The 576,716-nt window shown below is 38.5% G+C and overlaps 3 protein-coding genes and 1 pseudogene across 4 annotated transcripts; 3 read left to right on the top strand and 1 right to left on the bottom strand.

The window, feature by feature from the left end:
- The first annotated feature begins 41,555 nt into the window (after positions 1-41,555).
- Positions 41,556-206,162, top strand: VWC2 (von Willebrand factor C domain containing 2). Of its 2 annotated transcripts, XM_004616204.2 has the most exons (4): positions 41,559-41,941; positions 42,706-43,247; positions 62,244-62,373; positions 202,210-206,155. In XM_004616204.2, the coding sequence occupies exons 2-4, from the start codon at positions 42,786-42,788 to the stop codon at positions 202,359-202,361; spliced, it is 744 nt and encodes a 247-aa protein (XP_004616261.2). In that variant the 5' UTR covers positions 41,559-41,941; positions 42,706-42,785; the 3' UTR covers positions 202,362-206,155. The 2 variants fall into 2 exon arrangements, with proteins under 2 accessions (XP_054983262.1, XP_004616261.2); XM_055127287.1 differs by lacking the exon at positions 62,244-62,373 and having other exon boundaries at positions 41,556-41,941; positions 202,210-206,162.
- Positions 206,163-239,354: 33,192 nt separating this feature from the next.
- On the bottom strand, positions 239,355-419,707 carry ZPBP (zona pellucida binding protein). Its single transcript, XM_055124810.1, has 9 exons — positions 419,581-419,707; positions 417,965-418,045; positions 402,463-402,588; positions 400,142-400,144; positions 353,772-353,921; positions 350,896-351,114; positions 306,369-306,445; positions 296,004-296,181; positions 239,355-239,460 (listed from the first exon to the last, which is right to left on the bottom strand). Exons 1-9 carry the CDS (start codon positions 419,705-419,707, stop codon positions 239,366-239,368), a joined length of 1,056 nt encoding a protein of 351 aa, XP_054980785.1. The 3' UTR covers positions 239,355-239,365.
- Positions 419,708-424,461: 4,754 nt separating this feature from the next.
- SPATA48 (spermatogenesis associated 48) lies at positions 424,462-530,492 on the top strand. Its single transcript, XM_055124809.1, has 9 exons — positions 424,462-425,020; positions 432,159-432,256; positions 473,835-473,911; positions 487,883-488,009; positions 489,968-490,035; positions 495,890-495,931; positions 503,469-503,576; positions 520,549-520,656; positions 530,369-530,492. The coding sequence occupies exons 1-9, from the start codon at positions 424,462-424,464 to the stop codon at positions 530,490-530,492; spliced, it is 1,311 nt and encodes a 436-aa protein (XP_054980784.1).
- On the top strand, positions 501,330-501,428 carry LOC129402920 (U6 spliceosomal RNA; annotated as a pseudogene).
- Positions 530,493-576,716: the final 46,224 nt, after the last annotated feature.

Genomic DNA, 576,716 nt, shown 5'->3' with positions numbered 1-576,716 from the left:
CCCCCTCTGGGCCACCCCTGGTGTGGAGTCCAGTGGCATGGTTATGGGGGCCTCATTTTATGCTCCCTTCCAGGAGAAGCAGCCGTGAGTTCTGGATAATGGCTGATGAGGAGATTATCAGTTATTCTAATACCTCATACAAATGATATTATCCTATGTTTATCCTTTTACTTTTGGCTTACTTCATTTAACATGATGTCTTCCAGTTCCATTCATGTTGCAGCAAATTGCATGATTTTATCATTCCTTATGTACCATATCTTCAGATCCATTTATCTGTGGTTGCACATCTAGGTTGATTACAAATCTTAGCTATTGCAATGAGTGCTGCTATGAATAACTGAGTTATATGTCATCCTCACTTGTGTAAGATGATATTTCATTGTCTTGATTTCCCTAATAATAGATGATGATGAGTAGTTTTTATGTATATGTTTATATTCCTCAGAGAAGAATGATCATTTCCTTTTCCTATTTTTGATGGGGTTTTAGGTATCTTTATGTTGTTGATGTTTTTGATCTTTGTAAGTACTTTATAAATCTTGGGTATCAACCCTGTATCTGATGTGTTGAGTACAAATATTTTCTCCCATTAAGTTATCTGTTATTTAGTTATAGCCCATGTTTCTTTTATCATACAGCAGTTTTTAAGTTTAACGTAGTTCCATTTGTTAATTTTTGACTTTGCAGCCTTTGCAGATGGCATCATATCACTAAAGATTCCTTTGAAGTCTAGGTCTTAGAGCATTCAGCTTATATTTTCCCCAATGTGCTTTATAGATAAAAGTCTAATCTCAAGGTCTATGAGCCGCTTTGAGTTGACTTTGGTATGAGGTGTTAGATTTGTATTCAGTTTTAATTTCTGGGCATGTGATTGTCCAATTCCCCCAACGCCATTTGTTGACAAGGTGTCTTGATTATATTTCATGCTCTAAACTCATTTGTCAAAAATTAACTGACTATATATATACACATATATAGGGGTTTATCCTTGAATATTTTATTCTAACCCATTAGTCACAGGATCTTCCTTTATTGCAGTATCAAACTGTTTGATCACAATGATTTTATAGTAAAGTTTGAAGTTAGGTAGTGAGATGCTCCAAGTTTCTTGTTTTTCAGTAAAATTTTTGCTATGTTGGGTCTTTTATGATTCCATACAAACTTTATAACTGACTTTTCTAAGACCTTGAATAATGTCTGAACTTGGATAGGGACTTCATTGAATATATATTGTAATCTATGTAAGATTATTATTTTAATAATGCTGATTCTTCTAATTCATAAGCATGAGGCTATTTCTTAAGACCTTCAATTTTTTCTTGAGTGTTTTGAAGTCTTCATGGCATAGATTTTTCACCTCTCTTGTTAAATTGATTACTGGTTACTTGAAGTCTTTGGACACTGTTCTAATGGGATAGATTATTTGATTCTTTTCTCCTCTAATTCATTATTTGTATATAGGAATGCAACCAATTTTTGTGTATTGATTTTTGTTTCCAACCACATTGTTGTATTGGTTTCTACAATCTTATGAGTAGGTTCTTTAGGGTTTTCAATGTCATCTGCAAGTAGAGATGGCTTGACTTTCTGTTTCAAATTTGCATCCTTTGATTTATTCTTCTTGCCTGATTTTTGTTGCCAAGACTTCTGATACAATGTTGAATAAGAGTGGGTACCATAAACATCCTGTCTTGTGTCTGATCTTGCAGCAATGTTTTCACTTTTCCACCTTTATGACTAATATTAGATATGAGTTTTATTGATAGCTGTTACTAACTTGAGGAAAATTCCTCCACTTCTATTTTATTAAGGATTCTTATTGTAAATGAGTGTTGAACCTTATTCAAAATCTTTCTCAGCATCAATTGATATGATCATATGATTTTTATCTTTCCTTTTACTAATTTGATGAATTATGGCACATGAAAAAATGTTCCACATCACTAGTCATCAGGGACATGCAGATCAAAACAACAATGAGATATCATCTCACACCACAGAGACTGGCACACATTCAAAAGAAAAAAGCAACCAGTGCTGGTGTGGATGTGGGGAAAAAAGGGAAGCTCCTTCACTGTTGGTGGGAATGCCAACTGGTCCAGCCTTCCTGGAAAACAATATGAACAGTCCTTCAAAAACTAGAAAAATTGAACTTCCATATCACCCTGCAATACTACTTCTGGGAATATATTCTGAGGATGCAAAAAAGCACAGTAGAAATGACATCAGTACCTATACATTCATTGCAGCACTGTTCACAATAGCCAAAATCTGGAAACAACTCAAGTGCCCTAGAACAGATGACTGGTTAAAGAAAATTTGGTACATCTATACAATGGAATACTATGCAGCTGTTAGGAGAGATGAAGTCATGAAATTTGCTTATAAATGGATAGACATGGTGAGTATCATGGTAAATGAAATAAGTCAGAAAAAGAAGGACAGACATAGAAGGACTGAACTCATTTGTGGAGTATAGAATTCACATGAGGCTGACACCCAAGGACAGTAGATACAAGGGCCAGAAGGATTTCCACATAGCCAGAATCCTGCTTCATGAACAGAGGGGAGAAGGCAGATGGAATAGAGAAGGGAACAGTAAGAAAATTATGGCTGGAGGAACCAGTTGAGATGGGAAATGTGTGCCAAAAGTATATAATGGACCAAACATGATGACCTCTCAGTGTCTGTGTTGCAAGCCATAATGCCCCAAAGTAGAGAGAATATGGAGAATATTGTCTGCCATGGAGGCAGGTGGAGGGTAGGAAAGGGGGCGTATACTGGGGATATTCATAGTGAGGAATGTGCACTGGTGGAGGGATGGGTGTTTGATCATTGTAAGATTGTAACCCAAACATGAAAGCTTGTAACTATCTCACAGTGATTCAATAAAATTTAAAAAATTTATTTGATGTATTATGTCAATTGATTTGCATATATCAGACCATCCTTACTTGCATCCCTGGGAAGAATCTCACTTGATTATGCTGTATGCTTTTTTTGATGTGCTGTTGAATTTGGTTTGCTAAATTTTATTGAGGATATTTTTTATTGATTTTCATAAGGGAAATAAGTTTGAAAAATAACTTTTGGTAATACAATCATTCAGACCAACTTTGCTTTGAATCTAAAGAAAGTAATTAAGACATGCATTTTAATCAAGGAAACAATAGACTAAGATATACTAATTCTAATCACTATGCACAAACTTTTGGGTCATCAAAGATTGCAAGGTTTTTTCTTAGAAATATAGATGAACATACTAGGATGATAACATTGTATTATGAATGGAAATGTAATAGTAGTAGGAGACTTCGACACCCACTGTCAGCACTGGAAATATAGAATATCTCTAGGTAGGATATCAGTAAATCCACAATGACCTTAAGTTTAGAACTAGAAAGGATGGAACTTATGGAGTTATACAGGGTCTTCCATCCTCAAGCAAATATATGCTCAGTAGAAATACATTCTTCAGAATAGATCACATTTCAGGACATAAGTCTTAAGAATCATCCCAAGCATCCTATTGGACCACAATGTCATGGATATTGTAATTAACCATAAAAAGAAGTTGGGGAAAACTAAAATACCTGGAGGCTGAACAAAAGGCTGCTATATCCAACTGGATAAAAGAAGAAATCAAGAAAGAATTTAAAAGATCCCTTGAGACTAATAATACTGAAGAAACAAGTTACCAAAATCTGTGGGACACAGCAAAAGAAGTGCTGTGGGGGAAAACTCAACTAATACAGGTTATATAATATAAGGAAAGAAGAAAAAAATAAAATATACAACCTAAAGGCACAGCTTGGATGTCTGAAGAATCAACAAAGTAATCCACAGTCTAGTAAAAGAAAAGAAATAATAAAAACTAGAGCAGAAATCAACAATATAGAAACAAGAAAGCAATTTAAAAAATCAGTGGAACCAGGAGCTGGTTCTTCAAAAGAATAAACAAGATAGACAAATTGTTGGCTGGACTCATGAGGCAAAAATCAGAAAGTGCTCAAATAAATTGGATCAGAAACCAAAAAGAAGAAATTACATTAGAACCCACAGAAATCCAAGACAGCATGAGAATTCACCATGAATAACTCTACTCTGTTAAGCTGAAGAACCTAGAAAAATGGACAAATTCCTCAAAACATGAGATCTCGCAAAACTGAACGAGGAGAAAGTAGAAAGCTTGAACAGGCCAGTCACAAGCAAGGAAATTGAAACAGTAAATACAAATCTCCCCTAGAATAAAAGTCCTGACTCAGATGGTTTATGGGTCAGTTTTATCTAACCTTCAGAGAAGACTTACTGCGGTTGATCCTTAAGCTTTTCCAAAACGTTTAAGAAACAAGAATCCTTCCTAACACCTTCTATGAAGCTAAGATTGCACTGATACCCACAGCTGCAACATATTTTATTTATTTATTTATAATTTATTTTTTAATTGAGTCACCATGAGAACAGTTACAGGGGCTTTTAGGATCGAGTCTCAGCCATACTATGCTCAAACACCCATCCCTTCACCAGTGCACATGTTCTACCATCAAAAACCCCAGCATAACCCCCGTCCAACTCCCCCTCTGCCTGTGTGGCAGATGGTTTTCACTTTACTCTTTCCTTACTTTGATTACATTCAATTTTCAACAGAAAACTCACTACCATTATTTGGAGTTTTTCCTCCAACAGTCAGACCTGTTGCAACATACTTTAAATTAGAATTGGACAAGCCAAAATCTTCAGGAATATTTGAAAATATTTTTAACTGTTTGATGAGGTGTTGACATGTCAACATTTATAAGATGACAGCCGTGTTCTTCAAAGTAAATTACAGTTATGAATGGTGATGTTTATTTTTTCAAGTTTGTCCTGTTTTTGTTAAAAAATAAGCTTTTGTAAGCTTTATTTGACAGTCTTGGAAAAGATTTCAATAACACTTAGAAGGTTATATTTTCATAGAAAAAATATGAAATTAATGTCATGTTTCTAATTATCAAGTACTTGGGAGAAAGGGAAAAATCAGAGACAAATAAAGCAAATAAGATAGAAACCAAACTTTAAAATACAACAATGAAAATAAAATAATAAAATACAACAATAGAGCCAGCTTATTTTTTCAAACACGTATATTAATTAATTAAAAGAAAACAAATGTTAAAATGATAAAATTTGAGTCAAATACAGACTAGTGGATATTAAAAGAAAGCAAAGACACACCTAAATAATTTCATAGATTATCTCAAATAAATTGCTTGAAAATGTTCACAAGAGAGGAACAAATTTTTTTTATTTCAGTTGATGTATATTTAATCTTATAATTTCCTTTGTAATTTACTTTATAATTAATTATAAACTAATTTTAATAACATATTAAATGTTTAATAAGAAAATATAAATATTCATTAAATTTAATCAAATAGAGACAATGAGAAAATACATGCAATTATTTCTATGAAAACCAAATTACCTATTAGCAAAATGTGATAGTCATCTTAATATTTTTTAAAAGTACAATATTTTTCATGAATATAAAAATAAAATCCCTATTCAATTGTAGCAAAAATGTATTTGGCATTGTAACCTAATAAGACTTACCCCCAAATTGTCGGAATTATTTAACACTGAAAAATGAACACAGCTTACACATAAAGAAAAAACAGATCAGATGAATGGATTCAAGATAATATATGTACGTGATGAAACATAATACATTTATCACAAATACAATCAGTAAAAATAAAAATATATTGCGTTAATTTTCAAACGTTTTACTCATACTCATTTTCATACAGTTTACTACTTTTAATTATAAATATAATGTTTTATATATCAGCAAAAGTGAATTTTAGGCAATATTAAAAAGGGTACATATTTAAAATGTAAAATTAGAGCACATTAGTATTGGATTCTCATATCATTCAAAAATATTTTGTTTTATCATGAAAAGGATAATAGAAAGTAAATTATAAGATTAAATATACATCAACTTAAATAAAAAAAATTTGTTCCTCTCTTGTGAACATTTTCAAGCAATTTATTTGAGATAATCTATGAAATTAATGAGCAACATCTCCAAGTAAGACTTATCAGTTTTATATTTACATATGTTTGTCATGTAATTTTGAATATCATCTGTTATTACACATTTTGTTGGTAGTATATAAAAATCACAGAGAGACATTATATGAAAACAAATAAAAATTATTAGAATTAATAAGAATACTAACCCAGATCACAAGACATAGGTCAATTGCAGAAATCAATTGAACTGAACTGAAGAGAAAGCTCAACTGACTGATCACATGCTTTTCATGTAGGAAGTCCAGTTCAATCCCTGGCATCACATAGACTCTCCATGCATTGCCAGAAAAAAAGTCCCTCAGAAAAAAGCTCTGGGAATTACCCCTTACACTCCTGGGTGTGTCCAAATGAAACTATTAAAAAAAAAACCTAACTGCCATGTTCCAGCAATAAAGTTTTTGAAAATAAATTTTAAGAATTATTTTTAGTAGCCCCTTAGGAAAAATACAATAAATTTAAGAAAATATATGTACTACTTTTAGAATTAAAAATTCACAGAAATTTTTATAACTGTGTATGCATATACAGATATGAACTATGTTAAAAAAATTAGAAGACTTAATTTTAATAAAATGCAAGTTTCCCAAAATCTATAGACTCAATGCCATTCCTGAAAGAATTTCTGTAGAATTTGGCACACTGGCTTATCTACACATAGATAAATTCAAAGATTTTGTAAAACCTATACAATATTTTTAAGTGAAAAAGAATTAGGATGCTAGAATTCAAGACTATCATAAAGCGATTTAAATAAAGGCAGATAGGTGTCACCCCAAAGAACAGAGCAGGGATATATGAAATAAATCTAATAGTTGATTGAATTCTGAACAATTCTTAAAGATTATGGTATCAATGGTTGTAAAAACCCAGATAAAGGGAAAGCTAACTTCCATTTCTAGATAAATCACAAAAGTACCTTTAAGGTCCCTTTCCAGGTTAGTGGACTGAACGGGCGCCATCTCATCTGCTCCTGCATCTCCCCCCCTCCCCCTGTGCCATCTTCCTTCAGACCCTGACTCCACCCTACCTGAGCAACGCCCACCTAGACCCTCGTCACCCTCCAGCACCGGTCCGCCGGTCCGCTCCCTTTTGCAGGTTGCTAGCTAATTCCAAGTTTGAAAATTACCAATGAATATAAGCAGCTATTCAAGCCAAAGCTAAAGGACCCCACTCTCAAAAAGCATTGCTTGAAGCTTCACATAAAGAATAGAGGAACATCAGAGAGGGACATGTTCTAGAGGGGGTACAGAAGAAATTGATCACCACTGACAAAGCCCATTCAGAATCCTTTTTCACAATCAGAAGTGAACTTCAAGGTCCCTCTTCCATACCACCACAACAATATGAAGAAACAGCGCAAATCCCCACCACAAAGAGAGGACAAAGAAAAAAGTCCAGATGCCTCAGTAGACCTTTCCTACAAACTGGAGCTCTCCGATAAAGAATACAGAGGTGAAATCCTCAAGATGTTCAATGAACTCAATAGAAAGATTGACAAGGTATTCGTTACATTAAAGGAGGACCTGACAGAAACTATACAACAGACAGGCAAGCTATTACAGGAAGAAATGAGAACAGAAGTAAAAAACCTACAGAAAGAAATGTCACAAATAAAGGATTCGGTAGATGAATTATAAAACTCAGTGGATGCCCTCAACAATAGACTGACTCCAGCAGAAGACAGAATCAGTGAGCTTGAAGATCAGCTGCTGGCAGCCTACAGGCAACAACAATCAATGGGGAGAGACCTCAAAATAGCTCTAGGGACAATTAGAGTCCTCGGGGATGAATTCAAGAGGAACAACATTAGAATCATTGGACTACCAGAACCACAGGGAACCAACCCCAATGAAAAAGCCACAGTCAAAAAAAATCATTGCTAAAAAGTTCCCAGAGCTGGACAATGCAGACATCCAGATTCAATGAGCCAGAACGATGCCAGCTAAAAGAGACCCGAACAGAAAAACTCCAAGACATATCATAGTTAGGATGATGGACGTAACAGATAGAGACACATTACTGCAAGTCGCAAGGTCGAAGAAGGAAATCACATACAATGGAGCACCCCTTAAGTTCACAACAGACCTGTCGGAGGAAACCCTTCAAGCTCGAAGGTAGTGGTGGGATATAGTGAAAAAACTGAATGAAATGAATGCTTCACCAAGAATACTTTATCCGGCCAAACTCTCATTCAAACTCGAAGGAATGATACACTATTTTGTGGATAAACAACAACTCAGGAACTTCATAGACTCTAAACCAAACCTAAAAGAAGGTCTAAAGGGGCTACTATAAGACAAGAAAAACCCCTACAAGCACAACAAACTCTTACAGAAAGATGGCACAAAACCCTATGACAATAATCTCTCTCAATGTCAATGGTCTTAATTCACCAATTAAGAGAGACAGACTGACAAAATGGATTCAGAGACTCAACCCAACATTCTGCTTCCTTGAAGAAACACATCTGAATAGCAAGAACAAACACAGACTCAAAGTCAAAGAATGGAAAACAATCCTGCAAGCAAATAACTCCCTCAAAAAAGCTGGGGTGGCTTTACTAGTATCAGACAACATAGACTTCAGGTTGAAAAAGATTAGAAGGGATAGTGAAGGCCACTTTTTATTAATCAAAAGATATGTACAGCAGGAAGAAATCACATTCCTAGATGTGTACTCACCCAATGAGGGACCAGCTAAATACCTACAACAGACCTTAAGAAGGACATTGTGGGCAACACAATAGTAGTTGGAGACTTCAACACCGCCCTATCACCTATGGACAGATCAAGAAGATTAAAACTCGCCAAGGAAATACTGGCTTTGAAGGAAGAAATAGAAGAGAGAGGGCTAATAGATCTACACAGGGCTCTATATCCAAAAAAAGGGAATACACATTCTTTTCCAGTACACATGGAACATTTTCCAGAATACACCATGCGCTGGGCCACGCAACATACCTCAACAGAATCAACAAAATAGACATTGTAACAGCTATCTTTTCAGACCATGATGTACTGAAAATAGAAGTTAATCAAGCACAGATGCATAAAACTAAATCAAACGCCTGGAAATTAAATAGCTCGATGTTGAACAATGAGTGGGTCAGGAAGTAAATCAAGGAAGAAATAAAAAGGTAGCTGGAAACAAATGAGAATGAAGACACGAACTACCAGAACCTGTGGGACGCAGCTAAAGCCGTTTTAAGGGGAAAATTTATAACTCTGCAAGCATATCTCAGGAAGGAAGGAAGGGCCCACATAAATTACTTGACTTCACAGCTCAAGACCTTAGAAAAGGACCAACAAAAGGAGCCCAAACCAGGCAGAAGCAAAGAGATAATAAAACTTAGAGCAGAAATTAACGACATAGAAACCCAAAAGACAATCCGAAAGATCAATGAAACCAATAACTGGTTCTTCGAGAAAATAAACAAGATTGAGAAACCACTAGCAAGACTCATAAAGAAAGAGAGAGAACCCTTATGAACAGAATCAGAAATGAAAAGGGGGACATCACAACAGAAACCAACAAAATTCAAGAGATCACCGGAGACTACTCCAAAAGCCTGTATGCCAAAAAACAAGAGAACCTAAAAGAAATGGATGAATTCCTTGATTTCTACAATCTTCCAAGACTGAACAAAGAAGATTTGGAATACCTGAATAGACCCATTAATATGAAGGAAATTGAAACTGAAATAAAAAAAATCTCCCCAAAAACAAAAGCCCAGTTCCAGATGGATTCACTGGCGAAACCAAAGAAATTCAAAAGATCATCAGAGACTACTTTGAAAATCTGAATGCCACGAAACAAGAGAACCTAGAAGAAATGGATAAATTCCTGAATTCCTATAATCTCCCAAGGCTGAACCAAGAAGACCTGGAGTATCTGAATAGTCCTATTAATATCAAGGAAATTGAAATGGTAATCAAAAGACTTCTCAAAAACAAAAGCCCAGGTCCAGACGGATTCACTAGCGAATTCTTCCAAACATTTAAAGAGGACCTATTGCCAGTTATTCCCAAGCTTTTCCAGGAAATTGAAGAAACAGAAACCCTCCCAAACAGTTTCTATGAGGCTCACATCTCCTAATACCAAAAGCAAACAAAGACACTACAAAAAAAAATACAGGCCAATATCCCTGATGAACACAGATGCGAAGATTCTCAACAAAATATTAGCAAACAGAATTCAACAACTCATCAAAATGATCATACACCATGACCAAGTGGGATTCATCCCAGGGATGCAAGAATGGTTTAACATTTGAAAATCAATGAACATAATCCATCATATCAACAAAAGAAAAGATAAAAATCATATAATCATATCAATAGATGCAGAGAAAGCATTTGACAAGATCCAGCACCCGTTTATGATGAAAACTCTCACCAAAATGGGTATAGAAAGGACCTTCTTCAATATAGTCAAAGCCATCTACCACAAGCCTACTGCAAGCATCATCCTCAATGGGGAAAAACTAAGACCCTTCCCTCTGAGAACAGGGACAAGACAAGGATGCCCACTCTCTCCTCTTCTGTTCAATATAGTACTGGAAGTACTTGCAATAGCGATTAGGCAAAAAAAAAATATTAAGGGCATTCAGGTAAGAAAAGAAGTAATCAAACTCTCACTATTCGCTGATGATATGATATTATACTTAGAAATCCCTAAAACCTCTACCAAGAAACTCCTAGAAACAATAGACTCGTATAGTAAAGTTGCAGGCTATAAAATCAATACCCAAAAGTCCATGGCTTTCTTACATGCAAATAACGAGAGAGAAGAAAGCAACATGATAAAAGCAATCCTGTTCACAATTGTGCCTCAAAAAATCAAATACCTCGGAATCAGCTTAACTAAGGAGGTAAAGGACTTGTATAATGAGAACTACAAAACGCTACTTCAGAAAATAAAAGAAGACATGAGGAAATGGAAAAATATCCCCTGCTCATGGATTGGAAGAATTAATATTGTCAAAATGGCAATTATCCCCAAAGCATTGTACAAATTTAATGTGATCCCTATAGGGATACCCTTGTCATTCTTCAAAGGAATGAAGAAGGTGCTCCTGAAATTCATATGGAACAATAGCCCCCACAAAAAACTAAAGCAATTCTTGGGATAAAGTAAATAGGAGGAATCAACCTCCCCAACTTCCAACTCTACTACAAAGTGGTAGTCATTAAAACAGATTGGTACTGGAACAAAAACAGAGCTGCAGACCAATGAAAAAGGGTTGAATACTCTGACCGCCCCCCACCCAAATATATGACCATCTAATCTTGGTAAGGGAGCAAGAAATGTGAAGTGGAGCAAGGAAAGCATGTTTAACAAATTGTGCTGGCAAAACTTGACAGCTACATGCAAAAATGGGCTTAGACCTCCACCTATCACCCTGTACAAAAGTCAGATCAAAATGGATTAAAGACCTCAACATCAGACCAGAATCCATAAAGTACATTGAAGACAAGGTCGGCAAAACCCTCCATGACATTGAACACACTGGTATCTTCAAAGCTGACACGCCACTGGCCAAGCAAGTGAAAACAGAGATAAATAAGTGGGACTATCTCAAACTAAAAAACTTCTGCACCTCAAGAGAAACAGTGACCAAAGTACGAAGACAATATACAGAATGGGAAAGGATATTTACGCAGTACCCATCTGATAAAGGGTTGATAACAAGGATATACAATGCACTGGTTGAACTCCACAAGAAGAAAACTGCCAACCCGATCAAAAAATGGGGTGATGAAATGAACAGAAACTTCCTAGAGAAGAAATCTGAATGGTTCAGAGGCCCATGAGAAAATATTCCACATCACTAATTATCAGGGAGATGCAGATCAAAACAACAATGAGATATCATCTCACACCACAGAGACTGGTCCACATCCCAAGAAACAAAAACAAACCGGTGTTGGCGTGGATGTAAAATGGAGATAAACTGCTTTTCCAAGAACTGTTAGAAATAAAAGACATATTGCCAGAGAGATGCACAAGAGATTCAGTGCCTGTCTTGCACATGGTCCTCTCAGCCCTGAAGTAAGCCTGGAAGTAGCCAAATGTGGCCCCCTTTAAGAAAAACAAAAACAAACTAAAAAGCATGCACAAGAACAAAAACAACTGGTGTTGGCGTGGATGCAGGGAGAAAGGGACTCTCTTTCACTGGTGGTGGGAATGTCGACTGATCCAGCTTTCTGGAAAACAATATAGACTTTTCTCAAAAAACTAGAAATCGAGCACCCATTTGACCCAGCAACACAACTTCTGAGGATATATCCCAGAGATGCAAAAAAGTACAGTAGAAATGTCATCTGCACTTGCATGTTTATGGCAGCACCATTTACATAGCCAGAATCTGGAAAAAAAACGGAGTGTCTGAGAACAGATGACTGGTCAAAGAAACTTTGGTACATCTACACAATGGAATACTGTGCAGCTGTTAGATAAAAATGAAATCATGAAATTTGCATATAACTGTAAGGACCTGGAGAGTATCATGCTAAGTGAAATGAGTCAGAAAGAGAGGGACAGACATGGGACTGCACTCTTTTGTGGAATATAAAGTAACATAATAGGAGACTAACACCTAAGGACAGTAGAAATAAGGGTCAGGAGGATTGACCCCTGCCTTGGAAGCGGATCCCATGCACTGTGGGAAAAGGTAGCTGGGATGGAAAAAGGAGCACAACATAAGTGATGGTTGGAGGGATCGCCCAGGATAGTAGATGCGTGCTAAAAGTAGACTATGGACCAAATATGATGGCTGCTTGATACCTGTCATGCAAACCATAGCACCCAAAAGGACAGAGAGAGTAAGAGGGAATGTGCCTGCCACAGAGGCAGGGGGTGGGAAGAGGTGGGTTTGGGGGAGGGATACTGGAACAACAGTGGAGAATAGGCACTGGTGGAGGGATGGGTATTTTGAACATTGTTTGACTGGAACACTATCATGAAAGTTTGTAAGTCTGTAACTGTATCTCATGGTGATTCATTAAAATAAAAAATAAATTTAAAAAGAGCATGGACTTTTAAAATGTCATTTTCATTTATTATTAAAATTCAAGCTTATAATTTTAAGTGTGTAAAAGAGATAATGTACTTAAAATAATTACATGTAAAGAATTTTATTAAAATATGTCTACTTCAGAAACTAATATACTAATGTTCTATGATATTTAAACCAAGTATAAGTGAATGAAAAAGTTAAAATAAAAATATACAAAAATTCAACTGTAAAGCACAAAATAGCAAATAAACTTCACAACACAAATTTTACAAAAGGTTATTCTTTAAATTTTTTCAAAGTAGACCTTTACAAAATTTCTCATAATAACAAAAAAATGGATAGCTATGTATGACTATTATCTAGAATTATCTAGGTATTATCTAGAATTCCTGGAATATAATTTTATAATGTACATAATTATCAAAAAAATATTATACACTTAGAACTAATATAATTCTTGTTTTATGCTTATACTTTAACCAATTATTCAATAAAATTACCAAATTATACAAAAATGTGTAATATTATTGAGTTAAAAGGCAAATCTACATTGAAATTACACTTCACATTCACCAGAGGAAAATAAATTTTAAATTTCTGATTGAGAGCTAGAGAGTACTAGCATTAAACTTATATTGCGTGGGCCAGCCTGAGATCAATCCCTGAACCCTAAGCCCTGCCAGGTGCAATCCCTTAGCAGAAACTGCAATATGCTCTGAGCACCACTAGGCATGCCCACCCACCAAAAATAAAATAACTACTTGAGGGGCTAGAGCAATAGCACAGTGGGTAGGGCGGTTGCCTTGCATGTGGCTGACCTGGGTTCGATCCCCAGCATCCCATATGGTCCCCAAGCACAGCCAGGAGTAATTCCTGAGTGCAGAGCCAAGAGTAACCTCTGAGTATCACTAGGTGTGACCCAAAAAGAAAAAAAAAACTACTTGAATCAATGTTGACAATGTTGAACTGACTTGACTTCTTATTTTTGACATTATTGTCTTTACTTAATTTTTTTTTCTCAAGGAGAGTCTCTTAATGATTATCACTGGGTCTGCCCATTTCCCTGCATTCCCAGCTCAGCCAGCTCTGCCTCAGTTAAAGACTAGATTTCCAGACCCTTCCTAACCTCAACAGTGAATTCTAATCACATTTCTGCCCAGCAGATAAGACTTGCTAATTTAGTTTGTTTACTCTTTCAGGTGGGTTGGATTGATAACACAGTGGTAGAGCATTTGCCTTGCATGCGGCAGACCAGATTTGATTCCTCTGCCCCTCTCTGAGAGCCCACCAAGCTACCGAGAGTATCTAGCCTGCATGGCAGAGCCTGGCAAGCTAACTGTGATGTTTTCCATATGCCAAAAACAGTAAGAACAAAATCTCACAATGGAGACATTACTGGTGCCCGCTCGAGCAAATCAATGAGCAACAGGATGACAGTAACAGTGACTCTTCCAGGTATCTGGTTCTTGCAACTTTGTAAAAGAGAAGAGGCTTGGGAAACAATTGATTCTTATATTTACATTAAAATATTTACAAAAAGGAAATAGTGGGAAACCTCCTTGTAGGAGGAAAAGTCTATGCTTATATTTTAACAGACAACAGACCTACTAATAAACTCTGGGTCCTGTTACAGCCTCATCTGGAGTAAAATTCATCCTCCTGGTTCAGGTCCCAGACCACCTGAGACTCCAACAACCCCCCAAACTTCAGCCCCAAACAGATCTTAGCTGGAAGTCACAAAGAAATCTGAGGAAGAGCCAGTAATAGAGGACCCCAGGTAAAGGCCTCTAGCACACTTCAACAGGTCACACTAAGAACATTCCTTATACCCTTATTTTACAGGATGTGGCTTGATCAATGCCAGGACCCCATATTTTGGGCTAACAATTCCTTACTTTCACCCTCTCCTTGGAATTCACAGATGCCTCAGTTCCAGAAGAAGGGAAGAATGACTTTTTATAGGAACACCTAGTTTCTCTCTAGGATACCTGTTTGTATTGGACTTTCTCCCTATCTCTCTCCTCACCCCATGCATGGATTCACACCTAGCCCCTGATGCTCAAAGCCTCTGATAACTTAAAAAGAATTGTTTTCTCTCACATGTAGGCTAGGCTACATGTATGACTGCCAGAGTATCTAACCAGAGAATGGCAGCGTTCCCCTGCTGAAGGACTCTTGAGAGAAGTTGTGATGCACCCGCTCCAATGCTCCCTGCCTGCTCCAGTGCTCCCTGCAATTCATCGAACTCCTGATTGTTGCTTTCCTGGGACTGTCACTGTGACCACTACCACAGCTCTTGCAGGAACAACTCTTCAAACATCTATCTAGACACATGATTTCATCAAAATGTGACTAAATGACTCTTACCTCCTCTTTTTTTTTCTTTTTTAGGTCACATCCAGTGATGCACAGGGATTAACTCCTGGCTCTGCACTCACGGATAACTTCCGGTGGTGCTTGGGGACCATGTGGGATGCTGGGAATTGAACCCAGATTGGCCGAGTGCAAGGCAAACTCCCTACCCGCTGTACTATCACACCAGCCCCCTCTTACCTCCTCTGGACAGTGCAGGACTATTGGACACTTTACACGCACTACTCTGGGTCCAGGAATGGGTTGAAATTTTAGAACAAAAATGAGACTGTTCTGTGATAAAGTTGTTCCTTATTCTTTCAGGGTTTTTTTGTGTTTTATAAACAGAAAAGGGAGAGATGTTGGATATCAACCCTAAGTGTTTTAGGCTTCACCAGTGAATTACCCCTTTCCTCCTCCCAGAGAAGCTTACCATGCCCTCTCTAACATCCCTAGTTTGGTTAAAGTCTATATTCAACCTTTCCTTTGTGTTGGATATGGACCCTAAGGCTTCATAAGTGAATTGCCCCTATTCTTCCTTCCAGAGAAGCTTAACGTACTCTTGCTAGCATCACTTATTTGGTTAAAGTTTATCCTTAACCTTTCCCTTCTACTTTACCTCTCATTGTCACAGTTCCCCAAGTCAGTCTTGATTACTTATAAGCCAAAACTCTCTGGTAATTCTGAACTTTGTATTTGCACTGTTTTGTATTTGAAGTGCTGTATATTTGTACCTGCTTTTCTATCACCCCTATAGCTTTTTTATGTTTTACTATAGAGCATTGTTCTTTGATTAAGCACAGAAAGACCGTTAATACTATATTCTTATTATTTGGAAGTTGATTGACTTTGAAATATATCTGCTCCTGGGCATACTTACTTGGTCATAATTACTTGACTCAGCCTTCAGTTGCTGTAGTTCCTAACACCCCAAAAGGGGGGTCCTGCTGTAGGACTGGGATGGACCCGGGGCAGTGGCAAAGCTACCCAGCATTGAAATGGGACATTCTAGAAGACATAAATGCACGGTCTTGATGCAAGCTGTTACAACCTAAGAGACAAGACCTCCATGGGGAAGGAGAAACTAAACTGGTCTGAGGACTTAGTCTGGCATTTACGGTAAAAGCCCAGAGAACTAAGTGTTGGGATCTTTGTCTCTTACTGTGTTTATCCAAACAAATGCAAGTATTGGTAACTTATACAGCTAGAGGGAAAATTAAAAGCAATGTAGGTTTCCCTGGGAGACAGAGTGTCTTCTTGAGTTGATCTCCCCAAGAGAATTTCCTCTGCTACATGTTTATCTATGTAAATGACCAATCACATCTATGTTCTTACCTAGAGCCCCCTTCAGATGTTCTATAAGTATGCTAGCAACTGTGCATTAAATAGGCCATTTTCACCATCAGGCTGTGGTTCCCATCTCCCTGTCTCTCTGTCTCTCTACTGGGGAGCCCTCGGGAGTTGGGGAGGCAGAGAGGCGGTTCAGGGCCACTGAAAGAACATGAGCACACACACACACACACACACACACACACACATGCACGCACTGTGTGAACTCACAGGAACTTTCACATATTAAAATCTCACACTTCTAGTTGAAGTATAAACATTAAACATTAAAACAACTTGGGAAAGTAATTTAGTAATTTACTATCACTGTTATCACTCTCATCCTATTGCTCATCAATTTTTTCGAGCAGGCACCAGTAATGTCTCCATTGTAAGACTTGTTAATGTTTTTGGCATATCAAATACGCCATGGCTAGCTTGCCAGGCTCTGCCGTGTGAGTGAGACACTCTCGGTAGTTTGCCGGCTCTCCAAGGGGGGCACAGGAATCAAACCTGGGTGGCCTTCGTGCAAGGCAAATGCCCAACTTCTGTGCTATCATTCCAGCCCAAATATATAAATTTACTATAATTTACTATAAAATTATAAGTTTGTAGAAACATAAATTCAGCTTTTCCAAAAAATTAAAAGATGAAGTGAAAAACTATATGCTCATATCAACTTTATTCTTGAAAGCCAAATTCGGAAGAATTTAAATATCTCTTAGGAAGTGGATGGAGAAACTATGGTATACAATGCAATTCAATAATCAAAGAAAAAACAATGTCTTCTAGGAGACAATGATACACACAAAAAAATAAAATTTAAAAGAAGCCAGACATAAAGGCTATAGGTGTTAGGTCACAAATCAGGTGTAATTTGAAACTGGTCACAGAAGGCAAGGAAATAAGACAAAGTAGAGACATTCCATATTGGTGGTAGTTTTAATGAATCAGGAAAAGTGCAGAGAAAACAAGTTTTCTGTACTACCCACTGAGGCTTAAATATCTATATGGAAGCTCTAATTTGGTTTAATTGTGCATTGTCCAAATGGTTTTACTAATACATTTTACCTACAGGATAAAACATAGTCCATGTCTATGAGCAGGGAACGTGTCCATGAGCAGGAAATGGATCACACATTCTTAGGAGGGGGAGGGGAACAGGGTCCAGATTCATACCAACAGACACTTACTTCTTTTGATTGCCTCTCCCCAAAAATGTGATGCTGCATAATTTCAGGTGTAGAAAATTTTAATGATTGAGACATTTGTTTTCAGAGTTTAATTTGATTTTTTCTTGCTTTGTTCTGTATCAATTTCAGGTAAAATCTACAATTTTTTGATGCTCTTGGCAGACCCAAGATTTTATCAATTTCTTAATTAATAAAATGTTATCAATTTTTCAATAAGACTCGAATACAGTATGAAATGTAGATGGTTTGCTAGGAGAGCTTTATTTGGGAATGACAAATAAAGGTGTTGACTGATGGCATATACAGGGAATTTCTGAAGTATATGGATATGTGTTCTCATTGGTGTACTATCAACATATATTCAGTTGTCAAATTCATCAAGGAATATAAAATCTGTGAACTTTATTTTATGGAAAATTGTTTAACAAAACATTGGTTAGAATTGGCAAAAGTTCCCACCTGCTACTGTATCCTTTTGCTAATTCCATCCTTGATGCTATTCCTATACAAAATCAAAAAGAAACAGCAGTGCTATTTAATATATAAACACCATTATATTAAGCAGAAGGTGGTGAAGTAGTGGAAGCCATGCTAACATATCACTGAAGTAGCTTAAATAGAGAAAACTTTTAAAGAAATCAGACCTCACCAGACACAAATCTCAAGACAGTGCAGAAGACCCAAGTGATCAGAGATGCTGGTGTCCCATACTAGGAGATGCCCCAGAAGTGGTCTTTCCCTAATCCTTTAAAATAACATGGTTGGTTTCATCTATATCTGGTCTACATATAATTTTAATGTTTTATGTTTTTAATGTTTAAATTTGCATTGTTCTACACTTAGGTAAAATTACAAATAAAATAAGAAAACATTGGAAGGGATCTGTAAGAATATTTCTCCTTGCAAATGTGACGATATTTTCTCCTTGCGAAGGGATCAGTACAGTATTCAACACTAGAAAATGCTGAGTGTTTCTAAAAGACATCATAATTGGAAGAGATCCTGAAATCTTGATTGGATGCTGGCTACCAATGAAAAAAAATGTAAGAGAGCTGGCAAAGATGTCTCTTTGCACAATTCAGAAACAGTCTTGCCTCTGAAAGCATAAAGGCAGATCTGCTGGACTAGCATGAAAGGAATTTTTGTGTAGTGGGAGCAGTGGTTTAATTTCTGAGTGAGTGAGCACGTTTGAGAATACTGAAGAGAGAACTAAAAACTATTTAGAGCATAGTCATTATGGTGGTGTTTTGCTGCCTGCAGAGATATTCAGAGCCACTATTTGAATTGTGATATAGTTGAGTTCCATTATCTATTTTTGTATGTCAGAACTTTTTTTAATTTGCAGGTGACAGAAAATTCTAATTCAAATTAACTTGAGCAAAAAAACAAATCCAAAAGAATAAACCCATACATTGGTATTACTAAAAAAAAAAATGATGAGCAACAACAACAAAAACAACAACAAACCACTTCAGTTAAAGACTTCCTTGAGGCGATACAGATCTCAAATAACATTTTCAGGAATTAATTTGTTTCATTTTATGGCCTCAATTTTCTTCTGAGCATCCCTATTTCATGTAGAATCTACAACTCTCTCTTTCCCTCTCTCTTTACTCTGTCTCTCTCTGTCTCTCTGTCTCTGTCTCTCTGTCTCTCTCTGTCTCTCTGTCTCTCTCTCTGCTGGTGAGAGTGAGGAGTGGGTCACGCTCACTGTTGTTTGGGGATCTCCTTCTCCAGTTCATAGACACTGCACCAGGTTAAAGTCATGCAGTGTTGGGGAAATAAAACTCCATGAAAAATATGCAATACAGAGTCGGGGCCCGTGCTCGGCTCCGGCCGGCCGGGTTTTCGGCCCGGGCGCCCATGCCCCTGCAGAGCCAGTGGATGTGGAACAAGCGGGAACCAGAGACAGCTTTAGGAATTGGGGTTCCAGCAAGTGCTTGCACCCATGTATGGAGACTGTGAACTAAGCTTTTGCCCCACGCCGGCTAACGGAGGAAATAACCTTCCTTCTTGGTCTCTCTCCCCTCCGGGAGAAGGCGTGGTGTCCAACATTTTGGGGGTCCATTGAGAAGGTATGAACTTTGGCGCGGAAAAAAAAAAATGTGTGCTTTGAACTTGAAACATCCGCGGGATACAGAGCCAGCCCCAGTCGGGGCCCGTGCTCGGCTCCGGCCGGCCGGGTTTTCGGCCCGGGTGCCCATGCCCCTGCAGAGCCGGTGGATGTGGAACAAGCGGGAACCAGAGACAGCTTTAGGAATTGGGGTTCCAGCAAGTGCTTGCACCCATGTATGGAGACTGTGAACTAACTTTGGCTACTGCTGTTCCAGGAAGAGAAATGATTCATTTTCAAACTTAAATCTTCGCGGACTTAATTACTATAATACAGAAATTGTAAACCGTGTGGTCGCTACTGCGGCCGCGCGACATTTTATCTCTTCATTCTCATCAATGGAAAACTTATTATCAAATATTTCCCTATTAATAGAGCTGTATTCTTAGGGGATAAATTCCAACAAAAATAGTGAGTTCGTTTTGAAACTCTAACAACAATAGTGAGTTATGTGTTGAAATCTGGAATGTAATCAAGGTAAAGAGAAAAGGAAGTGAAATTATCACTCAGGTTACGGGGTGGGTTGGGGGGTGAGGGGTGGGATGTATACGGTTTTTTTTTCTTTTGTTTGTTTGTTTGTCTGTTTTGTTTTTGCTTTTGTTTTTGTTTTTATTGGTGGTGGAATATGGGCACTGGTTAAGGGATGGGTGTTTGAGCATTGTGTAACTGAGATATAAGCCTGAGAACTTTGTAACTTTCCACTTGGTGATTCAATAAAATAAATTAAAAAAAAAGAAAAATATGCAATACAGCCATTTAAGCTATCATCCACAGTCTACAGACTCTATCACTTTGATTACACTGGCAACCCTTAATTTCAATAAGACTTGAGGCCAGCAGGAAATAGGAACTTTTTTTTTCATTCCCAGATGGGTAAAGCAGAAGTCACAGACTTTACACTTACAATCTCAATAAGGTCACATGAGCATTCCAACCAGTCACCTAGGAACTCTAATAATGTCCAGAATTAAACCCTGACCCCACTTGACAATACGTTCTCAGAAGCAGGTGATTGAGAATGTAGTATGATTCTCCAGAGAAAAGTCAGATTAACAATTATTGTCAGATGAATGCTGAGTGGCAAACATTCACATATCTACTTTATATATCTACATGTACATAATCTCCAAAAATAAGCAGGAAATGTGAATTTCTAATGAATGATTAGCAACAGTCTTTGGGAGAAAGGGAGGACATATAATTTAAGTGCAAGTGTGGAGGGTAGTTTGGGAATTGCTTAAAACTTTGCTCAAAGAACACACACTAGTAAAATTGTTCAAGCTTAAATAAAATGGTTATTCTTTACATTCCCATACATGGCAGTCAACCTTTAAGCCTTGCTCATCAAATATTTAGATGATAAACATTAAAAACATCAACTGGTTACTTCAAAAACTAGAAAATTGAGTGTGAAAAATACAATAGACCAAACTAAATCCTTGGCACAAAATATAGAATAAAGGCAAATCATATGAGAAATGAATTCCACATGTATATGATGAGAAAACAGTGTCCACTATCAAATTCTAGTGAACACCTCAGGAGCTTCTTCATTGAAGCGTGGCAGAACAAAGTTTTGCATCTCTAACCTCATTTAAATGCCCATAGGATTTTCTTCTAAAATATTTTTAAAACACAAGCAAGCAAATGACATAAGCAGAAGACAAAGGTATTCTTAACCCAAGATATGGAGAAAACACAGGCTTGATTATGCCTGGTGCTGCAGGAAAGGCGCTTCCTTTACCCAGTCTCTTTGATGAAGCTTCCCTTGCATATTTGTAGGTGAGGGGAAAAGTAGAACGTGTTTGGGACAAGGACAGAGGAAAATCACTAGGTTTATAGGAAAATCAGTTATAACCAGTGAGAGTAAATGCATAACTTTTGTTTAATTACTATTGCAATTTAGGTAACATAGTTACAATATTGTGAACTTTAATTTTGATAAACAAAATTATAATACCTTTACCACTATATCAAAATACTCTATACTAGTATTCTGTGTCACTTCTAGTACACCTCATCCTTCCCTACTCTGTGGCCCCATTGCCTTTTAATTTTTGGTTTAAAATCAATGGCCAAAGATCTGTCCTCATTTGATGCTGTTGTCTAATCCCTGTTTTGTTTCTGCATTGTCTACAGATGAGTGAGACTACCCATTATTTGATCATCTACTTTTAACTGGCTTAACCTGATACCCTACAGTTTTATTCAAGTTGCTATCAGATAGCATTATTTTATTCTCTATATTGTAGCACTGTAGTCCGTTCTTCATCGATTTGCTCAAGTGGGCACCAGTAATGTCTCCATTGTGAGACTTGTTGTTACTGTTTTTGGCTTATCAAATATACCACAGGTAGCTTGCCAGGCTCTGCTGTGCAGATGGGATACTCTTGGCAGTTTGCATGGCTCTCCGAGAGGGACAAAGGAATCAAACCCGGGTCGGCCGCATGGAAGGCAAACACCCTACCCACTGAGCTATCACTCCAATCCCCATAATTACTAGTTATATATAATCCCATTAAAAAGTACCTCAAAATGCAAATATTGGGGGCCAAACCAATACTACAGCAGGTAGGGAATTTGCCTTGATCAACCGAGGTTTGATCCCTGGCACCCCATATGTTCCCCCACCAAGCATGCCAAGAATGATCCCTGAGCATAAAGTCAGAGATAAGCCCTGAGCAACACTGGGTGTGGGAAAAACAAAACACCAAAATGTGAAAACCTTACCTAGATCTAAGACAATTCAACTATAAAAGTCTTGATGAATTCACTTCAACTCAACAATCTAATGCATTAAGATCCACATATTTTAGGGTCAGACACAGTTCAATGGGGTGAGCAAAAGCTTTGCCCCAGGAAGTACCCCAGGGTACTGCCAAGGTCCCACAAGGAATGAACCCTGAGCACTAAACAAGAAGTAGCCCTAAGCACCACCAGGTGTTTAAAAAAATAATTATTTTTTGGAAAAACCCTGACAACTTTAATCTCTATATAGATAAATGGTCATTCCTACTATCAGATAATGTATTATTATCAGCCTTTATTATTATCAGCATTCTCTATATTGCTACATAATATTCCAGTTTGTATAGATGCCACCATTTATTTATTAATTATCTATCATTGAACATTTGGATTATTTTCATCCTGATTATTGTACTTAATGTTACTATGAGATAGTCATACAAGTCAAAATTATAAAATTATTGTTGAATTAATGCTTTTACATCATTGGGATAGATGCCAAGAAGTGGAATTATAGTTATATGAAATCCTTAATCTTAATTTTTAAAGAAGTATCCATACTGTTTTCAAAGAGGCTGAAAGAGAAAACCAAAATAAGTTTTAAGAAATATTTTTTATATTTTCCAATAAGCTCAATCTTCTAAAATGTGGAACTGTTTATCATGTAGTGTGTGTGTGTACATAGGTAGCAACAGGCAATGTAATTATGCATAGAGAATGAATACACCAAAATGCACTTTGTGTCATGATATTTGTATTTCTTTATTAATTCAACTGAAAAGCATTTGTCATGCTTGGCGACATGCCCTGGATGCCACAGATGCTGCAGTCTAGAAATACAGCCTAATAGTGACATAGAGTTAATGGGTTTTGCATGATATAAGTTTTACTTCATAACTAAGTAAATAAGTACATTATTTTATAAATGAATTTAAATTTGAAAATTAAGAAGATAATGGAAGACTCCCTGGCTAGATAAATGTCATGATTGTTGTCACCCTGTTCTAATTTGAACAACCCATCTTCATTTTCCTAAGAAAAACCAATAGAAGTGGATTTCAGGGAACTGTTTGTATACAGGAAACTCTGTTCAATTGGGCCAGAGTGTTCATCACTGTGATATAGTTCTACGCATCAGATTCCTTCCACACTTTTTCATTCCTTAAAACTGCCCATTGGTCACTCCTTGAAAAGTCTATATCTTCTGCTTTAACTTGTTTTTATAATTCATTCACAGTCCTTGTCCCTCTAAATTTCTGATATTGAAATCTTTATATTTTAATTCCTTGGCAAATAGTTTTGGGTAAGGATGCCTGCTGTTATAGCTTCTTATAACTAAAAGTCAAAAATGCTTGACAACGTGCTGAAAATTATTGCAAATGGTCACTATCCAAGCGCACAGTTGAAGCCCAAAATGCAAGTCCAAAACAGGTCTCCTACTACAAGCTGGTAATTTCTGGGAAGTGCTAAAATGCCATAGAAGATTTTTAAATTTTCCTCAGTATACAAGAAGCGTCCCTGCTTGAAAGTGAGGAGAGAATTCTGCCAAGAAAGACACATTTTCCTTACTTTTCATTGAAGACTCATATCATTTGTATCCCTTGTATCACTTGTCATCCCTTTGCTCATCGATTTGCTTGAGTGGGCACCAGTAATGTCTCCATTCGCCCCTGTCACATGCTAGTGTAGCCCAGTGGCATCTGCTCACTCCAGGAATGTGAAGAGTCTCAAACCATTCTTCTGACAAAGAAGTCTGACCATCTCCTAGGTGGGCAGCCAAGTGTTCTTTTGACATCCCGTGGAATCTAGTCGGTAACAGCACTAGTTCATTGATCACCTTCAAATTGCATTACATATATGGCCCATCTGATTTTTGACACCTTGGCAAACGAGACAGTGTCCCTGATTCTCGATCATCGATGGAGGTCGGAACTCTGGAGTCCTTCTCTCACTTGAGTGAAACGTGATAATCCTAGCGTGGCTCTTTCGATTCCTCTTTGGAAGACCCGAATAACATTCTCATCCTGTTTTCATAGGCCCAGGTCTCTGAGGCATATGTTAGTGCAGGAAGAATGGTGGAGTTGAAAAGATGTGCCCAGAACTGGAGGTTCTTTGTCCTCCTAACCATTTCTTCAAAGCTCATGAAGGCATTCCGCACAGCTCTCTTCCTCCTGCACAGTTCTGGTGCCAGGTCATTTGTCATGTTGAGTTCCCAAACCCAGGTACACATAACTGCTGCATTTGGAGATGTTCATTCCATTGAGAGAAATGGAACATCAGGGACTAGTTCCTTTCTCAGGAACATTGTCTTTGTGAGATTCAGCTGAAGTCTGGCCTTTCCACAGTCAAGGTTGAAGTCAGCCAGCATTTGTGCCACTTGGCTAATGTTTGGTATTATTAGAACGATGTCATCAGCAAAGCGGAGGTGGTGTAGTTGCCAACTATCTATCTTCACTCCCATTCCTTCCCATTCCAGTCTTCACATGACATTCTCGAGGGTGGCACTGAAGAGTTTTGGTGAAATGGTATCTCCCTGCCGAACTCCTCTCTTTATGTCGATGATCACTTCCTTGTAGAATAGTGAGATCCTGGTGGTGAATCCATAACACAGCTCACGAAAGATCCTGATGTACTGAGTTTGAATGCCCTGTTTGGCTAGGACTTTGATGACCACTTCAGTCTCAATGAATGTTAGACAGAGCAGCATTTTGGACTCTTACAAAACCTCAATGAGCTTGGTCACCATGTGGATATGGTCAATCATGCTGAATCCTTTTTGGAACCCAGCTTGCTCACATTGTTGTCCTTTGTCTAGTGTTCTGCCAACCCTATTCAGGATGACTTGAGTGAATAACTTGTAGACAACGGACAACAGGCAGATCGGGCGGTAGTTGCTGGTGTCGTGGATGTCTCCCTTCTTATATAATAGGACAATCCTGCTAGTTTTCTATTGGGATGGAACCTTGCATTCAAACAGGTAGCATGTGAAGAGCCGAGCCAGTGTATTGATGAATACTGGCGGCAGATTCTTCAGATGTTCAGGTCTGACCTTGTCTGTATCAGGTGCTGTACACTTCTTTACCGATGAAATGGCATGTCAGAATTTAGAAGGGAGAATGCTGGGAATGACATACCCATCCTGCAGAATTTGGTATGTGGGCAGGTGGACGTGGCAATCAAAGAGATCTGAGTAGAAGTCATGGATAACCTTTTCCATTGTCCTTCTGGAAGATCTGATAGATCCATCAGGGTGTCGAAGGGCAGTCATCTTGGTCTTATAATTGGTGAAGGACAGGTGGGCATTGCAAATACTTTTCCTGGCTTCAGCCACATCGGCCAACACTGCTGCTCTTCTCTCTTTGAGGTCTTCTTTTGTCACTTCTCTGCACAGTCTTGCAAGCTCAGATGTTAACTCGTGATTGCCTGAAGCTCTCGCCAAACCACATTGGCAGATGAGCTTGAGAATTTCTGACAACAGGCATATTTTTGTCGCTTTCTCTTTCTTGGCATTCCTCGCACAATCATGGAGGTGCTGAACCAGTAATCACATTCCTCAACCATGTTGTCAATGAGGGCATCTTTCGATATTGCCTCAATAGTGCCAAAGAGCTCCCATTTGGTGTTTGATTTGAGAGTTCTCCTTTGAAACTTTGACGCCCTTTCTCCTTGCTCCGTGGAGTAGGATTTCTCACAAAGGAGATGGTGGTCTGATCTCGTTTAGAGTTTTGGGACAACCACAACATTGGTCAGGCAAAACCATTTATTGAATATGATGTGGTCAATTTCGTTGTGGAACTGTCCAATGTTTAGATTCAGCCTTCTGGAACTGTGAGTTACCATGGATAATCTTGGTCAACATGATGAACTCAGGCAGTCTCTCACACTGTTCGTTCCATTCTAGGCCATGGGTCCCAATGTGGAGTTCTTTGGGGCACCTCAATGTTTCACCCCCCTTGATGGTTCACTGCCTCATCGTGGTGAGGGGGTGGCAATGGTGACAAATGGCGAAGAGTGAACCAACAGGTGCTGCCCAGAGATGCAGGCAGGTGCAGGGCTGGACTCCTTGCATCAACTGGATTGATCTGGCCAGTGCTTTCTGTACATGAGCAGCACATCCATGTAGAAGGTGCGTGATGTGTTCATCAGTGTGCAGATCGTTACAACATGCCACTCGCATGGCAGAGCCTACCAAGCTACCTTTGGCATATTCGATATGCCAAAAATAGTAACTAAAATGAGCCTTATTCCCCGGACCCTGGAAGAGCCCCCAATATGGCAGCATTGAGAAGGATGAGCAAGGAGAGGCTACTAAAGTATCAGGGCCAAACTAGGCTGCCAATATGAAGAAGGAGTAACATGACTGCCTACACTTTTAATGTATGTATGCTGGTATCAGAAACATACATTGAGGACCTGATGGTGCAAGTGCAGAAGATCAAGTACGACATTATTGGATTGACCGACATCAGAAGGCATCGATCACATCATGCCATTTTCAACACTGGAGAAGAACTGTTCCTTGGAACATGTGACAGTAGAGGTATACTATACATTCAAAAGAACATAAGAAACCAGTGCTGGCATGGTTGTGGGGAAAAAGGGATAATATTTCACTGTTGGTGGGAATGCCGACTAGTCCAGCCTTTCTGGAAAACAATAGTGCAGTCCTTCAGAAACTAGAAATTGAACTTCCATATGGCCCCACAATACCATTTCTGGGAATAAAAAAAGCACAGTAGAAATGACATCTGCACCTATATGTTCATTGCAGCACTGTTTACAATAGCCAGAATCTGTAAACCTGAGTGCCTGAGAACAGACAACGGGTTAAAGAAACTTTGATACATTTACACAATGGAATACTATGCAGCTATTAGGAGAGATGAAGTAATGAAATTTGCTTATAAGTGGATGACATGGAGAGTATCATGTTAAGTGAAATGAGTCAAAAAGAGAAGAACAGACATAGAAGGACTGCACTCATCTGTGGAATATAAAATAACATAATATGAGATGAACACCCAAGGACAGTAGACACAGTGCTAAGAATATTGTCCCATAGTTGGAAACTTGCCTTGTGAGCTGTGGCAGAAGGCAGCTGGGATAAAGTAGGGATTGGTAAGTCAATGATGGTTGGAGGACTTGATCACGATGGGAGATGTGTGCTGAAAGTAGATAAAGGACCAAACGTTATGGCCTGTCAGTATCTGTATTGCAAACCCTAATGCCCAAAAGTAGAGAGAGAGTTGAGGAAAATTGTCTTCTATGGAGGCAGGGGAAGGGTTGGAAAAGGTGGTGATATACTGGAGACATTGGTGGTGGAGAATGTGCACTGATGGAGGGATAGGTTCAATCATTGCATGATTGAAACTCAAACGTAAAAGGTTGTAACTCTATCTCATAGTGATTCAATAATAACACAAATAAATAAATAAAATTTAAATTTTTTTGAAAAAATATTTATTTTGAAACATTATTGGTCACTGTGTATGTGGAGAGCAATATTAATATAGTAGATGACTCAGTAATATATTAAAAACAGATCCTTGAAAACCCCTTTTCAAAAAAATGCTTTTGTCACTGATTTTTAAAAGAATGTTGTGAGTTATGCATTTAATTATCTAGAAAAATGTTTCTGACTTTTGGCATCTTAGCAGAAGAAATGAGTCTCAAAGGTAGAGTGTACTCAGGCAGCTATACAGCAAGACAGCCCAGGGACCAATAAGCCTCAAACCCAGACATGGAGAGAATGTGTGAGCAGGAGTGAAGCTGTCGCCTCTGCCAAGTAAAATCAGTTCGAGATCTGAATTTTAATTAGTAACTGCCTTATCAATTGGTACTGCTCTGAGAATATCCCTTAATAATTCACCAGAGGTGGTAAAGGTGGGGGTAGGGATGGAATATGGGAATACTGGTGAGGGGAAGCAAATACCAACGGTGCAATTGGTATTGAAATTTTATGTGCTTAAAACTCAATTAGCAGCAGCTTTGTAAATTGCGATTCTTTAATTCAATTTAAAATTATTTTAAAAGACTTCAAAGGGTGGGGATGAGAATCCCTTGAGCAACAAAAGTAGCTTCTTCCACTCAGTGACTTAAGGATCAACTTTCTGTCTGAACCACAAAACTCCTGATGAGTCTGGATTTGAGGTGGAAGTGACTTTAATTTCCTCTAAAGTCCCCAAATTAACATTTACAGCTAATCCTTTGCAATATTCTAACTCCAGAATTTATGGCTTGAAGTTCAATGTAAGAGCCAACTAAATAAAAAGCAGCATTGCTTCTTTTTTAAGGCAGTCATAGATCTTCAGGATATAGGATACAGTGACAAGCTCTAAATGTTCCCCAAACACAGCTACTACTGTTGCCCTGTACAGTTTCAGCTGTTTCTTTCCTGGACTTCACGTTCCCAGAGTGTTCTTCTTCTTCTTCTCCCCTTTCTCTTCAGGAAGCTGAATTTCCTCGTCTCACAGACTGGAAATACTGAAAGTATACTACTTTTCTGCCCTTATAGAATTAGCTATCTTCAACAATCCCAAAGAGTTCTCATTTTGTTGAGAAAATGCAGAGAATTGTTTCCTCCATTTATCTGTTTCCCATTTTTTAAGGCCTCTCAGCCTATATTTTTCATTTATTGGTCATTATGACCTCACTTCATGTTGTATTTTGACTCTCTTTCTCTTCTCAAGTTACAAATAACATTCTTATTACCATTCATTCCAACAGAAAACTCTTGGCATACTTCTAGAAGCAAATCTAAGTCCCCTCTGATATGTTTCCTATCCCAATTCACGTCTTACTTTTTCCTCCAGGTTGTACCAAATTGTCAAACACTTCTTCTTCTAAATCAATATTCTCAAACTATCTTACACTTATAATTTTATCACCCCATTCCTTGGCAATGTAACTTCTATTGTAGATTGAGTGATCTATCACAGAAATCTGAGTTAAGTTCCAGGAACTGATGTCGAAGACAGAGAGACTCTGTCTAATGGGTAAAAATACTCTGGAACCTTCAGGAAAGTCAAATGCTAGATGTTAGTTAGCAAATATATAAATAATGTGTTATTGGTGGAGAGGAAGGTCACATTAGTTCTGCATAAAGGAACCAAAAAGGTAGAACTGAGGAGGCAACATTGATTGATGCCTGCCTGGAATCTGTCTTTTATTCTGCTTCTCGTGGTTGACCTTCATATAAACTCTCAAAACTGTTACTAAGAGAGCTTCAGCTGAATGATTGTAATCCAGCACACATAAAGATGGAAGTGAGAAAATAAATTTCAGAAGAGGAAGAGAGCAACACCCTGCAAAAAAATGCCTCCGGGATCCCACGTCAGGCTGTCTTATCCAAGGCAACACAGAGCAGGTCAGGTGAGTCCCCCAGTCATGGCAACAGAGCCCCATCAGCTGAAAATGTCCAGAACTCAATCACTATCACATTCAGGGCCAATCTTCATATGCTCAGAGAAGCCTCATCTATGAGTGAATCTGCTAGGAAAAAAAAAAAAACCTAGGTATGAGGGACTTGTGACCAAAATCCCTAGGCTCTTACAGAGCCGGATATGGTTGACCTCCCCCCATCTCCCTGTGCTTCCAGGAGCCTGGCAATCACACCCACAAACTGCTTCTGGTGCCATGTAAGCTCATTAACAGCCATGATCTAGAGATCACTAATAAATCTCAGAAGAGAGCAACAAGCTGCACAGATGCCTTGGAACCCCAAAATCACCATCCTGTTAAAAAATTAACTCCAGTTGTATTACCCTATTTAAAATCCTAGAATTTCTGGAGCATACGGTCACATTTGTAGTCACAAGACATCTTATACTCTACACCACTAATGTATCAAGAGTAGCACACCACATTTGATTGGTTGTAAAGTAGAAGCTAACCTATCTAGATTAAAACCACTGTCACTGTCATCTCGTTGCTCATTGATTTGCTCGAGCAGGCACCAGCAACATCTCCATTTTGGGACACGTTATTACTGTCTTTGGCATATTGAATATGCCACCAGTAGCTTGCCAGGCTCTGTCATGCAGTGAGATACTCTCTGTAGCTTGTTGTGCTCTCTGAGAGGGGTGGAAAAATCAAACCCGGGTGGGCTGTATGCAAGGCAAACACCCTACCACTGTGCTATCACTCCAGCCCCTAGATTAAAATATCATATTAAAATATACATAGCACATAAGAATAACCTTTAACAACATATTAGTGATCTCTTACACATAACTTAATGGCTCCAGGGTGAGATACAACAATCTTCACACATTAAGGCAACAATTAGATATCATTTTTAGTGGATTATTCATAACAAGAAATAAAAAATAAATTATTTGGGTCCTGCTTTGAGGGCAGGTGGAAAAAGTCAAAATATGGTAGTGGGAAGGTGTAATGGTGGTAGAAGTGGTGTTGGAATATTGACTGTAATAAATTATTGTGAACAACTTTATAAAAATAAAATTAAATTAAAAAATAGATGGAAATGATAAACTATATTCAAACAAAGCAAGAGAGGGTACATATGTAAGAAACAGGCTTAGTCTCCCCACCCCCCAGAAAAAGACTTGGAGTTTCCATTGATTTGGAAATATTCTGTTTTACACTAAAGATGAGAAAATGAAGACTAAGACCTGAGGTCACTTGGGGAAGGTGGCCAAAGGAGTCAATTGAACCTCCTTTCCCTAACTTCCTCTCTCTCTAAATATATATATATATATATATATAAAATCTATATTTATCTGCATCTGTCTCTCTGTATCTTTCTGTCTCTCTCTCCCTCTCTCTCTCCCTTCTTTGTAAGGATACGGAAATTTTAAAGGAGAAAAGGGGACCTGAGCAATTTATAGATTTGACAACAGAGTCTAAATTGCTTTACTGCCTGGAAAACCCCCTGTATTTTCTTGAATTACTCAGCTAATCTAGGATTCCTGGGTGTTCTTACTCACTAAGGACAGAAATTCTCTAAAATTACTTCCCCCTAATCTCATCTGTCCCATAACATCACCACTAAGATTATTTGAAAAAATAAAGAAAACAATGGTTTGGACAATTAGAGGCATAAATAGTTCCTAACTTGATAAGTTCCTTTTTGTGAGCACCACTGTTTCATAACCACAACTATGCACCATGGCAGTCTGGAACAAAGAGGCAATTATAAAACTGTGTATTCAAAATATGAATCCGGAGCCCACAGCTCTGTCTCGGCCTGCATCCAGTGGTCTCGGGCCACTTCCCCACCTGGGACAGCTGAGGCCATGGGAGGACAAAGGAGAAAATTAGGGTCAGGCTTATTGGTATCAGTTGCAGTTTATTCCAATCTCAACTCCATTCTCTTCCTGATTATCCTCCCCCCCTCCCGATTCTCCCTCATTCCTCCTCTCCGGATCTTGCCCTTTCATCCTTCTTCCGATTCCCCTTCCTTCCTCTCCCCCTTGCCCTCTCTTACCTCCTTAGTTATCTCCCAAATCATGAGGGGGGTGGAGTAGCAATTACACATAGGTGTCATCATACAATCAACTGATATAAGGTCCCTCCCTCAGGGGACTCTTCTTCCAGGTCAAACTCTCATTCAGCAAGAAGACCCACCTAAGGGCGGAAATACCATCTAGGGGTGCATTTCTCCTTTCCTAAGACCAACAACCATTTAAAGATTCATCTTAATTCTACTTCTTAATATTAGTCATTTTAAGTTGAGAAAACTGATGCCCAGGAATGAATTATTATTCGCAGTTAATTAATTCCCAAGTTACAAAAGTGTAACATTAACTGTCTTCGTGTGTCTATACAAAAAGGATATTGCTCTGAAGTATCGCTGTATCACTGTCATCCGATCACTGTCATCCCGTTGTTCATCGATTTACTGGAGTAAGCACCAGTAACGTCTCCATTCATCCCAGCCCTGATATTTTAGCAGCCTCTCCTTACTTGTTTTTTCCAATGATTGGAGGCTCTTTCAGGGTCAGGAGAATGAGACCTGTTATTGTTACTGTATTTGGCATATCGAATATGCCACGGGGAGCTTGCCAGGCTCTTCTGTGCTTGTTCTGAAGTAAACTATGCAAAAGAACTTAAGAGAAGGAGAGAATGAATATTTACAAAATCAGAGATTTCTGAGGAATTTGACTTTACAAGTCACAGGTACTGCTTAGTGGAAAATGGTGATTAACTGGTTAGGGAAGAGAGCACAGAAAAGGAGTTACAGATAAACACAGAGGAATGGGAGTGCAACAGGAGCACTGTTATTGGCATAACCCAATAAACCTAAGCGCCCTGTGTGGCAAGGTAGACAGGACATGCCAATGATATCCCAAAGTGTTTAGAGTTACATTTTAATAAACAGAGGAACATGGGTGGTTCAGGAACATTTTGATGGGTATTACTCAGTAAACCTAAACTCCCTGTGGCCAGGGAGAAAGGACATACCAATGTAATCCTACATAAAGCTATATGGTTATAAAGCAACATCATTATTCCTTCAAACTCCCATCTTTTCATCTTGAGGAGGAAACTTTAACATATCTTCTTGTTAATTACAACTATTTGAGTGTGATTACCATAAGCACTTAAGAGCACTTGTTTGCAGAAGAAACATCATATTCAAGGGTTGGAGAAGAATAAAGTAAGATGACCAGGCTGCTTCATTCTACAGGCAAATATGATTTCTCTCAGAGTTAGGAAATTTATAGGAAGAAAATCTCTATAAAGACAGAATGTTTTAATCATTTTGGACCAAGAAAGCTTCCACCCAATGCCAGTTTATTTTTATTATTAAGGATTTTTTCTTTTTATATATTTTATTTTTAAAATATTTTGTTTATAATACTAATAACAATGGTTTCTCATGAACATAATTCGAAACTTCACCAGTGTGACCATCTCCCAGCCCCAAAATTCCAACACCCATCCCTTTTCACCCCCCACTGACTTGTGTGAGTCAGGTTTCCCATTATGTTTCCTTTGGGTCTTTGTTGCTACCTCACTGTACATCTTAAGTTCCACATATGAGAGAGAACATTCTGTATCTGTCTCTTTCATTCTTTCTTTGCTCCACATGACATCCTCTATTTCCATCCATGTTGCTGCAAATTGCACCATTTTGTTGTTATCCAAGAGCTGCAAAGTATTCCACTGTGTATATATGCCATAATTTCTTGATCCATTAATCTGGAGCTGGGTATTTGAATTGTTTACATAGCTTCGCTATTATACTAAGTGCAGTGATGAACATAAGTGTGCAAATATCCTTTCAAATTAATATTTTTGTGTTTTGTGGATAGGTGCCAAGAAGTAGTATCACTAGCTACTATATGGTCATTCTATTTCTGTTTTATGAGAGTTTTTCATATTTTCTTTCGTAAAGGTTGAGCCAGATAAAATTCTCAACAATGGATGAGGGTTCCTTTCTCATCACTGCCCTGCCACTATTTTCAGATTTTTTTTGATATGTGCCAATTTCAAAGGTGTGAGATGAGTTATCATTGTTATTTTGATTTGCATTTACCTAATGATAAATGGCAATGAGCAGCTTTTTGTTGGGAACCAGAATCCAGAATGTTGGAGCCCACATAAAGAATGCTGCCCTGGAATGCTGCCCCTGGCAAGGATCCTGATCTGTTCTATCTCTGTTCCCCCTTTGTAGGATTACATAGCCTCAGGTAGTTTAGGTTTATTGGGTTACTCCCATTACAGTGCTCCCACTCCTCTTTGTTTATTTGTAGTTTCTTCCTTAGTGTTCTGCTGACTTGTAAATATTGTTTTTCTCTTCTCCTTGAGTCCTTTGCACAGTTTATTCAAAGCAATGTCCTTTTTGTATGGACACAGGAAGACTTAGCAAATGCTATGCTTTTGTAACCTGGGAGTCATTTGACTCTGCATGATATTTTCCTCCTGGGCATCTGTTCTCTCGACCTAAGCCTCAACTGCCCTTACTTCCTAGCACCCCAAAAAGCAGGGTCCCAACGCGGGACAAGACGGACCCAGGGCAAGCATGAGTTGTGTGCTACCCTGGCATGGAAATGGGCCTGGCCAAGGTGCCTAATGCTTAACTATAAGTTAAGAGCTTGATCATGGACAAATGTTTTCATGATCCAAACAGTGATAACTAGATTTGGACTCTGCTAGGGTGAGGAATGATTAATCTGGCCTGAGTGCTGTGGTCTGAGTCTGTGGCAAGATGTTCCCAGAAGAGCTGCCTTGCAAGCCTCAATGTATCCCTTGCTATGTCCATACAAAACTAACTAGTATTAAGATGTTAATGAGTGTTTGGAATAAGGAGAGGAGAAAAAAAAAAACCTTAAAAGGTATCTTGCCTACTGGCAGTCAGGAAGGACTTTGGAATGCCCCTAGATTGTGTTCCCTTTGAACCTGACAGCCCTCAGGAAGGGCTTTCTTATGTAGAAATTGCTACCTGGCAGTGTGTAACCTAGGGGCAAGGGCGAGAGAGGAAAAAGGGAGGAGAGAGATAGAGAGAGGAGAGACCCAGAGAGAACGGAGCTGTCTGAAGGATTGTGAGAGATGAGAAAGATGGAAGATTGAATAAACGGTAACTAATCAGCAACCAGCTTAGTCCTCGTTCTTCCTTCACCTGTCCTTGGCCAACGGCTGTCCTGATCCAGCCCATACACAGCGGTTCCAGAGCACCGAACGCGGGTGGTGAGACAGCTGCCCGGAGAGACCTCAAGTGCACATGCCCGTGGGCGAGCTTTAGTTTTTTACACCCCTTCTAGAATAACTTACATTTGAGAAAGCCTCATTTATGTTTATTTAGATAAACTAAGGTCCTCATATATGTAAAAGTGTAACCAGGAAACATCAAGACTAGGCACCTTACCAAAGAATTGTTCTTCCCCTTTTTATGATTATTGATGCTAAGAAATAAATACTGTATGTGGAGGACAGTCAGGGCACTCAGTACAGGAGTTCTGTTAGCTCCTGTCCCCATGCTTGTTTCTTTATTTCCATCTCTTTTCTTCATAATCCTCCCAGCACCCCTGCTTCAGGCCTGTTCATCCTGAAGCTGATCCCAGCAATTGGCACCAGAACTGGGACTTGAACCCTGTACCCTCAGATCAGCACCTTTGTATATGCCTTTGTCATCCATATGTCATCTTTGGGGGAGTAATTTGCTCATAATCTCTCCCCATTTATGAATGGAATTGTTAGATTTTTTTAGTGGTAGTGGTCAATTTATTGAGCACTTTATAGATCTTGGCTATCAACTCTTTCTTAGAAGTTCATGTAAATGTTTTCTCTTATTCAGTATGGTGTCTTTTAATTAGAGCTTAAGTTTTCTTTTGCTGTGCAAAAGCTTTTTGTTTTGATTAATCCTATTTGTTTATTTTTGTTTTTGTTGTCTTTGCCACTGTGTCTTCTTGTTGAAAGTACCTCTCTGGTCAATTTCCTGGAGAGTTCTGTCACTGTTTTCTTCAGTGTTTTATGGAATCTGGCCTAATCTCAAGATCTTTACTCCACTTTGATTTTATGTGAGGTGAGTTTCCAATTTTACTTTTGTACATACGGCTGTCTAGTTTATCAAACAATATTTGTTGTAGAGATTTTTCTCTGCTCCACTTAACACATCTAGTTATTTTGTCATATGTTAGCTGGCCATAAATCTTGGGACTTAACTCAGGACTCTCAGTTCTGTTCCATTTGTCTGCAGGTCTGTTTTTATTCCAGTAACATGCAATTTTGATTATATATCACTGTAGGATATAGTGTAAGATATAGTTGGGGAATACAATGACTCTCATCTTTCTTTGTTTTCTTAGGATTGTTTTGAGTATTTGTGGAGTTTTATGGTTCCATAAAAATTTTAACTAGTGTTTTTTTTTTTCTGCATCAGATAAATGACATTGAAATTTTAATATGGCATTGAATCTGTATAGTACTTCAGGCAGGACAGTCATTTTAACAATGACGATTATTCCAGTCCACAAACAGGGTATGTTTTTCCCTTTCTTGTGTCTTCTATTTCACTTAACAGTGACTTACATTTTTCACAGTATAAGTCTTTTCCCTCCCTTGTTAAGAAGATTCCCAGATATTCAATGTTCTGAATTCTATTTTGAAAGGTAAAATCTTTCATTTAGTTTTCCTCTGGTTCATTTTTTGTGTATAGGAATGCCACTGATTTTTTGTTTATTGCTTTTGTGTCCTCCTATCTTACTGTATTTTATTATTCCTAGAAGTTTTTGTGAAGTTTTTAGGGTTTTCTATATATAGTATCATTTCATCTGCAAATAGTTATAATTTTACTTGTATCCCTTTGATATCTTTTTCTTATTTGATTACTATAAGAACTTCCAAAACTATGTTGAGTAAGACCAGTGACAGTGGACATCCTTGTCTTATACCTGCTCTCAGGGGAAAGGCTGTCAGTTTTCTGCCCTTGAGTATGATATCGGCTACGGTTTTCTGGAGATAGTCTTACCATGTTGGATATTTTCTTCTATAATTGTTTTTGAGTTTTGCCATGTATGAATGTTGGGTCTTGGCAAAAGCCTTCTCTGCACAAATTGATATGACCATTTTTCTATTTATTTTTGTAGATATGATGTATTATGTTAATGGATTTGTGTATATTGAACCATAGTTGCATGCCTGGGAGGTACCCCACATGATATGGTATATAATGCTTTTTGTGTGTTATTGGATTTGATTCACTAGGATTTTGTCAAGAATCTTTGCATCAATGTTCAACAAGGATATTAGTCTATAATTTTCTTAGCAATGTATATGTCTGATTTATGTAAGAATGTGATATTGGCTTTATAGAAGGTGTCTGGGAATATAACTGTTTCCTTAATATTTTGGAAGAGCTTGAAAAATATGGCCACTAAGTCTTTATTTAAGTTTTGGTAGAATTCTCTAGTGAATCTACCTGGAATCGGGCTTTTGCTCCTGGGGAGATTATTAATTATTGCTTCCATTATTTTACTGGAGGTTGGTCTGTTCAGATTTTCGGATTCTTTATTCAATCTTGGAAGTTTGCTTCTAAAAAACAGTCTATTTTTCCAGGTTTTTGAGTTTGGTGGCATAAAGTTGTTCATAATAACCTCTTGTGATTTTTTTTTCATTTTTTGGCCACAGACAGTGGTGTTCAGGAGTTATTCCTGGAAAGCATTCAGAAATTACTCCTGACAGTGCTCATGATCATACAGGATGCAAGGTAATCAAACTCAGATTGGAAAATGCCCTACCTCCTGTACTATTGCTCCAGCCACTAATAATTTTCTCATATCAGAGGTATATGATGTGATTTTTTTTCCTGTATCTTTGATGCTTTTTATCTCCTCTTTTTAGTGAGTCCAGCTATAAGTTTGTTGATCTTGCTTTCTCTTTCAAAAATCCATTTCCTGGTTTCATACTGCTTTTATTTGTTTGTTTTCTACATCATTGATTTTCTCTCTTTTTTTGCCTCTCTTTTTTCTCTCCTTATGCTTTTATTTGCTTTGCTGTTGTTTTTCTAGTTTCTCTATCTGACAGTCAACTTGTTAATTTGTATTTGTTGTTGCTTTTCAGATTTCTCCATCTGGCAGGTTTGCTTGTTAATCTAAGTCTTTACCTTTGTTGATGTGCTTGAATAGCTATGAATTTTTCTCTCATACTATTTTAAGCACAGTGGGAGGGGGGGTTTGCCTTACACACGGCTGGCCCTGGTTCGATTCCTTCATCCTTCTCGGAGAGCCCAACAAGCCACTGAGGGCATGCTGCCCACACAGCAGAGCCTGGCAAGCTCCTCATGGCGTATCCAATATGCCAAAAACACTAACAAGTTTCACAATGGAGACGTTACTGGTGCCCGCTTGAGCAAATCAATGAACAATGGGACGACAGTACTACAGTGCTACTATTTTAGCTATGTCCCATAAATTTTGATAGTTGATATCTTTATTCTCATTTGTTTCAAGAAATTTTTTTGTTCCATTTGCTATTTAGCAACATGTTGCTTAATTTCTAGGAATTTAGTCGTTTGCCACTTTCTTTTAATGGTTGATTTCCAGTTTTGTGGCTTTCTGGTCTACAAAGCTTCTTGGTATGATTTCTTGTGTGTGTGTGTGTGTGTGTGTGTGTGTGTGTGTGTGTGTGTGTGATTTTCTGGATAGTTGTATTGTGTCCCAGCATGTGATCTATCCTATCCTGAGTCATGAAGAAGGATGTGTATTCAGCTTTTCTGTGGTATAGTCTTCTGAATATGTCTATTTGATCCACTTCTTCCAGTTCCTTATGTAGGACACTGGTTTCTTTATTCAACCTTGTTTTTAGTTGATCTGTCAGATGATGACATATATAAGTCTACCACCCCTATTTTACTACCATTGATGTACTTTTTCAGGTCTCTTGAAAGTGACTGTATATACGTCTCTGCCTCTTCATTTGGTGCATATATGTTGAGGAAAGTTAAGTTCTCATGATCTACTGACCACTTGATCAGTATGTAGTGTCCTTCCATGTATTTTATTATATTTTTTACTTTCAGTGCTGTTTTGTCTGAAACCAGTTTTGCTATTCCTACTTTTTTTTTCTGCCTGTCATTATTAGCCTGTGTAATTTTTTTCCAGTCATTGACTCTGAGCCTGTACTTACTATGGAAATTAAAGTGTGTCTCCTGTAAGCAAAAAAAGGTTGGGTTTTATTTCCTGCTTCATCCTGACACTCTGTGTTGTTCATGGGAAAGTTCAATCCATTGACATTTAGGGAATTGACAGGAAGATATTTGTCCTCATGTCCATATGTATGGTGTTTGTTTGATACACTATGGAATATTACCATTATATAGATGGCCTTTCAGTGTCCTTGCCTTCAGGGTTTTATTCCAAATATGTTCTCAACTGATGTTTGTTTGAAAATTTTTTATCCCCTTTTCCAATTCAAGTGACAATCTTGCTGGGTAGAGGGTTACTGGTTGGAAGTTCTTTCATTCAATTCCTTGCATATGTTCTTGTCTTGCTTGTAGAAATCTGGTAGAGAGACCTGCTGTGAGTCTGATGGTATCTTGCATGTGAGGTTTTGTTTCTTTTCATTTCCAGTCGGTCTCTATATTTAGTGTTTTATGTTTATTACAAAATATCACGGTATTGTTTCATTTGGGTTTACTCTCGTATTCTTTGAGCTTTTTCTATCTGTATTCCCATCTAGTTCTTTAGACAGGGACATTTTCCCAATTATCCCTTCCAATAAACTTCCTTCTGCTTTCCCCTTATCTTTCTTTTTCTGGGATTTCTATGAGTCTAAAAATGACATTGTCAATAATGGCCCTTCTCCATCTATACTCTATTTGTTCTTCTTTCATGATCTATTTGCTTATGGTATATTCAAATATACTTATTCTCATTTTAGCATCATCAACATTACTTCTAAGGCTTCAAACTGCATTTTTAAGTTTTCTTACATTAATTTGGATGATAAAATTTTCCAAGAAGCTCTCTTCATGTCTGTTGATTATTTGCTGGGACTTCATTTTCTGATCTTTGGGCACTGTTATGATTGCTTTCCTAAAGTCTTCTTCAAGCAAATTATAGAGGTTTGATGGTACTTGTGATCTCCTTGAATTTTTGCTATCTTCTGTTTGTTTATCTGGGTTTTTACATTTCCTTGCTGTCTTAGATGTTACATTTAAACTTAAGGGTTAGATTGGATCAGTGTTCAATGATGCTTTCAGTGCCCAGAGGGTGTTTTTTGGTTAAAAGCTGGGCTGTGTAGATGTACAGAAGATCCAGGTAGCTTTGCTCCCTCAGTAGGTGTTTTAATGGTATAGTTGGAGTGTAGTTTTTATGCAGCCAAGAGAGCAGCCATGCAATGTGGGGTTTTGTAGTCTGGGCTGGCTCAGGAACCTCTTTCAGAGGTTTCCAGGCCACACCTGATGGAGGGGAGGTGGGATTGGGGTGGTGTTAGGGTTAGCCTGTCACTTTGGGGATATATTTTATTATTTTATTAATATTATTAGGAGAAGCCACTTGTTGCTTTCTCACTAGGTGACCTTCTCTTATTTCTATATTATAATGTCACTCAAATCTAGTTTGTTCACTGCAAAGAAATAGAGGAGAAGAGGAATTTGTATGCTACATCCGTCCCACCAACCCAGAGTCTGTCTTTGAGAGATAAAGGACAAATAGATACATCTGAGACGTTTCAGTCAGTGATTCTCAGACAACACCAGTAAAAACTTTTACTGGTAGGAATGGGAAAATTTTATTTCGAGATTTCAACAGATACCTGTCCTCCTTTCTTCAAGAAAACGAAGCATAGTCATTAAAACATTTTTTTAATGATTTTTTAAAAATGTCTGCAAATGAACTTCTGGATCACCCGCACGCGGTGGCATCTAGGCCTGAATGACACAGATGTCAGCTTAAAGTTTAGCAAATTCACGCAGTCAATACAAAGAGTACTTTTGTGGTATATGGAGAAGGAACGGAAGAAGAGAGACGGAGGCACTGTGGAGAAGTATCCCTTCAGCGTCTACAGTTCGTTTAATTGGGAGTTCCTAGAGCTTATCCTATTTTAAAATAACTCTAGGCTCCCAGATATAAAAAGAGGAAAAGAAACGCTTGATAGTCTGCTAAACTAACTGGGCCTTCGAATTCCAAAATGAGCATTTTGATTTAGGGTTTCCAACTGTTGCGAAACCAAGCTGTCCAGGGAGAGGCAAGCAGGAGGGGGCCAATTAGGAAGGCAGGAAACGCTGCAGAGGGAAAAGGGCGGGGAGCTCGAAGATGAAAGATCTGGGCTGGCAGGGAGAGAGCTTGCGGGTGCAGCCTGGCAGGTGGGAGCGGCGCGCGATCCTGCAGGCCCGGGAGGCGCGTATCCCGGCTCAGGCCCGGGCTGCAGGGAGGGCTGCAGGTGCGCGGCAGGAAGGCTCCCGGACCACGCCGGGCCTCCGGGGCGCCTCTCGGTCCGGCACGCGCAGGTGGAGGCGAGCGCGCGAGGCCGGGATGCGGCACAGAGGGCGGCAGGGGCGCCCCCCGTAGCTGGAGCGGGCCGAGGATGGGTGCCGCGGGGCGCGCCCGGGCGGTCCTGGCACCGCCGTGAGCTGGCGGCGCGCGGAGCCGGGGCTGGGCAAGCAGAGAGCCCGAGGCTGCGGCTCCCGGCGGGATGCTGAGGGTGAGTGCGCGGCCGGCGCCCCGACGCTCCTGGGGGGCATGGGGGGCTCGGGAGTCGGAGCCCTTGAAAGACTCGGGGTCCGGAGTCCCTGGGGGACGGGGACTGGGGAACGGGGCTGGGGTCCAGAAAGGCCTAGGAGCCGCGCCCCGCGCTCCCTCGGTGCACTGAGCCGCAGCCGGGGTCGCTAAAGGCGGGGCCCAGAGCGGCAGTGGCCGGGAAGGGGGCGCGGGCGGCGGAGCCCGGGAGGACCGGGCAGCCCCTCAAAGTTGTCAGGAATAGCGGCCGGGAGCTCGGACCGACCTGCCCTAGCGCGGGTGGGCGCGGCTCTGCCCGTGTCCCCGCTCCGTCCCGCCGCCTGCTGGATCGTCCTCGCGCCGCGGCCCCGGACAGCGGGCACGAACCGGGCCAGACTCCCCAGCCAACCCTGCCCGCTGCTCCCACCAACGCCGCCAGCCGGGCGCACGCCGAGGAGTCGGGGCACCGGGCACGCTGCTGGGAGCCACGGGCGGGGCGCTGGGACTGGGTGCCGGGCACGCTCCAGGGGGGCTAGGGCACCGGGCACGCTCCACGGGGGCCAGGGCACCGGGCACGCTCCAGGGGGGCCAGGGCACCGGGCACGCTCCAGGGGGGCCAGGGCACCGGGCGCGTTGCGCGGCGGCGGGGCCGGGCGCTGGTGCAGGGCTCGGGGCAGGCCCCGCGGGGGCCGATGTCCAGGCGCCCGCCCGGTGGCCGCGGGCTCAGCCGCGCCGCTCTCCTCTCCGCAGGGACGGCGGCCCCGCGCCGTGGATGAGACGCGCCCCGCGCGCGCGCCGGGACGTGGCCGGGGCCGCCCAGCCGCTGTGCCATGGCCGCGGGCGCGCTGTCCAGCTCCCTCCTGGTCACCTGCTGCCTGACGCTGGCCCTGTGCACCCCCAGCCTCCCGCTGGAGACGCTGGCGCGGGCGCCCGAGCAGCCGGGCCCCGAGAAGCGCGAGCACTGGAGGGGCAGAGGCGGGGAGGCGCGGGCCGCGCAGGACGCGGGCAGCCCCGAGCCCCCGGACGAGTACGCGTACCCCGACTACCGCGGCAAGGGCTGCGTGGACGAGAGCGGCTTCGTCTACGCCATCGGAGAGAAGTTCGCGCCTGGGCCCTCCGCCTGCCCCTGCCTGTGCACCGAGGAAGGGCCGCTCTGTGCGCCCCCCGAGTGCCCGCCGCTGCACCCGCGCTGCATCCACGTCGACACGAGCCAGTGCTGCCCGCAGTGCAAGGAGAGGAAGAACTACTGCGAGTTCCGGGGCAAGACCTACCAGACCCTGGAGGAGTTCGTGGTAAGAGGCCGCGTCTGCCCGGGCGCGTTGGGCCCCCCTCGGGAGGAGCCCGCAGGGCTCGCTGTCCCCTACCGGGCCTCTCCTTTCGTCGCGCAGAGGTCATCCTTTAAAGCAATGTGGCAGATGCACAAGGATTCCTGGGTTGGCCACCATCAAAGTATTTTATTAGTGCCAGGCCCTTGTCACCCACGAAGGGAACACCCAGACACTTACTGGTACTTTTAACGTTAGTTGCCTACTTGGAGTTTAAGTGTTGCCTGTGAATAGCTCAACCTGTTTGCAAACACAGTGCAATTTGCCCGCCATTTGGGATACATTCTTCAGCTAATGGCTAATTAAAGGGATCTGTTCACATAAATAAGCCATTTCCTTAGCTCATGTATTCAGAGTAGCATGCAGATCTTCTAAAATTGAAAGAAAAGAGTTGCTTCTTGAAGGCCAAAACAGGGTAGATAACAAAAACAGGAAGCCCAGAATATGGTTGAACCTTGTTTCATTCTAGATAAGAGCTAGTAATGATATTCAACCTCGAGCTGCATATTTTATATGCAGGTTAACTTAGTCAACTCAGTTAAATCTTATTACGGCAGTCTATAAGTGAGACTCTTTTTTTCCTGTTATGTCCAGTTTATGGAGAAAAGAACAGACATAGCATATTTCAGTGTTTGGGGCAATGTGGTTATTAGATTGACCCATCAAATGAATAGTTCTACTCTGCAGAGTCACTGTCAAACTCCTTGCTGGAGCCCAAAAGCTCGTTCCTTACAGGCTTTGATTTGGGTGAAGATGCTGCCTATTAGGCTTTTGCTGGTCCCCAGTAGTTGCACTTTGAGATTCCTGTCTCCACACCAGTGATCCTGGTGAAGCTTCCTTCCGCATTACTGTGCAGCCAGTACTGGTCCCCATTCTGTGCTTCCCCTTGGGGCAGCCTGTACTTTGGCAGTTGATTTGCATGCTTAGATTTCCACAGCTGGCAGCAGAGGGCATCCTGGTGCCTCCAGTCCTCAAAGAGGAGCAGGGCAGGTGGGGAGGGATGAATCCTGTAGGGTTCCTCAGAGCACTGACTCTGAATTTGCAGATTCAGGTGTCCAGAACAAGCAGGACCTGATGAACTACTGAATAGAGGACAAAAGTAATTGAGTAAGGATAGATTTATAACTGACATGCAAAGTATGAAGAGAAAGGTGGGATTCAGAATCAGGAAGCATGAATTGTCATTTTGGCTTTGCCACTAAGTAGCACACGACTGGAACAGGGGCCAACTCTATCAGACATCTGAATGACAAGAGGTCAGATCTTCTGTAGATTCATCCCAGCTCTGACACCCAGAGTCTATCTCCAGAAATATCTGTTTAATAACTTAAGTTTTTTTTTTATTTCGGCCCTTTTGAGAAATAAAGGCAACCTTGATTAAAAAATAAAAATAAAAAACAAACATGAGACCTTGGTTGTATACCATAAAGACAATGACTGTTCTCAGACTGCTTCCTTTCTATAGGAGAACCTGTCAGGTGTCTTTCCAGACATTGTGGGTACAACTTGATAATGGGGAGCAAAGTTAGTGACATGTGCTGGTAAGACCTAAAAGAGACATTTTTTTTTTTTTGGCCTGGAATGGGACTGTAGATGTGGAGCCAACAAAATTCCCTTGAGTGCTTTGGGGCCATATAATATCTGAATGTTATAGTCTCAAAATAGAATTTAAAAATAAATTACACTTACTGTTTGCACTACTGACCCTCATACTCATTTCTTAGAAGTGTCTTATGAGGTGAACTTAGAAATTAATGATTATAACATACCAGAGAGCAGCTATTTGTCAAAATAAGATCACAGGTGAGGGAAGAATTAAAACTCCTCATTTTAGTAATTCATTCTAAATACTAGATACAAGCTGCCTTTGCTTGTGGGGGAGGAAGATCTCTTTTTTTATTCCTAATTTCAAAAGTTTGTCACTGGGGCTAGAAACATAGTACTGGGCTCCACTTGGTCCCCTATGCACTGCTAAGAGTGACCCATGATCACACAGCTAGGAGGAAATGCTGAGCTCTGTGAATGTGGCCCCCAAACAAACCCCAAAATCCAAACTTGACCATCAATAGGTTTAAAATTCTAGATGCAAAAAGAGGATGACAACAAAGAGGAAATTGAGAAGATTGAGATCTTAAGAAGAGTGAAAAGTACCGTAAAGCTGTTTTTAGATTGTTAACTTCATTAACTTACAAGTAATCATCACTATTATAGAAAATACAAGTGAATTACTTCCCTGGTACATTCAGCAATGTAATTATTTAATTGTATATATCCTGCTCATTCATTCCTGTTAGCATAAGGAAATTTTCAAAGCATTTCTTTAATTTAGTGTTGTTCTGTGCAAGTCATTTAGTGTCTCTGTTTTTGCTTTCTTCAGTATAGAAAGGAGGATGCGGTGTTCTGTTGTGGCTATTGAAAAGATGCACACAGTGTTAGCTGTGAGCACAAGAGGTCTGCTCCTTGTGAGAATGGAGAGCTGTGATCCTGAGGGCCGGCACACAGTAAGACCCACAAGCATGCTTTGGGTAATCTGTGTCTTGACATGGAAAACATTTTCTGTGGCAAACATTTATGATTCTATGAAGAGAATTTGATTCAAGTGAAGTGTGTGGTACTATGTGGCCACATTTGCAACACTTTACCAAGAGGCAGGGTATAAAAAAGGAAGATGTGAGAGGGCGTCTTCATGTGACAGGCACTAAAGAGATGTCTTCATTCAGACTGTGTGCTTCACTTATTTCAGGCCTGTGATTACTCACTGCCTCTTCTCCTCATGGTTTCCTCTGTGCTGTTCACCCCATTACAACTCAGTTTTATAATCAGTTCATTTCTAGTCAGTATCAGCAAAATACTATTATAATGCAAATACTAGGCTCCTCTTTACAGAGATGCTTGTGATTTAATTTGAATGTCCAAATGAAAGCACAGTTTCTAACAGGATTTTCTCTACTACTGCTCAAATTATACCAACTGTACTTTTGTTTATGCCAGCAGGCACCCAGCTTTAAATAAGGAACCCAGTCCATGGTTTGTAATTTTTATAAATTTTAAGTGCACTATGCTTTCTATATTCATTTATTAGGGATGCTAAAACAAACTGCTACTGTTTAGGTTTCTTAAACAACATGAATTAATTGTTTCAGGAATGTGAGAGCAAAGCATTCACAGTGCAGGGCTGTTGTCTTCTGAGGCCTCTCTCCAGGCCATGTGTATCTCCACTGCTTCTTCTTCTCTCTGTAGATATCTGATATTTAATACTCTTGTTTTATAAGAACACCAGATATGTTCGATTGGTGCTGACTTTGAATTCATTTTACCTCTATAAAGACTCTGTCTTTAATTACAGTTAAAGCCTGAGGAATTAAGGTTAAGACAGATTTGTGTGGAAATTCATCTGTCCAGAGGTGGTGCTGAATCTAGTCTATAACACATTCTTCATCACCAGAATTGACCTTGTAAACATGCACCTGAAGAAATACAAAAAGTGTGATGACAGAAAGATGAAAAAGCAAATAAGACTGCAAAAATAATTTATAAGAAGGTACAGAATAGTTTATAATAAACTCAGTGCCTTATAAACATAATTAAATAACTAATTTCAGCCACTTGGATTCTGTGTCTATCCCATGATGAGTGCCACTTTATAGTTATCATACTAATATGCCACAATCCTTGTAATGTATGCTGCTTCTGGGTGACGTGAAGAGCCTTGTGGAGCAGCTGTAGTACCTACAGAGCCCGCATAGGCCAGCAGAAAATCAAACTAAAGTTCATTCATAAGATACATTTTGTTTGGAAAACAAAGGAAGATGTTCTGAGAGACAGAGAGAGCAAGAGAGACAGACAGACAAACAGAGAAGAAAAGTATTGCCATAGAGGCAGGCTGGGGGTGTGGGATGGAAGGAGGGAAATTGGAGACATTAGTGGTAGGAAATGAAGGGATGGATCTAGAACAATGAATGACTGAAATCCAATCATGGGCAACTTTGCAATTATTTATCTCACAGTAGCACTGTAGCACTGTCATCCCATTGTTCATCGATTTGCTCGAGCAAGCACCAGTAACATCTCCATTGTGAAACTTGTTGTTACTGTTTTTGGCATATCAAATACGCCACAAGTAGCTTGCCAGGCTCTGCCATGCGGGCGGGATAGTCTCGGTAGCTTGCCGGGCTCTCTGAGAGGGATGGAGGAATTGAACCTGGTTAGGCCACCTGCAAGGCAAACGCCCTACCCGCTGTACTATTGCTCCAGTCCATCTCACAGTGATTCAATAAAAACTTAATTAAAAATAGATTAAAAGACAAATAATTTTTCTGTTCTTCTTACATTCAAAAAACTAAAATTCATTCATAAGATACATTGTACAACAAAGGAAGTTGTTCCTAGAAATCCTGATCATTTTAGGAGCCTGAAAATAGAAATTGGTCTACAAGCTTGTTTCAGTTAGAACCTAAAAGATCTTGTGCAATACCTTGAAATACGCTGACTTATTTCTAATGAACTGATAGTTAAAACTTCACATATTTCTTTTTAAAAATTATATTTCCATTAAAACCCATGGTTTACAAAGTTATTCATAGTTAAGTTTTAGTAGACATACAATATTGCAGCACTGATCCCACCACCAGTTTCAACATATCTCCACAAATGTTCCCAGGTTTCCTTCCATACTGCTCCCCCACGGCCTTCCCTCCAGCCCCTTAGGGCCCCAGCCTGCCCTCTTGACTTGACCATTCTGAGTTTGGTTTCAAAGTTGGGGTTTCTTATCTTTCGCTGTTACTCACTCAGTGTTTTGGGTATTTGGCTTTATCATTAACACTATGTGTGTACCTAATCCCCTGACCTGGCCCCGTTGCTTCTCATGTGTCTCTTTTCCCTTCACTCTTTCCTTCTCCTCCTTATATTCTTGAGTCAAGGCTGATCCAGGCACTCCCCCTTTGAAAACATTGTATTCTCTCATCCAGTTATTCTAAATACCAAACATAAGTGAAATCATGTTAAATAAAGTAAGCCAGAAGAAAACTTCAAACATTTCTTATGATGTTATCAGTTCAGTGTGTCTACACTTATCACCAACAATGACCAGAAACTCTAATTGGCAGTTTTATTAAACTCTGAAGAAAAGTAAAAAGTAATTATTAGTAAGTGATACTTGCTAAACTGTCTTTTAAACAATAAAGACTCTTGAATTGGGGGAAATGAAAGAGATTAAATGATCTGGTAAAATGATCTAAAGCAAATGACTGAAGTAAAATCTTTTGGAACTTCACTATCTTATTTGTGATTAACTAAACTCATTGCAAAATCTTATTTCTATAAGTTGTTGAAAATAGTCTACTTCAAATTTTGAATCTAAAGCTCTATCTAAATTATCTGTTGGAATTTTAATAAAGTGTCAGTAAACAGATAGGCATGATTCTTAATGATTTTTAGTCAATTTTCATTTATTCTTTATTGATAGTGTCCCTTACCCAAAAATAATTTATTATTACTTTTCTTTGTAAAGTAGTCATTTAAATGACTACTGAAAAATTTGTGTTCATTTATGTAAGTAAGTATAACACATGTAATATTAATACATCTTATTTTTGTGTAAGTTCATTTAACAATCTGGACTTCTTAGTTTCTACCTTTCTGTCTAAAGCAATGTAATTGTCACAGTAACAATAAGATCAGATGATATTTACTTGCTTCAGATAGTGTTTAATTTTAATCTTGTATAAGAGAGGAAGGGCACCAGTATTTAAACAGTGTCTCTTTTTTAATACGCTTCGATTGTAATAAATAGAACAGACAAGTGAGTTAGAAGTGCCAATGCTTAAGTTTGTTTGTAACAGGTAACATATGATTGAAGTATTGGACTGGTTAAACACACATGTAGGAACCTGGGTCCATTCCCAACACCAGTGGGAGCAAACAAGAGCATACAACCAGGAAAAGCCCCTGAGCACACAGAGGGTGGCCCCACCACTACTTAAAAGACAGAAAAACAACTGAAAATGCTACTAAACAGTGATGCCAGGATTTGAGTTATTTTTTATTTTTTATTTGTTTATTTATTTATTTAGTTTTGGTTTCTGGGTCACACCCAGCAATGCACAGGGATTACTCCTGGCTCATGCACTCAGGAATCACTCCGGGTGGTGCCTGGGGGACCATATGGGATGCTGGGAATCGGACCCGGGTCGGCCAAGTGCAAGGCAAATGCCCTACCCGCTGTGCTATCGCTCCAGCCCCTATTTTTATTTATTTTTTTGAGCTCTGATAACTGTGTGCTTCCAACTCTACCTACCTAAGTAGTGTCATGATCAGAGTGAGGATAACATGGTGATTTGTGTCTGGCAGAAAAATGTTCTGTTCAAGGGAAAATGGAAGCTTGCTCAGATGTGAGTAAGGTATCTAGATTTGTATCAAAGAAATGCTGAATCAACTCAATTTAGGTTTTTAAGTGATGTGTAGTTATATTTAATTTAGCTATTGGGATGAAGTAAATGGTTATCATTATCCTTCAAAGTATGGAATCTGAGTTGCAATTAAACCTTAAGCATTGGCCTCTGGGGGTTCCCTAGGGGAAAGGGGACAAACAGATCCTTGTGAAACACTGCTTCTCCAGAATTTGAGTAACATCTGGATCATTAGTGTTCAGAGGAGGAAATTGGCTGGAAAGCATCTCCAGTGCTCAGCTTGCCCTATAGAAGGCATTTGTTTGACCTGTGCAGATATGTTTAAATTAAACCTGCCAGTGTGAGAAAGGTTATCCCCTGGTAGAACCCATCTCTCAGAATTAAGCAAATGTTCCTTTAAAGGGTATTTACTGTCCTGCTGACCTCCTTTCTGCCTCCCTCCCCCACCTCTCCCTGCTTACCTCTGGTTCAGAAGCAGCACAGCTTTGTACCCTTCTCAGCATGCAGGGGTAGATTTCACCATAGGAAACTGGTGTCTTAGATTCAGATTCAGATATCAGAGGTTTAGGTCTAACACCCTCAAGTACTGCTCCCTCAATTTAGATGAAAATTTAGGTTTTATATCTTTGAAGACAGAATACATGCCACCTAAGACTAAAAAAAGATGTGAACCCTTGTTCTGTTTCATTCTGTGCCAGCTGGGCTGTTTTTGAGTGGTTAAAAACCCGAAGCACCCTGTTTGTCACTAATTTTATAAGGAAAGAGGTATCCATGAAAGTAATTCAGCCTAAACACTCTGAACACGTATTATGAGGCACAGGCAGCATGGTTGTGGATTTTGGATATATTCTGCAGAGTGTGTCTGATACATGCTGGAATGTGACTACCAAAAAGGGGGTTTCAAGTCTGGGAATACTGTCTGGAAAGGGTGTTGGATGTTATCATTAAGGAGGGACTCTTTTTCCATACATATTTCCTTCCAGATGGTGTCTACAAGTGTCTCAACAGAAGTATTATTTTTTGTGTGTTTTGGGCCACACTTGGCAGTGCTCAGTGTTCAGTCCTGGCTCTGTGCTCAGAGATGACCTCTGCAGGACCTGGGTCAACCAGATATGGTACAGAGGACAGAGCCCCCATCATGTGCAAGGGAAGTGGACTGCCTCTCTGACCCAGAAGTATCTCTCTTTATTTCCTTATGAAAATTATTTTGATAAATAACTTATGTGCACTGGGCTGCTGAGATACATATATTCACTTTATTTCCCGATAGGGGACAGCCTGTGTTTTGTCTGTCTCTTATTTGGCTGCCTTTGTTGTGGCTGTCTCTTATTTCTGATGTTATTCTTGTGTAAATTTTTTATTTTGTCATCACATTTCTTGGAGCACTGTTTGTGAGGATTCTTAGTGGTAAGGGCTTAGTGTATTGCACCCTGTGTGTGCTTGTTACCCTCTGACACCAGGTGATATCAGATATCAGTGCCAGCCTAGGAAAAGGGGATCCTAGAATTATCTCAATTAAGCAGCCAAGTCTGAATAGGAGTTTGACTAGTGCTTAAACCCATGTACTCAACCTCTTTCATTCTCTCTTCAGCCTCTCCCGCTCTCTTAAAGAGACTTCCTATTAGGATCCCATGATCTCTAGTTTCCCACATCACATTCCTGTCTAATTCACAGTCTGTTGTTGGGTCACAGGGTTTCAGTCAGTGGCCAGACTGTCACAGTAGAATCATGGAGAGTCATCAAATGTTGAGGATGCGACTGCTCATGGTCATGCATGGCCCCTCTCACACAAAGAAAGCTGCCTCGAGCTCTTCTGTGTCTGTACTGGTTGGCCGCTGACCCTGTCACATATGCTGAGAAGTCAGGAAATGGTGGGCTAGAAAAGAAACTATCCTGACAAGGCCTTTCCTCAGGCCTTGCAAAGCAGGATGTGAAATGACCTGAGAAACAGACTGTTCTCCAATGTTGATTTTGCAATATCTCAGCTCAGTTTACCTTTTACTGATGGCAAAGTTTGTTTCTGGTTTACCTGTAGCCTCTAGAAAGTCAAGGAAATAAGCTCATCTTGCTTCAGCATGATAGCCAGAGGCAGCAAATAATATTCAATGTTGATATATATATATATATATATATATATATATACAAAGATGGATGCCATTCTTGTGAGATGTGTAAACTCTCTACCCCGTGAGGTTAAACACCATAGGAAGGCGTTAACTTGAGAGACTGCTGGTGTGACACATTGTAGTTTTAGAATTTTGTTGGAGGTACAGCTTCAAGAAAAGGTGCTGAGGAAACAGTGACAATGGCAGTGCTGCTGATATTTGGGTTAGGGTCCAGTGTTTTCCAGTTCTTGGCAGCTGACACAGGCTGCTATAAGGAGCTTCTACGGGACCATCAAACTGAGCTCAGATGCTCAGCTGGCCTCCCAGTAGCCTCCTTAGAGTTGTAGAGTCTGAGTTTTGTCATCAGATCTTTTGAACTTTGGAGAAAGGAAAGCCAGGCATTATTTTGGTCATCGTAATTACTTAACTGCTTCATATCAGTTTTACTGCTATCTCAAATGAAAATGAAAAGAAATACTGTAGGAAAAGGGACTAGTAGGTCATATGTACTGTGTGTGTGTTGGGAAAGTGTCGATATTTTAGCATTTATTTATTATTTTCCCATTTTTTCCGCAGTCCCTAAATCCCTAACAGTCCCCATCTCTGTACTTTGTTTCCTTACTTGAGTTGTCTCTGGAAGGATGTGAATTTGTGATCTCTGAGCAAACCAAATTCCATAACTTATCCTAACATCTATATTTTAAAATACTCTTTGAGAGATATATGATTTGATGTAATATATATGAAGTGAGAAATTAAATTCTTTGTTCTATTTATCAACCAATAATTTATCTTAAAAATATTTTTCACTTTACATAACATGGTAGCAATAATGTTAACATCTATAATTTGATACACAAATTGTTGCACTTTCACTGCCACTGAAGTGCCCGAGATTCTTGACTGCTTTCTGGCACATTTTATATGCCAGATTGTCTCTTTAAGCTGTACTTATCTTTGCAGCTCCTCACTATTTGCTCTAAATCTAAAACAAAAGGATTTTTTTTTTTGCTTTTTTAAAGTTTTACTTTAACAGAAATTTTTAGAGAGTCTTCTTTCAGTCATCCCCAGTTGGTGCTATGCCAGCTAACATCAAGTGCCTGATCTAACAATGTGATCTAGTAACTTACCTGTGAAAGAGTCTAATCAGGTCCTACAGTTGTCCTTGCTCTCAGCAGGGAACAGAGCCCAACTGCCATAATCTCAGGACCATGTAGGACCTGAGTCACCATACTAGCTTCCTCTCTCTGCACTACTCTATGTATTGAAAGCCACAGAGTAAACTTTGGAAGCTGGCTGGCTGGGGACCCTAACCGCTTTACTCCATCTGTGGACATGCCAGAGGAATCTCTATCCACTTAGGCTGCCATAACTGGAGTTATAAACAAAAGATATTCTTTATTTCATAGTTCTGCGACTAGAAATCCAAGATCAGGGTGTCAGCACCATTGAGATCTGCCAAGAACCTTCCTTCTGACCTGCAGGTGGAAGCAGGTCCTCAAAGGGCACAGAGAAAATAGTGAGTGCCAGTCTCCCCTATTATCATGAGGCTCTACCCTCATTGCCTCAGGACACACTATTCACCTCCAACTTTTAATGATGCTGCATTGGGGGTAGAATTACACATAGAAAAATATGGTAGAAGAAAACAAAAAATTCAGTCCTTAACATGTGCATCTGTCAGGTCATGTTCTTCCAGGCTATTTCCCTGAATGTAGCTAATTGTAAGACTCCAACTCAGTTTTGCTATTCCACTACCAAATGAAACACATCCTGGACACTGCCTGCATTTACCCTCATATATACATTCCTGAATGGTTTGAGGAAATTATTCACAAGATTATTTAAAAGATATTGTCTTCAAAGTAAAGCATAAAATGGGCTAGTTACTCTTTGGCGCCCGGTCTACTCTGGTTAGCCATACTTTGTGCTGCTAATCTGTAGTGTGGTAAATGGAGTTTTCTTCTCTAAGGAAAAGTTGAAGCTGTCAGCTTTTAAGGATGTTTCTTAATTAAGTCCCTCTGAGTGCAAATCTTTGCTATGACAATGAAAAGACAAGAAGAACAAAGGAGTCTTTAAGAAGGGTGCAAAATCCAAGTGTTCTGTAGCTTGTGTCGGGTTGTACTGGGAGTTGCATCAGCATGGAGGAACACACAGGGGTTCCGAGGTACTTGTGGCGGCCGGGAGTGCAAGAGATCAGCCGATATTTGGAAGCTCCAAGTAACAGGGTGAGGGATGGGGCCTGGGTGGTTCTCATGGCCCCATTGCTTCTGATCTACAGTCAGAGCAGTGGGACAAACAATGCAGTCCCAAGTTAAGTAACCAAAGAAAGGATGCACAGAGATTTATTTTGAAGTAACGCTGTCAGGAAGGCTCTGGCCAGCCTATCATTAGGCTTCTTGCAAAAAGTCAAAGTCTCTTGAAAGTGGACAGGGCACCTCCTTGCCAGAGGCATATTATGACACAGACCGTAGACCATCAGGGACCCATAATCTCACCAAACCCTAAGTTTGAAATTTCTTAATTTTAAGGTATTATAATAGTTAGGCTACTTCCCTAATTTGTTTTAAACAATCTTTACAGTTCAACAGACCCATGAGTTTATTTTCACACCATTAAAAAGCAAAGTTAAAAGGAGTGTCTTTTAAACACAAGGAAACTTTGTCATTTCTCTGTCATTATGCTGAAAGTTTGACACTGGACACTAAGAAAAACAGAATCAGAACTGGAAAATACACTTTACAATGTATTGGTGATGACTTTTGAAGATTGCTTCATAGCCAAGGCCACAGAGAGAGACTGCTTTATGAGGGTCTTCTTAGTTTAAGATTCTTCCCAAGATTCTCTTAATTTAAGGACATTAGAATCATTCAGAAACATAGTATACCAAGTAAGGCCTTAAGGTGCTGATATTGCAAGTGACTGACAGGGTTCAACTCATAGCACTATGTATGGTCCCCGGAACACCCCTCCAGGAGCAACCACAGAGCACAAAGCAGTGAGTAACCTCTGAGACTGCAAGATGTGGCCTGTCCTCCCAACAGTCAAATGTGAGAAATGAAACTCAGATATATCAGCAGTGACAGAGTGGTCTTTGGTTTTAGAACATTTTTTTAAAAAAATTTTTATTAGTGAATCACCGTGGAGTACAGTTACAGACTTACAAACTTTCGTGCTTGCATTTCAGTCATACAATGATTGAGTATCCATCCCTCTACCAGTGCCCATTCTCCACCACCAATGATTCCAGCATCGCTTCCACCACCACCACCCCCTATACCCCCACCTCACCCTGCCTCTGTGTCTGGGTATTCCCTTTTGTAGAACAATTTTTTTAATCCCTACATTTGCTGATAGTTGAAAACATTTTGTGTCACCAGTGTAAAGTTTGTAATTCTCTTTGAAGTGTCTTGCTCTTTTGAAATCTCCAGAATTGCTGATATTGGTGTAATTACCTAGGAGTTCCTGATTTCTCTCTATATGAAGATGTCACCCACTTTATGATACAGTCACCTGGGCCTTGGGAGGATGGGTGTGGCCTAATGCTGCTGGAAGGTATCTTTGCTGTTTTATTTATTTATTTTTATTTGTGCCCCTTGTAGATCTTGATCCCCAGAGCCAAAGAACAGCAGAATTTTGTGACCTCAGGACAATATGGTGCTCTTAGCTACTGGGGATATGACTATTGGCCTCTTTTTAGCCCCTGGTATTGGGGATTCTGCTCTCTGGACCACGACTTATCAAAGGCCTCACACACAGACCCTCATTCTAGTCTTTATCCCAGAGTCTGTGATGCCTTTGAAATCCTCCATCTAAGCCAGAGGTTCCAATGCTTCTTTGGTGTATCACTCTCTTTTCAGGAAAAAATAATCACTTAGCATATCCTGGAAATCTACTTTCTTTGAGAGCAAACATCAAGCATGACCAGCAACCCCTGCCCCACCATCCCCATAACCCTGTCCCCCCATCCCCCCCACACACTCAGTTGTATCTGAGGATACTACCACCCCTGGATTTCTCAAGTTTCTCTGAAGGCCAGTGTCCCCCATTTGGACTGATCTAGAGTCCAGCCTCTATTCTTACTTGCCCTGCCTTTCCTCATGGTTTCCTAACTTGCCCTCTACCCTACCACTCCAACCTAAAGCAACAACTTTGAATACTAGGAAGTTAGCATCTGCCACCGTTATTTTCTCTTTCATACATTGTGTGTCCATAATTCTGCTTAACTTTGCCCCAAGGCAGACTGTACATGACAGGTCATGGCTTGTAGGTTTCACTGTGAGGTGGTAAAACAGAGGATTGAATCATAGAGGGTAGCAGTGTAATGGTGGGACCTATAAAAAACTATCCCTGATGTTTCTGGCATGAACCCCCATCCTGAATTTGTATGATAGATATGATTATGTTATGCCTTCAATATTTTTATTTGTAATGTTTTACTGGGTAAATAAGAGCATGGATTTTCCCATAGTAAATATAAGTTTAAGCTTTTTAAATAAAAACGGGAAAAGCCATTTTCCCATTAGTTAGAAAAAAATACTATAGGCAGAATGTTCTGTCCCATTTTTTCCTGGACATGAATTCAGCACTACATTGTCAGAATCTTTTAGCTCCGCTCTCTGGCCTTAGACAGTGCATTGACTCAATTTGCACATACTCCGTTACACCCCGTTCCCTTCTGTACGTCACTGCTTAGTGTTTATATCATCTTACTGTCTATATCTTTTCTTTCCATTTGTGCATTAAATGTGTAATGCCTTGATCCTTTTTAATGGAAAAAATTATCTTTATTCCCTTTTATTAGATGTGAGTATCTAATCCTTGAGCAGCAAGGATTCAACAACCATGAAGCAATGGTGTAGATTTGGATTCTTACATTTTCAACAATCTATCATACATATTAATTTTAGTTGTTTTGTATTTCCCATTATTTCTTCTTTGATTCTATCCATGTTTAGTGGAACTGTTGAGCATTTTGTCCTGGCTCATTCATTGTAATTCTATATGTGACAGAGACATGGCTGTGCCTAAGAATTTGGGTTTTTAGTGACAGAGGTTCTGTGCTCTAGTCTAGCATGCCTGGGAGACTTCCAGGGGTTCTAATAGTTAAAATATTTCAAAGGAATGAAAGGATTGGAGAGAGAAAGGGAAAGGGAACCAAATGTTTTCCATCATCTTAATATTAATATTTTTGGTGTCCTTTCATACCCTGAGGGTTGTGGGTGGGAACCATCAGTGAAACATTGCAGCTGATGAGGAAAGTAGTGAATAGGAGAGCTTACTCTCTCTCTCTCTCCATCCTTCTTTTGGACATTATGATTTTCAATACAGATACTGAGAGGCCATCATGTTTGGTCCTTTGCCCACTTTCAGCCCACATCTCCCATCCAGAGTGATCCTTTCCAATCATCATTGTCATTATGGTCCCCTCTCTATCTCAACTGCCCTCTACCCCAGCCCTTGAGGCAGGCTTCTAACCATGAAACAATCCTCCTGGCCCTTGTTTCTACTTTCCTTGGGTGTTAGTCTCAACTAGTTTTTTTTTTTTTAATCCCACAAATGAGTGCAGTCATCCTATGTCTGTCCCTCACTTTCTGACTCATTTCACTTAGCATGATACTCTCCATGTCCATCCATTTATAAGCAAATTTCATGACTTCATTTTTTCCTAGCAGCTGCATAGGGTTCCATTGTATAGTAGACCACACTTTCTTTATCCAGTCATCTGTTCTTAGGCACATGGGTTGTTTCCAGCTCTGGCTATTGTGAAGAGTGCCACAATGAACACAGAACTACAGATGACCTTTCTGTTGTATGCTTTTAAATTCCCTTTAAATAACTGCAGTGACAGTAAATACAGTATGTATGAGAAAAAGCAGTTCCATTAATCTGAGTGCCCTGTTCCTCAGGTTCATTAGGTCAACCGTTATCTGCTGTCTCCCAATCACCGCCTCCTTTCATCTGTGCTCATTCACCTGTGCTCTTACTTTCCAGATATTAATCATCTGGCCACAATACATGAATGAATGAACTAATTACCGAGTTTGTCTTTAGTCTTAGTCTAGTTGTGAAAAGCCATTTTCTTTACATGTTTATTATTCTGAGACCATAGATATTGTGAGAGTGGGCTCTATTCCTCAAATGTCCAATCACTTCTCTAGGCTATGAACCAAAATGATCTCTTTTTGTTATCACAATCACATAAGATTTTAAAGAATGTGTATCTGCCACAAGGTATGCTATACAGAAGGCAGGTTGTGCTTGGCTAACCAATGTATTTTTTTGAGAGTTATGCTAACTTCAGTAGTTTATTTTTGAAAATTTCCATGGAAGTTTATGTTGCTTGCAGATCACACACACTATCATGCTTCTTAACTTTTAAATTCCACAAATAACTGAAGAGATGGACTGGCAGGAGATTGTTTGTTGCTTAAGCTAGTCATGAGAACCCTTTTGTCTGAAGAGTCTGCAGATATGCTCTCTAGAGTTTGAGAATCAACTTGGGATACAGGTGACCTTACACAAGAGTCTTAGGTTCTGGAGTCAGTTGTCTGGACCAACTCTTCTATGTGAGATTCCATCCATGTGTTGAAGACAAAGAGGCTCATTGTAGCCCAGATGCCAGATGAGCCTGGGTGCCTGATTCCAGCACCATGTTGGGGTCACAAGTCATTCTGGAATCATGAGCTGCTCTCACTCCTGATTGCTCTACTCTCAGTCAGGAAAGGGCTTGGCATGTGTTTCCCAGGTAAGCCTGAACAGAAGCTACTCATAGTCATTACCTGGATCATCCTACCTTGTGCTGGAGTGTTGGCTGCAGAGGTGACTGGGAAATCTTCAATTCCCTTCTTTCTGGTATATGGTGATGCCAAGCTTACATTTTTTATTGGTCTTGACAGTGAATTTTAATTTAGCAGAATTTCATAAGACATATGAGTAGTCTGTGAAGGGAACTTGTAGGGGGTTGGGTGATGGCTGACTAGAATAAAATGTTACCAGGTCATCAGTGTTAGCACCAAAGATAAAATCCAGAATAGGGCACAGAACCCCTGGAGTTGGGTCTGAAAGAGGCAGTTTGTGACCTAGGAGATGGTACAGAGTGTAGGGCACTTGCGATGCTCATGGTTGACCCTAGTTTGATCCCCAACACTTCATATCGTCCCCTAAGCCTTGCCAGAAATGATCCCTGAGCACAAAACTGGGAGCTTTTAGCATTGCCACTGTGCCTCAAAACCAAGCAAAATTAAATTTTGAGACAGTTTGCCTAATGAAACATTTTTCCTAGAACTCATGAACAGACAGTGAAAAGTGAAAATATGGAAAGTTGGTAGGTTGATGTGGGAGAGTCTTACAGATAAGGACATCACACTTCACATTATTGACTTCACATTATTTTTATTCACTTCTTTGGAATAGACCTAATGACTGAAGCCCAGACCGTGATCAGGATCAGAAAAAGTAGCAGTGGCATGAGGCTCCAGGTGGTGACTTGTGTTTCTCATCAGCTGGAGCTGACATCACTAAGGGGTGTAGGGTCAAGTCCTCAGCAGGAGACTAGAGAGTTTTAATAATGTGACTCCTCTTCTGGGAAGAAGTCCGTGGACACTGTTGTCAGCTGGGAACACTTACTTAGACCATTCAGGGCCATGTGGCCAGCTTGAGGCCTTAACCCAAGTGGGACTGACAGTGTCGTCTGGGGGAGCAGAGTGATTTGAGGCTTGCTCTAAAGGTCCTTGTTCTCTGTTCTCTTCTGCTTAGACTTAACCTCATGTGCAAATGGACACAACCCAGCTTGGGCCCTGATGAAGGCAGAACATGAGGCGGAGGTTGTTCCTGAGAGGACACACTCACAGCTATCTAAACTCTAAGCCTAAACTCAGGGTTTTCAGAAGTGAACACATCTCCAAATATTTGATTAGGATTTTACTAACCATTTATTGGCTTTTGGGGGGGGGGTTGTTGGGGGTGGGAAGCCAAGGTAAATACATTTTATTTAAGTACCATGATTCAAAGTGCCATTACTACCAGAATTCCAGCCATACACGGTTCCCACTCTGAACCCACCACCACTGTCAGCATAGCTCTACCAGTGACCCAAGGCTGTCTCTCAACGCATTCTCCTCCTTCCTTGGTCTTCTCATTTCTTTAATCCATGCCCAAAGAGTTCTACGGAAGAAGGAGTACATTCCATTCTTTTATCTTGCTATCCCATATGCCACATATAAGTGATTCACTGTATTTTTTTTTCTTTGCCAAAGCCGCAAACTCTTTTGTAGAATTAGCAGCGTAGGTCCCGTGAGCTCACTGGCACAGTGCAGGGGTGATCTTGTGCAGGCCGGCAGCAGCGGGGGTCTGCAGTCTTTAGGCAGTGGCTACGCTACGATGTGCTTCCACACAGCTAAGTGCTCAAAACCTTTCAGAATTGCAGCTGTACCTTTGCTGTTTTCCTGGAATCCTCCCTGGGGACAGGGCAATGGACTGTTCTAACTTTTCAAATTCCTACTCCAAATCCTCACCGCATCTTGTAATCTCTGGATTTAGTGGTTGATCACCTAAAGGAAGACCCATATACGAAGAGAAAACTGTCAACTCAGGCTGCCTGTTTCAAAACTCAAAATTGTTCTTTCATTCTGCTTGCTAAGTAGGTTCACTCTTGACACAAGAATGCTCCAGACTGAGTTGAGTATTGGTAGGAGAGAGGAAAAAATGAGGGCAGCAGCAGCATGGAGCACACTCTTATGGAAGCCAGCCAGAGCCTGCCCAAGTGCTAAGATGCTTCTCAAACTGTGTTTTTTGATTATGATATCGATTTTAACTTTTAATATGTTGCAAATTAAACCAGGTCAGGATTTTGTTCTGGAATTCTGGAATACTCCAAAGATTTTCCAACTTTCATTTGTTATTTTCCAAGCAGAATCTCTCTCTCTCTCTCTCTCTCTCTCTCTCTCTCTCTCTCTCTCTCTCTCTCTCTTTCTCACTCTCGCTCTCTCTCCCCTCGAGTATTGAGCTTCTATATCATGAAATAATTACTCATTTCATTTTTATACTGTTTATTTATTTTTTCTGCTGTGTTTAGACCTCTATCCATAAGTGTAAAAATGTTCTAAAAACACTATTCTACTTCATTCAATCAAAACCAGTGGTTTTCAACATCTGGTCCAAAAAATGATGTGCTGCTATAAAATCATTAAAAACAATACCAGTTAATACAAAGTAAGCATCCGTGAATTTTTTTTTCTTACAAGTATTGACTGTGTCTCTGTGTCATGGGTCCAGTACACAAAATTATACTTCCCTGTGCAGGGAACTTGATGTGACAACTGTAATCTGTGCTGTCTTTTTGTAGTTTTGCTTTGTTTTGTTTTTGGACCACACCCAGAGTTGCTCGGGGCTGTTGCCTGGCAGAGCTTGGAGAACCATTTGTAGTCCTGGGGATTGAGCCTGGGTCAGGTGCATGAAAGGCAAATGCCTTCCCCTCAGTACTAGTTGTCAAACTTTCTACTGTCTTTTAAAGCATGGATCTCTGATTCACAGATTCTTTTCTGATTACTAGGTTGCCTCACACTGTTTCTGATTTGTTCTGAGTTAATCCAGATGAAAAATTACCTCACTGTTTGTATTCACAAGAAAAAGTAAATCCACATCACATATTCTGCTTGAACTACCATGGGAAGAGTTAGCAGTGTATGACCTTTCCAGAAAAGGCTATTATGCTTGACTGGAATAATTCGAAAAATAGAATCGAAGTTAACAGATGAAAAGCACTGAAAGGCAAATTGAATATAAAAAAACTCGGAAGCACTGAATGATAAAAGGGAGCAAAACCTCTTCCTTGAATTTCGAATTTGGAAGCCTGGCTGGATTTGGGAAGGTGTTTCCCGTGAAAGTTGTGTGATGCCTCTGGGTCTGTTTCTTCATCAGCAGTCAGTGTACTTTAGAATCAGTAGGAAGGCTCAGGGCGGTCATGTTGGGCAGGTCCTGGTCAAATGCTTGGCTCCAAGAGGAGTTTTGGTCTCTTCCCTTCACACTGCCACTTCTTGTCCTGGTTTTTCCAAATTGGGAGTGAGCATTCCAGGTTCGATTGGGTTGCACTTGGCACGGCTGTAAAAAAGAAAGATATCTGCAGGATGAATGGAAAGTAAAGAATTCCATATGACTTTTTTAAAAGAAAAAAATGCCAAAACACAGTTTGTAAAGACTCAAATGCCGCTCAGTATGGTAGCAGCTCTGGCAGGAGCTGAGAGGGCGAGGAGGGAGACAGGCCCAGCATGTGTCTACACGCCGGAGACCCTGCAGAGCACTAACACACCTATGGCCACACTTTGGAAGCCAAAGTGTGCTTAGCATTCTTGAAATACTTGGCGTCTTCACAGAAAGTTTGGGAAAAGAAAACTTGCATTTACAGGGTCTGGAGGCCAGGAGGTTTGACCGCCTGTGGGCTTGTGTTCCAGGTGTCTCCCTGTGAGCAGTGCCGCTGTGAAGCCAATGGAGAAGTGCTGTGTACGGTGTCTGCCTGTCCACAGACTGAGTGTGTGGACCCTGTTTACGAGCCTGACCAGTGCTGTCCCATCTGTAAGAACGGTAGGTAACCACCAACCACCTGAGTCCACTGACTGCACACTGCATGTAGCTGTTGAAAGGAGGGTGAGACGGGGCTCTCCATCTGCATACTTCTGTGATCTGCATCAAGTGTCAGCCCCAGGGTACAGTCATCGAAGCTGCTCTTTAGGAAGGTATCGTATCAGTGTTGCCCCCAGGTATTGCTGGTATTAAGTTCTTTCGGGGGAAATTTCAAGAGATGAACATTATGGGGAAACACTAAAGAATTCTGCCAATTGTTTACTTGGAGTGGGAGAGAGGGGTGTGCAGGAGCAGCTCTGGGGACACTGATGGAGGAAGCCTTCACTCCATCGTGTGTGTGGTTCGGAATAACGGAAGCATGAAGCTGTGGTGCGTGACATATGTGAAGCAGGGAGAAGAGAGGCTGGAACGTGGTGAGGGGCTTCTGAAGTTGGTGGGCCCCCACAGGTAGCTGATATGAGATGGGAAGGAGAGAGACAGTTACTTTCTCCCCATTCGCCTCTGCTGCCCAGAGGCCATGTGGTAATAAGGCCAGGCCTGGGAAAACCTAGGGATGAGACCTTGCATGGCACAGGTCAGGCCCCGCCAGTTCCACTTGACATCTGTTTGGTCTTCTCCTCAGCGGAGTTCATCCCCACCACCCGAGATTTCTCAGGGAGCCACAAACTCAAGCAGAAGTGAGGAAACGAAAGTCAGTCAGTCAGTCAGTGAGGAAATAAAAGTCACTTTTTAGGAAATGAAAGTCAGTCCTAGACCTGACCCAGGGTTTTCAGCTTCTTGTCCTTGCTCTCAGAAAGGAATTTCAGGAGTGTACAAGCAGTGAATTAAAAACATATTTTATTTGGATGGTTTTCGAGGAAGGGGAAGGAGGGAAAGAGAGGGAGAGAGAGGGAGAACATGGGCATCTCCGAAGGCAGAGAGCGTCCTGACACACATCACAGCATTAGAAATGGAAGCTTAGTAGCACACATCTCAAGAGAGAAGATGCGGGGGACACATGTGCTCGGCCATGTGGGCACAAGCAGCAAGCAGCACATGGGCTCAGGCAGCATAAGCGTGCCCTTCCTTTGTTCAAGGTGACTTTTATAGGGTTTCTCTAACATGCCCCCATGTGGGGCTTTTACCTAGGTAAATGTTCATTGCTAAGGTAGTGGCCAAGGGGGTAGAGTTGGGAGGTCAATGGCCTTTGAACTTCCTTTCCCAGCCTTTGTTCCTGCTGGAGTTCTTTCTGAGTGGTCCAGGCTTCTCTGGGTCTGTTGCTGGCACCAGGTGAAAGTCTTATCAGGCCTTAGTTTCTGTGCTCAGAAGGTGGGCCCTGAAGGCCTTAATGCTAGGTGGTTTTATTGCTTCCTAGAATTCCATTGCCATGTGATCCTTCCCTGGCTACTTGCCTACTTCACTTCCCTGTTATCCCCCAACCCCCGGCCCAGAAGGGCCTGACAGTGGTTAGAGCTGATGTAGGTCTGCTATGAGAACCTGAAGTATCCAGATCTTATGTCTCACCCGCTTCCCTGGGCAGTTGTGAAACTACACCTGAGGCCCATGTCTCTCTGTGTCCAGTTTCTTGGGGAACAGAAGCACTTAGGTTGGAGTGAGAGTTGCTCTTTTTCAGAAAGGGAAGTCAGTCCTAAGTCAGTTTTTCCCGGACTGTCACTTTTCCTCCATTTCAGAAAAGGAGGAATCATTTCAGGAGCTGAGTAGTAAAATAAAATAAGCTTAGCTGGGGGAAAAGAGGGGCAGGAAAGAGTTTCTCACTCAAGGGAATTTGGGCTTTGGTATAGATTCCAAGTTGAGCTACTGCACATTTCCAAGGTGGAGAATATGTGCTATAAAGAAAGTATATATGGGAGGCAGAGATGTGGGTGACTGCACCAGCGTGGTCATTGGGTACTGAATTTATTCGTCCCTGACATGCCTGCCCAGTCTATAGCTGAGGTAGTCACCAAAAGGAAAGCTTGGAGCTTTTGTGGGGCTTAGTATGGCCATTGTTCCAGACCTGGAACTCCTCCTCCTAGTGTGTCTGATGTGCCCCCTCTCCCACCCATGGGTTCTACATCTCAAAGGCGTGCATGCCTTTGGGCTGCTTTCACTTCCAGACAATATTTTTTGCAATACACATTACAAGGGTCCTCTGCATGCAACGAAACTGTAGCACTGTAGCACTGTCTTCCTGTTGGTCATTGATTTGCTCAAATGGGCACCAGTAACATCTCCATTGTGAGACTTGTTACCGTTTTTGGCATATCGAATACCCAATGGGTAACTTGCCAGGCTCTGCTGTGTGTGTGTGGGGGATACTCTCAGTAGCTTGCCAGGCTATCTGAGAAGGATGGAGGAATCAAACCCAGGTCAGCCGTGTGCAAGGCAAACACCCTACCCGCCCGCTGTGCTATGGAGCGATAGCGCCCAAAGTACCATTTGTAAATTCAGTTAACTCAGTAAAAATGAGAAAAAAGAAAGAGTCAAAGAAGAAGTTGTTTGTTTGAGGAATAAATTCAGTTTCTACCATTGAGGAGAGTCTCTTAATTTAATTTTGTTCTTGCAAGTAGTTTCACTGTTTCCAAGACAAATTAAACATTTTAGTTGTGTTCGTTTACTTTTCATTTCTAAGTATATAAAATTAGGAATACAATTAAATATTTTTCATAACCAAATTAGGCAGAGAAGACTACCAACATTATTCCCAGTGAAAGAAAGTCCATAGTAGATCAAACGTCTTGGTCTGCTCTTTGAAAAAAAGAAATGGCAGGATCTCCTGCATCATAATTTATGAAGGGAGGGTGTTTGCTTCACCTGAATAATGAGACTACTTAATACTTGATATACTGTTACAGTATTTCCAGGTTCTGGTGTCTGACATACAAGAACTCCAAACAAAGAGAGTGGAAAAAGGGAGAAAGTTATGTTCTAAGAAACAAGAAACTTGAAGTACAAAAAAAAAAAAAAGAGAGAGACATGTTCCTTGGGTATAAATGGGGCTTCCATTTCATAAGTTTTCTCTTTTTCCTATTGTCTCCCAAATAAAATTGGATTCTGCCTGGGCTGCTATGAATTGGATGCCTGGCTTGACCAAGAATGACTTTTCGTTGTCCTGTTTCTGGGGGTATGTGGGTATCAGAAGGGTGTCCTTTAATAGCTTCCTGGAGCAGGATGCTTTGGATGGTACAGCAGGCAGCGCAGCTTTTGATGTCTCCTGTCTCATTTCTCCCTGTCTGGACAATATAACTATTTTAGTAACAGGAACCTTCCTACTTTAGGAGGGTATTTGACCAAAAAGTGTTCCAGGAGAAGTGGGCTTGTGAATTATGATACAATCATAAAAGGAGACTCTGAAGCCACCACATTTTCAAATATTTTTTTCATTTCCCTTGGCTCTCAGATTGTGTCTGCATAACCTCAAGGCATGGTGCTGGAACTTATGACAGAAAATTGCAGTTTGGTTCAGAAAGTTGAGAATCCTTCCATGGCCTGAGCAGTTCAGTGAGTTTCCTCATCAACTCTGGGGTTGCTGAGTAGAGATATGATGTAGCTGACACAATATGGGACTGTGACTGGTGGATCACCCAGGACTGCTAACTAGTGTTTGTGAAGATTCGTAGAAGGAAAAAATTGAAAGGGTGGAGAAACAGGAGCAGGAACAGATTCTTGGTATGGAGTTAAGTGAGTCTAGAGAAGGCTGAGTAAGGGTCTTTGCTTTCCTGGTATCTGGTGACCGGCATATAGCTGTGGTACCCTGAACATGGTACCACAGTGTTGAGTTAGTCAGTTCATTCTCCCACTCCCCCCCATCCTTTCCTTTAATCTTTCTAGCTATGACTTGGAGTGCACACATTTGGTTATGGTACTTACACGTTTGTAGTATTGGTAGTCAGACACCTTATTTGGGGTACATTGGCCATTACAGTCTTTGTGATGGTGACATGATCATAAATGGTAGTGCTTCCAGCACCACACTTGGCATGTAGTATGATTCATGAAAGAGAACTCTTGGCCTCAGGTCTGTCTGACAAGTGCTCCACCACTGAGTCACAACTTTGGGCCCACCAAGTCACCTCTTACTGAATAAAATAGTATGTGCAAACTGGCATCTTAAGAATTCAAGATGTTGTGAGCATTCCTTGTCAGTTATGATACAAAGTTTTGGCATTAGCTAGAGTATCCTTGTATAAATGTCTCAAAAGATGGAAAGACATGATTTCAATCCTGGAAATTTTAGAAAATTTTCAAACCCACAGAAAAGTTGAAATCACTGTACAATGAACAGTTTCTTTTTTTTATTTTTTAAAAATATTTTAATTGTATCACCATGAGGTACAGTTACAAGCTTTCATGTTTGAGTTACACGCATACAATATTCAAACACCCATCCCTCCACCAGTGCACATTTCTCACCACCAATCTCCCCAGTATACCCTTCTTTTCCAATCCTTCCCCTACTTCCCTGGCAGACAACTTCCCCCGTACTCTTTCTCTACTTTTGGTCATTAGGGTTTGCAATACAGATGTTGAGAGGCCATCACGTTTGGTCCTTTATCTACTTCAGCACACATCTCCCTTCCCAACTTATCCTTCCAACCATAATTGTCTTAGTGATTCCTTCTCTATTCCAGCTGCCCACTTCCCCAAGTCATGAGGCAGGCTGCCAACTATGGAGCAATCTTCCTGCCCCTTGTGTCTACAGTCCTTGGGTGTCAGTCTCATATTATGTTACTCTCTTTCTGACTCATTTCACTTACCATAATACTCTCCATGTCTATCCACTTATAAGCAAATTTCATTACTTCATCTCTCCTAACAGCTGCATAGTATTCCATTGTGTAGATGTACCAAAGTTTCTTTAACCGGTCATCTATTCTTGGGCACTTGGGTTGTTTCCAGATTCTGGCTATTGTGAACACTGCTGCTATGAACACAAAGGTACAAATGTCATCTCTACTGTGCCTTTTTGCATCCTCAGGATATATGTCCAGCATTAGTATTGCAGGGTCATATGGAAGCTCAATTTCTAGTTTTTGAAGGACTGTCCATATTGTTTTCCAGAAAGGCTGGACCAGTTTGCATTCCCACCAACAGTAAAAAAGTGTCCCTTTTCCTCCGCATCAATGCCAGCACTGGTTGCTTTTGTTCATTTGAATGTGTGCCAGTCTCTGTGGTGTGAGATGATATCTCATTGTTGTTTTGATCTGCATCCCCCTGATGACTAGCAATGTGGAGCATTTTTCATGTGCTTTTTGGCCATTTGTATTTCTCTTTTGAGGAAGGTTCTGTTTATTTCTTCTCCCCGTTTTTTGATGGGGCTGGAGGTTTTTTTCTTGTAAAGTTCTACCAGTGCCCTGCATATCCTTGATATTAATACATTGTCAGATGGGTATTGGATAAATATCATTTCCCATTCTTAGGGCTCTCTCTGTATTTTAGTTACTATCTCTCTTGAAGTGCAGAAACTTCTTAGTTTGATGTGGACCCATTTGTTTATGTTTGTTTCCACTTGCCTGGTCAGTGCTGTTTCATCCTTAAGATGCTTTAACTGCAATGTCATGGAGGGTCCTGCCTACATTTTCCTCCATATACTTTATGGATTCATGTCTGATATTGAGGTCTTTAATCCACTTTGATCTGACTTTTGTGCTTGGTGTTAGACAGAGGTCAGAGTTCATATTTTTTGCAGGTAGCTATCCAGTTTTCCCAGCACCACTTGTTGATGAGGCTTTCTTTGTTCCACTTCACATTATTGCTCCTTTGTCAATGATTAAGTGGTCATATCTATGAGAGTCTGTGACAGAATATCTGTCTGTGTTCCATTGGTCTGCAGATCTGTTTCTAGTGAAGTGCCATGCTGTTTTAATTACTACCGCTTTGTAGTATAGTTTGAAGTCAGGGAAGGTGATGCCACTCATCTTTTTTCCAAGGATTGATTTAGCTATGTGTGGGGTTTTATTGTTCCATATGAGTTTTGGGAATGTTTTGTCTATTTCTATGAAAAATGTCATGGGTATCCTGATAGGGACTGCATTAAATCTGCATAGGGTTTTGGGAGTATTGCCATTTTGATAATGTTAATCCTCCCTATCCATGAGCAGGGATGTGTTTCCATTTCCAAGTATCCTTTTTTATTTATTTGAAGTAGTGTTTTGTAATTTTTCTTCTATAAGTCCTTCACCTCTTTGGTTAAGCTGATTCTGAGGTACTTGATTTTCTGGAGTACTATTGTGAACGGGATTTTTTTTTATGTCTATATTTTCTCTTTCGGTATTTATATATGAAAAAGCCATGGACTTTTGGGAGATGATTTTGTAGCCTGCCACTTTACTATACAAACCTATTGTTTCTAGTAGCTTTTCTGTATTCTTTAGGGTTTTCCAAATATAGTATCATATCATCTGAAAATAGTGATAGCTTGACTTCTTCCTTCCTATCTTATCTGTATATCTTTTTTATCTGTATATTTGTATATCTATTGCTCCTTGATATATTTTTTTTGCCTAACTGCTATGACCAATATTTCCAGTACTATATTGAATAGGAGTGGTGAGAGCGGGTAACCTTGTCTTATGCTCGATCTTAGAGGGAAAGCTTTTAATTTTTCCCATTGAGGATAATGATTGCTGTGGGCTTGTGGTAGATGGCCTTGACTATATTGAGGAAAATTCTTTTGATGCCCATTGTGCTGAGAGTTTTCATCATAAACGGGTGCTGGACCTTGACAAATGTTTCCTCTGCATCTATTGATATGATCATATGGTTTTTATTTCTTTTATTGTTATGATGAATTATGTTTATTGACTTGCAAATGTTAAACCACCCTTGTATCCCTGAGATGAATTCTACTTGGTCAAAGTGTTTTATCTTTTGGATGAGTCGCTGAATTCTGTTTGCTTGGATTTTGTTGAGAATCTTTGCATATGTGTTCATCAGGGATATTGGCCTGTAATTCTCTTTCTTCATGGTCTCTCTCTGTCTGCTTTTGGTGTCAGGGTGATATTTGCTTCATAGAAAATGTTTGGAAGTGTTTCTGTTTCTTCAACTTCCTGGAAATTATTGAAGAGGATTGGGAGTAATTCCTCTTTAAACATTTGGAAAAATTCTCTAGTGAATCCATCTGGGCCAGGACTTTTATCAATCCCCATTAACTAACTTTTAGTTAACTTTTAGCTAACTATTATGACTTTTAGTCAATCCCCATTAACTAACTTTGAGGAGATCTCCCCAACTACCTCAAACACAAAAAGCTAAATAAACCACTAGTCTACTCCAATTGCACCAAAATTTCAAAAACTCACAAAAAGAGAGATTAGCTCTGGTGAACTGGAAGGTCCCACCTACATACAACCGTGACAGCATGAAGAAACAGTGCAAATCCCCACAGCACAGAGAGGATGAAGAAAAGATTCCAGAAGCATCGGCAGGGGTTTCCCACAAATATGATCTCTCAGATAAAAAATTCAGAGAAGAAATTCTGAGAAAGTTCACTGAACTTAAAGAAATGATGGAGCAGTGAGCAAAGAAATTATGGGAAGAAATGAGAACAGAAATAGGAAAGCTACATTCAGAAATGTCACGAATAAAAGACACTGTAGACAAAATAAAAAGCACAGTGGGAGCCCTCAGCAGTAGAATGGCTAGAGTTGAAGATAGAATTAGTAAGATTGAAGATGAGCAGCAGAAAGTCCACAGTCTACAACAAACAATTAGAAAAGACCTTAAAGTATCTCTAGGGCGAATCAGAGACCTAGGGGATGATGCAAAGAGTAATAACATAAGAATCATTGGAGTTCCAGAAGAACAGGGAGACAACCCCAATGAGAAAGCCATGGTTAAAGAAATCATTGCTAAAAAGTTTCCAGAGCTGGATAATGCAGATGTTCAGATCCTAGGAGCTCAAAGGGTGCCAGCTAGAAGAGACCCTAATAAAAAGACTCCAAAACATATCATAGTCAGAATGATGGATGCTATGGATAGGGACACAATACTGCAAGCAGCAAGGTCAAAAAAAGAAATCACATACAAAGGAACACCCCTTAGGTTTGCAGCAGATTTATCAGAAGAAATCCTCCAAGCCAGAAGACAATGGTGGGATATAGTGAAAAAACTCAATGAAATGAACGTCTCACCATGAATACTTTATCCAGCTAAGCTCTCACTCAAACTTGAAGGAACTATACACAATTTCATGGATAAATAACAGCTAAGGAACTTTATAGACTCAAAACCAAACTTAAAAGAAGGACTAAAGGGGCTCCTGTAAGAAAAGAAAAACCCATGCAAGCACAACAAACTTCTATAAACAAATGGCACGAAACTCCACGACAATAATCTCTCTCAATGTCAGTGGTCTAAATGTACCCATCAAGAGACACAGAGTGGCAAAATGGATTCAGAAACTGAACCCAGCATTCTGCTGCCTACAAAAAACACATCTGAATGGTCATAGCAAACACAGACTCAAAGTCAAAGGATGGAAAACAATCCTTCAAGCAAACAACTCCCTCAAAAAATCTGGGGTGGCCATACTAGTGTTGGACAATATATATTTCAGGTTGAAAAGGATTAGAAGGGACAGCGAAGGCCATTTCTTACTAATCAAAGGATATTTACAGCAGGAAGAACTCACACTCCTAAACGTATATGCACCTAATGAGGGACCCACGAAATACTTAAAACAACTGCTAACAGATTTTAGAGAGGACATTGCTAGCAACGCAATAGTAGTTGGAGACGTCAACACCACCTAATCACCTCTGGATAGTTCAACAAGATCAAAACTCAGCAAGGAAACGCTGGCCTTCAAGGAAGAAATAGAAGAGAGAGAGCTAATAGATCTATACAGGGCTTTGCATCACCATAAAAAAGAATACACATTCTTTTCCAGTGCACACAGAACATTCTCCAAAATAGATCATGCGCTGGGCCACAAAGCATACCTCCATAGAATCGGGAAGATAGAAATTGTATCAACTATCTTCTCAGACCATGATGCACTGAAGATAGAAGTTAATCATGCGCAGACGCAGAAGACCAAACCAAACATCTGGAAATTAAACAACTCAATGTTGAACAATGAGTGGGCCAGGGAGGAAATCATGGAAGAAATCAAAAGGTACCTGGAAACAAATGAGAATGAAGATACGAACTACCAGAATCTGTGGGACACAGCTAACACTGTGTTAAGGGGAAAATTTATAGCTCTACAAGCATATCTCAGGAAGTAAGAAAGGGCTCACATAAATAACCTGACCTCACAGCTCAAGACATTAGAAAGGACCAACAAAAAGAGCCTAAATCTGGCAGAAGGAAAGAAATAATAAAATTTAGAGCAGAAATCAATTACTTGGAAATGCAAAACACAGTCCTAAAGATCAATGAATCTAAGATCTGGTTCTTTGAGAAAATAAATAGGATTGATAAACCACTAGCAAGACTCACAAAGAGAGAGAGAGAGAGAGAGAGAGAGAGAGAGAGAGAGAGAGAGATCTCTAATAAACCGAATCAGAAATGAAAGGGGGGATATCACAACAGAAACCAAAGAAATTCAAAAGATCATCAGAGACTATTTCAAAAGTCTGTATGCCACAAAACAAGAGAATCTAGAAGAAATGAATAAATTCCTGGATTCTTATAGCCTCCCAAGGCTGAACTAAGATGATTTGGAATACCTGAATAGACCCATTACTATCAAGGAAATCAAAACTGTAATCAAAAGTCTCCCCAGAAACAAAAGTTCAAGTCCAGATGGATTCACTAGTGAATTCTTCCAAACATTTAAAGAGAACTTATTGCCAATTCTTCTCAAGCTCTTCCAGGAAATCGAGGAAACAGAAACACTCCCAAACAGTTTCTATGAATCACCCTAATATCACCCGAATACCAAAACCAGAGACACCACAATAAAAGAAAACTACAGACCGATATCTCTGATGAACACAGATGCAAAGTTCCTCAACAAAATATTAGCGAATAGAATCCAGCAACATATCAAAAAGATCATATACCATGACCATGTGGGATTCATCCCGGGGATGCAAGGATGGTTCAACATTTAGAAGTCAATCAACATAATCCACCATATCAACAAAAGAAAAGATAAAACCATATGATCATATCAATATATACAGAGAAAGCATTTGACAAGATCCAGTCCCCTTTCATGATGAAAACGCTCACCAAAGTGGGCATAGAAGAGAACTTGCTCAATATAGTCAAAGCCATCTAACACAAGCCTATAGCAATCATTATCCTCAATGGGGAAAAACTAAGGGCCTTCACTCTAAGATCAGGGATAAGGCAAGGATGCCCACTCTCATCACTTCTGTTCAATATAGTACTAGAAGTACTTGCTATAGTGATTAGGCAAAGAAAGATATTAAGGGCATACAGATAGGAAAGGAAGAAATCAAGCTCTCACTATTTGCAGATGATATGATATTGTATTTAGAGAACCCCAAAGCCTCTACCAAGAAACTCCTCGAAACAATACATTTGTATAGTAAAGTCGCAGGCTATAAAATCAATACTCAAAAGTCTATGGCTTTCCTATATGCAAATAATGAAAGAGAAAAAAGTGGTATGAAAAAAGCAACCCTGTTCACAATCATGCCTCAGAAAATGAAGTACCTCGGAATCGACTTAACTATGGAGGTGAAGGACCTGTACAGAGAAAATTACAAAACATTACTTCACGAAATAAAAGAGGACATGAGGAAATGGAAGCACATCCCTACATCCTCTGTTCATGGATTGGGAGAATTAACATTGTCAAAATGGCAATACTTCCCCAAGCATTATACAGATACAATGCGATCCCTATAAGGATAGCCATGACATTCTTCAAGGAAGTGGACCAAGCACTCCTAAAGTTCATATGGAACAACAAATCCCCACGAATAGCTAAAGCAATTTTGGGGAAAAAGAAGATGGGAGGCATCACCTTCCCCAATTTCAAACTCTACTACAAAGCGGTAATAATTAAAACGGCATGGTACTGGAACAAAGGCAGTGCAGTAGATCAATGGAACAGGTTATAATACCCTTACACAAAACCTCAAATGTATGATCATCTAATCTTTGATAAGGGAGCGCGAAATGTAAAGTGGAGCAAAGAAAGCCTCTTTAACAAATGGTGCTGGCAACACTGGATAGATACATGCAAAAAAATGGGCTAAGATTCATACCTTTCACCATGCACAAAAGTCAGATCAAAATGCATTAAAGGCCTCAACATTAGACCAGAATCCATAAGGTACATTTAAGACAAGGTCGGCAAAATGTTCCACGACATTGAAGCTACAGGTATCTTCAAAGAGGACTCACCACTAACCAGGCAAGTGGAAACAGAGATAAACAAATGAGATTATCTTAAACTGAGAAGCTTCTGTACCTCAAAAGATACAGTGGCCAGAATACAAAGACAGTCTACAGAATGGGAAAGGATATTCACCGAATACTCATCGGATAAGGAGTTGATACCAAGGATTTACAAGACACTGGTTAAATTCCACAAGAAGAAAACATCCAACCCCATCATAAAATGGGGAGAGGAAATGAACAGAAACTTTCTCAAGGAAGAAATCTGAATGGCTAAAAGACACATTAAAAAATGCTCCTCATAACTAATCAGGGAAATGCAGATCAAAACAACAGTTAGATACCATCTCACACCACAGAGACTGGCCCACATCTAAAAGAACAAAAGTGACCAGTGTTGGCGCAGATGTGGGGAGAAAGGGACTCTCCTTCACTGCTGGTGGTAATGCCAACTGGTTCAGCCCTTTTGGAAAACAGTATGGACGCTTCTCAAAAAATTAGAAATTGAGCTCCCATCTGACCCAGCAATACCACTTCTGGGAATATATCCCAGACAGGCAAAAAAGTACAGTAAAAGTGACATCTTCACCTATATGTTCATTGCAGCACTGTTCACAATAGCCAGAATCTGGAAAAAAACCCCAAGTGCCTGAGAACAGATGACTGGCTAAGGAAACTTTGGTACATCTACACAATGGAATACTATGCAGCTGTTAGAAAAGATGAAGTCATGAAAATGCATCTAGGTGGATCAACATGGAAAGTATCATTTTAAGTGAAATGAGTCAGAAACAGTGGGACAGACATAGAAAGATTGCACTCATTTGTTAAATATAAAGTAACAGAATGGGAGACTATCACCCAAGAATAGTAGAGATAAGTATCAAGAGGAGTACTCCACAGATTGGAAGCTAACCTCACATGCTAGGTGAAGAAGGAGCTCTGATATAGAAGGGATCACCAAGCAAAGGGTCCTAGGCAGGCCCACTAGGGATGGGAGATACGGGCTGAAAATAGACTATAGACCAAACAAGATGCCTACTTAATACCTCTGTAGCAAACCACAACACCCAAAAAAGAGAGAGCGATCAAATGGGAATACTCTGCCACAGAGGCAGGGTGGTGTAAAAGAGACAGGGTGGGGGTGTTGGGAGGAATTCTGGGGCCATTGGTGGTGAAAAATGGGCACTAGTGGAAGGATGGGCACTCGATCATTGTATGACTGAAACATAAGAATGAAACCTGTAAGTCTGTAACTTTGTCTCAGGATGATTCACTAATAAAATAATTTTTTTTTAAAAAAAGAAGCTCCCAATCATCACAAAGACAAAATAAAAACTTAAACTCTCAAAAAAAATAGAAATTACCTTCACAGTCTTGTGATTTTTGTTACTCTGAACTCAATGTGGTCTGATACCAGAATTGCCACTCCAGCTTTTTTATTGGAGTTGTTTGCCTGTAGAATTGTTTTTCAGCCTTTGACTTTGAGTCTGTGTTTGTTCTGATTATTCAGATGTGTTTCTTGCAGGCAGCAGAATGTGGGTTTATTTTTGATCCATCCTGCCGCTCCGTGCCTTTTACTTGGTGTGATTAGCCAAATGATGCTGAGAGAGATTATTGTTATGGGATTTTTGTCCCAACTTTCTGTTGAAGTTTGGTGTATTTGAGGGGCTTGTCTTGTCTTAAAGTAGCCTGTTTAGTATTTCTTGTAGGCATGGTTTTGAGTCTATGAAGTTCCCGAGCTGTTCTTTGTTGTGAATCTGTGTGTTGTTCCTTATGATATGAATGAGAGTATAGTGGTAAAGTATTTTTGGTGAGGCTTTTATTTCATTGAGTTTTCTCAGTATATCTCACCACTGTTTTTGGGCCCTTCAGATTTTATCAGCTAACTTGGCTATCTATCTTTTTTTTTACAGAGAGTTTTTCTTCCTCTTTATTTTTTTAAAAAAATATTTTTTATTAATTCCCTGTGAGATACAGTAACAAAAATTTAATGTTTGAACTTCGATCATATGGTCATCCAACACCCATCCCTTCACCAGTGCACATTTTCCACCACCAAAATCCCCAGTATTCCCCCACCTCCATTCCTTCCCCTGCTTGTGTGGCAGACAATTTGCAAGGTATTCTTTCTCTACTTTAGTTACCTTCGATATTTCGAGATGAGTCCTACCTCCCCTCATATCGGCCGAAAATACAATTGCTAAACAATGTGTTTTGTATTGCTTGTATGGATATAATATAATGTCGTGTGGCCACTTTTGTGGCCATGTGCTTTAGGAATTGTAAGATTTTAATAATTAGGGTCTGAAAAAATTGCTACCGATGTTGCTCATGTCTGAAATTCCTGTGTGTGTCTCTGGATTGTGTTCACGTGGGAGCTGGTGCTACTTGCTGACTTCTAGAAAATGGTGACCGCTGGAGCTCTTAGAGGTTGGTGGAAGGATGGCGTCAATCTTAAGGATATTCCTTTATAGGCCATTTCTTTTTTTGATCTTTCTGCTTTCAGAATTTTGTCTCTGTCTAAGGTTTTCATCATTTTGATCATGATGTGTCTTGGGGTATTTTTATTTGGGTTTCTTCTAGCTGTACCCTTCAGGCCTCGTGAATGTGGTTGCATGTCTTCAGCTCTGGGAATGTCGTAGCAATGATGTCGTTGACAATTTCTTCTTTGTCAGCGTTTTCTTCCTGTCCCTCTGGGGCGCCAATAATTCTTATGTTATTCCTCTTGGCTTCATTCCATCTTCTCTTGACATCTGTTGGTTGATTGTCTGTTTTTCATTCTCTTCTCTTTCCTGGGGAGTGTCTGCACTTCATCTTGGAGCTCACTGATTCTGTACTCAACAGCTGTTACTCTGATGCTGAGGCCTTCCACTGAGTTTTTCAGTTCACCTACCAGATTTTTCAGATCTGTTTTTTCCGTTTGTAATTTTGTTTGCATTTTCCACATTCGCACTGTCAAATCCTCTTGTATTTTATTGGCGGTGCATTCTATTGCTTCTTTTAGGTCCCTATGCATCCTCAGTAGCTTTTAAGTTCCTTGTTAGAGAAGTTGTCTAGCACTTCATTACTGTTGGGGTCTTCTGGGCTAGTCTCTTCACTAGGTGACTTCAATAAGCCTCATGCATGGGGCTTCTGTGGTGCTTTATCATTGTGGCCTGTGTAGTTTAGACCTTCACACTCATTGCAACTATTGCGTTTTTTTTGTGTGTGTAATATTAATATTAATTGATGTGGAGCTAATGACTTATTGGCTTAATGTGTTTCTGGTGATCAAGCTGCCTTAGTGAAGGTTCAACCTAAGAGGCTAATTTATGGTTCTTATGGGATATGGAGCGGGAGAATAACTTGTGTAATGGCCGGAGCCCAAGGAAGGACCCCTGTGCTGGGCCCATACCTGGATTGGATGGAAGGAGGAAAAGCATTTCTCACAGTCCATCTATGGTTCCTAGTTCCTGTCCCTCAGAGCTCTAGCTTAGAGACTGTCTGTGTGCTGGTCTGCAATGAACAGTTTCATACCCTTCTTTATATCTGTTAACATTTAGCCATCTTTCTTTTTCTTCAAACTTTTATTTTCATAGAGTTGTTCACAATATTACATTCAAAATTTTAACACCAATCCCACCAGCATTATACCTGCCCACCACCATTATTTTGAATTTTCCCAAAACTACCCAAGACTGCCCCACAGACAGATGCTCAATTATTTATTTTGTGTTGCTTGCTATGAATAATTGACTAAGATGATCCAAAAAAGTTTCCTTACAAAACAGTGTTTGCAAAGTTTGTATCTTTTCTTGGAGTCATTTGCCCCTGTATCATTAACATGCTATTAGAGTTTGAGCCATTGTGTGCTAATATATTTTGATCAAGATAGGTTGGAAGTCTAAAATTTTAAATAGGATGCTAGATCTGGAATTAAATTTTTTAACTGGATGGTGATTTGGGGGTCTGGAGGCATCTCTGCAGCGTGTTGTTCTCTTCTGAGATTCATTTGTGGTTCTCTGGATCATGCCTCTTAATGCATTAAATGGCGCCCAGAGGCAGTTCATGGACATGACTGCCAGGAAACTCTAGGCATAGGGCGAAGGAAGGAGGGGTGCATCCCCAATTCCATGTGAACCTGGATATTTCAGTCACTAGTCCCACATACCTGGGTTTTTCAGTGGATTTATTATCATGCATGGGGACTCTGGTTGTGCCTGTGAAAGTCAGCCAAGAGTTTTGCAGTGATTGGGTTCTGAAGGTTTGCAGCTGCCAGGGTTCATTTGGGGCAGGAGGAAGGACACATCTGCCACCGTCTGAAGTGTCTGAGTGAGATCAGCCTGCCATAGGGTGGGGAGACATTTCTGAGGTGTGCTGTTCTCTTCGGGATTCATTTGTGAGTCTCCATTTTGTCTTTTCTCTTTCTGTCTCTGGTTTTTCATGTTTCATTCTCCATCTCTATACTTAACCTAACAGTTTAAATTTATTTATGTTTGTTCTTTCCCATAATAAATATAAGAAAGCTTCTGTTTATGGCACTACTAATATGAAGCATTTTGTGCAATCACAAAATAAATAAGTGGTCAGTGGTGAGTGGCATGGTCTCTCTTGCTTACCATGTGCATTTGGTGGCCATGAGCAACTCCCCCACCCTGCCCTGCAGTTGCCGCTAAAAGATGCATGAAGGAGGTAACAGGGCTGCCAAGCTGGTTGGTAATCAGTTGCCATTTATTCCATTCTTCCCATGCACCTATTCCAGTCTCACTAAGCTCCCCATTCCAGTCTGACCACTGCCCCTCATTCCTGTCTTCTCCTGTCCCCCATCCAGTCCCTCCACACTCTGTCTCGCTGCTTTGGTCTCACACCCAACCTCCAAGCTTTGGGGGTAGCAACTACACCCACCACTTCAGGTAGCACAATCAACATATGAAAGCCCTTTCATCAGACGGAAGCTCTTCTAGGATAAGACAAAGATCTCTTGCAGCCAGTAGATCTGCTCAAGGGTGAAATAACATCTAGGGGTGTGTTTCTCCTTTCATTAGTCCAACAACCATCTTAGATTTACTTCTAAGTAATCAGTCTAGTCATTTTGTATAGACACAGTAGAGACGTATTAAGCTTATAGGGTGGCTCTCCTGGGGACAACTCACTATAGATCTTAGACTACAGTGCTCAGGCCAGATGAGCCCTTCCTCACCCTACCAGGATCAGAATTTGTCCATGACCATGCTCTTAACTGATAATTAAGTATTATGGCACTTGGCCTGGCCTGTTTAGGTGCCAGGGTAGCTCACAACTTGCCCTGGGTCCATCCAGTCCCTCGCTGGGACCCTGCTTTTGGGGAGCGAGGAACTAAGGGCAACTAAGGCTTTAATTGAGAGAACAGATGCCCGGGAGTGAATATTACTTGGAGTCAATTAACTCCCTAGTTACAAAAGCATAGCATTAACTGTCTTCCTGTGTGTATACAAAAAGGACATTGCTCTGATGTAAAGTATGTAAAAGGACAAAGGGAAGGAGAAAAGCAGTATTGCACTGACAAATACAAATCCAGAGTCCTTAGAAGGGTCTGACCTTAAAAGGCAACGGAGTCTAATTTTGGGATAAAGGTGATTGACCGGTTGGGGAAGCAGGGCACAGAGAAGAGGTTACAAATAAACACAAAGGAATGGGAGTGCCTTAAGAGCACTGTGTTGGATGTAACCCAATAAACCTAATCTTCCTGCAGCCAGGGAGAAAGGACAAACCAATGTTATCTTATTGGGTAAAATTAATAAATTTTTGTAGTTATTTTTGCCTTGGAGTATGCTCCACTTAAGTTATAGAGTCAGAGTCTGACATTTAGAAATTATTTGAATTTATTATGTATGCATTTGTTGACATTTAATATATAATCAAGGCTTTTTTTCTTATTTTGGTCAGTAAGATATTTATTTTAAAATAAAAATAGTCAAAAGATGGAGGTTTAGTCAGAGGTTCAGGATGTTTTTAAATATTACATTGATTATTTGGGGAGAGAGGAAATATTTTAAACAAATTACTTTATGTACCTCCATTACCTTTTTATTATGAGGGATCTTATAAGATAAATTAGACAGGAATTGAGGGCTGGCAGATTGGAAATGCATAGATGGAAAATAAAAGTGGTTTGTTAAAAAATAAAAACAAAAACAAAAACAAAACATATTCAATAGCATTATGACTACTGTGGAAGAATCTATTAAAAGGTTTGGTCCAATTATGTCAAAATGTTAGCAACATCTTGCTTTTAGAGATGCAACTAAAAATACATTTTAAATTATTATAGTCATGTAAATACTATTAAAATGTGTTTATTATAACACATTTACCCTGTAGAATTTACCTTTGGTGGCTGTAAGAATAGAATATCTTAACTTTGACAGGCAGATGGAATTTGAAATTTTTAGTAAAAGATTTGCTTCAATAATGAGAACAGTTTCTATCAGAAAAGAATGTTTTGTAATAATTGGCCAAAATTAGTGAATAATTTGCAGTAGTCCAGCCCTGCCTATAATACAAAAATACCAAATGTTTTTCATAAGAAAAAAATTACATGTTTGATAGGTCACAGATTAGAGTACATAAAATGATGTCCTATGTGGAACCAAATGCTTAGGTAGACTTAGCTTGAATGGAAAATAAAGACTTTTACTCTTGATCTCTATAAACTGGCCTTTATTCCTCACACTATAATGTGTTGACCTATAGCATAAAATAGCTTTTTCTTTCAACAGAAAGAAAATTGCTGTTCAGTTGCAAGCTGCCAAAGCCACTTGTGTCAAAGGGGCAAACTTTGAAAATAAAAATGCTTTGAATATAAATAGTTGGCCATAACATAAAACTTAATGTATTCCCTTTGTTGTCCTGCATAAATCAGGCACAGGAGGATTTTATATTGATATAAGGATGTATGGTGGCTTTGCCCCCTGCCTCGAGCCAAGTGGAGTTTTGTTCAAAGTGGTACAAGTGATACAAGTGAATACTTCAAATGGCCTTTCAGGAATTCAAGTTTTCTAGTCCTGGTGTACTTCAAAGGTTCACAATGACCAATTTTTCTCCGTTTTAGGCATATATGTGGACATTAGGTATCAGAAGGCTGCTTCTGCATGAGTGTATTTTGACTTCTATTACAGATGCAGGGGAAAGAACTGTGAGACAAGGACATTGATGTTCCTCTTACAGGGCATGGCTTTAATTCTGTGAGCAAAATGTACTAATAAAAGGTGAATTATCGCCCTGAAGTATCAGTGCTGCTCAGTGACAGTTACTTATGCCATTATTTATACAGAAAGAAAGAAAGAAAGAAAGAGAGAGAGAGAGAAAGAAAGAGAAAGAGAGAAAGGAAGAAAGAAAGAAGAGAAAATGCTTTTTTTAAGGAAAAATGAAAATGTATTTTTGCTTTGGGACCACACCTGATGGTATTCAGAACTTACTCCTGGTTCTGTGCTCAGGCACCACTCCTGGCAGGGCTTAGGGAACCATATGGAGTACTAGAGATCAAACTCAGGTTGTCTGTGTAAGGCAAGCACCCTAACCACTGTACTCTGAAAATAAAATTGAATATTATTTGGAGGAAGAGATTATGCCACACCCAAGAGTGCTCAGGCATTAGTCCTGGCTGTTCACTGATCACTCCTGACAGGGCTTTGGGCTAATATGGATTTCCGGGGATAGAACCCTGGTCAGGTGCATGCAAGTAAGTGCCCTGCTATCTTTCCAGCCCTGGAAAATGAAATAATTTCATGAAATTTAAAAGGTGAATACTAATATAGCAAATGATTATACACAGAAGGAAATATGTGAGAATTACTAATATGAGGTAGATTCTTATTTTTTCCCTTGGGTATTTCAGAGAGAAGTTCACAGTTTATGTCATGAGTCAGACGTGAGAAATGAACTCTGTGTATGTAATTTTTGTATCAAGATCCCTTTCATAGGAAAAATCCTGATCCTTTGTGACAACACCATGAAATCAATGCCAATCTCATGGAGATGGTGTCTTCTTTTATTTTCATATTAAAAACTCTCTAATGAAGCCTTAAGTAAATGGAAAAATATAGCATATTCATGATTGGAAGACTAAATAATGTAGAGATATCAATATTTATCAAATCTATTGATTCAGCACAATTTAAGTAAAAAACTCAGTAACCTTGGTGGAAATTACCAAGCTTAATCTAGAATCCACATGGGAATGTGAAAGTTAAAGAGAAGTAATAGGTGAACTATCAAAGAACAAAGCTAAAAGCTAAAATTGTATGATATTTTAAGACTTTGCTGTGGTACTTTCTCAGATATAAAAGACTGACAAGAGTAACAGAATAGACCTTTAATAAAAGCTCAGTATGTGGTAGCTGAAGAGATAGTGCAGTGGTTAAGAATTTTGCTTGGACATGGCTGACCTGGGTTGTGACCTTGACATGGCATATGGTTCTCTGAGATCTGCCAGGATGAATACCTGAGCACACAACCAGGAGTGAACCATGAGCATTGTTGAGTGTACTCCCTCCCCCACCAAAGAATACAAAGGTTCAGCAAGTACAGGGAATAGCTTGTTGTGATGGTACACTGTAGTGGGATATAGGGAGAGAAGTGTTCTTTCCAGTATATGGAGAGAGGTATACTGGATAGCAATATGAAGGTAAAGGGGATTTGACTCCTATTTAATCATACAAAAATTTTAAAAGTGAAAAATAATAAAGAAAATTTAACTCCAAATAGATTCCACATTACATAGTCATACTAAAATAGTAATTTTAGAGGAAAACAAAGGAAGATGTCTTTAAAATTTTAGGTTGGCAGAGTTTAGTTTGAAAACCACAAAGAAAGAATTGATAAGCTGGATTTAATTAAATTTAAGAAGCTTGTTTCACCAAACAGCACTATTAAGCCAGTGCAAAAACAGACCACATATTTGGGTGGAAATAATAATAAATATATCTAACAAAAATACATTAAAAATAGAGAGAGAGAATAAAATTATTATTTTGTAACTGAGTTTTGGGTACTGGGAAAATATCACTAAAGCATATAATTGAATAATATCGTTTATCCAGTCATTTTATTATGACACTGAAGAGAAGAAACAGAGTGAAACATTCTATTTCCAGTCACAGGCACTGTCTGTGTGAACTTTGAATTTTCTCTCCAAAACTGTAGTTACTGCTCCTCATATCCCCAGTGAATTCTCGTTTCCTTCCATATCTCAGAGTTATATGTGTATGTCTCAATTACCTGGGTGCAGGTGAGTGTTTATATGCCTGTGAGAAGGTCCTGTGATCAAAAGCATCTCATTCAGAGTTGAGTCTACCTTAGACAGATGAAGCCTACCAGCAGTCCTTAACTGGTAAAGCAAATTGGAAAATAAATGAGGAGAAATTGTTTAATATCAGAAATGTTTGGGGTCTCTGCTTAGAAGTTTGGTGATATTTCTGTGACCAAATACATGCTAAAGGAATTTAATTCTTATTTATATTGTTTCATCCATAGTATTTAATTTCCCTTAATGTTGCATTTTCAAAGTATCTATGAAGCTAAGTGAAGGATTAATCCTGTCTCTACACTCGGAAGTTGCTCCTGGTGGTGCTTGGAGCACTATATGGGACAATAGGGATAGAACCCATGTTGGCCACATGCAGGGTAAGTGCCTTACCTGCTTTACTATCTATCAATAGGAACCTTTTATTTTCTCTTTATTGCCTAATTGTTGTGACAAGGACTTCCAATAATATGTTGAATAGTAGCAGAGGAAGAGAATATCCTTATCTTGTGCCTGATATAGGAAAGTCTTTCAGTTTTTCCACAGTAAGAATGATGCAAACTGTGGATTTATTCTATATAACATTTACAGTATTAAAATAAATTCCCTCAATTCCCACTTTGCTGAGGGTTTTCACCATGAATGAGTTTTCAATGTTGTGGACTTTTTTTCTCTTCATCTCAAGAAATGATCATGCAGATAGTGTTCCTTATTTTATTAATGTAATGTATCACATTATTTGATTTGCATATACTGGATTACCCTTGCATTTCTGGGATGAATTCCATTTCATCATGTTGCACGATGTATTTAATATATGTTGTATTTTATTTGCTAGGATTTTATTGAAGATATTTGCATCCCTGTTTATCAGAGATATTGGTATATTTTTTTCTTTTATAACAGTCTTCCTTGTCTATCAAAGTTATGTGAGTATCATCGAAACTATTCTTGAGGTTTCCCAATTTTTCTCATTTCATAAAAGAGCTTGAGACAAATAGGTAATAGATCCTCTTGAAACTTTGGAAAAATTTTCTAGTGACCTGCGATGTAATGCACTTCCCAAGCAAATTTCCATTACATTTTCAAGGATAAAAAAAGTTAAAGCAGTGAGGTTAATTGTTTATTTTTACCCATTTTAATTAAAGTGCCTTAACTGACAATGACAGTAATGATAGCTTCATGCATACATCCCTCAGACATACTCAATTCCAACACCAAGCCTGCCACCACAGTCCCTGTTTCCCTCCACCAACATACTGTTTACTCTTCCCATCCATCCTCTTTTCCCTGCAAATAAGTTCATTTCCACAAGCTCCTGTTGCTGTAGGCCATGTGTCGTTTTTTTGTTTTGTTTTGTTTGCTTTTTGAGTCACAGCCAGAGATGTTCAGGGGTTACTCCTGGCTCTGCACTCAGGAATTACTCTTGTTGGTGCTGGGGAAACCATATGGGGTGCCGGCAATCAAACCTGGGTCAGCTGCATGCAAGGCAAACTCCCTACCCAATGCACTACTGCTCCAGTCCCAGTGTTGTTTTCTTGTTGTGTGTCTTTATATCCTACAAATGAGATATTACATCTCATATTTGTCTCTCTACTTCTGACTGACTCACTCAGCATGATACACTCTATTCCCATTCACATAGAAGCAAATTTCATCCTTTGTTACAGTTGCATGTTCTCCTGTGCATATATTATTTTCTCAATCCATTTGTACATTGTTGGACATTTGTATTGTCTCCATAAGTACTACTAAGTACTAGTAGTAGTACTACTATTAAATGCAGTGGTAACAATATGTGTGCATAAATTGCATTTGAATTAATATTTCTGTGTTTGTGGCTGAGATGCCAAGAAGTGGCATCACTATATGGTAGCTATAACCTACTTTTATGAGAATTCCCCAATTTTATACAACTAGATTGAACTAGATGACGTTTTGCCAAGAGTGAGTGACGGCTCCTTTCTCATCACATCCCTGACAATAACGGCTGTTTCCCGTCTTTGCTCCTATCTCATTTGTTTCAGATGATGTCTCGTTGCTTTGATTTAAATTTCCCTAGGAATAAGTGATTATGAGCACTTTTTCATATTTCTAATAGCAATCTTTATGTCTTCTATGAGGAATTTTATGTTCTCTCCCCATTTGGGGATGTGGTTATTGGATTATTTTGTTGTTGAACTTTGTGAAAGCTTTATAAGTCTTAGATATTATCTTTTTATCTGATATAGTGTGTGCAAATATTCTCTTCCATTCAGTATGGTATTTTATTTTTAAACTTTAGCTTGAGTTTCTTTTGATGTAAAAAGACTGTCTAGTTTGATGCAGACTCCATCGATTTTTTATTTTGTTTTATCTTTGCATCTGGGGTCAAATAATTGAAAACACTTCTGAAGTATTTCCTGGCACATTATGGTTATATTTTCTTCAACGTAATTTACAGCTTTCGACCAAATCTCAAGGTTTTAACCCTCTTTAAGGTAACTTTTGTAAATGATGTGAGATATGGCCCCAAGTTCATTTTATTAAACATAAGTCTATCCAGTTTTCCCAATATCACCTGTTGACAAGATGGAGCTCCAGTTCATGTACTTAGCTCCATTGTTTTGCACTAACTGTGCATAATTCTGGGGATTTACTCTGAATTCTGTTTCATTGGTCTCTGAATTTTTCTTTATACCGCTACAACATTATATTAATTACTACAGTTTTATAATACAATTCAGTCAGAAAATGCAATATATGCCATCTTTTTTATTATTTTAAAAATTGCTTTGACTATTTGGAGAGTTCTATAATTTCTTATATTTTAGTAAAAATTGTTCCAAATTCCTAAAAGAATTTCATTGGAATTGTAATCGGGATTGCATTGAATCTGTACAAGGCTTTACATAGGAAGATCATTTTGAGAATGCTGATTTCTTTTTCTGTTCCTTGAACATGGAATATTTTTCTGTTTCCTTATTTCTTATTTTATACTTTTCACTGTATAAGTCTTTCATCTCCTTTTAAGATATCAAATTCTTAGTTGTTTTTTTCTTTTTTTTTTTTTTCGATTTTTGGGTCACACCCGACAATGCACAGGGATTACTCCTGGCTCTATATTCAAGAATTATTCCTGGCGGTGCTCAGGTGACCATATGGGATGCTGGGAATCAATCCCGGGTCAGCCACACGCAAGGCAAACGCCCTATCCCCTGTGCTATTACTCCAGCCCCTTAGGTATTTTGATGTTTGTGGACACAAACTCTGAAAGGGTAGTCTTTTTAATTTATTTTTCTACTAGTTCATTATTTGTGTTTAGAAATGTCAGATAATTGTATATTGATTTTGTTACCATGTTAGCTTCCCGTATTATGTTTTATTGTTTCTAAGAGATTTTTGGTGGCATCTTTAGAGTTTCGTATGTATATTATCGTGCAAGTTGCAAATAGTGATAGTTTAAATTTTTATTTTAAAATTTGGATACATTTGGTTTCCTACCCTTGTCTAGTTGCTGTAACAAGTAGTTACAATACAATATTGAGTAGGAGTGGAGAAGGTGCATACCCTTGCCTTGTCCGTGATCTCAGGGGGAAGGCTTTAATTGTTTTACCATGTCATATGATATTCACCGTAGATTTGTTGTAGACACTTGATACTGTATGACTTGTTATATACTATTTTTATTATACATATATATTGAGGATTTATATCAAGAATGTTTGTTGAAATTTGTCTAAAGCATTATCTGAATCAATTGTTATTATTGTATGACCATTATCTTCCCTTTTATTGCTATAGTGTATTACTTATTTGATTAGCATATATTGAGCTAACTTTGCAGCCCTGGGATGAAGCCCACTTGATCCACCACAAAATCCGTTGTTATAATGCTTTGGGTCACCAAGATTTTGTTGATGATCTTTGTATCAGTGGTCATCAGGAATATTGTATATAGTTTTCTCTCTTATTTATATCTCTATTTGCATTTGCCTTTATGGTAATATTAGCTTCATAGAAACTGTTAGAACGAGTTCCCTTTTCTGAGATATTTTGGAAGAACTTGAGAAATATGAGCACAGAGGTAGAACTCACTAGTGAAGCTTTCTGGATCAGAGCTTCTGCTTTTGGAAGATTTTTAATCACCTTTTCAATTTCTTTTTATTTATTGTTTCAATTACTCATGCTTAGTCTGTTCATGTTTTGTATTCCTCTTAATTCAATCTTGAGAAATTTTTATTCTAAGAATTCATTTATTTCTTTTAGGTTCCTAATTTGGTATATAAATTTGTTCATAGTAACATCTTATGATTTTTTTGTATTTCTGAGGTATTTATTGGAAACTTTCCCTTTTCAGTTCTGTTCCTAATTGGCTTTTCTTTTGTTCTCTTCATGAGTCTAGATTTCCTCAGGGCTTTTTAATGTTGTTTATTCTTTTGAAAAACAAACTCATGATCTCATTGACCCTTTTGCTTGTTTTCTTGATTTGCACTGATTTCTGCTTTGATTTTTATTATCTTCTATTTTGAGGTTAATTCTCTGTTCTTTTTTTAGTTTCTCAAATTGTCGCTGATTTGAGCCTTTGTGTGTGTGTACTTGCATCCAACAGTGATGAGCCTATGTGTGTCATGTTGGTGGAGGCTCTTTCTGCTGAGCAGCCGACCATTCACATCAAGGTTGATGACAACAAGAAACTGTGGGAATGGGTTGGCCTCTGTAAAATTTAGAGGAGGGGAACTCCAGAAAGTTGTTAACTGCAGTTTTGTTGTTATTAAGGATTATGTCAAAGAATCACAGGCTAAGGGTGTAACTAAGGAACACTTCAAATGCAAGAAAATAATAAATAGAACTTTTGATTTTTTTAGAGAAAGGATGGCAAGAGTAGAATGACATTCAAAATTCCGACTGATAAAATATTACAGCTTTCAAGAGGATTAGTCATGGTTGGTCAATGGTGTGGGAGAGGGTAGTTAAGATAGAGGGGAGGATCCACTACACCAATACAGTTGGAAATGATCACTCTGGACAAGAACTAAGTCTTGAAAGCAGGTAACAGGATATACGTGATAACCTTTGAGCATCTGTATTGCAAACCATGCCTAAAGTGAGAGAGAGAAAGAGAATGAGAGTGAGAGAAAAGAGGTGCCTGCCATAGAGTCAGGCTGGGGTGGGGGTGGCTTAAAGAGGTGTGAGGGAAACTGGGACACTGGTGATGGGATAATACATGGTGGAGGGATGGGTGTTGTAACATTCTATGACTGAAACGCAATCGTGAACAATTTCGTAATGCTTTATCTCTTGTTCATTCAATTAAAAAGATTTTCCAGCCTAGAATCCACTATCCTACGAATTTATTATTTATACTTGAGGAACAGGTAAGAAGTTTTTTCAGACAAACAAGAGTGGCAGCATTTGTGACAACTAAACCAATCCTTTAAGAATTATTTAAAGGCCACCTATAAATAACATATAGACTCTTGCAAAAACAACTTGAGTACACACACACATACAAACATACACAAATGGCAACAGAGCCCTATATATCCATAATCTCTCTCAATATTAATGTAATAAACTCCCTTATAAAAAGGCATAGAATAGCTGTATATATCAAGAAAGACCAGTAATACTATACTCCTAATATTTGGGAGTTGATTGATTCTGAAATATATCTACTCCTGGGATTACATAGTCATAATTACTTGACTCAGCCTTCAGTTGCTGTAGTTCCTAATACCCCAAAAGGGAGCTCCTGCCTTGGGACTGGAATGGACCCGGGGTGAGTGGCAAGGATACCCAGCGTCGAAATGGGACATTCTACAAAGCATAAATGCATGGTCTTGATGCAAGCTGCTACAGCTTAAGAGACAGGACCCCTATGGAGAAGAACATGCTGAAATTACCTGAGGACTGAGTCTGAATTTATGGTAAAAGCCTTGCTTGCTTTTGGAGCCCAGAGAACAAAGTGTTAAAAGCCTTGCTTGCTCTTAACCCAGAGAACTAAGTGTTGGGATCTTTTTCTCTTACTGTGTTTATCCAAACAACTGCAAATATTGATAACTTATACAACTAGATGGAAAGATAAAAGCAGCATAGGTGTCCCTGGGAGACAGAGTGTCTTCTTGAGTTGATCTCCCCAAGAGAATTTCCTCTGCCAAATGTTTATCTATATAAATGATCAATCACACCTATGTCCTTACCTCAACCCCCCTTGAGATGTTCTATAAGCATGCTAGCAACTCTTCATCAAATGGGTCATTTTCAACATTAGAATGTGGTCCCCCATCTCCCAGTCTCTCTGTCAGGGAGGCCTGGATAGGTGGGGAGGCGGGGAGGCAGCTCTGGGCCACCGAAAGCACACATGCTTCACAGCAGCAACCCTGCAATTTACTCTGTGAACTCACAATATCCAAAACCCATTCATGATAAAAAAAAAATCCTCATCAAAATAGTGGTAGAAGGACCCTTTCTCAAAATAACAGCCATCTCTAATACGCCTACAGCCTAAATGGTGAAAAACTGAAATAATTTCCTCTGAGATCAGAACAAGGCAAGTCCACTCTCTCCACTTTTATTCAACATAGCATTAGAAGTCCTGGCTATAACAATAAAAACAAATTTAAAATATCTAAATTGGAGAAGAACTCAAACTATCTCCATTTTCAGATGACATGATGTTATACATAGGAGACTTTAAAGAGTTCTCAAAAAAGAAAGCTCCTAGAACTAAGAAACCAAAGTGGCTAGCTGCATATTCAGTATAAAAAAATAGTCTCGTTATTATACACAAAGAATGTCAGAGGAGAAAGAAATTAAAGGAGTCTATCCATTTAAAATATTATACAAAAATATCAAATACCTGGGAATCATCTGAACAAAGGACGTGGATATGATATCTATGCCATGAAAACTGTAAATCACTGAAAAAAGTGATAAAGGAAGACCTTAAGGAAGTGGGTCTGAATAATCAATGTTGTTAAAATGACTACCCTACTGAAGATATTACATAGATTCAGTGCAGTCCCCATCCAAACGCAGAAAATATTCTTCCAGGACCTAGAAAAGTCAATAGTAAATATTTTTATGGAATGAGAAAATACCACAAATAGCCAAAGACATTCTGAGAAGTAAGAAAGTATAAGGAAATTTATTACTTATTATGCAATTGCATTATAAAGCTATAGTGATCAAAACTGTATGGTACTGGAGTAAAGATAGGCTCTCTGGTCAATGGGTCAGGATCAAATACCCAATGACAAAGCGCCCTATAAATGGACAGTTAATTTTCAATAAAAGAACTTAAAACATAAATGGAGTAAAGATGGCATTTTCAACAAATACTGCTGGAAAAATGAATTATTACTTGTTAAAGTTGGATGCATATCTTACATCTTACACAAAAGTCATTTAAAAATTGATCAAAAGCCACTATGAAATCAGACCAGAAACTATACATACATCAAGGAAAATATGGATTGAACGCTTCAATATAAGAACCTTAAAATTGTCTCAATGGTCTGATACCACTAGCATAGCAACAAAATAAAAAATAAACAAGTGGGATGACATAAAATTAAAGAGTTTCTGCATGGCAAAAGAATCACAGACTAAAACTAAAAGACAGCTCACTGAATAAGAAAAAATGTTTACATTCAACACATCAGATAAAGTATTGTTATCCTGAATGTATAAAGTATACACAAAGATCAGAGTCAAAAAAATTAAATACAAAAATATTATTTAAAATGGTGAGAGGAAACGAAGAAACACTTCTCAGGATGACAAGCAGGTGGCCAGGAGGCATATGAGAAGATACTCATCATCACTTATTAATAGAGAAATCCAAATAAAGATGACGTGATACCATCCCTCTCCACTGTGAATCAGACATATCAAAAACAGTAGGAACTTGGGGGCTGGAGCAATGTTACAGTGGCTAGGGCTCTTGCCTTGTACATGGTTAACCCAGGTTTGTTCCCCAGCATCCCATATGGTTACCAGAGCATCACAAGTGGTGATCCCTGAGTGCAGAGATTAGAGTAATCCCTGAGCAGCGCGGGTCTGTTCCAAAACCAATATCCCCAAATAGTAAGAACAATCTGTTGGCAGGGAGGTAGAGAATAAGGAACTGTCATCCTCTACTGGTGAGAATTTTGTCTGGATCAAGCCCAGTGGAGAGGAAAACAATATCGAGAGTCCTAAGTAATTTTAGAATTGAACTGACACATGATCCAGCAGTTCCATTTGGGGGCATCTACCTCTAGGACTTATTTCATCACATAATTTGGAAAATAATTATAAAGTTACAATCTAACATTCATTCAAAAAGATATACGTACATCATTATTTATCATAGCACTCAGTACAATAGCTCAGCTATGGAACCAACCTAGGTGTCCAATGACAGATGAATGGATTTTTGAACACGTGGTATGTACCATAATGAAATGCCACGCAGCTGCAAGGAACGATAAAATTATGCAATTTGCTGAAACCCAGTTGGTACCAGAAGATGCCATGTTCTGTGAAATAAGCCAGAAGTACAAAGACAAACACAGGATGATCTCACTTAACTGGATGAGGAAATATAGTGTTGTAAAGGTGGATGCCTAGATCACCCTTGATTCCAGAATTGGAAGAAAAGGACAGAGAAAGAAATAATTTAACAAGGGCAGAAGGAGGTGGGGCACAGCACGGTGGCAAAGTGGGTTGCATAGGGAGGGAGGAAGAAAAGGAAGTAGTGAGCAAACTGGGGTTGGGGTTTCAGTTATACATGTGGAAATTGTATAGTTATATATTCAAAATCTAGCCTGAACAATGCTAAAAACATGATATTTGAGCTGAAACTATCAGAACTGTGTGATATACCTGTTTAGGTGACAAGATGGGGGATGGCATGAGGGGTGTGGGAACAGAATGTGGAAACACTGGTGGAGAGAAGTTGACACTGGCTCTTGAGATATTGTATGCATAAAACTTAACTACCAAATAATTTATAAATCATGATTATTTAATTGAATAAGATATTTTAAAAAATTAAATAAATAAAAAAGAATAACTACCCAAAGTATATAGAATAGAATTTGACAGAATTCAAATATTATTTTATTATATATAGTTTAGTTATCAAAATTTAAAATACATTTTAACAAAACTATTTTTTTCTTTTTGGGTCACACTCAGCGATGCTCAGAGGTTACTCCTGGCTCTGCACTCATGAATTACTATTGGTGATGTCTGGGGGACCCTATGGGGTACCAGGGATCAAACTGGACTGGCTGCATGCATGGCAAATGCCCTACCCTCTGTACTATCGCTCCGGCCCCCTAACAAAAATTTTATGAAAATATTTTAACAAAATGTCAACAGTTCATTAAACACTGAATTTTAACCCCCAAATTCAATAGTTTATTAAAGACTATATAAAAGGGAGATGGGATAAAACCTGGGGACACTGACATAGAAACTAATACAGAATATAGTTTGCTTAAAATTCAACTATGAATAACTTTGCAAATCAGTGTCTTAATAAAAATAAAAACCATATATGAAATTAACAATAATGTTCACTTGACTGCCACAGTCAGTCAACTTACGTAACTGATATGTACAGCACACTCTACCCAACCACTAAAAAATTCTCCTTTACAGAAAAGGAAGGCATTCTTCAGTGTGGATCATATAACAAAGCATAAAATCAGTCTAATAATTACACCATGTATATTCTTTGGACATGATAAACAAAAAAGGTTAGAACTTAGGAAATATGAAAAATTCTAGGTGATTGAAATTAGTATACATCTAAACAGCTCATTGGCGTGATCACAGGAAAATTTGAAAAATATTTTTAACTGATAAAAACAAAAGGAGAAATAGTGTATCAAAATGAATGGGACGCTGGTAAAGTGGTGATAGAACTTCTCAAGCATTTCCAGGAAACTGAAGAAACAGAAACCCTCCCAAACAGTTTCTATGAGGCTCATATCTCCCTAATACCAAAAGCAAACAAAGACACCACAAAAAAAAAAGAAAACTACAGGCCAATATCCCTGATGAACACAGATGCAAAGATTCTCAACAAAATATTAGCAAACAGAATTCAACAACTCATCAAAAAGATCATACACCACGACCAAGTGGGATGCATCTCGGGGATGCAGGAATGGTTTAACATTCGGAAATCAATCACCATAATCCATCATATAAACAAAAGAAAATATAAAAATCATATCATCATATAAGTAGATGCAGAGAAAGCATTTGACAAGATCCAGCACCCATTTATGATGAAAATTCTCGCCAAAATGGATATAGAAGGGACCTTCCTCAATATAGTCAAAGCCATTTATCACAAGCTTATGACAAGCATTGTCCTCAATGGGGAAAAACTAAGAGCCTCCCCTCTGAGAACAGGGATGAGACAAGGATGCCCACTCTCTCCACTTCTGTTCAATATAGTACTGGAAGTACTTGCAATTGCGATTAGGCAAGAAAAAGATATTAAGGGCATTCAGGTAGGAAAGGAAGAAATCAAGCTCTCACTATTCGCAGATTATATGGTACTATACCTAGAGAACTCTAAAACCTCTACCAAGAAACTCCTAGAAACAATGGATTCGTATAGTAAAGTTGCAGTCTATAGAATCAATACCCAAAAGTCCATTGCTTTACTATATGCAAATAATGAGAGAGAAGAAAGTTACATGAGAAAAGCAATCCCGTACACAATTGTGCCTCAAAAAATCAAGTACCTTGGAATCAGCTTAACAAAGGAGGTAAAGGATTTGTATAATGAAAACTACAAAACGCTACGTCAGGAAATAAAAGAGGACACAAGGAAATGGAAAGACATCCCCTGCTCATGGATTGGAAGAATTAATATTGTCAAAATTGCAATTCTCCCCAAAGCATTGTACAAATTCAATGCGATCCCTATAGGGACACCCTTGACATTCTTCAAAGAAATGGAGCAAGCGCTCCTGAAATTCATATGGAACAATAAGCCCCCACGAATAGCTAAAGCAATTCTTGGGAAAAAGAAAATGGGAGGAATCAACCTCCCCAACTTCCAACTCTACTACAAAGTGGTAGTCATTAAAACAGCATAGTACTGGAACAAAGGCAGAGCTGTAGACCAATGGAACAGGGTTGAATACTCTGACACACACGTCCAAATATATGATCATCTAATCTTTGATAACAGAGCAAGAAATGTGAAGTGGAGCAAGGAAAGCATGTTTAACAAATTGTGCTGACAAAACTGGACGGCTACATGAAAAAAAATGGGCCTAGACCTCCACCTATCACCATGTACAAAAGTCTTATCAAAATGGATTAAAGACCTCAACATCAGACCAGAATCCCTAAGGTACATTGAAGACAAGGTCGGCAAAACCCTCCATGACATTGAAGCCAACGGTATCTTCAAAGCTGACATGACACTGGCCAAGCAAGTGAAAACAGAGATAAATCAATGGGACTATCTCAAACTAAGAAGCTTCTGCACCTCAAAAGAAACAGTGACCAAAATACAAAGACAATCTACAGAATGGGAAAGGATATTTACGCAGTACCCATCCGATAAATGGTTGATAACAAGGATATACAATGCACTGGTTGAACTCCACAAGAAGAAAACTGCCAACCCGATCAAAAAATGGGGTGATGAAATGAATAGAAAATTTCCCAAAGAAGAAATCCGTATGGCTGAGAAGCATATGAGAAAATGTTCAACATCACTAATCATCAGGGAGATGCAGATCAAAACAACCATGAGATATCATCTCACACCACAGAGACTGGCCCACATCCCAAAAAACAAAAACAACCGGTGTTGGCGTGGATGTGGGGAGAAAGGAACTCTTCTTCACTGTTGGTGGGAATGCCGACTGGTTCAGCCCTTTTGGAAAACAATATGGACGATTCTCAAAAAGTTAGAAATTGAGCTTCCATTTGACCCAGCAATACCACTCTACCACTCCTGGGAATATATCCCGGAGAGGCAAAAAAGTATAGTAGAGATGACATCTGCATTTCCATGTTCATTGCCACTCTGTTTACAATAGCCACAATATGGAAAAAAACAGAGTGCCCGAAAACAGATGATTGGCTAAAGAAACTCTGGTATATCTACACAATGGAATACTAAGTAGATGTCAGAAAACATGAAGTCATTAAATTTGCATATAATTGGATCAACATGGAAAGTATCATGCTGAGTGAAATGAGTCAGAAAGAAAGAGACAGACATAGAAAGATTGCACTCATATATGGAATATAAAGTAGCTGATAGGTACAAGCTTACAATGTTGCGATTTCTGGCAGATATTTCTCTGGACTTAGTTACTAAAATACTAAAATACAGAAATCCAAAACTGTGTGGCTGCTAGTGCGGCCTCCTGACCTCATATCTCTTCATTCTCAGTAATGGAAAACAAATTACCAAATGCTTTATTTTCAGCAGATCGACTTTAGGGGGGAGAAACTCCAAATCAATATTCGTGAATTTTTTGTTGAAATATTGAATGTAATCAAAGTAAAGTGAAAGTTAAATGAAATTTACCAGTTACACATGCGGGGTGGTGCCTGGGGAGGTCGGGGAAAGGGGGAGGTATACCGTGATTCTTGGTGGTGGAATATGTGCACTGGTGAAGGGATGGTTGTTTGAGCATTGTATAACTGAGACTTAAACCTGAAAGCTTTGTAACTTTCCACATGGTGAATCAATAAAAGAATAAAATTTAAAAAAAATGAATGGGACGCTGCTAAAGCGGTGATAGAAAGAAAAATTGTGATTAGAGAAAATTTAGAACATGAGACACATACAGAAAAGATCTCCCATAGTAAATTGAAAGTTCAGAATTTCAAATCAACATATGAGCTTCAACCTAGTATAACTAGTAAAAGAACAACAAATTATATAGAAAACATTCAGAAAACAGAAAATTTTAAAAACAGCAAAAATGAATGTAATAAATTAGATGAATATAAGTGAAAAGTTAATGAAACCAACTAAAGTTAGTTCTTCAAAATATTATTAAAAAAATAAAATTGACAAAGCAGTCCAAGAAAATATCACAAAGTTGATATATTTGACAAGAAATGAAGGAACTTCATCACTGAGTCTCCCCACACACCCATTTTAACTTTCCAACTAATTTATTCCAGCATGTAAGAAAACTTGGAATAATAGAAAAAATCATAGAAAAATTGTAAAATTACAAATTTTTATGTTGCCCTATTGTTTTTTTATTGACAATTAAAATGCTCCAACTAAGTCTCAGGACTACATTAATTCATGATTAGCTCTTGTGAATATTTAAAGAGAAATCACACCAGTATAGTACATCGTGAAGGGCATTTACCTTGCACGTGGCTGACCCGGGTTCGATTCCCAGCATCCCATATGGTCCCCTGAGCACTGCCAGGAGTAATTTCTGAGTGCATAGCCAGGAGGAACCCCTGAGCACTGCCGGGTGTGAGCCAAAAAAGCAAAAAAAAAAAAGAAAGGAAGGAAGAAAGAAAGAAAGAAAGAAAGAAAGAAAGAAAGAAAGAAAGAAAGAAAGAAAGAAAGAAAGAAAGGAAATTCACACCAGTTTTTTAAAATAAGTGAAAAATACCTCTCAATATATTCCCTCTATAGCTATGGTCCTGGTGCTATTACAAACAAGGAAAAATTGCAATTTTCTTTTTTTTAATAATGTGGGAGTCCTTTCCCTGAGATCTTAGAAGTCTATCTCGACTTGACCCTCCTAACGATGTTGCACTGGGGGCTCTTCAGGGTCAGGAGAATGAGATCCAGCTTGTTACTGGATTTTGCATATGAATACAGCACGGGAAGCTTGCAAGGCTTCCATGTGGGCAGGAAACTCTCAGATGATTGCCAGTTTCTCCCAGAGGGAGAAGTAGGCTAAAGATATCGCTTCTGGGAGCTTGCTTCTAATTCTCTCTCTGGATGTTGGCCGTTGATGGGATTACACACACTTGGGTTCCTCTGCCGGTACCTTCATGCATGAGGCCTGTCCGAACGTGTGGAGAGGGGTCTGCAGCATGGCTGCAGCCAGGTTCTGGTGGTCTTCGGCCACCGAGAGCTCTGTTCGGGGTGGGGAGGGAAGCTGGAGCCCATCCCCTCCGAGGAGTTACAGAGAAGACGGCCAGGTGTGCAGGCAAGAGACTCTCTGCATCACTCTCTTCTGAGAGCTTGCTTTTAAGTCTCTGGATTTTGGCTGTTGATGGGATTACACACACCTGGGTTCCTGTGCCGGTACCTTTGTGCATGAGGCCTGTCCGAACGTGTGGAGAGGGGCCTCCAGCATGGCTGTAGCCAGGTTCTGGTGGTCTTCGGCCACCGGGAGCTCCGCTTGGGGTGAGGAGGGAAGCTGGAGCTCATCCCCTCCGAGGAGCCCCGGGGAAGACAGCCAGGTGTGCAGGCAAGAGACTCTCTGCATCACTCTCTTCTGAGAGCTTGCTTTTAAGGAGGAAATGAGATGTTACTGAGCCTGCCCGAGATATCGGTGATTAACAGGATATCGTGATTGTGATCGTGAATGTGGGAGTACTGCTATTTATTCAGCCATTGATCAGGCTGATTGAATTGGGCATGAACTCCACATTACTTTTTCGTATTCTATTATGAATCTTAACTTAATTTCATTATTTTATTATTATCCCCCTCTTTTTATTTTGATTCACTGTGAGATACAGCTACAAAGCTTTCATGTTTGAGCTTTGGTCATATAATCATCAAACATCCATCCCTTCACCAGTGCACACTTTCCACCACCAAAATCCCTAGTGTCCCCTCGTTTCCCCCATTCCAATCCTTCCCCTTCTTGTGTGGCAGATAATTTCCCCCATACTCTCTCTCCACTTTGGTTACATTCGATATTTTGACACCAGTTTCACCACCACTCAAACTGGCCAAAAAGGTAATGCTTGATGATTTGTTTTGTATTGCTTGTTTTGGATAGAATATAATGTCCAGGAAATTCTGTGTCTTCTTCCAGGAGCTTTAGTTTAAAGTCTCTGGGTCTTGGCCATTGATGAGATTACATGGCGCCAGGCAGTTTGTGGGTGTGACTGCCAAGCTACTGGAAAACTGGGGACTTGTTGGGAGGAGACCCAGTCCCAATCCAAGTGGGCTTGGAGAGCTCAGTCACAGGTTCCTGCATATTTGGGTTTTCCTGCCAGTCTGCTCTCTGGTGAGGTTCATCTCGTTTTGGGTGAGGCTCCTGCCCACTTGGGTGAGGTTCATTCTAGCATGTGGAGAGTGGCCTTGGGCATGGTGGTGGTTGGGTTCTGGAGGTTTTCAGCTGCCGGGGTTCTGCTTGGGTCAGGAAGGGAAACACAACCTGCTTCCCTCCGAGGTGCCCCGGTGAAGACAGCCTGGTAGGGGGTCAGGGCGGGATGCTATTTTCATTCATCAATAAATTCACACAATTCTTTAACAATTTATTGATATTTTGAACGCTGCACCATGAAAAGATGTGTAAAAAAATGAAGTAGGATTTACCTTGGAAGAGAAAAATTGAATTAATATATAAAAATAAATTAATTGAATGATAATTTTTTAAAAATGAAATCACATAGTTTTTAATAATCTAGATTGGATGCAATAAATTAATTTGAATTCATATTGCATATTGAATTTAGAGATTCATTAGTTGTCTATAAGTGTACAGATAATTATGGCATAGATGTGGTGGAGCTTGATGAAGATCCTGACTTGAAGGATATGTTCATAAGTCCACAGTGTTTTGAAGCTTGATGAAGATCCTGACTTGAAGGATATGTTCATAAGTTTCATACAAGGCTTTTCCTGAACTCTGAGCACTATTCTGGAAGTTTTGTTGTTTGAATCCAGTTGTTCTAATTTCTGTGATTCCCAGAAATAACACAAAAAAAAGGAGTGATCCCTCTAGTAAATGTTTATGTGAGCACCACAGCAACATCTGGTAAACTCACAGCCACAACTTGGTGCCTCAACTAAGGGTGTTATTTCTGCAGGTACATGTGCAAACACCACATGTAAGGAAGTGCACAACTCCTGATAATCCAACCAAACCAAGCAATGCATCAACAACAAAAATAATGTCAAAAATACCAGAAATGTATTGGAAAAATACAACTTAAAAAAATTAAACTCTGGGGGTACGATGCCACTAACAGATCAACTTGTACCTGTGGGGAGAGTACATCAACAGCCTGTTGGTACCTTCAGGCTTTCTGACACCCCAAAATTGCTGCTGTACCTTTGGCCAGACCCCAGCAACTTAGGACCAAGTTTACCAAGAAATTAAATGGCCAAAAGTTAGATATGTGGAAGCCATGCCCACAAACCACCTCCGGCTCAGCTATACAAGCTCATTTATTGGCCTTACTTCAGAGACTCATAGATAAATTTCTAAAGAGACAAAAAGCAATAGTTTATCTTGGACCTGCTCATGGCTGAACAGACTGGGATAAATCTGAGGGGCGCAGGTTGGTCTGTGCCTGCCCAGGTAGAGCCCCCAGCAGCCACTTGCTTCCACAATCCAAAATCACCACCATACACCTGGTCTGACTCCACCGTCTCAGGACAGACCTCACGAAGATATAGTCTGCTGAAAATTAGGGCATGTGGGTTTTGTGACTGAAATCTCCAGGATTTCACGGAGTTGGGGAGTTGGGATGGGCTACCTCCCCCTTCTTCCCAATACACATGGAAGCACTGGCAGTCACCCCCATGAACCAACTCCAGTGCTACCCTGTAAACTCTATTACTGGCCTTGCTTCAGAGACCCATAAATAAATCTCAAAAGACATCAAAACCCAAAGACACATCAGCAAGTCTCGGAAAACACCACAGAATCAGAGATCTCTCCGGGCCCTAGACTGAGCCAATTTCACCGGGGGCACCCCAGATGGAGCAGGTGCAGTCTCCCCACCTACTCCAGATGGAATCCTAGCGACCAAGAGCTTCCACTAGCAAGGCCCAGGTATGTGGATTCCAGGACTAAATCTCCATCCCGCGTGGCAGCAGAGGTAGCTGACTGTCCCTCCCTGGCTCCCCACCCGCTTGTCAGCCTGGCTGACACCACAATGTGCCTCCAAGTATCATCTTAGCTTACCAACAGCCCTGGTCCAGAGAGGCCCAATTGAATCCCACAATGGATTAGTGCCCTATAGAAATGTCTCTGGAACCCAACCACTTACACTTTAGGATTCCAGAAGCACGCGGCTGCACCACCAAAAATATTCAAAATGAGCAATGGACAATAAATGATCTAGTATCTGCCCCTGGCAGGCAGGCTTGAATGATGGTGGGGAAATTTGAGTAAAACATAATGCCCAAAAGTAGAGTATTGGAGAAATTTCCTGCCATGGAGGCAGGGTGAGGAATGGGATGGGGGAGGAGGGATATACTGGGGACACTGCTGGTGGAAAGTGTGCACTGCTAGAGGGATGGGTGTTCGGTCATTGTAAGGCTGAATCTCGAACATGAAAGCTTTGTAACTGTATCTCACAGTGATTCAATTGAAAAAAAAGTAATGTGGAGTCCATGCCCAATTCAATCAGCTTAGTCAATGGCTGAATAAAAAGAAGTACTTCTACATTTAAAATAAATAAATAAAAATGTAAAACAAAATTAAACTCAATGAAATTGACACACAGAAAGAAAATGACAACCTTATGAAGGACCACATGAATAGTATTTAATATCATATGTAAGTTGTCTAGTAATTAGAGAGTACTCCTATCATCAGGGAAAGGACAGGAATATTTACTCTTGCCAATTTTACCTACCAAAAGTAATGAAAATTCTAACTATTAAGAAACTTTAAAAATAAAGTCAAAATGATAAAGAAAATTAAGAAATAAACTGCTCTTTTTTACAGACTTCATGATCCTACATGTGAAAATTCCAAGGATTGCTCACACACATAAAAATTTTAGAATTCATAAAGAATATTGGACTAACATAAAAATTATGATAAGATCACTATTAATGAACAATATAATGAAATTTAAAAAATAGTTGTTAATTTTCTGTTTGAGAGTATGATGTTGGATTGCTTTATGCATGAAACCCTATCATTAACAGTATTGTAAATATCACTTGTAGTCCCGTTGATCTTCAATTTGCTCGAGCGGGCACCAGTAATATTTCCATTTGTCCCTGTCGCGAGCTAGTGTAGCCCAATGATACCTGCTCACTCCAGGAACATCATGCGACAACTGGAATGAGAAGGAATGGGAGTGAAGATAGATGGTTAGCAATTACACCACCTCCGCTTCGCTGATGACATCGTTCTCATAACGCCAAGCATTAGCCAAGCGGCACAAATGCTGGCCGACTTCGACTGAGAGTGTGGAAAGGTCTGATTGCAGCTGAATCTCAACAAGACGGTGTTCATGAAAAACAAACTGGTCCCTGAAGCTCCATTTCCTCTCAATGGAATGAACATCTCCGAATGCATCAGCTATGTGTATCTGGGTCGAGAAATCAACATGAGGAATAACTTGGTGCTAGAACTGCGCAGGAGGAAGAGAGCAGCATGGAATGCCTTCAAGAGCGTTGAAGAGGTGGTTAAGAGAATGAAGAACCTCCAACTCCGGGCATATCCTTTTGATTCCACCGTTCTTCCTGCACTAACATATGCCTCAGAGACCTGGGCCCTATGCAAGCAGGATGGGAATGCTATTAGGGTATCCCAAAGAGGAATCGAAAGAGCTATGCTGGGAATATCATGTCTCACTCAAGTGAGAGAAGGAATCCGGAGTTCTGACCTCCGTCGACGGTCAAAAATCAGGGATGCTGTCTCATTTGCCAAGGCATCAAAAATCAGATGGGCTGGGCATGTAATGCGATTCAGAGATGACTGTTGGACTAGAGCTGTTACAGACTGGATTCCACGGGACGTCAGAAGACCTCGTGGCTGCCCACCAACTAGATGGTCAGATTTCTTCGTCAAATCTCTGAGTGAACGATTTGAATTTGATTTGATTCAAGACTTCAAATATCATATCTTCCAGGAGAGATCCCTGAGCACACAGCTCGAAGTTAGCTCAGAGTACAGCAACATGAATAAAAATTAAAGAGAAAAAGCTTTTTGAGGGGTGGAGAGAGGGGAGGAAGGTGCACTCAGCTGTACTCAGTGTTACTTCTGGCTCTGTGATCAGGAATCACTCCTGTTGGGCTTCAGGGACCATATAGGATACCAGGGATCTAACCCAGTTTTGCCACTTTCAAGGCAAGTTCCCCAAGAAACAAAGCTTTTAAAAAAATGAATAGATACTTACTGAGCTTGCTAACATTCTGTGACACCAAATGCTGAAGTATTTCTTCTCAACATACCTTGTTTTTTTTTACTTATTTTCAGAAGCACTTGACAGCCTCTGATTGTCCATATCACTTTCTTAAACATATTAGAAAATTAGACTTATTTGCTGTTACCATTCCAGTCTCAGTCTAGCATCCTCAGAGAACTATCTTGGTCTCATTTTTGAGAAAAATAAAAGTAAGAGAGAAAGAGAAAGAAGGAAAAAAGGAGAGAGAGAGTGAGAAAGAAATGGAAGGAAGGAAGGAAGGAAGGAAGGAAGGAAGGAAGGAAGGAAGGAAGGAAGGAAGGAAGGAAGGAAGGAAGGAAGGAAGGAAGGAAGGAAGGAAGGAAGGAAGGAAGGAAGGAAGAGGAAGAAGAGAAAGATATTGATTAAAGAACAGAGAAAGGACTGAACGGACAGTACAGTGGGTAAGGGCTTGCTTTCCATGTAATCAACCTGGGTTTGATTCTTGGCACCACGTATGGTGCTCAGAGTCATGCCAGAGCAATCTCTGAGCACAAAGCTAGGAGTAAACCCTGAGCATTGTTGGGTGTGGTCCCTGAGAAACAAAAATGGAAAGAAAGAAAAGAAAAAGAGGAATTTCTAGTTTGGTCTGTTAAATTTAAGCACATATTTTCACCTCCTCCTTAGATCTCCAAATTAGTAAATAGCTTAAAATAGCACTTCGGTTTGCACTCTAAATTTTTAAAAAATTTATTTTAATTAAAGTGCTATGATTTACAAAACTATTTATAATTGAGTTTTAGACATACAATATTGCAGCACTGGATGGTGGAGGGAAATTGACTGCCATTGTCATCTTTCTTGCACCAATGTTCCTAGGTTCCTCCACCCCAGGTTCAGGCCCCACCTCCAGCCTGCCCTCCAGCTAACCTTTTCAACTTTGGTTGTTAAAATTTGGGTCTTTTGGTTTCAGTGTTGTTGACTCTGTGCTTTAGATATTTGGCTTTATCATTTCTTAATACCACGTATGTGTCTTATTCCCCTGATCTGACCCCCTTTGCTTTTCATCCGTCTCTTCTCCCCCTCCCTTCCACTCTTTCTTTTCTTCTTCTTCCTATGCTCAGGGGTCAAGGTTGATGTATGCATTCCCTTTCTCAAACATTGCATTCCCTCATCCAATTATTCTAAATGCCATGTATAAGTAACATCATCCTGTGTTTTATTCTTATTCTTCTGGCTTATTTTATTTAACATGATGTGTCCCATTCCATCCATGTTGCAGCAAACTGCATGATTTCATCATTCCTTAGAGCCATGTAGTATTCCACTGTGTGTGTATATATATACATATATATATGTAAATGCCAGTGTCCCTCATTTCCCTATCGCTCACTATTCTGCCTCTATGACAGACACTTTTTTTCCCTACAATTTGTAGTCAGTGTGGTTTATAGTAATACTACTGACAGACTTTTATGCGTAAGATTATATAATCTTTCAGCACCAACCCCCGCCCACCCCGCTTCAGGTTGACCACTTCACTCCATCTTTGTTGTGGTGTTTTCTTTCCTCTCCTATTCCCCTGCCACTTTGTACAATTGACTTTCAGATACACCGTGTCCCAGCTCTAATCCAGCCACCAATGATCGCAGCCAAAGACCACAGCTCCCCTCCCACCCTGCAGACTACCTGACAGACACATTTTTCTTTACATTTTTATTGAATCACTGGGAGATAGACCCTTACAAAGCTGTTCATGATTAGATTTTAGTCATACAGTATACAGATAAACATATTCTTAAGTTTAGGTTTTTGTAGTTTGGATTTTATGCTTGTCATAGTATTGGCTCTAGGGTTTTGATTATGTACAAATACTTCACTTCTACACCACAGATGAGTCCAAGGTCCCTGACCGTTCTTCTATATTACTTCCTCACTATTACTTCTTGCTCCTTACTCTCCTAATTTCTTCTTCCCTGCTTCTACATTCATGTAATCTAGGGAAAATGATTTGCTCATCTATGTCTTCCAACAAATAAAAATAAACAAAAGGTCTTTGTCAGTATATTCAACTCTATTCCATTGGTCTACATGTCTGTCTTTATTTGAATACCATGCTGTTTTAATTACTACTGCTATGTAGCACAACTGGAAGTTGGGGAAGGTGATGCCTTCCGTCTTCTTTTCCCCAAGGACTGCTTTAGGTATTTGAGAGAGTTTATTGTCCCATAATAATTTCATAAGTGTTTTATCTGTTTCTTTGAAAAATGTCATGGGAATCCTTTAAATGTATCCGTGGGAGCACATTGAATCTGTACAATGCTTTGAGGGGTATTGCCATTTTAATCCTTCCAACCCATGAGCAGAGGATGCTTCTCCATTCTTCCTGTCCTATATTATTTCCTGAAGTAGTGTTTTGTAGTTTTCTTTGTACAGGTCTGTCCTTCACCTCTTAAGCTGATTCTGAGGTACTTGATTTCTGAAGCACAATTGTGAATGTTTTTTTTTAAAAGATCTCTTTCTTACCTTTCATTATTTGTATATAGGAAAGCTATGGACTTTTAGGTATTGATTTTGCTATACAAACCTATTGTTTCTAGGACCTTTTTTTTTGCATAAGCTATTTTTTTTTGCTTTTTTCCCCCCTTGCTTTTCTTTTCTTTTTATTTTTTTATTGAATCACCATGTGGAAAGTTACAGAGCTTTCAGGTTTAAGTCTCATTATACAATGCTTGAACATCCATCCCTTCACCAGTGCACATATCCCACCACCAAGTATCACAGTATACCTTCCCCCAACCCCCAACCCCCCAGCCCCCCACCCTGCCTGTGTAGCTGATAAATTTCACTTTACTTTCTCTTTACTTTGATTACATTCAATATTTCAACAAAAAAACCTCACTATTATTATTTGGAATTTCTCCCCCCAAAGTCAGACCTGCTGAAAAGGAAGCATTTGATAATTTGCTTTTTATTGTCAAGAATGAAGAGATATGAGGTCACGACACATGGTTTTGGATTTCTGTATTTTGGTATTTTAGTAACTAAGTCTAGGACCTTTTTTTGTAGAGTCTTGAGGATTTTCTAAGTAGTTTTAAGTTATCTAAAATAGTGATAGCTTGACTTCTTCCTTTTCTGTCTGGATGCCCTTGATATCTTTTTTTTTTTTTTTGCCTAACTGCTATGGATAGTACTTACAGTTCTATATTGAATAAAAGTGGCAAGAGTGGACAAATATTTTTTTTCCCTGATCTTAGAGGGAAGCCTTTTTTGTTTTTCCCCATTGGGAATAATGCTCACTGTGGCCTTGTGGTAGATGGCTTTGACTATACTGAGAAAAGTTCCTTCAACTTCCATTTTGTTGAGGGTTTTTTATCATAACTGGGTATTAGATCTTATCAAATGCTTTCTCTGCATCTATTGATAGGATTTTATGGTTTTATCTTTTCTTTTATTGATATGATGTATCATGCTCTCAACACATTTGGACGATCCGATCCTCATGCATAAAAAAACCAGCAGAGGAAACCAGGTGTGCGGGACCCGGGGCCGAGATCTCCAAGGCTGCTCGGATTGGGACTAGGCCTCTTCCACCCAGATTCCCTGTTTTCCAGTAGCTAGGCAGTCACACCCAGAAACTCCGCCCCCCCGCCCCGTGCCATGTAATACCATCAACAGCCAACATCCAGAGACTATAACACCAAGCTCCCAGAAGCACATGGTCGAATTGTGCTTCGATTCTGGTAGCCTAGTTTTTTTCACTTGGATAACCTGGCAAGCTACCGAGAGTAGCCTGCCAGTACGAGAGAGCCTGGCAAGCTCCCTGTGGCATAGTCATAAACCAAATACAGTAACAATGATGGGTCTCATTCCCCTGACCCTGAAGAGCCTCTAATGCAGCACCATTGGGAAGGATGAGTAAAAAGAGGCTGCTAAAATCTCAGGGCTGAGAAGAATAGAGAGTTACTGGTGCCCAATTGAGAAAATCGACAAACAACGGGATGACAGTGATACAGTGATATGGTGTATTATGTTGATTGACTTATGAGTGTTAAACTATCCTTGCATCCCCAGGATGAATCTTACTTGGTCTGGTTTATGATTTTTATGATGAATCATTGGATTCTATTTACTAGCATTTTGTAAAGATCTTTGTGTCTGTGCAGTAAAGATATCAAACTGTAATTCTCTTTTTCATAGTGTCTCTGTTTGCATTTGGTATCAGGGTGATATCTGCCTTATAGAAAATCTTTGTAAGTGTTTCTATTTCTTCAATTTCCTGGAAAAGCTTGAACAGGATTGGAATAGGTCCTCTAAAAATTTGGAAGAATTCACTACTGAATCGATCTGAGTCAGGGCTTTATTTTGGGGGGAGAGTTTTGATTACTATTTAAATTTACTCAATATTGACAGGTCTGCTCAGGTATTCCAAATCTTCTTGGATCAACCTTGGGAGTTTATAGAAGTCCAAAAATTTATCCATTTCTTCGAGGTTCTCTTCTTTCATGGTATAAAGATTCTCAGAGTAATCTCTGATGATACTTTGAATTTTGTGTTTTCTCTTGTGATGTTCCCTCTTTCGTTTCTGATTCTATTTATTACAGTTTTCTGTCTCTCTTTCTTTGTGAATCTTGTTAGTGATTTATCGATCTTGTTTATTTTCTCAAAGAACCAGATCTTGGTTTTATTGATCGTATGGATTGTTTTTTGGGCTTCCATCTCCTTAAATTCTGCTCCAAGTTTTATTATTTCCTTCTTCCTGTCGAGTTTGGGTTCCTTTTGTTGGTCAATTTCTAAGCTGTGAGTTTAAGTTACTTATGTGGGCTCTTTCTTCCTTCTTGAGAAATGCTGGCAGAGCTATGAATTTTCTTGTTAACTCTGTTTTTGCTGTGTCCCATAAGTTCTTGTAATTTGTGTCTCAATTTGCTTTTGTTTCCAGGAATATTTTGATTTACTCTTTGATTTCCTTTCTAAGCCACAGTTTTTTCAGTAGTGAGCTATTTAATTTCCAGGTGGTTTATTTGATATATGATCACTTAATTTTTTACAAAGAAGCATGATATGTGAAGTGGAGCAAGGAAAGCCTCTTCAACAAGTGGTGCTGGGAAAACTGGATGACTAAGTGCAAAAAGGTTAACTCAGATCTCTGTAAATGCCAAGCACAAAAGACAGATCAAAAATGGATTAAAGACCTCAATATCAGACCTGAATCCATAAAGTACATTGAGAAAAACATAGGCAGAACCCTCCGTGACATTGAAGCTAAAGTTGAAGCTAAAGATGAAACACCACTGACCAAGCAAATAGAAACAAAGACAAACAAATCGTACTGCATTAAGCTAAGAAGCTTCTGAACCTCAAAAGAAGTGGTGACCAAGATACAGAGAGAGCTCACAAAATCGGAAAATTATTTACCCAATTCCCATCAGATAAGGAGTTAATATCAAAAATATATAGGCACTGATAGAACTTTGTAAGACAAACACTTCCAACTTCATCAAAACATGAACAGAAGGAATGAACAGAAACTTCCTCAAAGAAGAAATATAAATGGCCAAAAGGCACAGGAAAAAATGCCCTTCATCATCATCAGGGAGATACAAATCACAACAGCAATGAGATGTAACTTTACACCACAGAGACTGGCACACATCAAAAAGAATAAGAACATCCAGTGCTGGCATGGATGTGGGAGAAAGGTAACCTTATTCATTGCTGGTAGGAATGCCGACTGGCCCAGCTTTTTTGAAAACACTATGGGTATTGTTCAGAAACTAGAAATTGGGCTTCAATGTGACCCAGCAATACCACTCACTGTAATATATCCCCAGGGTGCAAAAACACACAGGAGAAATGATATCTGCACTTGTACATCATTGCAGCACTATTCACAATAGCCAGAATCTGGAAACAATCCTAGTGCCCGAGAATATATCACTATTTTTAAAAAGCATGGTACATATACACAATGGAATTCTACAAGCCACTAGAAAAAAATTAAGTCATAAAATTTGCTATAAATAAATGGACATAGAGAGTATCATGCTGAGTAAAATAACCTAGAAGGAAAGGGACAAACATAGAATGACTGCAATCATTTATGGGATATAAAAATAGTTATTTTGGATGTTTGTCAGTGTCTGTGGCATGAGATATCTCATTGTTGTGTTTGATTTGCATTTTCCTGATAATGACATCCATGCCAGCTTCTAAGTGTAGACTCAAGACAACTTCCTGCCTCCCTTAGCCTCCCTCATATTATATATTTTAAAAGTAACATATTTAATTAACATATCTCTTCAAGGAGCTCTTAAATCTCTATGACAAACTCTTGAATGTTAGTCCAGTCTCATCTGGGTTACTCAGTCTTGCATTTGTCCAGCCTCAAACTAGAGGATGGGAGACTTACAGAAGAGATTATATTTTTAACTACGTTATGCAGGCAAGAACCTTTGTTCTGTAAAAGGTTTTACACTTATGCTCCTTCTCCATTATTCATTTGTTAAAACATCTTTGATCATTAATATAGTGTCTGAAATATCTCCAGCCTTTGTCCTAGAAAAAGGGAAATATGCTGTCACAATAGACGATAAAGCTCTGCATCACCAAGCAGGCAGATATCTTTATCACATCACAGTATGATCAATGATGCAATTACCAGAGGTATCCTAAATTGTACCCAAAGTACTTGCATGTGCTTTTTTCTAGTTGTAATGAGCTGTTAATGCAAGGCACTGTGAAGACATATAGCCCTGTGGACACTGTGTCCAATCTATCTATGTCTACAGAACAGAGCCTATGAATATTTCAGTAGATGGTTTCAGGGAATGTTAAGTACCTTCTCAGTTGATAAGAATATACTATCTACTTTTACACTACTAACAGCAAAACCCAAATCTTTACATTGTCTTGAGGAAGATAAAAATAATATATGAAAGGGTTCATTACATCACCACTTCTGAAAATTGCATCTCATATTTTCTGAAAAAAAAATGCCTTCACTTAAGGACAGTTAATTTTGGCAATCCTGACATTTATGACATAAATTTGTCTTTAATCACATATTCCAGAAGTATCAATTGAAAGCCATCAGTGAGTAAAGTGTTTCTTTATCGAAGGAAAACATCAATTCTTTTCTTATGAAGACACATATCATATATGTGAGATGTGTGTATGTGTGTTGCTGGAGGTCAATCTAGTGTCTCCCACAATCAAGGCCTGTACTTTTGGCTAAACCAGACATCATTCCAAAGGCCTAGGAATACCAATCAGTGCATTTTATAGAATTGTGGACTCTAAAAATAGTGTCTATATTTTATCCTGTGCCATAATTTAAGTCACAAAATCCTGGCTGTTTGAGAATAGGAACTCTTTGACCAATTGAGGCTGACTATAATAGTTACAATGATTCTTTTACCATTCTTTCATCACTTCCATGGAATGTGCTGAATGATACTGCCTCAGCATCCAGGTCAACTCATGAGAAAAGGGCTAACAGTGAACATGATTAAAAAGAATGATGGGAATGTAACACAAGGAAGATTCACTGGACGTTGAAGTTACTCTCTGGTCATTCCTTAGAAGTATTCAATGACTGCAGAGCTAAATTGGAAGATACATACTTTCAGCTTTAGTTACATTTTAAAAATCTTTCAGTTCTAAGAATATCTTCTTTAGTGCTAATTATAAATATCTCAGACTACATTACTCAGCTGTCCATTTTGGGTGACAGAAAAAAATCAATGGTTTCTTCAATAGCTAATTTATGTTTTCTTCTCTCTTCATCTTATATCAGGAAGTTATTTTGTAAGTCAATAATATGAAAACCTAAAATATATGTCTATATATTTAGAAAGAGGATCCAGACAAAGATTCTATGTTACCTTTATCTAAAGTGGACAAAGAGAGTCCAGGTAAGAGTCCAAAAGTGACCCAAGAGATGCTTGGAGGTGCCACGTGTTTGCAATACTGGGTTTGGCTTCAACGTGCCATTGTACCACAAACACTCTCACCTGACATATTTGAACCTTAATTTCCCTATCAATAAGAATAAACAGAAGAAATGGGGGAGAATATTGTGAAATTTTGTTCAAAATTTTCAGAAATATATAATCGTCACAATCATGATCACGAAATCACATTAATCGTTGATTTCTCAAGCGGGATCACTAACTTCTCATTTCGTCCTTTCCCTCAGATCTTAGAAGTCTATTTTGACTCGGCCCTCCCAATGATGTTGCACTGTGGGCTCTTTCAGGGTCAGGAAAATCTTAGGAAATAAAATTACTAGAATTCATATTTTCAGTATTGCAAATTTCTCCCTAAAAAATTCATTAGATTGTATATATTCAATTTTTGGAGTCCCAGTAAGAGCATTGCACACAACTTTCCAGATTTCTCCTCTGTCTCCATAGCACCTGACACTTCCACTTTCTGTTTTTTAAAATTTTTTTACTAGTGAATCACCGTGAGGTACAGTTACAGACTTACAACTTTTTGTGCTTGTGTTTCAGTCATACAATGCTCGAGTACTCATCCCTCCACCAGTGCCCATTCTCCACCACCGATGATCTCAGTATCCCTCCCATCCCCCCAACTCCATCCCCCCAACCTCTGTGGCAGGGCATTCCCTTTTGTTCTCTCTCTCCTTTTGGGTGTTGTCGCTTGCAATATAGGTATTGAGTGCCCATCGTGTTCAATCTATAGTCTACTTTCAGCACACATCTCCCATTCCAAGCGGGTCCTCCAACCATAGGAAGATTGCACCATTCCACTATCTTGAATCTAACAGAGCTGCCAGAAAATTCCTTCACCTATTTTCCTCAGTTCTTTACTTGTAGCAGAAATGTGTTAAAGCCCTACTAGAACAAACAAGACTTTGCTTCTTTTCAAGCGACAGTATCAGTGTCATCTCGTGCTTTTCATTGGCTGTCAACCATCGTATGGCAGCTAGAGGCACGATTCCTTGCTGAAGTTTCTGTTTCATGGGTATGGGCCTTTTAATTTTTTTTAAATTTATTTATTTTTATTGAGTCACCATGTGAAAAGTTGCAAAGCTTTCAGTCTTAAGTCTCAGTTATACAATGCTCAAACACCCATCCCTTCACCAATGCACATATTCCACCACCAAGAACCACAGTAAACTTCCCCCCACACCCCCAGCCCCCTACCCTGCCTGTGTAGCTGATAAATTTCACTTTACTTTCTCTTTACTTTGATTACATTCAATATTTCAACAAAAAACTCACTATTATTGTTTGGAGTTCCACCCCCCCCAAAGTCAGACCTGCTGGAAAGGAAGCATTTGATAATTTGTTTTCCATTGCTGAGAGTGAAGAGATATTAGGTCGTGTGGCCACTATTGTGGCCTCGAGGTTTTGGATTTCTGTATTTAAGTATTTTAGTAACTAAGTCCAGAGAAATTTCTGCCAGAAGTTGCATCATTGCTAGTTCGTACCTCTCTGCTACATTACAGTGCTCCCTCGCATTCTTACCATGACTAAATGTGGGACAGGTCTGTGGAATAACATGAAAATATTTAATGACTGTATCTGTCCAAGGTTTAAAATACTTCTAAGCAAACTGAAACGCTAAGATATCCGTTTGTGTTTTGAAAATTGTGACCTTAGAAGGAGACTTGTCTTTTTAGCTCTTACAAGTACCTGCTGACCCTCTATTCACATATTCTCTGGACTCTGAGTCATCTTAAGTGCCAGAAACATCTCAATATTTCACAAGCAATTTCTTCACAACCAGCTTCATAAAAACAATTACCACACATTACCTGATGCTCATTGTCTAAAATGCATGAGAATAATGAAGGTGTTTTGATTGTTCCCTCGGTTCCATGAATAATGAAATGCCTGAAGCTCATTCATTAAGTTTTTATAAGGAAAGGAAAAGTAAAAGATATTTGAGTTAAAGAAATCTGTTTCTGTCCCTTCTACTCCTTAGGAAAACTTTTGTAGAGAAAATGTATTTTATATATTTATTTTTTAATGTTAAAATGAAATAGTTTATTTCTTTACCTATTACTGAAATATTTCTCTGATATTTGTGCACAATTCTAATGGAGCTCACAACAATGTGATCCTTTCTTTGTATCTGAAAGAATATTAATTTATTAGGATCCAATACCTTACTGAAGTAGGATCTCATTTAATCTTATATCTCATGTGTAATTCAAACCTAAAATAAAAAAATAGGATCATTTTAAGTTACCAAAATAATGGAAATTTACAGTAGTATAAGTTTTGGCCCAGAAATCTAGTCTAAGTATTACTACAATCCCTACGGACAGCCTGAGTTAAATATGTGGCCCCTCATATGGGAATAATGTTTTTCTGTTTTGCAGTTCATTATTTCATTAGTAACAGGCTAAGAGAAATGTAAGAAAATGTAAGGAAATTATGAAGCAAGCTAATATTTTGTTACCTAATAATAAAAAACATACTTATCGATTTTAAGGGTATTTATGAACCTGCAAGTTGCACAAGGTTTGTCTAGTTGTTAATGTATATGCAAATAGACTTATTAAAAGATAGACTTATTAAAAGACTTATTACAAGATGCAAATAGACTAGAAAACATCAACTTAAGAATCCTTGTCTTCCAATTTAAAAGTCACTGGTTTGTCTAGGAAAACTACCTAAACATTGTTTAAGAATCCCCAGAGACATGGAAACAAAGAACAACAGGACGGTTTTCAGTAGGAAACATGCCAGTTGAGAAGTCTGGGGAAGAAGACAGGGAGATGGCAACATCCATAGGAGGAGGTGGTGGAGGTAAAACATGGCAAAGTATTATATTTGAAACCTTATCTGCAACAGTATTGTAAACCACAGTACAGAAGTGTGGGGAAGGAAAGGAGGGAGGGAGGGAGGGATGCAGGGAGGGAGGGAAGGGAAGGAAAGGAACAAAGGAGGGGGAAGGAAGGAAGGAAAGAAGGAAGGAAGGAAGGAAGGAAGGAAGGAAGGAAGGAAGGAAGGAAGGAAGGAAGGAAGGAAGGAAGGAAGGAAGGAAGGAAGGAAGGGAGGGAGGGAGGGAGGGAGGGAGGGAGGGAGGGAGGGAGGGAGGGGAGGGAGGGAGGGAGGGAGGGAGGGAAGGAAGGAAGGAAGGAAGGAAGGAAGGAAGGAAGGAAGGAAGGAAGGAAGGAAGGAAGGAAGGAAGGAAGGAAGGAAGGAAGGAAGGAAGGAAGGAGGGAAGGAGCACCACTTATAGAAGCAGAATTCTGGGTAGGGGACAATGGGGTAATGGGGAAGAGGGCGTTTGTGGAGGGAAATGGACACTGGTGAAGGGATTGTGCTAAAATAATATGTGCCTGAGACCCAATCATGAATAACTTTGTAATTTCATGGTGATTCAATTTTTTAATTTTTTTTTAAAAAACACATTTGTTTAAACTGTATGGTACGAAAAGACATGCATATCTATTCTCTGAACTAAGAGTTCTCACTGATAATCTCTTGTTCTAAATTCTGAACTTCACTCATTTTCAATCACTAGGTTTTTGTATTTGTACCAAAAGTGAAAAACTCATTAGTATGTTCCTTCTAATATCAGTAGAAAATAGAACAAAAAATTAGATTAGCTTTACATCATTTTCTCTCATATAATCAAATAGAAAAATGTTTCATTTTTTTTGAGACAAAATAATATCAGGTACAGAAAGCTGTGTTCCTTACTGATTTGAATGAATCACAGAATCTGCAGAATGAATTGCCAGAGTCCATTTATACTATATTTATCCCCTGCTACCCCCAGATACTAGGAACCTCAAAATTCTTTCCCAGGACATCTTAAATTTGTTGGACAAAATTGACTGGCAGGGGACATCCAAACTTGTAAACATTTGTTTGCAGTCTGGATCAGTGTTTCTCAACACTTTTTCATTCATGACCCCTTTGGATATTGTTTTTTTTCTTTAACTCTCCAGTCCTACCATTTGTACTACTAGCTGTACTTCATGCCCCCCCCCCATTTTGGATATGATTTTTCTGTGTAATCTCCTTAGAATACCCTGGGAACATATAGGGGAACCATATGGCTTCCAGCTGATAAAGTCTGATCTATACAACTGAATTTTATGTGACAAGTGTTGCCAAACACTAACTCCCCATTTCCTGCTACTCAAGTACCCTTCTTCTTGATATTGTAGTCCTCTTAGGCACTGACTAATAGAAGCTATAAGGTGGCTGCAAAGGTCTGTCATGTGCCATAGCTGTTCATGACTGTAAACCCCTAGTTTCTGCCCAGACCTGCTTGCCTTTAAGTCCAAGATATTGTCAGATAAAGTAAAAAGTATCTATAACCCTGAGGTGAATGTCCAGGCCCATTGGTAATGGTGCTGTGGCTACTATAGGGAACTCCTAACTGTAATGTTCCAGCTGTTCAGATCCACATAAGCTCAAGACCATTATAACTCCTTAAAATTTGTGATAATGAATTTATACTCATTTTTTAGTCATGCTCAAACATGGAAGCCTGTATCTAAACCATTATATAGATACAGACATGGTGAAGGATGAAAAAAAAATTCTCCCACATACTAAAAAATGAAGGAAAAAGCCAGCCTTGGCAGAACCCCAACAATAGCAAAGATTTTCAACCTCCATAATCAAGAATATTAAGCAATTACACTCAGAAATGAGGAGGTCACTGTAAGATAAGAATAGAGAAAACATGAGAAAAATAGAAACAGAAACAATTGAGCTAAGTAATATAATATCTGCCATGTACAAACTTTAACTTAAAAGTAGAATAAAGACTTACAACACTCAGCTCCCTAAAATATATCTAAGAAAACATTGACAAATTAATTCATTATATTGACTTTAGCTATTCTTAAATTGACAAGGAAAACAAAAGCTTTATTAAGCACTTGGAGTTATATTCAACTGAAGCACATCTAGACTGCAAAAGAAACTGTTAGTAAAACAAAATATATCATAACCTATGGGGAAATTATTTGCATGAAATATACCTGATAATATGCTAATATTCAAATTATATTTAAAATCCCAACAACAGCAGCAACAGATAAGCCCATCATAAAAATGGGGAAGAATAGCTTACTAACTACATCAGCAAAATAATAATACAGATGGCTAAAAGGTATAACATTCTCATTACATTCATTGTAAGGAATATTACAGTAAAGGATACCTTAATATTATTTCACACCTATATATTTAACAAAACACAACTCCACAGACTGCAAATGCTGGTGGGATGAGGAGAAAAAGAGAGCATGTTGATTTGTATGTAGACTTGTTCAGTTTATATAGGAAGCACTATGGAGACTTTTCAATAAATTAAAAATAGAACTACCACATGATCCAGTAATTCTAGTCATCAGTGTATATCCAAAGAATGCAAAAGCACTCACTGGGAAAGGTACACTCAGACATATTTTCACTGAAACACTATTTACATAGCCCAATATGGAGGGCGGGGCAGCAAGGGGAGGGACAGGCAGGAATCAAGTGTCAAAGAACAGATGAATGGATAAGAATATTTACAATACTACTTAGAAATAAAAAAGATGAAATTTTGCCTTTTTCTACAACATGGATGAAACTGTAGGACATCATATAAGCACAACAAGTCAGAAAAAGAAAGAGGAATATTGTATGATTCACTCTTCTGATATATAAAGAAGCAAAGCAAGAGAGGAATAGACAATAATCAGTGAAATCAAACCTTGAGATCCTGAATCAGAATTGATTCAGTTTTGTTTGTTTTGTCTTTTTTAATTTTTTATTCCTTCAGTTTTTTGAAAGACATGGTGGTACTCAAGGCTTACTCTTGTAAATTATTTTCATTACTGTTTTTAGTTTTTTTCAATTAAAAAGCTCTTCAGAGGACAGTTAATTTGTGGGGATGGGAAATGGAAGGTCACACCCAGAATTCCTTGGACTGACTCCTGTCTCTATGCTCAGTGGAACTCCTGCTGGTGCTGAGGGGAACTGTATGTTGTGCCAAGACTAGTGAGAATTGATTACTTGTCTTGCAAGTGTATTATTTACCAGTGTATTATTTTTCCAACCTCATATATGAGTTAATTTAATGACAATGATTTAAAATCATGAGTCATCTAATATAATTTGAAAGAAAAATCAAGGAAATGTTTTGGAAATATTTAAAATAATAAGCCTTTTAGAAAGCAGTATTTCAGAAATTTGGTTATATAAGTAGGATAAAACTAATGCTCACTGCCCCAAATAATTAATCCTATATAAATAGAGAAAAAGCTTTTTCATTACTTTATTGGGATTCCTCACTGGTTCTGAAAAATAAACCAACAAAGATTAACTGAAGAAAAGTATACTGATTTTCTTAATTTCTACATGGGTAATATTGTGATTTGTAAGTAATATGCAACCTACTGTATCATTTAGATAGCCAAAACATTTTCCTCATACTCATTTGATCTTTATCCACTATTCCTGGCTCAGTTCTCAAAATCCTTAATAGTTATATTGTTGTTTATTTATTTTTTTGGTATGTCCATAATGACACACATAACTGTGAATCTGACTCAGCACCTAAAATCGTCAGTTCAACACACAAACCAAAGCTATGGCCTAGGGAAGAACGCAGAGCTTTTGCCATCACTTCGGCTGGGTTTTTGACTCTTTCCATCTTGTCTCCCAGTCTCTTCACTCCAAAGAAATTCCTCATATCTAGTCACAATCTTTTAGTACTTTTCTTCTGCCTTAATTCTGTCAGAGTCAATTTCTTACCTTAAGAAAAAGTTCTTTAGAACTGAAGTTTAAATACTTATAGTGAACTGCTACTTTCCCTCAGTACTGTCATGGGAGGTGGGAAAACATTAAGCTCAAATTCAATTTATGTATTTTATGCTTCACAAACTGCTTAAATAGATTTTCAAAATAATGATTCCATGAGCAAGCCAGAATTTCTTGTTATAATACATATCAGCAATTAATAAACAAAGAAAGCAGATTCTAAGAAACACAATTTCTGAACAAAATAGAGAATTGTTAGGTGAAGCTATAAAGATACAAAATATTTGGAGCATACATTTTTGTGACTTCATTTCTCCTTTTAATTTGAGGGAAGTAATGGAGATCATCTATTCTTAATGCCCCTTTTTATGCTTACAAAAGCTAGCAGCTCAGTATCATTGATCTATGAAACATGACATTTGTGGAGCCATTTTTAAATGTAGTTGCCCCACTATTACATACAAATTTTGTTGTTTTCAAAAGTTCAACAAACTCTGAACTAGGTCAAAGATATGTGGCTGGTCAAAGATCATTGTTTGAGGATTTGATCAAGCAATTGAGAAATCATTCAACTCATGAGAACCTATGCTCATGGTCTTTTAAGTGTGATGTGAGACACAGATGTCTTCTGTTATGTATGTGATGTGAATTTGACAAGTACCCAAGGATGAGGGTGGTTGCCAGGTGGTTCCACCACATGATTATATGGTTGAAACCTTAGTCCCACTATCAGAAAGGAGAGTCAGTCAATCATGTGCATGCAATAAAGTTTCTATAAAAACCCAGAAGAAAGAGCTTTGGATTGCTTCTTGATGGGTGTATGTCCACATGGGTATGTTGGAAGCCTGGCATAGCTGAAGAGAGCAGGGAAGGTGTTATAATACATATAAGTATAATATATATAATACATATAATACTTATAATACATATAAGCAAGCAGTGCTCTCTTGGTGTTACTCAATCTATGAGATGCTTCTCTCTGGCTGTTGTTGAGTGATAGTACCTTCATACTTAACCAGTAATCTAAGGAGTAAAGTGGATTTCTGACTTTGTAGTTCTAGTAAATCAATGGAATTTGAGGAAGATGACAGGGGAACTTTCATAAACAATTTGGCACATGAAATCTGAGACCATTTGGTCAGATGCCTGAGTGGCATCTTGGTCTTTCAGTCAGCTTCTAAACTATGGAGTGCTCTAGGGAAACTGAGTCATTTACGTGTGGAATTGGATACTATATCTAGGAAGGTAATATCTAAATTAACTTTGGATAAATGTTTTAGAATTTATTTTAAATATTTTCAAATTCTCAGGCACTCTGCTGCTGTCCTGGCGTTGTTAGGGTGACTAATCCCATCTATATCCACACTGAAAACTGAACTGTAGGTTACCAAAGTTTGAAATATAAATTGGAGTCTTCACAAGAGCACAAAGGTCAAAGAAGTAACCAGAGAAAAATGTTTTCATTCTTTTAAGAGAAAGAAACAATAAATGTGTGAGGAATTAATAAGATAGATGGACAAGAGGTGTAATAACTTGGAAGAAAACAGGGATGTTAGCAAGGCATTTTGTACAGTTCTTCACATTAAGTTAATTTTGTTTTACTACATATAAATTTTCAGTGTTTTAGTTAATTTTAAATTGTATAGTATTTTTAAGTTTATATTGCACAGAAGCCCCTTTTCTCCTGTGAAGTCCCCCTCTACTCCAGCCATCGCCAAGCCACTGCTGATCTGTTTTCTGTCATAATAGCTCTTTGTTTTACCTCTCTGCTGCAGAATGTCATTTGAATAAAATTACACCGTATGAATTTTTGTGTTTGGCTTTTTCTAAATTCTCCTACATTTGCTCAACATTGCTGTGACAATCTTGTCTCTTTCCTTGAGTGGCTTTCTTTTGTATGAATACACAACACTGTTTTAATTTCTTCTATATGTTCACCACACTTTATCCATTTACTACCTATTTGGCATTTGAATTGTTTTATTTCTTGCTAATAATAATGATGACACTTTGAATATTCAGATACAGGCCTTTGTGCCTGAGATTTTTATGTTTATTTTTTAATTTTTTTTTATAAATTTTATTGAATCACCATGTGGAGGGTTACATAGTTCTCAGGATTATGTCAGTCATACAATACTCAAACACCCTTCCCTTCACCCATGCCCATATTCCATCACCAACCACCCCATTATACCTCCCGCCCCCTCCCACCTCCCCAGTCCCCACCCTTGAAAGTGATAAATTTCACTTCGTTTACGCTTTATCTTGGTTACATTCCATGTTTCAACACATAACTCACTATTGTTGCTAGGGTTTCCCCCGAAAAAAGAAAAGACAGTCCCACTGTCAAGGAAGCATTTGATAGCTCTCCATTGCTGAGAATGTAGAGATATTAAGTCCTGCTGTTTGTTACATAACTTTTCTATTTTTTCCCCCCTCGTCCCGTGCCACCGAGTTCATGCCTGTTTAGTAATCACCACGCTGCCTGACAAAGGGAAAAAAAAAAAAGATGGTTATTTCCCGTCATCAGCCGGCGTGGGGCTCTGGCTTAGTTGATAGTCTGGTAGAATGTCTGCCAGCAGTTTCTGGAACCAAAAGTAATACACTGGTATCGGCCCCGGCTCGAGATTCCACCAGCGTCCCGCTGTTCCAAGTACATAATAATTTATTCCCCTGTATCCCATTCCCACGCCACCAGGTCCATGTCAGCTTAATGGACATCATACTATGGTTAACGCCACACCACGTTTCTTCCCAAGAAAGAAGGATATTTCTTCTCAGCCGGCGTGGGGATATGGCTTAGTTCAGTCTATAGAGATGGCTACCACTTTGATTGCCTTCAATATTTCAGCAGAAGACTTACTATTCTTGTTAGGATTTCCCACCAAAGTCCTACCAGTTAAAAAGGAACCATATCATATTGGTTATGATTAAATGACATTAGGTCGCGCAGCCATGGCAGCGGCCTCGCAGCTTTGAATTTCTGTATAAAGTCCAGGGAAAGTACAGCCAGAAATTACATGTCACTACAAACTTTAACTCTATTATGGTCCCCCCAAAGTCAAACCCGTTACAAAGGAAGCATTTTTTGGGTTTCTATATAAAGTCCAGGGAAAATTCTGCCTAAAATTCTATCGCTACAATCTTTTACCCTTCAACAAAAAACTCAGTACTATTGTTTGGAGTTTCCCCCCACGGTAAGCCCTGCTAAAAAGGAACATTTACACGTTGCTGACAATCAAGAGATATTAGGTCTGCTATTGCAGCTGCGTGGTTTTGGATTTCTATATGAAGTCCAGGGAAAATTCTTTTGGTAATTGCATCACTCGCTGGCGGCGCCTGGGCCAGTAGCTCTGAGCACACAGTTTGGAGGCATTTTGGGGGCGCCGCTTGTGTCCAAAGTAGTTCAGTTGCCTCCGGGGTCAATCTCGCGTGGCGGCACAAAGGAGCATACCCACATGGCTCTGTGCTTAAATATCATCGGCACAGGGCAGATCCGGAAGTCCCGCCCCATCGGCTTTCCCAGGCTTCCTGCATAGTCTAAAAACCGGCTGTTGCCTCGCTGCGTTCAAAAAGAAAAAGTTGAGAGAGAAAAGACCATACCCCGCTGGCAGCGCCTGGGCCAGTAGCTCCGAGCACACAGTTTGGAGGCATTTTGGGGGCGCCGCTCGTGTCCAAAGTAGTTCAGTTGCCTCCGGGGTCGATCTCGTGTGGCAGCACCGAGATTTTTATGTTTAATTAATTAAATGGGAGAGCCTGGAAAGCTTCCCATGGTGTATTCATATGCCAAAACCAGTAACAATGATGGGTCTCATTTCCCTGACCCTGAAAGAGCCTCCAATGTGACAGCATTGGGAAGGACAAGTAAAGAGAGGCTGCTAAAATATCAGGGCTAGGACAAATGGAGACATTACTGAGATTGCTCAAGAAAATTGACGATAAGCGGGATGATGGTGATGATGATGATGATGATGATGATGATGAATTTATTTTTAAAATTTCTCTTAGGATGATTCCTAGGAGTGGAACTTTACATTCTCTTTAGGAAAGCATGCTTGTTCAGTTTGTTTCTTAATTATATCATCAGGGCATAAAAGAAATCATCTTGTATTCTTCTAGGTTATTTGGAGGCTGGGAAAGTAAGTTAAAAATATGACATATTGATAAGAAAAAAGTTTATTAATTTGTATATCATCTGTATACATTAAAAAATACAGAAAGCTTGAGAATCTTGCTTATATAACTTCAGATGCCTTCTTAAGTATCTCAGCTCTAGCAACGAGACACTGGGAAAGATTCAGTAAATAAAAATTAACTGTAGAGCAAATACAATTCTTTCCTTCCCTATTTGTAGGTAGGGGAAATTTCCACTACTGTAAGGAGAAGGAAGTTTGCCATCACTATTGCAGAAATAGGAAAGATTATATTTTCCTGATACACAGAAAATGATGCATATAGGGGAGAATTCTTCCTTCATATCTATAAGGATAACTCTCAAAAGCAACTTCACATGACCTTAAGAATGGAATCAACTTTTGCCTAAAACATATTTTAAGGTTTCTGTACATTCCCTATTGTGTGATATCAGGCTTGGGTTCTTTGGAACAACACAGACATTACTCAGAAAAAATGGAAATTAGAACTATATTACTTATACATCCAAAGCAGGTTGCCACTTTGGACCACACAGGGCTGCATCCAGGCATAGGATGGCAAATCGAAGAGGTATCTTATAAATTTATGTGATGGGAAGTTAACTGGATGGAACTGTCAGAGCTTCCTAGGGATTGGGTCTTTCAGCATATCCTCTTATCTGTAAGAAGGGGTATGCCTGGGGTTATCAGGGTCATAGATGGTGGATATGTCATCATTAAAACTCAGGAATGTTCTAGCCTAATAATAAAAGTGGTTGGGTTGGGGTATTAGCAAACTGCCTGTAAAATAACTGTAATAAAATGTCCAGTTCCACTACTATAATTTAGGCCAAATTAGCTGAGAATGCAGTGACAGGTAATGTAAAAGCTTTATTAGATCCAAACTGACAGGTTAGAAGATGGAAGATTCATGTGCTCAGAGGAACAATCTTATCTGCATGTCATAAGAAGCAGTATTTATAGAAGAAGAAAATATGGGAACCCTTTTGGTGAGAGGGAAAAGGTAGGTTGCTGTGAGTTCACAAAGCCTGAAGTGCTGCGACAAGTGTGTTCGGTGGCCGAGAGCCGCCTCCCATCCTCTCCAGACCTCCCCAGCAGAGAGACAAATAGATGGGGGACCACAGCCTTATGGTGAAGATGGCCCATCTTCATGCAGAGCTGCTAGCATACTTATCATACTTATAGAACATCTGAAGGGGTTGAGGTATAGGACATAGGTGCGATCGATCATTTACAGAGAAAAAACTTTTGGCAGAGGCAATTCTCTTGGGGAGATTAACTTAAGGAGACACTCTGTGTCCCAGGGACATCTATACTGCTTTTATACTTCCCTTTAGTTGTATATGTTAAACAATTAAGTTTACTTCTAATCAATACTTGCAGTTGTTTAGATAAACACAGTAAGAGATAAAAATCCCAAAACTTAGTTCTCTGAGAGCAAGCAAGGCTTTTACTGTAAATGCCAGATTAAGTCCTTGGACCAGTTCAACCTGTCCTTCCCTATGGGGGTCCTAAGAGTTTGCATTAAGTCATAACAGCTTGCATTAAGACCACGCACTTATGCTTTCTATACTGTCCCATTTTGATGTCGGGGTAGCTTTGCCACTTGCTCTGGGTCCATTGCAGGCACATGGCAGGAACTGCCTTTTGGGGTGTTAGTAACTAAAGCAACTGAAGCCTGAGTCAAGTAATTATGATGGATGCCCAAGAGTGAATATATTTCAGGGTCAGTCAACTCCCAAATATTAGGAGCATAGCATTAACGGTCTTCCTTCCTTCCTTCCTTCCTTCCTTCCTTCCTTCCTTCCTTCCTTCCTTCCTTCCTTCCTTCCTTCCTTCCTTCCTTCCTTCCTTTCATTCTTTCTTTCTCTCATCCTTCCTTCCTTCCTTCCTTCCTTCCTTCCTTCCTTCCTTCCTTCCTTCCTTCCTTCCTTTCTTTCTCTCATCCATCCTTCCTTCCTTCCTTCCTTCCTTCCTTCCTTCCTTCCTTCCTTCCTTCCTTCCTTCCTTCCTTCCTTCCTTCCTTCCTTCTTTCCTTCCTTCCTTCCTTCCTTCCTTCCTTCCTTCCTTCCTTCCTTCCTTCTTTCTTTCTTTCTTTCTTTCTTTCTCTCTTTCTCTCTTTCAAAAAAATTTTGAATTACCATGAAATAGTTACAAGTTTTCATGTTTGGGTTACAATCACACAATGATCAAACACCCATTTCTCCACCAGTGCACATTCCCCACCGCTAATATCCCTGGTATATCCCCACCCTTCTCATCCTTTCTCTACCTCCATGGCAGACAGTATTCGCCATACTCTCTACTTTTGGGCATTATGGTTTGCAACACAGACACTGAGAGGTCATCATATTTGGTCCATTATCTACTTTCGGCACGCATCTCCCATCCCGACTGATTCTTCATGGAGAGTATCATGCTAAGTGAAATGAGTCAGAAAGAGAGGGACAGGCATAGGAGGACTGCACTTATTTGTGGAGTATAGAATAACAATAACATCACATGAGGCTGACACCCAAGGACAGTAGATACAAGGTCTAGGAGGATTGCCCCATAGCTGGAAGACTGCTTCATGAATGGAGGAGAGAAGGCAGATGGAATATAGAAGGGATTACTAAGAAAATGATGACATTAACGGTCTTTCTGTGTTTAAGCAAAGAACAATGCTCTATAGGGGAACGTGAAATATGAAAAAGCTATAGAGGAAATAGCAAAGCAAGTAATTCACTACAAATACAAAAATCCAGAATTATCAGAAAGTTTTGGCTTATAAATATCTAAGACTGGCTTGGGAAACTATGACAATGAGAGGTAAAACATAAAGGAAAGGTTAAAGATAAACTTGGGGAATTAGGGATGCTTGCAAGGGCACTGTAAGCTTCTCTGGGAGGAGGATAAAGGGCAATTCACTGATGAAGTCTAAAACACAGGATTAATATCCAACAAGTTGCAACTCCGTGGGTGTGAGAATGAAGAATCTGTTCCATCATACGGTTGCTCCTGGAGGCATACTCTCTCTCACCTGCAAATCTAAAAGTAAGAGTTAAGCTTTAGGGATAAGGATGAAGACAGCTGTCTCTGCTCAGAAATTCTGGCAATCCAACTGTTTCTTTTTAGCCCATTTCATGGGAATTGATAATTTTCAATTGAGACTTTAAAACTAGGCTAATATAGCACATATGAATTATTATATTACACTTACTCTACTGTACCACTGTAGCACTGTCCTCAGTTGTTCATCAATTTGCTTGAGCGGGCACCAGTAACATCTCCATTGTGAGACTTGTTACTGTTTTTGCCATATCGAATATGCCACGGTTAACTCACCAGGTTCTGCCATGCGGGCGGAATACTCTCAGTAGCTTGCCGGGCTCTCCTAGAGGGACAGAGGAATCGAACCCTGGTTGGCTGCATGCAAGGCAAATGCCCTACCCGCTGTGCTATCACTCCATTCTACATCCCTGCTAAAGCAATATTAACACAATTTAATTCTAGAAATTCTTGTAGCTTTAACTCTTGTGATTTCTAATGATAAAATAAAAATATCTCTCATGTATAATGCAACCATTGGTACACCTTATTTTCAAAGATTCCTGCTCAGACCTTTGACTCTTTCTTTTTCTTATGTGAGGCATTTGATTCTTATTTACTTGAAGAGGTTAATGTCTTGCCTATTCAGTTTTTAATGGTGTCTTTCAAAAGCAGAAGTATAGAATTATGGTAAGATATGGTTTACAGTTTTCCCTCCTGGTTTATATTTTCTCTATCCTATAGTTGTTTTATTCAAGTTCATAAAACTAGCTTGGGTGATCTTCCAGAAGTTTTTGATTCTAAGAATTAGACTCATTATCTGGAGCCATACATTATGTAATTTTGGAAGGAAAGAAATAATATTTACTTTTCCCCCATATTGACATTTAGTTGTTTCAGTACTATTTATCGCAAATACTATGTTACCTTCATTGTTTTGTTAAACATATGTACACTGGAAATGCTTGACCTACTTTTGGAGTGTTCTGTTTTATTCAATTGTTGATGCAAGAACAAGCTTTTAGAGAAAAACATAAGAGATTCATCTCTGAAAACTAAGTGAGTTTATTTAAAGAAAAGGAGAAGAGGGGCTGAAGAGACAGGGATGCAGGTAGGGCACGTGTCTTTCATATGACTCACCCGAGTCCAATTCTCTGCACCCCATATTGTACTCTGAGCACTGTCAGGAGTGATCCCTGAGCACTGAGCTAGGAACAATAAGAACAAGCCCTCAGCACTGCTCAGTATGTTCAAAATCCAAAATTTTTTAAAAAAATATGTGGAGAAAGGAACACTCATTTTACCAGAATAGGAATGTGTAACTAGAGGGCACTAACTTAAGTTCTTATTCCTTCTGTAATAAGAGAGTAGGATATTTAATTTGATGGGTGGACTGTAGGTTGTCTTTCCCTAAAACACTAACCCCCTAGATTGAAACTGACTTGTATTCTTTCCCCATCCTTTTGTGATCAGTGTGGAAATGCCATGATTGGCCCTTAAAATGGTTAGGCTAAGGAAGAGACCCCAGCTTAGGATAAGGGGAACTATTGCTCTCAGCGCTGCAAAAAGCAGTAGTTTTGGAGCCTTTCAACTAGCTGTTCTTCTGTGGGTTGCTATTTTATCTGGAACGAGGAGGGAAGTGGCACCTCTCTATGCCTACATGCTTGTCTTCTTAAGTGGATCATTTTCTACTCAAGGCCAGACAGTTGATTATTGTAAAATTATGATAAGCTACAATCAAGAACTATAATATTTTCAAATTTGTTTTTTAAATTACTTTGATTTTTTCATTGTTAGAAAAAAATATGTTAGCTTTCAGTTTATACAATTTCTTTGAATTTCGTTGGAGTTGTATTGGGTGTCAATATTAAGAATATCTTAACTAAATTTAGTTTTCCAATATATTAAGAGGTAATATCTTTATATCTTCTTTAATCTTTTCTATGAGGTTTTATAGCTCTTAATGTTGTATAGAACTTGTCCAAATTTTTATATTTTAATCCCTAGTATCAATTTGCATAATATAAAATAAAATGCTTTATTAAATTCATTTTCTATTTATGTATTGCTTTAATATAAACTTTTTTTAGTTCGTGCTAACTTATCTTGCTAAGCACACCATATCTAAAGATATCCAGACATTATTCAAAAAATTATTAATTGTGATTTTGTGGTTTACAATACTATTAATATTGGCTTTTCTTGCACATTATTCCAAAACCACACCCTTCACAAATGTACCAGCCATTATTTATTTAATTGTATTCTTCTGCTTCCTGATTTTTGTTCCAATGCTTGCATTTTAGAGCCCAACTTTGTGTGCTCAGGGCTTGATAGATGGGAGACCACTAACTGCCTGAGAAATGGTGGACTTCTTACCTTTGGAAAGCTATCATATTGAGCCAACAATATGGTACAGAGTCACTGTGCTCGTCCTGCATGTAACTGACCTCAGTTGAATACCTAGCGCTGCCTATGGTACCCTGAGCCCCACCATTTGTGACCCCCAGCACAGAGCTAGGAGGAAATCCTGAGTACAGCCAAGTGTACAAGGATAAGCAAACAAAGCCTAAAATAAAACAATGCAAAACAAAACCATCTTTACCACCTTGTCTCAAGGTCAGAAGAGATATTTTTCGGGAAAGAACAAGGGGTAAAGGGCAAAAACAGGGTACAGAATACTGGGGTCCAGGAAGAATACCTTTCCCCAGATGACTGGTCCCCTGAGGCACATTCCATCTTATCTATAAACAAAATAGAGGACTAGGTTTTAGCTGCAAGGGAATGGTACTGAAAACAAACTGACCTTATCTTCAGACCTTTGAGCAAGGTCAGTTGTCCTTGTCTGGTATTGATTTGTGGGTACATTGCAACCCAACTTGTGAGGGCACATAGGACTTCTTACATTATCCCCTAGGCCTTTGAGGAGTCATTCATTTTTATATTTCCCATCTATTTTCAATCAATTTGTATAATTTTTAAGTTACACATATTTTCTGCCCATTTGAATCCACTGTTGAATTTATTGAGTTTCTTTATTTTACTTATTGCTCATTCAACTCTATTTCACTGAATTATTTTAGTTTTCAATTATCAGTTTTTATTTTCTATATTTTCACTTATTAAAATTCACTAGAACCACATTTAAAAAACAAACAAAAAAACAACTCTTGGTTCATCCCTTCACAACTGCTTTGATGACTGCAAAATCTAGTGTCTAGTCCTGCTCAGAACCAATTTCTATGGTCTCTTTTCTTTCTTTTGAGATTTTGAATTTCATTTTTGTTCCTTTTTGCATCCACTAAATTTTGCATAAAAACTCTATGTTAGAAATATGGTGTGGCAATTCTGAATTTCACTGTTTTTCTTTCCCTGAGGGCTGATGGTTTTCTACTGCTGTGTACCTGCAGTTTATCTGGGATCGTGCTGCACACATTTCCCCTCAGCAACTCCGAGTAAAGCTCCATTTCAGTCGTTTTGCTAACATCAACTTCATTTTTCAGTCTGTGCTGAGGACTCACTGTTCTCAGTGTAATTTAGTTCTAGCTATGTACTTTCCAGATTTCCTTGAATCTGGTTTCTCTCATTTTCTAGCTTCTCATTCATCAACCATGTCTCTGATGCCTAGAGACAATAAGGTTTTTGTTTTCCTGCAGGAGCCATCTGTACATGGGGGAAAATGGAGGAATCAAGAAGCAGCATCTTCTCAGATATTACTGGGAATACACTTTTCTCTGATTCCAAGACCTATAGGTGCTTGACCAGGGGTGCAGATCTGATGGCTCAGTGCTCCTCAGTGCAGTGCTGAGTGCAGCCAGGGTCACACTCTGGGGAGTAGGAGTAAGCATTCTCCCCATCCCTTTGAATTATCTCCCCTCAGCCCTGAACTCTGCTCTCCTTGGCACCTACTTCCTAGCCAGATCCTCAGCCAGTCTCAGAATGGTTAACTTTTGTTTACTCTCCTTTAGGCATATAAAGTTCAAGATTTTACCCCCTAAATTCACATTTGTCCTGTCAACTCAGACCATCATGGAAACACTCAGACTGACTTTTCCATGCTGGAAATGAAAAGAGGGTGTTGATAGTACCCTTGGGCTAAAAAAGATAAAGAAAATCATTCACTCTTGTCATTGTGATTCTGATCTTTTTTTTATTTTTTTGCCTGTGCTCAGTGATTTTTTTTCCATTGCTTCCAAGTAATTACTCTTTTTATGTAATTTTCTTCGTTTTCTATTCATTATTTCATCACATAATCCTTTTAAATAAATCTACTGACATTGCCAGAAGTCTTTTACTGTTTTTAAAACTAAGCCTATGAGCTTTCAACAAACTCAATTATTCTAACAAATATATTCTTGCTGTCCTAACATATATCACTGAACATTCTAGAACATTAAAAATTAAATATTAAAAATCATTTCTATGGAGCTGGGAATGAGTAGAGCTCAAGTAATATTGTGCATGCCTTGAATGTGTAAAGTCCTAAATTCAATCCCCAGCATCTCTTGTCTGGCTAAGCACCATAGGGGTACCCTGGAGGACCAAAGGCTCAGGTACAAATCAAGTTTACACCACTAGGCTGAGCATCACTTGGAGTCACCTCAGACCTCTAGTTGACCTCCGATCAACTATCTACCTTTCAGTCCATGTATCTTTCTCTAATTCTGCTGGCTCTTTTTATTTATCACTCTAACAACAAAATGTGCAGTATAACTGGAGATTCTTTAAGACCTGTGCTTATGGCATATTCCCCTACTGCAATGATCTCCCTTTTCCTATTACATGATCCCTTCTGAATGATAACTACACTCAGATTTTTAATTTGGTTCATCAGCTTGTTGGTGGAACAGATTCTTCTCAGGCTCATGAAGCAGATAGGTAGAGAACCCTGGCAATGAGGTTCTCAGGAATAGAAATAACACATGCTATAAGAAATACTACTCTGAGACCAGCCGGTGTGTAGCCAGCCTAAAGTATATAGACAGTGTACATGCTCATCACCTTTGTGAATGCAGAAACTGAAACTTGGTAAGACTAAATGGCACCAGCAACCATAGGAGGAATAGCTACACTAGGAACAAAAAAAAATGAAAGACACCAAAGATTCAAGGTCCTTCCCCTATTATAATATCCAGATACATTTACATAATTTCAGAATTTCAGGCCAAGGCAGTTTGGAGAACATCTATATATAATCCCACTCCAAAAACCAAATGTGCCTTATCTTTCCTTCAGGTGCTTGAGTTTTGGTCCCCCTCACTCTGAGAAGTATAAGGTCCCACTGATAACAGACCTCTAGGGCTGTTGAGTGTGGCACCTAAAATATTAATAAGGTACTAGGCCAGAAATAAATTACTGCTATTAAAAACCTTTTTATACTTATTCTTGATTTTAAAAAAAACCTGAGATAACAAAAAATATATTGACAACTTCTCAGAATGACGGGGACCAAAACTCAAGCACCTGGACGAAAGATAAGGCACACATTTGGTTTTTGATTACCTGGGGATATAAATCAGTTCAGTCAGTAATTTTTGAGGCAAAAATTAAAAAAATTAGTTAGTTAAGATATCTGTGTCAGTGTATATTATCTAAGTTGTAGTAGAAAAAAGCAGTTCTTTCAGCAGTCATTTTCCAGAATACAGATGTATGTTAGGGAGAAGTGACTGGGGTCATTCTTGAATTTCAAATAAAATTCAACATTGTCAAAACCTTCTGTTTTTATTAATTTGGTAGTTTACTGTGTTCAGTAGTCATGTCATTTTCTGTAACCACTACCAAGTGCCTGCAGGTATTCTACTAGGCCCAAAGTAAAAGTAATTGCCAATAATTGACCATGAACAAAGATATTTTTTTTTCTTTAGTAGGGAATGTGTAAAAACCAGTAAATGAGATGACTAGAATCAGTCTCAAGATATCAGGTGCTGTTAATGTCAGGAAAGTGCTATTTTTTGATAGATCAGACTTGTCTATGACGTCAAGTATTCTGTGTATGTATAAAACCTGAGCAGTTAGACTAATAAGATTGATGTTCATCCTGGTCAATGCATAGGTGTTGGAACATTGACTGAAACTCAATCATGAACAGCTTTGTAATGCCCTATCTCATGGTGAGTCAATAAAATTAAAAATTATAAAAAAGATTTGTTTATGGTTAGAAAAATGTGGACACAGAAAGATATGGAGCCTGCAGGGGGATGAAGTGTTCAGTTTGGTGAGATAACTTTCATAATTCTATAGAAGATCCAAGTTTCTTTTCCAGGTAAAGTACTGAATATTTTAATTCAGAGGAATACAATTTAGAAATGTGGATACAAAAGTGACTTTTGCAATATTCATATCATAGAGTGGGAAGAGTATATTAGAAGAGTAAGACTAGCAATCCTGTCCTGGTATTACTATACTGATGGATCAGATTCGGGTGTGAGATAGACTTGATATTTTCCTAAACAATCTTTTCTGATTTTTAAGCTGGGCTCCTCTGATTAGATGAATAACATTTTATGGGTTATGTGGACCTTGGGGAAAGCTTCAAGGTTGACTTCATGCAGTTCATTGATATGGTCCTCTATCCTCTATTTGCTATCCCCTGTGGCTAATTTATTTCTAGGAGGCACTCTGTGGGAAACAAATAGTTCAATTATATGGACAATGAATCTGAGCAGAGAGGTTTTATCACACATTCAGAATCTTATACTGAAAAACAATGAAAAGTTCTAAGAGTTAGAATTCCAATTGTGTAGTAAATACATATTCATGTTCATGAACAAGTTGATCATTCGATATAATTAACCATAAGTATCAATGCCTATGTTCTGTGCATAAATATCAATAAAATTTATGGGACATGACAGATTGAGACTGTGGGTCATGAGGCACAAATTGCCCAGGGAAAATATATTTGTTTTGTAATCTGAGTCTTAGTTTGGAGGGTGTACTAAAAATCTCTCAGGTTCTAGAAATACAGTGAAAATAAGGATAATATCAGATAGTACCACAGTTATTTTTAGAATTCAGTACTACTTAGGGGTTCAGAAAATTTGACTGTATTATTGTAAGTTTGAAGACCATTATTTGAGTCAAGTTTAATCTTGTCTGTAATGGTGAGGTGAAGGAGATATTCAGCAAGGGACCCTCATGGGCATGGGATGCAAACTCTCATGCGTATATAATAGGGGGTTAGAAAATTATGGGGTTAGAAATTAGTAGTATAAAACTCAGAGTCTAATACTTTGTCAATGCTTGGGACCCACCAAGATTACTTTTGGTGCTTGGGGGACTGCTAGGGATCCATATCAGGGTCCAGAAACATGCGGTGCATGCCTTCAGCCCTTTGAACTATCTCTCCCAACCTAAACTTAAGAAACAGGTATTCCTTACACTTTAGGATATATAAAATTCATCATAAGGCAAAAATAATGAGTAAATCTCACAGATCTACACAAATATGATCAAATGAAATCAGTAAATATGAAACAATCTTCTTATACCAAGAGAGAACATGTATTCTCAATATGCTAAAATATGTTTAAAATTTGTTCTTAATTTATGACTGAAAATAAAACCATCTTGAAATTTAAAATCTAATTTAATATTAATATTCTAATATTAATAAAAAATACAGGTCTGAGCTGGAGACACAATGCAAGTTATCACGTATAACCCTTTACCTACCTTTAGCACTCAGTTCTTGTCTGAGTGATTATTTCCAACTTCTATGATATCATTCAGGTGATCATATCATAGTAGTTCCTTTTCTGTCCTAACTGCCCTCCCTTTACTCCCCACTTGTGACAAGCTTCCAACCATGAGCCAGTCCTCCTGACCTTCCTTTCTATTGTCCATGGGTTAATAATCTCATATTGTGTTTTTTATATCCCACAAATGAACGTGATAATTCTATGCCTGTCCCTCTCCTTCTAGTTCATTTTGTGCAGCATGATACTCTCTATGTACATCCATTTATAAGCAAATTTTGTGACTTCATTTTTCCTAATAGCTGCGTAGTATTCCATTGTGTAGATGTACCATGGTTTCTTTATCCAGTCATCTGTTCTTGGGCACTGGGATTGTTTCCAGACTCTGGCTATTGTGAATGCTGCGGCAATGCAGATGATGTTTCTGCTGTGTATTTATCCACCCCTGAGGATATATTCCCAGAAGTGGTATTTCCTGGTCATATGGAAGCTCAATTTCTAGTTTTTGAAAGATTGTCCATATTGTTTTCCAGAAAGGTTTTTCCAAAAAGGAATTCCAGTCAGCATTCCCACAAACAACGAGAGTCCTTTTCTCCCTGTATCCATACCAGCACTAGTTGTTCTTGTTCTTTTGTATGTGTACTGGGTCTCTGTGGCATGAGATGAGATCTCATTATAGTTTTGATTTGCATCTCCCTGATTGATGTAGGGCATTTCCCATGTGCCTTTTGGCCACTTGTATTTCGTTTTTGAGGAAGTTTCTATTTCTTTTCCCCATTTTTAAATGGGGTTTAATTTTTTTTAAAGTTCTACCAGTGTCTTCTATATCTTTGATATTAACCCCAAATCAGATGGGTATTGGGTAAATATTTTTTCCAGTTCCCATCCTTTGTATCTTGGCCACTGTTTCTTTTGAGGAGCAAAAGCTTCTTAATGTCGTCCCTTTTATTTTCTTTTATTTTATTTTTATTTTTCAAGTGAGTCACCATGAGAACAGTTACAGGGCTTTTATGACCGAGTCTCAGTCATACTATGCTCAAACACCCATCCCTTCACCAGTGCACATGTTCCACCACCAATAACCCCAGCATACCCTCCTCCCACTCCCCCTCTGCCTGTGTGGCAGATGTTTTCACTTTACTCTTTCCTTACTTTGATTACGTTCAATTTTCAACAGGAAACTCACTATCACTATTTGGAGTTTTTCTGAAACAGTCAGACCTGTCGGAATGGTGTCATTAGATTGTATGTTTTCTATTGTTGGTAACAAAGATCATATGATGTTGCACGGTCGCGAAAGTGGCCGCCCAGATTTGGAATTCTGGTATTAAGTCCAGAGGTATTTCTGCCAGCAGCCGCTGCATTCCGAGATTGGTTTCTGTGGCACTGGGATCATGGCTGTTCAGGAGCGAAGGAGCTGTACATGGGCGACCGCTCGGGGTCTCATTTGGGCAGAAGGCAGGGCCGGTTCTGCCTCCCCCATCGCAAGATTCCCCATGCATCCTGTCCCATCACTGCAAACTCCTACCTCTCTGTCCAGTTGGTTCTGAATGGTGGTGGTCGCCATGCTGTTCAGGGGGGGAAAAGCCAAGGGACAGAGACCCTTCCCCTCCCGGAGCTGCACAGGGCTGTAGCCTAGTTCAGAGTCCAGGAGTATATCTGCCAGCAGCCTCTGCATTTCTGAGATTGGTTTCTGTGCCTCTGAGATAATGGATGCTCAGGGGTGGCGGAGCCATTCCTGAGTATATGTTTTGTATATTAGGAAAGGTTTGGAGGTGTCCCAGTTCCGAAAACTGGGTCCGTGTTAATAGAAGCTCAGTGTCACCGGGGCTCCATCTGGAGAAGGCGTGCTGGCTGTACCTTCTCTGTCTGGAACCCCGGTGTTGCTGGCCCGGTCTGGGGTCCAGAGCGATCTCCAGCCTGTGGTGCTGCCAGAGCGGCCCCAATTCTTCACTGCTGGTTATCAATGTCGTCCCTTTTGGTTATCTTTTCTTCCACTTGCTTGGTCAGTGGTGTTTCATCTTTGAAGATTCCTTGAGCTCACTGCCATTGAAGCTTTTTTTACATTTTCCTCCATGAACCTTATGGCTTTAGGTCTGATACTGAACTCTCACCAGGGCAGCCTGGCTACCCAAAAAACATTCAGCCTTGGTAGGCCTTCTGGCTTACACATGTGGGACTAGTTTTGATTGCTGGCCATCCCGTATGTTCCCCTGTGGCCTTCCAGGAGCGATCCCTAAGCACAATGCCGGGAGTAAGGCCTGAACATCTTTGAATGCGGCCCCCAAACCAAAAAATATTCTATTGATTTATTGTCTCTAAAAGAATATATACAAACTATTGGTATTAAATTCTGTCTTAGAAAGCTATTGATAATTTTCCCCCTGTTTTGAAAATATTATTTCATTTTCTCAAATAGTGAACAGCACTTTTTTCCCCCTCAGAGGAAGGAATTTGGACCACAACTGCTATGCTTATAGATGATGATAAAGGTGGTGTCCAGGTATCAGCTCAGCTTATAAAGCAAGCACCTACTTTCTGTACTATCTCTCCGGACTCTGACCTTTTAAATGAGAGGAGAAAGAAGCCAAAGAAACCAAATAACCCCTAAGTGGTATTAAAATTGCTTTAGAAAGAAATTAAAGTATTTTATTATCCATTTCAGAATGCTGAATGATAACTTGAAGATGATAATGAACTTTGCCTGATAGTTTGTTTACATTCTGGATTTAGCCAAAGTCGGGGACGCTATTCCCCAATTCTAGTCTCAAAGTCTTGCTTTCTTTTCCCAGTAGGGCATGGAGCCAGCAATTTCAGTTTTTAAAACTTTCTTAGATTGATATTTTGTGATTTGCAATATTATTAATCATGGTTTCCAAGGTACATAATTCCACCACCACACCCATCTCAGTTTACCCATATTTCCCCTTCAAAAAACCCAACACTGCTCCATTTTAACCAACCCCCTCCAAAAACTGGGTCATGTAATTAGCCTGTGTAAAAAACTAAAGCACGTGCACTCACGGGCTCTCTGGGCGGCTCTGTTTCACCACCTGTGTTCGGTGCTCCGGAGCACTGTGTGTGCTGTCGGTCAAGGACAGGCGACGGAAGGAAGAAGGCCAAACTGGTTGCTGCTCGATCAGTTTATTTTGTTCTCTCTCCTTCTTCTGAGTCTGGCCCCCTCTGGATCTTCTTCTATCTCTCTTGTCTTCTTCTTCTGTCTCTCCCTCTGTGCCCCACAGTCTCAGTTTATATAGCAAATTACATAGGGCAGTAGCACAAAGGTGGGTTTAACATCAACAAATAAAAAGAAGGGTAAGACCATTTCTTGAGGAGATTAACAAAATCTCATCTAAGGAAATCTCATCTAAGGAGAACCTCTCAAGGGCGTGATTTCAAACAAGGGTGTGTCAGGGTGTGAGCTAGTAATCTGCTTAAATAGTTACAGTAAATATACTTCTAATATTTCTAATATTTCTAGCAATGTCATTCTGTATGAGCACAGTAAGAGATATAAAGTTTGGTTCTTCCTGAGGACATCTCACTATACAGTCCTTGGGCCAGGTTAATTTTCCTAACCCCAGCAGGGTCCTAGTCTTTTGGATCATGACAGCATTGTCTATGATCAAGCTCTTAACTTATAGTTAAGAATTAGGCACTTTGGCCAGGCTCATCTCGATGCCAGGGTAGCACATAACTCACCACTTGCCCTGGATCCGTCCTGTCCCTCATCGGGACCCTGCTTTCATGGTGCTAGGAACTGAGGGCAACTGAGGCTTAAGTGGAGAAAGCAGATGCCCGGGAATGAATAATATTCGAAGCCAATTAAATCCCAAGTTACAAAAGCATAATATTGTCTTCTCGTGTCCATACAGAAAGGCCATTGCGCTAAGGTAAACTATGCAAAAGGCACTAACTTACAATACAAGTTCAGGATCCTTAGAAGAATCTAATCTTACAGAATCTGATTAGGAAAAGGTGATTAACTTGTTGGGGAGGAGGATGCAGAGAAGAGTTTACAGATAAACAAAGGAATGGGAGTTTCTCCAGAGTACTTAAACCTAAACTCCTTGTGGCAAGGGAGGAGGGACAAACCAATGTTATCCTATAAGCCTGGGACTCTAAGATAAAATAAAACAAATTTTATTTTAAATAGACAATTCCTCACCAGATTGCCTGTGAATTGTATTTATACTCATAAAAACAAATTAGTAAGACATTTAAGTTCAAATAAAGATATAAAAAGATAGATGTACAAATGTATAGGTTTCATTAATATTCATTTATTTACTTTTATTAGTATTGGTATTTTACTAATTATTATTTATATAAAATTAATATTTCATTTAGTGCTTAAGTTTTTTATTAATAGACTTTTTTCAACCACTTTAAAATATGTAATTAAACATGCAAATAATATATAAAATATCTCTTGGAATCTGACAGAATTTTTCAAAAATTTGATATGCAAAGAAAAGATACATAATGAAAAAAAAGTCAGACACTGTTTAGCTATATCTATACTGTGCTATCTTTTCAGAGGTAAATGAGGTCAGGGTTTTACTTTACCTTTCCTGGACCCTTGAGAAGATTTTTAAAATATATGATAGTGTGTAAATAATTGCAAATGAACATGGTTATTAGGTACTGAAAATTTCAGTCTTTGAAGTTTAAGTTATTTGGTTCTGTGACAATAAAAATAGATTTTACAAATTAAAATCAATATTACTATTGAGAACCTAAAAAAAAATGACTGTTGTTCTTTCCAAACTATTATACTAAATATTTAATGAAGATGTGAAGATTTTAAATAAATGATTGCCATTGTGATATTTAACATGGGAATATTTATATAACCAGAGCTCTGTGTAAGTCAATTGACCAAGTAAATATGTTTCACATTACCTTGTATAAACGGGATGACAGTGCTACAGTGCTACCTTATATAAAAATTAATTACATAAGGACATCCTTAGAACTATTGCTGAGATTGGCGTTGTCTTTTGCACAAGTTGTAATGCAATGAAACTAGTACGACATATTGTAAATGTGTGTGTGAGGTGATGCTCTGCCTGTAATAGGTCATGAGATGGACGGATTTTTTCACTTTTCTTTTATTAGCTAAAAAGGGAAATTGTTCTTTCATTTAAATTTTTGCGTTAGTGTGTTTAAGGATAGTATGGGACTGGATATAATCCCGAACCCAGATCCAGTTCAACTGACTAGAGCTGGACACGTCCTCCAGGCACAGCCCTGGTCAATCACTGGAATTGTGAAATTTCCTTGAAGATTAAACATGAGAGGTGTACATGAAAATGGAATTTCATTCATAATGCAAAACTCTATTTCTTTTTGGGGGAAGGTGGGCTTGTGGTGCGCTACTTAGCAGTCCCCAGAGGCCATACCTGGCTCTGAGTTCTGAGGCCATTCCTAGCTCTGTGCTTAGGAGCAGTACCTGCTGCTTGGATTGGAAACAGGAGGCAAAGTGGCCATGTGCAAAGCAAGTGCCTTCATCTTTGACTGTGTCTCTGGTCCCAGCCCAACCTTCTTTCATAAAAGACTTTAAAAGGCTCCTACAAGCTGTAGAATTAGGGCTTTAAAATTTTATTTCACTGATAGTTATTCCCATTTTTATTTAATCACCATGATCCACAATACTGTTTATACTGGTCCAGGCATTAAGTGCTTTAATACCACACCTACCACCAGATTGCCAGCATCCCTCCATAGGAAGAGTTACAGTTTTCAAAGTGAGGTCATGGAGGAGGAGAATAATAAATAAATCCAGAAGCAAGTTTATGACTTTGAATGCTTTCCAAAGTGATACTATTGGAAAATGAAATACAGATTTTATTTTACTTCTTTCATTTTTTTGCAGCTAAGGGTAAGAAGTACCTGTTATGGCATTCATAGCACTACTAATACAAATAAAATGTGTTGATTAGGTAGAGTCTATGTGTTTCTTGTTTTGAGACTTAAGAGAAATATCTCCAATAGTCCATATGATATACTATACAAGTTTGAAATACTTATCAAAATAAAGTTTAAAAATCTGCTGATAACCTTCTTCAGTGTTCATCAATGACATAGTGCAGAGCACAGCTCAACAAAAGCAATTTGAATAAAAATCACTGAAGCTCTCCGGTAGAAAATAAGCAAATTTCAATACTCTGGCTTAGTTCAAGTATTAAATTGACAAAAGCAATGGGAATGGAAGACTGAATTTCCTAAAGACATTGTCCACACCTCTCACTCATATTCCAGGGCTTATTATGGACATGTGCCCCTGGCGGTGTCAGGGGCACGTATCCATAAAAGCAAAACCCTGAATGCGAGAAGTTTCTCATCTGAGATTCTTGAGCAATACTTTAAAAGGCATACTGAATTCTTTTTTAATTTCATATAAATTGTATTTTTTTTGACAGAGCAGTCCTTTTTCATTTCATGGATAACTGGTTGGACTAGAGTTGTTGGCAGAGGCATCGAGCCATGGCAGAATTTAAGCTGCCACCTGCCTTCTCATATTTCCCAATGGATAGAAAAGCCCCGGGCTGTGCTGGATGTGGTGATCACAGCCAACGTCCATCCAGAGTTCCAGTGTCCTGGAGGAGTAGCCCATAGTAAAGAGAGGAATTCTTTTTTCACAATCCTTGAAATTGCATATTTTTACCACTACTCTAGGAGTATTACACAGTAGTGAACACTAAAGAATTCAGGGAAAATAATGTCCAACATTTTTGTAGGATTATGTAGGTCTTAATAATAATTACAATTCACTTCTCATGACACAGAAATTTCCAGGAATTTTTGGAAACATTTTGTATATATTAGATAATTTATGCTTCAGCTGGACCCATAGCACAGCGTGTAGGACGTTTGTCTTGCACTTGGCCAACCTAAATTTGATTCTTTCGTCCCTCTCAAGAGCCCAACAAGCTACCGAGAGTATCTCACTTGCACGGCAGAACCTGGCAAGCTGCCCATGGTGTATTCGATATGCCAAAAACAGTAACAAGTCTTACAATGGAGACATTACTGGTGCCTGCTCGAGCAAATCGATGAGTAACGGGATGACAGTGACAGTAACTCTAAGGAATAAATTAATTTTATATTTTATAATTAAGAACATGATTCTTGATGTGCTTACTACAATCTTATTTATACCTGACTGTAAGAACTTATTGAAGAAAATGGCATGAACTTTAGCCTTTGGTCTCCTTGTAGAGAAGTTGATGTACTAATATTTCCCGGTAAATTCTTTCATTATCTTATTGAAAAAAGTGAGTTTTAGACAAGTCTAATAAAAGTTTCAGAAAAGTCTTAGTTACAAATTTTTGTGGAGGAGACTCTCTTCTACCATGAAAGTAAATGGAAAAATATCAGTGGAATTTTAATTCAAAATTTAAAGCAGAAAATTAAACTTTAAAGGAAACACTTAAATTTTTGAAATTTTATTTTCATTAAAATACTGTAACTTGAAAGTTGTCCGCACTACAGTTGTGTCCAGCATACAATGTTCCATCACTAGTATGACTTTTGCTCCATGGGTTTGATACCTTCCCACCTACCCAAGCCTTCCCCCTTAGCAGGCATGTAACAAATATACTTATACTGATTGCACCAACAAAATGGAAAATGGAATTTTTAGAAAATAAATCAATGAAAGTGAATTTGTGATGATTCACTGCTAAATGTTTTAACCTGTGTAAAGATATTCAAATCATTTAATAAAATATAATCTAGTGCTTGCATCTCATTGTGGTAATTATCACACTTCCCTGTTATTAATAAAACTTTATTTTTGTTTTTTTGCTAATATATTTTGGAGTTTACATGGGACTAGGTAAAACTTACAAATGGAGAATTTAGTAAGAGTGAAGGGAATTAAGAAGATTTAAATGGAAAAATCTGAATAGGTCTACAAAACAATAACTTTTTATCCGAAGAAGAGAATATGTTTTATATAAATAATTATGTGTTTACATAAATAATGGGTTGCAATAAAAATTTCTATGGATGTAACAAAACTTATGTGGTCTAGAATATTCAATATAAGTAAGATGGTAATTTATTATTGAAAATGTATAAAATCGCTTAGCAAGCTAGGTCTAGTAGAGGGCAGCCATAAAAGCGATGAGTGAGTGCCACACTCAATGCTATACACTGGCACGTTTACCCAGTTATTTAAATAAGTTCCTTTAATGCTTCTTGCAAAAGTGGTTTCAAGGCTCTGCGTTCCCTATATTAGGGATATATAACTTCCTAATATTGCTCATTCAAATCTAAGTGATATAGTGTATAGAGGATTCTTGGTGAGGTGTTAATTTTGTTTCTCTCAATCGGAATCTGGTTCTAAGGGTGCCTTTTGAAAATCTTGTGGACTGTGAATTCTGTGAATCTTATGGACTTTCTTCTGTATATTAGTTTCCTTTTTGGTTCTTTCTGCTTTCAATATTCTGTCATTTTCTAAAATTATTGAAATTTGTTATTATGAGTACTATGTGTTTGGAGTTTCTTAGCTGAGTATTTTTGCTGGGGTCCTTTGGGTCTACTGGATCACAGTGCCTGCATTCTGGAATATTCTTATTTATGTTTTCTGTACCTATGGTCATGGATGTCTCCCTACTTGTACAACAGTCCTGTTGGTTTTCCATTAGAATGGAAACTTGCATTCAGACATGTAGCATATGAAAAGCTGAGCCAGTGTAATGATGAGTACTGGCGGCAGATTATTCAGGGTCTGGCCTTGTCTGGATCAGGTGCTGTGTACTTCTTTACCAATTAAATGGCATGTTGGATTTCGGAAAGGAAAATGCTGGGAATAACATATCCATCCTGCTGGCTTTGGTATGTTGGCAGTTGGACGTGGCTATCGAAGAGATCTGAGTAGAAGTCATGGATAACCTTTTCCAGTGCCTTTCTGGAAGATGTGATAAATCAATCAGTATGTCAGTGGGCAGTCATCTTGGTCTTATAGTCGGCGAAGGACAGGTGACTGTTGTGAATACTTTTTCTCAGCTTCTACCTCATTGGACAAGAATGCTGTCCTCTCTTTGAGAACTTCCTTTATTGCTTCTCTCTACAGCTTTGTGAGTTCAGACATTAGCTTGTGATTGCCTGAGGCTCATGCCAAACCATGTTGGCAAATGAGCTTGAGAATTTCTGAAGACAGGCATCTTTTTTGTGGCTTTCTCAATGTCAGCATTCCTTGCACGATCATGGAGGTGCTAAACCAGTTGATTGTATTCCTCAGCTTTGTTGTCAATGATGGCATCTTTCCATTAGCTCTTTGCTGGAATAGTGCCAAAGAGTTCCCAGTTGGTGGTTGTTCCGGGAGTTCTCTTCTTAAACTTTGTAGTCCTGCTCCGTGAAATAGAATTTTGTGTGAAGGAGACAGTGTTCTGATCCTGTTTAAAATTTTGGGATAACAGAGACATCAGTCACACAAAACCATTGATTGAATATGATGTGGTCAATTTCATTGTGTACCTGTCCACTGGGAGATACCCATGTCCAACGTTTAGATTTGGCCTTCTGGAACTGTGAGTTACCATGGATGGTCTTGGTTGACATGATGAACTCAGTTTCTCACCCTGTTCATTCCATTCTAGGCCATGGGTCCCAGTGTGGAGTTCTTTGGGAGACCTTCTGGGTCCTATCTTGGCATTAAAATCACCAACGACTTTGTTGAAGTGTGGTCTTCTCTATATGGAACATCACATTTTATCCCACATGGTCACCCAATCATTGCCAGAAGTAATTGCCATGATTAAGTTTAGCCATGATTAACTACTGAACACTGCCAAGTGTGGATCAAATAAAGAGACAAGAATTATATCATATTCCATATAATGACTTCATCCAATTCCAGGGGCAAACCCAAAAGTCTTTAGTAACTTTTTCTGCTCTTTTCCTTCCCACAGCAACTTTTCATACTCTTCCCTTGTTCAATATCCCTGCCATCTATCTCTCTTCTCAATCTTTTCACCTTCCATCACCTCCACTTCACCTATCACATTTACTGGAGAATTAAAATATGTGATGGGTGTTTTTTTTCACACTGCCCAGCTTGACTTAGGTGTGCCCAGATATCCCAGAGTGTATCCATAGTGTATCTGGATATATCTTTATGCCTGTTAGCCTCTCACTGACACTTATGGGGTCTTGTCTCTGAGAGCCTGAGATTTTCCTGTTTCAGGGGATACACTGGGAATAGACCTTGGGACACTGTTGGGATACACAAAATATGAACCCTCACCTCTGTCTTTTACATGCTCTTCCTTATTTTTAGGATGACTTTACCCATCTGCCCACTTAGGCTGTCACCCCACAGAACTAAGCTCTATTATCTCTCTAGAAAACCCTGGAATTAAAGACAGACAAAATTTCCCTTACTAAAGTACCAACATTCTACACTGAACAGTATGCAAAATATATATATTTCCTCTTAGTATCTATAGACTCTGAAAATATAGACTCATGAGTTTCCTGTAGCACTGCCGCACTGGCGTCTCGTTGTTCATTGATTTGCTCAAGCAGGCACCAGTAACATCTCCATTGTGAGGCTTGTTACTGTTTTTTGGCATATTGTATATGCAACAGTAGCTTGCCAGGCTCTGCGGTGTGGGTGGGATACTCTCGGTAGCTTGCCAGGCTCTTCAAGAGGGATAGAGGAATCGAACTCAGGTTGGCCTCATGTAATGCAAATGCCCTACCCGCTGTTTCACTCAGCCTAACCGTATTATTTGTAAAATCAATGCATAATTTTACTACACAAGAAGGCACACATTTCCTTTATATGTGTAGGATGTTTGTTAATTTCTGCAGTCTCATTTGAAAGCAGAAAAGTAAGTTTCTTAATCACTTTGAAAGTTTTCCCCAAATGGAGTGTAATATTATGATACAAATATTTGATTGATTTTCTTTGAAGGAGTGATTAACAGTTTGAAAGATTAAATATTGAACTTATTCAGTTTGATACTCTAAACTTCTTAGATGAAGAACTTAGGTTTCAGAAAGTTAAAGACCATGTTAGCAATCTAGAATGTCTTTGAAAATATTGGTTTCTATTTAGCATGTGTTTTTAAAAGAACAGCAGGACATAAAATTGACCTTGATATAAAAATAGATACAATTTAGAAGGACTGATGATAAGCATTAAGTATTTTCCATGGAGCATAATATTAAGAAATGGAAAGTAAGAGCTTTATAATACTTTGATTAGGCAGTAGATTACATATTTGACTAATATCAGTGATGTAAACCTTGACAAGCTATTGTTTTTCATATTCAGATTGCTGCGTGTGCATGTGCAGACTCTTAACACAGTCCTCCTGAGGATTTCCCATGTCACTCTTCATGGACAGCATGGACTCATCATCTTTGTCAGATAACCTCAACCTCCTGGGTCTTATAGGGTCAACAGTAAAGTCTTAACCTGCTTTAACGATACCATGGACAGAAAACTTTCTTAGGGATGTTGGGAGAACGCTGCAGGAGCTCAGGCCCTATGACTGCCCCCCATGTCTCTTACATTCCTAGGATACTGGGGTATAAGACAGGAACTTAATTTTTTTCCCTACCATGACAGAACATTAAACCTATAATTAAATTAAGTGAGGTAAGTTGTATCTTACTTCTACACCACAGAGGCACCCACAGTCCCTGACCTGATGTTACTTCTAGGGTTTTTGTTATGAATGGGTGTTGGGTTTTGTCAAAAACTTTCTCTACATTGCTTTATATAACTGTGTGGTTTTTATATTCCCTTTTGCTATGATTTTTTTTGTATGTTGTAATTTATCCACTTTCATTTGTACTCCAACTTATTTTTTTTTCTCTCTTCTATTCCTAGTAAGTCTGGCTAAAGATTATTTTTCTATTGTTTACTCGTTCAGAGAACCATATGCTCATTTTCATTTTATTGATATTTTGTATTATTTTCTCATTTTATATATCATTTATTTCTGATTAAGTTTTTATTATTTCTTTTCTCTAGTTTTGTGAATCAGTAGTTGCTCCTTTACTGGGTTCTTGAGTTTAGGTTATTGATTTGAGCTTTTACTTTTCTAATGTAGACCTATAGTGTCTATAGACCTATAGAATTCTATAGACCTATAGAATTTCCCCTTCAGTACTCCCTGAGCTTTGTCCCAGAAGTTCTGGTAATTCTTTCCCTTTATTCTCACTCATTTAAAGAAATCTTTTTGTATCTTCTTTAATTTCTCAAAGATTCATTTTTTATGAAGGAGGGCTTTGTTCAATTTCCAAGTATTTGGAGATTTATTCCATCTTGTTTTTATGATTAAATCTTCAGAGCATTATGATTTCAGATGATACATAATAATATTTTTATTTTTGAGACAGTTTGTGTCACATTTCTAATATGTGATATCACTTGTATCACTTGTAGTCCCATTGATCTTCAATTTGCTCGAGTGGGCACCAGTAACATCTCCATTTGTTCCTGTCGCGAGCTAGTGTAGCCCAATGATACCTGCTCACTCCAGGAACAGAAAGAGCCTCAAATCATTCACTCAGAGATTTGACGAAGAAATCCGACCATCTAGTTGGTGGTCGGCCACAAGGTCTTCTGACGTCCCATGGAATCCAGTCTGTAACAGCTCTAGTCCAACAGTCATCTATGAATCGCATTACATGACCAGCCCATCTGATTTTTGATGCCTTGGCAAATGAGACAGCATCCCTGATTTTTGACCGTCGACGGAGGTCAGAACTCCGGATTCCTTCTCTCACTTGAGTGAGACATGATATTCCCAGCATAGCTCTTTGGGATACTCTAATGGCATTTTCATCCTGCTTGCGTAGGGCCCAGGTCTCTGAGGCATATGTTAGTGCAGGAAGAATGGTGGAATCGAAAAGATGTGCCCGGAGTCAGAGGTTCTTCATTCTCTTAACCACCTCTTCAACGCTCTTGAAGGCATTCCACGCTGCTCTCTTCCTCCTGCGCAGTTCTGGTACCAAGTCATTCCTCATGTTGATTTCTCGACCCAGATACACATAGCTTACACATAGCTGATGCATTCAGAGACATTCATTCCATTGAGAGAAAATGGAGCTTCAGGGACCAGTTTATTTTTCATGAACATCGTCTTGTTGAGATTCAGCTGCAATCAGACCTTTCCACACTCTCGGTCGAAGTTGGCCAGCATTTGTGCCGCTTGGCTAATGTTTGGCATTATGAGAACAATGTCATCAGCAAAGCGGAGGCAGTATAAATTGCCGACCGTCTATCTTCACTCCCATTCCTTCCCATTCCAGTCATCACATGATGTTCTCAAGGGTGGCACTGAAGAGTTTCGGTGAAATGGTATCACCCTGCTGTACCCCTCTCTTTACAGTAATAATCACTTCTTTGTAGAATAGTGAGATCCTGGTGGTGAATCCACATACAGCTTGCGGAGGATTTTGATATACTGAGTTTGAACACCCTGTTTGGCCAAGACTTCAATGACCGCTTCAGTCTCAACAGAATCGAAGGCCTTCTTTAAGTCGATGAACGTTAGACAGAGCGGCATCTTGAATTCTCTCGAAACTTCAATGAGTGTTGTCACTGTGTGGATATGGTCTATCGTGCTAAATCCTCTTCAGAACCCGGCTTGCTTACATGGTTGTCCTTCATCTAGTGTTCTGCCTTTTCTATTCAGGATGACACAAGTGAACAACTTGTAGATGACAGACAACAGGCAGATTGGGCAATAGTTGCCGATGTTGTGGATATCTCCCTTCTTGTACAACAGAACGATCCTACTGGTTTTCCACTGGGATGGAACCTTGCAGGTAGTGTGTGAAGAGTCGGGCCAGTATATTGATGAGTACTGGTGGCAGATTCTTCAGGTGTTCGGGTCTGACCTTGTCTAGACCAGGTGCTGTTCTCATCTTTATCAGCAAAATGGCGTGTCGGATTTCAGAAGGGAGAACATTGGGAATGACATATCCATCCTGCGGAATTTGGTATGTGGGCAGGTGGACATGGCTGTCAAAGAGATCCAAGTAGAAGTCGTGAATAATTTTCTCCATTGCCTTTCTCGAGGATGTGATAGATCCATAGGGATGTCAGAGGGCAGTCATCTTGGTCCTGTAGTTGGCAAAGGACAGGCAAGCGCTGCAAATACTTTTCCCGGCTTCTGCTGCGCTGGCCAACACTGCTGGTCTTCTCTCTTTGAGGTCTTCCTTTATCGCATCTCTGCACAGCTTTGTGAGCTCGGGCGTTAGCTTGTGGTTGCCTGATGCTCTTGCCAAACCACATTGATGAATGAGCTCAAGAGTTTCCGAAGACAGGTGTCTGTTTGTGGCTTTCTCATTCTCGGCATTCTTCTCACAGACATGGAGGTGCTGAACCAGTTGGTGGTATTCCTCGTCGATGTTGTCAAGGACGGCATCTTCCCACGTTGCTGCAATAGTGCCAAAGAACTCCCTGTTGGTGGTCATTCTGGGAGTTGCCTTCTTATACTTTTTTTCTTATACTTTTGCAGACTTTTCCCCCTGCTCTGTGAAGTAGAATTTCACACCAAGGAGACAGTGGTCCGATCCCGATTGGAATTTTGGGACAACAGAGACATTGGTCAGACAAAACCTTAGATTGAATATGATGTGGTTAATTTCATTGTGGAATTGTCCACTGGGAGACTCCCATGTCCAGCATTTAGATTCGGCCTTCTGGAATTGTGAGTTACCATGGATGGTCTTGGTCAACATGATGAATTCAGATAGTCTCTCACCCTGATCGTTCCATTCTAGGCCATGTTTCCCAATGTGGAGTTCTTCGGGCGACCTTTTTGGACCTATCTTGGCATTAAAATCACCAACAATGATCTCGTAGAAGGTGTGGTCTTCTTTGTAGAACTTCTCCAGTTCCATGTAGAACCTCTCAATTTCTTCTTCATCGTAGTTGGAAGTTGGTGCGTAGACAATGAAGATAGAAGCTACAGGCATTGAGCCACATCTATTCAAGCGTAATCATCCAATTCGGGTTATTAGGCCTTTGAATTAATAGATGCTCATGGCCAAGTTCGTGTTGACAAGGACACCAATGCCACCATCACCTCTGTTGTCGCATGTTCCGAGGAACAATTCTTCTCCAGTGTCGAAATGGTGTGATGTGATTGATGTTTCCTTGTTTTGATTAGACCAATGATGTCGTACTTGATCTTTTGTGCTTGCACCATCAGGTCCTCGATGGATGCTTCTGATGCCAGTGACCGTGCGTTGAAAGTATAGACAAATCGTCTTAGTCTTTCTTTTTTTTTGGCAGTCTAGTTTGTCCCCAAGATTTTTTCAGCCTCTCTTTGCTCATCTTTTCTTAATGCTGCCATATTGGGGGCTCTTTTGGTGACAGGTGGATGAGGCCAATTGTTGTTACTGTTGTTGGAATATCGAATATGCGACGGGTAGCTTGCTAGGCTCTGCCGTGCGTGCTCAATACTCTCGGTAGCTTGCCAGGCTCTCCGAAAGGGATGTGATATATCCTGAAATATTTTCTGTGCACACTAGAAAAGAATCTGTTTTCACTTATTTTTAAAATGTGCAGTTTTTTGGTGGGATACATACACACCCAAAACTGAATGAGGCAGAAAGAGAACACCTGAACTGCACTATGTCAACTATTTCAGTTCCTCATCAGGGTTATTGTGTTTTCACTTATATTTTATATGGTCCATTGGTGAAAGTGAAGCCTTACAATCTCTCACTATTACTGTGCTCTCACTATTACTGTGTTGATGTGCTTCTTTAGTTCTGTGACCTGTGTCTTTGTGAACTTTATGATGCCTTCGTGTGGTGCATATATGCTAAGCCTTGGAATCTTCTCTACTGAAACCTTAATTGGACGAAATGATCATCTCTATCTATTATTACTGTGTTAGGCTTGAAAGCTATTTGTTCTGCCCAACTTTACCCCCCTACCATTAGTTTGATAATTTTTGTTGTTTCTTTTATTCTGAGCCTGTGTCTATCTTGAGATTTCTATGCTTTTTTACGGGGGAGTTCAGATCATTCACATCCTTAGATGCTAAATCCTATGTGGGATTTGGTTGGTTTTTGTTTGTTTTTCAGTGAGCCATTTGATTTTTATTGGATGCTTCTCATTAATTCTTGTCTGATTGGTTTAGGTGAGACAGATATTGCCAGCTCTTGTTTGTTATTGCTTCCTAACATCTAAGTGAAAGCTTTGCAGGGTAGTGGACTTAAAGTTGAAGACATTTTCCCTCAGAAAGTTAAATGTCATTCCATCCTTTTCTTTCTTATATGGCCTTGAGAGATCTGTTGTGACTTTTATATTATTTCCTTTGCACCTGAGGTTTTGTTTCTTGCTGCTTTAAATAGTATATCTCTTTCTTTGGTTCTTGCTATTTTGATTACAATGCTTCTTGGTATTGGTCTGAGTCTATTTTGTTTAGCACACACTGTGCCATTGAACCCATGCAAAAGTCTTCCCCTGAGACTGGGAAACTTTTGAGCTAGCATCCTTCCTCCGGTGGTTCTTCCTCTTTCTCCTTTCCTTCTCTTTCTGGTATTTCTATAATTTAGAGATTATGCCTTTTGCCATTATCCATCCTACATTCTCTTTCATCTTTTATCCCACCTGCATGGCAGAGCCTGGCAAGCTACCTGTGGCATATTCAATATGCCAAAAACAGTAACAATAAGTCTCACAATGGAGACGTTACTGGTGCCCACTTGAGCAAATCAATGAATAACAGATGACAGTGCTAAGTGCTATTTTATATAAAACAATTTATATGTAAAATACATTTATATTATAATATATTTTAAAAGTATATATTTATATATTTTATATATTATAGCATATGAGACCAATATTTAGATATCATAGACTTCCTTATCTTATGATTTACAGATAGAAAAGGTAATAGCTTCTTGATGGAAGACTTGCCTGTATGAGGCCCTGGGTTCAATCCCTGGTACACTTAGTAAAGAAAAGAATTTTAACTGATTTTGTGGTTGTGCAGATATTAGGGAAGGGGATGTATTTCCATTTCTTAGTGTCTTTTTTTATTTCTTAAAGAAGCATTTTCTAGTTTCCTTTGTGCAGATCTTTCATGGTTTTACTTAAGCAGATTCCTAGATACTTTATCTTCTGAGGCACAATTGTAAATGAGATTTTTTAAATCTCTCTTCTATTTCATTATTTGTGTAGAGGAAAGCCACGGGATTTTGCCTTTTAATTTTGTGACCTTACACTTTAATGTCCTGTTTTTAGGAGCCTTTCCATAGAGGCTTTAGGGTTTTCTAAATATAGAATCATGTCAGTGCATGATATACATACATACTGTAGCACTGTAGCACTGTCATCCCGTTGTTCATCTATTTGCTTGAGCAGGCACCAAAAACGTCTCCATTGTGAGACTTGTTGTTACTGTTTTTGGCATATTGAATGCACCACAGGTAGCTTGCCAGGCTCTGCTGTGCAGGCGAGGTACTTTTGGTAGCTTGCCGTGCTCTCCGAGAGGAACAGAGGAATCAAAGCTGGCCCTTTTTTAAAAATTTATTTATTTTTTAATTAGTGTGTCACAGTTAGGGTACAGTTACAGATTCACACATTTTCATGCTTCTTTTTCCCTCATGCAATGTTTAAGAGCCCATCCCTCCACCAGTGTCCATTCTCCACCACCCATGAACCCAGTATCCCTCCCACCCCCCCAGTCTTGCCCCCCCCATCCCACCCCACCTCTGTAGCGGGGCATTACAATTTGATATCTCTCTTTCCTTTTGGGTGTTGTGGTTCCAAATAAGGGTATTGAGTGGTCATCTTGTTCAGTCTCTAGTCTACTTTCAGCATGCATCTCTCTTCCCGCACAGGATCTCCAACCACATATTACTTGGTGTTCCCCTCACTATCTGGGATGACTTTCCCCCAGCGTGTGAGGCCAACTTCCAAGTTATGGAGCCAACTTCCTGGTATTATATACTACTATTTTTGGGTATTAGTCTCCTACTCTGTTGTTCTATATTCCACAGATGAATGCAATCTTTCTATGTCTGTCCCTCTCTTTCTGGCTCATTTCACTTAGCAAGATACTTTCCATGTTGATCCACTTATATGCAAAGTTCATGACTTGATCCTTTCTAACTGCTGCATAGTATTCCATTGTATAGATGTACAAAAGTTTCTTTAACCAGTCATCTGTTCTTGGGCACTCGGGTTTTTCCAGATTCTGGCTATTGTAAACAGTGCTGCGATGAACATATAAGTGCAGATGTCATTTTGACTATACTTTTTTGTTTCTCCAGGATATATTCCAGAAGTGGTATTGCTGGATCAAATGGAAGCTCAATTTGTAATTTTTTGATAATCATCCATATTGTTTTCCAAAGGGGCTGGACCAGTCGGCATTCCCACCAGCAGTGGTGAAGGGTCCCCTTCTCTCCACATCCTCTCCAACAGCGATTGCTTTTGTTCTTTTAGATGTGTGCCATTCTCTGTGGTATCATGGATTTTTGTGTTACTTTCTGTAGAAGTTTGGCATGTTTGTGAGATTTGTCTGTTATAAAGTAGCCCCTTCTGTTCTCATAAAGTTGATTTCAAGTTTATGAAGTTACTGAGCTGTTATTTATCTTGAAATTCTGTAATGTTCCTTCAAATCTGAATGGACGTCTGGATGGATAAAGATGTCTTGGTGAGGCATTCATTTTATTGAGAGTTTTAAAAATTTATTCCCCCACTGTTTCTAAGCCTGCAGGTATCATTTGATAAATTGGGTGTAAATTTAAAGTTACTTCTTTATCTTCTTTATCTCAATCTTTGGCTTTCATAATCCTAATTAGGATATATCTTGTAGTGTTTTTATTTGTCTCTTTTAGCTAGTATTCTTCAGGCCTCTTACATGCAGTCTTCAACTCTGGAAATTTGTCATTGATGATTTATTTAAATATTACTTCTTTATTGAAATTGCCTTTCTGGTCCTCTGGGACCTTAATAAATCTTATGTTGTTTCTCTTGAATTCATCTCAGAATTCTCTTGTCTGCTATTCATTGATTTTGAGACTTTTTCCTCTGCTCTTGTCTAGATGTTTTCTGCATTCTCATCCTGAAGCTCACTGATTTTGTTCTCAGTTATATTTACTATGCTCTTGAGGCCTTCCAGTAAGTTCTTCACATTACCTACAAAATTCTAGGTCTATCATTTCTCCTTGCTATTTTCTCATTTCTGTTTTAATATCCTCTTGCATTTTATTGGCTTTCTATTTCGATGTTTCTTTAGCTTCTGAAACAACTTCAACATTTCTTCTCTAAAGTCCATATCAGAGAAGTTATATAGCTGGTTAGTACTGGTTGAGTCTTCTTCAGGGCAACCATCTTCACTCACTAAGTGTGATGGAGCTCTGTTTTTCTTTCATATTTTGACTTTAGGGGTGTGTTTATGTGTGTATGTTAATGTGTGGATAAGTAACTAAACGTGGAATATCAACACATGCTTTCTGTGATAGCACAGGGGGTAAGGCATTTGCTTTGCACATGGCCAACCTGGGTTCGATTCCTCTGTCCCTCTCAGAGAGTCTGGCAAGCTACTAAGAGTATCCTGCCTGCAAGCAAAGCCTGGAAAGCTCTTTGTGGTGTATTCAATATTCCAAAAACAGTAACAACAAGTCTCACAATGGAGACCTTACTGGTGCCTGCCCAAGCAGATTGATGAACAATGGGACGACTGCTACAGTGCTTTCTGTGAGATATGAAGAATATATAATTCAGTATTATAAGACTGTATTAGTGGTTGTGCAGTTCACAGAGATTCTGACCTGAGGGGAAAAATGAGTGAATTCTGAATCTGGCTTCTTAGTTTGGTGCCACTTTGGTTTAATTATACTGGGGGTAGGGTGGAGTCAAGCTTGGGTGAGCTGGGCCCTTGCAGGATGGTAGGTGAGCTTTGTAGGGGTCCTGACCTGGTTCTGCAAAAGTGAGATGTACACTCATTAATCACTCCTGGGACTGCTAAGGAGACCATATGCAGTACTATAGACTTAATTCTCACACTTTCTGGCAGCTGACAAACTTTTTTTAAAAGATTTTACATAATGTTTTCATCATGCTTTTTACAAAAGATTTGGCATAGCATATGTGACTCATGCAGTGATATCACCAAATTCCCATGTCTTTCTCATACAGGGCAACTTAAATTAATGGTGGTCTTCTACCACTGTCAGTACCTACTCTTATTGATCCTGCTCTGAAGAGAATATCGCTTATTAATTGTACAACCTCTACATACTGTCCAGTCATGAAGATAACATCATATGCTAACCAGGGTTTATTCCAGAACATCTCAGGATTGCAAGAGCAGTAAGACTGATGCAAGTGTGTTTGTGTTGTGTTTGCTGAAGATCTTCTGGCCAAATACCAGCCCTTATTCTGATGATGAAATGTCAGCTCCACTCCTTAATTGGAAGAGCTTCAGAGTATCAGTTTCTTGTTGTCTTTCAGGTTCCTGTTTTTATAATATTGGTGAGCTGTTTCCTTTCTTGTTAAAAGAGAATCAACTATTAGAGCTATTTTATGAAATTGTTGCAGACATTGTCATGATAACTAAAGTGCAGTGTAAATGCTCTGTCTCTTACCACCTACATTGCTTTGGTACACCTCTGCTTCCTCATTTCAGACACCCTGAGGCTGAAACATGTCCAGGATAGTTCTGAACATGTCCAGGATAGTTTTGATGAGCAAAGGTAGTGAAGTAAAACCAACTTCTCTTTGAATACAGATCCACAAAGTCCACATTTATCCTCCTCTTGCTAATAATTTATACTGAAGGTTTTAATCACAACACAGATCTTCTAAATATGATTACATAATTGTATCACTGTATCACTGTCATCCCGTTGTTTATTGATTTACTCGAGCGGGCACCAGTAACTTCTCTATTCCTCCCAGCCGTGAGATTTTAGCAGCCTGTCCTTACTCATCTTTCCCAATGATTGGAGGCTCTTTCAGGGTCAGGGGAATGAGACTATCGTTACTGTTTTTGTCATATTGAATACGCTACAGGTAGCTTGCCAGGCTCTGCCCATGCAGGCAGGATACTCTTGGTAGCTTGTCAGACTCTCTGAGAGGTATGTGCATATATATATGTATATATATACATATATATGTATATATATGTATGTATATATTATTCTATGATTTATTGCCTACTGTCTAAATTCCTTCAAATATAGTGGTAGAAATTGTCCTATAAAAGTGGCATGGAGTATGGCGGGAGCTGGGTAGTGGAGGTTGACTGCTGGGGCTGGGTCCCTTGGTGCGGAAAGGGTTCTCACCTGTCCCCCTCTGGAGCGCCCTGAGTGAAAATAGCCTGGCATTTAGTCCCAATTATATAATTATCCTTTAAAATCTGAGTATAAAGGCCGATGGCTTATGAAATTTAAGTGCAAACACCCAGTGGTTGTGAAAATATTCAGTGACAGTATCTTCTGAGTCCAATATACCCTTCACATATATTATATGTGAAGAAAGACTTTTTGTCTTAACCAATTTCCTGTGAGGAAACATAAATGTCATTGTCCACATCCTTTAACAATTTCAACTCCCTGAAAAAGATACACTTTTATACTTTTTGACCCCTAGAAGTTGCTGGAAATGAAGAGTAATGATAAGTAATAAAGGGCCATGGTCTCAACATATCGGTTGTCAGAAATATCTTCTCAGCACAGAACAGAATTGAGCACGGGAGCAAAATGACAGAAATGGTGGCAAGGCACAGCCAGTGCTTCCCACCCAGAGTTGGGGAGAATGTCAGGAAAAGTCGCATCATGCTCCATAAAATATAATATATGTGCAGAGACATGCACTCATTGTTAATAATAAGTGGGTGGGGTTGGAGTAATAGTACAGTGGGTAAGGTATTTCCTTGCAGACTGCCAACCCAGGTTCAATTCCCAGAACCCCATTTCGTCCTAAGGCCTCGCCATGAGTGATCCCTGAGCTAAAAGACAGAGTAATTCCTGAGCACTGCCAGTGTGGGAATTAAAAAGCAACCTAAAGAAACAAATAAATGGGTGATCAGGGACTAAGGGTTCCATAGATCTGTTCACTCATCCGTGGACAGCGCTGAGGAGTTGATAGTCTGTTGGCAGTCTGGTTTAATTAGTAGGAAGCATGCTGTGCCTGTTTAAAACACATATCAGGTTTAATAATCTTTGGCCAAATTAAGTCTGCATAAATCTAAAGATCTCAGTTGTTTTATTTCCTTGATCACAGATAATCTGTTGGCATTACTTAGTGCCTACAGGTTAAAGCATGTTTAATTCAGGGCTACTTTGACTTCTGGTGATTATATTTCATATACACATCAGAGTCATCTAAAAGCAGAAAAAGGGCTAACAAATATTCCTATTTGTGGATTATTGTGCACCCTAATTAACTTTTCTAGGCACTTAGATATATCGCTTAAATGTTCTTATGTGGGGAGGTAACAAAGATGCTCATATGGGAAAATTTCTATCTAAATTTATATGCTGAGTTTTGCAGTATATAATTTCAGATGCCATAACTTAAGGATATACAAGTTACTTAGATTTATAAATGAAAAGGACTTTTTGAAAATCCTGCCAATAAAATTGTAAATGTGCTTAACTGTAATTAGGTTGGGGATAAATTGTTGTAACAATTGTCAGTTTGGGAGAAGAATCAGTCCCTGGTCAGAACTCTGTATTTCAAATATTTGCTGTGGTTTAAGCATTTGTAAAGCTGACAATAGAGGAAGGCAGCATTTAGTTGTCTTCAAACAAGAAGAGCAACAGAAATAAGACAGAGAAAGACCTGAAAGGCTATTACTCAGGCAAAGCAAGCAGGAGAAGGATACTGGATGGAACTATCTTAAATGTAAAGTTTACACTAGTGTAAGAAAATCTAAAGTATCAAGGAAAAGGTATCATGTGCAATAGAATTGGATACTGTGGCACTGATTTATGGTGTTTCTACACTTCAAAAATCTTAGATTTTGTTTGTTTTGGAGCCACTTCTTCAGGACTTACTCCTGGCCCTTTGCTCAGGATCAATCCTGGCAATGCTCTGGACACCATACAGGTGCCTGGTACTGAACCCAGGTTGGTTAGGTATAAAGCAAGCACAGTATTTATGTACTATCTCATTAGCCCAATACTTTATTTTTTGTCTTAGTTGTATCACAGCTTTAAGTCCTTATTTTTATATAATTTAGTCAACTGTATGAAAATAAAAGAAATGGAAACTTCACCTTGTACTTTCCTCTGGACTGGAGCCATAGCACAGCAGGTAGGGCATTTGCTTTGCATGAGGCTGACCAGGGTTTGATTCCTCCGTCTCTCTCAGAGAGGCTGGCAAGCTACCGAGAGTATCCCGCCCTCATGGCAGAGCCTGGCAAGCTACACATGGCATATTATATATGCCAAAAACAGTAACAACAAGTCTCACAATGAAGACGTTACTGGTGCCTGCTTGAGCAAATCACTGAACAGCGGGACGACAGTGCTACAATGCTACTTTTTTTCTAATACAGTAGTTTTATTATAACTGCCAGTGAGTGCACACACCCAACGTAAGTGAACAAAACTGTATATCTGATTTTATTCATACAAGTCCCAAATTGGAAGTTGTCCAGTGATTATCAGGAAGAGTTGTGATAAACAGATTGTGACAAATGCATGCAGCAGAAAATCTCTCAGATGTTGAAACAAATGAACTAAATTTTAGATGAAAGATTTGGCATAATGTCTAAAATATCACTGAATTAAAAAGAATCCTTACATGTCAGAAAGCTATTAATTTGATTTGGATTTCAAGAACAATAAAACTAGTGATGATAAACAAAGTACATGGTTTTGGCCAGTAAGGGGCATGAGGATATTTTCTAGGGAGATTAAATTTTTTTCTATGTAATGATTGGGACGGTAGCTACATAGATATGTAAATGTGGAAATATTTACTATTCTATAATATTTATATGTTTTATCAGCACCAAACTATTTGTGAGTGTTAGTAAACAATAGTAGTGACAATAATAATTCTTGGGTATCTTTGGACAGAGTATATCTTAATGGTTATTTTCTTTTTTAAATACAAATATAAAATTTTATTTTTTCAATTAAAAATGTATTAAAGAGCCATGATTTGCAAAGCTACTGATAGTTAAGTTTCAGGCATACAGTAATTCTACACCAATTTGTCCACCAGTGTCAACTTCTTTTCACCAGTGTTCCCAGATTCTTTCCCCACCCTAACCTCCACTCCACCACCTCCTGTCAACTTGACAGGCACATTACAAAGTTTCAGTGGGTGCCACTTGGATCTCATGTCTTTGGTTTTGTTGAATCTGTGTTTTGAATATATGGCTATAGCCCTCACACATATCACTGGGATACTGTCAAGCCCTGATGTCTGTTTTCACTATGTACAAGTGACCTGAGGTTGCAGGTCCCTTGTGTAGCAAAGGATTATTTATTTTTAATTAAATGTTGGGAAAATGTGTTATTATAATGAGTAAATAACAAAAAAAACCCACCCCATTGATCTGCACCACTGAAAATGCACCATATATATCAATGAAAAGTATCAACCACAAGCTGGGCTGGAAAACAGTTAAAAGGGATAAATGCAAGTTTTGAATAAAAAAAAGATTATTTGATCCAGGTACTATAAAGATTGATCCTTGAATAATTTATAATGAAATAAAGTAACAAAAGGTTATTAGTTGATATTTTAATGATACTTCTTACTACTGCATTCTGGGTAAACAATCTACTAAGATGATAGTCTTATTTACAATTAAGTGTAATCATTAGATATATGAACAACTGTGCAATTTAAAGTCCAGAATACACACAGATATCTGTGATTTTTCCACCTATAACATTGCTTATAACAAGAGAGAAGGAGTTACAGTGACTATTCAATAGTGAAGCAGTTGAAATAGTGAAGCGCTTCAATAATGAAGTGGTTGAAAAAGTTGCATACATTCATGAGCTATTAGACAATAACTAAAGGTTATATATGAGTTGCTTGATGTATTTTCAGTATAGTTTTTAGGTAGTAAAACAGAGACAGAAAGTGGTTTTACCTAATGGAGGCACTGAACAGAACAACGTACACATCTTTATGTTTTTGTTCAACTGAGTCTTTTACCCATTCTAATCTTATTATATTCATTTTTAGTTAAAACAAAACATAAACCTATGTGTATTTATTCATTCCCTACGAATATAGAATAGAAGAAATTACAGTTGGGTAATATAAATGGTTTATGGCATTACCAATAACAAAATGGTATTACTAAATGGGGTGATTTGATAATAATTTGCATTCAATAAGGAAAAATATATAAACAAATAATGTTTTGATTCTTATACATTAATGTCCTCAAAATATAGCTTTTTATTTCTTTTTGGATCACACCCAAAAAGATGCTCAGAGGTAACTCCTGGCTCTGTGCTCAAGAATTACTCTTGGCTATGAGGACTATATGGGATGCTGGGGATCCTACCTGGGTCAGTCAGGTGCAAGGCAAAAAACTACCCACTACCCACAGTACTATCCCTTGACCCCAGCATTTATTTTTAATAGAATTTATGGAAAATAATACTCCATAACATGTATGTGTAGATACAGATTAGACAAATAGATGATAAATAGATAGACACACATATATAGACACAAACAAACATACTGAAAGAGGGGTGTGGTAAAGGAGGAGACAAAGAACTAGATTTCTTACTCTACTCTAGGTATATAACTGATAGAACAGCAATAAAATCAAACAAAACAGAAACATAAAAAATGAACATTTTAAAGATTAACATGCCATAAAATGGAAATAATTAATATATAGAAAAGTTTTCATTATGGAAATAATTGAACTAGAGAGCTAGTATAGTTGGTAGGGCTCTTGTTTTGCATGCAGCTGACCCAGATTCTAACCCCAGTGTATCACGGCTTCCTTAAGCCCTGCCAAGAATGATTCTTAAGCACAGATTCAGAAATATGCCTTGAGCACAGTCTAGTGTGCCCTCTCCACAAAATGGAAATGGGACCAAGATATAGTATAGGTGGTTGTTTGTGTGTGTTTAATTAAATCTCTGTGAGATACAAAATTACCAAGTTGTTCATAATTGACTGTCAGTTGCATAGTATTCCAGCACCAGTACACATTTCCCATCAGCAATATCCCATCTCCCCATTTCCCTCCTGCCCGCCTCACCTCAGCTCTCTGTACCCTGCTCAGCCTGCCTCTATAGCATTTCTCTCTCTCTCTCCTCTCTCTCCTCTCTCTCTTATTTTCCTTTTATGCATTTGTGGTTTGTAATACTGTTACTGAAAGGGTATCATTCATATCACTTTATCTTCGGCACTTAGTGTGTGTCCAGTGTGATCATTTCCAAATATCATTGTCATGGCAGTCCCTTCTCTGTCCTAACTCCCCTTCTTCTTCTCCCCCTTGATGCCATGCTTACTACCATGGACCAGTTCTCCTGGGCCCTTGTTTCTACTGTTTTGGGTATTATTCACCTACTATGTTTTTCTTTTTTAATCCTGAAAATGAGTGTAATCATTCTGTTTTTGTCCCTCTCCATTCACTCGGCATGATAGCCTCCATGTCCATCCATGTAGAAGGAAACTTCATGATTTCATTTATTTCCTTACAACCATGGAATGTTCCATTCTGTCAGGGAACCATAGTTTCTGTATCCACTCATCTGCTTTCAGGCACTTGGCTTGTTTCCAGATTATGAACAGTGCTGCAATGAACATTAGAAGTGTGGATAACTTTTCTGCATTGTGTATTTGGGAGACCAGGTTATATTACTAGGAGAAGTTATTGCTGGGTTGTATGAAAGCTTAATTTCTAGATGTTTGAAGAATGTTCATATCATTTTCCAGAAAGACTGAACCAATCGCCATTCCCATCAGAAGTGAATGAGAGTCCTTTTCTCTCCTCAAACATGACAGCACTGATTGTTCTTTCTGATGTGTGCCAGTCTCTGTGGTATAATACAATATCTAATTGTTATTTTAACTTGAGTCTCCTGATAATCAGTGATAGAACTTATCATGTACCTTTGGCCATTTTATTTCTTCTTTGAGGAAGTTTCTCTTTATATCTTCTTCCCAATTTTTTGATAGGTTTGTATGTTTTTTTTCCTGTAAAACTCTACCAGCAACTTGCATATTACTCCTTAACAGATGAGTGTTGGGTAAATAATTTTTCCCATTCTGCAGGCTATCTTTATATTCTGGTTATCATTTCTTTTTAAGTGCAGAAACTTCTAATGTTTAATGTTTTTTAATATACTTCCATTTGTTTATCTTTGCTTCTATTTGCTTAGTCAGTAGCATTTCATCCTTAAAAATATCATGAGATCAGAGAGATGCAGATCAAAACAACCATGAGATACCACCTCACACCACAGAGACTAGCACACATCCAAAAGAACAAAAGCAACCGCTGTTGGAGAGGATGTGGGGAGAAAGGGACCCTTCTTCACTGCTGGTGGGAATGCCGACTGGTTCAGCCCTTCTGGAAAACAATTTGGACGACTCTCAAAAAATTAGATATTGAATTCCCATTTGACCCAGCAATACCACTGCTGGGAATATATCCCAGAGAGGCAAAAAAGTACAATCGAAACAACATCTGCACATGTATGTTCATCGCAGCACTGTTTACAATAGCCAGAATCTGGAAAAAACCCGAATGCCCCAGAACGGATGACTGGTTGAGGAAACTTTGGTACATCTATACAATGGAATACTATGCAGCTGTTAGAAAAAAGGAGGTCAAGAATTTTGTAGTTAAATGGATGGGCATGAAAAGTTTCATGCTGAGTGAAATGAGTCAGAAAGAGAGAGACAGACATAGAAAGATTGCACTCATCTATGGTATATAGAATAACAGAGTGGGAGACTAACACCCAAGAACTGTAGAAATAAGTACCAGGAGGTTGACTCCATGGCTTCGAGGCTGGCCTCACGTTCCGGGGAAAGGTCAACTCAGAGAAGCGATCACCAACTACATTGTAGTCGAAGGCCATGTGGGGGAAGGGAGTTGCGGGCTGAATGAGGGCTAGAGACTGAGCACAGAGGCCACTCAACACCTTTATTGCAAACCACAACAGCTAATTAGAGAGAGAGAACAGAAGGGAATGCCTTGCCACAGTGGCAGGGTGGGGTGGGGGGGAGATGGGATTGGGGAGGGTGGGAGGGACACTGGGTTTACGGGTGGTGGAGAATGGGCACTGGTGAAGGGATGGGTTCCCGAACTTTGTATGAGGGAAGTATAAGCACAAAAGTGTATAAATCTGTAACTGTACCCTCACGGTGATTCTCTAATTAAAAATAAATTAATTTAAAAATTAAAAAAAAATATCATGAGAGTTCTCCCTATGGTTTCCTCTATGTACATTATAAAATCAGGTTTGATAATCAATGTTTTTGATCTGTTATGATTTGATTTGTGCGTGGTATTAGCAAGGGGTCTGAGTTTATTTTCTGCGTATAGCTGACCAGTTTTCCCAAGACCACTTTTTAAAGATGCTTTCCTGCTCTGCTTCATATTTTTTGATCCTTCATCAAAGATTAACTGATCATATACTTAGGAATCTGCTTCAGGAACTTCATAGGTATTCTATTGATACTATGATTTGTCTTTATTCCAACACCATGCTGTTTTAATTACTACCATTTTGTACTAGAGTTTGAAGTTGGGGAAAGTGATGCCTCCCATCTTTCTTTTCCCAAGGACTCCTTTAGTAGTTTGGTGGTGGTGGTCGGGTGCTGGTTTACTCTTCCATATGAATTTCAGGAGTGGTTTAAATACATGTTTGTCTTTACAGATTCAATACAGACTTCATTGAATCTGTACACCACTTTGGGAGGATTGCCATTTTGATAATATCAGTCCTACCAATCCATGAGCAAGGGGTTTGTTTTTATTCCCTCATGTCCTATTTTATTTCTTGGAGTAGTGTTTTGTAATTTTTTTTGTGTAGGTCTTTCACCTCTTCAGTTAAGTTGATTCTGAGGTACTTGATTTTCTGAGGTATGTTTGAGAAATATTAATGTCTCTTTCTTCTATTTCATTATTTGCACAAAGGGAAACCATGGATTTTTTCTTATTAATTTTAGCCTACCACTTTACTATACAAATAGATTGTTTAGCTTTTTTTAGAGTCTTTAGAATTTTCAAAGTAGTGTCATGTCATCTGCAAATAGTGAGAGCTTGACTTCTTCCTTTCCTTTGTACTAATCTATATCATTGGTACCACCTTTTTCTTGCCCAACTGCTATTGCTAATACTTCCAGTAGTATATTGAATAGAAATGGAAACAGTGGGCAACCTTGCCTTTGTCTTGTGCCTAATCTTGGAGGGAAAACTTTTAGTTTTTCCCCGCTGAAAATAATGTTTGCTGTGGGCTTATAGTAAATGGCTTTGACTATACTTGACTATATATTGTTGAGTGTTTTTTTATGAATGGGTGCTGGATCTTGTCAAATGTTTTCTCTGCACCTATTGATATAGTTGTATATTTTTATTTTTTCATTTATTGATATGGTGCATTATATTGATTGACTTGCACATGTTCAACCATAGCAAGCCAGGTATTAATTTTTTCAAGCTTCTCTTGTTTTTTGGCATGAAGATTCTCAAAGTAATCTCTAATGATCCTTTGAGTTTATGTTGTCTCTGTTGTGTCTGTTGTGATGTCTCTGCTTTCATTTCTTACTTGGTTTATTAGGGTTCTCCCTCTCTTTTTGTGAGTCTCACTAGAGGTTGGTTGGCCTTGTTTATTATTTTGAAAGGACCAGTTCTTGGTTTCAATGGTTTTTTGAATTTTTTTCCCCTTTGGATTCTAGATCCTTCATTTCCAAACTAAGTTTTATTATTTACTTCCACCTGCCTGCTTTGGGCTCTTTACTCACTAAGTCTGGTGGGTTTCTGTGTTGCTTTTCCTTTGTAATTTGAAATTATTTCTCGTATGCTATTGTGTGGTTAGGAACTTACAGGTGGGTGTCTTTGTACATTTATGGTGAGTTATGGAGAGTTGAGGAAATGTGCATCTGTGGAGCGAAGCAGAGCAAAATGGCAATGGTGAGTATAATCTAGTGGCCTTCATTCAGCTTTTAGGGACCTTGGTGGGTGGAGCAAAGTTGGTGTGGTTCATCAGCCCTCCCTTCCTTTTTGTTCATTCTGCAGGTGGAGTGCAATCCTGACCTGGGGAACAAAATGGCACTCGGGTTCAATCCAGAGAACTGAGGCCTGGCCTTCCTTCAGATTTAAGGAATCAGGGTGGCCAGACTAGCGTTTGGTATGAAGGTGCATACCTAGCAAGTGCTCAACCCTGTTTTTTTCCCCAGCACTGCAGATTGTGAGTGGCACAGCATCCTTGGATCCTCGAGTTAAAATACTATCCAGTCAATATAAAAAGGAAGAGCACTGGGCATCCTGGCCACTTCTTGGGAGACAAAAAAAAAACAGTAACGAAAATGTTGTACTCTCTGCTGCTTCCATTTTAACCTGGAATATTTCTTTTTCTCTCTGACTTTTCTGACAGTTTCTAAAAAAACGTATATTAGCTCATGGGCTGGAGCGATAGCACAGCGGGTAGGGCATTTGCCTTGCACGTGGCCAACCCAGGTTCGATTCCCAGCATCCCATATGGTCCTCTGAGCACTGCCAGGAGTAATTCCTGAGTGCAAAGCCAGGAGTAACTCCTGTGCATTGCAGGGTGTGACCCAAAAAAGCAAAAAAAAATAACCAAAAACCCAACTATATTAGCTCAATGATGATGATAAAAGATAACAATTTTGTGTGTGAGTGAGTGTGTGTGTGTGTCCGGACACACCTGGCAATGCTCAAGGCTTACTCCTGGCTCCACAGGAATTGTTCCTCGTGGTATTCAGGGGACTCAGGGTGCTGGGGTTCCAACCGGGGTTGAATGTGTGCCAGTTTGACACTATATGATTTTTCCATCTCAGAAACATAAAACTTGAAACCTTATAAATGAAATAATGAACAACTTGAGCATGAGGGATAACTCAGCAGACTGAGCACATATTTTGCTTGCTGGAGGTCTGGATGATATTCTTCTCATATTTTCCCACCTCCACCAGCTACTGCTGAGCAGAGAACTGGAAGTGGACCTCAAGCACTATTGGGTGTGAACCAAAAAATAGAAAATAAAGATAAGAATTAATAACTTCATTATTTTGGTAGTTTACTATAAAGCAGTATTTGTATATATCTCAACATGAGGAAATGACAATGGCAATAAAAAGTAAAGAAGAGCATTAACATTTTATTATAAAGTTATATAAAATATAAAATCAAACATTAAACCTAATGTATTATATTGCAGTGTATGTGTGTGCAAGTGTGTACAGTTGAATTTCACTGTATGGAGTTGTAGCATACACAGTATATTTGTTAGAGTTATTCTCTGGGGTGGCCCAAAAAATGAGACGAGCTATTCAGTGAGGGAGACTCTCTTCCCTGTATTACAGTCATGGACTGGAAAACGCAAAACTAGATACCTGCACACACATATTCATAAAACAATACTAAGTAGGTGTTGATCTGACTAACAAGATGTGAGATGCCCAGCTAGCACAATAGCACATTGGGTAGGTTGGTTTCCTGAATGCAGCAGACCCAGGTTAGAAAAGCAGTACCCCACAGGGTCCCTCAAGCCCACAGAAGTGATCCCTGAAAGCCATGATTTACAAAGTTTAAGGCACACCAATTCTCAGCACCTGTGAGCAGCTTTCCACCAGTGCCCCAGGTTTCTTCCTTCTCCCAGTGCTCCTAGGCTGCCATCTTGACATTGCATTTTTCAGTTTGGTTGTTGTATATCTGCTGTTTTCCATGTTATTGACTCTATGGTTTGGAAATGCATCTATGACCATTCCTCTGCTCCTCAGATGTATCTGAGCCCTTGAACTCCCACTACTTCTCATCTGCTCTAGCTTGATAATTACCTCGATTTCCTTGTTTCACTATCTAGCTTTTTATCTTCTGGGATTAAGAGTGATTACATTATTACCCCTTTAATATCTGATTTCTCTCCTGCAGTTATTCTAAATACTATGTGTAAGTGAGGTCATTCAGTGTTTGATATTCTACTTGACTTACTTCATTATGGAAACAACAAAAAATGAGGCCAGAGAAGTAGTACAGTATACAGGGCACTTGCTTTGCATGCAACTTGTCTGGATTTTATGGATGGAAATGCTTATGATCCCTGTGTCCCATCAGGAATAATCTCTGGACACAGAGCAGGAGTAAGTCTGAGTTCTACCAGATGTGACTCCCAATAAAACAAAACCATGATCCTCCAGTTCTATCCAAGTTGCGGTGAATTACACTATTTTATCATTCTTTACAGCTTCATAGTGTTCCATAGGTTTAGTAGATAGATATATACATAAACACATGTCATATGTAACACACCTCCATTAATCTGCCATAGGAAACCATATCTTAGCTATTGTACTCAGTGCCTCAATGAATAAATGGATTTTTTTCTGTCTTGAGGGTACATGCCCCAAAATGTGGTTTCTGAGTCATAAGGCATCTAAATTTTTACTTATAAATCTCAATATTACTTTTCATATGATTTGAATCAGGCAACATTCAAGCATGTCAACACTGATTGTTCTCACTTTTTTTGATATGTGCCATTCTCAGTGGTGTGAGTTGGTATTTTATTGTCATCTCGATTTGAATTTCCCTAATAATAATACTCCGTCCCTCTCAGAGAGTCCAGCAAGCTACCAAGAGTATACCGCCCACACAGCAGAGCCTGGCAAGCTACCTGTGGCGTATTCAATATGCCAAAAATAGTAACAACAAGTCTCATAATGGAGATGTTACTGGTGCCCGATAGAGCAAATTGATGAGCAATGGGATGACTGTATGACAGTATAACAACATATGAATAATAATACAGCAGTGTTTCATGTGCCTATTACCCATCTATCTGTCTTTCTCAGAATAATACTGGTTCATTTATTGTCCTCATTACTGTAGAGTTTTTGCTGATCCTTGTGAATACTTTATATATTTCTGATTTTGGCTCTTTATCTGATGTGTACAAATAGTATTTTTTTGTCATTCACTTACCTGTCTTTTAGCTTTAGGTCATGATTCTTTTGTCATGCAGAAGCACCTTAATTTAATGTAGTCTTATTTGTTTATTTTTAAATTCTGTCCTCTTTGATAATGGCATAATTATCATTGAGGTCTCCTTTGAGGTCCAAATCTTAGAGAGTTCTCCCTATATTTTACTCACAAAACTTTATATACTCTGGTCTGATCTCAGGCCTTTACTTCACCTTGGATTGACTTTTGTGTAAGGTGTGAGATAAGAATCTAGCTTAGTTTTTCACACGTTATTATCCAGTTTACCAAACACCATTTGTTGAAAAGGCTACCTTTATTTCATTTTGTGTTCTAAAATCTTTTGTCAAAAACTAGCTAATCATGGATGTGAGGATTTATCGTTAGCTATTAATTCTGACCCCTTGACCAGTAAGCCTATCCTTATTCCCTTGGGCTCCACCAAGAGTGAAAAGCCTGACAAGCTAGCAGTAAGCCTTGAGAACCACAGATGTTCTCAGAAACCCAAAAACCACAAAATAATAAAGGCATGATACTGTCTGTGAGCTTTGTTACATAGATTGCCACTACTGTCTTGAGGAAGAATCCATCCACCCTATTTTGTTGAGGGTTCTTATAATAAATGGGTATTGGATCTTGTCAAAAGCTTTTTCTGTCTTGATTAATATTATGTTATTTTTATATTTTCTTTCATTGTTGTGGAGTATTATGTTAATTTGTTTGCATATGTGAACCATCCTTGCCTCATGGGATGAACTACACTTCATTATGGTGTATAATTTTTTTATGCTCTTATATTCAGTTTGCCAAGATTGTGTTATGGATTTTTGCATTGATGTTCATCAGGGAGATTGGTCTGAAATTTTCTTTTTTAAAGGTATCTGTTTGCTTTGCTATTTTAGTGTAATTTACTGTTTTTTTATTTCCTTATTTGTAATTGGCCTGTTTAGGCTTTCATGCATTCATTCCAGATTCCATGATTCTAAGAATCTGACCATTTCTTCTAGGTTCTCTGGTTTCACAGCATAAAGTTGTCAACAGTAACCTCTCCTCTTACTCTGAACTTCTGAGGATTATGTTGTTATTTATTGCCTTTTGTTTCTGATCCCATTCATTGCACATTTTCTTTTCTTTTCTTTTTCTCATGACTAGCTAAATCTTTATCTCTCTCATTTATTCCTTTGAAAAAAACAAGTTGATTCTCTCGAATGCTTTCTTGGTTTCATATTATTGATTTATACTCTAGTTTTTATTATCCTTCCTTGTAGTACTTCTGGGTTAATTTGTTGTTACTTTTCCAGATTTTTGAGATATGTATTTAGTTTATTGAGTTTCAACTTTTCTTCTATGTTAATGTAATTCAGTATTGCTGTGAATTTCTCCCTTGGTACAATTTTGCTGCATCCTACAGAGTCTGATACCTTGTATTTTTATGTTCATTAGATTCAAGAAACTTATAAAGCTTCTACTCACAAAACTAAAGAAATACATAAACAGAAACATAATAGCTGTGGAGACTTCAACATTCATTTTTTTTTTTGCTGGACAGATCAATAGAATATCAATAAAACAAGAGCTCTACATTAGGACCCAGCAGAATTGGGATTATTGTACATCAACAGGGTTCCCCACTCCCGAAAATGCAATGCTCCCTTGGAAACATGAATATTCTTCAGAATAGATGACACACTAGAGCATAACTCAAATGTACAAAAATTTACAAATATACAAATCATAAGGTAATTTATCAGACCACAATGCCCATTTATTTCTTAGTTCTTGCCTTTTGTTTCCCTCGAGTTCAGTTTTCTATCTTCTGCAATGACAAAATATTTATTGGGAATATATAAATATTGTATTATTTACAGTTTTTCATTGAAATTATAGTTCACTATAGCCTTGTGTATGCTTCAGATATGCCTGACTACTATGGTATATATATATATATATACATATACATATGCTACATTATTCATTATCCTATACACAAAATCTATTATAGACATCATAAAAGCTATGCCCCTTTCATTCTAGTAACCAGGAATTGTATCTTACATTCTAGAAGTTTGTTTGTTTATTAAACTCATTTGAGTTTTCTTTGTTTACATACAACAAATCAGTGAAAGTATATGATATTTATCTCAAGGTCAAAACTTAAATATAAAGTTATATAATAAAAGAAATCGGTACGGCTCTTTTGTACTGTAGAATACATGAGATGCATGCCTATATTGTGAAAAATGTAGATTTTTTTTATATCTATACAAAATGTCTCTTCCATATAGGAAGCATATTTGTACATTTTTCTGCCTTTTCATGGTTGACAAGTTTTTTTTAAATAATTTATGAATGAATTTTTCCACACTTATGAAGTGAAAAACAAAATTAATCCATCTCATAGAAGTCTAAAAAATAGTAAAATTTTTTTAAGTTTGTTGAAAACCACACATAAATATCAAAATGCAATCTAATTATTAACATGGATTAAAGGATTTTTTAGGCATACTTCATATTTAATTTAGTACTACTTTGATTAAATGTTTAATTAGAAGAACTTTATTTTCGGGGGGCTGGCCAGTCGACCCTGGCACACTGGAGCACAATCCCCTGGGTCGCTGGACTTACTCCCTCTAGGAGAGGGAGTGGGAAGGGAAGATGCCTCTGCCCTGACCCTCCACACCCCCACGGACTCCCGCTGGCACTGAGAAAGAACCACGCAGAGGGGAAAAACCTGGTGGTCAATCAGCAATACGTTTATTACTTCTCACACAGGGTTTTTATACACACATTTCAGGGGCAATCCACATGTATTACATTTATCTTGTTTGGCTCGATACAGATGTTAATGATTTACATCTCCCGCTTTCAGGGCCAGGTGCATTAGCTCAGACAGATAGTAACTGTTAGATCCCTTGTCCTCAACCAGAATGCCTACATGTGTGGAGTGCTGAAGCAAGCCCCTGGACCCCTGTAAACAGAGCCGGCTCTCTTTCAGGGGCAGGGGATTTAGTCAAAGTCTCAGGCTGGCTACTGAGAGCCCAACACTTTATCAGTTAACTGATAGAGGCTCCAGACAGGGGCCCAAGGAATTTTTTTCCCTTTTATATAAGCCTTGACATTTTATATTATTTTAAGATCCTCCCCCCGCCTTCCCTTTCCCCCCGCCTTCCCTTTTTCCTGACAGTCTGTATCTATACTCAATCATTACCTGTCAACACAGTTTTATTTAGTATGAATAAATGTGGGTAATCAGCTTGAAAATGATTCTCTAAATTATAGTTGTAAGGTTGCTTTATTTGCTTAGCATTCATATGTAAAGAATATGACACTGTCTTCTAAGTCAAATTTAAATACAAAGCTTAATCTATCAGTGCTGTGCTTTTGATGTGCTTATGTCATGAAGGTTTTGCTCATTTCCTTTGGCATGTGTGGAGAGTCCCAAACATTTTCCCACATGTTCCTTAGGACAGTCTGGAGTTTCAGAGCTCTCTGTTCATGTTAGATTTTTCTAAAATCAAGGGACTGTGCCTTAAAGAACTGTAGATGTTGGCACTCCAACACTGTAGTGTTGAGAACACAGTTGATGTTATTCAAAAATATTCATTGATGTGACCAAATCATAGCCATTCAGTAGCCTTATATTTTTTCTGAGGAGAAGAAAAACTCTATGAAACTACTCATTGAATCACCTCTTTATCCATTCACCCTTGTCCTGCCATGAAGGGACAAAAAGGAATCCAAGGTTTGGTGATGGGTAGGTAGCCTTGTATACCAACTTAACACATCACTGTAGGAGTATCAACACTGATCCTGTGAGTGTTTGACACTTATCCCTGTACTGTAACTTTAGAATATCAGCAGCTTTATCTAAAATTATGGAAAATTTATATGGGGTAATGATCTATTAATTAGCTTCATCATAGTCATCATTCACAATGTACACATATATAATATGATACACATTAAATACATACAAATTTCAACCAAACTCTGGAAAGCTAGAAGAATAAAAAAAAAATTAAAATTTAAAATGAATACTATTAGCAATGTAAGGAGTGTTTACATAATTTAAATCCTTTGTATAGTCTTCTAAACATCATAGGCACCAATATTCTATACTATTTAAGGTCAGGTTATAATATCTAAACATTAAATTAAAATTCCTTCCTTATAGTTTGTAGCAATCTTTATATAACCTATTTTTGCCTTTTACCTTTTTGAACATATAGAACAATTTTTTTCTTTTGGTTTTGGGCCACACATGGTGTGTTGACTGAATGCAAGAATAACTCTGGCGGTGTTCAGGAGACAGCATTGGTGGCCATGTATTGAACCAAGGTCAGCCACATGAAATGGAAGCTCCTTTTCCACTCTCCACCTCCTGCCCCACAAATTTATTTTAATTTTGTCATATACATACAATATATGGGCTGGAGCGATAGCACAGAGTGTAGGGCATTGCCTTGTCCATGGCTGACCCGGGTTCGGTTCCTCTGTCCCTCTTGGAGAGCCCAGTAAGCTACCAAAGTATCCTTCCCACAGGGCAGAGCCTGGCAATCTACCTGTGGCATATTCAACATACCAAAAACAGTAACAAGTCTCACAATTGATACGTTACTGGTGCCTTCTTGAGCAAATAGATGAACAATGGGACAACAGTGCTGCAGTGCTACATACAATATATGAAATAAATTATGTTTCTGATCCCTAGTTTATATACTTTTGTCTATTCTCCTTACATATCATTCATTTTATATTATTAGGTGAATATTCATTTTTCACAAATATTTTCAGAAAAGTTTTGAGACTAATGATGTTATGTTATCCTAAAGAGTTTATTGTTGCAAAATTTCACGTATGACAGTCAAGCTGATAAGCATAGATTTACTCCTTAAGGGGTCTATCTGCCTTCTGATTCTGTTTGTAAGGAACAGCATTCAGTTCTGTCCCAACCAGTCAGAATTCTTTTTTTTTTTTAATTCTTTTATTGATTCACCATGTGGAAACTTACAAAGCTTTCAGGTTAAAGTCTCAGTTATACAATGGTCAAACACCCATCCCTTCACCAGTGCACATATTCCACCACCAAGAATCACGATATACCTTCCCCCTTTCCCCCACCTCCCCAGAAGTCAGAATTCTTAAGACTACAAATTCTATTATATGAGATACCCCACCATGGTGTACAATAGGTCCTTCTATTTGATTCCTATTTCTGATTTTTTAATAGTCTTTATTTTTAATTTTAAAGTAATACTTTGTTATCTTTATTAGTTCCGTTCTTTGGAACTTTTAGGTAACATCATTATTTAAACCAGGTCATTTTCCTCATTTTCTTTTCTGTGTATTATAAAGTTACAGAAATTTGTTTGGTTTTCTGAACCTGTAATCTTAACAGTAACAATACTGCTAGGCTCAAAATTTATATTCATTACTTGCTGCAGTTATTTTACTCTGGTTATTTTCTATAATCTTCAAATTTAAATAAAATAACAATGATTAGAGGACTGATCTCTTTTTGTACACTTTGATTTTAATTTAAATAAATTTAGTGTCTCATCATTTAGAATAACTGTCATTATGTTTTGATAAATATTTTTCCTTCTATATAAGAACTTTTCTGCATTTGCAGTGTTCCTTTAAGAAAATCTGATAAATTTTACCAAACATCTTTATTTGATAATTTTGTCACTATATTGAAATAAAATCTGCTACTAATTTTTATATTATAGTATAATTTTCTCTATATTATTCTGTATTTCTTGATAATGTTGAATTTAAATACTTTGTATTTAAACTTTTAAAACAATGTATTGTATCTATAGATAAATTTGAATTTCTTTTCTATTAACATCTTTTAATTTAGTCTTTGTTGTCAAAAAGTTTCTGGTTTTCTATTTAATACTTCCTTGTCAGTTCACTTGGCCTTGGTCTCAGTTTTGAATAGTGGCTTTTAATATATTTTCATGGTAATGAATTTTTAATTTCTCCCCCTTTCCCTTTGCCCGTATTTGGGGGTCCAATATCTTGTCTCATTCTTGGTCTCAGTTGTTTAGCCCATGGGGGTAACTTGAATGCAATTGTTCTCAGACTTCAGAAGGGCAAAAAAACGAGATGGATCCAAAGAGGAGAGACCAATTCATATTGTCTTGGTTCCGAATCCCAAAGTCTCTTTGTCCTTGTGTTTTATCATTTCATTACCTCACATCTGTAGTGTGCTATTCATAGATGCCTCTGCATCTCATCTAGTTTTTTTTTCAATTGATAAATTCAAAAGACAAATGTTGAAATTATATTTGAGGTAAAAGAAAATCTGTAATGTGACCTAAAAGAAAATTTTCACTGCACTTATTTATCATTCCTAGAACTGTGGGGACCACAAACTCAGAACAGCCATGTACAAGACAAGCACCCTACCATATTTACATTATATTGCTGTATTTCCAGTATATGTACTATATTTCCAGTCCTGAATACATATATTATATTGGAAAAACATAGTAGATAATTAAATGACATTGAAATCGATGTATCTTTAATAATTCAATGCCACTGGCAAAGAAAATGGAACCAAAGATAGACAAATGGACCATATCAAATTAAGAAGCTCTGTAACTACAAAGGTAATGATGACCAGAACAATAAAACATGATATATTATGAGAGAGATTATTTGCCTACTGTTTAGCTGATAATGGGTTGGTATATAAAGCACTGGTAGAACTGCATAAGAAAAAAACAAATCACATAAAAAAGAGGGACATGGAATGACAGAAACTTTCTCAAAAAAGACATACAGATGGTTGAGCCAAAAAGTATACGAACAAAATTCTCTGTACCATTTATCATCAGAGAAATGCAAACTAAAACAAAGACGTATCACCTAACATCAGTAAGAAAGACAAACAACAAAAAACCCGAACCAACCAGTGTTATCATGGGTGTAGAGAAAAGGGATCCTTATTCATTGCTGGAGGATTGTTAACTAGTCCAGCCCTTATGAAAAACAATTTGTTGTTTTTCATAAAAATACTTGGATTTGGGCTTTCACATAACCCAGCAATTCCACTTCTAGGCACCTAATCCAAAGTCTTAAAAAAGCTCAATTCAAAAAGTAAAAGTGGTGCTGGGAAAACTGGTCAGCTACATGCAAAAAAAAAAAAAACGTGAAAAAACAAGCAAAAAGCCCTTTGACTTCTTTCTAATGTCTTGTGCAAAAGTCAAATAAAAATAGATTAAAGACCTCAATATCAGACCTCAATATCAGGTACATAGAGGGAAATATGTGCAGGACTCTATGATATTAAGACTAGAGGTATCTTTAAGGATGATTCATCACTGATTACTCAAGTAGAAGTAAAGATTACTAGGATTACCTTAAACTAAGAAGATTCTGCACCTCAAATGAAATGATGTCCAGGATACAAAGATATCCCACAGAATGGGAAACCATACTTATCCTATACCCATCTGATAAGGGGTTAATATCTACAATATGTAAGTCATTAGTAGAACTTCAAAAGAAAAAAAAAACCAACCAACTTGATTAAAACGTGGGGAGAATAGATGAACAGCAACTTGTTCAAAGAAAAAATGATAAACAAAAGGCATACGAAAATGCTCTACATCACTAAACTGCAAATCAAAACAACAATGAGATAGCATCTCAAGCCCCAGAGACTAACACACATTAAAATAAATAAATAAATAAAAAAGAACAGCTAGCATCAGTGGTGCAGATGTAGGCAGAAAGGCACTCTCATTCATTGCTGCTAGGAATGCTGATTGGCCAGCCTTTTTGAGAAAACAACGTGGAAATTCCTCAAAAACTAGAAATTGAGGTTCCATACAACCCAGCAACACTGCTCCTGGTTGTATAACCTAGGGGCACAGCATCACAATGGAGCAAAGGCACCTGCACTTCTATATTCAGTGCAGCAACTATTCACAATAGCCAGAATCTGGGCATAACCCAAGTGCCTGAGGACACGTGATCAGAGAAATAAACTCTAATACATCTATACACTAGGATACGATACTGCCATTAGGAAAAGTCATGAAGTTTGCTTAGACATGGATGGACAGATGAGTTAGAGGGAGAGGGACAGACAGAATGATTGGACTCACTAGCGGGATATTAAAAACACTATATCAGAATAATATACAAAGGCAGAAGAAATGAGGGCCAGGAAGACTGGTGCATACTAGGAATCTTGCCACAAGTCATAGAGGAGTGCAATTAGGACTAAGAGAGGCCACTATGATGATGGTAATTGGAACTATTTGCTCTAGATAAGAACTGAGTGCTGAAAGAAGGCAACGCGATATGATATACGTGATAACATCTTAGTAACAGTATTACAAACCACAGTGCCTAAAAGGAAAGAGAGAGAGGCAGACAGAGAAGAAAGATGTCTGTCATAGAGACATGGAGGCAGTTTGACAAAGGTGGTGCTAGGAAAACTGGCGACATTGGTGTCAGGAAATGTACACTGGTGAAGGGATGGGTGTTGGAACTTCAATCATGAGCAACTTTCTTGTCTTACAGTTAAAAATCTGTTTTCTTACAGTTAAAAAAATGTAATGAACATCCTATGTTACATGTACACAATGGAATACTTCTTGTCTTAAAGAAGAGGTAAAATCATACAAGCCCTTCTATGTGCATGAATCTGCAAACTGTCATACTGAGTGAAGTTAGAAGAGAGGGATAGACAGAATTATCTCTCTCATATATGAGGTATAAAGAAACATGGTAGGGAAATAACAATGCCCAAGGTGACAGAAACTGAGAACTGGACTTCAGCCGGAAGCTTATCATGAAGATGGAGGGGTGACTAGAGGGGGAGTGGGACACTTGGGAAAACAGTGAAAAGAAGTAGACTTCTGATTTAGGGTTAGTTGCTGGAACATTTTGTGCATAAAATCTTACCATTAACAGTTGTATAAGCCATGGCACCTAAAATAAAATTCTTATGGATGGAGCAATAGTACTGCTAGCATATACGAGGCCCAGGTTTGATCCTTGGCGTCCCTGAGCTGTACCAGGTGTTATCCCTGATTGCAGAGTCAAGAGTAAGTGTATAATCTCCAAGCAGCTAAGGAAAGCCGGGGCGGCTCTCTCTGGCCACCTGCATTCAGTGAACTCGGGCCCCTCCCTGACCGGGGCAGCCCATGCCATGAGTGGACGATGAAGGAGAAAATAAAGGCCAGACTGGTTGATGATCAATTGCCAATGTTATCCTACAAGTAAGCCCTGAGCTCAGCGGGGTGCAGTCCAAAAAACAAAATAAATAATAAAACAGCTAAATAAACTATATTTCTACCCACCTTTATGAATAAAACATCATTTGTAATTTTTATTTTACTTTTACTAAAATTTACTTCTTTCAGTTGCCTCAGGAAATATTTCTGAGGAAACTCAAAATTTTCTCCATGGTTGTAAAGTTTTGACAAGATGTATGTCATATTCAAAATGTTATATAGGATATATTTCCTTGTTCCAGCGGGCACCAGTAATGTCTCTCATTGAGAGATTTATTGTTACTGTTTTTGGCATATCTAATACACACAGGTAGCTTGCCAGGCTCTGCCGTGTGAGCTCCATACTCTTGGTAGCTTGCCAGGTTCTCCGAGAGATTATTTAATCTTACCTTAAAATAATTTTTCATGTATTTTAAATAGATACTTTTGCATTTCTCTGCACAGCTTTGCAAGCTCGGATGTTAGATTGTGGTTGCCTGAGGCTCGTGCCAAATCACGTTGGCAAATAAGCTTGAGAGTTTCCAAAGACAGGCATCTGTTTGTGGCTTTCACACTCTTGCATTTTTCGAGCAATCATGGAGGTGCTGAACCAGCCAATCGTATACCTCATCCATGTTAACAATGGCATCTTCCCACGTTGCCGCAGTAGTGCCAAAGAGCTCCCACTTGGTGGTCATTCTAGGAGTTCTCTTCTTAAATGTAAACTTTGCAGACCGTTTCCCCGCTCTGTGATGTAGAATTTTGCACGAAGGAGATGGTGGTCCGATCCCGATTGGAATTTTGGGACAACAGTGACATTGGTCAGGCAAAACTTTCGATTGAATATCATGTGGTCAATTTTGTTGTGGAATTGTCCTCCAGGAGACTCCCATGCCCAACGTTTAGATTCGGCCTTCTGGAACTGTGAGTTATCATGGTTGGTCTTGGTCGACATGATGAACTCAGACAGTCTCTCACCCTGTTCCTTCCATTCTAGGCCATGGGATCCAATGTGGAGTTCTTTGGGTGACCTTCTTGGTCCTATCTTGGCAATACAATCACTGACAATGATCTTGTAGAAGGTGTGGTCTTCTTTATAGAACTTCAGCTCCATGTAGAACTTCTCAATTTCTTCTTCATCATAGTTAGATGTTGGTGCATAGAGAAAGAAGATAGAAACTGCTGGCAGTGAGCCACATCTATTCAAGCGTAATCATCCGATTCAGTTTGTTAGGCATTCGAATGAATCAATGCTTATGACCAAGTTTGTGTTGACAAGGACACTGATGTCACTAAAACCTCTATTGTTGCATGTTCTGAGGAACAGTTCTTCTCAGGTGTTGAAAATGGCGTGATGTGATCGATGGCTTCCTGTTTCGGTCAGACCAATAATATCGTACTTGATTTTCTGTGCTTGCACCATTAGGTCCTCCATGAATAATGCCAGCATATGTGCACTGAAAGTATAGACAGTCATTTTAGTCTTTCTTCATTTTGGAAGTCTAGTTCATCCCTGAGATTTTATCAGCCTCTCCTTGCTCATCCTTCTTAATGCTGCCATATTGGAGGCTTTTTCAGTGTCAGGAGAATGAGGCCATTCTTGTTACTGTATTTGGCATATCGAAAACACCATGGGTAGCTTGCCAGGCTCTGTCATAAAGCTGTGCCATAAAGACCCCCTCAAAGAGAGAAGAGCAGCAGTATTGGCCAATGCGGCAGAAGCCAGGAAAAGTATTTGCAATGCTCGCCTCCTTCGCCAACTACAAGACCAAGATGGGTAACCTCCGATGTCCTGATGGAGCTATCGCATCTTCCAGAAGGGCAATGGAGAGGATTATTCATGACTTCTACTTGGATGTCTTTGATAGCCACGTCCAACTGCCCACATACCAAATTACACAGGATGGATATGTAGTTCCCAATGTCCTCCCTGCCAAAATCTCACATGTCATTTCATCAGTAAAGACACTTACAGTACCCGGTCCAGACATGGTCAGACCCGAACACCTGAAGAATCTGCCACCAGTACTCATTAATACACTGACTCGGCTCTTCACATGCTACCTATCTGAATGCAAGTTTCCATCCCACTGGAAAACCAGTAGGACCATTCTGTTGTACAAGAAGGGAGATGTCCATGGAATATATCGCCCAATCTGCATGTTGTCCATCATCTACAAGTTGTTCACTCAAGTCATACTGAATAGAATAGGCAGAATGCTAGACGAAGGGCAACCATGCGAGCAAACTGGGTTCTGAAAAGAATTCAGCACAATCAACCATATCCACACAGTGACCAAGCTTATTTATTGAAGCTTCTCGAGAGTTCAAGATGCTGCTCTGTCTAACATTCATTGATTTAAAGAAGGCCTTCGATTCTCTTGAGACTGAAGTGGTCCAAGCCCTAGCCAAACAAGGTATTCAAACTCAGTACATCAAGATCCTCCTTGAGCTATATTATGGATTCACCACCAGGATCTCAATATTCTACAAAGAAGTGATCATCGATGTAAAGAGAGGAGTTTGGCAGGGTGATACCATTTCACCGAAATTCTTCAGTGCCACCCTCGAGAACATCATGCAATAACTGGAATGGGAAGGAATGGGAGTGAAGATAGATGGTTGGCAACTACACCACCTCCACTTCACTGATGACATCGTTCTAGTAACATCAAACATTAGGCAATCAGCACAAATGCTGGCTGACATCGACCGAGAGTGTGGAAAGATCAGACTGCAGCTGAATCTCACCAAGACAATATTCATGAAAAACAAACTAGTCCCTGACGTTCAATTGCTCTCAATGTAACGAACGTCTCCAAATGCAGCAGCTATGTGTACCTGGGTCGAGTACTGAACATGAGGAACAATTTGGCGCCAGAACTGCACAGGAGGAAGAGAGCAGCATGGAATGCCTTCAAGACGGTTGAAGAAGTGGTTAAGAGGATGAAAAACCTCCTGCTCTGGGCACATCTTTTCGATTCCACCATTTCTCCTGCACTAACATACACCTCAGAGACCCTGGCCCTACAAAGAAAACAGAATGAGAACGCTATTCAGGTATTCCAAAGAGGAACCAAAAGAGCTATGCTTGGAGTGTCACGTTTCACTCAAATGAGAGAAGGAATCTGGAGTTCTGACCTCCGTCGATGAAAAAATCAAGGATGCTGTCTCATTTGCCTAAGCATCAAAAATCAGATGGGCCGGACACATAATGTGATTCAGAGATGACTGCTGGACTAGAGCTGTTACCAACTGGATTCCACAGGACGTCAAAAGACCGCGTGGCCACCCACCAACGAGACGGTCAGACTTCTTCATCAAAACCCTGAATGAATGGTTTGAGGCTCTTCCTGTTCCTGGAGAGAGCAAATACCGTTGGGCTACACTAGCACACAACAGGGATGAATAGAGATGTTACTCACACCCGCTCGAACAAATTGAAGATCAACAGGATGACAAGTGATACAAGTGATTTAAATAGATAAGAAAAATGAAAAGTTTCAGTAAGTATTCAGGTGTACATGTAAACTTAATGTTGCATAGATTCGTTTGTCTTAGAAATTATTCAAAACAGAAATATCATTACATATACTTAAGAATAGTATCACATGCCAGAAAATGAGAATAGATGTAATATAAGAAGAATTTTTGCTTTTCTTTTATTACTTAATCATAAGCCAAAACAGTAGAGGAAATTTCCCTTCCTTAAAGGAAAGTTATCTAAGATATATTAAAAAAAATGAAGGAAAGATTTCTGACATCTCTCTTTGTTTTGCAAAACATTGCTTCACTGCACTCTTACCACCTCTGCCTTGTAACATATATATTATGGCGATAAAAGACAAAATAGAGAAACTGGGGAATAACTCAATGAGCAGAGCAGTATACCTTGAATGCACAGGCCTGTGTTTGGTCTTCAGCCAGTGAATTTTCCCAGCATCCAAAGTGCAGCCTAGAAGCTCCTGAGGCCCACAGGGAATCCCTGTCCACAAGCCCTGCTCCGTGGAGCACTAAACCACCAACTTAGTTTTGCAAGGATTGCAAGGATTCGGAGATGGTCCTGCCAAAATAAAAGCAAATTAGTAAAAGAGAGAAAAATATTATCTCTCAGATCAATGAATCTTCTATTGCTTTCATTTTTCATTTCTCTTCTGATTGCTTTTCCTATGTAAATTCCTTAATTTGAGTTATGGTAACAATTTGGATACAACTGGATAAACTGTAGAAAAGAGATGGGGCTGTCAGAGTCAGTTTGCACTTGTACCTTCCCTGATTTCAATGGAAGATATTGCCCTCAACCATATTCAAAATCTCAGACAGGGGTTAAAGTGCTTGAATTGCACAAGTCAAGAATCACAGGAGTGATTCCCGAGCACAGAACCAGCTCTGAGAACATCTAGGTGTGCTCAGTATCACCGTCACTGTATCACTGTCATCCCGTTGTTTATCAATTTGCTTGAGTGGGCATCAGGCTCAAAATAAAACAACAACAATTCTTCAGGCAAAAAAAAAACTAATTAAAAAAAATGCAGCCTTGAGTCTCATCCAGGGCACCCCAGAGATGGGCGGCTGAGCCCATCCCAACAGAGCTCTGGCAGCCAAAACCCTCCAGAACTCAATTGCCGCCATGCTCACGGCCAGTCTCCACATGCTTGCAATGAGCCTCATGCCTAAGAATGAATCTCCTGAAAAGCACAGCTATGTGAGTTTTGTGACTAAATCTCTAGGCTCACAGAGAGTCGGAGATGGGTGACCTCCCCACATTACCCCCTTCTTCTGGTAGCCTGGAAGTCTTGCCTATGAACTGTCTCTGGGCACTTAAACTCATTAACATGATGATTCAGACTCACAAATAAATCTCAGAAGAGAGCAACAAGCTGCAGAGATGCCTCTAGACCCCAAAGTCACCATCCAGTTAAAAATTTAACTCCAGCTGTATCGCCCTATTCAACATTTTAGAATTCCTGGAATATGTGGGATCTCATACTCTACACCACGGATGTACCAGGAGTAGCACACCACATCTGAATCAACATGTTGCTAATCTCTTATACAAGGGCGTAATGTCTCCAGGGTGCGATACAACAATCTCCACACACTTTTCTCTAAAGAAACGTTTTAGGATCCTTTTTAGCAGATTATTCATAACAAGCAACACAAAATAAATTATTTCGGATCTGCCTTTGGGGGAGGCTTGGGTGGTGGTGGTAAAATGGGATTGGTGTTGGAATGGTGAATATAACAAACTATTGTGAACAATTTTATAAAAATGAAATAAATAAAAATTTTAAAAATTAAAATAAAGGTGAAATGCAGCCTCACTTTTGTTTCTGAAATATAATCAGTGCAGTTTATCAGCTTCAGTTCCACTGGCTATTCTGGTTAAGGGCAATTCTATTAGTCTGATGGAGAAATAAAGAGCTTGTTTTAGAAAACTGACTGTAATACAATACTTCCATTCTGTAAAGTGGCAAAGACCTTGATTTAATGTGCACTTGTATGTTTTATGAAAGGTTGATCTTTTGTGATGTGGTTGGATATTCAGCTAATGACATATTCAAGCAAATTATAGGTGAAGTGTGGGTCCACCAGTAAAAGTCAGAGCAAAGAGATGAATGGAGAAAGCAATTTTAACGCAAAAGGAATCAGAATCAGATTTGGAAAATTCTCAATATCTGACAATGCAAAACGTGAGTCAGAGAGACAGGACAGTGGGAAGGCCTCTTGCCTTGCATACAGCTGACCAGGGTTTGATCCCCAACATGCTGTGGGAACCCTGAGCACCACTAGGAGTGATTTCCTGAGCATAAAGCAGGAGTAAGCCCTGAGCACTGACAGCTGTGGCCCAAAAAACAAAAAAAAAAAAAAAGAAAAGAAGAAAAGAAAGAGAAGAGGTGTGGAGAATGCAAAAATAAGAAAGTATCTGTTACAGATCTCTGAGAAAATAACTTAGAAACTCTTTTATTAAGAGACCATGGTTACAACATGATGTTTATTAAACATTACTGAATAGACGTGGATTACACCACGTGAATTACACCAGCCCGCGTTTTAAATACTGATAAAATAAATAGACAAAGAATCTCGGTGGAATGAAGAAATCCTCCCAGCTTCACAGATTCTCCAGGATGAGACCAGAGAACAGCTTAGCTTTGTACCGACAGTATTCTTCAAGAGATTTGACACTTTAAGTGTTTTCATCTCTAATCAAAAAAAAAAAACAAAGCAAATATTCCAAAGACGATAAAACTATGCAGTATATAATATACAAAACGTAATATACAAAACTGCTGCTAGAATTGACTGAACCCCTGCTCTGCATTCAGAAGCTTCAGTTTCAATTCCCAGTCGGAACTGGAGATTCTGAAGCATCACCAGGTCTGACCCTAAATCAAACATAACAGAGATACAATATAGAAGTGAGAAAGAAATCAAATCAAGTAAAAAATAAAATAGGAAAATTGAAAAATAGAGCTAATAAACCAAAACAAAAATTATTTGAATAAACTAATTATAAATTCTAATAAAATGAAAATAATTGACTTATAAGATAAGAAAAAATAAGTGTTATTTAGGTGTTGTAAACTGATTTTTAAGTGGAGGTAATACTTTTATAGGTGTCATGTAAAATAATACAATTTCAGATACTGACTGTTACTTGTTTTAAAGTTCATTAAACTCCTGGGTATATTAATGTCAAATATTATATGGCTGAAAATCTAGTATAAATAATTTTGTGAATCACAATGATTTGATTAAAATATTGATAATACATAAAAAATATTGCAAAAATATCTTAAGAATATAAGTAAAAATTGAAATGCTTTCAGAAACATTGAATATTGTTAATCTAATGTCAAAATTATAATAGTGACTCTTCCATGAAGTTTCAACAAGCAAATAAGCAAATAGTATTCAAGAAGTAAATATCTAGTAATACTTAACAAAATTAAAGAAAAATTCTAAATTTCATAAATTTGGTATAATTCTAAATCACAATAATTTTGAAAGGAATTCTCAGAGAAGAATGTGACAGGATGGAACCAGGGAATTTGTGGAACAATAGAACACTTGCCTTACATGTGTGAGGCTATGGGTTTGATCCCAGGCACAAAAAGAGAGAAAGTGAAAGAGAGAGAGATACAGAGACAGAGAGACAGAGTGAGAAAGGAGGGAAGGAAGGAGGGAAGGAAGGAAGGAAGGAAGGAAGGAAGGAAGGAAGGAAGGAAGGAAGGAAGGAAGGAAGGAAGGAAGGAAGGAAGGAAGGAAGGAAGGAAAGAAGGAAGGAAGGAAGGAAGGTGTACAGAAAAAGTTCACTTATTGTTAGATATAAAGGAAGTATCAATATGTCCACATCCAATCCAATGGACATTTTGATACTTCCAAACACAGTAACAATAAGTCTCTCAATGAGAGATGTTACTGGTGCCCGCTCAAACAAATCAATGAGCAGCGGGATGACAGTGATACAGTGATCAAAATGTATTTTATAGTGGCAATAACTGCATAAATAGGTCATTTTCTAAAAACATTTTTAATTAAAAATATTGCAACTCAGTCTATGCATTAGTAGTGAAACACAAGATGTTTTTTAGAAAGATATTTCCATTTCCCTTAGTTCTATCAAGTTTGATAATACATGAAACCAATCAGCAATTAAACAATAATTAAATGTGAATCTAACATAATAATAGATTTCAGTGGTAAAATTTTACACAAAACAATTAAGCAATTAGCATAAAGTTAGTATCCATTCAGTAAAATGAGGGAACACTGGTAAATTGTTGCTATTTTCTCTGTGTGTTTTGTTTTGTTTTCTTCTGAGTCCTCTGTGTGCCCTTTGAATAACTTTTAAGGAAAAATCTCTCAAATAGTCTGAGAGAAAAATGTTCCATGGGAAGTGTTAAAATTCATAATTTCAACCAGACCTTACCATGTTATGTTTTTTATCCATAAATTATCATCTAGTATGCCTTATGACATAACTGTCTAATAGACATAATTGACTTACTATTTGATTTTGACTTCAAGTGGATGTATATTCATTGATATTTACATGTATTACTCTTCATATGGTATGCTCTTTACATGGTAAATATTTACATGCTATACTCTTTGGAATTTGTAAAGTTTTATTTCATGTATTCCTTATTTAATTACATTTATCATTATAACATTTCAATTTTAATTAGTTTATATAGTATGATCAATTATTTATTTTTAATTGTTTTAATCGATGAAATGACAGTTTATATAACTGCATGTTTTCTGGCTACAAATTCATACCAAACTGTTCCTTCCAGGAGAAATAATACATTATTTTAAATTAATTTTTCTTTTTAATATTTTAATGCTTATAGTTATCCATTTTTCCTGCTTCTTTTATTTCAATAATAACATCTGGCTTTTAATAAATAAAATGTTATAGTTGTTGACACTGGTGAGATTTCTACTACCCTACTTATATTTATGGATCACTTTTTTAGATTTTTTTTCTCCCCACGTTACTGATGACCTGCTTGTCTTTTTACTTTTGTTTTTTGGGGAGCCAAACCTGGCAGTGTTCAGGGCTTACTCCTGGCTCTGTGAGTAGGAATCACTTCTGACGGGCTCTGGCAACTGTTTGGGATTCTGGTTATTGAACCTTGGTCAGCCACTTGCGAGGAAAGCAGCCTACCTGCTGTCCTATCATTCTCAGTCCCAAGGTTTTGTTTGCTTGTTTGACTTTTTGTTCTTTTTAACAGCAGAGTCCCCATTTCATAATTTACTGGTTTGTAAACTTCAGGAATATTCTGAGTTTTAACTTGGCAGTGTCTGATTGCAAACCTTAATCTGAAATTTTCTGGTGATATAGCCACCTTATTTTTAAGTAAGTCCATAAAGCTGAATTTTTCTCAAAGTCCTTTAGTGAACTATTCCCTGGCTTCTAGTAGAGTTTATGAGGAGTCAGAAATATGTTTTAATATTTAACTTTTTAGTATTTCATTTTTGCGTGTCGGAGGTTTTATTATTCACTGTAATTTTCTTTGGAGAGAAGGTGGTTGTTAAGCCACTGGTGGCAGTGTTTTGGAGCTCCTACAACTTCAGAATCACTCCTGGCAGAATGTGTGGTGCTGGGGATCTGAATCAGATTTGGCTCTATACAAGGCAAAAACTTTAACCTCTGTACTGCATCTCTGTCCTCTTCTTCAGTGAAATTTTGTTAATTCACTAGAATGACCAATAATGTGCCATGGCACATGTCTCTTTTTTTTCCCCACCTAATCACCACAAGATACAATTACAAATCTGTTCATGATCTGGTTTCAGTTATATAATGTTCCAACAACCATCCCTCCACCATTGTGCATTTCCCACCACCAATGACCCCAGTTTCCTTCCTGCTACCCTCCCCCAAGCCTATGTCCATGGCAGGCACTTTTCTTTCTCCCCTCTCTTCCCTCTCACCTCTCACCCCTCTCTTCCATTCCCTCCCCTCCCCCCCCTCCCCTCCTCTCTCTCTCTCTCTCTCTCTCTCTCTCTCTCTCTCTCTCTCTCTCTCTCTCTCTCTCTCTCTCTCTCTCTCTCTCTCTCTCTCCACCCCGGCCCCCACTGCTATCTCTATTCTTTTGGCATTATCATTTGCAATACAGGTACTGAAAGGTTATCATATTTGTTTCTTTACCTATTTTCAGCATGCAGTTCCTATCCAGAGTGATCATTTCCAACTATTTTTGTCATAGTAGTCCTTTCGCTATTTCAGCTACCTTCTCCCCCAGCACTTGAAGCAGGCTTCCAACTGTGGGCCAATTTTAACTTTGTGACCCTGCACGGCTACTTCTTCAGCAATTTGCATCTCATATTAGAAGTTCCAGGTTGGGGGTGGTGATGGGGAAAGGAAGGGGAGGTAGTCAGGGAACACTGGGTGAGGGAAGTTGACACTGGTGGCAAGATTGGTGATGGAACATTGTGTGTATAATGAGACTATTAAAAACTTTGTAAGTCATGGTACTTTAATAAATTAAAATTTAGAGGAAAATTAAAGAAATAATGCAGAAAAATAGTTATCATATTTAATCAATATGTCAATAATATTATATTTATTTTTAATTTATTGTTTTACTTTTATTGATAAATTAATCTTATTTCTTGGCTCATCTGGCATTTTAAAAAAAGTTCAATGTCAAGATTAGAGAGATAGCTCAAAGGGCTTTTTCCAGTGTACTTTGACTCTCACATGAGATGACACATGAGACAGAAACAAAAAATCAACTTATATTCATTTCAGATCTAACTCTGAATTACAAGTTATGACAGCAATATAACCCTCAGTCTGTTCCCTCATTTCATAGGGCCCCTTTGCCTGCAAAATAGGCATTCCAGACCTAGCACACAAGCAATGAGGATTTACTTCCTTATATCCTATGTGGCAGAAGACCTGTTAAGGACAGATACCCAAGGCCTACCTGAGCCTAAGACACACTCACTGATGTCTCCGTTCTCCTTGCTGACACCTCCTCATACTTAACTCATTAAAATCTGAGTGGACTTCATTAAGCTTAAATGGCAAGCCTGAATAGGTTAATTATTAATGTTATGAATAGAGAAAATCTGCACTGTAGCACTGCCATACCATTGTTCATTGATTTGCTCGAGCAGGCACCAGTAATGTCTTCATTGTGAGACTTGTTACTGTTTTTGGCATATTGAATACACCATGGATAGCTTTCCAGGCTCTGCCATGTGGCGGGATACTCTCGGTAACTTGCCAGGCTCTCTGAGAGGGATGGAGGAATCGAACCCCAGTCGGCCACATGCAAGGCAAATGCCATACCTGCTATACTATCACTCCAGTCCAGAGAAAATCTAGTACATCACAAAATAAATTGCATCGAACCCTTAGATTTATGACATTATACCATACTCAAATTTATATATTAACAAAATTCAGAAAATTCAATAAGCAACCATGCCACAGCTATAAAGCTAACAAAAATAGATAAACAGAAATTTGTAAGGAAAGGTAGAATAAGGAATTCCCATATGTGATGTGTAACACAAACCAGTAATATGCATTGAACAGTTTGAAAAATTCCAGATGATCCAAGAAATAAGATTAATTAACTCAATTTAAGTTAAACAATAAATAATAAATACAAAAGTTAATATATAAAACCCCCAATGTACCTTGACCCTGGCCCTATGTTGCTTCTCATCTGCCACTTCTTCTCCTGGCTTCACTTCTTCCTTTCTCTTCCCTATTCTTTGGGACCAAGGGTAATATAGGCATCTCCTATATTATAATTTTAACCATTATATTTCCTGCTCTAGTCACTTTAATTACCACATGTAAGTAATTACCACATGTAGAACATCCTGTGTTTATCTTTCTTCTTATGGCTTAATTCATCTAGCAAAATATTTTCAAGTTTCATCCTGTTGCAGCAAATTGCCTGATTTCATCATTCCTGACAGCTGCAGTATTGCAATATGTATATGCATCACACCTTCATGATCCACTGACCAGTTATTTGACATATAAGTTGATTCAAAATTTGCTATCCTATTGAGAGCTGCCCTGAATAATGGTGTGATAAGTTCATTATTTTAGAATAAACTTTTTCTGTCCTAGGAGTAAGTACCCCAAAGTAGAACTGCAGGTTATATGGCAGCTCAATTTTACATTGATTGAAAATTCTCTACGCTTTTTTCCATAGAGGTTGAGCCAGACAACATTCCCACCAGCAGTGGATGAGAGAGTTCCTTTTCATCACAAACCCATCAAAACAAATTGTTCCCAGTATTTTTTATGTGCTGCTCTCACTAATATGAGATTGTATCTCATTATTTTGTTTGGATTTTCCTAATAATAAGTGATTAGAACTTTTTCATGTGCCTGTTGGCCTATTGTTGATATTCTGTATAGGAGCTCCTGTTCATTTCCCCTGCCCAGTTTTGATGGGGTTGTGGATATTTTAGTCATTGATCTTTGTATGTTATATATACTGGATATCAAGTAGGGTATGTATATTATTATATAGTTATTTATAAATATTTATATATTCTGGATATCTAAGATGTTGACTTCAAATATTTTCTCTTATTCACTTAGCTACCTTTTAATTTCAGTCTGTGTTTCTTTTGCCATGCAGAAACTCTTTAATTTGATGCAGTCCCATTTGTTTATTTTAAAAATCTGACACCTTTCCAGTGTCATTGTATTACTGAAGACACCTTTGAGGTCCCAACCTTCCAGTGTTCTTATATTTTCCTTGATGTATTTTATAGGTTCTGGTCTAAGTTCTTTCATCCACTATGAATTGACTTTTATAGATCCTATGAGATAAAGATGCAGCTTAAATTTGTTACAAGTGGTTACACAGTTCTGCCAGCACCATTTGGTGTAGAGACTGTCATTTCTTAATTTCATGCCCTCATTGCCTTTGTCAAAAATTAGCTGATAACATATGTAGAATTTGCCCTTTTATATTCTATTCTTACCTATTGGTCAGAATCTATTATTATTCTAATATGATGCCATTTTGATCAATATGGCTTTATAGTAGAGTTTCAAATTTGATAACAAAATACCCTATATTTTCTTTGTGGCTAGACTCTGGAGGTCTTCGGCTGCCAGGAGCTCTGCTCGGGGCGGGGAGGGAAGCTGGAGCCCATCCCCTCCAAGGAGGCCCCGGGGAAGACAGCCAGGCTTGCGGGCAAGAGACTCTCTGCAAGAGACTCGCTTCTCAGCCATGCAATATCTTATAGCCTCCTTCTCCCTCTGGGAGAATCTGGCAAACTACTGGGAGTTTCCTTCCCACAGGGGAGAGCCTAGCAAGGTACCCGTGGTGTATTCATATGTCAAAACCAGTAACAAGCTGGTCTCATTCTCCTGACCCTGAAAGAGCCCCCAGTGTGACATCGTTGGGAGGATGAGTAGAGGGAGGCTTCTAAAATCTCAGGGCTTGGATGAATGGAGACGTTACTGAGACCACTTGAGAAATTCGACGATCAACGGGATGATGAGGATGATTATGAGGATGATATTTTCTTTATTTTTCAGTAGTTTTGACTATTCAGGGTCTTCAGATAAAGGGTTGATATACAGGATATATAAAGTACTCACACAGATCAATAACAAAAACCCCAAAACCTCATAAAAAATAGGAAGAGAAAATGAACTGATATTTCTTGGAGGATTTTTAATGGATGGCTAACAGGCACATGAAAAAAATGCCCATCATCACTTGCTATTAGAAAAATACAAACCAAGACAACAATAAGATATCATCCCACACCAGTGAGAATAGCATATATCAAAAATATTGGGAACAATCTGTGTTGCAGGGATGTGAATAAAAAGAAACTCTTATCCACTGCTGGTGGGAAGGTTGTCTGGCTCAACCCCTGAAAGATTCTCAGTAAAATTAAAACTAAGCTGCCATATCTCCAGCAATTCCACTTCTGGATAAAATAAACCCAGGACAGAAATATAATTTAATTCAAAAGGAACTATGCAGCATTATTCACTGTAGCACTAATATCTAGGATTTGAAACAACCTAGATGTCCAACACCAGATCAGAGAATCATGAAGATGAGCGATACACACACACAATGGAATACTACCAGCTATAAGAAATGATGAAATCTTGTAATTTGCTGCATGGATGGAACTTGATGATATTATGTTAAATAAAGTAAGCCACAAAAAGAATAATAAGTGCAGATGATATCACTCATATGTGGTATTTAGAGTAACTGGATGAGGAAATGCAATGGCTTAATCAGGGGATTCCTAGATCACCCTTTGCCCCAGAGTATAGGCAGGAGTTGGAAAGAAAGAGAGTGAATGGGAAGGGAAGAAGAGCCAGATGAGAAGTAACTGGTAATGGCCAAGAGGATTTGGGCATTAAGGAATGAGAGAGTAAAATATCTAAACCACAGAGTTAACAGCACTGAATCCATGAGACTCAAACTTAAATAACCAAAGTGAAAAGATGTCTGTCAAGATGGTAGGCTGGGCCTGAGGGAGGGGGTTACAAGAGATGAGACTCTGAGACACTGGTGGAGGGAAGTTGACACTGGTGGTGGGACTGATGATGCAACATTGTATGTCAAAAACCCAATTTATAACCGATGGTACTTTAATAAATCAATATTTGGGGGTTGGGTGGAGGAAAAGAAAAAAGAACAGTTTGGGAACTTCATTGACTCCAAACAAACTTTACAAGGAGAACTTAAGGAGCTATTTTAAAACAAGGAAAATCTCACAAGAACACCAACAGTCTTTAATAAGATGCACCATGGAAGCCGGCCTCACATTCTGGGGGGAAAGGCAGCTCAGATAGAGAAAAGATCACCAAGTAAAGTGTGGTTGGAGGACCCGCTCTGGATGTGAGATGAACACTGAAAGTAGATTATAGATTTAACACAATGGCCACTCAATACCTCTATTGCAAACCATAGCACCCAAAAGGAGAGAGAGAACAAAAGGGAATGCCCTGCACAGAGGTGGGGTAGGGTGGGGGGGTTGGGGTGGGGGTGGTGGAAGGGATACTGGGATCATTGGTAGTGAAGAATGGTCACTGGTGGAGGGATGGGGTATTCAAGCATTGTATGACTGAACACAAACACGAAAATATGTAAATCTATAACTGTACCCATGTCATATTCGATATGCCAAAAACAGTAACAACAAGTCTCACAATGGAGACGTTACTGGTGCCCGCTTGAACAAATCGATGAACAATGGGAGGACAGTGATACAGTGCTACAGTAACTGTACCTCACGGTGATTCACTAATAAAATTTTTTTAAAAAAAGAAAAAGAATGATATTAGGCCCATACATAAAAAAAAATAATGTACCAATAACAAGAAGTAACTACTCTCACCATTTCCAATTAGAAAATACTTTATCTTGTCCTCTCTAGACCCATTTGCATAGTTCACTGTCGTTCACCAATGCAGCCACTCACCTGCTATTGTGATACCAAGAAATTGAGATGCTTTCCAATGGCGATGCTGAAAAGATTCTCATGGAATCTGCAGGCACTGTGTTGGCACAACAATCTAGTGAAATGTAGGTCAGGTGCTTGCATATCACCATCAGAGAGCCTGAGTAATCTAACATGTCTCACTTTCAACTACTTTGTACATCAATCTGTGGTCCCAAAAATATGTGTATATTTCCTAAATATAAAAATGAAGCTAATTTTTTTACCATTGGTAGTGACCAATGTTTTTTACACTAACATAAGAAAAGTATGTTTCGATCACTATATAAGTCAAAGGATACTCTCCAAGGAATCAACACGATTATCTTCACAGTACAGTTAAAACTGTAGTAATCCTACTCATCCATTTCCATTACAGTAAAAACAAAATGGCAATGGTAAGAGCATTAATCTTACCCTTACAGGAGCTAAAGTGATTATTACAGCGGGTAAGTCATTTTCCCTGCATGCATGCATGCGTGTGTGTGTGTGTGTGTGTGTGTGTCTTTAATAAACAGTAAGTCTTTGAAGTTCTGTGGACTAAATTTTCATGTGACTTACTATTTGGAGGCCACTTGAGAGCTCAACAATAAGAGAAAATTTGAGAACGGCATTAGGTAATTATTCCACCTCCATGATCAGTTGAACTTTTGTTCTTCATCATGTCTGTGAAGAGAATGATTTACCCTTTAACTCATAGCTTCAAAAACAAACCATGCAATCACTTCAAAATGTAGTATTAATAGATTTTTTAAACTTGCAAGTGGTATGAAGGTACCCATATGAAAACAAAAAGAAAAAAAAAAGATGCACCAAACTCCTTAATAATAATCTCACTCAACATCAATGGCCTAAATGCACAAATTAAGAAACAGAGTAGCAACAATTCCCTTAATAAGGCTAGACTAACAATAGGTAGCATAGACTTCAGGTTCAAAATGTTAAGAGACACAGAGAAGGTCATTTTTTAATGATCAACTGCAACATAATGAGGCAGTAATCACAATCCTAAACATATATACACCTAATGTGGAACCAGCAAGATACTTAAACGAATAAGAGATGCGAAGAAGAATGCTGATGGGAACTACAGACTAGACACTGCTGTTGCCTCTGAATAGAGGGAACAGCTCAGCAAAGAAATGCCAGCCTGAAGAATGAAAATGAAGAGGGTTTCGTAGGCAAATATAGGATCTTTCATCCAAAATGACTGAATACACATTTTTTCCCCAATGCACACGGAACATTCTCCCAGGTAGACTGCATGCTGAGTCATAAAACATACCCCACAAAGTCAAGAAGATAAAAAAAAGTATCAACTATTTTCTTGAATGCTCTAAAAATAGAAATAAATACACCCTCCCAACACAAAAATGGAAAAATAACTCAATACCTGAAAATTTAAAAAGTTATAATTTTGTTAATTTATATGGATGCTGCTTTTTACACAGAATACTTAGGGAACTTCAATTATTTGAATCTCTTGTACAGAACTAAATTTATAGATTAGTGAAAATTTCATAGTTTCTAAAAAGAACCATGTCATTTTTATTTTAAAATCATTATTTGTACATGTTTAAATCTGTTGGTTTGGTTTGGTTTGGCTTGGGGATCACATGTGGCTTTGCTTAAGACTTAACTCCTGGCTCTATACTCAGGAACTCCACCTGTCGAAGCTTACGGTGTAATACGGGAAGCCAAGGATCTGACCCAGGTTGGGCATGTGCAAGGCAAGCACCATACCCAATGTATTATTTCTCCGGCACCCATTAACTTGATTTCATATAATAATTAAATGTATTGACTATATATCACAACTATTTGAAACAGGAAAAGATTGCAGCATTGTACATATTTCTCATTAACATCATTTGGTTAGAACCCAATTAGGTTAAAATCATTTTAGGTGAAGAAAACTGTATATTCCTCAAGATTAGACATTTAAACAGCCTAACTCTACACATATTATGATAATCTACAAAAGGGATTAAGTGCATTATGAAGCACTAAAAAATTGAAATACAAATTCCACATAGTCATCTCTGCAATCTTAGCACATCAGCATACTAATATGTTCAACATAGTACACACAGTTCATTGATATAATAGGAAAAAGATACATGGTATACAAAAAATATTAAATAAGCAAATTTTATAAATAAGTATTTTTAATAATTATGCTTTTATTTTTTATTGTTTTATTCACATAACTTATGGTTTATATTAATAAGTTTCCAAACGTCTCTTCTAAGTTGAGCTTTCCTGGCTTCCTTTACTTTTGTCGTGGTGAGCAATGATGGGTTTGCAGACTTGGCTGCAGGACTGTCCCAATTTTTTGTTATAGTGTCCCTGAATGTCAGACACTTATTTGAATGCTTGCTGGGGGCCACACACTAGGTTGCGGTCGCTAGGGATCACACACTCGTTCTGGTAAGATCAATAACTCTTGGCAGGTAGGATAGTGCCAGAGCTAACACTTGGCATGTCACTCGTCGAAGGCTGGGGCTCACTCCTGCCTCTACTAGCCTGATTCTTTGCATTTACACATTCCAAGCACAGATTGGGGCACTTTTATCATGCTGGTAAAAGGTAGTGTGCTCATGATGGGGCCAGAAAGAAAGGAAAAAAAATAAGGAAAACTTCTGTGGGCCACTTGTATGTGTGAGCACAGGGGCATTCTTATAATGATCTTATTAGCAGATCCAGTAATGGAGGTGAGGTGGCAGCAGAGTGGGAAAGTAGGCAAGAGAAAACAAAATTAAAACAAGTGCACCTCATCTGATATGCTGCTGATAAGCACAACGGGGAGGAGTAACTGGTTAAATTTATATCTAGATAGCAGGGCCTGCCCCAGGCCTTCTCACGCTGTGCCCCAAGCCTGTCCTGGCAGGACAGCAGGCAGCTGCACAGGGACTCCAGGCCTGGGGGGCAGGTGAGTGGTGGGTGCTCATAGGCCTCTGGGCAGGGGCAGGGGGCAGCATCCTGCAAGTCTCTGGGCAGGGCCTTGAGAGGGGACTGGGCGGGGCAGGGTGGTGGTGGTGCACTGCAGGCCACTGGACAGGGTCTGGGTGGGGGTATGGGGGCGTTAGGTGGGGTGGGCACCCTGTATGCCTCTAGGCAAGTCTGTGTAGGTCTAGGAGGGGTGGCAAAGGCTGCATCTCTGGTCTCTGGTTCCTAGACTGCAGACAGGGCTCTAGTGTGGAGAGCCTCCACGGGACCATGCTTCGTAAACAACACCTGTTTCTTGTTAATTACACCGTGCTTCGTAAACAACTCCTAATAAGGAAACAGGATGTCTTGCCACGCCCATAAGCTGTAACTAACCTATCAGATGCAGACACGTGGGCGTAAGCAGGCGGCGAGAGGTATATAAGGGGGGAGGTCACCTAGCTAGTGGGTTCTCCCTCATGCGTCCCCTTTTCCTCCTTACTCCACGTCCCCGTTCCTGATTTCTTCTCTAACGCATGAGAAAGTTCCTAAATAAATCGCAGCCAAAAGGATCTCCGAGTTGCGTGTTTCTTCGCTGGACGAAGCGGCGCGCAACACTCTAGGCTGTGTATCCCCGAAACACTGGCGAGGTTCTATGTCTACCCTGTGTCTACCTGTGTATCCTGTGTCTACCCTGTGTATCCTGTGTCTACCTTGTGTATTCTGTGTCTATCCTGTGTATCCTGTGTCTACCCTGTGTCCCCTATGTCTACCCTGTATTTACCCTATGTATCCTATGTCTACCCTGTGTATCCTATGTCTACCCTGCGTATCCTATGTCTACCCTGAGTCTACCCTGTGTCTACCTGTGTATCTTGTGTCTACCCTGTGTCCCCTATGTCTACCATGTGTCTATCCTATGTATCCTATGTCTACCCCATGTATCCTATGTCTACCCTATATCTCCTATGTCTACCCTGTATCTACCCTATGTCTCCTATGTCTACCCTGTGTCCCCTGTGTTTACCCTGTGTCTGTAATCACCTCAATGCGGAGCTGTGTAAACTCTTTAGCTTGGGTGACTCTAGGAGTGCTCACACATTAATGGATTTTCACGAGCTCTCTGGGTGGCTCTCCCTTGCCACGTGTGTTCGGTGCTCTAACTGCTCCCCCACCCGGGATGGCCTTTGCCTTTGGCGGATGAAGGAGGAACAAGGGCCAAGCTGGTTGGTGATTAGTTACTGTCTAGTCCATCTCTCATCTCTCCCAAACTCTCTCCACAACTTTCACAACCCTCTCCCCAACTCACCCCCAACTCTCTCCAACTCTCTCCCAGCCCTATCCACTCCCACTTCTCCCTCTGCCTCACTGCTCTCTCTCTAACTCCCTCCGCTGCTCTCACTTTCTCCTTGCAACTCTCAAACTCCCGCAGCTCTCTCTTCTGTCTCCACTGCCCCAACTCCCCGCAGCCCCTATCTTCATCACCTCCTCTCTAAACACATCTCCCAGACCACCCATGCCACCAGGAAGTGCAGTCAGCATGTTTATCCAGCTTTCCTATCCACCTGCAGCCCACAAGGACAAAACAGCACTTACGGCATGTTTTTCCTCTCCTTAGACCAGTAACTTAATTAACATCTTAATTCTACTTCCTAATATTTGTCATTCTGTATGGACACAGTAATAGACACATTTAGGCTTGTAGGGCAACTCTCCTGGGGACATCTTGCCACAGACTCAGACTACAGTGCTTAGTCTGGATTTATCATTCCTAACCCTGGAAGGTCTGTATCTAGTTTACTTTTATGATCATGACAGAATTTGTCCATGACCATGCTCTTAACTTATAGTTAAGCATTATGGCACTTTGGCCTGGCCCATTTTGATGCCAGGGTAGCTCAGTGCTTGCCCTGGGTCCATCTAGTCCCTCATCAGGACCCTACTCTTGGGGATCTAGGAAGTAAGGCCAACTGAGGCTTAAGTCAAGAGAGATGATGTCCGTACAAAAAGTAATTGCTCTGGAGTAACTAAACATTCAAAGGACATTAAAGAGAAGAGAAAAATAATATTTACAAGTCAGCAGAGTCTGATCAGGAGACAAAAGTAATTGACAGGTTAGAGGAGCAATTAACAAACCCAAGCTCCCTGCGGCCAGGGAGGAAGGGCAAACCAATGTTATCCTACATCTACCCTGTGTATCCTATCTACCCTGTATCTACCCTATTTATTCTGTGTATCTGTCTACCCTGTGTCTACCCTGTTTATTCTATGTATCTGTCTACCCTGTGTCTGCCTTGTGTATCCTGTATACCCTGTGTCTACCCTGTGTCCCCTGTGTCCCCTGTGTCTACCTTGTGTCTACACTGTCAACCCTGTGTCCATCTTATGTCTACTCTGTGTCTACTCTATGTCTACTGAGTCTACCATGTGTCCTCTATGTTTGCCCTGTTTCTACCCTGTGTCTGTCCTGTGTCTCTTGTGTCTACCCTGTGTCTATCACAGCCCCCTAGAAACTGTCCAGTGCAGCCTGGCTGCACTGCCCAGCCTTGTCGTTGCTCCTGGCAGAGAGCAGAAGAGCAACCTGGGCTCCTCCAAGAGCTGGACAGTTCGTGGTCACCTGCCATGGAAGCAGGCCCGAGGTTTGAGCAACTTCTGGCATGGCCCCTGCCCAGAAGATGCCCTGAGCCCCATGGAGGAGCTTCCAGGCCTGCAGGCACTTGTGGGCTGGGTCCCTCTGAGGACCCCTGCACCAGGCCAGCAAAGCTGCCAGAGTCCACCACAAGCGCAGGTGGGTTCCCCTGCCCCCCATTCTCTCCCCGCCCCCCACAGGCCCCCTCTCTCCCAGCTCTCCCTCAGTCCCCCCACACAGACCCACTCTCCCAGCCCCAACCTCTCTTTCACAGGCCCCCTCACTCCTCTCTCCCAGCCCTCACACAGTGCTGATCTCCCAGTCCTCCCCTTTCCCAGCCTGCCACTAATTCTCCCCCCCACACCCCCTCAATCATTCCTCCCACAGCCCCTCTCTCAGTCCCCCCATACACACACCCTCTCCCAGCCACCCATCTTCTCTTTCCCAGCACACCTAGACCCCTCCCCTCACTCTCCCAGTGGAGAGTTTTCTCAGCCCTTAGTTAAAGATGAGGACAGCTTTGTGGGGGCACCCCTTGCTTGGCTTGGGTGCTTTCCTCACCCCTAAGCCACACCCAGTTCTGAGCTGGCAGAGGAAAGCCTCAAGGGGCTTTACTTCTGAAGTCCCCAGTCCCCAAGCCCCTGAGCAGAGGTTCTGGCCTCCTGGTGGATAGGCAGCACCCACTGCTTGCCAGGTGAGAGGGGGGAAGTGTTGGGAGGGACCTCACACCGGCCAACTGTCTCCCTGAGATACTTAGCCATTTAAATAAAGACCTGTGGGTACCAAAAACGAATTGGCAAAATATTTTTAAAAACTATTTTATATGGTCAAATATAATGACCACAAGGGCTACAAGGAAAACTTATTATTTGTTAGTGATAATATTTTTATATCTATAAAACTCATTATATAACTCTAAGAGAAAGAAAAATATATGTTCATGATTTTGATAAAAAATTATAAGTATAAGAGGGAAAATTGTAAATCTATGAAGTTAGAAAACTTCAATAAGATACAACAAATAAAATACAAATTTGAAATTTTTCATTGTAAGAGAAAAAAATTTAATTATAAGATGGTTTGTTTAAAACTTTTTGCATACGTGAGAAGGCATATTGGGGCTTCCCAATACATTGAACACACACAATATCTAGTCTTAGATGCTAACAGCCTTCTTCACCAGAATGAACCATAGTTCCCTAGAAATGAGACTAATTCCAGTATCATTTAGTTAGAGATGCTAAAATCCTTCTCCAAAATTAATCACAGTCCCTAGAAATGAGACAAATACTAGGTGGGTGCAAGGTCAGCAGGACACCCATTGATTCAGAAATGAAGGAAACTGAGTGATTAGTTGTGGTGTTTCAGCAAGACCAAAGCTGAGTTTGAAGTTGAGTACCCATAACTTAATTCTGGATTTACTCACATATAGATTATCTATCTCCCTCAAAGTGGAACCATAAATAATTACTGCTACCTAAATAAAATCCACCAACTTTTAACTTCAGTATCACTGTATCACTGTCATCCCGTTGCTCATTTATTTGCTCAAGCAGGCACCAGTAAGGTCTCCATTTTGAGACTTGTTACTGTTTTGGCATATTGAATATGCCATTGGTAGCTTGCCAGGCTCTGCTGTGTGGACGAGATACTCTCGGTAGCCTGCCAGGCTCTCCATGAGGGACGGAGGAATCAAACCCAGGTTGGTTGCATGCAAGGTGAATGCCCTACGGCTGTGCTCCAGCTAACTTCAGTAGTGTTCTCAAATTTTTATTCTTTTTTGGGTTTCAAAATATTTTATTTTTTATATTTGAAATTATAAAAGGTGAAAAACATTCACCTCCAACATTTAAGATTTTTTTAAAAAATTGAATATGAAGTATAATTTTACTATCAGTAATTAAAATATACACAGCTACTATAAAGATTGAAAAAGAAAATAAATGTCCAGTACTACAGTGATGTAAAAAATATAATAATAAAAACTCATTAGTTATTCTTGTACAAACATAGAAATATAATTCAGGAAAGAATGATAGGAAACCATCTAATATTTTGTGGAATAGCTTAAGGACACTTAGAGACACTTAAAGACTATGGGAGAGCCTGGCAAGCTCCCTGTGGTGTATTCATATGCCAAAAAACCAGTAACAATGATGGGGCTCATTCCCCTGACCCTGAAAGAGCTTCCAATGTGACACCATTGGGAAGGACGAGTAAAGAGAGGCTTCTAAAATCTCAGGGCTAGGATAAATGGAGTTACTGAGACCGCTCGAGAAAATTGACGATCAACGGGATGATGATGATGATGATGATGATGATGATGATGATGATGATGATGATGATGATGAGCTTAAGGACAAAGAAGTTTACTTTTCTAGTTTATTTTTTTCAGGATATCCTATATGATAATACAATTATTAGTCTCCAAATGACATTTTTATGGCTCAAGGTCATTAAACTACATCCAAGATCACCTTACTATTAAGTAGTAGAACATATTTTTGGACCCATATTTCTCATAAGACATCCATTAATATGTATTTTAAGAGTACAGTTTTCTGAGCAATTACAATGCATCCTCTGATAGAAAGGTGAAATAGTATGTCTTATCAAACAAAGTCATCAAATTTAAGTCTCAAAAGATAAAAAAGTAGAAGCAATGTAAAAAGAATGCCAATGATAGCTGGCATACATATAAAGTCAATGGACATCTTGAATGTCTGGGGGAACAAGAATTCATAGTGGCCTGAAATTGCCACTGTGACACTGCTAAATTATGACTTCTCAGAGATTAAGGAAACAGTTTAGGTACTGGTCCCCTTGGCCACGGGATACAGGAGGCAACTCAGTGGGCTTGAGTATTATGGTTGGAGAGTTTACATTTAAAGCAAAACTCACCAAAGCTGAAAAAGAGTCTGAAGCTCAAAGGTTGGAACTCATAAGCAGTGTTTTAAGAGTTATCCAGGTAGTGTGGTTTAACGTGTTTGAAAAAATGCCTAGAGGTTTGTCACGCGCCGCTTCGTCCAGCGAAGAAACACGCAACTCGGAGATCCTTTTGGCTGCGATTTATTTAGGAACTTTCTCATGCGTTAGAGAAGAAATCAGGAACGGGGACGTGGAGTAAGGAGGAAAAGGGGACGCATGAGGGAGAACCCACTAGCTAGGTGACCTCCCCCCTTATATACCTCTCGCCGCCTGCTTACGCCCACGTGTCTGCATCTGATAGGTTAGTTACAGTTTATGGGCGTGGCAAGACATCCTGTTTCCTTATTAGGAGTTGTTTACGAAGCACGGTGCAATTAACAAGAAACAGGTGTTGTTTACGAAGCATGGTCCCGTGGAGGCTCTCCACAGTTCCCCCTTTTTGTTTTAGAACAACAAGTCTGTGTAGCGACCTCGGCCCCCTTGGCCTTACCCGTCATTGGGAGCCCTCTCGCTTGTAGGTCCCTGTCTTAGGTTGGTCCAAGGGTCAGGTGGGGTATAGTGCACCCTTTCAAACTCCTCAACTACAGGAGGTCCCCTGCAGTTAAGGGCTCTCAGCTGCATAATACCTTTGCTACATCCAGCTAGACCTGATTGTTCTAAGCGAGATTATTGTTTCAAAGTTGCAAGCCAAAGCTGCGGGGATTGCTTTACCTCCAGGGCCACGAATGCCTGTAAATATCATGCCTTTGTAAATAGCTGTTCTTACTGCATTTTGTATAGACACCAGGCAAAAAACCAAAGCAGCGAGAAGCAATGAGGATAGTACTACTCCCACCTCCACCCACTCTTTGATAAAATAGAGGGTACTTCTACTCTGGTCTTATTATTAAGGTGGATACGGAAGGGATTAAAGCAGGCCAAGTTGTAGCAATGGCCCAAAAAACTGCTTCTTCAGCTCGTATCATCACAGGAACCAGGTTGAACAGGAGCACCAGTTTCCACCTCTTGATCTACTGGAGGCGCAGTCTTCCGTGTCAGACGTTCAGGAATCCACACTGGTTCTGTCCTGTCCTGTGGAAAAACACAAACAGAACCCCTGGCCCAGGTTAACACGGGGTCCGGGCCATGCCATTCACCAGAAAGGATGTCCTTCCATTTAATATATCCTTGGCACACAGGGATCTTTGAAGAATGCCTGTCTGCAGAGGAGGCGCCCTTATCATCAATGATCAAAAAATTTAGAGTAAAAAGTGCAATAGAGGTTCTTTCTCAAGAGGGCCATCCCAGGCCAACTCCCCCTTTTTGTTTTATTAGGCATGCTTTAAGGGTGGAATGGGCACGCTCAACGATGCCCTGTCCTTGTGGGTTATACGGGAGGCCATGAGATAAAGAGACTCCCATCTGGGCACAAAATGCGGTGAATTTAGCAGAGGTGTATGCCGGACCGTTATCTGTTTTCAGTTGGACTGGGATGCCCCAGGCTGCCCATGCTTCAAGGCAATGAGAGATAACATTTGTGGAACGCTCTCCAGGAAGGGGAGTGGCATGAATGATACCAGAGCACGTGTCCACAGATACATGGAGATATTTGAGCCTGCCAAATTCCGAGAAATGTGTAACATCCATTTGCCAGATGTGTAAAGGCACAAGACCACGAGGGTTTATGCCCATGGAGGGGGCAGGAAGAAAAGGGACACAGTGTGGACAATGTAAAACAATTGCCCAAGCTTTGGCTCGAGGGATTTGAAATCTATGTTGAAGGGTCCGAGAAGAAACATGGAAACAGTCATGAAAATTTTTTGCTAATTGTAAAGGAGACTGAATAACAAAACAAGATGCTCTAGTGAGTGCATCAACACAAGCATTGCCTTCTGCTAAGGGACCCGGAAGGCCTGTATGAGAACGGATATGTGTGACAAAAAATGGTTTTCACGGGTCCAAAGAATTTGCTGTAAAGCAGATAACAAGGAGGCTATCGAGCTGGAGGCCTTTATGGGTCCTGCCACCTCAAGTGAGCAAAGAGCATTCACAACGTATCGTGCATCAGAGATCAAATTGAAAGCAAAGGGGCAATGCTCAAACACTGTCAAGACAATGCGGAGTTCCACAACTTGAGGAGACGTAGTTGGAAATTGCATACGAATAGGATCTTGACCCTCTATCATATAAGCCCCCCAGCCTGTACTTGAACCATCAGTATAAATGTTTGGAACATCCCGAAGGGGTACATAAGAGGTGACTTTGGGGAAAATTACCGGATGGGTTTTAAAGAAGATCATTAGTGGATGTTTGGGATAATGATTATCAATAACATTGGGAAAAGAAAATCGGAGAATCGCCCAATCATCATGTAAGCTACACAAAGAAACTATTTGAGTGGAATTATAGGGGGTTATAAGAGTATCTGGAAGTTTTCCAAAGTATTGTAAGCAGTCCTGAATACCAATCATAGCCAAACGGGCTACAGCTGCAGGGCATAATTCCACGGCTTTTGCCGGAGAGACCCTAGGATGAATCCACAGAAGGGGTCCCTTCTGCCATAGGACTGCAGTAGGTTGCCCATAGGTTGGAAGCACACAAAGTAAAATAGGAAACTCAGGCTGCACGCGTGTATTCCCAGCAGCAGTAAGAGCTTGCTCAATTTTGCAAATTCCATTAAGAAGGTACGCCAATCTAAGTATTGTCTGGGCGTCAACACCGCTCTAGCCACCTGTTGCCAATCATTTGGGGTCATACAATATCTGAATAAGCCTTCTATTTGGGTTATAGTAAATGCGGCGTTGGCTCCATAAGTCTTTACTGATTCTGCCAAGGACTTAATTATTTTAAAATCTAGGGGCTCATGATATTGCTGTTGATTATTATCTTCAAAAACTGGATAAGTTAACTGCAGCTCTCGCCTAATTTCTGCCCAGAGCCCGGGTTTTGCGAAGGAAAGTCCACCCCCAGCTTTGTTATAAAGGGGCGGATCATCCTCAGACCTCTTTAGCGGCAAGTATCGGTCACTATCATATGTCGCAGCTTCCTCTTCAATAGGGGGGTCAGAATCCCCGTTAGCCTGTCCCTGCTGAAATTGACGTAGCGAGGGATAAAGAGACGGACGGGTCATGGATGGTTCTTGGGGCCTTCCTTTCTTTTTTGGGGTGCGTCCCTCCATCAGCGGGGTTCCCCTAGAGGCCTCGCTTTCCACGTCCGAACCCTCCTCTGGCTCAGAGGCTATAATGCCATGACGGCTGCCTCTGTCCTTCTTTGTCTCTTCTAACACTACTTGTCCTGATTGTATGGCCTTATCGCACTTCTGATCCTTAAAGTAAGCATAGAAAGCAAAAATGAAAAAACAAAGGGAAAGACAAACAAACATCCAACCAACAAACGAAACATACACATCCATGGATATTATTGTCCTGACTCACCACAGGAACTTGATCGTCACGACTTCTCGTGAACCTTAGTCCTGACTTACCACAGGAACCTCATCGTCACGACTTCTCGTGAACCTTAGTCCTGACTTACCACAGGAACCTCATCGTCACGATTTCTCGTGAACCTTAGTCCTGAATAAATCGCAGCAAGTTCTGAATCCACCGGGGGGGTACTGGAGGTCGGGTTCCCCGTACGGGCCACCAGTTGTCACGCGCCGCTTCGTCCAGCGAAGAAACACGCAACTCGGAGATCCTTTTGGCTGCGATTTATTTAGGAACTTTCTCATGCGTTAGAGAAGAAATCAGGAACGGGGACGTGGAGTAAGGAGGAAAAGGGGACGCATGAGGGAGAACCCACTAGCTAGGTGACCTCCCCCCTTATATACCTCTCGCCGCCTGCTTACGCCCACGTGTCTGCATCTGATAGGTTAGTTACAGCTTATGGGCGTGGCAAGACATCCTGTTTCCTTATTAGGAGTTGTTTACGAAGCACGGTGCAACCAACAAGAAACAGGTGTTCATGAAGCACGGTTCCATGGAGGCTCTCCACAGAGGTTACTTTTGGAAGTGGAAGTTATGCCAATTTCTTTACATTGAATATTTTATCTGTCTACTTATATGTTATTTTTTGAGTATACATGAATGTAATACTTTCTTTAAAATTAATTTAATCATATCATTGCAGATCTGTTCCATTTATTAGGTCCAGAACTCATAGCAGAATCACAGTGCTGTCACTCAAACAATTTTAAATAACAGCATATTGATTTTATTAAAAGGCAGAAGTGGGACTGGAGAGAGTACAGTGGGTAAAGCATGCATCCTGCATGCAGCATATTCAGTCTTGATTCCAGGCTCCTCAGATGGCCCTGAGTCCCACAAGGATTGATCACTGCGTACAAAGCTTCCGGAAGTAAGCCTTGACCACAGTTGGGTGTGATTCAAAACTCACACAAAAAATAGGGGGAGAAGTACTTAATTTTACCAAAATGGTAACTTTTTACTGTCTGTTACTGTCCTTCATTAAAGAACCTGGACTAATTTGTATTAGTTATCGTAAAATAATTCATAAAAGTACTACCTAATTAAATGCATCACATATGCACACATGGTATAAAACAATTTTTCTGCATTTCAGGACCAAACTGCTTTGCAGAAACAGCTGTCATCCCTGCGGGCAGAGAAGTACAGACGGACGAGTGCACCATTTGTCACTGCACCTACGAGGAGGGCACGTGGAGGATCGAGCGGCAGGCCATGTGCACAAGACACGAGTGCAGGCAAATGTAAGGCTGAATAAGCACAGACTGATTTTTTAGGATATTTTACGATGTGAACATTCTAGATGACTCTGAGTTTCATCGGTCTAAAGAAAATCATCTTTGATGAGGAATAATGGAAAATTGTAGTTACTTTTGCTTTCCTTAGTAACAATTCCTGAAAGAGAAGGAAATGGATGTATTTCAAAACATCAAGAACTCTGGGCATAAAACTCCTCTCTAAATAAATGTGCTATTTTCACAGTAAGTACATAAAACACACAATTATATATAAAATGTATTTCTACAATCCCTCTATTAGAGCTTATATAAATGTTTTCTATAGACAGATTAAAAATGCTGTGCTGTGAACCATCATTGTGTACATGCAAATTTTTCTCTGTTCTAATTCCATCACTTGGGATGGACTTTTATTGTTGATTCTTGAAAGAGAGCACCATAATTGCTCATAAAATGGTGAGCAATATTTCTACTGGAATCCTGCCCAAATTATATGTAACCATGTGCTATATCTTTAGAACATTTGGTCTCGTATACATAGGTAATACTTTCTTCTTATGATATCTGCTTTTTTTTTGCCATTTTCACTCATTTGGGAAATATAGGTACAAGTATAATACATTTTTTCCAGTTCTTTCAGAACTCTCACACTGTGGGCCTATGATAAACAAATACACATATTTAATTTTTACTTACATCATTTACTTTTTCAGGCATGACTTTAAAATAATCACAAACATTGGGGAGTAGTGGGAGGGTAAATTTTTATTACTATTCCCCCATGCTAACACACTAAGACAGGGGAATCACTGGATTCTTTGATGTGTGTTAAAAAAAAAACTTTCCAACAATTCTATATATACAATCTAGACATAGAACAAGGACCCCAGGATCCGACAATGGATCTGTGTTGCTCATTAGAGGGGTCAATCATCTTTCCCAGGAGAAACATAGTAAATGTTCATTGTAAGCCTGTCTTTGTAATCTTTCAAAAGCCAAGTGAGAAGAGAGTTCTGTCCAGTTCCAACCAATTGGCAATACTAAAGGCAAGCTGCATCATCCACTCTCTGTATATATAATTGAAGTGATAGATAATTTCAAACTAACTATATTTCTTTTTGCACAGAGGAAAGATGTCATTTCAATTCCTGCTAATCTGATGAGCAAATAGCAAATTATATTTCTGCCTCTATCAGGTCTTATATGAACCTGAAGTGCTTATATTAAAAAGTGAGTTTAATAGGACTATTGGAAAGCAAAATTAACACTATTTGATGCCATTAAAAGTTTCCATCCGCATATTAATTCTAACATTTTGAATGAATCACTTTGAAGACCAATTGTAAAAGCAAAGCAAAAGGGAGTGATTCATCTTTATTTTTTTGTAAAAGCAAAACAAAAGGGACTAATTCATCACATAAATTTTTGGTCTTTGGAACAAAATGTAATTTAAAATTACAGCCAGGGGACATTATAAAAGCTGTCTTAAGATAAGCACAGAATACCCATTCATTATGTGAGAAAGTATTCAGGGGGCCAGAGGGATGGTAAAGCAGATAGAGAGCTTGCCTTGTTGCAGCTGCCACCTGCCACCACATAATGTGCCCCTGCACACAGAGACAGGAGCAGATATGGTGTGATCCATATACCCCCCAGCCCCCCAAGTAAATTATTGAGGACTGAAAGTTGGTCAAGAACCAATGAGACATGCCATACACAAAGCACACCACACACAGACTTTCATGAAAATACTCAGGGAAAGTATTAGTTGTTCTCAGGTATGATCAAATGTACCTTCTGGTACTAATGGCGCTAGCCACTTTTTAATCCACTAGATGATCATCTCTCAATTGTTCATCGGTAAACAATTTTAGACCAGGTCAAAAGATATTATGATTTTGACAACAAATGGCACTTGCCTGCATGGTCCTGCATGGTCATTAACACATCTTAACAGCATGTCAAGGGTCTCTTCTCTTCTGTCAAGTCAGTTGCGGAGATTCAGCCTAAGAGACCACTCTCCCTGCTCCCTTTGGAATCTGGTCCCTACCTTAATGGGCAGTGAGCACTGGGTTCATTGTAGAGGTATCTTAAATGTGGTGGGAATTTCAGAAAGCCTGATATTTCGTTGTCTATGACACTGAAAAAAGTTTTGGAAAACTGACTTTTACCCATTCTAAGTATGTTCAGCCTTGTCTGAGCGTTTTCCTGAAGAATGAAGTTCAGTAGCTGGTCTTATGCTAAAATGACTCCTATCTTCCTCTCTAATTTGAAACCATCACTGCTATTTCTACTGCGGAACAAAAAAATAAAACAAATATGGCAGAACTCGGATTAATAATGCTAATTCTCCAATAAACAACATGCTATTTGCAGTTGTCTGCAAGAAACATTCATTTATTACTACAGTCTTTCTATCTTGCCATTAATTTAGACTTGTGCAACTGTAAAGTTGCACTGGGTTGATATTTTTATTTTCCTCTTTTCCAAAAGAGCACTTTGTTAAAATTACTAACAATAAAATTGTCATATGTTAAGAAGTTTAATATGTTTAATAAGTTAGTTCAGAAGAAAATATGAAGCCAAGTTACTTGAATCCAGAATATTATGGTTCCACAGAAGTGAAAAGTCAGAAATTCAAATACAGAAGATTTTTTAGAGCTATAATTCATTTTTTAAACTTCAACTAATCATTTTAATAATTATTACATAATCCTGGTATTTATGGAGAACACTTTAAATTTTAACTAAAATTTAAAAGGAATTATGATAATAGTGTATTTGGAAATTAATATGAAGCTCCTTATATAGGCAACATGTTCTGAAAATAGTCTAATGGTATTTAATACTTTTCAAGTTAGATTTTTTCAGCCACAGATTCTTTCTATTGTTTAAAACCATACATGTTTTTATATCTCAGAGACATCTTGGGTAACTTCCAGAATTTATACTTCATTCCTGTATGAAACATGTTAAATGCCATGTCCTTGAGACTGCTTTAGACTTCCTAGCAGAGAAGAGAAAAATGAATGTGTCCCTGACACCAAATAACTTATATTACAGGAAACTAATTTACATTTTTTTATTTTTAATATCTTCCACCTTTGTTTTTTCTTTTGATTTTTATTAAGTCATATATATATATATATATATATATATATATTGCTTTTTGGGTTACACCTGGTGATGCACAGGGGTTACTCCTCGCTCTGCACTCAGGAATTACTCCTGGCGGTGCTCAGGGGACCATATGGGATGCTGGGAACCAAACCCAGGTCGGCCGTGTGCAAGGCAAACACCCTACCCGCTGTGCTATCGCTCCAGCCCCTAAGTCATATTTTAAAAAGTTGTTCAAACAGTTGTTTCAGGCATACAATGTTCCAACACTAATCCTACCACCAGTATTCCCTTCCCTCCACCAATGTCCCCAGGTTCCCTCTTTACCCCCAGCTTTCCATAAACAGGCAAATAACCAATTTATTTGATATTACTTGCTCCAACAAAAATTAAGGAAATGGAAAATGGAATTATCAGGAAATAAATCGATAAAAGTCAATCTGTGATTATTGATTGCTATATAATATTAATCTATGTAAATAAATTCAAATAATTTAATACAACATGTTCTCATTTACATAACTAAATTTTCAATTTTGGCATCTAAAATATATTGCATTAAATTTTACTTTGTATTTTAATCTTATACATTTATCTCTTTTGTTCAGTAAAACTATATGAAACAAACTATACATTTAAAAATTTGCCTCATCATTAATATACGTAAAAAAAACTTCCCATTTGCCCTAACATATGTTGTGTCTATACAATTTACCGAAATTTCAATTTAATATTTTCTAGTTTATTGTTTTGATTTTCACCCGTTAATTTTTTTAAAGTATCCATTATTTGAAAAGTTGGAAGCATACACATTTCATTCTTGAAAACCATATTCATTACTTTAAATGTAGATTATTTAAACATATAAAATATTTATGTGAAATTTACATGAAACCCCACCTTGCTTTATTTATTTATTTATTTATTTATTTATCTTTTTTGATCACACCCAGCGAAGCTCACGGGTTACTCCTGGCTCTGCACTTAGGAATTATTCCTGGCGGTGCTTAGGGGACCATATGGAATGTTGGCAATCGAACCCAGGTCAGCCACATGCAAAGCAAACCCACTGTACTATTACTCTGACCCTGCTGTATTTATTTGAAATATGTAAAGGATACCATTTATATTAACTCTTTAAAAGTCAATGTTACTTCAATTGCAATATGATAGGGAGAATTTAACTATATGGTATTTGTTAACATGTTGGGGTAGTGACATATGTATTTATTAACAGGCAGCACAAGATTAGTGGAAGGCTTTACTACTACATTCGCATCATTGTATATATCAACCAAACAAGAGCCTTACATGAGGAATTGGGAGAACTTGGACAAAAGACATGTACAGGGGCCGCCTTTCACAACCCAAAAGCAAAGTAAACCTTCTTCAGTGCACATTGATCATTTATCCAGGATAGATCAAATGCTGGAATGCAATTCAAGCATCCATAAATTACATAAATAGAAATTATGTCAAGTAACTTTGTAGAACACAATGTCATAAATTGTGCTAAAACACAGTGGTAGAAATTAACAATAGAAAGGAAGTTGAAAAAGCTTGAATATTTGAAGACTGAATAACATACAGCTAAATGACAATTGAATAAAAGAGAAAACAAAATAAGAAATAAAATTATTCCTCAAAACAAATGAGAATAAAGAGACAAGCTATCAGAAGCCATGTGATACAGCAAAAGCATTATTAGGCAATACAGGCTTTAAAAAGGAAAGAAGAAAAAGCTCAAATCAATGACTTGAAAAACTAGAAAAAAGAATAAATAATATTAGGTATGTAGAAGGAAGAAAGTAATAAAAGTTAGAACATAAATCAATGACAGAAATCAAGAGAATACAAAAGGTCAAAAGAAGAAAACTTGACTTTTCAAAGGAATAAAATATCAAAACCTTAAGTAGACTAAGAAAAAATAGAGAGGGAAATTCCAAATAAACTTAATCAGAGATGAAATAGAAGAATAACAACCAATACCTTATAAAAACAAAGGACCAAAAGAGGTTACTACAAATAACTCTACGCCCATAATCTGCAGAACCTAAAATAAATGAATAAATCCTAGTATCATACAACCAAAACTCCCAAAACTGAATTAAAGGAAACAGAAAATCGAATATACCAATCACAAATAATGAAATTAAAATTGCAATTAATTTGTTTTCAAAAAGAGAGCAATATGCCACAGAGATATCTCAGCACCCCAAAGTCACCATCAAGTTAAAAATTTAATGCTAGTGGTATCACCCTATTTAAAATTTTAGACTCCGGTGGGGAGATACAACATTCTTCACACACTTTCCTCTAAGGATAGTTTTTGGGATCATTTTTAGCAGATAGCAAGGAATACAAAGTAACTTATTCAATACCTGCTTTGGGAACAGGTTTGGGTGGTGGTGGGAAAATTCAAAATCATGGTGAGATGGTGGAATGGTGTTGAGAATGTGTTGGAATACTGAGTGTAACAAACCATTTGAACAAATAAAATCCATAATCCAGATTTTTTCCACTGCTCATCCTAGAAAATTTTTAGAGCACTCCTGAACTGCTAGTGCCTGAACTGCTCAAACTCTTCCAAACTATGAAACACAAATTCTTCCTGAAAGCTTCTGTGAAACCAGTAATACCCAAAACCAGAGATATTACTCCAAAGGTATAGACTGATATTCCTAATGAATAGAAATGCAAATATCTTCAACAGAATTTCAGCAAACCTAATCTAACAATGTACCAGAAGGATTACACACCAGGACAAGTTGTGCTTCATCCCAGAGATGCAAGTATGCTTTAATATGTGCAAGTCAAATAATGTAATATGCCACATAAAGAAAGAGAATGTCAAAAAATAATATTAGCACTTAAATAGGATTTGTGTAAAATCCAACATATGTTCATAATGAAAAACTTAAAATAGGGACACACAAACGAATTTCAGAAGAGAGCAGCTTGCTGCAGCGATGCCTCCAGACTTTGCAATAGGGCACTTTCTTGGGCTACTCTAGACGGGAGCAGGTACCGTCCTTCTCATGCCCCCTGGAAGTCCCAGGGGCTGCCATCCAGAACTCAAGAAAAGCCCAGGTATGTGGGAACAATAGCGGCAAAGACTAGGCCTCACGGAGCAGGGGAGGAGCCCATCCCTCTCCTTCTCCCCCTCCACCCCCATAGGACTCTGAGATGACTCCACCAACTGCCCCAGCTACTTATTAAGCTCCTAAGTGGCCATGATCCAGAGACACACAAACAAATCTCAAAACCAAGCAGCTCGCTGCAGAGATCTCTCCAGATCTGAATTATTAAAATTTTAAAATTCCAGGAGTGAGAGCAACCATGCAACATTATATTCTTCTGCAAAACAAATTGTCTACCATAGGCTGGTTTGAGTGATGTTGGGAAATTTTCAAGTAATAATGGTGGGACTGGTGTCTAAATACTGAATGTAATCAAATTAGAGAGAATTGTGGAAACTGTCTGCCGCAGAGGCAGGGGAAAGAGTGGATGGGGGAGGGGGATACTGGGGATTTTGGTGGTAGAAAATGTGCACTGGTGAAGGGATGGGTATTTGATCACTGTATGACCAAAACTCGAACATGAAAGCTTGTAACTGTATCTCACGGTGATTCAGTTAAAAAAAAAATAGGGCAAACTGAAACTTAACATCATTTTCAATGGCAAAAACTGAGAGCTTTTTCTTTGAGATCAAGAAAAAGGCATCTAGGAATGCTAATTTTCTCCATTTTCATTCAATACATTTCTGAAAATTCTCACCACAGTGCTAAGACGAGAGAAATAAACTTGTAAGAGGTTAAACTACCTCTGGTTGCAGATAACATCATAATAGCACAGAAATTCCCAAATACCAAAAACTCCTATAAATAATAAAAAAAATCACCAAAGTTTCAAACTACATAGTCAACACATAAACATTACATTTTTACATGCATATAATGAATTAAAAGAGAAAGAAAAATGAAACTCCAATTTAAAATGGTACCTCAAAAGATTTAATATCTAAGAACTGACTTAATTAATTATGTGAAATACCTGTATTATTATTACCGTTATTCCATTGTTCATCAATTTACTCTCGAGGACACCAGTAATGTCTTTATTACACTCAGCCCTGAGATTTTAGCAGCCTCTTCTTACTCATCTTTCCCAACAATTGGAGGCTCTTTCAGGGTCAGGGGAATGAGACCTATCTGTTACTATTTTTGACATATCAAATATGCCACGGGAAGCTTGCCAGACTCTGCTGTGTGGGCAGGATAATCTTGGTAGTTTCCCAGGCTCTCCAAGAGGTATGTATATTTCTTTTACTGTATTTGGGATATGAATATGCCATGGGGAGCTTGCAAGGCTCTCCCAAGTGGGCAACAGACTCTTGGTAGCCTGTCAGATTCTCCAAAAGGGAGAACAAGGCTATTAAAGCTGCTGAATGCTTCTGGGAGCTTGGTCTTATAGTTTCTGGATGTTGGCTGCTGGCAGGATTACATAGCGCCAGGAGGCAGTTTGTGGGTGTGGTCGCCAAGCTACTGGAAAATGGGGGATCTGGGTGGAGAAGGCCCAGTCCCAATCTGAGCAGGCTTGGAGATCTCAGCCCTGGGTCCCTCACACCTGGGTTTCTCTGCTGGTCCCTTCATGCGTTGAGGCTCGTCTGAGAAGTTGCACATCTGAGGCATGACTTGGCCACCAACCCCCAAAGTCCCAGCAGGGTCATTTCCTCTCAGCCCTGGCTTATTGGCTTGAGAACTCGGTTCCGCTTCATGGGCATCACAGCGGGTGTCCCTGAGGAGGAGGTGGAAGCATTTGTGGCCACCCAGGGCCTCCATTATGTATCAGCCTCTCGGGACCCAGAAGCTTGGACAGCAGGTCTGAGGAGGCTGTAGGGAAGGTGGAATCGCCATGACCAGAGATCTGAAGTACCTTTATACCCCACAATAATGCAAGTGAAATACCTATACATTGAAAATTTTTGAGACACTGTGGAAAACAATATGATGATAACAAGAAATAAAAAATACTTACTTTTCATGAATTGGAGGAATTAACATTGTAAAAATGACCATCCAACTGAGAGCCTCATACAGTTTCAGTGCACTCCCCATCAAAATTCTGATGACATTATTCAGAGACGTGGTACTTATTTGTATGTAATCATAAGGCTCCTTAAATAGCCAAAGGGATTATCAGGGAGAAAAAAGAAGGTAGAAGGCATTGCATTTCAAGAATTGAAACTTGTTTGTATGGAATCATAAAGCTCCTGAAATAATCAAAGCAATTCTCAGAAGGAAAAAAGAAAATGGGAGGCATTGCATTTCCTGTCTTCACATTACATTATAAAACTATAGTTAAAAAAACTGTGTGATACTTAAACAAATATAGGAGATAGTCTCTTAATTATAGAATTGAAATCTCAGAGATAAACCCTCAGACTTCTGGCAATTGATCTATGACAAAGGAGTTGGCTATGAAGTGAAGTAAATATACAGTGTTATGTTAAAGACTTGGATACAACATGGGGGAAAAACGAAACTGGAACCATATTTTACAATATTCAGAAATGTTAACTGAATGCAGTAGAGACCTTGAAACAAGACCAGAATTTATAAAATGCATTGAAGGAAATAAGAAAAAAAATACCCACAATATGTACCTTGGATGTGTTTTAAATGATTTGACTCTAGAAGCAAAACCAGCAAAAACAAGTGGGGCTACATCAAACTAAGTGTCCATGCAAGACGAGTGCAGTTGGGGAAGCGTAGCAGGAAATAAAGGTGACACAAAGACAGTGATGGAGTGTTGTGGGCACTTTGGTGGGAATGGGAGACAACCACTCTGTACAACAGTACCATACACTTTGATACTAATGTAATCATCTAATCCAAGTTGTAATAAAATAATATCAACAATCTTGTGACTAAAATTTTGAAAATAGTTCCCTTATATTTCAATTTTCAGGAAATATAAATATCCTCAGCTTAATAGTTTATATGATTTATTTAATCAATTTATTTTTAAAATACCCTGAAGTTCTTTTTAAAAAATTTAATTTTTTAAAAGAACTGTGATTTACAATGCGATGATAGTTGAGTTTTTGACATACAGTATTTCGATACCAATCCCACCACTATCAGCTTTCCTCTACCATGCTCCTTCACGCAGGGGAGCAACCGGATCTACCACCTTGAAAGGCACATTTCAAAGTTCTTTGGTTATAGTGTAGTTGTCCTATTTTCAGAGTTGTATAGTGTATTCTTTGGATATATAGCTATACCCTTCTCCCACATCACTGGTATAACCATGGGCCCCTAACCCCTGTACTCCCATTACCTCTCATTCTCATCTTTTTTCACCTCCCCACCTTGGTTTCCACCTTTCTCTGTGACTCTCCTTCCTTTATTATAGGTTCATGGCTGATCTAGGTTCACGGTTGCTATTACTACATTATACATCCATTTCTTCATCCATTTCATTCTACAGACCACAGATAAGTGAAATCATCCTGTCCATCTTTCTTCTGGCTTACTTCACTCAACATGTTATCCAGCAAGTTTGCAGCAAATTGAGTGATTTGCTGCATCGTATTCTATTCTCTCTCTCTCTCTCTCTATATATATATATATGTATATACATATATATTACTATTTATACAGTAATCCATTCATCTGTTAAGACACCTTGGTTGATTTCATATCTTAGATTTATACTAAGTGGTGCAATAAATAAATAATGGTGTGTATATGTCTTTTTGAATGAGTGTTTTTCTGTCTTGGAAGCAGATTCCCAAAAGTGAAATTGCTGTCCATATGGCTGCTCAATTCTAAGTTCACTGAGTACTCCATACTGTTTTCCACAGGGGTTGAAATAGACAGCATTCCCATTAGCAGTGGATGAAAGTTCCTTTTAAACCACATCACCCCCAACAGAACTTGTTTCCAATATTTTTGATGTGTGCCATTCCCACAGGGGTGATATTATGTCCCATTGTCATCTTGATTTGGATTTCCCCAATGTTAGTGATGTTGAGCACTTTTTTTGTACCTACTGACCATCCGCCTGCCTTCCTCTGAGTAGTGTTTGTTCATATCCTCTCTCCAATTGTTGATGAGGACTCTGAATTTGTTATTGATCTTTGTGAGCATTCTATATATTCTAGATATCAACCCTTTATTTGATATTTTGAATGCAAATATTTTTTCATATTTATTTAGCCCATGTTTCTTTCACCATGTAGAAATTCTTCTATTTGTTGTAGTCCCATTTGTTTATTTTTTATTTTGTTGGATTTGCCAGTGCAACAGATCACTAAGATGACTTTGAGGTCCAAATCTTGGAGCATTCTGTCTTTATTTTCCTCAGTGTTCTATGTATTTCTTGGCGACTTTCAAGGCTTTTGAACCATTTTGAATTGACTTCTGGGTAAAGTGTGAAAAACGGATCCACACTTTAATTCTTTACATGTGGTTATCCAGTTATCCAAGCACCACTTGCTGAAGAGGTTATCTTTATTCCATTTTATAGTCTTATCTTCTTTATCAAAAATTGGTTGTTCTAATATGAAGCTTTATCTTTGGTTAATTCTGACCCATTGATCAGAGAGCCTGTCTTCATTTCAGTATCGTGCAGTTTTCATCACTATAGCTTTATAGTTCAGTTACAAATTTGGTGATGAAATACTTCCTAATCTTATTTTCAGTACGGCTTTGACTATCCTGGGTCTCTTCTGATTTTATACAAATTTTACTGTTGACTTTTCTAGGTCCTTAAGGAATCTGTATGAGAATGCATTGAATCTATTTAGTAGTTAAGGTAGGATGGTTATTTTAACAATATTTATTTTTTTGAATGATGAGTATGGAATATTTTTCTATTTCCTAAAGTCTTCTTCCTCTTCCTTGAGTGATTGAACAGTAAATAAACAGCATGCAGTTGTCAACAGTAACCTCCTCATAATATCTTGGATTTCCAAAGGGTTGTAATTTCTTCCCTTTTATGTCTCATCCTGTAGGATTACATAGCTTCAGGTAGTTTAGGTTTATTGGGTTACTCCCGTCATAGTGCTCCCATTCCTCTGTGTTTATTTGTAGCTTCTTTCTTAGTGTTCTGTTGACTTGTAAATAATGTTTTTCTCTTCTCCTTGAGTCCTTTGCATAGTTTATTCAGAGCAAGTCCTTTTTGTATGGACAAAGAAAGACATTTATTAATATGCCTTTGCAATTGGGATTTAATTGGCTTTGAATATTATTAATTCCTGGGCATCTTCTTTCTTGACTGTAGCCTTGGTTGTCCTCAGTTCCTAGCCCTCCAAAAGGCAGGGTCCCAACAGGGGACGAGATGGACCCAGGGCAAGCGGTAAGTTATGTGCTACCCTGGCATTGAGATGGGCCTGGCCAAAGTGCCTCATTCTTAACTATAAGTTAAGAGTCTGATCATGGACAAGTGCTGTCATGATCTTAAAGTAATGACGAGACTAGGACCCTGCTAGGGATAGGAAAGACTAATCTGGCATGAACACTGTAGTCTGAGATTGAGATGGCCCCAGGAGAGCAATTCTAAAAGTTTAATGCATCTCTTGCTATGCCCATACAAAACGATTAATATTAAGAATGCTTATATGTTTGTTGGACAAGGAGAGGAGAAACACAACCATGGGATTTCATCATTGATGGGTCCTGCTGAAAGAGAGAATAGGTGTTCTGCTATTGTTATTGAACCTTTTAAGCTTGAATTGTTACATTGTAGATTCCAGGCTCTGGCCCAGCCTGGTCTTTGGGATGTAGATTTCAGGTGCTGCCTAGTTTGTAATTGACAATGTAGATTTCATGTGGCAGCCCAGCCCAGTCTTTGGTATGTAAATCCAAGTGCTTTTTCAGCCCAAGGAAGGTTTAGGTTTTGGTTTTATATCTTCTTTCCGGAGGCCTAGATTTTGGCCTGCAGATACAAGCGAATAATGTTGCCTCAATGTTCTTCCTGTAAGATCTTTTGGTGCCTTTGGTAACTGTCAATGTATTGCACCATGAGCAAAAAGGGGTTCCGAGAGAGAGACATGGGGAAGGAGAGACTAGAGAAAACAGCGGAGTAGATCAGGAAAGAGCCTAAGCTGGGAGCGTGGGACATAGAAGTTTAAAGATTGAATAAATAGTAACAAAGCAGCAACCAGCTGGTCCTCATCCTTTCTTCGCCTTTTCTTGACCACCTTTTCTTGACCACCTTTTCTTGACCACCTTTTCTTGACCACCTTTTCTTGACCACCGGCTCGGCATTCCTTAGTTTTCATCATCCGATCTGGATATTTTTAAAATAAAGCACTTCCTGATTTTGTTGATTCTTTGTAGTATTTTCTTGGTTTCTATAGAAATGATTTCTGCTCTAGTTTTTTATTATTTCCTTCCTTCTACTATTTTTTTGGTTCATTTGTTTTTTCTTTTCTAGATTTTTGAAGTGTGCTTGAGAATTTTGACTGATTTTTTTTCTTCTTAATGTTAGCCTGCACTACCCCCCACCCCCAACTCCCACACACACACACACCGTAGAACAGCTCTAAATTTCCCCTTAGAATGGCTTTTTCTGTATCTGATAGATTTTGATAACTTGTACCTGCAATCTCTTTTATTTCAAAAATATTTTCATTTCTTCCTTAATTTCCTCTTAGATTCAGTTGTTATTTAGCACTGATTTGTTCAGCTTACAAGTGTTGGATACTTTTCCGATTTTTTGTGATCGATTTCTACTTCATGGCATTTTAAAATATTTATATTTTTAATTTATGTATGTTTGCTTTATTATCTAGTATGTGATCTATTATGGAAAACATTTCATGTGCATTAGAGAAGAATGTGTACTCAGTTGGGAGGAAAGTGAATAGCCATGTATATAACCATTAATCCAGTTATTATAACTTGACATTTGGGCTTTTGCATCTTTGCTGATATTTTGTAGGGTTGATCTATCTAGTGGTGGAAGCATAACATTAAAGTCTCCCATTGCTATTGTGTTCCCATCAATTTTTTTATAGTTATGTGAGCAGAAGCTTTGTGAAATTTGCTGATTTCATGCATAAATGTTGCTAAGAGTTAGCACTTCTTGATCTATTATTTCCTTAACCAGTAAGGAGTGTTTGTCTCTGTCTCTAATTACTTTCTTTAAAACTTTTATTCAATTTTAAAAATTAAATCACCATGATACACAGTTAAAAAGTTATTTATGACTGGATTTCAGTCATACAATGTCCTAACAACTGTCCCTTCACCAGTGTACAATTTTGTAGAATGTTATTTCATCTGATATAAGTATGGTAGTACTGCCTTTTTGTTTTCACTGGGATTAAATGATTTGCTGTGATTTTACTCTGATCCTACAATTATCTTATGAATTTAGGTGTATTTTCTGCTGATAGTGAACTGTGAGTACAGAGTCAAGAGTAATTCATGATCATCATTGGGAGGAAATAGGAAGGGAGGGAGGAAGGGAGGGAGGGAGGGAGGGAGGACTCAAGAGATAGTACAGCAGGTACTTGCACTACTTGGGATTCAATATCCAATGTTCTTCTGGGATTCAATATCCAATGTCCTCATATGTTCTTCTGAGCTTCACCAAGAGGGATTCTTGAACACAAAGCCAGAGAAAGCCCTAAGCATGTGCCCCCCCCAAATAAAATAAATAAAAATCAAAGTTCTACAAGCAGAAAGAGGAGTAGACATACTCATTTAAAGAAATAATACTGATAAAATGAATGAAACCATAAAATTCTGAAGTTCATTTTTTCTTTTATTTTACAGCAAATTTAAAAGCAAATTTTAAAATCTCAGAAGCAGTAGTACCTTACACCTTATAGAATACATTAGGTCTTGTATCATGAGTTTAATAATGTTTATGCTTTTATAATTTTTACAGATAATTCAAAGGTTATACACCCTGATTCCATTTATCTGTTCTTTATATTCAGGTTTGCTAACATTTTAATTTTACTTGTTTTAAAATTTTAATAGCAATTATCCATTTCACTATGTATCCATAGTTGCTATTTTATTGCACTTTATCCCTTGATCTTTCACTGAAAATTATTTCTCATGGCAAATTTCTATTGGTGATAACATTGTTTTTTATTCAATTAAATTTTTATGCATTAAGTGGATAAAGAAAAATATTTTGATAAAGATGTATACTATAATTTATAAGATAATGGACTTTTATGTAATCAATGACTGAATATGAGAAAAAAGTCATAAAGATAAAATCTAAGTAATTAACAAAATTGGCTGCAGAGGCATCTGGGACAACTATTCTCCCTAAAGCACTATAGAAAACACACATTTATTAACACACACATACATATATGTAGAAAGAGATTTATAAATTATGTGCACATATATAGATATATATGTAAGCATGTTCAGGGCTTACAAATGTCTCTGTCCTCAGGAATTATTTCTAGTGTTATTTGAAGGGCTAAATATGGTGTCAGAGATTGGATTTCGGTCAGCTCTATGAAATATAAACACCTTAATCCCTGTATCCATTCACCCCTTAATCTCTCTGCCCCTATAGAATATAGATTTTTTTACATGTAGAAAATTTGTAAGAAAATTACTTTAGAAGTCATGAATTCCCTACATATTACAAAAAATTGACATCACACAAATTATATATCATCCAGTTCAGCCTCTGAACCTAGTAAGAATAATTTTTTTGGAGGGCCCATACCTGACTGTGCTCAGGGCTTACAGGGATATTTGTTTTTTATATGCTACAAATTAAATAGAAATCCAAATATATCATAGATACTGATTAAAATTACAAATATTACATAACTGATCAAGAAAAAATAGAAAAGAAAAACAATTAAAATCAGAAATGGGAAAGGTAAAGTCACTTCAAACACTAAAGACATAAATTATATCACATTTTATTGTGGAACCTGTTGTACCAGAATAAATTAGTCTCATGAGTCCTAGAAACTTTTCCTGAACATTATCAATAACACAACAAAGAAGCATAGAAAAACTAAATTATTTCAGATTTGAGGAATGACACTGGTGAGTTTCCTGTTTTCCTTTTTGTCTTTCTCAGATCACAGATCAGCAATATGCAACAGACCAATACATATATTTTTTTTCTTTATATATATAGAAAAAACTTTATATATATATAAAGTATATATATATATATCCAGTATATATATATATAAAGACCTAAACAGAAAGCCTTTCTGGCCAAACTCATACTATTACAGGCAAACAGCAAAACAGTATTGTACCTTTAGTTCAAAAAAGAGGTAGCTTTGCACCTTCCACCAGCAGAAGCATATGACATTTCTAATCCCTGCTTGAAAATGCCAATTTTATTACTATACCTCTAATTCTCCTCTCAGAGAGCCTGGCAAGCTACCAAGAGTATCCTGCCTGCCTGGCAAGCTACCAGTGGCGTATTCAATGTGCCAAAAACAGTAACAACAAGTCTCACAATGGAGATGTTACTGGTGCCCGCTCGAGAAAATTGATGAACAATGGGACAACAGTGCTACAGTGCTACCTCTAGTTCTATGAAATGAGTTTGACTCTTTGGTTTACTCTTCTTTGCAACTGATTCACAGGACATAAAGGTCTTCATACTTGGTACCTGTTCTCAAGAAATTTATCACAGTTCCTTATCCCAGACCTAGTATTCTAGTCATCTCCAGTATTCTAGTCACTTTCCTGTAAGACCCTCAGTTACAGCTAAGATACTGCTCACTATATAAGTGTTATTTTCTTTCTCATTTTTCTTAAGGAAATCTGATGTATAATCTGGTTTATTCCCAACTGTTTTCCTGGAAATCTGGGTAACAATCTGGTAAAAGCATGGGACCAGTAAAAAAAAGTACTAGATTCATTGTATAGTAATAGAATAAATATGTATTTATTCAGTATAGTAAACTGTAAAGGCACATTTTCATAGCTTTCATATATTCATTCTGTGCTATCATCAGTCCAACCTATGAGTACTATAGTCTTCAATGAACTTAACTTAACATAGGACTCAGACATGCCAGAGAGAGAATCTATCATTCTTCCCTGTCTCTATTAATAACATAATTTCCCCTTGATATAGGGGTTCATCACTGCAACCAATATGCTTTTTTTAATTAAATCTTGAGACACTATAATTTATAATATTGTTAATGATAGGATTACATGCATTCAACATTCCAACACCAGAATTCCACCAGAATATCCTTTCCTCCACCTATACATCAGTTGTACCCCCACTGCCGAGCTCCATAAACTCACCATGTTCTGCAGACCAGTTCTCAGTTTCTGCTGCCTTTGGTCATTTGTTAATGACAGTGACAATGATGACCAAAAAAACCCAATATTTCTTATAGCCTGTATATGAGATAATTTTATTTCTGTCCCTTTCTTATTAACTTCACTCAGCAAGATGAAAAATTGTATACAGATACACTCACATAGAGGTAAACTAACATGATTTCATCTTGTAGCCAAGTAGTAGTCCACTGTGCACATATACCAGTTTCTTTATCCAGTCATCTTATCTTTAGTAACCTTTTTCTATTTCTAATCATTTGATTCCATGCATGAAGTGAAAATTCTAGCTAAAAATTTATTGCAATTCTGAAATAGCATATTTTACAAACTGCATTTATACCAAGCATATTTTTTGCTAAAGGATATATAGGGTAAAAGTGAAAAATCATTTACATCATTTAATGTTCTTCCTCCAATATTCACAATATTCCAAAAACCATAGATCATTTATAAAAGTAAGAATGCCATATCACCTTAGTTGAAGAGATAACATATTACTTAGTTAATTCTAAGTAATTCTAAATTCCATTATAACTTTCTTACAGTAATAATTTTAACACCACAGGTCGTAAAATCAATGAGGGTTATCATGATCAGCTGTTATTAGTTGGTGACTCAAAGCATAGATCACACTCAGGAGAACATAAGCCTAGCTTAATATACGATCTCACTCAGATATCCCCCCTATGTCTTCAACAGTTCACCTCACCATTCTATTAGTTCAGATGATTCAAGGTGCCAGGAAACATGGTAAGACCAATATTGCATGAACAACAATTGCTAACCTTTATTCCTATAAATTTAGTTCCATGATCGGCAGTTCATTTATAGCCAGCATATTTCACAAGCAGTGTTTGCTTCTAAAATATACTGTCATCATCATCATCACTGTCATCCCATTGTTCTTCGATTTACATGAGCAGGCACCAGTAACGTCTCTATTCCTCCCAGCTCTGAGATTTTAGCAGCCTCTCCTTACTCGTCTTTCCCAACGACTGGAGGCTCCTTCAGGGTCAGGGGAATGAGACCTGTTATTGTTACTGTATTTGGCATATCAAATACATCACAGGGAGCTTGTCAGGCTCTGCCATGCGGGCTATATATAATAAATATAATAAATATAATATAATATAATAAATGTACTATAATATTTATTATTTCATTTATATATAAGTATCCATTTATATATAATATATAATACCAGAGTGAATATTCTATAGTATGCTATATATAATATAATTTAATATGCTATAATAAAAATGGTTAATAAATCCAAAGATGGTGGTTTTGGTTAAATTATGTTGGCAGGGAAGTCAAACCCATTTCATTATGAACTTTGTCCAGTGTAATCAACCTGCTATTCAGAGGGCTGGCTTTTTATATACTGGTCAATGGTACCTTAGTGGATAGTTATTTTTGGATTCTGTCTTGGAAAGCTTGGTGTTCTGAAATGGCTGTAACTGGACAATGACTTTGTAACTAGGAAAACCGTTCATCGTTGTTATTACCACTCCTTTGTCTAGGAAAAAACTATCAAGAGAAAATCTTATTATTGTACACAGAATAGTTATTTCATTCATGGGATTACTGAAGATCTCTTCTGCTGAGTTTCTCTTTCATGAATATTCTTCTACACCTTTTGCTTATTTGGAGAGATCTAATCTCATTTTCTCGCAACATCTTGCCACCAAATTTGCAATCCTTTTCTTTCCAAGTTTTTGTCCAGAGCACTAAACTGTTGACTAATTAAAATATTCGCAGATTCATGCTTCAGGTCATACTATTCCCAACAATAAAAAACCCATTCCTGATCACTATTTCCTCAATTGAGATTTATCTTAACCACTCACCTTGGGACCATTACCATAAGTATGGACGTGCAATTTCACTTTTGAATGTGCCAGTATTATACATAATGTTCTATAGATCAGGCTCATTTCTTTTCCTAGTAACATGTCACTGAAAAATCCCCATAAGGTCATAAGTATAGAATAAAATGAGAAGGTTGCATTAGGAAACTTTATTATCTCTACAAACAACTTACCTCTGACTTCAAGATCTGTCTGAGTTCATATTCCACAGACCGATATACTACTCCTACTAGCTAATGGAATGCTACTGTGCATACCTAACTTTGTATCTCAGTGATTCACACTATTACTTAGTGATCTGTGTGAGGAAATTTATGATTCCTGTTTATTATCTCCAATCATCATGGAATCTTTAATACAGGGATAAGATGGTATGTCACAGATAATAAGGGTTACAGAATCATCTGCAGATAAGATTATGACAGAGGTTTGAATACTGAAATGCCCTGTAACAAAACAATAAAAATATTTCTACCTAGTCAGATCAAAGAAAAGTACTGAGAAAATAGCATTCATATTATCAGCAGTTGCATACCATGTACCCAGACATCAACCAAAAGAAGCTATCTAAATATCTTTTATGGCTATTCCCCAATTTCCACATATCCTCTACAAAGGCAAAATAGCTGAATTATATTAAGATGTGAAAGAAATATTTTTTCAACCCCCACATTTAAAAATCACATTAATCTACCCAGAAATGCTTATTTCTTGGTTTATCAATTTGGTAGGTAATAACACTTTCAGAGACATCTACTAGTTCTTCTTAGAATAAGCATTGTAACCTAAATAACTCATGGAATCAAAATATATTTACCTAAATGCTATTCCAGTTAAACATTTTGGAAGTTAGTTAATAGTGGTGCAATGAGTCACACAACCTACCAGCCTGATATAAGATATACTCGGACTCAACTTCTTACATTGACATCTGCCATAACATGACCCTAGTAGTATTCTAAATTTCGTGCATGATATAAACTGAGCCACATAAAAATAATAAAATGTTATTTTAATTTTCTATTATAAAGTCATTTTAGAATAATACTAAAGGATACTTTGGGAAAATCTCAAAAACATTGCAGCACAATCAAATTTACTGTCTCCTTTCTCAAATAGGTTGGATCAGTGTCTCCTCCCTCAAGGTTTATGGGTCAACCCTTTTATGATATAAACTAACTATGAGTCTTTGAATTGTTATGCAAATAAAATTAGCTAAGGAACCTCATCATGGTTGTTGTGACTTAAATCAGGCTTTTTTGCAATAGACACCAGTAAACATACCTAAAATTTAATACTATGCTAGAATGAATTAGATCCATCTCCTTTCAGTCATTGAAGATGGTGAGCAATTTTCCCATGCCAATGATGTTTGTGGACCAAATCATTTTGATCACTGCTTCAGCCCCTGATGCCTACCTATCACTTCCTGTCTTGCGGCACTAGTCCTGATCCATTTCAATGACAGTATCTCATCGCTCATTTTTGGATCACAGAGAATTACTGTCACAAAGTCCAAGAACATCAACACTCTTTCACCAATAATTTCTCCAAGCCTTCATGAAAGAAGTGATCTCCATGCCTCTTAGGGGTTAAATATTGAAAGGATGTGGAGATATTATACAAAAATCTACATCACATTTAAATCTACAGCCTTTAGTACCTTAAACAGTATTCCAACCACTTTTAGGATCCACTCCCCTATATAATAGTTATATGTTTACTATGGTTGAGTGAAACTTATTGTGAGGTCTAAAATAAATCCATTTACTTACTTAATTTCTGATGATCGTTGACATAGGAATTAAAAATCCATATTTGTAAGTTAAAGCTTTCTGTTTCTTTAAATTCCTGAGTTTACTGTTTGAGAATAAAGTATTACTTAAAAAAAATAGCCTGGGCTCATCATTTTCTTTCAGTAAGTGCAATTAGATACAACCTACTTTCCACAGTGCTTTTTCTTCAGAATCTTTATTAATATGTATTATTTCATCTACTTTTTGAATGTTAATGTCACAACTCAATAGGCATTTGGCTCCACCCGATGATAGGTTCTGCCACTGGAAGCTATGAATTACTGATATCAATATGGTCTATCTTTGTCTTTGCATCTATAAAAGGACAGAACCTCGTAAACAAATATTAGGAAAAGCTCATCTATGTGCATTAAACAGCAGCTAGTATGCTTGAGCCATTTAGATCTGTGAAGCAATCATTTTTCAGAAGTGACATGAATGTGAAACCGGGAAATGTGAGAATTTGAAATGAGATAAATCTGCATCACTTGTCATCATGTTTGTTTCTCAGTGCGTAGAGCCTATTATGACTCTGTCCTCAGGGATCATTCCTGTTGAGTTTCAGGGGGCTTTAAGTGTAGCTTCCAAAATGTGGAATATGATGAATAAAAGATCAGAACCAATGACCAAAACCCCTAAACCTACTTGATTGCAAGAAGATCTTTGAAGATCTTATTTGAATAGATTACTATCCTGGTTATTTTATCCATTTAGGGGGTGGGTATCTTAAGTGACTATTCTTTCTCATTTACTTCATATTGGAGATTTGGAGACATATATATACTGTGTCTCCATAAAAACTCTCGGCCTAGTGTCAGTTTCTACATATCAACCCTGAATTCACACTTCAACCTGGATAAAGTAACTGGATCAGCCTGTGAGGATCAGCCTGTAGGAGCAACAGAGCTTATTAATGTGAAGGATATGTAATTGTATATAATGAAAATGTGGTTATATAAGATAAATGGCTAACTCATCACATACTGCATGATGACATCCATCTATCAAATCACTATTCTCTATAAAAGACTATCAACAATGCACATATCTATTTTCTACTCCTTTACAGTGGCAGGTGGACACATTCAATATAATGTAAAAGAACTAGAAAGATTTTTCATTCTCATTTTTTAATGAATGGTTGGCAAATTCAATGCCTGGAATCACAATAGACACATGAAACATGAAGACTAAAGGCACAACAAGGAGGATGAAACAAAATAGAGAAAAGAAGCCTGAGGGAAGAATCACAAAAGAATCACACTGTAGAGTTCATACACTGACCTTAACTGCTGGGCTGAAGGGTAAGCAAGTTACTCCTGTCATCCAACAAAGCTACATCAGAATTGACACAGGCTTAACCACTGACAAGGTTCACAAATATGGAGAAACTGCATTATTGACATACTTGTCTTTTTTGAAATGAAAATAATAAAATTTCAGAACTGAGCAAATCAAACATGAAAAACCATGTGAAGAGTTTCAAAATCACATACAAAGAACTCAAGAAAAGTGAGCAGAAATATCAGATTTATTATTTTATTTTAAGATAATCTCAACAGTAATAACTCAAAAAATAAGAAAACTATTTACATTTATAAATCAACTAACATATAGAGATGGTACAGTAAGTAGTGGGTCATACACTAGGATTAATCTCCTGGAAAGAAAACTGACAAGTTGTCTGTAGAGAGTTAGAAATATCTATACCTAATAATTATAATTATTTTGCCACAAAATATTAAGAAAGATGTCAAATTTTGACTACATGAGTCAAAATGTAGGGGTTTGAGAGAAAGTAAGGAATTTTCCTGGAACATGAATGATCTGTGTTCAATTCTTGACATTTCATATGGTACCCGCAAACCCACCAGGATTGATCAGGATAATGCACTACCTGAGCAATGCAGTAGTGACCCAAAAACTTTAAAAAAAAGTGAAACTTTGGAACAACAACTATGTTCAACAATATTAAAAAGCTTAATAATGTAATTTTGTTGAAATAAGCCAATATGTAAAATATTAATGTGAAAATATTACTTGAAGAGATATTCTAGGGAAATGCTGAATATATAAGGTATAGATAGATGTAATACATCTTCAAATTAATGCAAAACAGTGAATTTACCTAGCTGTCAACACTGGTATGTTTAACTGGTTATGAAACTCTAAGTGGCATTTGACCTAGTTCTAATGTTTATTTCATAATTTTGCTATGACATATAATCTAATGCTTTTAACTGCAAAGAACAGAGAACCTAACTTGCTTCAACAAAGGACTTTTAGGGTCTCCTGTGCTAGGCAAGCCCAGCAAGGTGGAATCCAGATACAGCAACAACAGTGGTCAGCCTCACCTCAGGACAGAGGCCCCAGTTCTGCAGACAGCCCCATTTTGTGCCCCCAACGTGATTTCTTTTTTTCTTTTTTTTAAATTTTTTTATTGAATCACCAAGTGGAGGGTTACAAAGTTCTCAGGATTATGTCAGTTATACAATATTCAAACACCCTTCCCTTCACCAGTGTCCATCTTCCATCACCAACCCCCCCAGTATATCTGCCGCCCCCTCCCACCTCCCTAGTCCCCACCCTTGTACGTGATAAGTTTCACTTCATTTACGCTTATCTCGATTACATTCCATGTTTCAACACACAACTCACTACCGTTGCTGGGGTTTCCCCCCAAAAAGAAAAAGACAGTCCTATTGCCAATGAGGCATTTGATAGTTCTCCATTGCTAAGAATATAGAGATATTAAGTCCTGCTGTTTGTTACATAACTTTTCTTTTTCCCCCTTGCCCCGTGCCACCGAGTTCACGCCTGTTTAGTAATCGCCACGCTGTCTGACAAAGGGAAAAAAACCGAAGAGGATGGTTATTTCCCGTCATCAGCCGGCGTGGGGCTCTGGCTTAGTTGATAGTCTAGTAGAGTGTCTGCAAGCAGTTTCTGGAACCAAAGGTCTTTCGCTGATATAGGCTCCGGCTCGAGATACCACCAGCGTCCTGCTGGTCCATGTACCTAATTTTTCCCCTTATTTCCCATTCCCACGCCACCAGGTCTGTTTGCTTAATGGACATCACACTATGTTTGACAGCACGCCACGTTTCTTCCTGAGAAAGAAGGATATTTCTTCTCAGCTGGTGTGGGGATATGGCTTAGTTCAGTCTAGAGAGATGGCTACCATTTTGATTGCCTTCAATATTTCAACAAAATACTTACTATTCTTGTTAGGATCACCCACAAAAGTCCGACCCATTAAGAAGGAACCATTACATATTGCTGATACTAAGATGACATTAGGTTGCGCGGCCGCGGCAGTGGCCGCGCGGTTTTGGGTTTCTGTCTAAAGTCCAGGGAAAAAGTTGAAGGAGAGAGAGAGAGATTTCTGCACAGAGGACCTGGCGGATACTCTCAAGTCACATACTGCAGGTTGCTGGTGGGCTGCTGGTGTCCAAAGCAGCTCCCTCCTCTTCGTCAGTCATTCTGGGGGTGCGGGCGCGGAGAAATGGGCCCCAACGTGATTTCTATACTCAGATTGCTCGACCTTATTATCAAGATGACAGTTTCCAAAAAAAGAAAGTCATGCTGACCATTTAAAGGAACTGCTTTCTAGAGTAAACAGACTTGTTTATTCTAGAAGAATAACTAGGTTTATTCTTCTAGAGAAGAAGGAAGGAAGTCCATTGGTATTGGAGAGATAAGCAGTAATGTCTCATCCAAATTGTCACCTTAATTTTTAAAGGTTTGTTTATTGCTCCCGAGACTTTGAAAGTAATTCATTTCATTGTAGAAAATTAGGAGAAGTAGAAGGTATAAATAAATGCAAATAAAATCTCACAGGGCCTGAAAAAGAGTGCAGTGGGTATGGCACTTCTCTTGCATGCCACAGACCCAGGTTTGATTCCTAGCACCACATATTGTCCCCCAAACCCTGCCAGGACTGACCCCTGACTGAAGATCCAAGAGGGAGCACTGAGTACAACTGAGTACAGCAGATGTGGCCCTAATGTAAACAAAACAAAAACAAAAAACAAAACAATCAGGCATAATCCCACTTTATAAAGAATTTATGAGATTAAACACTTTGGTTTCTTTGAGTTAAAAACCAAAACATTACAGATAACATTCTGTCGTAAGAAAATAGTATAATTTAACTATTATGGGTCACTAATAATTCCATTATTATTATTATATGTAACATGGCAATTAATAGCATTGGATATCATTTTTCATCCTATGACATGATTTAGTTTCTTAGGAAATAAATCTGTTTATATAAAATGGGATCATATCTGTTCTGCTAAAGTTAGATCATTGTAGCCATCATATCATGCCGTATAAAGTATTTTACAACAAAACCACAATCTGATTAACACTGTTGTAAATATATTCTTTTAATAATAATAAAAATAAATATTAAAATTTACATTTTGCTAGAATTAAAACTATAGGTGATAAAAAGGATTTATTTTGATAAAAACATTTAAAAAAGATGTAACTGACAATAACAACAATCTCTCCTCTGTAGTGATTTATAAATTTTATCATACATAGTCATAATATTAATGAATTTCAGCAATTATATAATAAATTTTGTTACTGACTTTATATAATTAAAATATCATATGCATGACTACATGCATGAATAAAATTATAAATGATATTAAAAATCTAGAAATATCTATATAAATGGTTTAAATGAAGATTACACCTGCAATCAACTAAAATAAATATGATGAGCAATAAACACTGATTTGGGGATCCAAGTAAAAGTACTAATACTTCCTATTTTTTTCTGATTTTTCTCATTTCTTGTACTTTTAAAATCCCTGCCAAATAAAATTTGTATTATGTAAACTAAATATACTTAAAAAATTTTTATAATGAATCACCATGAGATAAAGTCACAGACTTATAAATTTCCATGCTTGTGTTTCAGTCATACAATGATCGAGTACCCATCCCTCCACCAATGCCCATTTTCCACCACCAATGGTCCCAGCATCCCTCCCACCACCCCCACATTGTCCCCTTCACACCACCCTGCCTCTGTGGAAGGGCATTCCCTTTTGCTCTCTTTTTGGGTGTTGTGGTTGCTACAGAGTTATAAAGTAGGCATCATGTTCAGTCTATAGTGTATTTTCATCCCGTATCTCCCATCCCTAGTGGGCCCACCTAGCACCCTTTGCTTGGTGGTCCCTTCTCTATAAGAACTGCTTCTTCACCTAGCATGTGAGGCCAGCTTCCAAGCTGTGAAGTAATCCTCCTGGTACTTATCTCTACTATTCTTGGGTGTTAGTCTCCCATTCTGTTACTTTATATTCCACAAATGAGTGCAACCTTTCTATGTCTCTCCCTCTCTTTCTGACTCATTTCACTTAACATAATACTTTCAATGTTGATCCATATATGTAAATTTCATGACTTCATCTCTCCTAACAGCTGCATAGTATTTCATTGTGTAGATGTATCAAAGTTTCTTTAACCAGTCATCTGTTCTCGGGCATTCGGTTTTTTTCCAGATTCTGGCTATTGTGAACAGTGCTGCAATGAATATAGAGGTGCAGATGTCACTTTTACTATACTTTTTTGCATCTCCGGGATATATTCCCAGAAGTGGTATTGCTGGGTCAAATGGGAGTTCAATTTCTAATTTTTTTCTTTCTTTTTTTGTGTGTGTGGCAGCAGCTGTGGGAGTAGGTGCAGCTGCTGGTGCTTCTGCAGGGTGGGTACATGACCCACCCATCTCCCGAGGATGCCCCAGAGTTGTCAGCCACAGTAAATGCTTATTAAAGGTTTATTATGTGTCAGAGACTTCTGTAAGCAGCTGGGAATTTCTGTGAGACCAAAAGACATCATTATCTGTGCAAGACAAATGAGAAGTGTGATGGGGCAGATTCTTTAAAATGTCAGACACAATTTGTTGCTTAAAAGGTCAAAACAAACAAGTATTGTGTCTTGAGGCATGAGATCCCCACCTTATGAGATCTGATTATAAATGATAGATAGGAACAGTTTACAGAGCGAAGTGTTGCTGTTCTACATAAACAGAATAAGAGAATAAGATATCATCCTCTTCTTCTCAATGTTGCCTTTATGAGCAGAGCAAGATGTCAATTTCTAATTTTTTAAGAAGTGTCCATACTGTTTTCCAAAAGGGCTGAACCAATTGGCATTCCCACCAGCAGTGAAGGAGAGTACCTTTCTCCCCACATCCTCACCAACAGCGGTTGATTTTGTTCTTTTGGATGTGGGCAAGTCTCTGTGGTGTGAGATGGTATCTCATTGTTGTTTTGATCTGTATCTCCCTGATGATTAGTGATGATGAGCATTTTTTCATGTGTCTTTTAGTCATTCATATTTCTTCCTTGAGAAAGTTTCTGTTCATTTCCTCTCCCCAATTTCTGATGGGGTTGGATGTTTTCTTCTTGTGGAGTTTAACCAGTGCCTTATAAATCCTTGATATTAATCCCTTATCAGATGGTTATTAGGTGAATATCCTTTCCCATTCTGTAGACTGTCTTTGTATTCTGGTCACTGTATCTTTTGAGGTACAGAAGCTTCTCAGTTTAAGGTAGTCCCAATCATTTATCTCTGTTTCCACTTGACTGGTCAGTGGTGAGTCAATGTCATGGAGGGTTTTGCCCACCTTGCCTTCAATGTACCTTATGGATTCTGATCTAATATTGAGGTCTTTAATGCATTTTTATTTGGCTTTTGTTAATGGTGATAGGTATAAGTCTGAGCCCATTTTTTTCATGTATCTGTCCAGTGTTGCTAGCACCATTTGTTAAAGAGGGTTTCCTTGCTCCACTTCACATTTATTGCTCTCTTATCAAAGAATAAATTATCATATATTTGAGGGTGTGTGTAAGGATATTCTACCCTGTTCCATTGGTCAACTGCTCTGCCTTCATTTCCAGTACCATGCAGTTTTAACTATTACCACTTTGTAGTAGAGTTTGAGGTTGGGGAAGGTGATGCCTCCCATCTTCTTTTTCCCCAAAATTGCTTTAGTTATTCGTGGGGGTTGTTGTTCCATATGAATTTTAGGAGTGTTTGGTCCACTTCCTTGAAGAATGTCATGGGTATCATTATAGGGATCGCATTGAATCTGTATAATGCTTTAGGAAGTATTGCCATTTTGACAATGTTAGTTCTCCCAATCCATGAACAGGGATGTGTTTCCATTTCCTCGTGTTCTCTTTTATTTTGTGAAGTAACATTTTGTAATTTTCTCTGTACAGGTCCTTCACCTTATTAGTTAAATTGATTCTGAGATACTTGATTGGATTCTGTTCGCTAATATTTTGTTTGGGATCTTCGCATCCATATTCATCAGAGATATCGTCCTTTAGTTCTCTTTATTTGTGGTGTCTCAGTTTGCTTTTGGTATTAGGGTGATATGTGCCTCAGAGAAACTGGGACTGTTTCTGTTCCCATGATTTCCTGGAAAAGCTTGAAAAGAACTGGCAATAGGTCCTTTTCAAATGTTTGGAAGAATTCGCTAGCGAATCCACCTGGAACTGGACTTTTGTTTTTGGGGAGACTTTTGATTACAGTTTCAATTTCCTTGATAGTAATGGGTCTATTCAGGTATTCCAATCATCTTGATTCAGCCTCGGGAGGCTATAGGAATCCAGGAATTTATCCATTTCTTAAAGATTCTCTTGTTTCGTGGCATACAGACTTTAGATGTAGTCTCTGATGATCCTTTGAATTTCTTTGGTTTCTGTTGTGATGTCCCCCCTTTCATTTCTGATTCGGTTTATTAGAGTTCTCTCTCTCTTTCTTTGTGAGTCTTGTTAGTGGTTTATCAATCCTATTTATTTTCTCAAAGAACCAGATCTTAGATTCATTTGATCTTTAGGATTGTGTTTTGCATTTCCATGTAGTTGATTTCTGCTCTAAGTTTTACTATTTCTTTCCTTATGCCAGGTTTGGGCTCTTTTTGTTGGTCCTTTTCTAATGTCTTGAGCTGTGAGGTCAGGTTATTTATGTGGGCCCTTTCTTACTTCCTGAGATATGCTTGCAGAGCTATAAATTTTCCCCTTAACACAGCACTAGCTGTGTCCCACAGATTCTGGTAGTTCGTATCTTCATTCTCATTTGTTTCCAGGTACCTTTGGATTTCTTCCATGATTTCCTCCCTGGCCCACTCATTGTTCAACATTGAGTTGTTTAATTTCCAGATGTTCGGTTTGGTCTTCTGAGTCTGTGCATGATTAACTTCTATCTTCAGTGCATCATGGTCTGAGAAGATAGTTGATACAATTTCTATCTTCCCGATTCTATGGAGGTATGTTTTGTGGCCCAGCGCATGATCTATTTTGGAGAATGTTCTGTGTGCACTGGAAAGAATGTGTATTATTTTTTATGGGAATGCTCTATTAGCCCTCTCTCTTCTATTTCTTCCTTCAAGGCCAGTGTTTCCTTACTGAGTTTTGATCTTGTTGATCTACCCATGGTGATAAGGTGGTTTTGAAGTCTCCATCTACTATTGTATTGCTAGCATTTTCCTCCCTAAAATCTGTTAGCAGTTTTTTTTAAGTATTTCGTTGGTCCCTCATTAGGTGCATATACGTTTAGGAGTGTGAGTTCTTCCTGCTGTAAGTATCCCTTGATTAGTAAGAAATGGCCTTCACTGTCCCTTCTAATCTTTTTAAACCTGAAATATATATTGTCCAACACTAGTATGGCCACCCCAGCTTTTTTGAGGGAGTCGTTTGCTTGAAGGATTGTTTTCCATACTTTGACTTTGAGTCTGTGTTTGCTATGACCATTCAGATGTGTTTCTTGTAGGCATCAGAATGCTGGGTTCAGTTTCTGAATCCATTTGCCACTCTGTGTCTCTTGATGGGTGCACGTAGACCCATCAAGAGACATTGAGAGAAATTATTGTCGTGGAGTTTTGTGCCATCTTTCTGTAGGTGTTTGTTGTGCTTGTAGGGGTTTTTATTTTCTCACAGGAGCTCCTTTATTCCTTCTTTCAAGTTTAGTTTTGAGTCTATGAAGTTCCTGAGCTGTTGTTTATCCATACAATTGTGTATGGTTCCTTCGAGTTTGAGTGAAAGCTTAGCCAGATAGAGTATTCTTGGTGAGGCGTTCATTTCATTGAGTTTTTTCACTATATCCCACCATTGTTTTTTGGCTTGGAGGGTTTCCTCTGATAAATCTACTGTGAATCTAAGGGGTGCTCCTTTGTATGTGATTTTTTTTTGACCTTGCTTCTTGCAGTATTCTGTCCCTATCCGTGGCATCCATCATTCTGACTATGATATGTCTTTTTATTAGGGTCTCTTCTAGCTGGCACTCTTTGGGCTCCTAGGATCTGGACATCTGCATTATCCAGCTCTGGGAACTTCTCAGCACTTATTTCTTTAACTGTGGCTTTTTCATTAGGGTTGCCTCCCTGTCCTTCCAGAACTCCAATGATTCTTATGTCCTCTAGGTCTCTGATTCTCGCTAAAGCTATTGAGGTCTTTTCCAATTATTTGTTGTAGCATGTAGGCTTTCTGCTGCTCATCTTCAAGCTCACTGATTCTACCTTCAGCTGTAGCCATTCTATGGTTGAGGGGGTCCCACTGTGTTTTTCATTTGGTCTACCAAGTCTTTTATTTGTGAAATTTCTGAATGTAGCATTCCTATTTCTGCTCTCATTTCTTCCCGTATTTTCTTCGCTGACTGTTCCACTGTTTCTTTAAGTTCGATGAACATTCTCAGCATTTCTTCTCTGAATTCTTTATCAGAGAGATCATATTTGTGGGAAACCCCTGCTGAGGCTTCTGGACTCTTTTCTTCATCCTCCCCTTGCTGTGGGGATTTGCACTGTTTCTTCATGCTGTTGCGGTTGCGGTTGTGTAGAGGTGGGACCTTCCAGTTCAGTAGAGCTGTTCTCTCTTCGTGAGGTTTCTGGATGAAGAAGCAGGAAGCGCAGCATCTGCCATGGTGGCTGGGAGCTGGGGGTCCCTGCCCGCTGGGCGCTGGGTTAAGATCAGGTCCTGGGGCAGTGAGGGCATGCAGGCATGGGGGGCTAGGGCTCCCACTGAGGGAGGCTGGCACATCTGTATGAAGAAGCAGCCTAAATATACTTTCTTTAGTAAGTTTTCATACAGTCAAATTAACTCTTTCAAGCTGTCTCACATATTTTTCTATTTTGTTTTATATCAGGCCACTCCACGTGGTGCTTTACCTGATGTCTCTGCCTGTTTATTAGCATTCCCCCCGCCCCGCCCCATGGAAAAAAAACCTTTCTTTGAATAGATAAAAATAAGATGCACAACAATTTTTTTTGATTTTTAATGTAGCTTTTTATTTTTTTTATTTTTTTATAATTTATTTATTTTTAATTAGAGAATCACTGTGAGGGTACAGTTACAGATTTATACACTTTTGTGCTTATACTTCCCTCATACAAAGTTCGGGAACCCATCCCTTCACCAGTGCCCATTCTCCACCACCAGTAAACCCAGCCTCCCTCCCATCCTCCCCAATCCCATCTCCCCCCCACCCCACCCTGCCACTGTGGCAAGGCATTCCCTTCTGTTCTCTCTCTCTAATTAGCTGTTGTGGTTTGCAATAAAGGTGTTGAGTGGCCGCTGTGCTCAGTCTCTAGTCCTCATTCAGCCCGCAACTCCCTTCCCCCACATGGCCTTCGACTACAATGTAGTTGGTGATCGCTTCTCTGAGTTGCCCTTTCCCCGGAACGTGAGGCCAGCCTCGAAGCCATGGGGTCAACCTCCTGGTACTTATTTCTACAGTTCTTGGGTATTAGTCTCCCACTCTGATATTCTATATACCATAGATGAGTGCAGTCTTTCTATGTCTGTCTCTCTCTTTATGACTCATTTCACTCAGCATGAAACTTTTCATGCCCATCCACATAACTACAAAATTCTTGACTTCCTTTTTTCTAACAGCTGCATAGTATTCCATTGTATAGATGTACCAAAGCTTCCTCAACCAGTCATCCGTGTTGGGGCATTCGGGATTTTTCCAGATTCTGGCTATTGTAAACAGTGCTGAGATGAACATACATGTGCAGATGTTGTTTCGATTGTACTTTTTTGCCTCTCTGGGATATATTCCCAGCAGTGGTATTGCTGGGTCAAATGGGAATTCAATATCTAATTTTTTGAGAATCGTCCAAATTGTTTTCCAGAATGGCTGAACTAGTCGGCATTCCCACCAGCAGTGAAGAAGGGTCCCTTTCTCCCCACATCCTCTCCAACAGCGGTTGCTTTTGTTCTTTTGGATGTGTGCTAATCTCTGTGGTGCGAGGTGGTAATTCATGGTTGTTTTGATCTGCATCTCTCTGATGATTAGTGATGCAGAGCACTTTTTCATGTGCCTTTTGGCCATTCGTATTTCTTCCTTGGTAAAGTTTCTGTTCATTTCTTCGCCCCATTTTTTGATGGGGTTGGATGTTTTCTTTTTGTAGAGTTCAACCAGTGCTTTATATACCATTGATATCAACCCCTTATCTGATGGGTATTGTGTAAATATCCTTTCCCATTCTGTAGATAGTCTTTGTATTCTGGTCACTGTATCTCTTGCGGTGCAGAAGCTTTTTAGTTTAATGTAGTCCCATTTGTTGATCTCTGTTTTTACTAGATTGCTTAGTTCCGTGTCATCTTTGAAGATACCTTTATCTTCAATATCGTGGAGGGTTTTGCCGACCTTGTCTTCAATGTACCTTATGGTTTGTGGTCTAATGTTGAGGTCTTTAATCCATTTTGATCTGACTTTTGTGCATGGTGTCAGGTCAAGGTCTAAACCCATTTTTTTGCATGTGGTTGTCCAGTTGTGCCAGCACCATTTGTTAAAGAGGCTTTCCTTGCTCAACTTCACATCTCTTGCTCCCTTATCAAAGATTAGATGATCATACATTTGGGGTTGTGTGTAGGGATATTCCACCCTGTTCCATTGGTCTACGGGTCTGCCTTTGTTCCAGTACCATGCTGTTTTAATTGTTACTGCTTTGTAGTAAAGTTTGAGGTTGGGGAGGGTGATGCCTCCCATCATCTTTTTCCCAAGAATTGTTTTAGCTATCCTTGGACGTTTGTTATTCCATATGAATTTTAGGATTGCTTGATCCATTTCTTTGAAGAATGTCATGGGTATACTTATAGGGATCGCATTGAATCTGTATAATGCTTTAGGGAGTATTGCCATTTTGACAACATTGATTCTCCCTATCCACGAGCAGGGTATATGTTTCCATTTCCTCATGTCCTCTTTGATTTCATGGAGTAGCGTTTTGTAGTTTTCTTTGTAAAGGTCTTTTACTTCCTTGGTTAAGCTGATTCCGAGGTACTTGATTTTCTGAGGCACGATTGTGAATGGGATTGCTTTTTTCATGTCCCTTTCCTCTGCCTCATTGTTTGCATATATGAAGGCCATGGATTTTTGGGTATTGATTTTGTAGCCCGCAACTCTACTGTATAAGTCTATTGTTTCTAAGAGTTTCTTAGTAGAGGTTTTAGGCTTCTCTAGATATAGTATCATGTCGTCTGCAAATAATGAGAGTTTGATTTCTTCCTTTCCTATCTGGATGCCCTTAATCTCTTTTTCTTGTCTAATAGCTATCGCAAGTACTTCCAGTACTATATTGAAGGGGAGTGGTGAGAGTGGGCATCCTTGTCTTGTGCCCGATCTCAGAGGAAAGGCCCTTAGTTTTTCCCCGTTGAGGATAATGCTTGCCGTTGGCTTGTGATAGATGGCTTCGACTATCTTGAGGAAAGTTCCTCCAAACCCCATTTTGGCGAGGGTTTTCATCATGAAAGGATGTTGGATCTTGTCAAATGCTTTCTCTGCATCTATTGATATGATCATATGGTTTTTGTCTTTACTTTTGTTGATATGCTGGATTATGTTGATTGATTTCCGAATGTTAAACCATCCTTGCATCCCTGGGATGAATCCCACTTGGTCGTGATGTATGATCTTTTTGATGAGTTGTTGGATCCTATTTGCTAGTATTTTGTTGAGGATCTTCGCATCGGTGTTTATCAGGGAAATTGGTCTGTAATTTTCTTTCTTAGTGGTGTCTTTGTTTGCTTTTGGTATTAGGGAGATATGAGATGCACAACAATTTTAATGTTCAAAGAGATATCATCTTTGCCTTAAGGCTAAAGTAGTTGATATTACACCTCTGTTACTTTCAAATTCATTCACCACTTTTTACCCCAGATACCCTCCACACCATCCTTTTAGGTTTTGGGTCACACAGGGTGGTGCTCAGGGATTACTCCTGGCTCTGTGTGCAGGGAACATTCCTGATGAGCTCAGTAGTATAGATGCCATATAGCATGCCAGAGATTAAATATGGCTTGGTTGAGTACAAGGTAATTGCCTTATTCTTGTACCATCTTTGCAGCCCCTGCCTGTATATTTTTTACCTTATTTTTATCTAAAATCTTAGTAACTTTCATTATAACTATCTCTGTTTTCTCAGGATGACTGGCTCTATAGACAATATATTAGATATATTATCTATTCATATTAGATAATCATGTTAAATTCCTCAACATTCTTAAATAATAGGAAAAATTAATTCAAACAGTACAAAAGACAATTCATTATATAATAAATCAATGTAAGAATTTTAGCTTTTATTCTTTGTAGAGTTCAAAACAGGACTGGAATGATAGCACAGCAGGTAGGGCATTTGCCTTGCATGCAGCCGACCCAGGTTTGATTCCTCTGTCCCTCTAGGAGAACCCACCAAAGCTACTGAGAATATCCCACCCGCACGGCAGGCCTGGCAAGCTACCTGTGACATATTTGATATGCCAAAAACAGTAACAAGAAGTCTCACAATGGAGATGTTGCTGGTGCCCGCTCTAGCAAATCTATGAACAATGTGACGGCAGTGCTGCTACAGAGTTCAAAACAGTAAATTTTTATAATTATTAAAAACATGTTAGTGAAACAGTAATCAAAATAATAAAACATTACACATATTGCTTACTAGTAAGAAGAAAGGTCTCAAAAACTTACAAACACATCAAGAACTGATAGATAGTACAGGTGTTTGGGTGGATGGCTCAATTCACACATGATATTGTTTCCCTCGGTACCATGAAGTACAGTCCTGGGAACCACCAGGTCCCAGCAGAGAGGCCCAGGTCATACCTGGCACTCTGGGGTCTGAGCATCACATCCTTGTGTCCTCCCACTGAGCTTCCAGCCTATTTGGCCCAGAATCTCTTGGAGGCAGCCTGAGCAAGTCTGGGGACCCCTGCCTTTCAAAACAAAGAAAACACAAACAAAAAATTAAAAACACGAGAAAAATTGCATGATTGAAATCTCTAAGCTTGTTAGGAATGGGCCTCCTCCCCCAACTACGAAGTTTTACCAGTAGCTTGGCAGTCACAACCACAAACTGCCTCTGGAGCCATTTAATTTCGTCAATGGCCAAAATGCAGAGACTCAGAGATAAAACTCCTGTAAGAGAGCATCGTAGAACGTCCAGACTCGCAGCCAGGCTTTCTTCACTGAGGCAACTTGCAGAGGGGGCAGGTGAGTTTCCCTCCCTGCCCCAGAAGAGACCCGGCAGCTAAAACCTCCAGAATTCAACCGCATCCATGCTCAAGGTCGCTCTCCACAGGGTCAGGAGCCTCACCCACAAGGGAACCTGCAGAAAAACCCAGGTATGCGGGACGCGTGACAGATCTCCAAGCTCACTCAGAGTGGGAGATGCCAAGTTTTCCAGTAGCTTGGCAGTCACACCCACAAACTGCCCCTGACGCCATATACTCTCATCAATAGCCATAATCCCAAGACTCAGAAATAAAGCTCCCAAAAGAGAGCAATATGGGCCTCACCCATGAGTGAATCTGCTGTATTCTAAATTTTAGAATTCCTGGATAGTGCAGTCGTGTGACTTCTCATACTCTACACCACTGATGTACCAAGAGTAGCACACAACATTTGATTGGGTTTAACAAACATGTTTGTAGTCTCTTATACAAAGGCTTAATGGTTCCAGGATGAAATACAACAATCTTCACGCACTTAAAGAAAACTTTATTGGATAATTTTTTAGCAGGTAATTCTTAACAAACAATACAAAATTGTTCTGGTTCTGCTTTGGGGGGGCACGGTTTGGGATCTGAGGTGAAAATATTCAAAATATGGTGATGGAAGGTGCAATGGTGGTGGGATTGGTGTTTGAATATTAAAATGTAATGAATTACTGTGAACAACTTTATGAAAAGAAATAAAATTATTTTAAAAACACAGGAAAATTAGATTACTATGAAAGCCCAAAGGAATGCTTTTGTTTGGTTTGGTTTGGGGGTTATACCTGGCGGTGCTCAGGTATTACACATGACTCTGTACTCAGGGATCACTCCTGGCCCAGCTCTGGCACTGGGGCTCAAATCTAGATCTGTGACATGCCAAGTTAAGTATTCCACCCAGTGTACTATCTCCAGAGTCCCCAGCAGGATGTTTTTATGGAATTTCACCAGTGCTGGCTGCTCACATTGTGGCTCAGTGTTAAAGAACAAGTCTTGTATTTGTGATGCCCAGGATTTAATCTACCTTAACAAGTAGCAATAAATGGACATTGCTTATGAAAGGAAAAGAAAAGAAATAGAACCAGGTCCAACAATGCCTTCCATTTTTATTTATCTGAGAATCTCTGAATTACATTTTTACAGAGCATATCTAAATAAGAGATTGATTTTTAACTCAACTAAAACTCACTAACTGGAAAAATAGAGTAATTTATTTTCTTTCAATGTGTTACAAAGCTAAGCCTTCCTCTAACCTGTCACCTTCTCTAGATATCTTTATGAAATACAGAGCAAGAGGAAGTAATTCTATAAACAGTACCAAAGAAGATACAAATATAAACAACAACTAAGAAGTAGAGAAACTACTAATTTGGACAGTTATGTATTTTTTTGCACTAAAATCATTAATGTGTATTATTTTTTCTTATTGAACACTAGCATCTAGTGTGAGAGATTAAGTTAAGCATTTGATAAGTTTGGCAATAGCATTAGTTACAGTATACTTTAATAATGAAGGCGATAAAATATAATTTGTAATTATTGTTTGATTTCCTACAGTTGTTAGGGAAAGAAATTGCTTCATTTCTCTATTCACAATGTGAAAGTTCTAGTACTAATTTAGGCACGTAAAATTATTCCATTATAAAATATTTGAAAAATTATTCCATTATAAAATATTTGAAAGGACAGTTTAAGGACCTTAAAACAAAAAAGTTTAAGATAGGTGAGTTAAAGACCCATATTGTGATTGGAAGAAGTTATACTAAAGGGGCTAAAAAGCACGCTGTTTACAATGATGGTTTAAAGAGATAATTGGGAACTATTAAAGGTCAAACTAGAAAAATAAAAATAAAATACCATTTAAATCAAATAAATTAAACAAGCTAAAATTAAAATTATCTAGAGAGAATATAATGCTATACAAGTTTTTTAAAAAATCCTTTTAGTATATAATACATTTAAAATTATTTTTTAAGACTGCACCTAACAGTGTTCAAGGCTTACTCCTGGATTTATGCTCATGGATCAATCCTGACAGTGCCAGGGGAACAATATGGGTTGATAATGATTGAACACTGGTTGGTCTCATGCAAGGCAAACACTCTACCCACTGTACTATTCTCCAGTCTCTTTAAAACATTATAAAACAGCACTGATCAGTAGATATTTTGGACTTATGTGTAGGTGATCTGACATTAGTCAATAAGGATTACCAGATGTTCCCTTCATAGAGAATTTGGACATGAGTGTTTCAATTAAAATGATGACACCACTTGTTTTTGTAAAATAAAATATATTTAATTTGGCATAACAGTGATTTATTATATGCTAATATTTCAAAACTACACTTTTTCATTTAATAAACCACCGACTAAGTAGAAATAATGGCCTATAAGCATGTTTTCGCTCCAAACGCCAAGCTGTTATTGCACTGAAGACAGTGAAGTCCATCACGGGGATTATAAGATCCAGGGCTGCAGATAACTGTGAATAAAGAATAATTTAATAAGTGACATTTGCTTATAGTGCCACATAAGTTAGCATTAAAAGGGGGGTTAATTTTAAAAGAAACATATCCTTCCTTTTTGATAGGAATATCATTGCTTTAAATATTATACAAGCTTCATGTGTAAAACCTTATGATCAACATTTGAACATATTAATTATTTTAAAATATATAACATCTTTACCATTTTAACCATTTTAAAATTTGAAGCTTAGAAGTTAACATAAATATATTTTGTACACTCAATCTGCAGAACATTTTAATCTGGGGGAAACTGACACCTCACCCACCTCACCATTTCCTCCTCTCCTAACCTCTGTTACCCACAATTCTAATAATTTTTCTATGAGTTTTGTCATTTTAAATACCTCATGTAAATAAAAGATTTAACTATTAACAGATATTGGCATAAATGTCATAAGCTAATCAGAAATGGTGAGTTTAGAATTCTCATTGGGCTACCCTGTTAGCTATAACAGAAGCCATAAAGACCAATACCATAGATGAAACCAAATGTAAAATAGGAATAATTCTTTAGCTGTAGAAATGCAGGTTTTAAATGGGAAGGGATTACATCTTATTTCTAATAATCTCCTAGTTTTAAATACTCATCTAAGAACTAGATAAGTGATTTTAGAAAAAAAAATTAGCCTAAATTAAAATGTTTGATCATTTCCAGTATGAGAGTACCAATTACTATGAATGTTTACCACATATACCTTTGCATGAGAGAAAATAAAGAAGGGTAGGAAGAAATCATCTCTGTCATAGAACTTTGAGAATCTACAAAAAGTTTTGAAATATTTTCATTACAATCTTTACTCATTTTTAACAGTTACAATAATAACTTACACCATACTATTATTTACAGGATTGAAATCAGATGACTTGAAAGGAGAAAGAATCTAGTATTATATCATAAGCTCTCTCAATAAATTGTTAACCAAATAGGAACATGAATGTCGGATGCTGCCATCAAAATCTTCAATTGGCTTGGGTTTCTGATAATCCTACCACTCCTTTTCCTATGCACAATGATTCATTCAAGGATTCACGAGGTATTAAGAGAACACCTAAGGCATGGCTATATAAGTCACCTAATAATCTTTTCTACTTGCTGATTGAATAAAATGCCATTTGTATCTCGATCATGTTTAAATCTCATCATGCTTAAAACATTTATTTTTATAAAAAATTAAATCTTAATGTTATTAAAAAAGTGTTTTTAAACCTTAAAAGAATTGCATCCTTGTGAATTAAAACTGTCATGAAAGTATTCTGGGTTGGGTTTTAAGTATACAATGTTCCAGAACCAATCCTTCTCTAACGTTCACTTTCCTCCTTCAATGTCCTTAGTTTCCCTCCTGCTCTTCCCATCCAGACTCAGCCTATCTCTATGATAGATACTTTCATATCTATGATAGATACTTTCATCATCTTTTTTTAAGTCCCTTTAGGCACTGTAGTTTACAATACTGCTGCTAGTTGGGTATCGTGTATATCACCTTACCTCCTTACAGCACTAAGAATGACCAGAATGACCACTTCCTTTCATCGTTGTATTATTCCCTTCCCTGGCTTATGTCCCTCTCATATGCCTCTAAGTGTAAAGCTTTATCTGAGACCAGTTCTCATGCTCTTTCTTTCTATTTGACCCAGCAATTCCATTACTTGGAATACACACCACAGGTCCCAAAACAGAATCCAAAACTGACATCTGCATTCCTATGTTCATTGCAGCATAATTCACATAGGCATAATATGGAAACAACCAACTTGTCCAAGAAAAGACTGCTAGATAAAGAAGATAAGGTACATACATACTATGGAATAATACTAGGTCCTAAGAAAACATCAAGTCCTGTGATTTGCTACTACATGGCTGAAGTGGAGAGTATCATTCTGAGCAAAGTTAGAGGGAGAGGGACACAGAATGATCTCACATATGTGGGGCATAAGGAAATGGGGAATAACAAATGCCCAAAAGAAAGTATCTTATGGTCTAGTTTTCATAGAATTCTTTAAGTTTTAATAGGCATTTTATGTGGTGAGTAAATATTTCATACTAAAATAAAATAAAGTTAAATTAATATATTGTAGTAATAAAAAGTACATATGGTGATGACATATTTACCAAATATGTCATACTTTCTCTCAAAACACATTAGTATTTCTTGATGAACAAATATAAAAAGGTGATTTCAGTCACATGCAAATCATATATGGAAAAGAAAAATCTACATATAGTTTTCACATTTATACTTTATATGATAAATCACAAACAGAACTGATATTGTTTGTGTACAAAAACAATCTAACTGGCACAAAAACAATCTAACTTCAACTTTAATATGATATAAAATATTGTCAGAATTAACCCAATAAATACACACAAAAGAGAGAATGTAAACATCTATTATCATTTTTATTGAGCAACAAAAACATGCTCAACAAAAACGATTTGACTCAAGTGCTTCTTTGGTATATGTCTCATATTAAGAATCTTTGAAACATAATCGAATATATAGTGTGATTTGCTGAGAATGACTGCAATAGGGCCCACCAGGATGCTCTAGCCCCACCCTCTCCACCTCTATCATAGAGTTCCATATAGAAATATTAAATGACTGAACTGAAGATGTTTATCTGAATAAAGTCACTTTCCAAGGGATCTGGAAATTATAGTTCCACAAAAACTTAATAAACACACAAAAAGTCATATTCAAAACAATTGGATATTGTGTCATTTTAACTTGTCATTAAGCCAGTCTTGTCTGAGGCAATGTTCTGTGCTTTAGGTAAGCAACAAATCAGTAATCAATTCTGACACAAGATATACAGCAGAGCAGACTGAACTGACAATGTTCTCGATTCTCTGACAACCATATACATTTTGTAACAGCCATATAACAGAACTCTGTTACAAATTGTATGTATTTTTAAATCTCTGGAAGCTGTGGAGATATTACTTTAAATAAAACAGCACTTACAGAGCCACAGATCCCTGAAATAAGACATTTGTTACTGAAGAATTGGTGGCACCTAAGGCTTATATACATATTGTGAGATCCTTGGAGAAATTTAAACATCTGAAATGTCAAGAATATAGAGAACTGTGCAGAAAAAATATGTAAACAGAGGACCAAACCTGAGGACCAAATATATGAGACTTACACAAAATTACTAATTATTAAAGAAATACAAATAAAAATTACTACACTGTGTGGGCTGGAAAGATAGTACTATGAGAAGGCACTTGCCTTGAACATAGCTAACTCCTGGCACTGATTTTGGTACCCTGGGCACTACAAGGAGTGATCCCTGACACAGAGACAAAAGAAAGCCATAAACACTGCACTATGCAGCCGCTAAGACAAAAAAAATAAAAAATAAAACTACATTTCACTATTACTTTAATAGAATGGACAACAGTAATAATATTAATAATGGCAATAATAATAAAGAATATGTTGATGAGATGAAAAACTGAAATCTTTTTGCAGTTTTGGTAGCAAATGATGATGCAACAGCTATTAAAAATAGTGTTGAGGCATGGAAAGTATCATGCTAAGTGAAATGAGTCAGAAAGAGAGAGACAGACATAGAAAGATTGCACTCATCTGTGGAATATAGAATAATAGACTATAAGACTAACACCCAAGAATAGTAGAAATAAGTACCAGGAGATTGTTTCCATGGCTTGCAGGCTGGTCTCTCATTCTGGGTAACTCAGGGAAGGGACCACCAAGTAAAATGTGGTTGGAGGTCATGGGGGGGAAGGGTGATGCGGGCCGAATACAGACCAGAGACTGAACACAATGGCCACTCAACACCTTTATTGCAAACCACAACACCTAATCAGAGAGAGAGAACAAAAGGGAATTCCCTGCCATAGTGGCAGGGAGGGGTGGGGGAAGACGGGACTGGGGAGGGGGGGAGGGATGTTGGGTTTACTGGTGGTGGAGAATGGGCACTGGTGAGGGGATGGGTTATCGAACTTTGTATGGGGGAAACATGAGCACAAAGATGTATGGATCTGTAACTGTACCCTCACAATGACTCTCTAATTAAAAATAAACTAATAAAAAAATAGTGTTGAGGGTCCAAAAAACATAAAATCACTACAAATATTTAGTAATTTTACTTGTGATATATCACCAAAGTAAGTTTAATATAAAATCTGGAATAAATATCTGCATACTCATGCTGAATGCACTATTATTCATCAAAGCACAGAGGTGGAATTACCAAGCCCACCATCCAACAATGAATGGTCAGTTAGATCAAGAAAATGCTCCATCAATGTACAGCATAGGATCATTCAGCTTTCTAAAAAATGTAAATCCTGTTGCATGCTGTAAAATGGTCAAGTTTTGACAATACTATGCTAAGTATTAAAAGAACACTTATAATTACAAAAGGAACAAACAGAATGATTCCATTTAAGTGGAAAAAGTAACTGAGCTAAAAAACAGAGAGGACAATGGTCGGCAGGAATAAGAGGAAAAAGAAATGGAAAGTTGATTAATGGTCTAAAGTTTCAATTTACAAAACAATTTCTACATATATCTGTACATACAACAAGAAGTTAAAAACTTTGAATTGCCTACCCATATAGTTAAAACAGTTGTTACTATTTATACATTAACCACAATTACAATTTTAAATAATAATAAAAAGAAAATGTCTCTGCAAGTAAAAGTCCAAAACCAGATGTATTTATAGACAGAACTTTAAAAACAATCTCACTCCTTCTCAAACTGTTGAAATATTACTGGAGAAAAAACATCTAGACTCATTCTATTAGACCACAATCACTCTATTGCCAAAGTCAAACAATATTCCTTATTAATTTAGATTGAAAATCATAAAATTCAACAAAATACTAACTCAGGTGTAGGATAACATTCATTTGCCTGTCCTCCCTACCTGTGAGGAGCTTGGGATTATTGAACCAAACCTGTCAATTACCTTTGTCTTCTGATCAGACTCTACTGATTTGGAAATATTATTTTTCTCTTCTCCTTAATGTCCTTTGCATGGTTAGTTACTTCAGGGCAATTACTTATTGTAATTGGACACAGGAAGACAGTTAAAAAGACATGCTTTTGTAACTTGGGAGTCAATTGACTCCAGATAATATTACCTCCTGGACATCTGTTCTCTCAACTTAATCCTCAGTTGGCCTTACTTCCTAGATCCCCGAGAGGAGGGTCCCAATGAGGGACTAGATGGACCCAGGGCAAGCAGTGAGTTACCCTGGCATCAAAATAGGCCAGGCCAACGTTCCATAATATTTAGCTGTAAGTTAAGAGCATGGTCATGGACAAATTCTGTCATGATCCAAAATGTAATAACGATTTGGGCCCTACTAGGGTAAGGAATGATTAATCTGGCCTGAGCACTGTAGTCTCAGTCTGTGGCAAGATGTCCCCAGGAGAGTCACCCTGCAAGCCTAATTGTGTCTATTACTGTGTCCATACAGAATGGCAAATACTAGGAAGTAGAATTAAGATGTTAATTAAATTTCAGGGCTAAGGAGTGGAGAAACACACCTTAAGTGCTGTTTGCCCTTGTGGGCTCAGCTGAAAGTGGTCAGGAAGGCTTGAAAAAACATGTTGATTGTGTTTGGGAGGACATGGTTTGGGAGGTGTAGTTAGAGAAAAGGTGGTGAAGATGGGGGCTAAAGAAGGAGTTAAAAAAAAGGAAAGAGTTCAAGAGAGGCAGAGTGGGAGCCGTGGGCAGAGTGAGAGACAGTGAGTGAGAGTTGGAGAGAGCATTGTGGAGCCAGTTATGAGAGAGGGTTGGCTCTCTCCCCTCCACTCATGAAGCAGGCTTCAGGCTATGGGGCAATCCTCCTGGTCCTTGGGTGTCAGACTCATGTGATGTTCTTCTATAGTCCACAAATGAGTGCAGTCCTTCTATGTCAGTCCCTCTCTTTCTGACTTATTTCACTTAGCATGATACTCTCCATGTCTATCCACTTATACGCAAATTTCATGACTTCATCTCTCCTAACAGCTGCATAGTATTCCATTGTGTAGATGTACCTTAACCAGTCATCTTTTCTAGGGCACGTGGGTTCTTCCCAGATTTTGGCTATTATGACAGTGCTGTAATGAACATATTAGTACAGATGTGATTTCTACTGTGCTTTTTTGCATCCTCAGGATATATTACCAGAAGTGGTATTGCAGGGTCATATGGAAGCTCAATTTCTAGTTTTTGAAGGACTGTTCATATTGATTTCCAGAAAGACTGGACTAGGCGGCATTCTCACCAACATTGAAAGAGCATCCCTTTTCCCCACATCCACACCAGCACTGGTTGCTTTTGTTGTTTTGAATGTGTGCTAGTCTCTGTGGTGTGAAAGGATATCTCATTGTTGTTTTGATTTGCATCTCCCTGATGACTAGTGATGTGGAGCATTTTTTCATGTGCCTTTTGGCCATTTGTATTTCTTTTTTGAGGAAACTTCTGTTCATTTCTTCTCCCCATTTTTTGATGGGGTTGGGGATTTTTTTCTTATACAGTTCTACAAGTATCTTGTATATCCCGGATATTAATCTCTTATTAGATGGGTGTTGGGTAAATATTTTTTCCCATTCTGTGGGCTCTTTCTGTATTTTGGTCACAGTTTCTTTTGAAGTGCAGAAGCTCCTTAGTTTGATGTAGTCCCATTTGTTTGTTTGCTTCCACTTGAAGGCAGATGAAAAGAGAAGGGATCACTAAGAAAATGATGCCTGGAGGAATATTCTGGATCGGAGATGCATGCCAAAAGTAGATAATGGACCAACATGATGACCTCTCAGTGTCTGTGTTGCAAGCCATAATGCCCAAAAGTAGAGAGAGAGTATGGGGAATATTGTCTGCCATGAAGGCAGGGGGAGGGTGTGAAAGGGGTGGTATGTCGGTGATATCAGTGTTGGGGAATGTGCACTGGTGGAGGGATGGGTGTTTGATCATTTTGTGATTGTAACCCAAACATGAAAGCTTGTAACTATCTCACAGTGATTCAATAAAATTAAAAAATTAAAAAATAATAAAAAATTTTGTAAAAAGAGAGAGGATTGGAAAGAGTTGAGGGAGAAAGAGTTGCGAGTTGTGGAGAGAGTCATGGAGAAGTTTGGGAGATGAGAATGGAATAAACGGCAACTACTCACCAACAATCTTGGCCCTCATTCCTCCTTCATCTGCTCAAGGCAATGGCCAGTGTCCCGAATGGGCAAGAGGTCAAGAGCAGTGAGAGATCCACCCAGACAGCCCACGAACATCCACTAATGTGTGAGCACCCCTAGCGTCGCCCAGGCAAAAGGTGTTTACAGAGCCCACGAAAGGAGCTTACTCAGCTCCGAGGAAGGGGCTTACACAGAGTGTTGAGGTGTTTTCACACTCAGGGTCTAGACAGACAGTACAGTGGGTAAGGCATTTTTCCCTGCATGTGGCTGCCCTGAGTCCAATCTTTAGCATTCCATATGGTTTCCTGAGACTGCCAGGGTGCACAAAGCCTGTAGTAAGTCCTAGGAACAGCCAGGAGTGGCCCCAAAACCTAAACCAAAATCAACCTAAAATCAATTTAGCAGCATTAAAAATTATAGACAAGGGAGGAGTTGGGCGGGGGCCAGCTACTGTAGACATGGGAGTAGTAAGATGTGGGCCAGCTACTGTAGACATGGGGGGAGTAGGGTGGGAGCCAGCTATTGTAGACATGGGAGGAGTAAGACGGGGAGCCAGCTCCTGTAGACAAGGGAGGAGTAGAGAGGGGGCCAGCTACTGTAGAGAAGTGAGGAATAGGAAGGTTCACCATGACCTTGTAGAAGGTTGGTGAACCTTCGTCGATGGTTCACTGCCTCATCGTGACAAAAGTGTGGCAATGGTGCCAACCAGCGAAGAGTGAACCAACACAGATCGTTACAACATGCCACCCACATGACAGAGCCTGACAAGCTACCCGTGGCATATTTGATATGCCAAAAACAGTAACAAAAATGGGCCTCATTTCCCTGACCCTGGAAGAGCCCCAATACAGCAGAGTTAGGAAGGACAAAAAGGCTGCAAAAATCCCAGGGCCGAACTAGGCTACCAAAACGAATAAGGACTGAAATGACTATCTGCACTTTTAACACATGTACGCTGGCATGGAAAGCATCCATCGAGGACCTTACGGTACAAGCGCAGAAGACCAAGTACGACGTCACTGGATAGACCAATATGAGAAGGCATAGATCACAACACGCCATTTTTGACGCTGGAGAAGAACTGTTCCTCAGAACATGTGACAGTAGAGGTGTCAGTGGCACTGACGTCCTCGTCAACACAAACTTGGACATGAGCATTGATTCATTTGAATACCTAACAATCCAAATCGGATGCTTACATTTGAATAGATGTGGCTCACTGCTGGCAGTTTCCATCTTCATTGTCTATGCACCAACATCGAACTACAATGAAGATGAAATTGAGAAGATCTATATGGAGCTGGAGAAGTTCTATATAGAAGACCACACCTTCTACAAGTTCACTGTGGGTGATTTTAATGCCAAGATAGAACTGAGAAGTTGCCCGAAGAACTCCCCATTGGGCCTAGAATGGAATGAACAGGGTGAGAGACTGTCTGAGTTCATCATGTTGACCAAGACCATCCATGGTAACTTGCAGTTCCAGAAGGCCAAATATAAACGTGGACATGGGAGTCTCCCATGGACAGTTCCACAATGAAACTGACCACATCATATTCAATCAATGGTTTTGCCTGACTGATGTTGCTGTTGTCCCAAAATTCCAAATGGGATCAGATGAGTCTCCTTTGTGCAAAATTCTACTTCATAGAGTGAGGAGAAAGCAGTACAAAGTTTAAGAAGAGAACTTCCAGAACGACCACCAACTGGGAGCTCTTTGGCACTATTACAGCAATATGGGAAGATGCCGTCATTGACAACACAGACGAGGATTATGAATGACTGGCTCAGCACATCCATGATTGTGCAAGGAACACCAAGAGAGAGAAAGCCACAAAAAGATGCCCGTCTTCAGAAACTCTTGAGCTCATTAGCAAACGTGGTCTGGCGTGAGTCTCAGGCAATCACAACCTAACGTCCGAGCTCACAAGCTGTGCAGAGAAGCGATAAAGGAAGACCTCAAAGAGAGAAGAGCAGCAGTGTTGGCTGATGCGACAGAAGCCGAGAAAAGTATTTGCAATACCCGCCTGCCCTTCGCCAACTATAAGACCAAGATGACTGCCCTCTGACATCCTGATGGATCTATCACATCTTCCAGAAGAGCAATGGAAAAAGTTATCCACAACTTCTACTCGGAACTCTTTAATAGCCAATCTCTTCAATAGTCACCTGCCCACGTACCAAATTCTGCAAGATGGATATGCCATTCCCAGTGTTCTCCCTTCCAAAATCCGACATGCCATTTCATCAGTAAAGAAGCGTATAGCACCTGCTCCAGACAAGGTCAGACCCGAACACCTGAAGAATTTACTGCCAATACTCGTCAATACACTGGCTCGGGTCTTCACATGTTACCTGCCTGAATGCAAGTTTCCGTCCCAATGGAAAACCATCAGGACTGTCCTGTTGTACAAGAAAGGAGACATCCACGACATCGACAACTATCACCCAATCTGCCTGTTTTCTGTCATTTACAAGTTACTCACTTGAGTCATCCTGAATAGGATTGGCAGAACAGTAGATAAAGGACAACCACACAAGCAAGCCTGGTTCCAAAAATGACTTAGCACAATCGACCATATCCACATGGTGACCAAGCTCATTGAGGTTTGTGAGAGTTCAATGTCGCTCTGTCTAACATTCATTGATTTAAAGAAAGACTTTGATTCTATCGAGACTGAAGCAGTCATCATAGCCCTAGCCAAACAGGTCATTCAAACTCAGTACATCACGGTCCTCCATGAGCTGTATTACAGATTCACCACCAGGATCTCACCATTCTACAAGGAAGTGATCATTGATGAAAAAAGAGAGGTTTGGCAAGGCGACACCATTTCACCGAAACTCTTCAGTGCTACCCTTGAGAACATCATGTGATGATTGGAACGGGAAGGAATGGGAGTGAAGATAGATAAACAGTAGGCAACTACACCACCTCTGTTTCGCTAATGGCATCGTTCTCATAACACCAAATATCAGCCAAGCGGCATGAATGCTGGCCGACTTCGACCATGAGTGTGGAAAGATAAAACTGCAGCTGAATCTCACAAAGACAATGTTCATGGGAAACAGACTAGTTCCTGACATTCTATTTGCTGTCAATGGAACGAATATCTCCCAATGCAGCAGTTATGTGTACCTTGGTAGAGAACTCAACATGAGGAACGACTTGGCACCAGAACTGTGCAGGAGGAAGAGAGCAGAATGGAACGCCTTCAAGAGTGTCAAAGAAGTGGTTAAGAGGATGAAAAACTTCGGGCTCCGGGCACACATTTTCAACTTTACCTTTCTTCTTGCACTAACATACACCTCAGAGATCTGGGCCCTATAAAAACAGGATAAGAACACTATTCGGGTATCCCAAAGAGGAATAGAAAGAGCTATGCTTGGAATATCATGTTTCACTCAAGTGAGAGAAGGAATCTGGAGTTCTGACCTCTGTCGATGATCAAGAATCAGGGACACTGTCTCATTTGCCAAGGCATCAAAATCAGCTGGGCTGGACACATAATGAGATTTAGAGATGACCACTGTTATTGACTGGATTCCATGGGACTCAGAAGAACATGTGACTGCCCTACGAGATGGTCAGACTTCTTTGTCAAAACCCTGAATGAAAAGTTTGAGACTCTTCCGAAGGGTGCCAGCTAAAAGGGACCCAAATAGAAAATCCCCAAGGCATATCATAGTCAGAATGATGGATGCCACAGATAGAGACACAATACTGCAAGCAGCAAGATCAAAGAAGTAGATCATATACAAAGGCGCACCCCTTAGATTCACAGCAGACCTATCAGAAGAAACCCTCCAAGCCCGAAGACAATGGTGGGATATAGTGAAAAACCTTCATGAAATGAATGCCTCACCAAGAATACTCTACCCGGCTAAACATTCAGTTAAACTTGAAGGAACCATACACTATTTCATGGACAAGCAGCAGCTCAGGAACTTCATAGACTCAAGACCAAACGTAAAAGAAGGACTCAAAGGGCTACTATAAGACAAGGAAAAAGACCTATAAGAACAACAAGAAAAATGACACAAAATCCCATGACAATAATTTCTCTTAATGTTAACGGGCTAAATGCACCAATCAAGAGGCACAGAGTGGCAAAATGGATTCGGAAACTAAACCCAACTTTCTGCTGCCTACAAGAAACACATCTGAATAGTCAGAACAAACACAGACTCAAAATCAAAGGATGGAAAACAATCCTGCAAGCAAACAGCCCCCTCAAAAAAATAGCGGGGGTGGCCATACTAGTATCCGATAGCATAGATTTCAGGCTGAAAAAGATCAGAAGGGACAGCAAAGGTCATGTTATATTCACCAAGGGATATATACAACAGGAAGAAATCACACTCCTAAACGTATACGCACCTAATGAACGACCAGCTAAATACTTAAAAAGAACTCCTAACAGAATTTAAGGAGGACATAACTAGCACCACGATAGTAGTTGGAGATTTCAACACTGCCTTATCACCTCTGGATAGATAGACAAGAACAACACTCAGCAAGGAAACGATGGCCCTGAAGGAAGAAATGGAGGAGACAGGGCTAATAGACCTATACAGGGCTATATACCCCAAAAAGAAAGAATACACATTCTTTTCCAGCGCACACGGAACATTTTCCAAAATAGACTATGTTCTGGGCCACAAGTTGTACCTTAATAGAATTGGTAAGATAGAAATTGTATCAACTATCTTTTCAGACCATGATGCACTGAAGATGGAAGTTAATCATACACAGACGTGGAGAACCAAATCAAACACTTGGAAGTTAAACAACTCACTATTGAACAATGAGTGGGTTACGGAGGAAATCAAGAAAGAAATTAAGAGATACCTCGAAACAAATGAGAATGAAGACACAAGCTATCAGAACCTATGGGACGCGGCTAAAGCTGTGTTAAGGGGAAAATTTATAGCTCTGCAAGCCTTCCTCAGAAAGGAAGAAAGGGCCTATATAGATAGCTTGATTTTGCAGCTCAAGATCTTAGAAGAGGACCAGCAAAAGGAACCCAAACCAGATCGAAGGAAAGAAATAATAAAACTTAGAGCAGAAACTAACGATATGGAAACGCGAAAAACAATCCGTAAGATCAATGAAACAAAGAGCTGGTTCTTCGAGAAAATAAATAAGATTGATAAACCGCTAGCAAGACTCACAAAGAAAGAAAAAGAGAAAACCCTAATAAACCGAATCAGAAATGAAAAGGGGGACATCACAACAGAAACCAAGGAGATTCAAAGGATCATCTGAGACTACTTTGAAAGTCTGTATGCCACGAAGCAAGAGAACCTAAAAGAAATGGACGAATTCCTTGACTCCTACAATCTCCCAAGACTGAGACAAGAAGACGTGAAATACCTCAATTGGCCCATAAATATCAAGGAAATCAAAACTGTAATCAAAAGTCTCCCCAAAAACAAAAGCCCAGGTCCAGACGGATTCACTGGCGAATTCTTCCAAACATTTAAAGAAGAACTTGTTGCCAGTTCTCCTCAAGCTTTTCCAGGAAATTGAAAAGACAGGAACCCTTCAAACAGTTTCTACGAGGCACATATCTCCCTAATACCAAAAGCAAACAAAGACACCACTAACAAAGAAAACTATAGACCAATATCCTTGATGAACACCGATGCGAAGATCCTCAACAAAATACTAGCAAATAGAATCCAACAACTCATCAAAAAGATCATACACCATGACCAAGTGGGATTCATCTCGGGGATGCAAGGATGGTTTAACATTCGGAAATCAATCAACATAATCCATCACATCAACAAAAGTAAAGATAAAAACCATATAATCATATCAATAGATGCAGAGAAAGCATTTGACAAGATCCAACACCCATTCATGATAAAAACTCTCACCAAAATGGGTTTTGGAGGAACTTTTCTCAAGATAGTCAAAGCCATCCACCACGAACCTAGGGCAAGCATTATCATCAATGGAGAAAAACTAAGGGCTTTTCCTCTAAGATCGGGGACAAGACAAGGATGCCCACTCTCACCACTTCTCTTTAATATAGTATTGGAAGTATTAGCAATAGCCATCAGGCAAGAAAAAGATATTAAGGGGATTCAGATCGGAAAGGAAGAAATCAAGCTCTCACTATTTGCAGACGATATGATGCTATACCTAGAGAAACCTAAAAGCTCTAGTAAGAAACTCTTAGAAACAATTGACCTATACAGTAAAGTCGCAGGCTATAAAATCAATACCCCGAAATCCATGGCCTTCCTATATGCAAATAATGAGACAGAGGAAAGGGACATGAAAAAAGCAATCCCATTCACAATTGTGCCCCAGAAAATCAAATATCTTGGAATCAGCTTAACTAAAGAAGTAAAGGACCTCTACAAAGAAAACTATATAACTCTACTCCATGAAATAAAAGAGGACATGAGGAAATAGAAACATATCCCCTGCTCATGGATAGGGAGAATAAACATTGTCAAAATGGCAATACTCCCAAAAGCATTATACAGATTTAACGCGATCCCTATAGGGATACCTATGGCATTCTTCAAAGAAGCGGAGCAAGCAATCCTGAAATTTATATGGAACCTTAAACTCTACTACAAAGCGGTAACAATTAAAACAGCATGGTACTGGAACAAAGGCAGAGCTGAAGACCAATGGAACAGGGTGGAATATCCCCACACACAACCTCAAATGTATGAACATCTAATCTTTGATAAAGGAGCAAGAGATGTGAAGTGGAGCAAGGAAAGTCTCTTTAACAAATGGTGCTGGTACAACTGGACAACCACATGCAAAAAAATGGGCTTAGAACTCGACCTGACACCATGCACAAAAATCAGATCAAAATGGATTAAAGACCTCAACATCAGACCACAAACCATAAGGTACATTGAAGACAAGGTCGGCAAAACCCTCTACGATATTGAAGATAAAGGTATCTTCAAAGATTACACGGAACTAAACAATCTAGTAAAAATAGAAATCAACAAATGGGACTACATTAAACTAAAAAGCTTCTGCACCGCAAAAGATACAGTGACCAGAATACAAAGACCATCTACAAAATGGGAAAAAATATTTACACAATACCCATCAGATAAGGGGTTGTTATCAATGGTATATAAAGCACTGGTTGAACTCTACAAGAAGAAAACATCCAACCCCATCAAAAAATGGGGCGAAGAAATGAACAGAAACTTTACCAAGGAAGAGATACGAATGGCCAAAAGGCACATGAAAAAGTGCTCTATATCACTAATCGTCAGAGAGATGCAGATCAAAACAACCATGAGATACCACCTCACATCACAGAGACTAGCACACATCCAAAAGAACAAAAGCAACCGCTGTTGGAGAGGATGTGGGGAGAAAGGGACCCTTCTACACTGCTGGTGGGAATGCCGGCTAGTTCAGCCCTTTTGGAAAACAGTATGGACGATTCTCAAAAAACTAGAGGTTGAGCTCCCATTTGACCCAGCAATACCACTGCAGGGAATATATCCCAGAAAAGCCAAAAAGTATAGTCGAAGTGACATATGCACTTATATGTTCACCGCAGCACTGTTTACAATAGCCGGAATCTGGAAAAAACCCGAGTGCCCTAGAACAGATGACTGGTTGAAGAAACTCTGGTACATCTATACAATGGAATACTATGCAGCTGTTAGAAAAAAGTGAGGTCATGACGTTTGCATATAAGTGGATCAACATGGAAAGTATCATGCTAAGTGAAATGAGTCAGAAAGAGAGAGACAGACATAGAAAGATTGCACTCATCTGTGGAATATAGAATAATAGACTATAAGACTAACGCCCACGAATAGTAGAAATAAGTACCAGGAGATTGCTTCCATGGCTTGGAGGCTGGTCTCTCATTCTGGGTAACTCAGGGAAGGGACCACCAAGTAAAATGTGGTTGGAGGTTATGTGGGGGAAGGGTGATGCGGGCCGAATACAGACTTGAGACTGAACACAATGGCCACTCAACACCTTTATTGCAAACCACAACACTTAATCAGAGAGAGAGAACAAAAGGGAATTCCCTGCCATAGTGGCAGGGTGGGGTGGGGGGAGACGGGACTGGGGAGGGGGGGGAGGGATGTTGGGTTTACTGGTGGTGGAGAATGGGCACTGGTGAAGGGATGGGTTATCGAACTTTGTATGGGGGAAACATGAGCACAATGATGTATAGATCTGTAACTGTACCCTCACGATGACTCTCTAATTAAAAATAAACTAATAATATAAATAAATAAATAAATAAAAATTAAAATTAAAAAAAAGAAAAGTTTGAGACTCTTCATGTTCCTGGAGCAAGCAGACACCATTGGGCTACATTAGCAGGTGACAGGGACAAATGGAGATGTTACTGGCACTCGCTCAAGCAAATCAATGACCAATGGGATGACAAGTGATACAAAAATTATGTACCATGATTATATAGGACTGGAGTGATAGCATAGCAGGTAGGGCCTTGCACAAGGCCAACCAGGGTTCGATTTCTCAGTCCCTCTTGGAGAGACTGGCAAGCTACCAAGATATCCCACCCACATGCAGAGCCGGGCAAGCTACATGTGGTGATATTAGATATGCCAAAAACAGTAACAACAAGTCTCACCACAATGAAGATGTTACTGGTGCCCACTGGAGCAAATTGATGAACAATGGGACGACAGATTATATAGGATTTATTATTAAAATTCTTAGAATTGGCCTAATATTAAACCAGTCTTTAATGTACATATATGTATACATGTATGTGTTTGTGTTTGTATATAGATTAACAGAAAAAAGAAAACTATGTGATCATATCAAGTAATTCACTTAAAAATTAACGTCATTTTATGATGAAAATTATTCTTGGGCTAGAGAGTAGTACCATGGGTGAAGTACTTCCTTTTGCTTATGGCCAACCCAGGTTTAATCCTGGCAGCATATAGACAACCCTAACCTAACCAGGAGTAATACTTAAGTACAGAGTCAGGTGTAAGCCTTGAGCACTATTGGGTTTGATCCCCAAAATAGAAGAAAAACCAAACACGCAAAAGTATATCCTTAGAGAATTTTAATTATATAATGCAATGGTATTATCAAACATAGTTATCAAATTATATATTACACTTTCATACTTAACTCATTTTAAGTATGGAAAATATGAACAGTATGAAAATTTAATCTTTTAATTTAAAGATAAAATGATAAATATATTAAATTATAGGTGTGAATTAAATAGTTGCTAGGAGAGAGAGGAGAGAGAGAGAGAAGTGCTTGTCATAGAGGCATGCTGAGGGATGGGGACGGAGGATGGAGGGAAACTGGGAACATTGGTGGTGGGAAATGTACTCTGTTAGAGGGATGGGGGTTGGAACACTATACGACTAAAACCCAATCATGAATATTTTTGTAAGTGTCTATCTCACAATGATCCAATAAAAATAAATAAATAATAAATAGATGGTAGAAATCCTTCCACAATATATTTGTGTAGGCCTACTTATACACTTTAATATCACTAAAGTGATATAAATATATATTTACTAAATAAGTATGTATTTAGCAAATATATATTTAGCAGTCACTGTAGCACTTTCATCCTGTAGTTCATCGATTTGCTTCAGCGAGCACCAATAATGTCTCCATTGTGAGACTTTTTGTTACTGTTTTTGGCATATAAAATACGCCATGGTTAGCTTGTCAGGCTCTGCCATGCGGGCGAAATACTCTTGGTAGCTTGCCGGGCTCTCCGAGAGGAATCAAATCTGGGTTAGCCGCATGCAAGGCATTCGCCCTACCCACTGTGCTATTGCTCCAGCTGTAAATAAATATTTAGTTACCATATATACATTCACTACATATATATGTCACTACACCAATATGCATGTAAATATTCATATCAAGAACATCTACATGTATAGTTTCTGAATGTATACATGTACATATACATGTTTTTTTAAATTTTTTTTGTTTTTGTGTACATATACATGTGAAGTAAATATTCATAAACATTTACTTCACTAAGTGTACACTACTAACATACATAAACTTCATAGAACTATAATATACACATAAATATCTAATAATTTAATTTCCTAACAAATCTGAAAAATATTGCAATATTACTAGCTGAAACAGCTTAGAACAAACTAATCAAATAAAAGAGAAGTTTGTAGTAATTCAAATTATGTTTAAACTTCTAGTTTTTAATTTATTATTTTTATCAAAATCAGTTGATTCCCGAGTGTGTGAACAAATCACTCAATCCCTTTTAAACCTGGGAAACAGTGAGGGCAGTCATGTGGAGTTGAGATGTGTAGCTCAGAGCTTTGCTTCTCTCTGTTGCCACTGTGCTGGTGGGGTCTCACACACAGGCGTGGATGTGGGGTCCACTGCAGGTTCCACACTGGGCAACAGTGCTTGTACACTGCAGTGTGGCGGTGGCTGGGAGTTGGCACCTTTAATTCAGAGGCTCACACACATTCTTAAGGGCTCTGCTCTAAGTCATGGCCTCACACTTGGATGGGAGGTGCTTAAGCCATTGGGCCTCCCCCTGGCCCCTTGGAATTCAGTTTTGGATTTGATCAGTGCTGTGCCTCTTACACACATTTGGGCGCATGTAAGATGCGGGCCACTGCATCTAGGACCTTGGAACTTGCTGTTACTGAAATTACAATGGCTTGATTTGCAATTTAGTAAAAAAGATGTTCTGACTTTCCACTTAAAGGGGTTGAATGATTTATTGGCTTTATTTGAGCAAGTAGTTGAAGTGGAGAAGTAGCCCGAGGAAAATCATGTATGTGTAGGGAGGTGCAAGCATAACTCTGAGATTTTATTCCAAGTGTGATAGGAAACCATCAGGCAAAGGAACACAAACCTCTGTTCTTGAGAGTTTTACTGTAGCTTACCTAGAGCAAGCAAATTAAAATGCTACAAACTCAATGAAAATGTCAACAGATGAGGGAGGGCCTATTTCTAGAATTTTTAATAATGTTTTGAATTATCATAAGAAGTGAAGGAAACAAAATGGAAGAAGAAAGAGCAGTAAATAAACAGAATGGGATTTTCCCAATACAAATTCACAAAATTATCCCATGACCACATGGTCACTTCATGCTGAACACCTGTTTCTAGTTTGGTGATAAGCAGCAGTCTAATAGCACAGTTCAGTTGCAATGTGGTAGGAGAGGATTGCCGTGGAATCTGAAACAGAAATGCTGCTTTTTTTCTTTTTTTGAATTTTAAGTAATAATTTTTTTTTCATTGGTGAATCACCGTATTATATGAGAGACGGTGATACACTAATAACAAAAAAAGTAAGACCAAGCTTTGTGGCCACAGGACATAGACATCTTAGAGCCTAATTCTCCCCTTTGGAGAAACTGGCAAGCTACTGAGAGCTTTCTGTCTGCACGGGAGAGCCTGGCAAGCTCCCTGGGGCGTATTCATATGCCAAAACCATATTTATATGCCTGTAACAATGATGGGTCTCATTCCCTGACCCTGAAGGAGCCTCCATGCAGCACCTTTGGGAAGGAAGAGTAAAAAGAGGTTCAAAAATCTCAGATATAGGAAGAATGAAGACTGTACTGAGATCGCTTCAGAAAAAAATCAAGAGGATGATGATGATGATGATGATGATGATGATGATGATGATGATCTTTATAATTATTGGAATTACTAGAATTTAGCTTCATTAATTTTATAGTTAGGGTAATTCTTGTTTTTAAAAGACTTCAAGCTTAGGAAAATATTGACAAAATTTTTAGCCAAGCATTAGAATAAGAAAATCACTGAATTTATAAAACATTCAAATACAATTAGTGATTGACTAATAAAGCAATTAGTACTCAGTGAAACAGATTTTTAAGATTTTACTAATATGTTAATTGTCATTTTTAACACTTAAAATGATGAATCTGTACTACTCATCTGACCCTTACTTTAGTCAATTATTATTAGTTGGATTTTTCAATGAATTAAATTTACATCATATTAGTTTTGACAAACATGAAAAATTAAAACTGTGGATATTTTGAGAACATATTTGCAAATCACTTAAAACTATTTTTGGATCTAATAATGGGTATTTATTTACTGCTTTAAAAACATTTTGCATAATAGAAATAAAACATTCCAAATTAATAAAGGAACTTAGTGAAAATCCACAGAAAACATCATACTCGGTGGCTAAAGTATAGCTTTTCCTATATGTTAAATAGATAAGGTTAATTATTATCTTTATTTTAATTTAACACAAAATTGAAAGTCTTATTCAGAGCAATTAGGCATGAATAGGGAATTCAAACTGAAGTGGTGAAGTAAAGTTGTCTTTGTGCATATATGTTGATGTCTTGTAGGAAAAATATCCAGAAGATAGCAAAAAAAATTTTTTTTAATGAAGCCTATGTAACCTAATAAGCAGCATTCATCAAAGTTATAGGATATTAAAAACACACGCAAAAATTAGTTGCAACTTAACCACCAATTTCAATAGCATAAAATAATACTTAGGAACAAACTAAATGAAATAGGTGAAATGCTTGTATACTAAAAACTGCCAAGAATTACTGAATTAAAGGCATAAACAATGGAAAAACATATGTTGGAATACTCAATATTTAATGATAACTTTATTCATGCAATTCTGATAAAAATTTCAGAGACATATTTTGCATAATTAAAGAAATTTATTATAAAATTCACTTAAAATCTCAAGGAATAAAGATTTTAAGATCTCAGAACAGTAAAAATAATTTTGAAAACCACCAAAATAGGAAATATCACAATCATGTTAAAATACTACGGAGGTCAAATAATTAAAACATGGTACTGCTATAAAGACATTCTCAGAGACAGATGGAAGAGAACTTAGAAATAAACTTGGAAACACATAGTAAAATGCTTTTATAACAAAAAATATTAAATGAGAAAATAATAGTTTACAAAATACTTCTAAAAAGGAAATTAAATTAGGAAATGAATGAGTTTATATATAGGAATTAAATAAAAATAGACAAAAGTCTTAAACATAAAACTAGTAGAAGAAAACGGGGAAATTTTTAGACAATAGAATTTGCAAATTTTTTGACAACAAAGCATATGGAAAAGAGATAAATTGAACTATGCCAAATTTAAAACATCTGTGCATCCATAAATATTATCACCAAATAAAAAGGATACCTACAGAATGGAAGCAAACATTTTCAAGGCATGTACATCCAAATAATAAGTAAAACAAAAATAAGCAAAAGCTAATCTAAATGATAAAGACTTTCAGTGGGCATCTCAAAATATTGTATTAAAATAATTATTATTAACAACCTAAATAGGCCTTCAAATCATTGGGAAAAGGCAACTCAAAACCACAGTAATAAATGACTACAAAATATCAAGATAGTGAGATTAAAACATGGAAATCAATAATAGTTTATCAGGGCATGGGTAAACTGCAAAAACACCTGAAACTTGACGTCAGAGACAGTACAGTGATTTGAAAAATTGCCTTGCATGCAACTGGCCTGGATCTGATCCATGACACTGATTGTGGTCTCCAAAGATCCAGTAGGAGTGATTCATGAGCACAGAAAAGGAGTTAGCCCTGAGCACTGCTGGTTGTGACCCCCCAAGACTGACCAACCAAACAAACAAATCATCAAACAAACAAAATATCCGACAAAGTCTTGAGGCTTTGTTGAAGTGAACACTGTGTAGACTCTATGGAAAAGAACATGGTGGTTTTTCTAAAAATTAGAAATAGTACTGCCATATAAACCAGAAGCCCACTTTGGGGTATACATTATAGATACGTGTCTGTGCCCCACCCAGATATTTTTATGTTAAAGATCTAAAAGCCAGGGTGTTTATATTTGTGGAATGGGCCTTTTAGGAAATAAGGTTAAATGAGGTAATCAGGGTGGTACTCTAATCAGGTATTATTATTTCTTTTTTATGACTACAGGTGCTATACAATTATAAGTAAGATAATTACAAGGTTATAAGTAATAATGTTCTTATAATAATGTAGAGCTCCCTTTCTATTTTTATTTTTCCTCAGCACAAACCACAGAAAGATCAGTAAAAGACATAATTGGAGAGTGGTTTGTTAAAATTCATTCAACAAAATTCACTAGAAATAAAATTGGCCAAACCTTTAAATTGGAACTTCTATCCTCCAGACTTGTAAAAGCAGTATGCTGTTTAAGATATCTATTCAATAAGATTATAGAAACATACAGCCCAACTTGACAGAAATTGAAATAAAAACATGGGGCAGGACAAACAGCAAAAACTTACATGCTACTGACCCTAGCTCGATCCCCAGGACAGTTCAGTAGCTCCTAAGCACTACCAGAAGTTCAAATGGTATAGCACATTCTTGAAGTACTTGAGGCCCTGAGCCCCATGCCAAGAAATACATGGGATCCCAGAGAAACCCCAGATGTGTGGCATAATTTTTGCTTGTTTTCTGGGCCAATTCAGTGGTGCTCTGTAATCAGGAATCACTCATGGAGGGTTCCAGATGGTCTTATGAGGTGCTGGAATTCAAACCCAGTTCAGCTGTTTGCAAGGCAAGTGCCCTACCCACCGTACTAACTCTTCGGCCCTCATAGTGAAATATTTAATAAAAATATTAAAGTTTTTGGATTTTTTTCATCACTATGGTGCAGGGAAGACTTTCTTATCAAGAAAGAGAGATAACTTGAGAAAATGAGCAATATGACATAAACATTTAAAAATTATTTAAATTATAAACAAAAATATTTGCCAAAGATAATGTCCACAATATTTATAAGACAATAGAAATAATTCTAATTCTACCTTGTTTTGAATTAATTCATCTGCAGATAAGGCAACAAATACAAATAAAATTATTTTAATGAAAATAAAATGTAAGGGCAGGCAAATATTGAAGGCATATTAACTCTTAAAGAAGTTAACTATACTAGAAAAATTCTTGACATATATTACTAAAGTGAAAAATCATTATCATTATCATTATCATTATCAAAACATGCTCCAGTGTAGGATGACATTACTTTGTTCTCTCCCCCCTTGTCATGAGTAGCTTGTCCAGGTTTTTCCCGGAGTTTAGGCTTACCCCAGCCTCACCCATCAAGGTGTTCCCGAATCTCTCCCATCCCTTTGTTTAGCTATAACCACTTCTCTATGCTCTCTTCCCCAAAACAGTTAATCCTCGGCTTTCCCTTAATCTGACTCTGCTAATTTGTAAGGTCAGAACTTCCTAGGACACAATATTATAACATTGCCTTTCTCCCCTCTTTATGTCTTTTGAATAATTTACTTTAAAGCTGTGTCTTTTTTGTATAGACACAAGAAGACAATATTATGTTTTTGTAACTTGGGACTTAATTGTCTTCAAATATTATTCCCTCCTGGGCATCTGCTTTCTCCACTTAAGCCTCAGTTGCCCTCAGTTCCTAGCACCCCAAAAGCAGGGTCCCGAAGAGGGATGGGACGGATCCAGGGCAAGCGGTGAGTTATATGCTACCCTGGCATCGAGATGGGCCTGGCAAAGTGCCTAATTCTTTACTATAAGTTAAGAGCTTGATCATAGACAAATGCTGTCATGATCCAAAAGTAATGACGAGACTAGGACCCTGCTGGGGATAGGAAAGACTGATCTGGCTTGAGCACTGTAGTCTGAGATCGAGATGGCCCCTGGAGAGCAATTCTATAAGCTTTAATGCATTTCTTATTGTGTCCATACAAAATGATTAATATTATGAATTCTTATATGTTTGCTGGCTGAGGAGAGGAGAAACACACTCATGGGACTCCACCCTTGAGTGGATCCTCCTGCTGAAAGGGAGTCAGTCCTAGGAGAAGCATTCCCTGAGGGAGAGGAACCTCAACCCTATTGATGGTGACCACACCTATGTGTACACCCCAACCCCCTCATGCTGGGGAGATGTAACTAGGCTGTAAGAGTGGGTTGGGGGGCCAGATCCACAGATCCAGAGAGAGATCTAGAACCGGGAGAGAAGCAGAGAGAGAAAATGAAATAAACTGATCAAGCAACCAGTTTGGCGTTCTTCCTTCCGTCGCCTGCCCTTGACCTACAGCACACACAGCGGTTCCAGGGCACCGAACGTGGGCAGTGAGACAGAGCCCCCAGGAGAGCCTGAGAGTGCACGCGCCCATTGGCGAGCTTTAGTTTTTTACACTCCAGGGTAGCTAAAACTGAACAGAAATTCACTATACTATTTGGTTTAAAAAAAAAAAAAAAGGTGAAGGGCCTTTTTAGGTATACTACCTACATCAGTGGCACAGAGAACTAGTAGAGCTATATATTCAAACTGCAGAGCCAATAACACTGAAAGCAGGAGCAACCACAACAACCACAATAATCAAACTTTAAACATGCCTGTTAGGGAGGCAGGGATGGGCAAATTGCAGGAGGGGAACACTGCTGAAAAGACACTGATGACAGGACTGGTTCTGGAATACAGTATGCTTAAAACTCAACTATAATGTAATTTTTAAACCAAAGTGTCTTAATGAAAAAATTAAAATTTTAGCTCATTAGCTCTTTTCTTTTTCTTTCAATTTTATTGAATCACCATGAGATATAGTTATAAGCTTTCATGTTTGGGTTACAATCACAAAATGATCAAACACCCATCCCTCCACCAGTGCTCATTCCCCACCACTGATATCCCGGGTATACTCCCCCTTTCCCACCCTCCCCCTGCCTCTATGGCAGATAATATTCCCCATACTGTCTCTCTACTTTGGGGCATTAAGGCTTGCAACACAGACACTGAGAGGTCATCATGTTTGGTCCATTATCTACTTTTGGCATGCATCTCCCATCCCAAGTGATTCCTCCAGCCATCATTTTCTTAGTGATCCCTTCTCTATACCATCTTCCTTCTCCCCTCCGCTCATGAAGCAGGCTTCAGGCTATGGGGCAATCCTCCTGGCCCTTGAATCTACTGTCTCTGGGTGTCAGTCTCATGAGATGTTCTTCTATACTCCATAAATGAGTGCAGTCCTTCTATGTCAGTCCCTCTCTTTCTGACTCATTTCACTTAGCGTGATACTCTCCATGTCTATCCATTAATATGCAAATTTCATGACTTCATCTCTCCTAACAGCTGCATAGTGTTCCATTGTGTAGATGTACGAGTTTTTTTAACCAGTCATCTTTTCTAGGGCACTTGGGTTCTTTCCAGATTTGGGCTATTGTGAACAGTGCTGCAATGAACATATAGGTACAGATGTGATTTCTACTGTGCTCTTTTGAATCCTCAGGATATATTTCCAGAAATGGTATTGTGAGGTCATATGGAAGCTCAATTTCTAGTTTTTGTAGGATTGCCCATATTGTTTTCCAGAAAGGCTGGACCAGCCGTCATTCCCACCAACATTGAAAGAGTGTCCCTTTTTCCCCATATCCATGCCAACACTGGTTGCTTTGTTCTTTTGAATGTGTGCCAGTCTCTGTGGTATGAGATTATATCTCATTGTTGTTTTGATTTGCATCCCCCTGATGACTAGCGATGTGAAGCATTTTTTCATGTGCCTTTTGACCAGTTGTACTTCCTTTTTGAGGAAACTTCTGCTCATTTCTTCTTCCCATTTTTTGATGCAGTTGGAGGTTTTTTCTTGTATAATTCTAGTGTCTTGTATATCCTGGATATTACTCCCTTATCAGTTGGGTATTGGGTAAATATTATTTCCAATTCTGTGGGCTCTTTCTGTATTTTGGTCACTGTTTCTTTGGAAGTGCAGAAACTTCTTAGTTTGATTCAGTCCCATTGCTTCCACTTGCACGGTCAGTGCTGTTTCATCCTTAAAATGCTTTTAGGGGCTGGAGAGATAGCATAGCGGTTAGGGCATTTGCCTTGCACACGGCCGACCTAGGTTCAATTCCCGGCATCTCATATGGTGCCCTGAGCACCACCAGGAGTAATTCCTGAGTGCATGAGCCAGAAGTTACCCCTGTGCATCAGCAGGTGTGATCCAAAAAGCAACAAAAAAATGCTTTTAGAATCAATGTCATAGAGAGTTCTGCCTACATTTTCTTCTATGTACCTTATAGATTCATGTCTGTTATTGAGGTCTTTAATCCACTCTGATCTGACTTTGTGTCTGGCATTAGACAGAGGTCAGAGTTCGGTTTTTTTTTTTTTGCAGGTAGTTATCCAGTTTTCCCAGCACCACTTGTTGAAGAGGTTTTCCTTGTTCTACTTCACATTTCTTGCTCTGTTGTCAAAGATTAATTGGCATATATTTGGGGGTCTGTGACAGGATATTCAATAAAACTCAGCAGAAATTAACAAGATGGAAACCCAAAAACCAATCCGATAGGTCAATGAACCAAGAGCTGGTTCTTTGAGAAAATAAACAATATAGGTAAACCTCTAGCAAGACTCACAAAAAAAGGAGAGAGAAAACCTTAATAAACTGAATCAGAAATGAAAAGGGGGACATCACAACAGAAACTACAGAAATTCAAAGGATCTTCAGATTACTTTGAGAAGCTTTATGCCATGAAACATAAAAACCTGGAAGAAATGGATAAATTCCTAGATTCCTATAACCTCTCAAGGCTAAACTAAGAAGAGCTGGAATACCTGAACAGACCTATCACCATCAAGGAAATTGAGATGGTGATATAGTCTCCCCAAGCACAAAAGTCCTGGCCCAGACGGATTCACAAGTGAATTTTTCCAAATCTTACTCCCAATGCTCTTTAAGCTTTTCCAGGAAACTGAAGTATCAAAAACACTCCCAAACAGTTTCTATGAAGCAAATATCAGCCTGATACCAAAAGCAGACAGAGATGCCACAAAGAAAGAGAATTACAGATCGATATCCCTAATGAACACAGATGAAAAAATCCTCAACAAAATATTAGCAAATATAATCCAACAACTCATCAAAAAGATCATACACCATAACCAAGTAGGATTCATCCCCGGGATGCAAGGATGGTTTAACATTCGCAAATCAATCAACATAATTCATCATATCAATAAAAGAAATAATAAAAACCATATGATCATATCAATAGAGGCAGAGAAATCATTAGCTCTTTTTTAGCAAGGGTCAGGGGTCTTGGGCTCATCTGTGGTATAAAGGTAAGATATCTATCATGTGTAGTATAAAGATGAAGCTCTTAAGGTAAAGATTTGTATATATCGAAACCACTAGTCTCAAAGCTACTCATAAACATGGGAACAAAGAAACAATAATTCAACTTAAAAATATATATGAAGGGGGGTGGCAGGAGGTAACTCAGTCACTGTGTCAAGGAGATTTATTGCTATTTGCTAGAAGAGGTCATGCTGAAAATCCCAAAGAGGGCAGAGAGGTGAAACGGTGAAACAACGACCAAAAGCTTGGAACTTTGCATGATCAAAAATAGGGTCCCCTGAGCACCGCCAGGGGTAATTCCTGAGTGCAGAACCAGGAGCAACCCCTGTGCATCGCCAGGTGTGACCCAAAAAGAAAAATACATATGGGCAAGTCAAATAATGCCACGGGACTTAAACTCACCCTAAGATGGTGGTGGTGGAGGGGTTGCTAAGCACAGATTTCATAGAAGAGCAGTTTCATGCTTATACACACTGGGTAGTAAAGGGTCTGGAAGTGGCAGGAGGCAGCTTAGTAGACTTCTTGCCCTAGGCAGTAATTTGGACCAACTATCTCAGTGGTTAGCTCATCAAGTCTGAAAAATGTCAAGGCAGAAGGGCACAGCTCAAACAAGCCTACTAACTTTGCCACGCCTGTCTCCTTGAGCTCATTTGAAATCAGATCAGGTCTCTCAAAGCACGGATAGTATGAAGACACATAAGTTAGTCCTGTGGAATACATTAGAGTAAATCCCAGTTGGGATTTGACTAACCTCTTGTCATAGAAACCCCTTATCTGTCAAGTGAGTTCTCCCAATACAGGCTTCAACATTTTCTTTTAACATGCTAGAGCATTTCTGATCTGAAGCCTATTACTTTTTATTCTCCCCTTGCCCCGAGGCCCTACAAGTTGAAACTGGTGAAAAAGCATCTAAGGTTGCTAGAAAACCAGTATACTTGGAAGTCTAACAGACTTGATTAAACAAACGTTTCATGGAGTGGCAGCAAATGTGCCAGTGGCATTATCTCTCAGAGCTGCTTATGCAGGGCACTCATGTATTGGGGGTCACTCATGAATTAGTTTATCTGCTGGTAGCTAGGGCTTATCCAAAGACACGCAGAATTACACCACAGGTTGCTACCCAAGTGTGCTAAACTTTGGCTCTGCAGGTATTGCCCATAATGGGAAGTACAAATCTCCCAGCAACTATGAAGATTGGCTCACTGGATAGCTATTGCTTGGTACACGATTACAATCCCCAAAGCCTTCCCAGGAAGGCTGAGTTTTGACACCAGCAACTAAGACCCAGGCAATCTAGACTTCAGAACTATAATATCTACAGGAACTTGTAACACTCAATCCAGCTGTCATGCAGGCTCAAATAAATCCAGAGTCTGCTCAGTTTTGTGCATGTAAGTCTCAGTTCATTGCCCAGGATAGTTCATACTCAATAATCCATAACCCTCATGGAGCACCAGATTTAGCTGTATTGATAGACTGAATCCCAGGAGGGTATTCAAACATAACAGAACTTTTCCAAACTGCCCAAAGACAACATCAAGGCAGGAGTACTACCAATGTTCAATGAAATGTAGTGGAACACAGTTTAGAGAAGAAATTTATACATTAAGGAAACCAGCAAGACAGGGTTATTAGAGTGAAACTTTTCAGGCAAAAAAAAAAGAATTGTGCTTTGGATCTTTAGCTGTACCACTTTCCCAACACCCACAATTTAAAACTCAACTATTAACAACGTTGAAAATCATAAGTCTTTCATTAAATTAAAAATATATAAAATATAATGGATGGTACAATATTCAAAATCTTGGTTAAAAAAGCTCATTTTGGTCAAAAATCTTTCAATTTGCCAATTCATTACTAAGATTTGAAGGATAATGAAAATTTTTTTCCCCAACAGAACATAACTTAGTCATTTCCTGATTTTAAATACCTCTGTGAGAACGACTTGGTCTGAGAAATAGTACAATGGGTAAGGTGCTTGCCTTGCAAGGAGTCAACCCAGCTTGATCCCAGCACTGGTTCTGACCCCTGAGCATAAGTCACATCATACCAGGAATGAGGCCTGAGTCCCAGCAAGGAGTCCCACCAGTGTGCTCAAAAGCAAACAAACAAAAAAGATACTAATCTGTGGAGAGCCACCACGGGACGTGCTTCATGGATACCTGTTTCTTGTTAATTACACCGTGCTTCGTAGATAACACCTGATAAGGAATCAGGATGTCTTGTCAGGCCATGAGCTGTAACTAGTTTATCAGCTGCAGACACTTGGGCGTAAGCAGGCAGCGAGGGGTAGATAAGGAGGAAAGCTGCCTAGCTAGGTGGGATTCCTCCCCGTTCACCCTCGTTCCTCTTCTTTCCCATTTTACTTGAGAAGATCTCTGAATAAATTGCTGCCAGAAGAATCTCCAGGTTGCGTGATTTCTTACAGCTGGCGTCCCGGGGTGGGCCCAAACTACCAACTAAAGGTAAGAATAAGTGTTCGGTGCACCCCACTCTAGAAAGTGAGCGGGAGATCAGGATTTTTTTGTGTTCTGCGGATTAGAATCCAAACAGCAATCCCCCAATAAAATGGGGCAGATTCTGGGCCTTTTCAAAATCTTTTATATTTTCTCGAGCCGGACTGAAGAGGGCAAATCATTAATGGATTTGATTCAGTCTCTCTCCCGCAGAATAGGAGATCCGGAACTCTGCATTTCCAGAGACCAACTCCTGTCCTGCCTTAAGGTAGTTTATGAAGTTAACCCATGGTTCCCAGATGAAGGAACTCTAGATAGCAAGATATGGAGACAAGTTAAAAAAAAAATGTCTATAAGGCATCTAAAAAAAGGACTGAGATCCCAGTGGAATTCTGGACTACATGGGAGATTGTTAATTCTATTCTTCTGTTTTTGAATAGTGCAATTGATATGGAGAACATTAGGAATAATACGACCTCAGGTCCTCCCACACCTAAGCCTCGAAAAGGTTGTCATAGTATAAATATTTCTCAGACTGACGAATATAGTTCCACGTCCAGTTCATTAGATGAAAGTGATGCAGATTATGAGTCTGCTGCTGCCTTCTCCAATTTCGGGTCTGAGAGTGACTCAGCCTATCAGCCTACAGGCCGCTTGGGACATGCTCCCAATCGCCCAGTCAAGGCAGAGAGGCAGTGGCCTCCATCTTTTCGCAGGTTAAGGATTTAAACAGGCCTGTGTCTCATATGGGCCTACATCTCCGTACTGTAGAGAGTATCTTATAGACTGGAGTAAAAAGGCTTACTGGGCTCCTCAAGATTTTCACATGATTGCTAAGACGTGCTTAAGCCCTTCTCAGTACTTGCAGTGGAGAATGTGGCTCAGCAAGGAGGCCAAGGCAGAATTTGAAGGCCTAAGCCATGCTGAACGAAACTTTTCAGGGATTAAATTAACTCATAAGATGTTAATTGGTGAAGGAAAATGGCGCCACCCTGAAAGGCAAGTCACCTTGCCTTGTGCTGTTCTTGCTCATGTCCATAGCGTAGCCCTGCGTGCATGGGAGAAGATTGATGCAGATGCGGAATTTAAAGGTAGTTTTACAAAGATTGTCCAGAGAGCCTCAGAACCTTATGCAGACTTCATAGGAAGATTGATGGAAGCCATAGAAATGCAGGTTGAGGGTAAGGAGACTCATGACTAAATGAGGTAAGGAGACTATTGACTAAACAATTGGCCTTTGAAAATGCTAATGAGGATTGCCAGGCCATTCTGCGCCCTCTTAAGGAGAAGGAAGACATAATGGGGTACTTGGACACATGCAGGAATGTCTGTTCTGTTAGAATAAAGTGCAAGCTAGGACTGTTGAGACCGGTATAGTACAGAGACAAGCTCAGAAAGGATATTTTAATCGTGGGAGACCAGACCATTTTCATAAAGATTACAGGGCACTTCCAGACCGTGCTACTGTGAGAACACCTCCTGGGCCCTGTCCCAGGTGTAAAAGGGGAAACCACTGGGCCAAAGATTGTCCTTTCAATTTTCATGCAGCTGTTGACTCCAATTCGGGAAACTTGTCAGGGGGCCAGCCCCAGGCCCAGCAAAATCCGGGGATGTTTCCATTTGCTGTCTCTCTCCCCAAGGTGGAGTCTCAGAGCTCCAGTCAGCAGAGCTCCGATCAGTAGACTCACTGCAACCAGTGACGGCAGGAAGCGCTGCCTTGAATATTCCCTGCCCTGATACGATTACTATAGCCCCTGCCCAGTGTCCCTACAAATTAAATTCAGGTATTAAGGGACCAATTCCACAAGGCACTATAGGCCTACTCTTGAGAAACAACAGTTTTATTATTAAGGGAATTATAGTTCATACCGTGGTCATTGATCCTGACCATACTGGTGAAATAACAATTGTTATCACAGTGCCTATTGTTTGGACATTTGATAAGGGACAACCCATAGCTCAGCTTCTTTTACTACCTTTTGTTGTGCCAGGTTTATCCACTCACCCTAGTGGGGGAGATTTTGGCAGCACAAATCCTATGATTGCCTGTGTTGCCCGTCTGAAGAAAGACAACCATCCACTTCAACTGTGAATTGAGATTCACAGGAAGAAATTTACGGGAATGATTGACTCAGGAGCCGATGCCTCTGTCATTTCTTCCCAACATTGGCCCAGGAACTGGGCCGTGCAGGCAGTACCCTATGGTTTGCATGGAGTAGGCATGATGCCTTCCTCCTCTGTCCGGCAAAGTGCCAGGTGGCTAAGATGTATTGGCCCAGAGGGCATTATAGCCATTTTCCAGCCCGGCCTTCCTTCCCCTGCTGCCGTTCCTAAAGATTGGCCACTGGTTGTCATTGATTTAAAAGATTGTTTTTACAACATTCCCATCCACCCAAATGATCGTAAGTGTTTTTCTTGAGGAAGTACGTGACGTAATACCCATTTGCCATAATTCATTGGTCTGCAGACCTCGGGGATTGGCCCCTGCCATATGGGAGGTACAGTGTAAAGGAGCACAAACGGAGCAAGCACACCAAGAGATCAGCGGCTTCATTTCCCCGGGCCATAGGTCCCAGAAGACCAGAGTGAGATCTAATATGGGTAATAAAAACAGGTTCAGAGTGCTTTTGTAAAAGCGCTTGTAGCTGCTCAAGCAATTGTTGGACTATAGGATTGGGGGCATTTAGAGCAGCCGTCACGATGCCAGGGAAGAGACCAACCACATAAGCTGAGTCTGAGACTATATTAGCAGGTCCTGGCACATGGGACAGTAGATACACCAAAGTGGCAAGTTCCACTTGCTGGGCAGAGGTATAGTTAGTACTTACTGTTGTGGTCAGGGCAGGTCCAGAAATTCCGCCTTTCCCTGAGGCAGAGCCATCAATATAATATACTGGAGCATCAGGAATGGGAGAGGGGCGAATGATAGAGGAAATGATAAATGGGTGTTTTTTTGAAAAAATCCCAAGTTTTTCCTGCTGGATAGTGGGAGGAAATTTCTCCCGAAAAATCAGCTAAAGCTCTTTGCAAAGCATCACTGAGGGGCAGGATGGAGGCAATCTCTTTCTCAGGGACGGGGAGAACAATGATATGAGGATCAAATCCCAGCATGGCAAGGGCTCTCAGTCTTCCTTTGATTATGAGTTTAGCCATTAACTCAAGGTAAGGCACAAGAGTGGGAGACTCTTTGTTGTGCAAATAAAGCCACTCTATTGGGCCTGAAAGCTGTGCTAATGCAGCAGTGGGCGAATGGGGGGTATCAAAAAGCAAAAGCCACAATTTTTCTCCCGGAACAAACCGGGAAAGATGGGATTTCTGGAGTCGATCTAGGAAAAATTCTAATTCTTTCTTAGCTTCAGGGGTAAACTGCCTAGGACTATTCAGGGCAGAGTCGCCTTCAAGGATTAAGAATAGATTACAGAGGTCTGAATTGGGAATGCCCAAAGAGGGGCGAACCAAATTAATATTTCCTAGCAGTTTTTGAAAGTCATTAAGGGTTTTCAGTTTATCATAGCGAATAGAAATTTTTTGAGGTCGTACGGTAGTACGCTCAAGGACATAGCCCAAATACTCATATGGAGACAATGCCTGAATTTTTTCTGTGGCTAATTGTAACCCAGCTGAGGGTAGACGAGTTATAACATCCTCATACAATCTCTGGAGTTCTTCATCATTAGAACCTGCAAGCAAGATATCATCTATATAGTGAATAACATAAGCCTGAGGAAACTTGACCCGGGAAGGGTGCAAGACCAAGTCAACAAAATACTGACACATGATAGGGGAATTGGTCATTCCCTGAGATAGAACTGTTCATTGATACCTGCGCATGGGTGCGCGGTTATTAAGAGAGGGGACCGAAAATGCAAAACGCTTACGATCATCCGGGTGGATAGGAATGCTGTAAAAACAATCTTTTAAATCAATGACAACCAGTGGCCAATCTTTAGGAACGGCAGCAGGGGAGGGAAGCCCAGGCTGGAGAGCCCTCATGGGAACCATGGTGGCGTTAACATTTCGTAGGTTACTTAACAGACGCCACTTGCTTGACTTCTTTTGGATAACAAATACAGGGGAATTCCATTCTGAAAATGAGGTTTCAATATGTCCCAACCCCAGTTGTTCTTCTACTAAGGATTCTAACACCTTTAGTTTTTCATTATTAAGGGGCCATTGGGAGGACCACACAGGATCATGGGATTTCCACTGAATACAGAGGGGTGCTGGGTGTGAAACCGCAGCAATTCCAATTAAACAAGGAGAGGCCTCAGAATCAAAGCCCACAGTGGGAAGTGGAACAGGAATCCTAATCTCTGCTTTCCACTGCTCAAGTAAATCCCGTCCCCATAAATTCATAGGTACAGGTGCTATATAGGGCTGGAAAATGGCTGTAATGCCCTTTGGACCAATACATCTTAGCCACCTGGCACTTTGCCGGACAGAGGAGGAAGGCATCATGCCTACTCCATGCAACCCATAGGGTACTGCCTGCACGGCCCAGTTCTTGGGCCAATATTGGGAAGAAATGACAGAGGCATTGGCTCCTGAGTCATTCATTCCAATGAATTTCTTCCCGTGAATCTCAATAGTTAAAAGTGGGTGGTTGTCTTTCTTCAGATGGGCAACACAGGCAATCATAGGATTTGTGCTGCCAAGATCTCCCCCACTAGGGTGAGTGGATAAACCTGGCACAACAAAAGGTAGTAAAAGAAGCTGAGCTTCATATGTCTGCCCCAGTCAGTCCCCAGAAACCGGAAGTTTCCTCGAACATTGACAGGAGTGATCTCTGGGTACACAACCAGAATAACCCTGAGCACAGACAGGTGTGCTATCCCAAAGACAAATAATTCTATTAGAAAAGAGCAAACCAGAGAAACACCCTAATGAATAAATCAACATTTTCTACAACTGCACCATGAAAAATGAAATATACTCTGAATCAACTTTTTAAAATCTTAAAACAAGTGAACAACCACCATATTCTCAGAATGAAAGATTAAATTTGAGATAATAATATCAGTTTGGTCTCAAAACAACACAATCTATTCAACTACATAATAGGCTTTTATTTTTTTTTTGTAGATATCGGTGTGTTTAATCTAAAATATATGTCATATTTGAGAAGAACATGTAATAACCAAAGCAATATTTTAATATAATAGTTACATAAAGTTATGAGTTTCCCTCCCTGCCCTGAGCAGAGCCCTGGCAGTTGAAGACCTCCGGAACCCAGCTACGGCCATGCTCAAGGCCACTCTCCACACGTTCGATGAGCCTCATGCATGAAGGAACCGCAGAGGAACCCAGGTGGAACCGAGGGCCGAGATCTCCAAGGCTGTTCAGATCGAGACTGGGCCTCTTCCACCCAGATTCCCCATTTTCCAGTAGCCAGGAGGTCACACTCAGAAACTGCCCCAGGAGCCGTATAATCCCATCAACGACTAACATCCAGAGACTATAAAACCAAGCTCCCAGAAGTGTGTGGCCAAGATGCAGCCGCACGACATCCAATAGCCTAGTTCTCCCTCTTGCAGATCCTGGCAAGCTACAGAGAGTTTACTGCCCACACGGGGGAGAGCCTGGCAAGCTCCTGTGGTGTATTCATATGTCAAATACAGTAACTGTGATGGGTCTCATTCCCCTGACCCTGAAGAGCCTCTAATGTGGCAGCATTGGAAAGGACGAGTAAAGAGAGGCTGCTACAATCTCAGAGCTAGGATGAATGGAGACATTACTGGGCCTGCTCGAGCAAATCAATGATCAAGGGGATGACAGTGATACAGTGTTACAGTGATAAAGTTATGATAAAACGGCTTAGCACTGGGAAAATAAAAGACAGATAAACGAATGGGGGGAATTAAACCTATAGAAATATAAGTTAAAATTCATCCTTGAAAAAAAGTACCAAATATATTTTAGTGGGAAGGATAAAGAAAAAAAAGTCTTCAACAAAGGGTCTGAATCACCAATGGTCTACTGTATTATTAAAACTTATGATAACCAACCCTTATTGGCTCATACTAAACAGAAAAGTTATCCAAAAATAGATTATATACTTAAAGTGCTGCTCAAAAATAAATCAATTCATAAACACAAGAATAAAATTTATGACCTTAGGATAGAATACTAGGACACAAAATTACATGAATTATGAAAAACATTTAATAAGCTTGATTTAGTCCAGAATTTCACTTTGAAAATAAAAATGTAATCCATAGTTTATAATGTGGAATATATTCTCAGCATAAAAACAGGGAATGATTTTTTATATACTTGCACTCAGTAATAAAAGAAAACATTGAAAGGGAAAGGTATTTAAATATATATTGTGAAAAATATCGATATCCAATGGGAATTTGAAAATATCTTCACAAGTGAAAATTAAAACCACAATGAGATATCTAAACACACAAATTATAGAATAGCTAATATTTTAAAATATGATCATAATCATCTTTAGGAAGACTTTAAAACTCTAGGTCCCATAAATTGCTAAATCACTGGTAGAACATGAAATTGTACAGCCACTTTAGAAAATAATTTGGGTTTCTTTTTATAAAGTTAAACATACACTTACTGTATGACCAAACAATCGTAGTAATAGGTTTTTTCCCAGAAGTGAAAACATGTCCACACAAATACTTGTACAGGAATGTTCATATCAGTTTCATTTGTAATGGCCTAAAACTGGAAACAACCCAAATGTCCATCATCAGGTAAATGGATAAATAAAAGTGGTATATCCATATAATGGAACACTACTCAGCAATAAAGAGGGAGTGGGAGGGAGGGATGATGGGGTCATCAGCGGAGGACGGACACTGGTGGAGGGATAGATACTCAAGCTATATATGACTGAAACACAAGCACAAGAATATATAAACCTGTATCTATTCCCCCACGGTGATTCATTAATAAAAAACTTATTTTGTTCTAAAAAATATAAAGAGGAAAAAAATAATTTGATGAAGTGCCAAGTCATTCTGCGGAATGAAAGAATTAAAGATATACACTGCATGACTATACTGTCAAATAAAACAATAAAATTTCAAAACTATAATAATAAATACAAATATAGTGATACAATGCAATGAATATTTTCTTGAGAAAGTTGTTCAGATAAGATAGATTGCAATGGTATAAACAAAATTTATTATGTCTGAGATCCTTTTATTTATTGTAGTGATAATTTTTATGAATATTTACATTTTTAAGTTATTCAACTGTATAACTTCAACATGAATAATTTTATGTCAATGAGTAAACTCAAACAAAGCAAAGTAAAAAAGTTATTTCTTTACTGATTATCATGCAAATATTTCATCTTTGTACGTCAATGAATATTTGAAGTACAAAGTTTTACCCTATAGAAAAAATTATCTTATGTAAATAATAAATATATCTTAAAATATAGGGAAAACAAAATTTCTGAGACTTTTATGTAAAAACTTTTACCGTGTTTTGAGTCTCTCTAAGCCTCAGTATCTGAAGCAAGTAAAAGAATATGAATTTTGTTTAGAAGGTGTGGTATGGTCACATTGTTTATAGTTATACTTTAAACTTTAGTTGTTTTACAAGTTATAAAAATTACTTTACTATTAATAAATCAAATATATACCACACACACATACATAAACATTCTGTGAAAGCAGAAACCACCACCACCAATAGAAAAATATGATACTCTAGGCAAAAGACAAAAAAAAAGCAAGAAACTGACAAATCTGAGGAAAAATTATAGAAATTTTATATTACTTATAAAATTCAAGATGAGGAAAATATTAAATTTCTAAAATAGAAGTGTTCTAATAGTCTTTTATAAAATACTTAAAAGGAAAGAAAACTATGGGGCTGGAGCAACATCACAGCTGGTAGGGTGTTTTTGCCTTGCATGCGGCAGACCCTAGTTCAAATCCCAGCATCCCATATGGTCTCTCAAGCACCACCAGGAGTAATTCCTGAGTGCAGACCTGGTACGGTAGAAGAACTCAGGTGTGTGTAATCCCTGTGCATCGCCGGGTGTGACCCAAAAAAAGCAAAAAAAAAAAAAAAAAAAAAGAAAACTAGACTAAAATCCTTTTTGAGACAAAAAACTCTCAACTAAAGGCTAATACTATATATAAAATAATTATCACATATAAATTGTACATGCTAAGTTTATGCAAGGGCAGATTAAACTTTGTGTATTATAAAACGTAAAACATTTTAAAAGAAGCATCTATCTGGTATGTAAACAATCTAAGACAAAATTTAATTTTATTCATATTGTAAAATCTGACATTTAGATTTTAAAATTGGCAGAGTCTCTTGCCCACATGCCTGGCTGTCTTCCCCGGGGCCCCTTCGAGGGGATGGGCTGAAGCTTCCCTCCCCACCCGGAACAGAGCTCCCAGCAGCCGAAGACCACTGGAACCTAGCTACAGCCATGCTTGAGGCCCCTCTCCACACGTTCGGACAGGCCTCATGCATGAAGGTACCGGCAGAGGAACCCATGGGATGTGTGTGTAATCCCATCAACAGCCAACATCCAGAGAGAGACTTAAAAGCAAACTCTCAGAAACGAAGCTGCCGCGCGGTATCTTGTAGCCTGCCTCTCCCTCTGGGAGAAACTGGCAATCTTCTGAGAGTTTCCTGCCCACATGGGACAGCCTTGCAAGCTTCCCATGGTGTATTCATATGCTAAATTTAGTAATAAGCTGGATCTCATTCCCCTGACCCTGAAAGAGCCCCCAGTGCAACATCATTGGGAGGGCCAAGTTGAGATAGATTTCTAAGATCTCAGGGAAAGGACGAAATGAGAGGTTACTGAGCCTGCCTGAGAAATCGGTGATTAACGGGATTTTGTGATCGTGATCATGATTGTAAAATCAAACAAGTTATGGAAGTAAATCACTGTTATCTTATTAATGACATCTGCAGAGCATCTAACTGGAATCATACTTAATTGGCATAATCATAGACACTGATAATGGATACAGGCTAAGGATACACTATTTTACCACTTTTCTTGAGCACTTTCCTGAATATTCAGGTCAGATCAGCAGAGCAATAAAAATAAACATGTGATTTGAAATGTTGTGAATAAAAAACTAATTTGCCTGTATTCCCATTGACTATTATTATAAAAATTCTAAAAACAAATACTTCTTAGAATATACTTTGAAAGATCCTATGGAATAAAAAAATGCTTTTTGAATTTTGATTAAGCAAAATTTTCTTGAATAGATACAATATCTTTGGGCCCCAAGTAAAAAATAAAAAACATGGGGTCATAGAAGTAACTTACCAGGCTGAGCTCCTGCTTTGCGTGAGGGAGGACAGGGTTCTATCCGAAGCACTGCTGTGCTCCTTTCAGCGGAAAGCAGAAGCAGCCCCTATAGCACAGCTGTGGTCTCAAAACAAAAAGAAACCAAATACCCAAAATACAAACAAAAGAATGTCATAAGATTAAAACATCTAGTGATTTAAATATATCATTAAAACGAAATGTACACACTATGGAACTTTTTTAAGACATAAACCTTCGAGCTGGAGAGATACTAGAACAGGTAGGTTGCTGGCCCTGCTTGCACATATATGCATATCTTAAAATAGATATATGCATATATACATATACATCACTGTATCACTGTACCACTGTCATCCCATTGCTTACCGGTTTGCTCAAGCGGGCACCAGTACCGTCTCTATTGTGAGACTTGCTACCGGTTTTGGCATATTGAATACACCACGGGGAGCTTGAAGGCTCTGCCATTTGGGCAAGATACTCTCGGTAGCTTCCTGGGCTCTCCAAGAGGGGCAGAGGAATCGAATCCAGGTCAGCTGTGTGCAAGGCAAATGCACTACCTACTGTGCTATCACTCCAGCCCCATACATATACTTATATCTATCTTAAACAATACATATTGTTAAAATCAATATTTAGAAAAAAATAACCTGATAAAAGGATAGGTGAGGGGCTGGAGTGATAGCACAGTGGGAAGTGCATTTGTCTTGCACGCGGCTGACCCAGGTTTGATTCCCAGCATCCTATATGGTCCCCCGAGCTCCGCCAGGAGTAATTCCTGAGTGCATGAGCCAGGAGGAACCCCTGTTCTTTGCCGGGTGTGACCCAAGAAACAAAAACAAAAACAAAAGATAAGTGAAATTACATGAGCAGCTTGAAAAAGAATATTTATAAATGCCAACAGAGTGAATGATATGACAATTGATATTGGGCCAAAGCAATAGTAAAGCATGAAGGGCATGTGCCTTACAAGCAGCTGACCACAGTTAGACCTTCGGCATCCATATGGTCCCCTGAGTATGTCCTGAGTGGACAACCAGGAGTAACCCCTGAGCATTGCTGGGTGTCCACCACCCCCTCCCCAGCCAAAAAAGACAGCTGATATTATTGACAGATAAATGCTTATTAATGCATAAAGTGAAATGATCAAAACTTGATTAAGATAGCTAATCTGGGACTGGACATTATATAGAGTAAGGCACTTGCCTTTCACAAAGCTGACCTGGTCCAAGCCCTTCCAGGAGTGATCCATGAGCACAGAGCCAGGAGTAAAGGGGTAAGCCCTGGGTATAGATGGCTGTAGCCCCAACTTCCCTTTCCCCAAAAGATAGTGAAGCTGATCAAGAATAAAAGAATATGGAATTACTAGAAGTCTCATACACAGATGGATTTATAAAACTGTACAAATACCTCCAAAAAGTGGGGAATCTCTGAGACTGAACATCATTTATGATAGTACTCTGAAATTTACTATATTTATTTATCCAATGCTTATTATAAAGAATAAAATATTTAAATGGAAATATTCATGCAAACTTTACTCACAATAGCCCACAATTAGAAACAACCCAAATGTCTACAAATAGCTTATTGAATAAATAAATAATGGAATGTCTAATAAGCAATTTTAATTGCAAAGTGGCATAAAAGAACAATTTAGAGCAATGGAATATTTGATTCTTCTTAGTGATATTACTTAAACAATTTAATTGTATAATAAAATGTGTACATCTGAAATTCAAACATGTACATAAAAATAAGTAAACAGCTTATTTCAGTTGATCAAAACTTATTTTTCTAAAAATAAAGCTCAGCCTATTATCACTTCATTGGTGAACTCTCTGAAGCACTGGGGTAAAACACTGTTATTACAATTCTATCAACACACAGAGGAAAGTACATTTCTGTTATGTTTTTTATGAGTAGGATAATCATGATGCCAAAAATCAGATGTTATAATGGTCACTGTCATCCCCTTGCTCATCGATTTGTTCGAGTGGGCACCAGTAACGTCTCTCATTGTGAGAATTACTGTTACTGTTTTTGGCATACCCAATACGCCACGGGTAGCTTGCCAGGCTCTGCCTTGTGGGCGGATACTCTTCGGTAGCTTGTATTTTTGGGGGGACATACCTGGCTGTGCTCAGGGCTTACTCAAGGCTGTGCATTCAGGGTCACTCCTGGTATGGTTTAAGGACCAGAGGGACTGCCTGGGATTGAGTGTGGCTCAGCCACATGCAAGCAAGCTCCCTCTCTGTTGTACAGTCTCTCTAGCTCTCAATAAAAAATGTTAAGGGCAAATGTAATTTGATATTTTATTTGTGAAAATTACAGAAAAATCATTACGTTAGCATGAGAAAGCTCACACTCATGACAAAATAATTTAAAAACTAATAGTAAATGTGAATTTTATATTCTGATCAATCATATAATATACCACAGCTAGGATTGTATCTCAAAGTGAGATATATCATGTTATCTTTAAGTGACTGGGAATATCAGTATATTTATTTTAATATTAAAGATTTACTCAATGTCACAAAATAGGAAAAATAAATAAATCATCTATAATTTTTAAATAAGTAATAACCATATAAGTGTTTCCGCTACCCCAAAGGTATTTGTGAAACAAATATAAGGATTCAATACATTTCTTACTGTTACAAGCTGTCACACAAAATTGGGCTTCATACAAAGTAAATTTGTATCTGCATCCTAGCACTCAGTAACTGAAAAATAGTTTTAAACATTTTAAGAGTTAAAATTACATAGGATATTTTCACTAAAAAATTATTTAAAAAAATATAGATACTTCCATACCATTTTCGTTAGTAGCTGTAGCAATTTATATTTCCACCATCAGCACACAAGGGTTTTCTTTTCTCTATACACTCACCACTATCTGTAATTTTAGACTTTTTGATAATAAAGTGATCATAGGTATAGGCGATATCTCATTGTGGTATTTTTTTATTTTTCTGATTAGAAAGATGTTGAATACCTTTTGTTATCCCTGTTGGCAATTATTTTATCTTTTTTTTTTAGAAAAATGTATATCCAAGACATTAGTTTATTTTTAAATAATTTTGTTTTTATGATAATTAGTTGTAGAGTCCATACATATTTAACCCCTTCACAATACATATACATAATATATATAATATATAGTAAATATATATATTAAATATATAAATATCTAGCCTATATATGGAAACAACCTAAATGTCCACTAAAAGATGAAAAAGTTTAAAATATTTTATGTGTATATATGTACATACATACATACATATACATATATACATAGTCTCACTCACATATGTGATAACATAAATAAACCCAGAAGTGAAATAAGATGGAATACAGAGAAAATTCTTCAGGATCTTACTTATATGAATAATCAAAAACAGTCGAACTCAAGGGTACCAGCTAAAATAGACCCTAAAAAAAGAGACATCATAATCAGAACAACAAATACCACAGATAGAGACCCAATACTGCAAGCAGAAAGGTCAACAAAGGAAATTACATACGAAAGAACATTCCTTGCAGACTTACAAGAAGAAACCATGGAGCCCGAAGACAACAGTGGGATATAGTGAAAAAACTCAATGAAATGAATGCCTCACCAAGAATACTTTATCAGGCTAAACTCTTATTCAACTTTGAAGGAATGACACATTATTTCATGGATAAGCAATAACTAATGAACTTTGTAGACTTAAAACCAACTATAAGAGAATTTCTATAGGGGCTACTGTAAGACAAGACAAACCCCTGTAAGTACAATAAACCTCTACAAAACAGAATCCAACATTCTGCTGCCTATAAGAAACATATGTGAACAGTCAGAGCAAACAGAGACTCAAAGTCAAAGGATGGAAAACAATCCTTCAAGCAAACAACTCCCTTAAAATAGCTGGGGTGGCCATACTAATATCAGACAATGTAGATTTTCAGGCTGAAAAAGATTAGAAGGGACAGCAAATGTTATTTTTTAGTAATTGTGGTATATGTACATCAGAAAGAAATCACATTCCTAAACATGTACACAGCAAATGTGGGGCAGCAAAATACTTAAAACAACTGCTAATGGACTTCTAGGAAGACATTGGTAGCAACACAATAGTAGTCAAAGACTTGAACAATGCCTTATCACCTTAATAAATCAAGAAGACTAAAACTCATCAAAGGAAGTACTGGCTTTGAAGGAAGAAATGAGATAAGGCTAATAGATGTATACAGGGCTTTTCATCCCCAAAACCCAAATACACATTCTTTTCCAGTGCACATGGAACATTTTCCAAGATAGACCATGTGCTGGGCTACAACAGACCTCAACAGAGTCAGAAATATAGAAATTATATCAACTAATTTTTCAGACTGATGTCGAGGAGATGTCTCTTCTTGTACATTCTTGTACAACAGAATGGTCCTACTGGTTTTCCATTAGGACAGAACCTTGCATTCAGACAGGCAGAGTGTGAAGAGCTGAGCCATTGTATTGACAAGCACCAGTAACAGATTCTTCAGGTGTTTGGGCCTGACTTTGTCTGGACCGGGTGCTTTACACTTCTTTTTTTTTTTTTTTTTGCTTTTTGGGTCACACCCGGCGATGCACAGGGGTTACTTACTTCTGTCTCTGCACTCAGGAATTACCACTGGCGTGTCGGATTCTGGAAGGGAGAACACTGGGAATGACATGTTCATCTTGCGGAATTTGGTATGTAGGCAAGTGGACGTGGCTATCAAAGAAAATCCGACTAGAAGTTGTGGATAACATTTTCCATTGCCCTTCTGGAAGATGTGATAGATCCATCAGGAAGTTAGAGGGCAATCATCTTGGTCTTATAGTTGGCGAAAGACAGGCGGGCGTTTTGAATACTTTTCCCAGCTTCTGCTGCATCAGCCAGTACTGCAGCTCTTCTCTCTTCGGGGTCTTTGCACAGCTTTGTGAGCTCAGACGTTAGCTTGTGATTGCCTAAGGCTCGTGCCAAACCATATTGGTGAATGAGCTCGAGAGTTTCCGAAGACAGGTGTTTTTTTGTGGCTTTCTCTCTCTTCACCTTGATTGCACAATCATGGAAGTGCTGAACCAGTCGATCACATTCCCCATTGATGTTGTCAATGACAGCATCTTCCCATATTGCTGCAATAGTGCCAAAGAGCTCCCAGTTGGTGGTCGTTCTGGGAGTTATCTTTTTAAACTTTGTAGCTCTTTATACCCGCTCTGTGAAGTAGAATTTTGCACTAAGAAGACGGTGGTCTGATCCCATTTGGAATTTTGAGACAACAGTGACATCGGTCAGGCAAAACCATCGATTGAGTATGACGTCGTCAATTTCACTGTGGAATTGTCCACCAGGAGACTCCCATGTGCAAAGTTTAGATTCGGCCTTCTGGACCTGCGAGTTACCATGGATGGTCTTGGTTGACATGATGAACTCAGACAGTCTCTCACCCTGTTTCTTCCATTCTACGCCATGGGTCCTGATGTGGAGTTCTTTGGGTGACCTCTTTGGTCCTATCTTGGCATTAAAATCACCGACAATGACATTGTAGACGGTATAGTCTTCTTTATATGGAATATCACGTTCATAAGTGAGAGAAAGAATCCGGAGTTCTGACCTCCATCAACAATCAAGAATCAGGGATGCTGTCTCCTCTGCCAAGGCATCAAGAATTAAATGGGCCTGACACATAATATGATTTGGAGACAACCGCTGAACTAGAGCTGTTGCTGACTGGATTCCACGGGACATCAAAGAACTCCTGGCTGGCCACCTATGAGATGGTCAGACTTCTTCATCAAGATCCTGAACAAATGTTTTGAGACTCTTCATGTTCCTGTAGCAGAGTAGATGTCATTGGGCTACACCAGCATGCAACACGGACCAATGGAGACGTTACTGGCGCCCACTTGAACAAATCAATGAGCAACGGGATAATAAGTGATACAAGTGATAAAAACTGATCTTTTCAGACCATAATGCACTTAAGGTAGAAATTAATCATACACAGAAATGGAGAATCAAATCAAACATCCCGAAATTAACAGCTCAATGTTGAATGAGTGGGTCAGTGAGGACATCAAGGAAGAAACCAAAAAATTCCTGGAAACAAATGAGAATGAAGACATGAGCTACCAGAACCAGACATGATTAAAGCAGTGTTAAGGGGAAAATTTATAGTTCTGCAAGCATTTCTCAGAAAGGAAGAAACAGCCTACATAAATAGCAGCTGACATCATTGCTTAAAATCTTAGAAGATGACCAACGAATAAAATCCCAAACCAGGCAGGAGGAAGAAGTAATAAAACTTAGAGCAGAAATGAACAAAATGGAAACCCCAAAACCAATCCAAAGATCAACGAAACCAAGAGCTGATTCTTGGAGAAAATAAACAAGGTTGATAAACCACTAGCAAGACTCACAAAGAAGGAAAAATATAGAGAAAAAAACCCCTAATAAATCGAATCAGAAATGAAAAGGGGAACATCACAACAAAGACCAAAGAAATTTAAAAAATCATCAAAGATTACTCTGAAAGATTTGTATGCCAAAAAACAAGAGAACCTAGAAGAAATGAATAAATTACTGGATTCCTTAAACCACTTCACATTTCTTGCTCCCTTATCAAAGATTAAATGATCATATATTTGTGGGTGTATGTTAGGATATTCAGTTCTATTCCATTTGTCTGCAGATTTGTCTTTGTTCCAATAACATGGTGGTTTTTTTTTTTGTTCTGTTTTGTTTTGGTTTTTTGCTTTTTTTTTTCTTTTTGGGTCACACCTGGCGATGCACAGGGGTCACTCCTGGCTCTGCACTCAGGAATTAACCCTGGCGGTGCTCAGGGGACCATATGGGGTGCTGGGAATTGAACCTGAGTTGTCTGCGTGCAAGGCAAATGCCCTACCCGCTGTGCTATTGCTCCAGCCCCTAACATGGTGTTTGTAGTACAGTTTGAGGTTGGAGGAGGTGATGCCTTCCATTATTTCCCCCCAAGAATTGCTTTAGCTATTCGTGTTGTTGCATTAAGGTTTCTGGCGCCGGGCCACCCCAGGTGGGAATAGGTTTCGTGCCTTGGCCTGTTCCCCCTGGTGGCTTGGTCGCCACCATCTTCCAGAGGCCTATGGACAGCCAGGTAGGGGCCCGCAGTGATGAGACAGGTGGAACCTCATGAGATGGGGGTTGAGTTGGCCCTTTCCTCCCCCACCCCAATGAGACCCCGAGCTGCTGCCCATGAATGAATGAGCCCTCTGGCGACCGAGCAAGCTGCTTAGTGGCCATGATGCCAGAGACTCAGAAACAAATCTCAGAAACCAGCAGTTTTGACTGAAAGTTATTGAAATGGAAGATGTTTTAAAAAATACATAGCAAGAACAAGTGATCTTCAAAAAAACTGGATAAATAGTAGTGGTGGGTCTTGTGTTTAAATATTGAATGCAATCAAAGTGGAGAGAGAACAATGTGGAAATCATCTGCCACACAAGTAGGAGGAGGGTGTGGGATGAGAGGTATTCTGTATTTTTTGGTGGAGGGTGTGGGATGAGAGGTATTCTGGATTTTTTGGTGGTGGAAAATGTGCACTGGAGAAGGGATGTGTTTTTTATCATTGTATGACTGAGACTTAAACTCGAAAGCTTTGTAACTGCTCTCACGGTGATTCAATAAATAAATTATAAAAACCCAAAACTGAAGTATCTTGGAAGTGATAATGACATTTAAAAAATCATAAGTTTATTTATTTAAAAAAGTTACAGTCCTCTAAATAATAATTTTGGAATAAAAAGAGTCAATATAAGTATGATATCTATAGCATAAATAAAACTAAAAAAGATGTCAATAATAACACAAAGATTAAGAAAGGAGAGATTAATAGTGTTAGCAGATGGTAATATTTGTTATCAAATGGTATGTAATTTCATTTTAATATAATAAAATTCTAATGTAACTACAAAAATAAAGCAATAGTATGTAAAGAGTCACAAGGCAGATTTATGAAGTCAGGAAAATATTAAATTGATTTAACTTATTAAAAATAGGAACTTGAAAACAAATATGTCAGGTAGGGAAATTGAAAATAAATAGTTTAGATGATGTCCTAAACTTAATATGAGAATCACATTACATTGGGTTTAAAGATTCCAATCCAAAGGTAGATAGTGACAGATTGAATTCAAAAGACAAAATCATACATTGAGTAAATAAATACAAATTAAACACAGATGTAAAATATTTAAAGAGGAGAGTAAAACAATTACAAATAAGTACATTTCAGTTATCTGTCTTAAGTTTGCTAAATAAGAATGAAAAGACAATACAAAGATTAAGATATTTGCTTTGCAGGCAGCTGACCTTGGTTTGACCCCAGGTACCAAACATGGCCCCAAGAGCATCACTAGGAGTGATCTCTGAGCACAAGCCAAGAGTAATCTCTTAGCACAGACAAGTGTAGCTCCCCAAACAAACAAAACCCCAACATTTGGGTAAGAAACAGTCTATAGTTATTCCATGAAAAACTAATATATGAATTGCTATAAAGATAGTTTTAGAAGTGATTATGTTTATATTGAGTTGGCTTTAAGGAGATAATCTGGTACAACCAAACAAATCAAAGTCTCCATTAGTAACAAGAGAGTCTGCCTTTGAAAATTAACCTGTGGGCAATAAAATTCTGCCTATTTAACCTACCACTCCTGAGGATCTACTCTATGGATTTTATCTTTTCCCCCAAATTTTGCCCAATGGATTTTAGTAATCCATCTATATAATCAAGAGTGAAAAGACAAAGAAATATATAACCTTATATTAATATCTTACAAAAAGAAATCAAAGGAAATATTTTACAAGTTCTTAAAAACCTTTACCTTAATGATAATAGTGTGAATTTAACTGAAGTAATAATTGTCTTAATCGTGTATCCACCATGTAGCAAAACTTTAAAATATACAAGATATCATCAAAATATTTTAGTAAGAAAGTAAATTTTCTTTGCATAATTAGTTGTATGATCAGATTTTTAAAAATAAACAAACATGGCGTTTAAGAGGAATATTAAGTATTATACCACATGCCTGCAATAGAGTCTCTTGCCTGGGCGTCTGGCTGTTTTCCCAGGGCCTCCTCAGAGGGGATAGGCTCCAGATTCCCACCCCATCCCGAGCAGAGCACCCGGCGGCCGAAGACCTCCCGGAACCTAGCCACAGCCATGCTCAAGGCCCCTCTCCACATGTTTGGATGAGCCTCACGCATGAAGGAACCGGCAGAGGAACCCAGGTGTGTGGGACCCGGGGCTGAGACCTCCAAGCCTGCTCTGATCAGGGATGGGCCTCCTCTGCCCAGATTTCCCATTTCCCAGTAGCTAGGGGGTCACACCCAGGGACTGCCCCGGCGCCGTGTAATCCTGTCAATGACTTAAAAGCAAGCTCCCAGAAATATCTTATAGCCTACTTCTCCCTCTGGGAGAACCTGGCAAACTCCTGGGAGTTTCCTGCCCACATGGGAGAGCCTTGCAAGGTCCCCACGGTGTTTTAATATGCCAAAACCAGTAAGAACAAGCTGGGTCTAATTCCCCTGACCCTGAAAGAGTCTCCAGTATGGCATTGTTGAAAGGATGAGTAGAGAGAGGCTTCTAACATCTCAGGGCTTGGACGAATGGCGACGTTACTGAGACTACTTGAGAAATTCAATGATCAATGGGATGATGATGATGATAATGATAACACATGCCAAACCCACATGGGTTTGATCTCAGTACCATATGGTTTCCAAGTATTATTAGGTTGGCCCTAGTGGTTCCTAAGCACCACATCACAAAATGTGGACCAGAGAATGTTGACCACTAGGGCCACAAGACTGCTGGACAGAGCACAGCACCTTAACACACAGAAGGGAAAATGAAGGAGGAAGTAGTCTGGAGTTGCCCCAGGCCCTGTAAAGCACCAATGCAACTCCTAAAAATGAGTGACGATACATGATACTTGAATAACTAGAAGAACAAGACTCAACTATTTGGCTATGAACCTGTGTTACACTTTAGGAAATAGGGTATGAGAAACCGCATGGGATAACTGCACAGAAGGTTGACCAAGTCAGAGCTACAGTCTAAAAAAGAGAAACATTGATAAAGTTAGTGACTTTCACTTCTGAGTTTCAAAATTAAAACTAATAATCCTTTTATTTGTCTCTATCTCCCATTCAATTTCTTCCTTCTGCTAATCCATCATTTTATTCTGAAAGCTGACAACTTGTTTTTATGTTCAAATGTCCACAGATAGAGAAGAATTTTACTTCAGATGGATCACACACATTAATAATTAGTTAAAAATTATTTTGAAAATTATACTTGGAATTATCAGAACTGCTAACAGATAGCTGAGGCTTTAGAGATGATGCTCTAAAGCAGTGTTTCTCAGGGGGTATGATGCTGCCAACAGGTCAACCTGTACCTGCGGGGCGAGTGCATCAGCAACCTGATGGTGCCTTCAGGCTTCCTGACACCCCCTACTGTGCCTTTGGTCTGACCCCAACAACTTCAGACCAAGTTTAGCAAGAAAATAAATGACCAAAAGTTAGATGAGAACCATGCCCACAAACCACCTCTGGCTCAGCTATACAAGCTCATTTATTAGCCTTATTTCATAGACCCATAGATAAATCTCAAAAGACATCAAAAGCTATAGTTAATCTCAGACTCGCTCATGGCTGATCAGACTGAGGTAAATCTGAGGGGGGACGGGTTGGCCTGGTGGCCCACCCAAGCAGAGATGCCAGTAGCCACTTGCTTCCATAAACTGCTGAAAATTCAGGTATGCGGGTTTTGTGAAAAATCTCCAGGCTTTCTCAGGGTCGGAATGGGCTAGCTACCCCTACCTCCCTGTACTTCCAGAAGCCTCAGCAGTCACATCCACACCCCAAAGCTTCCACCCAACTGAAAAGCTACTTCAACCTTACCTTTCCAATAAAAAACTGAATGCCCTGAACAAACATAATGACCTCTTAGCACCTGTATTGCAAACCATAATGCACAGAAGGAAAAGGAGAGCGAGAGCGAAAAAGAAAGTGCCTCCATAGAGGGAGGCTGGGAGTGGGGTGTGGGGGCCTGGGGGATGGTGGTAAGGAAATGGGGGGCATTGATGGTGGGAAATGTATACATTGGTGGAGGGATGGGTGCTAAATCATTGTATGACTGAAACCCAGTTATGAACAGCTTTGTAATGATCTATCTCATGGATATCCAATTTAAAAAAAATGTAAAACAAAAGTAATGTGGAGTTCATGCCCAATTCAATCAGCTTAATAAAGTACTGCTATTAGCAGTACTCCTACATAAAAAAAAATAAAGCAATGGTTTTCAAGCTTTTTCTGATTGTAGTTTTTGTGTGGTAGAAATAAACAGAATGAGATTCACAATAGTAGACCAAAATTCCATATGAATACTATATGAAAATATATGTTAATGAACATTTATATGAATACTGTATGAATAACAAACACTATTAACTCCCTGGAAATAATCAATATTTAAAAACCAGCAAATTGATTAAATAATTTGAAAAATATACACTGGTTATAGTAAAATAACTATAAACAAATGTATTAAATGAATGCTGAGCATTTTTCTCTTGACATGAAATATTAAAGCAATATAAATAATTTAAAAATCCCAAAATATCCAGAAAGTGAAGAAAACTGTGAAACTGGAAAACGTACATTAAGAGGTATCAAGACAGAACTTAGTTCTAGGCTAACATCCTCCCAACATGGAGATTCCCCTTTTTTTTTTTCTGACTCCATCCCCCATTAAAAGAGATGTCAAGAAAAATTAAATTTACTCAGTTTAAACTTGACATATGATCTTCAACTGTTGACTCCTCTGCATTAATGTTATGTGAACAAATTGATGCAAGCACTAAAAATGTCTATTGATAAATATCAAATTAAAAATGGCACTAATAATGTCATATTTGTGGAAATGTCATTTCAATTATGAACATATCTACTCAAGGGAGATAGTCTCTTAAAAATTGAAAAATGCAAGAGTAAAGTACCACCAACAGGTCAACCTGTACCATCAGCAGCCTGATGATGGTGCCTTCAGGCCTCTTGATACCCCCACATTGCGGCTGTGCCTCTGGCCAGACCCTAGTAACTCGAAACCAAGTTTCCCAATAAATGAAATGACCAAAATTTAGGTATATGGGAGCAATAAACCTATTGCTCAGCCATACAAGCTCATTTATCAGCCTTGCTTCAGAGACCCATAAATAAATCTTGAAAGAGATCAAAAGCTTCAGTTAATATCAAACTTGTGCAAGGCTGGACAGGGTTAAGTTGGAGGGGGATCGAGTCACCCTGGTGCTCACCTAAACAGATCCCCCCGGCAGCTGCTTATTTAACTATCCAAAATTGACACCATGCCCCCAGCCTGACTCCACTGTCTAGGACGGACCTCACCAAGATATAATCTGCTGAAAATTGGAGTACGTGGTTTTGTGACTGAAATCTCCAGGCTTCCTCCTGATTGGGATGGGCTACCTTCTCCCCACCTCCTTATACTGCTGAATGTACCAGCAGTCACCCCCACAAAACAACTCCAGCACCACCATGTAGCTCTTTTACCGGCCTTACTTCAGAGACCCGTGAATAAATCTTGAAAGAGACTGAAAGCCACAGTTAGTTAATCTTGGACCTGTGAGATGCTGAACAGACTGGAGTAAATCAGAGTGGCGTAGGTCAGCCTGGTGCCCACCCAAACAGAGTCCCCAGTAGCAGCTTGCTTCCACAATCCAAAATTGCCGTCATGCCCCCATCCTGACTCCACTGTCTAGGACGAATCTCACTGAGAAAAAAACTGCTTAAAATTTGAATATGTGATTTTGTGACTGAAATCTCCAGGCTTTCTCCAGGTCGGATGGGGTACCTACCCCTACCCCTTGTACTTCCAGAAGCTTCAGCAGTCACTTAAACACCCCAAAGCTTCCACCCAATTGAAAAGCTACTTCAGCCTAATCGTCCGATAAAAACCGAATTCCCTGAACAAACATGATGACCTCTTAGTACCTGTAGTGCAAACCATAATGCATGAAAGGAAAAGGAGAGAGAGAGAGAGAAAGAAGTGCTTGCCATAGAGGAAGGCTAGGGGCGGGGGGTGAGGTATTGGGGAGGTGTGGAAAGGAAACCGAGGACATTAGTGGTGGCAAATGTACACTGGTAGAGGGATGGGTGCTGGTTCATTTATGACTGATACCCAATTATGAACAGCTTTGTAATGGTCTATCTCATGAATATTTAATAAAAATAATTTTAAAAAGGTAATGTGGGGTCCAGTCAGCTTTATCAGTGGCCTGAATAAACAGCAGTACTCCTACATTAAAAAAAAATGAAAAACATTTCTTCAAATTCTACTCATAAAAGCAGAAACAGGAAAGAATGGGATGAAGCACAAACAATAATAGAATGAATAAACTTAACAGTGAAAATAGTATGCTATTAAAAATGATTACATAAAATATATTTTAAACAATATAAAGTTAAATCTAATAATTGTAAGTGATATAACTCACACAAAAATATGTAATTTCATTATAGTGAAAGTCATGAACAACTTAATTCAGTATGAACTGAATTCCCATTATAGGATTAGTGATGGGAAAGAAATATGGATGCATATTTTTATAAATTTATACAAGGAAATTATTTTACAATGATGTAATTATGAATAGCATTTAGTACAAAAGCAAAAATAGCTCAAATTCCAACAGAATGCTGACCAAATATAATTCCTTTTATTAGTAGTCATTTTAAATAAAACAAATGTGAAGATAACAGAGTAATAGGAAACTATGTTTAAAACTTATTAGTGAACCAAAAATATCTTAAGAGTTTCATTATTCCAAATGAATAATTATTGATATCTGGTTTCATTATTCCAAATGAATAATTATTAATATCTGTAAAAACTATAATGAAAATAAATATCATGTGACATATACACATAATAAAATTAAATTTAAAAAATTATGAAACAACATTTTATTGTCTTTCGTGTTCTAACACTAATTGTCAAGTTTCAATGGAATACGTAATATTTTACTTTTTATTATAATGTAATGGATAGTAAAAAATATACATGAATGTACTAAATAAAAATTGCTTACAAGATAGTATGCTTACTAACCACAACACCCAAAAGGAGAGAGAGAACAAATTGGAATGCTCTGCCACAGAGGTGGAGCGGGGTGGGGAGGATGGGATAAGGGGGTGGGAGGGATACTGGGTTCATAAGTGATGGAGAATGGACACTGGTGGAGGGATGGGCATGAGGGAAAAACAAGCACGAAAATGTGTGAATCTGTAACCGTACCCTCACTGTGACTCACCAATTAAAAAAATAAATAAATTGTAAATACATAAAAAAACAAGATAGTATGCTTACTATCTAAAAATAATTTAAGCCATAACATAGTAAAGTATAATCAACTCTTCCTATGTATTGAATCACATCCCTTTCTTCTCTGCACAAATCAATAATAATCTTTTGTGTTTATGGTAATAATTTTCTTGGACTGCATTATAAATTTTGTGTTAAAATACATTTCTATAGAATAATTTTATCTATGACTAAATTTGTGTTTGTCCTCTTCAAACAATTATTTACAAAATATGTAAGCATAATTGATCTCTTGATCCCGATCAATTCATTGTCATTCATGTATAGTGCTACATTGTAAACATCACTATTTATTCATACATTTTAACATTAATGGACGTTTGATTTGTCTCTTTTTGTAACAATTAGAAAATTGGTGCAATTTAATTTGCTAGAGCCAAATGCTAGATCAGAGTATGAAGCAGTTAATAAACCTAGTAGTACTGGGGGAGAGGGCAAGAGAGTATGTGGTACTGGTACATAGAACAGGCAAGTCATGTGTACTTAAACCACTTCACCATAATGACTTTTTTCCTCTTTTCCAAGCCAAATATCACCTTCATGTATATTACAGACATAAACACATAAAGGAAACTAAGTATTACAAAACATAATGGAAAAACATTGTCTTCATCTTCAAAAAATTTCTCCAAAATACACAAAATCACAAACACAATTAAAACTTTTTTTCTACATAAAAGAACTTCAGGGAAGGAAGAGAGAGTACAGAAGCTAGCGTGCTTTCTCTGCGCATGTCTTAACCCCTTTGATTCCTTAGCACTTGGTCCCCTAAGCATTGTCTAAGTGATAGATACCAAGGCACAGTCAGGAATAAACCCTGAGTTTCACTGGGTAAGTAAATCATCAAGACACTGAAAAGAGTGAATATTTAATATATACAGAAAATAAAATGTAAATATATATATTACTAATAATGTATATAAGCAACAAAATATTTATATCCATAATGTAAATAATTTGTAGAAAATATTTTTAAAAGGCAGAGCAACTTAAAAATGGGAAAGCATTCCAAAAAATACAGCACAAAACAAAGTTCCAAATGGTCAATGAATCTATTAAATTATGATATCTAGTCAGATCAGAGAAATGTACATTGAACACAGAATGATATTTGTCTACATAACTGTCAGATTCACAAAGAGTAATCAGTATTATGATATAGCAGTTGTTCAATTTGTCATGTCAGGAGATTAGTGACTTTACAAAACAGTTTGGCATGATGGTAAATATTAACTATGTACATACTCTGATCTATCATTTGCCTCAAGAAAATTAAATTGCAGCAATTTTCTAATGGTTCCAACCCAGCTCCCCTCTCCAAAACTAATTATACTAAATGCAGTTAGTATATGTTTTACCATGTTTCACTAGGAGATTACCTAGTATCTATTCAAATTTGAGATGAGAAAAATAATATGGGTATGTATGATAATTTTCCACTAGTTTAAAATGAAATGGTATTTCACTGGTCAGAGTAGTACAGAATGATATTCACAGAAGAAAACATCACTGTTTATTCTACTGCTAATAAAGTAAATAAGCCTCACAAATACAATTAACATGTCATTTGATTCTTCATAATTCGGTGTAACCTTTGTATGGCTCTTTTCTAGATAAATTATTTTACAAAAGTTGGCATAAATGTACTTCCATGCATTTCATTTTGCATATAAATCAATATTAACATTATTTAGCATATATATCTAAATAATCTATATATCTAGCATATATATATCTATGTCATATAACTAATGTATTTTATACAGTCTTCTAATTAAGGCAATTATTTAAATACCTTCTAATGTACCACATGTTATTTTGAAATCACAGAGTGGCAGCTTTGTGCAATAATGCCAAAAATTATTGTACACAGTGGGGCCCTGAATGCCAAATTATATCTAATGACTTCTACTCAAAAAAAGGATATGTCTTGATAAATTTGTTGACTAACTATAATAATTACTATGTTTATATGGTGGTAATTCAATGTTAATATTAAATGTTTAATTCAATAATAATAATACATTGTAGCACTGTCGTCCGTTGTTCACTGATTTGCTTGAGCAGGCACCAGTAACGTCTCCATTGTGAGACCTGTTGTTACTGTTTTTGGCATATTGAATACGCCACAAAGTGCTTGCCAGGCTCTGCCACGCGGGCAGGATGCTCTCCGTAGCTTGCCGGGCTCTCCGAGAGGACAGAGGAATCAAACCTGGGTTGGCCGCATGCAAAGCAAATGCCTTACCCAATGTGCTATCGCTCCAACCCAATAATAATAATAATGTTACTAATAATAAATATTACACAAATACTAGTTTAAGTTACTGAGCAATAATAATTTACTTCATAAAATTCAAAAAATAAATTTTACTCTAGTCTAGTAAAATTATATAAAATAATGAAAAGATACAAAGTAAATTTTATTCCAAATTAGAATAAAATTATATAAAAACATAATACCTATGAACATGTTAAATTTTAGCTCTTCCCATTTGCTTTCAAAGTTCCTGTGATACTAATCCTCTAGTCCTGCTAAAACAAAATATTCCTGGAAATTAGTTGCTTGTTAATGTTCTTCCTCATTTAAAGTGTACTTGAACCCTGTATCACCATCACACCTTCAAATCTCAAATAAACCAGAAAAGTCTCATCATTTCATAAGTCCCACGTGAAATAAGTACCTTATTTCAGGACTTGGTTCAACTTAATCTTTTCATTTTCTTTATATACTTATAAGGTATATGTAACTACTTATAGAGTCTCACTGTTTCATTAATGACCTCCTACACCTCTAAACTCAATGGGGCAAAGAGTAGGTATTTAGGAAAACAAAAAAATTACTTTCTGACTTATAGTTAAGATTTTCTCCATAGTTCCCATGGATTCTATTTTCAAGAATTAAAAAATTGCTTAATAAACTTGCTTAAACAATAAAAATAGAACAACTTAAATAATTACAAAATAGTCACAAAATAAGCTTTGTAAGTGTTTTTGATAAAATTTACATTAGATTTCTTGTTTGCTTTCAAGTATATCTTGCCAAATTTCATATACTTAAATAAAATTAGAAAAGACAAAAACAAAGTGTAAACAAATTAAATCAAGCAAAGTAAAAAGATACTATTATACTAAAGAAGCTTTGATTTTGACCTTAGTATGAATAAATATGAAAAGAGAATAACAGTCTGAATCAAACAGTATTAGTTTAGTATTGTTTATATTGGAAAGTCTTTTTAAGATGTAAAATGAATGACATTAAAGACAGAAATTGAAAATAGGCTCAGCTTATCCTAAAAGCCTTTATATATCTGATGATGAGTGAAAAAGACACATAGCTACTCAGATTCTTAGTTATAGTTAAAAGTGATAAAAACTAGTAATAAAACACTGTATAGAGTTATTTTTTAAATAATTTTATTTAAAAACCCATGATTTACAAAGTTATTGACTGTTGAGTTTTAGACATACACTATTTCGCCAGTAATCCCATCATGAGCACTTAATTTCCCTCCACTCGTGTTCTCACACTCCATCTGCCCCTTCTGTCCAACCCACACTGCCACCTTGACAGACTCTACAAATGGTTGCAGCCTCTCATGTTCTCAGTGTTGCTGGGTCTGGATCTTCGGTTATACTGGTGATGTGGAAGGGTGGTACCGTTATTTTTAAAATTAAAAGGATAACTAGACTATGAGAACATAAATCCATTAAATAATCACACCAAAAAACCATCATTCAGATCTTAGCTAGGTGACTATAAGAACTATTATTTATGATTTTATTCCAGATTATATATAATATCCCCAACTGTTCTTTTTCATATTATTAATCCAATGCCAAAATTAAGCAAGATTTTTTCATTTACACATTCAATTACAGATAATATTTGTAAAAATACCACTTTAAACAAACTAAAGAAGTACAGTAAAATAAGTCAATGATAGTAAAAATAAGAGACTTTTACATAGGCATAATAAAACTAAAATTCATATATATAAAAATCAAGAAATCATAGTCCATTACATACCACAGCACTCAGGACATTTTGGATGTTTCATGATATTCATTCCATACCCTGGAAAACAGCGATTAATCCAAACCATTTGGAGAGTACCTTCAATATAGTAAATTTCTGGCAATGGCTCTGCACGTCTGCCGATAACTTCTACTTGTTGATTAAAAAACCTCTCTATGATCGTTTTAGCCTAAAACAGAAATACAACGTAAAAATTATTATCACAAAAAATGTAATTTTGAACAAATAAAAATGTTGCAGATTTAGAAGTAGAGAAACTTTTTTTTCATTATTTCTTATGGGATTTTTTTTAAAAAAACATTAAAACATTTTAAATATCAGTACATTAGACTGTGCCTGAAGTGATACTAGTACTTTGGTGGCAGGTATACTGTAAGAATATAAATTCTGAAGAAGCATGGTTTGATCCTTAGAACATATATATATGTAAACAGAATATTACCTCACCAAAAAAAATTTTAAATGTCATTTGTAAAGCTTAAGTGTCTCCAAAAGTACTAAAAGTACAATTCAAAGAACCCATATGATTGTATAAGAAACTTTTTCTTGCTTTTGGATTCTGGATAATATATGACGGACATCTGTGTAAAATCAAGACATGTCTTTGAAATTAAATTTATTTTAAAAGTATATTCAAATAAGAAAATGTTCTTTAAAAATATAATTGAAAACATTAAAAAGTTAGAAGGATGGTAGTTCACTCTCTAACGTAATTTGACTAAATATTTTTTGTTTGTTTTGGGGCTACACTTGACTGAACTCAGGGCTTACTCTGAACTTTGTGCTCAGGAATCACATCTGGTCATGCTGAGGGGACACTATGCAGTTCCGAGTATCAATCCTGCATGCAAGGCAAGTATCTCAGCCTCACATTCTCTAATTTTAAATCACACTACAAAACTGAAGAAAGTAAATATTTGTTTCTTTTTAATTTTTTTAAATTATTATTTATTTATTGAATCACCATGAGGACAGTTGCAAAGCTTTTGTGTTTGAGTCTCAGTCATACAATAATCAAACACCCATCCCTTCATCAGTGCACATTTCCCACCACCAAAAATCCCAGTATACCCCCACCCCACCCCTACCCCTACCTGTATAGCAGATAATTTCCATATTACTCTCTTTCTACTTTGATTACATACAATATTTCAACACCAATCCCACCATTATTATTTGGAATTTTCCCCAACATTCAGACCTGCCAAAAAGGTAAGTAACATCAGACACTTTGCTTTCTATTGCTGGTTATGAATAGCATATGATGTCATGTGGCCTTGAGAGGAGCCACGGGATCTTGGAATTCTAAAATTTTAATAATTAGGTTTGGAGAGATTTCTACCAAGAGCCATTAGGTTCTGAGATACATTTGTGTGTCTCTGGGATCATGACCGTTACGGAGTTTAATAAGTAGCTGGGGTGGGGGGCATTCATTGGTGGCATCTCAGGGTCCTGAAGGGGCAGGGGAGGGGAAGGACCAGCTCTTCCCCTATTCCGTGAGGCCCGGCGTGTGTCATCACTGCTGGCCCATACCTGGATTTTTCAATGAGCTCTGGAAGACAGTGGCTGCCAGACTTACTGGGGAATATGCAGAGGGACGACACCTTTTCCTATCTGGGGTGGCCCAACAAAGATGTCCTAATGCAAAGTCTGGAGGCATTTCTTCCAAGAGCAGCTCGGTTCCAAGATTCATTTGTGTGTCCCTGGGGTCATGACCATTACAGAGCTTAATAAGTAGCCAGGAGAGCCATTCGTGGGCGGCATCTCAGGGTCCCATTGGGGCAGGGAAGGAGTGAAATTAAATATTTGATCCTGACTAGAATACAGAATCTCAGAGAAATTAAATAGAACTGACAGCAAAAAAGTAAACTCTTAGAACAGTTAATTTTTGACAAAGGATTCAGGTGAACAATCTGGAGTAAGAAAGCATCCTCAACTATAGCACTAGGAAAACTAGCTGGATACATGCAGGGAAGAACAATAAAGAAAAGAACATGAAATAATGAAAATGGACTCTTCTCTCACACCACTTAACATGTTCAAAAGGTATTAAAGAACTTCATGTTAGACCCAAATCCTAAAATCTTCATGTTAGACTCAAAAATAGAACTCTTCGTGTTATTGACTTGATAGAAGTCTTCAATAATTAGATTTTGCTGTCCTGTACAGCCATACCAACCTGAATGTGCCCAATCTCATCTGATGTTTTCTATTCTTCATTCAGGGTTTTTGAAGAGTCATCTTCTCTCTCTCTCTCTTCCTCTCTCTTTTTCTGTCTCTCTCTCTTTCTCTCTCTGCCCCCTTTTACTCTCTCCCCTCTCCTATATTTCTCCTTTTGGATATTGTAGTTTGCAATAAGATGTTGAAAGGTTATCAGTTGTATCTCTTTACCTATTTTTAACACTCAGTAATTATCCAGCATGATCATCCAGCTATTATCAGAATTGGACCCTTCTCTATCTTACCTATCCTCTGCCCCCCCCCACACTTGTGGTTGATTCCCACAGAAATAGAGAAAGAGAAAGAAGAAAAGCACCTGCCATAGAGGTAGGCTGGTGGGGGTGGGGGTGGGGTGGGGGGATGATGGGAGGGAAACTGGGGACACTGGTGCTGGGAAATGTACACTGGTGGAAGAATCGATGTTGGAACACTGTATGACTGAAACACAATCATAAACAGCTTTGTAAGGGTCTATATCACAGTGATTCAATTAAAAAAACTCAGAAAGTAAGAAAAATAAATAATAAAATTGAAATAAAAAGAGTCATTTTCATGATTCCAAAAGAGTAGAAACCAGCTTTAAAGATAAATTGACTTAGGATGAGTTAAAGGCAAGTCTTTTGTAGTGCTAAACCACTAAAAATGAGCCTTGTCATTTCAGTCTATTGTGATCACTCTTTATTAAATTCATTTATATTATTTATTTTCAATGTCTATATTTAATATTAAAATATGAAAAATTCTGTAAATCTTCAAAAAATTTTTGGAAGATTTGAATTTTGAAGAAATTTCCCAGGATTACTGAAGAATTTCCTGTTCTACTTTCAAGATGCCATGTATAAAACCCTGTCATCAATAGTATTGTAAACCTGAGTGCAAAAATTTATTAAAAACATTCATGAAACTGACTGAAGAGTGGGAGGTAAATGTAGTTGTGGGGCGGAGTGGATATTGGTGAAGGGATTGGTGTTAAAACATTGTATGCTTGAAACCAAGTCATGAATAACTTTCTAATTTAACAGAGACTAAACAAATAACTAAATAATAATAACAAATAATTTTTCTTAGGTTAGTGTGATAGTACATGGGTTAATGCCTTGCATGTAACTGATCATGGTTCAATACCAGACACTATATGGTTGCCTGAGTACTCTTGGGAATAATGTGAGAACATCAATTCAGCATCACTAGAAGTACAGGGGAAAATACTATTTTGTTACTATTACATAATAGCATAAAACTCAAAATATCAAAAAATTAAGAATAAATTTAGCACTCTCTCTTTATATATATATGTATATATACAAGTATATACATATATGTAAAACATACTGAACTAAAAAAATACACCCATTAAAAATCCTAAAGTGAAGAGATGAACCATTTTTAGCACAGGAATATATTAAAATGCCATTTCTCATTATTTTCCTATAAGTAAAAGGTATTTCAATTAGAAGTCCGATTTTTTTGTATCACTTATCATCCCGTTGCTCATCAATTTGCTGGAGTGGGCGCCAGTAACGTCTCCATTTGTCCCTGTCGCATGCTAGTGTAGCCCAATGATATCTGCTTGCTCTAGGGACAGAAAGTGCCTCAAACCTTTCATTCAGGGTTCTGACGAAGAAGTCTAACCATCTTGTTGGGCAGCCACGTGGTCTTTTGACGTCTCTTGGAATCTAGTCGGTAACAGCTCTAAGTCCAGCGGTTGTCTCTGAATTGCATTAATGTCCGGCCCATAAGACAGCATCCCTGATTGACCGCCGATGGAGGTTGGAACTCCGGATTCCTTCTCTCACTTGAGTGTGACGTGATACTCCTAGCACAGCTCTTTCGATTCCTCTTTGGGATACCTGAATAGCATTCTCATCCTGTTGGCATAGGGCCCAGGTCTCTGAGGCGTATGTTAGTGCAGGAAGAATGGTGGAATCGAAAAGATGTGCCTGGACCCAGAGATCCTTCGTCTTCTTAACCACTTCTTCGACAGTCTTGAAGGCTTTCCACACTGCTCTCTTCCTCCTGCGCAGTTCTGGTGCCAAGTCATTCCTCATGTTGAGTTCTCGACCCAGGTACACATAGCTGCTGCATTCGGAGATGTTCATTCCATAGAGAGCAAATGGAGTATCAGGGACTAGTTCGTTTTTCATGAGCATCATCTTGTTGAGGTTCAGCTGCAGTCTGACATTTCCACACTCGCGGTCGAAGTCAGCCAGCATTTGTGCCGCTTGGCTAATGTTTGGCGTTACGAGAATGATATCATCAGTGAAGCGGAGGTGGTGTAGTTGCCAACCATCTATCTTCACTCCCATTCTGTATCGGAATAAAGAGTACTCATATGGAGGCCACCGCAGGGGCTCTATAGTCCGCTGAGTCTCATCTAAAATTCTGTCATATGGGCATTTTCGTCTTTTCTGCGAGTCCCAGTTCCTCTCCTTGCTAGTCTGGTGGATTTTTATAATTCTATAGAGCTTAAAAGCCAGGATTTACAAATCTGATTTTAGAATCTCACCTTCCTTTTCCCAAGGCATTTGACCTTGACCTTCTGATCACAGAATTGAGTCTAAAAGTCGAGTGTTTTGTTTTCAGTAAGTTCAGGCGCTGATTTTTTTCCGTGCCACTGCCACACTCCAGGCCGCTCTCCGGACACTTGGGCTGAACCTCACACACAAATGAAGCCCTACAAAACCAGGTAAGCAGAACTCTGCAACCTTGAACTCTAGGCTCAACAAGACCCGGAAACAAGATCCTCTGCCTGCCTCCTCCAATCATCGGCACATTAGGGAGGGGGTCAAACCCAGACACCCCATCCTATCCAAGCCAGATAAATACCTCACCAGCCGACCACCACTACATCCAATTCCCAGCTATCGCCACGCTCCAGGCCGCTCTCTGGAACTGACACACCATAAGACACTTAATACCCATTTCCCATAATTTCCGCACCATATTTGATAGGGTCCAAATATAGTTTGAACCATGGGAACACCTCTAAGGGCAGTTGCAGGCCTCCCTAAAAGCCTCCATCCCTCTCAGAGAGCCTGGCAAGCTACCGGGAGTACACTGCCCACATGGCAGAGCCTAGCAAGCTACCTGTGGCGTATTCCATATGCCAAAAACAGTAACAACAATGGGTGTTATTCACCCAACACCGAAAGAGTCCCCAATACAGCAGCATTAAGAAAGATGAGCAAGGAGAGGCTGAAAAAAATCTCAGGGACAAACTAGACTGTCAAAACAAAGAAAGACTAAAATGACTGTCTGTATTTTCAACATACGTACACTGGCATCAGAAGCATCCATTGAGGACCTGATGGTGCAAGCGCAGAAAATCAAGTACGACATCATAGGTCTGACTGAAACAAGAAGACATAGATCACATCACGCCATTTTTGACACTGGAGAAGAATTGTTTCTCAGAACATGTGGCAACAGAGGCGTCAGTGGCGTTGGTACCTTGTCAACACGAATTTGGTCATGAGCATCAATTCATTCGAATGCCTAACAACCCGAATTGGACGATTCCGCTTGAAAAGATGTGGGTCACTACTGGCAGTTTCTATCTTTGTCGTCTATGCACCAACATCCAACTATGACAAAGAAGAAATTGAGAAGTTCTACATGGAACTGGAGAGGTTCTATAAAGAAGACCACACCTTTTACAAGATCATTGTTGGTAATTGTAATGCCAAGATATACCAAGAATGTTGCCCGAAGAACTCCACATTGGGATCCATGGCCTAGAATGGAACGATCAGGGTGAGAGACTGTTTGAGTTCATCATGTCGACCAAGACAATCCATGGTAACTCACAGTTCCAGAAGACCGAATCTAAACGCTGGACATGGGAGTCTCCCGGTGGACAGTTCCATAATGAAATTGATCACATCATATTCAATCAAAGGTTTTGCCTGACCAATGTCACAGTTGTCCCAAAATCCCAAACAAGATCAGATCACCATCTCCTTCATGCAAAATTCTACTTCACAGATCGGGGAGAAAGGTCTGCAAAGTTTAAGTTTAAGAAGGGAACTCCCAGAATGACCACCAACTGGGCTATTTGACACTATTGCGGCAACGTGGGAAGATACTGTCCTTGACAACATTGACAAGGAATACCATCGACTGGTTCAGCACCTCCATGACTACTCGAAGAATGCTGAGAGTGAGAAAGTCACAGAAGCTTGTCTTTGGAAACTCTCGAGCTCATTCGTCAACGTGGTTTGGCACAAGCCTCAGGCAACCACAAGCTAACATCCAAGCTCACAAAGCTGTGCAGAGAAGCGATAAAGGAAGACCTCAAAGAGAGAAGAGCATCAGTGTTGGCTGATGCGGCAGAATCCAGGAAAAGTATTCGCAATGCTCGCCTGTTCTTTGCCAACTACAAGACCAAGATGACTGCCCTCCGATGTCCTGATGGATCTATCACATCTTCTAGAAAGGCAACAGAGTGGATTAGTCATGACTTTTACTCAGATCTCTTTGACATCCATGTCCACCTGCCCATATACCAAAATTCTGCAAGATGGATATGTCATTGCCAATGTCCTCCCTTCTGAAACCCGACATGCCATATCGTCGGTAAAGACTACAGCACCGATCAGGACAAGGTCAGACCCAAACACCGGAAGAATCTGCTGCAAGTACTCATCAATATACTGGCTCAGCTCTTCACATGCTACCTGTCTGAACACCAGGTTCCATCCTAGTGGAAAACCAGCAGGACCGTTCAGTTGTACAAGAAGGGAGACATCCACGACATCGGCAACTATCGCCTAATCTGCCTGCTGTCTTCTCGTCTACAAGATGTTCAATTGTGTCACCCTGAATAAAATAAGCAGAACACTAGATGAAGGACAACCATGGGAGCAAGCCGAGTTCCGAAAAGGATTCAGCATGATCGACCATATCCACACAGTGACCAAACTCATTGAAGTTTTTCAAGAGTTCAAGATGCTGCTCTGTCTAACGTTCATCGACTTTAAAAAGGCCTTTGATTTTGTTGAGACTAAAGTGGTCATCGAAGCCCTGGCCAAACAGGGTATTCAAACTCAGTACATCAGGATCCTCCGCAAGCTGTATTGGGGATTCAACATCAGGATCTCACCATTCTACAAGGAAGTGATCATTGACGTAAAAAGAGGGGTTCGGCAGGGTGATACCATTTCACCGAAACTCTTCAGTGCCACCCTCGAGAACATCATGGGACGACTGGAAAGGGAAGAGTTTTTTTTTATTTTTAAAATTTAAAAATAAAATACAAATGATAGCAGGCTAATACAAATAAAGAAATGAAAGAGCACTGGCATTCCAGATATATAAAGAAGTCAGATTTTTTAATTGAAATTCTGATTTATGATATGCAGAATAGTCTTGAAGAAGAATCAAAAGAAAGTACTTATTATTCTACTGATATTAGATTGGCTACTAAACTACAATAATGAATAAAAGTGTAACACTGGCATAAGAATTGACAAATTGGGCTTGGAGAAATAATACAACGGGAAAGCCATTTGTCTTAGATGGTCAACCTGGCACTACATACACTGCCCTAAGCACCAAGCATCAACAGAAGTGATACAGGAGTAAATCCTAAGCACAGCTGTATGTGGTCCCAAAAGAAGGAGGAGGAGGAAGAGGAGGAGGAAAAGAAGGAAGAAGACGAAGAAGAAGAAGGAGAACAAGAACAAGAAGAACAAGAACAAGAAAAAGAAGAACAAGAAGATGAAGAAGAAGAAGAAGAAGAAGAAGAAGAAGAACAACAACAACAACAACAACAACAAAACAACCAAAACAACAGTAATATACTAGATAAATGTCAAAGAACAGTAGAAATAATATGGTATGTTATAATTAAGTATATCTGGATTAAATCTTAAAATTTATCTTCATTGGGTCCAACATGTCAAAATAAAATTTGATTTACATTAAAGTGGAGGATTGCCAAGTTACTAAAATCTTGCAAAATTATAAAACTACATAGAAACTAATACAAAAGTTGCCAATATGAAAAACTGAATAAAGGGGCTGGAGTGATAGCGCAGCGGGTAGGGCGTTTGCCTTGCACCTGGCCAACCCAGCATCCCATATGGTCCCCTGAGCAGCGCCAGGGGTAATTCCTGAGTGCAGAGCCAAGAGTGACCCCTGTGAATCTCTAGGTGTGACCCAAAAAGCAAAAAAAAAAAAAAAAAAAAAAAAGAAAGAAAAACTGAATAAAACCAAAAGTAAGGTGGATATACTAATGTTTCAGGTCTGTAAACATATTCCCAGAATTAAAATGTTCTATATCATACTATAAAAATACACTTGCCTAGAAATTTTTATTTAATTAGTATGTTAAAATACAGCAACAACTCAGTAAATCACCAGTATTTATTTTTTCATATTAGGCCAAAGGAAAAGTTATTTTATTCCAAGAAAAAAAATTAAAAAGGGAAATGGAAAAGGGGAAAAATGGTAGGGAAGGAATAATATAAAAGAAAGACGGACATAAGCATCACCCTCCCCCCACACACACACACCCTACAAAATTCAAATGATAGGAAAGTTGCAGGCCAGAATAAGAAAACATCTAACCTAATGAGGTAATGTTCGAAAGGAACAAAGAAATTGAACTATTCTTATTGAAAGCTTCATGATTTGTAGACTTTTATTTCCTTTCAGATAACATTTACAACAGTATATATTTCAGAAGTTAAGCTTTACACCAGATCAAATTTATATCGGTTTATATTTAAAAAAATAAATAATTAAATCTCCATTAAAGTGACAGAAAAATTAATATACTACCATATTAAAGGAAAATAATGAAACGTGTAGCTGCCACTATATTAAAAAACACACAATGTAAAGTTACTGTTTTTTTTTTTTCCTGTTTGAAATTCTCTATTAGGAAACAATTCTCACTCTATCACCAAAAAAATTATATCACCTGAGGGTATGCCATTATTTTAAAAAGCTTAATATTTTGTATAAGTAAAAATAATGCATCATATAATAACTAAACAAAAACTGTATTAAATAGGTAAAGAAATATGATAAGGAAACTAAGAAAGATTGTTCTCTATTCCTGGCATCCAAAAATTAAGTCCTATTTCAAAAGTAAAAGTATTTTCTACAACAGGAATTAAATGCAGTCTGTCACTGTCATCTCATTGCTCATCCATTTGTTCGAGTGGGCACCAGTAACATCTCTATTATGAGACTTGCTCTTACTGTTCTTAGCATATCGAATATGCCTTACTGCTGTGCTATCACTCCAGCTCCTAAAGAAAACTTAGATAGAAATATCCAGTAATATACAAATCTATTACTTACAATGTATTTCAGGCCAAAGGAAACATCATTTTATTTTAGTGGTTGCAAATTAAGAAATCATGCCACTGTGAATTTAACTGAGAAAAAGTACACAGTTCAAATATAGTCTTTTATAAACAATATTCATAACTTTGATTACTGTTAAGGCAATTTTATATCCAGTATAATGTAAGCTATTTTTAATTTTGTCTTTTACATGGTCTAAAAAGAATAATCGGATATGAGAATGATGCCATAGGGGCCAGATAGGGATTCAAGTGGAGACAGGACTGGCTTGCAGCTGCCAAGCCTGTTTCAAGCAAGCATGACACACGATCCCTGGAGGGCTGACAGGAGTAGCCCCCAAGCACAGAGTGGCCATAAGTACCACAGAGCATGTTCCAAATTCCTGAGTATAAACATTATGTTATGAACAATGGAAGAATGAAAAGGATAAAATAAAATTGCTGCCAAAAATTTCAGCTTATTTTCTTAACAAATTCAAAGAATAACATATCTAGAACAAAATAAAATTAGTTAATAAACATTTATACTTAACTTCTTAAGATAAATAACAACAAATAAAGATAAGTGTATTTGTATTATAAACCAATTAGAAATAGCAAAGAATGTCTAATAAGCAGGAAAATTATCATTCTTCATATTCTGAGCTAAAAACTGTTAAATTTCAAATTATTTCATAATTATGGTAAATTTGTTTAATTTATTAATTGATTTATCTTATTTTAGATTCCTTACATGTTGGAGTTTTATGCATAAGAATGTATTATGCTTACTTATACACTGGAAATTTCTTATTCTTTTATCTAATCTCATGTAACATACCTTAGACAGTCTTTTAGAAGGTTCACAGCTTCGGTCTTTACATGGCTTGGATCCTTTTGCATTGTCTAGAGATGAAACTGAGAAATTATATTACATTTTTTCATGAGTATAAAGAACTATATTATAATATTAAAGTTTTCAAAAATAGAAAATGTATTAGTTAATATTTCTCTTCCATTAAGAAACTACACTACATAATCACTCTTATCAGCAAAAATGCCAATCTACAGATTTAATTTATATGTTAGAAAAACCTTTATTTTAGAGTAAACTCAATAATTAATCAGCTATAGCTTTGGGGTAATAGCTCAATGGAATGGAGGTCATGATTTACATGCAGGAGGCCTAAGTTCTAAGCCTGGTGACATATAGTTCCCTAAGTACTGAACCATATTCGTCCCTGAGCTGGGTATGCCTTTCCCAAATAAGCAAACAAAAAAATAGAGCTAGTCAATTTTCTTGGTAGTCCTTGATTATTGATTTTATACATTATCAACAAATTATTTGAACTTTTTAAAATAAATACATGCATATGTAAGTATAAAGATCTCTAAGTCTATCCATAAAATTTAGTATCAACTGACTAAATCTATTTATTCTCTACAAAATTATAAACCGTGACAATATTAGAGAGGGAATAAGTACAGACTACTATAGTGACGATAGTAACTAAAACAATAATTCATGAAAGTAATTTTCAGGAAATTACTATATTTTAGGCATTATTCCAGGATTTTTGGGTATACAAGTAATCATAATTTTTTAAATATCTACCATTTTGAAAATTACATAATGATTCAAGTGGAAGAAAAGCTAGCAATAAACAAGCTACATATACCATGTGATGATAAGGTGGGAAGTATACTAGTTAAAAATAAATGGAGTTGAACTGGGCTGGAGTGATAGCGCAGCAGGTAGGGCATTCGCCTTGCACGATGCCAACCCAGGTTCAATTCCTCCGTCCCTCTTGGAGACCCCGGCAAACTACCAAGAGTATCTCATCCGCACGGCAGAGCCTAGCAAGCTACCTGTGGTATATTCGATATGCCAAAAAACAGTAACCACAAGTCTCACAATGGAGACATTACTGGTGCCTGCTCAAGCAAATCGATGAGCAACGGGATGACAGTGACAGTGGGGTTGAACTGACAGTGCAAAGTAGGGTGTTGCCTCCTAGCACATGACTTACCAGGGTTCGATCCCTGGCACCAAATAGGGTCTATAAATCCCACCAGGAGTGACCTCTGAGCACAGAGCCAGGAGTAAGCTCTGAGTACTGCAGAGATGGCCCCCAAACAAAAAATAAAATAAAAAGACAAAAAGCAGGAGTAGGACACCTCTGGGTGCATGTGTGAGTAAATAGGGAACTGGTGGTCAACAACCACAGCTCCTCCACCGTCCCGGGGTGTGGGTGTGTCTCAAGTGCTCTTTTCACCAACGTGGACCCCAGAGGCTTGCATGGGTGAGCTCCCAACTGAAGAGCAGCAGTCCCAGCCCTGCCATCAAGCCACGCTTCCCTAGCAGCTACAGGAGCAACTTCCGGGCCTCCAGAAGCAACACTTTCCTGCCTCTATCTCTCACAGCACATGCTGGACTGGGAAACAAACTAAAAGTCCCTGGAGGGTGTTTCACTGCCACAAAGACAGCATTAACTCTAACCACATACCAGAAACATTCACAAAGGCAATAATAGTCGTAAGAATTATTTAACACTATATTTTGTCAAGAGGAGAGAAAGGGCCAAGAACACTGAAAATATTTCCAGAATCAGAGAAACTGATTTGAGTTCTGGCATCCAATATGATACCCAACCACCAGCAGCCAAGAACTGATTTCTGAGTGCCTCACCAGGATTAACATCATAGCCAGAGGAAGGAAGGGAGGGGGGGAGGGAAGGATTCCTGGAATTTTCATATGGAACCCCAAGCAGCTAGTAGTAACAAAATTGGCTGGAGTAGCTCTAGTTGGGAAGGAGATGAAGGAACACTTATCTAATTTTCTCAGAAATCTTTTTGGTAATAAGGGCAAGGGCATAAACTAGAAAGACGCATGTCCAGCCTTCAACAGAACCAAAGTGGAAACAGCATAGAACCTTACCAAGTTCACTGAACAAAGACAGTAGTAGGCTGAAAGATACTTCCAGTACTGATGTTAGAACCAAAATATAGCCATTTTAGGTGTGAACCAAAGTGCATCCATTATAGTTGTTAGTTGCCATTTTACTATTCTGTATGATTATGTAACTGACAGCTGAACTGGCAGGAGTCTGAGACCACATTTTGGGAAAGGGAACAGAAAGAACAAAATTTACAATGCTTGTAGAGTGTGTCAGTCAATCAGTAAAACGCAGAAATATAGTGGTCAGCCAGGCATGGAAAAAAATAGAACAAAGGGGCACCCAAAGGTGGCACTAACCAATCAGTTTACAGATCCGTTAGGGAGAAAATATATTTTGGTTTTAGGGTACTTAAACTTTTCCCTGCACTTAGTGGGGTCGTACCTCAACCATTTCTCTATGGAATACAGCCCTGGCTGGGGTCAATCTGTAACAACTCTCTCTCTCCTCTCCTCTTTCCCTCCTCCTTCTCCCCTCCCTCCCCACCTCTCTTTCTTTCTCTCCTCTCTCTTCCTCTCTCCCTCTCTCTCTTCCCTTTCTCTCCTCAATGCCTCCTTCTCCCCCTTCCTCTGTCTCTCTCTGTAACAATTCCTTAAATAAAATTTTTGAACTCCTAATGGGTGTCTTGTGTTTGAATCGTGGACCCTAATATTTGGGGTCTTCCCAGGATTCAAATAGTGGCCCATAAGTGGAAGAAGAGAGTTCTGAAAGCCTCGAGAAGTAAGTCTGTCTCAGTCTGGTTGGAGCCGTGTAGGTCGGTCTAAAATTGTGAGAAACTGGATGCAGTGTCACTCCTGGAGACTGGGACTCCTGGGGGATGGATGCCCTTATTGTTTGCTATCTTCTCCGGGTAGGAGGGCAGTCAGGTTTCCGGGTTCTTTTCTTTTGAACACTCTTGAACTGTCTTTTGTGACCTCTCTTCTCCCCAGCAAGCAATGTTTTGTCGAGTATAGTCTTCGGTTTGTATTGTTGATGTCTGTGTCCATTTAATTATGGGTCAGGAAAATTCAAAAGGGGCTCCCAAACCCCTCGGTTGGGTTCTAAAACATTTCAAAGATTATCAGCGAAGGTTGCAGAATCTAGCAATAAAGTCTATCCTAGCAAATGTCTGGCCACCTTAGGCTTACAACAAATTCGCCAGTATTGAGTTTGCCAGCTTTATAGTAACAAAAGTGCTTTCTTGACTCATTTTAACAAGCAGGAAACAGACTGGTTAGGCTGGGATACAGGGCACAAGGTTTCCAATTGGCTGACAGGGCTAATTTTTCCCTGGAAGTGCTCATTCCTTTCTCAGCCCATCGATTTTTCTCCCTACCATTCTTAGAAGGTCAGATTGATTGATGAACTTCACATGTGTGTATGTGTATGTAATGTTTGTAGTCAGTTTGTCTGTGTGTGTGGAACACTTAAATGTTAGAGCCCAATGCAGGAGATAAGAACTTTGTGAGACAGTGCAGAGTTTTGCCTTGTAAGCCTCAGCTAATTTTAATGAGAAATTATGCTATTTAGTTTAATAACAGAGGTATAGAAATGGTCAAAATTAAATCAAATAAAGTTTTCTCATGTTTTCATAAACACTGACACTGAAAGTGTATTTTTATGCTAGTGTGTCAAAATGTACATATTTGTTTTGTTTCTGTATTGGATTATAAGAATATCTGACCAGAAAATCTTTTGAGTACATAAAAACAGGCTCAAAGAGTAATAGTTTAGTTCAAAATGTGAGTCTCTAGGGTTATAAAATTGGCTGCAAAACTTTCACCCTGCCAGTGTTTTTGATCTCTGAGGTTTTTGGTAACTTAAATCTCTAGAGTTACTTAGCAAAGAGTTAATAATGAGTTATAACTAGATAATAATGGAAATAATAATGGATAATAATCTCATTGTCAGCCTGATAGTCTGAAGTCACAGAATTATACCTTGGTAAAAGTTTTAAAGATATCAGGCTTCCCTGCTGGAATATCATACCAGCTTCAGAACTTCTTACTGAAAATAATGAGTCACTTTAAAATTCAAGCAGTTAACAACAGCCCTTTGGGCTTTAGTGGTTTCTGAGAAAGGAGAATTGTGTGGGTGAGGTGCAAGGCCCTGAGCTGCCTCAGCACCCACGGTCGATGCCCCACTCGAGAAAATAACAAGTCCATTTTCATTTCCAGACTATTGTTTATTAGTCTGCTATTATTAAGATAATTTTGTTTCATGTAAGATTTGTTACCAGGTTCAACCTAGTCTTGACCTTAAGAGTAATAGTTCGTTCACAAATCTAAAATCCTTACTGTTTCATGATAATCTGTGAGTGTTTTAATTCTTTTATATTGGTTTCCCTAGAAATTAGAATTCTAAAGATAAAACTTTTAGTATGATTCGGTTAATTCCTAATGTGAAGTGAACTTTTGCCAACTGAATATATGTCATAGGAACTTTAATTGTGGGCACTGTAAACCTTTTTGGATATCTAAAGAACTGATGTACCTAAAGAACAGTGCTTTTGAACAGCACTGCAGAGTACAGGTTTCTCATGCTAAATGAGAACAACGATTGGCAAGTTCCAGTAAAGGAAATGTGTAGAAAATCTGAGGTTCTGTTTGAGAGGAACTGATCAAATTGTATTGTTATAAGAAACTCAAATTACATCTGCAGAATTGTTCTAATACCTTTGTGGCAATATCTATAAAAAGATTATTAGATGGATGATCCAGACTCCTGATACAGTGCACTCAGACAACTGGAGTCTTTTAAAAGGTTATAGGAAAAATCAAGGCATTCAACATGGGATTAAATGAACTGAACATGAAGTTAAACTGTATGCTTTATCCCTACAGATACATAGCTTCCTTTGACTAAGACCCACAGCAAACAGGTGTATTGTATCTCATTGTGAGTACAGTGAAGCATTTACTCTTTTCTTCGTTGAACCCTCCGTATGTTTTTGATCCTTCATGGTACTGTTAGTTTGCATAAATCTAGATAAAGATCTTTGCTCTCTGTAATAGGGTCTACCTCTCATGCAGATAGAAAAACCAGCCCTGGGACCCCAAAACCCTCCTAGAGAAACAGTCAAAGGGACTAGTCTAAATGACAGGAGCAATTAAAATAAACCTCATAGAGACCCTAAGGCAAGCCAGCCACTGGGTGGACTGGAAATAGTCCCTGCTACGGAAAATGAGGAATCTGGAGATCTGCAGTGAATGACTCAGCCTGGGCCCTGCTCTCTGCAACAGAAACCTGGAAACTAAGATCCTTCCCAGCCCTGTAGAGGTGATAGGATGGGCTCCTTTTTCCAGGACCTACAGAAAGTAAACTGCCCAGGGCAATACCCAGCTCACCCTGCAGGCTCTGGGCCACCTCCAGCTCATTCTGGGACCTGACCTTCACATCTTATGGCCAGGCCTGGGTAACTCTGACGTGTCAGATAAAAAAAATAATAATGTCACTGGTGGTGTATCTCCTGTCTTTAGCCAATCTCAGGGACTTCTAAGTAAATAATCAGGCACCCCAAATGGAGAGCTCTCCAGTCTTGCTGATTTAATGCAAGGGAACAAGTCTGATTTATTAAATCATCTGGCAAATTTAAAGTGAAGATGGAGAGTAAATTATGTTTCTATAACTTGCCTCTTTTGTAAAAATCAGATTATAGCTCTACAAAGGTGACTGAATAAATGCTAATAGGCTTGTTTAAACAACTATCTAACCTTTCAGATAAAGAAAACTGAAATTACATGCTGAGTATTATTTAATAACCTCAAAGAAACAGTGGATCAGGTTGTTACTAAAGGACACAAGACTACAAAAGAAGAAATGAGAGCCGAAACGACAAACTGCTATCAGAATTAACAGAATTGAAGAGTATGGTAAGTGTAATTAAAAAAAACAATAATAACTGAAAAGCCTGGCTACAGAATGTCAGAATCCAAGGATAAAACCAGTGAGATCCAGGATGAGATCAGAAAGCTTCTATAAACAAAACACAATGGGAAAAAGTCTCCAAACAAATGAATAGCACATATAGAGCTATGGAATGAGTTCAAGAGAAACAATATAACAATTATCAGAGCCTCTGAAGAAGAGGAAGGTGATGTTGATTCTTTCACTAATGAAAATCACAACTGAAAAATTTACAGAGCTGAGGAGTATAGGTGCCCAGATTTAAGAAGCCTACAGGATTCCAACCAAGAGAGATCCAAATAAAAATACTCTTAGGCACATCATAACCAGGTAAGGAAAAAATGGTAGGATATTGTTTCAGAATTCAATGATATTAGTGCCTCATCAAGAATAATTTACCTGTAGTTTGGTCACTGTTTCTTTTGAAGTGCAGAAGCTTCTTAGTTTGATGTAGTCCCATTTGTTTATGTTTGCTTCCACTTGCATGGTCAGTGCTGTTTCATCCTTAAAGATGCTTTTAGCTTCAATGTCATGGAGAGTTCTGCCTACATTTTCTTCTGTGAACCTTATAGATTCATGTCTAATATTGAGGTTTTTAATCCACTTTGATCTGACTTTTGTGCCTGGTATTAGACAGATGTCAGAGTTCGTTTTTTGGCAGGTAGTTATCCAGTTTTCCCAGCACCACTTGTTGAAGAGGCATTCCTTGTTCCACTTTGCATTTCTTGCCCCTTTGTCAAAAATTAAGTGGCCATATATTTGGGGGTCTGTGACAGGATGTTCAACTCTGTTCCATTGGTCACTGTTCCAGCAGGTCTGTTTTTATCCCAATACCATGCTATTTTAATAACTACTGCTTTGTAGTAGAGTTTGAAGTTGGGGAATGTGATGCCACTCATCTTCTTTTTTCCAATGATTGCTTTAGCTATTCATGCGGGTTTATTGTTCCATATAAATTTCAGGAGTATTTTGTCTATTTCTTTGAAAAATGTCATGGGTATCCTGATAGGGACTGCATTAAATTTGTATAGTGCTTTGGCTAGTATTGCCATTTTGATAATGTTAATTCTCCCTATCCATGAGCAGGGGATGTGTCTCCATTTCCTAGTGTCCTACTTAATTTCTTGAAGTAGTGTTTTGTAATTTTCCTTGTATAGGTCTTTCACCTCATTGGTTATGCTGATTCCAAGGTACTTGATTTTCTGAGGTATTATTGTGAATGGGATTTTTTTTAATGTCTCTTTCTTCTCTTTCATTATTTGTATATAAGAAAGCCACGGACTTTTGGGTGTTGATTTTGTAGCCTGACACTTTACTATAGAAATTTATTGTTTCTAGGAGCTTTTCTAGAGTCTTTAGGGTTTTCCAAGTATAGTATCATATCATCTGTAAATAGTGATAACTTGATCTCTTCCTTTCCTATCTGTATGCCCTTGATATCTTTTTCTTGTCTAACTTCTATGGCCAGGATTTCCAGTACTATATTGAATAGGAGTGGCGAAAGCAGACAACCTTGCCTTGTGTCCGACCTTAGAGGGAAGGCTTTCAGTTTTTCCCCATTGAGAATGATACTTGCCATGGGCTTTTGGTAGTTGGCTTTGACTCTGTTGAGGAAAGTTACTTTGATGCCCATTCTGCTGAGAGTTTTCATCATAAATGGGTGCTAAATCTTGTCAAATGCCTTCTCTGTATCTATTGATATAGTCATATGGTTTTTATTATTTCTTTTGTTAATATGATGAATTATGTTGATTGACTTCTGAATGTTAAGCCATCTTTGCATCCCTGGGATGAATCCTACTTGGTCATAATGTATGATCTTTTTGATGAGTCCTTGGATTCTATTTGCTAACATTTTATTGAGGATCTTTGTGTCTGTGTTCATCAAGGATATCGGTCTGTAATTCTCTTTCTTTGTGGTATCTTTGTGTGTTTTTAGTATCAGGGTGATATTTGCTTCATAGAAACTGTTTGGAAGTATTTTTGATACTTTAATTTTCTGGAAAAGCTTAGAGAGGATTGGGAGTAAGTCCTCTTTAAAGGTTTGGAAGAATTCAGTAGTAATCCATCTGGGCCAGGACTGCATTTCAAAAGTAACAGTGACCAAAATACAGAAAGAGCCCACAGAATGGGAAAGAATATTTACCAATACCCATCTGATAAGGGAGTAATATCCAGGATATACAAGACACTTGTAGAACTGTACAAGAAAAAAACCTCCAACCCCATCAAAAAAATGGGGAGAAGAAATGAACAGAAGTTTCCTCAAAAAAGAAGTACAAATGGTCAAAAGACACATGAAAAAATGTTTCGCATCACTAGTCATCAGGGAGATGCAAATCAAAACAACAATTAGATATCATCTCATACCACAGAGATTGGCACATATTCAAAAGAACAAAAGCAACCAATGCTGGTGTGGATGTGGGGCAAAGGGACGCTCCTTCACTGTTGGTGGGAATGCAGACTGGTCCAACCTTTCTAGAAAACAATATGGACAGTCCTTTAAAAACTAGAAATTGAGCTTCCATATGACCCTGCAATACCATTTCTGGGAATATATCCCGAGGTTTCAAAAAAGCACAGTAGAAATAACATCTGTAATGATATGTTCATTGCAGCACTGTTCACAATAGCCAAAATATGGAAACAACCCGAGTGCCCTAAAATAGATGACTGGTTAAAGAAACTTTGGTACATCTACACAGTGGAATACTATGCAGCTGTACGGATAGATGAAGTCATGAAATTTACTTATAAATGGATAAACATGGAGAGTATCATGCTAAGTGAAATGAGTCAGAAAGAGAGGGACAGACATAGAGGGACTGCACTCATCACTCATTTGTAGAGTCTAGGGTAGCATCACATGAGGCCGACACCCAAGGACGGTAGATGCAGGGGTCAGGGGGATTGACCCATAGCTGGAAGACTGCTTCATGAGCAGAGGGGAGAAGGCAGATGGAATAGAGAAGGGATCACGAAGAAAATGATGGCTGGAGGAACCAGTTGGGATGGGAGATGCATGCTGAAAGTAGATAATGGACCAAACATGATGACCTTCAGTGTCTGTACTGCAAGCCATAATGCCCAAAAGTAGAGAGAGAGTATGGGGAATATTGTCTGCCTTAGAAGCAGGGCGAGGATGGGATGGGGGAAGGTATACCCGGGATACTGGTGGTGGGGAATGTGCACTGGTGGAGGGATGGGTGTTTGATCATTGTGAGATTGTAACCCAAACATGAAAGTTTGTAACTATCTCATGGTAATTCAATAAAATTTAAAAAATTTTTTAAAAAAAGAATAATCTACCAAGTCAGACAATCATTCATATCTAAAGGATAAACACAGACCTTAACAGATAAGTAACAGCTCAGTAATTTCATAACCTCAAAACTATTTCTACAAAATCTGAAGAGCTTATTTAAGGAAAAAAATCCCAAAACACCTATTACTTCTACAGAATGAGAGCAAAAATCTCCTACATGTCAATGATCTCACTCAATATCAATGGCCAAAATGTACCAATCATAATACAAAAAGTGTAGGATGGATCAGAAAACTGAACCCAACTTTCTGCTGTCTATAGACACATTTGAACAATCAGAGGAAATACAGGTTCAAAGTCAAAGAACAGAAAACATTATTTCAAGCAAGCAATACTCTTTAAAAAGGCAGTGGTGACTTTACTCCAATCAGACAACATAGACATGAAATTAAAAAAAATAATAAGCATATGGATGGGGATGTCCCTTTTTCATGATCCAAAGATATGAATATTATGACGGACTCTCTCTCCCATACATTGATACACCAAACAATGGGTCACCAAAACTTGAAAAGAAAGCACTTGCTTTGAATAAAAATATGGAACATATGACCTTAGCAGCCATATATATGTTCTCAAAAGCCAAATATACATTCTTCTTAACGGCATATGTGACACTCTCCAAGACAGACAATGTGTTGAGTCAAAAACCATACATCCAGAGCTTCACAGCTATTGCAGTGTGGGACTGCTGGCTTTAGAAGCAACTGCATACCTCTAAGAGTATGATTCCTGGCTTTAGAAGCAACTGCATACCTCTAAGAGTATGATTCCTGATTCCTTCTTTAAATCAGGTTTTTGATCTGAATTCCTTGGAGCACAGCCCAGCTGATGCTACCCAACTTAGGTACAGTAAAGACCAAGGCTGTGTCTGCTTTCCGCACACAGGCCTTCGGGGCAGGCATCCTTTGACACAGTCTCCTGGAGGCCCCCTGGGGAAAGCAGTGGAATCTGGAATCTAGATGAGTTTCTGATGCCCAGATTTCCCTGGCAGAGTGTGGCCTCTGTCCATGGATAATTGCAACCACATATCAGACAGGCGGTGGAGGTAGATTGCTGACTGTCTAGGAGCAAGGGCAAGGAGTGAAAGACACGACTCTGCATGAAGATTTTTTTCTATGGGCCACCAAGAGGTTCTGAAGGGACAATGGACGGTCCTAATTCCACAGCTCAGACCAGTGGTGGGTGTGGTTTTCCCAGCAAGCAGCCTTCTTAGTGGCTGCTGATCTCCCCCACCATATCCCATAAGATACACAAATTGGCCTCTTCTACATAACTCTCACCAGGGCAGCCTAGCTACCCCGAACATATTAGGCCAAAACTCCATTAGCCCCTACTCCAATAAGTATCCCTCCTAAATCCACAAAAATAACAGTAAGCACAAGAAACAATACAAACCTAATCAAAAAATAACAGAGATGAAATGGGGGGATATTTAATAAGCTCAGAGAATCAGTGGAATGGATAGCCAATAAAAAACAGGAGGATATGAGAGAAACAGTGGGATGGGCATTCAATAAACTACAGGAGGACATGAAAGCAGAAATAAGAAAACTACAATCTGAAATATCATTAATAAAAAAATCAGTAGATGATTTAATGTAGTCCCATTTGTTGATCTCTGTTTTTACTAGATTGCTTAGTTCCGTGTCACCTTTGAAGATACCTTTATCTTCAATATCGTGGAGGGTTTTGCCAACCTTGTCTTCAATGTACCTTATGGTTTGTGGTCTAATGTTGAGGTCTTTAATCCATTCTGATCTGACTTTTGTGCATGGTGTCAGGTCAAGGTCTAAGCCCATTTTTTTGCATGTGGTTGTCCAGTTGTGCCAGCACCATTTGTTAAAGAGGCTTTCTTTGCTCCACTTCACATCTCTTGCTCCCTTATCAAAGATTAGATGATCATACATTTGGGGCTGTGTGTAGGGATATTCCACCCTGTTCCATTGTTCTTCGGCTCTGCCTTTGTTCCAGTACCATGCTGTTTTAATTGTTACTGCTTTGTAGTAAAGTTTGAGGTTGGTGAGGGTGATCATCATCTTTTTCCCAAGAATTGTTTTAGCTATCCATGGATGTTTGTTGTTCCATATGAATTTTAGGATTGCTTGATCCGTTTCTTTGAAGAATGTCATGGGTATCCTTATAGGGATCGCGGTGAATCTGTATAATGCTTTGGGGAGTATTGCCATTTTGACAACATTGATTCTCCCTATCCATGAGCAGGGGATATGTTTCCATTTCCTCATGTCCTCTTTTATTTCATGGAGTAGCGTTTCATAGTCTTCTTTGTAGATGTCTTTTACTTCTTTGGTTAAGCTGATTCCGAGGTACTTGATTTTCTGGGGCACGATTGTGAATGGGATTGCTTTTTTCATGTCCCTTTCCTCTGCCTCATTGTTTGCGTATAGGAAGGCCATGGATTTTTGGGTATTGATTTTGTAGCCTGCAACTTTCCTGTATAAGTCTATTGTTTCAGTGACCAGAATACAAAGACTATCCACAGAATGGGAAAGGATATTTACACAATATCCATCAGATAAGGGGTTGATATCAATGGTATATAAAGCACTGGTTGAACTCTACAAGAAGAAAACATCCAAACCCATTAAAAAATGGAGCGAAGAAATAAATAGAAACTTTACCAAGGAAGAAATACGAATGGCCAAAAGGCACATGAAAAAGTGTTTTACATCACTAATCATCAGAGAGATGCAGATCAAAACAACCACAAGATACCACCTCACACTACAGAGACTAGCACACATCAAAAAGAACAAAAGCAACCGCTGTTGGAGAGGATGTGGGGAGAAAGGGACCCTTCTACACTGCTGATGGGAATGCCGACTGGTTCAGCCCTTTTGGAAAACAATATGGACGATTCTCAAAAATTTAGATATTGAGCTCCCATTTGACCCAGCAATACCACTACTGGGACTATATCCCAGAGAGGCAAAAAAGTATAGTCAAAATGACATCTGCACTTATATGTTCATCGCAGCACTGTTTACAATAGCCAGAATCTGGAAAAAACCCAAATGCCCTAGAACGGATGACTGGTTGAGGAAACTTTGGTACATCTATATAATGGAATACTATGCAGCTGTTAGAAAAAAGGAAATCATGAATTTTGCATATAAGTGGATCAGCATGGAAAGTTTCATGTTGAGTGAAATGAGTCAGAGAGAGACAGACATAGAAAGATTGCACTCATCTGTGGTATATAGAATAACAGATTGGGAGACTAACACCCAAGAATTGTAGAAATAAGTACCAGGAGGTTGACTCCATGGTTTGGAGGCTGGCCTCACATTCTGGGGAAAGGCAACTCAAAGAAGGGATCACCAACTATAATGTAGTCGAAGGCCATGCAGGGGAAGTGTGTTGTGGGCTGAATGAGGGCTAGAGACTGAGCACAGAGGCCTCTCAACACCTTTACTGCAAACCACAACAGCTAACTAGAGAGAGAGAACAGAAGGGAATGCCCTGCCACAGTGGCAGGGTGGGGTGGGGGGAGATGGGATTGGGGAGGGTGGAAGGGAAGCTCGGTTTACTGGTGGTGGAGAATGGGCACTGGTGAAGGGATGGGTTCCTGAACTTTGTATGAGGGAAGTATGAGCACAAAAGTGTATAAATCTGTAACTGTACCCTCACGGTGATTCACTAATTAAAAATAAATAAATTTAGAAAAAAATCAGTAGATGAAATGAAAACCTCAATGGATGCCCTCAACAGTACAGTAACAAAAACTGAAGACAAAATCAGTGAGCTTGAACATGAGCTATAGAAAACCTCCAAGAAACTACAGATGATGGAAAAAGACCTCAAAATAACCCAAGGGCAAGCAAGAGAACTATGAGATGAATTCAAGAAGAACAATATAATAATTATCAGAGTACCCAGAGGGACAAAAGGCAACCCAGTGAGGAAGTAACAGTCAAAGACATCATTGCTGAAAAGTTCCCAGAGATGGAGAATGCAGGCATTCAGATTCAAGAAGCCCGAATGATACCAGCAAAAAGTGACCCTAATAAAAAGACTCCAAGACATATCTTAATCCGAATGACAAATGCCATACAGGTGCAATACTGAAAGTAGCAATGTAAAAGAAGGGCATTTCGAACAAATGAGCATCCCTTAGATTTACAGCCAATTTACTGAATGAAACTCCCAGGATACAGTCAATGGTGTGATATAGTTAAAAAAAAAAGTGAAAGGAAGGCCTCACCAAGAATACTTTACCCAGCTAGACTCTAACTCAGATATGAAGAAATGATACACAACTTTATGGATAAGCAAGACGTCAGGAACTTCAGAGACCCAAAACTAACTTTGAATGAACTGAAGGGTCTATGCTAAGGCAAGACAAACCCCACAAACACAACAAATATCTAGAGGGAAAAATAGCACAAAATCCTATGACAATAATCTCTCTCAATGTCAATGGCCTAAACGCACCAAATAAGACATAGGTTGGAAAAATGGGTTAAAAAGTTGAATCCAACATTCTTCTGCCTACTAAAGAAGATCTGAATAGTAAGACTAAAGACAAACTCAAAAGCTAGGAAACAATTCTTCAAACAACTTTTACAAAAAGAACCGTGTGTCCATAATAGTATAAGCACTGCACATGTACATCAGGAAGAAATTACACCGCTAAACATACACATACCCAATAAGGGAGCAGCAACATACTCAAAGCAACTACTAATACAAATCAAGGAGGATACTGGCAGCAATACAATAGTAGCTGGAGACTGCAATACTGCTTTGTCACCTCCTGATAAAGCAAAGAGATTAAAACTTAGCATGAAAATACTGACTTTCAAGGATGAAATGAAACAGAGGGGGGTTTTATTGAGAGAGATATGGATATAGATAATATATGTATATATAAATACATAGAGATTTATAAGCCACCTATAAGCAACCTCCTGCCAGTGCCAGATAATCTACTCATCAGCCACTGTCCAGAAATCATGGTTGCTTCTCCCAGAAAGGAGCATAAAATGAGGTCCCCATAACCATGCCACCGGACTCTGTGCCAGGCTGTTTTCACTAGGGGCACCCCAGAGGGGGGTGGGTGAAAGCCCTCCCCACCCCAAGGGACTCAGCCCCGGCAGCCAACCTCCACAACCCAACCACTGCCACGCTCCAGGCCACTTTCCACACACTCAGTGAACTTCACGTATGAGTGAATATGTTCCTAAGCCACAGAACCACTTTCACGGTCATGTGACACATAAGACACTCTCTACTCATTTATCATAATTACTACATCATATTTGATTGACGGCAAGATGGCATTGATGCCACCTGAACCCTTCACGTTCTCCTGAATCGGCTCACCATCTCGCCTTAGACAACATGCAATTCAGCACGCCAGGAATGGAACTCTATGTGTGATCCCTGCTGGAACTCTATGCTTGATTCCTGATGGACATCGCTGGATGATTTGCAAGATTCGGACAGAATGGCATCGGTGGAGCAAGGAGAAACTGTCTCTGCCTGCCCCGGCCAGGCCAAAGTCGCAGCACCGTAGGACATAAAGCCGTGGTAGCAGTGCGCACAGTGGCTTATCCACTGTGGGATGCTATCAGCCATGCACCGGGTGACCTGGGACTCAGTGCAGGTGTTCGATCTGGCATAGTTCTCCTCGATAGTTCTTGAGCCAGTTAGTCAACAAGAATTTTAGGAAATTGAAGAAACACTCTCAATGGGTTTTTATAAGGCAAATAACACCTTGATGCCAAAAGTAGACAGCAACACCACAAAAAAAGAGAACTTAAGTCAGATATCCCTTATGAGAAGAGATGTGAAGGTACTCAACAAAATTCTAGTAAATAGCATCAAAACATCACCAAAAAGATGATATATCATGATTCATGATATAGCAGGATTCACACCAAGGTTGCAAGGATGGTTTAATTCGCAAGTCAATCAACAAAATATACCATACCAATAGCACTGTAGCATTGTAGCACTGTCGTCCATTGTTCATCGATTTCCTCAGGTGGGCACCAGTAAAGTATCCATTGTGAGATTTGTTGTTACTGTTTTTGGCATATCAAATACACCACAGGTAACTTGCCAGGCTCTGCCATGTGGGCAGGATACTCTCAGTAGCTTGCTGGGCTCTCCGAGAGGGACAAAGGAATCCAACACAGTTTGGCTGTGTGCAAGGCAAATGCCCTACCCGCTGTGCTATTGCTCCAATAAAAGAAAAAAATATGACCATACTAATAGAGCAAGAGAAAGTATCTGACAAGATCCAGCACCCATTGATGAACAAAAAAAATTCAACAAAATTTTAATAATCAAAACAGCATGGTACTGGAAAAAGGCAGAGTCGCAGACCAATGGAACAGGGTGCAATATCTCTACACACATCCCCGAATGTATGAACATCTAATCTTAGATAAGGGAGCAAGAAATATGAAGTGGAGCAAAGAAAGCCTCTTTAGCAAATGGTGCTAGCATAACAGAACAACCACATGCAAAAAAATGGGTTTAGACCTCGACCTAACACCATGCACAAAAATCAGATTAAAGTAGATTAAAGACCTCAACATCAGACCAGAATCCAAAAGGTACATTGAAGACAAGGCTGGTAAAACCCATCACGACATTTAAGCTAACGATATCTTCAAAGATAACATGCCACTGACAAACCAAGTAGAAACAGAAAGAAAACAAATGGGACTATCTTAAACTAAGAAGCTTCTGCACCACAAAAGATACAGTAACCAAAATACAAAGACAACCTATGAAATGGGAAAGAATATTCACCTAATACGCATCAGATAAGGGGTTGATATCAAGAATATACAAGGCACTGGTTGAACTCCACAAGAAGAAAACATCCAACCCCATCAAAAAATGGGGCAATGAAATGAACAGAAAATTTCTCAAGGAAGAAATACAAATGGCAAAAAAGCACATGAAATAATGCTCTTTTTCACTAATCATCAGAAAGTTGCAGATCAAAACAACTCAGATACCACCTCACAACACAGAGACTGGCACACATCCAAAAGAATAAAAGCAACCAGTGTTGGCATGGATGTGGGGAGAAAGTGACCCTCTTACACTGCTCGTGGGAATGCTGACTGATTCAGGCCTTTTGGAAAACAGTATGGACGCTTCTCAAAAAATTAGAAATTGAGCTCCCATTTGACCCAGCAATACCACTTCTGGGAATATATTCCGGAGAGGCAAAACCGTATAGTCGAAATGACATCTGTACTCAAATGTTTATTGCAGCACTGTTTACAATAGCCAGAATCTGGAAAAAAACCCCGAGTGCCCAAGAACAGATGAGTGGTTAAAGAAACTTTGGTACATCTTCACAATGGAATACTATGCTGCTGTTAGAAAAGATGAAGTCTTTTCTATAAGCATATAAGTAGATCAACATGGAAAGTATCATGCTAAGTGAAATGAGTCAAAAAAAGAGATAGACATAGAAATATTGCACTCATCTGTGGAATATAAAGTAACAGGATTGGAGACTAGCACCCAAGAATAGTAGAGATAAGTACCAACAGGTTGGCTCCATGGCTTAGAAGCTGGCCTCACATGCTGTAGGAAAAGGCAGCTCAGATAAAGAAGGGAACACCAGGTAAAGTGTGGTTGGAGGACCTGCTGGGGATGGGAGATGCATACTGAAAGTAGACTATAGATCAAACATGATGGCCACTCAATGCCTCTGTTGCAAACCACAACACCCAAAAGGAGAGAGAGAACAAAAGGGAATGCCCTGCCACAGAGGTGGGGTGGTGTAGGGGGGATGGGCTTGGGAGGGTGAGAGAATACTGGGATCATCAGTGGTGGAGAATGGGCACTGGTGGAGGGATGGGTACTTGAGCATCATATGACTGGAACACAAGCACAAAAAGTTGTAAGTCTGCAAATAAATAAATAAATAAATAAATAAATAAATAAATAAAACAAAAACCTCAACAAAATGGGAATTGAAGGAATTTTCCTCAATATAGTAAAGCTACCTATCACAAGCCCACAGCACACACTTTTCTCAATGAAAAACTAAAAGCCTTCCCTCTAAGATCAAGCACAAGAGAACTTTTCCCACTATCACTATTTATATTCAGTAAAGTACTATATATACTTGCCATACCAATTAAGCAACAGATATCAGACACCCAGATAGGAAAGAGATAAGTCAAGAATTTACTATTTGCAGATCATATGATGCTATACTTAGAAAAATCCTAAAACTTACAAAAATCTAGAAACAATAGATTTATATAATAAAGTGGCAGGTTACAAAATAAATACCCAAAAGTCCATGACTTTCATATGTGCATTTAATGAAAGAGAAGACATTTAAACACTCTTGTTCACAACTATGCCTCATAAAATCAAGTGCCTCAGAATTAGTTTAACTAAAGAGGTAAAGGACCTGTAAAAAGGAAATTACAAGACACTACCTTCAAGAAATAAAAAGAGGACACAAGGAAATGGAGACATATCTGCTACTTATGGATTAAAAAGTTTAAGTTTGTGAAAATTGCAATACTATCCAATGCATCATACAGATTCAAGACATGGGACAGTAGGTTATTGTAGAAGGATAGCCATGACATTTTTCAAAGAAATAGATAAAACACTCCTGAAATTCATATGGTAAAACGAACCCCCAAGAGTAGCTAAAGCAATCCCTGGGAATAAGTGAGAGAACTCACATTCCCCAACTTCAATCTGTACTACAAAGTGGTAGTAGTAACTAAAATAGCATGATATTTAAATAAAGACAGACCTACAGATCAATGGAATAGAGTTGAATATCCTGACATAGACCCTCAAATATATGGCCATTTACTCTTTGATAAAGGAGCAAGAAATATGAAGCGAAGCAAAGAAAGTCTCTTCAATAAGTGGTACTGGGAAACTGGGCAGCTAAATATATCAAAAAATAAACTCAGACCTCTACCTAACTCCATGCACAAAAGTCAAATCAAAACAGATTAAAGACCTCAACATCAGACCTGAATCTATAAGGTACATAGAGGGAAACATAAGCAGAACTTTCCATGACATTGAGGATAATGGTATCTTCAAAGATGAAACATCAAAGAGCACTCAAGTGGATAAACAAATAGGACTTTATTAAACTAAGAAGCTTCGCCATGTTGGAAAATAAATGGTGACCAAGATACAAAGCAGCACATGGAATGAGAAATATTATTTACTCAATATTCATCCATCTACAAGTGCCTTAAGTATCTTTGATTTTTTTTAGATATCTTGTAGCCTTTTACAAGCAAAAGAAATCAAATCCCATCAAAAATGAGGAGAAAAAATTAACAGAATATTCCTCAAGGAAGAAATAGAAATGGTCAAAAGGCATATGAAAAAATTCTCTACATCACTCTCACTCTATATCAGGAAGCTGAAAATCAAATAAGATATCATGCAAACCACAGAGACTGGCACACATTAAAAAAAAAAAAAACCTACCCAAGAACAGCTAGTGTTAGCACAAATGTGGGTAGAAAGTGCCTTTTATTCATAGTTGGTGGGAATACTTACTGGTCCATCCTTTTTGGAAAACAATAAGACTATTCCTCAAAAAGTTAGAAATTGAGCTTCCCTATGACTCAGCATAACACTTCTGGGAATATACACAGACCCCAAAAACACACAGCAGAAATAGAAACGCCATCTGCATGTCTATGTTCATTACAGCACTATCATAATAGCTAGGATCTTGAAACAACCTGAGTGCCCAAGAACAGACAACTGGGTAAAGAAATCATACTATGTCTACAAAATGGAATACTACACAGCTGTAAGGAAGAATTAAGTCATGAAGTTTGTATACAAATGAATGGACAAAGAGAATATCATGCTGAGTGTAATGAGTCAGAAGGGCAGGTACACACATAGAAAGATTACACTCATTTGTCTGATTTTTTTAAAGCATGAGACTACTACCCAAAGACAGTAGAAACAAGGGCCAGGAGGACTGGTTCACAGTTGAAAGCTGGTCACAAATGGAGTAGGCTGGCAGTTATGATAGAGAAGGGACCACTATGACGATGACAGCTGGAAATGATCAATCTGGACAAGAACTGAGTGCTGATAGAAGGTAAAGAGATATACATGATAACCTCTCAGTACCTATAAGCAAACCATAATGCAGAAAGAAAAGGAGAGGGAGGGAGAGAGAGGAAGACAGAGAGAGGAAGAGAGAGAGAGAGAGAGGGAGAGAGAGAGAGAAAGAGAGAAGAAAAGAAAACTGGATGCTATAAAGGTAGGCTGAGGAGGTGAGGGTTGAGGGGGTGGGAAGGAAACAGATGACTTTGGTGATGCAACATGTACACTGGTGAAGAGACCTGTTTTGGAAAGTTGTGTGACTGAAAAGTAATCATAAACAACTTCATAACTATGTATCTCATTGTGATTCAATTTTAAAAAATGCTTCCAAAAATAAAAAAATACAGACATTGTATCAACACTCCTGTCAGATCATGCTACACTGAGAATTAAAGTAAATCACAAACATAAGGCATAAAGGTGGAGGGCGACTTGAACATTTGGAAATTAAGCAATTCACTACTAACAACCGATTAGAAAATGGAGGAAATGAAGATTCCTAGAAACAAGTGAAAATAAATATACTAGGTATCAGAACACATGGGATAAAGAAGAAAGGGTTAAGAGGAAAGTTTTTTAGCAATGCAAGAGCTCTTAAGGAAGCAAGATTGGGCCCACATAAATAGCTTTCCTATACAGTAAAAAAAATATCAAAAGAAGTTAACAGAAAGAAACCAAAGCATATAGAAGGAAACAATAAAACTTAGAACAGCTGTTAACTATTGCAAACCAACACACACACAATCATGCACCCACACAAACAAAAGATCAACAAAACCAAAAGCTGTTTCTTTGAAAAATTGACAAACTATTAGCAAGATTCATACAGAAAGAAAAAGCAAAAACCCTAGTAAACCAAATCAGAAATGAAAGCTTGCTCTTCAAGCCCTGTCTACCTTGAACACATATGCCAGCTGCTTGTCTCTGTGTATCTTTGCTTGCTTTTCCCACTCTGGAGAAGGCCACGTTCTCTTTCGAACATGGCAGCAGATCCAGAATGCCTATGGGAAGGTTAAGGCAAACTATCAGCCCTGACCCAAACCAGGTATTTCCCTGAGCACTAGTGGTCAAGGCAGGTGATCAAAGAGGGGAAAGCCCTCTTTCTAGAGTCTACCTACCTTGATCCCCACTTTACCAACCTACTGGTAACAATACCAAGTACAGAAAAAAAAAATTCTTAGGCCCAGCAGCATCAATGGGGACAGAACTTTGGAAAATTGAGACGAGAGTTTCCTAAATGTATACACAAAACTGAATGACCAATAAACTATCAAGTATATACCTAACAGAAATGGGATGTATGTACATAAAAATGCATGAGTATGTGTGTGTAGACCAAAGGCTATGCATACATGAGGAAGTTCATAAGAAGACATATCCCTGGTATTCATTGACCAAAAACTGTCTGAATGCTCATCAACAGTAAAACTAATTAAACTGTGGACAAGCCATGAGGAAGAAGGACAATCAGACTGCAATGTCCTAGCTAGACAAAATTGGTTTTTGAAGGAAGAAGGAGGCAGACTCCAGCATGGAGCTGACCACATTTCAGTTTGAATGGCATAATTCTTTTCCTTTAGCTTACGGGTCTCTGAATCTCATCTCATATTTCTTAAATAATACTGTTTTACTTTAAAAATAAAAAGGAAAAGATGAGAGGGGTATGGCTCAGGAGCAAAGCAACTTTCTGCTTGTGTGAGGTCCTAGGATCAAGTCCAGCACCAGATAGCACTTAAGTATGCAGGCTGTGGTCCCTCCACAATACAAAAAGAAAATTGAAAGGGGAGAATTCACAATTAATACTGCAGACATTCAAAGGATAATCAGAGGTTACTTTAAATATCTTTATGCCACAAAACTGGAGAAACTTCAAGAAATGGATAAATTCCTAGATTTCTATAGTGTTCCAAGCAGGATTCATTTAAGGATGTAAGGATGGTTTTAATATTGGAAGTCAATTAATGCAAAACATGTCAATACAAGGAAATTTATAAATCATATTATTGGATCATTAGGTGCAGAGAAATTTGCAAAATTTGATAAAATAATGATCATGATAAAAATGCTCAATAAAATTGAGGTGGAAGGAACTTTCCTCAAGACAGTCAAATTGATTTATAATAAGCCCACAGCAAATATCATATTCAAAGGAGAAAAGATGAAAGCTTTTCCTTCATGGTCAGGAATGAGGTAAGTTTGCCTACTCTCATCTATTATTCAACTGGTCCTGGAAGTCCTTGTCATGGCGATTGGGCAATATATATACATATATACATACATATATGTATATATATATACATATATATATATTAAGGATTTCCATATTGGAAAGGAAGAAGTTAAACTCTAACTCTATAACATGATACTATGCCAAGAAAATTCCAGAGTCCACAAACAAGCTCCTAGAAACAATAGGCCTGTAAGTTAAGTGGCAGAATACAAAATCAATGCAACAAAAATCCATAGCTTTGTTATATGCAAAAATGCAATATAAAGGAGCAAAAAATTTTTTAAAATAAGTATCATTCACAATTTTGCCTCAGAAAATCAAATACTTGGAACCAGCATGACAAAACAGGTGAAAAACATAGAGAAAACTATAAAATACAAAAAAAAATGAAAGAGTACACTAAGAAATGGTAGTATCCCATTTATGGGTTAGAAGTATTAGTATTAAAAAAAAAGTCTTGCCTAAAGCACTATACAGATTCCATGTAATCCTAAAAAAAAAGTATCCATGCTACCTATTAAATACATAGATCAAATGTTGTTTAAACTTATACAGAACAGTAAAACCCCCAAATAGCCAAATCAATTCTACTGGGAAAAAAACAGAGGCTTCTCCTTTGCCAATTTAAAATTATACGACAAAGCTGTAGTAATTAAAGCAGTATGGAATAAGAATAGACTCAGATTACTTAAGAATTAAAAGTTCACAGAGAGCTCTTCAGGTATATGGACAAATAATCTTTGATAAGGGAGTAACAATATGGAGTAAAAAAACAAAAGCTTCTTTAACAAATGATTCTGGAAAAATGGGCCAGTCACATAAAAAAATGAATTCCAATTCCTTTCTAACACCATGCACAAAAGTCAAGTTAAAATATATTAACTGCCTTGAAAATAGATATGAATAAGTAAATTTCATAGAGGAAAACACTGAACACTTCATGACGCTGAAGCCAGAGATATCTTCAATGACTGAGAACATTGGTCAAACTAACTGTGATAAACAAATTTGAGTATATAAAACTAGGAAGATTCTGCATTACAAAGTAAATAATGACCAAAATAAAAATCTACCCCACTGACTGGAAGAGAAAGTTTTCCCAGCACCCACTGAGTAAGGGGTTGATACTCAAGAACTATAAAGCATTAATAGAACTCTACAAAATAAAACAAAAAAATCAAAGCATGGGACAAAGATATGAACATAAATTTGTATAAAAAAGACATACAGGTGGCCAAAATGTACATGAAAAAATGCTCAATATAATTTATCATCAGGAAAATCATCTCACACCTGTGAGACTGACATACATCACAAAGAACAATGAGTAATGGTGTGGTTATGAGGGTAAAAGGACCTTTATTTAGTGCTAGTGGTGGCAATGGCATGTGGTCCAACCCAAAGTGGGTGGAACACTTTTTAAAAATCTAGAATTGTGGGGGCCGGAGCGATAGCACAGCGGGTAGGGCGTTTGCCTTGCATGCGGCCGACCCGGGTTCGATCCCTGGCATCCCATATGGTCCCCCAAGCACCGCCAGGAGTAATTCCTGAGTGCAAAGCCAGGAGTAACCCCTGAGCATCGCTGGGCGTGACCCAAAAAAGCAAAAAAAAAAAATCTAGAATTGTGCTTTCATAAGACTAAGCAATTCAACTTCTAGGCATCTACGCAGAGGGACTAAAATCAATTTAGAAAAGACTTCTGCACACCAATGTTCATTGCAACACTGGTAACAATAGCTAGAACTCTGGAAACTTCCAAGAGGCCAAGATCAGATAACTGTATAAAGAAACTGTGGTACATATACGCAATAAAATACTAAGTATCTGTAATAATAATAAAAGAAAATGAAATTTTCTGCCACGTGATAGGAACTGTAGAGTATCACATTGAATAAAGTCAGTCAGAAGGAGAGGGACAGACAGGTATGCAGGATATGAAGAAACAGGATAGGGAAGGAGCAAAATCAAAGGCAACAGAAACAGAACTAGTTCCAAGTATGAAACTTACTATGGGGGTGGTGAGGGTGGATGAGGTATCCTAGTTAATGGTGGAAGGAAGTGGATACATTGATAGTAGGTGTGGTGCTGGAATTAATTTAATGTATAAAATCCTAACAGCTTGTAAATCAAGGTGTCCAAAGTAAAAAATATGAATATAGATATATGAATGCAGCAGTTATGTGTACCTACACAGAGAACTCAACATGACTTGGCACCAGAGCTGCACAGAAGGAAGAGTGGTGTGGAAGGCCTTCGAGAGCATCGAAGAAGTGGTTAAGAGGAAAAAGAACCTCCGGCTCCGGGCACATCTTTTCGACTCCACACATCTTTCTTCACTAACATACGCCTCAGAGACCTGGGCCTACAAAAACAGGATGGGAACACTGTTTGAGTTCCCCAAAGAAGAATCAAAAGAGCTATGATTGTAGTATCACGTTTCACTCAAGTGAGAGAAGGAATCCGGAGTTCTGACCTCCATCAACCATCGAGAATCAGGGACACTGCCTTCTTTGCCAAAGCGTCAAAAATCAGAGGGGCCAGACACGTAATGCAATTTGGAGACAACCACTGTACTAGAGCTGTTACCAACTGGATTCCATGGGATGTCAAAAGAAAGCCTGGCCGCCCACCTACGAGATGGTCAGACTTCATCAAGAGCCGGAGTGAACAGTTTGAGGCTCTTTGTGGTCCTGGAGCGAGCAAATGCCACTGGGCTACACTAGCACATGACAGAAACAAATGGAGACGTTACTGGAGCCTGCTTGAGCAAATAGATGGGCAATGGGATGACAAGTGATACAAGTGATACAACTGAAATAAATACCAGGAAAGGGGGACTGGAAAGGTGTATGACACAGTTACAATTTTAAATTGGACAATAGTCGATTACATCAAGTTCAAAATAAAAACTGATCTAAGAGTTACCAATGAAATGAAAAAGTATAAAAGTTTCAACAGATGGCATGCTAAAAGCATAGCAAGAAGTACATAATAAGCACATAATAATATGTGGATCATTTGATTTGTTCTTGATTCTCCACCTATTCTGTAAAAAACCAGAATATACTAATCATTCTTTCCATAAAATCAAGCATGTATATCTAACAACCAAAACTCAACAAGTGTAGAAATCTTGACAAAGTTATTTCCTCAATTTTTATATGCTATATTTAACCATTCTATTATATTTCCTAAATAGACCCTACGCTGGAGTAGATTGTTAAAAATCAATCCTCTTATACAGAAGTTATACAGAATTATTTAAGTATAAATAATTCTTTATGGATACACTTAACTACTATAGCTTTTCTTTAAAGAAGTGACAGAATACTTGACGCTGCTATATTATTTTTAAAATTGCTATCATTATTAGGCAAACATTTTTACAGATTGACACTTCTGAAGAGTCTTCATTTTTCTTAAATTAAAAAAAATATTAGACAAGGAGTAATTCCTGAGTGCAGAGCCAGGAGTGACCCCTGAGCATCGCTGGGTGTGACCCAAAAAGCAAAAAAAAAAAAATTAGGCAATAAAGAAGTATTGGTAATTATTCGGTTTCATGCATACAATGTTCTCACACTGCGCCCTTGACCAGAGTGGCCCACTCATCAGGGCCTCGCCTTCCCTGATCTTCTCCCATGGTAAATTCAGTTCTATAAACCAATTCTCAATTCAAGATGCCTCTGGCCATTTGATATTCCTTTATTATGTTTATATCTATATGAAAGTTTATCTTGTTCTGCCCTACTCCTTCTATAAATAGTCTATCTCTGTATTTTTAGTTTCTCATTTGTTCTCCCTGCATTTTTTTCTTTTTTGGCTTTTTTTTGGGTCACACCCGGCGATGCACAGGGGTTACTCCTGGTTCTACACTCAGGAATTACTCCTGGCAGTGCTCAGGGGACCATATAGGATGCTGGGATTCGAACCCGGGTCGGCCGCATGCAAGGCAAACACCCTACCCGCTGTGCTATCGCTCCAGCCCCTCTCCCTGCATTTCTTGATGAAATAATGAAAAATAAATATGACAAAATGTGAATATTAAAAATAATAAGAGGGGCTGGAGCAATTCCTGAGTAATTCCTGAGTGCATGAGCCAGGAGTGACCCCTGTGCATCGCCGGGTGTGACCCAAAAAAAACAAACAAACAAAAATTAAAATAATAAGAAATATCTATAATAAAAGCTTCCTCTAGAAAATATTTACACATTTCAAGTAAACTGCCTATTTAACAGAGTCTAACTCCTTCAGAACACCTTTCTATAAAGCTGAATGAATTACACTGTCGTGGTTGTAAAGAACAGTGAAATGCTGAGCTTTGTGCTAGGCCCTAAACTGTAGTCTGAGTTCCTGTGCTCACTGACTCAGATTCAGGAGTTATAGTCTATTAAAAAGGCACTTTATTTGAAAGCTAGCACAGAGTTATTTAGTAAAACTAGGCAGTGAAAAAGACCTTTAATCAAAGAACACTAGGGTTAGAAAATAACAGAAGGACAGAAAAGAGACACTTGCTTCTATTCCCTGCATCCTCACAATGTTTCATTTCCCCATAACTTATGGCATGGCAGCCAGTGCTGTGCAGCTGACAGACCACAAGCCCTCTTTCTCTACATACTGAGGGCCAGAGCTGTTCTACGTCAGGCTAGAGAGCTGTGCGGCCCAGCCACACTGTTTCACAAAGTTTGATTTCAAAAGCTGTGCTGATGCAGGAAGACAATCTTTTAGACTACAGAAGAGATGTTTATTCCACAAGACAACTTCAAAGCCTCTAGGCCAGGCCCAGGTCAAAGCAGCGGTTCTTGCTCTCTCTCCCTGGACTGGCTGGCTGCACAGGGCAAAGCAGTGTCTCCTGCCCACATGAGGGGGATCCAGAGGTTCCCTCACAGCACCTCTCCTCAGAGATGACTCTTCCAGGACCAAACTCATATGGTGGCTCTCACTGGCATGCTCCAGGTACCCCTCACTTCTGCCCAGCAAGGTGTGAGAGTTCTCTATCTTTTGAATCACCTGAATTACAGCTTCCTTTTGTGGATCAAACATAAAACTGAATCTCAAAGTCAGCACTGGAAGAATTCTCCATCAAAATATTTTTAGCATATATTGTAAAACAGACGATTTGGGGAGATTTATATCTTACAAGCTATTCAATGTGGAAGCTTTATTAACATTTTCACCAGTATTTTTCTGATGTCAAGGTGGAAGCTACTGGTGTTAGGAGGGGATGGAGTCTGTCACTCAGAGGAAAACCTCTCCTATCACACGCACACACACACACACACACACACACACACACACACACACACACACACAAACGCCTAAACCCTTCCTCTGAGTCAAGGATGCTCATGTAGCTTTCTTGGTTTTCTATGACACAGCTTCAGCGGACATGGTGTCAGAGGACACCGAAGGCTCCACAATGTGGGTCTCTGAGAGGGGTGTAGAGGCCCATGGATGCTCATTTTACTCAGTTCAGTAGGGGTGCAGAGTCAGCCTGAGGTTACCTAGGTAGCATGCCAGACTGACCAGGAAACAGTCATGTATTTCCTGAAGGTCAGTGACCTTTCAGGGAACACATTAGTAGAAGCCCTCAGGTTCTTCATGGTTCTTGGATTGGCCAGGTGTTCATATAATTTATTTGCAAATTCCAAAACCACCGAGGCACCATGCTAGGCTGAGATGTATGATCTGGAAACAGAAATAAGAGCTTTTCCTGGACTGAATTGAAAAGAAAATGGCTGTGTCCAGGGGTCTCAAAACATCCAGAACTGCTGGACACCCGTTCTCTGAAGAAGAAAAACACATTAGCATCGCTGACTGGGATCTACTCTGGATCTCCTGCCCTACAAGCCTTTTTGCTGGAGGGCACTGTTCCATGGTGTGGGTTCTCGACTGAAGGTGACCATTAGAGTGCCTGAGCAGTCTGAGGATGGGCTGTCCGGAGCTACCCAGAATGGGGACTTCCCTCTGCACCCTGCATCATGCCCACTACTGCTTTCCGGGTTTACCTGTCCCTACACAGGAAAGAAACTGTGTCCATCTCCTGAAGAAGAAATGTCACTTGAGGTTTTCTTGGGAAAGACTGTCATTTTATTCAGGTGTGTCTGACACATCAACCGTCTTTTTCTGTCAGAAAGATCCCCACTTAGACTGGCAATGGAAGTACTGACTGCAGTAGAAATTGCAGCATGCTCACTATCAATGGGGATGTCCACAGTTCCCACATTGTTATGCTTTGGGGAAGAATGTTGGGACATGAAGACAGACTTAGGTGATCTGCTGGGTTTCACTGCAGTAACTAATGGATCAGGTCCTTGGCCTCCCTCGACAGGAACCATCACATCATAGACTGCCAACACGATATGGCTTGACATATTCTTGATTGTGTCTGCATCAAAGGGTGGTCAGCGGATGAGTAGCCTATAGAACATATAGCTCGGGGACCAAACATCAGACTTGAGTACATGGGCAGTTCAGGTGGCAATTTCTGGTGAGATGAAGTTAGCTGTGCCATAGAGCATATGGTGCTTATCATGCAGCATCTCCAGTGAGTCACCAGCCCAAAGCTGGCAATTTGATGTTCATGGTCTGCGTGAGAGGGTGGAAAGCTTGAGATCCTGGTGACTATCTCACGAAACAGAGACAGAGCATCCTGCTGATGATCTGGTATGCGAAGACCTGAGCTTCACTTTCTGAAAATGGCTTCACTCTGTTCTTCAAACACCACATAACTGATGTCTACAAAATAGTTACAAAGCTCCAAGAAAAAAAGGAGATTTTCATTGAAAATGGTTTTATTTTTTGATTGTGTGTGTGTGTGTGTGTGTGTGTGTGTGTGTGTGTGTGTGTGTGTGCCACACTGGTGATACTCTGAAGTTACTCCTCACTCTGCTCTCGGGAATTACTCCCGGTGGTGTGACAATGTATTTTCACCTCATTCTGGACATTCTGTACCATTCGAACTTGGACATGGCTTTCTTATCTATCATTGTGATTGCGACTTCCAGGCTCTTATGAAGCAACACAGCTCTGTGAATGCCAGCAAAGGAGCCTTTGCCGAGCCAGCTCCTGACTTTGAAACTCTTGATCCTGCCCCTGATGCAGGCCCACTACCCCTGGGCTCACAGTCCCTCTGGTCCCTCTGAAGTGGCGCTCCCAGCAACCCACTGCTCGAGGTGTCCACAGGCCAGACTGTCTAGGACGCTGACCCCACTGATGACTTCAGGGATGCCCTAGTTAGTTCCAGGCCCCTCATGCTCCCAATTTATAAAACTCCCATAAATAATTTTTTTAAATAAGACTATTTTACTTCATCAAAAAGGAACTTTAAAAAAAAACAAATGAAGATAACACATGTAGGTTCCTAATAATTGAAGTTATAGTTTGCTAAAAGTAATATGAACAATGTATTCAATGCTTTGATTTATACAACAGAATAGTAGCATTGTTTATAAAAGGAAAGACAGTTAAGGAATTCTAATTTGTAGGATATTTGCAACACTCTTGAAATAGTATGGTAAGAAGATTTGGATTAGACATAACTAAATATTGTAAAATTTAGAGAAACCATTTAATAAAGTGAAAAAACAAATGAAGGACCAAAGGAACAGTCAGAGGCTTAATGTGTTTAAACTGCAGGCAGCTAATCCCAGTTAAGCTCACAACACTGCATGCCCTCAGCACTGCCAGGTGTAATAACTGACATGAGCCAAAAAGTCCTGAGCAATCTGAGTGTGGCAAAACACAAAACAAAAAAGAATAAAAATTAAAATGTACTGGAAAAATGTACTGGACAATCTAAGAAATAATGTAAATGTTCAATTAAAAACCAGAAACAAAAGAAAATGTAAAAGACAGACACACGTACCAACAGAAAAGAATAAGGAATATAAATAACAAATGTGATACAAATAATTCAACTCTAACAATTTTAAATGTCAATGGTTTAAAGGTACAAATTGAAGGGCAGTTTCTGTTAAAATTGATTTTTAAAGTAACCTAATCAATCATCATAATTGTACCACTGAGCCAAATACAATGAAAACAAAACTTACCAAATATCATGGAATACAAAATCATATTTAGGGAAATTGTTAGCAGATGTGTTATTAGACAAAAATAGTTATTGAAACCATTAGGAGACAAAATAAGATACATTTAATAAGAGAATATGAGCATTTAAAGTAAATGAATACTTGGATTTTGGAAAATATCAATATGTTACTGATACATCTATATGCCTAAAACAGTAACAATAAGTCTCACAATGGAGACATTACTGCTACCCCCTTGAGCAAATAGATGAACAAAGGGATGACAGTGATATGTTAATTAAGAAAGAAGAGTAAATTTATAAATTACTTATATCAGAAACAAAATGTGTTTTTGGTGGGGAGCCATACACAGCAGTACAAAGGGCTTACTGACTCTGTACTCATAGAATACACCTGGCAGGTTCTAGGGACTGTTATGTGGTGCCAGGGATCAAACCCAGGGTTGACTTGTACTTGCTATACTATTGCTCCAGCTGAGAAATGAGATATCTTAAATACTTGTCATATAATACCAAAATAGTAGAATATTTTTAAATAAGTCTATACCCACGAATTAAAGATATAGATGAAATGGATAAATTAATAGAAACAACCTGCCAAAAATCAAACAAGGAGGAAAAGATCATATGAATAGGTCCATAGCAATCAGATTATTAACAAATAATATTCAGAAAAGGCAGCACCAGGCACATTTATGCATAAATTGTACCAAGCACACAAAGAAATAAACTATACCAAATTCTAAAGTATAATTCACATAGAAAATGGCAAATCTAGTAGAAACTAGTAAAACTCACTAACTTAAAGTAAAAATTAGATACCCATATTCTGACAGTTTGGAATAACGTTCTTAAAGAAATAATTGATTACATCCCATACAATGCTGGTTGCTTCAGAAAATAACCCTCTTATACTGTTGATGGAATGCCACCTAGTTCAGCCTCTATGGAAAACAGGATGAAGACTTCTGCAAGGCCAACCTTGCAGAAAACAAAACCTAAGACCTGGAAAGATCCTCACCTAGAGCCAGCAGCAAACCCTGAGGAGGCTGAATCCTCCTTCAACAGAAGCTCCAGCAGGAACAAAATGCCAGAAAAGAAATTTCAAAAAGACCATCATCACTCCCATCCCTACACCTCTAGGCTACCTCCTTAGCAACAGACTTTTACCTAGGTAAAATCCCTAAGTAGGGGCAGGTTGGAAGAACCCTATAATGGCCATTTGAACAAAGGAAAGGCGAGAATATGCTGCCTGAGCCCATGTGCTGCTTGTGCTGAGCATATGTGGTGCCAAAGTACACATGTTGCCCTCATCTCCCCTCTTGAGATGTGTGCTTTCATGCTTTCATGTCTAAGAGTTACCAATCAGATACAGGTAGGGAAGCCCCCACCTTATTACCCTTATGTAACTCTTATGCAACCCTATAGTAGCTTCAACTTAAAACAAATCAGCTAAGTACGAGTAGTAGAAAGCCCCTCAGACATCGGCCGAAAGGGTAGTGCGTGGAAAGTCCCTGTTATATAATGTTATGGCATAAAAGCCCCTCACTTTTGAGATGCAAGGCTGCTTATTCTGAGAAGGCTGCCTCTGTATTGGTGAGCCGGATGAGGCCTAGCTTGGGCTAGCCGAGCTAGCCAATAAAGACTCCTTGCTTACTGCATCACAACTTTTCTTCATGTGATTCTTCTGGGGAGATCTCGGCCCGGCTTAACACCCCTTTTCCTCCTCCCAGAGAAGCTTACTATGGCCTTGCTAGCTTCCTAATTTAAAGTTCATCTAGGACCTTCCCTTTGTGTTTTACCTCTCATTGTCACAGTTCCCCTAGTCAGTCTTGATTACTTATAAGCTATAACTTTCTGGTAATTCTGAACTTTGTATTTGTGATGCTTTGTATTTGAAGTGCTGTATGTTTGTAACAGCTTTCCTATTTCCTCTATAGCCCTTCTATATTTTACTACAGAGCAATGTTCTTTGCTTAAATAGAGAAAGACCTTAATATATACTCCTAATATTTGGAAGTTGTTTGACTCTGAAATATATCTACTCCTAAATATATCTACTCCTAAATATACCTAAATATATCTACTCCTGGTCATAACTACTTGATTCAGGCTTCAGTTGCTGTAGTTCCTAATACCCCAAAAGGGAGGTCCAGCCATGGGACTGGGTTGCTGTGGGACTGGGATGAACTAGGGGGCAAGTGGCAAAGCTACCCTGGCATCTAAATGGGACAGTCTAGACAGCATAAGTGCAACACTACTTAAAGGAATAAAAGAAGACACAAGTATAGTATTTCATTGTGTAGATGTATCAAAGTTTCTTTAACCACTCATCTGTTCTTGGGCACTCAGGGGTTTTTCCAGATTCTGGCTAATGTAAACAGTGCTGCAATAAACATTTGAGTGCAGATGTCATTTTGACTATACGTTTTTGCCTCTCCCGGATATATTCCCAGAAGTGGTATTGCTGGGTCAAATGGGAGCTCAATTTCTAATTTTTTGAGAAGCATCCATAGTGTTTTCCAAAAGGGCTGAACCAGTCAACATTCCCACCAGAAGTAAAGGAGAGTCCCTTTCTTCCCATATCTGCGCCAACACCGGTTACTTTTGTTCTTTTGGATGTGGGCCAGTCTCTGTGGTTTGAGATGATATCTCGTTGTTTTGATCTGCATCTCCCTGATGATTAGTGATGTAGAGCATTTTCTCATGTGCATCGTAACCATTCGATTTCTTCTTTGAGAAAGTTCCTGTTCATTTCATCATCCCATTTTTTGATGGGGTTGGATGTTTTCTTCTTGTGGAGTTCAACTAGTGCCTTGTATATTCTTGATATCAACCCCTTATCAGATGGGTACTGCGTAAATATCCTTTCCCATTCTGTAAACTGTCTTTGTATTTTAGTCACTGTTTCTTTTGAGGTGCAGAAGCTTCTTAGTTTAAGATAGTCCTATTTGTTTATCTTTGTTTTCACTTTCTTGGCCAGTGGAGTGTCATCTTTGAGGATACCATTAGCTTCAATGTCGTGGAGGGTTTTGCCGACACTGTCTTCAATGTACTTTAGGGATTCTAGTCTGATGTTGAGATCTTTAATACATTTTGATCTGACTTTTGTACATAGTGATAGGTAGAGATATGAGCCCATTTTTTGCATATAGCTGTCCAGCTTTGCCAGCACCATTTGTTAAAAATGCTTTCCTTGCTCCACTTCACATTTCTTGCTCCCTTATCAAAGATTAGATGATCATATATTTGGGAGTGTGTGTCAGAATATTCAACCCTGTTCCATTGGTCTGCAGCTCTGCCTTTGTTCCAGTACCATGCTGTTTTAATTATTACCACTTTGTAGTAGAGTTTGAAGTTGAGGAGGTTGATTTCTATCATTTTCTTTTTCCCAAGAATTGCTTTAGCTATTCGTGGGGGCTTATTGTTCCATATGAGTTTCAGGAGTGCTTGCTCCATTTCTTTGAATAATGTCATGGGTATCCTTATAGGAATCGCACTGAATTTGTACAATACTTTGGGTAGTATTGCCATTTTGACAATGTTATTTCTCCCAATCCATGAGCAGGGGAAATCTTTCTATTTCCTCCTGTCCTCTTTTATTTCCTGAAGTAGTGTTTTGTAATTTTCTTTATAAAACTCCCTTACCTCCTTAGTTAAGCTGATTCTGTTTTCCTTGATTTTCTGAGACACAATTGTGAGTGGGATTTTTTTTTTCATGTCACTTTCTTCTCTCTCATTATTTACATACAGGAAAGCCATGAACAGCCTGCAATTTTATATAAGTCTATTGTTTCTAGGAGTTCTTGGTAGATGTTTTAGGGTTTTCTAAGCATAGTATCATATCATCTGCAAATAGTGAGAGCTTGATTTCTTCGCTTCCTACCTGAATCCCTTAGTATCTGTTTCTTGTCTAACCATTATCGCAAGTACTTCCAGTTCTATATTGAACAGAAGTGGAGAGAGTGGGCATCCTTGTCTAATCTCTGATCTTAGAGGGAAGGCTCTTAGTTTTTTCCCATTGAGGATAATGCTTGCCATAGACTTGTGGTAAATGGCTTTGACTATATTGAGTAAAGTACCAAGTGGGATTCATCCCAGGGATGCAAGGGTGGTTTAACATCTGGAAATCAATCAACATAACCCATCATATCAATAAAATAAAAGATAATAATCATATAGTCGTATCAATAAATGCAGAGAAAGCATTTGACAAGATCCAGCACCCATTTATGATGAAAATTCTCACCACATCTATTGGACCAGGGCTTTGTTTTGGGGAAGAGTTTTGATTACAGTTTCAATTTCCTTGATATTAATAGGACTATTCAGGTATTTCAGGTCTTCTTGATTCAGCCTTGGGAGATTATAGGAATCCAGGAATTTATCTATTTCTCTAGGTTCTCTTGTTTAGTGGCATAAAGATTTTCAAAGTAGTCTCTGATGATCTTTTGAATTTCTTTGGTTTCTGCTGTGATAGCCCCCTTTTCATTTCTGATTCGGTTTATTAGGGTTCTCTCTCTCTCTTTGTGAGTCTTGCTAGTGGTTTATTAATCTTGTTTATTTTCTTGAAGAACCAGCTCTTGGATTCATTGATCTTTGGGACTGTCTTTTGGGTTTCCATGTTGTTGATTTCTGCTCTAAGTTTTATTATCTCTTTCCTTCTGCCTGTCTTGGGCTCCTTTTGTTGGTCCTTTTCTAAAATCTTGAGCTGTGAAGTCAAGTTATTTATCCGGGCCCCTTCTTTCTTCCTGAAAAATGCTTGCAGGGCTATAAGTTTCCCCCTTAACACGGCTTTAGCTGTGTCCCACGGGTTCTGGTAGCTCGTGTCTTCATTCTCACTTGTTTCTAGGTATCTTTTGATTTCTTCCTTGATTTCCTTCCTGATCCACTCATTGATCAACATTGAGTTGTTTAATTTTCAGGTGTTTGATTTGGATTTTTGCAACTGTGCATGATTAACTTCTATCTTCCTTTAATGGGCCTTTAAGGCAAAATGGCCCTTTAAAGCAGAGCTGTTAGCATACTTATAGAACATCTGGAAGGGGCTACTATGGTATAGGACATAGGTGTGACTGATCATTTTCAGAGATAAAATATTTTATTTATTTATATTTATTTTTTTTGGTTTTTGGGTCACACCCAGCGATGCACAGGGGTTACTCCTGGCTCTTCACTCAGGAATTACACCTGGTGGTGCTCAGGGGACCATATGGGATGCTGGGATTAGAACCCGGGTCGGCTGCATGCAAGGCAAACGCCCTACCCGCTGTGCTACGCTCCAGCCCCAAGATAAAATATTTTATTTTTTTATTTATTTTTATTTTTTTTTAGTTTTTGCTTTTTGGGTCACACCCGGCGATGCACAGGGGTTACTCCTGGTTCTACACTCAGGAATTACTCCTGGCAGTGCTCAGGGAACCATATGGGATGCTGGGATTCGAACCCGGGTCGGCCGCGTGCAAGGCAAACGCCCTACCCGCTGTGCTATCGCTCCAGCCCCAAGATAGTCTTTTTTTTTTTTTTTTTGCTTTTTGGGTCACACCTGGCTATGCAGAGGGGTTACTCCTGGCTCTGCACTCAGGAATTACTCCTGGTGGTGCTCAGGGGACCATATGGGATGCTGGGATTTGAACCCGGGTCGGCCGCGTGCAAGGCAAACGCCCTACCCGTTGTGCCATTGCTCCAGCCCCAAGATAAAATATTTTAGCAGAGCCCATTCTCTTGGGGAGATTAACTCAAGGAGACACTCTATCTCCCTGAGACATTGACATTGTTTTTGTTTTTCCCTCTAGTTGTATATGTTAAACAATTAAGTTTACTTCTTATCAGTACTTGCAACTGTTTGGATAAACATAGTAAGAGACAAAGATCCCAAAACTTAATTCCGCAAGCTCTGAGAGCAAGCAAGTCTTTTATGTAAATCACAGACTAAGTCCTCAGGCCAGTTCAGCTTGTACTTCCCCACGGGGGTCCTGTCTCTTAAATAATAAAAGATTGCATCTAAACCATGCATTTATGCTTTCTAAGACTGTCCCATTTGGATGCGGGGTAGCTTTGCCACTCCTCATTCATTCCAGTCCCACTGGGACCTCCCTTTTGGGGTGTTAGGAACTACAGCAACCAAATCCCAAGTCAAGTAATTGTGCGAGATTTTAGAGTCAATCAACTCCCAGGTATTAGGAACATAGCATTAAGCTCTTTCTGTGTTTAAGAAAAGAAATTGCTCTATAGTAAAATATAAAAAGGCTACAGGGAAATAGAAAAGAAGATACAAATACACAGCACTTCAAAATCAAAGCACTACAAACACAAAGTTCAGAATTACCAGAAAGTTTTGGCTTATAAGTAAACAAGACAGACTTGGGGAACTGTGACAATGAGAAGTAAAACACAAAGGAAAGTTCAAAGATAATATTTAACTAAATTAGAGATGCTCACAAGAGCAGAGTAAGTTTCTCTGGGAGGAGGAAAAGGTGCGATTCACTGATGAAGCCTAAAACACTTAGGGTAAATATCCAACACCCTCCCCCCAAAAGCAATCCTTGGGAAAAGGAAGATGAAAGCATCACTCTCCCTAACTTCCAAATGTATTACAAAGTGGCAGTAATTAAAATAGCGTTTATTTCAATAGACAGACCATGAGATAAATGGGAAAGACTTGAATATCCTGAGATAGATACTCAGGTGTATGATTATTTACTCTTTGATAAAGGAGCAAAAAATAGCTCTCTGCTGCTGCTTGGGCACGAGCCCGGAGGCAACTGAACTACTAGGACATGAGTAGCTCACAGAAATGCCTCCAGACTGTGAGCTGAGCTACAGCCCCATGCTGCACCAGCGGGGCAAGATTTCCCTCTCTCAACTCTTCCTTCTTGGGCACAATGTGGCGATTGCTGGTTTTTAGAACACAAAGTGGAGGTACCAGCGTGACGCACGGGAGATCCCAGGCTTCTCCATAATATGAGCACCACAAAAGGGAAGTAAAAGCTTGCAGTGATGCATTATCTGGCAGAATTTTCCCTGGACTTCATACAAAAATCCAAAACTGCGAAGCCGCGACCTAATATCTCTTAATTGTCAGCAATGTGAAAACGGTTCCTTTTTAACAGGTCTGACTGTGGGGGGAAACTCCAAATAATAATACTGAGTTTTTTGTTAAAATATTGAAGGTAATCAAAGTAGCAGCCATTTCTCTAGACTGTGAACTAAGCCAAAGCCCCACGCCAGCCGAGGTGAGGAAATATACGCTTTTCTTGGTTCTTTTCCCTTTTCAGGGAGAAATGCGGTGTGGTGTCCACCATATTGTGAGGTCTATTAAGTAGGCACAAACTTAGTGGTGCGGGAAGAGGAAGAAAAAAAAAAACTATGTACTTGGAACAGCGGGACACTTGGGCACTCTCAGGCTGATACCAGTGCACGCTCCACTGAGATTCAACCCAGGTGGCCACACTTTTGTGCGGTTTCTTTGCTGCTGATCAACCAGAATCCGGAGGCCAACTAGACTACTTTTGGTTCCAGAAACTGCTTACAGCCATGTCCCTAGACTGTGAACTAAGCCATAGCCTCACGCCGGCTGAGGACAGAAAATATCCTTTTTTTCTTGCCGGGCAGTGTGGCAAGAAACCTCGTAACCATATTATGAGGACTATTTATTAAGCAGGCACGAACTTGGTGGTGCGGGAAGAAGGAAAAGAAAAAAAAAATTATGTACTTGAAACAGCGGGACTTCATCTCTCCCCATTTTCAGCAATGGAAAACTAATTATCAAATGCTTCCTTGGCAGTAGGGCTGTCTTTCCTGGGGGGAAACTCCAACAATAGTGAGTTTTGTGTTGAAATATGGAATGTAATCAAGGTAAAGAGAAAATGAAGTGAAATTTATCAATTACGCAGGCAGGGATGGGGGTTGGGGAGGGCAGGGTTGGGAGGTATACTGGGATTTTTGAGGGTGGAATATGGGCACTGGTGAAGGGATGGGTGTTTGAGTATGTATAACTGAGACATAAGCCTGAGAACTTTGTAACTCTCCAAATAGTGATTCAATAAAATAAATAAATTTTAAAAAATCGAGAACACATATTTGAAAGCAATTAAAAAAAGCAAAAAATATGATTTGAAACAAGGAAATTCTCTTCAACATGTGGTATTCGAAAAACTGTCCAGCTAAATGCAAAAAAGTTAACACAGACCTCTTTACAACACCATGCACAAGAATCAATTCAAAATAGATTAAGGACCATGATTTCAGATTTAAGTCTATGAGGTACACAGAGGAAAATGTAAGAAGAACTCTCCATGATATTAAAGCTAAAGGCCTTTAAAAATGGAAACTCAAGCAGGTAGAAGCAAAGATAAACACATGGAACTACATTGCATGAAGAAGTTTCTGCCCTTCAAAGGAAATGATGACCATAATACAAAGGTAGTTCACAGAACAGGAAAAATATTTGCCCAACACTTATCTGAGAAGTAGTTTATATTCAAAATAATATAGGGCACAAGTAGAAGTTAAAGAAAAAAGATACACCACCCTATCAAAAAACAGAGAGAAGAGATGAACAGAAACTTACTTGATGTAGAAATATAAATGGCCAAAATGAAGAAAGAAAAAGTTCTCTACATCACTATTTGTCAGGGAGATGCAAATCAAAAAGAACAATCAGTGCAGGTGTGGATGCAGAAAAAAAGGAACTCATTCACTGCTACGGATAATGACAATTGGTATGGACTTTTTGGAAAATAATATGGACATTCCACAAAAAAACTAGAAATTGAACTTCCCTATGACCCAGCAATATCACTCCTGGGACTATACACTAGAGATCCAAAAACACAATTCAGAAAAACCATCTACACTATGTTCACTGCAGTTCTCTTCACAATAGTCAGAACTGGATACAACCCAAGTCCCACAGAACAGATGAGTGTATAAAGAAACTATACAGTGGAACACTGCATGGATGCTAAGAAAAATAAAGTCATGAAATTTGTTTATACGTGCATGGACATGGAGAATTTCATGCTAAGTGAAATCAGTCAGAGGGAAAGTGACAGAATAACTATACTCATTTGCATAATATTAAAAAAACATAATATGTGAATAATACTCAAAGACATTAGAAACCCTACACAGTATCAATGGACTAAACTCTCCCATCAAAAGGCACAAAGGGTTGGGTTAGATCAGGAAACAAATCCATTTGCTGTTTACAGAAACATATCTAAAATCACAGTATAGACAAAGGTTCAGAGTAAAAGTATGGCAACAATTATGTAAGCCATTAGAGGGGAAAAAGATCATAGGACAGCCATACATATATATTAAAAATTTGCATTCAATCTAAAGAAAGAAATTAGGGACAGAGATGGACACTACTTATTGATCAAGGGAACAAAAAACCAGGAAATGCTAACTCTAATCAATATACACACACCAGATGTCAGGTCAGCAAAGTTTATAAGCCTTCGCTCACAAACCTAGAGAAACACATGGATAGAAACATAGCAGTGGGAGACATCAACACCCCACTGTTACCACTGGATAGAGCCATCACACAGAATACCAGTGAATACACCATCTGTACTCCTATGTTCACTGTACACTATTCACCGTAAGCAGAATCTGGAAATAACCTAAGTAACCAAGAACAGGTGAATGGATAAAGAAACTAGAGGCACATCTACACAATGAGTACTATGCAGCTGTTAGGAAAAATGAAGTCATGAATTTTGCCTATAAATGGATGGAGATGGAGCATATCATGCTTAGTGAAATTAGTCAGAAGGAGAAGGAAACATTCACTTTTGGTATATATAAAAACATATATAATAGAAGACTAATATCCATGGTAATAGAAAATAGGGCCTAAGAGAACTGGTCAATGTTTGGAACTAATGACAAGTGTGTGAAGGGCTAAGGGGAGGTAAGATAGAGACTAGACTAGTATGACAATAATAGCAGGGAATGATCACACTAGACAAGATCTGAGAGTTAATGTAGGTAAAGGGATATTCTTGATAACCTTTCAGTATCAATATTGCAAAACACAATGCCCAAAATTGGGGGGAGAGAGAGAGAGAGAGAGAGAGAGAGAGAGAGAGAGAGAGGGACCTGCCATAGAAGCAGGCTGAGGGTGGGGGTGGGGAGTGATGGGAGGGAACCTGAGGTCATTGGTGCTGGGAAATGTACATGGTGGAGGGATGGATGTTGAATACTGTATGACTAAAATCTAATCATGAACAGCTTTATACAGGTCTATCTCACACTTATTCTATTAAAAAAAGTTAAAAAAAAAGAAGTTAACAAAATCTATGAGACACAGCAAAAGCAATAGTTAAGGGGAAACTCACAGCAATGCAGGTCTAGATAAGAAATGAAGAAAAAGAAAAAAATCAACTTAAAGGCATATCTTACCTGTCTGGGAAAACCAACAATAAAGAAATCCAAAGACTAGTAGAAGAAAAGAAATAATAAAAACCAAAGCATGAACCAACAATATAGGAACCAAGAAAACAATACTGAAAAAAAAATCAATGAAACCAAGAGCTGATTCTCCAAAAGAATAAACAAGAGGGACAAAATACTGGCTAGACTCAGAAGAAAAAAAGGATAAAGTGTTCAAATAAAAACAAAAGGGAAGAAATTACAACAGACCCCTCAGAAATCCAAGACATAATGAGAAATTTGAACAACTCTACTGTGTTAACTGGAGAACCTAGAGGAAATGGACAGATTTCTAGAAATAGGGAATCTCCCAAAATTCAATGAGGAGGAAAAGGAAAGACTGAACAGGTTAATCACAAGCAAGGAAATTGAAACAATGATTAAGAATCTCCCCAAGAAAAAAAGTCTGGCCCAGATGGGTTTACAAGTAAGTTAAATCAAACCTTCAGAGAAGACTTATACTGCTACTGATCCTTATATTGAAGAAAGAGGAACCCCTCCTAACATCCTAATATCTACTATAAAAGTAACATTACTTTGATACCCAAAGATGACAGAGATACTACACAAAAAGAAATTTTCAGACCAATTTCCTTGATGAACATTAATGTAAAAGTTCTAAACAAAATGTTAAGAGCAGCACATCAAAGAATCATACACTATGATCAAGTGGGATTCATCTCAGGGATGCAAGAGTTTTTCAATATGGGCAAATCAATTAACATAATACAGCATATCAGTAACAAAATAAAAATCATATGATCATATTAATTTATGCAGAAAGATTCTGATAAGTTCCAACACCCATTAAGGATTAAAAAAAAAAATAAAACAGGGGTGGAAGGAATCTTTTCAATTTAGTAACAGCTACCTATAACAAGTATTGTTCATCGATTTGCTCACGAGGGAAAGCTGGGGCTCTCTCCATGTACTGCAGCAGTGCAAAGCAAGAGAGAGCCACCTCTCCCCTTCTTCTTCAGCATGTCCCCTCCCCACCGCCCCACCCCTCGTTGTCCCTCGGTCTTTGTGCCATGGTGACGCCCTTCCTTTGTCCCGCTCTGTTCAAACACAACCTGATTTTACTGGATGGCGATTCTGACTTCTCAGCCTACTTCCTCTCTCTTCACACTGCCCCAACTCACCCTGTGTTTCGCCAGCCTCTTTCCCTAGCCCTGAATCCTCTGGTTGCTTATGTCCTGGCAGCCTCAGCACTGAGGACCAAGCAAGCTGTCAAGCACAACCATAGTTACATAAAATTACTCCCAACTCCAATGTCCTAGCCTCACAAAAACTCGCAAAGGCAGTAAAAGTCTAAAAAAATATGTGGTAGTAAAAAGTCACAGAACTATAAATTGCAGCTGGTTATAGTGGCCTTCCTGGAACACTTGCATGAAATATAAGCAACTAGTAATAGCAAGTTTGGTAAGGGTAGCTATGACAAGAAAGCAAAAGATAAACTCCAATCTGGATCCCCTAGTGTTCCCTGGCAGGGGACATGAGAGGTGAACCAGGAAAACCTATTCCCAAACTACAACAGACACGAAGAAGAGCAGCATAGAATCCCACTATGTCAGAGAGTGAAGAGAACAGTTTGGAATATTCGAGTAGTATAATCTCTATAATCTCTGTAATCTCCCCGATAAATACTTTAGAGAGAACATGTTGATGATATTTATTAAGCTTAAAGAAACAATGGTGCAAGAAGGTATGAGGTCAGAAATGAGAAAGTTATAATCAAAAAAGACAGAAATAGTTTGGTAGGTGAACAAAAAAAAAAAACAAACCCGCAATGAAAATCCTAGACAGAAGAGTAACTCCAAAATGACATGTAGACGACCTCTAGAAAATAGCAGAAGACCAAAAAAATTAAAAAATAGAAAATAAACACCACCACCAACAAAACGGCTTCAAAATAAATAGCAAACAAAAGAACTATGGAATAAATTAAAGAGAAACAACATGATACACTTTCAGTAACAGTACTTCAAAACAAAATGCCTGAAAGGAAAAACTGAAAGAAAGAAGTTTCTGCCCTAGACAGGCTAGCAGGACCAGCAGTGGGATAAAAACTGGGAACACTGGTGGAGAGCATGGGGCACTGGTGAAAACACAGTTGCTGGAACACTACATGAAGGAAACTAATTTATGAACAGCTTTGTAATGATGCATCTCAAGGTTATTCCATTATAAAAAAATGAATAATTATTTTTTAACAATTGTGGGAATTCCTGAGGAAAGAACAGGAAATGTCAAAGAAAAAATAGTAGAGAAGATTCCCAGAATTGATTAATATTCAACCAGATTCAAGAGGTCTGAAGGGTCACAGCCAAGAGAGACCCAAATAGAAACACTACAAGACACATCATAATAGAAATGGCAAAATACAAAGATAGAGATAGAATATTGGAAGCAGCAAGACTAAACACAAAAATTATATACAAAGGAGTTTCCTGAAGGGTTACAGAAGATTTATGAAGTGAGACCCTGAGAGCCAAAGGAAATTGGTGGGATACAGTTAAAAAACACAATTTAATTGGTACCTCACAAAGAATACTCTAGCAGCTAGACCATCATTCAGATATTCAGATATAAAGACACCATACAGAGTTTCATGGAAAAACAATGGCTTAGGACACAGCTTTGAAACCAAATTTGCAGGAAGCAGTAATGATTTTAATGGGAATGAAGTGTAGTGATCTCGCTTGCATTTCTCTAATGAAGCAACTGAACATACTTTGTGTGTATGCATTCATTGTTGGAAGGAAGGAAGGAAGGAAGGAAGGAAGGAAGGAAGGAAGGAAGGAAGGAAGGAAGGAAGGAAGGAAGGAAGGAAGGGAGGGAGGGAGGGAGGGAGGGAGGGAGGGAGGGAGGGAGGGAGGGAGGGAGGGAGGGAGGGAGGGAGGGAGGGAGGGAGGAAAAGTGATACACAGGATAACCGTTCAGTAAAAGTACTGCAAACCACAGAGAGAGAGATGAGGCGGTGCAGGTGTGTGTGTGTGTGTGTGTGTGTGTGTAATATTTTCCATAGAGGAAAGCTGGGGGAATGATAATATAGAAACTGGGGGCATTGGTATTGGTGGCGGGGAAAATACTGGTGAGGGGATTGATGTTAGAAAAATGTATGACTAAACCCAATCATGAATAAATGACTGTGTAACTCTTGGTAATTCCATTTTAAAATGCTAGCTCTTTTCTCTAATATCTTACTACAAATTGATGATTTTACAAATTGAAATTGGTAGTATAGCTAAATGTAACTGGTGTTATATTCCATTGTACATAGATGATAAACTTTAAGTTCTTCAAGAGAATAAAGAGAGCCAGTCCTTCTCCCCTGCACTGACTGGACCTTAAGATGCCGCCCACGAACAGCGCCCCCTCCCCTACTTATTAAGCTCCTTAATGGTCATGATCCCAGAGACACACAAACAAATCTTGGAATGGAGCTGCTCTTGGCAGAAATGCCTCTGGACTTTGCATTTGGCCTCCTTTGCCGAGCCACCCCAGATGGGAACGTGTGCTGTTCCTCTGCCTGTTTCCTGGGGATCCCAGCAGCTGACATCTTCCAGAATTCATTGGAAAATCCAGGTACCGATCAGCAGCGAGGACACAAGCCGGGCCTCACAGGATAGGGGAGGAGCTGGTTCTTCTCCCCAACTCTAATGGGACCCTTGAAATGTCACCCACAAACACCTGCCCCCCTCCCCCACTACTTATTAACCTCCGCAATGGTCATGATCCCACAGACACCAAACAAATCTTGGAACCTAGCGACTCTAAGTAGAAATCTCTCCAGACCTAATTATTAAAATTTTAGAATTCCAAGATTGTGTGGCCATGACATCATATGCTATTCATAACCAGTAATGGAAAATAATTTATCTAGTGTTGTCTTAGATAAGATCTGAGTGTTTGGGGAAAATCCCAAATAATAATGGTGGGACTGGTGTCAAAATATTGAAAGTAATCCAAGTCGAGAGAGACTAATGTGGAAATTATCTGCCACAGAGGCAGGGGTTGGGGTGGTATAAAGGGCATGCTGGGGTTTTTGGTGGTACAAATTGTGTGCTGGTGAAGGGATGGGTGTTTGATCATTGTACAACCGATACTCAAACACGAAAGTTTTGCAACTGTTCTCACGGTGATTCAATAAATAAATTTTTTTAAAAAAAGAGAATAAAGAGAAACAACTTCAATACATCTATCATTTGGATTTAATTTGGGGGATTTATGAACTTAATGAAGATAAAAAATATGAAGGAGATTTGCATTCTTAAATGCTTCTGATAATTCAAATGTCTGTAAAAAAAGCTTTTTGTTCTTAATTTTGTTTTCTTTATAAAACTATATTCTTACCTGAAAATGTAAAAAACAATTCATTTTGCAAACCAGCCCTTTGCATTTTAACACGATGGCATTCAGACTTAAGTAAGGAAACTTCACATGACAGTTCAAGAACCAATTTGCTTAAAATCTGGAGAAGTTTCTTCTCAAAAGAAATATTATAAATACTATTACAGGGAGCTGCATGATATCGAGCTGTGAACTGGTAATAATAATGAGGCTCACGATAGGCTGTTAAACAGAGAATAATAAAAATGATTATTTTAGCAACTTAAATGTAGACTAGTCAAGAGAAATTGTTCATATTGCTAGTGTAATTATACATGCCTATTACCTAACAATTACTTATCTAGCAGTTACTAAATGGAAAATTGCATGTAAAGGACTCATAATAACTTCTCCCAATCATTGAAGCACTGTAGCACTGTCGTCCCATTGTTCATCAATTTGCTTGAGCAGGCACCAGTAACGTCTCCATTGTGAGACTCGTTACTGTTTTTGGCACATCAAACATGCCACGGGTAGCTTGCCAGGCTTTTCTGACAGTATTTTTTACACCATGAGAAAATTAAAGGATACAATTTTGTTATCTCACATGCCAAATTATCAAGACTAAGATTATAATATAGGGGTTCTGGTCCTAAAATTTCAATCTAAGTTTCTAACCCAAGTGTATGTCTTAAACCAATATGGTCAAACTCTTGTGAATGAAACTGTTTGAAGTTTTAATGATGTTAAAAGTTGAAATGTACATTGTTGAAGAAGCCGCTAAATAAGTCATATAATTTTTTTTTTTTTGCTTTTTTGGGTGACACCCAGCATTGCTCAGGAGTTACTCCTGGCTCTGCACTCAGGAATCACTCCTGGCAGTGCTTGGGGGATAATATGGGATGCTGGGAATTGAACCCGGGTCGACCGCATGCAAGGCAAACGCCCTACCCGCTGTGCTATCGCTCCAGCCCCGGTCATATAATTTTTTAACAGTAGATAAAAATAACATTTTAACAAACAAATTTTCTTGAATTCTATTACTATATTCAAACATGCAAATATTTTTCCTATCATTTCAAAATCTCACTAAAATTATACAAAAAATATAAAAATGATAAACATACAGCAATTTTTCAAATCAGATATTTAATAACTCTAATGGTGTGATGGAATAAAACTTAAATTTATATTAAATAATCTAATAAATAATTTTATTTATTTGTTAAATAAAATGGTTAACATGTCTTAAAGAATTAGGGTAGGGCTGAATGATTTATCTATATATTATCTACAAGACCAATTTATGAAAAAATTATGATATGGAAAGAAAAAAAAGTGACACACACTGCAAAAAACAGATTGAGAACCATAAAAGACCAGCAGTAAAAGTTAAATATATTCACATAAAAAGTTTTTAAAAATCATTATTTATTGGCTTCTGTGAATAGACCTTTAGAAGAAATTTTAAAATATATATATTTTTATAAAACAGATACCTAAAATAATGATGTGGAATAACAAAATTTAAACAAATTATTTATTTACAAGGCTAATTCAATTTCTCATAAAATTCGTCTTCATTTTCTTTTTAAAAGATCAAAATTATGAGAAAACTACTAATAATTCTATCATTAGATTTGCAACTCAGATACAAAAAAGTATTTGTTTTCTATTGCTACGATAATAAATAATCACAAATTTAAAGTTAAAATAACAAAAAAAATTATATAATTTTTATATAAAAGGCTCAAAATTAATCTTCCAAGACTAGAATCAAGCCACATTTCTTTAGGAAGGTTTACAAGGAAATAAATAATTTGGGGCCATTTCTAGCTTTTAATGGCACCGTACCTTGGCTTTTTCTCCTATCTCTGTCTTTATTAATTTTTGTTTATTTGGGGGCCACAACACACTGAGCTCTGGGCTGTTTACTGGTTCTGATCTCAGGGATTAGTTGGGATACCATCAGGGTTTAAATCTGGTCAATGTGAGATAAGTCAGCACCTTACTAAGTGTACTATCTCTTAGGCCCTCCTCTCTCTGTCTTTAAAGAAAGTCATCCTGATCTATCCTTTCATCATTACAAATCCTTTTTTCTGCTTTTGACCCTCTTGTCTCCTTCCTATAAGGAGTCCACAAGGATGGTTCAGAATATTCTCTATTTCAAGATTCGAAGTTATATCTGTAATTTATGACATTATATGGTAAATAATCACAGATTCTGGAAATTTGACAGGGATTTATTTTATATATAATACACAATGGTTCTCCAAATGAAATGGAATTTAAACAAAAATGCTCTCTCAATCATTCCTTATTAACTCACCTCTCCTAATCTCAAAAGAAGGAATCATTTTTAGAAAGGATTTTACAGCTGCACATAATTGTTTCTTTTTGGATGGCTGGGAGTATATTATAAAGCATGCTACTTAGAATTTATAGTAGTATGAACTACAGTGACATCACAACATGCTAAAATATTTCTATATTCCATTCTTTCATTCATTGACTTAAATTATCTTTGTGTATGTCAACATTCCCCCAAAGATAAATTATCTGTCTCCCTAACCTCTTACAAAGTACTTAATAAAATATATAGGAGGACAGTAATTTTTCTTTAAGTAGACTAAATTAACAAATTTCCATTATTCTTTTATATGCTTTATTTAACATTTATTGAAGCAACATAGTTTATGCTAGGGATCACACTGAAGCTTTGGCATACACACTGACTACACCACCAGCACAGTACCAAAGACCTTTCACCATGTGCCTAGGGCCTTCTTAGTGTGATCCTTTAATAGTGCCCCTCCAAGTGTCTTTATAAAAAAACTTCTTAAAAATGTAACATTTGAAAAGCTTAAGAAATGTTAAGAAGCAACAACTATTCTTCTTACCATATACAACATATTTTAGTTGAAAATTTTTAACAACTTCTTCCACAGTCGGTTTATACTCAAGGAAACATGTGTAAATTCCAGTCATACTCTCCTCAAAGTTCTGGAATATAAGACTTCCCGTGTTTGTTACTTGTACCGTGCTGTTTTCTAGTAAAGGAATAAGACTTATCATCAGTTGCTTCAATGACATGAGATTGGATATTCTCATGAGATACTCTTCAAACTACAGAGTATTTTCTAAACAGTAAAATGATCAGAATTTACCACCAAAATCACTAAAATGAGTTGGAGCATAACTAACAATTTCATATGAAGACAGCAGGTGCCAGAATAACCACCTATGTGTCAGACCACCACTCACCAGAGTTCAAATGTTTGACTATCCAGATAATAAGGGGCTAACACTGGCATATACATTTCAGCTGTTTGTCTGGAACTGGTTATTTATATATGTCACACACAACATGTACAATCATATATGATTACATATACATATTTTAATGAGATGTGTTTTATTTTTACTTATTTCTATTATTTTTCTACATTTTGATGGGAGGGGCAGCACACTCAGCTATACTTAGGGATCACTCCTGATAGTGCTCATCAGAGCATATGAGTTAACAGGCTCAAACCTGGGGGAGTTACATACAGGACAAATGCCTTCAGTGCTGTACTATCTCTCAGGTAATACATACATATGTTATGATAAGTTATGCCCTCAGTAAGCTTATGAAGTTCATATGGAAAGATGAAACCATGTACCACAACAAAAGATAACCCAATAAAATCACATTAACAACTACAGATTTCTTGCCACTACACAATGCTAGGACAAATTTTTTTTTTGGTTTTTTTTGGGTCACACCCAGCAATGCACAGGGGTTACTCCTGGCTCTTCACTCAGGAATCACCCCTGGCGGTGCTCAGGGGACCATATGGGACGCTGAGATTAGAACCCGGGTCGGCCGTGTGCAAGGCAAACGCCCTACCCGCTGTGCTATCGCTCCAGCCCAGGACAAAATTTTGATATAAACTTTGGATATAAAGTGTTGCAAAGGAAAAACAGAATAGATTCACATGATAACAGAGGTATGCTATGAGAAGTTAGAAATGTATATAAGATCCCTTTGTATTCCGACATGCTTCATAAAGTATCACACTGGAAGAAAGCTACATTTCTTTCCCCCTAAAGCTACATTGTGCTTTAGGGGGAAAGGCAAATTTAGAGGAATTAAAAACAAAGTACATTTCTTCCCTTCTCAAAAACTGCAAATGTAGAATAATAAATTAATCTTTCTGAAGTCCAGTTCCTTCATTTTTAAAACAAATAATTATTATAAATTATGCATATCATTGATTTTCACTGTCACTTTCACTGTCATCCTGTTGATCATCAATTTCTTTGAGTGGGCGCCAGTAATGTTTCCATTCGTCCTAACCCTGAGATTTTAGCAGCCTTTCTTTACTCGTTCTTCCCAGCAGTGCCACATTGGATGCTCTTTCAGGGTAAGGAGAATGAGCCCCATCATTATTACTGTATTTGGCATATTGAATACAACACAGAGAGCTTGCCAGGCTCTGCCATGCGGACAGGATGCTCTTGATACCTTGCCAGGTTCTCTGATAAGGAGAACTAGGCTACAAGAGGCATTCGCGGCCACGCGCTTCCAGGAGCTTTGTTTTATATACTCTGGATCTTGGCCGTTGACAGGATTACATGGTGCAGGGGGCAGTTTGTGGGTGTTACTGCCAAGCTACTAGAAAATGGGGATCTGGGTGGAGGAGGCCCAGTCCCAATCCGAGCAGTCTTGGAGATCTCAGCCCTGGGTCCTGCACACCTGGGTTCCTCTGCCAGTTCCTTCATGTGTGAGGCTCGTCCGACTATGTGGAGAGGGGCCTTGAACATGGCTGTTGCTGGGTTCCAGAGTTCTTCAGCTGCCAGGGCTCTATTCAGGGTGGGGAGGGAAACTCAACCCGCTCCCCTCTGAGGGGTCCCTGTGAAGACAGCCAGGCACGGGGGCAAGAGATTCCATCATTGATTATATGTAATACAATAAATGTTGCATTACTAGGGAAAAAATCTATAAATTATTAAGCAATTCAAGGCATTATTCTTAAAAGTCACAGCCAAAGAATGTTTGAGAAAAACTATCTTCAGGAGAAAGCTTGCAGTTTACAATAGGGTATGTATGGGAAAAGGTATGGCTGGAGAGTGGGGGGAACAGAGGGAGTACTGGGACAGTGATAGAGGGAAATGAACAATCTGGTAGAGCTTGTGGTGCTGGAATGAGTTGTTGCAGGCAGAAGTATGGGGGAGAGGAGCAGGGGTAATTTATCTTGGAATAAACACTGTCTGGAGCCTAAAATCAGCCCAAAGGCATGAAGGCCTTCTATACAAACGACCCATTTCTGGAGCCCAGAAAACCATTGAGATGCAGAATTACAGGCCAGGTGCAAAGAAGACTTTCAGTCTCCCCTACTGGAAAAACAGCCATGTGAAGAATATAAAAAGAGCATCAAATGCTCCAAGCTTGGCATTCAACTTGGATTGGGAGGGGTAGTTTGAAAAACTCTAAGTTTGACTCTTGTCTCTTCAGCAAGCATCTGAGATATGAACTTTTTTACCTTGGGGCACCTGTCCCCATTCTGGGGAAACGGCCTGCACAACCCTGTTTGGGATGTGGACTTGCACTTTTCCATTCTGGAGAAGCCAGCATTTTCTCCTGAGCATATTTCTCTCTCCCTCTATTTATTTCCAGAATAAACTTGTTTTATTTCACTATTTATCTCCTGGAGTCCTTTTATGTAGGAAAAGCCAGGACATGAAACCCCTAGGTAATACTTAGGCCTGATTTTCCTTTCCTGCAAAGAACAATTCTTCATCTTAGCCAGAAGTCCAGACCTTCCTACGAAACTGGGTGTCAGGGATCATTTCCTATTCTGGGCAGAACAAGTGGGATCCAGAAACAATTTAGTGGCTGTCTCAAGGGGCAAATGAAGACATAGATCAGTAAAGTGTAGGAGCTCTTTGTAGATTCTCCTTGTCTTAGACTTTCTCGGGTACCTTTCCTTCTGGAGGATGCTGCTTCCTCAGTTCCATTTCCCATAAGTCACATGGGAATACTACTGTTCTGCTGGGGGGAGTCAAGTCTCTCCCAGCTACAGTGTTACACACAAATAGTACTATAAACCAGTGACTAAAAGTTCAGTAAAGTAATATGCAACTTATTATGGTGCAGGCAGAGGGCGAGATGAGGAACCAAAGCTATGCCAGGACAAGCTTCACTAGTGAAAGGACAGCATAGGGGAGAGTTTCAATTAACTGGAACTTTAACAGCCCATTCCAAGAACAAAGGACCCATATCCAGAAAAAACCATGGGATGCCTAAAACCTGAACCTCCCAGGCCACAGTTTTTTTTTAAGTTTTATTTTTTTTTCTTTTTTCAGTTTCTTAAATTTTATTGAATCACCGTGAGATAGTTACAAGCTTTCATGTTTGGGTTGCAATCTCACGATGACCAAACACCCATCCCTCCACCAGTGCACATTCCCCACCACCAATATCCTGGGTATAACACCCTTTCCCACCCTCCCCCTACCTCTAAGGTAGACAATATTCCCCATACTCTCTCTCTACTTTTGGGCATTATGGCTTGCAGCACAGACACTGAGAGGTCATCATGTTTGGTCCATTATCTACTTTCAGCATGCATCTCCCATCCCAACTGGTTCCTCCAGCCATCAGTTTCTTTGTGATCCCTTTTCTATTCCACCTGCCTTCTCCCCTCTGCTCATGAAGCAGTCTTCCAGCTATGGGGCAATCCCCCTGGCCCCTGCATCTACCGTCCCTGGGTGTCAGCCTCATGTGATGCTACCCTAGACTCTACAAATGAGTGATGAGTGCAGTCCCTCTATGTCTGTCCCTCTCTTTCTGACTCATTTCACTTAGCATGATACTCTCCATGTTTATCCATTTATAAGTAAATTTCATGACTTCATCTCTACGAACAGCTGCATAGTATTCCACTGTGTAGATGTACCAAAGTTTCTTTAACCAGTCATCTATTTTAGGGCACTCGGGTTGTTTCCATATTTTGGCTATTGTGAACAGTGCTGCAATGAACATATCATTACAGATGTCATTTCTACTGTGCTTTTTTGAATCCTCAGGATATATACTCAGAAGTGGTATTGTGGGGTCATATGGAAGCTCAATTTCTAGTTTTTGAAGGACTGTCCATTTTGTTTTCCAGAAAGGCTGGACCAGTCAGCATTTCCACCAACAGTGAAGGAGCGTCTCTTTTTCCCTACATCCACGCCAGCATTGGTTGCTTTTATTCTTTTGAATGTGTGCCAATCTCTGTGGTATGAGATGATATCTCATTGCTGTTTTGATTTGCATCTCCCTGATGACTAGTGATGTGGAGCATTTTTTCATCAGCCTTTTGGCAATTTGTATTTGCTTTTTGAGGAAACTTCTGTTCATTTCTTCTCCCCATTTTTGATGGGGTTGGAAGTTTTTACTTATACAGTTCTACAAGTATCTTGTATATCCCAGGCCACAGTTAATCAGAAGCACCTGTGCATCACCGGGTGTGACCCAAAAAGAAATAAAAAAAACATAAAGAATACTGGCAAAGGAAAATTCCTGAGGACAGACCTAGGAAATACACCCAAGATATACAGAAGATATATCAACATCTTTCAAATAATCTGCTCTTTCCGTCTGTGCCTTTTATCTTCAAATCTTGCATCCTTAACACATACAATTTTATAAAACAAGGTTTTCCATCTGAGACTAATTCGCAAGAAGAACAAAAGCAAGGGCTAGGAGGATTGGCCCATGGTTGGAAGTCTGTCTCAAGTGCTGGAGAGAAGGGAGTTGGGATAGAGAAGAGACCATTATGTCATAGTTGAAAATGATCACTCTGGATAAGAACTGTGATGAAAATAAGGAAAAAACATGATAACCTCTCAGTATCTATGCTGCAAACCATAATGCCAAAAAGGACAGAGAGGGAGGGAGGGAGGGAGGGAGGGAGAGAGAGAGAGAGAGAGAGAGAGAGAGAGAGAGAGAGAGAGAGAGAGAGAGAGAGAGAGAGAGAGAGAGAGAGAGAGAGAGAGAGAGAAAGGAAAGTGCGTGTCATAGAGAACTGGGGTGGGTGGGGGTGGGGGTTCAAAAGGGAAGCTGGGGACATCAGTGTTGTGGTAGGAAACAGAACACTGGTAGAGGGATGGATGAAGGAACATTGCATGACTGAAACCCGACCATGAACAGCTTTGAAACCGTGTATCTCATGGTGATTCAATTTTAAAAAGGAGGTTTTTCCACCATTCTCTGGGATTCCCATTTAAGAACACTCTATTCCCAGTTTCCTTAGCTTTCTTTTTTTTCTCAAATAAAGTTTCTACTGAATTCAGAAAAAAAGTACAATTTCTTTGCAACTTATGACTTTCTTTAGGAAAAAAAAAACATTGTTTATGGCTTTCACTAAATACTCAAAGAGAATAAAAAGATCATCAATCCCACCATAACAAAAGACAAAAGAAAGAAAAATCCCATATATACACCAAAAATTAGCTGTTTTGCAAAAAAAAAATAATAATGGAGGTGCCAAGATAATCTAGTAAAACCAAAATCTGAGTGATGAGGGACCTGTGTAATACATGAACACAGTATTTGCTTCAACTTCCATATAAGGCAGTCAGAAAATTAGAAGATTCAACAAAGTTTTGCAAGTGAATTGCTAAAATCAAACTGTTAACCAGATTGAGAACATAAAGCATCTTAGAACCACAGATATGGAGGCAGAGAGAATGTAGCCTCTTCAAAGGTACGCCTTCATGGATAACTCTTGGAGCTCAAAACAAGTCTAAATTTGAGCACCAATACTCAACAGTAAGCTGTCTAGAAAAGGGGTCCAGAATTCCTCCCAAAACTTTACCCATCTCCATTATCACCATCTTTAATATGGAATAATTTTTAATCTAGAGGGCGAAAAACAAAACAAAATAGTTACCTTAGGTAATAGTAAAATCTATTATCATTAGGAAAAGGTGAGAAAAAACTCCCGTCCTTGAGAAAAAGCTACCATTGGAGCAAGAGAGAGTTATTAAGGAAACTCTCATGAAGAATTATTATGCCAGCACTGAAAGTGTAGCTAAGCTTCTGAGCACTTGTGAAGGCCCCATTATTTGGGAGACACCATCACTGTCACTGTCATCCCGTTGCTCATTGATTTGCTTGAGTGGGCACCAGTAACATCTCTCATTGTGAGACTTATTGTTACTGTTTTTGGCATATCAAATACGACATGGGTAGCTTGCCAGGCTCTGCCGTGCGGGCACAATACTCTTGGTAGCTTGCCAGGCTCTCCGAGAGGGGCGGAGGAATTGAACGTGGGTGGCCACGTGCAAGGTGAATGCCCTACCGCTGTGCTATCACTCCAGCCCATAGTGGGAGACACCATATCCACCAAAAACAAGAGGGTTGATGGGATAGGGCCAAGACGGCATAGCAGGGAGAAAAATGAGAAAGCACAACTTCCCAAATCCCAGAAAGAGAAAAAAAAAGCAGCAAGAAGGCAGAAAGGGGAGGAGGAAGGAAGGGAGAGAGGAAGGGAGGGGGGATAGAATGCAGGAAGGCAGGAAGCATGGAAGGATGGAGGGAGAGGAGAAGGATGGAGGGAGAGAGGAAGGAAGGAAGGAAGGAAGGAAGGAAGGAAGGAAGGAAGGAAGGAAGGAAGGAAGGAAGGAAGGAAGGAAGGAAGGAAGGAAGGAAAGAAGGAAGGAAGGAGGGAGGGAGGGAGGGAGGGAGGGAGGGAGGGAGGGAGGGAGGGAGGGAAGGAGGGAAGGAAGGAAGGGAGGGAGGGAGGGAGGGAGGGAGGGAGGGAGGGAGGGAGGGAGGGAGGGAGGGAGGGAAGGAAGGAAGGAAGGAAGGAAGGAAGGAAGGAAGGAAGGAAGGAAGGAAGGAAGGAAGGAAGGAAGGAAGGAAAGAAGGGATGGAATGTTTTTGATGCTTCATGGCTCTATGTTGGTTTGCATAAATCCAGATAGGAAGTCTTTCCTCTCTACAGTAAAGTTTGCCCCTACTACCAACAGGAAATTTCAAGCCAGGTATGGGTGGTCAAAGCCCTTTTCCAGGGAAACAGATTGAAAGGGGGATGAGGTAAAGGAGAAGAACAGGTCCAGTAATAGCAGGTACTGTTAAGTACTCACAAACCTCAGGAAGACCAGAGACAGGCCGGCTCTGGGAAGACCCAAAGTCAACTCTGTTGTGGAAAATGAGGAAGCTTCAGATTTGCATGGACTGACCACATCCTAGGCTCTGCTTATCACTGTCAAGAAAAGAGCTGGAGACTAGGACCTCTTGTGACCCTGGAGAGGACTGGACTCCTTCATGCTAGGACACCCCTACAGAAGGTAAGAGGGCCAAGGTCACCTCCAGCTCATCACGCCACATTCACATCTTCAAACTGGCACAGCGTGGGTAATCCTGACATGTATCACTGTATCACTGTCACTGTCATCCTGTTGCTCATCTATTTGCTCGAGTAGGCACCAGTAATGTCTTCATTGTGAGACTTGCTGTTACTGTTTTTGGCATACTGTATACCCCATGGGTAGCTTGCCAGGCTCTGCCATGTGGGTGGGATACTCTCAGTAGCTTGCTGGGCTCTCCTAGAGGGACAGAGGAATCGAACCTGGGTCGGCCACGTGCAAGGCAAACGCCCTACCCACTGTGCTATCATGTTAAAAATATTAATTCTTTTATTAATGTAAAACACCTGTTCTATCCTGCCAATCCCCAGGACCTCTCAGTAAATGATGGGGTACCCCAAATGGAGATTTCTTCAACTGCTGTATTAATTCAAAAGGACAAGTCAGGTTTTACTAAACCATCTGGCAAATTTAAAGTGAAGGTGGAGAGAAAATTATGTTTCTGTAACTCTCCTTTTGGAAAAATCAGATTTTAGTTCTACAAAAGTGACTAAATAAATGTATTTTATTAGGTTTGGATAATCCAGATGAAACTGGGTTTACTGACTATAGGCAGCAGTATAGTTTATAAAGGGACTCAAAATATATGTGTTGTCACTAGTCAGATCAAATAGAGGAAGCCATAAAAAGGTTTACCAGGGAGAACTTCAGTTGAAAAGGCAGATATATGCTTTCCTGAGCCTGCTAATATGATGAGGGACTTCTAGTACTTGTTTTTAGTTCCATGTGCACATACAGTCATTTGGAGGGAACAAGGACTGTTTATAGCTAAAATAATCCAAAATAAAGCATGGGATAGAAATCCTAAAACTATTGGATGCAGTGCAAGCCCCTAAGGTAAGAGCAGTTATGCACTGCAGAGGACATCAGAAAGGGGACACTGAGATGATCTGAGGAAATCATCAAAACAGACACCATAGCTAGAAAAATAGTAATTCTGTTCCATTATCAGATTAATACCCCATCCAGAGAATATTTCCTCTAAACAAAAATATTCTGCAGAAGAGGAACAGGCATTGCAATGAGATTTTCATAAGGAAATTAATGGATGGTGTGCCAAACAAGGAAAATTGCTTATTCCTAAATAAATGCAGTCGAAATTTACTAAGGGATTACATGAAGCCTCCCACCTAGAAAGAGATGATTCAACATTAGTGAAATATATCTTCCATGGGAACGGGGCGGTGGGGGGAGGGAGCCGAGCGGTGGGGGGTAAAACAAGGCAGTAGAAGTAACTGAGCTGCTCTTTATGTGCCATCAATGAACCTAGTGTGAGTCCTTGGCCTCCTCTCCTAACTCTGCCTGTCCAGCAAGGAAGAACTTCTCTAGGGGAGGATTGGCAGTTTGACATCATGCAGATGCCTAAATGTTCAGAGCATAAATACCTAATTGTTTCTTATTGACACCTTCATGGGCAGGAAAAGGCCTTTCCAAGCCATACTGAAAAAAAATAGAAAAGTGTCTATGTTACTTAAGGAAATAATCTCTAGATTTGGCTTACTAAGGTCAGTAAGTGACAATGGTACTTCTTTTATTTCTAAAAATACCAAGTACTTAGCACTTAGCCTCTGCTCTAAAGATTAATCATCAATTCCCCACAGCCTGGCATCCCCAGTTAGCAAGAAAGGTAGAGAAACTCAATTAAACCCGTAAAAGGATATTGTGGGGTCACTATCAAAAGACCACCGAAGAAATTTGAATTTTCAGGAGTCTTTATTAACACCAGCTGGCAGACTGTCCTACTAGTCACAGGTAGCAGCCTAACCACAGAAGCACTGGCCTTTAATTAGGAAAAACCTCATCCTGGTGTCCCGAGAACTTTATCTAAATAAATTGTTTTGCCCACTAAGGTCCACAGGCTGGTGCCCAGTAAGTTCATGCAAGCACAGCAAACAAGCATTGTTACAGAAATGAGAAAAAGTCCAAGAAGCAAATCAGTTACCTTTAATGTGTCCCTTTAGGACCTGTACCCATTGTCCTGTCCACAGTCTTTGGGTTTTGTGGGAAGTTCAGTTTTCTTTTGAGATGACACAGTCAAATCAACAAAACAATAAACTTCTAAAAGAGTGAACATCTTGTTTCCCTCTTTTACAGATACTAGAGAAACTAAGTCAAGAAACCTCTGAGTTGTGGCTTTCCCTTTGGCCTACCACCCTTCTCAGGTACAGAATAGCTCTAAGAGCAAAACTTCAATTTACGGTCTTGGAGCTGCTATATGACAGGCCCTTATTAATCACAGATTTCTTATCAGATTCAAAAAGCTTATAACTAATCAAGTATATTAATCTGGGAAAAGTGTAGCAGGCAATTCAGAATACAGGAATGGTGTTTTGCCTCACCCAAATAAAGTATTAAGTCCAAACAAAACTCAGCCTGGTAGTTGGGTCTTACTGAAAACTTGGAAGGCTGGATCCCCTTCAGATCAACTCTCACCTTAGTGGAAGCGACCTTAGCAAGCTATCCTCAGGGCTCCCACAGCTGTGAAACTTAATGGAATTTCTACTTAGGTTCACCTTTCCAGGAAAATATCAGTTCCATCCACACCAGGCTGTGACAAGGTTCTTGCAGAGAATAAACCAACCTACTCCTGTGAACCCATCAGTACTTCAAAGTTTTTATTTTTTTGACATTTAATGATTTAATAAGTCATTCTGTGACTATACAAGCGCTCTATCATACAAGTCAAACAATTCTTTGGGAAAGAACCACCTGATTTGAGACCTTAATGAACTACACAGTCTGTTTCCATTAATCAAATCACTAACTTTATAAAAGTTCTTTTAAAGAAAACGTAGGAAATACTTCTCATCTAAAAGCTAAATATCATGTCTTTTCACCTGAAACTGGTCCTATAATGATTGGTCTGCAGTCAACAGAAACAGGCCCAACACATTCCTGCAGTGGGCCCACCCTATGCAAGAGAGAGATCAGAGTTCATGCTGGGTACCCGGGCTCATGCTTCTATCTAGCCTAGGGATGCCCTGGTGGGTGTCCCCTTTCCAAGGAACAGAGCTGGGTAGCAATTCAGGAGCTCCTATCATCTGTACTAGCTCAGAGAAGGCCATTTACTCCTCCAGGGTGTCATCATTTCAAAGTGGTCTTCCTTTGCCTAATTGATTTGGTCACTTTTCTTCAGATGCTGATAAATTCAAAAATCAAACCAATTTATTGCCTGGGTCACATTAAAACTAAGACAGCATAAAATTTCTTTTTTTTTTTTTTATCCTGCTTGATGATGGTGGGTTTCACCATGTATATTATTTTTATTTTATTTTATTTTTTATTTATTTTAAATTTATTTTAAATTTTTTTTCAGACTGTAAACATTTATTTTTTTTGAGGGTACAGTTACAGATTTATACATTTTTTTTTCAGCACTCAAGTTTTTACTTTTTTTTTTTTTATTTTTAATTAGAGAATCACCGTGAGGGTACAGTTACAGATTTATACACTTTTGTGCTTATACTTCCCTCATACAAAGTTTGGGAACCCATCCCTTCACCAGTGCCCATTCTCCATCACCCGTAAACCCAGTGTCCCTCCCACCATCCCCAATCCCATCTCCCCCCCACCCCACCCTGCCACTGTGGCAAGGCATTCCCTTCTGTTTTCTCTCTCTAATTAGCTGTTGTGGTTTGCAATAAAGGTGTTGAGTGGCCGCTGTGCTCAGTCTCTAGCCCTCATTCAGCCCGCAACTCCCTTCCCCCACATGGCCTTCGACTACAATGTAGTTGGTGATCGCTTCTCTGAGTTGACCTTTCCCCGGAACGTGAGGCCAGCCTCGAAGCCATGGAGTCAACCTCCTGGTACTTATTTCTACAGTTCTTGGGTGTTAGTCTCCCACTCTGTTATTCTATATACCATAGATGAGTGCAATCTTTCTATGTCTGTCTCTCTCTTTCTGACTCATTTCACTCAGCATGAAACTTTTCATGCCCATCCACTTGACTACAAAATTCTTGACCTCCTTTTTTCTAACAGCTGCATAGTATTCCATTGTATAGATGTACCAAAGTTTCCTCAACCAGTCATCCGTTCTGGGGCATTCGGGTTTTTTCCAGATTCTGGCTATTGTAAACAGTGCTGCGATGAACATACATGTGCAGATGTTGTTTTGATTGTACTTTTTTGCCTCTCTGGGATATATTCCCAGCAGTGGTATTGCTGGGTCAAATGGGAATTCAATATCTAATTTTTTGAGAGTCGTCCATATTGTTTTCCAGAAGGGCTGAACCAGTCGGCATTCCCACCAGCAGTGAAGAAGGGTCCCTTTCTCCCCACATCCTCTCCAACATTGGTTGCTTTTGTTCTTTTGGATGTGTGCTAGTCTCTGTGGTGTGAGGTGGTATCTCAAAGTTGTTTTGATCTGCATCTCTCTGATGATTAGTGATGCAGAGCACTTTTTCATGTGCCTTTTGGCCATTCGTATTTCTTCCTTGGTAAAGTTTCTGTTCATTTCTTCGCCCCATTTTTTGATGGGGTTGGATGTTTTCTTCTTGTAGAGTTCAACCAGTGCTTTATATACCATTGATATCAACCCCTTATCTGATGGGTATTGTGTAAATATCCTTTCCCATTCTGTGGATAGTCTTTGTATTCTGGTCACTGTATCTCTTGCGGTGCAGAAGCTTTTTAGTTTAATGTAGTCCCATTTGTTGATCTCTGTTTTTACTAGATTGCTTAGTTCCGTGTCACCTTTGAAGATACCTTTATCTTCAATATCGTGGAGGGTTTCGCCGACCTTGTCTTCAATGTACCTTATGGTTTGTGGTCTAATGTTGAGGTCTTTAATCCATTTTGATCTGACTTTTGTGCATGGTGTCAGGTCAAGGTCTAAACCCATTTTTTTGCATGTGGTTGTCCAGTTGTGCCAGCACCATTTGTTAAAGAGGCTTTCCTTGCTCCACTTCACATCTCTTGCTCCCTTATCAAAGATTAGATGGTCATACATTTGGGGTTGTGTGTAGGGATATTCCACCCTGTTCCATTGGTCTACGGCTCTGCCTTTGTTCCAGTACCATGCTGTTTTAATTGTTACTGCTTTGTAGTAAAGTTTGAGGTTGGGGATGGTGATGCCTCCCATCATCTTTTTCCCAAGAATTGTTTTAGCTATCCTTGGACGTTTGTTATTCCATATGAATTTTAGGATTGCTTGATCCATTTCTTTGAAGAATGTCATGGGTATACTTAAAGGGATCGCATTGAATCTGTATAATGCTTTAGGGAGTATTGCCATTTTGACAACATTGATTCTCCCTATCCACGAGCAGGGTATATGTTTCCATTTCCTCATGTCCTCTTTGATTTCATGGAGTAGCATTATGTAGTTTTCTTTGTAAAGGTCTTTTACTTCCTTGGTTAAGCTAATTCCGAGGTACCTGATTTTCTGGGGCACGATTGTGAATGGGATTGCTTTTTTCATGTCCCTTTCCTCTGCCTCATTGTTTGCATATATGAAGGCCATGGATTTTTGGGTATTGATTTTGTAGCCTGCAACTTTACTGTATAAGTCTATTGTTTCTAAGAGTTTCTTAGTAGAGGTTTTAGGCTTCTCTAGATATAGTATCATGTCGTCTGCAAATAGTGAGAGTTTGATTTCTTCCCTTCCTATCTGGATGCCCTTGATCTCTTTTTCTTGTCTAATAGCTATCGCAAGTACTTCCAGTACTATATTGAAGAGGAGTGGTGAGAGTGGGCATCCTTGTCTTGTGCCTGATCTCAGAGGAAAGGCCCTTAGTTTTTCCCCGTTGAGGATTATGCTTGCCGTAGGCTTGTGATAGATGGCTTCAACTCTCTTGAGGAAAGTTCCTCCAAACCCCATTTTGGCGAGGGTTTTCATCATGAAAGGATGTTGGATCTTGTCAAATGCTTTCTCTGCATCTATTGATATGATCATATGGTTTTTATCTTTACTTTTGTTGATATGCTGGATTATGTTGATTGATTTCCGAATGTTAAACCATCCTTGCATCCCTGGGATGAATCCCACTTGGTCGTGATGTATGATCTTTTTGATGAGTTGTTGGATCCTATTTGCTAGTATTTTGTTGAGGATCTTCGCATCGGTGTTCATCAGGGAAATTGGTCTGTAATTTTCTTTCTTAGTGGTGTCTTTGTTTGCTTTTGGTATTAGGGAGATATGTGCTTCATAGAAACTGTTTGGGAGAGTTCCTGTTTTTTCAATTTCCTGGAAAAGTTTGAGGAAAACAGGCAATAGGTCTTCTTTAAATGTTTGGAAGAATTCGCCAGTGAAACCATCTGGGCCTGGGCTTTTGTTTTTGGGGAGGTTTTTTTTTTTTTTTTTTTTTTTTTGCTTTTTGGGTCACACCCAGCGATGCTCAGGGGTTACTCCTGGCTTTGCACTCAGGAATGACTCCTGGCAGTGCTTGGGGGACCATATGGGATGCCGGGGATCGAACCCGGGTTGGCCGCATGCAAGGCAAACGCCCTACCCACTGTGCTATCGCTCCAGCCCCATTGGGGAGGTTTTTGATTACCGTTTCAATTTCCTTAACATTGATGGGTCTATTCAGGTATTCCAGGTCTTCTTTCTTCAGTCTTGGGAGATTGTAGGAATCAAGGAATCCATCCATTTCTTTTAGGTTCTCCTTTTTTGTGGCGTAAAGACTTTCAAAGTAGTCTCTAATGATCTTTTGAATCTCACTGGTTTCTGTTATGATGTCCCCCTTTTCATTTCTGATTCGATTTATTAGAGTTTTCTCTCTTTCTTTCTTTGTGAGACTTGCTAGCGGTTTATCAATCTTATTTATTTTCTCAAAGAACCAACTCTTTGTTTCATTGATCTTTCGGATTGTTTTTTTGGTTTCGATGTCATTAATTTCTGCTCTAATTTTTATTATTTCTTTCCTTCGGTCTGGTTTGGGGTCCTTTTTCTGGTCCTTTTCTAGGGTCTTGAGTCCTGAAGTCAAGCTATCTATGTGGGTCCTTTCTTCCTTCCTGAGGAATGCTTGGAGAGCTATAAATTTTCCCCTTAACACGGCTTTAGCTGCGTCCCATAGGTTTTGGTAGCTCGTGTCTTCATTCTCATTTGTTTCTAAGTATCTTTTGATTTCTTCCTTGATTTCCTTCTTGACCCACTCATTGTTCAACATGGAATTGTTTAATTTCCAGGTGTTTGATTTGATTTTCCGTATTTGTGGATGGTTAGCTTCTATCTTCAGCGCATCGTGGTCTGAAAAGATGGTTGATACAATTTCTATTTTTCCGATTCTATTGAGGTATGTTCTGGGGCCCAGTACATGGTCTATTTTTGAAAATGTTCCATGTGCACTGGAAAAGAATGTGTATTCTTTCTTTTTGGGGTGTAAGGCCCTGTATAGGTCTATTAGGCCTCTCTCTTCAATTTCTTCATTCAGGGTCAGTGTTTCCTTGTTGAGTTTTGTTCTTGTGGATCTATCTAGAGGTGCTAAGGCCGTATTGAAGTCTCCGACTACAATTGTGCAGACAGCATAAAATTTCACCTCTTATGCAGGCAGGATCTCTAGTCCCTTTGTCAGCAAGAAGTTACAAAATGGCCTTCACCTGTTTTCCCCTTAAAGATTAAAGGTAGTGAAATATCTAGAGGTTAACAGGAGGCAGGCAGGTAGATAGGGAAGGGTTCTCCATGGTAATAAAATTCCTGGGAAGTAATAATAAGACAATCCCAAGGCTGTAAAAGCCCACCTTATGAGCACAGGAATTAAAGCCTGATAAGCCCTTCACTCACCAGCACAGATTCAGAGAAGCTGGACCCCCATCCAAGAATAGCTCCAGCAGAAACAACGGCATGGAAAGAAACATCAACTGCTCCCAACTCTACCCGGTTGGCAATTGCCCTAGCAATGGATGCTCTACTAGGTAGAGAGTCCCCAGGGGAGCTTGAACAAACTGCTATAAAAGCCAATTTGAACAAAGGAAGCATGTGCATATGCTGCCTGAGTCCATGTGCGGCCTATGCCCCTGTGTTGTGGCTGAGCATACGGTGCATGGGCACATGGGTCACCCACATCTCCCCTAATATGTGTACTGGGGCTCTCTCTGTCTTTTGAGAAGCCCGCCTTCTTTCTTGAGCACATTACACTGTCTTTTCCTCCCTCCCCTTCCTCCAAATAAAATCTGTTTATACATCAAAAGAAAAAGAAAAAGAAAAGAAAAGTGAACTGAAGACTACCAAAGTCAGCACATTTACAGGAAGGTAGAGAGAAACCTGGAGAGACTTGTAAGAGGTCAAGGGATCAAGCCCAGAGGTGCTACAACCTGGCTGAGCGCAGTATCAGTGAGAGTTTGTACACTTGAGCCCTTCACTAAACAGAAGGGAGACTTGAAAGCAGAAATTCTAAGTTAGTAAATCAAGTTGGAGAAGTGGCAGGGAGATTAGACAGATAACTTGCTAAAGCAGTTTTAATTAAACAAAGTCCAAAGCCAATCCCTCCTTCTCGGATCAGTCACAGTAAAGGATGCTGCTTGTGAGGCAGTGGAAGCTAAGGAAAAATCTGACAGTGGTGCTCAGAAAAAGGTAGGCTCAAAAAACCCCTTTTTCCCACATCTTATTGCAGCTGCAGCACAGGTACCATCTGCTTGTGAGCAAGAGAAAGCAGAAAGCTGATGGTTAATTGTGCTTCCAAGAAAAAGTACTCAAATACATCCATTCTCCTGCATCTTGTGCAAAACAAGCACAATGCATTCATATGAGGGCAAGAGAAAGGTGAAAATTCGATTTTAAGGAGGTTCCAGTGGGAAGTGGCCCCAGCCACACTGCAGCATAAGTACCACACACTGATCTGAGCAGGAGTGGATTGGAGATACTGGAGATACGACTGTCAAGAGTGTCCCAGGTATAGGAAACTTAAAGTCAATCCTATTCTCCCACATCTAGTTGACATGCCTATGTTCAACCACCAGCTGATTGCCTAAACATACAATCAGAGACCAAGCTTGTTCAGATCTAGGAAATCAAGCTGTTGATGCCTCCTTGGTCTACTCGTAATAGACATGCAGCATAAAGTAGTAAAAAGTAGCTAGACACATGGACAAGCTTGGAGATGAAGAGCAATTGGGCACTATTTATCACTGGGACCCAAATGGCCCCAAACTGCTTTGATGATACCATAGTTGAGGTAAGTGCCAATACATGTGATCACTGAGTGGCAACAATGGGAAGGTTGTCCTCTGAGTTATACCTGATTCAACAAGCTTATAGCAGCAAATTCCCAGTGGTAACTAAGTCCTTTGGGAGGGCAGGAGGGAAAGGGGAAGTTCTGTAAATAGGAACCAAACACTGGCTCTCATGTATGACCCAAACTAGACCATCACAAAGACCACTGTCATCACACCAGATACACTGAAGCTCTGGAAGCATCTGACTGCTCTAAGCCTCAAAGATAAACAACCACTCTAAACACATACAATGTCTCTACTACCACTTATTATGAGGAATTCAAGTCACATTGGAACCACTGCTCACCAAACTGAAAAAAATAAGGGAGGAAAGCACCAACAAGGAAAGAGGAAGGGTAAGAGAAGTTCAATAAGAAATCACAACTTACAGCAAAGTATAGTAAAACACACAAACACACACACACACACACACACATTGCATATACATACTGGAGGATCTAAATACCAGATTAACAGGTTGAGTAATCATCTTGACGGCAACATGCAAAAAATAACCTAAAAAGAAAGAAAGAAGCAAAAAAAATGAAGAAAATATCAGACCTAGAGAAAAACTTTTTTTTGGTTAGGTCCACACACAGCAGTGCTCAGGGGCTACTCCTGGCTCTGCACTAAGGGATTACTCCTGGCAGCCTCAGGGGGATCATGGGAATGCCAGGGATCAAATCCAGGAGGCTGCCTGCAACTAAGGCAAGACTTCAACCCTCTGTACCCTCTCTCTGCCCCTCCCCCATGGGATAACTTTAAAAAGAAATAACTGAATTATACCAGTTCCAGAGAAGAGAAAAGAATGGGGAAGAAATTGTGGTTGAATCCAGACCTAAGAATTTCAATCAATTTTTGTTTGGGTTTGGTTTTGGGTTTTGTGCCACACCTGAGTATTCAGGGATTACTACTGGCTTTGCATTCAGGAGTTAATCCTAGCAGGCTAGGGGGACCATATCAGGTACCAGGGATCAAACTCCGGTAAAGTGTGTCCAAGCCAAATGCTCCAAATGCTCTGGAGTCTCTCTGGCTCCAGAATTTAAATGAATTCTAAACAAAATAAATCCAAACAGAAAATAATGCTGAAGAAGCACTATAAAAACAGAAATGGAAAAAAAAAATGTTGCTGGGATAGGCATTGGGTGGGCTAGCAATATACAATGGGAGGGGAGAAAAAAGTCTGAAAACTAAGCCATCCTTCTGAGACACAGAAAACATCTGAGACCTGGAAACCACTGAGATGCAGAACTACAGCAAGAATGGACTCCCCTGAAGAACAAACTTCACTACTGAAACAAAGCCCAGACTAGGACCACCAACAGCTCCAAGCCAGCAATCACCGAGCAACTGATTTTGGGGGATGGTTTGGGAAAACCATATATAAACTAACTTGGCAGAGGCAAAAGTGCACTTTCCTCATTCTGCCTGTGATGTGCACTCCTGCCTGTGATGTGATCTAGAGCATATTTCTCCATGCCAGTTCAGTGTACTTTCTTACATTAGTAAGAGTGACATGTCTGCATCTGTCAGAGGACTTCTTACTTTATGTGGAGAGCCGCCACAGGACCGTGCTTCGTGGACACCTGTTTCTTGTTAATTACACCGTGCTTCGTAGATAACACCTGATAAGGAATCATGATGTCTTGTCATGCCACGAGCTGTAACTAGTTTATCAGCTGCAGACACTTGGGCGTAAGCAGGCAGCGAGGGGTAGATAAGGAGGGAAGCTGCCTAGCTAGGTGGGGTTCCTCCTCTTTCATCCCTCGTTCCTCTTCTTTCCCGTTTTGCATGAGAAGGTCTCTGAATAAATCGCTGCCAGAAGAATCTCCGGGTTGCGTGATTTCTTACAGGCAGGTATTCTCCATCTTGAAAATTCACTGCAGGTATACTTGGAATATGTACTTTTGCAACTTTGGGAAAATTTGTTTTACATTGAATATGTATCTCTCACTTCCTCCTCTCATTTCCCAAATAAAATGACCTTACTTCAACTATTCATCTTGTCCTAAAATTCTTTGTTGTGAGGAAAGGTGACAGTTCTGGAAAAGCTTGGGTAGAATTTAGGGCTAAATTTTCCTCCCTCCTCCAGCTTGAGTTCCCTAGGCCCTCGAGGAACTGAGAGATCATTTCCCACACTGAGCAGAAGAAGTGGGACCAAAGTGTGACTTGATGGCTGCCATATTGGTCTAGTGAGAGGTAAGGTTTGTACCATGCAGGTGCTCCTAAGCAGACTTCAATAACTAAACTTCCCAGGTGAATGAGGTAGGTAAAGAGGGAAGAAGCACACCCTTCTCAAGGCTGACCTTTCTCCTTTCCACTTCATATAAACACCCAGGTAATTCTACTTCTACTGTGAGTCTCCTCTCCCATGTGCATCAAGAGCAAAACAAAAAATCACCTATAAAGAAATCCCACCAAGGCTGACAGAACTATCAAATGAAACCCTATTGGGTAAAATTATATAATCAACACACTGAAAAAACAGACACCCAAACAAGAATACTGTTTTAGCTATGTTATCATTTAATTTCAAAGAAATACAGCTTCACAAACAACAGCTAAAATTTCTGATTGCTGGGGCTGGAGCAATAGTACAGAGGGTAGGGTGTTTGCCTTGCATACAGCTGACCCGGGTTCAATTCCCAGCATCTCATATGGTTCCCTGAGAAGCGTCAGGGGTAATTCCTGAGTGCAGAGCCAGGAGTGACCCTTGTGCATCGCCGGGTGTGACCCAAAAAAGAAAAAAAAATATTTATGGTTGCTAAAACATTGCTTCAACATGCAATAAATGATCTCCTAAAAGGGAAATGAATTCCAACGTTATAACCTGTTCCTTTGAAAAATATCCTGGCCATCTCAATCACCCTATGTCAGTAGTATATTAGCCTATTCTAACTTCACAAAAACTATCCGTGAACAATAGAAACTTCGTACGGAGAGCATAGCCTTAAACCTTCACTAGAGGCCCCACATAAATCAGGATGGATGCCTGAGCATAAGGAAGAATTCTAGAATAGGAACAAGGCTACCATTATCAATTTAGCATAAACAGAGCCTCTTCTCCCGCATCAAGAGGGAATAGGGATAGACGACTAGAACGTTTCAACTCTATACTTCCATACTAATATGAAGAAACAGCGAAAATCCTCTCCACGAAGAGAAGATGAAGAAAAGATTCCAGAAGCCTCAACAGGGGCTACCCACCTATACGACCTTTCAGAAAAATAATTCAGAGAGAAAATCTTGAGGAGAGTAGATGTACTTCAAGCAACCACGGAACAGACATCCAATAAACTAAGGGAGGATATAAATGAAGCATTGGAGTGGTCCACCAAGAATATGCAGGAAGAAATGAGAACAGAAATTTCAAAGCTACGAACGGAAGTCATACAAATAAAGGAATCGATAGATGAATTAAAAATCTCAGTAGGAGCCCTCAACTGTAGAATGACCAGCCAAAGACAGAATCAGTGAGCTCGAAGATGAGTTGCACAAAGCTTGCAGGCAAAAGCAAATAATGGCAAAAGACCTCACAACGGCCCTAGAGTGAATCAGACTCGTAGGGGATGACCTCAAGAGTCATTGGAGTACCAGAAGCACAGGGTAGTAACCCCAATGGAAAAAACACAGTGAAAGACATCATTGCTAAGAAATTCCCAGAGCTGAGCTGGAAGAGGCAGGCATCCAGATCCAAGGAGGCCGAAGAGTAAAAGCAAAAAGAGACCTGCATAAAAAGATTCCAAGGCACATCATAGTCAGAATAATGGATGCTGTGGATAGAGACACAATACTACAAGCAGCAAGGTAAAATAAGGAAATCACATACAAAGGAGCACCCCTTAGATTTATAGCAGACATATCAGAGGAAACCCTCCAAGCCCGAAGACAATGGTGGGACATAGTGAAAAAACTCAACAAAATGAACGCATCATCAAGAATACTTTATCCGGCTAAACTCTCACTCAAATTCGAAGGAACCATACACTATTTCTCAGATCAACAACAGCTCAGGAACTTCATAGACTCAAAACCAAACTTAAAAGAAGGACTAAAGGGGCTACTGTAAGACAAGGAAGAACCCCACAAGAACAACAAAACCCAAAGGAAGATGACACAAAACCCCGTGACAACTATCTCTCTCAATGTCAATGGCCTAAATGACCAATTAAGAGACACAGAGTGGCAAAATCGATCCGGAAACTAAACCAACATTCTGCTGCCTGCAAGAAACACACCTGAACAGTCAGGGCAAACACAGACTCAAAGTCAAAGGATGAAAAACAATCCTGCAGGCAAATAACTCCCTCAAAGAAGCTGGGGTGGCCATACTAATATCTGACAACATAGATTTCAGGTTGAAAAAGATTCAAAGGGACAATGAAGGTCATTTTCTATTTATCAAGAGATACGTACAATAGGAAGAAATCACACTCTTAAACGTATATGCACCTAATGAATGATTGGCTAAATACTTAAAACAACTACTAACAGACTTTAAAGAGGACATCACTAGCAGCACAATAATATCTGGAGACTTCAACACCACCTTATCACCTCTGGATAGATCGACAAGAATAAAACTCACCAAGGAAATACTGATACTGAAGGAAGAAATAGAAGAGAGAAGCCTAATAGACCTATACAGGGTTTTACACACCAAAAAAGAAAGAATACACATTCTTTTCCAGTGCACACGGAACATTTTCCAAGATAGATCATGTACTAGGCCACAACACATACCTCAATAGAATCGGAAAAATAGAAATTGTATCAACTATCTTTTCAGACCATGATGTGCTGAAGATAGAAGCTAATCACACACAGACATGGAAAACCAAAGCAAATACCTGGAAATTAAACAGCTTAGTGTTGAACAATGGGTTGGTCAGGAAGGAAATCAAGGAAGAAATAAAGAGATATCTAGAAACAAAGGAAAATGAAGACACAAGCTACCAAAACCTATGGGATGCAGCATTACTTAGGAAGGAAGAAAGGGCCTACATAGATAGCTTGACTTCAAAGCTCAAGATCTTGGAAAAGGACCAAATAAAGGAACCCAAACCTGAATGAAAGAAAGAAATATTAAAAATTAAAGCAAAAATTAATGACAGGGAAACCCAGAAAACAATCTGAAAGGTCAATGAAACCAAGAGCTGGTTCTTTGAGAAAATAAACAAGATAAACTGCTAGCAAGACTCACAAAGAGAGAGAGAAAACCCTAATAAACCAAATCAGAAATGAAAAGGGTTACATCACGACAGAAGCTAAGAAGATTCAAAAGATCATAAGAGACTACTTTGAAAGTCTGTATGCCATGAAAAAAGAGAACCTAAAAGAAATGGATGAATTCCTTGATTCCTGCAATCTCCCAAGACTGAACCAAAAAGACCTGGAATACCTGAATAGACCCATTAATATCAAGGAAATCAAAACTGTAATCAAAAATCTCCCCCAAACAAGAGCCCAGGTCCAGACGGATTCACTGGCGAATTCTTCCAAACATTTAAAGAGGACCTGCTGCCAGTTCTCCTCAAGCATTTCCAGGAAATTGAAAAAAACAGGAACCCTCGCAAGTAGTTTATATGAGGCACATATCTCCCTAATACCAAAAGCAAACAAAGACACAACTAACAAAGAAAACTACAGACCAATATCCCTGATGAATACCGATGCGAAGATCCTCAACAAAATATTAGCAAATAGAATCCAACAACTCATTAAAAAGATCATACACCATGACCAAGTGGGATTCATCCTGGGGATGCAAGAATGGTTTAACATTTGTAAATCAATCAAATAATCCATCATATCAACAAAAGTAAAGATAAAAACCATATGATCATATCAATAGATGCAGAGAAAGTATTTGACAAGATCCAACATCCGTTCATGGTGAAAACTCTCACCAAAATGGGTTTTGGAGGAACTTTCCTCAAGACTCAAGATATTCAAAGCCATCTACCACAAACCTATGGCAAGTATTATCCTCAATTGGGAAAAGCTAAGGGACTTTCTTCTAAGATCAGGGACAAGACAAGGATGCCCACTCTCACCACTGCTATTAATATAGTACTGGAAGTACTTGCAATAGCTGTTAGGCAAGAAAAAGAGATTAAGGCCATCCAGGTAGGAAAAGAAGAAATCAAGCTCTTACTATTTGCTGATGATATGATACTATATATAGAGAAGCCTAAAACCTCTACTAAGAAAATCTTAGAAACAATAGACTTGTACAGTAAAGTTGCAGGCTATAAAATCAACACCCAAAAATCCATGACCTTCTTATTTGCAAACAATGAGACAGAAGAAAAGGACATGAAAAAAGCAGTCCCATTCACAATCATGCCCCAGAAAATCAAATACCTAGGAATCAGCTTAACTAAAGAAGTAAAGGACCTCTACAAAGAAAAGTATAAAACCCTACTCCATGAAATAAAAGAGGACATGAGGAAATGGAAACATATCCCCTGCTCATGGATAGGGAGAATCAACATTGTCAAAATGGCAATACTTTCCCAAGCATTATACAGATTCAACGTGATCCCTATAAAAATACCCATGAAATTTTTCAAAGAAATGGATCAAGCAATCCTGAAATTCATATGGAACAACAAACGCCCACAGATATCTAAAACAATTCTTGGGAAAAAGATGATGGGAAGCATCACCCCCCGCCCCCAACCTTAAATTTTACTACAAAACAGCATGGTACTGGAAAAAAGGCAGACCCGCAGACCAGCAGAACAGGGTGGAATATCCCTACACACAACCTCAAATGTATGATCATCTAATCTTGGATAAGGGAACAAGAAATGTGAAGTGGAACAAGGAAAGTCTCTTTAACAAATGGTCTAGCACAACTGGACAACCACATGCAAAAGAATGGGCTTAGACCTGACCTGACACCATGCACAAAAATCAGATGAAATGGATTAAAGATCTCAACATCAGACCACAATCCATAAGGTACATCGAAGACAAGGTCAGCAAAACCCTCCATGATATTGAAGCTACAGCTATCTTCAAAGATGACACGCAACTGACCAACTAAGTGGAAACAGAGATAAACAAATGGGACTATATTAAACTAAGAAGCTTCTGCACCGCAAAAGATACAGTGACCAAAATACAAAGGTAATCTACAAAATGGGAAAGGATATTCACCCAATACCCATCTGATAAGGGGTTGATATAAAAGGTGTATAAAGCATTGGCTGAACTCTACAATAAGAAAGCATTCAACTCCATCAGAAAATGGGGCGAAGAAATGAACAGAAACTTTTCTAAGGAAGAGACATGAATGGCCAAAAGGCACATGAAAAAATGCTCTGCATCACTAATCATCAGGGAAATGCAGATCAAAACAACTATGAGATACCACCTCACACCACAGAGAATGGCACACATCCAAAAGAACAAAAGCAACCGCTGTTGGAGAGGATGTGGGGAGAAAGGGACCCTTCTACACTGCTGGTGGGAATGCTGACTGGTTCAGCCCTTTTGGAAAACAATATGGACATTTCTCAAAAAATTAGAAATTGAGCTTCCATTTGATCCAGCAATACAACTTCTGGGAATATATCCTGGAGAAACAAAAAGGTATAGTCGAAATGACATCTGCACTTATATGTTCATTGAGGCACTGTTTACAATAGCCAGAATCTGGAAAAAACCTGAGTGCCCGATAACAGATGACTGGCTAAAGAAACTTTAGTATATCTATACAATGGAATTCTATGCAGCTTTTAGAAAAGATGGAAGTCATGAACTTTGCATATAAGTGGATCAACATGGAAAGTATCATGCTAAGTGAAATGAGTCAGAAAGAGAGAGACAGACATAGAAAGATTGCGCTCAACTGTGGAATATAAAATAACAGAGTAGGAGTCTAACACCCAAAAATACTAGAAATTAGTACCAGGAGGTTGGCTCCAGGGTTTGAAAGCTGGTCTCACATGCTGGGTAAAAGGCAGTTCAGATAGAGAAGGGAACATCAAGTAAGCTCTGGTTGGAGGACCTGCTTGGGAGGGGAGATGTGTGCTGAAAGTAGACTATAGATTGAAAACGATGGCCACTCAATACCCCTATTTCAGACCGAAACACCCAAAAGGAGAGAGAGATAACAAAAGGGAATGCCCTGCCACAGAGATAGGGAGGGGGGGCAAGGGGGAAAGGGGATGGGATTGGGAGGTGGGAGGGATACTGGGTTCACTGGTGGTGGAGAATGGACACTGGTAGAGGAAGGGGTGCTCGAACATTGTATGAGGGAAACACAAGTATGAAAATGTGTAAATCCGTTACTGTACCCTCATGGTGATTCACTAATTAGTAAATAATATATAAATAAATAAATAAATAAAATTTTCTAGTGTCAAGAAAAAAAATGGGTGGAAGAGATGAACAAAAGTCTTAATGAAGACACCAGATGGTCATTGGATATATGAAAAACTGCTCTGTATCCCCTATCATCAAGAAAATGAAATCAAATCAACAATATATCACCTCACACCAGTGAGAGTGGCATATATCAAAAGAATAAGAACAAAACAATTGTGTGGATGTGCAGAAATGGAATCTTCATTTGCTGGTGGGAAAGTCAACTAGTTCAAATTTTGGGGGAAACAATATGGGAACATCTCACAAATACTAAAATTTGAGATTCCATATGGACCAGCAATTGCACTTCTTAAGATCTATCCCAAGAGTCCAAAAGCTCTATTCCAAAGAATGAGAAAAGGGTGTGTGGGGGGAATGGGGAGAGAGGGCACCTCGGGCATTTGTACTCCTGTGTTCATTGCAGCACTATTCATAGTAGCTAAGATCTGAAAACAACCAACTATCCAAGAACAGATGACTGAATAAAGAGACTAACACACACATACACACACACACACACAGAGTGGGAGACTACTGAGCTATAACAAAAAATAAAATCATGCAATTTTCTGTTAAATGGATGGATTAGAGTATCATAATAAATGAAGTCAGTCAGAAGGAGGGGGGAAACTCAAAATAATCTAAGATGTGGTTATATGTAAATAAACGTAATTCGAAAATTAAAATGTAAAAGGCAACAGAACCTGTGAACTGGTCTTCAGAACTGAATATATGGGGACAGTGGTATGCATATTTTGAGTTAGACTAAGTTGGAGGACATTCTGATGGAAGATGTGTTGGAACTCAGTATTTATTATTAACTGTCACTGTCACTGTCATCCCATTGGTCATCGATTTGTTTGAGCAGGCACCAGTAACATCTCTCATTGTGAGACTTATTGTTACTGTTTTTGGCATATCCAATATGCCACGGGTAGCTTGCCAGGCTCTGCCGTGTGGGTGCGATACTCTCGATAGCTTGCCGGGCTCTCCGACAGGGGCGGAGGAATCAAACACAGGTCGGCCGTGTGAAAGGCGAATGCTCTACCGTTGTGCTATCGATACTGTAAATTATGGTCCCTTAAAATAAAATTAATAAGCCAAGGTAAGACTAAATTTATAAAGCTTCAGATTTGATAAAATGACAATGATAAATTAATCTCAATAATTACCCCTACCATCAATGCCTGGATGTGCCAATCAAAAAAGCACAGAGTGGCAGGATGGTTCAGAAAAATAAACCTAACTTTTTGCTGCTTATAAGAGACATACTTGGAAGTGTTAGGATAAAGCAATCATAATAGAATTTATTTTTACGTGGATTGGCCAAACATATCAAACCAAACACATTTCAAATGAAAAAAGACAATAGAAGACAAATGTAATGATTAGGGATCTAGACATAAAAACTTATGGATGCATATTTACAACACAAGTGAGTATCAAAATTGTGGGAATTTGTACCCCTCGCAACAACAAAAACTCTCAAGGATAGGGATAATGCCCGTAGGTAAAATACTTTAGGTATTAGAATGCAAAAAGTTTGCAAAAGTGCATCCAGGATAGAATAAAATGACACGGAATATAAGAATGAATAACAAATATATGCTAACAGCCAAAACGTGCAAGGCAAGCATAGAAAAAGACTGTTTAGAGTCATTTAGACACAGGGGCAGTATGGGGGGGAAAGTGGAATGGAAAACTGTCAGGACTTAATATTTTAAGGGTGCCTCTGATAGATATGTAAAATACTTAACCCTCTGATTTTCATGTACTTATGTAATGTTGGTATGTTTACTAACTCTTCTTGATGTCTCTGTCAAAACTGGCCCACCTGGGATCCTGGGAGGTATTGGGAGTGCTTATTTTATTGAATAAATTGCCAGCATGTGAGGACTCAGCCAGATGGTTTAAAAAAAAACTAAAAGGCCTTCCTCTAAGATAAGAAGGAAAAAAATATATCCATACTCCATAATATAACTCAACATTATACCAAAGCACTTGGCCACAGAAATTAAGCAAGTAATAAATTAAAGGAATAAAACTGATAAAGATGTTAAAAGATTATAATTTCACATGACATGATTTACACATAGACTATCCAAAAGATCCCACATAAAACTACTAGAAACAATAAATATGCACAGTAAAGTAGCAGCTGACAAAATTAATGCTCATACATCTGTCACAACCTGATGAGAAAGCAGTCAAAAAAAAACATCACTTCTGAGAAGTTACCAGAGCTGAAGAGTGCATGCATTAAGATGCCAGAGGCCCAAAGGTACCAGTAAAAGAACTCCAAATAAAAATACTCCAAGACACACCTTAGTCAGATTTACAAAAACCACAGATATAGAACATTGAAAGTAGCAAGAACAAAGAAGAAAATTATATACAAAGGAGCATCCTTAAGATTTACGACAGACTTATCAGATGAACACTCTAGGCCCAAAGACATGGTGAAATATAGTGAAAATACTCAATGAAACAAATGCCTCACCAATACCCGGCCAGACTCTCATTCAGATTTGATGAACAACTAAGCATATAAACATATCAGAAATTTCATAGACTCAAAAGCATCATAACAAAAAGATCTAAACAGACTGCTTTAGGACAAGACAAGGCCCTAAACAATGCCAAACTCCTGCAGAAAGATGGCACTCCACACAAATAATCTCTCAGTGTCAATGAGCTAAATGCTCCAATTAAGAAACACAGAGTAGAAGGATGGATGAGAAAATTGAACCCAACACATTGCTGCCTACAAGTAACACATTTGAGTAGTCAGAGCAAACACGGACATAAAGTCAAATAGTGGAAGATAATTATTAAAGAAAAAAAATCTGCAAAAGGTCAGCAACACTATCAGGCAGAAAAAGGTTTAAGAGACAGTGAAGGTAATTTCTTAATGATCAAGGGATATGTACATGAGGAAGAACACACACTCCTAAGTACATATGCATTTAATAATGGACCACCAAAATATTTGAAACAACTGCTAGTTGAAGAAAGATGCTGAAATCAACACAGTAATACTTGGATATTTTTAACATCTCTGGCATCTCTCTCATTTTTTTTCTTTTTGGGTCACAACCAGCAATGCACAGGGGTTTCTCCTGGCTCTGCACTAGGGAATTACTCCTAGCAGTGCTCGGGGGACCATATGGATGCTGGGAACCAAACCCAGGTTAGCCGAGTGCAAGGTAAATTCTCTACGTGCTGTGCTATCGCTCCAGTCTGGCATCTCTTGATAGATCAACTACAGTTCAGCAAGGAAATACTTTAAGAAAAGGAAGAGACAGAGGTTGCAGAGCAGGTAAGGCGTTTGTCTTGCATGCAGCCTACCCAGGTTCAATTCCTCCGCCCCTCTCTGAGAGCACGGCAAGCTACCAAGAGTATCCTGCCTGCATGACAGAGCCTGGCAAACTACCCGTGGCATATTCCATATGCCAAAAACAGTAACAAGTCTCACAGTGGAGACGTTACTGGTGCCCCCCACCGATGAGCAACAAGATGGCAGTGATGCAGTGATAGTGATATGTGTGTGGGTGTGTGTGTATACAATGTGTATTCTGCTGAATACAAATTCTTCCATAGCTCCTCAGAGTCAATAGCACAGAAATCATGTCAACTATCTTCTCCAACCATGATGAACTGAAAGTAGAATGTTAAAAGATCCACAGAGACAAATGGCTTCTCTGCTCCTGAATGGCCATGATCCCAGAGGCACACAGACAAATTTCGGAACCCAGCAGTTACTGACAGAAACGCTTTTAGACAGTGATCTAAGCTACTGCCCCATGCTGCCCCAGGGAGAAAGGGCGTTGTCCCTTCTGCCTTCTCCCCTCAGTGGCAGCATGGTGACCACCATCTTTCAGAGCCTACTGGAAAGAGGTACGAGTTTGCAGTGATGGGGCATGCGGGTAATCTCAGGATGTGGGGGCGGAACTGGTGCTGCTCCCGGACCAGACGAGACCCCAAGTGGCCGCCTATGAATGGTTCCTCCGCTCCTGAACAGCCATGATTCCAGAGGCACACAAACCAATTTCAGAACCTACTGGCTTCTGGCAGAAATCCCTCTGCACTTAATTACTAAAATACCAGAAATCCAAAACCGTGCAGCCGCATCAGCAATTGCGCGACATCATATGCTCTTCATTATTTGGAATAGAAAACAAATTATCAAATGCCTATTTGGCAGGTCTGATTGTTGGGGGAAAATTCCAAATAATAACAATGGGTTTTATGTTGAAACACTGAATGAATCAAAGAGAGAGTAAAGTGAAAATCATCTGCCACACAGGCAGGGTCAGGGGTGGGATGGGGGTATACTGGGGTTCTTGGTGGTGGAACATGTGCACTGGTGAAGGGATGGGTGTTTGTTCATTGTATGACAGACTTAAACCTGAAAGCTCTGTAACTGTTCTCACGGTGATACAATAAAAATAAATAAATAAATAAATAAATAAATAAATAATAAAAATAGAGCAAAATCTAAAAAAAAATTCACAGAAACAAATGGTGACACTACCTACGAGTAAAAGTGGTGATACAAATTTTATTGCTATGCAAGATTCAACAGAAAGGATCCACATAAAAAGGGTCCACATAACAAACTTCACTGCACAACCTAAGTAAAACTGGAAAATGATCAACAAAAGGAGCCCAAGGCATGTTGCATAAGGGAATGAACTGGAATCTCCTCCCCCCCCCCAAAAAAATCTGAAAGATCCATGAAACAAAAAGCTATTTTTTTTAAATAAACAAAATCAATAAAAGACTCACAAAAAAAGGGAGAGAGGCAACCCTAATAAACAGAATGAGAATTGAAAAGGGGTATATCACAATACCACAAAAATTGAAAGAATGATCAGAGATTTCTTTGAGAATATTTATGCCACAAAAAGAAAGAACCTAGGGAAAAAATGGATAAATTCCTGGACTCCGACAACTTCAATCAGCATAATAAACACTATCAATAAAAAGATAAAAATTAAAAAATGGCATGGTCTTATCAATAGATGCAGAGAAAGCATTTCACAAGATCCAACACCCATTCATGATAAAAATCAAAACTGGAACCGAAAAAAACTTTACTCAATATAGTGAAAGCTCTTTACCACAGGTTTAAGCAAAAATTATACTCGACAGAGAAAACAAAGAAGCCTTCCTACTGAGATCAGACATAAGAAAAGGTTGCCCAATCTCACCACTTCTATTCAACATAGTCCTGAAAATACTTGTTTTAGCAATTAGGCAAGAAAAAGATATCACATTCATTCAGATAGGAAAGAAAGAAGTCAAGCTCTCACTATTGACAGATGACATGATACTATAGTTAGAAAATCCTAAAGTCTCTACACTAAAAGCTCCAAAAAACAATAGATTTCTACAGTGACAGGCTACAAAATCAATACACAAAAGTCCATGGCTTTTCTATATACAAATAAATATAAAAAAAATAGATATTTTTCAAAAATACCATTCACATTTGTGCCTCAGGAAATTAAGTACCTTGGAATCAGCTAAATACAGAGGTGAAAGATGTGTACAAAGAAAATTACAGAAAACTATGATATACCTACACAATGGAAGGCTATGAAGCTTTGGGGGAGAATAAAGTCACAAAATTTGCTTATACCTGGATGGACTTGGAGAGTAAAATCACTGTCATTGTCACTGTCACTGTCATCCTGTTGCTCATCGATTTGTTCGAGCGGGCACCAGTAACATCTCTCATTGTGAGACTTATTGTTACTGTTTTTGGCATATCCAATATGCCACAGGTAGCTTGTCAGGCTCTGCCGTGCAGGCGCGATACTCTCGGTAGCTTGCTGGGCTCTCTGAGAGGGATGGAGGAATCGAACACGGGTCGGCTGCATGAAAGGCGAATGCCCTACCGCTGTGCTATCGCTCCAGCCCAGAGAGTATGATACTAATGTTTCGGAGACTTCAGGGACATACATAAAATGATTCCACTCATTTGCAAGATATAAAAGAAAGAAACAACACAGAATATGAATCATACCCAAAGATAGGGCCAAAAGGCTGGGTCCATGGTATAAAGCTGCCACACAATGGGAGGAGGAGATAAGTTAGAATGGAGAAGGGACCACTCTGACAATGATAGTGGGAGTGGTAACTGTGGACAAAAACTGAGGGAGAAAAGGAAATAAATAAATACATATGGTACACTTTCAGAGACAGTATTGAAAAGCACAATGTCTAAAAGTATTACAAACCATAATGTCTAAAAGGAAAATGAGGGGGGGAAGAGAGGGAGAGAGAGAGAAAGAGAGAGAGAGTCAGGCTGCAGAGGCAGGGTGAGGGTTGGTAGGTATGAAAGAAACTGGGGACAATGGTGGTAGGAAATGTGTACTGATGACGGGATGGGTGGTGGAATATGATATGTCTGAAACTCAATTATCACAGTGTTAAAATATTTTTAAGAAAAATAAATCTCACTATTCTATGTAATCAATAATACAAGAGAAAAATGATTTTTTCTCAATTAAATCCCATTGTGGTCAGTAAATCTTCACAAAAGTGGCGGAAAATATGATGTGAAACAATAAAAAGCCTCTTCAACAAATGGTGCTGGGAAAACTGGTTGTCCATATGCAAAAGGAAATAAAAATAAAGAAATTAGACCTCTAATGGCATGCACAAAATTAATTTAAAATTGATTAAAAAATCTCAATATCAGACCTGAATCCATAAGGTACATGGAGTAAAACATGGGCAAAATTCTCCATAACACAGGCTAACAACATCTTTCAGCATGAAATTCCCCTGGCCAAGCAGGTGGTAGAGAAGACAAACAAATGAAACTACATTACATTACAAATCTTTTGCATTTCACAGAAAATGAGGACCAGAATACAAAGACAGCCCACAGGCTGTTTTTTGCCTATCCTTTTCTGTTAATATCCAGTACAAATTAAACACTGAATGGAAAAAAAAGTCCAACCCCATCAAAAAAATGGGAGGAAGAGAAACTTCTCAAGAAGAAATACAAATAGCTAAAGGCATATGAAAAAAAATGCTCTGTATCATTAAGCATTAGGGAACAGCAAATCAAAACAATAATAACACAATAACAAATCACTCGCACCAGTTACAGGCACTCATCAAAAGATAAGAAATAAACAAGTTGGCTGTGGATGAGGGAGAAAGAGGGGATCCTCATTCACTACTGGTGGAAATGTGTGGAGTGGGCCAGCCTTTTTGGAAAACAACATGGAGATTCAAAGAGAGGAGAGGAGATTCGAGAAGAGGAGATTCCAGGAGAGGAGATTTGAGGAAGGGAGGAGATGGGAGAAGAGGGTAAGGGAGGGGAGGGGAGGATAGAAGAGAAATAAGAGAAAAAAAAGAAAAAAGAAAGAAATTGAGTTTCTAGATGGACCCAGCAATTCCACTCATGAAAATATATCCCAAGGGCCCAAAAGCATAATACAGAAAAGACATCTTTACTCTTATGTTCATTGCAGCACTATTCACAATAACAAAATCTCAAAACAACCCAAATGCCAAAGAACAGATGACTGAATAAAGAAGCTATGGCATACACACGCATCTGAATACTATTTAATCATAAAAAATAAAGATGAAGTCACAAAATTTGCTGCTGTGCTGATGGATCACAGAATGAAACAAGACAGAGGGAGGACAGACAAAATGGTCCCATTCATATGTGGGATATTAAGATGCACAGAAAGAAAATAACTAATACCAAAAGGAAATAGAAATGAATATCCGTATTGGTCCTTAGTAGGAAGCTTGGAACTGGTAGGAGATTGTACAGAAGATGTCAGGGAAGGGAGCACTGTTGAAAGAGGAAGTCTCATGTTCCCATTGCCAACAAGAGGGGTGTCCAGTTTTCCCTTGCCAGCCATTCCATTTCCCCTATCCACCAAACACACCTCATTCCCATATTCTTCTGTCCCAGAAGTAGGAGTCACAAGACTAAGATAGTGAACAATACCTGAGGCAGGTGATCTGAAAGACAAACCAGTCCTAACACCCTTTAGATTCCATGCATTCTCTGTCACACAAAGACCCAGTTTTCCTATAAAAACCTTACAAAAAAGAGCCATAGTTAACTTAGTCCTATACTAAGTTCCTCCTCACTTGGGGAATCTTCTTTACTTTTCTCTTCTTTCTAATGAACTTTTCTACCTTCCAACTCTGAGTCTGAGCATCTTTGTTATTCAATATTTTTATTTTTGAAGATGAATAAAAATAATGAAGAACCTGGAATTTCAAACACAGAGACAGGCTGCCACCGCTTCTGCCTTACCTGCATCATTATCACAATAATCCAGGGAAGTGGTCACTCTGACAAGAACTGAGTACTAAAAGAAGATAAAGTGGTGTGCATGATACCCTTTCAGTAAAATGAGAAAGAAAAGCAGGAGAAATGTACCTGCAAAAGAGATAGGTTGGAGAGCAAGAGGAAAACTAGGATCCTCAGTGAAGGGAAGTGGAAACTGTTGATTCAAGGACTGACTTTGGAACACTGTATGGCTGAAAGTCATCATGAATATCTTTGTAACTTTGTAATTCACAGTTATTCAATTAATTTCCTTTTTGCTTTTTTTCTTGGGAGGGTCACACCCAGCAATGCACAGGGGTTACTCCTGGTTCTGCACTCAGGAATTACCTCTGGCAGTGCTCAGAGAACCATATGGGATGCTGGGAATCGAACCCGGGTCAGCCATGTGCAAGGCAAATGCACTACCTATTGTGCTATTGCTCCAGCCCCCATATTCAATTAATTTTTTAATCAGTTCCATTCATCTCATATATAATAGCAAACTTAGCAAAGGATGTAAAAGAAAGTGAATATTATAAATTATCATTGAAAGAAATAAGACACAAAAGGAAATGGAAAAGCATTCCTAGTTCATGGATTGAAGAATGAATATCAACAACATAACCATCCTTACCAAAGCACTATACAGATTCAATGCATACACTATCAAAATCTCCATGATACTCTTCAAGGACTAGAACAATACTCTAAATTTGTAGGGAATCATAAAACTCACCAAATAATTGAAGAAATTAAGATAAACATGATAAATCTTGCATTTCCTGATTTTTTTACTGTAAAACTATAGTAATCAAAATGGCATGGTATTAGAATAAAGATAGAGACTCCAAGACTAACGCAACAGAATTTAGAATCCATAGGCAAATCTTCAATTATATGAATAGTTATCAACAATAAAGGGTCTAATTGTATAAAGTGAAGCAAAACCTCTTTCAAACTAGATGATGCTAGGAAAACAGGTTAACTACATGCCAAAAAGTGAAAATGAATCCCTACTTCAACACCATATAAAAGCGTAATTCAAAACAAAGACCTTGATACCTAAATCCATAAAATACACTGAGGAAAATAAGGGAGAACTCTTCATGATAGTAATCCAGAGGAGTGACTTCAATGGGACAATTCTACTAGCAACTTCCATCAAGCTAAAAAGCTTCTGCCCTTTGAAAGATATGATGGCATGAGTGGAGGGGAGAAGGCAGATGAAATAGAGAAGGGATCACTAAGAAAATGATGGCTGGAGGAATCAGTCGGGATGAGAGATGTGTGCTGAAAGTAGATAACAGACCAAACATGATGACCTCTCAGTGTCTGTGTTGCAAGCCATAATGCCCAAAAGTAGAGAGAGAGTATGGGGAATATTGTCTGCCATTGAGGCAGGGGGAGGGTGGGAAAGGGCGAGTATATTGGGGATATTGGTGGTAGAAATGTGCACTGGTGGAGGAATGGGTGTTTGATCACAGTGTGATTGTAACCCAAACATGAAAGCTTGTAATTATCTCATGGTGATTCAATAAAATTTAAAAAAAAATAAAGATATGATGACTAGAACAATACATCCTACTAGTATAATATTTACATATAATTTTTTTGAGAAAATGGCTTATACCAAAGACATATAAGACACAAAAATCCTCAAAAAATCCCAAAAAGTTCTATAAAAACATGCTTACTCAAATAAGATATACAACATACCAACAAGTATATAAAATATACTTATGATATTCAGCATATCCAATACGCACGGGTAGCTTGCCAGGCTCTGCCATGCAGGCTCCATACTCTCAGTAGCTTGCTGGGCTCTCCGAGAGGGGCGGAGGAATCGAGCTCAGGTCGGCCGCATGAAAGGCGAAAGCCCAACCGCTGTGCTATCGCTCTAGGCAAACACAGTAACAATAAAGTCTCTCAATGAGAGACGTTACTGGTGCCCACTCGAACAAATCGATGAGCAACGGGATGACAGTGACAGTAACAGTGACTTATGATATTATTAGTAAGTGTATTTCAAAATGATGTTTTATAAAAGAAGAAACAATCAGTGATGGAGGACTGTAGGATAAAAAAGAAAAAATAACAACCTTATATCCACTGTTGGTAGAAATACTGTGTGTATTTAGCATTTCTGAAAAATAGAATCACTTGTATCACTTGTAGTCCCGTTCATCTCCGATTTGCTCGAGCGGGCACCAGTAACGTCTCCATTTGTGTCTGTCGAGAGCTAGCGCGGCCCAATGATATCTGCTTGCTCCAGAAACAGGAAGAGCCTCAAATCGTTCATTCAGGGATTTGATGAAGAAATCTGACCATCTAGTTTGTGGGCGGCCCTGAGGTCTTCTGACGTCCGGTGGAATCCAGTCAGTAACAGCTCTAGTCCAGCAGTTGTCTCTGAATCGCATTACATGACCAGCCCATCTGATTTTTGATGCCTTGGCAAATGAGACAGCATTCCTGATTTTTGACCGTCGACGGAGGTCAGAACTCTGGATTCATTCTCTCACTTGAGTGAGACATGATATTCCTAGCATAGCTCCTTTGATTCCTCTTTGGGATACCCTAATAGCATTCTCATCCTGTTTGCGTAGGGCCCAGGTCTCTGAGGCATATGTTAGTGCAGGAAGAATGGTGGAATCGAAAAGATGTGCCCGGAATCGGAGGTTATTCATTCTCTTCACCACTTCTTCGACGCTCTTGATGCGTTCCATGCTGCCCTCTTCCTCCTGCAAAGTTCTGGCACCAAGTCGTTCCTCATGTTGATTTCTCGACCCAGGTACATAGCTGCTGCATTCAGAGATGTTCGTTCCATTGAGAGCAAATGGAGCTTCAGGGACCAGTTGGTTTTTCATGAACATCGTCTTATTGAGATTCAGCTGCAATCCAACCTTTCCACACTCATGGTCGAAGTCAGCCAGCATTTGTGCCGATTGGTTAATGTTTGGTGTTATGAGAATGATGTCATCAGCGAAGCAGAGGTGGTATAATTGCTGACTGTCTATCTTCACTCCCATTCCTTCCCATTCCAGTCATCGCATGATGTTCTCGAGGGTGGAACTGAAGAGTTTCAGTGAAATGGTATCGTCCTGCGCACCCTTCTCTTTACATCAATGATCACTTCCTTGTAGAATGGTGAGATCCTGGTGGTGAATCCACAATATAGCTCGTGGAGGATTTTGATATACTGAATTTGAACACCCTGTTTGACAAGAGCTTAGATGACCACCTCAGTCTCAACAGATTTGAAGGCCTTCTTTAAGTCGATGAACGTTAGACAGAGTGGCATCTTGAACTCTCATGAAACTTCAATGCATTTGGTCACTGTGTGGATATGGTCTATCGTGCTGAATCCCCTTCAGAACCCGGCTTGTTCGCATGGTTGTCCTTCATCTAGTGTTCTGCCTATTCTATTCAGGATGACATGAGTGAACAACTTGTAGACAACAGACAGCAGGCAGATTGGGCGATAGTGCCAATGTCGTGGATGTCTCCCTTCTTGTACAACAAAACGGTCCTACTAGTTTTCCACTGAGACAGAACCTTGACAGGTAGCGTGTGAAGAGTCAGTGTATTGATGAGTACTGGTGGCAGATTCCTCAGGTGTTCGGGTCTGACCTTGTCCGGACCAGGTGCTGTATGCTAAAATGATTGTCTGTACTTTGAACACATGTACACTGGCATCAGAAGCATCCATCGAGGACCTGATGCTGGAAGCGCAGAAGATCAAGTATGACATCATTGGTCTGACTAAAACGAGGAGACATCAATCACATCACGCCATTTTAGACACTGAAGAATTGTTCCTCGGAACATGCGACAACAGAGGTGTTGGTGGTGTTGGTGTCCTTGTCAACACAAACTTGGCCATGAGCATCGATTCATTCGAATGCCTAACAACCTGAATTGGATGATTACTCTTGAATAGATGTGGCTCACTGCCTGCAGTTTCTGTCTTTGTCGTCTACACACCAACTTCCAATTACGATGAAGAAGAAATTGAGAGGTTCTACATGGAAGTGGAAAAGTTCTATAGAGAAGACCACACCTTGTACAAGATCATTGTTGGTGATTTTAATGCAAGATAGGTCCGAGAAGGTCACGTGAAGAACTCCACATTGGGACACATGGCCTAGAGTGGAACGATCAGGGTGAGAGACTGTCTGAATTCATCATGTTGACCAAGACCATCCATGGTAACTCATAGATCGAGAAGTCCAAATCTAAACACTGGACATGGGAATCTCCTAGTGGACAGTTCCACAGTGAAATTGACCACATCATATTCAATCGAAGGTTTTGCCTGACGATGTTGCTGTTGTCCCAAAATTCCAAGCGGGATCGGACCACCATCTCCTTCGTGCAAAATTCTACTTCACAGAAAGGGGAGAAAAATCTGCAAAATTTAAGTCTAAGAAGGCAACTCCCAGAATGACCACCAACTGGGCTCTTTGGCACTACTGCAGCAATTTGGGAAAATGCAGTCCTTGACAACATCGACGAGGAATACGATCGACTGGTTCAGCACCTCCATGTCTGTGCGAAGAATGCCAAGAGTGAGAAAGCCACAAACAGATGCCTGTCTTCGGAAACTCTCGAGCTCATTCATCAACGTGGATTGGCGTGAGCCTCAGCAACCACAAGCTAACGTCCGAGCTCACAAAACTATGGAGAGATGCAATAAAGGAAGGCCTCAAAGAGAGAAGAGCAGCAGTGTTGGCCAGTGCAGCAGAAGCCGGGAAAAGTATTCACAACGCTCACCTGTCCTTCGACAACTACAAGAATAAGATGAAGAATAAAATGTCCCGATGGATCTATCACATCTTCCAGAAAGTCAATGGAGAGGATTATTCACAACTTCTACTCAGATCTCTTTGACAGCCATACCAACCTGCCCACATACCAAATTCTGCAGGATGGATATGTCGTTCCCAATGTTCTCCCTTCTGAAATCTGACATGCCATTTCGTTGGTAAAGACGCAAAAAATAGAATGGATATTCTAAACAGGTTAACTTGTATCTGACAAAAAAAATTATACCCAATGACCATCTAATCTTTGATGAGGGAGCAAAAAAGGCGAAGTGGAGCAAGGAAAGCATGTTTAACAAATTGTGCTGGCAAAACTGGACAGCTACATGCAAAAAAAATGGGCTTAGACCTCCACCTATCACCATGTACAAAACTCAGATCAAAATGGATTAAGGACCTCAACATCAGACCAGAATCCCTAAGGTACATTGAAGACAAGGTCGGCAAAACCCTCCACGACATTGAAGCCAAAGGTATCTTCAAAGCTGACACGCCACTGGCCAAGCAAGTGAAAACAGAGATAAATAAATGGGACTATCTCAAACTAAGAAGCTTCTGCACCTCAAGAGAAACAGTGACCAAAGTACAAAGACAATCTACAGAATGGGAAAGGATATTTACGCAGTACCCATCCGATAAAGGGTTGATAACAAGGATATACAATGCACTTGTTGAACTCCACAAGAAGAAAACTGCCAACCCAATCAAAAAATGGGGTGATGAAATGAACAGAATCTTTCCTAAAGAAGAAATCCAAATGGCTGAGAGGCACATGAGAAAATGTTCCACATCACTAATCATCAGGGAAACGCAGATCAAAACAACCATGAAATATCATCTCACACCACAGAGACTGGCCCACATCCCAAAAAACAAAAACAACCGGTGTTGGCGTGGATGCGGGGAGAAAGGGACTCTTCTTCACTGCTGGTGGGAATGCCAACTGGTTCAGCCCTTTTGGAAAACAATATGGACGATTCTCAAAAAATTAGAAATTGAGCTTCCATTTGACCCAGCAATACCACTCCTGGGAATATATCCCAGAGAGGCAAAAAGGTATAGTAGAGATGGCATATGTATTTATATGTTCATTGCAGCACTGTTTACAATAGCCAGAATCTGGAAAAAACCAGAGTGCCCCCAAACAGATGACTGGTTAAAGAAACTCTGGTACATCTACACAATGGAATACTATGTAGCTGTCAGAAAACATGAAGTCATGAAATTTGCATATAAATGGATCAACATGGAAAGTATCATGTTGAGTGAAATGAGTCAGAAAGAAAGAGACAGACATAGAAAGATTGCACTCATATGTGGAATATAATGTAACTGAGAAGTACAAGTTGGCAATGATGCAACTTCTGGCAGATATCTCTCTGGACTTAGTTACTAAAATACTAAAATACAGAAACACAAATCTGAGAGGCCGCTAAGCGTGGTCACTCGACCTCATACCTCTTCATCCTCAGCAATGGAAAACAAATTATCTAATGCTTCCTTTTCAGCAGGTCTGACTTTAGGGCAGAGACTCTCCAAACAATAATAGTGAGTTTTGTTGAAATATTGAATGCAATCAAAGTGAAAGTAAAGTGAAATTTATTAGTTACACAGGCGGGGGGGCTAAGGGTGAGGGGGCTAGGGGCGTGGGAGGGTTAGGGGTATGGGGGTGCGGGGTGGAGCTATACTGGGATTCTTGGTGGTGGAATATGTGCACTGGATGGGTATTCAAGCATTGTATAACTGAGATTTAAACTGAAAACTTTGTAACTTTCCATATGGTGACTCAATAAAAAAATTAAAATAAAAAAAATAAATAAATTTTAAAAAAAGAATACAAAAACATTCATGCAGCAAAATTACATTTGCTGCAACACTAATAATAGATAAGATCTGGAAACAACAATAGATGATTTTATAAAGGAACAGCAGTATATGTACACAATGGTGTACAACTAAGCTATAGAAAAACAAAATATAATGTGGTTTGCTTCAGCTTGGATGGAAGTGAAGGCATCATGATCAGTGAAGAGAGCACAAAGATTAGATGGTTAACTCACTCATAAGTGGATTGTTAAGAAACAAAGAAATGGAATAATGACCAATATTAGCAAAACCTTAGATATTGCATGCAGAATTAAAAATAAATGCCTAAGAGGTCAGGGAAAGGACTTAGAGACAATAGCTGAGAGTTACTGGCACTCTGGTGGTAAGGTGAAGTAGAATGTGTCAAACAACAATATGAATACAACTATGTAGCATAATACCTCAAAGAAATTAATCTTTTTAAAAATGAAATGCTAAATTTGGGGAAGTTACTTTTCTAAAAGAATTAATGCATTTATTAGACAATATCTCTTTCTTTCAATTATTTACAACTACTACTCTATTACATACAGTCAAGATAATAGACTGACATTGATGGTGGAAAATATACACTGGTAGAGGGGTGACTGACCCCAATAATGAACAGACTTGTAACTGTGTTATCTCATGGTGATTCAATTTGAGAGAGAAATTATTTCCTGGAGCCAATGTAATACTACAGCAGATAGAGTATTTGCCTTGCACATATTTGCCTTGACCTGGGTTTGAACCTGTCACCCCATATGGTCCCCTGAGCACCAACAAGAGCATTCCCTGAGCTCAGAGCCTAGAGTATACCCTGAGCACAACCAGGTGTGACTCCAAAACAAAGAAACAAGAATAAAATTTCCTCAAGTGAGGTCATAAAGGAAAAAACAAAGAAAAGATTGGACATCAGACAAAAGAACATCAAATGAACCAGCCTAAACCTTTAAATATTTGAGGTATTTTTTGTTTTCAGAAGCCACAACAACTTATATCAAACTCATCTAATTCCTGTTTAAATTCCTAATACTAAGCATCCAGTAATATTATTTAAGTATTCTTCTCAAAGCATAAAAAACAAAATCTACCACTGTATTCAAGATGTCTATCTATAATAAATATTAGGAACCACAGAGAAATAGCTGACACAATTCTCAAATACCAAGCAGTGTTCAGTGCCAGACTGATATGGGACTTGCTGCCAAGACAACATTCCAATCATCAGTAGATCAAGTTCACTTTTCACAAGTTTCCCAGAAAGATTGTCTGAATTTTTTTGATAAGTGCTATTCTCACTAATGTGTCATTGTCATCTTGATTTTAATTTCCCTAATAATTATTATGATGTGAACGTTCTTAGGTGCCTAGTGCTCATCCACACGTTTTCTTCAGCTGTGTCTGTTCATTAATCTTCCCAATTACATTTAGGGGTTTTTGATCATTTTGCTGGATCTTTGAGAATGCTTTATATATCTTGGATACTAATCCTTTTATCTCACCATTGAAGGCAAATATTTTCTCCCATTCCGATGGGTGTAGCAGTTGAGTGCAAAACTAAAAGAAACCCAAGGTCTGATCTCAAGGTCTTTGATCCTCTTTAGTATAAGGTGTGAGATATGGATCCAACCTCATTTATTTTTTACCACTATCAAAGTTTTCCAGTATCGTCTTTTGAACAGATCGTCTTTATTCCAACTCCTGTATACTTAGCGCCCTTCAAAAATTAATCATTGGTCTAGAATTTGTCTTTGAATACTGGATTCTGACTCATTGTTTATAGAACCTATCCTTATTCCAGTACCGTGCTGTTTTGGTCACTATAGATTCAAGTTACATAATGGTATACATCCCCTGGGGTGTCTGTTGTGATCACTCCCCTTTCTTCTTTGATCTGATTTGGGAATAATTTTCTCTTTTCATTCTTCTGAAAAAAAAAAACAAGGTATATCTATCACGGTTATTCATTTGAATAATGCTCCTGGTTTCATTGTGTCTTCATATTGCTTTCTTGATTTCTCTATCACTGATTTCTTCTGTTTCTTTGTTTTGATTGTAAAAATAAAAGTTTTTATTTTAAACATAAAAAATGTTTAATTATTATTTCTCCTTCCTTTTACCGGTTTTGGGATTAATGTGTAGTACCTTTTCTAGGTGCATAAGATGTATTTTAGGTTGTCAATTTGAGTTTCTTCTTTCTTATGTTAGAACTATGTGCTACCAGTTTCTCCTTATTTCAGCTTTTGTTTCTTCTTTTTCATCAGTTTCAAGGAATCTTTTTAATTATTCTTTGATTTCCTTTGATTCAGTTTTCGTTTAGCAGTTTTTGCTCAGCTTCCAAGTTTTGGAGTTTTTTTCTCATCTCTTTTATGATTTATTTTTACTTTCAAGGCATTGTGATCTGAGAAGAAACTTTACCTGATTTCTGTATTTGTAAATTTACATATGTTTGAAATATGGCCTGGGACATGATCTTATAAATGTTCCATGTACACTACAGAATGTGTTTCTTCACTAAAGAAGAAGGCATTTGCAAGATATAGAGCACTGAATGTTTCAATTAACCACAGTACTTTTAATTCTCGTATCTTACTAATATTCTGTCTTGTTGATCTATCTAACAGCAAAAGTGGAATGCCGAAACCTCCCACTATTATCTATATACACAAGCCTTTTTTTCTTTAGGTCAATTAGCAGGAGTTTTAAAACTATGCAGCCTTTTCATTTGAAGCATGTTTTGATAAGAGCTAGTATTTCTTGATCTATTGTTCCTTGAATCAACAAATAGTTTTCATCCTAGCTCTAATTGCTTTCATTAGGTTGAATGTCACTTGGCCTAATATAATACGACTTTCTTAGCTTTTTAATCTATCATTTGCTTGTATGATTGTTTTTGATCCTTTAACTCTACAGTATATTTATGCTGTGAATTTAGGTGTATTTCCTGTAAGCAACAAATTGGTGGATTGTCTCCTAGCATTTCCATCCTCCCTATGTCATTTAATGGGAGAGTTTAGTTCACTGATACTTAAGAGAATTATTGGCAAATGAAGTTCATAATTATTCTATGACAATCTTGGTTATTTATTTATTGGTTTTGAAACCACAGTCAATTATGTTCAAGTCTTAATCCCTGCCTTTAAACTCAGGGATCATGCCTGGTGACATAATCACATATTGGGTCCCAGAGATTCAACTTGGATTGGCCATGTGCAAAACAAGCATCTTACCCACAGTGCTATCACTGTGGACCCTTGGTGTTCTATTTGGGTATGCTTTCCCTAGTAGTCTTTGGACCTCTGATTCTGTGCACAGGTCTCCCTCAAATAGTAGTGGATTTTTCACTACTATCTATTTCTTCCACTATTCTTTCTTCCCCTTTTCACTTTCCTCACCCTTAGTTATTCCTTTTAATTCAAAGACCGTCTTGTTATCAATTAAATATTGATATAAATATTTACAAAATTTATAATTATCTTTTTATAATTCATATAACAAATTAAAATAATAAAAATATTAACATTTCTTCAATTTTTTGAAATTGCTTTCCTATTTCACCTTTTGTGATGTTAGCCTATATTTTGTCTTCAAGGATACTGATAGTCTTTGGAATTCTAAGTTCTAGTGCTATGACTTAATATTTTATTCTTTATTTCTTTCAGTGCCATTTCAATGTATTCTTTAATATTTTCCATTTTTAAAAATATCTCTCTAGAGCTTTCTTCATTCTTTTTTTTCTATCATAAGACTATTGCTCTGACATCCTCCTTGATGGTGTTAAGGAATTTGATGGGTTTAAGAACACCCATGGGCTTCTTTCTTCTTGTGCTTTAGAAGCTAATTTCTTTGTGCTTCTTATTATTGTTTCATAGATGGCAACAACAGAGCTGCAGGGAAGTACATAGATCCAGTTTGCCAATTCCCACCAGGGGCCCAACTACCTGAGGTGGTTAGACAAAAGGAAGTAATCTCTGAGACCCAAAGGAGGAACGATGGACAGTGGGTCCCATGATTTATAGGAGCCAATCAAAAGGGATTCCTGATGTATTGAGTGAGTCCCCATGATTTTCCAGCTGGTGTACAATGGTGTGAGGCCACGTAATTGTAGGGAAGAAATTCAGAAATGACTCTGAGGTGAGGATGCTGGGGTCATTTACTGAAAAACACCAAAAATAAAAAATAAAAAAAAGAAAAGAAAGAAAAGGCAGAAGGAAGGTCATAGTTGTCACTGTATGCCAGATACTGCACAAACTGGGGGGCTAAACAGTCCAGATCTAGGATGGCACAGGTAGGAAGGACCTTGAAAGTTTCTAACGTAACCTAGATGTAACTCTGCAGGTGTCAGCTGTAAAGACTACAATCTAGAATGTTGAAGAAAATCCTGCCAATCCAGAATTGTACCCTTCCCAAAAGATAAAAATTAAAAACTAAGGGGGCTGGAGCGATAGCACAGCGGGTAGGGCGTTTGCCTTGCACGCGGCCAACTCTGGTTCGAATCCCAGCATCCCATATGGTCCCCTGAGTGCTGCCAGGGGTAATTCCTGAGTGCAGAGCCAGGAGTAACCCCTGTGCATTGCCGGGTGTGACTCAAAAAGCAAAAAAAAAAAATTAAATACTAAAAGATAAGCAAATTTAGCCCAAAGCAAAAAAAAAGACACAGTGAAAATAAAATATATAAATAATGAAATTGCAAAATAAAATATTAAAGAAATGTAAATCAAAGCAAATTTGGTCATTTAAAAGAACCGATGGATGAACTTGTCTGACCTGTAGCCAAAGACAGGAAAACATGAGAAGAGATATACCCAGTGTCAGAAATGAGGAAGAGCACATCATCCTGTACATATTAAAAGCATAATAAAAAACACATTATTTAGAGTACATTGAACAATTTAAGGGAGGAAAATTCAGGAAAATTCCTTGAAAGATACAAAATATAAAAACTCACTAGTGAGACAAAGCAACTTTATCCCTATGTTATTTTGATTTTATCTCTAAAATATAAAGTCAGACTTCAAACATATATTATGCTAGTACTGTACCTTTCTCTCTCAATTCTGTTTTTCTTACATGTAAAGTAAAATTTTGAAAATGTACTTACTGCAAATCTGCTGTACTTTTTAATTTATTTTTGCTTTTGGGTCACACCTGGCGATGCACAGGGGTTACTCCTGGCTCTGCACTCAGAAATTACTCCTGGCAGTGCTCAGGGGACCATATGGGATGGGAATCGAACCTGGGTCAGACACGTGCAAGGCAAACGCCCTACCCACTGTGCTATCGATCCAGCCCAAGTACTCTTTTTTTTTTTAATGGAGGAGTACTGCTATTTATTCAGCCATTAATTAAGCTGATTGAATTGGGCATGAATTCCACATTACTCTGTAAAAAAATTTTTTTAATTGGATATTTGCAAAATAGACCATTACAAAGCTGTTCATAACTGGGTTTCATTCATACAATTATCCAGCACACATCACTCCACCAGCATACATTTTCCACCACCAATGTCCCCTGTTTCCCTACCACCATCCCCCGCTTCCTATCCCCCACTCCCAGCCTCCCTCTATGGGAGGCACTTTCCTTCTTGCTCTCTCTCCTTTTCCTTTTGTACATGTAATAATTTAATTAATCTACATAAATTGCTTAGAACCACAGTTGATAAAATAAATATGGTATCATTGTATACTCTTGCACAAAGACACACAGGTATCTGTATGTATTTATATACTTGTAAGAATATTAATGAAAGCTAGGGAATAGAGATGTTAAATGTCAGAAGAGTGCTTACCTGAGAAGTAGTGAGGTATAAAGAATGAGTCTTTAAAGGCTAGACAGTACAGTGAGTAGGATGGTTGTTTTGCAACCTACATTTGATCCCAAGCAACCCTTCTGGTCCCCTGAGCTCCATCAGGAGTGATCTCCAAGTGTAGAGCCAAGTTTAAACCCTGAGCACCGCAGGTATGACCATCTCCCCTCACAAAAAAAGTAAATAAAAATAAAATAATTATTTTAAACAACTAAGTGAGACATTCAATGGTTTCAATAATGGTATACTTAATTATAGCAGGCTCAAGGAAAACTACTGCTGTGCATTATATATCTTTCAAATGTCTGAGACATACATCAGGTGATTCATAATAAAATATTAATATAAAAGTTTGAGTATAATAGTAATAATATATTATTCCATTTTTAAAGATATAAAAAGTTTGGTAAAAGGATAAAACACTCAACATATGTAGATGCACTTATACATACTTGTGTGAACATTTAGAAAACTGGGTGAGTCACACCATTACCACAATAGTACTAGGGTTAAAGGAAAGGACGAAAATTTACTTACCTACTTTCCCTTTTCAGAAAAATAAAACTACTCAGCACACACTGTAAATATTCTTTCTTTAAGCAAATTAGGAGAAAGTACCCTATAATTGCATCCAAGGCAATTACTGTCACCCTCTAACTTTTCAGTGCCTTCAACAGCATGATACTATTCAACTTGGAAATACTGGACTAGAGTACAAGTCTTCTTACAATAAGAACAACTCATTACAATGGTACAACAGTTGAAAATCAATTTGATATGCTATATCAACAAACAAATACAAGAGTTGTATGATTACATCAATGGGCATAGAGAAACTTTTGGCAAATTTTAACATAATTAAAAAACCTTCAACAAAATAGGAACATAAAAACACTTCCTTAAGGTAGAAACAGCTATTTACAACAAGTTCACAGCCACAATTATACTCCACAGTGAAAAGCTAAAAACCATAAGACACATATGTCCACTTTTTCCACTATTGTTCAACTAGTGGAACTTGAAGTTCCAACAGTTAGTTCAACTTGAAGTCCTAGATGCAACAATTAGTCAAGAAAAATAAACCAATAGGATCCAATTTAGAATAAAGAAAGCAAACTGTCACTATTTGCAGATGACATAATAATAATATATGCAAAAAGCTTTTAAGGATTCCTCTAAAAAACCTTCTAAAACTATAAAATAGCAAAGTTGCAGGCTATAAAATCAACATACAAAGTTTGTTGCATTTCTATATGAAAATAATGAACTAGAAAAGAAAGAGGTAAAAAAGATTACTTGATACCATGTTGAAAAATATCAACTAGAATGCAACAAAAGAAGAAAAAATCTTTACCCTAAGAAATATGTCACATATAAAAGAACAGAATTTTAGGAAATAGAAATAAAATTTAATAAGTAATTTAATAAATTTAAAAACAAATCCTTTTTTATAAATTAGAACAATTTCAAAGTGAAAATCTGACCAAAATAATTATATAGATTGGATGTAACTTTCATCAAAATTCACATGACATTCTTCAAGGATTTAGAATGCTCACTAGTACAATTTACATGGTAACATAAAATATCCCAATAGCTAACGCCATTCTGAGAAGAAATTGGAGGTATCACATTGCCTGATTCGAATTTATACTATTTATTAAAGCTACAGGAATCAAGATATCATGGTAGTGAAATAAGGGTAGAATTTACTAACAATGTGTTAGAATTCAGAAACCAGTGAATAACCCTTAGATGTTTGGATAGCTAATTTTTAACAAAGGGGCCAAACACATGAAATGTAGTAAAAATAGCTTCTTCAACAAATGGTGTTCAGGGGGCCGGAGTGATAGCACAGCGGGTAGGGCGTTTGCCTTGCATGCGGCCGACCCGGGTTCGATCCCCGGCATCCCATATGGTCCCCCAAGCACTGCCAGGAGTAATTCCTGAGTGCAAAGCCAGGAGTAACCCCTGAGCATCGCTGGGTGTGACCCAAAAAGAAAAAAAAATGGTGTTGAAACTTGGATAGCTACCTGAATAAAATGAAACTATCTGTATCTAATACCTTACAGAGAGTCCATTTAAAGTGAATCATAGGCCTTAATATTTGACCAGAATCCATAAAATACATCAAGGAAAATTATAAGCAAAAAAGTCTCCAGGATTGGAACCTCAAAGGTGTTTTCAATAGTATGATTCTATAGGCAAAAGCAACAGAAATAAAAATTAAAAAATTTAAAAGTCAAATTAAAAAGTCAAATAAAAATAAAATTAAAAAGTCTCAATGACAAAAGGAATGTAGACAAAAATTAAGACACTCTTTTGAATGAGAGAAAATATTTGCACATAATTCATCAGATAAAGGGTTATTATCCAAGATATATAAAGCACTCACAAAGATCAAGGACAACAAATCCAATAACATCAACAAAACGTCTGTGGTCATATTTCTAATATTCCAGAGGTCAGGAGCACTAATTTTATCACCTTATTGAGATTTACTTATTAAAAATCATTTATAATTCATGCTCACAGTGCTCACTTGCATTTTCAATGAGTGAGAAATTAATATTTTCATTTTCACAAATGCTTTATTTACAAATTCTGACTGAGGTAACTGAATTCAGAAAGATTGTTTTTCAAATATATATACTTATAAAACTCATATAGTATGTTTCCTGGTATATCTACAAACTAAATTTTTTTTTAAATGTTGGTACCATCTATATTGTTGCAGTCTAACACAAAAAGAAATCCAGGAAAAACAAAATTGATAATATGTATGGTACAAATATATTTTTATTCTAAGTATTTTCAGATACTTTAACTTAATTATGCTAACTGAAACAAAATCCTACCTGAAATAATTTTTCCTTTTGGTCCATGCCACTGGAATGATGGATCTATCAATTCAGAATTCCGCAATCGCTGAGTTGTACATAACACATGTGGACTCTTTTGGTGAACCATAACATATACGTTTACTAAAAAGTAATATTAAAATGTTCCAATTATATTTTATTCTTTCATTTTCTATAATCTCCCACAATTTTATGTTTTCATAAATTCTCTTTGGATTATTTCTAATTTTTGGTGATAACTATATTTCATTATACCCATGTTATTTGCATTAAAAATATACAGAAGTACACTATTTGACCATATATGTATTTAATCTAAGCATAATGTATTGGTGTTATTAACTTATGTAAAGTTCACATATACTGTTATTTTATTCTCAGAATATTATTTTATCATGTTAAAACTTTGTCTTGCAAACACCAAACCAGAAAGAAATTAAGAAGATAAAGTGTTTCCCACTGGAGAAATTCAGAACAATGTATAGTACACATTTTATTGGCACCATGAAGATAAATATGAAGCTGTACACTGATTGTCTAAGGCATAAATATTAATACTATTTCAAAGCATGAAAAGCCATGTTAACATGTAAAACAAGTTAACATGTAAATTCACATAAAACAATAAATTATAGTGTATAATTTTGATTTTAGTTATTTTTCATATTTTCTTTAAAGTTTAATGTATCCTGATAATTAAACATGAAAAAAAATGTTTTCTTTAGGTGATACAAAGGAAACACAGCACTTATTCCATTCTTGTTTTTGTTTATTTTCCTGCCACACCCACTAGTGCCCTGGTTTATTCCTGGTTCTGCACAAAGGGATCACTCATGGTACACCTGGTGAGGATATCTGGGGTACTGGGGATAAAACCTGGGTCAGGCTCATGCAACACATTTGCATGACCTGCTATACTATGCAACTTGCTTGTTTTTTACTTTTTTATTAAGTTGTTTTATGAGTCACACCTTTCAGGATCAGGGCCTAAGGCCATTCAAGGCAGTGTTCAGTGTCCCTTGTATTTTCAGGGCTATAATATAGGGTCCCACACATGAAAGGCATATGCTTGGCAGATTAAGCAAAATTCCTACCTATTCTTTTGAGTTCACTCAACAGTAAGTTTGAGAAAAGTTTACAAAAAATCCAATGAGTTCACTCAACAGTAAGTTTGAGAAAAGTTTACAAAAAATCCAATTACATGGCAATGTTTCACTATTTCACCATATACAAAACATTTTGTGATCCACTGATATAAAAAAAAAAGGTATGGGCCTACAAAAACAAACAAAATTAATAAATTGACCTTTTCAGTTCTCTCGTTCATTTCTGTTCTTTCTAATTGCCAAAATTTAAATACTAAATTTTTAAAATAAATTCTTACTCTCTATATTGTCGCTCTTTACCGTGACTATCTTTCCTCTCCATGGTATTTTAAACATATTTCATTACATTTCTTTCATACTCTTTTTCTTAACTATGTCAACTACTCAAAAGTATGAGAATAACAGCACAACATAAATCCTTTGTGATCACCAGGTAGCTAAATGCTTCCTTGCCTTTGGAAACAGAATATACCTCTGTAAACTTTGACTGTGACAGTGCAAGTGTGCTATAATTGTGCTTCTTTTTATCTCCACTAACCTAGATGTATAACTAAATAAATTACATATAAAAACAATTGCTTCTCCACACAAGTAACATACAAAAAATAAATAATACTCCTCCATATTAAACCATTCAGTAGGAAGAAAAGGTTACATTTGAAAGGAAAACAAACAAAATAGTAAATATATCAAATGATTATTTGAAATCAGCAAAAGATAATTTAAATCACAATGTCATAATCAGTATATACCTTTAATTTTAATGTCAATTTATCTCTCATTAATGTACATAATTGGCAGTAGTAAGCAAAATCCCAGAAATAAGAGATTCAAATTATAAATTATCTGAATAATTGAAAATCAATAAGTTGCTAAGAAAAGTTAATAAAAGACAAACAAGAGTGAAATACCATTATAGATTTTGGATATCATTGGTTTGTCCTTTCTCCCTTATCTGGTAATAATCTCTAAACAATTCTAGACTACATTGGTATGTCCTGCTCCCCTTGCCACTAGGAGCTTAGGTATATCAGTCACACCCATCAAAGTGCTCCCGAGTCACTTCCATTCCTTTGTTTATCTGTAACCACTTCTACCAGTTTATCTGCTCTTCTTCTAATCAAACTCTGTTAATTTGTAAGGTCAGACCTTGCTAGGACAGTGTACTTGTATTGTAAGTTAATATTGTCTTTGTCCTCTCTTATATCTTTTGAATAGTTTACTTATAAACAATATCCTTTTTGTATGGACAAAGAAAGACATTTATTAATATGCTTTGGTAACATGGGATTTAATTGGCTTCAAATATTATTGACTCCCCGGCATCTGCTTTCTGGACTTATGCCTCAGCTGCCCTTACTTCCTAGAACCCCCAAAAGCAGGGTCCCGAAGAGGACGGGACGAACCCAGGGCAAGCGGTGAGTTATGTGCTACCCTGGCACTGAGATGGGCCTGGCCAAAGTGCCTAATGCTTAACTATATGTTAAGAGTTTGGTCATGTCATGTCATGATCCAAAAGCAACAATGAGACTAGGACCCTGCTAGGGCTAGGAAAGACTAATCTGGCCTGAGCACTGTAGTCTGAGATCGAGGTGACCCCAGGAGAGCAATTCTATAAGCTTAATGCGTCTCTTGCTATGTCCATACAAAATTATTTATAATATGAATACTTTATTGTTAGTTGGACAAAGAGAGGAAAAACACACCCATGGGATTCCACTCTTGGGCCAATGTCCTACTGAAAGAGATTCTGTCCTAGTGAAAGCATCCCCTAAGGAATAGAACTTTACCCCATATTGACTGTAACCACACCTATGCATAAGCTCCAGTGCAGGATGCCTGAGATTTAAGGTGGCAGTATGAGGGGGTTGGGGAAGAAGCAGAGAGAGAGATGGGAGTGGACGGGGGAGGAGATTGGAATAAACTGAGATTGAGACCAACCGGCTTGCCTCCCTCCCTTCCTTCGCCTGCCTCATCATCGCCATCAACCTCCCCAGGGTAGGGGAAGCGGCTGGAGACTACCGAACGTGGGTGGCGGGAGAGTCAGCACCGCTGCCCTGTGCCCAGTGCCCGGCGCAGTGCGGTGAGGTGCTCCTCGCCCCTTCCTCTTTCTTTTTTGTGTTTTTACACAATATTATATTAAAGTATAATGTCATGCCAGTTATAACAGTGTGGCCTAATGTAGAAACAAAGATATAGACCTAGAAGAAGCAGACACAGACCAGAAAAAAAGCTCAAAATGCTGAACACATGCTTTTTATGCAGAGATCCAAGTGTTCAACAGCACCAAATGGTCCTCTGGAAGCACGCTCAGTAGTGAGGCCCTTGAGCATTACCGTATGTGTCCCTCAAATCAAAATAAACAAACATAATAGAACCACTGTATATAAATGTAACATATTTTTAATAGGACTAAAAATTTACTACATGAGTGGAGCCAGAGAAATCAAAGATCATTTAAAAATCATGTATAATTTGCATTTATAGGATGTTCTTTTGACAGCTCCAGAATACATATCTGGTGGTGTTGTTGCTGCAGTTAGGAGAACATCTTAATTGCAGTGAGGTCTCACAATATTATGCTTTCTGTAATACAGAGGATTCACTTAGTGATGTGGGGGGGCAGTAAGTGAGTACATCAATACTGTAAATTTTAGCACTATTTTAGCTAAACTGTGATAATAAACACCATTTATAATAGCAAAAAAGCCAATTATAAAATGCTTGAATATACAATAAAATTGAACTAAATTTAGACCTTACTAGTTTATTTAAAAAGACACTCCAAAAGACTAAAAATTTTAAAATAAAATTATTGCCTAAAGAAAACGTAAGGGTCCTGAGAAATAGTAGAGCCCGTAAGGTACTTGCTTTTGCATGTACCAATCTGGAATTTAGCATCCCATATGGTTCCCAGAGCTACTCCAGGAGTGATCCCTGAACACAGAGCCAAGAGTAAGCCCTGGGCATCACCAAGTGTGCCCACCCACTTAACCTCCTCCTTAAAATAGAAAACTTCAATAATTTTATGTTGGTATTTAGAATACTTAGGTGGAGACCCTCCAAACATTCTCATGGGTCCAAACAATGTTTTTCAGCTGTACAGGTCTAATGGATCAGTGTTCAGCTGAAGGACACGAAGGCTATACCCAGGTTATATTCTTGGTGGTGCTTAGGGGTCATGGAATTCCAGAGATGGAACCTGGCATCAAGCACATGTAATGATACACTCCAGTCCTGTAAGCAATATACCCAGCACTAGAAGAAACTTTTTATGCAAAAACAAAAGTGCATTTTCAAATAAATGTTTGTGTCCTTGGAAAAGATACACACCTACATTCATCACAGCATTACTTAAAACAGCCAAGATCTGGAAACAGATATTGGAAAATGATACAGAGGCATGTACTGAAGCTAGGTTCGACTCCCCACACCCTAACATGGCCTCTGTAGATCTGTAGTGCTGGAGGAATCTACATACCACTGAATGTGGCCCTAACGGCCTCAAAGCACTGCTGGGGTGGATGTGGTGCTGTCCAGCACCACAGCGTTCAAGCAATTCTGCATACATCCTCAGGTACAATTACTGAACCACTGACCCACTTGAACAAGTATTTCCAGGAATAACCATGGTCCCCTGAGGACTATTAGGGAATCCCCATACCCATACAAAAGCTCTGAAAAAAATGCTGAAAAATGTAGTGGATTAAAAAAATGTGTTAAGTATATATACACAATGGAAAACAATTTGGCAATATGAAAATATGTAGCTTTTTGCTTCAACTTGGATAGACTAATTGAAATAAGTCATAGCGAGAACAAATGCCAGATGATCTCACTCATGTTGTACCATATAAATAAGCAAAGTAAATAATAATAACTAATAATAAGAAAATTGAAATGAAAACAAAGTTTAGACCAAGATAACATAACTGAACATAAATGACATAGCAGAACAATACTGAAGTAACAAAAGGGGTATATGGGGTATGGGGAGGATTGGGGAAGTGGCCTAAGAATGGTGTTAGAGCATTTCTTACACTTTGGTAATAATGGAGTATTAAGTGTTTTGTACACTTTAACTATAAACATTAGCACTACTTTAAACAATGGTACTACAATGACCAGTTTTAAAAATTTGCAGTACCAAACATACACTGTCTGTGCTGTCTGTTCATCGATTTGCTCAAACAGGAACCAGTAAATGTCTCCATTGTGAGACTTGTTGTTAACTGGGCTGAAGTGATAGCATAGCAGGTAGGGATTTTTGCCTTGTAAGAGGCCGACGGGGGTTTGATACTTTCGTTCCTCTCAGAGAGCCCAGCAAGCTACCAAGAGTATCCCTCCTGCATGGCAGAGCCTAGCAAACTACCCGTGGCATATTCGATATGCCAAAAACCAAACATATACACACATTAAAAATAAAGATACTGACTCTCCCATCAGTTTTCGGGCTGTGGGGGGCTCCCCTGGAACCCCTGAACTGCCTGCACTGTGTGGACTCGCCTCTGCTCCTCTGTAACGCCGAATTCCCAATCAGGTACTGACAATCAGGATCAGGACTCCGCCTACCGACCCTTCTCCACCGGCCTATCCCTCTCTGTCCCCCCAAGAGATTACTGGGGGCGTGGTCTGTAGCGCAGGGGGCGTGGCCACAAAGGGGGCGTGGCCACTTGTCAGAGCGGCTGCAGTTTTAATTTTTCTTACATTACATACTCTATAACTAGTTTTTTTGAAAATCACCCTGGCCATCTAAATCATTTTCCACAAAAATAGTCCTTTAGCTGAGTTGAACTTCACAAAAGCTGTCAGTGGACAACAGAATCTCCACAAACTCCTCGTAAAGACAGCATAGCCTTAAGTCATCACTAAAGGCTCTACATAAACCAAGAGGAGAGGCTGAGAATAAGGAAGTATTCTGGAATTGGAACAAAGCCTCCAACATCAACTTAGCACCAACAGAATCCCCCGCCCCACCTGGAGAAAGAGCGAATAGGGATAGACAACTAGAAGGCTACAACTCTAGACTTCCCAACAATATGAAGAAACAGTGAAAATCCCCTCCACAAAGAGAATATGAAGAAAAGATTCCAGAAATATCCAAAGGGTCCACCCACATACTGAAACTCTCAGAAAAAGATTTCAGAGAAGAAATTTTGAAGAGAGTCGATGTACTCAAAGCATCCATGGAACAGACAACCAATAAATTAAGGGAGGAGATGAACAATGCTTTGGAACAGTCAACCAAGAAAATGTAAGAAGAAATGAGATCAGAAATTTCAAAGCTACAAACAGATGTCACAAAGGTACGAACAGAAGTCACACAAATAAAGGAGTCAGTAGATGAATTAAAAATCTCAGTAGGTGCCCTCAACAGTAGAATGACTACAACCGAACACAGAATCCGTAACCTTGAAAAGGAACTGCAGAAAGCTTACAGACAAAAACAAATAATGGCAAAAGACCTCAAAATGGCTATAGAGAGAATCAGAGTCCTTGGGGATGACTTCAAGAGGAACAACATAAGAATCATTGGAGTACCAGAAGCACAGGGAAGTAATCCCAATGAAAAAAACACAGTCAAAGATATCATTGCTAAGAAATTCCCAGAGCTGGAGAAGGCAGGCATCCAGATCCAAGGAGTCCAAAGAGTACCAGAAAAAAGAGACCCGAATAAAAAGAGTCCAAGGCATATTATAGTCAAAATGACAGATACAGTGGATAGAGACACAATTCTGCAAGCAGAAAGGTCAAAGAAGGAAACCACATACAAAGGAGCACCCCTCAGATTTACAGCAGACATATCAGAGGAAACCCTCCGAGCCTGAAGACAATGGTGGGAGATAGTGCAAAAACTCAATGAAATGAACGCCTCACCAAGAATACTTTATCCGGCTAAACTCTCAGTCAAACTCGAAGGAACCATACACTATTTCTCAGATAAACAACAGCTCAGGAACTTCATAGACTCAAAACCAAACTTAAAAGAAGGACTAAAGGGGCTATTGTAAGTCAAGGAGGAAGAACCCCACAAGAACAACAAACCCCACAGAAAGATGACACAAAACCCCATGACAATAATCTCTCTCAATGTCAATGGCCTAAATGCACCAATTAAGAGACACAGAGTGGCAAAATCGATCCAGAAACTAAACCCAACATTCTGCTGCCTGCAAGAAACACACCTGAACAGTCAGGGAAAACACAGACTCAAAGTCAAAGGATGGAAAACAATCCTGCAAGCAAACAACTCCCTAAAAAAAACCTGGAGTGGCAATACTAGTATATGACAACATGGATTTCAGGTTGAAAAAGATTAGGAGGGACAACGAAGGTCACTTCCTATTTATCAAGGGATATGTGCAATAGGAAAAAATCACACTCTTAAACGTATATGCATCTAATAAGAGACCGGCTAAATACTTAAAACAGCTCCTAACAGACTTTAAGGAGGACATCACTAACAGCACAATAGTAGTCGGAGACTTCAACACTGTCCTATCACCTCTAGATAGATCGACAAGAACAAAACTCAGCAAGGAAACACGGACTCTGAAGGAAGAAATACAAGAGAGAGGCCTAATAGACCTATACAGGGCTTTACACCCCAAAAAAAAAGAATATACATTTTTTTCCAGTGCACATGGAACATTCTCCAAAATAGACCAAGTACTGGGACACAAAACATACCTCAATAAAATCATAAAAATAGAAATTGTATCAACTATCTTCTCAGACCACGATGCACAAAAGATAGAAGCTAATCACACACAGAAGCAGAAAATCAAATCAAACACCTGGAAATTAAACAGCTCAATGTTGAACAATAAGTGGGTCAGGAAGGAAATCAAGGAAGAAATCAAGAGATACCCCGAAAAAAATGAGAATGAAGACACAAGCTACAAAAACCTATGGGACGCAGCTAAAGCTGTGTTAAGGGGAAATTTTATAGCTCTGCAAGCATTCCGTAAGGAAGGAAGAAAGGGCCTACAGAGATCGCTTGACTTCACAGCTCAAGGCCTTAGAAAAGAACCAGAAAAAGGAACCCAAACAAGACCTAAGGAAAGAAATAATAAAAAGTAGAGCAGAAATTAACGACTTGGAAACCCAGAAAACAATCCGAAAGGTCAATGAAACCAAGAGCTGGTTCTCTGAGAAAATAAACAAGATTGACAAACCACCAGCAAGACTCACAAAGAAAGAGAGAGAGAAACCTAATAAATTGAATCAGGAATGAAAATGGGGACATCACAACAAAAACCAACGAAATTCAAAAGATTGTCAGAGACTACTTCGAAAGCCTGTATGCCACGAAACAAGAGAACCTAAAAGAAATTGATGAATTCCTTGATTCCTACAATCTCCCAAGACTGAACAAAGAAGACTTGGAATACCTGAATAGACCCATTAATATTAAGGAAATTGAAACTGCAATCAAAAATCTCCCCAAAAACAAAAGCCCAGGTCCAGATGGATTCACTGGTGAATTCTTCCAAACGTTTAAAGAAGACCTGTTGCCAATTCTCCTCAAGCTTTTCCAGGAAATTGAAAAAACAGGAACTCTCCCAAACAGTTTCTATGAAGCACACATCTCCCTAATACCAAAAGCAAACAAAGACACCACTAAAAAATAAAATTATAGACCAATATACCTGAAGAACACTGATGCGAAGATCCTCAACAAAATATTAGCAAATAGGATCCAACAACTCATAAAGAAGATCATACACTATGACCAAGTGGGATTCATCCCAGGGATGCAAGGATGGTTTAACATTCGGAAATCAATCAACATAATCCGTCATATCAACAAAAGTAAAGATAAAAACCATATGAACATATCAATAGATGCGGAGAAAGCATTTGACAAGATCCAGCATCCGTTCATGATGAAAACCCTCACCAAAATGGGTTTTGGAGGAACTTTCCTCAAAATATTCGAAGCCATCTACCACAAGCCTACAGCAAGCATTATTCTCAATGGGGAAAAACTAAATGCCTTTCCTCTAAGATCAGGCACAAGATAAGGATGCCCACTCTCACCACTTCTCTTCAATATAGTACTGGAAGTGCTTGCGATAGCCATTAGACAAGAAAAAGAGATTAAGGGCATCCAGATAGGAAAGGAAGAAATCAAACTCTCACTATTTGCAGACGATAGGATACTATAACTAGAGAAGCCTAAAGCCTCTACAAAGAAACTCTTAGAAACGATAGACTTATATAGTAAAGATGCAGGCTACAAAATCAATACCCAAAAATCCATGTTCTTCATATATGCAAACAATGAGGCAGAGGAAAGGGACATGAAAAAAGCAATCCCATTCACAATCGTGCCCCAGAAAATCAAGTACCTTGGAATCAGCTTAACCAAGGAAGTAAAAGACCTCTACAAAGAAAACTATAAAATGCTACTCCATGAAATAAAAGAGGACATGAGGAAATAGAAACATATACCCTGTTCATGGATAGGGAGAATAAATATTGTCAAAATGGCAATACTCCCCAAAGAATTATACAGATTCAACGCGATCCCTATAAGAATACCCATGACATTCTTCAAAGAAATGGATCAAGCAATCATAAAATTCATATAGAACAACAAACCCCCACAGATAGCCAAAACAATTCTTGGGAAAAAGATGATCGGAGGCATCACCCTCGCCAATCTCAAACTATACTACAAAGCGGTAACAATTAAAACAGCATAGTACTTGAACAAAGGCAGAGCTGCAGACCAATGGAACAGGGTGGAATATCCCTACACACAACCTCAAATGTATGATCATCTAATCTTTGATAAGGGAGCAAGAGATGTGAAGTGGAGCAAGGAAAGCCTCTTTAACAAATGGTGCTGGCACAACTGGACACCCACATGCAAAAAAATGGGCTTAGACCTCGACCTGTCACCATGCACAAAAGTCAGATCAAAATGGATTAAAGACCTCAACATTAGACCACAAACCATAAGGTACATTGAACACAAGGTCGGCAAAACGCTACACGATATTGAAGATAAAGGTATCTTCAAAGATGACATGCAACTGGCCAACCAAGTGGAAACAGAGGTTAACAAATGGGACTACATTAAACTAAAAATCTTCTGCACCGCAAAAGATACAGTGACCAGAATACAAAGACTATCTACAGAATGGGAAAGGATATTTACACAATACCCATCAGATAAGGGGTTGATATCAATGGTATATAAAGCACTGGTTGAACTCTACAAGAAGAAAACATCCAACCCCATCAGAAAATGGGGCAAAGAAATGAACAGAAACTTTCCCAAGGAAGAGATACGAATGGCCAAAAGGCACATGAAAAAGTGCTCCACATCACTAATCATCAGGGAGATGCAGATCAAAACAACCATGAGATACCACCTCACACCACAGAGACTAGAACACATCCAAAAGAACAAAAAGCGGGGCTGGAGCGATAGCACAGCGGGTAGGGCGTTTGCCTTGCACGCGGCTGACCCGGGTTCGATCCCCGACATCCCATATGGTCACCCAAGCACTGCCAGGAGTAATTCCTGAGTGCAAAGCCAGGAGTAACCCCTGAGCATCGCTGGGTGTTACCCAAAGGAAAAAAAAAAGAACAAAAGCAACCACTGTTGGAGAGGATGTGGGGAGATAGGGACCCTTCTACACTGCTGGTGGGAATGCTGACTGGTTCAGCCCTTTTGGAAAACAATATGGACGATTCTCAAAAAATTAGAAATTGAGCTCCCATTTGACCCAGCAATACCACTGCTGAGAATATATCCCAGAGAAGCAAAAAAGTATAGTCGAAATGACATCTGCATTTATATGTTCATCGCAGCACTGTTTACAATAGCCAGAATCTGGAAAAAAACCGAGTGCCCTAGAACAGAGGACTGGTTGAAGAAACTCTGGTACATCTATACAATGGAATACTATGCAGCTGTTAGAAAAAATGAGGTCATGAACTTTGCATATAAGTGGATCGGCATGGAAAGTATCATGCTAAGTGAAATGAGTCAGAAAGAGAGAGACAGACATAGAAAGATTGCACTCATCTGTAGAATATAGAATAAAAGAGTAGGAGACTAACACCCAAGAATAGTAGAAATAAGTACCAGGAGGTTGATTCCATGTCTTGGAAGCTGGCCTTACATTCTGGGAAAAAGGCAGCTCAGATAGAGAAGGGAACACCAAGTCAAATGTGGTTGGAGGCCATGTGGGAGAAGGGTGAAGCATGCTCTATGTAGACTAGAGCCTGAATACAATGGCCACTCAACACCTTTATTGCAAATCACAACACCTAATTAGGGAGAGAGAACAAAAGGGAAGACCCTGCCACAGTGGCGGGAGGGGGGGCGGGGGGGAGATGGAATTGGGTGGGGGGTGGGAGGGATGCTGGGTTTATTGGTGGTGGAGAATGGGCACTGGTGAAGGGATGGGTTCTCGAACTTTCGAACTTTGTATGAGGGAAACATGAGCACGAAAATGTATAAATCTGTAACTGTACCCTCACTGTGACTCACTAATAAATTTAAAAATAAATTAATTAATTAAATACTGAATTTACAAAGATTAACAATTTTCATCTAATTTTACATAAAATCATCATCCCATTGATCGTTGATTCTCTCAAGCGGTCTCAGTAACATCTCCATTCGTCCTAACCCTGAGATTTTAGAAGCCTCTCTTTCCTCATCCTTCCCTATGGTGCCACATTGGAGGCTCTTTAGGGTTAGGGGAATGAGACCCATCATTGTTACTGTTTTGGGCATATGAATACACCATGAGGAGCTTACCAGGCTCTCCCATGCAGGCAGGAAACTCTCGGTAGCTTGACAGGTTCTCCAAGAGGGAGAACTAGGCTATAAGATGTCCCGGCCTGAACAGTGAAAAATCCGGGCTCTTGGGTACCACAAGCTGAAGAATGCTCTGGACCCCGAGCAGCCACCCACGAACAGCTCCTCTGCTCCTGAACAGCCATGGTCCCAGAGGCATACAAACCAATCTCAAAATGCAGTGGCTGTGGACAGAAATACCTCTGGACTCAAGTACTAAAATACCAGAATCCCAAAACTGGGTGGCTGCTTTTGCAACCATGCAACATCATATGCTCTTTGTTATCAGCAATAGAAAACATATGTTCTAATGATGCCATTTTGATAGGTCTGATTGTTAGGGGAAAAACTCTAAATAATAATAGTGGGTTTTCTGTCAAAAATTGAATGTAATCAAAGTAAAGAGAGAGTAAAGTGAAAATCATCTGCTACACAGGTGGCGGGTGGGGAGTGGGAGTGGGGGTATGCTGGGGTTCTTGGTGCGTTGCCAGCAGCCACTGTATTCCGAGATCAGTTTCTGTGCATTTGGGATAATGGCCGCTCAGGGGTGGGAGAGCCATTCCTGAGTGGCATTTTGTATATATGGAAAGGTCACACGTAAGTGGCTGCATGGTTTGGAGAAATAGTCCCAGTCCCACATACTGGAGCCATGTTAGTAGAAGCTCAGTGTCACTGGGACTCCCATCTGGAGAAGGTGAGGTGGCTGTACCTTCTCTGTCTGGCACCCGGGTGTTGTTGAAATATTGAACACAATCAATTATGTAAACAACTTTATAAAAATAAAATTGAAAAATATTTCTGAAAAGCACAGGATCATATCAATAGATGCAGAAAAAGCTTTTGACAAGATCCAGCATCCATCTTTGATAAAAACTCTCAACAAAGTGGGAGTTGAGGGAATTTTCTTCAATATAGTCAAAGGCATCTACCATGAGCAAGCATTATCCTCAATGGAGAAAAACTAAAAGCCATCCCTCTGCAATCAGGAACAAGACAAGGATGCCCACTCTCACAACATCTATTCAATATAGTACTGGATGTATTTGCCATAGCAGTCAGGGGTAAAAAAAGATATTAAGGGCATACAGATAGGAAAGGAAGATGTCAAGCTCTCATTATCTGCAGATGACATAATATTATGCTTAACCCTAAAGTCTCTACCAAAAAGCTACCAGAAACAATACATTTGTATAGTAGAGTGTCAGGTTACAAAACCAATACCCAAAATTCCATGACTTTCCTAAATGCAAATAATGAATGAGAAGAAAGTGATCTTTTAAAAACATGGTCCTGTTCACAATTTTTCCACAGAAAAGAAACACCTTAACTAAGTACATAAAGAAACTATACAAAGAGAACTACAAAACAGTACTTCAGGAAATAAAAGAGGACACGAGGAAAAGGAGACACATCCTTTGCTCATAGATTGGGAAAATTAACAGTGTCAAAGTGGCAATACTTCCCAAATCATTATACAGATTAAATAAAGTTCCTATAAGAATACTTATTACAGTTTTCAAGAAAACACTTCTGAAATTCATATGGAACAATATACCCCCATGAACAGCTAAAGCCATTCTTGGGATAAAGAAGAAGGGAGGCATCATTTTCCCCAACTTCAAACTGCACTACAACATGGTAGTACTTAAAACAGCATGGTATTAGAATAAAGACAGACCTGCAGGTCAGTGGAATAGAGTTGAACATCCTGGCACAAATCCTCAAATATCTGATCACCTAATCTTTGCTAAGGAATAAAGAAATATAAAGTGGATCAAGGAAAGCTTCTTAAACAAGTGGTATTGGGAGAACTGGACTGCTACATATAATAAACAAACTGACTTCTACCTAACACCATGCACAAAAGTCAGATAAAAATGAATTAAAGATCTCAACATCAGACTTTAATCCATAAGGTATATAGAAGAAAACATAGGCAAATTTAATAGGCAAAACCCTCCATGACACTGGAACTAAAGGCATGTTCAAGGATAAAACACCACTGATCAAGCAAGTGGAAGCACAGATTTATAAATGTGACTACAGTAAGCTAAAAAGCTTCTGCACCTCAAAAGAAACAGTGATCAAGATTCAAAGACAGCCCATGGCATTTGAAAAATTATTTACCCAATGCCCATCTGATAAGTAATTAATATCAAACCGTTCAAACTGTACAAGGAAAATAAATCCAACCCAATCAAAAAATGGGAAAAAGAAATGAATAGAAATTTCCTCAAAGAAATAATTCAAGGGGCCAGAGTGATAGTATAGCAAGTAGGGTGTTTGCCTTGCACACAGCTGATCCCGGTTCGATCCCTGGCATCCCATATTGTCCCCCAGACACCACCAGGAGTAATTCCTCAGTGCAGAGCCAGGAGTAACCCCTGAGCATCTCTGGGTGTGACCTCCTCAAAAAAAATGGAATTCAAATGGCCAAAAGACACATAAAAAATGCTCTATATCACTAATCATCAGGGAGATGCAAATCAGAAAAACAATGAAATATCATTTCATACCACAGAAACTGGAACACATTCAAATGAATAAGAGCAACCAGTGTTAGCACAGATGTAGGGAAAAAGGCACCCTCATTCATTGATTATAGGAATGCCAACTGGTCCAGCCTGGTATTCCGATAAAAACTAGAAATTGAGTTCCCATTTGACGCAGCAATACCACTTCTGATAAAATACCCTGGTGGTCCAAAACACACAGCAGAAACACTATCTGCACTTCTATGTTCATTGCAGCACTATTTACAATGGCCAGAATCCAGAAACAACCTGAGTGCCCAAGATAGATGACTGGATAAAGTAACTATGGTACATCTAAACAATGGAATACTATCAGCTCTTAGGAAAAATAAACAGCACAGTACTGGCATCAGTATGGCACCAACGAGGTCAATGGACAGAATTTAAAGTACAGAAATTAGTAAAAACATTCATGTCAACTTTTTTTTTACACCAAGTACACCAAGACAAATAGAAAAATAAAAAATAAAAATAAATAAATAAAAAATACAGGAAAATGGTATGGGATGTAGTTCAATGGTAAAGCACAGGCCATGCAAGCTCATGAGACCTGAGTTCTATTCCTAAAACCCTACTACTCTCCAAAAGAGGGAAAAAAAAATTTACATGTAAAACAAAAAGTATGGTCCCTACCTTGTACTACTTATAAAAATTTAGTTCAAAATATATCAAAAAGTTGTACTTGCAATATTTTACATGACTACTGTAAGATAAAACCTTGTGAACCCAAAATCTTTGTTATGTGAAAATAAGAAAAAAATATAGCACATTTGATCTGTACAAACTTAATACCATTACCAATTATTACATAATAATAAAAACCATTACATGTGAATTCAGTTAAATTGATTTGAAAAATATAAAATCAGCTAAATCCATGTTATACCTTGATCAGTCTAATATGCAAAAAAACTTTACTTCATAGAAGGGGTGTAGGAGACAAGAATGATTGCGTAAATATTAATCTTTGGGCCAAAATAGTTAAAATTTAAACAAATATTACTTTCTTAAAATTAATGAAAATATATTATTACCTGGAAAATTTGGTGATCCCACTATTTTCGTTGGTTCTTTTGTCAAACGAAAACCTCTTGGTAACCGAACCAAATATGCGACTATCGAAAACAAAAAGATCAACATTTACCTTTTTAAAAATCCTAAGATTTTTACAGTATAGTATCACAGCACATTTGATCTTGGATAAAGAAAGCCATAGATCAATCTTCTTTAATATGAGCCATCCCAAGTGTACATCCCCTCTCATGCGCAAGGAAATTTAGCAATGACTTATTTTATCTTACCTCCAGAATACTCCATTTTAAAGTACAAAACCCTGGGTTTTAGAGTACAAAACTCCTACTCTTGTATATCTACAAGTTCCTTCTCCTTCATACCTTCATATTACTTCTTATACTTTTGTAGTGCATTAACATCACTTTTCTTGCAAGTTATTTTACACTCTATCAATTCCTTATACACACATTAGTTTTCCTTGTTAGGGTATAATTTACTCCAACTTCATAGATTGCAAAGGCCAGCATCCCTGTCAATTTACTGCAATCAGTAACAAGTACTCTAGACCTGGGATATAATGAAGTCAGTAAGTTTTAGAACTGATATATTCTCATTGTTTTCATTGTTAAATGTACAAATGTTAGTGATGCACAACAGTGAAACGTGCAGTATAGAAATGCAATAAAACACATCCCCAAATAACCTTTAACAGAGAAAGAAGCACAAAGCAAAGTATGGAACTCAAAATCAAAACAGCTGAATATAAATCCTAACTTTTCCAGTTACCGGCTTTAGAAAAGTAACTTTCATCTCTAGAAGCCTCAGTTTTATGTGCAAAACTGAATTAAATCCAAACGTTGTTATTCCTGGAACTGAATAAAATATTGCTGGAACTGAATGCATAATAACTGGTATTATGCATGTCTAATTTTATAATGCTGTATATCAGTCTTCACTATTCAATCTTAATATTATGGTAACACCAGCTTATTTTTCTTGCACCCTTAAGTTTTCATCTTGTTGGATCAAAGGGTGGTACACACAATCTACCATACATCGCATAACGATCTATGACAGGAGCCCAGGAGCATCCTTCTTCCACGGAACGGTAAAATATTACTGGCCGCTTTGTTTTATACTAGAATGAATTTTGGACTCCTGAAGTCAAGATGTTCGCTTCCTTCCGGTCTCTGCGCGCGCCATTTCTCTGCCATCGTCTCCCTCCGCCGCCTTCACCCTCTCAGAGACCGCTTCCTTCAAAACCTTCAATTCCCACAGAGCTGGGGGTGCTCGGCGGGGCGGGACCTTCCACCCGACGGCGTGATGGTGCTGCTCACACACTGCGCCGCGGCGGGCTTCGCGCTTACGATGGTCCAGCGGGGCAGTCCCCAACCCCCGGAGTGACCACTGCCCGGGGTGAGGAAGTACTCCGCAATACGACATCGGAATCCGAAGCCATGCCAGTGACGCCTTTCCAACAAGGCCCGGTCGTCAGTGTCTGAAACGCGTCTGGGAAAGAAAGGCGGCGCGCTCTGCTCTCGGGGCAGGAGCGCTCTCCGCGCCGCGTCAGGCGAGGCGGGCCGCCGAGGAAGCCCTTGTGCGTGTCGCGTCGGAGCCCGGCCCCCCTGCGCCTCACCTGAGCCCCCAGGCGCCGGAGCCATGGATGCGGACAGAAGGAGGAGGACGACGGCCCCGAAGAGCGGGCAGCCAGAACGGGCCCGCCGCCTGCCCCGACGCGTCCAGTGGGGGCCCGACGCCTCCATCCACACCCGCCGCCGCTCACCACCTCGGCGCTAAGGGCGTTACGCGCGCGCGCCCGCCCGCTGCCGGAAGTTGAGGGACCGGAAAGGGCCTGGAGAGCGGAGAGGCACTTCCGGCCGGGTGGGCGCGGGCCGGCAGCATCGAGGAACCGGGGCATGGGGCGAGCAGCTTCGAGGTCCAGGGCGTGGGCGGGCGGCACTTCCGGCCAGGAGGGCGCCAACCCGGAGGTGGCGCCGGCATCAGTACTGCCCCCGCGTTGCCGGCGGGGCAGAGGGACGCCTAGATCTCAGCTCTGCGCTGCAGGAACTGCCGCTAACCGACGTCCCCACGCATTTCGTCCTCCACGTGCCTGTGTTGTGCGCTCGGCCAGACGCTCACCCATGCTGCCCTTGGTAGTCTGAGCGTGCCTAGGCCGAGCCCAGAAACAGAAACGAACCAAGACACCAACTTCTCTCAGAGGATCAAGTGGCTCTACTTGCAGCTGCAGCATCTGAACATGCGATGAAATTATGACATAGTGCAACCCATGCCAGCGACAAATGGAATGGAAGGCCTCCAAGCCCAGGAAGGCACTGTGACAGAATGCACGAAATCACTCTAGGTAGAATAAACGTCAACGTTTTCGCCTGGAAGATCACCTTTCTCCACCAAAGTCCAGGAAAAATGTACAAAACCATTATTTAGAAGCCCAAGAGGGCTTTTATATAACCATGAGAGTCTTGCCTTAATTTTTATTTTTTGGCAACTGGATCTACTTAAGCAGAACAGAGACTGTGATAAAAATAAAAATCAATCTTATGCCATCATTTCAAATACATTGAAGAATGAAGTTTAACCAACTTCACTCAGAGCACATTAAAAACAATGTATATTGTTGCTTTTAATAAGAAGAAATGAGTGACTGAATGACCAAAACCCATCACTGGATATACTGGCACTAGATAAGTAATTTCAATAGCCTTAGTCCTCCTTCCCACGTATTGTAATATAAATGTCAATGGATCGATATATTTGGCTGCTCTCTCATTGTAGTACAGGTATCATTGTCCCTTGATGTCTGAGTCTCGATTTACATAATATGTGCCTGGCTCTGCAAAACCATTTTGGCATGTTTTTAACTTCAACTCTTAGCGTACTGGCCTTTAGTGTATAAATACTATAGGTCTTTGGGTGTTCAAACAAGCTTCTTTTTTTGCTTCCTGTAGCACCGTAGCACTGTCTTCCCATTGTTCATCAATTTGCTCTAGCGGGCACTAGTAACATCTCCATTGTGAGACTTCTTGTTACTGTTTTTGGCATATCAAATATGCCAGGGGTAGCTTGCCAGGCTCTGTTGTGCGGGTGGGATACTCTCAGTAACAGGCCTCTCCAAGATGAATAGACGAATCGAACACGGGTCGGCTGCATGCAAGCAAATGCCCTATCTTCTGTGCTATCGCTCCAGCCTAACTGAACTAAAACTTAATGGTCTTTTCGAACTAGGACCAGCTTGGAAACATTTCTTTAGAACTATACAAATATTCAGAACACCCTCGTTCTTAATAACAAATTAAAGAAACCTTTGCATAAATCTGAGTTTTCTGGTTCTATTTCTGCTTGGGTTGACTGGCAAACTAAACAGTACAATTTATTCCAAGGAGCTCATTCACTTTTTTTTTTTAATTTTATTGAATCACCGTGAGATAGTTACAAGCTTTCATTGGGTTACAATCTCAAAATTATCAAACACCCATCCCTCCACCAGTGCACATTCCCCACCATTGATATCCCGGGTATATGCCCCCCCTTCCCCATCGTCCCCCTGCCTCCATGGCAGACAGTATTCCCCATACTCACTCTCTACTTTCGGTCATTAAGAGCTCATTCACCTATTCCGTAGTATTAATCTGCATGATGATCTAAATTAAGTTCAGTCTGTTGAACATGTTTTAGTGAACAAAAATTTAAATAAATTGACTCAGAGCAGTGAGGCAGTATTTTGGTTAAAATGTTGTGGTTCATTTAGGCATATTTAGTGCAAATATAGTTTACTGCAGAGAATGTCTTGCCCGCACGCCTCGCTGTTTTCCCTGGGATCCTCGGAGGGGATGGGCTCCAGCTTCCCTCCCCACCCCAAGCAGAGCTCCCGGCGGCTGAAGACCAGCAGAACCTAGCTACAGCCATGCTCGCCTCTCCACACATTCGGACAGGCCTCAGGCATGAAGTACCTGCAGAGGAACCCAGGTGTGTGTAATCCCATCAACGCCAACATCCAGAGACTTAAAAGCAAGTTCCCAGAAGCACGTGACTGCTTTGTGGCCACGCAATATCTTGTAGCCTACTTCTCCCTCTGGGAGAAACTGGCAAGGTTCTGAGAGTTTCCTGCCCACATGGGACAGCCTTGCAAGTTTCCCATGGTGTATTCATATGCTAACTCCAGTAACAAGCTGGATCTCATTCCCCTGACTCTGAAAGAGCCTCCAGTGAGACATTGTTGGGAGGGCCGGCCAAGTCTCAAGAGACTTCTAAGATCTCAGGGAAAGGATGAATGGAGAGGTTACTGAGCCTGCTCAAGAAATTGACGATTAACGGGATTTCATGATCATGATCATGATAGTTTACTGAATAGTGTGAACACTTTGTTGATGTATATCCTCCTAAAAGTTCTGAACAATTTATAAAAATAAACTTAAGAAATATAATTTTTTTGTCAAATCATAAGTTTGTAGACTTCTTGAAAAGGGAATTCATACCTATATTTGTTTGCTTGGTTTTTCACTAAAATTTTTCTTCAGCTCATCAGTTTGTCGAGTCTTATTTTCAGTGGAAATTCCTAATATCTAACCTGAAAAGAGGATGTAATTATTTTTCCAAAGATGGAAAGTAAAGATAAAAATTAAGAATCTAGATATATCACTCTCATTTTTATTTTTACTTCAGTTGGAAAGATCCTAAGATTATGAACTTGTAGTAAAACTCCACTATAGCAGGTCCTTAACTAATGATTTATTGGAAGGATGATGAGGAAAAACTCTATTTGCACTAAATATGCCAGCCGTACTTTAGTTGTATGTTGTATCACTTAACTTAGTTTTCAAGAACCTGTGGATGATCTTAGAAGTCAAGATTAAATATTTGGAATACTTGTTTTATGTAGTTTTCATATGAAACTAAAACAGCTCAAATGGAAGGGTGAAGTGCTTGTTGACTTTAAATTTTACCCATAAAAACATGTAGCAAATAAAAATAGATAATGGGATGTCTGGGGTAGGAGATGGCAGTACATAAAAGCCTCCCCCCAATTACCACCATAAGCTATTGCCAATTGCAGGGTGAGGTAGGGTCTATATCCTGATGACATATTCACATATTCAAGCTGATACAGAATTTGAACAGAACAACAAATTCCTCAATCTTCTGAGTTTATATACAAATCTTAAATTAAAATACTTAGAAACCCACCAGTTCAAACAAAAAAAATCTACCTTTGCGCTAACAAAGCCAAAGTGTCTGAGTTAAAAATATCTTGATGATGTATTTTTTTGAAATGTGTTTGAAGCTGGTACCCTCATTTCCTAAAATAATGTTCAGCCTTCATTACTGGTATCCTAGACATCACAGTAGAAAAAAAAAAGTAAGGATAACTTAAGGCCTGTACAGGATGAACCTCAAACTATAAATCTTCCTAAATTATATCATTTTAACTTCAGTATGATAAATGATTTTGTGTTGTATTTAAATTTATATTTATTTATAAATAACACTTAGAGTTTATATATATTCCTCACATACTTTTAAAGAGTATATTTGGGGCACTAAAGAAATAGTGTAGGAGTAGAGATTCGGGCACTTGCCTTCCATGCAATAGACCCCAGTGACAGCTCTCCCTCTAGATAAACTCCAGAGCACCTCCAGGAGTGATCCCCAAGCACAGAACCAGGAGTAGCCTCAAGCAATGTAAAGTGTGTCCCCTAAATCAAAAGAAAGTAATTATAATTAAGATATTGTCATTTGATTAAATGTTTTATATTCAGTTAATATCGCATACTGTAAAATACCAACTGGAAAATTTTTAAATAATGAGAGATTGGAGAGACAATCATCAGATAAGGTACTTTGCCTTGTAAGTTTAACTGAGGTTCAATCCCTGAAACCCCACATGGTACCCCAAGTCCTGCCAGGATAATCCCTGAGCAAAGATTCAGGAATAAACCCGTAGTATAGCAGGGAAGGTACTTGTTTTCCTTGCATGTGGCTGACTTGTGTTTCTATCACCAGCACTGCTTTGGTCCCCCAAGCCTTATCAGGAGTGATTCCCCACGCAAAGAGCAAGGAACAAACCCGTAATACTGTTGGGTGATACCTAAAAATCAATAAATAAAGTAAATAGAAGACAAAAGAGTATGGTTTACCTGGGCATTTAGTGAGAAAATGTTCAGGAAAATCTGGCAAAGACTATTTTTCTTTAGCCAAAAAATTTAATTGTGATATATGTATATATAATTTATCTATAATGCTAAAGTTCTAGTTGTTGCCAGGCAATAAAACTGTTTTTCCCCTGTCTGTTCTATTATCTCACTATACGTTCTTTGGTGGAGAGAAATGTTTAATTTTGACAAAAAAACCAAAACGGAAAATAAACGTTAGAGATATTTAAAAATCCAAATAAACTTAATGTTATATTAACTGGTACTCAATTAATTGAAATATAAGGAGTACTTTAAGTTTTGAAGGAGTCATCATAAACAATTTACAAGAATTCATAAGAAGAAAAACCATGGATGTGGACTCACAGCAGATATCTGGAAAGATAAGTATCTCTAAAAGATCCATTCTTTCAGAAACAAAGGCTGTTGAAAATAGAGATTACCCACACTACTGTAATCTCTTAAGAAAGATAAATATGCCCTTTGTAAAAGGAATTGAAGACAGACACAACTATAGCAGAATTGAAAAGAGACATAACACTCCTTTTCTTAAATTTCACGCTTATCCCCCATCAGGTCTGCCAGACTACCATTTACACTATCCTTATCCCCCACCATCTGGGCCAGAATATCCTTTGGCTCCTCTTAGAGATGATGTGCCCTTAGGTGATACTTGTTCTGGATTTTTGAGTCCTGGTGGTGATGCTGATTTGAACCCTGGCATTGGCAGAAGAATACCAACTTTGGTCGATTTCAGTGATGTTAAACCTCAACACCGAGTTCCCAGACCAGACATGGGATTTCAAGCAACCATTAAAAGACAAACTATTTTATTCGAAGAATTGAAACAGGACAAGAAATGGAACTCCAGGGTAATACCAGACATTTCCATCAGAGCAAAACTTGGAGGTAAATAAAACAAAACAGAATTAATGATTTTTAAACATTTAAACATAGGCTAAATGATTAATATGAATATTAGTATTTATAAATTAATTTAGTGAAATTATAAATAAGAAATTCTTAGTTTATATCATAACTTATAAGGGAAAAGCAGTAATAAAGAAAATCCTTTTAAAGCCTATTTGTAAAGCAATATTTATTTTTTAAAAGTGAATTCATTAGTATGTTACCATCAATATGTATATATCAGATAGTCAGAGATGATTTATTTAATTCCAAGTGTTTATGTGAAATTTTGATCTTTATGTAACATACCTATATACCTTTCCATTTCTCTTAAAAATAAATATGCTTTCGGTTATTAAAAAGTTAGATTAAGATGACCAGGGGACTGGAGAAATAGTGCAGTGGGTAAGACACTTGCCTTACACACAGCTGACCTAGGTTCAATCCCAAGGATCTCATATAGTACCCTCAGCACCACCTGAAGTAATTCCTGAGTATAGAGCCAGGAGTAACCCTGAGCACTGCTGAGTGTGGCAGGGTGTGTCCCAAAAACCAAGGGAAGGAGGAAGGGAGGGAGGAAGTCACCAAACAAAAAAAGTGACAAAAAAGTTAGATTATGGGGCTGAAATAAAATGGGAGTAGTTGTATATAAATTAATGGGTCTGGCAAGAACAGGAGGTGAGAAAAATCACCTGCCAAAATACCTTCATCACAGAACTAGAGGCAGAATTTATGAATCTTTACCCAAACCTTCATTTTATGTTTTGTAAGAACTCGCAAAGAGAATTCCAAGCATGCTTGTAAGTAGTAAGAAACATGTCTAAGGAAATCTATAGGGAATATTACTATCTGAAAAGCAAGGGGGAAAAGATTAAAAGAAAATCTCTGAAAATGCAGAATTGTAAGCCCTCAAAGAGGAATCCAGGGATCTTATTGTCTGTTTGTCAAAAAGTCAGTTAATGATAACAAACTGAAGGTGGGGGTGGGTGGGAAATGGGCCCTTTAAAGACTCAGCCACTGCTACAAAGAACTGCTTCAACTTTAATGGTTTCTGAGAATAGAGGATTGAGTAAAACAATGTGGGAAATAGTTGTAGTCAGCATTTTCAAACTCGATTTCCATGCTGACCCAAAAAATATGTCTTACTACTGAGCCATTCATTGTCTCCTGAGTCCTCTGGTTATTCCTAGGTGTTGCCATCACACCTCTGTCTCTGTATTAATTTTCTCCTATTGCTTCCCCAAATTGTAACAATATTATAAACTTAAAACAAAGATGATTTGTTAATTCAGTTTTGTAGGTCAGAAGTATGTGTCACATAACTGAATTTGCTCTTAATATATCAACGCTAAAGTCAAGGTGTGCTGTTGGCTCTTGTTGGGAAAGGACAAAAACATTAATGATGCCATGCAAGCATCTGAACTAGAAAGTACACATCAAGGTCATTAGGGGTCAGTTATAAAACTCAACTTAATTGGCATGTAAGGATTACCATGGCAACGCATGTTACCCAAATCCTTCACATAGTTCATCTCATCAGTCTTCAACTATTTTGCATTTAGATACTAAAATTCAACTTTTAAGTTCATTTTATACCCAACTTTAAAACAATTTTTTTTTGGTAATACAATTTCCTAATTGGTTCTCAGGGCCCCTTCTGGGAATTCTTCACCAATAAGACCAGAGGTTCAATGCAAGGACATGAGTATATTGTACTGCTTAGGCCCTGAAGTGTTTGGAAGGACTCTGGGGTTTCTGAAGTGGCAGCTGGTGGTGCTTAGGAAACCATGTAGTTTAGGGTTAACCATACACAAGACATGAACCCTGAATGCTTGACTACTTCTCCAGTCCTCCAAGTTTAAGCCATTCATGAGACAAGCTAAGTCAAGTAGCATATTAGAAGCAGGAGAGGACAGAGGAGTGTATGGAAATATCAACAAATAAAAATATCTGTGAATGTAAAAGCTTAAAGAAAAGTATTCTTGCTTCCGGACCCAGCCTGCTCTGCGGCCCTGAGCACTCCGGGCTTCCCTCCCCTCCGGACTACCTCGGTCAGCACGCCGACCCCAAGCGCCACCGCCGTTCTGTCTTCCAGCAAAGGTCTGTGATGCTCCCTCAACCCGCCCTTCCGGACCCAGCCTGCTCCGCGGCCCTGAGCACCCCGGGGCACCCCTCCCTTCCGGACTGCCAGCCGAGTGGCCGGCATGCCACTCCCAGCCCATTGACCTCTGTCGGGTTGTGGGAAAGGGGCGTGGCCTAACCGTCAGGGTGGCCTAAGAAAAGTGGGCGTGGCCTCATAACCAGCCGCCCCCCCCACCCCCGCTAACGCGGCAGCATATAGTTTCCTCAACATCTTATCCAAGACTAACATCCTAGCTATTCACATGCAGTAGGACAATAAAACACAAGACTTCACATAGGGATTGAAGGAAATATCTCAGCAGGAGACCAGGTTCTACAAACAGCAAGTAAAAAGGCAACTACTATTAACTGAACCTATCCACAATCCTTTTTCGCAACAAAAGGAAACAGGGATACTCATCTTCAAGGGCCCTCTTTCATACCACCACAACAACATGAAGAAACAGCGAAAATCCCCATTGCAAGCAGAGGACGATCAAAGGAGTTCGGAAACCTCAATAGGAACAGAAACCCTCCCAAACAGTTTCTATGAGGCTCATATCTCCCTAATACCAAAAGCAAACAAAGACACCACAAAAAAAGAAAACTACAGGCCAATATTCCTGATGAACACAGATGCGAAGATTCTCAACAAAATATTAACAAATAGAATTCAACAACTCATCAAAAAGATCATACACCACGACCAAGTGGGATTCATCCCATAATGCAAGGATGGTTTAACATCCGGAAATCAATCAACATAATCCATCATATCAACAAAAGAAAAGATAAAAATCATATAATCATATCAATAGATGCAGAGAAAGCATTTGACAAGATCCAACATCCGTTTATGATGAAAACACTCTCCAAAATGGGTATAGAAGGGACCTTCCTCAATATAGTCAAAGCCATTTATAACAAGCCTATGGCAAGCATTGTCCTCAATGGGGAAAAACTAAGAGCCTTTCCTTTGAGAACAGGGACAAGACAATGATGCCCACTCTCTCCACTTCTGTTCAATATATTATTGGAAGTACTTGCAATAACGATTAGGCAAAAAAAAATATATTAAGGTCATTCAAGTCGAAAGGAAGAAATCAAGCTCTCACAATTCTCAGATGATATGATACTATACCTAGAGAACCCTAAAACCTCTACCAAGAAACTCCTAGAAACAATAGAGTCGTATAGTAAAGTTGCAGGCTATAGAATCAATACCCCAAAGTCCATGGTATTCCTATATGCAAATAATGACAGAGAAGAAAGTGACATGAGAAAAGCAATCCCGTTCACAATTGCGCCTCAAAAATCAAGTACCTCGGAATCAGCTTAACTAAGGAGGTAAAGGACTTGTATAATGAAAACTACAAAATGCTACTTCAGGAAATAAAAGAGGACACGAGGAAATGGAAAGACATCCCCTGCTCATGGATTGGAAGAATTAATATTGTCAAAATTGCAATTCTCCCCAAAGCATTGTACAAATTCAATGCAATCCCCATAGGGATACCCTTGACATTCTTCAAAGAAATAGAGCAAGCGCTCCTGAAATTCATATGGAACAATAAGCCCCCACGAATAGCTAAAGCAATTCTTGGGAAAAAGAAAATGGGAGGAATCAACCTCCCCAACTTCCAACTCTACTACAAAGCGGTAGTCATTAAAACAGCATGGTACTGGAACAAAGGCAGAGCTGCAGACCAATGGAATAGGGTTGAATACTCTGACATACACCCCCAAATATATGATCATCTAATCTTTGATAAGGGAGCAAGAAATGTGAAGTGGAGCAAGGAAAGCATGTTTAACAAATTGTGCTGGCAAAACTGGACGGCTAAATGCAAAAGAAATGGGCTTAGACCTCCATCTATCACCATGTACAAAAGTCAGATCAAAATGGATTAAAGACTTCAACATCAGATCAGAATCCGTAAGGTACATTGAAGACAAGGTCGGCAAAACCCTCCACGACATTGAAGCCAAAGGTATCTTCAAAGCTGACACGCCACTGGCCAAGCAAGTGAAAACAGAGATAAACTAATGGGACTATCTCAAACTAAGAAGCTTCTGCACCTGAAAAGGAACAGTGACCAAAATACAAAGACAATCTACAGAATGCGAAAGGATATTTATGCAGTACCCATCCGATAAAGGGTTGATAACAAGGATATACAAAGCACTGGTTGAGCTCCACAAGAAGAAAACTGCCAACCTGATAAAAAAAATGGGGTGATGAAATGAACAGAAACTTTTCCAAAGAAGAAATCCCAATGGCTGAGAGGCACATGAGAAAATGTTCAACATCACTAATCATCAGGGAGATTCAGATCAAAACAACAATGAGATATCATCTCACACCACAGAGATTGGCCCACATCCCAAAAAACAAAAGCAACCGGTGTTGGCGTGGATGTGGGGAGAAAGGGACTCTCCTTCACTGCTGGTGGGAATGCCGACTGGTTCAGCCCTTTTGGAAAACAATATGGACGATTCTCAAAAAGTTAGAAATTGAGCTCCCATTTGACCCAGCAATACCACTCCTGGGAATATATCCCGGAGAGGCAAAAAGGTATAGTAGAGATGACATCTGCATTTCCATGTTCATTGCCGCTCTGTTTACAATAGCCACAATATGGAAAAAACCAGAGTGCCCGAAAACAGATGATTGGCTAAAGAAACTCTGGTATATTTACACAATGGAATACTATGTAGCTGTCAGAAAACATGAAGTCATGAAATTTGCATATAAGTGAATGAACATGGAAAGTATCATGCTGAGTGAAATGAGTCAGAAAGAAAGAGACAGACATAGAAAGATCGCACTCATATGTGGAATATAAAGTAGCTGAGAGGTACAAGCTTACAATGTTGCGATTCCTGGCAGACATTTCTTTGGACTTAGTTACTAAAATACTAAAATACAGAAATCCAAAACTATGCTGCTGCTAGTGCGGCCTCCTGACCTCATATCTCTTCATTCTCAGCAATGGAAAACAAATTACCAAATGCTTTCTTTTCAGCAGATCGACTTTAGGGGGGAGAAACTCCAAATCAATAATAGTGAATTTTTTTGTTTAAATATTGAATGTAATCAAAGTAAAGTGAAAGTAAAGTGAAATTTACCAGTTACACATGCGTTGTGGGGGCCTAGGGAGGTGGGGGGAAGGGCGGAGGTATATCGTGATTCTTGGTGGTGGAATATGTGCACTGGTGAAGGGATAGGTGTTTTGAGCATTGTATAACTGAGACTTAAACCTGAAAGCTTTGTAACGTTCCACATGGTGAATCAATAAAAGAATTTTAAAAAAGGTATTCTTTATGCCCTAACTCTAGCCCATCTTCATGTTTCACCATTAATGAGCAATTATTAATGGAATATATACCTAGCCGTCTATAATTTCTTACAAAAGTTTATCTGTCAGGCAAACCTACTTTTATATATACTACTTTTATATATACTCTACATGGCAAGACTTCATTTGCGTACTGTTTTTAAAATTCAAGCCTTCATCACTTTTAAATTTTGATTAGCTGTTATGTTCCAGAGGATGTTTATGCTCTTCTAAAATCTGATTAGATAAGATATTTTTTCTCTTCACTCCCACAGCTGTCAGAGCACAACTACAGTTGCCACATTGCAGTTGCCACATTATATCGAAGTGATCTAATGCTTATATGAGTATTTCTGCTTTGAGACCTTAGAGCAGGAAACACTGCTTATCAATGGTTTTGAACCCATATATTGACATTTATGGTACCGCAAGTATTTATTGAAGACTAGTATTTTTTTTGTTTGAAGGTTCAGCAGGGGAGGACAGCTACCTGTATACCCTCAACCGAAGACCAGTTGGTCTCTATTCGGGAAAGGCCAGTGCGCAGCTTCGGGAGGGATGCACATGGAGCAGTGAGGGAGGAAGGGGACACCTACCTAGCCAGCCAGATCAGCCAAATAAACCCTGGGGATCAATGGGGTGACAGATGTCTCAGCCAGATCACCTTCATATTCACGCGGCTGACTGATGTTCGATTCTTCCGTCCCTCTCGGAGAGCCCGGCAAGCTACTGAGAATATTCCACCCACACAGCAGAGCCTGGCAAGCTACCTGTAGTGTATTCAATATGCCAAAAACAGTAACAACAAGTTTCACAACAGAGAAGCTACTGGTGCCCGCTCGAACAAATCGATGAGCAATGAGATGACAGTGATAGAGTGATACAGTATTTTTTAATTTTTTTTATTTTTTTAAACAAGGTTTTGTGACCCAAATGAAGGGCCATTATCTTTTATTTTTATTATTATTTTTTTACTTTCTAGGGTCATATATGGCGATGTTCAAAGATTAATCCTGGTTGTGCACACAGGAACTACTCCTGGCAGTGCTCAGGGTACCATATGGGATGCCAGGGATCAAACCTGGGCTGACCATGTGCAAGGCAAAGGCTCTACCCAGTCTATTCTCACTCTGGCCCAAGACTAGTATTTTTTTTCAATTGTCAAGATTTCTATCTTAAATGAACTATTTATAGGACAATCATACTCCTCATATCTAATCCTTTAAACAACTACCTGCACATTTTTCTGATGTGCAAAAGAGCACTTTTTAACAATAAGTACTTAATAATTATACATAATCATAGTCATTCTAACCTGCAAATTCTTGGATTAAGAATAACTTCCAGTGGTGAAAAAGTTAGACAATCCATTAAAAGGTGAATTAACACCCATTTAGCTTTATAATAGAAAATATTTCTAGAGGAGTAAAATATTTTTATTACAATAGATTATTGCTTCACAACTAGATGGTAGTTTAGAGCAAGGGAACTATCATGCAAGGGGTTATGGAGCACCCGGATATTCCGGGGTAGCATTCAGCAGTGCTCAAGTGTCTCTAGGGCTGCACTTGACTATGCTTGAGGACCATGGTTGTATGAGTTCTTGGCATGCACTCTAATCATTGTTGTCTTCCGACCCTTTGTTGTACTTTTAACCCAAACATGCATTTTGTTTTCAGGTTGGACAAGTCCAATAAAAGTCATACCTTTACAACCTCGCAGTAAAGGATACTCAATAAACCACACATTTTCATTCAGTGAGGAATCAACAAATACAGTAAGATATTTTAATAGTTACTTTCAACATTTATAATTAGTGTTTTTCTTTTCTCTGTTTTGACAATTTTATGACCTATAAAACATAGCTTCCATTCACAAGTGCTGCTTATGTGCAACACACTTATATGCAGGCTTGTTGCATATTAAATACTATAAATCTACTTGCCTTATATCTGCAACAGTGTGTAGTAAAGGGAGCAGTGTGTAATAAAGACTAATAAATCATGACCTTTCCGTAAAAGTGAGTGATGCCCACTACAGGCTCTTACTACCGCTGTGGAGGAGGTCAGTACCCTTCCAGACTGTACCCTTCAGACATTGTCTAATGACTGACATTTTTGAGAGACAGATTAAAAGAAATCTCTAGTTGAATTATATTCTCACTGCTTTCCCCTTATTTTGCCTTATCTTATTCAACTAGAGTACTCTTACAATATGTTATTTAAACAAAAGTCATGTTCTAGTACCTGTTTCTGGACTATATCATATTGTTACCTACAGGTTCTATGAAAAAGTTAATGAATAAGATGAATAACGGTACTAAGTAACTAACATTGGCAACAAAAAATTCATATAAATCTAAACTGCGGATCTATATACACAATATATCAATTTAAATAGTACATGTTTAGCTATCTTTCTATATGGATTTTGTAGTCTCTAAACCACTGCTTAAATTTACTGAAGAAATAACAAAAAAGTACACAGATATAACAAAGTTTGTGTTTTTAAGTTTTTTTAAATTATTTTATTTAATCACCATGAGATACACAGTTACAAAGCATTTCATGGTTGGATTTCAGTTAGTTATACACTGTTCCAAACCCATCCCTTCACCAGTGTACATTTCCCATTACCCACCACCAATCACCAATGTTCCCAGTTTCCCTCCCACCACACACCTCCCTGAACCCTTCCTCTGTGGCAGGCACTTTCTCTGTCACACTCTCTCTCTCTCTTTCTCTCTCTCTCTTTCTCTTAATCCCTCTCTCTCTCAATCTCTCTCTATTTCCTTTTGGGCATTATAGTTTAAAATACAGGTGCTGAAAATCTATTATGTTTACCCCTTTACCTCCTTTCAGCACTCAGTTGTTGTCCAGAGTGATCATTACCAGCTATCACTGTTACAGTGCACTTCTTGATCCTAACTACCCTCTCCACCTCCACTGCTCATAGCAAGCTTTCAGTTGTGAGCCAGTCCTCATGACTCTTGTTTATACTGCCTTTGCCTATTGGTTTCCAACCAAATATATTTTTATAGCCCACAAATAAGTGCAATTATTCTGTGTCTGTCCCTCTGCTACTGACTCAGTTCACTCAGTACTCAATACTCATTTCACTCAATACTCTCTGTGCATCCATTTATAAACAAATTTAATGAGTTCATTTTTCCTAATGGCTGCATAGTATTCCATGGTATAGTATTTCCACCGAAATTCATTAGCCTACATTCTCCATCAATTATCTCATAGTTTGTACAAAGTCCCACATTCTGCTGCTTGCAGAAGATCAACTTGAATTTTAATGATAAACACACATTTAAAATCATCCAGCTCAAAATTCTCAAAATGAACAGATTCAAAAGTAATCACACAGGTTAAGGCACTTAAAGATAGGGATCACCATACTTATATCAGACAAAATAGAATAATTCAAACTAAGAAAGTTATTAAGAGACATGATGGACATTATATAGTTACCAAAGGGGTGGACATTATATAGTACATCAAGGGAATTTAATACTCACAAACATACTTGAATCAAATGAAGGCTCATCATATATATGTAAATATACATATGTGTGCATGTATATTACTATAGGTTATATATGTTACTAAAGTAATATATACTATATTACTATATGAGAGTGATCAATTTTAATACAAGTGGTAGCATGCTCTGTGGACTACAGACAGAAAATGAATAAATACAAAACAACCTTCATGAGGAATTAGAAATACAGGGCCTAGTAGACTTTTATAAAAACTGTGATAGGAGGAAAACTGGGGACATTAGTGAAGGGAAGTGGACACTTGGAACATTATATGTAAGAAATTAAATCAATAGCAATGAATAACTTTGTAATTAATGGTCATCCAATTAAAAAAAATTTAAAAACATTCCACCTCCCCACAAAATAAGGTCACATTTCTAGACCCCAAACAAGCCTCAAAATAATGAAAATTGAGATCGTATATATTTTAGGATCATGCTGAAACAATTCTAGAAACAGAAAAAAAAGAAAGAAAAAATTCAAACATCTGGATAGTAAATAACATACTATTGAAAAACTATTGGGTTAGTAAGAAAATAAGAAGAAATAGAAGCATTATTGGAAAGAAAAATGAGAATCAAGACAACAGCTATGAGAACATATGAGACACAACAGAGCAGTAATAAGAGGGAAGTTCATAGAAATACATTTATATCAGGAAATAAAAAAAGTAGAGATAAACAACCTTACCTTGCATATTAAAGTCAAAAAAGAAGAAATGAGACCCCAAATCATTAATTAAGGAGGACATAAAATTAGACTATAGAAAATAAAATATAGACCCCAGAACAAGTGCACGCTCATGCCCCACAGTCCCCACCGGACCTCAGCACCTTCCAGCCTCCCGCTACCACTTCCGGCTTCCTTAGCCCCTGGAGCCCAGTGCACCGGCCTCAGAGCAAGGAGGTGTGGCCTTTGAGGCAGTGTGCATGGCCTCCTGTGGGGCCAGTGGCCGCTAACGGGGCCAAAGTTATTTTCCCCTTCTCCAGCACGTTGGACTCATATCTCAACCTTTATCACATAATTCAGGGGAGAATATCATGGCCATTTCAAACACATTAGGCCAATAAATAGTCCACTAGCTTATCCCAATTGCACCATAGTACCCATAAACACAAGAATCTGCACAGGTCCAATGTAAAAGAATACATCCCCTGAAACTTCACTAGAGGCCTCACATAAGCCACAGAGGAGCACCTGAGAGGAAGTTGCAACTCCTGAAAGGGAAAAAAGCAACCACCATTGACCGAGCTCACCCAGAATCCCTAATCACACCAAGAGGGAAAAATGATAGTGAACTGGAATGTCCCACCTCCATACTACAACCACAACATGAAGAAACATTGCAAATCCCCAAAACGAGGGGAAGATGAAGAAAAAGGTCCAGAAACCCCAAAAAGGGCTAATCTCTCTGATAAGGAATTCAGAATCAAAATGTTGAAGATGCTCAATGAACTCAAAGAAATAGTGGAACAGATATCCAGGAAACTAAAAGAGGACTTGAATGAAACAGTGGAATGGGTAGTCAACAAAACACTAGGAAGATAATAAAAAGGAAGAAACGAGAGCAGAAATAAAAAAGCTACAAACAGAAATGTCACCAATAAAGGATTCAATAGATGAAATAAAAAAATCAGTGGGTGCTGTCAACAGTAGAATGGCTACAACCAAAGACAGAATCAGTGAGCTTGAAGATGAGCATCAGAAATCTTACAGACAAAAATAAACCATGGTAAAAGATCTCAAAATAGTCAGGGTGAATCAGAGTCCTAAGGGATGAATCCAAGAGAATCAACATAAGAATCATCAGAGTACCAGAAGGACAGGGAGGCAACCCCAATGATAAAGCCAACCCACCGTTAAAGATATCATTGCCAAAAAGTTCTCAGAGCTGGAGAACACAGACATCCAAATCCAAGGACCCCCAAAGAGTGCCAGTTAAAAGAGACCCTAATAAAAAGACCCCAAGACACATCATAGTCAGGATGATGGATGACACGGATAGAGATACAACACTATAAGTAGCAAGGATGAAGGAGGAAATCACATACAAAGGAGCACCCCTTAGATTCACAGCAGACCTCAGAGGAAACCCTTCAGGCCTGAAGACAATGGGGAGATATAGTGAAAAAACTCAATGAAATGAACGTCTCACCAAGAATACTTTATCCAGCTAAACTCTCACTCAAACTGGAAGGAACCATACACTATTTTGTGGATAAACAATAGCTCAGAAACTTCATAGACTCAAAATCAAACTTAAAAGAAGGACTAAAGGGGCTTCTGTAAGACAAGAAAAACCCCTACAGGCACAACAAACCCCTACAGAAAGATTGTACCAAACCCTGTGACAATAATCTCGCTCAACATCAATGGTCTATATGCACCAATCAAGAGAAATAGAGTGGCAAAATGGATTCAGAAGCTGAATCCAACATTCTTCTTCTACAAGAAACATATCTGAACAGTCAGAGCAAACACAGACTCAAAGTCAAAGGATGGAAAACAATCCTTCAAGCAAACAACTTACTCAAAAGAGCCGTATTAGTATCCGACAACATAGATTTCAGGTTGAAAAAAGTTTAGAAGGGATAGCAATGGCCATTTTTTACTAATCAAAGATTATGTACACCAGGAAGAAATAACACTCCTAAACATACACGCACCTAATGAGGGACCAGCTAAATACGTAAAACAACTTCTAACAGATTTTAAGGAGGACATTGCTAGCAACATCATGGGGACTTCAATACTGCCTTATCACCTCTAGATAGATCAACAAAAATAAAATTCAGCAATGAAACACTGGACTTAAAGGAAGAGATAGAAGAGAGAGCTAATAGATCTATATAGGAGTTTGCATCCCAAAAGAAAGAATACACATTCTTTTCCAAGGCACACAAAAAATTTTGCAAAATAGGCCATGTGCTGGGTCACAAAACATACCTAAATAGAATCAGGAAAATAGAAATTGTATCAACTATCTTCTCAGACCACGATGCGCTGAAAATAGAAGTTAACCATGCACAGAAGCGGAGAAGTAAACCAAACAACTGGAAATTAAGCAACTCGATGCTGAACAATGAGTGGGCCAGGAAGGAAATCAAGGAAGAAATCAAAAGATACCTGGAAACAAATGAGAATGAAGACACAACTTACCAAAACCTATGAGACACAGCTAAAGCAGTGTTAAGGGAAAAATTTATAGCCCTGCAAGCATTCCTCAGGAAAGAAGAAAGAGTCCACATAGATAACTTGACTTCACAGCTCAGGATCTTAGTAAAAGACCAACAAAAGGAGCCCAAATCATACAGAAGGAAAGAAATAACCAAATTTAAAGCAGAAACTAATGACAGGGAAACCCAAAAAAACAATCCGAAAGATAAATGAAATCAAGAGCTGGTTCTTTGAGAAAATAAAAAAAAAAACAAGATTGATAAACCACTTGCAAGATTCACAAAGAAAAAGAGAGAACTCTAATAAACCGAATCAGAAATGAAAAGGGGGATATCACAACAGAAACCAAAGAAATTCAAAAGATCATCAGAGACTACTTTAAAAGTCTGTATGCCACTAAACAAGAGAACCTAGAAGAAATGGAAAATCCTAGATTCCTATAATCTCCCAAAGTTGAACCAAGAAGACCTGGAATACCTGAATAGACATTAATATCAAGAAAATTGAAACTGCAATCAGAAGTTTTCCCCCAAAAAAATCCCAGGCCATGATGGATTCACTAGCAAATTCTTGCAAACATTTAAAGAGGACCTATTGTCAGTTGTCCTCAAGCTTTTCCAGGAAATCAAAGACACAGAAACTCTCCCAAACAGTTTGTATGAGGCACATATCTCTCTAATACCAAAAGCAAACAAAGACACTACAAAAAAGAAAACTACAAAAAAGAAAACTATATCACTGATGAACATGGATGAAAAGATTCTCAACAAAATATTAGCAAATAGAATTCAACAGCTCATCAAAAAGATCATACACCACGACCAAGTGGGATTCATCCCAGGGATGCAAGGATGGTTAAACATCTGGAAATCAATCAACATAATCCATATCAATAAAAGAAGAGATAATAATCATATAGTCATATCAATAGATGCAGAGAAAGCATTTGACAAGATCCAGCATCCATTCATAATGAAAACTCTCACCGAAATGGGTTTTGAAGGAGCTTTCCACAATATAGTCAAAGCCATCTACCAAAACCCATGGCAAACATTATCCTCAATAGGGAAAAACTAAGAGCCTTCCCTCTAAGATTGGGGACAACACAAGCATGTCCACTCTCACCACTTCTGTTCAATATAGTACTGGAAGTACTTACAATAGTGATTAGGCTAGAGAAAGACATTAAGGGCATCCAGATAAGAAAGGAAGAAATGAAGCTCTCACTATTCGCAGATGATATGATAGAGAACCCTAAAGCCTCTACAAAGAAATTCCTAGAAACAATAGATTTGTACAGTAGAGTCGCAGGCTATAAAATCAATACCCAAAAGTCCATGGCTTTCCTGTATGCAAATAATGAGAGAGCATAAATTGACATTAAAAAGAGCAATCCTGTTCACAATCATGCCTCAGAAAATCAACTACCTCAGGATCAGATTAATTAAGCTGGTAAAGGACCTGTACAAAGAAAACTATAAAACGCTACTACATGAAATTAGAGAGCACAAGAAAATGGAAATATATCCCCTGCTCATGGATTGGGAGAATTTACATGGTCAAAATGGCAATAGTCCCCAATGCATTATACAGATTCAATGTGATCCCTATAAGTATACCCATGACATTCTTCAAAGAAATAGATCAAACACTCCTGAAATTCATATGAAACAACAAACCACCACAAATAGCTAAAGCAATTCTTGGGAAAAAGAAGATGGGAGGCATCCCTTACCCAACCTTAAACTCTACCACAAAGGGGTTATAATTAAAACAGCATGATACTGGAACAAAATCAAAGCTGCAGACCCACATGGAACAGGATGGAATATTCTTTTTTTTGTTTTTTTTGCTTTTTGGGTCACACCTGGCGATGCTCAGGGGCTACTCCTGGCTTTGCACTCAGGAATCACCCCTGGCGGTGCTCAGGGGATCATATGGGATGCTGGGAATCGAATCTGGGTTGGCCGCGTGCAAGGCAAACGCCCTACCCGCTGTGCTATCTCTCTAGCCCCAGGATGGAATATTCTTACACACACCCTCAAATATATGATCACCCAATCTTTGATAAGGGAGCAAGAAATGTGAAGTGGATTAAGGAAAGCCTCTTTAACAAATGGTGCTGGCAAAACTGGACAGCTACATGAAAAAAAAAATAGGCTCAGACCTCTACCTAACACCATGTCAGATCGAAAGTCAGATCGAAATGGATTAAAGGCTTCAACATCAGACCAGAATCTGTAAGGTACATAGAAGACAAAGTCGGCAAAACTCTCCACGATTTTGAGGCTAAAGATATCTTTAAAGAGGACACTCCACTGGCCAACCAAGTAGAAACAGAGATAAACAGATGGGATTACCTCAAACTGAGAAGCTTCTGCACCTCAAAAGACACAGTGAACAGAATTCAAGACAAACTACAGAATGAGAAAGGATATTCACCCCAAACCCATCTGATAAGGGGTTGATATCAAGGATTTACAAGGCACTGGTTGAACTCTACAAAAAGATAACATCGAACCCCATCAGAAATGGGGGTGATGAACAGAAACTTCCTCAGAGAAGAAATCTGAATGGACAAAAGGCACGCAAAAAAGTGTTCTTCATCACTAATCATCAGGGAGTTGCAGATTGAAACAACAATGAGATAATCACCACATACCACAGAGACTAGTCCACATCCAAAAGAACAAAAGCAATCAGTGTTGGCATGGATGTGGGGAAAAAAGGACTCTCCTTCACTTCTGGTGGGAATGCCATCTGATTCAGCCATTTTGGAAAACAATATGGACGATTCTCAAAAGATTAGAAATTGAGCTCCCGTTTGACCCAGCAATACCACTTCTGGGAATATATCCCGGAGATGCAAAAAAGATAGTAGAAATGACATCTGCACTTATATGTTCATTGCAGCACTGTTTACAATAGCCAGAATCTGGAAAAAACCTGAGTGTCCGAGAACATATGACTGGCTAAAGAAACTTTGGTACATCTACACAATGGAATACTATGCTGCTGTTAGAAAAGATGAAGTCAGGAAATTTTCATATAGATGGATCAACATGGAAAGTTTCATGTTAATTGAAATGAGTCAGAAAGAGAGGGACTGACATAGAAAGATTGCACTTATTTGTGGAATACAAAGTAACAGAATGGGAGACTAACACTCAAGATTATTAAAGATAAGAATTGGGAGGATTAGTCCACAGCTTAGAAGCTGGCCTCACATACTGTGGAAAAGGCAGTCCAGTTAGAGAAGGGATCACCAAGTAAATGGTACTAGGAGGATCCACTAGGGATGGGAGATGCACTCTGAAAACAGACTATAGACCAAACATGACAGCCATTTAACACCTTTACTGCAAACCACAACACCAAAAATGAGAGAGCAAAAGGGAATGTCCTGCCACAGAGTCTGGGAGGGGGAAGGGGGGCGTGGTGAGGATGGTAGGAGTGATGCTGGGACCATTAGTGATGGAAAATGGGCACTGGTGAAGGGATGAATACTCAAACATTGTATGACTGAAATGCAAGCACGGGGGTTTGTAAGTCTGTAACTGTACTTCACAGTGATTCACTAATAAAAATAAATAAATAAAATAGATATAATGACAATTAAAAAAATCAAGAAAACTAAGAGCTGGATCTATGAAAGAATGAAAAATGGCGAACCCTTTTATACTTATAAAAAAAAACAAAGGAAAACCTCTATTAGAATCATAAATGAAATGGGAGAAGATTCTAACAGGTAGCACATAAATACAAAATATCTTAAACTAAAATTTTGAATCTGAATTTGATCTACAGCAGAATTGGATCAAGTTTTAGAATTATAGAACATTCTGAGACTGAGTCAGAAGGAAACTGAAAACCTGGGCAAGTCAATTATAAGCAAAGAAAGTGACATGATAAAGAGCATACTTCCAAACAGAAATCCAGGACCATGTGGTTTTACTTGTGAATTCTACTAATCATTGAAAAAATGACTTATCTGTATTTCTCATGAGCTTTCAACAAATTTTAAGAAACAGACATTCTTTCAAGTAGTTCCTATGAAACTAACATAATCCCGATATCAAAAGCAGAGATAACACAAAATAAAGAAAATTATAGATTAGTATAACTGATGTTATAGAAGCAATAACTGTCAACACTTTAAAAGGATCATACTTTATAAGTAATTGGAATTTATTCCAGGAATAAAGGATATCAACAAATAAAATTAATTAATGTGATATACCACAACAACTTAGGAAAAGACGAACATCATATGACCAATAAAATAAATTCAGAGAACACATGACAATATTCATTATTCAATTTTGACAAAAATTTGCAACTAAATGAGAGTAGAAACAACTTGCCTCAACACAGGAAAAATAATATAAACAAACTCAAAGCATCCTACTCCACAATGAACAAAGTGAAAGCTTTATATCTAATATCAGACCAAAGGCAAGGATATCTATTATCATTACTGTTATTTAACATAGTATTAAAATTACTAGTTACAATGATTAGACAAGACAGAGGAAATTTATGAAATTCAAATAGGAAAAGAAGAAGCAAAAGTATAACTACTTGCATACAGTATAAAAACATACCTAAAATCCTTAGGACAATGTAAAAAAATTTAAAACAATAAATAAATATAATCTAAGGCAGGCTACAGGATTAACAATAAAAAATGTGTTGTATTTCTAAAGGTAGTCAACAAACTAGAGGAGGAATAAATTTAATAAATGGTTCTTAACTACAAACTTTTGTAAACAACTCTACTTTTGATTACATAAATATAAATCAAATACTGATGAATTTATTTAACAAAAGAAGTGAAAGACATACATCCAAACCAATAAGTCAATCTGAAACAAATTAGAAGATATAATGGGAAAACATTTTATGTTCATAAATTGGAAGAACTAGTACTGTTAACCCAAAGTCTTTGGCAAATTCAATAACTCTCATCAAAATTCCAGTGCCATTTTTCAAGGATATAGAATAAGTACTACTTAAATTTAGTATGAAGCTACAAAATATTTCAAAATCCAAAACAATTCTAAGTAAAACTAAGAAGGGAGGCATCATGTCTCATGACTTTAAACTATGCTACTACTATAAAACTCTGTGGCCCTAGAATAAAATTTGATACTCAGACTAATAGAAGAGAATCAGAAACTAATAGGAAACTTACATATCTGAATAATTCGTTTTTCAAAAAAAAATTTTCAAAAAAATTGAACCACTGAAAAATACAAAGTTGTTCATGATCAGGTTTCGTCCATACTGTGTTCCATCACCCATCTTTTCACTAGTGCACATTTCCCACCACTGATGTGCCCAGTTTCCCTACAGCATCCATGCCCCCCAGCCTACCTCTATGGTAGGAACTTTTCTTCTTACTCACTCTCTAGCTCCCTCTTTCCTTTTGGGCGTTATGGCTTGCAATACAGGTACTGAGGGTTGTCTCTTTACTATTTTCTGCTCTCAGTTCTTGTTCAGAGTGATCATTTTCAACAATCATTGTCATAGTGCTCACTTCTCTATCCTAGCGCCCTTCCCACCACCACTTGTGACAATCTTCCAACTGTGGACTATTCCTCCTGGCCCTTGTTTCTACTGTCCTTGAGTATTCGTCTCATACTATGTTTTTTTTTTATACCCCACAAATGAGTCCACTTACTCTATGTCTGGAGGCAAACTGAGTGCCTGAGAACAATAAGAGTGGATAAAGAAACTATGGAACATTTATACAATGGGATACTATGCAGCCAAGAGGAGAAATCAAGTCATGAAATTTGTGTATAAAATGATGGACATGGAGACTATCATGCTGAGTGAAATAAGTCAGAGGGAGGACAGACATCAACAATTCATTTTAAACAAAGCAACCACAAGCTTAAATTAGTGGCTATATCTTCAAGAAATGGTCCAGGAAAAACTAGTCACTTGAAAGAAAGGAAGGAATGAAAGTAGAAAGAAAAAGAAATTAGATGACTATCAGTGCACTTGTGGGGACAAACACACACCCACTCACACACACACACACACCAGAAACTGCAAGACTTGTAAAGATATGGAGAAAAAGCATCCCTTGTTTGTTGAAATGTCAACTGGTCCAGTCTCTATAGAAAACAAGTACAATAATTTAGATAGAACTAGAAGATAACATGTTGAATAAAGTATTCCAGAACAAAAACACAGGATGTTCTCATTTATCTATAGTATATAAAATAATTGGGTGGCGAAATGTAATATAAAAGGGGAATGCCTAGATCACTTATGATCCCAAAATATAGAGAAGAGAAGGACAGAGAACGAAAGAAATTGAGGGTGGAAATAAGATAAGAAAGGGAAGTAATGGTGGAACAGCGGTTAGGGACCTCGGGTATACTGGTAATGTGGGAAAGTGGTATTGTTATAATACCCAAAGAAAAGACTCAACAGCTCTGAAAACATGAGATCCAAATTAAAGCCCTTAAAATTTAAAATGTGCCTGTCAAGGTGACTTGTGGGGGTGGGACGGGAGGGAACATGAAAACACTGGTGAAGGCAAGTTGACATCGGTGGTTGGATTGTTGCTAGAATATTACATGCCTAAACTTAATAACTATTGATAATTTTGTAAATTACAGTTCTATTTTTAAATTTAAAAATGAATAAAAATGTAAAAGTACGGCGGTTATTCCCAAAACTGGTGGTATCTCCCAAAACTGAATGTGGAGGAAGTAGAAAGCCAGAACAGGCCAATCACAAGTAAGGAAATTGAAACATTCATGAAAAATCTCCCCAAGAATAGAACTCTACATTTTATTAGAAGTCTTAGCAACAGCAATCAGGCAATAAAAGGAAATTACAGGAACACAAGTTGAAAAAGGTCAAATTATCTCTATTTGCAGATGACATCATTATATACATTGAAAGTCCTAAAGATTCCACAGATAAAAGCTCCTAGAAACGATAAATCAATACAGCAAGGTGACCAGCTACAAAATCAATGCAAAAAATGTCAATTGAATTTATTGTATACAAATAATGAATTAGAAGAGAAAAAATCAAAGAGTATATCCTGTTTAAAAATAGTGTACAAGAATGTCAAGTGACTAGGAATCAACTTAACAGAAGAGATAAAAGACCTATACCACTAAAACTTCAAAACACTCAAGAAAGAAATTGAAGAAGATTTTAGGAAATGAGAAAGCATTCCATGCTCAAAGAATCAATGTTGTCAACATGACCGTCTTGCCCAAAATACTATATATATTCAATGTAATCCCTATCCAAATTCAGATAACATTCCTCAAAATAGTCAATTATAAAGTTTGTGTGGAATAAAATGAAAAACCCTGCATAACCAAAACCATACTGAAAAACAAAAAATTGTGAGGTATCTCACTGCCTAAGTTAAATCTATACTATAAAGCCATAGATTCAAAACAGTGTGGTATTGGAATAAAGAAAGACTCTGACAAATTGACCACAATAGACCATCCAATGATAAAACCCCATAAGATCAGTTAATTTTTGACAAAAAACTGAGAGAACAAAACAGAATTAAAAAGTTTCAAAAAATGATTTTTGGAGAAATAGATAACCACATGCACTAATTTAAAGCTGAATCCTTATCTCATACCTTACACAAAAGTCAACTCAAAGTGGATCAATGACTTTGACATCAGACCTGAATGTATAAAGCACATTGAGGTAAATATAGACATAATGTTCCTGGACCTAGATCTCAAAAGTGCCTTTGACAATATGATGCCATTGGCAAAGCTACAAAATCAAAACTAAATAAATGAGACTAGATCAAACTTATGTTTCTCTACAGCAAAACAAATACAGGCTAAAACTAAAGAGCAACTGAATGAGAGAAAATGTTTGCACTCAATACATCAAATAAAGAACTAATATTCAAGATCTATAAAGTACTCACAAAGATCAAGAGCTACAACAAAAATCAAAAAGCTCCATCAAGAAATGGAGAGAGAAAATGAATAGACACTTCTCTGAGGAAGAACAACTGATGGCCAACAAGTACATGAAAAGCTTGCCATCACCTATTATTAGGGAAATCCACATCAATATAGCAATGAAATATCATCTTAGACCAGTGAGGATTATACATATCAAACAAACTAGGAACAATCTCTGTTGCCATGTATATGGTGAAAAAGACAACCCTAATCCACTGCTAGTGGAAATGTTTTATGGTACAATCCCTTTGGAAAACAGAACGGAAGGTACTCAATACATTCAGAATTAAACTCACATATGACTCAGCAATTCCACTTTTGGGTATCTATTCTCAGAACATAAAAACATTTGTTCAAAAGAACATATGCAGACCATTATTCATTGCAGCACTCAGTACAATATCTTAGATTTGGAATCATCCCAGATGTCCAATGACAGATAAGTGCATATACACACAACGGAATACTACACAACTGTAAGGATTGATTAAATCATGCAATTCATGGCAACATGGATAAAACTGGAAGGCATTGACCGCTGCCGAGATGTGACCCCGGGGGCCGCACGCGCGTGCGGCTCCTCCACAGCTGCACGAGCGTGAATCCAGACCCAGCTGAACCAACTTCAACATGGACTGCTCCTTGCAGATTGTCTCCAGCCAGAGAACTAAGCCGCGACCCCATGCCCGCCCAGGAGGGGAAAGGTATTTCCCTCTCTCGCCTGTCCCTTCCCGGGGATAAAGGGCGTGGGGACCACCATATTATGACGACCACAGATGGGGTTTACCAGCTTGCAATGATCCGGAAGAAATCTCCCTGGACTTAGTTGTTAAAGTACAGAAATACAAATACAGACCTCATTTCCCTTCACAACAGGTCTTACTCTATTGGGGTGCTCCTAATAATAATGGTGAGGTTTGTGTTGAAATATTGAATGTAACCAAAGTAAATAGAAAGTAAAGTGAAATTTATCAGTTACAAGGCGGGGGGGGGGGGTGCGGGGATGGGAGGGATGGGAGGTGTACTGTGTTTTTTTTCTTTGTCTTCGGTGGTGGGATATGGGCACTGGTGAAGGGATGGTTGTTTCAGCATTTTATGACTATAACTTAAGCCTGAAATCATTGTAATTTTCCACATAGTGATTCAATAAAATAAAATTAAAAAAAAAAACTGGAAGGCATCATGTTAAATGAAGTAATCCAGAAGAAGGATAAACACAGGATGATATCACTCCTATGTGTTATTTAGAATAACTGAGTGAGGGAATGCAATGTTTTAAAGGGGGGATGCCCTGGTCAACCTTGACCCCAGAGTACAGGGAGGAGAAGAAAGGAAATAATATAAGGGAGTGTTAGAAGAGTCAGATGAGAAGCAACAGAAGGCAGGTCAGGGGATGTAAAAAACTAAAGCACGCGGACGGGCGTGCATGCTCGCGGGCTCTCCCGGCGGCTCTGTCTCACCGCCTGCATTTGGTGCCCGGGAACCACTATGTGTGCCGTCCGTCAAGGGCAGGCGACGGAAGGAAGAAAGCCAAACTGGTTGCTCAATCAGTTTATTTCATTCTCTCTCTCTGCTTCTCTCCTGGCTCTCAGTCTCTCTCTGGATCTCTGGATCTGGCCCCCCAACCCACTCGTACAACCTAGTTAAATCTCCCCAGCATGAGGGGGTTGGGGCGTACACATAGGTGTGGTCACCATCAATAGGGTTGAGGTTCCTTTCCCTCAGGGGATGCTTCTCCTAGGACTTAATTCTCTTTCAGCAGGAGGATCCACCCAAGGGCGGAGTCCCATGAGTGTGTTTCTCTTCTCTTCAGCCAGCAAACATATAAGAATTCATAATATTAATAATTTTGTATGGACACAATAAGAGATGCATTAAAGCTTAATTGCATTAATTGCTCTCCTGGAGCCATCTCAATCTCAGACTACAGTGCTCAGGCCAGATCAGTCTTTCCTATCCCTAGCAGGGTCCTAGTCTCATTATTACTTTTGGATCATGACAGCATTTGTCTATGATCAAGCTCTTAACTTATAGTTAAGAATTAAGCACTTTGGCCAGGCCCATCTGGATGCCAGGGTAGCACATAACTCACCGCTTGCCCTGGATCTATCCTGTCCCTCGTCGGGACCCTGCTTTTGGGGTGCTAGGAACTGAGGGCAACTGAGGCTTAAGTGGAGAAAGCAGATGCCCGGGAAAGAATAATATTCGAGGCCAATTAAATCCCAAGCTACAAAAGCATAATATTGTCTTCTCGTGTCCATACAAAAAAGACATTGCTTTAAAGTAAATTATTCAAAAGGCACAAGAAGAGGAGAAAGGCAATATTAACTTATATAATATAAATTCAGTATCCTAGGAAGGTCTGACCTTACAAATTAGCAGAGTCAGATTAAGGGAAAGCCAAGGATTAACTGTTTGGGGGAAGAGAGCATAGAGAAGTGATTATAGCTAAACAAAGGGATGGGAGAGAGTCGGGAACACCTTGATGGGTGAGACTGGGGTAAGCCTAAACTCAGGGAAAAACTGGGACAAGCTACTCATGGCAAGGGGGGAGAGGACAAAGTAATGTCATCCTACAAGGGCAGTCAGCTATAAAGGTGGTATTAAGGAATAATAGAGCCAAATATCCAAACCAACAACACTAAAATCAAGAGAGCCAAACTTTAACAACCAAACTTAGAAAGGTGACTGTCAAGGGGGAAGACTGGAGGTTGGTGGAGGTATGGGAAGGAACCTGCGAACATTGGTAGAGGAAAGTTGACACTAGTGTTGGGATCTGTACTAATATATAGTATGTCTAAAATTCAACTCCGAATAACTATTAAAAAAATAGTGCCCTAATAAAAACTGATTTTTAAAAAGTGTTACTGCAGTTGGAAAATATGGCTAAAATGAAGGAGGGTTGAATTTGGAAGTTTTGATGGTAAAGGGAGAAAAAAGAAAGAGATGGGTGTTTAAGATCCTGGAATACAAAAATACCCCAAATTAATTGGAAGCTACACATCTCTCTCTTTTTTAAAGCTATTTATTTTATTGAATCACCATGTGGAAAGTTACAAAGTTCTCAGGCTTATGTCTCAGTTATACAATACTCAAACACGCATCCCTTCACCAGTGCCCATATTCCACCACCAAAAAACCCAGTATACCTCCTACCCCCTGGCCCCCTACCCCGCCTGCGTAACTGATAAATTTCACTTCATTTTCTATTTACCTTGATTACATTCCATATTTCAACACAAAACTCACTATTGTTGCTGGAGTTTCCCGCCAAAAAAGACAACCCTACTGCCAAGGAAGCATTTGTTAATTAGTTTTCCATTGCTGAGAATGAAGAGATATGAAGTCCCGCTGTTCCAAGTACATAACTCTTTTTCCTTTCTTTCTTTTCTTTTTTTAACACATCTCTTAAGACAAAAGAAAAAAAACTTTGCTAATGGAATTGAACTTTGCTACTCTGACAGGAAGAGGGCACTATTGAACTAAGAATATTCTAGACCACACCAAGTCCACAAAATGAACTGAAGAAAATAAAATTTATTTCAATAAAACTGTAACTGGAACTGGATCTATAGCTCAATGAACTGCAGCTAATGTTTGTTATGTAGGAGTTCCAGGTTTAATACAGACATCAGATGGTTTCTGGACACACCAGGAGACACTGCCTGAGCACAAAGCTAGGAGAAGTTCCTAACATCACTGCTTGTGGTCCCTAAACCAACAAGCAAATAAACTGTAGTATAATAGAAAAAAGCATTAGAGTACCTTAGGGAAGAAATTATACTCAAAAATAACTCTTAAATAGTGAAAATAGTAACTAATACTCTAAATGAAATTGCATGGTTTCCTTTCTTTTAGAAGTCAAAAGAAGTTTTAACATATATATGTTAAATATATATATGTATATTCATAATATATTTGTATGAGACCCCAAAGACTAAGTAAATCTCCTAATTGGCTTTATACTTCATGTTAAATATATTAAACAAAATAGGATTTCTTGAAGACAAAAGGGAGAGTAAGTAAGAAATTTATTGGGGAAGTCATAGGAATCGTAGTATTACTGCTAAGTTTATTTCTTTGTTTGTAGCACAGTCTCAGTCCTGAGAATTAAACAGTTGTGTGCAACTTCTAAACACATTTTGTGGAGTAGTTCCAAAGTTACACCTGTAATGCAAGAAATAATATGATACCATTTTATAGAACTGAAAGAAAAGTCTTAAAATTTTACTAAAACCAAGAATTCTGTTGAGAGTTTTGGTGGATAACTGTCACTGTCACAGTCATCCCATTGCTCATCGATTTGCTTGAGCAGGCACCAGTAACATCTCCATTGTGAGACTTGTTGTTACTGTTTTTGGCATATCAAATATACCACGGATAGCTTGCCATGCTCTACTGTGTGGGCGAGATACTCTCAGTAGCTTGCAGGGCTCTCCAAGAGGGGCGGAGGAATCGAACCTGTGTCAGCCACGTGCAAGGCAAATGCCCTACCTGCTGTGCTATCACTCCAGCCCAGTGGATAACTAGTGGAGATTTATAGACATAGGGTCAAGTCATCTCCTGATGACAGGAACTCTTAGGTTGCAGTGTCTCTACAGCCTTCATGTTTGACAGAAAACATGAGCTAGTCATGAAAATTATCCATACAAATTTGATTATCCATACAAATATGATTATCTCTTGAAGTTGATAACAAGCTCTCATATCCAGCTTGTATGGTTTTAAAAAGTAATATTAATTTTTATGTTTCAAGTCAAAGAGAAATAATCTAGAAATATAATTTTTGGAATGCTAGAAGAAGATACTAGAAAAATTTTGTACCTGGTCAATTTTATAGATGGAAAGCAAAATTTCAAAAATAATTAAGAATAAAATGAACTGAAGTCAACACAAAAATATATACCTGAAAATATATATTCTCATTACCATCACTCCAGTTCTATCAAATAATCACAGCAAAATTAATTCACTCTCAATTTAGGTGTAGTTCCAATATAGTTTTAATTGCATATAAATAACAGAAATCAGATAGGTCCTTAATTTTCTTTCCTGGAACTCTTCAGCTTGTGTAAAGAACACCCCCAAGGAAGGATGTGTGTTTGAGGGCTCTCTGGGAAGTTCTCACTGCCCAAGTTCGGTGCTCTTGAGTGGCTGTGTATGGACAGGATCGGGACAGATGGCTGTAGGTGATGGGCAGGCGAAGGAAGAATGAGGACCATGCTGGCTGCTGATTAGTTACCTTTTATTCAATCTCTCATCGTTCTCTGCTGAGTCTGGCAGCCTGGGCTCCCCATCTCCTCTCTCGATTTTGAGCACCCCCATTCTCTCTCCACCCCTATTTATCTCTCTCCACCTTGCCCTCTGAGCCCAAGCTCTGTTAGGGCAGGACTGCTCTGGGCATGGCCAAGGACAATGAAAATCATAAATTTTCCACTCAGGCCTCTACTATCTGCTTGCTCCAGGAGGAATGTGTGGGCTCCTAAGCTATGACCATACAAGGGTATAATCTAAGCAGATAGCCTTCAGGGCTGGGCTCAGCCTTTGGACCCGTGCAGGCACTTAACACAATTGTGACCTGTAAATCTATAGGTTTGGACAAGCAGATGGGCCTGATGGGATTGGAGGGAGAGGCATGTCGAATTATGAACTTATTGGCTAGGGAATGCGCGGGCTTTCGCACTTTCGCCATAATGGCCGACATGGGCCTATATAAGTAACCCCTGAACCCTGGGTCAGGGCCTTGCCTCGCACATGGGACCTGCATGTCACTGTGTATGTATGCACAACCCTGGTTAGCCAGCTTAATAAACTACCTGCTAGCTGATTGCATTCCTGTGGGTTCCTTGTCTGCCGTGAGAGATCCAGAGCTGTGCCCTAACAGCTCCACCCAGTCTGGAAGCAAAAAACAACATAAGGAAGCCCTTCCTGATGGCTGATGGGCAAAATACCTCTTAAGGTGTTTTTCTCCTTTAGTTATATTTTGTATGGACACAGTAAGAGATACGCTGAAGCTTGTAGGGCAGTTCTCCTGGCAACATCTTGCCACAGACTCAGACTACAGTGCTCAGGCTAGATTAATCATGCCTAACCCTAGCAGGGTCCAAATCTAGTTATTACTTTTTGGATCATGACAGCATTTGTCTATGAACAAGCTCTTAACTTATAGTTAAGCATTAGGCACTTTGGCCAGGCCCATCTCCATGCCAGGGTAGCACATAGCTCATCGCTTGTACTGTGTCCATCCAATTCCTCCTCGGGACCCTGCTTTTGCGGGTGCTAGGAAGTAAGGGCGGCTGAGGCTTAGGTCTAGAAAACAGATGCCCAGGAAGAAAATATCATTTAGAGTCAAATGACTCCCACATAACAAAAGCATAGCATTTACTACTGTCTTCCTGTGCCTATACAAAAGAGACATTGCTCTGAATAAACTATACAAAGGGCTTAAGGAGAAGAGAAAAACAATATTTGCAAGTCAACAAAGCACAAAGAAAGAAGTTACAAATAAACACAGAGGAAATGCTGTGATGGGAATAACCCGATAAACCTGAACTACCTGAGGCAATATTATCCTACAACTTGATAAGGTAATGATCTGAAAGGAGCCATATCTCATTATCAGATTTCAACTGAAATAATTGTATATTAATTATAATTCTCTTTTCTTGAAATTCTCAAAAGTTATAGGTGCTGGGTCTGCCAAGGGGCTCTTTATTACTTCTGTTATCATCATTGTTAGACTCTTTACCCTTCTCAGGTCTTTTTATACCACTTAGGCCCTTTAAGTAGGCTGCCGTGCTGCTTTGTTCTCACTATATCTCTAACATCATTATCAATTCTTGAAAGTCATTTGAACTCAAGTATGGTCTTCTAGTCAATACTTAACAATGAAACACCATGAGATAGTTACAAGCTTTCATGTTTGGGTTGCAATCACACAATGATCAAACACCCATCCCTCCACCAGTGCACATTCCCCACCACCAATATCCTCCAGTATACCCCCCCTTTCCCACCCTCCCCCTGCCTCCATGGCAGACAATATTCCCCATACTCTCTCTCTACTTTTGGACATTATGGCTTGCAACACAGACACTGAGAGGTCATCATGTTTGTTCCATTATCTACTTTCGGCACACATCTCCCATCCTGACTGATTCCTCCAGCCATCATTTTCTTAGTGATCCCTTCTCTATTTCATCTGCCTTCTTACCTCCACTCATGAAACAGGCTTCCAGCTATGGGGCAATCCTCCTGGCCTTTGTATCTACTGTCCTTGGGTGTCAGCCTCATGTGATGTTCTTCTATACTCCACAAATGAGTGCAGTCCTTCTATGTCTGTCCTTCTCTTTCTGGCTCTTTTCACTTAGCATGATACTCTCCACTATGTCCATTGTTACATATGTCAGGCAGAGAGAAAAGCAAATGTTGCAGTTTGGAAAAAGAATTTGTCCTACCATATTTCTTGGTGTTATAGTTAGCTTGCTTTCCTGCTTTGTTAGAAGTCTTAGATCTAATTTTTCTGCATCCCCTTTAGGAAATAAACAGCATCAAATCTTGTTAAATAATCTGATGGCTTATCATATCGCCAAGGCACTGTAGCACTGTAGCACTGTCGTCCTGGTCCTATTGTTCATCACTTTGCTCGAATGGGCACCAGTAACATCTTCATTGTGAGACGCATTGTTCCTGTTTTTGGCATATCGAATACACCATGGGTAGCTTGACAGACTCTGCCACGAGGCTGGGATACTCTCAGTAGCTTGCCAGGCTTTCTGAGAGGGATGGTGGAATCGAACCCAGGTCTACCAGCTGTGCTATTGCTCAAGCCCATCACCAGGGTGTAAAGAAAAATTATCCAATATCCATCTGGGTTATTGGGAGATTCTGACATACATGCAAAAGATCCAAAAAGGCTAAAGAACTATGCCACATGGCTTCAGGAGTCACTGTAAATACCTCAACTAAAACAAAAGGATGTTGGAGCCAAACAGATAGTATAATGAGTAAGTATTGCTTTGCATATGATCAACTTGGGTTTGATCTCCATTCCCCCATATGGTCACCGTATGCCAGGAATGATTCCTGAATAAAGCCAAGAGTATATCTTGAGCACAGCTTGATGTAAGCTCAAAATTTAAGAAAAAATAAAAAATAAGAACTTTGGGGAGAAAGGGAAAGGAATTTCTTAGGAAAGTCAGAGAAACAAAGATATGATTGTTAATTATATTTTATATTCTCAATTACTATTCCCAAAAAACACCTGGGGAAATGAGTAACTGCCTTTATAAAGATATTAAAAAATAAATACAATAAAACTGGCAGTGAAAAGCAAAAGAAATGAAAGCCAGTTAATTAGACAATTAAGATTAATAATAGAACCTAGGAAAAGGAATTAGAAATAGAATTTAATGAATGAGGATTTTTGATGAAATCTTGAAGATAATGAAAAAGAAATAAAACACTAGTTGAAATTTTCTGACTGAAAGTTATTGAAATGGAAGATGTTTTAAAAAATACATAGCAAGAACAAGTGATCTTGTGAAAAACTGGATAATATAATAAAATTAATGTATGAAATCAGATTCTCAACAATGGCATAAATCATTATGGGGGATGAATTATAAATGGTATTGGAGACTTTTTTTGTAATTTAATATGGTTAGTACAATACATTATTTCTAGCCACTAGATGCCAGTAGCACACTTCCTGGCAAAGAAGAATTCCATTTCATACTCTCATACAGCTATAAAATGGACTGCAAAGTAAAGCAAAAATAGTATCAAAGGAGAAAAAAATATAAGAGAAGAAATTGATAAAATGAGAGGGGTGAAATAATAGGCAACTGATTTACTTCTTTCCTTGAGATTATGAGATACAAATTCTTAGGCACTAAACAAAGAGATACTGAAGACTTGTAGATACTGTCTGAAGGGAAATTTTCATGTTGACTTTAATTACAACAGCTTTCTTATTAGAGTCATTTTATAAGTCATAGTGCAGGGAAGAAAAAAATCCACAAGTGGTATTTTACTTTCATTAGCTGAGAATACAGAATTTTGGATTGGGGAGGGGGGGATCAAGAGAAATTTGCAGAGCAGAATACCCAAAAGAAAGAGCCATAGGCAGATGGATGATTTTGTTAATCTGTGTATAGAAACATGTAGGTCTTGGACATTGTCCTCTGAATTACTGTTTTACTCTGAATTTGTCTCTGTATTACTGAGAAAACTACTGACTATATGGGAGAGTCAGTTTAAATCTGAAACTCAAAAAAGGGCAGGGATAGTTTCCTGCTCCCAGAAAGCAGAATGAAGAAAGTTACTTCATGGGATTGTACTCCATAGATCACTAATGGAAAAATCACCATTATAACCAGTGTTTTCTAGCCCTAATCTAAAGGATCCTCTGGTCTTTTTTCAACAAAGTTTAAAAGCAGGGCTTAAATTTATGCTGAAAAAAAAATCTAACGCTGGAATAAATAAAATAATCCAATAACTCAAAATCACATACAGAATTCAATAAAGAATCATTTTTCAAAAAAGACATATTACCAGTATTTAGGAAAATAATAATATCAGAACATAGTGAAAAACAAAAAATAAGACTTAATTCATCACGATCACGATCACGAAATCCTGTTGATCGTCAAGTGGCTCGAGCAGTCTCAGTAACCTCTATATTCGTCCTATCCCTGAGATTTTAGAAGCCTCTTTCTTCTCGGCCTTCCCAACAATGCTGCATTGGAGGCTCTTTCAGAGTCAGAGGAATGAGATTCAGCTGGTCACTGGCTTTGGCATATAGATACACCATGGGAAGCTTGCAAGGCTGTCCCATGTGGGCATGAAGCTCTCAGTAGCTTGCGAGTTTCTCCCAGAGGGAAAAGTCGGTTATAGAAATCACATGGCCGCTTTGTGGCTGCGGGATTCTGGGAGCTTGCTTTTAAGTCTCTGGATGTTGGCCGTTGATGGGATTACACACCCCTGGGTTCCTCTGCTGGTACCTTCATGCATGAGACCTGTCTGAACGTGTGGAGCGGGGCCTTGAGCATGGCTGTGGCTAGGTTCCGGTGGTCCTTGGAACTGGTGTAGGTTCTGGTGGTCTTTGGAAGAGTTAATTCATATATTTAAATATTTACTTCACATATGCCACAAAAGTTCAGGATGAAGAAGAGCCAAATGAATGCTATAAACAAGATCCTAGATGACTTTGAGATGTGAAAATTACGATGTCTAAAATGAAAGGTAACTGGATAATTTTAAGAGCAGAACTGCCATTTTTGAATGAAAGATCAATAAAACAGAAGACATCATAATAGAAATTATCCAAAATAAACACAGAAGTTAATGAACAGAATAGCTGTTAGCTGTGGGTTAATAACATGCAGTACAACATATCTATGGTAGATTTATTTACAGAATAAAATGAAATAGGAAAAATATTTTGGAAAATTAGGGTCAAAATTGTTTCTAATGATGAAAATTATAAATCTGCAGACAGAAGAATGGAAGCAAGTTGCACTCTATATAAAAGTCATATATATAAATCTTATTGCCAAAGAAAAATGATAGAGATAATAGTAAAACAGTTTAAAACAGCACAAATACAGATGAACACATATTTCAAGGGTGGCAGACTTTTTGTGAGAATTTGTGCAAGACACAGAGAATGAAAATGCTTAGCAGAATTTTCTGAAGTTAACTGCAAATACTTTAGCAATTAAATCTGGCAAATATGAAGACAGAGTAGAGATATTTTCAGAAAAACAAAGCTGAGGTAAAGTATTATCAGCAAACTTTAAGGAAATTCTTTAGACAGAAAACAACAGTATATATAAAAATTTATATAGCATGAGACTAATCACCAAAGACAGTAGAAACAAGGGTCAGGAGTACTGGTCCAAGGAGTACTGGCTAGCTGGCCAAAAGTCAGGGGAAGGGCAGCTGGGAAAAAAGCACCACCATGACCATGATAGCTTCAATTAATCACTCTGGACAAGAACTGAAAGGAGGTAAAGTAATATATATATATAACAACCTTTCAGCAGTAACAGCACTGAAAATCACAGTGCCTAAAGGGAGGGAGGGAGGAAGAATGGAGGGGGGAGAGAGACAGAGACAGAGAGAGACAGAGAGAAAGAGAGAGAGGGAGGGAGGGAGAAAGACAGAGGGAAGGAGGGAAGGGAAGAGAGGGAGGGAGAAAGAGAGGGCGAGAAGGAGAGAAGGAGAGAGGTGTCTGTCAGGGAAAAAAGGAAATGGGGACATTAGTGGTAGAAACTGTACAATGGAGAAAGAAGGGTTGGGTGTTGGAACATTGTATGACAGAAATCCAATTACAAATAACTTTGTAACTGTTATCTCACTGTGATGCAATACAAAGGGGGGAAATTGTGTTTACACATTAGAATGGAACTGAGGTAAATAGAAAATTTTATTTAGTAATGTTTATTAATATGGATAAATGGATAAATGCAAAACACTTTTCATTTTAAAGTTATTTAAATAATTAATATTGAAAGAAAAATATTGTATTTGGGGAGCTATAGCATGTGTAAGTTTTATAGTTCTAATGCAAGAGGTGTGTGCTTGAAAATGGACATTTGTGGTTGTAATTTTACACTTATGAATGATATAATACAAAACTGAAAATGCAAAGATGTTTATTGGTGAAGATGTCTAAAATACAAAGATGTCCTACTAGAGTAACAGTAAGATTAGCAAGAAATATAAGTAGATAAAGCATATGGAAGAAGCTAGTAGTGGAAGAGAAAAATTTATAGGAGAAATATTTTTCTGGACCAGGAATCCGACTTAAGTGGTAGAACAGCTGGCTATTCTGTGTGAGGACTCTGTCCCTCCTTCCAGTCATTCCACTCTCTGTCCCTCCATATTACCTCTGAGTGTTCCCAGTAGCTCGAATGTGTGAGCACTTTCTATCTCCTTCCAGCTCCATTCAGTGTATCCCTGGTAAAAACCAAGTACCCCTGGGCATGCTCCTAGTAGCCTGCCAGTTTTGCGTATGTGACCTTGTAGCCCCTTAAGTGCTGTACCAGCAACCTGAGTATCAAACCAGCACAGCCCTAATAATGAATACAGCATTGCTGGAAGTTGGTTCTATAAAGGAAAAAGAAAGTTTAGGTCTAAAGTTGAAAAAGAAAGTAACACAGGAATAAAAGAGCAAATGAAACCATCAATAAAGCTATAAGAAGATCAAATTTTGAGTTTTCATATTAAGTTTAAGTTTATATAACTAAATACAAGTAATCACTTGTATAACTTGTCATCCCATTAATCTTCAATTTGCTCAAGCGGGTGCCAGTAATGTCCTCCATTCATCCCTGTCTTGTGCTAGTGTAGCCCAGTGTCATCTGCTCACTCCAGGAACATGAAGAGCCTCAAACCATTCGTTCTGAATTTTGATGAAGTCTGACCATCTCATAGGTGGGTGGCCAGGTGTTCTTTTGACATCCCATGGAATCCAGTTGGTAACAGCTCTAGTCCAGCGGTCATCTCTAAGTCGCATTATGTGTCCAGCCCATCTGATTTTCGATGCCTTGTCATATGAGACAGCGTCCCTGATTCATGATCGTCTATGGAGGTCGGAACTCCGGATTCCTTCTCTCACTTGAGTGAAATGTGATACTCCAAGCATAACTTTTGATTCCTCTTTGGGAGACCAGAATAGCGTTCTCATCCTATTTTTGTAGGACCTAGGTCTCTGAGGCATATGCTAGTTCAGGAAGAATGGTGGAGTCGAAAAGATGTGCCTGGAGCTGGAGGTTCTTTGTACTCCTTACCACTAACTCGCCGCTCTCTTCCTCCTGAGAAGTTCAGGTGCCAGGTCATTTGTCATGTTGAGTTCTTGACCTAGGTACACATAACTGCTGCATTCGGAGATGTTTGTTCCATTGAAGGCAAGTGGAACATCAGGAACTAGTCCGTTTCTCATGAACACAAACTAGAAGTAATAAACTTTTATATTGAATAAAATAACATTCAACTAACTCTGTCTTAAGAAAACCATACTAAATACAGATAGAAATTTAAGACTGGAAAAATATATCATGAATAAACTAGTCAAAGAAATCATTAAATGAATATAATATCATAATAGTTTCAAAAACAAGAACATTGATCAGATAGGTATTTCATAAAAGTAATGGAAGCAGGTATACTATATTGTAATTTCAAACTCCCATTCATGTAATTAATAGAAATGCAGAAAGAAGAAAGTGGAGGTTTAAAACAAAACATAAAAAAGTACAAAAACATAATCAACTGCACTTAGAGACACTACAGTTCATGCAACAGGAGCAAAATATTAATCATTGAAGGAATTTAGAATGCTCATCAAGATAAATTTTTTCTGAAACAGTAAATAAAATAAAAACAAAATCAAATAGCATTACCTGATTAAAATAGAATTAACTACAAGTCAGTAATGAAATGTATTCGGTAAAAATGATTGACACACACATAATTAAGATCTAGGAAAAGAGCAAATGGTTAACATAACATGATAAAGTTAAGCCTCTTCCAAAATTTAAGATTTGTTTAGTTTCAGAAAATCAGCCAATATAATCAACTTAATCAAAGTAAAAATGTCATATATTAATTTCAACATAAGCAAAAATAATAAAGATTAAGTATTACTTTTAAGTATTACTTTAATTTTTAATGAATCACCATAAGATATAGTTACAGACTTACAAACTTACATTTTGTGATTACATTTCAGTCATAAAAAATAATCAATGGAGGGAATACACATCCCTCCACCAGTGCCCATTCTCCACCACCAATATTCCCAGTATCCCTCCCACCACCTCACCCCATCTCCCCACCCCACCCCCATCTCTGTTCCCTTTTATTCTCTCTCTCCCCTTTGGGGTGTTATGGTTTGTAATTAAGTATTATTTTAAAAAGAAAAGAGTGAGTTGGAATAATATTTAAAAGTGAAATGTTAAAAAGCATCCCCTTTATAATAAATAACAAGCAAGAATGTCCTCTATCATCTTGTCTACAAAATATTGTGCTAGATATACTAGCTACAAAACACAAAAAGTAGCATAAAATTTAGAAGGGAGATAACAAACCTATTAACAATGTAATTAAATTATGTGTGGTGCCTACTGTTGAGTGCCAGTTGAGTGCAAAACAAGCATCTCAACTTCCGTGCTATGGCTCTGGCCCTAAAGTGCCAGTGTTAGCAAACACAAATTAATAAGAAAGAGAAGACAAAAGGAATTCCGCTGCTTCCGCAGTTAGGGACAGAAGTCCAGGTAAATCAATGAGTGTATCTAATTGCTCGAGAATGACTTCAGAACAGTAGCCCTTACAATGGTAGCACTGTTGTCCTGTTGCTCATCGATTTGCTCAAGCAGGCACCAGTAACGTCTCCATTGTGAGACTTGTTTTTGGCATATCAAATACGCCATGGAGAGCTTGCCAGGTTCTGCCGGGTGGGTGGAATACTCTTGGTAGCTTGTCTGGCTCTCCGAGAGGGGCGGAGAAATCAAACCGGGGTCAGCTGCATGCAAGGCAAACGCCCTACCCACTGTGCTATTGCTCCAGTCCAACTTTGAAAGGTAGATGATGAAAATATGAAACCCAACTGAAACATCTCAGTAGCTATCTCATGCCTACCTGATCCGAAATGCCACCACAGGGGCCACACAGCCTCTCTGAGGCCGATGGAGCCCTGGTGTGTGACACGCTTATCTGTGACAATGGTAATTGAAATAAAAGAAGTTTTGAAAGAAAATTTCAAATGTCTTGAAGAAAAATTGATGCCAAATATTAAAGAATTCATCCAAAAATAAAAGCTACATCATTTAGAGTGGCAAGAGTAAAAAAATCTCTAATACAAGAGAAACAGCAAAATTTATATTGAGTCCTTCAAATAAAATGCTATAAACAAGAAGAAAATAGTATGATAGATAAGTTTAAACTTCTAAATTAAAAACAAAAAGCTTCAATCTACCCTGCAAGGCTGTTATTCAGATTTGATAGAGGATGAACAGTATTCTACAAGAGATTTGCTACATTTGCTGCAGCTAATCCAATTCTGCAAGGAATATTGGCTGGCCTTCTATAGAAAATAAACTAGTGGTAAAAACAGTCAAAAGCCGAATAAAAGTGCAATAAATTTCTTTATGTCAATAATTTTCCTCTCAATTAATTGAATTTAGGGAAAAAATCCAACTTCTTCTACTTATTAGAAATGCATTTGAATTTACAGGGTAAACACAGACTAAGAGTGAAAGGATGAAAAGCAATTACAAGGGAATGACAAACATATATACAAATATATATATGTACATATATATCGTATATATACATATATATATATATGGAGCTGGAGCAATAGCACAGCGGTTGGGCGTTCGCCTTTCACGCGGCAGACCCGAGTTCGATTCCTCCGCCCCTCTCAGAGAGCCCAGCAAGCTACCAAGTGTATCGAGCCCGCGCAGCAGAGCTTGGCAAGCTACCTGTGCGTATTGGATATGCCAAAAACAGTAACAATAAGTCTCTCAGTGAGAGACATTACTGGTGCCCACTCGAACAAATTGATGAGGATGACAGAGATATATATATATATGTATATATATATATATATATATATATATATATAGAAAGAGAGGAAGATCTGAGACAGTTATACTAGCATCATACAATGTAACCTTCACTCTAAGGAAAGTAATAAGAGGGAGGGAGGGGACTGGAAAAATATAACAGGTAAAGCCTTGCATTGGTCAACCTGGGTTTTATTCCTGGCACTCAATATGTTCCCATGAGTACTACCAGGAGTGATATTTGAGCACAGAGACAGGAGTAAGTCTGAAGCAAAGTCATGGATGACCCCAAAACAAAACAGAACAACATCAAAAAAAGATAGAGAGGGATATAACATATTGCTTAAAGGATAGAGAGATTGGGAAATCCTAACTTTTGTCAACATATGTGCAACAAATAAAGGTGCAGCAAAGTTCATCAAATTAACCGTTTACAGCTCTAAAAGGACATACTGACGGAAACACAATAGTAGTGGGAGCCAAATTTTCATCATTGGACAGACCAACCAGATAAAATATCAGTAAAGAAAGTGAATAAGGAATTGGAAGAACTAGGATTAATTGACATTATCAGGGCCCTCTACCATAGAAAGATTGATCCATGTTCTTCTCTAAATAGACCAATGCCTACTATAAAAATAATTAATGCAACTATATGCATTTATATCTCTGTAATAAACAGGGTACATGGTACAGAGGGTTAGTTGTTTGCCTGCCATGTAAACTAGCCTAGTCCAATTCCTGGAACTGCATGATCCCCTGAAGCTTTACCTGGTACTTTCCTGGAGACGCTGTAGCATCCCTGGCACTACTTGGTCCCTGAAACACTGACATGTTGGTTTTATCATCTTTAGTACTGCAGGGTATCCTCAGGCTCCTCAGGCTTTTCATTGAAGTGTTGGCCCAATAGCACTCTCTGAGTGCAGATGACCCCATATTCCTGAACACCACCAGGTATCTAACCTGAGCATCATGGCACATAGCAGCAAACAAACAAAACAAGCAAAAAAGGCCTAGATGTCAAACCCATTCCCAGAAAATACCCTAGGAAAGTTTAGGTAGGACTCTCCAAACTCTTAGCCTGAGAGAAGTTGATAATGAGACCATATTAACAAAGAAAACAAAAACAGAATTAAATTAAAAAAGGCTACATTAAATGAAAATTTTCTGCATTGCCAAAGAAGTGTGCTCTAAAATAAATCCACTGACTGAAAGAAAATGTTCTCACACCACACATCTGACAAAGAGCCAATATCCAAGATACATAAAGCTCTCTTAAAGACTTGGTTTATTCCATTGGAATAATTTGGAAATAATTTGGAAATAATTTGAAATAATTTGGAACTTTTCAAAAAGTTAAGACTATATCCCACCTGACCCTGAAATTCCATTTCTGAGAAGCTATTCCCCAAACGCAAAAATATTAATCTGAAAGGACTGACACACACTTATGTTCATGATGGCATTACTTAAAATAACTAAGACCGGGAGACAACCAATGCCGGTAGAGGATTTATAGTGTACAGACACAACGGAACTAACACTGCTCAGCTATGAGTAAGGATGAACTTTGCAGCCTTCTGCAATTTGGAGGAAATTGGAGGAAACCATGCAAAATAAAGTGAGTTGGGGGAAATAAGGCAACTACTAAGTTAGTCTTGATGATATACAGTGTACAGAAATGAAGCTAAAGATTAAATGGAAGCAACTGTGATCTGAGGATGCTAAGGGAACAGGTTTGGAAAGAGAACTAGAGAAAATGGTGGCAGGATCTTGTCATTCTCAAGGGATAGGAATATGCAAGTACAAAACAATATGTTTGTTATTATGAAAAATTTGTGTGTACAACACCTAATTCAGAGAGAGAGAACAAAAGGGAATTCCCTGCCATAGTGGCAGGGTGGGGTGGGGGGAGACGGGACTGGGGAGGGGGGAGGGATGTTGGGTTTACTGGTGGTGGAGAATGGGCACTGGTGAAGGGATGGGTTATCGAACTTTGTATGGGGGAAACATGAGCACAAAGATGTATGGATCTGTAACTGTACCCTCACGATGACTCTCTAATTAAAAATAAACCAATAAAAAAAAAAGAAAAATATGTGTGTAACTTTGGGACAGTGGTATAAGGTCTTTGACACCTAATTGAGGCACAGGAACATTTACCTTACTAAAATGAAGTAAAAATTAAAAAAATTAATACATGAAAAGAATAATAAAATTATTTTTAACACAGATGATTTCTTTAAGGGATGATAAAAAATTCAGGAATTAAATTTTGATAATGATTTCACAGTTCTACAAATATACAAAAACTTTAAATAGTATACATTGAATTATATGATATGTAAGTTATATCTCAATAAAATTGCTATTAAAAAGCTAAAAAATAAATTTAAAGTCTGGTAAAAATAATTAAGTAGCCCAAACTGGAAGCAATTCATACCTATGGCTCAATATTGTAAAAGTTTAGATAAAAAATGTGGTAATTAGAATTAAGAACAATCAATTGTAATCAATTTTTGACATGTGTATTATAATAATTTACAGATCAAAGTGAATAGTAATTTTCTATTTGAGGATGTGGATGTGAGATGATAATTGATTTCCTATCTCAGTCTCTCAGTTACCCAAAATGTTATTAGTTCTAATTATATTTTATATATAAAAATCTGTTTACGCAATAAATTTAAATTAGAAAAATCAGCTAGAATTCTAAATCAAGTTTAAATGCTACTAAAAAGTGATGAGGGTGAATTACAAACATCACTAAAAGAAATTTGCATCCTTGAAACATTTACTGAAAATGAAGTTTCAGCAAAAAGAAAATAAAATGAAGAACTCAGCAACAAAAGTAAAATTACAAAAATAAGCAAAATAAGAGTAAAATGGGTAAGCTATCAGAGAAAATATAAACAATTAGCATCCATTAAAATTAGTGATAATATTGTATTGTTATATAAACATTAATATATAACATTATAATTTATATAGTAAGATGGAACATAGAGCGAGGGATGTTATAGCTAAAAGTAGAGGACAACATAGACAATATTTCTTGTATTTTTGGTTTGCCATACATTTTAGTGCTCAGGTTCAGGTGCTATTTCCAGTTTATTTATAATTGGGTGCTAGTCCCAACACCATACTCAGATGTTGCTCCTGGAAGTGCCCAGGGAAGCATATGGTGCCAGTGGTAAAATTGAAGCATTCCTTATGAAAAGCACGTTTTCTAGCCTAATGAGCTAGCTCTTAAAGGACCAAACAATTTTTTGATGTTTAAGTTGCATAATTCTAGAAGCGATTTATTTATTGAAATTTAAAATTGAAGAGATTTATTTTTATTAGTGGGAAGGAACATGGGAACAATGGTGGAGGAAAGTTAAAATTGGTGGTGGGATTATTATTGGAATATTATATGCCTAAGACTCATCTATCATTGGAAGTTACAGCCCTTTACTTAAATACAAAATAGATATATTACTTAAAAATATCAGTCTCCATTAAATTTAATAAATATTTTCTGATTTTAATTTACTATGTGACATAATATGTAAGAATGAAAATTTTTGAGGCATGAGAAAGTGGGAAAGTTTTATACATGGTTTATACATAACTATAAAGAATAAAAATAAATAAAGGGGGAGGAAGCCCAGGCTTCTGGGGCCATGCTCTTTACTCAGGATCAACATTTGCCCCACAGGTCAGGAACCAACTCCCTCACTGCATCTTCCCTGTTCATGAAGAGCATGGCCATACCTTTCATTACCTCCCCAAAGTTCTCCATAAACATGCAAATACATTCTAACTGTAGGAACCTAACCACACAAAAACGCACAAGAAACAACTCCAAACATTGTCACGTGGTAAAGCAATGCAGGAAACTATGAAACTCACCAGGCTTAGTGAGGGAGGTAGATAGCCCAGAAGAGTCATTTGATAATAATGAGCTATATAACCTCTCTGGTAAGGCATTTAGAGAGGAATTGTTGGAGATATATGAGGAGTTCAAAAAAAAAATGGAAGTACATGGAATACAAGGTTGGCAAAACCCTCCACGATACTGAAACTAAAGGTATTTTCAAAGATGACACACCACTGGCCAAGCAAGCAAAAACAAAAATAAACAAATGGGACTATCTTAAACTAAGAGGCTTCTGCACCTCAAAAGAAACAGTGACCAAAATACAAAGACAGTCTACAGAATGGGAAAGGATAATCACCCAATATCCATCTGATAAGGGGTTGATATCAAGGATATACAAGGCACTGGTTAAACTCCACAAGAAGAGAACAACAAACTCCATAAGAAAATAGGGGGTGGAAATGAACAGAAACTTTCTCAAAGAAGAAATCCGAATGGCTAAAAGACACATGAGAAAATGCTCTACATCACTAATCATCAGGGAGATGCAGATTAAAACAACAATGAGTTATGGGGAGAAAGGGACTCTCCTTCACTGCTGGTGGGAATGCCAACTGGTTGAGCCCTTTTGGAAAACAATATGGACGATTCTCAAAAAATTAGAAATTGAGTTCCCATTTGACCCAGCAATACCACTCCTGGGAATATATCCCGGAGAGGCAAAAAGGTATAGTAGAAATGACATCTGCATTTGTATGTTCATTGCAGCACTGTTTACAATAGCCAAAATCTGGAAAATACAGGAGTGCCAAAAACAGTTGACTGGTTAAAGAAACTTTGGTACATCTACACAATGGAATACTATGCAGCTGTCAGAAAAGACAAAGTCATGAAATTTGCATATAAGTGGATCAACATAGAAAGTATCATGTTAAGTGAAATGAGTCAGAGAGAGACAGACAGACATAGAAAGATTGCACTCATCTGTGGAATATAAAGTAACAGAGTGGGAGACTAATACCCAAGAGTAGTAGAGATAAGGACCTGGAGGTCTGCCCCACAGCTTTGAAACCAGCCTCACATGCTGGGGGAAAAGGCAGCTGAGATAGAGAAGGGAACACCAAGTAGAGGATGTTGGGAGGACCCATTTGGGTTGAATGATGCATGCTGAAAGTAGACTATAGACCAAACATGATGACCACTCAATACCTCTATTTCAAACTACAACACCCAAAAGGAGAGAGAGCTAAAGACCACAGAGGCAGGCTGGGGTGGTGTGGGATGGGGTGGGGATGGTGGGAGGGATACTGGAAACATTGGTGGAGGAGAATGGGCACTGGTGGAGGGATGGGTAAACAATCACTGTATGACTGAAATGCAAACACGAATGTTCATAAGTTTGTAACTGTATCTCCAGGTGATTCACTAATAAAAAATAAAAAAAAATAAAATCACATTAAAAAAATGGAACACACTACAGAAAAAAATAAAACCATGAGTATATAAGAGCAGAAATAAGGAAAATACAAACAGGAATGAAATATCTGAAAAATTTGGTAGATGAAATGAAAATTTCACTGGAAGGCCTCAGCAGCAGAGTAATAGTTTCAGAGGACAGAATCAGTGATCTCCAAGATAAAGTACAGAAGACCTACAGACAAGGGCAGAAAATCGGGAACGCACCAAAGAAAAAACTGCAACAGCTGGTAGGAAAATATTGGGATGGACTGAAGAGGAACTATATGAATATCCGAGGTCCTCAAGGGCCAGGAAGACAACTTGAATGAAGAACAGTTAAAAACATCATTGCTGAGAAATTCCCAAAGCTGAAGTGTAAATGCACCCAGATCCAGGAGGCCCAAAGGGTACCAGCTAAAAAACTGTTCAACTAAAATACTAATCAGAATGAATAAAACTATAATTAGAGAAGGTCAAAAAGGAAATTATATATAGAGGAGCATTCCCTAAGATTTATAGCAGACTTATCAAATAAAACCCTCCAGGCCTGAACGCAGTGGTGGGATGGTGGGATATAGTGAAAAAACTCAATGAAATGAATGTCTCATCAAGAATACTTTACCCAGCCTGACTATCATTTGGTTTGAAGGAAAGATATACAACATCACAGATAACTCAGGAACTTCATAGACTCCAAATCATCATTACAAGAAGAACTAAATAGCAACTTTAGCATAAGACACTCTCTCACAAACATGCCAAGTTACTGAAGAAAAATAGCACAAAATTCTATAATAATAACCTCTCAGTGTAAATGTGCTAAATTCACTAGTTAAGAGGAACAAAGTGGCAGGATGGATTAGAAAATTAAAACCAATACTCTGATGCCTGCAAAAATCATATTTGAACAATAAGAGCAAAAACAAACTCAAAGTCAAAGGTTGAAAGACAATTCTCTTCTATTTTTAATTTTTTATTGAGTCACTGTGAGATACACAGTTACAAAGCTTCCATGATCAGCTTTCAGTCATACAACGTTCCAATACTCATCCCTCCATTAATGTATATTTTCCAGCACCAACTTCTCTAGTATACCTCCTTCCACTCCGAGTCCCAACCCAACAACTGCCTCTATGGCAGGCACTTTTCTTCTTACTCTCTCTATGCTGAAAGACATTTCTTCAAGCAAACAACTGCCTCAAAAATGGCAGTGTGACCATACTAGTATCAGATAACATAGATTTGGGTGAGAGAGTGAAGGTCATTTCTTATGATCAAGGGATTGGTATATCACGAAGAACTCATGATCCTACAGTTATATGCATCTAGTGAGGGAGCAGTAGCACTGTAGCACTGTCATGCCCTGTCATCTGGTTGTTCATCGATTGTTCAAGCAGGTACCAGTAACAAGTGAGACTTGTTGTTACTGTTTTTGGCATATTGAATATGCCACAGGTAGCTTGCCAGGCTCTTCTGTGCAGGCAGGATACTCTCGGTAGCTTGCTGGGCTCTCCGAGAGGGACGGAAGAATCGAACCTGGGTCGGCCACATGTAAGGCAAATGCCCTACCTGCTATGCTATCACTCCAGTCCTTGAGGGAACAGTAAGATACTTAAAGCAAAACAGTTGCTAATAGACTTTAGGAAAGACTTTGGTAGAAACACAACAGGAGTCAACTCCACTTTGGTACATCGATATATCAACTAGATTGAAGCTCAGCAAGAAAATACATTTATAAAACAAATTTTATTGAGTCACCGTGAGATAGTTACAAGTTTTTATATTTGGGTTACAATCACACAATGATCAAACATCCATCCCTCCACCAGTGCACATTTCCTACCACTAATATCTCCCGTATACCCCCCCTTTCTCACCCTCACCTGCCTCCATGGCAGACAATATTCCCTATACTCTCTCTCTACTTTGGGGTATTATGGCTTGCAACACTAACACTCAAAGATCATCATGTTTGTTCCATTATCTACTTTCGGCACACATTTTATTTAAGGTATCACTGTTATCCCATTGCTCATCGATTTGCTTGAGTGGGGACCAGTAACGTCTCCTTTGTGAGACTTGTTAATGTTTTTGGCACATCAAATACGGCACGAGTAGCTTGCCAGGCTCTGCCGTGCGGATGAGATACTCTCAGTAGCTTGCTGGGCTCTCCGAGAGGGGTGGAGAAATTGAACCTGGGTCGGCCTCGTGCAAGGCAAATGCCCTACCCGCTGTGCTATTGTTCCATGCATATATATATATACATATATATGTATATTCTTTCACCCACAGAAAGCCAAATATACATTGTTCCCCAATGCACATGGGACATTCTCAAAATAGACCACATGGTTCTCAAAATATACCACAAAATATGCCTCCATAAAGTCAATAGCATAGAAATTATATCAACTATCATTTATGACCATGATGAGCTGAAAGTGTAAGTTAATCAGAAATGAATAAACGAACACCTGAAAATTCAATAGCTCATTACTGAACAAACAGTGGGTTAGAATGGAAATCAAAAAGGAAATTAAGGGGCTGGAGTGATAGCACAGCAGGTAGGGAGTTTGCCTTGCACGCAGCCGACCCAGGTTCGATTCCCAGCATCCTATATGGTCCCCTGAGCACCGCCAGGAGTAATTCCTGAGTGCAGAGCCAGGATTAGCCCTGTGCAAAGCCAGGTGTGACCCAAAAAAGCAAAAAAAAAAAAAAGGGAAATTAAAAGATTAATAGAAACAAATGAGAATGAGACATTACCTACCAGAATGTATGGGGTACAAAAAAAGCAGTGTTAAGAGAAAAGTACATTGATATGCAAGCATTCATTAGGGAGAAAAGGCCCACACAAATAACTTTATTGTACAACTGAAGAAACTTGAAAATGATCAACAAAAGAAGCCCAAAGCAGTCTGGAGGAAGGAAACAATAATGCTTAGACAGGAAGTGAATGAAATGGAGTCCCAAAAATCAGTGTGAGGGGCTGGAGTGATATAGCACAGCGGGTAGGGCATTTGCCTTGCTGGCGGTTGTCCTGGGTTCGATTCCCAGCATCCCATATGGTTCCCTGAGCACGGCCAGGGGTAATTCCTGAGTGCATGAGCCAGGAGTAACCCCTGTGCACCGCCAGATGTGACTCAAAAACAACAACCAAAAAATCAATCTGAAAGATAAAGGAAATCAAAAGCTGGTTCTTTGAAAAATAAACAAGACTTATAAACAAGTAGCAATATTCACAAGAAAATAGAGAGAGGAAAACTTAATAGAATTAGAAATGAAAAGGGGGTATCACAACAAACACCACAGAAATGTAAAGGATTGTCAGAGATTACTCTGAGAATCATTATTCACAAGACAAGAGAACCTAGAGAAACGGATGTATTCCTGGACTCCTACAACTTCCCGAGGCTCAAATAAGATGATTTGGATCACCTGAATATACCTAAAACTATCAGTCCTAGATGGATTCACTAGTGATTTACTTCAAAACTTTAAAGAAAATCTACTACCAATTCTTTTAAGTTTCTTCAAGAAATTAAAGAAACAAAAACACTCATTTCTACGAAGCAAACATCAACCTGATATCAAAAGTAGACAGACATCACAAAAAGAGAATTATAGGCCTTTGCAAATATCCTCAAAATTATACTAACAAATAGAATTTAATTATTCATCAAAATCTTGTATACCATGACCCTTAGGATTCAGGGATGCAAGGATGGTTTAACATATACAAGTCAAATAACATAACACACCATATCAACAAAAGAAAGGATAAAAATCATAGAATCATATCAATAGATGCAGAGAAGCCATTTGACAAGATCCACCAGCCACTCATGATAAATGCTCTCAACAAAATGGGAGTTGAAGGAACTTTCCTCATATAGTCAAAGCCATATAATTCAAGCCCACAGTAAACATTATTCTCAATGGAGAAAAACTAAAAGCCTTTTGTCTAAGATCAAGTGAAAGACAAGGCTGCCCACTCTCACCACTTCTATTCCATATAGTACTGATAGTACTTGTCATAGCAATTAGGCAAGAAAAAGTTATCAAGGGTCAAGGAAAAGAAGAAGTCAAGCTATCATTATTTACAGATGACATGATTCTATACTTAGAAAATCCTAAAGACTCTACAAAAAAGCTCCTAGAAATAATAAGTTTTTATAGTAAAGTCTCAGGATACAAAATTGATACTCAAAAGTCCATGGATTTTCTGTATACAAAGAGAAAAAGCGATATTAAAAAATCCTGTTCACAATTGTGCCTCAAAAAATCAAGTACCTCAGAATCAGTGTAACTAAAGAGGTGAAGGACCTATACAAAGAAAAATACAAACACTACTTCAAGAAATAAAGGAGAACATTAAGAAATTGAAATACAACCCCATTATAGATTGAGAGATTAATATCATCAACATGGCAACACACCCCAAAGCATGATGCAGATTGAATGCAGTCCCTATAAGGATACCCCTGTCATTTAAAAAAAAATGAAATAGATCAAGCAATCATGAAATTAATATGGAAAATACCTTCCCACAATCCCTTCCTGACTACTAAAGCAGACCTTGGGGTAAATAGGAGGCATTACTTCCCCCAATTTCGAAATGTACTAAAGAGCAGAATTAGTTAAAACAGCATGATATTGGTATAAAGACATACCCTCAGATCAATGAAATAGACTTGGATATCATGAAACAGACCCTAAGCTCTTTGATCAGTTAATCTTTGATAAAAGAGCAAAACAACATGAAATGAAGCTAGGAAAGCCTCTTCAACAAGTAATGCTGTAAAAACTGGTAAATTACATGCAAAAAAAAAAAAAAACCTCAAAAAAAATTCCTGCCTTTTTATAAGCCATGCACAAATCAAACCCCAGCAAAATAAAAACAAATTAAAGATCTTGATATCAGACCTGAATTTAGGCAGAACTTTATGACATTGAAGCTAAAGACATGTTCAGAGCTTTCATATGACCCCGAAATACCACTTGTGGGAATATATCCTGAGGATGCAAAAAAGCACAGTAGAAATGATATCTGTACCTATATGTTCATTGCCGCACTGTTCACAATAGCCAAAATCTGGAAACCATCTAAGTACCCTAGAACAGATGACTGGTTAAAGAAACTATGGTACATCTACACAATGGAATGCTATGCAGCTGTTAAGAAAGACGAAGTCATGAAATTTGCTTATAAATGGATAAACATGGAGAGTATCATGCTAAGTGAAATGAGTCAGAAAGAGAGGGACAGACACAGAAGGACTGCACTCATTTGTGGAGTATAGAAGAACATCGCATGAGGCTGACACCCAAGGACAGTAGATACAAAGGCCAGGAGGATTGCCCCATAGCTGGAAGCCTGTCTCATGAGCGGAGGTAAAAAGGCAGATGGAATGGAGAAGGATCACTAGGAAAATGATGGCTAGAGAAATCAGTCAGGATGGGAGATGTGTGCTGAAAGTAGATAATGGATCAAACATGATAACATCTCAGTATCTGTATTGCAAACCATAATGCCCCAAAGTAGAAAGAAGAGAGTATGGGGAATATTGTCTGCCATTGAGGCAGGGGGAGGGTGGGAAAGGGGGGATATACAAGAGATATTTGTAGTGGGGAATATGCACTGGTGGAGGGATGGATGTTTGATCATTGTGTGATTGTAACCCAAACACGAAATCTTATATCTATCTTATGATGATTCAATAAAAGTTTTTAAAAAAGACATGTTCAGGTATGAAGACCAAGCAAAGCAAGTAGAAGCAAAGATAAACAAATGAAACTACATTAAACTAAGAAGCTTATGTACTTGAAGAAAATGATTACCAGCATACAGAGACATACCATGGCCAGGGAAAATTATTTACCCAATACTCGCCAGATAAGTGGTTATTATTCAAGATAGGTAAGACTCTGGTAGAACTTTACAAGAAAAAAATGATACAATTTTATCAGAAATGGAGAGCAGTGATGAACAGAAACTTTGCCAAATACAAATGGCAAAAAGGCCTATTAGAAATTGCTCTAAATAGCAGGTAGATGCAAATGAAAACAACAGTGAGGTATCATCTCTCATGCCACAGAGACAGCCACACATCAAAAAGAATAGCCTCTACTGTGGATTCGGAGAGAAAAGGACTCTCATTCACTGCAGATGGAAATTCTAATTGGTTCAACCTTTCTGGAAAACAATATGAACATTGTTCAAAAACCTAGAAATTACTTTATCACATGACCCAGTAATATTGTTCCTGGGATTGTGGTCCAAAAGTACAATGCAGAAAAAGTCATCTGCATTCCTATGTTCATTACAGCACTGTTCACAATAGTCAGAATCTGGAAACAAGTCAAATGCCTGACAACAGATGAATGGATAAAGAAACTATGGTAGAACTGCACAATTGAAGACTATATAGCTGGAAATAAAAATGAAGTCATGAATTTTCATAATATACGATGAACATGGACATGCTGGGTGAAATAATTCCGAGAGAGAGGCAAACATAGAGTGTTGCACTCATTTGCAGGATATTAAAAAAAATGAAACAACAGAGAGTGTAAATTATACCCAAAGACAGTAGTAGTAAAAACCAAGAGGTGTGGTCCATGATATAAAGCTTGTCAGAAATTTGTAGGGGGCGGGCAGTTAGGTGAGAGAAGGGACCACTATGGTAATGAAGGCTGGAAGTGGTCATTCTGGACAAGAACTGGGTGCTAAAAGGAGGGAAAGGAATACTCATGATACCCTTTCAATACCAGTATTGAAAACTACAATGCCTAACATGAAACTAAGAGAGAGAGAGAGACAGAGAGAGAGACAGAGAGCAGAAACATTTCTGTCTTAAAGGCGGCTGCAGGTGAGGCAGTGTGGGGGGAGAAAACTGGGGGACATTGATGGTGGGTGGTGGGAAATATACAGTGGTAAAGGGATGGTTATTGGAGCATTGTATGACTGAAACTCATTCATGAGTAACTTTGTAACTGTATATCTCATTGAGATTCAAATTCTTTTAAGATTAAGAAATAGAGTTGATGGGGAATGACAGAAATCATTAAAAATTAACATTTAAATTGTGTCTCTTCCACAAAAACAAACAAGACTACAGCAGATTAAAAAGCATAGGAAATAACCTTAAGCTTCAATAAAGACATTTTAATAGATGAAAGAATATATTTGTACTCATACAGCCCTTGGTAAATGGGCCGATATCCAAATTCTATGAAGTACTCAGAAAGCTCAATGTAACAGTCCAACGACCCATCCATAAGTGGTGCTAGAGGATGAACAGACACTTCCCCAAAGAAGACATACAGATGACCCAAAAATATATGTAGAAGTGCTCATCATAAATCATGATTAGAAAAAATTGCAAATCAAAACAACAATGAGATATCATCTCATGCTATAAGAATGGCATATATTAGATATCTGGAAACAGTATTTGCAAGGTCGTGGTTATCTACTGTGGGTGACAATATCATCTAATTCAGGATCTACGGAAAGCAATGTTGACATCTATCTAACAAACAGGAATAAAACTCCTGGGTGACCAATATGGGGTCCTTGGGAGAGAGAGGTGTGTGCAGTGGTGATACATGTGGTTAGAATTATGTGCATGAGAAAATATTAATAACATTGTAAACCACAAAATCTCAGTAAAAATTTCAAAACAAATTTGGTTTCTTATTGTTCATACTACTAACAATAATTTATACTGATTATTCATATTCATCCCTCCTAGGATAATCAAAAGCCACATACACCGCCAATAAAGAAATATAGTGTAAAAGACTCATTTTATAAATCCTCTACACAGAAGTAAGTATTTTTCCAATATAATTTTTATTTTACTTAACCAGTTCATTTATCTAATGACCTTTCAAGCAGAGTTCAGCAGGAGGGCAGAGATTACTCCACCACTTTTGTCAATGCTCAACTACTTTTGGTAGTGCTTGTACAGAGTTCAGTGCTCTGGCCTAAGAACGCAGTGTTGCTTGGGCCCCACAGAGCTAGGGGCTAGGGAAGACAGGGGCATTTTGGTTGCTCAACAGCTTCCAGGGCCATCTGGCAGTACTCAGGAAACCATGAGGTGCCAAGTATTGAACCAGGATCAAGTACATACAAGTCATATTTCTTTTTTTTCTTTTTTTATTAGTGAATCACCATGAGTTACAGTTACAAACTTATGAGTTTTCATGTTTGCATTTTGTTTACATCCCTCCACCAGTGCCCAGTCCCATCCACCAGTGTTCCCAGTATCCCTCCCACCCTCCCACCCCATCCCCCCACACCACCCCACCTCTGTGGCAGGGCATTCCCTTTTGATCTCTCTCTCCTTTGGGGTGCTGTGGTTTGCAACAGAGGCACTGTGTGGCCATCATGTTTGGTCTATATTCTATTTTCAGCGCACATCTCACATCCCATGCGGGTCCTCAAACCACACTTTACCTGGTGTTTCCTTCTCTATGTGAGCTGCCCCTTTCTCCAGCATGTGAGGCCAGATGCCAAGCCTTGGAGCCAACCTCCTGGTACTTATCTCTACTATTCTTGGGTGTTAGTCTCCTATTCTGTTATTTTATATTCCACAGATGAGTGCAGTCTTTCTATGTCTGTCTCTCTTTCTGACTCATTTCACTTAGCATGATACTTTCCATGTTGATACACTTATATGTAAAGGTCATGACTGCATCTTTTCTAACAGCAGCATAGTATTCCATTGTGTAGATGTACCAAAGTTTCTTTAACCACTCATCTGTTCTAGGGCACTCGGGTTTTTTCCAAATTCAGGCTATTGTAAACAGTGCTGCAATGAACATTTGAGTGCAGATGTCATTTTGACTGTACTTTTTTGTCTCTCCATGATATATTTCCAGGAGAGGTATTGCTGGGTCAAATAGGAGCTCAATTTCTAATTTTTTGAGAAGCAACCATACTGTTTTCCAAAAGGGTTGAACCAGTCGGCATTCCCACCAGCAGTGTAGAAGGGTCCCTTTCTCCCCACATCCTCTCCAACAGCGGTTGCTTTTGTTCTTTTGGATGTGTGTCAGTCTCTGTGATGTTAGGTGGTATTTCATGGTTGTTTTGATCTGCATCTCTCTTATAATTAGTGATGAAAAGCATTTTTATGTGCCTTTTTGCCATTCATATTTATTCCTTGAGAAAATTTCTGTTTATTTCGTAGCCCCATTTTTTGATGGGGTTGGATGTTTTCTTCTTGTAGATTCCAACCAGTGCCTTGTATATCCTTGATATCAACCCCTTATCTGATGCGTATTGGGTGAATATTCTTTCCCATTCCATAGGTTGTCTTTGTATTTTGGTGACTGTATAATTTGCAGTTCAGAAGATTCTTAGTTTAATATAGTCCCATTTGTTTATCTCTGTTTCTATTTGGTTGCTCAGTGCATGTCATCTTTGAATATACCATTAGCTTCAATGTCATGGAGAGTTTTGCCAACCTTGTCTTCAATGTACCTTATGGATTCTGGTCTGATATTGAGGTCTTTAATCCATTTTGATCTGAATTTTGTGCATGGTGATAGGTTGAAATCTAAACCCATTGTTTTGCAAGTTGTTGTCCAGTTATGCAAGCACCATTTGTTGAAGAGGCTTTCTTTGCTCCAGTTCACATTTCTTGCTCCCTTATCAAAGATTAGATGTTCATACAATTGGGGTTGTGTGTGAGGATATTCTACCTTGTTCCATTGGTATGCAGATCTGCCTTTTGACCAGTACGATGCTGTTTTGATTATTACCGCTTTATAATAGACTTTGCGGTTGGGGAGGGTGATGCCTCCTATCGTCCTTTCGCCAAGAATTGCTTTAGCTATTCGTGGGTGTTTTATTGTTCCGTATGAATTTCAGGAGTGTTTGCTCCATTTCTTGAAGTTTTTCATGTGTATTCTTATAGGGATAACATTGAATCTACAAGGCATATTTCTTAATCTCTTTACAATCTTTGGCCTGCAGAAATTTGATTTTAAATTTGATTTTATATTTATTGACAGACCTTTTTTGTATCTATAATATTCTGTGCTTATCTGTGAGTCCCAAGTTCTTCAGTATTTTCAAAAATGAAAATATTGAGTAATTTTCATTATTCATTATTCATTTCAAGATGCTCAGATTCAAGTTTTTGAAAAGTAGAAACGTTTATTGGAAAATAGAAGAGAGAAGCAAAGAAGCCCCCCAAATGGGGAGGAACTTAGTATAGGTCTAAGTTAGAAGGGAGTTTTGTGTGTGCCCTTTAGAAGACTCCTCCCATTCCTTATGAGTTGGCAAGTGCTTATAATTATGCCAGAAAAATCACAGGGATATTTAGCTGGTCTAAATCTTTCCAGGAATAATTGCTCATTATCTTTGTTTCCCTGTCATCCTAGTCTCAAGAACAGAATTTTATATTCCTGGGAAACGCTGGGAATACTGATACAGAACGTTGGGGATGGAATTGTGTGTCAGGTTGATAGGGGAGAGATGGAACATCTGGAGAGAGAAAATTATGGCTTCCTCTCTCACCAGTAGTGACTGGTGGTGGGGGTAATGGCACTGTTGTGGTTGGGATGGTGTAGAGCATGACTATAAAATAAGAATATTGCTACTTCATAATAAAATACTAATAAATGTTAAGAAATTTAATATTTACTCTATATACTAGACTATGAGATATGCATGTGAGTCAGCAAAAATCTCTGCTCTCAAGAGATTCTTATTTTAAGAGGAGACAAACAATAAGAAATGTCATAGGACAAACTAGGAACATAGGTGAATCATACTTGAAAAGATAATGAGATGAGTCTATGCAAAAAATTACAGAAGAGGTAAAATAGGCTAAGAAGATCTAGAGTAGGGGGTATGGTGCCTGCCGCCCAGCATGCCTACCTGTACCTGCAGGGTGAGTGCATCAGTGGCCTGATGGTGCCTCCTTTAGGCTTCCTGATATCCCAAAATTGCCACTGTGCCTCTGGCCAGACCTCAACAACTTGGGACCAAGTTTCTGGAGAAATTAAACAGCTAAAATTTAGGTATGTGGAGTCACACCCACAAACCACCTCTGGCTCAGCTGTACAAGCTTACTTACTGCCCTTGCTTCAGAGACCCATAAATAAATCCCAAAAGAGATCAAAATCAGACCATTTAAGTGCATTAATGGCCATAACTTAGGTACTCAAAAATGAATCTTGGAAGAAAACAGCAGGCCACAGAGATGTCTCCCCATTCTGCACCAGGCTGATTTCACTGGGACACCTTTGACGAGGCGGGGGTGGGGGACAGGTGTGTCCCTCCGCCTGCCCCAAATGAACCCCGGCAGCTGCAAACTTCCAGAACCCAATTGTGGCCACGTTTACGTCAGAACTTCACAGGCTCATCCCAAGCCCCCAACGCATGAGAATGAATCTGCTGAAAAATCCAGGTATATAGGACCTATGACTGTAAAGTCCAGACTTCACGGAATCAAGCTGGGTGACCACCCCCCACCTCCCCACCCTATCCATGAAGTACAGAAAATTAGAAAATAGAGTCACAAAGTGATCAGAAATCGTCATAAAATCTGCCAAACTGGTTTGACAGTCCAGGTTGATCACAGAGAATGAGACAATCACATAAAAAGACAAGCAAATATTTACAGACTGTCCAATTTTTAGGTTCATCTGGACAGTCATAAATGGCTCACAGTCAGACCATTATTCAATGAAATGTTGCTTCCCCACCTGACTCTCAAAACATGAGTTGACACCACAGAGATTGGCACACATCAAAAAGAACAAGAACAACCAGTGCTGTCTCAGATATGAGGAAGAAGGGACTCTTTTTCATTGTTGGTGCAAATTCCGACTTGTCCAGACTTTTTGGAAGACGATATGGGGATTCTCAAAAAGCTCTAAAAACCTAGAAGTTGACTCAGCAATACCCCTTCTGGGAATATATCCTGGGGTGCAAAAAACACAGTAGAAATGACATTTGCACTTGTATGTTCACTGAAGCACTGCTCACAACAGCCGGAATCTGGAAACAACGTCAGTGCCTGAGAATAGATGACTGGTTAAAGAAACTTTGGTATATCTACACAGTGGAATACTATGCAGTGGTTAGAAAAGACTAAGTCATAAATTTGCTTATAAGTGGATGTACATGAAGAGTATCATGCTAAGTGAGATGAGTCAGAAAGAAAGGAACGAAGAATGACTGCATTTATTTGTGGAATATAAAATGACATAATATGAGAACAACGCTCAAGGACAGTAGAGACAAGGGCCAGGACAATTGCTTCGTGGTTTGGAAGTCTGCCTCATTAGCTGGGGGAGAAAGCAGTTGTTATAGAGAAGGGATGTGTGCTGAAAGTAGACAAAGTACCAAAAGTGATGGCCTCTCATTATCTGTATTGCCAACCATAATGCCCCAAATTGGAGAGAGAGTAATAAGGAAATTATCTGCCATAGAGGCATGGGTTGGGTGAAATGGGGGTGGTGGGAGGGATACTAGGTACATTGGTGGTGGAAAATGTACACTGGTGGAGGGATGGGTATTTGATCATTTTATGACTGAAACTCAATCATGAAAACTTTCTAACTGTGACTAACAGTGATTTAATTAAAAATAATAATATAGACCAATTAAAAGCTAAAGCATAAACATGAGTTGATAGATGCTAAGGACAGTTAGTAAGTACATCAATATACAATAGGTACATGAAGAATATTGGCTGAGTTCCTGAGAACAGACAACTGGTTAAAGAAACTGGTACATCTACACAATGGAAATATAGCAAATAGTTAGACACTTTTAAAGTAAAAAGTCTTCAAAGTTTCATATTTTATTTTTTTCCCTTCTTGTCCTCAAAATCTAAGAAGCATTAAACAGTTTTATTTAATGTTTGTAGCAGACAGATATTTGTCATTTATTCTATTATTTTCTTGTAATCTATTCTTTCCTGATTGCATGCTTTGCAAACCATTTATATTCTAAGACCCAATCTGTTTTACTCTGGGTAATATTCTAACCTTGGGTTTGTTAGAGGATATTTTCCCACAAGAAATAAGATCTTGAGGATACTTTAAGTATTTTTCAACAACATATTTATGACTAATGCAGTGATAATTTAGTAGTCAAGTGGGGAAAGATTAAACTACATATCAAAGCAATTCTGGTGACTGCTGTGTTCACAGTGAGTTCGGTAAGAAGCAAAGAAACCATTCTTGTTTGATCACTATAGCTTTACATTATACGTTAGGTAGTGAGATGCCTCCCAGTTTCTTATTTTTTCAATATAGATTTTTGTTATTGAGTCTTTCATGATTCCACACAAATTTTGGTAATCTCTGTTCTAAGTTCTTAAAGAATCTTATCTGAATTTTGGATGGTGATTACTTTGGTAGGAGGCTCATCTTGACAATATTTATTTCGTCAATCCATGAGCATAAAATATTTTACATTTCCTATGGTTTTTCGGTTCTTTTCAAATTATCTTTAAAGTTTTCATAATATGGATATTCCACCTAATTTGATAAGTTAATTCTTTGGTACCTGATGGTTTTACATACTATTTTGAATAAGATAGATTCTGATCTTTTTTCCTAGGATTCATTATTTGTATATAAGAATGCAACCAATTTTTATATATCATGTAACCAGCCATTTTGCTTTGTTCATTTATTGTTTCTAGAAATGTCCTCTTTTAACTCTTTAGAGTCTTCTATTTATATTATCATATTATCTTCAAATAGTGATAATTAGACTTCCTATTTTCCAATTTGTATCCCTTTCTTTTTGTTGCCATTTTCCTGATGCTAGGACTTCTAATATAGTATTGAATAAGAAGAGATTCAATGGATATCTTTCTTATACATGATCTCTGCAGAAATGCTTTAAGTTTTGAATTTTTAAGAATAATATTGGAGGGGCTGGAGAAATAGTACAGCTGGTAGGGCATTTGCCTTGCACGCCACTAACCTGAGGTCAATTCCTAGCATCTCATATGGTCCTTCAAGTACTGCCAGCAGTAATTCCTGAGTGTAGAGCCAGGAGTAACACCTGTGCATTGCCAGGTGTGACTCAAACGGCAAAAAAAAGAATATTGAATTAGTTATGAGCATTTTATAGATAGCTGTTACTATTTTCAGAAAGGTTCATTCCACACCTATCTGTTGAGGTATTTTTTAATCATGAATGGATACTGGATATTTTAAAAAATCTTTCTCTTCATTGATTTATATGACCATGTGAATTTTTATCTTTCCTTTACTGATGCGGTGTATTACATTAATTGATTTTCATATTTTGAACCACTACTGCATCCCTAGAATGAATCCCACTTGATCTTGGTGTTTATTTTTTTTATTTGCTATTGGACTTCATTTGCTAAGACTTTTTTGAGGATTTTTGCATCAATGGTCATCAGTGAGATTTGTCTAAAATTTTCTCTTTTCGGTATTAGTGTATTGGGTTCTGGGTATTAGTGTAATGCTAGCTTCATAGAAGATCTTAGGAAGAATTCCTTTTTCTTCTTGGAAAAGCTTAACAAGTAAAGGTAGTGTGTATTCTGAAGGTTTGATAAAGCTCAGTAGTAAACTTTTCTGGACCAAGGCTTTTGTTCTTAGGGATATTTTTAAATACTATTTTAATTTCTTTATTAATAGTTGCGGAGGATATCACAGTGGGCAGGGCATTTGCCTTGCATGCGGCCGACCTGGAAAGCCTGGCAAGCTACCGAGAGTATCTTGCCTGAACAGCAGAGCCTGGCAAGTTACCAGTGGTGTATTGGATATGCCAAAAACAGTAACAAGTCTCACAATGGAGACGTTACTGGTGCCCACTTGAGCAAATTGATGAACAATGGGATGTCAGTGACAGTGATACAGTGATTGATAGTTGACCTATGGATTTCTACTTCCTCCTCATTAATTTTAAGGAGGTTATGATTCTAAGAATCAATGCAGTTTTTCTAAAGTGGAGATGTTCATAGTATATATACTCTCGTGATGTCTTGGATTTCTGAGGGTTCTGTTGTAGTTTTTCCCTTTTCATTTTTGATATGATTTATTTAGTCACTTTCTCTTTTTTCTTTGTGAGTCTAGCAAAATGCATGTCTACCTTGTTTATTCTTTCAAAGAATAAGTTCCTGTTTTCATTGATTATATTGCTTGCCTAATTTATCATTGATTTTTTATGTTTTTATATTATTTCCTTCCTTCTGCTAGTCTTTGGATTTATTTGTTGTTGCTTCTCCAGATATTTAGAATATGTGTTTAGGTTTTTGATTTTTTCTTCTTTTGTCTGCAATGCCAATGTTCCTCCTAAGTGCAGCTTTTGCTGTCTTCCATAGGTTTTGATAACTTGTACCTTCATTATCATTTCTTTGAAGGAATCTTTTATATCTTCTTTGAGTATATGTAAATTAAGGTGTTTTAACAAATATAAATATAATTTCAATTTTATTGAAATCCAGTAATTAGTAAGCAGTGTGTTGTTCGGTCTCTATGTGTTAGAATTTCTCCTCATTTTTTTAATGGCAATTTTTTAATTTCCAAGTCATTCTGGTATGATAGGATGCTTGGTATTATTGCAAATTTATGTGTGTTTCACTCACGTTTCAATATGTGATCTGTCCTGGAGAATGTTGTATGCACACTACAAAATAATGAGTACTTGGCTTTTTCATGGTGGAAATCCCTGCATTGGTTTATTTGTCTAAGCTCTTCTGGTTCCTCAGTTAGAGCTCTTGTATCTTTAATGATATCCTGTCTAGCTGATTTATTGGTGGTGACAGTGGAGTGTTGGAGTCTTCTATTACTATTGTGTTTTTATCCATTTTTTTAGGTCTGTGAACAGAAGCCTTACAAACTTTGTTGACTCCACATTTGTTGTGGCTCTGCTGATAAGTGTTAGTACTTATTGATCTTTATCTCCCTTGGCCATTGAGTAGTCTTCATACGTACCACTAATTAATTTATTTCGATTGAGCACGTTTTTTGTCTGATACAAGTATGGCTGTCCCAGCTTTTCTTTTTTCTTTACCATTGACTACATTGATTTTTTTTTTATCCTTTTACTCTGAGCCTATGTATATCCTGTGACAGCAGTTATGTTTCACGTCAGGAACAAATAGCTAGCTGAGTTTTATTTCCTGATCTATCCTACTGCTTTGTGTCTCTTGATGGATTGTTTAATATATTGACATTCAAGGATATTATTTAAACAAATATCTGAGTTGCCATTTTTCTGTGTGTGGTTGTTGATTCTACAATTGGCTATTTGCTGTATATTAGTGGCATTTTAGTATTTACTTCAGGGCTGGTTAAGTTATAGCAAGTACTGAAAAATCTTACTTGACTAAAAATGTTTTATAAGATTTATTTTTTAACTCAGGTTTATGGGTCTTATGACCGAAATCTTCAGGCTCTCACAGTCAGGGATAAGTGACCTCCCCCTATCCTTCTGTTATTCTGGAAGCCTGGCCGTGCTCATAAACTGCTTCTAGTACCATATAAGTTCATTAACCACCCATGATCCAGAGAGTCATTCATAAATCTTTAAAGAAATCAGCAAGACCCCCAAATCACCATCCAGTTAAAAATTTAACTCCAGCTGTATCACTCCATCAAAATTTTAGAATTCCTAGAGCATGCTGCCACAACCACTAATATACCAGGAATAGCATACCACACTGGACAGTCTTGCTGGGTATAAGATTATGTATTAGATATTTTTGTCATTCAATACTTTGCATATATTGTTTCAGTAGAAGGCAACCAATCTCAATTAAGAAAATATTAGCATGCAAGGTTTAACCTGTAACATATAAATAATCTCTTATGCCAGAGTTTAATTGCTCCAGGGTGAGATGCAGCAATCTTCACACATGTTATTCTATGGAAATCTTTTTGGATAATTGTTAGTCAATTAATCATAACAAGCAATGAAAAATCAATGATTTAAGGCCTACTATTGGGGCAGACTTGGGTGATAGTGGGGAAAATGGGAAATAATAGTGGCAGAAAGGTGTAATGTTGGTGGGACTGGTATTAGAATTTTAAATGTTAGAAATAAAATTGAAATTATGTTTATATTTGTTAAAACACCTTAATTTACATTTACTCAAAATGTAGCTATTTCATACATACAATCCCACCACCACCAGGTAACCTTTCCTCTACCAAATTCTCCAGACTTCCTCCTCTCTGCATCCAGACCTCTCCCAGTAGCAACACAACAAATTGTTGCTTGCTCCAACAAGACTTACAGGAAGGGCAATTGGAATTAATACAAACTGAATCATTGAAGTCAATTTGTGATGATTGGCAAATTGTTAATGTATGTTGTTAGCCTACATAAACAAAGGAATTAAAATATTTTAATATAACACAATACAATACTTATTCTTATATACATAAGTAAGCTTTCATCTCTGGCATCTAAAATATATCACATTAAATTTTATTTTATTTTTTGGGTTTTGTTATGGCAAAAATAATGTCTTCTTTGCCACTAATAAACTTTAAAAAATTCTCTTTTTAAATTTTTTATTGAATCACTGTGAGATATACCCTTACAAAGGAGTTCATGATTAGATTTCAGTCATACAGTATTCCTATACCCATTCCTCCACCAATATACATTTCTCCGTACCAGTGTACCAAAGTTTCCTCCAATCAAAAAAATTCTTTGCCAAGGTATTTTGAAGTTTTCATGGAATTGGTAAAGCCTACAAATGTAAAGGTTGCTTGTGCCATGTGATAATTTCTTTTTATTTATTTATTTTATTTTATTTTTATTTATTTATTTTTTATATTATCTTTTTAAATGCTGCTCTTCTGTGTTCTTGTCAAGAATGGGCTAGGTTCCACATAGGTTCTCAACTTCTATTTGTTTGAGAATGTTTTTAATCCCTTCTTCCTCTCTGTGACAGTCAAGTTGGGTATAGGTTTATTGGTTGGATATTTGTTTCATCCAATACTTTGCATATATTGCTCCAGTTTTTACTTCCTTATTGAGTTTCTTTAGAGAAAGCCACTTTGAATCTTATGTTCTGTCTCTTGCATTTAAGGTTTTCTTCTGTCTTTCAACCATAAGAAGTCTGTCTTGGTTCTTTCCATTTTTAAATAATTATTGAGATTCTGTGGTTTGCAATACTGTTAATAATATCTTCATGCACATACTTTCAAACCAACACCCATCACCAGTGTACCCACATTCTTTCCCCAAAGATCTCAACACCCTGTTTTGATTACAAAATGTTTTGGGGTAGTTTCACTTGTGTTCACTCTTTTGGTGGAGGGGGCTGGAGACACATTGGGTGTTGTTTAGGGCTTACTCCTGACTCTATACTCACAATACTTGTGAAGGTGCTCAGGGACTATATAGGATGCTAGGGATTGAACACAGATGTGCCAAGTGCAAGGCAAACTCCCTAACTGCTGTACTATCACTCCAGTCCTTTGTGTTTACTTTAGCCGGTACTCTGCATTCTTGTATCCATGCTCTCATCTTGCTCTTCAGGTTGATAAAATTATCCCAAATTATCTCTTCAACTAGTCTTCTTCTTTCCCTCTTCCCTTCACTAGAGGAATACCTCTAATTCTGAAATCGTTCCTCTTGGCATTGTCAATTAGGTCCAAATGTTCCTTCATTTTTCCCTAAGTTCCTTCATTTTTTTCTCAATCTCTTAAATTTCTTTTTCTTTGGTGCATATGTTTACTGTACCATCTACTGTACTTATTTTTTTGTGCTTTGATTTGTTTTTTCTTTTTTTAAATTAATTTATTCTTTTATTGAATCACCATGTGGAAAGTTACAAAACTTTCAGGTTTAAGTCTCAGTTATACAATGCTCAAACACCCATTCCTTCACCAGTGCACATATTCCACCACCAAGAATCACAGTATACCTCCCCCCTCTCCCCCACCTCTCCAAACCCGCACCCTGCCTGTGTAACTGATAAATTTCACTTTACTTTCACTTTACTTTGATTACATTCAATATTTCAACAAAAAACTCACTATTATTGTTTGGAGTTTCTCCCCCCAAAAGTCAGACCTGCTGAAAAGGAAGCATTTGATAATTTGTTTACCATTGCTGAGAATGAAGAGGTATGAGGTCGAGTGGCCGCACTAGCGGCCGCACGGTTTCGGATTTCTGTATTTTAGTATTTTAGTAACTAAGGCCAGAGAAATATCTGCCAGACATTGCATCATTGCAAGCTTGTACCTCTCAGCTACTACTTTATACTCCACATAAGAGTGCGATCTTTCTATGTCTCTTTCTTTCTGACTCATTTCACTCAGCATGATACTTTCCATGTTGATCTACTTATATGCAAATTTCATGACTTCATGTTTTCTGATAGCTACATAGTATTCCATCGTGTAGATGTACCAGAGTTTCTTTAACCAGTCATCTGTTTGGGAGCACTCTGGTATTTTCCAGATTGTGGATATTGTAAACAGTGCTGCAATGAACAAAGAAATGCAGATGCCATCTCTACTATACCTTTTTGCCTCTCCAGGATATATTCCCAGAAGTGGTATTGCTCGGTCAAATGGGAACTCAATTTCTAATTTTTTGAGAATCGTCCATATTGTTTTACAAAAGGGTTGAAGCAGTCGGCATTCCCACCAGCAGTGAAGGAGAGTCCCTTTCTCCCCACATCCATGCCAACACCGGTTGCTTTTGTTTGTTAAGATGTGGGCCAGTCTCTGTGGTGTGAGGTATCTCATTGTTGTTTTAATCTGCATCTCCCTGATGAATAGTGATGTTGAACATTTTCTCATGTGCCTCTCTACCATTTGGATTTCTTCTTTGGAAAAGTTTCTGTTCATTTCATCACCCCATTTTTTTTCGGATTGGCAGTTTTCTTCTTGTGGAGTTCAACCAGTGCCTTGTATATCCTTGATATCAATCCTTTATCGCATGGGTACTGCGTAAATATCCTTTCCCATTCTGTAGATTGTCTTTGTACTTTGGTCACTGTTTCTCTTGAGGTGCAGAAGCTTCTTAGTTTGAGATAGTCCCATTCTTTTATCTCTGTTTTCACTTGCTTGGCCAGTGGCATGTCAGCTTTGAAGATACTGTTGGCTTCAATGTCGTGGAAGGATTTGCCAACCTTGTCTTCAATGTACCTTAGGGATTCTGGTCTGATATTGAGGTCTTTAATCCATTTTGATCTGACTTTTGTACATGGTGATAAGTGGAGGTCTAAGCACACTTTTTTGCATTTAGCTGTCCAGTTTTGCCAGCACAATTTGTTAAACATGCTTTCCTTGCTCCACTTCACATTTCTTGCTCTCATCAAATATTAGATGATAATATATTTGGGGTTGTGTGTCAGAGTATTCAACCCTGTTCCATTGGTCTGCAGCTCTGCCTTTGTTTCAGTACCATGCTTTTTAATTACTACCGCTTTGTGAGTAGAGTTGGAAGTTGGGGAGGTTGATTCCTCCCATTTTCTTTTTCCCAAGAATTGTTTTAGCTTTAGCTATTCGTGGGGCCTTATTGTTCCATATGAATTTCAGGAGCGCTTGCTCTCTTTCTTTGAAGAATGTCAAGGGTATCCCTATAGGGATCGCATTGAATTTGAACTGTACTTATTTTCTTTTTGGCTTCATCTATATTGCTTCTAATACTTCCTACTGCATGTTTAAGTTCAGTTACTTCTATTACAAGAAGTCATTAGATTGTTTTTCCATTCAGCTATCTTTCAAGCTTGTTCATCTTTGCTCAACAATCATTTTTGTATCATTGAGCAGTTATGATTGCTATCCTAAAGTTTTTTCAGGCAAAGTATGAAGGTATGACAGCACTGGTGATCTCCCTTAGCTTTCATTATCTTCTGTTGGTTTATCAGTGATATTATGTGTTTCTGTTGTCTTAGTCATTATCTCATTGTTTTATAGGTCAGAGGTCTTAGTATACTTCAGTTAGATTCTATACTCAGGGGTCTTATGCTGGAATCATGTGTAGTGCAAATTGAAGCTAAGGTCTTCATTGTTGACAGAAGTCATTCATTGAAGCTATAGGTCTCATCCAATTTATTTCTTTGAATAAAGTCAAAGAACACTTGCCAATGTAATCATTTTTTGTCTGTTTTGTTTTGTTTTTCGAACTTTGTCCCCTTATTTTTTTTTTCTTTAGTCTATTTAAGATTTTTAAAAATTTTTATTAGTAAACCACTATGAGGTAGTTATAAACTTATGAACTTTTATGTTTGTATTTGGCTTACATCCTTCCACCAGTGCCCATTCTCCTCATTCTCCTCTACCAATGTTCCCAGTATCCCTCCCACCACCCCCACCCCAGCCCCCACCACCCCACCCTGCTCTGTGGCAGGGCATTTCCTTTTGTTCTCTCTCCTGTTGGATGTTGTAGCTTGCAATAGAGGTATTGAGTGGCCATCATGTCCACTCAGGTTGAAAGCCACATACCAAAAGTGGACTATAGACCGAACATGATGTTTATTTTGTTTTAGTAAAGTTATCTTGTTTAATTTGGATCCACTTAAGATAATTGATTCCCTTTGAACTACTCAGATATGTTTGATTAGGGATTGATCATAATGAACTGTTGATGAATAAAGTTGCACATAAAGTGTTTCACAGATATGTGTTTCAAAGATAGTATTCTATCACACTCTTTTGCTCTAACCACACCTTAGGTGAAGTGATTGTAATACTAGTATTCCAGCATTCAGGAATCATGGAAAACATCTCAGAATTAGGCCTATTGAAACATATGATATTTTAATGAAATTTACTAATTGAATGTGTATTTTCAGTAAAATATTACTTAATAATTTTATAGAGCTTATGAAGATGTTCCTTGGGACAAAATACTAGCACCAAAACTTGATCCAGAAGAAACAACATTGGAAATGGTTGCAGACATTTTCTCACAAAAAAAATATGAAGAGGTGCCAGAAATAACGCAGGTCAGTAAACATTCCAAACAACAATGCATGTATTACTGAACTAAATTCCAAAAGTTTATTACTAATAAAAATTTTTATTAGTAAACCACTATGAGGTAGTTATAAGCTTATGAACTTTTATGTTTGTATTTGGCTTACACCCTTCCACCAGTGCCCATTATCCTCATTCTCCTCTACCAATGTTCCCAGTATCCCTCCCACCACCCCCACCCCAGTCCCCACCACCCCACCCTGCTCTGTGGCAGGGCATTTGGAATTAAATTCCAAAATGAATAGTATCTATTTTATTTCTACTCTATCAGTGTGCTAGGAGTCTCTGACTCCTATCCCTGCTACCTTTCATCTGCTTCATTTCTCTTAACACTTCAATTGATTTCCTTTCTTTCTAATTTATATAATCAAAGGTCAGGATAACCACCATTTGATATCTTGCATTCCTTGTCTATATATCTCTATATCTCAGATAAGAATTGTAATCCTGTGTATGTCTGTTTTCTTCTGAATTCACTTAATATAATATCATCTGGGGCCAAAGAGAGTACAGAAGCAGGGTGCTTGCCTTACATGCAGTCATTGTAGTTTGATCCCCAGCACCCCACATGATCCCTAAGCACCACCAGAACTAATTCCCAAGTGCAGAGCCAAGAGGAAGCCCTGAAAACCACCAAGTGGGACCAAAAACAGACAACTCCAAGAAAAAGAATCTATCTTCCAGTTCTAAGTTGCAGTCAATTACAAGATTTCATCCTTTTCTGCATAGAAATTCCTTTGTATATACAATATCACACCTTCATTATCCACTCAGCTGTCATTAGGTATCTGGATTGATTCCATATCTTAGCTACTATGCATTGAATAATGATATGCATATGAATTTTGTATGAAAAAAACCCTATCATTTTAAAATCTGTATTTGATATGACTTATTCCCAATTCATTTTTTCATCTAAGACACTAATCAGCTTTATCTATACCCTGTTTCTTCCTATTTCTCTCCCACTCTCCCACCCAATTTACTATTTTACAAATAGTGCTACATTACCTTTATTCTATTTTCCCCCAGGCTGAATACCAATAATCATTCAAGTCTCATCCCAGAATTCTTATTTGCCATACCTACATAGCGTCTGTATTCCATTCTGCTTAAAAATTAAAAATGTAATACCATTAATTTTTCAACCTTATATATAGTATTTCACCCCTTAGAGGTTGATAAGATCTGGTACTACTTCCCATAAATAATGTTTCAAGTATACAGGTATGGGTCTGTAGAGGAAAATAAGTATATTAAAATAAACTCAAAACATGGACATTAAAGAATTTCATGAACCACAAATTTAAAGTTCACATTATCTTGAAAAATATATATGTACTTTTACAGAAGAAAAAAATGTGATAAGCAGCTTTAAATTCTCAGTATGGGATTTTCTCATGAATTTAAAATCAATTAAATGAAAAAATACTTGCTCTTACTCCTTATAACTATTTTTAACAATCTCTCAAGTACTTTAAAATATTACCATATATTATTAAAATTGGTCATTTTACTATATTCTTTTGGCATTGAACTATTTTGATATGCAAATCTATCTTAACAAAGTTCAATGCTCAGGATCTGAACTGGACTGGAAAGTGGAGACTGGAAAACATATGATGTTAAAGTCAGTACAAGGTAAATGAACTTGGATAGAAAACCAAACCAGGTTTTGTAAACAATATTTAAATCCTCATATGTACAATAAAGTTGATTTTAGCTAGGAAAAATGGAGCAAATATGAAGGTCAGAGAGCAATGATGAAAACCTAAAGTGGGTCAAGAGTGAACTATTGGGATTCTAACATTGATACTGTTGGACTGGCCTATGATGTTGTAGGACAGTTACGAGAATTGGAATTCCCATGATTGACTTGCAAAACCTTGTCCACTAAGCATACCTTTCATTTTGATGATTACTTTAGATGCTTGGTGGAGTCTGGGACAGATTTCAGACAAGATCTTTCCTGGTACCTGTCAGACCCATTAATTTGTAAGTTTTTCCTCCTCATAGTCTCATCAATAGATTTCTTTTCTATGAACTATCTATCCTTAACAATATGCTCCTCTATCTAACGGTTTTGTGGCCAGAGCAGGTATGGTGACCGTCTTCCAAGTGGCCTATCCAGGTTCAATCGATCTGCTGAAAAGAAAGCATTTGGTAATTTGTTTTCCATTGCTGAGAATGAAGAGATATGAGGTCCGGAAGCCACACTAGCAGCAGCATAGTTTTGGATTTCTGTATTTTAGTAACTAAGTCTAGTGAAATGTCTGCCAGGATAGATTGCATTCTGGATCACAATTTGAGTATCGAGTCAAAAATTCAGAAATCATGCCAAATCTTTTTTAGACCACAATGTTATGAAGATAGAAACTAACCATAATAAGACAGCCAGAAAATCTCCAGCCTTTGGAAACTACACAACACACCATTAACAATCATTTAGTAAAATTGAAAATTAAATAAAAAATAATTCCTTAAAATTAATGAGTATAAATGAAGGCACAATGATTAGAGCTTATGGAACACTGAAAAGCAATCACTGTCACTGTCATCCCATTGCTCATCGATTTGTTCTAGCGGGCACCAGTAACGTCTCTCATTGAGAGACTTATTGTTACTGTTTTTGGCGTATCCAATACGCATGGGTAGCTTGCCAGGCTCTGCCATGTGGGCTCCATACTCTCAGTAGCTTGCCAGGCTCTCCAAGAGGGGCAGAGGAATCAAACACGGATTGGCTGTGTGAAAGGCGAAAGTCCAACCGCTGTGCTATCGCTCCAGCCCTGAAAAGCAATACTGAGGTTAAATTGATAGCAATTTGTGTCAGGAAAATTAAAAATTAAAATGAATTAATAACAAATAAATAAATAACAAATAAAATAAATTAAAAATTAAAAATAAATACCCTAACCTCAAAGGTTAAGAAGTTGAAAAAGAACAAAAAATTAATCCAAAAGTAAGTCAAAGGAAGGGAATAATAAAAATTAGAGCATAGAGCCATGAGCAGGTCGATCTGTACCTGAGGGATGAGTTTATCAGCAGCCTGCTCGTGCCTTCAGGCTTCCTGATACTCCCAAATTGCCATTGTGCCTCTGATTGGACCCCAACAACTTGGGACCAAGTTTCTGGAAAAATTAAACGGCCAAAGTTTAATTTGTGAGAGACATGCCCATAATATACCTCCAGCTCAGCTATACAAACTCCTTTATTGTTCTTGTTTCAGAGACCCTTAAATAAATCTCAAAGGAGATCAAAAGCCACAGTAAATCTTGGACACCAGCAAGGCTGAACAGACAGGGGTAAATCAGAAGGAGGCAGGTTCAGCATAGTGCCTGCCTAAGCAGAGACCCTAGCAGCCACTTGCTTCCACAATCCCAAATTGCTGCCATGCCCCCACCTTGACTCCACCATCTCAGGAAGTCTCTCCAAGATATAATCTGCTGAAAAATTGGGTATACAGATTTTGTGACTGAAATCTCCAGGCTTTTGGGGGGCAGGATGGGCTACCTTCCCTACCTCTCTGTATTTTTTGGAAACCTCAGCAGTCACGTCCACACCCCAAAGCTGCCATCCAGTTAAAAAGCTATTCTACCCTTACCACCTTGCTGAAAATATTGAAAGCCCTGAACAAAGATGATGATCTCTTAGAACCTGTATTGCAAACTATAATGCACAAAAAGGAGAGAGAGAGAGAGACAGAGAGAGAGAGAGAGAGAAGTTCATGCCTTCATGCCATAGAGGGAGGCTGAGGGTGGGGAGTAGGTTGTTGGGAGGATGGTGGGAGGGAAACTGGGGACATTGGTGGTGGGAAATGTACACTGGTAGATGGTGGAGGGATGGGTGTTGGATCATTGTATGACTTAAACCAATCATGAACAGCTTTGTAATGGTCTATATCATGGATAGGATAAAAAAATAGGGTATAAATGAATGAACAATACAAGGGATAAATTAAGTAGTATTTATTCTTTCAAAATAAACAAGAGTTGGCAGGGTCTAAGTAGATTCATGAGGAAGAAAGAGATAAAATTCTAAGTAGTATAATCAGAGATAAAAGGGGAGAAAATGTGATATAGTCATCAGAAATAATAAAAAACATGAGAAGTTAATATGAACAACTTTGTAAGACTAAGTTGAAAAATCTAGAAGAAATGGATGCCTCTTTTAGAATCTTACAACCCCCTGAGATGGAATTAAGTGGGACTAGAAAAATTAACATATAAGATGCAAGAAAATAAATTAAAGTTTTAATTAAAAAATCCCCAAGTGCAGAAGCCAATTTCCAAATTGGTTCACCAGAGGGTTCTACTAAGATTTATTACATGAATTCTCAAGTTCTGTCATAATATTGAAGAAACAGGTTTATATTCAAATAACTTACCAAAGCAAACATTATACTAGTATCAAAACTTGCAAATGCTATTTTTATAAAATGAGTTTCAGAACTAAGATTACCTAGGAAAGAAATGTGGGAACTTTGGGACATTGGTAGAGGGGAATGCACTTTAGTAGTGAGTGTAGTATTGGAATGATTTATACATGAAACTATCATTAGCGGTATTGTAAATCATGGTACTTCAATAAAAATGGAAAAAATTAAGTAAATTTTAAAATAAGAGAAATTGGAATCTGCTGCTCCCCACACTGAAGCCCCAGATAGCAGCATTCTGTCCTGCACTGTTGTATCAGAACCCAGACCAGGGGTTGGCCCTGTAACCTGAATAATAGATGTATTATTAGCAGCCCTCTGGTATAAACAGCTCAATAGATCAGTTCTCAGGTTAAATTTACTTATGTCTACAAAAGAATTAAAATTGCAGATGATTTGAAATGGCAGTGTTTAAAGGTGTTATTGCCTGGTATTAACAATCTAACAGATCCTTTCTCAAGTAACTAAATCTTTATCTAAATGTAAATCTCCACCATTGATAGTCACAAAACTCAAGAATAGCAGGGAAACTGAAAAACTCAGCTGCAGTCACAGACAGGGAGAGAAACCCGGTAAGTCCCCAAATCCACCAAAGCACTAAAGCATGGTTAGTGAGAACCTAAAATCTATACTCATTGTATGGCAACAGAGATTAAGCAAACACTTGCCAGTGAAATAAGTAATCACTTAATGAGTAATTCAAAGAAGTCAAAGAAAAACTTTTTTCAGAAAACAAAATTCAATACAAATGGAAATGAAGGAGCTAAAGAACACACTAGCAAGCCATAGTAGCAGAATCTCACAGAGGGAGAACCGTTTAGACAAACTTGAAGACAAAATACAGGCTAGTATTGACACAGAAGTTAAAAATGGGAAGAAAAACAAAGGAATGAAAGAAAAAAATGAAGAGAATGTAAAATACTTAATGAACAAATACTGGAAGAATAATCTCTTTATTATAGGAATACCAGAATAGAAGAAAAGGAAAAGGGGAAGAAAGAGTGCTGGGACAGAATAGTGAAGAACTTCCCGCTCTCTACAGAGAGGCAGCTGTGCAGATTCAGGCTGCCAAAAGAGTGACAAGCAAAATAGACCCAAACAGAATAACACCGAGATACACAGTAATCAAACTGGCAAAAACCAAAGAGAGATGAATTTCTTAAAGTAGCAAGAGAGTAGAAAACCCTTAAATATAAGGGAAATAAAATAAGAATCTCACGAGGTATTCCATATGGAACATCACATTATAGGCAAGAAAAGAATGGAATGACGTATTCAAATTACTGAATGAAGGAAACTTTCAACTTAAGTTCACTAGTCTCATTTAGATGGGTGAGATTAAAATGCTCGCAGACAAAGAAGAGATGCCAAACAGAACAAACATGAATGAACTTCTGAAAGGCCATTTATATAAACTAAATAGCCAATTGTAGAACTGGCAACCCTACACAGTAAAATGGCAACACAGTCCTTTATATCAACACTATCCCTGAATGTTAAAGAACTAATCTCCCCATTAAAAGGCACAGAATCATGGGATGGATCAAGACACAAAATTCATCATTTTACTGCTTACATGAAACACATCTAAAGTCCCAGGATAGACATAAGCTCAGAAGGCAATAATCAGACAAGCCAATGAGGAAAATAAGCTGGGACAGTCATACTTATATCAGACCAAATTGCATTCAATATAAAAAAAGTAATTAGATACATGAATAGATACTATTTATTGATCAATGAATCAATAGACTAAGAAATACTTATTCAATCTATTACATATGCATTAAATATTAGATCAATTTTTAAGACTTTTGCTCACAAACTTAGTGAAACACATGGATGGAAACAGTAGTGGGAGACTTCAACACCCTACTGTCACCATGAAATAGATCCACTAGACACAATAACTGCAAATATACAAACGAACCCTAAATGAAGAACTAGAAGAGCTGGGATTATAACTGGGCATGTAATAGGGCCTTCTAGACTTCAAAAACCCAAATGCATATTCTTCTATAGTGCATATGGAATGTTCTCTTCTATTGATCACATAAATTCACAAACATAAGAATCACACCAAGTATCCAATTAGACCTCAATGACAAAAAGGCAGATACTAATAATAAAAGTAAGATGTGGAGGAATTCTAACACTTGGAGATTGAATAGCATGCTGCAAAATAACAGCTGGATCAAAGAAGTAATCAAGGAAGAAATAAAAAAGATTCTTGGATACAATCCAAGGGTCTAAGAACAACTAGTTTAAATAACTGGATAAACAAGCTTTGGTATGTATACAAAATGGAATGTTAGTTGGCTATAAAAAAGATGAAACTATGCTTTTTACTGCTATATTAATTGATTTAGAGTACTATGCATAGTGAAGCTACTCAGGGGAGGGACAGACACATAATGTTCATTCTCATAAGCAGGATAGAAAAAAACTTAGTAGAAGAATAGCAATTGCCCAAAGGTAATGGAGACTGAGAATTGGTTTCAGTAAGAAACTTAACATAGGGAGAATGGGGTGGGGGATAGGATAGGGGTCAGAATGACAATGATAGAGGGAAGCGAACAGTCTGGCAAAGGGTGTGGTGCTGGAATTATTCATGAATGAAACCCTACCATTAACAGTAAATAAGAATTAAACACCCAGAAACCAAAATTATTTATTCAGATATATATTTTTCCTGCCATACTTAAAACACATTCCCATACATATGAATAAATTTATCTAGCATTATCTCCTAAGAAAAATAAAAATGTAAATTTCTTAGTATTAAATATTAATAGTATGTAAGCTAATGAAAATACTGTTATTAGCACTTTAAATTTCTATATCGTGCAAGACGATAACATCTCACTTAATAAAATATAATTTGATATCCTAATATCAAATTGAAATAATTGATTCCAAGGTATAAACAACAAAAATACCAAATAAACTTTGACTTCTCATTCCACTGTAAACATTTTTGACCTTGTGTAGGATACTGAACTTCTTTTCCCCAGTACTAAAGTTAGGTCAGTCATCAAGGACTAAATTTGTTGATTAATAGAAGACATTTGAATGTGAATTCTAAATTCTATATGTCTACAAATTTGAGAGATTCAGCTTTGTTGAATAGTTTAGTCATTTAAAAAGTGTTCAACAAAAGAAAAAAACAATTGAAAAGACTTGAAAATAGAATTTAATCATAAAGGTCCACAGACTTATTCTGTCAATGGTAGTTTGGAATAAATTTATTTTTTTAAATTTTACTTTAAATTAAATGATTGAAAAATAACTAAATTTTAGATATTTATCTCAAATTGTTATAATTCTGAAGACATTCTTTTTATTTTAAAAAATGAAACAGAAGCAGGGTGTATATCAAGTTAATGTCAATAACCCAATTATTCTCGTTTTTTAAAGTGTGAGTAGAAGTTCCAGAAGCAAGTATATTCCTCTCTATACGTAAGTATTGTTTTTAAGTGTTCTCAAATTTACTATATTTACACCCAAATTGTAGCTAATTTTGGTCACTCACATTTGTACTTCACTTTTAAAGACAACACACTTTCTAACAAATTTCCCTTTTTCTAAAACAGTACCTGTTTAATATCAGAAGTTTTAATCACAATTTTTTAAGGACTCTGGTGAAAAAAGTGGGGAACTGCATTCTTATTTTTTCCAAATTGGTCATTTTATTTAAAAACTGTGATTTACACAGGTGTTGGTAGTTGTGTTTTAAGAACATAATATTTCAACACCAATCCCACCACCAGCAACAACTTCCCTCCCCTGTTCCCATCAACTGTTCCCACGTTCCCTCCCCACCCCGCCCAAATCCTATCCCTGCTTGTCAACTTGACAGACATATTATAAAGTTTCATTGATTGACAGCTTATCACTGATGTTTTCAGTTTTTTTGAGTCTGTGTTTTGGATATGTGGTTGTATACTCTCCCATATAAAAAAATATAACTGAAGCACTTATGCTGTTATATTTCCATTACACAATGTATATGTTGCCATTATCTATTATTTTCCATTCTCTTTTCCCCTCCTTCTCTGACTCCTTTTTTGTTCCTCTCCTCTCTAAAAAGGGGGTCAAAAGTGAGCTTTTGGTCTTTTTATTGCAATACATATCCTCATCCAGTATTCAGAGATAGTTGAGATAATCCTGTGTTTGTCTTTAACCTTCTGGCTTATTTCACTCAAATAATGTCTTCCAGTTCCAACCATGTTGCAGAAAATTTCATGATTTTATTGTTCTTTGAAGCTGCAAAGTATTCCATTGTATATGTATGCCACATATTCATAAACCATTCAGCTGTTACTGCACACCTGAGTTGATTCTTTATTTTAGCTACTGTATGGAGTGCAGCATAATGGTGTGCTTATGTCCTTGTGAGAGTGTTTTTTCATATCCTGGGGTATATGCTCCAAAGTGGAATTGTTGGGTCATGTGGCAGTTCAATTCTAAGACCCCTCCATGCTGTTTTCCACAGGGGTTATCCAAAGCAATATGCCCAGCAGCAGCAAATGAGAGTTCCTTTTTCATCACATCCCAGTCGACAGAGTGTTCATTTGCTTTTGATATGTGACATTCTCATTGGTGTGAGATGATACATTTTGATTTGAATTTCTCTGATGATACATGATGCTGAGCACTTTTTCATGTGCCTAATAGTCATTGGTCTACCTTCCTCTGAGAAGTGTCTATTCATTTACTCTCCCCTCTTTTTGATACAAATTTTTTATGTTTTTTGGTTGATTGGTGTGAGTACTTTATATATCCTGTATATCAAACATTTATTTGATGTGTTGAATGCAAATTATCCCATTCAGTTTACTTTAGCTCATATTCCTTTTTCCATGCAGAAGCTCCTTTCCTTAATATTGTTCCATTTGTTTACATTTGATTGTTTTGGTTTTGCCCAGCAGTATCAGTCATTGAAGATGCCTTTGAGGTCCAAATCTTGAAGTGTTCTGCCTATATTTTCCTCGATGTACTTTATAGTTTCTGGTTGGATCTCAAGGTCTTTGGTCAACTTTGAATTGGCCTTTGTTTGAGGTGTAAGATATGGATCCAGCTTTAATTAATTGATGTAATTATCCAATTTTCCCAGCACCATTTGTTAAAGAGGCTATTCTAAGTCCATTTCATCTTTATAGCTCCTTTATGGAAAATTAACTGTCTATATATATTGGGTTTGTCATAGGGCATTTGATTCTGACCCATTGATCAGAGGGTCTTTCTTTATTCAACTACTATGCAGTTTTGATCACTTATGGCTTTATAACACAGTTCCAAATTAGGTAATGAAATGCCTTCCACTTTTATTTTTCAGTGTGGCTTTAACTATCTGTGATCATTTCTGATTTAATATAAATTTTATTATTGACTTTTCTAGATTCAGGAAGAATGATACTTGATGTCTTTGGATACTATTTCAAATAGAATAGACTCACTGATCGCTTTCTCCTCTTATTTATTATTTGTGTATAAGAAGGTAACTAATTTTTGTATTGACTTTGTAGCTGGTCACTTTGCTGTATTGGTTTATTTTTCCTTGGAGCTTTTCTGTGGACTCTTTAGGGTCTTCTCTCTGTATATATGTTTATATATTATCATGGCGTCTGCAAGTAGTGATAATTTGAGTTTTTCTTTTCCAATCTGGATCCCTTTGATCTGTCCTTCTTGCCTGATTGCTGTAGCCAAGACTTCTAGTTCTATGTTGAATAGAAGTGGTACGAGTGAACACCGTAAGAGAGTACCTGATTTCAGAGGATATTTTTTAAGTTTTTCATCATTAAACATGATACTGGTTGTATTCTTTTTATAGATGGTCATTATTATCTTTAGAAATGTTCCCTCCACCCCTATTTTGTTGTACATTTTTATAATGAATGAATGTTGAATCTTGTCAAAAGCTTTCTCTGTATCAATTGATATTATCATATTATTATTTAATGTGGTATATTATGTCAACTTATTGGCATATGTTAAACCATGTTTGCATCCCTGGGATGAATCCCACTTGATTAGGGTGTAAGATTTATTTTTATATGTTGTTCGTTTTGGTTAGCTAAGACCTTGTTAAGGATTTTTACATTGATATCAGGAAGGTTGGTCTGAAATTTTCTTTTCTGGAAGTGTCTCTGCCTACATTGAGTATTAGTTTAATGTTAGCTTTGTAAAAGATGTTAAGAAGCCTTCCAGTGTCTTCAATATTTTGAAAGAGTTTAAGGAGTAAAGGCAGTAAATCTTCTTTGAAGGTTTGATAGAACACACCAGTGAACCCATCTGGACTGGGACTTTTATTCTAGGGGAGATTAATTACTGTTTCAATTTCCTTTTAATTTTGTGCTTAAACTTTCTATTTCCTGATTGTTCTACTTTAGGGGATTACATGACCTAATAATCTATTCATTTCTTCTAGGTTTTCCAGCTCTTGTTTGAAAAGTGTTGCCAGCTCTTGTTTGAAAAGTTTTTTATCCCCTACTCAAGTCTAAATGATACTTTAGGGAGGACTTGTCAATGGTTGGAATATACCACAAGTGTGTGTGGGGTGGAGGGTAGGTATGATAGAGAAGGTACAAGTATGGCAACAATAGTTGGAAATGATCATGCTGGAAAAAACCTGAGTATTAAAAGTAGGTAAAGATATACATGATTGGGGCTGGAGCGATAGCACAGCTGGTAGGTTGTTTGCCTTGAACTTGGCCAACCCAGGTTGGATTCCCAGCATCCCATAAAATCCCCCAGCACTGCCAGGAGTAATTCCTGAGTGCAGAGCCAGGAGTAACCTCTGAGCATTGCTGGGTGTGACCCAAAAAAGGAAAAAAAATGAGATATGCATGACAACATTTTAGTATTTGTATTGCAAACCACAATGCCCAAAAGGAGAGAAAGAGAGAGAGAAAGAGTTAGAGAAAGCAGAGAGTGTGAGAGAGAGCAGAAAGACAAGTGCCTGTGATACAGCAAGGCGTGGGGTGGGATGGGGAGTGATGGGAGGGAAATTGCGGACTCTGGTGCTGGAAAATGTACATTGGTGGAGGGTTGGAACACTGTATGACTGAAACCTAATCATAAACATCTTTGTAAGGGTCTACCGAAGAATGATTCAATAAACATAAATAAATAAATAAAACTAAAATATAAGCAATAAAAATTTCCCATTAAATCTGATACTAAAATGAAAAAATAAATGACAGCTTTGCAGTGTAGTGGACTCTAGGCTTGAAATTGTTTTGGTCAGTACTTTGGATATGCCACTCTACTTTTTCCTAGCTTATAAGATATCATATGGGTCTCTTGTAACTTTTATGTTGTTTCCCTTATATGTGAGGGTTTTCTTCTCTCGCTGGTTTAAGTAGTCTTTGTCTTTTGGTTTTACCATTTTGGCTACTATGTGTCTTGGCAATATTTTGTTTGAGTCTATTTTGTTTGGAACTTTTTGGGCCTCTTGAATCTGAAAAGATATCAGGAACATAATTACTGAGACCAGATGTTCTTCTCCTTTACCTTATTCCTCTCCTGGCATTCGTGTCTCAGAGATTATTTCTCTTGCTATTATACATCAAAATTTTTATATTCTCTACCATTTTCTAAAATTTATCTTTGCTTTTTCATTTCATTATTGGTGATGGCTAGTATTTTGTCTTTGATATCACTAATAAGGTCCTCTGCATGTTGGAATCCATTGCTGTGACTTGATGTTGTACTTTTTAACTTCTCCAATTCCATTTGTATGGATTCTTAGATACCTTGTATAAGTTTATGTTTAAGTTGGTTGGATTTTTCTTCCAATGATTACTTTAGTTCCATGGCCTTTGTATTCAGCATTGATTTGGGTTCTTCATCAGTGATGCTTGAGTTTTTAATTAAGCTCCGTGATTTGCCAGGATTTCTATCCCAGTCTGCCAGAGCAGGTGAAATCTATTTTTATCCCCACCATTTTACCTAAAGATTTGTGGATGCTATGGTTGAGTTTAAAATACAGATACCTGAGATCTGATCTAATTTGTTATTTTTTAGGAGGTAGTATTTTACATAATCTATTATTCTAACAATATATGTGTCCTGAGGATGTGTCTTTACTGGCCATGCAGTTCAGTGTCTAATATATCAATTTGTATATTGAGGGCATATATTAAACCCAAGATTTCTTGAAGTTGGTGGGGGGTGAAGTAGTGATGTTGTCACAAGAGGAGTTTGGAAGAGTCTTTCTCAGTAGGGGAATGCAGGAAGGGGTCGCAGATGGCACTAAATTTGTAAGGCAAGATAAGGACTCATGCCCTTGACACACCTGGATGACAAAAATGGTCAGTGTCAATGTTCTGGGTCCTGTGGTGGCCCAGGGCTCTAGAGGTCATCCTTACTCCAGAAGACCCAGGAAGGGGTCTCAGATAGCACAGACACCTGGGACAGTGTGAGGGCTGGTGTCCTTGACAGACCCAAATGACAAGAGGCTAGTGTCATCTTTCTGGGTCCTTGGGGGCATGCCAAGGGTTTTCAGAGGGCTGTGGGAGGGGTTTCCTTGGTTTCATGGCACTCAGGAAAGGGCCTCAGAGGGCATCGAAGTTGAAGGGTAGTAGGAGGACTGGCAATCTTGACACATCTGAATGCAAATTGAGTAGCACTGTTCTCCTATTGTTCATTGATTTGCTCGAGCGGGCACCAGTAACGACTCCATTGTGAGACTTGTTGCTACTGTTTTTGGCATATCAAATATGCCATGGGTAGCTTGCCAGGCTCTGCCATGCGGGCAGGGTACTCTTGGTAGCTTGCCGGGCTCTCCGAGAGGGATGGAGGAATTGAACCCAGATCGGCAGTGTGCAAGGCAAATGCCCTACCTGCTGCACTATTGCTCCATTCCTTCGGCAGCACATATACTAAAATAAGAATGATACAGTGAAGAGTAGCATGGCCTCTGCGCAAATTGAATATTTTATAAAATATATTTAGATGCAACTAGTATTGGTTGTTGTTAACAAGAAAATTGTATGCTTGCTACAAATGTACTCATTGATATTGAAGAATAGCATATGTATCCTATTTTTAAAAAAGTTTAAGTTGTTTTCAGGGCTAACAGAGATAATCATTTGGTTGTTTTTACTTCATAATACATAATACAACATTATGTTCCAGCTGTTTGGGCTGCTGTTTTAAAAATTTCAAAGACAGGCGAGCTTATAAGCAGAACACACTTATTTTTCACAGGTGCTGATATTGGAAGTTCAATATCAAGGTGATAGCATGGTAGAGTGAGGGCTCTATTCTAAGATTGTTTATGAGAACATTTCTCAATATGTTCTCAACTTGGAGGAAGGGCAAGGTCTACAGGGTCTTTTTAAATGTGCACTAAACTAGGCAAGAACAATTGTGCAGGGATTAATGTATTTGCCTTGCATGAGGTCAAAACAGTTTCAACCCAGAAGCATGTCACCACAAAATATACATACATAAATAATAATAGAACACTAAATCCATTATTTGGGATGCATTCACATGAGCTAGGAATCTCATACTACTAATATCCCACCTCCTAAATCATCAACATTGATCATTAGGATTTCAACACAGAATTTTAGGGTGACACTAATATTCAAGTCATAATAACATGGAATAAAATAGATCAAAAAAATTCAGGGGTCCAGGGCTTTGATTCAACCCTCATTGCTGTCGTCTTTTTTGTTCAAGAGTAGAGGTAACTAGGACTCCTCTTATCTATGTCACTTATTACCAGTTCTTACTTTTTAAACAAGCTTTCTTATAATACAGTTGTTTCAAACATTCTATGTTCCAACAAAAATCTGACAAAAAATCCCTTCCCTTTACCAGTGACCCAGTTTCCTACACCCCCCATGCCTTTTCAGTTAGCAGACACAAATAAATGTATTTTATATTGCTTGTTACAACAGAATGAAAAATAGAATTATCAGAAAATAAAATAAACGAATAAAAGTTCAATTTGTGATCATAGTTTTTACTTAAAATGGTGTTCTAAAGTCATTGTCTGAGAATTTACTGAGCTTGTTGGTGCCGGTTGAGCCTCCTTGTTTTTTTTGTTTATTGAGCTTGGGGGACTTTTAAGCTAATTTCTCATCAAATTTTCTGTACTTCTTCTGGGAGAGTACTGTGAAATTTGGAGCGGCATTGTTCAGGCTGTGTACATGGCCGTGTGTAAAAGCAGCCATGGAGCCAGGCCATGTACATCTTGGAGGTCAGGTGGAGTGGCTCTGGGCCTATAGGAAGGGAGAGGAATCTGCCTACCTCCATTCTGAAAAGACCACAAAGTTTTCAGCCCAGATATCAAAAATCAATCTGCCTGGGCTGATTTGGTGATTTGCTCATCACCAAATCTTTCTCAGGCCTTCAAATACAAATAGCTGCTTACACTGAATTTTTGAGCAAGTTCCCATGTTTTCTTTTCCACAGGAGCACTAAATTAACCAGTGCCTTACCTCAGGTCTTCTCTAATTTTCAATGAGATGCTTAGGTATCTGAAGTGATAATTTTAATCATACTATATTCAATCAAACAGCCCCATTTGTTTCTGGGGCTGCAGAAACAAATATTCTATTTATACTCGTAATACCCCTTACTCACACTTGACTCAAACTTTTATAACAACTGTCTGGCAGCTCTTATTTTGAAAGAGAACAATGCCACCTCCTCTTTTTTGTTTGTTTTTAGAACACACCTGGCTGTGCTCAAGGATTACTTCGGCCTCTGTGCTCAGGAATTACTCTTGGAAGTGCTCAAGGGACCATGTGCAGTGCCTGAGTTGAGGCCCAGGTTGACTGTGTGCAAGACCAGATCCCTATGCACTATACTCTTCACTGTTTAATCCTGAAATGAAAGTTCCATCGCTGAGATTAATTCATTCAAAAACTTAAAATAACTATTTTAGCAGATATTTCTTTTGAAAGTTAGAATACTTTGTATTTTTTCTATGTGTGAAAAAGAAATAAGACTCAGTCTTTTCTTTGTGTCCCAACAGAGGCCATGTGCAATCTACAAACATCGATGACATTGACAACCCCTGTGGTGATAACAGATCCCTGGCTAAACCTCGAGTCTCCAAAATTCTTCATACAAACACAAGTCGGTGAGCTTCAATCAGAATAAAATTAAATTAAATTTCATATTAATTATCCTTCAGGCATATTTTAAAGGTTTATTAAATCAATTCTCTATCCTTCAATAATTTTATCTGCTTTTGATTTTTCTAATTCTTATGACCAATTAGACAAACTATAAAATATGTTTAAATTGGCATTGGTTTTGTTATTTTTGCTATTTTTTAATAGTTTAAGTAACAGGGTTACAAAAGTACTCAAATTTATGGTATTGACATATAAAATCACTGCATACCACCTCCACTGAATTGCCATAAATTTCCTCTCCCCTTCCTTTGTCATTCTGGTTGGACATCCTTTCTTCCCACTCCTCCCTCTTTTTTTCATTGACTGACACATAGTTTTAAAGCGTACTCAAAATATGATTTAAAATATAGTTATGTATTCCTCAAAAGTATTAGAATAAGCAAAGTGTAGTAATGTTACTGATCTCATTGAGGAAACACTTTTATCTAAAAATTGTTTTAAAAAAGGAAAGTTACCAAATATATTCTAGATTCTATGTTTAGAAAACTAAAAAGGAAAAGACTTTCCCTTTGTATTGCTTGCTTAAGATTCTGGTAATTAGATAAGTTCTATGCACAAAAAAAAAACTGAAATATAAAGCAGTCTGAAACAAATTCCTAAAAACAGTCATGTTAGGGGCCAGATGGAGAGTGCAGAAGGTAAGGCCTTGTCAGCTGCCTCCAGATTTGAACCCTAACACCAGACATAGACTGTTGAACATGAGCAGAAGCGATCACAGAGGACAGTCAGGAGTAAAGTTTTCACAGTGTTGGATGTGTCCTTCTGCAATAGAGTAAGTTTAGCTTAGTGTCTTTGGTGCTTAATTAGGTATTTGAAGTGATAAGTTTCATCATACTACATTCAAAAATGGTAACATTTGTGCTAAATCCTGAGAAAGTAACATTTGGTATGATTCTTCCATAAATTTATAAAGGAAATCATTTCTATTAAATGAAAAACAATTCTGGACCATAGAGACTGCACACAGGTAAAGTTCTTGCTTTGCAAGCAGCCAACATATTGGACTTTGACTCCCAGTACTGTATATGGTCTCCAAATCACCACAAATTGTCCCTCAATCACCATCAGGAGTGACCCTTGAGCAGAGAGTTGAGGGCAGAAAAAAGCCCTGAGCACAGACTATGTGACCATAAAACAAAAACAAAAAGTAGCAATTCTATCACCTTTGAAAGAGTCTTTTGCCGAAGCATGCCGAAAGTAGATAATGGACCAAACACAATGACCTCTCATTGTCTGTGTTGCAAGCCATAATGCCCAAAAGTAGAGAGAGAGTATGGGGAATATTGTCTGCCATGGAGGCAGGGGAGGGTGGGAAAGGGGGTTTATACCTGGGATATTGGTAGTGGGGAATGTGCACTGGTGGAGGGATGGGTGTTTGATCATTGTGAGATTATAACCCAAACATGAAAGCTTGTATCTATCTCACAGTGATTCAATAAAATTGAAAAAAAAAGTCTCTTGCCCCTGAGCCTGGCTGTCTTCACCGGGGCCCCTCAAAAGGGGTGGGTTAAGTTTCCCTCCCTGCCCCAAACAGAGCCCTGGCAGCCAAAGAACTCAGCCACAGCCATGCTCAAGGCCCCTCTCCACATGTTCGGATGAGCCTCATGCATGAAGAAACTGGCAGAGGAACCCAGGTGTGCAGGACCCGGAATGGAGATCTCCAAGCCTGCTCAGATCGGGACTGATCCTTTTCCGCCCAGATCCCCCATTTTCCAGTAGCTAGGTAGGTGGTCACATGCACAAACTGCCTCTGGCACAGTGTAATCCCATCAATGGCCAACATCCAGAGACTATAAAACCAAGCTCCCAGAAGCTTGTGATGCGTGACATCTTATACCCTAGTTCTCTCTCTCGGAGAACCTGGTGAGCTACCGAGAGTTTCCTGCTGGCATGGGAGAGCCTGGCAAGCTCCCCGTGGGGTATTCATATGCCAAAACCAGTAACAATGATGGGTCTCATTCCCCTGACCCTGAAAGAGCCTCCAATGCAGCACTATTGGGAAGGACGAGTAAAGAGAGGCTTCTAAAATCTCAGGGCTAGAACAATGGAGCTGTTACTGAGACTGCTCAAGAAAATTGATGATAAACGGGATGATGATGATGATGATGATGATGATTGAAAGAAGGATATGAGGAAAAATTTGGAAAGGAGTGAAGGTGAAGGTGAGAGGTTAGGACAGAGGGTGTCAGACAGGCTGTGTCACTATCTGTGGCCAGTCAGTTGCTCAGTGCAAAGGGTCCAAGATACCCAGCCTGCTCCTCGGACCCTGAGCACCCTTGATTTCCCCTTCCCTGGCCTGCACACTAGTGGCCGGCACGCCGCACCCAAGCACAGCAGCCATTCTGTCTTCCGGCACAGCCTTCATTACCTATGTCATCTCCAAGAGTAACATCCTAGCTATCTGTCAACAGTAGGACAATAAAACACAAGACTTCACATAAAGATTAAAGGAACATCTGAGTGAGAGTTCTAGAAGAGGAAAATAAAAAGGCAAGCACCATTGACCAAGCTTACCCAGAATCCTTTTTCACAACAAGAGGGAACAGGGATACTGCTCTTGAAGGTCCGTCTTCCATACCACCACAACAACATGAAGAAACAGCGTAAATTCCCACCACAAGAAGAGGACGATGAAAGGAGTCCAGAAACCTCAGTAGGTGTTTCCTCCAAACTTCAGCTCTCTGATAAAGAATTCAGAGTTGAAATCCACAAGATGTTCAGTGAACTCAATAGAAAACTTGATAAGTTAAAGGAGGACCTGACAGAAACAGTACAACAGAAAGCCGAGAAAATATAGGAAGAAAATAAGAGCAGAAATAAAAAACCTACAAAAAGAAATGAAGGATTCGGTAGATGAGATAAAAAACTCTGTGGCTGCCCTCAACAACAGAATGACTTCAGTGGAAGACAGAATCAGTGAGCTTGAAAATCAGCTGCAAGAAGCCTACAGTCAACAACAAACAATGGGAAGAGACTTCAAAATAGCTCTAGGGAGACTAAGAGTCCTAGGGGATGATATCAAGAGAAACAATATTAGAGTCACTGGAGTACCAGAAGGACAGGGAACCAACCCCAACAAAAAAGCCACAGTCAAATAAATCATTGTTGAATAGTTCCTAGAGCTGGAGAATGCAGGCACTCAGATTCAAGGTGTCTGAAAGGTGCCAGCTAAAAGAGACCCTAACAGAAAAACCCAAAGATATATCATAGTTCAAATGATGGACATCATGGATAGAGACACAATGCTGCAAGTAGCAAGATCAAAGAAGGAAATCGCATACAAAGGAGCAGCCCTTAGATTCACAGCTGATCTATCAGAGGAAACCCTCCAAGCCCGAAGGCAGTGGTGGGATATAGTGAAAAAAATCAATGAAATGAACGCTTCACCAAGAATACTTTATTTGGCTAAATTCTCATTCAAACTCGAAGGAATGATACACTATCTTGGGGATAAACAACAGCTCAGGAACTTCACAGACTCAAAACCAAACCTAAAAGAAGTACTAAAGGGGCTATTGTAAGACAAGAAGAACCCCTACAAACACAACAAACACTTACAGAAAGATGGCGCAAAATCCCATAACAATAATCTCTCTTCATGTCAATGGTCTAAATTCACCAATTAAGAGACACAGAGTGGCAAAATGGATTCAGAGACTGAACCCAACATTTTGCTGCCTGCAAGAAACTCATCTGAATAACCAGAACAAACACAGACTCAAAGGATGGAAAACAATCCTACAAGCAAACAACTCTCTCAAAAAAGCGGGGCTGCCTTACTAGTATCAAACAACATAGATTTCAGGTTGAAAAAGATTAGAAAGGATAGGGAAGGCCATTTCTTATTAATCAAGGGATATGTACAGCAGGAAGAAATCACACTCCTAAGCATGTACTCACCCAATGAGGGACTTCAACACTGTCCTATCATCCCTGGAGAGATCAAGAAAATTAAAACCCACCAAGGAAATACTGGCTTCAAAGGAATAAATAGAAGAGATAGAGCTAATAGATCTATACAGGGTTTTATATCCCCAAAATAGGGAATACACATTCTTTTCCAGTGCACATGGAACGTTTTCCAGAATAGACCATGTTCTGGACCACACAACATACCTCAATAGAATCAGGAAGATAGACATTGTATCAGCTATCTTTTCAGACCATGATACACTGAAGACAGAAGTTAATCACACACAGATGCAGAAAAACAAATCAAACACCTGGAAATTAAACAACTCGATGTTGAACAATGAGTGGGTCAGGAAGGAAATCAAGGAAAAACTTAAGAGGTACCTGGAAACAAATGAGAATGAAGACATGAGCTACCAGAACCTGTGGGATGGAGCTAAAGCTGTGTTAAGGGGAAAATTTATAGCTCTGCAACCATTCCTCAGCAAGGAAGAAAGAGCCCACATAAATAACTTTACTTCACAGCTTAAAAATTTAGTAAAGGACCAGCAAAAGGAGCCCAAACCAGGCAGAAGAAAAGAAATATTAAAACTCAGGGCAGAAATCAATGATATGGAAACCCAGAAAACAATCCAAAAGGTCAATGAAACCAAGAGCTGGTTCTTCGAGAAAGTAAACAAGATTGATAAACCATTTAGAAGACTTACAAAGAAAGAGAGATAGAGAACCCTTATAAACAGAATCAGAAATGAAATGGGGGACATCACAACAGAAACCAAAGAAATTCAAAAGATTATCAGAGACTATGAAAAGCTGTATGCCACAAAACAAGAGAACCTAGAAGAAATGGATAAATTCCTGGATTCCTACAATCTCCCAAGGTTGAACCAAGAAGACCAGGAATACCTGAACAGTCCTATTAATATCAAGGAAATTGAAACTGCAATCAAAAGTCTTTCCAAAAACCAAAGCCCAGGTCTAGATGGATTCACTAGCAAATTCTTCCAAACATTTAAAGAGGACCTGTTGCCAGTTCTTCTCAAGCTTTTCCAGAAAATTGAAAAAACAGAAACCGTCCCAAACAGTTTCTACGAGGCTCATATCTCCCTAATACCAAAAGCAAACAAAGACACCACAAAAAAACCCTACAGGCCAATATCCCTGATGAACACAGATGCAAAGATTCTCAACAAAATATTAGCCAACAGAATTCAACAATTCATCAAAAAGATCATACACCACGAGCAAGTGGGATTCATACTGGGGATGCAAGGATGGTTTAACATTCAGAAATCAATCAACATAATCCATCATATCAAGAAAAGAAAAGAACCATATGATCATATCAATAGATGCAGAGAAAGCTTTTGACAAGATCCAGCATCCATTCATGATGAAAACTCTCGCCAAAATGGGTATAGAAGGGACTTTCCTCAATATAGTCAAAGCCATCTACTACAAGCCTACAGCAAACATCATCCTCAATGGGGAAAAACTAAGAGCCTTCCCTGTGAGATCAGGGACGAGACAAGGATGCCCACTCTCTCCACTCCTGTTCAATATAGTGCTGGAAGTACTTGTAATAGCGATTAGGCAAGAAAAAGGTATTAAGGGCATTCAGGTAGGAAAGGAAGGAATCAAGCTCTCACTATTTGCAGATGATATGATACTATACTTAGAGAACCTTAAAACCTCCACCAAGAAACTCTTAGAAACAATAGACTTGTATAGTAAAGTTGCAGGCTATAAAATCAACACCCAAAATCCATAACTTTCCTATACGCAAATAATGAGAGAGAAGAAAGCAACATGATAAAAGCAATCCCGTTCACAGTTGTGCCTCAGACGATCAAATACCTCGGAATCAACTTAACTAAGGAGGTAAAGGACTTGTGTAATGAAAACTACAAAATGCTACTTCAGGAAATCAAAGAGGATATGAGGAAATGGAAGGATATCCCCACTCATGGAATGAAAGAATTAATATTATCAAAATGGCAATACTCTCCAGAGCATTGTACAAATTCAATGCGACCCCTATAAAAGGATACCCTTGACATTCTTCAAAGAAATGGAGCAAGCACTCCTGAAATTCATATGGAACAATGAGCCCACACAAATAGCTAAAGCAATTATTGAGAAAAAGAAAATGGAAGGAATCAACCTCCCCAACTTCAAACTCTACTACAAAGTGGTAGTACTTAAAACAGCATGGTACTGGAACAAAGGCAGAGTTGCAGACCAATGGAACAGGGTTGAATATTCTGACACACAACCCCAAATATATTATCATTTAATCTTTGATAAGGGAGCAAGAAATGTGAAGTGGGGCAAGGAAAGCATGTTCAACAAATTGTGCTGTCAAAACTGGAGAGCTATATGCAAAAAAATGGACTCAGATCTCCACCTATCACCATGTACAAAAGTCAGATCAAAATGGAATAAAGACCTCAACATCAGACCAGAATCCCTAAGTTACATTGAAGACAAGGTCGGCAAAACTCTCCACGACATTGTAGCCAACGGTATCTGCAAAGCTGACACACCACTGGCCAAGCAAGTGAAAACAGAGATAAATAAATGGGACTACCTTAAACTAAGAAGATTCTGCACCTCAAAAAATACAGTGACCAAAGCACAAAGGCAGCCTACAGAGTGGGAAAGAATATTTACCCAATACCCATGTGATTAGGGGTTGATATCAAGGATATACAAGGCACTGGTTGAACTCCACAAGAAGAAAAGTGCCAACCCGAACAAAAAATGGGGTGACGAACTGAACAGAAACTTCCCGAAAGAAGAAATCCGAATGGCTGAGAGGCACATGAAAAAATGCTCGACATCACTAATCATCAGGGAGATGCAGATCAAAAAAAAATGTGACATATCATTTCACACCACAGAGACTGGCCCACATCCAAAAAAAACAAAAGTAACCAGTGTTGGCATGGATGTGGGGAGAAAGGGACTCTTATTCACTGCTGGTGGGAATGTCTACTGGTTTAGACCTTTTGGAAGACAATATGGATGATTCTCAAAAAATTAGAAACTGAGCTTCCATTGACCCAGCAATACCACTCCTAGGAATATATCCCGGAAAGGCAAAAAGATATAGTAGAAATGATATTTGCATTTCTATGTTCATTGCAGCACTATTTACAATAGCCACAATCTGGCAAAAACCAGAGTGCCCAAAAACAGATGACTGGTTAAAGAAACTTTGGTACATCTACACAATGGAATACTATGCAGCTGTTAAAAAAGATGAAGTCATGAAATTTGCATATAAGTGGATCAACATGGAAAGTACCATGTTGAGTGAAATGAGTCGGAAAGAACAGACATAGAAAGATTGCACTCATATGTGGAATATAAAGTAGCAGAGAGCCGTCCTGATCATAGTGGCTCGAGGGCACCAAATGCAAGTGGTGAGACAGAGCCACCTGGAGAGCCCATGAGCACACACCCTTCAGCGAACAAAGTTTTTTACAGTTCAGTAAATATATAAATAAAAATTTATTATATTTAATGTACAAATAAAATAATGCTTAATGATGAGTGAGGAAGGAAGGAAGGAAGGAAGGAAGGAAGGAAGGAAGGAAGGAAGGAAGGAAGGAAGGAAGGAAGGAAGGAAGGAAGGAAAAAAAGGAAAGAAAGGAGAGGAAGGAAAGAAGGAAGAAGAAAGGAAGCAAGCAAGCAAGCAAAAAAAAAAAAAAAGCAAGCAAGAAGGCCCATATCCACAACTTAAAAATAAAATAGGAAGCACAGCTGCTGAAATGTCACAGAGAGTATAGCCTATAAGGATCTTGCATTGCACACAGCGGACTCAGAGTTCTATCACTGGCATCCGATATGCTATATCGCCAGCTAGGGATTACTCCTGGCTCTGTGCTCAGGGACCACTTCTGACAGGTCTTGGTGGACCACATTGGCCACTAGCATTTGAACCCATATTATCCACATGTAAATTAAGCACCCTACCCACTTTCTGATGTCTCTAGTCTTTGCCTCCTGTCTTTATAAATTGTTCTGGATACAAATGTTTCAGTTATTTATGTGAAGAAAATGGATATCTGAAAGAAAATTTATGAAAACCCTTATACAATACCTCTGACCATTTAATGCATATTTCTTATTTTAAAAGAAAAAGATTTTAATGTTGGAAACATGGCAGTATGCATGTAAACTAAAGAAAATGAAACATAAGAAATTATTAAAAAAAAAGGGTCCAAGATATTCTCTGCACTGAACAAGCTACTCTGGTGCTGAGATCCTGAGAACCACTAGGGTCACTCTGGCAGTGCCCTGGGGCATCCCAGGTTGCCCAAGATGCTGTGGGACCATGTGATCCAAGGGATGAAAGGGGGTTGAGGCATACTTTATTACCAGTCTCAGGAAAAACAAATTTTGAAATGTTCTGCAATGATAAAAGTCTAATATTTTCTCTTTCAAAATATATAATTCAATTTTTAAATGTCGAACGAAAATTTTTTGCTAAAGAGTCAAAGTCAATTCTTTTGAGTCATCCTTCAATACAATATTTTAAAATGCTAAACCTGGGGATACTGTGGAATGAAGTTGACACTGGTAGTGGGTTGGGCATTGGCATTGGAACATTTATATCTGAAACTCAAATATAAATAACTTTGTAAATCACAAGTGCTTCAGTAATAAAAATGTTTTATGTAGAACTTACCACTTAATTTGAATGATTTAGAAACATACCATTCTTGCTGTTAATTCTAGTTTTTTAGTTTATTTGTTTGTTCTCGTTCATTCCTTTTGTATTTGTTTTTTTGGTTTTTGGTCAACAAGTGATTCTTAGAGCTTACTTCTGGCTCTGTGCTCAGGGATCATTCCTGCCAGTGACCCCAGTCCCAAAATGGGACCAAGCTGGCACAGGCAAGGCAAGAACCTGAGCCTCTTTCCTGTCTCTCTTGCTTTGATAATTTATATTTTAAGGAAAATGATATTGAGGATGAACTATTGACAAGAAATAAAGATAGAAACTGTACTTGTCCAATTGGGGCACTAGAGGGACCTCCAGGTTGCAGTTTTTTCTCTTGATCTAATATTTAACAAAATTTTACATCTAACATAGAGAAGTGCTTTCCATTTTTATAATGAGATATTGAGATGCATATATGTATAGTTTTATATGTAATACTTGAATTAAAACAATAAATAAATTCCTCTGTTTTTTCTGCTAAGCTAATGGTCATCTGCTAGTATCTTTTGAGCTATCTGAGTGCTCATCTGAACCATTCCTGGTTTGCTTCTCAGCATTGCAGTCATTGTCATTAGACTTTATGTTTCTCCTTTTCTTGCTTATAGTTTTAATACACAAATATGAATCTCTAAAAAAAAGCATACGAATAATTTACAATATTGCATTCAGTGTAAAAGCATGGTATAGGGAAAATGTACATGCTACAATGAGCATTTCTTAAAATCCCCATACACAGAAACTCATAAACTTAGTGAATTTTTTGCCAAGTATTGGCTAGAGTACCATAGTCTTCAAAAGAAAAATTGATGCTTTGTTTATTTTCTCGCCTTAAACTTTATAAAAAAGAAATTGATATTGCCTTTAAGGTTCTACTTAAATAAATTGATATTGCCTTTAAGGTTCTACTTATCATGGCATTATAACAAGGCAGATACATATCATGGTTGAAAGAAATGTGTCCCACATCTTTTATGGATGCTGTATTTCAAACACAATGACTATCACAAACTCTTGGGATCAGACGGGTATGCCACTGAAATGTATCCATTCATAAAAGTACCATTTCTTAAAAAATTTAATTGATTTTGTTTTTCAGTGACCAAGTCAGCTGATATTATAATGTTTTAGTATAAGTCTTTGTTACTAATAGCTACAAATAGTTTACTGTTATAGAATTTGACGTTATTGTAAAAAAAATGTACAGAAATGGTAATAATAAAATGACAGGCAGATCTCATACAACAATGAAAGTTATTAAGAATTTGGTTATTCCCTTGTCATGTGCATTTAAGTCTTGCTTTTATATACTTATGTTTCTATGCTAATTCAAATATTTTTAAAGTATTAATAGTTATATATACCTCTATTATTCATCCCAATATTAAAAGTTTCATATGTATTTTAGATTTTTGTTTCAAATATGAATGAATGTCTATAATCTATAACTGCTTATATATTGATTTATGTGTGCAGATTTGCATGCTGATGATTGAAATATTAAAGGACTTATTCCTTGACACTTATAATAAATCTTTGTAATATCTGTAAAATATTCCACTAGTAGGTTACTTATAATTTATACAGGCTAAGTCCTTACTAAACATTTTACTATAGTAGACAATGCAGTGGTAAACAATATCTACATTTATCTTTGTGTAGTGACACATGCATTTCTACAGAATAAATTTCTAAAAACAGAATTTTAGAGGCTGGAGAGATAGCAAAGCATTAAGGTACATTCCTTATACATAACCAACCCTGGCTACCTGTCAATATTTGCAGTCTCCAGGGCATCATTAGGAGTGACCCCTGAGTACTGGTGAGTTTGCTCTTCCAAATTGTCACTCCTCACTTTTATGAACAAGTTAAAAACTGGCCTAATTCTCCCCTGCTTTTTTAAGATCTGATTTTTATCTTTAATTTTAACACAAAAGACATTATTCATTATTAGATAGTAATAATGAAGATTGAAGGTAAGTAATTTTATTTTAGTAATGATTTTATTGTTCCATGTAGTTTCAGGATGCTTTGCATTCAAGTGGCATTGATAACAACCACATTTGTTCAATGAGATGAAACCATGGATCTGTGTTAGAAGCGTACAGATGAGCTCCAAGACATATGCTAAATTTCCCGGGAATATATCGAGCATTGCTGGAAGTACATTTCCTTCAATAGACTATGTTAGTGGTAGTACAGTGAGATCTCTGGCATGTACAACTCTCCTGGTTCAGCTCCTATTTCCCAGGAAGGCTCTGAAGCTCAGGTCAAGCGAATTTCACTTCTGGGAGAAAACAGACAGGTGGAAAGTCACTAAACTGATACCCTCAGCCTCCAAACCTGGTGCTTTCCAGCAAGGAACCCCCAACTGTGCTCTCATTTGCTACACTGAAATCTTTAATTTTTGGACTTCAGGAAGTTTCATACTTACTACACCTTTCCCTCAATCATTTATTTGCTAAATCCTTTGCAAAAGAAAAGTCAGTGCTCAAATGGACGCTTCAGGCAGCTACTGGTCAAGTTCTGAGATGTAAGAAGTAGGAAGGTCCCTGGCTGTCACTTTTGTGTTGCACCTTTAAAACAAATGTTACCACAACCCAGGGCAAGAGCAAGACTATGAATAGCACTTCCTTACATCAGTTTACTTCTGCCTTTTTAGAGTACTTTCACATATACTCTTTCATTTGTTTTTCAAAATAGTGATGAAGACAGAGCTGTGGGCAGGTTCCACTTTACAGATGAGGAGGCTGAGGTCTGAGGAGATGATGTAAGACCCCAGTTGGTCAGGTTAGGTTGATAATTACCTGAAGACCTAAGAGAATGACTTCTGAATCTTCAAGACAAATTTGTTCTCTCAGTTCCTGTTGACATATGCTCTTTGAGTCTGACAAGTATGTTTTTCCCAGAACTCCAGCTCCTTGATAGTGCAAAGCCTGTGGGTCTTCTCTATATTCCCTTCCAAATTCTAAAAATGAAATTCTCAAAAAAAAGAGGAAAATCTCTATTGCCTAGACAGACACAATTGGCAATGAAACTCTAATTCCTGAACAATCTCGGGGATACCACATCCTACTACAGTCAGAGAACCACAGTTTAATAGCCAAAGTCAGCATAAAATGATACTGGTCTTAGATGTATTTTTATTTGAACAATTAAAGAAAACAAATCAAAGTTCACAAGACCGTCACTGAATTTTGCCTTAGCTTCACCACCCCAAATCCAAAACTCTCTGCAACAGGTCTCCCCCAGTCTCCATGAAAGGCCCTTGTTCTGAGTATCTCCCTTCCACTCTGCATACTTTTCAGACTGCCTCCCTTTCCAGCACCCCTACAGCGATTCTGCACTACTTGCATGTTAGCACTTCACCTAAGAAACAGGACATTGTTCCCAGGCCCCTACATGGAGATTGAACTACTGTTCCCTGATCATGAACAGGTTGTGGCTCAGAGCATCTTTCTTGTGTGTCTAAAACCACATGCTGCTTAAGGCAGCCCTGGAATTAAATGACAGTCCTCTGCAGCTTTCTTCCTAGACCTCTCCCTCGTGTACGTCTCTATGTTTCATCAATGGAATATGCCCCACTTTATGCCATGTCTCAACTCCATGACATGAAACCTGTCAGCAATCCGACTAGCTTGATATCAACCTAAAGGTGTTCCTGAAAGAATAGCTCTCAACAATTCAGAGCATTGACGAACTTGCACTGCCATCCTGATGAATGCCACCTGGCCAAACCACTCAATACTGACACTACTTTCATTTAATTCATGGAAACACCTCCAAAGTGCAGCCTTTTGGGCAGGGGTCAGTCTGACTTAACCAGTTGTTTTGGTCCTGGAAAAATTACTTAAATTTTTTCTCTTCCTGGAGCTGGAACAATAGTACAGTGGGTAGGGCATTTGCCTTGCACACGGCCAACCCAGGTTCAATTCCCAGCATCTTATATGGTCCTCTGAGCACCAGCAGGGGTGATTCCTGAGTACAGAGCCAGGAGTAACCCCTGTGCATTGCCAGATGTGACCCAAAAAACAAAACAAAACAAAAATTCTCTCATTCTCTGCTTCTGCATATACAAAAAAAAGTGTGTTCTATGACCTAAGGGTACTGAATCATGTTAAAATTTCTAAAGGAGTCTAATACTCAGTATTATACCTGTCTGTAATACAAAAAGAAAAACTGTATGAAAACAAAATTCTGTTTCATAGGTACACTTACATATTACCTACACAAGCATGTCTTTTCTGTTTTTTTTATAGCTTTAAATTATATACCACCTGTGCTCCCCCTTTTGAACTGATTTACTGAACTTCCCTATTTCTAAAGTTATTTAATCTCTTTTTGTCAATAAAACAGTTAGTTATAAAGTAAATCAATAATTTATTCAATTTACCATTAATGAATATGGTTAGAAAAGTTCAGGGCTGTAGTGATAGTACAGTCGGCAAAGTGCTTGCCTCACACATGGCTGGTGTGGTGGCATCCCATATGGCCCCTGAGCCCCGCAGAATCAGAAGTAAGCCTTGGGCTCTGCAGCTGTGCCCAGCTCTCTGAACAGCAGGACCCTAAAGTGTTCTCTAGAGACTGTTATTTTTTTGATAGATCAACACATATCACCTAAAATTGAAAAAACATCCCTTCATGATATTCCTGCTAACGAGGTTAACAATTTATTCACATCTTGAATGAAGAGGGACTTTTCATTTTTAATTATTTGGCAGTTTGCTCTGCAACAAGAGTCATTTTTCAAGCATAAAGACCTTATCTATAATTATCATGGTTTGGTATTAGCCATGATGTAGCATAATATAACGTCATTATTACAATGCAGTGTATTTAACATAAATAACTTGTATGGCGCTAATGGCTATATGATGTTTATGTCCAGATTCTTTCCTAATTGACAAATTATTTGCTTCCATCTTTAATTTCCTAATTGCTCGAATGGCAGGTTAGGACTTTAGAGGCATTTTTTTTTCTGCAGGTGTTTTAAGGGCAGTGGAAAAAACCTCTCACAGAGAGAAAGGGGATTTCCTTTCTAACATGCATGGAAGCTTTAATAAATGTTTGGTGGAGAGACATACACATGAGTAATTTTACTTCATTTTCTGTTACCTCTCAGACTAACAGCTTTACTGCTCAGAGAAAATTTCCAGAAATCTTACAGGCCATTCCAAAGTGTGGCAGAGCTAGTCTATTCACCTAAATCCTGCAAAGAAAACTGAAAAAAATAAAACTAAAATGAAGATTTCCTGAGTTTTATTAAATTAGAATTACCTGGAAATCTTTTGAAAACTGCAGCTCTTAGATAAGTCCTCCATCAGTTAAATCAAAATGTCTATGGCTGGTACACAGGCATTTGTCACAGTTAAGATACTCCACACCATGAGTTTTCAGTATCTAGCAATATTTGGAATCTACTGTCTTCACACTTTTATAGAGGTCTTAACTTTGTGTAGTGGCCTTTTCCCTTTCCATCTGCTAGGATACTATTTGTAAATTTCTTATTTCTCTAAAATCTTGTCTTTCAGCTACAATGAGTTGAACACCTACTAAATGCTAGAGATTTGCTAGCCTGCTTTCACATTCATTGATGACCCTTAATGCTAAGTGCCCATAAGACACTGCTGTTTTCCCTTTGCTTCAGTCTCTGACTAAAATCTCATTGTGGGATGCAGAGAGATAAGAGGGTGAGGTTCGTGTCTTGCATGGAACCACCTGACCATGGTCACAAATGGTCCCTGAATACAGAGGCAATAATAAGCCCTGAGCACAGCCAGGTGTGACCTTAACCAAAATCAACTCACATCAAAAACAAACAAACAAACAAACAAATATTTATGTATAAATATTTATACATAAATATTTATTTATATTTATAAATATTTATATCTATACATAAAATTTTATTTATAAATATTTATGTATAAATATTTATTTATATATAAACTGTGGCTTGAGGGGTCCTAAAGTGGGTTTTCCCTAAAATTTAGCTGCTTAATATTTCTACTCTCTTAATATCCATTACTTTTTTGTTCTGTTGTTGCCCATGATATAGACTTTGTTAGCAGTTTTGAGTTTATCTCCTTTAAGTTCATAAATCACTATCTATAGAGCTAAAATAATATACCTAGAATTCATCTATGAAGTTATTATCATATTTATTCCTTGCTGATGCATTATTTTCCTCAAATTTTCTGATACCTGCACCCAAAGAACAAGACATCAATTAGTTGCAGCATTAATCATTATACGTTTCCACTGTTTTTAAGCAGGTCCTCTCTCATGTCATTGAATTGGTATTATTATTATCCCTATAGATAACTGAAGCTGACATATATATATATATTTATCAGTTGACTGGCTCGGTTGAGCTAAGGAGTAGAAAAAATGAGGTCAGATGAGCCCTGCCCATACTCATAACTGTATTCTGCCTTTTTCTCTGGAATCTTGAACAGCTTCTCTTCTTATGCACCATATTTTGAGAGTGACTCATGCTGAAGAAGGGTTGGTTTGACTCTAGATGTATGTGTAGCACAAGAATATAATATGCGACAAGATCCACAGAGAAACCCTATCTTTGTTTTCCATTGAAGTGTGCTTGTTGTCACTGAGTCTTACATTTCACCTGACATCAAATAAGAATAAGGGACCAAGTCAAAGGAATGCCATGCTACCAAGGAAAGGGCCTAGAGCTGGGAAGGGCAAACTGCACTGCAGTGCAAGCCGCACACTTCCCTGCTGTAGCAATCATGGTGTTTTTCTCTCTCCCTTCGAAGCAGGACAGCAAACTGAATTCTAAAAAGATGATGTGAGCTTCATGATTTGCTTATACCATGTTCTTTCTTCCTACTTTAAATAGTTTGTGGTTTTTTTTTGTCATAGTTAAGATATATCTTAACCATACCCAGCACTGAACTCACACATAACCATGGAGTTAAAATTCTTTTCCACAGGAAAAATATGTCCTTCATATGCTGTAAAAATGGTAAAAATGGTGTTTATCCTTCACAGTCCTATGAATTACATATTGAAATGTTTCTTTTAAGTGTCTTTTTGTCTTTTAAGAGGTTTTAGCATTAATGCTGAAGATTTCTCTGAATTTTTGAGCTTTCCTTACTCCCACTCCTCTCTCACTGGCAAGTAATGGAAGCAGGAAAGTAACAGAATTTAACTAAACAAATCAGAGCTTGTTTAATTTTTTGCAATATTAGGAAGTTATGTGAAATCAGTTATACAATAAGTATTAGTGATGACAAAAAATGTATCATTTAAGAAGCCCTATTGTGAACCTGAAAAGAGAGCAGAATGTTACAGAGATGTCTCCCCACCCCATGCCAGGCTGATTTCACCAGGGCATCGTGAAGGGGGGGGGGGCAGAAGAGTCCCTCCTCCTGCTCCAAACGAACGCTGGCAGCCGCAAACCTCCAGAACCAATCGCCAGCTGCAAATTTCCAGAACCCTTTGCCACTACGCTCACGGCCGACCTTCACGGACTTGAATTTTCACACACTTTCCTATAAGGGAATCTTTTTGGATCATTTTTAGTCAATTATTCATAACAAGCAATACAAAATCAATTATTTACCATCTGCCCTTAGGGCAGGCTTAAGTAGTGGTGGAAAAACTCGAAATAAAGGTGGTGGGAAGGTGTAATGGTGGTGGGATTGTGTTCAAATATTGAATGTAATCAATTACTATGAACAACTCTTTGGGGGGAAAAGGGGGGAAAAAAGAAGCACTATTGCATGTCTCCTAATCTTTAGCTTTGTGTTGAACCAGCTCACTATGAAGAACTACTTTCTAAAACAGGAGAGATAGTACAATGGGTATAGTGTTTGCCTTGCATGTGACCAACCAAATAGGATTCCTGGCACTACACATGGTCCCTCAATCACTCCCAAAAGTGATCTTGAAACACAATGCTCTGTGTACTGCTGGTGTAGTCAGCAACGTCGTCCAACAACTATTTTCTAATAAATGTTTTTCTACCTTCATTGATAAACTGAACTTAGCAATCAATCATGTTCATGAATATTTTTAAATTTGTAAAGAATTTGGCAGATGATTTGAAATATATTCCTTCAAGCCCAGTGTAGAACTATTATTCACTTGTCGCATCTGTGGGTCACCTCCAGTTCCCTTTTCTGTTACTAGGTCAATCCCTAGACCTCATATTAGAGTGCATACTTCTTTATATTTTTGTATTGGTAACCACCATTATTTCACAAATACTTATTTTCAATACTTCTCTCCCCCCTAACTATTTACTTTAGAACTGCAAATATTCCAGGATACACTGGTAATGTTCATTTCACAGCCACCCACCCAGCAAATTCTAATATTCCACCAACAACTCCATCACCAGATTCAGAAGTATACCGGTAAGTATCAATTCTTTACTCGCTATACTCACCTACTATGGTGGTAGTGGGCTCCTAATTATGATAATTTTATTAAGAAACAATAAAATAATACAAAAAATTTACATTGGTTTTTAAAAGTCAGGTCCAAATATTCCAGGAAGACAAAAGGGTTTATTTTCTGATAAATATATGGATATATTTAAAGCACACTGGGTATTATCTTTCATGTTGACACAAAGTCTTTTCACACATATTATTCTTGTGCATTATCATCAGAATATGCATGCTGCTTATATGAATTAAACATATTTACAACAGTATGTTTTATTCATATAAGCAGTTGTATTTACTTCTATAAGTAACTACCTATTTCTAATGAGAAAAACTAAATTTTATTGAAATTCATATGTAATTTAAAGGACTATTTTACAAATTGAAAGCAGGAGACATTAGAGAAAATGTTATTGAAGACTATTATTTGAATCTGCTAGTGAGAAGCAGAATATTACTGCTCATTATAACTCAAATTTGAAAGCATTTAATGGAAGTCCTGGTCTTGAAAATAGGATGACACAGTTTTAAAAATGCGTATGCAGTTTTAGCCAGGTCTAGATGCTGGACCAGTACAAATAAATTCACTGCCCTGGCAGATAGGTGTGTGGTGGTAGTGGATCAGTTCTTTCGAATATACTTACTTTGTTCTAAATAATTTTTGTGGCATAAAATCCATCAGTTTATCAAAAAGTTATTGAGTTAACTTTACCAAAGTTACCAAAGTTAACGTTACCAAAAAGTTAATGACCAAATTCACTCTTAATCATTCTTTGTTCAAAATGCTGAGAACCCAAGTTGAATAGAAATATTAGGAACTTACATCCTCTGTGAAAAATAGAAAATAAGTAAGCACACAAGTAAATTTACAATTGATTTTTTGGAGTGATATGAACTGTGAAGAGGAATTGCAAGGTGATGTAACAGATTGTGCCAAAACAGGAGTATGGCAGTAAGTGAGAACTTTTCTGATCAAGTGACTTTTAGTTAGAGTTTGAACTCATGGATTTCTTCAGTGTTCTAAAACACTATGAATTCTTCGGGTCTTGTTTGTAGTTCATTTAGATGTTGGTTCTCGCAATCACTCATGTTTGTTTATTGATATTGATTCTTTCATTTGAACCGTAATTATATTTTGTGCTTTATTAACTAAGAAGAGTTAGACCCAATTTACAAATAGCTTGTCATCTAGCCATGAACAAGAACTAAACAACTACTAGAATAGTATTGCAAGTGTACTTGTACTACATCTAGATCACTATAAAAATCATAGTTTTTAGAAATTGTGACATAATCAAAATGAAGTATAGGAAAAATAGATCCTCAATGTTATTTTTTATGTGGGCTATTATTTCTTTTTACTTATCAAATTTATAATAAAGTTCTGTAAAATCACATTATACCAGGACTTGCTGTTGTCACATCATATACATTGGCTAGATGTTCTCTAAATACAAAAGCACTTTCAAATGCTTTGAATGTATTAATTTCACCAACCTCTTATCCCTAACTCTAACCCTCACAAATAGATTATTATTATCCCATATTAAACATAAGAACACTTAGGCATACTCAACATGTCAGAAGATTTGCATGAGAGCGCTAAAATGCTCTTCACAGAGGAATTGGTTCATGCAAGATTTCTGGCTAAATGGGATTTTGTTTCACATGTGTTTGAGTGTCAGCTGCATGAGACCCTGTGTTTTGTTGCTCTGGACTGAGTGAAACAAATGTCACCTTATAATATGATCCTGTAATCTTAGAAGGGAAGGCCACCAACTTTAGGGTTTAGGAAGCTATGTGGACAAATAGTTCAAAGTCATTTCACAAGTCTGATGCCTAAGACTCAGTTCCAAGGACAATGAATGAAAGGAAGGGTAATAGACTATTTTGTCAGAGAGCTTTGATTATTTATTTGGGGTTGATGATTGCAAGTCATGTGATGAGAATGATTTTAAAATGAATTTACTGAGTTTATACACTATTATTTTATCCATATATTTTGGGAGGAAAATCAATTTTACCTAAAGAGATATTTTCAAATGTTACAAATCTACTTCTGAACCATAGAAATGTAGAAATTTAGACAACACATTTTATTTTATGTAAATATCCTAAAGAAATTGTATTAAAATTAGATGCATTTTATTTATTTATTTATTTTTATTGAATCACTGTGAGGTACAGAATTATAAAGCTGTTCATGCTTGGGTTTCAGCCATATACTGTTCCAACACCCATCCCTCCACCGGTGTACATTTCCCACCACCAATAACTTCACTTTCCCTCCCACACTCTGCCCAAAACCTGTCTCTACATCAGGCACTTTCCTTTTCTCTATCTTACTCCCTTTTTCTCTTCCTCCTCTCTTCTTCCCTCCCTCTTTCTCCCTCTCTCTCTCCTTCCCTCTATTACTCTCTTCCTCACTCTCCCACTCTTCCTTCCTGTGTCTCTCCTTTCCTCTCTAACTCTCTCTTTCTCTCTCATTCTTCCTCCTTCTCTCTCTCTCCTTCCCTCTTTCACTCTCTCCCTTCCTCTTTCCTGCACCCACTTTTGGGCATTATGGTTGCAATATGGATACTGAGAGGTTATCATATTTGTTCTTTTATTTACTTTCAGCATGCAATTCTTATCCAGAGTGATCATTTGCAGATATTTTTGTCATAGTGGTCCCTTCTCTATCCCAACTGCCCTCTCTCCCAGCACTTGAGGCAGGCTTTCAACCATGGATCAATTCTCCTGGTCCTTGTTTCTACTGTCTTTGAGTATTAGTCTCATATTTACACTGTTCTAGCACTGTCATCTCGTTGTTCATCGATTTGCTCGAGCAGGCACCAGTAACGTCTTCATTGCAAGACTTGTTGTTACTGTTTTTGGCATATTGAATATGCCACGGGTAGTTTGCCAGACTGCTGTGCGGGCGGATTGCTCTCAGTAGCTTGCTGGGCTCTCGATGAAAGACGGAGGAATCAAATCCAGGTCAGCTGCATGCAAGGCTACCCGCTGTGCCTGTGCTCCAGTCCTATATTATGTTATTTTATATCCCACAAATGAATGCAGGTATTGTGTATCTGTCCCTCTCCTTCTAATTAATTTGACTCAACATGATAATCTCCAGGTACGTCCATTTATAAGCCAATTTTATAACTTTATCTATTCTATCAGCTGCATAGTATTCTGTTGTGTAGATGTACCATAGTTTCTTTAATCGGTTGTCTGTTCTCAGGCACTGGGTTGTTTCCAGATTCTGACTATTGTGAATCGTGCTGCAATGAAAGTAGAAGTGGCATTTCTGCTGTGGTTTTGGGCCCCTTAGTATATTCCCAGAAGTGGTATTCCTGGGTTATATAAAAGCACAATTTCTAGCTTTTTGGGGAGTGCTCATATTGTTTTACAGAAAGTCTGAATCAGTGAGCATTTCCACCAACAATGAAGAGTCCCTTTCTCCCCACATACACGCTAGCGCTGGTTGCTCTTGTTCTTTTTGATTTGTGCCAGTCTATGTGGTATAAAATGATATCTCATTGTTGTCTTGATTTGCATTGCCCTGGTGATTAGCATATAGACCACTTTTACATGTGTCTTCTGGCCATTTTTATTTCTTCTATGAGGAAATTTCTGTTCATTTTTTTCTACATTTCTGATATGCTTGGATTTATTTATTGTAAAGTTTGACAGTGATTTATATATCTGGGATATTAACAATTTATTAGATGGTTATTATATAAATAATTTTCCCAAAATATGAGCTGTCTTTGTATCTTGGTCGCCATTTCGTTTTGAGGTACAGAAATTTCTTAGTTGAATGTAGTCCCATTTTGTTCATATTTGCTTCCACTTGCTTTGTCAGTGGTGTTTCATCCTTGAAGATTCCTTTAGCTTCAATATCTTGGAGGGTTCTGCCCACATTTTTCTCCATGTATGTTAAGGATTCAGGTCTGTTATTGAGGTCTTTAATCCATTTTCATCTGACATTTATACTTGGAATTAGAAAGTAGTCTGTGTTCTTTGTTTTTTTTTTTTTTTTGCATGTAGCAGTCCAGTTTTTCAAGCACCATGTGTTGAAGAGGCTTTCCTTGCTCCCCTTCACATTTCTTCCTTCTTTATCAAAGATTTGGTGATCATATATCTGAGGGTCAGTGTGGGATCTTCAATTCTATTCCACTGATCTTATTTCAATACCATGCTCTTTTGATTACTACAACTTTGTAATAGAGTTTGAAGATGGAAAAGGTTTTGCCTCCCATCTTTATCCCAAGGATTGCTTTATCTATTCATGGAGGCTTACAACTCCATATAAATTTCAGGAGTATTTGATTTATTTCTTTGAAAAGTGTCATTATATCCTTTTAGGGAATGCCTTGAATCTGTATAGTTCTTTGGGGAGTATTGCAATTTTGACAACGTTAATCCTCCCAATCTATGACCGGGGCAGGTGTTTCCATTTCTTCATCCCCTCTTTTATTTCTTGAAATAGTGTTTTGTAGTTCTCTTTGTATAGGTTCTTCACTTCTTTAGTTAAGCTGGTTCTGAGTTACTTGATTTTCTAAGGCACAATTGTGAACAGGATTATTTTTTATATCTTGTCCTTCTATTTAATATTTAAATATAGGAAAGCCATGAACTTTTGGGTGTTGATTTTGTAAACTGCTACTCTACTAGACAAATCTGTTGCTACCAGGCAACTTTTTTTTAAGATTCTTTGGAATTTTCTAAGTATAGTATCATGTCATCAGTAACCAGTGAGAGCTTGATTTCTTCCTTTCCTATATAGGTGCCCTTGATATCATTCTCTTTCCTAACTGCTATGGTAAGTATTTCCAGTACTATACTGAATAGGAGTGGTGATAGTGGGCAACCTTATATTGTACCTCATCTTAGAAACAAAGTCTTTAGTTTTTCCATAAGAATAATGCTTGTTGTGGGCTTTTGATGATGGTTTGACTATATTTAGTAAAGTTCCTTCAATTCCCATTTTGTTGACAGTTTTTATCATGAATGGGTGCTATATCTTGTCAATGCCTTCTGTGCATCTAGTAATATGATAAACAGTTTTTATATTTTCTTTTATTGATATGGCATATTATGTTGATTGGTGAGTGATAAACCATCCTTGCATCTCAGGAATGAATCCTACTTAGCCATGGTATATGATCCTTTTGATGAGTTGTAAGATTCGATTTGCTAGTATTTTGTTGAGGATCTCTGCATCTGTGTCCATCAGGAATATCACCCTGTAATTTTCTCTTTTTGTGTTGTCTCTGTCTGCTTTAAGTATTAGAGTGATATTTTTCTCATAGAAACTGTTTGGAAGTGCATCTGTTTATTCAGTTTCCTGGAAAACCTTGAAAAACATGGCTGCAGGTCCTCTTTAAAGGTTTGAAAGGATTCACTGGTGAATCCATCTGTGCCTGGGCCTTTGTTTTGGGGAAGACTTTTAATTACCATTTGAATTTTCTCGATGGTGTTAGTTTTGTTCAGGTATTCCAAATCTTCTTGGTTTAACATTTAGGTCATAGGAATTTAGGAATTTATCCATTTCTTCAAGGTTATCTTGTTTTTATGGCATAAAACTTCTCAAGATAATCTATGGATTTCTGTAGTTTCTGTTGTGATGTCCCCCTTTGCATTGCTGATTCAGTTTATTAGGGTTCTCTCTCTCTTTCTGTATTTGATCTTGTTTATTTTCTTAAAAAAAAAAACAGTTCTTGCTTTCATTGATATCTTGGATTTTTGGGGGGGGGATTCCAGCTCCATGATTTCAGCTTTAAATTTTATTATTTTCTTCCTCTTGCCTGCTTTGGGTTCCTTTTGTTTGTCATTTTCCAAGATGTTAAGCTGTGCATTTTAAGTTTCTTAAATGGGGCCCTTCCTTCCTTCCTGATAAATGTTTGCAGAACTACAAATTTTCCTCTGAACACAACTTTTTCCATGTCCCATAAAATCTGGTAGCTCATGTCCTCATTATCATTTGTCTCCAGGAATCCTTTGATTTCTTCTTTGATTTACTCTCTAACCCACTCATTGTCTAGTAGCATGATATTTAATTTCTAGGTGTTTGATTTGATTCTCCATTTATCTGTGTAATTCATTTCTATTTTCAGTGCATCATGGTCTGAAAAACAGATTGATACAATTTCTATACTCTTAATTTTATGGAGGTAATTTAGTGGCCCAATATGTTCCATGTGTGCTGAGGAAGAATGTGAATCCAGCTTTGGGGGGATGAAAAGTCATATATACATATATATATATGACTTTTCATCCCCCCAAATATGTATATATATGTATATGTATACATATACATATATACATGTGTATATATATGTATAAACCCCCTCTCTTCAATTTTTTTCCTCAAATACTTTCTTTGCTGAGCTTTATTCTGGTTGACCTAATGAGAGGTGAAAAATTGGTTCTGAAATTTCCAACTATTATTGTACTGCTATCAGTCTTTCATTAAGTCTGTTAGCAATTTTTTAAATGTGTCCTGCTGGTTCCTCATTAGATGCACATACATTTAAGAGTGTGAGTTCTTCCTGATGTACAGATCATTTGATCATTAAGAAATGAACTTAACTGTATCTTATAACCTTGTTCAGCTTGAAGTCTATGTGATTCGATACTAGTATTGCGATGCCAGCTTTTCTGAGGCCTGGAGAACTGTTTTCCAGCCGTTGACTTTGAGCCTGTGCTTGCTTTGATTGTTCAGATGTGTTTCTTGCAGACAACAGAATGTCAGATTAAATTTTCTATTTCATACTGCCATTCTGTGCCTCTTGATTGGTGCTTTTAGTCCATTGACATTGAGAGAGATTATTGTCATGGGGATTTGTGCCATCTTTATGTCGGAGTTTGGTGTACTTGTGAGGTTGTCTTGTCTTAAAGTATTCCATTTAGTTCTTCTTGTAACAAGGATTTTAAGCCTATGAATTTCCTGAGTTGTTATTTATCTCTGAAGTTGTGTATTGTTCCTTCAGATCTGAATGGGAGTCTGGCTGACTAAAGTATTCTTGCTGAAGCAATCATATCATTATTGGTTTCTCACTATATTTCATCACTGTCTTTGGATCCATAGGGTTTCCTCTGATAAGTCTGCTCTGACGTCTTTTTAAACATTTTTATTGAATATGAGAGACCCTTACAAAGCTGTTCATGATCAGATTTCAGTCATAAATATTCCAGCACCCATCCCTGCACCAATATATATTTCCCAGCTCAGTGTCCCCAGGTTCCCTCCCATCACCCCCCACCCTCCCACTCCCTGCCTGCCTCTATGGCAGGAACTTTTCTTCTCTCTATATTTCTCTCTCTCTCCTTTTGAGCATTGTGGTTTGCAATATTGATATTGAAAGGTTATCAAGAATATCCCTTTACCTACTTTTAAAGGATGATCCTTTATAAGCAATTTTCTTCTTTGATCTATATGCTTTCAGTATTCTATCTCCATTTTTTTTGTCATTCTGTTTATGATTTGTCTTGGGGTATTTTTATCTGGATTTCTCTTAACTGGTACCCTTCGGGCCTCTTGGATTTGGGTGCATGCACTCTTCAGTTCTGGGAACTTCTCAGCATGATGTCTTTGATAGTTGCTTCCTTATCAGGGTTTTCTTCCTGCCCCTCTGGTACCCAATGATTTTTAAGTTGTTCCTCTTGACTTCATCTTGATGTTCTCTTGTCGTCTGTTGGTTTATTTTGAGGCTCTTTTCCATCTTCTGTTTAGTCTGGAAATTCTGATTTCTCATCTTGTAGCTGACTGATTTTGTCCTCAGAATATGTTTCTTTGATGCTGAGGCCTTCCAGTCATTTTTTCATTTCACCCACAAGGTTTTTCAGGACTGTTGTTTCTATTGGGTTTTTCCCCCGTCATTTCTGCTCTCATATCATTTTGTATTTTATTGGTAGTTTGTTCCATCATTTCTTTGAGCTCCATATGCATCCTTAACAGTTCCACTCTAAATTCCTTAGCAGAGATGTTATATTTTTTTACATTATTACTCATTGGGTCACCTAGGCTAGCTTCTTCACTCACTAAGCCTGGTGGTTTTCTGCATTGTTTTACCATTGTGACCTTTGCAATTTAGAGTTGTTTCCTGTGTGTTTTTGTGTGGTTAGGAGCCTAAGTAAGAATGTCTTTCTATGTGTAGGTTGAGTCACAGAGTGGTGAAGAAATGCACCGCTGGCCAAGGAGCAAAGGTCCAGGGTTGATTTGGGGGAGTACCATTACAGAAGAATATGTCCCCAGGGTCCAGAAGCCTGTCCTGTGCTGCTACACTGCTGGGCTGCAAGTCCCTGCTTCTCAGCTCAGTTCCTTCTCACTCTTCTAGATGCATTTTATATCTGTCTTTTATATATGCATCTAGAATGACACACCATGTCTGAAGGGTGACTGATTAAGAAGGAACACAATTACTTTCTCAATGCAAGTGAGACCATTTCAAATCTCTTATTATTTTCATTCTCAATCCTTCTTCTCACCTTGAGTTCAGTACCCTGTATGGTCTTTTGAGCATTTCCCAGAGTAATTCCTGAGCTTAGAGTCAGAAGACCCCTGAACAGAGTTGGGTGTGGCCCACCCACAAACAAAAACAATTTAGAAGAAAAGAGACACATGTACCCTCCTGTAATATCCTGTTCCAATGTTCTTGGAAATATCCTTCTACCAGAACACAACTTTCAGAAAAGCTAGAATTCTCACTGCTACCGTCATTTCCCACAACAAAACAAACCATTACTGCATGATAATCACAACATAAAAACAAGGCCACTTTAGGCTTGGTTTGGATGTTCCCTCTAACTTTTGCCACAGAGAAGCATCACATTCTTTGTGCATCATTTAAATAACAGAAAATTCATAGCAAAGTTGCTTTAGTTGGTTGCAGTCAAAAGAATAGGCATGGCCTGTATGCCACATGGAATAGTCACATCTGGGCTGGGAAGCATCATTCTCTGTAAATTTAACCCAGGTTCTCACAGCAATTTTCTTTTCATTCTCACAACAAATTCAGCAGGTCATTATTTCACTGGATACACAAGCAAACTCAGACACATGAGGCTAAGAACATCACTTGAAAGTGGCCTGCTTAGCCCCATGCATAGGGTGAAATTGCTCTGAGTTCTGAGAGCAGTCTGTTCCAGCCCACCATTCTTCAATTCTTCCCCTCAAGGTTCTCAATGTACAGCTCAAGCATTCCCATTTCTTTATCTAGCCCCGCCTCTTCCTTTTACTTGTACTACCTTGTTTTCACAAGTACATGCCTAATTTATTTCTGACAAAAACTCTGGGTATATATCCTTTCTTGGACCACTAAGTCGAATCATTCTTCTTTGTTCTTCCCTCACTCCTAGACCTAACCCATGGATATTTTTTTGTGTTAATTTCTGGATTATTTTATTTCCTTTTTATAGGTGCATCTCCATTCAGTTATATTTTCTGTATTCAAGATATGGAGTATATGTTTAAGTCAATGGAACTAATTTAAATATTGTGCACATAATACAATGAATAGAACTAAAGCAAAATAAATAAAATAAATTGAATAGTACACACATGAATTAATATTTCCAGTTTCTGTGTCTATATTGTCCCCATCCTGCACATGTAGATCATTAGTTGGGGAATAGATGAGATCTTGTTTCTATGTTTATCAATGTTTCTTTTTGCTCTCCTCTGTTATAGCTTCTTACAGAAAGAAATCAAAGTTGACCTCTTCCGTCGCCGGGCACCACTGTCTAAAATGGTCACGACTATAAAACCATACAACTCCTTCAATAAGAAGCAGAAAGAAACTTTAGAATGCTGAAAAAGTACAAATAAACCGAAGGTTCAGGGAAGATTTATGGACAATGAAATGGGGAAATAAAAGAATTGAACAATTTTCAAGCATATATATAAAAGGTTGATGCTCTCTTTCATTGGCAGTACGGTGGACTGGATACATGGCCTTATCACTCTAGAATATATCCTATCCATGACATTGGTCCCAATTTTCTGAAAACCAACTGTACCAGAGAGTTTATTTTAGAAGATCCTGTTTCTGGAGTTGAAATGTTGGGTCTATCTAGAGGTGTCATAACTACTGGTCATATGGTTTTAGGGATTATATGTATAGATTTCATGTTACATAGCCAAATGACCTAGTTGAGTTGAACTACCTCTAGATTAGTAGGGTGCTTGAAACAGTACCTGTTATTACTGTAACTGCTCCTGTCATTTAACATCTTCCTCTTTGACTCAAGGCTTTGGGGTCTCTGAGATTTCTTTCTCTATTAGGGAGAGACCATACTACAAAAGAGAAAGACTTACAAGTCTGGTGAAGCATCATAAAAGTACTGAACGTGTCAAAGAGAGAAAAAAGCAAATGTTTCACTTCACTCACAATGTGATAAAATCTATTCCTTTTCTGTGGGTCACAGATTAAAAGAAACATGTAGAAGTAGAACAAGTAGAATATACAGTTTAACAATATTATGTTTAATTCAGTCAGTCACATGTTGAAAAGCTTAATTTCCTGTAATGTTGTAAGTGTTAAATTATCTGGGAGCACTGTCACATGAGTCTGGATATCGGCCCAATATCTTTTTTCACAGACATTGCCAAATGAGACTATTAAAACAATTCTGCAGACATAATTTAAAGGTCTTATAACACTCCAGTTTGACCATAGTTTCTTTCCTTAAAATACAACCTCAAACTTTCTAACATTACTTTACATTCATTTTGTCCTGTAACTTTTAAAAATTCCATTTCAGAACCAGCCTCACTTTAACAGAGTTCCTTTCTTTTTCCCAATGATACGTCCATATTATCTTCCTGCTTAAAATATAAATTTATCCTCCCCATAAGCACACCTTACATATTTTATTTCCTCATCTTTCTGAGCTTAGTACAACCTGATCTCTCTAGAAATTTGGAACAAAGTTGCTAGCATGACAAAATTGTACTCTGCAGTACTCATTATTGAAGTTTTGTTGCAGATCTCTCTGAATGAACTCATTGTGTCAGTCCTATAGATAGTCAAAAGGCTTTAGAATTCTCACAATTAAAGATCTTATAACACATACTACACTTGGCAAAAAGTTTGCTCCATATTATGAATTTACCAGAACATACCAAAAAGTTTCATCCATAGAATTCCAATGTCTAGGAAAACAGATTTAAAAGAGCTTAAAACACAAAAATTGCCAGCAGTGAAGAATCCTGGCTTGTGGGCACCACACACTGGAAAATGCTCCTAACTCCAAACTGAGCCGATAATACCGGGTGCCCCAGATGAAGCAGGTGCAGTCTCCCCACCTTCTCCAGATGGAATCCCGGCGACCATGAGCTTCTACAAACATGGCTCCAGTATGTGGGGACCAGGACTATTTCTCCAAACTTATGGCTTACATGGCCGTGCAACCTTTCTTGATATACAAAAAAATGCTCAGGAACAGCTCCTCTGCCCCTGAATGGCCATGATTCCAGAGGCACACAAACAAATCTCAGAACATAATGGCTTCCGGCAGAAATGCTCCTGGACTGTGAACTCAGCTACCATCCCGTGTCGCCCCGGGAGGGGAAGGGTTTTTGTCCCTCAGCCTTTTCCCCTTTGTGGCAGCATGGTGAACACTACCTTTCAGAGCCAACTGGACAGAGAGATAGGAACTTGCGGTGATGGGGCATGTGGGAAATCTTGTGATCTGGCCCTGCTGCCCACCAAGACGAGACCCCAAGTGGCCGCTCATGAATAGCTTCTCTGCTCTTGAACAGCCATGATCCCAGAGGCACACAAACCAATCTCGGAATGCAGTGGCTGTTGGCAGAAATACCTCTAGACTTAATTACTAAAATACCAGAATTCCAAAACTGCGTGGCCGCTGATACAGCCATGTGACATCATATGCTCTTCATTATCAGCAATAGAAAACAAATGATCTAATGATGCCTTTTTAGCAGATCGGATTGTTGGGGGAAAATTCCATGTAATAATAGTGGGTTTTCTGTCGAAAATTGAATGTAATCAAAGTAAAGAGAGAGTAAAGTGAAAATCATCTGCCACACAGGCAGGGTCGAGGGGTGGGATGGGGGGATAAACTGGGGTTCTTGATAGTAGTGTTAGGGCACGGATTGGGATCTCCTATAATGACAAAGAGACTCCAGAGACTGAAAATAGCAAGCAGGGTTCATTGTAAGACTGGCTAGCCAGGGTCCAGCCGCCTATGCGGCCATGCAGGTCTGGGAAATTGGGCAAAAGACCCCGAGCTTCTCCAAAGGAGATCTTATATAGGCCTTCCCGACCGTTACAGCAGAGCCCGCGCGTTCCCTAGCCAATAAGTTCATAATTCTAGATGCCTCTCCCTCCAATCCCATTAGTCCCGTCTGCTTGTCCAGCTTATAGATTTATAGGTCACAATTGCATAAGCGCCTGCATGGGTCCAAGGGCTGAGCCCGGGCCCTGGAGGCTATCTGTTTAGATTACGCCCTTATATGGTTGTAGCTCAGGAGCCTGCACATTCCTCTTGGAGCAAGCAGATAGCAGAGGCCTGAGTGGAAAATATACGGTTTTCATTGTCTTTGGCCCCACCCAGGGCAGTCCTGCCCTAACAGTAGAACATGTGCACTGGTGAAGGGATAGGTATTTGATAATTGTATAACTGAGTTGTATGACTGGGACTTAAACCTGAAAGCTTTATAACTGTTCTCATGGTGATTCAATAAAAAAGAAAACATAAATTATCACGAAACAGCAAGGATTTCACACTTGTGGATAAAGTTTGCTTGAAGTCAATATTAGGTTTGGTATCTGGTGACAAAGTTAACATGAAATAAAGTTATCTAAATAATGGCATGCATGTCCATGTGCTGGCCAGACTAATTAAAAATATAGTCTGAAAAGCTGACTACGATTATTTCAACATTTTCCACCCTATTCTTCCTTCTTAGAAACCACTAAAGTCAAAGTGGCTCTTTGTAGCAGAGGCTACATTTTAAAATGCCCCCTTTTTTAAATTATTTCTTTTAACTGAGTCACAGTGAGATACACAGTCACAAAGCTGTTCATGATCAGATTGCAGTCATACAATGATCCAACACCCATCCTTCCAAAGTGTTTTACCCCCTTCAGTCTGCTATCAGTAGCTGACAAACAGACAATAAGTACTCTGGATTCCTCCTGGAGGAGAGGGGTGGGAAGCAGAGCTTTAGTGCAGTTCCTTAGAGATATTTGAGCTTCTAAAACTGCCAGGGCCTTTCCTAAACACCCTAAAAGGGGAATATTTAGGAATTGAAGCCTAAGTTTTCTATATTTCTAAGCAGCAACAACCTATAGAGAGGAAAAGCTAAAACGGGCAATATTGACATTCTTTTTAATTTTTTAAGGCCTTCTGGCTTATATTTCCAGTGTAACTTTCCATTATCTGCCATAGGTAAGTAGCCTTTATTACCTTAAAGTTTTGCAGGAGGGAGTGCCACCCCAGGTCCTGGTAAAAGTCCCTAAAAGTTGTAGAAGAGGGCACCACCCCGTGCCCTGGCAAGGAAACCTTAAAAGCTGCAGGAGAGGACACCACCCTGTAGTACCCTTCAAGTGTCCCTAAAATTTGTCAGAGACTCAATTGGATTGGCTGTCTCTATATCCATCAATGGCCTGGTGCTGCACCCCAAGCATCCCTGGGGTCTGACCTAACTTCAGACACGACCACAGCTGCATGCCTAACCTAACCTACAATGCAGGGCTTTAGAAAACCTTGCATCTGGATTGGCAAGAAAAATTCTTGCTAACTTACTGCATCTTTTCTCACTAGTTCTTTCTGCCAGACTGTAGTTTGCTTAAACCTGAGACTGCTGGCTAGCCTTATTAACATCTCAATTACCATCTGGAACTCTCTTGAGACTCCATAATTGGATTGACAGCAGGGATAGGGGAAGAGTTCCAGCCTGGGGGTTAATCTTACAGCATAGTCCCACAGAATCTTAAAGTTTTTAAATACTAGTGGGTTTTTCTTGTGTCCTTCCCACTGTGGTTAGTGGCACAAAAGACACACAATAGTCTGTGTTTCCTCACAGAGACCACACATTCACACAAAGGTTAAACGGGACAGTCCTACCACTAGAGATTTTTCCCAGAGAGCATGCCTCCACAGATTTTCCTCCTTCCTCTTGAAGTTATTTATTGCATCATCATTCCTTCATGGTCGCCACTCAGTGATGCTGGTGGGTCCCCTGGTAACTTATGTGACATGGGGAAGAGCAATATCACAGCCTCAACAGCTACCTGGGAAGGCTGGGGGGGGGGGGGGAAATCTAACACTGTGAGTCTTTCTCCTTACAGGAAATGAAAGTCAGTCCTAGACCTTCCCCAGGTCTTTTGGGTCCTTAGCCTTTCCCTCACAGTAAAGAATTTCAGGAGGAGAGGAGAAATGAAGCAAACCAACTTTTATTTGGAAGCTTGGAAGCTTCGAGGAGGGGTGGTGATGGGGGGTTGAGAGGAGAGAGGGAGGTTGAGGGGGATAGAGGGGGTAGAGGGGGAGAGTGTTGGAGAGAGAGGGAGAGAGAGAGATAGAATATATAACACCTCAAGGGCAAATGTGGGCTTCCCAAAATGGAGACGGAGCCCCTGTACATGTCACATCATTAGATTTGAAAGTATAAAAGTAATCATCTCATATAATATCATCATCATCATCACATCATCATCATCATCATCCCATTGATCGTCGATTTTCTCAAGAGGTCTCAGTAACGTCTCCATTCGTCCTAGCCCTGAGATTTTAGAAGCCTCTCTTTACTCGTCCTTCCCAACAGTGTCGCATTGGAAGCTCTTTCAGGGTCAGGGGAATGAGACCCATCATTGTTACTGGCTTTGGCATATGAATATGCCACGGGGAGCTTGCCAGGGTCTCCCATGCAGGCAGGAAACTCTCGGTAGCTTGCCAGGTTCTCCGAAAGGGAGAACTATAAAATATATATGTAATGAAAACTACAGAGAATGTTAAAAGACAGAACAAGACGTTAAGAGTAAAAGAATATTCTATGTACACAGAAAGAATATCACCAAAATGTGCATTTCCAGCCCTGGAATGAGTTCAGTGATAGAGTATTTGCTATCTAAGACCTGAGTTTGATACCCAATACTTCTGTAACAACAAACTGTACTCTACGAAAAGCAACATAGATCTAGTATAATCCCATCAAGACTCAAGGATATTTTAAAAAGGAAATAGAACAAAAAGTACTAGATTTATATGGAATCATCAAAGACCTTACATAGCTATGGAAACTCTAAAAATTGAGGGATCATGCTCTGTGATTTCAAGTGATGCTACAAAGTGCCGGCAATTAAAACCAGATGGTACTAGGATAAAAAGACATGCAGGTCGATGGAACAGACTGCAAAGCTCAGAAATAAACCTACACATTTCCTTTATTTCATTTATGACAAGACATTATGTAAGACTATACAAAGGCATAGTAGCTGTATAAGTCCCCCAAACTTCTCCAGGATTGATCTCTAAACACAAAGCCAGGAGTAATTCTTGAGCACTGCCACTTTCTGGCCCCTCCAAAAATAAAAATTAAATTACAGTTATGATTTTATTTTATTATTTTATAAATTTAGTCTTTTATTGAATCACCATGTGGAAAGTTACAAAGCTTTCAGTTTTAAGTCTCAGTTATACAGTGCTCGAACACCCATCCCTTCACCAGTGCACATATTCCACCACCAAGAATCACAGTATAGCTCCCCCCTCACCCCCACCTCCCCAGCCCCCCACCCCGCATGTGAAACTGGTAAATTTCACTTTACTTTCACTTTACTTTGATTATATTCAATATTTCAAAAAAAACTCACTATAATTGATTTGGAGTTTATCCCCCCTAAAGTCGACCTGCTGAAAAGAAAGCATTTGATAATTAGTTTTCCATTGCTGAGAATGAAGAGATATGAGGTCAAGAGGCCTCACTAGCAGCCACACAGTTTTGGATTTCTGTATTTTAGAATTTAGTAACTAAGTCCAGAGAAATATCTGCCAGAAATTGCATCATTGTAAGCTTGTACCTCTCAGCTACTTTATATTCCACATATGAGTGCAATCTTTCTATGTCTGTCTATTTCTGACTCATTTCACTCAGCATGATAGTTTCCATGTTGATCCACTTATATGCAAATTTCATGACTTCATGTTTTCTGACAGCTACGTAATATTCCATTGTGAAGATATACCAGAGCTTCTTTAGCCAGTCATCTATTTTTGGGCACTCTGGATTTTTCCATATTGTGGCTGTTGTAAGCAGTGCAGCAATGAAGATAGAAATGCAGATGTCATCTCTACTATACTTTTTTGCCTCTCCGGGATATGTTCCCGGGAGTGGTATTGCTGGGTCAAATGGAAGCTCAATTTCTAACTTTTTGAGAGTCGTCCATATTGTTTTCCAAAAGGGCAAAACCAGTCGGCATTCCCACCAGCAGTGAAGGAGATTCCCTTTCTCCCCACATCCACGCCAACACCGGTTGCTTTTGTTTTTTGGGATGTGAGCCAGTCTCTGTGGTGTGAGATGATATCTCATTGTTGTTTTGATCTGCATCTCCATAATGAATAGTGATGTTGAACATGTTCTCATGTGCCTCTCAGCCATTTGGATTTCTTCTTTGGGAAAGTTCTATTCATTTCAACAACCCATTTTTTGTTCGGGTTGGCAGTTTTCTTCTTGTGGAGTTCAACCAGTGCATTGTATATCCTTGTTATCAACCCTTTATCGGATGGGTACTGTGTAAATATCCTTTCCCATTCTGTAGATTGTCTTTGTATTTTGGTCACTGTTTCTTTTGAGGTGCAGAAGTTTCTTAGTTTGAGATAGTCCCATTTATTTATCTCTGTTTTCCCTTGGTTGGCCAGTGGCGTGTCAGCTTTGAAGATACCGTTGGCTTCAATGTCCTGGAGGGTTTTGCCGACCTTGTCTTCAATGTACCTTAGGGATTCTGGTCTGATGTTGAGGTCTTTAATCCATTTTGATCTGACTTTTGTACATGGTGATAGATGGAGGTCTAAGCCCATTTTTTTACATTTAGCCGTCCAGTTTTGCCAGCACAATTTGTTAAACATGCTTTCCTTGCTCCACTTCACATTTCTTGCTCCCTTATCAAAGACTAGATGATCATATATTTTGGGGTGTGTGTCAGAGTATTCAACTCTGTTCCATTGGTCTGCAGCTCTGCCTTTGTTCCAGTACCATGCTGTTTTAATGACTACCGCTTTGTGAGTAGAGTTGGAAGTTGGGGAGGTTGATTCCTCCCATTTTCTTTTTCCCAAGAATTGCTTTAGCTATTCATGGGGGCTTATTGTTCCATATGAATTTCAGGAGCGCTTGCTCCATTTCTTTGAAGAATGTCAAGGGTATCCCTATAGGGATCGCATTGAATTTGTACAATGCTTTGGGGAGAATTGCCATTTTGACAATATTAATTCTTCCAATCCATGAGCAGGGGATGTCTTTCCATTTCCTCGTGTCCTCTTTTATTTCCTGAAGTAGCGTTTTGTAGTTTTCATTATACAAGTCCTTTACCTCCTTAGTTTAGCTGATTCCGAGGTACTTGATTTTTTGAGGCGCAACTGTGAATGGGACTGCTTTTCTCATGTCACTTTCTTCTCTGTCATTATTTGCATATAGGAAGACCATGGACTTTTGGGTATTGATTCTATAGCCTGCAACTTTACTCTACGAGTCTATTGTTTCTAGGAGTTTCTTGGTAGAGGTTTTAGGGTTCTCTAGGTATAGTATCATATCATCTGCAAATAGTGAGAGCTTGATTTCTTCTTTTCCTATCTGAATGCCCTTAATATATTTTTCTTGGCTAATCGCTATTGCAAGTACTTCCAGTACTATATTGAACAGGAGTGGAGAGAGTGGGCATCCTTGTCTCGTCCCTGTTCTCAGAGGGAACTTTTTCCCCATTGAGGACGATGCTTGCCGTAGGCTTGTGATAAATGGCTTTGACTATATTGAGGAAGGTCCCTTCTGTACCCATTTTGGCGTGCGTTTTCATCATAAACGGGTGTTGGATCTTGTCAAATACTTTCTCTGCATCTATTGATATGATTATATGATTTTTATATTTTATTTTGTTGATATGATGGATTATGTTGATTGATTTCCAGATGTTAAACCATCCTTGCATCCCCGGTATGAATCCTATTTGGTCGTGGTGTATTATCTTTTTAATGAGTTGTTGAATTCTATTTGCTAATATTTTGTTGAGAATCTTCACATCTGTGTTTATCAGGGATATTGCCCTGCAGTTTTTTTGTGGTGTCTTTGATTGCTTTTTGTATTAGGGAGATATGGCCTCATACAAACTGTTTGGGAGAGTTTCTGTTTCTTCAATTTCCTGGAAAAGCTTGAGGAGGACTGGCAATAGTTCCTCTTTAAATGTTTTGATGAACTCGCTAGTGAATCCGTCTGGACCTGGGCTTTTGTTTTTGGGAAGACTTTTGATTACCATTTCAATTTCCTTGATGTTAATTGGACTATTCAGGTACTCCAGGTCTTCTTGGTTCAGCCTTGGGAGATTATAGGAGTTGAGGAATTTATCCATTTCTTCTAGGTTCTCTTGTTTTATAGCATACAGATTTTCAAAGTAGTCTCTGATGATCTTTTGAATTTCATTGGTTTCTGTTGTGATGTCCCCCTTTTCATTTCTGATTCAGCTTATAAGGGTTCTCTCTCTCTCTCTCTCTCTCTCTCTCTCTCTCTCTCTCTTTGTGAGTCTTGCTAGTGGTTTATCAATCTTGTTTATTTTCTCGAAGAACCAGCTCTTGGCTTCATTGATCTTTCGGACTGTCTTTTGGGTTTCCATGTCGTTAATTTCTGCTCTAAGTTTTATTATCTCTTTCCTTCTCCCTTGTTTGGGCTCCTTTTGTTGCTCCTTTTCTAAGGTGTTGAGCTGTGAAGTCAAGTTATTTATGTGGGCCCTTTCTTCCTTCCTGAGATATGCTTGCAGAGCTATAAATTGTCCCCTTAATATGGCTTTAGCTGTGTTCCACAGGTTCTGGTAGCTCGTGTCTTCATTCTCATTTGTTTCCAGGTACCTTTTGATTTCTTCCTTGATTTCCTTCCTGACCCACTCATTGTTCAACATCGAGCTATTTAATTTCCAGGTGTTTTATTTAGTTTTCTGCATCTGTCCATGATTAACTTCTATTTTCAGTACATCATGGTCTGAAAAGATAGCTGTTACAATGTCTATTTTGTTGATTCTGTTAAGGTATGTTGCATGGCCCAGCACATGGTCTATTCTGGAAAATGTTCCATGTGCACTGGAAAAGAATGTGTATTCCTTTTTTGGGTGATATAAAGCCCTGTATAGATCTATTAGCCCTCTCTCTTCTATTTCTTCCTTCAAAGCCAGTGTTTTCTTGGTGAATTTTAATCTTTTTGATCTGTCCAGAGGTGGTAGGGCGGAGTTGAAGTCTCCAACTACTATAGTGTTGCTCACAATGTCCTTCTTAAGGTCTCTTAGCCTCTGTTGTAGGTATTTAGCTGGTCCCTCACTGGATGCATAGATGTTTAGGAGTGTGATTTCTTCCTGATGTACATATCCCATGATTAATAAAAAGTGGCCTTCACTATCCCTTCTAATCTTTTTCAACCTGAAGTCTATGTTGTCCGATACTAGTGAAGCCACCCCAGCTTTCTTGAGGGAGTTGTTTGCTTGCAGGATTGTTTTCCATCCTTTGACTTTGAGTCAGTGTTTGTTCTGGCTATTCAGATGTGTTTCTTGCAGGCAGCAGAATGTTGGGTTCAGTCTCTGAATCCATTTTGCCAGTCTGTGTCTCTTAATTGGTGAATTTAGACCATTAACTTTAAGAGAGATTATTGTTATGGGATTTTGCACCATCTTTGTGTAAGGGTTTGTTGTGCTTGTAGGGGTTGTTCTTGTCTTACAATAGCCCCTTTAGTGCTTCTTTTAGATTTGGTTTTGAGTCTGTGAAGTTCCTGAGCTGTTGTTTATCCCCAAAATAGTGTATCATTCCTTCGAGTTTGAATGAGAATTTAGCCTGATAAAGTATTCTTGGTGAAGGTTCATTTCATTGAGTTTTTTCATTATATCCTACCATTGCCTTAGGGCTTGGAGGGTTTCCTCTGATAGATCTGCTTTGAACCCAAGGGGTGCTCCATTGTATATGATTTCCTTCTTCGACCTTGCTGCTTGCAGTATTGTGTCTCTCTGGATGACGTCCATCATTATAACTATGATATGTCTTGGGGTTTTTCTGTTAGGATTTCCTTTAGCTGGCACCTTTGGGAGCCTTGAATCTGGATCCACACAATGTCCAGCTCTGGGAACTTTTCAGCAATGATTTGTTTGACTGTGGCTTTTTCATTGGGGTTGGTTCCCTGTCCTTCTGGTACTCCAATGATTCTAATGTTGTTCCTCTTGAAATCATCCCCTAGGACTCTGATTCGCCCTAGAGCTATTTTGAGGTCTCTTGCCATGGTTTGTTGTCGCCTGTAGGCTTCTTGCTGCTCATCTTCCAGCATACTGATTGTGTCTTCTGCTGTAGTCATTCTATTGTTGAGGGCAGCCACAGAGTTTTTGATTTTATCTAGCGAATCCTTCATCTCTTTTTGTAGGTTTTTATTTCTGCTCTCATTTCTTCCCGTATTTTGTCGGCTGTCTGTTGTATTGTTTCTGCCAGGTCCTCCTTTAAGTTGTCAATCTTTCCATTGAGTTCATTGAACATTGAGAATTTCAACTCTGAATTCTTTATCAGAGAGCTCAAGTTTGTAGGAAACGCCAATTGAGGTTTCTGGACTGCTTTCATCGTCCTCTCCTTGTGGTGGGGATTTGCGGTGTTTCTTCATGTTGTTGTGGTGGTATGGAAAAGGGACCTTGAAGCTCAGTATCCCTGTTCCCTCTTGTTGCAAAAAAGGATTGTGGATAGACTCAGTCCTACTGTTTTATTGTCCTACTGTTTACAAATAGCTAGGATGTTAGTCCTGGACATGATGTTGAGGAGAATATCTGCCACCGCATAAGCGTTGGCCGGCCAGAAAAGAGTCCACGCCCACTTTGCCTAGGCCATGCCCCCTGACAATTAGGCCACGCCCCTTTCCCACAACCGGACAGCAGGTCAAGGGGTTATGGGTGGTGTGCCAGCCACTCCGCCTGCAGTCTGGAGGGGAGGGAAGCCTGGGGTGCTCAGGGCAGAGGAGTAGGCTTACAGTTATTATTTTAATACTAAGAAAAGATTTATTTCTCCTGAAGTACTTGTGTCTGAGAATGAGAATATTGTAATCCATTAATCTTAATGATTAAAAAATTGATAATTTATAATATATATTTTTTATAGTTTATTTTTAATTAGTGAGTCAACGTGAGGGTACAGTTACAGATTTATACATTTTTGTGCTCATGTTTCTCCCTTACAGAGTTTGATAACCCATCCCTTCACCAGTGCCCATTCTCCACCACCAGTAAACCCAACATCCCACCCCCCCTTCCCAGTCCCGTCTCCCCCCACCCCACCCTGCCACTATGGCAGGGAATTCCCTTTTGTTCTCTCTCTCTGGTTAGGTGTTGTGGTTTGCAATAAAGGTGTTGAGTGGCCATTGCGTTCAGTCTCTAGTCTATATTTGGCCCGCATCATCTTTCCCCCACATGACCAACAACCACATTTTACTTGTTGTTCCCTTCTCTGAGTTGCCCAGAGTGAGAGAACAGCCTCCAAGCCATGGTGACAACCTCCTGGTACTTATTTCTACTATTCTTGGGTGTTCGTCTTATAGTCTATTATTCTATATTCCACAGATGAGTGCAATCTTTCTATGTCTGTCTCTCTCTTTCTGACTCATTTCACTTAGCATGATACTTTCCATGTAGATCCACTTATATGCAAATGTCATGACCTCATTTTTTTCTAACAGCTGCATAGTATTCCATTGTATATATGTACCAGAGTTTCTTCAACCAGTCATCTGTTCTAGGGCACTCGGGTTTTTTCCAGATTCTGGCTATTGTAAACAGTGCTGCGGTGAACATATAAGTGCATATGTCACTTCGACTATACTTTTTGGCTTTTCTGGGATATATTCCCAGCAGTGGTATTGCTGGGTCAAATGGGAGCTCAACCTCAAGTTTTTTGAGAGTCGTCCATACTGTTTTCCAAAAGGGCTGAACTAGCCGGCATTCCCACCAGCAGTGTAGAAGGGTCCCTTTCTCCCCACATCCTCTCCAACAGCGGTTGCTTTTGTTCTTTTGGATGTGTGCTAGCCTCTGTGGTGTGAGGTGGTATCTCATGGTTGTTTTGATCTGCATCTCTCTGACGATTAGTGATGTAGAGCACTTTTTCATGTGTCTTTTGGCCATTCGTATCTCTTCCTTGGTAAAGTTTCTGTTCATTTCTTCGCCCCATTTTTTGATGGGGTTGGATGTTTTCTTCTTGTAGAGTTCAACCAGTGCTTTATATACCCTTGATATCAACCCCTTATCTGATGGGTATTGTGTAAATATCCTTTCCCATTCTGTAGATAGTCTTTGTATTCTGGTCGCTGTTTCTTTTGCGGTGCAGAAGCTTTTTAGTTTAATGTAGTCCCATTTGTTGATCTCTGTTTTTACTAGATTGCTTAGTTCCGTGTCATCTTTGAAGATACCTTTATCTTCAATATCCTGGAGGGTTTTGCCTACCTTGTCTTCAATGTACCTTATGGTTTGTGGTCTGATGTTGAGGTCTTTAATCCATTTTGATCTGACTTTTGTGCATGGTGACAGATCGAGTTCTAAGCCCATTTTTTTGCATGTGGTTGTCCAGTTGTGCCAGCACCATTTGTTAAAGAGACTTTCCTTGCTCCACTTCACATCTCTTGCACCTTTATCAAAGATTAGATGATCATACATTTGAGGTTGTGTGTGGGGATATTCCACCCTGTTCCATTGGTCTGCAGTTCTGCTTTTGTTCCAGTACCATGCTGTTTTAATTGTTACCGCTTTGTAGTAGAGTTTAAGGTTGGGAAGGGTGATGCCTCCCATCATCTTTTTCCCAAGAATTTTATAATATATTTTGGAATGAAATTACATCTGGAATGAACAGAAAATTCCAAAATGGAAGCAAAATGCATTAATTTTCCCATTCTTTCTGAGCATCTTAAAACTGGGTTAAGTAAATTAATTTGGACATTCTAATAAATTTGAATCAGAGTTTAATATTTAAAAAAATTAACCCAAGTTTGATTCCCAACATCCCACATAGTCCCCTGAGCACCGCCAGGAGGAATTCCTGGGTGCAGAGCCAGGAGTAACCCCTGTGCATTGCTGGTGTGACCCAAAAAGCAAACACACACACACACAAACACACACAAACAAATAATAAAAACACCACAGTCTAAATATTTTCTGTAATGCCCAAGTCCCTTGGGGAAGTTGGTGAGACACAAACTGTATTAAATCTATTTCATGTGTATCTTACTAGTATTTCATCTACAAAATGGGCATTAACTTGAGAAAGGCAATACCTAGACCTAGACTTATGTAAGTAGTGAAGCTACTTCACCTGCCTTTTTATGGGTGAACCCGTGCTGAGAGCTGGAGTATGCAGAAGCAGGAATTTCCCAGATGCAGCAATAACAATATACACGTTAGATCTGTTTTCCACTTTGTTCTTTTCTTTATTTTTTTCAATCAGCTGCTAACATGAATGAAAATAAAATGCCAATTGTTATCATTAAGTAATGAGTGGGTACGCATTTCGGCTAAAATGTATCTAAATTTTGTCTTCAAAAGGTGTTTTTTATCTTTCCATAGAACTCTCAGGAGAAAAGGAAGCATTCTATTTACAAGTTTGAGCTTCAGAGTCAGCCTTAAAGGGGTCCAAGATCCAGCTCCCACAAGTTCTAGAAAAGCTATGCCCTAGCTCCAAGCTCTAAGTTCTGAGAACTAAATCAGTTTTGCTCAATTAAATTTAGAAATAGTTCATAGATTATAATCACAAGAATAGATTATAAATGAAAATTTTGTTATTTTCAGTAACATGTGAAAGTTTCTACACTTCCTGATGTGTGTGATTAAATGGCCAAGACACAACGCCTGCACTCACTGGGGAATCTACAGAAAATATTAGCAACAAGAAAATAGGAGTAGTCTGTAAAGACATTAAAATTTTATTATGTGAGAAAGCTACAAAGAAGGGCAAATGTACATTAAGGTCTCAGCTCAGATAAGTATACAAATTAAATCCTTAGGTAGTAAATTGAGTGATTTTCCAAATAATAAAATTATTTACAATTTGCTGACATTTGAATATATAATAATTTTCATTCTAAGATATATCTTCTATGGACTGGAGCGATAGCACAGCAGGTAGGGCATTTGCCTTGCATGTGGCTAACCCAAGTTCGATTCCTGTGTTGCTCTCGGAGAGCCCAGCAAGCTACTGAGAGTATCTTGCCCACACAGCAGACCCTGGCAAGCTACCTGTGGCATATTCGATATCCCAAAAACAGTAACAACAAGTGTCACAATGGAGACGTTAGTGGTGCCCACATGAGCAAATTGATGAACAACGGGATGACAGTTCTACGATGACAGTTCTACATATGACATGTTCTATACACATAAATATACTAATGCATAAGTCAATTCAAACTCAATTATATGAGATTATATAGTTACATACATCTTCTTACTGGGTTTGCCCAAATTAATATTATTCCTTAAAATGAGGTTACTTACTTGTATTGGACCAGTAGGAACAACAATCAGTACACATTAGGGAGTAGAGCACCCAGTAGGGACACAGTTCATTTTTTTAGGAACCTGCATTAAATGGCAAGTATTCTAATCAAGATGCTCCCTGAGCTGTATCACGGATTCACCAGCAGGATCTCACCATTCAACAAGGAAGTGATCATTGACATAAAGAGAGGGGTTCAGCAGGGTGATACCATTTCACCGAAACTCTTCAGTTGCCACCCTCGAGAACGTGATGTGATGACTGGAATGGAAAGGAATGGGAGTGAAGATAGACGGTCGACAACTACACCCTTCTGTTTCGATGATGACATCATTCTAATAACATCAAACACTAGCCAAGTGGCACAAATGCTGGCCGACTTCGACCATGAGTGTGGAAAGGTCAGACTGCAGCTGAAACTCACCAAAACAATGTTCATGAAAAATAAACTAGTTCCTGGCGTTCCATTTACTCTCATCAGAATGAACATCTTCGAATGCAGCAACTATGTGTACCTGAGTCAAGAACTCAACATGAAAAACAACTTGGTGACAGAACTGCGCAGGAGGAAGAGAGCAGCATGGAACACCTTCAAGAGCGTCGAAGAAGGGGTTAAGAGGACGAAGAACCTCCAGCACATCTTTTCGACTCCACCATTCTTCCTGCACTAACATACGCATGCGTCAGAGACCTGGGCCCTATGAAAACAGGATGAGAACAGTATTCGGGTATCCCAAAGAGGAATCAAAAGAGCCATGCTTGGAGTATCACGTTTCACTCAAGTGAGAGAAGGAATCTGGAGTTCTGACCTCCATCGATGGTCAAGAATCAGGGACGCTGTCTCCTTTGCCAGGACGTCAAAAATCAGATGGGCCAGACACATAATGCTTTTGTTTTGGTTTTGGTTTTTGCTTTTTGCTTTTTGGGTCATACCCAGCAATGCACAGGGGTCACTTCTGGCTTGCACTCAGGAATTACCCCTGGTGTTGCTCAGGGGACCATATGGGATGCTGGGAATCGAACCCTGGTCTGCTGTGTGCAAGGCAAATGCCCTATCTGCTGTGCTATCACTCAAGCCCCTGGACACATAATGCTATTCAGAGACAACTGCTGGGCTAGAGTGTTACCAGTGGATTCCAAGGGAAGTCAAAAGATCGCATGGCCACACACCTATGAGACGGTCAGACTTCTTTGTCATCAAAACCCTGAATGGATGGTTTGAAGCTCTTCCTGTTCCTAGAGCAAGCATTGAGCTACACCAGCACGCAACAGGGACAAATGGAGACATTACTGGTGCCCGCTCAAGCAAATCGAAGATCAAAGGGATAACAAGTGACAAGTTCTAATCTCAATTGGCAGGGTTTCGGGGATTTTTGGGTGAGATTTTGTATCACGATTATTTCTTTATGCATTTTATGTAAATGATATTTAGATATTACTGTGGTTCATTTAATACACTTTTATGTCTGTTTTTGAGTCTCCTCAAATTACCACCATAAAAACAATTCCTATCTTACTTGTATGTATATACACATCCATACAAGTTAACAACCAAAGATAATTCCTGACATTTTTGTCATACCTGCTGATGATTTGTACATAGGGAAAGGGGTGATTTCCTGTATGCCAACCCAGGCACGTCAATCACTGCAAGTAGGGTTTCTAGGGCAAATCTTACTGGTTCTACTTTGTAATTTATAAATGTACAGAGCTTTACTTCCTTGCTCCCATGCTTTGGAAATAATTTACTAATGCATAGATAAAGTTTATTTTTCTACTTGTAGACCGTGTGTGTGTGTGTGTGTGTGTGTGTGTGTGTGTGTGTTCTGTCCTCAAGAAATAGGAGAGAGGAATTATCAATGTTCTCAAGAAAAGAATCTCTGAAGAGGCATAGTAAACCAGCTACAGAACAACCAAAGTTGTAGGGCTTTGGAGGAGAGAATCCATGGGTTCTTGCACTGGAGATAAAAGCTTGAAAGTGGGCAGTGGAACCTGGTATCTAGCACCATTCTGGACCCCTGACAGGTTTCTAAGGGAGTTAGACACACAAAGCAAAAGTCGAGGAGGATATTATTTAACTGATTAATAAAATGATTATTTAAACTGATTTTGGGTAGATGAATCACACTATGTGGTCTTGTTTCTACAGATCAGCAACTTAACTTTAAATCAGCATGCTGGGTAAATAGTTCCTCAAACTGAAATGTTTGGGATTATATTCTCTATACTTAATTAGATAACTAGGAGGAAAAGTAAGTGAGCTGAGCAGCTCCTAATAGTTATATTTGTATCCAGATGCTCTGTGAATCTTTATGGCTATGTCTGTAAGATAGACTCAACGCCTGGGACTGCTCCTCCCATGGAGGAGGTTGGTGCTGACAAAAGCAGGTCTAAAGAACAAATTTGTCTCCTTGAGCTACTGATGTCTCTGACATTGGGAGCTGCTCAACCATTAACTCTGAAAGATGCCTTTTAATTCTTATTTTGTCATCTAGATACTAATTCAATGTATAAACCCTTAAAAGTCCAGTAAATTATCAAAGATACAATATGAAGCTTAATGTACATATAGCACTATAGCTTACCAAAAGATGAATTATTAATACATTATCCAAAGAATTATTGGATTTACTATATGCATGAGACTCTATTGTTAACAACATTAACAATAAAAATAAATCACGGTGCCTAAATACAAATAAAAGGAAAATCCAAAAGCTCTAGTGAATCTAAAAAAAATATTGGGCTATGTCTGACCTGTCTACGTGAACTTTACAAATATCCTTGACTTTTACTTTCTTTTAGGAAAATACTCATCTCTCCTAATTTGCTCATCAAACTAGGGTCAATAGCATGCATTTTATTATCCATTTTGTTGGTTTTGCTATTTACAAGAATATGTCTCAGCTGCCATCTAGTAAAGGTCGCAGAAATATTAATATACTTCTAAAACAAGAGTACCAAAGAACTGGCTTTCAACATAAGCTAAAGATGCAAATTGTAGAAAATCAGTGGCCTGTATCTCTCCAAGAATTATTTTAAAATAAATTTACAAGTTAAAAAATAAAAGAACCTCTCTACATACATGTCAATCAAATACACAGAGTAAGGACCTGATGATCTTTCAAGGAGATTCTCAGAGAAGATGGCAGAGATGGTGAAACTTCAGAGAAGGGGAAGACAATTAAGTTGTGTCCACTCATACCAGGGGTGTAGGAACTGGATCTCATCCAAGACTCAAGGACAAATTAAACTCTTTTTCTGAAGAAGCATGCATGGAGGAAGACACTCTATGGGTAGCTAGTGGGATGATGGGGATAGAGCATTTCTTTCTTTCTTGTTCTTGAGTGGGGGACAGCCTGGCTTAAGACATCCTTCAATAAGATTTCTTTTAACAGGAGCAGTTGTCTCCATGAACTCATGTCTCAGTGATCAGAACAGTGTCTGCATAAGGTGGCTCCAACACTTGTGATCATTAAAGATAGCTCTCAACTTGATATACTGGTGTGGGAATGTGGGCACAATCTTCTGGTCACAGTTAATTTATTTATTGTTCTTTGGCCACAACTAGGGGTCTCTGAGATTCCTCCTAGTGGTTTCAGGGGACCATATGGGATGCTGGGGATTGAGCACAGGTTGGCCATGTGTAAAAGAATTGCTCTACCCACTGTCGTGTCTGTCCAGACTGGTCATTCCATTTAAAAATCAGGCATCCATAAAGCCAATACAGAGACCATGGTATGCCCCTCTGTTGTGTCAACTTCTCATGGAAGCTAAACACCAACCATTGCATATTAGATTCCAACTGCCATTTGTAGAATATTAGACTCAGTTTTGAGGACCGTTGTTTTGTGATGAGAGCTCTAGTACTTCAGGGACACTTGCATTTATGCTCTTCTGCTTAAAAGGCACATTGTGCTAAGATGGGGGAAGTTGTTTATGTTAGCTGTGGTTTTATTACAATTTTTTTGAATTACTTATGGTTCATTCTTCAAAGTACCTGGAGTCTCTAGCTTCTTTTCAGAACCAGGTGATATTCTTCAGAACACCTTACCCATCTTAAGTCATTAGAATAATCCCATTTATACTTTTGTTCAAGCCTTGTAAGTCATTTCCATCAAAAGCTCCTTTTGTGAGTGGACTACTTAAGGTCAATCCAAGTCTGAGAATAACATAGAAAGTTCTAAGTTGAAGGGGAAGTAAAACTCAGATGAGAGGATGAAGTAGAAGTAAAACCATTCTACATATTCAGGGACACTGAATTTCAAACATTGCCAAGATAAACTCTCTTGATGGCAGGTTATTGAATGTCAGATAAAAACATTTCTTCGTTCTTTTTAAAACTTTCTCCTAACACTAAATTTTATGCTTATAAAACTTGCCAAAACCACATGAAACCTATGATACAATCTTTAGAAGGGTGTTGTATTCCACTAGTACACATGCTAAAGCCACCTCTCCAGGCTCATGCCACTATAGCAATCAGCTTAGAGGTGAAGGACCTATATAAAGAAAACTACAAAAGGCTATTTAGAGAAGTAAAAGAGAATATGAAGGAATGGAAACACATCTCCTGCTCATGGATTGGAAAGATAAACATCATCAAAATGGCAAAGCAATATATAGATTCAATGCAATTCTTGCAAAGATACCCATGATATATTTCAAAGAGAAGATCAAACGTCTGAAATTCATAAGAAACAATACCTCACCTCCCCAGCCCAAATAATCAAAGCAATCCTGTGAGGCATCATTTCCCCCATCTTCAAACTGTATGACAGAGCTGTAGTAATTAGAATAGCATGGTATTCAAATAAAGAAATAAGCTCAGATAAATGAAATCAAATTGAAAATTCAGAGGTTGACTCGCAGACCTAATTGTCAGTTAATCTTGGATAAAGGAGCAAAAAATATAAAATGGAACAAGGAAAATCTCTTCAATAAGTAGTTTTGGAGAACTGGATGTCTACATGAAAAAGGAATGAACACAGAACTCTTAACTCAGTGACAAAATTAAAATCAAAATAGATAAAACACCTCAGTATTAGACCTGAATCTAAAAGGAACTTAGAGGTAAATATAAGGCAGAACTCTCCATGTCATTGAAACTAGAGGCATCTTCAAAGATGACATGCCACTGACCAAGCAAGTGAAAGCAAAGATAAATAAGTGGGGCTAAATTAAATTAAGCAACTTCTGCACCTTAAAGAAATGATGACTAGAATACAAGGAAAGCCCATAGACTGGGAGAAATTATTTGTTCACTGTTCATCCAGTATAGTGTTAATATCCCATATATATAAAGCACCGATAGAACTTAACAAGAAAAAATTCCAACCCCATTAAAATGGGATGAAGAGATGAATAGAAGTTTCCTCAAAGAAGAAATACAAATGGCCAGATGGCATATGGAATAAATGCTCTGTATCATTCAGCATCAAAGAAATGAAAATCAAAACAACAATGAGATATTAACTCACATCACAGAGACTAGCAGTCATCAGAAAGAACAACCTGTGTTTGCATGAATGATAAGATAAAGGGACCTTTCTTGACTGCTAGTGGGAATATGGATGGGTCCAATCTTCTGGAAAGACAACACAGACATTCCTCAAAGCTAGGAATTGAACTTCCATATGGCCCAGTGTTTCCAGTATATTTTGGGAATATACACCAAAGAACCAAAATCACAATACAGAAAAAACATCTGCACTTCTATATTCATTGCAGCATTATTCACAATATCCCAAATCTGGGAAAACCCAAATTCCCAATGAATGAAATGTGTCAATGGGAAAGGGGCAGACAAAGATTCTCATTTATATGTGGAAACAGTGAACAGGGTTCAAAGATACAGAAGAGCCAGAGGAGAAATCTGGTTCCTTCCCTGGCACTGACTTCCTATTGTATGCAGGAAAGTGAAGAGTAAGTGAATCTGCTGTCAGCTGCATGCAGTGCAGAGTCCTTCCATATATTCCAATGAAAAAGTGTTTCCTTTGATCTCTAGAGGTTTGTGTGTCCTTCACAGAGGAAGTATGTATCCCGAGAGACTGTTAGGTATATATCCAAATGTATATACTAGTGCTTCTCTAGTCTTTACTACTGGCAATATTCCATATTTTCTCCCCAACTCCCAGTCATGCCATAGGCGGTGGAGTAGCAGCATATAAAACAGACTGCTATAGAATTCAGAGGTGTACTCCTGGAAAGACACATGAGAAACTGATTTAGGTTTTAAAGAAATTTGAAAAATCTCCAGGCTCTCATGGAGTCAGGAATGGGCAACCTCTCCCCATTTCCCTGTTCTTCCAGGATCCTGGCAGTCATGCTCACGAACTGCCTCTGGCACCATACAAGCTCATTAAGACCATGATCCAGAGACTCACAAATCATATAAGGCCATGATCCAGAGGCTCACAAACAAACTGTGGAACAGAGTAACAAGCTGCAGAATGCCTCCATACCCCGCACCACACTCTCGTCCAGGGCATCCCAGAGGGAATGGGTGGTCCCACCACCTGCCCCAAAGAGAGTCCCAGCAGCCAAAAACCTCTAGAATCCCATAACCACCACACTTATGGTCCATCTCCACAGGATTAGGACAAGACTCACACATGAGAATGAATCTGCTAAAAATCTCAAGTATCCAGAATTTCATGGAGTTGGGAATGGGAGACCTCCCCATATCTCCCTGTTCTTCTGGGAGCGTTGCAGTCATGCCCTCTGGCACCATGTAAGATCATTAACAACCATGATCACAAGTCAATCTCAAAAGAGAGCAACAAGCTGTAGAGATGCTCGGGACCACAAAGTCATCATTCAGTTACAGATTTAACTCCAGCTATATCACTCTATTTAAAACTTGCTCTTGGAGCAAGCATGCATGGTGGTGGGAAGGTGTAATGTGGTACGCATGGTGTTGGAATATTGGTGTTGTAATAAATTATTGTGAACAACTTTATAAAAATAAAATGAAATTTAAAATAAAATGAAATTTAAAATTAATAGAAAGAAAGAAAATTTTAAAAATCTGGAGTGGCAAGAATTAAATAAATGGCAATAATTAATTAAATGGTTCTGAAATAAGGGGTCCTAGCCAATGCATACACACCTGACTTGGAGTCCAGCAGAGAAGCATGAACGATGGAATTCAAGACTTCATCTATAGATCCCTGGGTGCCATACTTCACTCATTGCTTGCCATAATGTCAGTCAGATGTATGTTTTACCACACTAGATCAATACTAATATCCCCTTCTTGTGACAGTACTAACAAAGAAAAATATTCATGTTCTAAAATCATTGACTAAAGAAGTTTTATATTTATGGTATAACATTTATCCCCCTGTCAAAAAAATAGGTTATACATGATCCTTTCTTATTTTTTGAAGGAAATGTGGTTCATTTATTTTGGTATCAATCAGAATCCTAGGCATGGCAGCGTATTCGGTACTTAAAACTCTGCAATAAGTAAAGAAATAGTGGATGGTTGATTGGACAGACATATAGTTGGATGCATTATGGTTCAGTTAGGACTCTGAATAATTCCTTACTTGAACCTACAACTCATAAGACAGAAAGCCAGGGGTTTTACTTTTGTAGGCATACTCACATTTACTGCCTCTTTTTGTTCTGTTTTGTCAGAATGCTTTATCTTATACTTAGGTCAACATGCCTCCATTTATTGTCTTCTACTTATCTCTGATTTCCCCCCACACACACACACATATCATCACTTGTCATCACTTGTCATCCCACTGATCTTCGATTTGCTCAAGTGGGCACCAATAACGTCTCCATTCGTCCCTGTCACATGCTAGTGTAGCCCAATGGCATCTGCTCGTTCCAGGAACACGAAGAGCCTCAAACTGTTAGTTTAGGGTCTTGACGAAGAAGTTTGACCATCTTGTAGGTGGGCAGCCATGCGGTCTTTTGACGTCCCGTGGAATCCAGTTGGTAACAGCTCTAGTCCAGCAGTCGTCTCTAAATTCCATTACCTGTCCAGCCCATCTGATTTTTGACGCCTTGGCAAACGAGACAATATCCCTGATTCTTGATTGTCAATGGAGGTTGGAACTCTGGATTTCTTCTCTCACTTGAGTGAAACATGAAACTCCTAGCATAGCTCTTTCAATTTCTCTTTAGGATACCTGAATAGCATTCTCATTGTATTTGCATAGGGCCCATGCCTCTGAGGTGTATGTTAGTGCAAATAATGATGGAGTCAAAAAGATGTGCCGGAGGTTCTTCGTCCTCTGAACCTCTTCTTGACCATCGATGGAGGTCAGAACTCCAGATTCCTTCTCTCACTTGAGTGAAACGTGACACTCCAAGCATGGCTCTTTTGATTCCTCTTTCGGATACCCGAATAGCGTTCTCATCCTGTTTTCATAGGGCCCAGGTCTCTGATACATGCGTATGTTAGTGCAGGAAGAATGGTGGAGTCGAAAAAATGTGCTGGAGGTTCTTCGTCCTCTTAACCCCTTCTTCGACGCTCTTGAAGGTGTTCCATGCTGCTCTCTTCCTCCTGCGCAGTTCTGCCACAAAGTCACTTCTCATGTTGAGTTCTCAACTCAGGTACACATAGTTGCTGCATTCGGAGGTGTCCATCCATTGAGAACAAATGGAACATCGGGGACTAGTTCGTTTTTCATGAACATTGTCTTGGTGAGATTCAGCTGCAGTCCTACCTTTCCACACTCGCGGTCGAAGTCGGCTAGCATTTGTGACACTTGGCTAATGTTTTGTGTTATTAGAACGGTGTCATCAGTGAAGCAGAGGTGGTGTAGTTGCCAACAATCTATCTTCACTCCCATTACTTCCCATTCCAGTCATCGCATTACATTCTCAAGGGTGGAAGTCAAGAGTTTCGGTGAAATGGTATCACGCTGCTGAACCCCTTTCTTTATGTCAATAATCACTTCCTTATAGAATGGTGAGATCCTGGTGGTGAATATGTGAATCCATGATACAGCTCAAGGAGGATGTTGATGTAACCCCCACACATATACAAAATAAAATGCTTACTATTTTTGTCTGTAATTATGTATGTGTATATACATATATGCTAAAAATGGGGAGCAGAGCAGTTGACCTATGCTTAGCACTGGGAAGAGTTAGTGAGGTTCTTCCTCCCCTAGAAGGAGAGATTCGGTTCTATAAAATCAGTCAACTTTTCTCTGAATCCATTGGCTTGAGCATATAAACATGCATATTTTATTGGGAGAATATCTGTGACAGAGACTATGTTAAGCTCTGGTACTTTAGTTGAATTTTTGATTACAATAAGACTATGTGTAGCTAAGAGATAAACTATGTGACATGTATTACATAACTTAGGATCTTTGAGAGTTCCAAAGAAAAGAAAGCTTTGTAGGTCAAGACAATTAAGAAATATTGCGTAAGGTGAGGCAGTAGAGTTAAAAATCTAAAAAAAGTAAAATAATCTAGCAGTCAATTTTAAGGATATTTTATTCAGCACAGTATCTCTTGTTTATAGTTAATTATCAATATTATTAAAACTTTTTAGCTCATTTTCTGGATTTGTTAAGGGAAAACAAATAACATTCTAAGACAAATACTATTAGAGAACGCAATTTAAGTAATAGAATGGAAGTTCTATAGAAACAGAGTAAAACACCATTTATGTGCCAAATCAAAATTATATTTCACTTAAATATTTCACTTTAATGTTCTCAATAAAATAGATATTTTTTCTCTTTTTTATTTGGGAGAACATATGATTGGGTATTCCCTTCGATGCCCCTCCCTGCCCAGTCCCATTTGCCACCCACCTACCTGTGTGCTTCTAAGAGAGGTGATTATTTTTTAAGTTTTTACACCATGAAATATGGAATAGCCCACTTTTTATGAAACAGCTCTCTTTCTAAAACAATAAAAGTTAATGGGTCTTATCATTTAAAATTTTGCAAATTTCAAGTATCTGGCTTACTAAGAGATAGCTAGAGTCCTAATGATATATATAGAGTTCTAATGATATATATGTGGCAAGAGGTGCCATACTGGTTACCATAAAAAATAAAATCTCACACAGATAGTTGGCAGAAAAAGGAATATATTAATTGAATAACTATGAATGTCATTTTATTCAACATTAAAAATAAACACCAGGAGTGATCCCTGAGTACAGAGCCAGGAGTAAACCTGATGCCCCCACACCCCCAAAACAACAACAACAAAACCAAATGTAAGCTTCTTTATGCTTTACTGCAATGTGAAATTGAACCATGTTCCAGTAAAGATCTAGTCCATCATTACCTTTGTCATGTTGTGTGATGCATGCTCTGACTACCCAGCTTTTTCTCACAATGTACCCTCCAGCAGATTTACAGTTCGATTTGACTTCTAGGGAGATTTTCTCAGCAGAATCAGAAGTAGCATGGAAGCATTTGACAGTCATGCTGCATACTGCCTGGGCACTCAGTCAGCATAAGGAATGAAGGCCCTTTTTCCACAGCCTTTTCAGTCTCTGATGCCCAGGAAATGTTGCATATAAAGTCCCTTGAAGAAGGGTTTTGGCCTTCATTGAACACTTATTCCACCATGACCAAGACAATAAGAACAGATATGAATTTTAGTCTGTCTATGCGTGGCTCCAACTTGGTTCTGTAACTTCCTGTCTGAGCATGATCTTCCTTCCTGAATGGATCATTGCTTGGGGCTCTTACATTAATCTGGTGCAGTCTGCTTAGTCAGTCCTCTTCTGTACTAAGTACATGTGTTAGGAATGCATATTTATAAAGCCATGAAACATAAACCCTTTACATGCCTGTATTCATACGTTCATGAGATATACATACACATATAGCTTACTCTATTTTCTATTTTAAATGCTTAAACCAGATTAAATTTTCAAGTAGAATTTACCTGTCCATTATTTGACCTTAAAAATATCTGATAGAGGGCTGGAGTGACAGTATAGCAGGTGGGTGCCATCCTCAGCACCACACCTGGTTCCCATTCTCTGAGTAAAGAACCATGAGTAAGTTAGCCTTTATTTACAGTCTCTGAACTCAAAACAAAAACCATACCTAAAAAGGTGTCATGTACAACCTGCTCATGATTTTTCTTCTTGATGGACTACTGGTAGACAGGCTTGGGGCTTCAGACTTAGACAGGACATCCTGGTGCAGTCTGCTCATGCAGCCAACTTTTGTATTAAGTGCATTTTTGAAAAAGCTCCCCAGACACGTCTTTGAGAATAGCTTGTGTAGTACATCAGTGCTTAATAATAGTAGGCAATCTAGGGTCAGACTGTTAAGCATCATTGAATATCAGTGTGAGGACTGTGGATTGTTCCATGTAAATAAAAACTAGATGAAGACTACTTAACAGATATTTCTAAGATTACTCTGAACTGGGAGAGAATATATTTTGGATAGAGAGACTGAACCCAGGAAATTATATTCAGCAAAAATTTGCCTTAATTGAGAACAGATCTTTAAGTTACCTTTATCAGCCTTATAAACAGGTATTGATATACAAATCAGAGACCAAATCTTGTGCTTGAAATCTCTTTGTTATAAATGAAAAAACCCAAGTGACTGCCATTCACTCATGTCATCTGCTCCTGTCCTCATTTTGGCCAAATTACTAAGCTGGTTACCTTAGAATGAGCCCAAATTCAAAATTCATCCTATTTACTTAAGAAATTTTTATCAAGTTCAGCTTAATATATACATTAACAATTTTTTAAATTATCTTTATATTCCTGTTTTCTATGGCCTCTTGTTAGAGTCCTCATCATTCTTTCTTGGAGGGTAGGGGCACATGAAGTGTGACTCCCAAGAAATGCTTTGGGGATACAGAAATTCTCAGCTAACTGGGTGGGATGTTTGGATGATCAGGTTCAGTGATATGACACTGCTTGGGCCAACAGTACTCGGAACCACTAGGGCACTTCAGCGGTGCTTAAGTGCTGAAGACTAAACTTGTGTCCTTTCACATGAAGGTATGATTTCTAACCCTTTGAGATATCTCCCCAGAGGCCTCATTGTAGGATGACATTACTTTGTCCTCTCCCCCCTTGCCATGAGTAGCTTGTCCCGGTTTTTCCCGGAGTTTAGGCTTACCCCAGTCTCACCCATCAAGGTGTTCCCGAATCTCTCCCATCCCTTTGTTTAGCTATAATCACTTCTCTATGCTCTCTTCCCCAAAATAGTTAATCCTCTTTCCCTTAATCTGACTCTGCTAATTTGTAAGGTCAGACCTTCCTAGGACACTGAATATTATAACATTGCCTTTCTCCCCTCTTTATGCCTTTTGAATAATTTACTTTAAAGCAATGTCTTTTTTGTATAGACACAAGAAGACAATATTATGTTTTTTTTTTTAACTTGGGGCTTAATTGGCTTCGAATATTATTCCCTCCCAGGAATCTGCTTTCTCCACTTAAGCCTCAGTTGCCCTCAGTTCCTAGCACCCCAAAAGCAGGGTCCAGACGAGGGATGGGACGGATCCAGGGCAAGCGGTGAGTTATGTGCTACCCTGGCATCGAGATGGGCCTGGCCAGAGTGCCTAATTCTTAACTATAAGTTAAGAGCTTGATCATAGAAAAACACTGTCATGATCCAAAAGTAATGATGAGACTAGGACCCTGCTAGGGATAGGAAAGACTGATCTGGCCTGAGCACTGTAGTCTGAGATTGAGATGGCCCCAGGAGAGCAATTCCATAAGCTTTTTTTTTTCTTTAAAGAAATATTTTATTGAACCACCGTGAAAACAAGAAAAAAAATACAAAGCTTTCAGGTTTAAGTCACAGTCAAATACTGATTAAACCACCATCCCTTCACCAGTGCACCCGTTCCACCACCAAGAACCCCAATACACCCCCCTCCCACTCCACCCCCATCTAAGTAGCTAATGATATTCCCATTATTCTCTATATATATTGAGTACATTCCATATTTCCATACAGAACTCACTATTATTGATTGGAAATTTTCCCCAACAATCAGGCCTGCTGAATAGGCATCATCTAATAATTTCTCTTCATTGCTAAGAGTGAAGACTTTGAGTCAGCGCGGGCGCTATTGCGCCGCGCCTTTTTGGGTTTCTAATATTTTAGCTCAGTTCACAGTCAAAATGGATGGCTGCAAGAATCCGCTCTGGTGCCAAAATGGGTTAGGAGACCTCAGGATCACAGTCAATAGGCGCGGAGGGTTTGCTTCTCGTGGCGCGGCTCCCGGTTCATCCTCCATAAGCTTTAATGCATCTCTTATTGTGTCCATACAAAATGATTAATATTATGAATTCTTATATGTTTGCTGGCTGAGGAGAAGAGAAACACACTCATGGGACTCCGCCCTTGGGTGGATCCTCCTGCTGAAAGAGAATTAAGTTCTAGGAGAAGCATCCCCTAAGGGAAAGGAACCTCAACCCTATTGATGATGACCACACCTATGTGTACACCCCAACCCCCTCATGCTGGGGAGATTTAACTAGGCTGTAAGAGTGGGTTGGGAGGCCAGATCCACAGATCCAGAGAGATATCCAGAGAAGGGAGAGAAGCAGAGAGAGAGAATGAAATAAAATGATCGAGCAACCAGTTTGGCCTTCTTCCTTCCATCGCCTGCCCTTGACCTACAGCACACACAGCGGTTCCAGGGAAACGAACACGGGCAGTGAGACAGAGCCGCCTGGAGAGCCCGAGAGTGCGCGCTCCCATCGGCGTGCTTTAGTTTTTTACACCTCATCATTTGTAATAGTCTTTTGATGGTCTTTCTGTGTGTATATGTGTTTCTGTGTAATTCTAAGACACAAATATGTTCCTTTAACTTATCGCTAGGTCATGTGATATTTTCCAATTACGTTCAAATACATTGGAAACAAATCCTCATATCTCAGAAGTGCACACCAAACTTATTTTAATGTGTACCAATCCATCTCACACTACTGCCTTACTTGTATAGACTTTTATTAGTCCTGGTCTCCAGAGCACTTCACTAAAAATGTCATGATGTGCCAAGAAGAGCAGTAGGACTATAGTGATCACCTCAGCCCAATCTGTGGTTCCTCACTAACTACATATTTATAAATCTTTGTATAAGACTGATCTGAGTTCAATCCATATGATCATTTGAGCACTGACAGGGGTAATTCCTGTGCAATTCATACATATATAGATGAGTATAGAGCCAGGAGTAACACCCGAGCATCATTGGGTGGACCCAAAACCCAAAGACAAATAAATTTTAAAAATTATTTCTCTGAAATCAACTTCTTCAATTTAGAGGGGAGGAAATATGTTCATTTAAAATCAACACATGAAGTTTATTTTCTGCCATTTAACTAAAAAAGAGTTTTCTATCTGTCCGTTATCTAGAAACATGCTCCCATGACTTCATGACCCAAGTAAGACAATATCTCTGTGTTGTACCCCAAAGCATTTCCAATTTCCTTCTGCTACATGGATTGTACTCATTACTGAAGTTAATGTTATTTACAGTCAGGTGCTTTTTGTGACTCTGTTCCTGAAAACATTTTTTTTGGGGGGCGTTGGAAGGCACAAATAGTAGTGCTCAGAGCTTACTCCTAACACTGTGGCCAAGAATCACTCCTGACAGTGTTTTGCTTATCTTAAATGGTGCATTGGAGTGAACCAAAATTGGTTGTTTGCAAAGCAAGCACTTTATCTGCTGTATTATCTCTCCAACCCATCAAAACATGTTTTTGAAGTTAAAAACAAAAGAGTTGAAAAGAGATTGGTATAGAATGATTTTTCTCATATGTGGGACTTAAAAGACACAGCATATTGCAGAAGATTGTGTGGTTTCATCATTCCTTATAGCTGCAGAGTGTTCCGTAATGTATATATTTCAGATCTTCATGATTCACTAACCTGTTGTTTGATGTTTAGGTTGATTCCAAATCTTAGCCATTGTGCTGCGTGCTGCAATAAGCAATGGTGTGCATATGTCCTGTTGAATGAATGTTTTTCTTCCTTGGGGGTAGATATTCCAGAGCAGAATTGCTAAGTTGTTTGGCAGATCAATTTTAAGCCGGAAGAAGAAGAAACAGTATGATCTCACTTATATGTGGTATTTAGAGTAACTGAATGAGGAAATGCAATGTTTTAAAAGAGGATTCCTAGATCACCCTTGTTCCCAAAATATAGGGAAGAGAAGGAAAAAGACCTAGTGGAGGGCCTGGGAAGAAGAGATAGATGAGAAGCAGCAGGCATAAGGGTTAAGCTAGGTTGGTGGTGTTAAAGAAAGGCAGAGCTAAATATTCAAACCACCATGTCAGTGTCAACAGCATTGAAACCAGGAGACCCAGACTTCAGTAGTTACCTGTCAAAATGGCAAGTTAGGACAGGGAATCTGGGAACACTGGAGATGAGTTAACACTAGTGGCAATACAAGTGATGGAACATTGTGTGTCTGAAAGCCAACTGCAAATAACTTTATATATCATGGTGCTTTAATAAAATAAAATTTGGAGGAAAAGAGATTCACGGCAAAGTAGCAACAAAGGGCCAAAGACAACAAAATGGGCAAACTAATCCACACATTTGAGTTGTTGATGGTAGGGGAGAGAGTGATGGGAGGGACATTAAGGTTCTTAGGGAAGGGAGATGGGTACACCAGTGATGGATGTGGTGTTGGAGTTATGTGCATTAGAAGCCATAATTAACAGTATTATGACTCACAGAATCTCAATCTATAAAAAATAAAATAAAATTATAAAATATTTTCAGGCAATTAGACAATTAAAATTTAGGGTAACAATGCATTCTTTGTTAGGTAAAAATATTTGATATAGTTAAAGATTTTTGAGGGTAAGCTTAGAAACATTTAAATCTGATCGGTTTGGGATCATGGTGGGATAAGTGACAAAGCAAAGATAATGTTCGACTGAAACTTCTTCCTTCAGACAGGTGCATGATCTCAAGGAAGTGACATAGCATATCTGGGCAACTGGTGCCCACCCCTTTAAATTGTTGACTTTAAAGAATTTATATTTTTTACTTCATCTGTATACTGAACAAGAAAAACTTCCCTGGGCATATCGCTCAACCATAGAGCATCTATTAAGGACTACATGGACAACCTCAGGTGCTGGTTAGGTTTATAGGCATGTGATTAGTGAATTACATAGTGAATTATATGTGGAAGCACAGATTGGGCCCCTCATGGCTCAGCATGGACATCCTAGTGAAATGCTTTGGAGGTCAAGGCTTGTAAAAGTCTCTACAGGCTCCTACAAACAAAGAACATTAAAGTTCTAAACTGTAATCAGATTTGTTGTCTGTTTGTTGTCTTTTCTTGCAGATAAGAATTGCAGGAGAAGTCAGTGAAACAAAATAGTTTCATTTAGAAACATGAGAAAGAAAACCTTGTAATGTAAAATAATTTAATGATTAAATTAAAATGGATTGCACTATAAAATACAGGGAGACATGAATGAACATACTGTGAGAGAAGTTGGACTCATACTTGACACTATATTTTTCTCAAAAATACATAAAAACATAAATACAAAATCTAAAACTGAAAAATATGAAAAAAACAAAAATACCTTATGTAGTTTTATTTGCCATTAGTTTCTCTAATGCAATGATAACAAAGGATAGATTTAGTTGGAATACATTAATGCGCATTAAAAGACAATCAGGGCTATGGGGTAGCTAAGACAGGTGGAGCACATGCCTTCCATGTGCAACACCCTGAATTCAACACCTGACATCTCATAGTTCTTTGAATTCTTCTGAATGTAACGCTGGTGGGCTCTTGCATAAGAACATATTTCCAGGTCCAACCATATTCATCAGGCTGGGACCCCAGGAATATGGATCATTGATAGAAACCTCTGACTCCATGGACCTCTGGAAATGACTCTTTCCAAAAGACATGATTAATAGAACACAAGATAATGTATAACATCTGAAATATTTGAAAATGTCCTACTATAAAGGATTAGAATCCAGAATATATTTATATAACTAATCAGCTCAAATGCTAACATAATCATTAAAAAGGCAAAACATTGAACCCACAGTTCTCCAAATAAAATACAAAAATGGTCATTGGGGTATAAATAAGAAGTTCAGTATCACTCACTAATCCTTGGAAAAACTTGAATCAAAAGTATAATGATTCATATAGTATATTATATAGTATATTATTTTACAATATCACTGTAAAAAGTATAAAAACCAAGTGTTGTTAAATATGTATAGATGTGAAACTAAAACCATGTGTTTTGTTAGTTGGAATGCTAAAACTACAACCATTTTACAAAACAATATTGTGATTCCACAATAAATTATTATTATATAATTCTACCTCTGCATATATATATATATACAAAAGAGTTGAAAGCATGATCTTTTTTTATAATTTTATTGAATCACCCTGAGATCGTTACAAGCTTTCATGTTTGAGTTACAATCTCACATGATCAAACACCCATCCCTCTACCAGTGCACGTTCCCCACCACCAATATCCAGGGTATAACCCCGCTTTCCCACCCTCCCCCTGCCTCCATGGCAGACAATATTCTCCATACTCTCTCTCTACTTTTGGGCATTATAGCTTGCAACACAGACACTGAGAGATCATGTTTGGTCCATTATCTACTTTCAGCATGCATCTCCCACCCCAACTGGTTCCTCCAGCCATCATTTTTTTAGTGACCCCTACTCTATTTCATCTGCCTTCTCCCCTCCTCTCATGAAGCAGTCTTTCAGCTATGGGGCAATCCCCCTGGCCCTTTTATCTACTGTCCTTGGGTGTCAGCCTCATGTGACACTATTTTATATTTCACATATGAGTGCAGTCCCTCTATGTCTGTTCCTCTCTTTCTGACTCATTTCACTTAGCATGATACTCTCCATGTTTTTCCATTTATAAGAAAATTTTATGACTTCATCTCTCCTAACAGCTGCATAGTATTCCATTGTGTAGATATACCAATGTTTCTTTAACCAGTCATCTGTTTTAGGGCACTCGGGCTGTTTCGATATTTTAGCTTTTGTGAACAGTGCTACAATGAAGATATAGGTACAGATGCCATTTCTACTGTGGAAAGCATGATCTTGATGAGATATTTGTATTTCATGGTTAGCATCATTTGGCTGTTCATCATAAGCAAAGGTAGAATAAACACAAGTGCCTAACCAAGGAGGAGAGGAAAACAAACAGTGGTACACACATAGAATGCAGTGTTGTTCCTTAAAAAGGATGTAAATTCTATTTTTCTTACACTGCCTTGAAGTTTTTATTATTGTAGCTTTGTAGTACAATTAAATGTCAGAAAAGTATGCAGTGCAGAGTTTTATAGTTTCATACAGGTGTTGGAAATGCAAAAAAAATGCAGTTTTATGGTTTCTACAAATTTTAGTAGAATTTGTTCCAACGCCTCTGAGAATGTTATTGAAATCTTAATGAGAATTAAAGTGAATCTATATAATGCTTTGGATAGGAAGGTCATTTATACAACATTGATTTTTCCAGTCTATGAACAGGGACTATATTTCCATTTATCGCTGTCATCTATTTCTTTCAGCAGTGAATTTATAGTTTTCACTGTAAGTTTTTACCACCTGAGTTAAATTGATTCCTAGTTCAGACACATAAGCAACTAGCAGAATTATAATTTAATCAATGTGGTTGTGGAAATATAGGGCTAACTTTAGTGAAAGCGGTCCACTTATCCTGAGCCTATCATAAAAGTCCTCTGTCAGAGGATCTTCAGAATGAGCAAGAATACTTCTGCTATGGAGGAAGTGCTAACCACACAGAGAAACTGCTTGGAATTATTTAACTAGGCAAATTGCTCAGAAATAGACTCACCACTCTGTGGATGCAGCTAGACATGCCCTTGAAATCCAAGACTACAGAAGCAGGCAAGGTTGACTGCGGTAGCCATCTGAGTGGGCAGTTCTACCTTCTCTGCTTGACTCCACCTCTAGGAGTGGGCACCTAGAGAAGGCCACTGCTCCTTACAGCATTCACACAGATATTGCTTTGTATGCCCCTAAAGGATAAAATAGAGTCAGCTCCTAAAATGACTGGTGGAAAATTACCTGACAAAATACTACCTCCCTTTTCAAGAAAAGTTTTATGTGTGAAGCAAGAGTTCAGTTTATAGCTTTAACTGCCTATAATCTATGACCTGTGTTTGTCTATTACCTATAATTTGTTAGTACTATTAATTCCAGAGACTCAAGAAAGGCATAAACGGCATGATATATGTATTAAAATGGAGGTAAAATGAGTTTTAGAATGAGAGTTCATTGCCCCTAATTCTCAATCAAGACTAGGAAAATTCCAATTCTTCACACTTAATAGTCAACAATCATTTTTGAAATTCCTGTTGCTGTTAACATCTATATAAAATTTGGAAAATATCATGAAAAATAAAACATATGTACATGCAGCTGGTGATAAGGTGAAGTCCAGAGTTTTTAAAAAATCTTAAGCAGGGTAGACACTTGCTTGTCACATGCCAAGCCTGATATTTCTTTCCTGTTTTCAAAAGCTCAAGGGCTTGTGCTGGCAATAAAAGTTTCATTTTACAGGTTGAAAACTGAGACATAGGAAAGTAAGGCAACTTGGAGAAAATAATTGCAGCATGGGGATTGAATTGCATGTCTCAATTCTTTCCTTTGTGACAATGTGGGGAAAAGAAATAGGGTAGAAAAAAGCTCAACCAAGACTAACAAAAAGTTATATGGAGGACTGGGAAGGAGGGACATTCAGGAGATAGGATGGGGATGCTAGATGCTCTGAGGCCTTGAATGCCAAGCCATGCATTTTTCATTATGCCCAAAGATCATGCAGCTTTCTTTGGGATTCCATAGTGATTTTGTTTTTTTCTTTAGCCCGAGAGTTAATTAAACTAATATGCTGGGCATACAATTATATTCCCTGAGTGCTTTCACACTTGGCTGAACTTAACAACAGCCGATTAACAATTCACCATCCAGAGTGCAGAGACAGTACAGCTCAGAAGTGAAGAACATCTCTGTTTTCACTTAAGAGGACAGCATCACTCCCAAAGCAGCCTTGGAGGCCAGCACGCACTTACAGGGCCCAGTTGTTTCTAGGTACATGAAAGCCAAAAGACACCCCTCAGGGAGAAGACAACACACCAGACCAAGCTACTGTATCAGTTAAACTTCCCAGAAAAGAAATCCTGTTAACTTTACCAAGTTCCTCATCTATCCAGACTCTCCCATTAGAAATGAGTTTTGTGTATAATAAATTGCTTCTACTTGGTGGAAAATCATTTCTTGTTGTTATCTCTGTAATCGGTTACTTCTACCATCCTTTAATGGACTTCCCCTGATTATACAGCTAGTCATTAAAAGCTTAGTCCGGAGCACAATGGTATCTTATGTAGAGTGATCCATGAGAGCTTTATAGAGGCTTACCAGCCGCAGCCTTAATTTTACTCATTCGTCTTAATTTTTTGTAATCATTTTTTGTAAAGAGGGTATAATGTCAGGCTTGCTTCCCTGCCTCTGACAGATCCAATCTAGCAGATAATTACCATAAGGAAATTGATGCTTTAGTGTGAGGGAGAGAATTTAATTTACTCAGACATCCTACAGCACAATGCATTCCAGAAGATATGAGGATTTAAGTTTTTAAGAAATTAAATTTTACTATTTAACATGATTACTTATGTTGAACATCATTAACTAGCTTTTTTAACTGTTTGAAATAATTACAAGCACACTTACTGTGTCTAAAATCCAGAGTCTGCATTAAATATGGGTTAAAGATCCATGAAATTAAAAGAAAAACCTGGGCTTTTTTTTTCTCTCCAGTATTCCAAAATCTGCTTCTTTTAAACACCCAGGAGGAATCCTAGAAAGGTACCCTCTTAAAAAATATATATTCTTTTCTGCATGATGATTCGATGCATTCTTTAATTATTTCAGCAACTGGTATAACCTTTTTTTAAAAAAAAATCCAATTGGTCTGGGCTGGAGCAAGGTTATTGGCATAAAATGTAGAAATAAATAGTATTTGGTGTTCTTGTGACAGTCGTTATGATGGGGGTGGAAGGAGGTAGGCAATGGTTTGTGCATAGCTAGGTATGTCCATGCAGAGAGGCATTTCCAGTCTTTCCTTTTTGTTTCTGTGTTTGTTTGTTTTTGGTTTTTTAGTCCTGGAAAAAGGAAGAAAAGGAAGAAAGGGAGAAAGAAAGAAAGAAAGAAAGAAAGAAAGAAAGAAAGAAAGAAAGAAAGAAAGAAAGAAAGAAAGAAAGAAAGAAAGAAAGAAAGAAAGAAAGAAAGAAAGAAAGAAAGAAAGAAAGAAAGAAAGAAAGAAAGAAAGAAAGAAAGAAAGAAAGAAAGAAAGAAAGAAAGAAAGAAAGAAAGAAAGAAAGAAAGAAGGAAGGAAGGAAGGAAGGAAGGAAGGAAGGAAGGAAGGAAGGAAGGAAGGAAGGAAGGAAGGAAGGAAGGAAGGAAGGAAGGAAGGAAGGAAGGAAGGAAGGAAGGAAGGAAGGAAACAGACAATACCAAGTGCAAACCCAGGACCACCAGAAAGTTGAGGTACAAAGAGAGAAAAGGAAAACACTCTGTGTTTCTTAAAAGTCAGGCATGAGCAATTCTATGTTTTGAGGATAAAACAGTATAATCTTGAGACCCTGAAAAATGACCTGTGTACAGACTTTCTTTCCTCTGTATCTTAACTTTCATGAACTCCATTCCCAAGAGTTCCTCAATCCCTTCCTAAAGGTGAAGTGAAACACTTGACAGGAAATTTCTGGACAAAGCCAAGCCAGAAGTTCCCTTTATCCAGCACCTCTGCCTGGTCACATTTCCTCTCAGGAGTACTTTCATAGACGCTCACTGTCCTGGTCCCTTGTGAGTCTGGTGACTGTTTGGGTAACAGTTGGGGGATTGCCCAAGGGTCCTAACTTAAAATTTCCCCTGTACCTCAGTTGAGGAAGCTAGGGCCCTATTGACCTCTGTGGTGGTCTAGCCTGTAGGGCTTTCTAGAATCCATGTGGCAGCTTCACTTTGGAAGCTTCCTTAGTTTCTGCTTTATCCCACTTAATGTTGATCAGGTCAGAATTCAGTCTTAAGAGGCATTGAGTCTAGGCGATATTTTTCATAGAATTGCTCAGTCCTTTGGGATAAAAGTCCATTCCGAAAACTAAGAAAATAAGATTAAAAGAAAACTTTATTCAAGATGAAAATGCTGTATTTGGGTGTACTGAAAAATCACTTATAACTATTAGTGCACATATTAAAAATTATGTGTACTTATTTTAATTCTAAAGGAACAAAAGGAAAGAAAATGAAGGAAAAATTATAATTAGGTGGTCTCAGTATGTAATAGTTAAAGAAATGCATTGAATCAATATTTTGTGCCAGAATATCACATACATATTTATATCATTCTGTAAAGCATATATACCAACTGCTAATTTATACATGAGAAAATGATACTTAGTTTATATAAATATTCATACATATATAGATACCATTATAGCTAATTATAACAATAATTTCAGAAATCTATTAGGCATGGATCTCAGCACCCCACATATATTGACTTGTAACTATATTTATATTACACACAAATATAAACAATTGGGAGTATACATATGCACACCACACACATGAACAGAGACATTCACACATTGTTTCTACTCTACAACTGAGAAATATGAGTTTATAGTTCACCAGTTTATAGTCACTGAACTAGGATGTGATAAGCTCCCAATAAGGTGAACCCACATTCTTAGCTACCAGGTTTAAGAGGTAAGATCTGTCCCTTCTATACCAATACAAGCTCTAATAGTTATTGATATTGTCTTTTCAGTTACATTATAGTCAATACTTAAAAATTTATCCACTTATTCAATCAGTCATTTATTCATAAATATTCACTGACATGAGCTATGCTAAGCACTAAAGATGCTAGTCATGAAGGATGCCAGAGAAAAGCCATCATCAAGTGTAGCTCATCTGTCCATACTTGCAGAGAGACTCATACATTACGTCAACCTGCATTTATATGTTTAGTCTCTCCAACCTCAGCCTTCATTGACAATATTACTATACCTCTTAAGTCTTGACTTTCTTCCCAGGCCTCTGGTCTTCCCTCCCCCACCCTAACTGAACATGTGCAGCCCATACTTTCTCTCTCTTCCATCTTAGGCTCTTCCCAGTGTAGGCTCCTTCCTTCTTTCCTGTGGGAATAATTGTCACTCAAATGCAGCTGGGTTAACCATCTCATTGCTGAGCTTAGTTCAGAGTGGAATCTTATACTAAGTACCTGACTACCCACTGCTCAGTTCTATGTTCTAAAACAGCATGGTTCTGAGGGAAGGTGGACTCCCATTTCTGGTCTACACCTTTAGCAAAGTAAATTGTTCTCCACTGCTGAAGTGAAGCAACCTGCTAGTGCACTTTTGCTATGGGTCCAAGGAGAAAAACTTCGCTGATCAGGTGTAGCAATCACATATTCACATTTATGCTCAGAAAAAGCCCACACGGCAGTGGAAAACCATCATGATATTTTCATAAATGTTTTACTAGTCACAGAAAATGCATCATTTCAGGCCTGAGTTTGCCCATTACATACTGTGCCTTCTGAAATGTACATAATAGGACATGATGTGAGATTGTGGAAAATTTATTTGCAACTCAAATTTCCTTGAATTGAAACCATATCTAATTCTTAAATGATAATAAGTGTATTTAGAAATTTAGGAGCTAAGTATAAGCAGGCCATTTCCTGTGTGAGGTGCAGCATTTTGAAGACTGAATTCCATCAGAGTGATTTAGATCTATCTCTGTGGTCCAAGTATCCAGGATAAAACTTGATACATTGTGGGTGCTCAGAAAAGGAGAGTGAAATGAATAAGTGACCGAACAAATGAATACAGAAAATTGATGAATTATGAGGTTTCCTGTGGATGAGTTTTCAGCCCTTGTTGCTTATGCTGTGATTCATGGAACTTTTAAAGAACTCAACATACTAATCAGAAGCTAAGGAGTCAAGGTTAGAAATAGATGTCTTCACTGAAAGTTATGAGGAAACTGACAATAAATGTTAATTCAATTTATAAAAAAATTAAAACCTGAAACTTGGTAGGGTCTCTCTGAAATCTCCACTTGGCTCACTCTAGGTTTGCTGTATAGTTTTGCTCAATAGATACCTGTCCACCATATGCCTGACTATTCGTTTTCTCAGTCTTGAAGCTGACCATTACTGTGAAGGTTGTCTGTGGCGGATGACATTCCCAGGCTCTGAGAAACAGTGACATGCACCTCAGCAACACTGAGAACTTCTGCCATTTACTTTTAAATTGTGAAGAACTCATCTTCAAAATTTGTTTGTAATTTGTAGTTTGAGATAACAACTATTTTTAATCCTTACAAAATAAACCTCATCTTATTTTAAGCTTTTGTCACTCTTCTCTCCAGAAAAATGCTGGATTACCTACATGGAGGAAAACTGGTCAGATTATCAACTTCTCCATCAAATCTGACTTAAAGATTCCCCATATTTTCTATTTTTGTGCATATGCTATTGTCAGTGTGCTCACACCTAAAGTCAAGTAAAAATGATGGAAAAGAGCTTTATATTGATTTCAGCTACTAGTGAGACTAGAATTTATCCTCACCCTCATGTAGAGAGGGAATTAGGTTTCATAATTTGGATCCTTTCTTTTACAATTAAAGTCCTTCTGTGTACTAACTTATTTGGCATGTGCTGCTTTTTGCATAGAATAGATCTTCCTATTACTCCCATCATATGTGCACTATTTGCCCAGTTCTGGCAGCCTGATGCCCATAATAGGCCTTATACATCAACTGGGGCCAGAGCATTAGTAGAGTAGGGGACTTGTCTTGCACACAGCTGACCAGGGTTCAATCACCAGCATGATAACTGGCCCCCGAAGCCCTGATAGGAGTGATTCCTGAAAGCAGAGCCAAGAATAAGCTCTGAGAACAGCTTATTACTAAAAAGAAATTATCATCTGCTTTCCTCTATCACTGTCCTGAACTCTTCATCATGCTTTGTGTTGATCATGGCGAGAGGAATCAGCTTGATCCCATACGAGGTATTTTACTCTCTCCAACCCTCCCTTTCCTTTCCCATTGCACCAGTGTGCGCATGGCACATGCACACCACACACACACACACACACACACACACACACACACACACACATACACACACACAAATTTTAAACTGCATTTTATTGAGCTGCTTCTCCATCTTCTCCCAGGGCCCTTATCATTGACAAGATCATAGCCCATAGGCCCTCTGTGACTTGACCCCTGCATCAGCTTAGCCACTTCCCCTTTCTTCCTGCTCACTGCTCCACCCTCACAGAAAGTTCCCACGAATGATATTATACATGGTTCCTTGATCTCCAGACTCTGCACATACCAATTCTTCAGCCGGAAATTTTCAATTTTTGTTCACTTAGTGAGTTTTTATTTAATATTTAGTAAAACGCTGCTTCCTCCAGGCAACCTTCTCTGACTTTCCTTCAGACTTACTGTACTTGAATTCTGCTGAAACCCTGTGGGGTATTTATTTACAGCTCATCCTCTATAATCATAATAATGAGAAAAAATCCTAACCCTGTTACCTCACAGCCAAATAATCTTGAGAAAATTATTTGATATGTCTACACCTCAGTTCCTCCAATGTATGATGTTATAGTGATAGCCCCATGTGGTTCATTTGAAAGATTAGTTGAGATTTTGCAGGACAATCGCTAGCATAAAATGTACAATAAAACTATATATTTGTAATGATTTCATACTGCTGTGTTGTTTATACTGGACTAAATTTCTGCACTAAATTGTGAAATCAGAGCTCAAAGGCATGGCATTTAATGTTCTCATGATAAATGTATGTTCAAAGTTTACCTGCTATGTCATTCACAGGTTTTGAATTCATGACAAATATAGATGTCCTGACTTGAAAAGATGTTCAGGGAAGAGCTTTAGGCATCCACTACTCATAGTATTTTTAGAGACATTTTATTTTGTTTATTATTATTATTTTTTTGCTTTTTGTTGGTCACACCAGGCGATGCACAGGGGTCACTCCTGCACTCAGGAATTACCCCTGGCGGTGCTCAGGGATATGGGATTCTGGGAATCGAACCCAGGTTGGCCGCGTGCAAGGCAAATGGCCTACCCACTGTGCTATAGCTCTAGCCCCTTGTAGAGACATTTTAAAAAATAAAAATAATCTGGGAAAGATTCAACCTAATGGGTTAACTGATATTATTTTAGAACATTCACCCACCAGTTTGTGGCAGTGGTTGAAACCTACCATTGTCCTTAGTGATTGTAAGAGGCACCAGGACAGCCAGTTTGGGGAAATGGTCAGCGTGGTGAGTTTTGGGGTCCTGGGATAAAGGGTGTCTAAGGTCAGGGGAACTTCAAAGGCAGCGGTTAGTATAACAAAGCAAAGCAAGCTCAAGTTGCTGGGTATTTTTTTGGGGAAATATTTCTCTTTTTTAAAATTGGATAATCATTAGTCATAAAGCTTTTCATGATTGAGTTTCAGGCATACAATGTTCCAACACCCATCTCTTAATCAGTGTCCACTGACTTGCATCAAAGCCCAGTTTTCCTCCTATTCCTCAGCCTGACTCTGACAGGCACTGTTTTCTCTTTTTATTTTTCCTTTATTATTTTTCCTTTTAGGCACTGTAGTTTATCATTCTGTTACTGAAAGGATAACACGCATATCACTTTACCTCCTTTGAGTGACCACTTCCCTCTACCTTTGTGTAGTGGTCTCTTCCCTGACCTATCCTTCCCCCACAACCCATATGCCAACGGCAAGCTACTTATTATGGACCAGTTATCCTGGTCTCTGTTGCTATTTTCTTTGAGAATTAGTTATTCCCCTAGCATGTTTCTGTGGAACATCAGAACTAGAAATAATCTAGAAATTACCACTGACCCTGATAATCATTTTAGGTACCTCACAGCATAATTAGAATACTCCATGAGGTCAGATGAAATTTAATCCCTCTCACTTTAAAGATTCCACATGTGTGAATTCATGACATTTAAATATATCAAATTCCTGGAGTTGGATAAATAGTACAGAGGATAATGTGCTTTGTATTGCATGTAGCTGACCCAGGTTCAATTCCTGGCACACCTCCAAGAGTCCTCTAAGAGTGATTCCCAAGTGAAGAGCCAGTAGTGAACCCCAAGCACCAACAGGTGTGACCCGAAAACAAAAGAAATCTCAAGTCCCAGAGTCCTTAGATATAAAATGGCATGGTAACATAATCTGTGGGTTTGATGGGAGAATAAACACTATATACTATATAAGAGATGTGGTGCCTATCATAAATGAAAAACAATATCTACTGTTGATCAGAGTTAATATATATTTTAAAGTTATTTCTGTAGCAGTTTCATATATAGTTTAGATTCAATAGGAATCTCCATGAGGCTTGTGGAAGGAATTTTTTTAGTTGAAACCTATATAAGAAGTAGAAACTACTTAGTATTTATTCTAGGTAAAAAGCTAGGTACACTGTGTTATTTAGTTGATTCATTACATTACTAGAGTGTACAGAAGTACTAATATTCATTGTATTAATATTCAAGTGTTATATTATTAGAATGTACAGAAAGCTTCTTCTCCTTCCAGAAATTTTCATGACTGCTGATACTGTACTATGCATATAATCATGCTGGACAAGTATCTGTATTTGAACATCTCAGTAGATTGATCAGCAATAATGGGGTTAATGATGCTCTTATTCAAAGAGTCTCAATTGTATTTCAACATTAACACCCATTAAGATGAATGACAATGCATTATAAGAAGTGTTTCAATTTGAAATTGAAATCATATCAATTAGCCTTTAAACTAGCCTAAATAAATTCCATTTGGTAGCTAAAAAATTATTCAAATGCCATGATTTTGAATAAGAGGTTTTAAAAAGTTTTTAAATTCTACTCTAATGATTTTTTTCTACTAAAAATCATATCTGTTCCTATAATCTCTTGTTTAAGAAAGAGGAAGAAAAGGGACCATGAGCAAGTAAATCATCATGAATTGACTTGGAGTGAGTAGCAGTTGCAAGAATGATAATTTCCTAGAGGAGGAAACAAACACAGATGATCACATCCCCTGCAGACAGTTGTGAGGGAAAAGAACTCCTCAAACCAAAAGATTAGGTCTATTTAGTAGGTATATAGTGTCCAGAGACAGTGCTACAGTACTACAGACTGTCAAAATCTCCCACTACAGTCTCTAGAGAACTGCCACATCCCACCTTCAGATATTAAGGCCAAACCTTAATATCTTGATCCTTGTTATTAGGTGTTTAGATACACATCTACATTCTGTTTGAGGGTAGTTTATTAAAGGTCTCACCATACTCCTAGTGACTTCTCCGTTTTATTTTCTAATAAATTGGTTACATTACCATATGCTTATTAGAATAATTACTTGATCCTTTCAGACAGCGCACCAGTTCATTGACATTTTAGGTCCTTGTGTTCAGTGCTTGTCTCTTAATGAAACTCCAGAGGAGGTCAGTCTAATACTTTCACCTCTGCGCGCATACCTTGGAGTGAACTTTGGCCAAATGCCGTCAATTACCTGGATTGTTGAAGACATTAAGGAGATCATATGTAATAAATGCAGGACACATTATCTAAGGTAGGGATCCAGAAAATACGTTCAAGAAACATTAATTCTATCTCCTAAAAACTAGTGTGATCTGTGTTTATAATCTTCTGAAATTGGTATGAATCCAGTTTCAGTTCCTAGCCCTATGGTAACTATGAAAAGCTGAATCATCAATCATTTTTCTTGGTATGATGATTGTAAGCCTCAGGACAGATCTCCAGACAGGGAAAAAAATTAACCAGACAACAAATGCAACTAATACGACAAATATAGAAGATAGAGTTGTTCTGGTCCTTTGTGCGACCATATTCCTTTTAAGTGAAATTTAGACTTTCTTAAACTGAATAACCAGTCCTTCCTCCATGATTAGAGTATTACTAAGGTTCCTCAGAATGGGTAGTTTGTTGGCAGTATAGTGGTTTGCAAATTTGCCTTCCAAAGTTCCTCAGTTTGAACTCAGGGTCCTCAATAATCATTTCTTTTTACCAGGCAGACATGCCTCCCTCTCCAATCTATCCAATGATAGACATTCCATTTTGTTCTCACATGTCCTACCTCGCCTTATACTTTGTCTGCATTTCAACCTTTAGCTGAGTATTTCAAGACTTCAAAACACAAATACACACATACACAAAACTTACCCCCAAAGTTTGCATATGGATTCAGAGATTTCAAGACCATAAGGCCACGGTGTTGAAAGAAAACACTAGAGCAGTTTCTTCATTTGCAAGTTTTGGGTAGAATATTCAAGGTCATAATTGTGTTCCATATTTTGCACTTTTGTAAAACTAGATTGTGTTTTAATTTCTGTATGACATATTCCTCTCAATTTTGTCATAAAATATAACAAATTCTGCTTGGCTTTCTTTCAAGGATAGAGTCGTCTCTCCCTTTAGTAGTACTAATGCTACTACCCTTTTCTGATGCTTAATTAAGCTTATTCTGGAGCCAAGTTGCTGGTCTCAACTCTCAGCTCTATCAAATTAACCAGACAACTAAAGCAACATATACAACAAATATAGAAGAGGGTGTTGTTCTGGTCCTTTGCTGATTCTTTGACTTTGGTCATGTTTCTACATTGTTAAATGTCTTAGTTTTTTGTCTACAGAATGATAGCAATGACAATACTTACCGTGAAAATAAAGAAAATAACCCAGGAAAATAGTAAGTCCTCAATAATACAAGCTAACACTTTATGATGTTAATGACTTAGTGTCAGCTTCATGGTAATTGCCATGGCTCATGATAGACCTTGTGTGACAGGAAGAATGATAACCAAAGAACCTGTCCCAACACAGATGCCAGTTATTCAACTGGAACAAATAGCATTCTCCTGAAAGTGTAGATTAATCTCGCTCAAATATCTTCCACTTCCCTCACTCTCCAAAGGTGAGATATAATTGGCTCTTTCTTTGGTAGATTTGGAACAAATTGCTATGAACTGTATCCACTGTCTAGGGAAGACAGCGTCTCTGAGTCTAAGGCTCATTAATAAAGCTGGGATAAGGGTAGTCATGCCTAAAGGGATGTGGGGTATTTCAGTCTGCTGTGTGGCACACAACAAAAGATGTGATGTATAAAACAAGGAAGCACATAAAGTTAGCCTGAATACTATGTGTATGGCTCTGTTTGTTTTATGGTGATGTAATCATATCATCAATAGACCAAAATACAAAAATAAAAAAAAAGTAATGAGAACCTCCTGATAGGCAAAACCCAAGATCACCACTGTCCCTTCTTCCCACACACTGCCCGGTACCATAGCACACTGCTCACTAAAGAGACCATCAGTTAAGAAACTGGGGTAAAATGTATTTATAAATTATTTTCACTAAATTCTAGGAAAACACATGCATAAGCGTGCATATTCTGTGGGCATATAGATATAAAAGTGGAAGAGATTCGTAAAAGTGAAGAAAACTTAACTTGTATTCCCTCCTTTCAAAATAAGGTAGCCTTGGCATTTCCTGTGGAGATTTGCTCTCATCTCAATCTGAGATGTGCATTCTTGACTCTTTCCCCTCTATAGAGAAGTCATGGTTTTTTTTTTTTTTTTTTTTTTGCATTTTGGGTCACACCCAGCGATGCTCAGGGGTTACTCCTGGCTTTGCACTCAGGAATTGCTCCTGGCAGTGCTTGGGGGACCATATGGGATGCCGGGGATCGAACCTGGGTCAGCCGTGTGCAAGGCAAATGCCCTACCCGCTGTGCTATCGCTCCGGCCCCGAGAAGTCATGTTTTACCTTGAATCTCTCTCTCTTTTTTAAAAATTTTTTAAAAATTTTATTGAATTGCCGTGAGATAGTTTCAAGCTTTCATGTTTGGGTTACAATCTCACATGATCAAACACCCATCCCTCCACCAGTGCACATTCCCCACCACCAATATCCAGGGTATACCCTCCCTTTCCCACCCTCCCCCTGCCTCCATGGCAGACAATATTCCCCATACTCTCTCTACTCTTTCTCTCTCTCTATCTCTCTCTTCCTCACTCCCCACTTCCATCATCTTGTCCTCTATCTTTCTTCATATTTCTTTAAATAATACTATTTTGCTTCACACCATTGGCCTTCTTGGTAAAAGGAGATTCATAATATATAGTATCCAAAAAGGCCCAGGAGATTCTGGTGTGAAATGCTTTGTAACCTAAATCTCATGCAATTCAATGAAGACTTACCAGTTTGATATGGAATTAACC

This window comes from Sorex araneus, chromosome 2, assembly GCF_027595985.1.
Source record: "Sorex araneus isolate mSorAra2 chromosome 2, mSorAra2.pri, whole genome shotgun sequence".
NCBI classification, from domain to species: domain Eukaryota; kingdom Metazoa; phylum Chordata; class Mammalia; order Eulipotyphla; family Soricidae; genus Sorex; species Sorex araneus.
The sequence above is the reverse complement of the archived record's forward strand: the minus strand, read 5'-3'. Positions and strand labels throughout refer to the sequence as shown.

Excerpts from the sequence above, each read along its gene's own strand:
- VWC2 (XM_004616204.2), top strand. The coding sequence starts at position 42,786 with ATGGCCGCGGGCGCGCTGTCCAGCTCCCTCCTGGTCACCTGCTGCCTG. Across the intron at positions 43,248-62,243 it reads AGACCCTGGAGGAGTTCGTG|GTGTCTCCCTGTGAGCAGTG; the intron begins GTAAGAGGCCGC and ends CTTGTGTTCCAG. Across the intron at positions 62,374-202,209 it reads CTGTCCCATCTGTAAGAACG|GACCAAACTGCTTTGCAGAA; the intron begins GTAGGTAACCAC and ends TCTGCATTTCAG.
- ZPBP (XM_055124810.1), bottom strand. The coding sequence starts at position 419,707 with ATGGAGGCGTCGGGCCCCCACTGGACGCGTCGGGGCAGGCGGCGGGCC. Across the intron at positions 402,589-417,964 it reads GGGATCACCAAATTTTCCAG|TAAACGTATATGTTATGGTT; the intron begins GTAATAATATAT and ends ATTACTTTTTAG. Across the intron at positions 296,182-306,368 it reads CTTCTAAAAGACTGTCTAAG|GCTAAAACGATCATAGAGAG; the intron begins GTATGTTACATG and ends TTTCTGTTTTAG.
- SPATA48 (XM_055124809.1), top strand. The coding sequence starts at position 424,462 with ATGGATGTGGACTCACAGCAGATATCTGGAAAGATAAGTATCTCTAAA. Across the intron at positions 425,021-432,158 it reads CATCAGAGCAAAACTTGGAG|GTTGGACAAGTCCAATAAAA; the intron begins GTAAATAAAACA and ends TTTTGTTTTCAG. Across the intron at positions 520,657-530,368 it reads CCAGATTCAGAAGTATACCG|CTTCTTACAGAAAGAAATCA; the intron begins GTAAGTATCAAT and ends CCTCTGTTATAG.